At 32.8% G+C, this 516842-nt stretch overlaps 12 protein-coding genes across 17 annotated transcripts; 4 read left to right on the top strand and 8 right to left on the bottom strand.

Annotated features, from left to right (window-relative positions):
* Positions 1-1211: 1211 nt before the first annotated feature.
* On the top strand, positions 1212-74899 carry unc79 (UNC-79 domain-containing protein). The gene is made up of 45 exons (XM_085957004.1): positions 1212-1449; positions 5335-5454; positions 6071-6232; positions 6599-6769; positions 7194-7286; positions 7538-7723; positions 8239-8471; positions 9793-10007; positions 10725-10978; positions 11506-11695; positions 13441-13693; positions 13939-14098; positions 15178-15323; positions 15690-15926; positions 18606-18800; positions 25814-26104; positions 28087-28235; positions 29084-29266; positions 29379-29535; positions 31297-31498; positions 32930-33127; positions 37283-37360; positions 43210-43489; positions 43800-44034; positions 44637-44775; positions 46250-46551; positions 48657-48872; positions 51296-51520; positions 52236-52435; positions 53068-53174; positions 53826-54029; positions 55336-55623; positions 56496-56586; positions 56684-56817; positions 58019-58249; positions 59415-59553; positions 60214-60368; positions 62683-63023; positions 63832-64060; positions 64696-64859; positions 65718-65893; positions 66602-66782; positions 67276-67500; positions 67682-67804; positions 73991-74899. Exons 1-45 carry the CDS (start codon positions 1395-1397, stop codon positions 74210-74212), a joined length of 8535 nt encoding a protein of 2844 aa, XP_085813130.1. The 5' UTR covers positions 1212-1394; the 3' UTR covers positions 74213-74899.
* A 57-nt stretch (positions 74900-74956) lies between these two features.
* LOC147065553 (tyrosyl-DNA phosphodiesterase 1-like) lies at positions 74957-99707 on the bottom strand. The gene is made up of 11 exons (XM_085957183.1): positions 99639-99707; positions 93941-94031; positions 92151-92333; positions 89150-89252; positions 88636-88758; positions 86891-86986; positions 84952-85122; positions 83791-83959; positions 82153-82343; positions 81073-81283; positions 74957-75739 (listed from the first exon to the last, which is right to left on the bottom strand). Exons 2-11 carry the CDS (start codon positions 93951-93953, stop codon positions 75539-75541), a joined length of 1461 nt encoding a protein of 486 aa, XP_085813309.1. The 5' UTR covers positions 93954-94031; positions 99639-99707; the 3' UTR covers positions 74957-75538.
* A 10498-nt stretch (positions 99708-110205) lies between these two features.
* On the bottom strand, positions 110206-126843 carry LOC147065554 (tyrosyl-DNA phosphodiesterase 1-like). Its single transcript, XM_085957182.1, has 12 exons — positions 126672-126843; positions 126275-126376; positions 124905-125240; positions 123346-123531; positions 122648-122750; positions 122105-122227; positions 121137-121232; positions 120836-121006; positions 118235-118403; positions 116941-117143; positions 111756-111966; positions 110206-110846 (listed from the first exon to the last, which is right to left on the bottom strand). The coding sequence occupies exons 1-12, from the start codon at positions 126703-126705 to the stop codon at positions 110712-110714; spliced, it is 1869 nt and encodes a 622-aa protein (XP_085813308.1). The 5' UTR covers positions 126706-126843; the 3' UTR covers positions 110206-110711.
* Positions 126844-127078: 235 nt separating this feature from the next.
* Positions 127079-140791, top strand: SAK (polo like kinase SAK). Its single transcript, XM_085957314.1, has 12 exons — positions 127079-127226; positions 127306-127580; positions 127686-127830; positions 130520-130612; positions 131821-131964; positions 133279-133493; positions 135519-135955; positions 136348-136535; positions 137553-137802; positions 138009-138130; positions 138931-139143; positions 139611-140791. The coding sequence occupies exons 1-12, from the start codon at positions 127188-127190 to the stop codon at positions 139818-139820; spliced, it is 2331 nt and encodes a 776-aa protein (XP_085813440.1). The 5' UTR covers positions 127079-127187; the 3' UTR covers positions 139821-140791.
* A 2087-nt stretch (positions 140792-142878) lies between these two features.
* On the bottom strand, positions 142879-152896 carry M6 (neuronal membrane glycoprotein M6). 2 transcript variants are annotated; one of them, XM_085957316.1, is made up of 5 exons: positions 152571-152896; positions 149479-149798; positions 148711-148861; positions 146400-146548; positions 142879-144607 (listed from the first exon to the last, which is right to left on the bottom strand). In XM_085957316.1, the coding sequence occupies exons 1-5, from the start codon at positions 152572-152574 to the stop codon at positions 144476-144478; spliced, it is 756 nt and encodes a 251-aa protein (XP_085813442.1). In that variant the 5' UTR covers positions 152575-152896; the 3' UTR covers positions 142879-144475. The 2 variants fall into 2 exon arrangements, with proteins under 2 accessions (XP_085813442.1, XP_085813441.1); XM_085957315.1 differs by lacking the exon at positions 152571-152896 and adding an exon at positions 151988-152379.
* Positions 152897-153345: 449 nt separating this feature from the next.
* mRpL21 (mitochondrial ribosomal protein L21) lies at positions 153346-155805 on the top strand. The gene is made up of 2 exons (XM_085957317.1): positions 153346-153552; positions 155148-155805. Exons 1-2 carry the CDS (start codon positions 153498-153500, stop codon positions 155624-155626), a joined length of 534 nt encoding a protein of 177 aa, XP_085813443.1. The 5' UTR covers positions 153346-153497; the 3' UTR covers positions 155627-155805.
* A 4398-nt stretch (positions 155806-160203) lies between these two features.
* Positions 160204-233749, top strand: Tsp5D (Tetraspanin 5D). 3 transcript variants are annotated; one of them, XM_085957087.1, is made up of 8 exons: positions 160204-160642; positions 171984-172051; positions 196501-196564; positions 211707-211898; positions 223765-223941; positions 226623-226850; positions 230087-230239; positions 231117-233749. In XM_085957087.1, exons 3-7 carry the CDS (start codon positions 196502-196504, stop codon positions 230177-230179), a joined length of 753 nt encoding a protein of 250 aa, XP_085813213.1. In that variant the 5' UTR covers positions 160204-160642; positions 171984-172051; position 196501; the 3' UTR covers positions 230180-230239; positions 231117-233749. The 3 variants fall into 3 exon arrangements, with proteins under 3 accessions (XP_085813213.1, XP_085813212.1, XP_085813211.1); XM_085957086.1 differs by lacking the exon at positions 171984-172051 and having other exon boundaries at positions 160204-160269; positions 160508-160642; XM_085957085.1 differs by lacking the exon at positions 171984-172051.
* Positions 233750-238890: 5141 nt separating this feature from the next.
* LOC147065559 (uncharacterized) lies at positions 238891-246393 on the bottom strand. The gene is made up of 4 exons (XM_085957022.1): positions 245893-246393; positions 244487-244615; positions 242162-242293; positions 238891-238974 (listed from the first exon to the last, which is right to left on the bottom strand). The coding sequence occupies exons 1-4, from the start codon at positions 246391-246393 to the stop codon at positions 238891-238893; spliced, it is 846 nt and encodes a 281-aa protein (XP_085813148.1).
* A 20654-nt stretch (positions 246394-267047) lies between these two features.
* On the bottom strand, positions 267048-290546 carry LOC147065560 (uncharacterized). Its single transcript, XM_085957130.1, has 3 exons — positions 290179-290546; positions 270217-270453; positions 267048-267269 (listed from the first exon to the last, which is right to left on the bottom strand). The coding sequence occupies exons 1-3, from the start codon at positions 290257-290259 to the stop codon at positions 267192-267194; spliced, it is 396 nt and encodes a 131-aa protein (XP_085813256.1). The 5' UTR covers positions 290260-290546; the 3' UTR covers positions 267048-267191.
* An 11906-nt stretch (positions 290547-302452) lies between these two features.
* On the bottom strand, positions 302453-339271 carry LOC147065561 (uncharacterized). Its single transcript, XM_085956593.1, has 6 exons — positions 339229-339271; positions 335733-335814; positions 315419-315617; positions 313814-314151; positions 304542-304742; positions 302453-302787 (listed from the first exon to the last, which is right to left on the bottom strand). The coding sequence occupies exons 2-6, from the start codon at positions 335808-335810 to the stop codon at positions 302692-302694; spliced, it is 912 nt and encodes a 303-aa protein (XP_085812719.1). The 5' UTR covers positions 335811-335814; positions 339229-339271; the 3' UTR covers positions 302453-302691.
* A 19564-nt stretch (positions 339272-358835) lies between these two features.
* LOC147065562 (uncharacterized) lies at positions 358836-454068 on the bottom strand. Of its 3 annotated transcripts, none has more exons than XM_085956701.1 (5): positions 453852-454068; positions 407100-407161; positions 366074-366193; positions 361063-361119; positions 358836-359311 (listed from the first exon to the last, which is right to left on the bottom strand). In XM_085956701.1, the coding sequence occupies exons 3-5, from the start codon at positions 366191-366193 to the stop codon at positions 359048-359050; spliced, it is 441 nt and encodes a 146-aa protein (XP_085812827.1). In that variant the 5' UTR covers positions 407100-407161; positions 453852-454068; the 3' UTR covers positions 358836-359047. The 3 variants fall into 3 exon arrangements, with proteins under 3 accessions (XP_085812827.1, XP_085812828.1, XP_085812826.1); XM_085956702.1 differs by having other exon boundaries at positions 360953-361119; XM_085956700.1 differs by lacking the exons at positions 366074-366193; positions 407100-407161; positions 453852-454068 and adding an exon at positions 363288-363522 and having other exon boundaries at positions 360953-361119.
* A 33990-nt stretch (positions 454069-488058) lies between these two features.
* LOC147065563 (N-acetylglucosamine-6-sulfatase-like) lies at positions 488059-509064 on the bottom strand. The gene is made up of 10 exons (XM_085957059.1): positions 508906-509064; positions 508333-508684; positions 503034-503093; positions 501668-501874; positions 500492-500647; positions 499477-499656; positions 497331-497532; positions 495956-496314; positions 490207-490323; positions 488059-489606 (listed from the first exon to the last, which is right to left on the bottom strand). Exons 2-10 carry the CDS (start codon positions 508465-508467, stop codon positions 489451-489453), a joined length of 1572 nt encoding a protein of 523 aa, XP_085813185.1. The 5' UTR covers positions 508468-508684; positions 508906-509064; the 3' UTR covers positions 488059-489450.
* Between the last annotated feature and the right edge of the window lie 7778 nt (positions 509065-516842).

Consider the following 516842-nt stretch of genomic DNA (forward strand, 5'->3'; position numbering starts at 1 on the left):
AAGTATCCATCGATAGCAATTAATATAATACGCAAATCTCAGTTCTGCGATGGGAAGAAATTTTATTTCATTACTGGTCATCGGAAAAAAGGTTAAGGATCGCTATTCTATGCCCCTATCTCGCTTTGACTGTGTGTAGTGTTTTGGCCATTTTGGCTTATCAGCCATATCCGGTACGTCATAATAGTTTATCTTTTCGTCACCATTGGCGCTGCATTCTTACGCCATTGGCGCTTGGAAAAAAAGCGCGCAATTTGAATGAAAAATTTACGTGAATTAATTCAATTCATGATTTCTGTTAACTTTATGAACTGAGTTTATCAATAATGTGTAGGACAATATTGTTCAAACACATTTATAGTTATGTTTTTAATTTTACTTATTATTTTGTTGAACCGTACTAATTCTGCGAAATATACATAATAAAGAAGCCGTATATTTCAGTCTGCTCACCGACGAAGTATAAATTTAATGCAGCATGAAATTGTTTCAATTTCAACAGATTCAGCCTGGTAGTTTAAAAACCCAATTTATTTAAGGATGTAGGTACCATATATTTTTCATTTCCTAATGTGTTTGAGATTGGAAGCGCAGCCTAAGTATAATAATATTATGTAAGTTCCATGAAACTTGCTTGTTTCTACATAATATTATACTTACAATATATTCGTAATATTTACAGTGAATTCGTTGATGACAGCTGTTGTATATTGCAAATTTAATATTAAAGGTGCATATATTATGTACATAACACTATTATTCGATCTTGTCTATGGAGATTATTTTGAATTTTAAGAAGCGCATTGTGAATAAAATTTCAAACGAAAGGAAAAATAGATCGCAGTTGAAAATTAGTTGCAAGTAGATTGTAAAAAAAAACAAAAAATATTTACAGTTGTGAAAGATTTAAATATCGTCGCATGACTTCGACAAATAATCCTAAAATGTTGGATAGTCAAATTATCAAAATAAAACTATTTGTGGACTGCGAACTATGATTTTATCACAAAATTATTGATTTCCACATGCCAATAAAACTAAATTACCACAGGCAGAGAAAGAATAGCCACAACAGTTATATTTTAATATCGAAAGCAACAGGTTGCCAAAACACATGGAAGTTATTGATTTTTCAATCGGGGCAGTCTATTTCGCTGTCGGGTCCATCCCCGCGGATGCTGTTGACGAAAACAGTTGTGGGTAAACGCATAGCGGGTGAGATACTCCACCCAAATAGTTATCGACTTTTCGTGTTATATTATGAACGTACATGACATTTACGGCTAGTTTGAAAAACACCATCCAGAGCTGTGTTTGTCGTTGAGTGGGCGGGTGGCTGGAAAACACGGTTTATTTTTACTTTCAGTGCCCGTTGCCGGCAGGCTGTTATATAAATGCAGGGAAGTTTCAAGATTCAGCTCATTAACATGGGCACCAGGGCCGCCGCATGTAAGCCTCAATCGTTATTATCTTCTTCATAAATACCTTATACTATTTAAACATCGAAATAAATCTCAATTGGATAGTGACATTTTGTGTTTAGACATTTCCTGTATATTTTCTCAATTTCCGTGCTGCTGTGATAAACAATTACGAACGTTCATTATTTTGATACTTATCATGGTAGATTAAAAGTAAACCATCAATAAATTTTTATTTTGATGTTTTTATAATTCTAAATTTAATTCATGTGTTATAATCAAAATTACAATCGATCATTTTTAAAATACTTACATTAAAAATACGGCGATACATAATTAATACGCGTCATTTAAAAGTTATAATTTTACAGAATCGTTCTAAATGATAATAATTGATTGTAAAAGTGTAAAATAAAAAATAATATCGTATAAGGTAGTGACCTAGTAACACACGTATCATAAATGTAAGCAATTGAATGTGATATTATTATGGGATTCATGGTACATAAAAAAATAATAAATACAAGAAAACAGTGTTGACAAAAACAAAAAACAAAAGCAACAATAAATATCAAATTTTGATTTAATGAAAACCTGTTTCGTATAATAATATATTATAGTATGTAGCTATTTCGATTTTTATACCAGGGTTCGTCATTGATTTTTCTTCGGGTAGAAATTTTTCACAACTAAGTATACCTATACATGTTTAAATTTAGTGTGCAACAAGTATTACTAGTACAAATATTAGGTATAATTGAACAATTTGTGTAAATTATGGTGAGTCGAGATCAGTGATTACCTACGTTGTATTGTTCTGAATTTTTTCTCAAACAGGTATATCTAATACCTATATATGATCATTTATATCTTAGAACGCCATAGGTACATATTTAAATCGTTTTGTTTATCCACTTCAAATATAATAATATAATCGATGATGTATCTACAAATTATTCTATATCAAAGATGTTGCACATAGAAGATGAAGTTTTAATCTTTTGTGGCTCGTTATCAAAATCGCTAAAGCAAGTTCCAATTTGTAACAAGTGCCATTTTACTATACAGTACGATGAGTTCTGTTATTCTTCTCTTTCCAGAGTTTGTATGAAAATTAGGAGGTCATTTTTTTGCTTCATTTTCATATATTTAGGCTCTATTTCTATATAAAAAGGTTGTGTCTCTGATAAAATTTATAATAATATTATTCCGATATGTTAACACGGTTTGGTAATATATTAGAATAAAGGAAAGCAGTGACGCAGTCAATCGTTTCAAATGGCGTACATTTTCTTCTTAACTTAATAGGTAGGTAGGTCTCGCAATCTTTTCTTCTCGAAAAATATAATTAATAACTGTACCTACCTATCTAGCTGCTACAAATAATATCTATTATATTATCATCAAATTCGATGATTGTGTCTGGATAATATGCCTACGTATGAAGATAGTGTAATTGCGCCTTATTTTTATTGAGATTGGGTTGGACCTCAGTTGGACCCTCGTGATTGCCAAACCAAAAACCAAAGATATTGTTTTTTAATGTGTAGGTATTATTTCCACTCTATATATTATATAAGCTCATATACAACGTTTATGAATAGTCGAAGTACCCAATTAAACTTCTCTATTTATTTTATATTAGCGATACACAACCTTTAATCAATAGAGCTAATTTATCAATTTTATAATATTTCGTGGGCCGTACCGGGAGCAAGTATCGCGGTAGCTAATTATATTCATATGAAACGCTTATAGACATATTGTTATTTTAAATGTCAAATAATATGATCATACATAATATTATTTTGTATCTATCAGTAAATAGTGACATCGCTGACACTGGATGATAGACTGTCTTTTGTCGACAAGAAAGATTTTAAATTTCTTTAGAAGCAAGAAATCAGATCTGTTCGAAATAGATTTTGCTGGTGTATCCACCAGTAATATGCAATACGTTTAGTGCATAGATAAGATAACAGATTATTAGGATCACGGATATAGCGAGATTTCGGATGTAACGAGTAAAAATTAGTTCACATTTTAGCTTATAATTTTCTCCATACATTTATTCACTTTTATAACGAGCTCCTTATCGGATATACCAAGCCAAAATATCGTCAAAAAAAAATCTTAAAACTGTCGATTGTTTACACATTTCGACCCTAAGCAATAAAATCCGACTGGACAGGATGCCGCCGGGGTCGGATTACGTTTACGACACTAGTTAAGTGTCTAAGTACATACCTACCTAATTGGTTGTGTTGCCGACAATATTGAAAAAGTATCCACGCATATGGTTGAAATTCCATGTAAAAAATCCAAGGTTTGTAAAGTCGGTAGGTACCTACCAGCGTTCATTACAATAAACAACTTCTTTTGTAGTTTATGAATGCCATGCATGCTTGATTTCGGGAAAAATTCTAATTATTGTATATTTTTGTTTGAATTGCGACTTTTTGTCTAATGTGACCGCTCATTTAAAAATACCTATTCTCTGATATAACGAGCAAATTCAGTCGGTCCCACCTTCCTCGTAATATCCAAGTTCGACTGTATAATATATACCTATATGTTTAGTGTGATGTCATGGCTTACTCCATTTGACAATTTAGCGAGGAGTGACACAATTCCATTATATCGTCCAATCATTACAAATATCTACCTGTATCAATCGTAATATAATGTTATAGTACAACAAACTACAATTAAGTGCATATAGATAATAAAATTATTAACGAATCAAAGCGTTTTACCATCTTTCACTGAAAACATAATTTAAGCAGAATGGTGTCGCATAAGGGAACTCAGAAATAATGGGAACTGAAATACCTAACGGGTAAGGAATAGCAGGTTACCGATCTTGAGTAAGGAAGAATCCGGGATAAACTTAAACATGTGTCAAGAATACGTCATAAGTCGAATACTGACAACTGCTCTCGGTTTATGCATTGACGCTCATTTAATATTGGTGTATTACATACACTATTGCACGTGCATAATGCGTGTTTAATTTTCGTAGGACACTCACCGGTACTGTTCGGTTATACCGGAGGCAGCGGAAAACGCATTTTGAAAATAGCCGATAAACTGGATTATTTGTTAGGTTAACCTAAACAAACCTAACCTAACCTAACCTAACCTAACCTAACCTAACCCAACCTAACCGAACCTAAACTAACCCAAACTAACAAATAATCCAGTTTATCGGCTTTTTTCAAAATGCGTTTTCCGCTGCCTCCGGTATAACCGAACAGTACCCACTCACCCATTCAAAACCCTGCATCAAAATGTAGCGTAGTGAATATAGCCTATCGGAATTATATTTATTATCTGTTCTGTCTGTCGGATTCTTCTGGAAGTGAAGACGACTTATTTAGGTGTTGGTCGTCTTTATTTTCAAATGACACTAACACCGTGCCAAAATGATTTCGTCTCGGCAGCAATGCCACAAGAATCTGTCTTACCTCTACCTAAAGTAATTATTAGGGTTGGTACATATGTTTTTTCCGCATATTTAGTTTGTGTGTCACAATAAACGGCATGGAGGGCCACCAATTGTGTCATTATTGAAACTAAGTAGTACCTACGTAGGTAGCTAGATATTTGGACGTTTGTTATCTTTTTCTATGTTGACTATAGTAGAAAAGGGTGAAAATTATAGTATTTCGGAAAAAAACTATAGTACAGAACATTTTTTGTCTCGAATCTTCAAAATTATAATATTTTTGGCATATTTGCGTAAAATTATAGTACGGTTGGCAACACTGACTCGTATGAGCCTGATTTTTATAGTGGGGGATACTAACTTAGATTTAAGTACGTCACTGCTTTGGTGGTAGTAGGCAGGTACCATGAGAACAATATTTATTTTTGGTTGGTAGGTACCAATGAATATGTTTTTGTTTTTTAGTTACGGCAAAGATCCGGAGTCTCCATGACTGCCAACTTAGACTTCTACATGGCATCCAGCCATTACCATCAGGGATTGATATTGGCAACACTGTCAAATACTTTTCTCAAACACTCCTGAGTAAGTCCCCTACCAATTATTAATAAAATTGTTTAATAAAAATAGTAATTTTGGCCAAACTGTGCGGAATTCAAATAAATATGTATTAAAATTCATTAAAAATGGGAAAGTATCAATTTATTTTATTTTTCCTAGAAGCTATTTAGATAGAATGCCTATGCATCCTGAAACCATTAGCTAATAAAAAAGTTAATAAATAATTATGTTATTGCAATTAGGTATTGCTTGAGTGTATGTATATATATTCGGTGAGTTTATCTTAAAGGCGCAGGAAGCACCCACTTTTAAAAAATGTAGACGGGCCCAGAGCCTCTGAAAATTCAAATGACTACATTATTTGTTTCCTAGGCTCTCCAAGTGTCATTAATCTTATTCTGTAGGTACATATAAATAGAAAGTGTCAGTGCTGGATCATCCAGGATAGAAAAAGTTTGTAGAAGATGCCAAGACTCACTCAGAGTTGTAGTGCCATAAAAATGATGATGATGATTTCATTTATCCAAATAGTGATAAGTCCACGATTGAATAATTGTCATAAACAATGTTATTGTGTGTCGAGTGTAAATGGTTGGTTTTAACAGTACCTAGGTATAAAAATTATTTTGGCAATTTACAGCTGTTCTCAAAGATGTTCCAAGCTCTCCACTGGAAATGCTGAGGAATCCTGAGAATGATCAAGCCAGGATGAATCTGTATCCTAATCTGGACTACAAAGGCCTTTTCAATGCCATTTCGCAGTTAGTTGACGTTGCATCCTTAGTACAATATGGAGTGCACGGTGAGCTGCCCAAATAACAAATACCTATCAGATCTGGAAAGGTTGAAATGATATTTTGCCAGATTATACGATTTTTTTATAGTTAGGTACCTAACTGAAATTTCAGGAAATAAGTTTTCTGTGAAAGCAGCCAAGGACAAGATGTGAGAATTTGGCAAACAGCAGGAAAAATCGGCAGCCATGTTGGTTTTACCAAACAATCATTATATCTTTCAAACTTGGTGCGATGGACAGAAATATTGTCATTTTTATTAATTTTAATTGTATTCAAAATTGGTTTCCTAAAATATTTAAAAAAAAAAATCATAATGGATAAGGCTTGTAACAAACAAAAGGTAATATTATTATAATATGTATATTTTCCAGCATTTGGGCAATCAATACTTCAATGCCTGGGATGTTTACTACCATTCTTGGAATACGACATGATTGACAATCTACCATATTTAGCAGCATCATGCGTGGGAGTAATGCCAGTTTCTCTCCACCAAGAGATCATCAACCTCCTCTGCTTCTACATTCTACCATTCACAATAAGTGAGAACTTATGAGTTATTCTAATATTTTAATTTATTTTATTATGTTTATTTAACCTACAGAAATAAATATCATGTTATAATAGTTATTGGCCAATGTACCATAAGAACTATTATAAACAGTATAAGCAAACAAAATGCAATAAAATAAATGTATAAGTAAACAGGGATATAAGATGTCTTTAATTTAACCCATTGGATGAGCCAACAAAAATGAAATGATCTATATCTAATGGGTAGGTACTATCAAATAAGTCGACTACACGATACAGTGTTATGAATATTCTATCTTGAAGATTGCAGAATCATTAGTGATGTCGCTGGGAACATAAAAATAAACGGTAATTGTTGATATAGATGGATTGTAAATGAAACCTTGAAAACGTAGAGATTAATAATGATGATGTTGATTTTGTTTCTTGCAGCTCGCCATTATGACGGTGAAGAAGATGAAAGTCAGGCTTCCCAATCCGTAGCGGCAGTTATCATGATGGTATTCCAGTATTCGAATAATCCAGGTTAATTATTTTTATACTCTTCAATAAAAGCTATTGTTTACAACCCTCTTAAAGGTAAAATTACTCTTCTGTCATGAATAAATGAAGCATTCATGTTAAATATTAAAGATTGTTATAAACAAAATAAGTACTTACATACTAATATTAATTAACATCTTTCCATTAGAACATAAATATAGATATAGAAGTAATTTTGAATGAATTAATAGAAGACAATTTTATCACATAGCGGTTTATGTACCTAATTCCAGCTCACCATTGCCAGTTGCTGGAATGTTTGATGACAATGAAGCAAACGGTGGTGAAGGACGTGTTATGCGTAATTGCGTACGGGACGGCGGGTGCCAGAGCATCGGCTGCCAAGCTTCTCTTTTACCACTGGCCCGCATTTAACGCCAGTCTCTTTGACCGAAAAGTGCTCCTCTGTAAATTTTCAAGTGAGTAGGCTTCTCATTAATATTAGACATCTACCTGTCCGGGGATGTTTTCGTTGAGTGACTTTATTTTGAAGCTGATGTAAACTGTTAAAAAGTGCTATGTTTTAACAGCCGCTCCCTTGGCTGTGTTAATTTTTAAGAGATAGACAGTTTTGAAAGTTTAAGTAACAATAATTATAATACCTCAATACAAACATTATGATTAACTACTGTCGATAGCCACTGATAGCTGCCTTGTGTAAAGAGTAGACCCACTGATAGTGGTATTGTATTGGAAGAAAAATATCGATGCCAAAGTATTTAACCTCCTGTTTTTAACCATTTTTCCTGTCAAAAAGTATTTTTAACTTCTTCACCGCGGAGCATTTAATTACTATTTAATTACCACATTTAAATAATATGCTAATTATATCTAATGGCCATCTAATGACGACACAACAGCTGTGCCATCAGCGCTGTAAGGATTTTGAAAAATGAACATGTCACGTCATACAGTTTTAACATTGACATTTCAGATGATCTCATGCCGTTTGTATGCCAACGTGACATGTGTCCGAACGCCGGCAACGCAGAAGCAGCCAAAGTTTGCTACGATCACTGTATCAGTGTGACTTTTGCATCTGACTCTCCACCCCCTTTATACCTTTGCATTGAATGTGCGAATGAAATTCATAGAGAGCATCCTAACCAGAGATTCTTCGATATACTTCATCCGATGCAGCAAGTTTCAATGGTTTGCGAAAACAAGGTTTGCAATAATTGATTCACTTTTATTTTGTTATAAAGAGTATTTTCATTTATTAAAGTATTTATGGATAGTATTTTCACTTATGTGGTTATAAACGATGCTTAACAAACTCTTCTATTTTAATACAGTTTTTTTGGGCTTCCAGCATCATAAGCGTCAATTACATTGAGCTTTTTTACGAGCTGTTTATTGGCGAATTTAAAAGCGGGCGGTTCAGCTACTGCGATTTGATGATTACACACAAAACTTTCCATTCGCTGATAAGCCACAAGCCAGCGAGCGATTTTGACGGAACGTAGTTCGTTTTTTTACCGGGAGGTCGCTACGCTCCATAACAATGTTTCCATTAAACGTCAAAAAGGTAAATTTCAAAATGAGTAGTTCGTTTTTCCACCACCATCGCTCTACTGCGCAGACGCAGTAAGCCCACACGCCGGCGTGTAGTGTGAAAAGTTGACCGGCTTTCAACTTTTCTCGGTGGAGTGTTTACAACCTGCTTATTAGCTTATTCGATGATTACACTGGGCGAATTTACAGGCAGATTATAAATTTGCCAATAATCAGCTCGTAAAAAAGCTCAATGTAATTGACGCTTTAGCAATATAAAATCTCATTGGTTGATATCCACGCCATACTAATCAGTCGACACCTTATTGGCTGCATGCAGGCTAATAGCAATTAGCCTACCAACGAACGGCCTTTAATGCTTCACGAACTGTCAGAAATTGTGTATGCATCTATGTGAATTTAGCTAAAGCCTATCCTGTATGGTTTTTCCCCTAAAAATGTAGTGGGAAAACTGTGTTTTCATGCATTTTAATAAGTAGGTACCATTTTATTTTCTTAAAAATAATTACAATTAATAATCATAAATGTTTAGACAGTCAGGTCAAAGCCAAAATTTTTGTTATTTTATTTTTGATGTTGTAACAGGTATTTAACAGTATGTAACAGATTCTTATTTTAAAAATATGTAAATAAATTTAAGAATCACTGTAAGATGGAGCAGTGTTTCGATTTCTCCTTTTGGTTTTTTGTGTCTATTGCTGAATGATTGTTCCATAGACAAAAATTAAAATATTTAGGTTCAATATTTTTGACAGAAAACTAGATATAGTCAGAGGGGCACCGTATGAGAAAAAATGATGCAAATTGTTGATGTAAATACAGCCCGCGATAGCAACCGTAACAATAATCATATTTGCCCTGCCTCATTACTGCACACTAAAAATCGTATCTAAGCATGTTTAAGGTAAAATAATTGTTCCACTATAGACTTATAGTATGTTTCCCTTACACTTAATATGTATAATTTTAACAGAACTGCCGAGCAAGCGACAAGTCTGCATTTTCTATCTGCTTCTCAAACGAATGCGCCAGTTATAATGGCAATCATCCCATCCGGTACTGTCAGCAGTGCCATGCCAACCGCCACAACAGTCGAAGAGGCGGAGACCACGTCGTCCACAGAAGTCTGCCACCCGCTTGGCAAATGGACAGTGAGATGCAAACCTACTTGGTCGAGGCCGTCGTCAGGTGATTGATAACTCATACCTACTTCTTCTTCTTAGCATCACATTCCTTGAAGAAAGTTGGAGTTCATGATGACACAGCAACTCTGATCAAAGATGGTACGAAGATGATTCAATCAGGATGTCTTCCTTCCATACATCACTTTCAGAACGTATCTGGACTGTATTCCTGGATGAAGAGCTCTCTAGAACTTCCTCTAGCATTTTTCATCAACATTATTTACACTCTATAATTTAGAATCACATAACTAGAAAAAATTATGTCATTATTATTATTAACTTGGTAAAAATTGGGAAACTCGAGTCGAGACAAATATTAAATTTTTACCCTGAATACAGTGGGCGTAAAATGGCAAAAAAATAATTAGTCACTGCAGTTTCGATGCGATTATGGGGAAATTTATTACTTTTTAACATAGCGCTGTGAAATTCAAACTATTGCATCCCATCACTTCGAATTTTTCGTTTATTGATAATTGTCATTACTCTATGAAATTTTTGGAACCGAACATACAGCAATCACATTATATTCTTATTTAGCACTACACCACTGAATATTATCTAATACATGCTTACACACAGATAATCAGATAAACCTTTCACAAATCATTTCTTTGACCACAGACAAGAGGTTCATGATCAGGAATTTTGTTTTTTATATGAAAAAATATTTTGTGTCTTTGGGTTGTAATGTCATACCAATGTTATGGTATTGTTTCAGTCTTCTGAAAGAAGCCAAGCCATTAAACATGGAAGCAGGAGCCAAGGATGTGAGCGATTCTCCAAAACCAGTCATATCTATCAATCTGCCGACAGACAACATCTCTGTTGAAGAGAGACAGCTGCTGGGACGATATGGAGTATGGCTTCTGGTCGGGCTATGCACTCCCAACCAGGATACTCCCGTTGAAATATTGGGAAGACTTATTTCTATGCTGTTTCATTGGTTCCATGTTACAGCATACTCCTATGATGGTTAGTTATCGTTTCATAATAAAATTTATGACTGGGCATATGTCAAAAGAATTGTTTTAACAATTTTGGAGCAAATAGGCACAAATCACCCGATAATAAATTCTATTGTGATGTCACCACATGCTATTTTAATGACATATAGGAATGGTAAAATATACCTTATAACGCTGCGCATGGGCATCCAAATACGTTCGGACCTCTCACAGAGCATCACCAAGGTGGACCCCACCACATAGCGCAGCAATGTGTCTTGCTTGACCTCTGAAAGCAGCTACTGTGTTCAGTTTCCCTATCAGAGTAAAGCAAGTTGGTCATTGAGCTAGGTAGATGATTAGACTTGCCGTATGACTTATACTATACTTACCAGTCTTGTATAAATTATTATTGTCAACTTTGATAAACCATATAAACATTGATCACAATCCACGACTTCTCAATATAAATAAGGAACAGGCGAATAAATCTACTCCGCATCCGTTATAACATATGCTGATACTTATACATATTGTGCCAATATTATTTTTCAGGTCAAACAGAGAGCACAATTGAGAAACTGAAAACAGAACATGTTTGTGTTTGGCTGGAGGATATTTGCAAAACGCATTACAAAGTTTTGGTTTCCTGTCTTCTTCCGCACCCTCCCGAATACGCAAGAGTCGGCGGACATTGGGACACCTTAGCATCAAGAACATCACATCTCAAAGATGGCCTCAATAGGTATAGCTTAAAATATCTATTCAAATTGATTATGCATTGTTAGTACTACATTATTATCAAAGACACATAATTTGAAAACACTGAGAAATATATAACCACTAATACGACACCCAGCAGGATTCAAACCTGAACCACCCATGTGTTCTGACCACTAAGCTATATTATATTGTATCCTATCGAATTGCGATGAAGTTAAATAATGTTTTTACATTACTCTTTGATGCGCTTTCTAAATTGCGTTACCTATGGCAATCGGCTTTTGTATTTTAAATCAAAGTATTATATGTGTCAGGATCACTCAAAATATTTGTTATAATGTACTTGCACATGCTAATAAAATACCTCGTTTACACGTGCATGGATTTATTATTGACAGTACATATTATTACCATCGCTATAACATAAAAATGTACGTGTAAACATGTGTTATCATGCAAGTTGCAAGATTGCACGCATAAATCAAAAAAGTTTGAAAGCTTCTGAATTTTCACACGACAGTTGGATTTGTTCGATATCTGCCCCTGCGCAGTAGAACGATAGTGGTAAACCTGCCGTTAATAAAACAAACTACAATGCGCAGAGACTCATTTTGAGGGTAACCGATTTTCACTACCTGTCAAATAGTACTATAAAATGACAACATCGCGTGTCACTTACTCTTAAAGAATGAGATTGGCGAGACAATCAGCACTTTTACGTGTAAACAGTTATTATCGCGATCGTTTAAAATACACACTATTGCTGCAAGTAAATCCATGCACGTGTACAGGCGGTATAATGTTTATTGAATTATCAAAGATGTCGAATAAAATATTATTCTACAGAGACAGAGCATAATATGAAAGTGTAGCTGCAAGTAATTTTTCATTGCGAATCCGTTTGTAATATTTTTACAAACGTAAAACAAGATTTTTATACAATTTTCCATTGTTATTTAAAATATTTAGGCAAGCAATGGAGTGTTTGCCTTAATTGTATTATGAATAAAAAATACTTACGTAGTTGAGCAAGGAATCAGATTAGATGTTTTATGAAGCCGTTTCTAGAGGTCAGGGTTACGTTTCGACTTATAGCTACTAAATGATTATTTTACACCGGGAGAAGCCCGCCTGTAACAGGGGTGTATTAGTTGCCTACAGATATTTTTGCTCATTTATTTAAGTAAAGGCCTTCGTCCGGTATGTGAAAATCACATATTGGGCGGAGGTGTAATTAAGATAAATTTAATTTAATTTAAAAAGTGTAAATGATGATGGATGAAAGAGATAATTTTATTTTAAGACTAAATATAAGTATTCAAATATAATAAATTTTGCCGCGCATTGCGCAATGGTGAAATCCTCGCGCGCCGGCGCCAGGGTCAGGCTCGTGGTTCGCCGAATCAAAGATCATGCGATCAGATTTGGCCAATCACGAGTCCCTTTTACTAGTCGGCGTGGGTACGGGAAATTTAAAAAGAAAAAAAAGAAAGTTAGTCAGCGTCCCTTTGGACATGTACGGACCTACGAAACTCATTGTAAAAACAAAATATATAAACCTGCAAAGAAAATTTAAAATATAAGATAATACCAAGTTACGCACGAGACAGACGTGGTTTCATTTAATTTCTCCTCAATTTAAAATATCTTTTTTTTGTGTATCTGGGGTTCGATGGACACCTGAGCTAGCCGCTGGAACCCCGGACATCTCACAACTTTTTATTATTCGAATCGGCAGTTTTTTTTTTAAAAACTTGCCTTTTTTAGGTTGTTCTGTCTAGTTCCATACGAGATAATATCCACTGACATTTGGGACTACATCATGCCACATTGGATGGAAGCCATCACGAATGATGTACCAGAAAAGGAACTCCCTGAGTTGAAAATAATTCTGAGCAAGATATTGGATCCTGATATGAGCCCTTTAGGATTTGATGTCAAGAAGATGTACCATTTCGTGGCGATTAGATTCGAAAAAACCACTGCAAGGGTACAGTTGCAAGCCTTGCATTGGCTCCAAGTAAGACATTAAAACTTCCTATTTCTTTCACCTGAAGTGCCATCTCTAGGCTGTGTCCTCCTTTAACAGACGTATATGCCCTAACATTTTAGTTTCAAATTGTATGTAAATTCATTACCTGCTGTATTTTATTATTTATCTTCTCAGCAATTGGAGACATTTCCTGGATGCTGTCAAAATCAACGTTGTAGTGTCGATAATAACACCTAGTATTTAATATTGACACCTTTACTCTCAAATTACAGATTCTTTCCATGCTGGAAATATCTATTCCATTGTCGCAGTTGTTTGATATGTTCGGTGATGGAGTACGCATGATGAAAATGGGAAGCATGGACGAGAAGGCAAAACCCACAAAACATTCATCCAAAAACGGAACCGACATCAAAAGAGGGGGCTCTATTTGTAAGAAATAATGTTTTTAACTTATTTTAGTTAAGAATTTTTTTGTCAAGGCAGTGAATAAACTCAAGATTTAAGCACCCACGCATTGTGTAGAGCGAGCGGCTGGTTAAAAAATGCATGTTATTTCAATTCTTATTTGATCCAGTGTGAGGACCCATTGGTCATTCGCTCAACCATTCCTTGAATAACTATTTGTTAATACAATCTCCTCTCCGTTGTGGCTTCATATGCTCCGATTAGGATTCAATATGGTACCTATGTACTACCTTATGAATCCATCATTTATTATTAAAAAATTAAAAACGGTAATTGACGTATTAGTCACACTCTTCTCATCATGAAATGTCAAGCTTAATTTCAAATTAGTATTCAGAACCATAAATATATTTACAAACTGGAAATCAATCAAATTAAACGGTAATTATAGAAAATTGAATTTTTCTTGATTTGAAATTATTCTTGTCATGATGTGATATTTCATGATGCTGTGTACCATGCGATTAGCCTATTTGATAGCGTCATACATGTATAACTTTATAATGTTTGTGGACATTTTAAATAAGTTAAATTCATAATTGTCTTTATTATTTTAATTATAATATTTATATAAAAACATATTCTCTTCTTCTGTCATGTTTTATATTGCTTGTTACATTTATGATTTTATATTGTATTTTATTATGTATTATGGCATATTGACAAATAACTGTAATATTATCATAATACTCTTTAAAAATAACCCTTAGGATATGCCCTTTCGTCATTCCAAACTACATACTTTTATCAAAAGTGCACATAATACCTAGTAATGAGTAAAAAATAATAATAATTTACAAAAGAATATTTTGGAATCAAAATCTTATCTGAAATTAAGTGAAATTGATATTACGAAAGAGTAAATGAGTTTAAAACCAATTGCCTGAATAGTAAAGTTATTGTATGGGTGACCACCCGAGCTATATTTCGTGACTTATTTTGGAAAGAGTGTTTGGTGGGTTGTGCAGCAGTTCATACCACTCCAAATGTACAAGGGAAAATTCAATAAATTAACCGTGCATGAATGTAAATGAACATTGTAGCACCTGTGGTGGAAGACGAGTCGAATACATCGGGTTTGTCAGACAACGAAGCTCCCACGTCCAGACAGAACACCACCGAATTTGAAACGGACGGAGAACATAACCTCTCATGCTGCATTCTGATGCTGGACGTGCTCTTGAAGCAGGTGAATTCATCAATTCAAATTTTAGAGCATTTTTACATTCATAACAAAATGATGTTATTTCTTTTTTACAGGCTAATAGCCAATTACAAATTTCAATTGAAAGTTTTACCAAATTATTTAACAAAACAATGTGAAGCTAAAATTTAGTCTATAGGTAATCTATGATTCTCAAAGAAAAAAAGAGTAATTCGAAAAAATCACCACAAGGATTTTATACTATTTGATGGCATAAATGCCATAAATTATATTATAAATATTATGACCTTCGTCATTCTGTAAAAGGTTTTAACACTATTTCCTTTGGGTATATTTTGTATTTAAAATCATGTTTTGAGTAATCATGATATTAATGGCATTGTTTTCCAGATGGAGCTGCAGTGTGTAGACGGCGGCGGGGGTGGTGGCGGCGCAGGAGGGTGGGTATCTCGGGCGGCGACGCGCTTGCTGGGGCGCACTCTGGGGGCGCTGCGCGGTGGAGCGGGGGCGGGTTGCCGCTGCCCCGCGGCCGACTGCTCAGCGTGCGAGGCCGCCGTCATGTGGCACCAGCTGGCCGTCAAGGTGGTCCGCATGATGGCGCCGGATACTCCGGCCCGCCCGCCGGACGTGAGTACATCTTACCGCTTTCATTTTCATCACTCGCGTTGCTAGCTGTATTCGGAAAATCCAAAAACATTCCACTCTCAAGCCTGGTGCAGACCGACGTACGTCCTCACAACCAATTTATACAATTTATTGTAAACTTTCATCCCTACACAAAAGCCCGTGTACACTCATCTGTTTGAAACTGCAACCAAACCTGCCCCGCAAACATTGCTATCAAATTAAATGTAGTTTGAACACTTCGCTTTGATGAAAACGACACTTCATGATACAATGCGTTGCTACTTCCGGTGAAACAGTACGTTTTAGAATACATGGGCACTATAAAAATATTTTAAATGTTTGTAAACAGTTTTTATACATTTGTTTATTCATTTGTGGGCAGATATATGTAGGTCTCTACTAGGCTTTATATTCAAATTTAAGAATGTTATCCACATGCCGAGTCAGCTAATTTATCACATAGTTCTGAAATTGAGCTGACAAATTGAAACAGCTATGAAAACAATTTCAGGACATTTTAGTTAAGCTCTGTCCGGTATCGAAAATCTATCCTAGCTGAGACGTGTCGTGATAAAAAATGACAGCTAGTGAAGGGACTCCGCGTTGATGCTTATTAAAAATGACCGTAACATGTTTTGTTAGATTTTTTCAAATGAATCTGCATGTCTCGGAAGGATAAGCTGATGTTTTTTATTACTGAAGGTACATGTGGACTGATCTGTGATTCTCTATGTCTGCATGTTCATAATCGCATTATCAGGGTTTATGATGCTACCCCGTTGGCATGTATATGTGCAGTCGGAAATCTCTCGAATCCTCTTAAAGTCGATCTAATTTTACTAACATATTATTCGTATATTCTTCACGACACACAATATTATCAGTCATTCGGATATCGAATCCGATGAAATACCGACGCGGTTCGAATGGATTGAATAATATGTTTTTAATCTTCAGTAGGTACATGATAAATTGACTTGAAAATAGATACTTTTAGATATTTATCAAACCTATATTTTAGTTATTATTAACACAGTAGTCCAATATTGAATATTGCCAAAGTCAATAATTAATGTCTCCTTTTATAAGGACAATTCAATAAATGCTTAACAATTTTGATAACATTAAAAAACTGCCAATGAACAACTATTAACTTGACAGAATATGACTAATCTGGTCTGTTTGTTTATTATCTTTATAAATTAATATGTTTAATGGTTAACAAAGTCATATTAATCTGACAGTATAATCAATATAATATAAAATAATTAAGAATTTATATAACTGATTTTTACATTTAAAATTATATTGTTCCTCAATGCTATCTTTGTCTTGGAATATTTTGATATACTACATATTAACCTAAATTTTATTAAGCCTTAGGTAAAACATTATAATATACATTATGTAAAAGCATTGAGACTTTATTGTATGAGCTATATTAATATATATTTTACATATTTTGTAAAATTGATGTTAATCTTGGAAACTACATTAATAATATTATTACCTAACACTTATTCCAACTCATCTTGCACTGTTTACAACTTTTATTTAGAAATGTGCAACCTGTTCTTTTTCATTATTTTCTTCTTTAACAATAAAATACTGCATCAATAGCTTACAACAATCCGAAAAATAAATTAAAAGTTGTCAACAATCAAAGCGAGAATGACTCTCAGAACGGTAGCAAATACAAGATAAATGATATTATATGACTTCGATCTCAATCTAAAATTATGATAAACATTTATAGATAATCAATATTATCACAAACTACAATAATTGAGCCTCCCTCCAAAAAGTAGTGATATCCAAAAATCTTTATTTTGAAATAATAGCATTTAAACATGACATTTCAAGTTCTAAAATGTGGCACTTGCTGCGTATCAACACTCTTAGAGCCGTTTCACACGGGATATCTGTGTCCAGTCACTGGTGTGTCCAGCGGCTGCATTTACATATAAATGAATGGGCGCGTTCAGACGGAGACACACAAGTGTCGCGTTCATTTATATGTAAATGCGGCATCTCGACACACTGGTGGCTGGATACAGGTGTCCAGTGTGAAACGGCTCTTACACTTCCAGTGTCATCTGTTGTCAAGATTGATTAACGACTATTTGAATTGATTTACTGAAAACTATAAAAAACTATAACCTATAATACTCTTTTCCCGGAGAAAGGCTCAATTAATATTGATAATTGGTAGGTTTAAGAATTACAAATTATTTAATTAAATTTGCTTTTGTATGGAATTGTAATAGGGTGAGAATTTTTTTTGTACACCGATTTAAAAAAAAAATTGTTACGAATTCAAATCAATTAAAAAAAAATATCATTTCAATGATTAGTTTTGGATTTTTAAAGTTGAATAAAATCAGTAAGTTATCAAGCTCTTGCACAACCTGTCCACCACAGACACTGTGTTACATATACCTGTATATTAATTAGCTTTCAACTTAGTCAATGAGATTTTGACCAATTTTAGACCTTTTATTGGTCTATTTTGTATATTTTGTTACAGATGATTATTACAACTGTCGTTTGGTGGAAAAATTGTAATACATTATGCAGTGTGTAGTTGTTTGATATTATTTATCTTGTACGGGCGCCGAGGTGTGAGTCAACCGATGTGTGTTTGAATGTGCGTTGTGTGTTGCGTCGGCGGGCGTCCAGCCTCCGATGGAAGAGGCAGCGTCGGAAGGAAGTCACTCCCGCAAGAGTCCTCCGGAGGGGGGCGCGGGGGCGGGTGCGGGGGGCGGCTGGAGAGGGGGGGGCGGTCTGACGGGCGAGGGGCTGCTCAACATGCCGCTGCCTCTGCCCATTCCCGAGATCCACTCCGTTGGCGGTGTGCTCGTTCACATGCCACACGTACGTTCTGTACATACTCCCTTAAGTATTTAGACGGTAAAATTGTCATTCGGCATACCGCAGAGTTAGACGCTTGTTTAATTTGTTTTGTTTTTATTTCATCACCCCGTGCCAATAATTACTGTTATCTGCATTTGGATAAATGTTTCATTTTAAATATGCAATAATAAGATTTACACCAACTAACGAAGCCTCAATTATCCGTGACAACTCATAACTGGACAGCTGATCGCACGGACAATTACTCATGCCAACTTGTTACAAACTTAAATACAACATTCGTCAAATACCTTCAATCGACGGTATAATTAATCATTTTGAAAGAATAATTATTATTGTTTATTGACTGCTCTGTTTTATTACTTATAATAATATAGATTAGAGGGTTTCTTTTATTATTTTCAATAATTCGTACAGCTAATAAAATGAGTTGCACTGGTAAATTTTCCTTTTTATATATTCCTTAATAATGCAGCAACCACAAAGTGGACAAAAAATGTTAAGAAAATTTTGCATTCACTTAAAATTTAATACTCTTTTTCATCGGCCATCAATAATAATTGTCCGGGCGATCAATTATCTCTGAACTGTGTCAATTGGGACCCACAGGTGATAGGGTTTCTTTAACTTTTCTTTATGACGTTGTGACATCGAGCACCGGGTATTAAATTTAGCTTTACTTTGATATTGAGAATGGTACCTATGATATGTGATGTAGATATTGGGTGTTAAAAAATAAACCCTGAAAACAATACCTACAGAGTACCAACTACTGCATTTAAAACTCTAAAGTAACTAAAGTTATATTTGCATTCATAAAAGATTATAATATTTTAATAATTAGTAGCCAGATAGATATAATAACTATTTAATTCTGTTTTAGAATTGATTATGTATACCTGAAAGGCTAGTTTATTAAATTACACATCGACGAAAGGCAGGATTTATTTCGTCACCTCAATACTACAACTAGATAACTCTGATTTGGTCATTGTTGGGAAAATGAAATTGAAACTTTATCTGATTATCACAAATCTAGGCTATAATTATTATTTATAATAAAAATGGAAAGTTGTGCTTGTCTAATTGGGAACAATTAAATAATGTTCAATTACATGAAAAAATATTGTATATATATTATTTTATTTATTTAATGCATTTCGAGGGTATACTGACAGAACGCGTTATTTCAGTTTTTGCTGTTTTTCTGTTTTAAATGCCAAAATGTATACAATTTTACGCTCTACATCCTGGTAAAATGCACAAAGGCATAGGATATAATGGTGAGAAAATAGAAACATTATTAAATCATATTGTTATTTTTTTATTCTGATAGAAAGCACGATAATGACCTAATTCGTTCTGCGTATACAAAATACAGGACTTGTAACATGTCGTAGATTGTGTTTGCCATAAAGGTTAGTCTTTATAATGTAGAAAAAATGTTTTTAAATCATAAAAAAATCTACGTGGGAGAACGCTTTGAAAAAAAAATTAAAGTCCTTTTTGCGATTATCTCAGAACAGAACAGAGTTAATGCTTTCTGTCAGTATACCCTCGATTTATAGTTTTAAAGTTATCTAATATTTTCAAACACAAAATTAATACAGTTAATAATAACTTCTGTTAAAAGTACAAAGTTTTATCATTTTGTAGAGAAGGAAATGTAGAATCATATTCAACAGTTATCTCAAAAACAGTGAAAATCAAGTTATCTAGTTATAGTATTGAGGTGACGATTTATAATTATTAATAAAATGACAGGATAATGTTTTGAACCAGATATGAGGTAGATAAAAAAGAAATAATTTTTAGGGCAATAATATAATTTCAAACGTCTATGCATTACAGACTTAGATGGTAGGTATGAATACATGAACAATATTTGTGGATTCGATTTCGAGAACTCGGCATTGGTTTTCACTATTTTATAATATTAATATTGAATGCTTAGGCTTCAGCTGATTGTGGATTTTTTAAAATGACTGTTTTTTTCTACATTTTAAAGCATCTTTGAAGCTAGACAGTATTAATAAAAAAGTTATAATAAGTAATTTATACCCCCCCGTAGATATTAAATAATATTAAAGTTGAACATAATTAGATATGCACTTATCAGTATTATTACGCTAACAGCACAGTTTTAAAGAGTGTTATACAAACTAGAGATTTGAGTTTTACCTCCCAGACAGTCACATTGGTAGATCTACTAGTACACCAATTATTTTTAAGAATACATTCAACAATAAAGAAAACGAAGACATCTCGGCGTTTCACTAATTTTAATTACATTAGACGCCATCATTACTGAAATGGTAAATGAATAAAAGACAAAACAATCTTGTAATTTATACTGACATACAAGAAAAAAATCGGTGTGTGTACTTATGTACGCGCGTTAGAAGTTATACTTCTTTGGCGTAACAAAACAAAAACAAAACTTGTGATAAACTAGATTCTTTGTCTAGCTCTTAATTATCTTGTTAAATTACACACTCGAGAAAAAGGACCGTTTATTGGAACGCCGTTGGTTTATTTCTATACACTTTAACTTATATTAGGTACTAAAATATTATAATGGTTTCTCCTTGTTTTTATTTTTAAAGTACCAACTGTCACTCTGACAATAGTTTGTTTACGTAAGAAATTGCAAATGGCCGACAATAATAAATTCGCTGCCTAGGCAACGAAACAATTCTAAACTATAATATTATACTGTATAATCGTCACAATTGCAGTATCATACTGTGGTATAAAGGTAGTGCGTTCGGTTGATAACCGAACAATCGGTGGTTCGAACCCAATCGAGTGCGTTTTATTTCGTGTGAAAAAATAAGTTAAGTATGTGTTACATGTCACATGCCAAAAATATACTCTGATCTGATTTCCCAAACGTGTCAAAAGAAGTATAACTTCAAAAATGATTAGTACATATTGATAATAGAAACACGCTGCATTAAGAAGAATTTATTTATTGATTTGCTTGCTTTCACGTCATAATATCTGTGGATATTTACAAAATCTACCAACATTTTTATCCATAAACAATAATTATTAAAATATACATACATGCTCTGGTTGTCTGAATATTCTGTATTCAAAGGTAATTAATTCATTAATAACTATATTGGGTTATTTAGACACAAGCCAAATATCATACCTAACCTAACATTGGTAAAAATGGATATTTATTTCAATTGGTATTGGTACATCACCTCCAAGCTACGATTATGTTATACTGTTTGGTATATGAAATTAAAGTGTAGCCAGGTACATACATCATCTTTTGCATAAATTATAAAGCAGTTGCAAAGGGTGGAGGTAGGCTGTTAAGATTCGACATAAATAGTGCATGTCAAAATTTGTTAGTCATACTTATTTGATTTCATTAGGTAAATTAAGAATACAATTTGCACATTGAGCTGGTTAGTTTTTAAAATTCAATTAAACCCTACCTAAACTAAACCATAATAGCTTAGGTATGTTATGGGCGATTCGACAAAAATGGTGCACACTTTTTTTAGTCATATTTAAGTCATATTTATTTGTCTTGTCGAATTAAGAATATAATATAATAATATTACAGATGGTGTTGGTTAGATTTTTAAAATTCATTAAGCTCCGCCTAACCAAATCATAATCAATAAAAAATATTCTTATGTTTATAAAATATCTAAAATTATGTATGGTTTAATAGCATAATTTTAGATATTTTATAAATAAAACATTATTTTTTGACTATCATCTACTATGTCTTGGATTATACAGGTTTAATTGAATTTTAAAAACTAACAAACTCTATCTACACAGTATAGATCAATGAAAACAAATACGTTTGACTGACAAAGTTTAGTGTGAAGTATTTATGTTGGATCTTAACAGCCTATCTCCACCCTTCACCACTATTATATAGTATATCATTATAAAAACATGCAAATTTGTTTTATTTTGCTTGAGTCTTCTATAATATAAGTAGGGTATCTGATATAATATGATGGTTTTTAGTTTAGGGATAGAGGGGAGCAGTACAAAGAAAACAATATGACCTTTCAAAAATCAACAAAATATAAATTGATTTTTTTCAGAGATTATAAAAAGAATATTATACTTAGTGAAATCGAGAAGGGATTTAAAAATGTAACATAATTTAGACGGGGGAGAAAAGGTTTTGTGATGTTGATGGATATTGAAAAAAGCCAAAAATCATGTGACATCATTTATGTACTTTTTAAAAAACTCTGAAAGTGGAATACTTAGTGAGTTTTTTAAGGATCTTCATAATGTAGTGTTCTTACGATAGACACAAGCTGTTGGTCCCATTCTCTAGATCTAGAAAGATGATACATTTTACCAATTGAAACATCATCAAACACTTTCAAAATCAATAAGTGTGAATTTAACATCTTAATAGTGTGTAAGGAAAACAATATTGTTTATTGTGACACAATATGGGAAACACTCAAATCTAACGGGGAAAGTTATAGGTACATAGTAAAGGATAGACATTGCGAATAAATTTAAAGTATCCACATATTTCATTTATATATTAATTATTCTCAATTATAATCCATTTTTGTTTAATTTTATAATACATTGCTACATAGATAGGTATACATACATTGTCCAGTGCTCAGTCATGACAAAGCATTTCTTTTATGAATTCTATGTTTTTCTTTACTGAAATTTTAATTTCTTTAGTCCAGTTATTAATTACTATCACAATTTTAATATCATTACTATCATTTTGCACACATATTTTTACTTGATCTATTTTCAGAATGCTGAACTCACAAGAGCATACATACTATTTCCTAAATAAACAAGTTAAATTAAAAAAAAAATACATTGATAAATAAAAACTTTAAATAGTTGTAAATAAAAATCTTTTTAAAATTAATAAATGACATAAATTTCAATCTGAATTATTACAAAAGATGAGTCAAATATTAAAATAACATGATATTATTTCTCATTGAAAGATTGAGTCGATCGGGTGATCAAATAATATTATTGTACGTTCTCATGAAATTGAAATGAAATTATTGTAGTACTTTTATCTTGCACTTTGCATCAGCAAGAGGTTTTTGCATTTGCCACGATATCATTATTTGAATAATGTTATTATGGATTATTTTATCATTTGATAAATCTGAAGGTGAGCCGAGACTACTCACATAATATTAAGCATTTCAAATCTTTCCATTAAAAATAAACACCACCTATACAACAATCGATCGAATTCAAACTTTTAATGAGTGAAAAATATGTCATAATAAAAAAAAATTAAATAAAATTTCCATAAAAGCATGAATTTTTGAAAAGTTAGGTGTGCTTTTTAATTGATTGACTCTGTGTGTCACTATGACTAATATATTTATGCTGTACTATTTCTTATCCATTTTCTATGCAATTTGACTTAGTTACTTCCTTGGCAATGGATGGAGTCTATCCTGAATCGTTAATCGTAATGTTGTTTTGATATATTCTATTTCATGCTTCCACAGATACTTCACGTATGTCTGTAATATGTTATATGTATGAATAGATTAGAATGTTTCCATTTACCCTTTTTAAGTGTTGAGTGTTTTATTAGTTGTACTGAGTCTCTAAATCTGTGATGTTATTTGTAATGATTTTGAATGAATTTTTGAGGCATGCGGCTAACGTTTATTTTTAATATCCCTTAAAAAAGCTTGTTTCGTTCACAGATTTTGAGAATTTTAAAAAATCACTTGATTTATGATATAAATAGCTAAAATAATCAGTAGACATTAACAATTATCTAATTAGGTATCATTGCAGGTATTGAACACTCGACTACAAAAATCATAAACCATAAACACAAATGAATATATTATCAGATATATATATTATTTTATATATTTCGCAGCATTCAAACTATTTTCGTTGGGTAACTTTGACAATTCCTATTATTTTGCAATGATAACATATTATTATTATTATAATATACTTAAAGAGTTTGGCTTGTTAATAATTATTGTTATGTAACATTGTACAAATATATCTATCATATACTTACCTAGTTTTTGCTGATTAATACAATACAATTATTATTACCATGCCCGAGTATTTTTTGGCAAATATTGTTAATCAACTTTGCTGGAAGCACCACATAATTCACAACTACACTGTCCTCATGATAATCTCAAACATAGTCGCTATTAGTCGAGTATTAACTTTACTATTCCAACCCAGTGTCTTGACATATTTGGGTCCTGAATGCAGCATGCTCAAAGTAGGATACTAAATTATTATCTATCGGCTTGCAGATCGAAAAACGTCTAATACACTCTCTCAGATGATTTAGCTATAAAAATTTCTTCAATACTAAATCATCATCCTCTAAAGTCTAAAGCTATGTGTTCGACACCCGTGTCCAACAAATTCTTTTTTAAATAAGTTTGTTATGATAATCTTAAGGATGAGGAGTACCAAGCCAAAACGAAAATGGAAATTTATCTATGTAGTATACAGAGAATTCCACAACTCTGAGGGAGTGTTGGAATTTATTACTTGTGAATTGGGTGCTTTGATTTGCCTGTATCCACTTGAAACTTGGATCAGTGATTCTAAATTAATCAGTATTTTCAGAAATATGACCATAATTTATTATTCTTATGGCCTCTCTTTTGCTATTCTTTGTCATACATCTTGAATCAGCTTTGATAAGCTGTCATGCGATGGTAATACTTAAATGAACCATGTTGAATATTACAGTTTATCTTATAGTGATATTATGATGTACCGCTTCCAAATTTTTATAACTGCACTATGTACTGTGTAGGTAGTAAGTAGTAATCATTTTTCTATTATAATGGCCTTCCATTGAGCATTGGCAGTAAATAAATATAATTTTTATATTACCAATGCTACAACAGAATATCTCGAAACGTTATTTGGTCTGCAAACTGGTCTTTGAAAATGCACGTTCCCACATAAATATCACTCTATACGGAGGGTGCGAAAAATTTTCATTGACACGTTTTTAACAGATAATGACAGCTACTGTGGAAACGGTGTCCGAACAGCTGGACCTGGCTTCCATAATGCCGGCGGAGAAAGTGGTGTCGGCGGTGGCTCGGGCGGTCACTCTGACAGACACGGATGTGGCCACTGCCACGGTGCAGGTGGCAAAGCCCAACCTGGTAGGGGAGAACGACCAGCCCGTGGAGCCGGGCCCCGACGACGACCTCTCGCACTTCTGGCACACCTCCGTCGGCAAGTTCCGCTTCTCTATCGATGAACTGCCGCAGCAATTGCAGTACATCCATCAACTCCTACAAGTAAACTATCTTACTATCTTACTTACACTGGCGACGATCGCTGGATAAATATACTATAATGAGAGGTAGAAAATATTGGAAAGATACACATGGAGTCACTAGATCAGTGAGATACTGTCATGTTATTTTAACACGACACACTAAGCCAAGCGGAGTTTTTACGCTGGCAACACCGAGAAGGAGGAGCGAGCAAGATGGCGGCTGGCGACGGATGTTTGTTATTGTTTTGTGGGTGACAAGCGAATTTGTGCGGAAATGGACAATCAATAATCAATTAAGACGAAGAGAGGCTGGTGTGAAGGGGCTTACGTTAGTGACCACGGTGGAGGACGGACGTCATGGGGGACCGTTGGAATGACGGTCCGCCGCAAGAAGAAATGGCGTTCGCGTAGCTAAATAGGAGAGATTCCATCGACATTAGCCATCGGACAATAGTAAGCTGTATCGTTCCATGTTCTGTCCTACTATTTATTAGACCTATCGCAAGATTGCCAGGTTTTCTTTGTTTCTTGCCAGTCAGTTTGATCCGTTGCGTAAAGTTCTTGTCTAACCTGTAAAATCCAATGTCCAACTCTGGCGATAATATAACTTCTTTATTTGAATTTAACCATTACTTTTATTTCGCTCCTAGTATCCAAATTCCTTCCTTATTAGATCTAGGAGCTGGCGCCCAGTACATCATTTATTAAATTATGTTTCGACTTGTGGGAGGAGGTTTCGGAGGAGTGAGGCTTTAAGACGGCCGTATGACACTCAAAGCACCCACGGCCTGGGGGTTTGAGTCCTTCTAATACCTGCTAGCCGGCACCTATACTTAATTCTTAGCTTTTAACTGACTATTAAACCTCGTACACAAAGTTATGTGACAATACTTATAGTTTAGTCCTCTGGAAGCATGTGGCAATGCTAAGTTCAATCTATAAAAATGGAATAAGCTTGAAGTGGCTCTCATCCAGCGCTATACCTATGTCAATTAAAAGATATTTTAATAAGTTTACAGAATTAACTGTTTTAGTAAAGTGACATCTGTGCATAAGGATTGTAATTAATTAGTTTTACATAATGTCAACATTCAGGAAATGACAGTATCACCGGCCTTCTGCGCGCTCTTAAGCGGAGATAGCAGGCCGTGATAACGTCATAGTCAAAGAAGGGGGTGGGAGACAGAAACGCACGGTGTATGGTGTCGAGGCTGGTATATTTTATATTATCACAGATACAGGGTATTGTCGTTGGCGGTCGGTTGGTAGTTGGCGCTTTGGCGGGCTGCAAACGTGGTGTCGCGGGCTGGGCTGCTGATGCTTGGCATCCGAGGCGAGTCAGTCTTGCGGCGTGGCGATGCAGTCTTTTTGGCGAGAAATGCTAGCTGGCCTGTCCGGAATGCTTTTAGGTTAGGATGCTTGTTGCTCCGCGTCCGAGGCGATGCTTAATACTGTTCGGCATCCAATGTAAGAGGATCGGGACTTGCGACTTGGCTGGAGAATCTGGAGATGCTTGATGCTTCTCGTTCGGCGTCTGATGTAAGAGAGAGCTTTTCGCGCCCATCCAGATCCAACTGACAGATTCGCGGCTTCCCGTTTGTTGTGTTGGTCGCGAACCTCCCTGTTTTACCGATGGCGCTGTTTCGAGTGGCCGTTTTTGGTAGACCGCGTCTGTGTTTTGGCGGGAGCGTAGACGAAAAATAAGATGGTTCGGTCCGCCCTTTGAGGTGGTCTCCTGTGGGAGACCTTCATCTGGTATCAACAGGACCTAAGATATATTATTTCCAAAGTCAGCCAATATATATCATTGTTAATGATCTCAAGTTCCTTATTATCTTGATTACTTTCCTTTTAGAGTCGTTTCACTTGAGACACCCTTGATAACAATTTTCTGAGAAATTGCAAGGTATCACGCCCAACGCCCGATCAGGTGTACATGTAATCGTAATGTATTATGTTAATGAGTGATTTAATGTAAGTGATTCTGTTTTACTGAAATAGGAGTTGCCAGTAGCAGATAGACCCGACATGCAATACTACATGCTGCAATGTCTCTATATTTTGGTTCTGCACGGAGACGCCTTCACCAAGGCGGCTAAAGAGCATCGTGGATTCTTTATTTGGTGCCAAGAAAATCTTTTAATAAGAAAGTAAGTTTTAAAGTATTAATGACCCAATTTTATTTTATTTCATTTATAGAAGGAGTCTTTTACAATATTTCTATTATGACATTTGAATGCATTTACCCAACAATCATGGATAAGTTGGTAAACGGCACAGATATCAACGTCACCTAGTTATGCATTTCCGATTTCTTAACATGACGTCACTATACAGGCCAATAATTGGCGTAACTTGTTCAGGAAGTGAAAAAAACTGTGGGCATTGGATTTACTTATTATTTTATGTAATATTTATTTATTATTTTATATTATATTATTTTATTTTATTACAAGTTAAGAATTTTCTTTTATTGACACACTGGTGGCTTGCGTTGAGAGGGTTATAGCATTTGGCAGGAATATTTTTTGTCAAGTTCAACATTATTTAACCAGTTTGTTTTCAATTATTCAAAATGACAGTTTACGTACCTATGTAAATATTATGACAGTACTCAGGGGCGCAGTGCGCATGCGTGGTGTGTGCGCATGCGCGAAATCATCCGCAGTGATCAAAAAATGATCCAAAGTAGAACAAATTCAACTTCATTCACTTTTGATTCCGGATGATCACTTTCAATGATTCGTTGATGAATGTGCGTTTACACGGGTCATTGCGGATGATTCCTCCGCAATGATCGTCAAAAGTGAACCATGTAAACGGGACTTTACTCGAGACTTTTAGTTTTATCACATTATATGTTTTAACAGTTCAATGATGATATATTGATTAAATATTTTAACCTTGTCTGTAAATGTACCTACTAATAAAGATCAACATATTATTAAGAGCTATTTTTATCAATGAAAACAATATAACCCTATGCCTTATATTTTAGTTTATGGAATGTGTGTAACGCCCGTCACTCTCACATTTGCGAGTTTGCCGTCCCCCTCTTGCTACACTGCATCACTCTGACAGGTGGGGCCGACGTCTTCTGGCGTCTCATCCAAGAAGAGTTTCACCACACCGACTGGAGAATTCGTTTTACAGCCGTCGAGAGAGTCACTGTTCTAACAAGGTAAATATGACCCGAGGATAATTGTTATTTTAATTCCTAGTTCGTTCTATACAAACATAATTGAAGCCATGTTAATACTGATACGATGGTATATCATTTATTTGACTGTCAGGTTCATGGATTCAACACCATTGAAGAGTGTTCTACCGCTGCAGACAGCATTGGCCACTGCCTTTTGTTATTTGATATCTAGTATGGACGATACTAATGTATATGTTGCTCAAAGGGCTACACTCTATTTGGGAACTATTCACGATCATGCCATCAAGGTAAACAAAATTGTCATTTTTATTTTATTTCGATTATTATTTTCAACAAATTTGTGGAACGACTTTATTTTACTACGTTTTTATTAGCTCGTATTCTTGTTTGTCTGGTACAGATTTTTTCTTGTGTGTCCAGTACAATTTTTTTCTTGTTTGTCCAAGATTTGTATTGGATGATTGAAGATTTTTAACTAACTTCCCGACTAGCTAGACATTTGAAACTTTTAGAATATGTATATCGGAACACAACAACAATGCATTCTTTTAATACTTTTGGCCATCTTTAAGCAGAATTGAATTCATGTTCAGTTAATTCGGTTTTGTATGTTTCGGAAAAAAATCATTAAAAGTAAAACACTCTTATTGGTTGCTTAGGGGGTCCTAGCAATTAAATTATTAATATATATGTGCGTTACTATGGAAATCAATATGAAATGTCAAAATGACATTTCAGTATTCTATAATTTATTCAGTATTTCTATCAAGTACAAAAAAAAGTATTTATTAATACATAGAATTGTCAAGTTTATATGATTCAACAGAAAATTTAAAAATGTGGTATATAAAAAGTTCTTTTTATCTTGTAATTATTTCAATTCAGTTATTCCAAAATTCCGTATAACAAGCATCTGTACACAATATATAATATGTTTTCCTTGGTCCATACTCATTCATCATCAGATATCAGTCTATCAGTAGTGCCGATTTATATATATTTTTAAGATGTAGTAATGTTTAATGTATTGTAATTATATTCTCTCCGATGTCTTAAACCTACGTCAACTTCAAAACCTGAAATGAAGTGAAAAAGGGTGTTTATTTATTAAACTCACAATAATTTGACATGCATTTTATTGTGCATATGTATATGCTTTGGTACAGTGACGTCTCTTGGCAAAGTGCCGCCCTTAGATAAACTGAAATTTCCGCCCCATTTATTAAACCGAACTTAAATAATCTTACACAATCTCATCGGGATCTAGATTATTATTATTATTATTATTATTATTATTATTATTATTATTATTATTATTATTATTATATTAGATGTATTGTTTTATTATTCTGTCATTTACTGGAGTAGTATTTGCGCCTGAGCAAAAAATTAACTTGTTATTGATGTATTTCTAAATATTATTATGTGTTATCTAAGGATTTGGGAATGTCTGTCAACGTTTAGTTGGGCACAAATAGTTAACAGCAGTACTTAGCTGTATTAATCGAAAAAAATATTCGGCGGTTCATTGTTTGTCTTGAATTTGTCATAATTGTAATAATTGCCACCCCTATGCGGCGCATGGTCTGCCTGCCCCCATGGGACATCACTGCTTTGGTAGTAACAATACGCTACAGTGTATTATCGATGGTATTTCTCACAGCACACTAAACATAAAAAGTTATTGGTCTGTAATAAAGGTTTTCTTGTATAGAGATGTATGCTGAAGAGGTATGAAAGTGAAACAAAAAATGGACTTTTGTTTTCATACTAACTCTCAGGGTTCTCCAGCATGGTGTTTCTTTCTTCCATATAAACATGGCATTTTCATCAAACTGGAACTTGCGTTAGTTTTAGTATTTTTATATCTATTTATTTCTAAAAATATAGAAGCTTCCATCTGGAAAAACATCCAACATCTTTGGTTTATAACGTATAACCTAACATAAAGCAATAGCTTTTTAAGCTTCAACGTTTTTAGTCACATAGAATCTGTTTTCATTCAAAAATATGTATTTAACAATAATTGTTTTGTTTCTTGTTTTTAGTGCTTAATAATGTGTCTTGAAACACAATTTGATATGGTGATTGTGGATCGCCCGATGATTTTGCAATCCCTATACCAACTACACAACTCTCTGAGCGATAGGAAATTCCTCACTTGGGACTTTTTTGTGAATAGATTTGATGCCCTCTTTTTGGAAGCACAAATCACTCTTGAAAAGAACGGCGATATTACATATCTTCGAGGTATTTTATAATTTTACAACACCTTATGTTAATCATTTATCAGCAAACATATCGTCACTGTTCTGGCAGAAGACACTAATTATTCGAAAAAATTACATATTGAGTTAGTTATACCAAAATGTTCATTATTTCAAGCTTTACCATCTGGGAACCTTCTTAATAAATAAACAGTCTTTATTTTAAAGTCATCCTTTTTACGATTACTTAATAAACTCACACGATAGACCATTTCAAACATTTTAACAACTTCAAAGTCAAATTACTCAAAACTAGTATTCTCCAGTTAGTGTGTTCTGCCAGAACAGAGACGATATGAATGATAATATTATGCACTGGATGTGATTATTTCCAGCCAGAATGATCTGTCTCTAAAGCCATGGGGTCAAATTCTGCATTTGGGCTATAGAATACCAATGGCACTAGTAAAATCAATCAAATGTGCCAAAACAAAAATTACATAATATATGAGTTTATTGGTTTCAATTTCGTTTACTTTTGTTTTTCATATTCATCATTCTGGTTCTCTATGTACATTTACACATTATATTATATTATCACCATGTTCGATTCTAAAAGAACCATGTCGGCTTCTACACAGTGAATTTACATTGTGTGTAAGGATCCGTTCATATATGACGTCACGCTCTAGGTGGGGAGGGGGTCTGATATAATGTGACTTTACAAAGTAAACAAAAATATACAAGCATCTGAAAACACAATATTCTGTATATCGTCAATCGAGGATTTAAGGATAAATATTTAAAAAAAATTCTTCTATTTTTTAACATTTAGGGGGGGGGGGTGTATAAAAAATGTGACGTAATATAGACAGGGTGGTAAAAGGTTGAGAAAAAGTGAGGAAATGTAACGAAGGGGGGGGGGGGGTGTTAAAATAGCCAAAATCGTGTAACATCATATATGGATGACCCCTAAGGTTATGTACAATCAAGTTACCTCATTTTTCTGTAACCATCAACTTTCATAACCAAACAAACATGGTTTTCTAAGATTTTGAATGAGTTTTATATCAAAATAAATTAACATTGATGGAGTTAACCGACTTTGAAAGTAATAGCCTCATATGATTCAAACTTGGGTACAGTCCAAACACTTTTTGCAGTTTCATTTTATATTCATTTTTACCTCTCTAGTCTTCTACCAAGGGCATTCATAGTTCTAAAGTCTAGTAGACTTAGTCAAAATGTGCGTGGCAAGAACTGTTTCGAAGACAAAGACAGACATACACAACTGAAGATGCTTCACATCAAAATTTAGTGTGTTATAATACGACAACTGCTTTGACTGGGGTGGGAAAATTAGGTAGTCCATACTCTGGTGTACATGCTTAATATTTATTTAATAATAATATCCTTTTTTCATCGTCATAGATAAATTTATTTTTATTGAATCTGAATATTTGTACTTATGCAGATCTGCGAAACAACGAAACAAATGGTGAAATATTTATACATAAGTTGAAGCGAGCCCAAGAGGCGCTCTCTCTGTCGGACGGATTAGCAATCGGGTCGTCGATTAAAACTTTAAGTGCTTCCTTCGGAACCAAATGGCCTTACAAGAGGACAATGTCCGCCCCGGGATCGATGCTGCCACGACAAGACACCAAGCAAGGTATTAAATTACTACAGTGTCCCAAAATATTGTACAATAATAGGTTACCGATAGGTATAAATATTATTGATTTTGCTGTTGTAATTACATATCCCAGTATACTATAAAAGCTGTGGATTGGTCCTTTCAAGATGTTATACTTTCCGATTAATGTGGTCCTAATATCTTAGTATTACAATGAAGGTTCACTTAGCGGATTCTTGAGCAAATTGATTATATTAAACTGAGAATAAGATGGAAATCTATTGGCATAAAGTTACAAAATTTTGCATCATACTTTTTAATAAATTTGATCATGAACTGACAGATAAATTTACAAGCAGCGAAATACATTAACGAAATAATTTGACATTCAGAAGTATTTTACAACTTATAGCGCCTGTACACGTGCATGGATTTATTGTCGGCAATAGTGCTTATTTTAAACTATCGTGACAATAACTGTTTAAACGTAAAAGTGCTGACTGTCTCTTCAATCTCATTCTTCAAGAGTAGGCGAGGCGCGATGCTGTCATTTTATATTACTATTTGACAGGACATATTGAAAATCGGTTAACCTCAAAATGAGTAGTTCGTTTTTTTACTGGCAGGCTCGCCATTATCGTTCTACTACGCAGGTGCAGATCTTACTTGCATGTTAAAATTCAGAAGCTTCCAAACTTGTTTGATTCATGCACGTAATCTTGCCAACTGCAGGATAATACATGTTTACCCATACATTTTCTTACTGTGAACAATCCATGCACGTGTAAACAGGGTATTACCTCGGCTACCTGCTCACAAAATGTATTATAAGAGCATATCATACTGCGGACCTTATATCCTTGACCGGATAAAAGCAAAAAAAAATAATAAGGTAGATCTATGTCGTCAATTGATTTCATCACATATGAATATATTGAGGCCAATGAAATAGAAAATGATTTGACAAAAGGAGCTAGCCAATCAGGGACATAATGTCGGTGGAATGCCAGAATGCTTGAGGTGAATGGATTAAGTCTAATCTACCTTTCCCATGCCGTGATTTGTGAGTCATGTCTGAACAGAAATGAGCTTATTGCTGATGGGTAAAAGATTTGATGTTCTCACGGAAAGAAGCAATTTGCAGCTCTGCGATGAATTTGATGCTCAAAATTGTAAGATTCTTTAACAGAATTGGAGGAAATGCCTTAACAATTGAGCGTCATTCAGAGGAGAAGACGCGATATGACAGCAGGTCTCAGTAAAATAAAAAAACGTACGTAATTTGACGTTTATAATTTCTCACTTATCATATTCAGGACAAAAAGAAAAAAGAAAACCATCTCTACTTTCTATTGTTATCACAAAATACTAAAGATGTTGAATAAAACTTTCTATACAGATGGAGTGTAAATATATGAAAGTGAAGCTAAAACAAGGTCACTCAGACGATTAAAGCATCAGCTGTAAGTAATTTCGCATTGCACATTAGTATGTAGCAAGCTTCACACTGTTATCACTCACATCCATAAAAAACTGCAAGCATAACAATACAACTTTAGATTCATCCAAGCAGTCAATTCCATTATTAAATATACAAATACTGCCAGGATAAATCATGAAACTTAAATATGTTATGAATGGATGGTATGTATTATTTTATTAATTAGGAATATTCCCCATTACGAACACAAAACACGTTCGACATGTACCGAAACTAAAGCATTCACATTATAATACAAATGTCGCTATAAGTGCCTGTGTAAAGACGGACTATGTAAATTATTGTAAATACTCTGAATCATCATTATTTTTAGATGAACAATCATAAAAATCGCATATGATATACGTACAGAATAATGAAATGTTAAAACATCATGTCAATGCCAAAGATACATACAAACTGTTTGGTTAATTGTTAATATTGAATTATTATTATTTCATTATACCTACATATTGCAATAAATGTTTTGTTTGAGGATCTGGCAAGTGACGACAAGTCTTGTATGAGTATTTTTACCATATATACATAATATTTTATCACAAACTCCAAAAGAATAATAATGCAGGTAATTAATTTTATGAATACATAAGCCATTGACATAATAATTGTAAGTTTTCTTAACAGCAAAAAGCTTCCTGATTAATCGTCAACAATCAATAACTGTTCCGGAAGATTTTATGTTAAATGACTTTATGATTGTCACGTTGTGTAAAATTTTAAACACATCAAATCGAAACGAAAAATTTAATGCAGTATCATCAAAACTGATCCGATTAAAAAATCCTTATTTGGTCTAAAAATCAAGAAATCAGAGTGAAATAATAATTGCCTGCCACTGATCTTATTTTTATAATAAAAATAATATATAAGTATGTAATATACATTTATATTCTTTATTCTCGTGGCCTTTGTGGTCTAGTGCGTAAGGCACTGAACTCTCACCCCGGGTTCGATTCCCGTGAGGTCACAATATATTTATGTGGTTTTCTCAAAACCTGAGTGTTTGTGTGATCGCTTAGTTTCAATTATTGCACTTCTGTTTCACTACACTACTATCATTGGGCATCTTGACCTGTTGTAGTGTTATAAAAAAAAAATATATATACATATTATAAAACACTGCGGCATACTGGAACAATTAATTGCTGTAGGTAAACATAAAAAATAGTTATTTTTTGATTTGTATCATAATACAAAAAGCCTCCGAAACAGTTTTTAATTCTTGACGACATGATCATTCTTTGTAATACTGAAAAGGGTATGATATAATATTTCATAATTATTAGTGTACCTACATTCAATGGTACTATTCACTTTTAAATTAAATTATTAAGTCAATGTAGCAGGACCGACTTGTAATCTATGGTATTTGAAATTTGACAATACTATTGGGTAGATATTATTATATTGTACAATATAAGAATGTTAATAATTTATTGTAAGCATGCCAAAATGAAATATTAATTGTTTTATTGCCCAACAAATTTTATTCCCATACTTTTGTCCCATACAAAACTTTTATAATAAAAGTATAAATACCTTATTTAGTGATATTGGTTATATAATAATTAATTGATAATATGATTTTTAATCTTACTATTCATTTAACGCAGTGGAGTCTTAGATATTTGAAATAAGTGCCTACAAATATGTCAGTTACATAATATTGTATTTGATTTTCAGGCTGTCACTACGTATTCGTGTTATTCTGACCTTTTGGGCTCATCGTAGAGGCCATTCTCATGAGGATTATAACATACAATTATACTGAATGTTCGAATATACGAAAAAACGATCTACACCGCGTACAACATCGCGTCTCGCTTTCTCTTGAAGAATGAGATTGTAGAGATAGTCAGCACTTTTATGTGTAAACAATTATTGTTACAATAGTTTAAAATATTCACTATTGCTGCAAATAAATCCATGTGCATCTACAGGCGCTAAAACTGTACTCTTAACAGCCCCTCTCTTGGCTTTGTTAACTGTTAGAGCAAGATAGACAGTTTTGACGGTTAACTTATTTTAACTGCCTTAATACATAAATAAATGATAAAGTGATAATATTTATCACGTTCACTAGTATTCACTAAGATCTTAATAATGCATCAACCATATTTTTTTCACACTAAGTAACGTTTACTGTCAACTTAACCTAATAGTACGTATACACGTGCATGGATTTACTACCAGCAATTGCGTGTAAATTAAACCATCGCGGCAGTAACTATTTACACATAAAAATGCTAATTATTGTGCCAATCTCATTTTTCAGCAAGATGCGTGTTTTGTGCGTTGCACAGTCTAGTTTGTAATTTTTCCAGCAGGTTCGCAACAATTGTTCTACCGCATATGCGCAAATGTTGCGCAAGTTGCAACATCAACTGCCAGCAGTAAATCCATGCACGTGTAAATGGGCTATAACCAAACAGTATACCACATTATCTTATGAAAACGATTTTGTCGATGTGCCTGAAGCAATGAAGAGAAGGAGAAGGAAGAATACATAGTGACAGCCCATAAGCCAAATATATTATCAACCGACTGTGGAAGTCTCAAGCAATGTCAGTTATGCGATTGGAAAAAAATGTGATATACATAATTAAATATGGAAGAGTTTAGTTTAAACGTAGATATTTAGAGTAATGCTATTTGTGACGTTGTGCCAATGTTGTCCGATTTTTGCGGAGGCTCAGACAAAGAGAAGGTGTACAGCCGGCAGTACTCCGCCCCCATCCTCAAGAGGAAGAGCTCCCGCTTCGGGCTGGGTCAGTTGCTGAGCGGCGCGGGCGCGGCCGCCTCCCCCCACCCCCACACTCATTCACATTCGCTCCCTTCCACCGCCCCCCAAACGCCAAATAATAATGCCACGTTTAGTGTTTGCCATAGTACCAGTCAGACGCAAGGTAGAGTAGTTTTGGCTTATGCTGCAGTCTGTAGTGGTGTAGTTTTCATACTCATATTCAATAATAACATTTAACTATCACAGAAAATTAGACAACTACTGTTTTAAAAATGAATAAGATATAAATCAGAAAATTGACCGTTTAAGGCACAACCACACAAGTGACTTTTTGCGATTATTGGATTATAGTAGCACACTTCATCGATTTGTTTGTTATTTCGGTGTGTCAAAATAGCACATCAAAAAATGTTTACTACACTTTTTACGTCTCAAACATCACATGATTTCAATTGCATTGAGAATTTTTTTTTTGTTCTAATGCAAAATTCACAATAGTCACTTGTGTGGTTTTACCTTTCAACAGCCGGTGACAAAAGAAAGAATATGTTTTGTACTATTTTCATAGGGAATAGTGCAAAACTCAAATTGATTAGAGTTTTAATTCAATTTCTATCAAGTACGTTCAGTAGATAGTATTTATTTTGGCAAAGTGTGTATTTAATTAAGAACGATTACAATTTTCTTATTTTTAATGATATCCGTATTATGTTTTACCAATTATTACAATGTAGGATAGTAAAGCCACCAGATCATAATTACCAAAGTGAAATTTTGGGAGTGTACAGTGTTTTGAAGCACTTTTTGACAGTTTGAAAAGTTAACTTATGTGTCGTTAGTAAGAATGATTTTTATTACATAATATATTATGTATATCTTTTTACAATGAGGTACAAACACAAAAATTATGGATGTTGTTATAAACTTTATAGACATTAAATTATAATATTGCCTTAAGGCTTAAGCTATGTGCACTGACCTGTTAGTTTTGCACAATAGAATATAAACCAAATCTAAGGTCTCTACATAATATTCTCTTCTATTATAGAAAAAAAAACTACCTACATCTTCTTTCTGACCTTTTCTAGAATTGACTTGTTTAACTGTTTCTGTTATTATTTACGGATGCATTTCACATGTTTGTTCTTCCACACAGCGTCGTATCGGCAAACACGTAAATAAATGGAGTTTATATTCATACCATCTTAACTAACATTGTATACTAATCATTCAAAATTTTGAACATTATAATATTATAATGGATATCAATTGACCTGTTTAAACCTTCGATATGACAATTTTTTAAATATTTTCTGTTTGTTTATATTACACCACATAATTTAGTGAAACTCTTATGTACCTCCAAAATTAAAATATAATTAATAATGGAACCCTCCAATGTAATGTCTCAGTTTTATAAAACCGTAATACCTCCAATACACGTAGTCATTTCATCAGAGCTATAACAAACACACAATGATGACGTGCCCCCTATTCTCCAATACTTAAATATAAAATCAATTTATTCAGAGACTTCTAACTTGATCATGGTACCTGCTTATAAAAAAGTTTTTTTGTCTCTCATGTAAAATTAAATTTTGTCACATTGTCACATCTGAGGTTTTAACAGCTCAACAATGGTTTGCAAATTATTAACTTCAATAGGCTTAGGAAAGTAGGGTTATAGATTTATATTAGAATTTTTTTCTTTTGGCTTTTAAGTAGTTATAAATGAGCGTTTATCACGAGCTATACTAAAACTAATGTATGCATTTCATGTCCGTGAGTGATTTCTGTGTAATGTACAGAACCCTGATGCAATTGGGTGCATTGGGTAAACGCTCTAGCGAACTCACAGCTCTAGAGTAGTGCAGAGTCATTTTGGAGATATTCGATTTACGAGATTCTTCCATATTTAAAAAATATTTACTGCCCACACTGTAATTTATTAAAAAACACAAATATGAAACTACAATAATAAATGTTCTACCAAAAGACATTAAATGTACTAATAACGTACATAGCACCCCACATTGATGTAGTCTACAGAATGCCTGTCTTAATCCATGGGTTCGAATCATGGGGAAGAAATTAACATTTGTTAGGATCCAAAACATGGATTCAATCGGTTAAGTAAATAGCTAATAACCGTCACATGGAAAAAGATTGTAAAGATAACCTTGACTCTGTAGGGTTATATGAAACGTCTATTTCCAAAAATCATAACTGGTCAAAATGTCAAAAAAATTGTGTGCTTATTCTATGTAATTTAACACAATGCGACATAACGGATCTATAACTTGAGACTCATGAAAAAAACACAAAAAAATTTTAAACCCCTCTGTAAGCTGATACGTTAAAAAGGTATGAACAAATACCGATAGTTACATAATATGTATGTCTAATTTATTGCAAGATTGATCAGCTAATAAAATTGGGCATATTTTCATGATTTGAAAATACAATAGATTCAACGGAAAAAAGAATCTAATATTAAAACCAACCATTTAATCTTGAAATAAACAAAAAACACATTTACCACAAATATTGAATGAGTGGTCTTACATTTGGCATTGGATTACTTACGCACAATATGTCTACGATACGTCAACTGATACATTTACATCTTGAACATATGAATGTATGTATTGTGTCATTTATAATATAGTACATTCATGTGTCTAAGATGTCATATGAAGCCTCACACGGCGTGACATCATTTTGTACTACTCTAAAGTTCCAAGGCAAAGGAAGAAATAGATTTAATTTGGTACCTAGCTATTTATTTTTATTGTACATGTGATAATCTATCTATATAAAACATTTTAACAAAAACTGAAATTATTGAAGCTTCATGTTTTCAGGCAAGACAGTAGACAAAACAATAGTCAAGCTTTTATTTAATCACTATTAATTATCAGTACATAGGTATTTTGTTATGTATGCTATACCATTAATATTTTGAATACCTACTTTTAATCTGTACTTTTGTTTTAAAATGATAATCATTTGCATTTGTACTATTTTGATATTAATTTGAAATAATTTCATATTACAACACTATACCTACTCTAGTTAATATGCATGATTGTAAAAATGTCTGGAATTTATTGACTATGTCTAATTATTAGACATAACTTCAAATCTCATTGCATACAATTATATGCATGCCAGCTTTTAGATACATACTAGAGCATTTTGGTTATTTAAGCATGTTACAGGATTTTATTTAATTCCGAGAGTAGGTAATTTAAATCATAAATATACACATTGATTCACTGTTAATTTAGTAAATACTTTTTTAACCACAGTACATTTTATGTTAATATTGTAATATCGACAATCAATGCTGGATTATTCTTTCAGTGGGTCTATTCTATGCTTATCGACCGCTAAAGTGATAAAGTGAAAAATATTATCAAACTTAGGGTAGGTTTGTATCAAAATATTAGCACTTATTGTAACAATTACACGAAGCCGGTTTTTATTGTTGCAATAAGTGCTATATTTTAACAGCACCTATCTTGCTGCTGTTAAAATATCGCACTTATTGCAACAATAAAAACCGGCTTCGTGTAATTGTTACAATAAGTGCTAATATTTTGATACAAACCTACCCTAAGTTTGATACTATTTATCAATTTAGTGTTCGATAAGTATAGAATAGACCCACTGGTAGGTGAAGAGAATTAATTTGTAAAACAAAGCATACAAAATTAACTGATAAAAACTCGATTACACAATGGGGAAAAAATTATGTAACATAATGTCATTGCATAGGAAAACGCTTATTGTAGACACAAACCAATAAATTATCGATTTTTTAATACTATTTGTGTTAGTAATAACAGATGGCAATATTAAATTGTTACATGTTTGAAAATTTTATTGGTAGCAATTTTAATATTTTATTTCCAATAAAACTTCAAAACACTTGCAAATATATGCAATTTAGTATGGCTGGTACTAATAATCTACGTGTTTGTGAATGGAGAGTAAAACAAGAAGAGATTCACCTCTGACGCATGCGTTCACCACACACATCTTTTGTTGTAAAGAAAAATTTAGTTCTAAAAACAAGTTCATGTGTCTCCTAATTAAATATGAGATGAGCCGTCTGGTAATGTCAAATAGGTAGTAATTATCAGGATGATTAAACATCAGGACAGTCGGTTTCTACTAAATGAAAAATATTCTAATGGTCATATACACAGTCATACTTATATAAATATGTGGGCTTATGCGTCACTAGAAAAGGAAATATGTCTTAGACTGTCACAAAGACACATTCTCATTTGAAAAAAATTATAACACAATACCACTTATTCATAATTTCATCTCAATTAGATAGGACGCACATATATTTTTAAGTGGTTATATATTTCTCTGAGGTGTTTTCAAATTATGGATGTTCAATAAAGAATGTTACATTCTCAAATCTTGTGAAATATTCATTTACCATTTATTGACATAATAATGACTATGCATACGGCACTCAGACACTTTTAAATTAATCAGTACAGTGTAGAAGTTTTAATTTTACGAATTACTTGGCATGTCTCTTTTTCATATTTATTTCTTCCAAATGCAAAACTTTTTTCACACTAATAAGTGCTCTATCGAAATGTATAGATTATCTATTTATAATTTTATTACACGAATTTCATAAAACATAATTATTACTATTATATCGTCACTGTTCTGGCAGAAGACATTTCGAAAAAATTACATATTGAGTTAGTTATACCAAAATGTTCCTTATTTAAAACTTACCGTCTGGAAACCTTCTTAATAAATAAACAGTCTTTATTTTAAAGTCATCCTTTTTACGATTACTTAATAAACTCACATGATAGACCATTTCAAACATTTTAACAACTTCAAAGTCAAATTACTCAAAACTAGTATTCTCCAGTTAGTGTGTTCTGCCAGAACAGAGACGATATTATACAGTGGAAACTCCATCTATCATTATTCCTCAACCAATGGTTTTGATTACTTTTTTCAAGTCTCAGAAACATTATCATATGGAATAGGCAACAATTTCATGAGTCAATTTCTCGCACTGATCATTCAGATTTATTTTAAAGTTTCAAAGATTTTTTCCCCCTCTGTCCCGCGTTCATTGGTCAGTTTACAAGATCGTTACAAAAATGATAGATTGAAAATTCACTTGTACTAAACTTATTTGCAGTATTATAATATATTTTTAAATAGTGTAATGCTAAATTCATTAGATTTTTACAATAATCAACAATAAAAGTTACACACTATTAGATATATAGTATATTAATATCTTACTTATTAACATCAGAATATAATAAGACCTTCCGGCCATGGAGATACTCAAAGAAGACGCGACTGAAATTTAAATTACCAGACAGTAGCTTGCAAGGCATCGCTAACGTATTTCAATGGGGTTCCCACACAGCGCGACTAGTATCTAAACAGTTTGTAACGCATCTTGTCGCATCATTTGTTTCTAAAGATGTGGCGTACTACTATTTACAAACTAAAAAGTGTTACAAACCAAAAAGTTATCAATTTTTTAATTCAAAATTTTTGGCAGAAACAGAGAAAAGTCCCTGCCTGTATAATTACAGGCTGTCCAAATATTCCCATAGGATGTTTCAGTTTGACAGTTTAAATTACCTGTTTCTGATTACTAAAGAGTAGCACCATATTTGTAACATCAGTTACTAACCAGTCTGTGACTTCAATCACCGATAAGTCGCACCACTTTTAAGTATATCCGTGGGAAAATTATTACAAATTCATAACATACACTATTATAGTTGTTTATTTTAATTTAAACAAAATTTAGCAATTCTCATTTCGCATGACATATATTTTAATGTGAGTCGTTTGGAATAGATGGACAAATCCATTGCCTGTTGGGCGGAGGGGGGGTGACGGATGATGCCACGCTGGCCAGTCTGCTGCCACGCGTCATGGACACGGAAGATGCGGATCGTGAGACTGCGCACCTGCTGGTCTTCCTGCTGATGCAGTTTCTCTCTCGTTCCGACCAGGCCAGTCCCTCCGAGGAGAAGCATGTGGCCCGGACGCAAGCAATAGTCTTGAAGCACTTGTACCTGCTGCTCGGATACAGTCAAAATGACAAAGGCTTCCATATACCGCCCTACAGACTGAGGTGAATATGACTGTTTCCTTTTTTCAACAATGTCTCAATTGTCATTAGTATTAGTTAATTTATAGTAACTAGGGGAATTTTAAAGAATATTCAAATTCCATTAAGTAGGTACCCTATCAAATGATCATCTTTTGTAATTTTTAATCAAGGTGTTAACAATAAGTACTAGATGGCATCATAAACTTTCCAAATTTTATTTTTCACATATTTGTACTTACTAATGATTTTTAATTAAATTATTTTTATGCAATGAATGATAAATTGTTTAATTAAAAAATATAATTAATATAATTGTAAATTTATGTTGCAGGCAATCGGCAGTGTTCAACGTATTCTTGGCGAACTTGCCACAAGTGTTGGACCAGAATCACGTAATGGGCTGGTCTCTCATCTTGCCGGCCCTCTCTCTGCTTCTCTACAGTCCGTCTCCGTCCAACTCCATACCTGTCTCCATTACACAGATGCAGCCGTCCTTTTCACTCTGGCAGCTAGAGACACATTCCAGGAGGTGCTGGCTGATGGCCCTACTGGTTCTTCTCTATAAGGTGATTCCATAAATTGAAAATTACACAACGTACATAATATTATTATCTGAACAATATATTTAATTTCAGTGTTAGTCATATTTTTAACACAGAATAACCATATTATTTTACATGGTCTTGGAAGTGAGGGGGAGGGGGTGATAGCTTGGAGAAACTTGATTAGCACTGTAAAAAATAGGGAGGGGAAGAACGCACGCATGTTGAAAATCGTTGTTTCTGCATTGAGTTGATCTTTCATAGCCAGCCCACTTGCCTTGTGAAATCAGATTGCATTTTTATTTCGTTTTTTCACGACCAATAGTTAGCCATTTGTCCAACCAATCGAGTCCTTCACTGGATCAAGTACACATTGCATAAATTACATGCATTTTTTGCATCCGATTTCAAATTGTATTTCTTCCCTTTCTTTCCTTGATAAGTACAAGAATTGCATTTCAATAGTACCCGTGTCAATATTAGATGGAGAAAAATTTTAATGTCTCTCTCTTAGAGTAGTATTAGATTAGATTTGTAGTAAAAGGCTTAATTGCTTCATGAAATCTAGAAATCTTCACAAAAATAATTTCCTCAGCCATAAAAAAAATCGACATCTGTCATTTCAGTATCAATACATACAGCAGCCCATCTGCGGTCAACTCCAGTCTCTGGTGAAGATCGTGATCAATACGTTGGACGCTCAGCACCATGAGTGCAAGCGCATCCCGCCGATGGTTATCATGGCGCAGTCTAGCAGATCGAGAGGTAAAGTTTTTAACTATGGCTACCTATAAATTTACCATATTCAGTGGTGTGTAGTATGGATAGTGCTTTTTTTTTTAAATTAGAGAGCGACTCCAAACATTTTCAAACATTTCAAATATACTATCCCATATACTAATGCACAGAATTATGAGTATCATGAATCAATATTATGTTTTTACAAAAAATCATTATTTTAAATGTAGAAAAAATCAATAACAATTCGCATAATACATACATATTCTATGAACATTTTGCACCGTGAGTGTAAAACCAAGGCATCTGCAAATTTTTCAATTTAGAGATTAAATGCAAAACAACTGCAAAAGTCGTGAACTTGATAATCTAAAAGTGAAGTAACTGAAAGAACATGCAATATAATGTAGATATAAACCAAATATTATGATTTTTTTTTTAGAAACTCTATTTTCCCACCCATGGTGGCCGCGCGGCTTAAGCATTGGACTATAAAGCCGTGGGTCCCAGGTTCGAATCCTGGGTCTGGCAAGTACACATATTGTTTTTCAATTTGTGTGTGTCAGGGTATGGACCTAATAGGTTGAGCAAGTAGCTGACATCCATTTCTCGTAAAAAACAAAAATCAATCATATGGGCCTCCACTCTGTGGAGGCCCATATGTACTATCAGGATTGGACATGGTCGAAAAAAAAAAAATTGTTCTAACAAAACGAAGACTTCAAACCCTAATATTTCCAAAATATGTCTTTTGCACATGACTTGGTTTTACACTCATGGTGCGATTTGTTTACATATTATTATTATGTAATCTAAAAATTCAATGGGAACTAATAATAAGTCTGTTTCCATAATATGGCACATTTTTCAATATACAACTCAATCATGTACACCGCTCTTGCATCGATTCACTGTTCACATATCTAATTACTGACTCCGTTCTAAAATACTTTTGACATAAAATAAATATTACTACAAGTCTTTCAATAACCAAAATATTATTTAATTGGAAACTCTTGTTTAATTGAATATAAGGAAATTCTCAGTGGCTATTTATTCACGACATTTGGATTCTATGAGCCAAATGCGGAGATGTCATCGTTAAGCACTTTTAACTTCATTATCTAGCATTCTTATTATAAACACACTGCTTTTGGTTATCATTTGGCACTGAGTCCCCGATTATGGCAGCGAAAGGTTAAGCATTATTTAATGCCACATAAGTATGACTATGCATTTGGCCCAGAAAATATAAAAATAAATCAGGGCGCCGGATTTTTATATGGTACTACTCCGTTGGCCACATTGTATTTGAGGTTTAATAATATGGGCAGGAACCAAGATAGAATGGGAAGGGAAAGTGACTACAGACAATGAACACATTAGCCTAGTCTACTTCTGTGCATGGAAAGAAGTGCGCATCTGTGCACCTAAATTATTAAATGGTATCATTATGGTAATAAAATTTATTTGTTTACATGAAACGATTTGTGATTTTAAGACATCAGTCAACCTTCATTGGGTGGGGAACAAGAGCATCAACCGTCAGCAGGCGGAGAGAGATTTGAGACACCTCCCCTCTCGCCCATGTATTCCATGGACTCCCAAAAGGCCTCCGTAAAAGTGGGCATCCATCATCAGAAGTCACCCGGACCCGGCATGGAGACCCATTGGGAGGAGACGGTAAAACCGAGGAAATACCACCACTGGAGCCTCGACCAGGAGAGCACCGATTCGGAGCTGCTTGCCATCCCCGAGACCAGCGACAAGTCCGACAGCACGTTGCACGGCAGCACTGCACAAGTGAGCGCATTGAATTGTTTATTTTGTCCCATCATCATCATCAGAGGCGCGACAACCCGGTGTGGGTCCTGGCCTCCTCCAACAGCTCCCTCCACCTGTCCCTACCCAGTGTGGCCGCTTTCCAATTTGGTACCCCCAGAATACGGCAGTCACTGGCAGCTCCATCCAACCAGCAAATCTTTGGCCTCCCTCTTCTTCTACGTCCTATTGGATTGCTGGACATCACTCTCTTTGCCGGTTCATTGTCATTCATACGGTACACATGACCTAGCCATCGCAGTCTCCCAATCTTAATTGATTGAACTGCGCCACAATCTTTGTACAGCCCGTAGAGCTCAGCATTATATCTTCTCCTCCAATTGGTGCTATCCCTGATCGGTCCATATATACGGCGGAGAATTTTTCTTTCAAAGATGTTCAGGGCTTGTTCATTTCGCAGAGTTAATATCCAGGTTTCCGATGCGTAGGTGAGCACTGGCTTTACAAGTGTCTTGTAAAGAGTGCTTTTAGTTTGGCGAGATAGTGTGCGGGACTTAAAATGTCTTAACAGGTCAAAGTAGCATTTATTCGCAGACATGATTCTCTTGTTGATTTCTTCTGTAATATCCTTTTGTCGAGTTACAAGAGATCCAAGGTATATGAAACTGTCGACCGTATCAAACTTGTATGCACCAATATCTAACTTTGGTGCGACTTCTCGTGGTGTGACATAGACAGGCATGTATTTAGTTTTTGCCTCGTTTATTTGTAAACCCATTCATTTGGCAGAGGCTTCTAGTGCTGTGAATGCCTTTTTCAGTGCCAATTCTGATATGGCAATGATGTCGATATCATCGGCATATGCCAGCAGCTGCACAGGCTTAGTAAATATCGTGCCGCTGCCCGTATCACCTTTTCTAGCGCAATATTGAAAAGAAGGCATGCCAGAGCGTCACCATGCCTGAGGCCATTCAGTGAAATAAATGGCTCGGATATTTCCGCTTGCAGCTTCACCCGGCATTGTACTGTTGTCATTGTCATCTCTACAAGTTTAATTATTTTCGTCGGAATTTCAAATTCTCGCGTTGCTTCGTATAACCGGTATCGATTAATGCTATCATAAGCTGCCTTAAAACCGATGAACAGGTGATACATGTTAATATTGAATTCAGTGGTCTTTTCTAGAATCTGCCTTAGTGCCCATACGCACTTGCGGCAGGCCGCCGGCTAACCGCAGCGGCCTGCCGCATATCGCACTTTGCATACAAAAAACGATAGGCGGCCTGCCGCAAGTGCATATGGGCACTTAGAGTGAATATTTGATTATTTATTATTTTGTCCCACTAAAATCTTAAGCATTTTAACACAATTTTAATCAATATTCATAAATAATCAAATTCATCAATTATTATTAAATTCCAGTTTTACAGTTTATCTTGGTAATAATGTTAAACTTGAATTCACTATGAGACCATTATTGATGAATAAACATGAAAAAACTATAATAAAATGTCAACGATGGCAGCTATAAAAAAAAGAGTTTATTTTGCAGACTGTTGGTATTAAAAAGTGTAAAAAAAAGTTTTTTATACAATACACATTTAAATGAATTTCTTTCTTTCTTTTAACCATGTTCGATCCTAATAGGATCATAATTTGTACCTCCACAGGGTGGAGGTTTGTATTAAAAGATTTTGGATGGAGAAATCGATGTTAGCCACTTGCTCAGCCTATTAGGTCCATACTCTGACACAAAACACAAATTGAAAAAGAATATATTGTGTATTTGCCAGACCCAGGATTCGAACCTGAGACCCATGACATTGTAAGCCGACGTGTAAGCCGCTCGGCCGTCGTGGGCGATAGTCACATAAAAAACGAAAATAACTGAATGTCATATGGCGAATCATCAAAATAGGTCACCATCTTGTTTATGCTGCCATGTTTCAATGCCACTAAAGCATAGAATATTATTTTTTGTATGGCTTCCAATTCAACCATACTAAAAATCTTGTAAAATCACCATCACGAGTTGTAAAATGAGTTATATCTTCCTATAGTTGTAGTCGAAGCTCTTTGATAGAAACACAATTTTATTCATCGACCTGTAAATTGGAAACTTTCAGGGATCGTTTGATGACACGACACATTTTGATGATCAATTAGCGAAGCAAGAAATGGTGCAGGCCAAGAACACTGTTATCACGCAAGCCCCCATTCAGCTGGACCCACCCAAGATGCCGGTTAAACCGATTGAAGCCAAACCAGAGAAGAAATATTCAGAGAAGTTTATGGGGATGAAACCTTTGTGGTTTATGGCAAGTGAAGACGACAGCTCCGGGGTATTAGTATTTACATAATATATATTATATAACAAGAATTTTTTGCTGCCCCATTTTATCAAGGCTAAGTGCTGTGCTACCGTAGATCTACTAGGGGCATCTACCGATAGAATATACATGCAATTTAATAAAAGAAATTGATAATTTACTTTTTAAAATTTTATATACATACAGCCAATCTAAGAACATTTTCAAAGATTTCAAAGATAAACTTACAATAATTCATTATTGAAAAAAAAAGTTTTTAAATGAATTTAAGACTTTTATTTTATTACCTATCTAATTGTTATTTTTATTATTAAAATGTTGGTTGTTTAATAAGTTCCCTCGAACGTATTAGAGAAATTTGAATAATTTATAGATTTATTTAATTTAAAAAACTTAGTTTTTCTAGAAAATAATGTTTGTATGCAATGATTTTTATTTATATCGAGCCGAGCCTCAGTATTGTGACTTAAATACAAGAATAATTATTGTGGATTGATTAATTTGTTATATACGAGGGTGGGTCAATAAGTCCTTAGAAAAGCCGACAGGTGGCGCGACTAGTACAATAAGCTGTTTGTTTTCATGCAGCGGCACTACCGATTCAGTATGCTGCGAAGTTTCAATCAGATTGGTCGGGTTGTTGTGTGTTTCTCGTACATTTAAAAAAAAATTTTGCTTGTGGAAAATGGAAAAATGGAAAATGGAGAAAATTGAGTTTAGAGCTGTTATTAAACATTTTAATATAAAAGGGTTAACAGCAAAGGAAATAAAAAATGAGTTGGATTTAGTTCACGGCATATCTGCTCCTTCACTTGCAACTATTTATAACTGGTTAAATGAATTTAAACGTGGTCGTACATCAACAAAGGATGAACCACGCTCAGGACGTCCTGTAGAGGTGACTACACCAGAAATGATCAATAAAATCCACGATATGGTGTTAAGTGACCGAAGATTAAAGTTGAGTGAGATAATTGAGGTTACAGGGATCTCAAAAGGTAGCGTCATTTCTATTTTACATGACAAATTGGGCATGAAAAATATTTCTGCAAGATGGGTGCCGCGTTTGCTCACAGTCGACAATAAACGCAATAGGGTGGTGGCCTCTAAAGCCCTGTTGTCGCTCATGCAACGCAATCCGGATAAATTTTTTCGTCGCTTTGTGACTGTAGTTAAAACATGGATACACCACTATACTCCCGAGACGAAAGAACAGTCAAAGCAGTGGATTGCGAAGGCAATCCATGTCCAAAGAAGGCGAAAACCGTAAAATCAGCTGGTAAGGTTATGGCTACTGTATTTTGGGATGCACGTGAAATTATTTTCGTTGACTATTTGGAAAAAGGAAAAACAATAACAGGGGATTATTATGCATCTTTATTGGACCAGCTAAAAAACAAAATTGAAGAAAAACGGCCTCATTTAAACAGGAAAAAAATCCTCTTTCATCAGGACAATGCCCGTATTCACACATGTTTACGATCAATGGCTAAAATTGAAGAATTGAAGTTCGAATTGGTCGACCACCCATCGTATTCGCCAGATTTAGCCCCCAGTGACTTTTTCCTTTTCCCAAACTTAAAAAAATGGTTAAGTGGACAACGTTTTTTTTCAAATGAAGAAGTCATCGATCGGACAAATGCTTATTTTGAGGACCTTCCGAAAACTTATTTTTCTGACGGCTTAAAAAAAATTGAGAAACGTCTAACCAAGTGTATTGAGCTCCAAGGAGATTATGTTGAGAAATAAAAAAAAAATACAAAAATCAAAACTGTTTTAATGCTTTTTTCTAAGGAATTATTGACCCACCCTCGTATTATCCTGCAGTGGAGTACTGGCAGAGGTACATCTAAAGCTATAGGTAGCAGTTCTGAATGACACTCTGAGGACAATGAGTAAGGACTAGAGATGGGAAAACTGGTTGATTTTAATGACTAAGTATACTTACTACCAGTATAAAAAAATACTTAATATCGAAACTTGTTCCAAAATACTTACTAGTATTTGGGATATTTGTCACCATATCTGTCCTACACTATACCAACTTTACAACTGGGGAGAAAGAGAGAGCAATGACACCAATGACAGTTGAGTGTATCACGGCTCGACATATGTGTATTATGCTATCTCGCTCACGCACATTTAATGTCAATAGTATTGAAAGTCTACCAACACCAACTAGCGAGTCGCGATGGTCTCATCGTATGCGTTCGAACAAGTTTATGGGCCACACATACTATGTATGGGTAGTTTCATGCCGAGACTTGATTAGACAAACTGGTAACAGTATTTCCAACTCACCTCTAGTAAGGACCTAATCAGTTGAGCAAATGGCTAACAACCATTTTATCATAAAAATAAACCTGTTAAGATAACCTCCATTCGTTGAATGCCAATATGAAATGGTAATGTATTGTTTTGTATTTATTTTGAAGCATAATGAAAGCCACAAATGGGGCGTGAAAGAAGGGGTACGGATGATGGTGACTTCCAGTCTGATGTCGGCCACAGATCAACAGCAACTGAGAAAGATAGCAACGTCTCATGTCACGACCAAACCTCCGCCGGCACCCGTCTGCTCTTCTAATGCTGTCGCTCATCATGACAAGAATAATTTGCCAGCAACCACTGGAAAGATTATTGCCGGTATATCAAATCAAGTGAGTAATTAAGTAATATTATGTAAGTGATTAATTATACACCCTTATACTGCCGCTCAATTTATATGAATTTTACTGCACTACATAATATCCGATTCGGCTACTTTACATAGAAGCTGTCTGTTTGTTTCCAAATACCGATATGTCCGCAACTCAATATTTTTTGTAAACAGTATTTTTGTGTTACAATTTATTGTAAATTTTTTCTTTTTTTCGACCATGTCCGATCCTAATAGGTTCATATGGGCCTCCACAGAGTAGAGGTTTGTATTAACAGATTTTGTTTTTTAAGAGAAATGGATGTCAGCCACTTGCTCAACCTATTAGGTCCATAACCTGACTCACACACAAAAATAAAACCAGTAAACCTAAACAGAACATATTACGTGATTGTTAAACTTCCGTAAAAAAATAAATCATGCTACTTGTTTGCTAATACAATGGCACATAATATATTGATAGGTTAATGGTAATGTCCATGAATACTTATCTTTATAACATGATCAACAAATCCGTTAAATATAATATCAACTATTTTAACACCTCAGTGATACAAAGATATTTGTCAAAAAAATAGCAATGAGATTATTAGTTTTGTTTTGATTATTGAATTTCATGCTTTTTATAATGTATAATCCCTATTTTATCAATGTATAGTTTACTACAATTGGGTTGGAGAGACAAGAGTTTTTATTTTTGACATATTCATTAACAGGCAATTAGATCAGCGGCGATGAAGGCCTTACCTGATTCAGCGGATGAAGGAAAGTTATCAAACCAAGCGGTAAAGCAAGATTGGACAGTGAAGCCCACCCACTCCATACAAGTCATCGGCGGTACCTCCACCGGAAGTCATTGCAACCAAGTGACCATTCGTCAAACCGGCGTTTCAATCATTAAAGAAACTTCTGCCACGTAAGCTATGATAACACCTTGTTGGGCATTTGTGATCTGTATTCTTTCACAATTTGTGTAATTGTAGCAGTTGATCATCATAACTCACATATTAATGGTAAAACTCATTATGTACAATATTTAAAGGTTTATTACTGATCAATATGCTTTTATTAAGCTTTAGGGATTAAAATAATATTTTCATTATGGAGTACGTTAAATTTGTCAAACAGTGACAGAAACAATCGATTTATAAAACAAAGGAAGGTAAAATTTAAAAAAAAGAAACAAAAGAACAAACATAAAGTTTAGAGCAGTGTTGCCAACTCTGGAACACAGTCACAGTGTCACTGTATTTTTTACCAATACAATTCTGATTACAATATGTATTGAGTACATACATTATAAATGTACTATTTACTTAGTTCCATTTTGCAATGCTATAATATTATCCACAAATTTTATGTTTTTTAGTCGATAGCTCGAAAGTTGAAACACCGTTATCTAGTCTTGATAATAGTGTTACATCAGAAATAGTTATAGAGTAAAACCATAGTATTATATTATTGCACTAAGTTATATTATTTTATTATAATGAATATTGTCTTTCCACCAAGAATTCAAATAGCTTTTAATGTTAATTATCTTTTCAGTAAACCAACGACTAATGAAAAATCATCACAGGAAAAGAATGACAGTTCATCTCACGGATCTCCAAGACAATTAGGTCGTCAGAAACGGCTCAACAGTAATGTTCAATGTAATTAACCATCATATTGATATAAATTAAATTACTTGAAACAATTGAAACCAACGATCCCATAATTATTATATATTATGGTGGCGATTAACCCTGAAAATTGCATTAGTTATGAATGGATGTTCTAGATACACAACATATTTGACTATTTTGAGCGCGACTTGTACTGGACTTATTCGATTTGTACCAGAATTAAAGCATTTACATAAAAATGCAGTTATCTATTATACTGCAAGTGTAATCTGTGAAATTACAGACTGCATGAATTATTATAAACACATCGGACATAGAAATGCCAAAAAATTATTTAGAATATTTAGATGAATAACCATGAAAATTGCATATATCATATGTATATTATGGAAATATCAACCGCCAAAGGTGACGAGTATAAACAATGCTGCCATGTTTCAATGCGCTAAGTTACAAAATATGAAATTTTTTGTAGCTAATTCCAATTCAATCTCACTGAAAATGTTCTAGAAATGTCAGTGTCCTCTGATACTAAAAGTATGTAAGTCTCTCTTCCCTCTTGATGTACCTAATCGAAGCTTTTTAGTAAAAATAGATCTATTTTGAATACATCCATATGGAGGTATTAATACAGGTAGATTGTAAGTCATTTGTATCTGAAAGGGATGAATATTCTAGCATCGGTGGATCCAGTGCTGACGCAGACTTCCACTCCGGTGACAGCGGACAGCTCGTCTCCTGACACGGCTCCATCCTCCAATGGCGTAAACGGGGACAGCCACTTTGCTCCGTGGCATATGGACGCCAGGACTTCCGTCAAACCTCTACCTGCCCCAAATGTCGAGCGACTTCTGCCCATTGGTTCCTCAGCCAGAACAAATGGTGAAAATTTGTTTTATCTCTTTTGAAAGTCAATTAAAAAAACAATATAATATTCACATATTCGACAAGTTCACAGATTCATCAGAACATGTGCAGATATTGCCAATATATTTAGATGATTAATTACGAATATGTTTCAATTTCAATCCGCCAATTTATATAATATTATTAATGTTTTCTAATACTAAAATTCTACAACACTGGTTAACTGGCAACACAGACCAGCAAAAACTTTCTCTTTTCCTCTACTCTCCTAAAAACCCTCTTGTGTAGAAAATTAATTTTGGGCAATTATTGTTTTATTTTAGAGCCTTTGTTCCAATATATCTACCACAAGTGGAATGTATCGCACCAGGTGTATCGAATTGTTACACAATTACCATTTTACTCCTGCGAACCACTGAAGATAGGAAAAACGTTTTGCGGACCACTAATGCAGAAATAAAAAATATTATTTTTATGGCAACATACAATAACATCTGATAGTGGTTGATTTCGTCATGTAAAATTGTTAATCTATTTTAAGAATAAAAACACAATGCACAAACACTTGCTTGAAGATCTTATTAGAATTTTTAGCATATCAACTGCTTAATCTACAAACCGGCTAACTCCATTTAGACAAAATGTTCAGGAAGGAGGAAAAACTTAATAACTATCGAGCAGAATTTAACAATTTCAAAAATACACTTGGAATTTTTTTTTACAAATAAGCTGCACTATGAATAAAACTAATAAACTATTTTAGCTTCCTTTTAATATATAAAGAGTGGAGTTGTTCCATTTACGATATTGGAAATTTGGCACCTGCAGTCGGCTCTTTTGTGTGAAGACGCATTTATTTATAGGTTTAGGAGTTTGAAATTTGGTGTGAGCATAGAAAACATGCTTTATATTTTTGATAAAAAGTGCAGTTAGCTGGTTTGCAAATTAAGCAGTCGATATGCATTTGGATGCCAAAAATTCGCAAATCACCAGAAAAATTCTGCGGGCCACCGGTTGAGAAACACTGGGCCCTAGAGGAGTAACCAAGATAATAACTATTCGATAATCCTGTCATGATACATTTCACTCGCAGTGGGTATATTGGAATAAGGGCTCAGGGGAAAGTCAATTAATACATATATTATTATTTACATTGTTATAAGACTTATCTGCACATAGCAGCACTGACACGATAAGGAGGGTATAGTGGAGAACCAAGAGAAGTGGCACGACCTTGTTCTTGTCTTTTTCTCCGCAGTTGGAATGTGAGAGAGTAAAGTAATTAGTAAACAAGTTGTTATTTATATGTATGTTTTCACAGCATCCACCCATATTCGAGGAAACGCGCTCAAAAACGAGTACAACATTGTGGCGGCATACGCTTCTCCTGAGTCGCCTCTTTCAAAGATGGAGGTGCTGTCTTGCGGGTCAAGCGAGCCTCCGTCCAGCGACGGGGGAGAGGCTACCTCCCCCTCGCCACAGCCACATCCTTTACATATCCCTGCCCCCGAGAGACTCCTGCACATTGGAGCGCACAACAACAGGGATGTCACACCTGGTTTCAACGCCCTCGTCGACAGAGTCAGGGAGGCGCTCTGCATGCCTTCAGGTTAATCAAATTATTTTTATTAAATACAATCAACAATTATCAGACAATCTACGACATACATGTCATTTAACAATATTTTATTCACTTGTATAATTCTGTGGTGTTTTAATAAAATTATATAGTATTGTCATTGACCTGTCAATACCTATAATGTGACAAAATTAAAATTTTACAGGAGTGACGAAAAACTAATTTATAACCACAAAAATGAAAATAGACTTTTTGCAAGTCTCTGAATAACTTGATTTATCTAAATAACAGGCAGAGGGGGTTCGTCATCATTGAGTATTTGCTATAGCTCCAAATACATTGGAGGTATTTCAGTCTTATTACAATGATATTTGTTACATCTGAGGTTTCTATTATTAATTATATTTTAATTTTGGTGAAGTTATAGAACATTGAAAATTTAATAAAACTATGTGGTCTGATAAATTCTTGTTACTGGATTTATAAATCCTCATTTAATTTATATTGAGCACTCACCTGCGTATTAATCTTAATTATTAAAATAAAACAAAATATATAATACACAGTTAATCCACATACTTTAATGATTAGGACCAGTTTCGTCTACCTTGTCTGACGGTCTGAGTCTAACGGTGAGGAATGTGTAGCATTTTATTTTATTTTAATTAAGTCAGTAATATGATGTTTTCCTATAAATGATTGACAAGGGCAGGGCATGTGGATAAGTAATATAAAGAAATCTTCAGTGTTTCATTAATGCTTTGTGGAGATGGAATATCTTTAAAAGATTTTTTTCATTTCAAAAATTGAGTAATATTCTAATAAATTATAAATCTTTTAAAGACAAGTGGTGTCCTTCATTAATTAAAAATTTTTTACCAAATGTTTTACTTTTTTTACAGAGGTTCCCGGAAAAAGGGAAACATCCCGAATAGACATGCCTTTGAGACAGGATGAATTGGCTCGGCAGTCATCAGGAGAAGGATCTTCAAGGTGAAAAAGTCTTCTATACAGAATATTAGTGTAATTTTATCACCAGGTGGAGAAGTTGCCAGTTTCTTACTGGTATATTTCGGTTAACTGTTTTCAGATCTCGAGGTACGAGCCCGAGGCGGTTGATCAAGCAGGTGGCTCTGTTGGAATCGCCGCCCGCCGTCACTCAGCCGGACGTGGCCGAACCCGTCAAGACCCCCGTATCCGCTACACCTTTATCTGCAACCACTGGTCAATATTCATTTTTATTTTTTTTCCATTCAGGCACCAGATTACCCACTGGTGAAGACTTAGTACTAAGTGTCTATAGTTTTTACTTTGACTTCTTAAAATAATTTAAACATACCTAATATCTACAACCCATAAGGTGTGGATAACCTGAATTTGCTTGATGGTAAATTGGGGGTTTTGAAATTTCTTAAAAAATATATTTTTTAATAATAATTATAAATACTTATATTATATATATTTTAACTTTTACTTATATATATTTTAATAATAATAATCATACAAATTGGTTTGGTGCCTACATGTTTTTTGCTTGTTTCTTTCTATAAAACTCTTCCAATATTATAAATGTTCGAGGTTTCTTTTGTCTTGAATTTACAATGGTTTTCTTTTTTGAGATGCTGTTTGAACAGGTGTAAAAATATTAACAACAACACAAAATAACAAAAATGTAATATACAAAATGTAAAAATCATGTAAACAATAAGAACGGAAAATGTCAGCAACAAACGACCGTGACATTCGAGCTGAAACGCAGAATGACAATCAATACCGTGTGCCCACCCCTAAAAGATCGTTCAGCAATAGTGTTATGTAACCTTGGTCTTGGGTACTGCGGACGTGTATATAAATTGAAATGAACATGTGCGTCTGCACCTTAATATTCATTTCAATAATCGCCATTAATTTAATGAATGTGTTATTTTAACAACTGTACTTAATTGAATTTTGAGTATTTCACATGCAAATTGCAGAAAATAAAAACGTAAACCAAGGTATTAGATGTACTAAAATGAAATGGAACTATAGAAACTACACGCAAATAGCGGGAAAACGTGAATAATTCTGGGCACGTAAAATTGAGCTTCCACTGTTTTTTTTTTCAAGCATTACTATCATGCCAGCATATTTTTATTATGTCCTTGGATTTTTGTATAAATAAAACTACTGATTATATCATTGCACCAAATACTATTGAAAGTGAAATTTTGAGTAAACAATTGATTTTTTATGTTACAATATCTTATCGCACACTTCCTAACTGTTAGCGGCATACCAATTGGGAAGCTCTGATCTATTATATAACTCTGTTTAATTAATTGATGGTTAGTTTAATGTGCGAGCTCTTACCTAAACTGCACAAATGCAACTTAGTGGGTTTAATAGAAGTTGAAATTTTACAATCCTTTTGATTGTGTCTCAGGTCCATATCGTGAGGATACTGGATCTTGGCAGCGTCACAAATCTCGCGCTGCTGGGAAGGCGGGAAGTGGCGGCGTTTCTTCGGGTGTGGCGGGTGGAGCGTGGGAAGGGAGCGTCAATAGAGACAGCGGAGAGCATTTGATGGACAGCGTCACGCAGAAGGCGTGCCACACGCAACCCGACATTCGTCAAAGCTTTAAGAGGATCGGAGACGACTGCATGGTTGAAAGATGTAAGCATAATGTTATTTTTTATCTTCTCCATTTCTGTAAAAAATTCTGTATTCATACGCCCCTTCACTTCTTAAGGCGATACATCAGTGAAACTGCAAATAATCTTCAACTATAGGCGCGACGAAATTTCGGACTCACTGCCATTCAGAGAGAGAACGTCGAGCTGGGAACACGTAAATTTTTTCGTAATGCCGACGGGGGTATTAATTCTTAAATCGTGTACGTAATACTTAAAACGTTACCCATTTACTTTAAAAAGAAAACATGTCAATGAATATACTATTATTGTTACTGATAGAACATTAAATGGACGCATGTTGGATTTATATGACAAATTATATTACGTTTTTTTTTCATGTGTCATTTGCACCCGCAACCCGCAATCCGCGCATCGCCTAGCCACGATCTTTTTATACCGTGCCTAGGTATTTATACCGTGTATAGCCTTAAGGATTGTGGATGGCAACGTTTGTATATGAGAAAGTAGTAATGTGCAGAGTATATGCATATATTGTTGAAAAAGACATTACAATCAGTGGAAAGGGGTTACAGATATAAGTGTCGAGACAATGGTTCAGAGATGAGTGAGTCCAGATACTACACAATGTACATGTGTGTATTCTCTCAACGTGTGTGCGTTCATGATTATGTTTTATGGCCATCCATAATGTGATGAACCAACCCTTAGTGGGGCCTAGTATTGGGTACAAGCATAAAGCTCTGTTTTTTTGTTTTGCAAAGGTTGGATGCCATATTGCAGCCCACAAACAGTACAGGGAGACACTATACAATATAATCTTATATTCTAGCGACACAATTTGTATAAAAATAAATTTGGTTTTGAAATCAACCTTTGATAGGTATTTATGGCTATAATTGTATTACTATAATCAGTGTGTATGTTCCCATCACAATTATTAGGTTATTTGCTATGAATGCATCTATTGAATCTATAAATCTAAATATGCAATAATTGGTCAGTGCATCCGATACTTGTTGGTTATAACCACAGAAAATATGCAGACACTGTGAGATAAAACGACTTTTAGCTATTTTAATCATTAGTCTTAGAAACCATCTAGGTTCCATCTTCAGAGAAGGTTTTTCAAAGTCTTTGGTAATATTATTAAGTACTATTAAAATACATGGTATATTGATTTTCAGGCGCTGAGTGTGGTACAATAATAGAAGAGTACAGTGATGAGGAGTTGGGGCTTTGTATAATTGTGCTGGCCACTTTCGTGCACCGGGAACCTGCCGCCGCTGCACCACTCCTGCCTGAAATACTCACCGTCGTCTCCAAGTAAGCTCATTTTCATCAACAAAATACAACATAAAAATAATATGTTTAAAATATGTAGAATAATATATAAATTTGTTGAAAATGTAGTTTAATATTAGATAAAAAGAAAATCTTTCATGGCGTATATTTCATTCTAGGGCCCTATGCACAGTTATACTTATGTAAGTAATAGTAAATAGTAAAAGTAGTAACACCTCTTTGTAATGATCTAATACACATTCTCATTCCATGTGATACATGACGCATGAGCCCACTTATTTACATAATATTGCTAATGTCTTGTAGCCAACACTGATCATATTTTTATGAGTTGGCCCGATAATGGTCACAGACTCTTTAGGATTCTGGAGGAATTTGATTCTTAGGGGATGACACCTTTTGGAGGTGTCAATAAGTATGACCATGGGCCTCTCAGTCTATCAGATTCTATACTGTCGAGTTAGGTATGGTTACCTTATATTTGAATTATTTATTCAATAACATAATAAATTAACATATTTATTAAATACATACTCAATCAGAAATGAATGTAAAGCGAATTGTATATCAGTAAGATTTAGAAAAGACATTTTTAAACACATAGTGGATTTGTCATTGGAAATATTTTGAATTGTTGTTGCTATTACCGTACAAAAATGTTGTTTCTGGTCAAATTGAAAGGGTGGCACAACTGGCTATGTACCCGTGGCAAAGCGAAGCCAACGTCCATCTCCCTGGAGGCGCAGTGAGTGTCGCCCATCAATTCCTGCGCTGCGTGCTGCATCAGTTGGCTCCCAATGCTGTCTTCGTCCAGATATTCCAAACCAGAGCTCCAGGTAATTTAGTGTACATATAAATAATACTTACATATTTTACCTACTAATACTACCAATATTATAAACACAAAATATTCATTCAAATAATATAAATTATAACCAGTGGAGAGTAGGAGAGTGACTTATATATTATCATCTATATTACGAGGGTGGGTCAATAAGTCCTTAGAAAAGCCGACAGGTGGCGCGACTAGTACTGTAAGCGGTTTGTTTTCATGCAGCGGCACTACCGATTCAGTATGCTGCGAAGTTTTAATCAGATTGGTCGGGTTGTTGTTTTTTATTTTCGTACATTTAAAAAAAAAATTTGCTTGTTTACAAAAATGGAGAAAATTGAGTTTAGAGCTGTTATTAAACATTTTAATATAAATGGGTTAACAGCAAAGGAAATAAAAAATGAGTTGGATTTAGTTCACGGCATATCTGCTCCTTCACTTGCAACTATTTATAACTGGTTAAATGAATTTAAACGTGGTCGTACATCAACAAAGGATGAACCACGCTCAGGACGTCCTGTAGAGGTGACTACACCAGAAATGATCAATAAAATCCACGATATGGTGTTAAGTGACCGAAGATTAAAGTTGAGTGAGATAATTGAGGTTACAGGGATCTCAAAAGGTAGCGTCATTTCTATTTTACATGACAAATTGGGCATGAAAAAAGTTTCTGCAAGATGGGTGCCGCGTTTGCTCACAGTCGACAATAAACGCAATAGGGTGGTGGCCTCTAAAGCCCTGTTGTCGCTCATGCAACGCAATCCGGATGAATTTTTTCGTCGCTTTGTGACTGTAGATGAAACATGGATACACCACTATACTCCCGAGACGAAAGAACAGTCAAAGCAGTGGATTGCGAAAGGCGAACCATGTCCAAAGAAGGCGAAAACCGTAAAATCAGCTGGTAAGGTTATGGCTACTGTATTTTGGGATGCACGTGGAATTATTTTCGTTGACTATTTGGAAAAAGGAAAAACAATAACAGGGGATTATTATGCATCTTTATTGGACCAGCTAAAAAACGAAATTGAAGAAAAACGGCCTCATTTAAACAGGAAAAAAATCCTCTTTCATCAGGACAATGCCCGTGTTCACACATGTTTACGATCAATGGCTAAAATTGAAGAATTGAAGTTCGAATTGGTCAACCACCCACCGTATTCGCCAGATTTAGCCCCCAGTGACTTTTTCCTTTTCCCAAACTTAAAAAAATGGCTAAGTGGACAACGTTTTTTTTCAAATGAAGAAGTCATCGATCGGACAAATGCTTATTTTGAGGACCTTCCGAAAACTTATTTTTCTGACGGTTTAAAAAAAATTGAGAAACGTCTAACCAAGTGTATTGAGCTCCAAGGAGATTATGTTGAGAAATAAAAAAAAAATACAAAAATAAAAACTGTTTTAATGCTTTTTTCTAAGGAATTATTGACCCACCCTCGTATATTATTATCTATGAATATTTGGTCTTAAAACATTTTTTCTTGGAAAGATTGTTTATTTTAAAGGTGGATTCAACAGACATTTATGCTTATGTTACTGAAAAATTTGGGGGAATCAATCGATACCTATTAATAAATATAGAAGTCATAATGGGGTAATATCTAGCCTTTTCTTCTCTCATGCGCTTCTACTCAACTCAATCATTTTTATCCCTTATCTGTTGATTTACTGATCATATGGCTAATTTCTGTCTAACTTCCTTCAAAATTTTTTTGCATTTGATGTATATTTTACATTATCTTTTTATTGACAGGTCATCTATTACCCCCGTTTCAGACGGGAAACCAGTGTCGCGCTCGTATTATAATAAGGAGGCCTTTGTATTCGAATAAAGGGGTCTTTGTATTATGTTTATGAACGCCCAGAGCTAATGAGTCAACGCATTATTCCGCGATATAAATTAGAACATAAAACTGACTGCGGTCATAAAAACATGTGTATCGGCGGTTTGAGAATGTAGCGGCCGACGGAAAAGTGTACCGGACACGCTTTGACTCGTTAGCTCGGGGCGTTCATAAACATAATACAAAGGCCTCCTTTTTATATACGAGTGCGACACCGGTGTCCCGTCTGAAACGGGCCTTATTCTTTAAATTTGTATAGGATGTCAGCAAATTTTCAGTAACTTTTGAAAAGTTGAAATATGGATAAGGGGAGGGGTTTAGGATATTAAAATTAATTAGTGTTATGGGACTGTTTTCATTCAGCACTTCACCACTGGTTGGTTATAACTACATATTTCACATTGTAACCATTATAATATTATTTTATAGCTGGTTTAAAAATAATGTTAAATTTTGTATTACTTTGTTTAGAAAAACAGAAGATGCTTTTTTTCAAAAGCATAGCTCAAGCCTTAATCGATTTCAACGAGCTGAACCCCACTGGCCCCCTGCAACTGCTGACAGAGTTCCTCAACTCCCGAAAGACCCTCCCATCCGAGCAGATGCCCGTCATAATCGAGAACATGGCTTGCTACATGGACTGCTTGCCTCTAGAAGCTTTGGGTCCCGGCTCCTCCTCCGCTGCCCTAATGCAGCAACTGGACACACTATTCCGCAGAATAGTTTTGCTTTTGACAGTCTTCGATGATATTATTCCGCTGCTTCGGATAATGGTCTCCATATTGAAAGTTCCAGCCATCAATCAATTCAAAGTGAGTGTTTTGTTTATATGACTTTATCCAAATATACTTTTACTCAATTAACTTGATTTGAGGTAGTGATCGAGATTTCTTGTCTGGAGTATTCTCGAGAAATAATGAGACAATTTAGATATTTTGAGATTCTCCTTTCTCGAGAAATCATAAATGAGAATCTCGAGATTTCAAGAAATTTTTACGAAGAATATTATTCATAAAAATTTGATTTAATATCGATAAAAAAAAATCCTCAAATCTCGAGATATCAATATACATAAGTACCAAATTTTCTTGAATTCTCGAATTTCGAAAATCAATTTCACGAACTCTAAAAATTTATATATATATGGTGATTTCAAAAGATTTTTCGTGTAGTAAATTTATATTCAGCGTGTTAACGCATTGAAAAATGGAAAATGGGATGACGGTTTTGATTTTATTGTAATGTACTTGCTGCTTACGATTTTTTGTTATTGCACATATTAATGTTCCAATGGGTGGTGTTTTACAATAATAACTGATGTACATAGTACATTTAAAAAAAGTCCAGTTCTATGAATTCCTACAACCAGAATCACTCCATGATCTTTAATCAAAGTACATGTATAACTGTGTGCATAAAATCTGCAATAAGAAAAGAATAGTATGGCCATGTTGAAATATTATCCCTTTGAAGGACGCATCCACCAAATTGGTGGATTAATTGGCTGATTTAAGGTTGCCAGGGATTATTAAAATATTCCATACGCACTTTAAAAACCTCTGACATTACTAATTCATTTTTTGGTAATTTTGTATAACTTTTTCTTGTATAATATTCCAGGGCCTGCTAGATCCATTTTCGAAAATCATAAGTTTTGCCATTCAAAACTTTGTACTGCAGTACAATTATCTACTCGAATTAAGTTTCCTGTGCAACAGAAGTTTTATGAAAGAGCGAGACAAGCTGATGATGTGCCGGATGATTATATTCGAACTCGTTCAAGCCCTCAAATTTAAGACGACTATCCCTGATGAAAATTTCCTCATGCTGATCAGCTTTGTCCTGCAAGGTAAAGGATTTTTATAAAATTAATTCTTCTTATTTAAGTTGTCTCTTCTACGAAGATTGGCAATTATCAAAACGATATCCACCGTTGACCGGAACCATGAGGTTGTATGCAAGGCCATGGACTTAGATATTAATATACCCCCGAACCTCCATTTCCTTTATGACTTTTTCCGTTTTGTAGTTAATCGATTATAAATTATTGTCTCTTCTCCTTGAATAGGCATAGAATGAATACCTACTCAAAAACTATTCATTGTATAACAATAATGAAACCTCTAGAACGCACATGATGCAAATGATCTGAGCGCACCGGAGGGCCGTTCCGGTTTACACATACAAATACACATAAAATGTTATAACTACGTAAAAATCTTCAGAAAATTGTCAAGCGCTCCGGTTTGTAAACATTTCCATTTCGAGCGCTGAGAACGCAGCAGATTTTGGTTGTTTGCCATTCCGTGTATACTTCTATTGAGTAAAGTATCATAAAACCCTTCATGTAAATGTAAACAAACATGTATGTTTGAATAAATAACATCCAATATGTTACCGTTTACGGTGGGATAATACGGAATGCATGACCACAAATTCAATGAATAATGGTGAACGTACCTAATGGCTCTTTAATATTTATAGATGCTGGAGGCTCATTGCATTTGACATCCGCTTTAGAAGATTGTTTGAAATTGAATGGTCCCCACAACCGAGAATACAGCACAGGCGCTTCCGATTGCATGAGACAGTACATTGGCGATGTTTTAGAATTCCTTGCTGACTTCCATACCCTCACTAAAATAAAGGTAAGTAATTATGATAATATGATAAATCATAATCAAGAGTCATATAGAAATAGTATTAAGATACTTGATGGTATTTTTGGGACATTTTTAGTGTGCTTTATTTAATCACTTTCTTCTTCGTCGGGACCTCATGACTGAGGATCCTGACACAGATACCTGAATGTAAGTGCCTAATTATAAGTCATATCTTTTGCTATAATACCATTGTCATTGCTATGGCCCCCACAAGGGGGGGCTGACAGGGCTCTAGCCTGGGGGCCGGCGTGGTGAGTCGACCAAATAAGTGAGATAAACACACATCACAAATTTGCTCTAATAGTAAAAAAAGTCGCCTGCGGTGCGGTGCTATTTGCCTGTATTAATGTTTATATTTTAAAATACGTGGGTGGTTGTGCAATGTAATTTTTTATTGTGTCATTACTTGATAACTCCATATTTCAAGTGGATGTAAGTATAAAAATACACTACACACCCTTAATTTTACCGTGAACTTTGACAAACGCTACTGCAGAGCATCACACTGCCTTTAACCTTAGCGATAGGTAGGGGGGCCCGACAGAGATCCTAGCCTTGGGGCCCGCTTTAGGATGTGGGGGACATGGTCATTGCACAGAAAAATGGGAAGGCAATATTGACATTTAATATCAAAATTTTAATATTAATTAAAATTGTTGTTTTTATATAATAAAACGCAATTTTTTTGTAGTACTTATTCCAAAAATATACACAAAAGTGGAATAAGTACTACAAAAAAATTGCGTTTTATTATATAAAAACAACAATACAATGCAATTCCACCATGAATTGACAGTTAACAAAATAAAAGATATTAATTAAAAATATCATTGAATTTTCCAGAGCTATAGTAAAGGCTCATCAGTGGGTTTAAATGAGGACACATTGGGAGGCGTGCTTAAAAGTGGAATGGCTCAATTCGTCGCGTTGGAAATAACAAGAGGGAACAATCGAGACAACAGAGCGATTGCCAGATATATGCCGTGGCTTTACAATGCGCCATCTGCTTTACAACAAGGGTAAATCATATTCAAATTCTATATTATCTTTTGTAATGTAGTAAGGACCAGATGCTCGGTCATACTAATGTGGCCTTAAGTGACACTTAACATTAGACAGCCGATATTTAATGGCAGAATTGAAAAATGTAAGTGACAAAAATAATCGAGTATTTCAGTTTATTCGTTTGCGACAAGGCAAAATTATATCGAGTACCGAGAAAATAATGTATGACACCCAGTGTAAGTGAGTGTGGTGTGGTGGTGATGGTGTCACTAAAATATTATGCTCAAAATGCAAGGGGTACTGTGTCCGCGGTGTATGTATTTATCCTATTAAATTATTTCAAGTACATATTTAATATTCAAGTACATTGTTATTTGTGATTATTTATCTAAATTGATTGTTCATTGTATATATTATTTTTTTGCTTGTAACACGTAATTCAAGACGTTTGTACTTGAGTTCAGTTGGGTAAATAAATATTAAAAAACATAGGTGTGGGCTTGCTACAAATAACTTGGAACTAATTTAATCATTAGACTTAGTAACCATTTTCAGCTTCACTATCTTTATTATAATTGCAGGTTAAGTGTTTCTTTTGTCTTTATTAATTAAATATACCTACCAATGATTGGTTCTATTAATAAACAAGAAATTCAATTGTCTTTCATCATTTTTTTTACATATCGATACAATAATTCATTTATTGGACCGTTATGTTTCAGACCTAGAGAATTCACCGAATGCGTCTCTCACATAAGAATGCTGTCGTGGTTGCTGGTGGGGTCGCTGAACCACTTTGCCCTTCACCCCCATCCCTACACGGGCCAAGGGTCCTTCGGGAATCCCCCGCACGCGCAACCCGTGCCCCAAGAGGCCAGCTGCCATATAGCTGATCATATCCAGGTAAATTGCCATTGGGAAGATGTGTATAGGTATGTCAACTCCTTGTATGTAGGATAATGAAAGTGCAAACAACCCAAGTGGTATTTTTTATACCAGGCAAATAAAAAAACATGGTATCTTAATAATTATGTTAATTCGGAACTTAGAAAATACCAAATGGCACATAAGTATTCAGAGGTTATCTCATTTAGTACTAACACCGCAATTGGCGGCGCGTTTGGAGCAGTTGGCCATTAGTTATAATTAATGTGTTATTTAAATGTGGTAATTAAAAGGTCAGCAGCACCTAACCTAACCTTACTGAAGTGTACTTATTTTCAAAAAGAAATGAAGTTGAAAATCTATCGAGCACTCTTAGTTGACAACCGTTTAGTTGATTTGGCTGTACTGTGATAACTCATATCACAATATGTATTTACTGATTCAAATGACCATATAATTTATGTTATTATACCCCATATTCAAATTTTTATGAAATGTACTTGTTTTTTAGGTTATAATGGCCGGTTTTGCTGAGCAATCAAAGGCATCCGTGCTGCACATGAGCTCTCTCTTCCACGCTTTCATATTATGTCAGTTATGGACCGTCTACTTAGAGCAAGGTTCCAACAGCCATCCTCCAAGTTCCGAGGCATACCACGTCACCATGAGCATACTATTTGATTTCTGGGGAAAAGTCACTCCATGCATACTTCAGCTGGTATCACACTCAAAAGTGGTAAATACTGTGATTCAAATATTACTTTGACTTTGAATAGAAAAAATAAGACCGTATTTAATTTATCGATATGAACTGCGTGTGTATAATAACATTTGCGAGATTGAAATAATTGCTTATAATCATTAGTTTGAATATTAATTATTTCATTCCAGTTATAAATTGCGTGTTTTCTTTTCAGCTGGCAGAAACAGTAAATTTGCATTTCTTGAGTTTGTTAGAAGCTTTATTGGAATGCAATTCAATGGTTTTAAGTAAACTATTGCCACTATGGAGCCCTGTGCTATTTTCACATCATATTCAGGTAAGGCTTCTTCATCACAATGTAAGACTATGCATAGAGAAAGTATTAAGAAACATTAGATTTGTTTTCCATGAACTACAATATCCGCATTTAAGCAGAAGTCAACTAAAAAAGAAGACAATGCTAATTAAATATAATGCGGCATAGCTATCAAATTAATGAATACCATTCGCACATCCGGTGCAATAACGTCATAAGTGCAAAACACACTTTTGTTCAGAAGTATGTAAAGATTCTGAACTTGATAGTCACATGGTTTCATGATTTTACAATTTTTAGGTGATTTTATTACTATTGTTTATACCTTCTATTTCGAAATATTTAAAGGTTTTTGTCCAAATAAATATTGTATTCAATTTTTTACTTTTTTTTGGTGGAAGACACCCTCATAAAAATAATCGTTGGTGTAGTTAAAATAGTTTTATTCATTCACTTTTAATGTTTTACCTCGTTCAACTTATCAGTCTATTATATTATTATAAAATAACGTTATAATTATGTAAATAAAAAAGAAAATCAAATCTATAAAAAGAAATACCGCAAAATTAAGGCAGTTCAATCTTGATTAGTAAAAAATGCAGATGATTTCCTAACTGATGTAGTTACTATAGTTACTAACCTTTTTCAAAATAAAAATGAAGTAACAATGTCACAAATTACAATTATGTCATTGTTGATACAAACTCAGAAAATAAATTTGTCACAATTACCTTTAATGACTTTGCTGTCCCAGTCATTCACCAAAACTGCAATGATATATGGGACCTCTGACGGAAACTATAAGAACTACACTTATGACATTGTCGCACCAGGTGCGGAGACCTATTAGCCATGTTTTCTGACATTAACCAATTCACTGCGGAGCATTTAATTACTTTTTAATTACCACATTTAAATAACATGCTAATTATATCTAATGCCCCCCCTAGTCAGGACACGACAGCTATGGCCTTCGCGCTGTAAGGCTGCGCGCACACGGCAAAGCGAAGTTTCGGATTCATCCGCCAAATGACGTTTGCGTTTTGTTTGCGAGCCGATTGCGTTTTAAATGCGTGTCAAATGCGTCAATATTTCGACGATGCTGTCCAAGAGAAAACACGGTTTTCAAGGGGATTCATATACGCCTTTTTTTGAAACTGCACCCTGCTGCGAGAGTATTTATCTTTCATTACAGTGGCGTACAAGGGTAAATAAATCAATATAAAATCAGTACATAATATTGCATTATACCTACATTTATTTTCCCACTATTGCTTCTTTTGGAGCTGGACTGTTTTATATCGAAAGCGTTTTGAAAATTACCTATTGTTGAGCCTATTATATACCATCATCATCAATACTATCGACCGAAAGCCATAATATATAATAGTAAAAAAATACGAAATCTAACATAAATTTGGATATTTTATAGATAGGATAATACAATTTATCTATTACAGTTTGGTTTAGGCATAGCTTGATGAATTAAAAAAATGAACTTACAATATGTGTGATACGTATTTTTAATCTAAAGTTAAAAAAATAAGTAAGAATGAAAAAATGTGCACAATTTTGTCATATCGCCTAAAATATACCAATACTATTATGGTTTGGTAAGACAGGGCTTAATTGATTTTTAAAATCCAACCAATACCATCTGTAAATTGTAAATACTATCAACCGAGGGTACTTGATGGAGTTTGAATTTAAATTCTAATTGATTAAAGTTTTGTACTATTATTATTTATTAATACAAAAAAAAAGATTATAAGTTAATACACGAAGAAAGGGTAAAAACCTTATTACCTAGATACCTACTAAGTAAAGGATGAAGTACAAAAACATAATATTTTGAATAATTTGAATATTTGCAGTATTCTAAAAACCTGTTGTAAATACTATTAATACATTCGGTAGGTAAGCAGTTTTACAAAATATAATAAAAAGTTGTGACACAGCACAGCTATGAGAAGAAGTATTTCACGAGAAGAAAGGCTCGCCATATCTATACGGTAAACTAAACTATTATTATTTATTTTGTAGTATGTACTTATTTAATTAATTTTTTTATTAGTTGACACTGTCATCTTCTATAGATACACTAAAATGGAAACGGGTACTAATAATAATATATTGAAGTGAGAATAATGAATACCCACCTACTACTATTGATAGGTATGTGCTTGTGTACTTGTATCGGTACAAGTATATTTATATTAATTATTGTTTTTTTGTTATAATATGTTAGTTGCGATTAATTGACAATAAAATTTTGATAATTTATCTATTTAGCCGCTACAGTACCATATTATTCAATTACATATTCAAAAAAAGTTGGTAGTTATGAATTCAAAACACCTTTCATAAAAAATAGATTGAAATATTAGTAGGTACACTAACACGAAATTAACTGATATAGTCTCATTACAATAGCTATCTTTTTAATATGTAGCTATTGAATTCTAAGCAATAATATTCTATTGTAAATATGAACAGATTTTAAGGGGAGATATTTCAAATGTTTATGAATAATATGTTTTAAATGTTTATTTAATAAAAGATACAATAGGTATAATAATATAATTACATTGTTCTAACAAATTATATACAAAAAACCTATAAAATATTTTAATTAAATTATATCTGTTTTCCCCATTGCATTTAACGCCACTGTGAAATTCTTGATGACACTAATTAAGAAAGAAGGAAGATTTTTTTAATTTTTTCGGACTAAAGTAATAAATTATGTCATACAATATGTGCCTTATTGTGTTCGGCAAACTTATAGCTATTATGGATAATAGTACTTTTTGTTTTCACCGTTAGTGTTATTATGTAAGAATTTATTTATTGCACTATCCGAAGAATTAAAAAAAACCTTTTTTTTGTCGCCAGTGGCGAACTAAGATAAATAAAATATAAAAATATAATATGTAAACATTACCTACATAATTATTAAGTATTTCTTTTTTACCATTTTACCTATATTTATTTTTTCCACTATTGCTTGATTTGGAATAGAATTCTGTTATATTATATCGAAAGCGTTTTTTAATTTGATGATATTTTCATAGTGTAGAAATTATTTTTAATGACTTTCATGCGGATTTTTGTTAGCTATACGCAAATGCAGACATAGTCCAAATAAGCATTAATCATTCAAGTGAATCTTTCTGATTGCAAACAATTCATCATGACTTCGACAACAATAACAATACAGAACATGATAAAACAGAACAGCCAGGTTTTCTCCAGGTGTTCTGTTTTGTCATGTTCTGTTTTGTCACTGTCCTGTTTTGTCATGGAACCGACTGAGATTTAACATTCTTCATATTATTATATATGACAATGTGCTAGGTGCAGATTGCGTAGGCTTAAACCTTTACATTATTCCCAATTTTTTAATGAAAAATACCCACTCATCCGGTCATGAGTTTGTCATTGGTAAATAAAATTTATTAGGCCTTTCTGAACATAATTATGTGGTTAATCAGTAATATTTCTTAATACGCGCCCCCATAAATTTCAGCTTTCAAAAGTTCGGTCCTGGCCTAAATGGGAAGATTTAAAAGAACATGTGGTAGGTAGGATATTTATGGCACGTATTGTATGACATAATTAATTATTCCATTGCTTCAGTGGCGTTCATGCAATGTAGAGCAACAGATATAATTTAATTAAAATATTTTATAGATTTTACTGTAGCGGGTGAATAGATAAATTATCTAAATTTTGTTATCAATTAATCGCAAATAATATATTATAACACGAAAACAATAATTAATATAAATATACATGTACCTACACAAGTACACAGGAACATACCTATCGATAGTAGTAGGAAGGTATTCATTATTCTCACTTCAATATGTTATTATTGGCACCCGTTTCCATTTTAGTGTATCTATAGAAGATAAAAGTGTCAACTAATAAAAAAAATAATTAAAGAAGTACATACTTACTACAAAATAAATAATAATGGTTTAGTTTACCTTATAGTTATGGCGAGCCTTCACGCTTAAAAACAGATTAAATTTAATAAAAATATTTTATAGATTCGATACCTACATAAAGATTCTACAATCATAAAAAGGAGGCATGATTCTATTAAAGATACATACTTATTTAATATCGAATATAACCAAATGCACACCTACTTGTATTCTTCCCAAAAGAATGGTGTTATTTTAAATATGTATTTCATATAATATGAATAGGTAGGTGGGTAATTCAATACGTATCTATAGGTACTTATATAAATATTTTCGGTATAGGTATATAGGTATTCATCAAAAATTATTTAAATTTGCATATTACGAACTATACCTTATCATTGTTTATTCGTTTTTTTTTATTTAGTGAGTAGTTACAGTTGGTGACATCTCTCATTAGTTAATATTATTAAACTCCCAACATATTGCACAACGAGAAAACTATTGTTTACGAGAAATGACATTTTAATACGCTTACCTACCGAATGTATTAATCGTATTTACAACGGGTTTTTTTAGAAACACTGCAAATATTCAAATTATTCAAAATATTATGTTTTTATACTTCATCATTTACTTAGTAGGTATCTAGGTAATAAGGTTTTTACCCTTTCTTCGTGTATTAAGTTATAATCTTTTTTTATTGTAGCTAGAATTTGATGTCAATGTGTATTTGCCATTGGCGAGTGCGCAAAATGCTGAAAGGCAAAAGCCTGATCGCAAAAAAATACTCAAGTGGAATAGTACAAAACTTAAATTAATTAGAATTTAAATTCAAACTCCATCAAGTACCCTCGGTTGATAGTATTAATCAGACCAAGTTTATGATGATACATACAAGGCTCAATAATAGGTAATTTTAAAAACGTTTTCGATATAAAATAGTCCAGTTCCAAAAGAAGCAATAGTGGGAAAATAAATGTAGGTACAGTGGCGAAGGGTGCAGGTAAGCTGTTAAGGTCCGCCATAAATAGTGTGCATTAACCTTTTTCAGTCAATTGTATATGTTCTTATTGAAATACGACTACAATTTACAGATGGTATTGGTTGGATTTTAAAAATCAATTAAGCCCTGTCTTACCAAACCATAATAGTATTGGTATATTTTAGGCGATATGACAAAATTGTGCACATTTTTTCATTCTTACTTATTTTTTTAACTTTAGATTAAAAATACGTATCACACATATTGTAAGTTCATTTTTTTAATTCATCAAGCTATGCCTAAACCAAACTGTAATAGATAAATTGTATTATCCTATCTATAAAATATCCAAATTTATGTTAGATTTCGTATTTTTTTACTATTATATATTGTGGCTTTCGGTCGATAGTATTGATGATGATGGTATATAATAGGCTCAACAATAGGTAATTTTCAAAAGGCTTTCGATATAAAACAGTCCAGCTCCAAAAGAAGCAATAGTGGGAAAATAAATGTAGGTATAATGCAATATTACGTACTGATTTTATATTGATTTATTTACCCTTGTACGCCACTGTAATGAAAGATAAATACTCTCGCAGCAGGGTGCAGTTTCAAAAAAAGGCGTTTATGAATCCCCTTGAAAACCGTGTTTTCTCTTGGACATCATCGTCGAAATATTGACGCATTTGACACGCATTTAAAACGCAATCGGCTCGCAAACAAAACGCAAACGTCGTTTGGCGGATGAATCCGAAACTTCGCTTTGCCGTGTGCGCGCAGCCTAAGGATTAATCTCATTTTTGATTTTTTAGGACTAGTGACGTTGTTGCACCGGATGTGCGATATATTATCTATTTCATTCTTAAAGCAATAAGTAATTAAATAAGAGATATTTTGGTAAATTATATGATTTATACATCATGCTAGTTTTTATACATATACATACAATACATCATACATATTTTTTGTATTGTGCAGTAATAATGTAATTCTCTTTTCAAAAATATCAGTTACATGGGACATATATTTACCATGACAATAATAATAATGTACATAGTAATACATTATTTCAATGTAAATAATATTATTATGCATGAGTAAAATTTTACATGCCTTATTAGACCTGATACATGAGAATTTTTTAACACCTATTGAAATCTGTCTTAAGTGATAACGATACCTCTAGGTGGATTCACACCTGGTCGTTGACAAATTTTCTCAATACTATCTGTAATACAATATTAAGAATTATTGTTATTAAAATATAATGGATGTTGTTTTATTTAGCTTCCAGGCCATTTGCAAATGCGGCTACAGAACTGCCGTAACCTGCCGCCTGGGGAGTGCTCTCCCGTACCTCCGTCTTCGCCCCCACCCCTGCCAACCAAAACTGCTCCCCCCCCTGTGCCACCTCATTCTCTTCTTCTAAAATGGCTTCAGAGACTGCAATTCAAAATGGCACAAATTGAATTGCAGAGCTCCAACGTCACACAGTTTTATTTTGTATAGATAATTTTCGATTCGCGTGGAAAAATTATTAGTTCAAAAGTATTGCATTTCCAAACTGGATATAATTAGAGTGCAAATCTCATTTTCTGAGAATATTGGTATCGTTGCCTCGGTGTGAACTGATCCACTCCACATGTATTTAAAAAATGGTTTTAAAGCGACTTTTATTGATGTTGATTTTTATTTGTGTTAAAAAATGTGTTAAGTAAGAAAACATCAATTTTCAAATGCTCTAAAATTTACAAATGTGGAAAAGATCAGTTCACCACCGAGAAAATGATATGTCAAAATTGGTTGACCATCATCTGAACATGTTATGTTGACTTGCTTACATCCATATTTTTTTAAAAGTATGGAGCAAGAACCCAACTGAACTGAGGAAAGTTATTCCACTTTTTACTTACAATTAGACTCAGAGCTTCATTAGCAGATTCTACATTCCAGATGCATTAGAAAAAAAAAGATTTATGATTATTAATTATTTTAATAAATTTATAGCAGTTTATCAATGTTTTATTGTAGTGAAACTAATTTTTTATAAGAGAAATTAATTATTTAGTAATCAATTTATTTATAAGTTTCATGAAAAACAAATTAGATGAATATTTAAAGAGCGGAGTTAAGTTTGTCAAACCAGTCAAATTTTGTACCTAATGTTGTGTAGTATTCCTAAACATAATTATTAATTAATTAATATTACGTATTGTTTTAGAATTGTTTATTATAAAAATAAGAAAACATATTTAATAAAAAAATATATATTGTAATAAAATGACAGAGGAAGTAAATAAAGTTTGTTTCATCAGAATGTATTGCATATATACACACATATTATATTACAGTTATGGATTTTATATGAAGATCAAAGGCATGGGATGAAAAGTAAAATTTTCAAAGAATGGTTATTTTATCAAAACTTTTTAGAAAAAAGGTTTTAAAAAGGTAGTTAACTATATAATATGTAAATAATTAAAATATAAAAGTTATAACAGTACTTCATGTTGTACTTAATACATTTATGCATTCGTGTGTATCTCTAGTATTTTTTTATAATAAATTGATTTTTATTTACATTGAATTGCATTAATAATAATTGTTCCAATATAATATAATATTTGAAAAGTCCAACATTCGTAACGCCTTTTTACAAATGCTAACCAGGCCGCTAAATATTAGTTTACTGTCAAACGTAATGCCAAGATCCTTTACAGATATTTGTGAGAGAACTCTACCATGTATCGAATATTGGAGAAGCAATACCCGTGAGGCAGTAAACGACAAACGTACAATACAATATATTATATGGCGAAGTTTGTAGCAAGGATTTTATATTTTTTTAAAGGCAGAGTCCAGTGAGGCTACGTTGTCATCTTTTTTTTTAGAAGATGCTGAGCAGTCAGAATCATCTTCGTCCAAATCCCAAATCCAGGGGGTCATATCGGGTGTGTATGGAGTCGGTGGTAAATCATAGGGCACAGGTAATCTCTTTGGATCGTCCAGCTCAACAGAAAAGAAGGTCTCCGATATCTAAATTGATAGAAAATATTAATATTGATATCCTTTAGATAAGAGTTCCATAAACTTCAGAGCATATCGAGGGTATACTGCCGTACTAAGCACAGAGGCCGTAACTGACGTATTTAGGTATTTTCATGTTTTTAGATATTTGTATTCTGCAGAGTTTTTGTATAAGATCGGTGAATAAATCCAAGCCGTAACTGCTATAGTTACGGAGAAATCAAGGGTTTTAATAGCCGTATCTACGGAGTTTGAGAAATAAACTCGATAAATACTAAGCGATTTGGTTGTAACTATCATTTACTAAGGCATATTAGCCGTATCTGACATATATATGGCTAATATCAATACATAATAATAATGATAATAATAACATCAATCAAATTTTCAAGGTATGTAAACAAATCTTAAACCAAAATTAACTATTATAGGCAAATAAAATAAATAAAAAGTTCCCCAGTATTAGCAGGAAAAGTAAAATAATATGAAAGCTCAGATCTCCCACTTGCCTAAAATGCAGATACGGCCTCTGTGCTTAGTACGGCAGTATACTGGACATAACGCATTAAGTCAGTTTTTGATGGTTTTTTGTTTTAAATGCCAAAATGTATACAATTTTATGCCGTACGTCTTGGAAAAACGCATTAAGTCATAGGGTGTATAGTTTTGAAAATAAAAACATTATCAAGTCATATTGTTAATTTTTTATTCTGACAGAAAGCATTAAGTCATGCGTTCTGCGTGTATGACATACAGGACTTGTATGCAATATTTATCAAGTCACAAATAGATAACAAAGAAGACGGTGATTCCGCCACCAAATATTTTTAATTACATATTTTAAAAAAATAGAATTATTAGTGTAGGTAAATCATTCTACAGTGGCACCATAGGCGTTTTGCGTATGAATTGGAATTGCTTGCTGCAATGCCTGATTTAATGCTAACAAACAATACCAATACAACTGCAAGTCGCTTTTTCCGTACCCATGGTGCCACTGTAGAATGATTTACCTATAGGGTGAATCGTATAGCTATTGGCCGGTTAAGGATTTTTTTGACTTTGGCTGATTATAACTTTCTTGATATTTTACATTTTTGTAGTTTCAGAATGGAATTAAACTGATCAATGCTTTGCGTTTTCATTTTGTTTAACACATACTTCATTATTTTGACCATTTCTTGATTATTACGGTTTATCTAGATGGAGAGCTAAAATTCAGTAATTGGCCACTTTTTTATAGCTATTGGCCTCCCCTTTTTATAGTTATTGGCCTTGAAGTAGCCAGTATGGTCAGTAATTAATAAGAGAATCTAGTTTTTAGTAATCTCTATTACGAAACAAGTTAATCGTCTCTTCTGTATCCATCAAGTCAGAATCTTCCGATAGATTCTCTCTGGTCGATATGTCCAAATCGTCTGATATGCCATCAGATACATCACTTGGTACCACATAACACAAGTGTCTAATTCTGGGGCATGTTCTTTGTGATGTATTAAAATATTGCCACAATTGATACAAAACGTTTGAAATTTTGGAGCTTTTTTCACCGCCTATCTGGTGTGTACCATTCTCAAATTGTTGTATTCTCTCTTCACCAATAACCTCTTTGAAAAAATCAAAGGGTATAGTTTTGACTTCATTTATATATCAATGTTAGAATTTTGGTTAGTTAAAATTCGTTTTGCTAATCATTTTGTATAATCAACAGCGTTTGCATTGAAGGGAAAGAGACCACATGCCCTGAAACCATTAATTAGATATTTCGCCTTAATTTTATCAACAACTTGTTTGAAACAAAATTGTTTTTGGAGACCACTCATGGACAGCCTTCTTCCACATTTTCTTCACTGGTCCAAAAACTGATACATCTGCTAGTTGAAGTATTCTCGTTGCATTACGATATAATGCAATTACGTCGATTTGCAATGTGTTACATAATATTACACTTAATTCGTACGTCATACGCATTTTGTGTACATCGACGAATAAAATGACTGGAATCTGGAACTGGCAATCGAGTGTCGCCATATTTTGCTGATAATGTAAATAATGTAAATAATACAAAAATGCGTTCTTTTGTCTTTCCTTTACCAATTGCATACACGTGAACTTGCTTCACTCGTTCTTTCGACTATTTGGATGACATTTTAAAACAAGATTTCAACCAACCTATCCCTGGCTTATTTTTGTTATAAGGGTTTGGTCATGGGTTTTTCGTTAAAAAAGTTGCACGGTATTCACAATATCGTCTTTTTTCTGGGAAATCCTTTGCTTCCCGGGTTGCATATATTATTATCAATTCTATAAGATCACATTCTTCTTCTTCTTTGGTTAAGTATAGATGGGGTACATATTCAGGTCGACTTGTAGATTTTTCATTTTGAATCGCAAAGTAGCTCGAGGAATGCCATATTTTTTCGCAGTAGCTCTCACAGATATATTATCTTTAATTTCTTCATGAGCTTTATCTAACTGCTGGCTAAATCTAAATACAGTAGTTGGCATATAACGAACATAGTAATTGGCCACCCGGCTAATAACTGTTCATTGGTGTCACAATTACGTGAAAAAAATATTTACCAGCTAATTTTCATAGCTCTATCAGAATATGTAAAAAAATCGTATTTATTTTTACTTTTCTAAAACACAGTTATTGGCATAATTGGCCAACTACTGTAAAACACGCTTTTCCAGATACAGTTATTAGCCACCCTTGAAAAGTGACGTTAATTGCTGCAAATGTCAAAAACAATTAGATCCATGGTTTCCATGCAATGCAGGTCAATAGAATATCTTGTAAAAAACACACACATATTATCACCGGCCTTCTGCGCGCTCTGAAGCGGAGATGGCAGGCCGTGATAACGTCAAGGTCAAAGCGGGGGTGGGGGACAGAAACGCACGGGGTATTTGGTCAAGGCTGGTTTATTTCATCGTATTGCAGGGTAGTCGTTATAGATACGATACAGGTTATTGTCGTCGTTGGCGGTCGGTTGGTAATTGGCGGGCTGCAACGTGGTGTCGCGGCTGGGCTGCTGATTGATTGCTTGGCATCCGAGGCGAGTCAGTGCTTGCGGCGTGGCGATCTGCCGATGTCAGATGTGGTCTTTTTTGGCGGGCTGTCCGGAATGCTGGCTTGGCTTCGCGTCCGAGGCGAGCGAAGGCGAGAAGAGATTTTGCGGTCGATGCTGTTGGTTCGGCGGTTGATGTAAGAGAGAGCTTTTTGCGCGCGTTCAACTGACAGGCGGCGTCATGTTCATCCGTCGGTCGGGAACCTCTCTGTTTTACCGACGGATTGACTAGTGGCGGCGCGAGCGGCCGTTTTTGATAGACCGCGTCTGTTTTGGCGGGAGTTTGACGAATTTGAATTTCAAGGAGACGGGTTCCGCTCGGCCGAGGGTTGCGATCACCGCGAAGAGTGGACGTAGGCTGTGGTATTTTGGGAAATATGATGGTTCGGTCCGCCCTTTGAGGTAGTCTCCTGTGGGAGATTTCCATCTGGTATCAATATGCTGGGATATAGCTTACCTTAAGGATTTCTTAAGAAATGACACAAATTCACAGACTTTTAGGTTTGACAGCCAAGAAGACACTAGCACCTTCTGCGAGGCTATTCTAACATATCACTTAACATCGAAAAACAGCTAAAGTGATAAAATATGTAACATTTAGCACATTACGCATTCTGGTTGTTAATTATGTATACAAGTTAGCCGCGAGGAACGCGAGAAAGTGATAATAATTAACGGCACCTAAATTGGCCGTGCTAGTGCAAGAACGAGTGAGAATACATCTATTTTACATATTGAGAATTGTGATGCAAGACACGTAACTTCAAAAAATCATCACGTGTCGCAGTCTCTCGATTTGTGGGTTCGATTCTATGGCTTGCGCCGTTCGCGGCTGTCAAAATAAATATTGGGAGTACATACTTACTACTCAGTAAATTAATATTGTTTTATCACATACACACAAACAACATTGTAATATTTAAATTATATATTCTTACCGTCAAAATCTTTGTCCGGTTGACAATTGACTTTACGTATATTATCTATATTCTATGCAATTGACATGACTGGCAAAATTGTAGGTTAAGTTTGGTTACGTTTGACATTTAATATAAACAAAGCTACCAGAGACAAAGCGGCTCGAGTCAGAAAATCATAGATAATATACCAGCAAATAACGTACGTACTTCACGCCACATGTTTACCAACTCCATTCTTTATCATATTATTAGTTAGCCCGTTTAACCGGATATGAAAGTTAGCTGCGCTAAAGTGATACTTTCTGACAATGTCCGTGAATAACAAATGTGTTAACTTGGACCAATGGTAACATCGGAAATGTGCTAAAGTGATAACTGTTAAGAATAGGCCCGCTGGTGGTAACTTCTGAAATATGGCATACTAAGAAGAGGAGGGGGGAGCTATACATGGCGACAAATGTGAGAAAAGGATGGCTAACACCTTATTTTATCAACTAGAAGTTGAAATGGCCAATTACTATACCAGTCACCCTACCTAATATGTAATATTATATAACGTTTATTGCATCAATTGTATTATGTAAATATCATTATATTATCTATTGTTTTAATATGGTGAAAACACGTTTTTTTCAAACAGAATAATATTAAATGATTTAAGAGATTTTTAAATGGAAGTCTTGAAGTAGGTACTGATAATTTGTCTCATCTGATAAGTACGAGTATTTCGTCATATTTTGATAAAATACTCAATGATTCAACGCGGTTTTTCGAAATTTATGAAAATATAGACGATATCAATAATGGACCTGAAATATTATCAGTGTCATCCAATAAATGAGTAAAAAATTATGAATAAATTTTGCACCTGCAGAACGTAACACAACTTAAAAACACATAATATAATGGCATACTGGTAAAAACAAATTAATTGTGGATTTTTCCCCGTATACAAGCAGAAGGGTTGATTACTTAAACGCCACTCAGGGGAATGTTTGCTTTAGATTTTATACAACAATGTTTAGTATGTACTATTTATGTCGGATCTTAACAGCCTACCTCCACCCATCGCCACTGACGTAGAGGGTCTGGAATAATATTTAACTACATATGGATCATAGCTGTGCTCTATCATGGGTAATTCATGGGTTACCAGCTATTACAGTATAAAATGAAGAAAGACCCAACAAACGATATATCAGTAGATAAGATAAGAGTTAGTCTTCAGGAAACTAGAAAAAGTGTTGTTGATGCTAAAAAGACTGAACATTGAAACCAAATTTTACATAGCAACATAATAAAATGACCGAAAAACATTTATAACTAGAGAGATACAAATTAAACTCACAACATATTTTGGTATGAATAGTACACCAAGTTCATATGAATTGATGTAAAGTTTTTTATCCTTTTTACTGTATTTGCCCCAAGCAGATTTGGACATATTAGATGAGGTGAGCAGGAAATAGGCTGCCTTCTTGGAGTCGGGTGAGAGTCGAAGATAGCTTTTGATGTGCGGCATGGCACGATTGCGCCCTGAATGCCCTGCACGCCATTCGCTGCAAATTTTTATTTATTTATATTATATTATTCTATTTACCTACACTCCACAGTATCCTAGTTTGATAAATTTAAATTATAATATGAACACTGTGTAATTACATCTAAAAATAATAAAAAAAAACAATATAACTTCCTCATAATTCGTTAGTTTAATGCGGGGCATGAGAGTGGGTTACTTAATTGTTTGTAGCCTGCATCCCTTTGGAGAACCGGTTCTGTGCCAAAGTGAACTAGTTCGCGGATATGGCCGGGCGTACAGCGCCGGCCATACAAAAAAAGGCGACTTATTCGTCTGACTTTGAAGACAGAATGCCAGTCTCAGGTGTAGAATAATTTAAAATTCGGAAGAATACTGGTCCAATAATGAGACATTTAGCATATGATTGGTAAGTGTTTATGATAAACTTTCAATATATTTAAAAAAAATTAAATATTAAGGTTTATTTTTGCTAAAAAATTCGCGGCCTCTCACTTGCCGCCATACAAAACCTCCCGGCACTTAATGGAATGAAATATTAGAGAATAACTTAGGCTTTTTCCAACAGATTTTTCGATGCATTCTTATTGTATGTCATTTAAAGGTTGGAAAAGATCTTTATTTGGTTACACATTTTTTCAGACGTATGCGGTGCACCGTGTAAATGAAAAATTTGCCTTCCGTTTTTGGTAGTGTTTATCTGTATCCCTCAATTGCATCGATTGTTTGTTCTCGCAAGATGAATTAACCTTCCATCAGTATTTGCTAATCGGGAGGGCAATACCTATGCTCAACCAAATCCGTTTCGAATTACGATAATTTTGATACGGTCTGTTTAGTTCATTTGATTTGAATAAAAATGAAAAAAATGACAAATTAAAAACATACTGCAGATGTTTCTCAAGCCAAGTTTGATTGGTGTGGACATCGATTGAATATGGTCCGCAGCACTGATCGATAGAGTCGAGGACGGTCTGCCTGCATGGGTAAATCATTCGGAGAGGAGGCAGCTCATCCTTCACATCCGATTTAGTTTTAGACATACAAAAATTCACTTGGAAATCTCCAGTCAGCCAATCCTAAAACATTATAAATTTCAATACAATTATAAATTGATTATTAACAATGGCAAAATATAATGAGAAACGATTATTTCAGCTGCCATCCAGGAATTTTGAAGTCTAGACTGGAGTCTTATGCCCGTTCCGTATTAGACATTTTGAAGGCAATTCGATTGTCAAAAAAAATAATTGTATGCAGCGTTGCCAAGTTAGCGTTTTTCTTGCTAGATCTAGAATTTTTCGATAGGCATCTAGCTTATGATATTTTACTAGCGTTTTGATTGATGCCTCCAACAGCTTTAAATATGCTGTAAATACCGCAGATATTTATTATTTATTTTCTTGCACATCAAATTTCTGACCATCGTATACAGGTCAGTACCTACTTTAGTAGCGTAAGAAATAAATCAACACTGACACAATAGGAGCATTCATGGGCCATGGCTTTATAATGATATTGATAGAATAGTATCAGATATAATTTTATTTATAAGTGTTTAGGTATGCGGTTTCAGTTTGACAATTATCGGAGATTTCACTTTTCGTACGTTGTTAAATAGATTAATTTTATTTTTTCGATATTTTAAACAAAGGTCACCACTAAATTGCTATGACAAGGACTATCTTTATGGAATTACTATTCTCATAGATGGCTAATGCCGCGTTCTCATATTGTGCTAATTTTTTTATTTAGAAAGGATATTTTCTGGCTATAAGCGGCCTTTTCTGTGCATATTCATTCATATTATGCATTTTTACGATTAAATTACTATGAACATGATGCATAGTAGAACTACACTTATCCAGAATAATTGACATGAAAATACTTTAGATAATGATAGATTCAGACTAACGAAAAATAATAATAAACCTTTACTTCCGGAACAACATTTCGAGGGTATACTGACAGAAAGCATTAAGTCATTAAAACAAGTTCTGTGATAATCGCAAAAAGGACTTTAAGTTTTTTTCAAAGCGTTCTCCCACGTAGATTTTTTTATGATTTAAAAACATTTTTTCTACATTATAAAGACTAACCTTTATGGCAAACACAATGTACGACATGTTACAAGTCCTGTATTTTGTATATGCAGAACGCATTAGGTCATTATCATGCTTTCTATCAGAATAAAAAAAATAACAATATGATTTAATAATGTTTCTATTTTCTCACCATTATATCCTATGCCTTTATGCGTTTTACCAGGACGTAGAGCGTAAAATTGTATACATTTTGACATTTAAAACAGAAAAACAGCAAAAACTGAGTTAATGCGTTCTGTCAGTATACCCTCGATTTTTTCAATGCTATTTTTGAAAATTTTACAATTTTGTGATTTTGTTGAGAAAATTTAATGCTAACTCGAGTACTACAATTTCTTAAAAACATTTCTATATAGCCACAATAATAATTGGAGAAGAATAGTTAATTTGTAATTAAACGATTAAGAGAGGGCGGGCTTACCTTAGGTTTCTTTCCATAGTTTCCAACACTCGACGCCTGTAATACAAAATCCCATTTGTCATTGTCAATAGCTGGTATCTCACAGTGCTTTCTTGTCAGCCATCCCATTCGGCTCTGTCCCCAATCCGCACCAAAATGACCGCCTGGTACAGATGCCACGAGAAATACGCTGCAAAACCAATCAATATTAAAATTTACCCATCAACATACTGTTAAAAGTATTGATTTGTGTTAAGACAAACAGAGGGCAATATGAAATTATTATTTTTTTAAACATGGTTTGAAAGTGGGAGTAGGTATATATTCCAATTTTCATTAAATATTTTTTCAAATAAAAATACAAATTGCATTGAAATGCCAAAAAAAATATATGCAATTTATTATGGCTCGTGTCCTACGTGTGCGAGAATCGAGAGGAAAACAAAAAGTTTCTGTCGGTTGTCTTGTGTTCCATGCATATTCATTCATTTATTCAATTTCCATAATTCCATACAACATTGCCAAGTCATAATTCAAGTCCTTCTCTAACGCTAGAGTTAGGTAAATCATTTTTCAAATGACGCACCATATATATCACCCAAAAATCATTATTTAATCTCGATAATAGATGGCACTAGGATTAGACGTGTGTCAAGCAACCATGGCCTCCACAAGGGGTTCTGACAGGGCTCTAGCCTAGGGGCTCGGGCTGAGGGGGGGCTCGGAGGGCGGGTCAATCAGATATGTGAGATAAACACACATCACAAATTTGCTCTAATAGTAAAAAAAAAGTCGCCTGCGGTGCTATTTCACGAAGACGTTATTAACATTTAAAAAATGAGGTTGTAAGATACAATTTTTGATTGTTTTGTGTTGATACTCGACAACTCCATAATTCGTAGATGTATTAAAACTACATAAAAGCCCCTTGCACAATTTTGAAAACGCTTATGTTGTGTATCACACATGCAATTAAACTTAGCTATGGGTAGGGGGGCCCGCCAAAGATCCAGGCCGGGGGCCCCGCTTTAGGATGTGGGGGACATGCAAGCGACATATCATATTATTGAGTTTTGAACTGGGCGCCATGTTTAATCATTATCATCTCAAAATGAAGATTTCAGGACGAAGTCTCTTTTACAGAGATTTACTTAATTGTCTTAATTTGACTTAAGTACCTACTTGATTTGACTGAAGTCACTGCGTTGCACAATTTCGATGTATTGGGTAAGACAAGGCAACGAATATGTTTTCAGGTATTGTATCAGCGAGCGTTTGAATCCGGTCGGAGACTCTCCTTTGGTAATATCTGACGGGTCAGCAAGCTGCGGGCATCTAGGGCTTAACCATAATCTAAAAAAGATAATCAAATTGAGGATTATCAAAATTAAGAGTCAATGGAAACTCAAATGGAAAGTTTACCAAACATATTTTACAATATAATATTAGATAATAATTAAAAACTATTAAAATTTTATTGTTATTATTGTGTATGTTTAGTTCTATATGGAAACAACTCAAAATACCTTGTTCTAAGATAATGGCGTTTTGCACAAATTCTCATTTCAATGTTAAAACCTTGATTTTTTAAGTAAATGTGTTTATATGAATGAATGAAATTTTACAGTTTAACATAATAACCAATAAACATTCCGGTTTATACTTGAAAAAAAGATTAATCCCAGAAAGGGTTTTTCGATTTTATGACACGTATGAATTTTTTTTGTTGAATTATAAAGAAAATACCTTTTTAGATCGAACGGCATTGAAAACCTTGAATTTTAGAGTACTTGAAAAAAATAATATAATACTTGAAAAAAAGATTAATCCCAGAAAGGGTTTTTCGATTTTATGACACGTATGATTTTTTTTTGTTGAATTATAAAGAAAATACCTTTTTAGATCGAACGGCATTGAAAACCTTGAATTTTAGAGTTGTTACCATCTATCTGAGATGATTTTGCATGTCACGCGAATGTTTCATTTTGAAGATAAAATGGATACCTATTACTATTTTATTTAAGTATACTTAAAAAATGTTTTTTTTATGAAAAAGTTTTACAAATAAATACAAGTAAGTATACTTAAGTAGGTACATACTTATATTTTAAAAAAATGACGACATAGCCATGCGTATTTTCTTCGGTTTTTCATATTATGTTTAGGTACCAATCGATGCGGAAACGGACCGACGAAATTTATGCATAAATAATGACAAATCGCATTGTATAAAATATTGCAGGCAAATCATTTTAAAGAATAATCATTACGTTTAATGTAAATATATGGTTGCATAGGTCGGTCCTTAGGATCGGGGAAGCAAAAATAAAAATATAAAATCAACAAAACCTTATGAAATTAATTATCGGCAGTCATTTAAATATAATAACTGCTTGTTATTTTACCTCAAACACAATCTCTAAAAATGGAAAACCGCTCAGTGATGGAGAATATAATATGAAAGAAGAGTGGTTTAATTAAATGCTTCCACGATCTCTTTCAGTAATTTGAAAATAAGGAATAGGTACAATATTGAAAGAACAAAAGATATGCCTTCGGCTAGAAATATGGGGAAAGATAGAATATCAATAACTCAATTGTAATGTTTAAACCTTTTTAATACAATTCTTAAAACGATCTATTTTTTTAGAAAAATTTTCGCGATAAAAACTGCTTGGCACGTCAGTCGAAAAATATTTGGGAAATTTTGGCACGAGTACGCAAAAAGGTTCGCCATCCCTGAACTAGGGCATCGATTATGTTAGTTCTATATGTAATCATATCAATTCTATCTATGCTTGCAATATTTCAGCAAAATACATAGTAAAATGGATAAAATATAAAAACGAGTGCGATGATTTGCATATGACCATCGTATAAGTAAAATCACTGCTGACCTGTTAATTAATATTTAATTACCACATTTAAATATCATGTTAATTATATCTAATGGCCAGGTAATGCAAACGCGCCAGTCGCGTTGTCTGCACTAAATGAGTTAATTAATTTTGGGTGTGCCTAAATGCTCATTTCAACACTCAGCATAGACTTCTTGTGAAGAGTATGAGTTTTTCAATAATAAACAAAGTACATTTTAAATATTTATTAAAAATATACTCACCCCTGTGTCATATTTGCCCAATCACCAGAGTAAAGATTGGCTGTCGATATAACAATTCTCAGTGACATGTCTTCATAACATAAGATTGACAGTTTCCTATAACATAAATAATTCACATGAATGAGGCAGACAAAATGTCAAATTTCATGGTAGATATGGAAAGATCATCTTTATAACAAAAGAAAGTTATATTTTATAACATCAAATGCATATTTATATAGGTATTTATAATTTATTTAATGGTAAAGAATACCTTGTAATAATTACAATCTATGAAATTATCATATAACATGAATATTTATTTATCACAGAAAAGGGTGATTTTTTTAAAAATTAAAACTTAGGTATATTGAAGGGAAAAATATTTATTTGTGAATTAATAAATGTACATATTATGTCACATTGCAAATGCCTATAATTATTTGCACAGTTCTAAGGTTAACGTCCATTAAGAATTGTAATACCAGAGTAAATTTAGAATATTATTAATACCAATTATTGTTTTTATTTTTCAAAACTGAATAAGTAGGTAGTACATTTTTGTAATAATGTCCGATCCTTAGTAGATCATACAGGCATGTTTTTTACTAAAAATGGATGTTAGCCATTTGCTCAACCTATTAAGTCCATACTCTGGGTTAGGGAATCCATCCCAGAGCCAAAATTTTGATCCCGGGATTACAATTTGACGATCCCTGGATTGGCGTTTATTTCGATAGTTACTATTTTTTTTTTATACAAATAGCATTGATAAAATCGGTCAAAAATGTCTAGTATAATTTATATTATTTAAGACATTTAATGTTAATATTGTGTACGTTCAATCTTTGAAATACATGGGGGTTAATGGAGTAAATAATATTGTAATTTAAACAATCATGTAAAACTTAAACTTTTTTTTTATTTATTTAAGAAAAGATAACATTCATAAAATTCGGCGTATAAACAAGTGCCTCCCTGCACGTCCGTGGCACTGGCAGTTAGACGCCGTTCGTGTGCCAGAATGTCAGTGGCGTCTAGGTGGTTAAATCAACAAATTTATTATTTTTCTGATGTTCTTACGATTGCGTATGACAACAAAAAATCGTTATTTATTATCTGTGAGCCGGATCCCCCTGTGACATGTGCAGGTACATACACCACTAACATAATTTTTTACACATACTAATTGATTGTGATTGATAAAAAATTAATCCTGAAGGTTTCGGGATTAGGTTTACTAATCCCGGGATTTAAAAGTATCGAAAATAGTCCGGGATCCGGGATTGGATTCCCTATTCTGGGTCCAAACTGACATTGAAAAAAAAACATGTGAATTTGCCAGACCGAGATTCGAACCCGGAACTGACCATAGTATAGGCCTGACATTTTCATTTTAAGATGGAATCCTGAATATTACGAAAGAGGTAGAGGGCGATAGCATTCATTCACCATAAGGCTTGCATAAGATAGGGAAAACTCGATATGGCTGATTCATAATGTCACAGTACAAAATCTGGAGTGGTCACAATCTTCACCCATGAGGGTTACAATGAGGAAGATGTTAGGTTATATATATATATATAAATATATTATGTATAAAATATAAAAATACCCCAAGCAAGTGTATTTAAGAGTACAAAAAATAGTGATCATATCGGTCCTTTTTTGCCTGTTTAGACTTCATCTCATACTGAGAAGGTTTTCTTCAACATCTTTGATTTTATTTAAGAATAGATAGACAAAATAATAATAAAATTACTAACGTGTGTTGTAAACCGAGACCCTCTCCGGGTTTAACGTAATAGGCGTGGATATTTGGTTTCCTTGCATTTATTGTCAGTAGGTCTTCCACGTCATCCCCATAGATGATTGTTAAAGGCTTATCACTAAAATATTCAATAAAAATTGTACATGTTTTGAACATACTTACATTATTTGAAAACACCACAGATTACCTATTAGAAAAAAAATATGACACCCGGCAGGACTTGAACCTGTAACCACTGGATTCGTGCCAATGTGCTTTACCAATTAAGCTATGGGCATCCTATCTAATTACGACAAAATTAACTATTAGTTTTTACTTAAAATGCTTATCAAATTGCATCATATTACAATATGAATTATTCTTTGAATATAGTTTATGTAGGTACATATTTTATTGACCTACCAAGATTTTTCGAAAATTATTTTTATTTCCAGAGCCTTCAAATAATGCGATCATCGTATAGGTAAAATCAACACTTAACATTATTATTTTTCAATTTTTTTAATTACCTGTAACCAGCAAATGCGTATTGCGGTAGAAGCCATTCCAATTCAACCATGAAATGAATTTGAAGCGAGTGGCTCAATTCGCCCAAGCTGCGATCCAATAGTTCTTTAACATAATTTTGAAAAACCTCAAAAACATACATACTTACTAGAAAATAATTACAAGATAAAAATAACTTTTTTTATACGTTTTTAAATTTTCTGTTGAATCATATAAACTTGACTTGACTAGCTTAAACGATCAAAAAAAATTGTAATTGATAGAAATAATACTGAAATCTCATTTTGACATGTCATATTGATTTCCATAGTAACGCACGTATATATTAATAATTTAGTTGCTAGGCCCCAGACCCCTTAGCAACCGATAATGGTGTCGAAATAACTTTTCATACAAAACAGAATTAACTAAAAATGAATTCAATTCTACTTAACGGCCCACATGCTCGTCGTAGGTCAAAATTGAGTTTTTATTGAATTTTCAAACCATGATCCTGGACACTCCTTAAACGTTGTAGATAATCTATTTATATAATTTTGAAGCCTTATTATCCTTTATATTTATTTTAAGCATTTGATGACTGCATAAAGTATTTTTGTTACATAAAATAGTATTATTTTATTAAACCTCTCGCTCTAATGTTTTAGAATATAGTCATATTTCTGTACATAAGATATTTTACATTTATTAATTTTTAATCGCATTTATAAAACCATTAGTATAATTTATGACGAGATAATTTTAGTAAAATATTCACGATAAAAAATTATAATACTCCCTACTTTAATTATAGTTTGTCAATTTATGGCTACGGCCGTATGTTGTAGCTTAACCACTGGGGAATGCCAAAAGAAATGGCGTATTTCAAAAAAACACTACCTTATTCTTAGGTCAATAGTTATTATAAAGCAATCATTATTCGTAGGATGTTTATCACACTTGAATGGTCAAAGACATAGCTTATAATGAGTATCTTTAGAATTATCTTCAAATGTGTTAATTTTGCCAATTTTTTGAATAATAAAATGCCTATTTCTTGTCAAATTTGGGATTACAGAGATTATCAATATAATTTTTTATCGTGATTATTTTACTAAAATTATCTCGTCATAAATTATACTAATGGTTTTATAAATGCGTTTAAAAATTAATAAATGTAAAAAATCTTAACACCACTGCACATTCATGTACCGAAATATGACTATATTCTAAAACATTAGAGCGAGAGGTTTAAAAGAATACTATTTAATGTAACAAAAATACTTTATGCAGTCATCAAATGTTTAAAATAAATATAAAGGATAATAAGGCTTCAAAATTATATAAATAGATTATCTACAACGTTTAAAGAGTGTCCAGGATCATGGTTTGAAAATACAATAAAAACTCAATTTTGACCTACGACGAGCATGTCCCCCCTTAGCGTGTTCTGATATACTTATTCTAAAAGTTTCCAATGTCTAGCTAGTCGGTAAGTTAGTTAAAAATCGATTGCAAGATTTGTACTGGATAAAAATCCACCGGACAAATAAGAACACAACCTAAGAAAAACGTTGTAATAAAATAGTTGGACGGGTCGGAGTGGAGGAAAGAGTTTTATATAAACAGGTCAAAATATGCACCAAACCACATTTTTTACAAAATAGAACATTTTCCCATTATTTACATTATTTTTTGTCAGTCCCTTCAAAAAATGAAGATAATCCACAGAAAAAAGTGTTAACTATATATTCCAAAAAAACATGTTATCATCATTGGCAGCCTTAAGCGTCAATTACATTGAGCTTCTTTACGAGCTGTTTGTTGTCGAATTTATAATCTGCCTGTAAAGTCGCCCAGTGTAATCATCGAACAAGCTAACAAGCAGGTTGTAAACACTCTGCCGAGAAAAGTTGAAAGCCGGTCAACTTTACACGCTACACGCCGGCGTGTGGGCCTACTGCGTACCAGCAACCTCCCGGTAAAAAAAACGAACTACGTTCTGTCAAAATAGTCGCTGCCTTGTGGCTTCTCAGCGAATGAAAAGTTTTGTGTGTAATCATCAAATCGCAGTAGCTGAATCGCCCGCTTTTAAATTCGCCAAAAAGTAGAAAAAGTAGGTCAATTTTGAATATATTATTTTAATTTACCTTTTCGTTGTATACTTATAAGACATATTGCAAATTGGCTTTTTATACATTATAGAAGTGCTAGAAATTGTTATAGGTAGATACTAGATACTTACATACATTTACATTTTTCACATCGCCACCATCGTTAACCAAAATTGCACACAACACGTTATAATTTTTTGTAAATTAGGTCCACTTGCCACGTCGCCAATGCAACAAAACTTCATAAAAATGTTATAAATCACTTAAAACCAAACTTTGTGTCTATTTATTATAATAACTGTACCTAATACTATTTACATAAGATTAAAATAACTTTTTCAACTGTCAGAAGTACGAGTCGTCATCGCGTACTGTAGTACGTACTGTACGACCAGGAAACTCAGAAATAATTATTTTCTGTGTGTACAATGATATAATATATCTGTTTCATTTGATACATTGAAAATATCTCACTCTTTCATTTTCAGCAATGACCAAAGTGAAGCCTAATGGTGCGACAAAATAATATGAAGAAAAAAGGCTTTGAGCTTTCTCTCTGTCCCACATATGAAAAATGAGAGAGAAAGAAATATTTCATATTTCCGTCAAGTCACCCAAGACCTCAAAAGACCCAAGCGTGTTGAGACGAGAAGTTGGACGTTGAGTGTGAGACTTGTGTGTATTGTAACTACATACACGTACATAATAACATTAGCGTTTATCTAACGTTGACGCCTAGCCGATACGTAATAATAACTACTAGCTGATCTTCGCCAGTCTGTCTCGCTAGTAATAATTATAATTGACATTGTATAGATATTTTTGGAGGGTCAATGACCATTTGACCTAAAAGGCCAGCCGCCATTGGTTTTCATGGCCACTGTTATTGTTCTACCACCATAGCACCCACCTGGAAATGTTATGGAAAGCGGCTGAGAGTGAGTTTCAGGTTCTTCTGGTATAACATTAAAAAACATATAATATGGGTGGGCATTTTTATGTTTTTCTTCCATTTGACCTTTAGGAGCGATCACCTTGAAAAAATCCCTTGTTTTTCTTATGGAATCATTTCCGGAATTTCGTTCATCTTCGACTGAAACAAATAAGCACACAAACTAGAACATAATGGATGACATTTTTATCAAATTTTTTCACAAACTATAATAGGTATGTACATAATTGAAGGCCCCAAACAACAGTAAGCGGCAATGATAAGTAGATCCCTGTCATATACTAATATACTATCCCTGTGAACGTTTTAATGTATCAAAAAGGTTTATCCTTCACTCCTAGATGGTGCTGTAAGCTTTTGAAAACTGCTTTATCCAAGAACAACGATAAGCAGAACAAAGATGTTCTGTGAGCTTGTTATTTGGTGGCATAAATCAATTATTACATAAAGGCAGAAAATGGAAGATTAACATCGAAAATTGGTGTCAAAAGGAAAAAACTGAAAGATGCCAGGAAACCATATATTTCCAAAAGGGGGAGCCTCAGTTCCAGGGAAACAAGAGCCAAATGGAGTGAGTAGAACAATGATAAACGTATTATGACGAAATGTTTGATTTAACGTTTTTCTTCATTCTTCAATTTTATTGAAATGTGCCCCTTATCGTTGTTCGGGGATACCTTCAATTATATTCTTTTTCACCCACTTTGGATCATATCAGGGACATTGGGTAATTAATTCTCTATAGAATATTAATAGATTAAATAAATTACAATAAATACAAGTCATATTTTTCACATTACAACAGGCTACACGGTCTAATTATTATAGTTTTGTAGCAGTGAAACATTCACAGAAACACCTAGGCTTGAGAAAATCATATATGCATTGTGGCCTTACTGCGAATTGAACACGGAATGCCCGGTATGAGAAGCCAGTGCCTTACGCGGTGGACTACCGAGGGTTGCCATAATTTTCACACAACTATTTTTGACAGAGATTAAGATTTTGACATTGAAACAAAAAAAGGACCTCTAGTCTAATGATGAACTTAAATGACTTCGTATTGCAGGTTCATTTGCAGGGAACTTCATAGTACTGGTGAGACATTTATTTGTCAATGTTAATTAGCTTTAAAGTTTTATCATTACATCTCTGCATAATTTGGTAAAATTGACATATAGGTGTGCACCATATATAATTACAGGTAACCAACTGAAAATAATATATTTTTCAATGAAACATTTTGTGAAGTGAAAAAATCATATCGATTGTTGAAAAGCAAAAATGTTTTTTTCTGTGTTCAAAAATATTGTTGTGGTCTGACAAAATGGCACATCGAAAAAATGTCTCTACCAATGCTTTTTTTCACGCCATAATCAACACATTACGTCATGATTTCATTGGAAACAAAGATGATGAATAAACCCTATGAAAAAGCTTAAATATATGAAATTGAAACAAACTGCTCTGATAATGTTCATACAAACTATGAAGAGTTAACAGGGTTTGCATAGAAAAATGGCACCTATGTCACAATGTCACAACAAAAGTTGTCAATGGTCGCAATATTAATTAAAATATTAAATTATTAACAATTGAGACAAACATTCTTTGTAGGTAGTTGTGTTTTTGTTTCTTTTTCAAAATGGGTTTCATTAGAAGTGTAAACTAAAAATCAAGCCAATGAGTGATATTAAACAACCCAATTAAACAGTCATATGCGTAATAATTATGTGTGATATGTTTACCTTTGGTATCCATTATTGACGATTTCTCCAACGCCTTGTAAATAATTTATCAACGCTGTGATGACCAGCCACTATCGCAAATTGAATCCTTCTGTTTAATATATAAAAACATTGACATTAACATATTTGTGGAATTACATTAATAAAATACTTATCATCATTTTGTTTTTGTTTAGAAAAAAAAGATTCTTTTAGAATTCTAGTGTCTATCCGAATCAGTAATCGGCAATCCGGCGCCTATGTTATGCTCTCAATGTGCCCTCGTTCAGGTCATGGTGGACATCAAGTCTTTCATCAGAGTTGAGCTATATGTCTAATGCAGGCACACTCTATTGACAAGCCAAAAGTCCACTGACAATAAGTCAACCTCTTTGTCCATGCTCTGCTACTGACCAACGATTAACGAATGTGTAATTGAGTTTTGACAGATAGTAAAACATACTGTTATGTCTGAAATATTGTGTAATAGTGCCTGTACACGTGCATGGATTTGCTTGCACCAATAATGTGTATCAGGGGCAGGGACGGCTCTTGTATAGTAGCAAAGGGTGCACTGATCTCCAAAATTATTATATGTAATAATTAATATGTACGTGTTCAAATACCTACATATTATACTAATTTTTTATTTGTCGCCCGTCCTCTACGTGCATGCACAGAGTAATTTCTGGCGTATTTTTGACCGGTCGCTATGCCTGTGTGTATCCTACGACCTACAATATACATGTACGTCTTTCATAGTATTTGTAGAAGGTGCAAAATATGAACTGTCTCCCCCTGCCCGTAGACGTTTTTTTGCACTCTACCGATGTGAGCTCCGTGAACGTATAATAATATTACATCGGTTGGTACAGTGTTCCCTGAGAGTTTCCAATCTTAACCAAAAGATGACGCGTTGGACTGGCGCATATTATAATAAGTTCACGCGCTTATGCAGTAGGTAAAATTTTCCCGCGAAGTATTTCAAAATACTATTATATTATTCATACGTTATATGAGGTAAATGCTCCGTTGTATGATTCCATATAATATTGAATTGATCAAAATATTGATTAGAGTAATATTGTGATCATTAAGTTAGGTATAGCAATCTCAACATACGAATACCAATTTTATAATTATTTTACATTTCAAAATTGAAGACTAAATAATTTTAATATACGAGGGTGGGTCAATAAGTCCTTAGAAAAGCCGACAGGTGGCGCGACTAGTACTGTAAGCGGTTTGTTTTCATGCAGCGGCACTACCGATTCAGTATGCTGCGAAGTTTCAATCAGATTGGTCGGGTTGTTGTTTTTTATTTTCGTACATTTAAAAAAAAAATTTGCTTGTTTACAAAAATGGAGAAAATTGAGTTTAGAGCTGTTATTAAACATTTTAATATAAAAGGGTTAACAGCAAAGGAAATAAAAAATGAGTTGGATTTAGTTCACGGCATATCTGCTCCTTCACTTGCAACTATTTATAACTGGTTAAATGAATTTAAACGTGGTCGTACATCAACAAAGGATGAACCACGCTCAGGACGTCCTGTAGAGGTGACTACACCAGAAATGATCAATAAAATCCACGATATGGTGTTAAGTGAACGAAGATTAAAGTTGAGTGAGATAATTGAGGTTACAGGGATCTCAAAAGGTAGCGTCATTTCTATTTTACATGACAAATTGGGCATGAAAAAAGTTTCTGCAAGATGGGTGCCGCGTTTGCTCACAGTCGACAATAAACGCAATAGGGTGGTGGCCTCTAAAGCCCTGTTGTCGCTCATGCAACGCAATCCGGATGAATTTTTTCGTCGCTTTGTGACTGTAGATGAAACATGGATACACCACTATACTCCCGAGACGAAAGAACAGTCAAAGCAGTGGATTGCGAAAGGCGAACCATGTCCAAAGAAGGCGAAAACCGTAAAATCAGCTGGTAAGGTTATGGCTACTGTATTTTGGGATGCACGTGGAATTATTTTCGTTGACTATTTGGAAAAAGGAAAAACAATAACAGGGGATTATTATGCATTTTTATTGGACCAGCTAAAAAACGAAATTGAAGAAAAACGGCCTCATTTAAACAGGAAAAAAATCCTCTTTCATCAGGACAATGCCCGTGTTCACACATGTTTACGATCAATGGCTAAAATTGAAGAATTGAAGTTCGAATTGGTCGACCACCCACCGTATTCGCCAGATTTAGCCCCCAGTGACTTTTTCCTTTTCCCAAACTTAAAAAAATGGCTAAGTGGATAACGTTTTTTTTCAAATGAAGAAGTCATCGATCGGACAAATGCTTATTTTGAGGACCTTCCGAAAACTTATTTTTCTGACGGTTTAAAAATAATTGAGAAACGTCTAACCAAGTGTATTGAGCTCCAAGGAGATTATGTTGAGAAATAAAAAAAAAATACAAAAATAAAAACTGTTTTAATGCTTTTTTCTAAGGAATTATTGACCCACCCTCGTACCTACAGTAAAGTAACCGTTTGAATTTAAGTAACGTAATATATACTGTTAACCTTTGAAAAATAATATGTAGGTAGGTACTACAACTTTTTACGTATATTAAGTATACTATTAATTTTGATGCTGAATGTCTTTCAAATCAGTCCCATTTAGAGTGCAATTCTGAAGTTGAGGTGTACAAAAGTAGTAGCAAATTTTTAACAGATAGTAACAAGTGATCTCCCATTAGAATATAAATGATCCATAGTATTTATCAAATGATACAGCACGTATATGAGAAGTATGTGTGATGAAAAGAGCGAAAGGATAATGTAATGCCCATGACTCACGTACCTACTACGGTTTGCGGATTTTTCTCAAGGACACATGTCTAAAATACTTACATCAGTTACGATTTATAGAACTATGCCACAAACGTGGCAAATATGTCAGCACATATAAAATATAATTAGGTACAATAAAATCGAAAAGAGTGTGGACCTATGCCTTTTGCATCATACTTATCATACCAGAGGTTTGAACTTTGTAACTTTGGCAAAAAAATAATGCTGTCCGTGAATGTAAGCGTCGTTTCATTTCTCAACCCCCAAGATGTATTCTATATTTAAGAAAAAGCCTACCTCACCACGAAGGCTATTGCTGATTTTTTTTCAATACCACTTTTGCACTCCCTAATTTAATTATCCTGATCAGGGGTATTAGTTTAGAATGCATTAAAAAAGAAATATTGCATTACTACTCGTACTGTGCTTGCACGGGCCCCATATCTCGAAACGGGCCCCCGGGTCACCATGTTTGGCGGGTCTCCTACCTATCGCTAAGGTTAAGGGCAGTGTGATGTCCTACACTAGTGTTACCTAAATGGTATTCAGCGGAACCAAATTAAGGGCATACCGTGTATATTTAATGATTTTTTGTATTTTTAAATAAATCCACTGGAATTATTGAGTCGTTGGCACTTGACATCATATAATGAAGATCTGATAGCAATCCCATTTTGTGGCAGCCAAGTAACATGTGACCCTTCGCCATTTTTATTAGTCAGAAAACACACCAAAAATAATAAATTACTTATGTAATTATAAAATAAAATTCTACACGTGATTTATCATTTAATTACCTATATCAATCTCGATACCACATGAAAATTCATCACACAACCACATATTACAACTTTCAAAGACATCGCCGCAGTTGACTTTTTTTTAATATTAGAGCAAATTTGTGGAGTGTTTATCTCATTTAATTGTTCGACCCAACATGCTGCCCCCCCTAAGCCCCGGCCACCAGGCTGGAGAACTGTGAGCTTGTGGAAGTAAAATAAACAAAAATCAAGATTTGTTATGTCATTATGATGATAAACATTATTTCTTTCGTTTCATATAAAAGTTTTCATCTAAAATTTGAGTTTAAAAAATAAAATATTTTAACAAAATTTTTCATCCTATAGATGAGTAGTTCCGAAGATGAAAATACTCCGCGAAAGAAAATATAAATGCTTGTGACATTCATTATCAATTAGATGAAAAAATATTCCTGGTTAGGAGAAGGATGTGCTGTATGTTGATGTGCAATAATATGTCGTTTTCGACAGAGCGTTGGAGCAGGATAGCGGAGCAGTGGAGCAATGGGGTTTTACCCGTAGCACTGAAAATTTGTAGTACTCCACGTACCGGATGTTTTTTTTAATTATTCAATTTTCGTCCTAAAATCCAATTAGAATATTATATTTGACACTTTGTAACACTGGAATTATTTGAAATACGGCAACACTGCGAGTGATAAATAACCTCCACCTTTTTTGACAGAAGAGCAGCATTGCCAATAGCTTGCAAAAATCCTATCTGGCTTATGGCGTTTTTACTAGCATTTAATGATGCCTCGAAACCGCTTTAAATGTACTGAGAATATGCTAGATATTAGTTATTTATTTTCATGGAGAGGGTATCATATTATTATGTCTGACTATCAGACACCTACCGACTAAATGCAGGTAAGTAGGGACCTATTTTAGTAACATGAGATATAAAACAACATAATTTAATGCTTTGAAACAATATGAGCATTCATGGGCCTTATAGTGAAATGGTTATCAATTATCATGTTATCAATGTTGTTATCATATAATTTAATGAGTGCTTAGCTTGCTATGCTTAGGTACCTACCTATGTGATATCACTGATATTATCAGTCTGATGTGATGATTATCGGAATGACGCGAAACGAAACTTGAATGCCTTTGACACAATAGGCATTTGTTGTCAATTTTGAAATATATTTCTTTTAGAAAGTGTGGTTTTTACGCGTAGGTATACATTATATCAATTTTCTCAAGTTTTTTTTCGATAGACTTACACGAAAAGGAAAGGTATTGACTTCGTTCTTGGTAGAATAAGTAAATTTACTTGCAATTTTATTTTCACAAAATCTAGGGTATTTTCCTGCCAAATAGCTTGTTTTCGTACCCCGCCTGGCATGTTGGCAACACTGTAGAAGAGGCAGATTATTCGTATTGGTGTGCATTTTATATAGGTAGCGAAATTGCTGAATGTGATACACTCGTTTCAGTGTTGCCAACTGTAGATACTATAATTATAGTATTTGTACTATATTTTTGAATATTGGAAAAATACGCAAAAAGTACGAAAATTTCGTTATTTCCGAACGATAAATTGATGAAACGCACTATAATTTTGCAATATAAGAAACTGGAGATCCTGGAAAAAATGGTAGAAAAACGTAAAAAAAAGGCCCTTGACTTTGGTTTAAAATGAAATTTCTTGAATTCGTCGGTAAGCGTTTTTGGTTAAATAAAAAGGGGTCTTGGAATTTCGTGGAATATTCGCACAACCGGCGAATTCAATTCCATTTTTCAAAATTGTGGTATTTTTGACGTACTATACTTTTTTAATAGTACGCGGACGAAAATGTAACTTTTAGAATAGTACGCGAACCAAAATGTACTATAATTATAGTTCGGTTGGCAGCACTGCGCTCACTGACAGATGACAGCGGCCGGTGGCGGAGAACCAGTAAAAAGACCCAATGACATTTTTATATTAAGCAGAAAGTGTAAGTATATTAATCTACTGCTACAAAAAAACCAAATAAACGATAAGAATAATTAAGTAATTATTGTATACCATGATAATATTATGACTTATTATCTACATTGTACATAATATATTAATAATACCTAATTATTAACAGTGCTATCAACATAAATAGGTATTAAAACTTACAGGGTATGATAAAAATACAATTCACAATATTATACACACCCAACCGCTCGAACTCACAAAACAAATGTGAAAAATGAAAATAGACGTTGTCATAATTTAGAGAGGGGGGATAAAACTATCAATACTTTGTGTCAATACAATATTGATACATTTTAGATTTTAAAAAAAGTAGAATTTGTGCACTATCGTGCGGTTCATTTTAGAGTATTTCGCCAAAAAATAATTACACATGTTTATACCGCCTAAACCATGGCATCCTCAGAGGATCCAAGGTCATGAGGCCTGAACCATCATTGGGCGGATTCGAGCAGAACGACTACGAGACAGAAATTTCTAGCCCGTAAGCTTAGATGTGTGAAAATTTATAGTCACCCTTTTGCAACTTCAACAAAATTTAATAGAATCATTCTAGCCCTTAATATAAATAAAATCCTGCATTTTTTATACCTACATTAATTCTAGAAGCAAGCCAAGTAAAACCTAGCGTCATTATAAATTCTATACAATTTTAATAATACTTACAAGCAAGCTGTAATTTTAAAGCCAATAAACAGCAAACGATTTTGTAGTTACCTATATAGGCAGGGCTCGAAATGAACCGGAACGCACCGGAGCGCCGTTCCTGTTCGTGAAATCGGTAAAATTATCGCTCCGTCTCGTGGAATAAATAATTTGACCGTCTGAGCTGGTACCTATATGACGGTAATAGAAAATCTAACACACTTATTTTTATGAAGAAAAAAAACACATAAACTTTGATAACTTTACTATGTAAAAATCTTCAGAAAACTGTAGAGCGCTCCGGTTCGTAATTTTTTCCATTTCGAGTGCTGTATATAGGTAACTTAAAACAATCGCCAGCACAACACTTTAGATGCCTAAAATAATAATTATTAATAGGTATCATTTTTTAATATTATTACATTGGCCTTCATCTTGACCAATATCAAAATTCGTATACTAGGTATATAAATATTGGAACCAAAGTTCCCAGCCATACAATGTACCTAAAGAAAGCAGCGAGAGTTATTATTTTAAGTCTTTTGGCAACAAAAAGGAGGGAAAAATGGTCTAGATGGGTGCGGGAATGGATTCAGCGACGAGAAGAACTAGGTGCCTTCCGTTTAATGTCAGAGTTTAAAATCGAAGATCCAACTCAATTTGTGAACTTTAGTTTGCAAGATTGGACCTTTTGCCAAAAAACAAGACACACAATTCAGAAATGCGTAGAAGAACGATTAACAGTAACATTGCGATATCTAGCACTTGATCGTCATTGCATATTCAATATAATATTATCGTACCTAATACGAGTGCAGGTGTGGGCCAAAATGAATTAGGTAATACCATTTGAAGCGCATTTTTTCTTCACAGAGTGCATCAGAATTAATCGTATGTGCCGAGAACAAGCGATATTTTATTTTCGAACAAAATCCGTAGAACACGGCACATCCGATTTATTTCTCATTGTCTATGATTTTTGACAGATCGCTACAGTACATTTATTAACGTAAACGTTGGGCATACATTCATGGTGTACCTATGATTATTGATTGTCCGTTGTTTTAGAAATATACATATGCAATTCACTAGGTACCTGTCAAACTACGAATATTGTGTCAGGTACTTGACATAAAAGTAGACGGTGGTCCAACTTCGGTGATATATCGCTCCAAGTTCGAACTTGTCGAATACGCGGTGTTTACATTTGCGTATATAAGTAGATTGAATAAGTGGTAGGTGAGAGTCGACACACGCAAAATAAGTGGCAGATACAAATATACTTACTGTTTACACTTAAGTGAATATGGTGTCATACATAAATATGACGATATTAGTGTCAAATGTAAACGTACCATTACCTAGAATACCTAGTATATTTTTAGTCTTGTTTCACTCAAAACTGTTGTCATATTATTTTGTAAAAATATGTCTGATCGATTTTACCTAGCAAAGAAATGCTTCAGCCCAGTAATAATCCCAAGAAATACACAGCCCCTTTCAAAGCATGTACTAGAAAAGGTCTGGTTATCTGTTTCTGTGAGCAGAAATATGGGACCCAAAGTACATATGCCAGAGGGTGCGAAGGCTGTCTTTTTGTCATTTTTCAGTGATAGAATTGTGAATTATTTTGTTGTATTATTACCTACTTTGATTTTCAGAGACGACCCCAACCCCTAGAAACTTCGTTCGGTATTCGGACTCTCGAGCGAGACGCCGGCCGCGGCGCCGCGCTCGCCGGTGACTCCGCCAATTTAAATTTATTTATTTTATAAATATTTTGTTAAATGTTTTATACGCTGTAACCTGTTGTACTCGTAAATGTATTCCGAACAATAAAAAGCACTGTTTTCGCCATAATTCCGCGTTGTCAATCAAACACGCATGTCCCCGAAAGAAGAAGCCAGCAGACGATAACCTTGACCTTACTTCACCACGGGGGGTCCAGCGCAACCAACGCCCCCCCCGTCCTTTCGGAGATGACAATGTTATGTTCAACGTTTCCATTATTTTTATTATGTGTGCGGAACGTAAGCTCATCGAAAAGAAATATGTGCGCAGATATTCACAATTGATTGCATAGATAAATGAACTTGTCTAATTATGCCGCGAAAGAAAGTACTTAAATAACAAAGAAGTTGGCAATTACTTGTATGTACATTCTTTCGATATGAGTCTTGTAAACGGGTCTATGCATACAGTGCTGAATTTTCTGGATTTAATAGAGTTGGTAGTCATTGTATAGGTAAACCAAAAATCTGGTATCGGATTCTATTTTCAACAAAATTTTGCGGAGGCTGGCAATACATTCAGTAGTGTGTGAGTGCGCACGCGCACGTCTTAAACATGATGTTGGTTGCATGGTAATATGGACACTCACACATAATACGATTTTATACAATACATTACATTATATTATCTAATAACCTTAAATATACATGAAAAACGCGGGAAGTCACACATTCTCTTTCTCTCACCTATGCGTCAGGCTGTGAGTGATGCAATACGAATCGAGTAATACGACAAGGTATAAAGCAGTATTTTAAGAAAGCAAAAATTTTAAAACGACTTTCTTGCAAACTCGTTAAGGAAAAAAATAGGAATGGTCACTGCTTCCAATTCAAAATCTAAATTATATTACAACTAAATGTATGTACATGCTTTTTATACTCATTCCGCGATCGACGTGTTGGACATGCCTGTTATATTGTATATTACAAAATCGCCGCTTTTATTAAATACCTGTACCTACATAGCTGAGATCTTTTTTTTGTATTAGGTAGGTACTTGCCAGAAATATGTTTGAATATTTTCATATATTATATTTTATGTTTGTTAAGACATGTTAAGGAACTTGTTCAATTTTTGGTCATTAACACACTACCACATTGGCCTATTGCTAGTGCCTGCACCGTAGCTTCAAAAGGCTGAAACAAGTTACCTGATCTCCAAAAATCGTCGGCTTAACAAAACGTGCGACCCAGCTCCTTAATAACCCGTTAAGATTTTTATGCCAGATTAAGTCCTACGACTCGTATATTGACACTGGTATGCGGGCGGTAGAGGAAAAAGTAAGTAAATTTGGAATGAAAGTGTGTAAATAATTGTTTAGTAGATAAGATTTTAATGCTGTATTACCATATAAAATTTGTAAATTGTATTGAATTAATAATAATAATATGTAAACAGTATGAAAGATGCAGTGTATGTGTCCGGACGAATGGGATGTTGAATAATAGTTCAATAAATATTAAGATTATGTAAAATGTATATTAAATGTTTAGTTAGTAAAACGTAAATCGTACAGCGTAATGATAGAAAGTAATTTAAATTCAGTAGAGTCGTTTATAATATTAAAATGGTAACACCATTACATAATACATGGTAAATGCATTGTTTTGCCGCGATAAAAACATGATTATTCAGCTTCCGTCTGCACAGCAACGAGAAAAAGTGTCGACGGGTGCGAGAAAGCCCATGAAAAATATTAATCTGGATCAATCTTTAGGAGTGTAAAGTCTTCTCTCAGCGATGAAGCACATATTGTCGGGAAATTCACAGTATAAAAATAAATCTTGTGCGTGCAACGTACATTAAGAATTAGTTGTGAGTTGTAAACCTAACGAAAGCATATAAATAAGCCTAAAATAAGTTAATTAATCAGAAGTATAGTAATTTACGATTAAGCATTTAAACAACTACTGTCTCATTTGCAAGAATTAATCAACCTGTGGCAGAAAATATTACTACAATAATATCCGTTAAATAGTCTGTTACCATTACAAATTACCAGCAACTCATCTCCTCGAAATATCCAAAATAACTCATGTGAACTACAAGTGACTTCGCATGTTCATCTGCAGATAACACTACTGGTATGACATTTATTTTCCAATTTGTAGGTCGCAAAAAGACAATCCGCCACGATGAGTAGATAAACAGTCAATAATACATACTACAGTTCGTTATTATTATTTAGTAGTACAATCATTTATAACTACACTTGAGTAAGTAATCACAATGAACAAAAATACTTAGCAAACATTTTGCGTGAGTAAGAAAAACTGAATGGCAACTGACCATCATCTATCTGACCGTATAATGCCCATTCTCTTCATAGTCCAAATCCTTTGATCGTGTATGATGTGTTGATTTCATTACGCCAAAGTACCGAATCAAATAACTAGTTACTTCTGTTGCGTCTCTATTTTGTGTTGCCGAAAAAATAGCGAACGCGAAATGCTGTGGGGACGCCCGCTAAATTCGCACGAATCCAGAGATTAGTCAGTAGCAGTGCTGCCAACCATACTATAATTATAGTATTTGTACTATAATTTTCGTCTGCGTACTATGTATGATATAAAACAGGTATAGTACGCCCAAAATATTATAATTTTGAATATCGGAAAAAATACGCAAAAAGTAGATATTAAAAATTAATACAAAAAGTATAAATTGGTGCAAATTACTATAATTTCGCAATATAAGAAAATTTGGAGAACCTGGAAAAAAAGTTGCTCAAAAAACCTTGACTTCGGTAACAAAATTAAAAAGAAAATTTTTTTTATACCAAAGCCAAAGGCTTACTTTACCTCTTCTTCTTCAAGGTCGCCAAATTTGCTTCTATTGCAAAATTTAGTACTTTACACTAATTTAAAGTACGGAAATATCGAAATTTTAGTAGGTAGGTACGTTTTGCATAATTATTCTTTCCGATAATCAAAATAATTAAAGAAAATCGGGCGTACACCTTTTTAATATCATACATTGTTTGCGGACCAAAATTATAGCACACATAGGTACCTACTATAATTTAGTACGGTTGGCAGCACTGACATCTCTTTGTCACTGAATTATAGTACGCAGTCCAAGAAATTATAGTATTTCGGCAAAATTTATAGTACGCGTTGTCATAATATGTCGAAAATGTAGGGTAAGGGGATGTATTATCGTGATATAGGTAATATCGTGATACATTTTCAATTCGATATTTCGATATTACCTAGCCTGGTGACGAATATGAAACAACGCATACGATGAGTCAAAGGAGTGAAAAGGACAATGGTATTTTCAGATTGATCGCTAAGACGCTGTCGAGCGAGTACAAAAACTTTTAATTCGCGAACCTGCCCAGACGTGTTCAACTGATTTTTGCAACATATACGCTCAGTTTTTCGTAAAATTATCTAACTGGTAACCGGTAAGTTATTTTTTTTCTGCACAACATCGATAGTTAATAGATCAACCTTACTATATTTGTTGGTATTTGTTCAAAATTTAATAAAATATTGAACAAAATTCCTTAAGTTAGCCGATGAATTTGTTAGGTTGTTTTCAAAAAATTACATGTTATTTTGACGACCTATTTTTGAATGAACTGTTTTAATGTTTTAACACATTTTTACTGCTATATTAATATATGTACGTACAGATTATACGGTCGGCATTATTACTTGATAGTTATTTATCCGGTTTTCGTTGGTTTTTTTTTTATCACGATATTGCCTATATTAGTATAATTTCTTTGATTCAAATATGGCTGCGACAGCAAAAGAATCCAAAAAGGAGATAATACGCATCTTCAGATATAGATCGTGCTTTACGATTAGTGCAAGAAGGTGGAATGAAAATTTATGCAGCTTCAAAATCATCATTCACGCTATCCCTGTAGTTCTGCCTCTTGATTCCCACTCATCTCACATAACTCCAGACGTGATTAATCTGGCGAAGGATAATTCAGTTTATTTGTTCACTTTTCCGGCACACAACACTCACATCCTACAGCCATTGGACGTTGGTATCTATAAGTCCCTTAAGCACCATTGCAATGATAGCGTGAAGGATCATATGAAAAATCATCCGATAGAAAAACCAGACAGAACCAATTTTCACTCCATGTTAAATCCGGCTTATTTCAAATCATTCACATCCAGTAATATACAAAATGCTTTCAAAAAATGTGGGATTTTCCCTTTTTGTAAGGATGCTGTTAACTCAGACGCTATGGCACCTTCTCGTTTAACAGAAAAAAATTACAAGTGCTGATAAAAATGTAATGGCTGATCAAAAGATTGAAGATGTGTTGCCTATTGAAAAAACGAAAACCACAACAAAAAGAAAGTCTGACTCGTCAGCAAAATATTTGAATGATATAGAGATCATCAGTCATGCATCTACTTCAACAGAGGCTATTAAAAAAGAAAAGAACAGCCAAAACAAAGAAAAATCAAACAGAAACGCCAGAAAACTAAAAAATACTGATGAAGATTGGATCTGTGGTGCATGTGGATTAACATATTCTCATGATGCAAAAGAGAAGAATGGGAAAATTTGGTACAGTGTTCTTATTGCATTCGTCCATATCATAACGATTGCTTGAACATTGCACCAGATGATGATGAACTTTACATCATGTGTGACGAGTGTTCAAATATAATTTATTAAGTTAACCATTCAATTAATTTAAATATTCAATTAATTAATCAATCTGTAGATAAAAATACCAATGTCAGTATCTCTTTCATCTATAAATAAATATTTTCGCTGATTTCCTTTTTATTCTAGTTGTCACGATATTACCTTACCAGTATCACGGTATTAACTGTGCTTGTCACGATATTACCAAACTTTTTTGTTTCAAATAAAATTGTAAAAAAAAGAATAGTTATTATGTTTACAAAGTCCATTTAATGTTCATCATTAAGGTGAAGCATGGCCATTTCCATTACATATTTCACATTTTTAATATTATGCAAGCTTACAGTTATATATAGTACTTTGTAAAATCTATCACGATAATACATCCCCTTACCCTATATGTTTTTGTTTCTCACAAAACAAATAACAGAGGATAAGAGAAATTCCGAGGCCCTTTTTTATTTAGGTAGGTGTACCTCTTCCGACCAAAAATGCTTACCGGCAAATTAAAAAGAAATTCCATTTTAAATGAAGTCGTGGGCTTTGTTTTATTTTCTTCTATTACGAAATTACAGATCTTTGAACGAATTTGGCGTATTTTGTAGGCGTACTAAAGATTTTTAATATCGTACATAGTACGCGGACCAAAAATATACCTAGTACAAACAGTGGCGGCCGGTGGTCTTCAGAATAGCATTTTCTGGTAGTGCGCAATGGTTTACCTTCTATACCCAGCATTGCAGCATAGGGCAAGCACCAGTTCGCGCCACCTCCCTCGGTCCGACGCCAACTCTTGCGCCTCCCGCCATGTCAGACCTGCAGCACGTAGGTCGCTTTTGTAGCACCGCTGCAGGGTGAGGGACGGCCGGCCATGGCAACGGAACCCTTGAGACTGTGCCATAAGGGTGCGAAGTGTCACACTCTTTGGCGGCATCAGGAACACTTGTCCTAGCCACGTAAAGGTTGTAAAGCGTCTCTTCATGATTACCTTAATCACCGAAGTCTGCCGTGTCAATAAGCTAAGATAATATCTTAGTGTGTAATGACTGAAACATCGAACTTCTCAGAAGGTAAATTAAATGTCTGTTTATTTATTCTATTTCTTAAATTTTTTTTTAAACAGTTAGAATGATTTAATATCAATAAAGAAAAATAAATGTCACGGTTTATGGCTTTACGCTACGAACAATGAATGCGTCAGCCAAATATAAACCGTCGTAAAAACGGATGACGTACGCTGGGTCACTTTGTTAATAGTGCATAGCAGTATGTTTATTTCTTAAATTTTACATTATTATTAATTTACGTGAAATTATAAAATGAACTAACATTGCGTGGGTAATATTTATATTGTAAATCAGCGTTCCTTCGAACTCAGATTTATTTCTGTTGTATTTATATGTCATTAAAAGTATGTTTCTCTTATATTATCGTTCTTATTTATTATTCAGCTATGACCTACTACTCATGTAGTGCTGCTGTGTTTTTTTTTATTATATTGAATGTATTTCAGTGGTTTAGAAATATATGCGGCAGTTTGTATTTTCGTAAAAGTTTGGCGATTCATTAAATCTTAAATGTGAAATTGTTAAAAATTAACTTGCCAACATTGTTATAAAACAGAAACTGGCGTTTTTGTTTCAAGACTCCTAATTTCGTGCGCCGATCATAAAGTGTGTAAAAAATACTACACAAAACGCTACCACAGAAACATTGGACTACCGTTTAAGAAGTATACAGTGGCCTCATTGTAATCCTGTGCAAACTGAAAATCGATTTGGATCGCAATCGCTTCGCGCTCATGAACGGAATATTGTTCATAATACTGCTACATGTTCTACTTCGCGAAGTGAGTGATACACATATGAATAACAATGAAAAGTTGAGTGATGTCTTCAAAAATGCAGGCAGTGCGTAGCACTTGGATGGTATTAGAGGAGCCGCCGCTGAGTACAAATACTATAATTATAGTGCGGTTGGCAACACTGGTTTAGTGTTTGTGTGACTCATTGTGTATTTAGGTAGGTAGGTATGTGTTTTATATGTAGCCTCAATACTTAGAATACAATACAAATATTAAGTTATCAGTAGGTACGAGATTTGTTGTAATCTGACTTCGGAAAAGACATAAGAGTATGAAAAAAAAAAGATAGGTATTATTTTAATATTAAAAATGTATTATTTCTAATAAACAGGAATACAAACATAATTATTACATATTGAACAACAATTGTAAGAAACAAAAGTAAGTTTAGAATTTTATAAAAAATATATCACAATAGGGTTGGACCGGGTTGCGCACACTTGATTTTCATGGCAAACATGCTGATTAATAAATATATATTAGTCACAGTCAGCTTCTAATCTGGGGATCGCCAGTTCAAATTCCTCAGTTGTGTTAAACTCATATGTTCTTACACATTCTTTTTTCGCACTTATTTTTTATATGGTTTCGACATAAAAAAGTCCGAGAAAACAGATTTGGGTTTTAACATTTAAGAAGTTAGAAAAATATTTTTTTCATATTTCCAGATACAAAAAAACCCTCTGAAATTTCCAATACCTACACGAGACAAAGACAAGATTTTTAGATTGTTTTCAAAATCGGGGAAAGTTTATCATTTTTTGGTTTTAACGAAGTAAATTATGAATCTTAGAGAAATGTTACTCCTGGACAATCTGTAACTTCAGAAAAAAAAATTTGTATATTTTTTATATTAAGTACATATTTTTAAAATTCTAAATAAAAAAACAAAACGTTTTATTTTAGAAATTGCGAGTTAGGTAGTTAGTGTAGGTATTAGAACATTTTCACTGTAGGTATCTATTTTTTATACTATACACTTAGGTGTAGTTGGCTTTAGGACATAGACCCAATGAGGTAGGTAACCGAATTGCTAACAACTAACAATTCGAAAATCTAATAAACTATTTTTTTCATTCAAGACTAAAATTTGGAGAGTCGGCTAGTAATGAAAGTAAGTACTGAAATTTGATTCCTTAATTCAAATCATAACAGCCGATTGCAAATATTAACATAATTTAATAAGCACTTCAGTTGTATGACTGTTAGTTTATTTCATTGTAATTTAGAAGGACATAGGTGGCTCAAAAATTGGTAAAGCAGATTGGCCGCATTGGGTCCCATCCGGTGTCATATTTTTTCCAGTAAGTATGTTTCTGCGGCGTTTCCAAATTACATACAGTCGAACTTGGTTATTACGATCACAGAAATAGCAAAATCTCGGATGAAATGAGGAAACATTCGTTGACATTTTAGTTTATGATTTTCTCCATATATTTATTCACTTTTATAACGAGCTAATTCTCGGGCATACCGAGCAAAACTGTTAATGTGTCGATTGTTTAAAAACAAAATTTTCGACCCTAAGCAATAAAATCCGACCGGGCAATTAACTAGACCGATGCCGCCGGGATCGGATTATGTTTATGACACTAGTTAAGGGTCCAAGTACCTAATTGGTGTTTTCGCTGACAACATTGAAAAAGTATCCACGCATATGGTTGAAATTGCATGTAAAAAATCCAAGCTTCGTGAAGTCAGTAGGTACCTACCAGCGCCGGCGGCTCAGCACTTCATTACAATAAACAACTTCTTTTGTAGTTTATAAATTTTTACAATGGTTTTCAGATTTTTTATGTTCTATGCTTAAATAGAAAGTGGCGCGAAAAATGTTATATAACAATATAACAAGTAAATTCAGACGGTCCCATCTTCTTTGTAATAACCAAGTTCGACTGTATGTAAATTCAAAATCGGTTGAAATATCTTCATAATGTGGATATTCTATATATGGGAGCGAAATTGCTAATTGATTAACCGCATAGTCACTTCGATACGGGAATCCAACGGAATGCAAAAGAAGCAACAGACCATAGCAGGATGTAGCTGCCATATACTTGGGATGCTATATTAGAAATCGGTCACTATGGACAGGAACAGGTAGAGAGAGTTGTTAGAGGTAGCCCGGAACCCCCTCTCCAGAAATTGTCGCTTTCTTGATTATGATAGATGACCTTGGCACAGTGCCGTTGAAACTGTCTGGTGTATCTAGTCCTGATTAGTTGCATAATATTTCACTATTTTTCCATGACCCTTCTCTCGCCCACATGTCTTTTGTGTGATTCTCTTTATTAATATCGAGCTTCCGCCATATACTCTTGAACCCAGGCAACTTTCCCAGCTGCATATGGAGACGGTGGCAAGTCGTAGGGAATCGGCAATCTATTTGTGTCATTCACCTCCACAGAAAAGAGGCTTTCTGATATCTGAAATAACAAAATATATCACTAAATGTATTATATTAAAATAGTTTGCTGAAAACTTTAAATGGAAATGGGGTGAAAACATTTTTCGAAAGAGAGATAAAGTTTTGGTCATCCAACCTAAGAGGTTGAAAACATCCGAAAGGTAGACCTAAAGGCCACTGAATCGATGATATACCAAGTTAAATTCTGCGGAAACACACGGAGAGTAATGAAATCTGCTTGTAGAAGCATTCATTTATCAGTTGTTCGATTCAGGCTGATGTGTGTAAGCCGTCTCACACATCTAAATTTGTCTCGACTGTAACACGTCGAATACGTCGATGAGATTTTGTTAGTGTTCACAGAACACACGTAACATGATGGACCTCCGCACACTGATGATAATAATAATAGTCTAATTGAAAGATGAACTCAATACTTTCGTCTTCTTCTTAGATTTCTGCGGTACCAATACATAATAATCGCTGTTTCGGCGTTTGATGACATTTTTGTGCAATAACATTATTTTTGTTGATGTTTCTAGACGTTATGACTGTCGTTAGGCAGATATGTGCGAGGGTTAAAGAAGCAACATGGATGCGACAATCCTACAAGGTTTGATTTATGGCTGGCCATTTTTTAATAAATTAGGTACTTAGGGCCCGATGCGTTTGTCGACATTATGTAAAAATAACCTAATCCCTATGCATAGATGACATTTTACCACAACAATCAATAACATGGCAACATCACTTTCCATGGTCAAAATTGTTACCATTTTTTAAAACTACGATTTTCTGTAAATTATTGAAATATTTTTTAATTGACATAAAAGACTAAAAGACTAAAATCTTCCAAATTTCAAATTAATAGTTAATATAAATTAAGTTAGTGATGCATACATAAATAAATTCAGTCGAATGTACTTACAACGAACTGCGGCAGGAATAGCACTCCGACTTCATAGGAATTAATACGAAGAGCCCGGTTGCCTTTGTTGAAGGCCCCCCAAGCAGACTTTGACATGTTGGCCGAAGTTAATACGAAATAGGCAGCCTTCTTAGAGTCGGGCGAGAGTCGAAGATAGCTCTTGATGTGCGGCATGGCTCTGTTACGACCTGAATGCACGGCCTGCCATTCACTGCAAATGGAAATGTGTCATTATAGTCATCATGATTTTATATCTTAATATCTCGAGGACCGCACTTTACTAACGGAATGAATTAATCACGTTATCACCGGCCTTCTGCGCGCTCTGAAGCGGAGATGGCAGGCCGTGATAACGTCAAGGTCAAAGCGGGGGTGGGGGACAGAAACGCACGGGGTATTTGGTCAAGGCTGGTTTATTTCATCGTATTGCAGGGTAGTCGTTACAGATACAGGTTATTGTCGTCGTTGGCGGTCGGCTGGTAATTGGCGGGCTGCAACGTGGTGTCGCGGGCTTGGCTGCTGGGGCTTCGCATCCGAGGCGATGCTCGCTGTCCGATGGGAGGTAGGGTCGGGGCTTGCGGCTTGGCGTGCTGCCGATGTCAGATGTGGTCTTTTTGGCGGGCTGTCCGGAATGCTGGCTTGGCTTCGCGTCCGAGGCGAGCGAAGGCGAGAAGAGATTTTGCGGTTGATGCTGTTGGTTCGGCGGTTGATGTCAGAGAGATGCTGGCTGGTCGACGTATCAGGCAAGAGAGAGCTTTCGCGCCCATCCAGATCCAACTGCCAGATTCGCGGCGTCCTGTTTTATCCGTCGGTCGGGAAGCTCCCTGTTTTACCGACGGATTGACTAGTGGCGGCGCGAGCGGCCGTTTTTGATAGACCGCGTCTGTTTTGGCGGGAATTTGACGAATTTGAATTTCAAGGAGACGGGTTCCGCTCGGCCGAGGGTTGCGATCACCGCGAAGAGTGGACGTAGGCTGTGGTATTTTGGGAAATATGATGGTTCAGTCCGCCCTTTGAGGTAGTCTCCTGTGGGAGACTTTCATCTGGTATCAAACGACCTCTCCGGGAAACGACCGAACCGTCGTCTTTTCCATCAGCCTACCGTCGCTTGTCCTTGGGGCCGGTTCACCTCTGTGCAGCTTTGACGCGTCCGATGGTCTTGGCGTGCTTGAGGCTCTTTCGTGTCAAAACTGCTGAGGTTTCCACTTCCACATGGTGGTTCCCTCGAATCGACCAGCTCATCGCATCCTTGGGCCGTCGAAGAGTGAGGTGGGACCTGTTGCGCCTGCTAGTCGCCGCCATTGTGTGACTAGAGACCAGGGCACCAATCTCAGCTTCCTCGTGAGGTTTTCGCGGAGGTGTCAGACATGTCAGTCAGGGACACTCCGTGATAGCGCCGGTTCCAAGAATAGACGTCTGGTGATGGGGTCTGGTGTTGGAAGTGGGATCTTGAGTTCTTGAGCGTCGTCTTCTCGCACGTCCAAGGCGTCGAAGCGGTTTGGCCATAGGTGTCGTAGTTTTAAGGCGGGCGTGACATCCTCGCTGGCGTCGGATGTTTGTCGATTAATGCTGGGGGTCTTGCTGTGTCCCTGGAATCTTGGCTTCCGCTTCAGTCTTCTTGGTCCCTCAGGTTGCAGATCCGATGTAGCCTTGGGCCGTCGGCGATTGAGGCGGTGTCTGATGTATCTGCTGGTCACCGCCGGTTGGGCAACCAGAGACCAGGCGACCAACCTCGGTCTGCCGTAAGGTATATCACGAAGGTGCTGGGCGTCGCGCCGGGGCACTCCGTGATAATGCCGGTGCCAAATGGTAAGCGGCTGGTTATGGGGTTTGGTACTGAAGCTTGACCTTGGGTCTTTGCGAGGAGTGTCGTCTTCCAGTGCGTTAAGACTCGCTAGGCTTGATAAGGCTAGTGGTTATGCTAGGCGAGACATCCGCGCTGGTGGCAGATGTTTCGCCTGGGTTTGAGGTACGAGCGCCGTTGGCTGGCACCTCGCTGTGCTGGGTGACGTCGGTCACGAAGAGCGTCGGCGTCGGTAGCCGGGGCATCTCCGTGTAGCGTCGCGACGCCGTTGGCCATGACATCTTACGTATTCCTCCGTGGGCCAGGGTCGACGGATGATACCGCTGGTCGGAGGAACATAACGATGCTGCTGTCACGTCTTGCGATGGAGCCGATGTCGATGATGCTGTTGTCGGGCGCCACTGGGGTGCTGATGTCCAGTGTTCGGGACCACGCGGCTTTTGCGCGGCCCCCAGCATTGTCTGGCTATGCTTTCTACATCGAATGAATTCGCGAGAGTACGTTCCGCGCGATCTCGTGCGTCATTTCCGCTGCGAGAAACGCATCGCCGCGTGTCTCGATGTCGCGATTGCACGCGCGAAACAAGGTCAATTTGACATTGTAAATACCGGCCGTGTGTTTCTCCCCCGGTAGAGTGAGTACTCGCAAATGTCACTGCTTGAGGAAGTTCACAGTTGTACTCACTCTGCTGGCGTATCTCAGGGTCGATGCTGGCTCCGGTGGACACAATCCTGCCCACAAGCCCCACGTTGACGGCGATCAACTTATCACCGGCCTTCTGCGCGCTCTGAAGCGGAGATGGCAGGCCGTGATAACGTCAAGGTCAAAGCGGGGGTGGGGGACAGAAACGCACGGGGTATTTGGTCAAGGCTGGTTTATTTCATCGTATTGCAGGGTAGTCGTTACAGATACAGGTTATTGTCGTCGTTGGCGGTCGGCTGGTAATTGGCGGGCTGCAACGTGGTGTCGCGGGCTTGGCTGCTGGGGCTTCGCATCCGAGGCGATGCTCGCTGTCCGATGGGAGGTAGGGTCGGGGCTTGCGGCTTGGCGTGCTGCCGATGTCAGATGTGGTCTTTTTGGCGGGCTGTCCGGAATGCTGGCTTGGCTTCGCGTCCGAGGCGAGCGAAGGCGAGAAGAGATTTTGCGGTTGATGCTGTTGGTTCGGCGGTTGATGTCAGAGAGATGCTGGCTGGTCGACGTATCAGGCAAGAGAGAGCTTTCGCGCCCATCCAGATCCAACTGCCAGATTCGCGGCGTCCTGTTTTATCCGTCGGTCGGGAAGCTCCCTGTTTTACCGACGGATTGACTAGTGGCGGCGCGAGCGGCCGTTTTTGATAGACCGCGTCTGTTTTGGCGGGAATTTGACGAATTTGAATTTCAAGGAGACGGGTTCCGCTCGGCCGAGGGTTGCGATCACCGCGAAGAGTGGACGTAGGCTGTGGTATTTTGGGAAATATGATGGTTCAGTCCGCCCTTTGAGGTAGTCTCCTGTGGGAGACTTTCATCTGGTATCAACGTAAGTCGAGGACTTACTGTGTATTTTATTTATTCAATACTGAATATGCACAAGATTTAAGAACAATAAATTTGTTATATAATACCATTAATGCTCACATGAAATAATACTATTTCATAATATGACCATTAAAGGTTGATTATGGATGATTAGAAAAGAGAAGGCATCATAATGACAAAAATATTATTCCTACAATGTTTACTGATTTTTCAGGTTCGCTAACAAATCCCGAATGGAATTCTTCATTTTCAACCATCTCACAGCCTTCACTGCTGCTTACAACCGCCGCCCCATTTGTTAACCCATTGGAGACAAGCTTGATTTTGCAGGATCAATTATTGAAATTGATGTATCTCATTTATTATTCATTTAATTCGAATAAATCCTTTAAATATTTATAGGTATTGAGCAGGGAACACAAAATCAATGGGAACTGAAATACTTAATAGGTGTGGAGTAACTGGCAACCGATCGAGTGTGGAAGAATATGAGATAAATTTAAACACGTGTCAAGAATACATCATTCTAAGCTTGTCCTTAGTTCTGACAATTGCTATCGGTTTATGCACTGACACTCATTCAATATTGGTGTATTTGAAGGTTTCAACACACACTATTGCACAGGACACACATTCAAAACCCTGCTTTCAAATGTGGTGTTTTGGGGTATAGCATATCTGAATTCTATTTATTAATCTGTTTAGTGGTGTTGAATTATTCTACTATCGATTTATGTTTTAAGTTAACTTTTTATATCAATGGAATCAAGAAAACATGTAAAATGTTTTTTTTTTGTGTTTTTTTTACCCTTTTTTATACAAAACGACAAAGGTACAAAGTTCATAATAGTACTAAATGATAAAAGAGAAATATAATTAAATAGTAGGTAAATATAAATAATACTTTTCAAGAAATTTATAAGCTGGAGAACCATTATATGTTTTTTTAAGCGTCAATTACATTGAGCTTCTTTACGAGCTGTTTGTTGGCGAATTTATAATCTGCCTGTAAAGTCGCCCAGTGTAATCATCGAACAAGCTAACAAGTAGGTTGTAAACATTCTACCGAGAAAAGTTGAAAGCCGGTCAACTTTACACGCTACACGCCGGTGTGTGGGCCTACTGCGTCTGCGCAGTAGCAATCTCCCGGTAAAAAAACGAACTACGTTCTGTCAAAATAGTCGCTGGCTTGTGGCTTCTTAGCGAATGGAAAGTTTTGTGTGTAATCATCAAATAGCAGTAGCTGAATCGCCCGCTTTTAAATTCCCCAACAAACAGCTCGTAAAGAAGCTCAATGTAATTGACGCTTTAATCTCTCAAATATCTAGTCACTATTTTGATAAATCTAAATAAAAATACATTATGTAAATCAAATAATTTTTGAAAAATATATCAGCCTCTATATAAATAACATCATAAAATGTTGGCTAAATCTATTATTAACTAATCTCATCTAATTAACTCATTGACCGCTGACGGCACAGCTGTTGTGCCCTCATTAGGGGGCCAATAGATATAATTAGGATGTTATTTAAATGTGGTAATTAAATAGTAATTAAACGCTCCGCGGCGAAACGGTTAAAAGTGTTTTTTATCATTTCCTGCATCCTGTAACAGCGGTGCCAGATTGGCGCTGATTGTCTCCAATGGGTTTAATATAAATTTATGTAATACTGGAAGTGTTGATGGTTAGGGTCACAATCCAACATTTTTAATATGTAATACCTAGTTAGCGCTATAGCTTGCATAATTTAACAAACAATACAGATTGCAGTTGTGGACTTTTATTTCAATTACGTACGTAATTAACTAAAACAATAAACCCGGCTTAATATTCTGGTAAATGATATTTTAAATAAAACATACTGCATAAACTTGTCAAGCCAAGGTTGCTTTTCGTGTATTTTATTTGAATAGGGCAAACAGCCACCGCCCAGGAGGTTGTCGTGGGATTGCCTGACAGCTTGCAGCGACGGGTAAATCATCCGGAGCGATGGTATTCTGGTTTGCAGAGGTGATCTTGTGTTCGACATACAAAACTGCGCTTGGAAATCTCCAGTCAGCCACAACTGAAAAAATCTTATTTGATTAGCATTATAACGCCTGTACACGTGCACGGATTTACTGGCACTAATAGTGTGTAAATTCAACTATCGAGATAATAACTGTTTACACATAAAAATGCTGACTGTCTCGTCATTCTCATTCTTCAAGCATAAGCGTGACGCGTTGTTGTCATTGAATAGTGCTGTTAGATAGGTTGTGAAAATTTGTAAACATCAAAATGCGCTACGCAACGTAGTTTGTATTTTTTAAATTGTTCAACTGCGCAAGTTCCAACTATTGTGTGGAAATTCAGAAGCTTCTGAACTTTTTTGATCCATGCATGCAATCTTGCAACTTGCATGACAATACGTACATTTTCTTCTCATGGCTACAATAATAGGTATTGTCAGCAGTAAATATATGCATGTGTAAACGGGGTATTAAGGCGAAGTACAATGCTACGGTAGTTTTACGACAGAATACGAAGCGCACAATTTAATACAATTTTCTAATAATTTACATTTTAAAGAGGTTTCCATGTACATTATATTGTAATTGTAATTGAAAAAAATATTGATTTTCCTAAAAAACTAGAAATCTTTTTTTATATCAACAATAATAAATATATATAAAAAAATTACTTTAGAAAAGCTAATCATTTGTCCATAGAATTAGTTAATCATAACTGTGTATATGCACTGTTAACCCGGTCGCACATAGAAAATTGTCCCAATTAGGATATGGACATAAATCAAACCCGGGCGCAATGTTGCAACTTTATTCATAACGCAAATGATAGACCATATCTGGGACAGTGACATCACGCGTTTACCCGAAATGAATGAAAACATTTTGTTATTCTACCTGTGCCCCATGTCATGTGGAACTATATACACATGACAAGCAGATGTTTCGTTTTACCAAAAATGTTGTACCGATGCTATGTGCAATAATAGATTAACTTACATAATATGTTTTGTATCAATATCACATTAATATATTCAAAGTGTTGCAGTCGAGACGAGTTTCTATGTGCGACCCGGACTTACATGTAAATACTGCTGAACAATACACAAATACATGACGTCAAGTTTATAATTCTTGGATTGTTTACCTTAGGTTCCTTTCCGTAGCTTCCGATACTAGAAGCCTGTGCTATGAAATCCCATTTATCATTCTCAGTGGTCGGTATTTCACAGTGCTTTTTAAGAAGTGTTCCGATGCGGCTTAGTCCCCAATCATTACCAAAATGACCACCTGGCACAGACGCAACAAAGAATACACTGGAAAAAGAAAATGAGATTCTTTAATTAAAAAAATCATAATGCATATGAATTTTTTAATTATAGAGGGACTATTAAAATGTATATTGCAATTAAGATACTAGACTGCGATATGCTTAAACGTGGTGGTGTTAGTGTCATTACGTAAGTGTTGATTACTTTTGAGTACTCCATTTTAAACGTGCTCAAGGCCCACTATATTCAGGCTGCAGCATGAAACTGTGAATTTCGATCGTAGCGCTAGTTATTGCTTATATTTCGTTTGCAATATGGTAAAATGTTTGTAGAAAATGATGATTGTTTCATATTGAAAAAAAAAATGGTAATACATACTGTTATTGATATGAACAAAATAATATGCAATGAAAATCTTCAATTATTGCGAACAACACATACATAGACCCTTCCAAACTAACCCATCCCGCATCACACTTGGTCTTAATCGAGCGTATCATGTGGCCCTATGTTTGTATGAAGCATCAGCAGTTTTCTATGCCTGGGAATGTCTCAGGAGCAGATATTCAAGATTGAAGTCGCCACATACTCAAGAGTGCTTTCACATTTCATTCGAAGTTACACAATAACTAGCGCAACCAGGGAACTCAGAAATAATGGGAACTGAAATACCTAACGGGTAAGGAGAAGCAGGCAACCGATCTCGAGTAAGGAAGAATACGGGATAAATTTAAACACGTGTCAAGAATATGTCATACGTTGAATACTAACAATTGCTCTCGGTTTATGTATTGATGCTCATTTAATATTAGTGTATTACACACACTATTGCACGTTTATAATGCGTGGTTCATTTTTGTAGGCCACTCACATTCAAAAGCCTGCTTCAAAATTTACTGTATTGGTATATAGCCTATTGGAATTATATTTATTAATCTGTTCTGTGAGCACTATGATCACAACTCGCTATTTAGTGCAGTGTCTTGATTATAGACAGCCTTGAACATATTGAACGTAGTAAATCGATATAATATATAAAATATAATAAAATAATAAAAGTCTAACTCATCGGTAGAGTTTGGGATAAAGAACACGGACAGCTGGCAATAAAACACTTTCATTAAATTGTTTTTACCATCACTTTGCTTAGCATTTCTTGATGTATATTGTATAACTTGGAAAAATCAATTCATACAGTTATCAGTAAATCAATTCACAATAAAAAAAATCATCAAACACGAAACATAGACAAGACTTAGTACAAGTGTATAATATGAATACACCATTAACAATTCAGGGTGAAAAAATTGCTTATTAATTAATTAATGTTGTCTATCAGTAAAACCGGCACATAAATAAAAAAAATTTTAACTGGCAAAATGCACTTTCCCACTTTTATCAGAATTTTTAGTTTAGAGAATAGCTAAATATCACAGAAAGCCATGTTAGGAAAGTAGGTAGTCTGACGAACTACAAGAGTGCTGTTTGGTCAAGAAAGACTGAATCAGATCCGATGAATAAGTTCACCCATTCTACTCACGAGCTCAGACAATCTCTGCAAGGCCAAATCCTCACTCAAAATAGAATGTACCGAATCAGTGATTATCTCTACCTCGTCTGCAACTTCTCAGACGGTGAGATGACAATCTACCAAAGACTGTACATGGTTAACAGCCTCGTTATTTCAGTTAGTTGTGGCCCTACCGGAACGTGAGTTGCTCTTCACTAACGAGCGGTCATCTTTGAACCGGTTATACCACTTCTTAATTTTTTTGATGCCCATGGTATTGTCGCCAAAGGCCTACTCTTCGGAATTGTTTCCATTTAGGTATCGTTAAGCTTGATGGAAAGTTTTATGCAATATCGCTGCTGAAGTTGTTCTGTTATTTTGTGTGAAATGAAATGCTGGTAACTTTGGGTCTCTGCAGGCGGGAAAAAACCCATAAAATATGAAGGTACTCTTCACTTTTCCAACGTAAGGAAACCAACCGACCTTTATTTGTTTTGGCAGAAAAAACAAAGGTCGGATACATTTTGTACAGCCTTGTTTGCGTATTTAAGAAAAGTTATGGCTTTAAAGCTGACTATGTGATTTTGGAAAAGTGATTGATCTGAAAAAATGCATAGCCGAGTGACTAATACACCTTAAATTATAGTGATTTTTAATATTTTTTTTTTCCGACCATGTCCGATCCTAATAGGATCATATGAGCATCCACAGGGTAGAAGTTTGTATTGACAGATTTTGTTTTTTACGAGAAATGGATGTCAGCCGCTTGCTCAACCTATTAGGTCCACACCCTGACTCACACACAAATTGAAAAACAATATGTACTTGCCAGACCCAGGATTCGAACCTGGGACCCACAGCGTTATAGTCCAACGCTTAAGCGGCGCGGCCACCGTGGGCGTTCTAATATATATATTTAACAAAAAACAATGTAATAGTCAATATAATATTATTATGACAGTTTTACTTGATTTCGCTGAAGTCACAATGTTTCACAAGTTCGATATATTGGGACAGACACGGCATAGCATATGTACTGAGGTACTGTATAAGCGAGCGTTTAAATCCAGTCGGAGACTCTCCCTTGGTGATGTCTGAAGGATCTGAAAGCTGAGGGCATCTGGGACTCAGCCATAATCTTAAACAAAAACAATTACACAGACACCTTAATACAAAATATCGAATCAATAAAAGTGAAGACTAAAGTGTTTGGCGACATCAATAATTGAATATTATATGTCATTTTTAATACTTATAAATTGTATTACCCTTGTGTGCGGTTATCCCAATCATCGATGTACAGATTAGCCGTTGATATGACTATACGCATAGATTTATCATCATAGGATAAAATTGACATTTTCCTGAAACATAAAAGGAAAGTAAGTTATTAATATGAATCAATTTGAAAGAAAAACACTCCTTTGTATCTATGCCATATCAGAATAAGCGCGGAAGAAGGCATTTACACCATTCAAAGCCTCGGTCAAAAGAATGGGCTTACAAATAAATGTGGTGGATAAAAATGAAATAAATTCCCACAAGAAACAGCACCTAAATTGGATATTGGCATGCACAAGTTTGATACAGTCAACAGTTTTGTTATCGACATTGGTTCTCTCGTGATATCAGCAAATGAATGCTTTTTCATCTTTTATGAACTCCATAGCTACAAGTAAAGATTCGTATTATGAACCCATCATCAGAGCATTTAGTTCTGAACATTTAGTACCTATACCTATATAAACAATTCTCACTCGGAGCATTTGAAATATACAGTAAAACCTCGTTAATACGAATTCCACGGGACCGAAAATCGAAAAAAAATTCGAATTACGAATTATGAAATGTATGGGGAAAAATATTAAAATTAAAATTTTTTTTTTTTTTGATTTTCATTAATATCGTTTACGATCATAGATGTGTCTACCAAATTTCCGGTGCCGTGTGTGTTAATGGGTCATAAAATGTCAGGATTATTTTTATTACCTTCTTAAAATAAGTAATTTATGATCAATACATGTCACAATTTTCAATAACTAGCTCATGAAATAGTGTACTTTATTACGATTTATTGAATATTTTTATATGCCAGGACTCTGAAATAATTTCGAATTACGAAAATAATGTTCAAGGGACTTTTTTTTCGCGAAAATTTCGAATTACGGCGAATTTCGAATTATCCGTGTTCTTATTAACGAGGTTCTACTGTAGGTAACATTCTGGAATAACTTACGTATGATGTATTCCAAAGGCATTCCCCATGTTAATCTGATGAGCTTGGATATTAGGTCTTGTCTTATTTATTGCCTTTAGGTCCTCGGACTCCGCTCCGTAAAGAATTGTCAACGGTTTATCACTACAAAATACATAAATATTAATATGAATAGTTCTTGTATGATATGACATATATAAATTTATGTGAAACAAAATAGCCAAGATTTCTAAAGTTGCAGGTTACCAAATAAAAAACAAGATGGAACTAAGCCTGACTAGTAATCACTATGGTTAACCGCAAAAAGAAATTTGACCACGTTGCTCACTAGCTACTGCGATGTCAACCTGCAGTTGATGTAATTAAACAATGAAAATATCAAAATTCATCTCCAGCGATCACCTCCATAATACATGTATAGTGGTAATTATATAATTCTATGATGATACTATTACACACTATTTTGCTATTCATAACATCATTGTAAATTAGTCTAATGTGTAAAATTGTTAATTTCAAAATGAAGTGTTTGGAATTGCTGATAATATTGACATGTAAACATACCTGTAGCCGGCAAAATAATATTGTGCTAGAAGCCATCCTAAGTCAACCATGAAATTGATTTGAAGTGAACTCTGCAACATTCCCAGACTGCGATCCAATAATTCTATATTGTAAATAAATAACAATTTTATTATAGTGCCTCATATATGACTCGATCCGTATTAGGATGTCATATAGCTGGAATATACATGCTGTCTCGCTTTGACATTTCTTTCATGAAGTGACCAATAGAATTTATTGCAATACCGTGTGGTATCTAATATCAACATTTGTTAATACAATGTAACATTTTACAAATATCAGTGGAGTTTTAAATTCAACAATTTATATTTTTAATTGGTAATGATAGTAATGCAATGACATACTAATAAAACTGTAGTTACATAGCATGTTCAATTCTTGTTTGATGATTCAATAAAATATTTCGGGGTATTGGTGGAAAAGTTATAGGTAAGGCTGCACGAGCATACCTGAATTTGACCGAGAGGAAGGCGTACCAACTTATATTTTCACCATGTTACGAATTACCAATTATTATGGTAGATAACCACCTTCTGTATGGAATTGCTTCCGTGTTAATTTGGACCAATAAAAATAACGGAAAAGTGTTACCTTGTTAACAGTTAAGAATAGCTATGCTGAGTCCCTTAATTTCGAAGCAATGTGTTGCATTAAATTTGTTGACGGAATTATATTACCTTGGAATGTAATCGAAAGAGGCTGGGAATGCGTTTGCGGTGCTGATGATATTGTAGTAAAAAACATGTAATACGGAGAGGCATTCTTATGTTTCTTGTCCATTTGTCCTTTTGGAGCAACCACCGCAAAGAAGTCTTCAATTCGTCTTGGTACCGCACCACCAGTATTAGGTTGATTGGTTTTAACTGAAATTCAAACACAAGTAATATACTAAGAAATAAAGTTACAGAGAATCTGCTCCATTATCGGCAAACATAATATATTGAATACTTATTGGAGTTGGTGCTGTAAATTCAGTTGAAGGAAATGATGCCGAGAAGCTAATCGTGATAGAAAACAGTAGGATGATGAAATCCAGACATTTTAGACTTATGATTTTAGTGCGGTTGAATTGGTAACATAGCAATATTAACATTCTCTACCCTTGGCACAATATTATAAAATGTTGACTATAAAATATTCATTACCTACATCTTTGGTGACCTTTTGACGTTATATTTTGTATGTAACATTTGCGATTATTTGTGATTGATGCGATCTAATTAATTATTCTAAACAGTGATGGTTCAGCGTATTTGGCTGTTTATCTATATGTACAATGATTGACGCATTCTAACTCTTTTAACAGGTAGTTATAGTTATAGCTACATTATTATATTATTTGTATGATAATGTAAATGTTTTGGTTCCGATAAAAGTTCACCTCGTTTTGTGTTCAAAAAATGATCAATGTATGTAGAGATTACAAAAACGATTCCATCTATTCAAGTATCAGGCATTATCAATGATCTGTATATTAAATAACTTTAAAATTATCTTGAATTGCTTGTATTTTTTTGCCACAGATGCTGTCGATAACAGGGTGAAGTTTGCTACAAGTGAATCTACAATGCGAAATGAAACGCAGCTAATTTAATCATTTTGTCACTATACCTACTACTTCATATTATTATAATATTATATAAAACACTAAAATATTGCCAGCATCAATGATTATAGTAAAAACTTAATTTATTCAATATCTATGGAATGGATCAGTTACAGTGTTGCCAAATGCACTATAATTATAGTATTTATACTATAATTTTGGTCCGCGTACTATGTACGATATAAAACAGGTATAGTACGTCCAAAATACTATAATTTTGAATATCGGAAAAAATATGTAAAAAGTACTAAAATTTTAATATTTCCGTACGATAAATTGGTGCAAAATACTATAATTTTGCAATATAAGAAGATTTGGAGAACTAAGGAAAAAATTGCTCAAAAACCGTAAAAAAATCCCTTGACTTTGGTTTAAAAGTAAATTTCTTGAATTCTTCGGTAAGCATTTTTGGTCGGAAGTGGTACCTAAATAAAAAGGGGTCTCGGAGTTTCTCAAATTCTCCGTTATTTTTTTCTGAGAAACAAAAAACCTATACATTTTCAACAGATGACAATGTGTACTATATTTTTTCCCCAAATACTATAATTTTGGAGGCTCGGTACTATAATTCCACTTTGAAAGATGGCAACACTGATCAGTTAACACATTCTTACAGGAGTAGATTCTCACCTGTAGGCTGGCTTGGAGTGGTCACTGGTGTCTTGGTAGTATCAGGTTTTGAAGAATAAGATGTGTTTTTAGTACTATAAGAATTACTAGAACTTGCAACATTGGAGTTTTGGTAATCGTTATTTTTATTTTCAGTTACCATAGTCTTTTCCTCATTCTTTTTAACCTCCGCTGAGATAGTGGTATTATTTTTAGTCGGATTTTCTGTGTCTGTAGAGTAAATGTTGCAATCTATAAGAATTCTCAATTGCTGTACTATTATTTCTTTCTGGAACTGGAGACTACTGGGTATTTTAAAGTCACCGTGTCCCTGGTATTCGGATAGAATTTTCTCCACTAAAATGACAAAAAAAAATTCAATGAATAGATACTCTTGCACACCTATTTTCAACCCCAGTGCCGCAATAGTTTACTGGTAACAGATTACCGTAAAGGCTCGCACCAAAGAGTTCTGTGTTCTTGGGGATTCCCAGCCCAACTGAAAGATGTTGGTGCTACCAATCAGAATCATTGTAATAAACTGATGCAATTGATATAATATTAATAGCATAATAGTATGAAGTTTGCTACAATGGAATCCGCAATTCGAAATAAACTGTTACTTATTAAAAAATTAGTCCACAGGTTCTTTGTTCAACTTCACTTTCATATATTTAAGGTCGGTCTAGTGAGTAAAGAAGGATTTCTTTTAACATCTTTGGTGTTCTAGCATTCTCCAGAAATATAAACTAAAGTACACCTTAGTAACTTTCATTTAAAGTAAATTTGCATTCTTGAAGTTGTCCGTAAATCAAAATAGGTATATGTATGATTTGCCAACTTCCTAATTGTCGCATTAAAATAAATCTTTACATTGAATTCTTTTAAATAATCCTTAAATTCAGTTGGATTGAAATTCTATATAGTGAGTGTCTGTTAAATTTTAAGATTGACAGAAAATCAACCCAGGAGCCCAGGGTCACTATAGTAGAAAGATGAGGAACCCAGAGTTCAAAGGGTTAAGTCAAGGCTGATGCATTGGATTACGGGTTAAGATGGTAGTGCTAATTATTGAGAATTTTCGAATGCAATTAGGAACCTAACCTGATCGCAGTACATCAAGATTTTCGATTGTATATTTCGTACACATCAATTAATGTATTACCATCACTTTCTACAAACAGTTTACTATTGTACTTGTAGTATGAGCAATAACTAGCACTACGATCGAAGTCTACAGTTTCATGATACAGCCTGACTATTATAGTGGGCCTTGGTGTGTAATAGGTCGCTTGAACATATTCCTGGATATTATGTTGAAAATAGAATCATCATTAGGGGTAATGATAACAAAGAAGCCTTAAGAGTACCTATTAGGAAAAAAGTCTTACAGTGTAAATGACTACATTCTTTGAAATGATGAGGATTCTTCCGATAACAGTTCTCCGCGTACGTACACTCTTTTTTCATCTTTTTGGCTTGATTATTAATGTCTGAAAAGTAAAAAGATTTTTATTAAAACTTATATATTCATAACTACGGTGCAATCAGTTACCCGTCTTGTCTTAAGTTTCTGCGCATGGTAATCTAATGAATTACTTAGAAATATTCATAAATATTTATATATTCAGGCGTTCTTATCCCTCACGGACAGATAACTCGACGTAATATTGGTATAAATAAAAAAATTGAATTTATTCATACATAGATTGAACCAGATATTAACTCATCAAATTACGTCAGTAAACAAATCAAATCATGTTAATTCAATCGAACGTATTTATTAACCTGGGCCATTCCTTTTCAGAGCAAACTTATCCATGGCAGATTAAGTAAGTATTAATAAGAAAAGTAACAAAAGTCCATCAGTATTGCAGAAAATGTTTTGGGATTTTGACATATTTTTCAAACATCTACATGTAGAAACTTGCTGTCAAAATGCAGGGACACCAACAACATCAAATCATTTCAGTGTGGCATACTAAGAAAATTTACTGTACAAAATATTTAAAATAAGCGGCTTTCTATTTTAATCAAAATATATTTTCAAATATTAGATCATAAGTATATTTGAGAACATCTCAATATATAAAAAGTGCTACATGCTATTGATTGGAATATTTTTTATGAAAGATTAAAGATTTTTTGTTTAGTATTTATTATTATCTCAATTAAATATAATAGCAACATTTTGTATATTTCGAATGGCGCCTGCCACCCTTTGATGTTTGTTTGTTTAACTGTCATCGAGAAGGTTATTACTGCCAATTTATTAATTTCCTGAGTTAAAGGTTCATCTATAAAATGCCACCTGTATCGGGAGGTTTCGGCGAAAGGATCGAGGTATATACGTGTCTGTTTTTTTACATGTGTAGTGTCATTTGGATTAAAATAATTGATCCACAAGTTGTTTTGTTTACAGGAATATCAAGTGTTGGAATTGTTAGGAAAAGGCGGCTTCGCTCACGTTTACAAGGCGAGATGTCTTCGATCAGGAGTTTTTGTGGCAATCAAAATGATCGACAAAGGATTAATGGAGAGCGCTGGAATGGTAGGGCGTGTCAGGCAGGAAGTCACCATCCATTCGCGACTTAAACATCCTGCAATTTTGGAACTCTATACATTTTTTGAAGATGTTCATTACGTCTATTTAGTACTGGAACTTGCTCACAATGGGGAGTTAGCTCGACATTTCAGGTATGCTTGTGTCTTTTACGTCCATTGATAAAAAAACAATCAAATCAATTAATTGGAATAGTTATAAAAATAGACATGTAATTAATGTTAGGTGAGTGAATTTAGGTTGGCTGCTGGTGGAATGTCTGAAAAAGCAGCGTCAGATGTAATGAGGCAGGTGGTGGACGGAGTACTCTATCTTCATTCTCATCAGATTCTGCACAGAGACCTCTCTCTCAATAACCTGCTTATCACCAAGGATTTAAAAGTGGTCAGTACAAGGACATGAACGTCTATAATAGAGGGAATAATACTAACATAGTTTGGACTATATGTAGAGGGAATCATATGAAATTATTGTATTACCTATAACACTTAGTAGCGAATCACAACAATATTTGGTACTAGTCGGTTATCCTGGATACAGCGGCAAAATCATTTTGAAAATAGCCGATATACTGGATTATTTGTTAGGATAACCTAACCTAACTTAACCTAATAACACATACCTGCTATCAACAGGCGTTTCTTGGTGTTTATAAATATTAAATAAAACTGGGCCGAACCGTTACCCTGATCTCTATAAACAATTGAATAAAACACCTGATGTGATTCCCTGCTCAACTACGTAAATGTTTTATTCTTAGGTAAAGTCCTTCATCCGGTATATGGAAGTAACATGCCGGACGAAGATGAAAAGCAAACGTTAAGGTAATATTAAAGTATGAAAGATGATGTATGCAATCAATAGTTTAAGAATATAATAAATTTGTTTCATAAAAAAAAAATATGTACTAGCTATAAGAAATAAAATGTTTAGTTATAAGGTTTAAATGAAGAAATGAAGTATATTCAAATATTATAATTTTGCCGCGCATTGCGCAACGCTGAACTTGTCACGCGCCGGCGCTAAGGTCCACCTCGTGATTCGCCAAATCAAAAGATCAATAAAGACAAGAAAGACTTTTTTTATTCAATTTCTTTCATTTAATTTTTGTGAATTCGGGGTTCTATCAACACCCGAGCTAGTCACGGAACCCTGGATATCTCACTAACCTAAACTAACCCAAATTAACAAATAATCCAGTATATCGGCTATTTTCAAAATATGTTTGCCGCTGTATCCAGGATAAACGTATAAAACCCAATATTTTCAGTTGAATTTTTTTGAATTTAGTTTGAATTAGCCATAGAAAAAATAATATTCTGTACATTGATGCATTCAAAGATGGCAGACTGTTTTGCCTCGATATAATAGACTATTTCGGGTGAGGGGGTGTCCGTTAAAGTCGAAGGTCCATCATATAAAAACACAAACAAGATTGTGTTTATTTGTCTTCGGATATATCCTGACCTGTTGTGGAGTGATGCTAATGTTCGATGTCAACGCGCTCGCTTTGGTAATTCTCCTTTTAAATAAGAATCAAGTTTTGATTGCACTTATGTAATCTGATTTTTTATAATCAACTCTAAAATCACGAAAATGCGTGTAATATGGTTGAATTTCGTTATCTGACGAATAGTCAATAAAATATGTTATTAGATTATCATGCGCGGAACATTGTTTACAAGCGGTGACACTTGGTTTTAAACTTGTACAACATTAACAGGATGTTTTTAACAATTCTCACATTTGACCGGATATTCCGTCTGTTATATCCAAAGTCCGTAATATTCTGTGATTGTTCATTTAAATATTCTAAATAATAATCGTTCAGTGTATTTTTGTTCACATGGGTATAGTATGGAAAGGAAAGATGTGTGTACCAAAAGGGAAGAGTAATCGACCTGGTCAGCATAAAGGCCAATTTATGCATTTAACCACTTCCCAGTTAGATTTTGGTGAGAAAGAGTGTCTAAAAATTGTCAGATATTTTTTTAAACAATTTATTAAAAATTTTATTTTTACGTTTGTTTTACTTTTTTTCACATTACATTAACACTTTTTTACAATATTTAAACTTTTATGAAAAATGTCAAATTTTCTTTTAACGTTTTATTATAAATTGTTTACATGTTTTTTTACATTTTATCACAACAGATATGTAGGTTAATGTTTTAAATTTTAAGGAAATAATTTTAATAAGCCTTTTTGGTATGGTAAATTTTGAAAAATTCAATAGTATTCGTTTGTCGTTTTCATTCATATGTGAGCAGCATACTTTGCACGTTTAGTAGCCCTTTCTTTATTCGCCGTAGATGGTATTGGTTGGTAACTAAAATGAAGCTAATAAGTATGAATAATATATACTTATTTTTTACGAACTTACTTCTAAAATGTGCTCAAAAATAACAAAAGTAACTAAATTCAAATTACAATAGCATGCAACATACCTAACACAAAAATAACTATGAATGAACAATGAAGTCATTGACAAATCGTAATATACTTAGGCCCGCTCTGCCGGCAGTAAATAAAGCTTTTATTATGTCATATGGCTCATATATCACTCAAATACCAGTCAAAATAAATAATAAACTGTGTGACAAGTTTAAATACGATCTTCCCGAATTTAGCTTGTGATAAACATCCCTGTCAAGTGGAGAAAAAAAACGCCCGAGTGAGACTCGGGCTAGTCAGTGTGCGAAGTAAATCCGCGCCCGAGTCACACTCGGGATAAACAGTCAAGTGGTTAATTTGCAATCTCATATAGCAGGCGAGAGGATCTGTTTACTTAGTCATCTAACCCGCTTAATTTTTCCTATATATTTACAATGCGCTATTAAAGCATACTTAACCTCAGTCTTGGGTGAATACTCCTGGGACATTCTAAGACCTAAAAATCTAAAGGCACCTCGTGTCACCTGTTCGTGCCTCTTTTAGTTGACAATTTCTGTCCTGACAGTCGTCTTGATAATGGTATTACAACACAAATGAACTAAATTTCAGAAATTAATATGTAAATGATATTACACACCTGCATTAAGTTGGTACCTAATTGTTAATTTTTGTCCTATAGAAAATTGCTGATTTTGGTCTGGCAACGCAACTCTCACAGCCGGACGAGAAACATTTGACTATGTGTGGGACTCCTAATTACATCTCGCCAGAAGTAAGTATCTACTTTAATTGAATCATTCCACACATAGGTAGATTTATTTGCATTTTTAAGTTTTACGCTAAATTATAAAACATAAATATCCCCGTGAAACTAATTGTGTATCATAGGCGGCAATATAAGTAGGTATATTACACTGACTCGGTGGTAAATGCCTATTGATCATCATCATTTTTGGCACTACACCCTTGGCGGGTCTTGGCCTTCTTTAAACCTTCCTCTGTCATGAACGATCCAGCACCGACACTCTCAAGTTGCTTTGACCGATCATTCTTAAATCTTCTGTAGCGCAGTCCGGCCATTTCAGTTTTGGCCATACAGGTTTTCTCTTGCCCTCAGGGCATGCGTACATAGAGCGCCTTGCTGGTAACTCCTCCAACATTCTATGTACGTGGCCGATCTAGCACAGTCTCTGCATTTTCCACGTAATCTATTCTCCCCCATCAAGAATGTACAGGTCTTCACTGTACCTTGACTTTCAGATGCCATCTTTTTGAACAGCCCCAAAGATTTTTTTTCTCAAAGGTATCCATATATCTCTCATCCTGTTTGCTACACCCTGCATTCTCATCTGTACATTAATACTGCATGTAGGAGAGTTTTGTATACATTGAGACTGCACCAAAATAGCATCAAATTCTGTTGGTGACGTTGATCTTGATCCGGAGATTTTTTTGTATGTGGACCCGAGATAAACAAATGACTACAAATTTTAAAGTATCACTGCCAACAATAAGGCCGCTATTATCATTTGTTGATACACTGTGGACATTGATAATAGTGTCTAAAATGTCTAATCATAATTTTGTTTTATATCCACTTCTGGATTGCATATAATTTTCAATAATAATTTAATGGACACATATTGTTATTTTGCAATATAATTTTTATCGTCAATATTGAAAAGTACCAACTTTGCGGATTTATTTTTGGATTGAAATGTGATTTTGAAATAACTGAAATACATTTTCAACTAGAAACTTTGAGATTTTCTAATTGACAATAAAAAAATGGTTTGTTATATGCCCAACTTTCCATAAACGTATCTCGGTCGTAAAGCGAAGTATTAGTGCAGTTTTTATAAAAGTTGGGTGTTTAGACTTGCATCGAATTAAGTTAATATAGATATGCTACGTGCTATAGTATTATTGACTTATAAATATCGACTGACGTTTTCTCACGAGTGAATATTCTTTTACCAGGTTGCATCGCGGTCTCGCCATGGTCTCCCGGCAGACGTGTGGGGATTGGGATGCTTACTCTACACTCTACTGGTTGGGAAACCTCCTTTCGATACAAACCACGTGAAACAAACACTTAATCGAGTTATCCATTCTGATTTCCAAGTAAGTTACTATAGATATACCAATATAGATTGTACCGTGTTTGAATTTGGAAGTAAGCTCAACACAGAATAATAAACATCTAATGTTGTGCAATATTTTAGTATGTAGCGCTCTCACTCAGCGGACAATTTATACTGGTAGATCTATCTATACTGAAGAATGATTTGAACAGTTGTTCAACCACAATAGCAACAATGAAATGATTGTTTTGTTTCCAGTTCGTTAAATTTTGCCATTACCGTTCAAAGTATTTGATCATTTATTTATTTTATAGTCATTATTATACTCTTATATTAGGCATGCATTGATATAGATGCAGGGTACACTATTCCATACAATATCTGAACACAAAAGTGGTCACTTTTTCCAGCAAAGGAAAAGTAATATTAACAATGTACCTAAGTATATTATGAATTAACGCAATTTAAAATTTTACCTTTATTACACTGCAGATAGAGTTATCAGTTTTATTTGTATATCTGTTTATTACAAATAAATAACACATTTATTTGTACATATGAGAAAATTCTGGCTTACTAAAATATTTGCAGCTTAGTGTCATTTTCAATGTTTTACATCATCCTTCATTTTTTTTTCATTTTCAATCATTGATATACTACTGGATGAATCATATGCTTCTTAAAATGACGCCCGATTTTCAGCGACTCGGCCAGTGTTAAAACTTACTGTTTTAATATCAGCGGACTTAACTCGATATAAGCTCACTTAATATTTGTCTCGAAAACGACCTGGCAATAATTATGAGTAAGCCCGATCTAGCTTGCATCTTACTCTAACTAATAGTCAGCGCATGACGACTTGCTCTGTCCGCTCAGCATGAATTTTTGGTAGCTTGCAAGCTTTGGGTTGCAGCACCCTTAGGATCACTATTCCAAGAAGGCAAATTTAGTTTTACAGCCAGGGCAATACGGGTGAAATTCGGGAATCCATGTTAACGGTCTTAACGCATTATACCTACAAGGAAATATTATACAACGATATTCGTAATATCTTCTTTTGTGGTACATTTTTAAAATGACACTTGTATGGGAATTCCTCATCTAGTAGTATATCAATGTTTTCAATACAAAAATGTACAGATTATACAATAATATAAATGACATTTATTCAAAAATTGGTTTATTGTGCCTTCAACTTTCGTTATGTCATGTTTGTTTGTAGGAAAAATATTAGAATAATGATATAGATATTATCTTTTTTATTGAAATGATTTATTAAGAAGTATAGTAAATTTTTGTATATTATATTGAACCGTTGATAATCGGCTTATATATAAATGGTATGCCTATTCAGATGCCTCCAGGTTTATCGGCAGAGGGACGCGACTTGTTGGATCGACTGCTGCGCAAAAATCCTTCCGAGAGAATTTCCCTTGTACAATTGGTGAGGCATCCTTTTCTGACCAGTCAGACAACCTCCGAAAGTCATCAAGGAATGGAGAATAGCAGAGATTCCGGATTCCACACGACTTTGCATACCACTCAGTCTACTCAGCATAACCGAGGACGGTAAATGATTTGATTTGTAAAAAATATTACTGAAATAAAGTACAGTCGAACTTGGTTATTACGACCATGGAAATAGCGAGATCTCGGATGTAATGAGGAAATATTCGTTGACATTTTAGTTTATGATTTTCTCCAAACGTTTATTCACTTTTATAACCAGCTACTTCTCGGGTATACCGAGAAAAACTGTTAATGTGTCGATCGTTTAAAAACAACATTTTCGACCCTAAGCAATAAAATCCGACCGGGCAGTTAACTTGACCGATGCCGCCGGGATCGGATTACGTTTATGACACTAATTAAGTGTCTAAGTACCTAATTGGTGTTTTCACCGACAACATTGAAAAAGTATCCACGCATATGGTTGAAATTGCATGTAAAAAATCCAAGCTTTGTGAAGTCAGTAGGTACCTACCAGTGCCGGCGGCTCAGCACTTCATTACAATAAACAACTTCTTTTGTATATTATGATTGCCATGCTTGTTTCGGGGATTTTTACGATGGTTTTCAGATTTTTTTATATTCTATGCTTAAATAGAATGTGGCGCGAAAAATGTTATATAACGAGTAATGCGTATAACGAGCAAATTCAGTTGGTCCCATCTTCCTCGTATAACCAAGTTCGACTGTATAACAAATCGTGGAAATGACTAATAGAAAACCTTCTCGACATATTAGACTGAAACTGAAAAAATGGACTTATGGAATTAATGTTTAAATTAGCTGTAAGGTTTTTTACATTGCTTTTTACTATATATTCAAATTGTACCTTTTTCTTAGTGATTTAAAAGAAATCAGGATTATCAAAAATCCCAATAATCTAGGTAGGGACCTACTGAAGTTCTTCATTTACCTTTTTAATCAGACTCACAGTATGTTGGTAAACCTACAATATCTAAAATCTATCGATAAGTGGTATAGAAGAGTCGTTAGATGAGTGAAAATGTAAAACAGGGTATCCTGAAATGATCGGATAAGAGATGAATCCTTAAATCGCTTCTCAATATGGAATTGGCTTGTAATTATTGCCAAGATATCTAGAGAATACAGGTATTTCTCAAATTACAACCATCAACTTATGACATTACGCACTTACAATCGAAAAATACACTCGAACTTGGTTATTACGAGGAAGATGGGACTGACTGAATTAGCTTGTTATAAGTGTTACTCATTATATCAGAGAATAGGTATTTTTAAATAAGCGGTCAAATAACACAAAAAGTCGCAGTTCAAACAAAAATAGACAATTAGAATTTTTCCCTGGAACAAGCATGGCATTCATAAACTACAAAAGAAGTTGTTTATTGTAATGAACGCTGGTAGGTACCTACTTACTTCACAAACCTTGGATTTTTTTTCAACTATATGCGTGGATACTTTTTCAATCTTGTCGGCGAAAACACCAATTAGGTAGGTACTTAGATACCTACTTAACTAGTGTTATAAACGTAATCCGAACCCGGTGACATCCTGTCCGGTCGGGTTTTATTGAAATTTTTTTAAATGATCCACACATTAACAGTTTTAAGAAAAATTTTGACAATATTTTAGCTCAGTATATTCGATAAGGAGCTCGTTATAAAAGTGAATAAATGTATGGAGAAAATCATAAACTAAAATGTCAACGAATGTTTCCTCGTTACATCCAAGATCTCGCTATATCGTTGATCGTAATAAACGTTGATGTAATAATAATATGTTTGTGACTAAATAAATTGTTGATTAGTTTTTGCATATTATATTATGAGAGTGGTCATAAGTTTTTTCAATTAAATAATTTTAATATTAATTAAGAAACTCAACTTACTGCCCAAGTGCAGGAACGTAACTCAATCTAGATTTAGATGAACAGTCAAAGTGCCGACGTGTAAAATATTATTTTCTCTGGATTAACCACACAAAAAATGTTTTAATGGTAAAGTTTCATAAGGCTTCCTCTTTTTATTGACAAATTCTTTGGTTCTAATAAGATTGTATTATTCATTATCACTGAGAAAATATTCAATGTAATTTTTCTTGCAGATCTGAAGAAAGAATGGCCAATTCCGCAAATGCAGACATGTTGCCTTATCAGAGGTATAATACAGGAGAAAAAATGTGCAATGATATAAAGAAACGACCCATGTCGTTCAATGTACTGACAGGAATAAATAACGACACAAGCGTTCACAACAATCCGCACCTTACGGAACTGCCGAAAACATCACACCATGAATGCACACCAAATTATAGTGATGCTGACGATTTCCGTAACAGAGCCAGCAGTCATAATAGACAGATGGAATTTATGGAATCAGATGATATAATACGTGGAAGGCATGACGCACTTCCCAAATCTGATTCGGCTATAGAACTCACAGACCAGGAGATGTTGGATTGCTATTCGAAGAGAACCGATGGAATGCAGAAGAATGTGAGTGCCAGTTGCGCCTCGGACAATAAGGAAAATGTATTATCTGGTAAGATATCCACGAAAACAGCATTATACTGATTCTTCTTTCTGTAATATGCCTGATTAAGGCATCATGTTCTTGATTCTGAGAGAGGTCTACTGTTGTGGGCCACATAGAAAATCTCATTTGTTTTCTTTCACGATCTGGATAAAATAAATATTTCCTTTATTTGTGTGTCAGTTTATTTTGCAAATTTAGAATTTGTGTTTAGACTTAATCTAAAGTAGACTGTTTCAAAGAACTCTCCTGTAAAATATTTTAAATGTGGCTTAGAATAGTTCTGCATTCAGCTGACGATCTGTGTACAAACCCATGGACATTTATCGACATTCGGTATTCCATACATTCAGTATTGGCTGTTATTATCAAAATGAATAGTTTCATTATTTAAATTTTAGCTCCCCGATTCATTGGAGTGCCTCCGTTATGTTCTGCAAGGCTTTCAGAAGTCACTCACCGCACCAGGAATGCAGAATTATCTATTTCTCAAAGTAGTTCTGTCTCCATACATTTTATTAAAAAGCGAGGCCGATTAAGGGAGGACAGAATCACAGAAGTGTGCAATATATCGAAAGATGGAATGCAGGTAGGTACTACGATATATTCAGCAAAGACTTTTAAAAGTTTAGGTTTGACTATGAATCATTTACTTAGGTATTTTCAAATAAACATACACAGTATTTTTCACTGCGACTTCACACCATTCTTACAGCCAATGTCTGTTTCAATTAGTAGTCTGGAATAAAAGATTACAATTGATAGTCAACAACTTGCCCGCCATCTCTATATGTTAGTTTGGTATGTCATTGACGTCTATATTGAAAAGGTTCAAAAACATTTACATTTCACTGCTTTTAACCCTTTATGTATAAACCTTTTTGAAAATCCAGTCTGTAAAACTTAAATAATATCTCTTTTATTTTATTAACTGTCAATTCATGGTGGAACTGCATTGTATTGTTGTTTCAATTTAATAAAACGCAATTTTTTTGTAGTACTTATTCCACTTTTAATCAATAGATTAGGACCGGTTTCGTCCGCCTCAGACGAAAATGTCCCTCTGAGGCGGACGAAACCGGTCCTAATCTATTGATTAAAAGTGGAATAAGTACTACAAAAAAATTGTGTTTTATTAAATTAAAACAACAATTAAATAATATCAATGAAAGTTCCTTTTTGTGTTTGCCATCAAACTACAGATACAAATTTAGATTTTATTCAAATCAAATTTATTATTGAAATATTATTGGCCGTATGTACTCTCAAGATCTACTACAAGACTGGGCTCTATTTACTCAGAGCTAACTACAACAAGATCTCGTCGATAACCGGAAGTCTCTGTTGTCGACTAAATAGGAGGGGCTTGTTAGTTCACAGTTTTAACACGTGGACAAGAAATTCTTGTTAGACAGTAATGTTGGAATTGTCAATCATCTATGTACTGCAAAAATGCACTTTTGTGTCACCGGTTGCTGACTCCTGCTGAAGTATGTTCAATAATATTATGATAGTGAATGATTGAAAAGCTGTTGTGATTTATCGTATTAGATTAGGTATCTACATACTAATAATAAATTATAATGCACACCTGTGTTGTCCGCAGATAATAATTTACTCAGTGGAGGGAGGGAAAGGCCATCCACTGACGTCACCGCTGCCTCAACACAACCCGTCCTCTCAAGAAATCTTCACGTACCACAATCTGCCGCAGAAGCATTGGAAGAAATATTTGTATGCCTCACGTTTTGTTGATTTGGTGAAAGCAAAAACCCCTAAAATTACTCTGTATGGGTCGAAAGCCAAATGTCATTTAATGGAGAATGGAACGGATTTTGAAGGAAATTTCTATGAAGGTAATAATTTTTAATATTCTATAATATGGTAATATAATTATCTCTACTCTCTCTCTAATTTTGTCTCCACGGTGAAGTAGTGGTAAGTACCCGTCCGTGAAGCCTATCCCACGTCTGACAAGAATCACTTTTTTATTTTGACATGTGTGCATATTATGTAATGACTATATTAATTATGCTTATTTTAGTTGAAAATAAATTTTCAGGAGGAAAAATAGTATTGTCAGCTGCAGATGGTTTGAAAATTATCGACTCATCCGGAAATGTTCATAGCAATCCAAAAAATTTGCCATCTCCTGTACTTCAAATGTATGAACACTTTCAGGAGGTCTGTATAAAATTATATGTACTTGTATTGACATTTTAAAGAATATGTTATGAGGTACAGTAGGCGCTCGGTAATCCGGCACCCATATTTTTTCACCTATGCCGGATTATTGGATTTCTATAGGACAAACAAACAAACACATGTTTATCTGTCAAGGTCGGGCACCGAACTGCCGAGCGAAGTGCTCTCCGCTCTGTAATCCGGCAGTTTAATGTGAAAGAACAGGAGAGCTGAGTTGCAAAATGCCGGACTATTGGACGTGCCGGATTGGCGAACGCCGGATTACCGAGCGCCTACTGTATGTCCAAATAACAAATTTTTGCCGAATTTTGTTTCACATAAGTACAATATATGTGCGCACTGAAGACGTGGACAAAATAATTTATGTTAGATATGTATAATTATTAATTTAATATTGACAAAAAAAGAAATGGAATGCTTTAAATATCACCAAATTCTGTTATGCTCTAATTGTTTAGGGCCGTCCATATAATATGATGTCACACTTTGGGGGGGAGGGGGGGTCGGAGAAAATGTGACGTCACAAAGTAAACAAAAATATAAAAGGATCTGAAAACATAATATTGGGGATCGGGGATTTAAGGATAAAAAAATGTTTTTTATGTTGTAAACGTGATGTCATATGTGGAGGCCCCTTATTTAAAATTATTATAATAGATAATAAAAAATTAGCCCATCAGACTAATCCTGTTTTGATTGTTGGAGTAATTTCTAATATAAATCATTTAACATAACTTAGCATAATTGGTTAATAATTTATTTTTAATGTTCATTTTTAGTGTATGTCCAGGTGTCATGAAGTGGAATCAGCATTGCAAGGTTTGTCGGAAGGCTGCTTTCCGTTAATAATGGGTCGGAAGCCGCACCCTCACAATCAACCGCTTCTTGCTCACCATCCTGGGTCTCAGCAAACAACACCTGTCCTGCCTATCTCTTCATCTATTGACATCGGCTCTTTCTGTCACAACACTGCCAGTGTGTCATCTCGACATGTGCGTAAAAATAATAACTTAATTATAGTGGAGTCAATGTAGAGCGTCATTTCTGTTACAGATCGAACCCTATTTTCGGAAGTATACTAAAATAATAGGTACACTTAGGCTAACAGGTAAATTTTTTTTGTTGAAGATGTCATTTAATTCAGAGACTAAAGCAAACGCACTCTTGTGACTCACGGCGGCATCAAAATGAGTTGTTCCTAAACGCCGATGCATTCATTGTCAACTCGAATGAAAATTCACAATTGAATCAACTAAATGTAGAAAGGACATCAACATTCAATTATTATACTTACAAGTTGATCAACTTGGTTGAAATATGGTTCCCACTTATCTATTATTTAGTTTCAACAGACAGTTGAAAGACAAACATTGACATGTGAGAATGCGACATTAGAGATTTTGTTTTGTTACATGAATACCAGATTGTAATTTGCATCATATATCTTAAATTTTTTCAGAATGAAGATGACAAGAATTATGACTCTAGGCCGAACATGACTCAGCCGAGACAGTATAATAATGCTTACCTTGACTCTGGGGCTCTTGCAAAGCATCAAGGCGAAAACTCAGCCACTCTTCGTCATCCAATGATGGCACTGCACAATGTAAACAGTAATTTGGACAGCGTTCAACAGAATCACCAGGATTTTTATGATGGATATAGATAATTTTGATTTATGAATTCTCAATGCATTATATTTGCAGAGTACAAATATCTAATATTTTATATGCGCTTGAAGAATTCAAATCGTAAAAATTTGCAAATTTAAAATGTGTAGATTTGCAATGGTGCTCACATCTCTTTTTCTAGGAAGAATATGATGAGAATTTTAAATTACTTTTGAAAATATATGAATTTTTATTGAAAATTAATTATTCTTATATATAGGGAAGAAACTGATCAAGTTATCAAAAGAGATTCTATTAATATTTTGTGTATTTAATGCAACTGACATTAATATTAAAAAAAAAAAAATCTATGACGTTCTTGAATGTAGCTATATTATACTTGCCTTAATATATGGCTACTTATTTGCATTATCACTTACCGTTCATCAACTTCGTGAAGTTAAATATTATATTTTTTATGTGACTTGTATTGAAAAATATATACAGTGCGACTTTTATATTGTGGTTGTCACATCAGAGCACTGTAGTAGTATAAAAGAACGGAAGTGGGGAGGGTGCTAATTTGGGGTAGGGAGATTTGTGACAAGCAGGAGATGGACATTGACATGTACCTTAAAACCTGGTTAATAATATGAAGACTGTTAATTCGAAATATTCATGAAGAATCATATAATTTATTTATAGTGATCAAAAACAGAACCAATGTTACTAAATTGCAAACACAAACAACTTTTTTTTCAAGGTTTAATGTATTTTTGCCATACATTTTGTAATTCGTAATTTGATTTATGGTTCCATCGATTTCGAATTATTGGGGTTTTACTTTATGTGAAAGAGTGAGAGGGTTTTTAGTTGCTCCTAATGGGCCATGGTGTGTCAACCATAATGTGGAAGTTGAAAGTTTTGAACTTATTGAAATCAGCTCATTGACATGTTCAATTTTTTGTTTTAAGGATAATAAATATGTATATTATTTATTAATGCAATAAAGACTCATTTATTACACGTAATTTGACTTTTATTTTGAATAGTAAATAATGTCTAATACATATACAGGTATTCCTTGAGTTACGACCTCCTTGACTTTCGACTGAGGCCATATTTTTTTTACTGTTATAACGCATGCAGGAGTAAAAAAATACATTTTACGAGTAACACTTGCATACACTTGATGAGGTAATATAATTTTTGTAGCTTATACTGCTGTAGAAAAGCCCTCAAATGTTGAATTTCCAGATACTTCAATAAAAAGACAAAATCAAGTGCAATTATTTATAAAATTTATTATTTCATACGATATACACTAAAATCATAATAAAAAGTAACTTAACACCTAAGGACGTAAATAAATTTAGTTTTTAACAACACAATAAATCTCAGGTTACAATTTAAAAACATCACTTAATGAAAATTGAGGAAACTAATAATTTTGAATTCAAAATGTTACATTAATCATAGGCATCATTCCAATCAGCTATGTAATAATTAATTAATACATTGCGCATCTCTGTAGAATGAAAAAATACCTGCTCATGACTCGCACTAACTAATAATACAGATGTTATTTACAAACACACCAAATCAAATATTAGTTAACAAAATTTTTTTATTGCCAAAATTCACCTTTGCGTATAAATATTTTAATTTAAAAATAAGAAGTCGTCAAGTAGTGATTTCTGACACTAGATGGATACAAACTACAATACGCTTAGTGCCTAATTATATTGATAAAGAAATGCATTGATTGCCTGTCAACGATAAAAAGAAAATCAGCAGCCACACTGAAATTTGCGCAAATAAAATAATTGAATATAACGGATATCCAAATAAATAAAACAAATCACCGTGTTAAATTCGACTGCTTGGCACCTTTTGGCAGTAAACTTATAAGATAACATCAAAAATCCAACTAAACCAATGCTATGGATAAATACATATTAATGAAAAGCATATTCTTCAAAGTTTGATGAAAAAATAGATATCAGTCTCTAACATTGTTTTCTTTAGGCTAAAAACAGTGAGCCCAGCGCAGCTGGTTTAAGAAACAGTTCTCCGTGACAACCAATATTACAGGACAGACCACGGGTCAAGTGTTTTTGAACAATCATACATATAATAATCTTGCACGCTTGTCCTAATCCATCATTCATTGAGCTAAAATTATTACAAAATACATGTTTGGCGACCGGTTCAAGATACATTTGATAAAATTGCCAGATTTAATAATTGATATTTGTCATCTAGGCTAACGTTTTTCGCTCAGTCACATATATACATTTATGCATTTAAAACATAAATATTATATTTTACTATATATCTTTTGAATTTAAAGAAATTGTAGTACGTACAAAATTCACCAAATTGTGTTACCAGGGTTAGGAATTTACATTTCCCCCATAAAATATAGACTATATTATATAAGAGCATCATAAAATATTTGTAGTTTTGACGACTAGGAAACCAAAGTTGTATTATGCTAAATTTACATTAGGGTCAAAAATTACTATTACATAATATTATCAATCGCAATTGAACTCTTAAAAATGGATTCATAGATAAACAACTGTTTCTATCCTAAGCTTCTGTTGTAAATCATCATTTTAATACTATTCATATAATATGTAACACTAAAAAAATACTGTATAACCATAAATAATCACTAACTTAATCTATCACGAAAGTGTCGAATGGGATGGAGGTTTTAAAATGCATACATTGTGCAAATTATAATATGAATGAATGATAGGGTGAAATTAATTTATAAATGTAAAGAAAGTCCAGGGGAATCCACTTAAAATTAATCTTCCTTAGAAGTGAAATGATATATTAATAATTAAAATAAATACAAATTACATACAATAACATATCTATTCTTTGTGAACAGAAGTAGATGATAGATAAAGTATTTCTATATAACAAAATGCAAACATTGTAAATTTAATGTATTATAAAATTAATACATTGAATATTTTATGTCTTCGTCATGACACAACATGTTTTTTCAATAAAAAAATTTATTAAATTTTAAAGAACACTGCGCCTAAAACAACATTCTATAAGAGAGATAGTTTTTGATCAAAAATCCTTTTTTTTATTGACATATTTTATTACGGATATGTAATGGTAAATTTAATTTTGTGCTTTTATAATGTTTATTATATTATGCATTCCAGGTAAGTCTATCTGTCAATGCGTTATAAATATAAGTAAATATATTTAATGTGTTTTGATTCTATGACAAATTCAGTCTATTTGAGCGTTAATATGGTTATTTTATCATCTTCAGTTTATTGAATTTATGCATTTATTACACAGCAATCGCTAACAATATGTATTCAGTTATAATTTCAATACATATTATGTGTATAACTTATCGTTCACGATTCAATATGCCCCATCTGCAGAGGCGATTATGCTATTTTCTAACAGTCACGTCGGAAGAGCATTGAACAGTAATTGCAGTATGTTATTCACTAAAATATACTAGAATATGACAAATATACCTGAATCATACACTCATAATACAGCGGCAGGAATAGTAATAAAAATACAAATACTAAATCACATCTGTAAAACTCTATATGGTGTGTTTATATTTCTATTGATATTGCCGAAGTATTATAAGTATAAGTTGTCTGCTGAGTGAGGGAGCCACATGCTAATATTTGACATATACTGCGATGAGCTTAGTTCTAAATTCGTACACCGGACGATTTATGATGGTATATTTATAGTTTTTTTAAATTTTGAAAAACATGCCGCCATACATGTGACAATATGTTTGTATACTGGTATTTCGAGACTTAGAGAAAACCACGAAAAAATAGAGAGGCAGATGTATTTTACTTTTAAACGGTTTCTGTGTTCATTGAATTAATTGTAACATGTTGGTGCATTTGCGTAATATTGTTGGGCAGTATTTGTCATTAAATAATTCAATGTTGAACTTTTAACAATAATCATTGAGCATTTTAAAAATCAATACATAACAATATTAAAATATTATGCTACGTTGGAATGTATATTATACTATCAAGAATAATTTGAAATCTGCTAATTATTATTCAAGGCATGTACGATTGAGGTGTCTTGTATCAAAGATAATATAAAACTCTTAGGGTTTACAACTGAACGATGAATGAACTTCTGATATGTCCTCACTTTATAAACTAATATGTTCGGAAGCTGCCTTACGGACGGTACAAATTATTAAGTCAAAGAAATAAAAATAGGCCACAAAAATAAACTCTATAAAAGGTTTCAATTCTGTGGCAAGTAAGTTTTTATATACCTAAATTAATTTAAAAAATAATCCATTGCACTAAACAGTAAAAATAGCAGATTAGTGCAAGTGAAAACGGGTAAAATGTAATCTCTCTTTACGGTAATACAGACTGAGCTTGAATGAACAAATCATAACAATATAAATACTTGGTGCCCTATTTCAGCTTTCTATGGATGATATGTTAACAATTTTCAGAGTCACACCATCGATTACACTGAAAAACAACACGGTTCGCAATAGAGTCCGTAACCAACTCTATAGTCAACAAAACTACATAAAACATTGAGTGCAATTCATTTTTGAACCGAGGGCAAACGTTGCACATGACCAAGAAGTTTATTGGGTGGATAATCTCCTCGGGAGAAATGTTTAGAGGTTGGATTGATTGTAGATTCCCCTGGCTGCATCCTAGAAGCGGTCTTTTGAGGCGTGGACGTCAGGATCCAGCTCGGCCAGATACTGGATCTCTTGTAGTTCTTGGAACTTTTCGTGATCTCTAATGTGGGCGTAATTAGCCGATAGACACATGAGGTAGTGTATCTAAAATGGAGAAGACAAATAAATAAATTACATCTATCCACAATATACACTGGGTACTAACATTGGCGTAGCGCATAGAGTGACTGTCGTTGTATAAATACGAAGCTGTGGGGAGCGAGTTCAAACCTGTTGACAGGAAATGACCCATCGGTAAAAATAAAACACTTAAAAGTGGGTAACTTTCTGGATATGATACAAAATTTAATTAAAATGTTTTTTTTCCACCAAATACTGTGAATTTATTTGTTCGAACTCCACTATGATGATTTGGATTGAGCAGGGTTTAATTGAATTTTAAATACTAACCTGTATGACTGACAAAGTTTAGTGTGCACTATTTATGTCAGATCTTAACAACCTACCTCCAACCTTCGCCACTTACATACATACCTTACACTTACATAATTATTGTAAATATTTCCGGGATTTAAAAATCATTAAGAATTAAAAGTATTCAATGTCAGTAATAAGAAATATCACAGGACAAAAGACTCGTGATCATTGAAGGGATTCAGTGACGTCCCGTGGGGGTAGGCAGATTGAGCGTCGCTTGGGGGCGGCAGTTACTCGAAGGGCGGCAAATCGAGGAAAATCATTTGGAATATATATAAATAGCTACCTAAACTTCGTAATAACGAAAATATCTTTCCATTAAAAAATTCAGCTCAATGCTTTTGAAGGGTTCGCGATACCTAGTTTACTTCCGTTGCCCTTCGACGTCTTTATTTGTCCGATATTTTGTTAGTAATATATCCATACAACACATTTCTTAGATATTGGACTCATGAAAGGATGATAAAAATAATGTATTAAAAAATGTGGCGGCATTTTGGCGCTGCTTAGAAGCGGCATTTTATCTAGGGACGTCACTGAAGGGATTTGTCACACTATATATTATACCCCGTTTACACGTGCATGGATTTAATGCTCACAGTATGTATTATCGCAGCCATAACAAGAAAATGCATGTGTAAACATATTGTATTATCATGCAAGTTGCAAGGCATGCATGAATCAAAAAAGTTCGGAAACTTCTGAATTTTCACGCTACAGTTGCGATTTGTCCTATATCTGCGCCTGTGCAATAGAACGATAGTGGCGAATCTGCCAGAAAAAACGAAGTACACTGCTCAGACTCATTTTGAGGTTAACCGATTTTCACTATCTGATAAATAGTACTATAAAATGACAACATCGCGTCTCGCTTACTATTGAAGAATGAGATTGGAGAGACAGTCAGCACTTTTACGTGTAAACAGTTATTATCGCATTAGTTTAAAATACACACTACTGCTGCAAGTAAATCCATGCACGTTCCATGGTTTTAATTATGAGTCTTGGATGAGATAGATGGCTTTATAGATGTCGTATCTGATGTTTCTTGGTGGTAAGAATAGAACATCTATTATATTGTTTAGCAGAAGGTTGTTTCTTGCGCGTGTGGGTGACAAGGGATTATCAGTAACATTAAGAAAACACTCGATTTGTCGCTTCGTAGTACGTGTATTTAATCACACGGTCACATATTATTAATAACGAATAATGTCTTATATTATAATGTTTTATAATACTTTCGCACGTAACATTTTTGGCGGACAGGTGCGTCCAAGCGTAACTCCACTGACGGAAGACAGTGATTAGTGCCCTGTCATTCGGGCTGTCCGTTTCTACTGTTGTCTTTACGCCGGCATGGATATAGACAACAGTATGACAGTTATTGTTGCTGATAAGACCTCTACAGCTTACAATTTCATGCATAATTTGATAAAGACTTTAAATAATTTCCACTCACCAAACTGAGGATGACCAGCAGGCAGGCGACAGTTGCCAATATGAACATTATTTCCGCTTTCTCCACATAATCTTTGCAGAAAAGCTTCAATTCGTTTGCTTCACACACTTTCATGTCCTCAGGGCGGGTGTTCAACGGGAAAAGAAAATCTGGAATGTGAAAATTTTACGAATGATACAACATAAACTAGAATAGCAATGCATACATATCGACACCTCCTATGCATAAGGTCGGAACTGTGTTTTTGGCTATTTTTACTTAATTGCCTTTTGTTAAATAATTTTAAAGATAATAAAACGTTATCAAAAAAAAAATCATTCAATATTTTATACGCATAACTATGTACAAAAATTATGATTTCAGCATTTAAATTAACTTTGTCATCAACGTCATTAAAATTTATTGAAATCGTACTACTGAAAAGTTACCATTTTGCAATTCCGATCTTATACGTAGGAGGTGTCGATATAAAATACGAGGCACTTGTAACATTCGATTAACTGTTATTTAAAATGAAGTTTTTCCCAGTTTGTGTAACACTAATAGTATAGTATTATTTATTCAAAAAATAATCCAAAAGATTTACATACCTATGCAACATTCTTTAATGAAAATACATAGTTCGGAAACACCTCAGAGACATACCTAATAGATTTTTTTTAAATATGGTGTCAGGCGGGACTTGAACCTGAATCCGTCGGATTACGGCCAATGTGATAAGGTAGGTTTAGGGATTGCAATACCGAATGAAAACACCAATACTGGTTTTTTGGTATTTTCTATTGAATACCGGTATTACCGGTATTCGTGAAATATATGGAAAAATCCATGAGGATAAATTGGTCTGAATCCGATGGATGCGGGTTCCAGTCCTGCCCAGCAGCATATTTTTTTCAAGATTTTTTCTAGTAAATAAGTATATTTCTGTGGTGTTTCCATATCATGAAAATTCAAAATCTGTTAAAATATCTACATAATGTGGAAGTCTTTATTCTATATCTGGGAGTGTGAAATTGGTAATTGATTATCCCAGTGCTATGCTATGGGATGCAAAAGAATCAACAAGCCAAAGCATCGTTGGCTAGATACATAGTATGTTTCCGAGGTATTACCGAATTATGTATAATAATAGGTACTAGTAATTAGTAAAGGCCATTTAACAATAGAAAATATAAAAAGTATGAAACCATAAATATTTCATTACATTTAGACAGCCACTCAACATTTGATTCCAAATTTGTTAGATTTGTGGATAATTATTTTTCATGGAAGAGCTAAAAAAGGTTTTATTCTGAACAGAATTTGTCAAATTCATCAAAAGTCAATCTGGCATTTTCTCTCCCAATTAGCATATTTTTGTAGTTGACAGTTGGCAACACTGTACCAGATGGTCAATAATAATATTAATTCAAAACATGTACTTATTTCAAGGTAAAAAGATTATGCAGAGTAAATTTCTAAGTATTATGTGGTCAATAGATTGATAATAATATGTAACATGTTTTCCTGTGGGTTGTGGTTTTTCAATTTACTGAATCATCTTTTTGTCGTGAATGATATGATTATTATCCGGCTCATGAGTTGTCCCATTACATGGGTGTTATCATAAAATATATTATGACAAGAGAAATGTTGACATCGTTTCTTGAAACAATCATTATGACAGTTTTACTTTTTTTACAAAAACTTGTATAGTAATGGAAATTTTAATAAACAGTTGTCTTTCAAATTCAAGTTTATCTTTTCTTTTAACCATGTCCCATCTTAATAGGAGCATATGGTTCTCCACAGTGTGGAGGTTTGTATTAATAGATTTTTGTTTTTAAGAGAAATGGATTTTAGTCACTTACTCAACTATTCGGTCCGTACTCAAGACTCCAAACACAAATTGAAAAACAATATGTGTATTTGCCAAACTCAAGATTCAAACCTGGGACCCACGACATTATAAGCTGACGGGTAAGCCGCTCGACCATCGTGGGCATGCTCCACATATCCCGAAGCGGACCCCCAGGCCAAGATGTTTGGCGCCCCCCCTACCTATCACTAAGGTTAAGAGCAGTGTAATGTTCTACAATAGTGATCCCCAAATGGTATTCTGCGGAACTGCAGGGTTCTGTGTAAAATAAAGGGTTTAAATACATCAACTTGAATTGTCAGCACGGTATCATATTACGAAGCAATGATTGAGACCCCCTTTTGTGATAGCCAAGTAAAATAAAAATAATAAAATTCTAAAATGTAAGATTACTATAGCCAAAAAAACTGATTGGTCAGATCATTCTCAGCTGACTGTTAAGTGTATACTAACCGAATTGTTGGAAGTCAATGCATATTTTCTTTTCCTGGACAAGAGAATTGTCGCACATCATCCAGAACATGGTGAAGACGAACGTGACGAGTACGAGGAAGCACAACAGCACCAACCACACCAGCGATAGCACGTATGTGATGCCCATAAACTGAAACAAGATACATTTATCAGTTACATATTGCATCCAAATGGCATACTTCATGTAATACAAGTGAATATAATGAAGCTTGCGCCTGTTTTCTGGTCACCTATTATAATATGTAATGATACTTTTTGAGTAATATTTTTTTCCACCATATCCTTCCCATCCAGACTTAACATTCAGAAATAACAATGTGAAATTATTTAAACAGGTAGCTTTTAAAAGGAAGGATATTGTTGAGGAAGTCAGCATATGCATGATGCCTGAAAAGTGGCGCCACTTTTTCTTTAAGTATCTAAATGTATGTAAATAGTAAGCCGGCATGTATGGTTGGCATTTATGGCACTTCTAAAAAAGTAAATGTGTAGACCAGTGGCGATTGGTGGAGGTAGGCTGTTAAGATCCGACATAAATAGTGCATACTAAACTTTGTTCGTCAAACGTATTTGTTTTTATTGGACTAAAACTACAATGCGTAAATAATGCTTATTAGTTTATAAAATTCAATTAAACCCTACCTACTTATAAAATATCTAAAGTTATGCCATTAAACTTGTGATTAATTTTTAGGTAATAATTTATCAAGACGTAGTGTATATTATAAAATCAGTAAATAAACTTACAATAGCACATGAGATCCGGCCGCCCACGCGAGCTCGCCATGCTCGATAGACTTTGTGTCTCGTGGCTCCCGTGGCAAGGCAGCCGAGGCAGAGAAGCATCAGGCCCAAGGCGCCCATGCACGCTCCCCCCACCACGAAAACCATCTGGACGGCCTCCACCCAAATGAGTCGGAGGTGAAACACGTTGTCCAGCATGAGGATGGAGAGGGTGGCGCCACGGTACATTGTGGCGCAGAAGACGCCCACTCCCAAGCAACACATGATGGTTGCGATGAGAGTGGCGTACGGAATGCGTGTCATACATGATTGGCATGCATCACCTGCAACAAAAGACATGTCAGGTTAATTTATCATCTTTTTTGGCATTACAGCCTTTTGCGGGTCTTGGATTCCTCCAGAGGTACCCAGTTGAATACGTTGTGGTAATAATTTGTTTGTTGGCATTACTGTCAATTATCTCAGAAAGTAGATTGACTGCAGCCATAATATTTTATATTCTATCAAGAATCCGAGCATGACGAAGATTTTAGCCGATAGCAGTAGAGGTGAGTTGGAAATACTGTCACAAGTTTGTGTACTCAAGTATCGGATGAAACTACCCATACTCAGTATGTGTGGCCCAATAAACTTGTTCCAATAAACTTGTTCCAAAAAACTTATGATGAACATAATACTTATGATGATGTATATGAAACTTATGATATCCAGTTGAGTATGAGACTTATGTCACATACGCACGCCAAACGCTCTATATAGTATTCCAAATACTACGAAGTATTTTGGAACAAGTTTCTATACTAAGTATTTTTTAACCCGCAGGCAAATACTGGTATTAAATATACTTAGTCTTCAAAATCGACCAGTTTTCCCACCTCTAGATAGCAGTAAAGATGAAAAAGTAAGTTTTTTTTTGATAAAATTTTGTAGGTATGATGATTCCATGGTAAAATTGCGTTATAATGATTTTAGTACAGAGTAAAAATTATACAGAGCTGAAGAAAGGCTTCGAGGTCAACATGTTTCATTTTACTGATGTAAAATAGTTAACTGAAACTGAGAAATATAAATAAGAGACATAATAAAAAAAAGATTAATTGAATCTGATGACTAGATTGTTTTATGGTGATTGCAATGGGGATTAATTTTATTTCACAGAATGTTGCTTTTCTGCACTTTCGATATCTCACTACAAACAGCAGATGACTACTGTGTTAACATCAAACCGCTTTATTTAAAAAAAAATATGCATGCAGTGTGGTGACACAATATTATACCAATCGAATGTGTGACATGCTCAATTTCGACACGCTAATTATTTGTTTGTTGCAGTCCGGTTCACCGGAGGAGTGCACAGCACGGCCATATTCATTGATTGGGTAACTACCCGGACAAAAAATCGTTATTTAACTAGGTATATGAAATAAGTAGCAGTAACTCAAAGAATGAACGCAATATGTATATTTAAAAAAACATGAAATATTTAAATTAGAAGATTAAAATCTCCAATCTATCCTAGATTAAAACACTGAAAAGTACTGTCTCAAAATGTTAATAGAATGGGTCGGTTTAAGAATAATAAAAGGTTTCTGCAATGTAATTCTTCATAATATGGCAATGAGAGCCAGAAAATATTATAATAAAATTCGAAAGGGCAAGTAGTTAACTCCTTGTATAGTGGATGTGGGGGCGGCAATCACCCTTGGCGAGGCTCTGATGACAGTTTTAATATAAACGTCTATAACTTCGCGTTCAGTTATGATGTAGCGTAAGAGACTGATGATTTTTTGGTAACCGTTCATCAGTTGTGGTTCTTAGATATTTTTCATCACTAAAATGAATTTGGTAATGGTGCCGCAGATGACCGCATGACTTTATATAACATTTTTTTTATACCAAACCCAACCTAATCAATGTGTGATAATGATGTATCGACATTGTATGAAAATATCAAACTTTAAATTAACAATTATTGGATCGAAAAGCATCCCCGCCGACCGAAAAAGGTATTTAATATAATTGTCTACATGGGATAAACTGTTTCTGCCAAAAAATGATAAATGTTCACCTGCGGCACTATAACCACGAATTTTTTAGACATTTATACAACTTTTGCCATGATCATCGATTATTTTAAACACCTTTCCTTTCATTGCGAGTACTGGACCTGTACTACCTCTGCAAGTTTGCACAAAGGTAACTTATACGCGCGGTTTAAGCGTCGGCCTATAGCGTCGTGGGTCCCAGGTTTGAATCCTCCATCTGGGAAGTACATGTCATATTGTTTTTCGATTTGTGTATGAGTCAGAGTATGGACGTAATAGGTTAAGCAAGTGGTCGACATCCAATTCTCGTAAAAACAAAAATCTGTTAATACAAACCTCCACTCAGTGGAGACCCATATGATCCCTATTAGGATCGGACATGGTCGGAATGGAACTTATACACACAAGATCCAGATATTGAAATCATTCTAAATTGCTGAAATGTTTTGATACATAAGTAAACATACCACATGTTCTTTCACCACCAACTCTATCATGAAGGGTGTGAACCGAGAATCGAGAGCCCCATCGCCCCCTCAGAGGTTGGGTCACAGGATAGTCACTATCAAAATTAGTTTCCAAAGCTCTATTATTTGCGTATTTCATTCTGACTACTTTTGACAAAGTAGCACGAAATAAACAACTGATCAACTGAAGTTACACATTGAAATACTTCACCAAATTCAAAAACAATCTTCACAGCGAACGGGAGCACAATAAACACGATTTGAAGCACAAAGCCAAACAACTAGTTAACAGGTGTTTCTAAAAAGTATGTAACTGAGGAACAAGGTTGCTGTGAAAATTGATTCCTTATTGTAATTGAATGACTGTCAAGGAGCTGTTGATTCATGTCATTATATTGTTTAAAAACTATAAAAATGAATCATAAATTAAATACGTCATCGATTGTGATAAGATTGTTGTCCCGTTCGCACAAGTGACATTGCATGCATGGTGTAAAATAGTGGGAGTCGACTTTACTGTCAACCACTCCCTTTGTAATCTTATCAGAAAATTCGCTGATAAAGATAATATGAATACACTCACCCATTTTTATAAAGTTTGGTTACCCAGGCAACGCGATTAGTATGTTTTCGAGTTGCGATCTAATGGACAGTGCATGCGTTTCCAGATTGTTTATTTACATGAGATGCAACAGCCTGATTTCAGATCCGTCCGCTTCGCCGTTCACATTTACCAAGTTACTTAAATGAAAGCATTACAATATTGTACGGCATTTACGATGTATCCATGTGTCATATTATTATGTAAGAGGTCAATACAGAATTTGGACGAAATATCATTTATACCGTATAATAATTAGCAATTTGTTGACTTTCACCACATTCACAATAAGCTACATGCCCAAACCCATGAAAAATTAAAGTGCATACTGCTGCCAACTTACAGAAAAGTGCAACGAAATGGCGATGCATTGATTGAAAATGTTAAATTAAACACACATACTGCTATCTACGCAGGAATATTGCTGAAGTCATTATAATAAATTATAATATCAACATTATTAATTTTTTACTTAGAAAAGTAATATTCTAATTTATAAATTTCAAAAAAAAAATTAAAAACAACTTATTTCTAGCAACACTGAAAAATTAAAAAAATGTATTATACGAAAACTTATTTCATTCAGGGAAATTGAGAGACATACCTACGATGTATTTTAAATATAATAAGTTAAAATTTATTTACAGAATGAGAAGAAAATATCCTCAAATTCTTAATAGACAATGTTGATAGTCTATGATCGAAAGGCTGAAGCCATAGACTATAATAAACCATCGATTATAGCCGCCGAAACGTCAGTCAATATTATAATTGCATAACAATCTGAATCGAAGCAAGCAAAGCAATACTACCCAACCTATAATCTGGACAATTCCTTAGGAGAATGCTCGAATGAAGTTTGCATCTCATTCGTAATTTTTAAAAATCGTCATACATAATAAATAAACAATGGCGCTATTTAACATAGCATCCAAATTAAGCAATTATTTGTGTAGACCTTCAGGTTAGTATTGTGCGTTCGGTTTCGTTTGAAATTATTATTTTATTTACATACTTTTACTTTTTACTGAAATATATCACCGAAATATTTACTTCTACCTAATAAGTTGCTATTTGAAGAATACTTCATGCCAATTTTTATTTGAATCATTATTTTTCACATTTTATAAACTGTTGATTCATAAGGAACAACAAACTATCCAATCGCATTACTATGCAATCCAAAATATTTAAGAATTGTATAGTATTATCTTGATTGCCCATGGTATGGTAAATGGTTTTGTATGTCAGATGTTTTCATTATAAATGAAAATCTCTGTCATATTATGTATGTTGCCTACAAAGGGAAACTTCACATGAGTAGTTAAGTACCTACTTTTAAAATGTCGTATCCTGTGTAAATGAAATTCTGCATCTAGTTTCAATGCAAATAATAAGAGAGTTCCTGCCAGTTGATACAATATGCTCCACATTGAAGTTGTTAAAATCAATAAACTATGTAGGTATAGATATAAGCATCAGTTGTTTGTTCTCCCAAGGTGCAGAACTAACCTGCCATTGGTGATACCAATTGGGAGGGCAATAACTCTGTTAAACCAAATCGCTTCGGATGTTGATATATTCTATCTATATACGGATGAGTATAGGTGGGCGTTGTTTTATAAATTCTTAAAAGACGGTCCACTTAGCTTTTTCGACGTGCTTCCATGCTCTATAATTTTTGTACCCGTTTACTTTTCATACTGTTTTTTGTGATAAGTACTGTACTTATATAATTTTACACTGTTTTAATACTATTTCTTTGTTTTTAAATGTCATGTTGTGTGTCATTGAACATTACAAATGTCAATCATTTGTAATGTTCACCATACCTATACCCGTAAAAATAAATAAATTTGAAAATTTGAATTAGTTCGAATTTGGAACTAAACTGTTCACAGTATAATAAATGCTGAATAATATGCCAAATGTTAGCAAGTAGAGTCCTCACTCAGTGGACAACTTATACTGGTAGATCTACAATATAGTTCTCAAAGCCTCCAGCATATTTTATTCTATATCACAATAACATATTATAATATATTTTCCTAATGCTGTGAATCTCTAGATTCTTAGGTTTTCATTTCAGTTTCATTTGTGGCAAGATTCACATTTATACTCCGAGATAGGTTTATTTGCCATGGCGGTATTGAAATAAAAACGCATTGCATTAGTGTTTTATTGAATGAACCATTACTATTTAGAAATTATGACATCAATATATTATTCGGTTTCTGAATGTAAAGATTTTTTTAAATCTCAGCAACACAACTATTAATAATAATAATAGCAATTATTGCTATTATTATATTACGTTACACAGAATGGTGATTTTTTGCACAAGCAACATTTTACGTTTGGCCCCTGTATATCTAAAATTGCCATTGAATGCATTCAATGCTGTCAATATTACTTTTCTTTAGTTACCAATCCAACTAACTCAAAAACGTTCTCGAATAACATTCAAGGCAACAAAAAGTTCACATTATGTATTCCTTCATTATAGTATTTCGTTTATTTTTTTATTTACAAATGTGTATGTTATGTTTGTTGTTTTAGGAAGCCTATTTGCCAAATATTGCTCAGCAAATGTCGCCTTACAACCAGATGTAGAGAAAGAGACAAAAGACGTCATTAGCACGGTCAACAATCTTGCAGCGTCCAAAGTCTCTCGTAACTTTGCTGTTGTACATTTGTTGGGGAAGCAGTGGAAAGTCACCGATGGCGACTTACTTATGGTTGAAGGCAGCTGGCCACCCACAATTGGCGATGAGATCATCCTGGATAAAGTGTTACTTGCCGGAACTAAAGACTTCTCACTCATCGGCCGCCCCCTCGTTCAACCTGGCCTAGTTAAGGTCACAGCCACAATCGTCTCCCAAAATTTGTCTTACACCAAAACCAGATTCAGAAAAAAGAGAAGGAAACAGTTCATGAGGATCAACTTCATAAGGCAATTTCAAACGACTATGAGAATAAATTCCGTTGAAATTGGTTCCCATTTAAATAATCAGTCAAATAATCAAACAGAAGTTTGATGATCTTCATAATTTTCGTAGATGTGTATGCAAAACTGAGTTGGAAAAATTAAGACAAAAATATAACTTGAAAATATTGATCACTACAATATGATTATATTAATCTAACAAGTAATCACTCATGCATTTTTTTTTAAAAGACTCATTATATTATAATAAATAAACAGATGGTAAACTGATTTGTATCTTTCTTTTACTGCATTTATTATAAGGGCCGACACGTATCGACAAAAGAATAATTTAAAAGGTACTACAGTACTCTCTCAGTAATCCGCCACCCCAAAAACCAGACAAGTGTCCAATAAGTGAAAACGGCGGATTATAGTGCATACATACAAAATATGGTAAAAATTAAAACATGTATTTCGTAAAGATAGTTTTTTTTTTTGAAAAATTTGTACTAGCAAATTACGGTTTTATTTATAATGAAAATCAAGTATTTACTAAATTATACATATTTATAAACTTAAGTTTATTAACTAAATATTAAACAGTAAATCACTTGACACAACCAGTTGTTCAGTGAGACAGATATTCTTGAATGGCTTAGGATTCCTGGCTTTTCCCTATGACTTTTGGTCATAGTGTATAGGATTTCAAGTTACATATTATACACATTTATATTTTTTATAAAAATCGATATTTTTTAAAATAGATATAAAAAATATTAAAACTGAATTATCAAAAATCTAAACGGCAAAAATTTGAAAACTTAATAAACTAAATTTTAATAATAAATATAACCATGAAAATAATGTAATAATAACGTAACCTATGTACCAAATATGTGACAATTTCACATTTCTTTTTACAATAATTGTAAGTTTATCTTTGACTTAAAAAAAAAGTCTTTTTAATGTTTTCAGATACATATTTATTAAATTAATACAGTTGAAATTGTAAATTATCAAAAATAATTCTCAAATTGCAAGCTTTGTATTTCTCCGCTAGGTTCTCTGTTGGCATATATGATCCCCCTTGATGGAATTTTAAAATCTAACCATTACCATCTGCAATTTGTATTTTTGGTTCAATGAAATAAATAAGAATGATTGACAGAGTTTAGTGTACACTATTTTTGTTGAATCTTAAAATCACAGCCTACCTCCACCCTTCACCACTGCTACACATAGCATATTGGCCATATCACTTATGATAATTGATATTAATTATGTTGTAGCCCACCTGTTTCCTCTTTGTTTTCTCAATACAAATTTGCGTACTGTTCGGTTATGAGGAATATAGCGGAAAACACAATTTTAAAATAGCCGATATACTGGATTATTTTTTAGGTTAACCTAACCTAACCCAACCCAAACTAACAAATCATCCAGTATAATATCGGGTATTTTCAAAGTGTGTTTTCCGCTGTATTCCTCATAACCGAACAGTACCCAAATTTGTAACACAACTTTATTATATCTGATAAACAATTATAGTAATAACATACATTTTGCATCAATATACAATAATTATTACTACCATAATAATTATTCATCTGTTATTCGGAATTAGTTTTTTTTATTTAAAAACTACCACTTAATTTCACTTAATAGGTACTATTATTATATTTTAAAAAATGTTAGATAATGTATATCACAAATTACTAATTCAAGAAGCTCACAACATGACATAAGAAACAAAGTATACTGATATTAAATATACATAGAATCCAAGAATAAATACAGTAAGATTAAATGGATACATAGACAGCACATTAAGAATACGAATTGTAGATGATGTGGGTTAGTTTACCAAACCAGATAAAAAATATTGTTCTATTTATAAAATATCCGAAATTATGCATTAAATCATGTCTTTTTAGATATTTTATAAATAAAAAAATATTTTTTATTTATGGTTTGGTTCGGTTGGGTTTAATCGAATTTTGAAAACTAACACCGTTTGCAATTTGTTTTCTTAGTTCAATGAAAACAAATAAGCATTACTGACAAAGATTGTGTGCACTATTTTTGTTAGAACTCCATAGCCTATCTCCACCATTCGCCACTGGCTGTATGTATGACTAAACCATTTCTTTTTCCTTCATTTTGTTCTATGTAAGAGCATTATTTTGATAACTGCAGTTTTGCAGTGTTGTGTAGCAATTATAATATTATTATTATATAACCTCAAATGGAAATGGGGTGGACACATAGCTCGAAGAAAGGACAATCGTTGGACAGATTTAGTCATCCAGTGGTACCCAAGAGGTACAAAATGTCCGCAAGGTAGACCTAGAGGCCGCTGGATTGATGAAACGATAAAGTTTTGGGGAAGTACGTGGCAACGCAACGCACAGGACCGCGAGAAGTGGAATCAGTTTGGAGAGGCCTTCATCCAGCAGTGGATAAATTCAGGCTCATGATGTTATACTATTTAGCTCAGCGGTCGGAAAGTTTTCAAATAATAAATGTTTCTATAATATTGTAAGAATACAATAATATTCGTGATTTCAAACATTGCCAAGGATTTGGCTATTTCCCCTTTAGGTTTCTCTAGTAAGCTGAGCATTTGCCCTAGCGGAAAAATACGAAGCCTGCAGTTTGAGACATTTTTTGGATAATTTACAATTAATTTAATTACAATAAATATGTATCTCAAAACATTAAAAAGAAAAATATTTTTTAAGTATTTTAAGTCAAATATAAACTTACAATAATTGTAAAAAAATGTTATAAAATGTGAATCTGGATTCCATATTATTTTATAGTCATATTTCTTATTAAAATTTAGTTTATTAAGTTTTCTAGTTTACTAATTTATCTAAGAGATTAATTCATAGTTTTAATATTTTTTATATTTCTTTTAAAATACATAGATTTTTATAAAAATATAAATGTGTTTAACTTGAAATCCTTTTTATGTCTCAAATTGCAAGCTTCGTATTTTTCCGCTAGGTACCCCTGGTAGGTATAGACATCGTCTTAGGCTGAACTAATTATCTTGGTAAAAATTGATATCTAAGTATTTAAAAAAAAAATTTTTTTGCTAATATTATAAGCAGCTACTGTTTCATAAACTTGCTTTCCGAATAAGGCTTATTTTGTGGTATAGGTACAATTTCATTCCATGACTTGTGATCCTTTATTTCTTTTTGTTTGTAGCTCGCATTATCTATGGCTCTGGTTATTTATCAAAAAAAAAAAATTAGTAAGTATTCCATTTAGAATCTGGCACAAAATTTTAACAAATCCCTATTTAAAAAATAGATTAAAAAAACGCTTTATTAGACTATTATTTGTATCAGATCTTACTAGATTTCATTAGGTCTTATTAGAATCTTTCGAGCCAGACTGTCATCGTAGTACCTACCTAGTTCAGATCCTCTTTTTACAGGGTTCTCAAAAATTTTAACGTCATCAACATTATTTAATTAAGACAACAAAATAATGGAATAGATAAAAAACAAGATGAAATTAATGTAATATCAATTTTTTGACGTAGGAAGAAACTTCATTTACCGTACCTACCTGATCATCTCTTCTCTTTTCTCCACGTATCATAATCTGCTTTGAAAAATAATATCGTTACAACCGTTGTTGATAATAATAGTGGTACATATTTGATTTGTGTTTACATTCCGCCGCAAGGTTTGGGAAACTTCGAGTTCTACTTGCATCTCTTTCTAGCGCGCCGAAGTATTCCGGAATACAACGAACAAAATAGCGACAAGCGGTCGCAGCCAGTGTTGCCATATCGACTGAAATTACAGTACATTAACTGATATTTGTAGCCAAAATTATACTGAATAATTATTTATGATTTTTTATGAAATCTACTGATATTTCTGCTTTCACAAAATATGTAAGAAAACAGATGATCAAGAAGTCTTCGTGAATTATTTTTGAAGTGTCATAATTTCTCAAAAAAAACGAGACGTTTATTATTACTCCCCGCGGATTTTTTATGTAAAGAAACGAGCCGTCCGTTGTCCACCGCGGAAAATTTGCTTTAAAAACCACCCGTTTGTGGCCCACAGCGGAACTTTTGTCTAAACTACTAGGTACTACTATTCAGAATCTGTAATCTACTAATATTATTTTGTCGAATCTACTGAAATTTTAAATTTTGACTTGGCAACACTGGTCGCAGCATCAGCACCACACAGTGTTGCCATATCTACTGAAATTTCAGTAGATCTACTGATATTTTTTGCCAATATACTGAATTTTTGATTTTTTTTTTCGAAATTCAAGAAATCTACTGATATTTGTGTTTCTCCATAATTGTAAGTTTACTGATGATTATTTTAATAATAAAATTGAAATGATTTACGCACGATCTTTTTTGATGTGTTACACTTCTAAATTGACGAAGAAAGCATTGTAACTCTACCCAAGAGCGCCATTTTTCCCATTAATATCATCATTGTTGACAATAAATTAATATTATTAGTTATTTTTATCATTATTAGTCTTAAATTATATCTAATATACTACATTTTCCAAAATCTACTGATATTTTATGAAATCTACTGAATTTTTTGTCAAAATCTACTGAAATTTAAAATTTTGACTTGGCAACACTGGCACCACAAAATGAAATTAAAAAACAACTTCAGCATTAAAGTCGAACGTCGCCTTCGCAGTCGGTAATATTATTTAGTCGAGAGTAAAGTCTGCCGCAGAATAACGAAACAAGTTTGTGTTGTTTTGAGATTTTAAATCTTACAATATTTTTTTATGCCAACTTATCATTGATTGTAATTGTGACACATTTATTACCGTTTAAACTTAGTAGTAAGTTAGAACACCCACGGAATTTCTTTGTTACACCTACCTACTTCTACTTATTTTTATCTCGAGAAAATTATGATAATATTAAATTTTATGTTGAACATAAATAATTTATTGTAAAATAATATTTTTTTAAATATAGAATTCTAAGTGAACGTTGTGTTGTGTCAGTGATACATAAGTGATCAAACGGGTGTGACGATTTTATTTAAAAAATAAATTGTCGGGATATTCAGCATCTGTGAAGGAATATTGGATGACAGATTAGAAACGTCAGGTAAGAAGATAAATTAAAACCGTTTAAAAAAAAAACACCGTACTTTCAATGCAATTGTATACTTAAATACTAATTAGATATTATATTATTACATACTTGTCATGAAAAAGAAGCGTTTTCTAGTAATATTAAGATTATAGAAATTATAATAATTGAATGGCAATTAAGTAATATGTAATCCTTTTTTTACACCGGCTGTTTTTTGAAAAGGTGGGTTTTATAATAATATTATTGTCTGTTACCATATTAGTCTACGCTGTTACCTATTCGTAGGTACATAATTTTATTAGCATGTGCTAGGTCTGATTGTATCGGAATTAAAGTTGTTTAGTAGCTAATTGAGAGTTTTGTAATATTCCATAGGGATCGCTTTTATCGACTCATCAATACTCATATACAAAACTCTTATCAAATGGGATTTAACTTCGATTTCATCAAGTGCAGTCGGCAATATTAATTTTATTCTAAATCTGAAATACCGGCCGGTCGGCGATTGGCAAAGGACCGGAAGGTTACCTACATAGGTATTATTATTTTCCGGACATACTGAATTAATCACCGAAACGATTGATTTATCATACGAAAAAAAATCAAACGTTGACGGAAAACAAATTTCGCGTAGGTACACATTATTTAATAATCAGTAAAGTTGAACGTACTTTATTATAGGTTCAACATAATAAGTAAGTACTTACTTCTAAATAAATAGGTAACAAACTTAGGCGAAATAGTAATATGGTAAGATAAGATACGTTTTAATTACTGCACTATCACAGAAGTGTAAATTTATACAAAATATTCAGAATTTAGCGCGGTAACCAGCCGTTACAGTAAAGTCCAATGTTGTCTTGCAAGATTCTTACGGGAATCTAATAAGAATAGAATGTTAAATAATCTGATTATGTTTTAAATTGGATACACTTCCTATGTAAATATTCAAAAATAAATACATACACAATATACAAATTATTGTGTATATTGATAGCAAATTCACTTAAAAATAATTACAAGATAAAAAGAACTTTTATATACTTACCACGTTTTTAAATTTTCTGTTGAATCATATAAACTTGACGATTCTATGTATTAATAAATACTTTTTTTGTACTTGATAGAAATACTGAATAAATATAGAATACTGGAATGTCATTTTGACATTTCATATTGATCTCCATAGTAAAGCCGCGTTGACACGGTCCAAGTACGATCCAAGTACACTTGGACCGAGTGCCATCCAAGCGCACTCGTATGGGACAGCTTCATACAAATTACTCCTATCCAAGCTAACTTGGATGAGTAGGACGCGGTCCGAGTAGCTTGGATAGGAATAATTAGTATGAAGCTGTCGCTTGGATGGCACTCGGTCTAAGTGTACTTGGATCGTTTTTGGACCGTGTCAACGCGGCTTAACGCACGTACATATTATATTGATAATTTACTTGCTAGGACCCACTTAGCAACCAATAATAGTGAGTAGTAAATATTACTTTTAACGATTTTTTTTCCGAAACATACAAAACAGAATTAACTGAAAATGGATTCAAAATGGCCAAAAGTATTAAAAGAATGCATTGTCGCCGTGTTCTGATATATTCTAAAAGTTTCAAATGTCTAGCTAGTCGGGTTAGTTAAAAACCTATGACAAACAAGAACAATTTTGTACTGGACACAAAAGAAAAAAAACTGTACCGGACAAATAAGAATACGAGCTAATAAAAACGTGGTAACAAACACGAGGGAAATACGTCATATTATAATACCTAATTGTTTAACATGAAAACTTGTAGGTAATGAATATTATATTAATGCTTTGTCCCATATTAATTAAAATTTGCCTTTTCCTTGGTTTTGCACACTATGGTTTCGCATTGATGATGCGAATCATTATCTAGCAACCAATCATTGATATTTCCATTTTATTGTATTTAAAATATCGAATTCGTTTTATGATATTTGATAATGTCAGGTTGTTGGATATGATAAGAAACGAAGAAGCGTTGACCTATTGCGTCGTGGGTCCCAGGTTCGAATCCTGGGTCTGTCCATACTCTAGAGTCTAGAGTCAGAGTATGGACCTTATAGGTTGAGCAAAGTGGCTGACATCCATTTCTCGTCCATCTCAACATCCATATCGTCAATGTTCTGGCAGAAGACACTAATTCGAAAAAATTACATATTGAGTTAGTTAGGTATACCAAAATGTTCTTTTTTTCAAACTTTACCGTCTGGAAACCTTAATAAATAAACAGTCTTTATTTTAAGGTCATCCTTTTTTACGATTACTTAATAAACTCACATGATAGACCATTTCAAACATTTTAACAACTTCAAAGTCAAATTACTCAAAACTAGTATTCTCCAGTTAGTGTGTTCTGCCAGAACAGAGACGATATGATCCTATTAGGGTCGGACATGGTCGAAATAAAGAAGAAGAAGTAGGTGGGTATTCGATTTGAGAATGGCAATTGAATGGTATATTTTTGCTGTACTAATAAAGTGAATTCATAGTGAATTTCTCGAGTTTTTTTTGTCTCTTGTGTAGGATATAAAACATTACTGCAGTCAAAACGTGATAGTAGGCCCTGTAGTAAGTAGGTGGATATAAAGTATTTTGCGTAGGTTTAGCATAATAAATCTTTTGTGGAAAACATAATAATATTATCATTATTTTGGTAGGTATATAACTTACGCGGGCAGTGAGGACCGTAACCGTGATTGATTGTTATTAGTATTACTTATTAGAAAAGTTGATTATCAATGTTTACCAGTTATCGGCGTTGTTTATACCTTTGCCTACCTACCCAGTAGGCAAAGACTCGATATTGTAATCAAGACCACCGTGTAGGGAGTAGATTTGAATAAACATGATATTATGACGATAGAGATATATGTTTAGAAGACGAAGAATATTATCTATTCTTTATTTTATTCAACCTATAGACCAGGGGGGGGGGGGGCAAACTGCGGCCCGCTATCATTAATAATTGTACTTCTGATCACGAATAACTTTTTTATAATTTTTTAAAAAATATTGACAATAGATTAAAATTTGAAGAATTTGTTGTGTCGTAAATGTTTTATCTCAAAACGTCTTCCTTGCGTCTCGTCTCACACTATGTAACCACTATTTTCTACTTTGAAAATCGATTTCAATAGATATTGATAGTGTGCCGTCAGAGCTACAACTTGAGATTATTGATCTGGAGTGTGTGTGACACTGATTTAAGAGAAATGCATCGTCGTGAAGAAATCTACAAATTTTACAATGCCCTTAATTCAGACAAATTCGACCAACTTAAAGATTATGCAAGAAAAATGTTCGTTATTTTTGGATCAACCTATATATGTGAACAAACATTTTCGATCATGAACCTCAATAAAAATTCTTTACGATCAAATATCTCCGCTGCCCATTTACAAGCAGTTTTGAGAATATCAACTACAAAATTGAATTTAAAAACATGTTCAAAAATGTACAACAGTTTCATTCTTCTCATTATTTTTTTTGTAATGTTTATTTTTCGTGATAACTGATAATAAATAGTGTATATCTAAAAATGGTATTTTACTTGCGGCCCGCCGCTTATTTTGAATTCTTGAATTTGGCCCTCCATCCAAAAAGTTTGCCCCCCCTGCTATAGACGTTCACCGCTGAACATAATATACCTATGCATATTCCATTTATTTCCATAAAATTCAGTCCGGGAGCTATTCTGATCTGATGTCATTCGTGTCGTTCACGAACATACTTTAATATAGTAGGAATATTATTAAAGGGATCGTTTAAAAAAAAATCAGTTTCGATCGCTGATAACTACGAAGATTGTCTTTCAAGTTTTAATCGAGGCCATTTTGCTCTAACTCAGCGATAGTTGAAATGGTTGATTTAAATTGCACATTATTCTATAGTTTATGGACCAAACTGATACAATGACCGACCGTGATAATAACATTATAATGAGTTGCATTCCAATCTTACAACTTATCCTGACATGCTGAAGATCCTTGAGTCGTGTCGTTAATTTTGGAAATGTTGCCGAAGCCAATCGATGTGTATTTTGATTGTGTTACTTCCTATTTACATTCCAAATTTCTATTATGTATTACAATTTATAAAGTAATGTACATATCTATATTCGCTTACATAGGTACGTCATTAGTCATTACTCACTGATGCAAGGCTCTAACTAAAGTCTAAAGTACCTATAGGTATGTGAATTAATTATCATTTTTCTTCTCCGCTAACTTCAACAGACAATTGCATTATCTATATATTGTGTTTAGAACTAACCAATTTTGTTAGCGACGCAGGCGAAAAACTCACCTACGAACCTGCTCTCAACGGTTATAATAGGTACCTACGCATTCTACCTACGATGTAGCTACGATGGCCTTGAGCGTATCATCTGCCTACCCACACGGGACGTCGTTTGTCAGGTCGTCAGGTGTATTCCAGTACATAATATATACATACTACAAACAGGAATGATTAAGTATACAATAATCAACATAATAAACTTACTTACATTTTAAAATGAAACTAATTCCGTGGTTCAAATGGAAAGTAAATGAGAATCGACCTATATACATTTTCGTTTTATTTTTATACCTGAATACCTACACTGCAGGTACTAAGTGATTATTTACCATGGCTACTAAAAATAGTAATTAGTAAGCATCAGAATTTGCTAAACATAATACCTAAGTACAATGGCTACAAAACAGTTGCCACGAATATACATAGTGAATTTACTAATTTATTATTTCATCAGTAAATAATGAAATTACGTACAAACTGAGAAACTAGCGACACATATACTTACTTATACGGGTATAAAACAAGTTCTGAACTTTAGAGATACGTATATAAGAAATATTCAGAATATTCCATACAAAACTATATTAAGGGTAAAATAAACTGAAACTATTCAATTTAACCATGAACATGCGGAGCTGCGATTTATTCTACTGCGCAGGAATTAGACAGGGAAATGTGGTTATTGTTACTGTTACAATTCTCGACTGCACTTACAGCGAACTTGTTGTATCGGTTGCCTCGCTCGAGACTGCCCCGACTATGTCTTGTTTTCTGTCAAAAATATTAAACCTCACGCTAATGCGGTACCTATATGTGTAGAACAACTTGCTGCGCGTTACATGGCGTTACAAAAATTTGTACGATATTGACTGAACAGACTAAATTAAATTTGATAAGAACCATTTGTATGCCGGAATTAATTAATATTACATTACAATATGAATATACCTATATTATTATATTAAGTACTTGATTTATCTGTAACGCACGAGAGAAAATATAAGTAAACGTGTAGGACAGAACGAGACAGAGAGAAGACCTACTAAAAGGAGTAAGGTGAGAGAAAACATGGTCATAAACGCATATTCTAAATTTGAAATAATTACAAGATAAAAAGAACTTATATTATACTCGTACTATACTTACAACGTTTTTAAATTTTCTGTTGAATCATATAAACTTGACTTGACTAGCCTAAACGATCAAAAAAAATGTACTTGATAGAAATACTGAATAATGAAATGTCATTCCATATTGATTTCCATAGTAACGCACGTATATATTATTTAGTAATTCAGTTGCTAGGACCCCCTAACAACCAATAATGGTATCGAAATAACTTTTCATACAAAACAGAATTAACTAAAAATGAATTCAATTCTACTTAAAGATGGCTAAAAGTATTTAAAAAATGCATTAGCATCGTGTTCTGATATATTCTAAAAGTTTCAAATGTCTAGCTAGTCGGGAAGTTTGCTAAAAATCGATTGCAAGATTTGTACTAGACAAACAACCACCGGACAAATAAGAATAGGACCTAAGAAAAACGTTGTAAAATCAACTGACCTGACACTCAAAATTAAAGGATCGTTTGTTTTAATTGGGTCGTGAAAGAAAACAAATTTAATGACTTGGGATTTTTTCTAGTAGTAACATAATCTTGAAGAATCCAGTTCGCCCCAACCTTATTACTACCTACAGCTAATTAATGTGATTATTTATGGAGCAGGGAATCGTACATAAAATCACCGTCAGTTTAAAAACGATCAGCTCATGTCACCATCATAATCATCACTTATCAAGGCCCTCGTATTTTGTACGCTGGTAGGTAATGGGAGCGCGGCTTCCCCATGCTGGCTGACGAGTGACGACTGAGGAGTGACGAGGAGGACACCGAGGGTTCAGCATTTCCTGTGCAAGGCGGGTTAGTCCAACAGTGCCGTGCATAATAGGCGCACAGAGTCTAATGTGTTAACGGCAAAATATGTTTTGATAATAATTAAGGTGTTGGGTTCGCAACGTCAGTAGGTTTAATTTAATAATTAAAAAACATTTTTTGTGGATAATAATTATGATCTCGTTTACTTCGTCTCGATGAATAAATTTGAAGAAAAAACAACGTCCAATTAATTTTGTTTTAAATTCATTTAATTAGACTACATGTCTCTTTCTATACATTTTACAACTTCTTCCTCAAATGGATTAAGACGGAAGTACATTAAAAACAAAATTATGACATAGTTCCATCGATAAATAAACAACATAATATGCAGAAGGCGTTGACAGTAGAAAAGTCCATTTTATATCACATCAGATCGATATTGATTGTTTTTGATTACGTATAGGTACCTTGTTTACACGTGCACGAATTTACAGCTGATAGTACGTATTATCGCGGTCATGACAAGAAAATTCACGAGTAAATACGTATTATAGTGCAAGTGGCAAGATTGCATGTTGCAAAAAAGTTTAGCAGCTTCTGAATTTTTCACGCGACAGTTGGAAATTGTGCTATATTTGCGCTTGCGCAGTAGAGCGATAGCTTATAAAATCTGTTATATAAACTTTAAATTTGTCACATCGGAGGTTTTAATAGTTCGGTGATGGTATACTAATTTTTATCTGTGATGTGCATATATATGTGTACCTATGTAATATGTATTATCTCACTGTTTCCGTTATTTTACTTTTTTATTGTGTCGTCATCATGCTGTGAATGCTTTGAACTTGTAATTTGCAATGTTTTGACAGCAAATTTAATATGTGTAACAAAATGAATTTGAATAAGTAACTATTGTATATAATGTATTATTACCTATATAATAATAAGCGTTGGACTAAAACGCCGTGGGTCCCAGATTCGAATCCTAGGTCTGGCAAGTACACATATTGTTTTTCAATTTGTCTCTGTCAGGGTATGGACCTACTAGGTTGAGCAAGTGGCTGACATCCATTTCTCGTAAAAAACAAAATCTGTTAATACAAACCTCTACTCTGTGGATGCCCATATGATCCTATTAGGATCGGACATGGTCGAAAGAAGAAGAAAGAATAATATATTCTATCATGTCGTAGTTGTAGTACGACACTGTCGTTGTAAAAATGTAGGTGTAATATCCAATCCACCGGTCTACATCTATATTATTATTTAAATGCGGAGCGTATGAAACTATTCATCTGGAATGATTGAGATCAAACCTGCAAACAAAGCAAACCTGATTACAAACATTCAAGAACTTTGTCATAATGTCTGACAACACAGATTTTTTTTCAATAATTTGATAATGTTAGTGAGCCTGTCTATTCATTTCCAGACATGCATTTGTATACGGCGTTCAGTCGTTTTTTAATACATATTGAAATGTTTTGGTATTTTACGTAGGTGCCTAGACATTGTCAGCTGAATACAGAACGATTCTAACTCACATTTGAAATATTTTGCAGAAATTTTGAAACAGCCTACTTTAGTTATTTATTTATTTATATAGACAAGTCTATGCACCATTTTTTCATGAACAATCTTACTAAAGTTAGAATAGTTCTGCATTCAGCATTATGTATAAAATTTAAATAAAAAGTACTTTTGTCTCCGTAAATGGCTCTAATCAAAAGTTTTAAAAGAATCATCGGAAAATACTGAAACATCAGCACATACATTATTAGGGAATTGGACTATTCGGCGCCACCAATTGGAAGCCAGGACAACTGGACGATTTCCGTCGCCCAGTTGTCCTGGCATCCAGTCGGCGGCGTCGAATCCTGTTAGAGTTAGACCGTAACGTTATTGTCTAAACACTCTAAACTCAAATGCGACATGAGCTGGCCATTTTTTCGTATATAGTTAGTGTAGGTAGGTAACTACTTAATGCATTATAATTATAAACGATAATACTCTTAGTAATGAATGACTGTATCCGCTTTATAAGTCGAAGGTCTCGGGTTCAAATCCCGTGTCTGGCAAAATTCACATATCGTTTTTCAATGTGTGTTTGAATCTAAAGCATGGACCTAATAGGTTGAGCAAGTGTTTGACATCCATTTCTCGTAAAAAATAATGTTACGAAAGATCTTCGTGAGACGGCCAAGATCGACACCGGATTGTGTAGCCAATTAATAATAATAATACTATTTTTATCAAAAGTTTAAATGCATTAATTCAATCAAAATTATTTGCGCGAATGGTTCTGATTTATAGCTTTTTATTATCGAATCGAGATTTCCATCTGTCGAAAAACAGGTTAAACCGCCAGTCATAAAGTCATAATAAATAGGTACGTGACGAGTTTTCTCTCAATGTGGTATCGTATTGCGATTCAATTGGTAAACAGTTAGTAATGCAATTTCTATTCCTGCATTTGAATTTCAAATGTGAGAAAGAAAGCAATAATTGATATTATAATATATTGGTAAGTATAATAACTGTATTGTATTTTTTTTACTGATTCAATTATGTAATTTTATTCTCATTGTCTATGATTGACATAATACGAGTACCATATTGTTCTAATTTTGAAATTAAAAGCTTGACAATCTCTTGCTTTAATTGAAGCATGCACAATACAATTTTCTTTTGCTCTTCGATTTGATTGTTCCACATTTGAATTTTAAGAACTCTCAAAGGCCTCGTTTTTTCAAGGTTTATAGCTGTAAACGTTTAAAAAATCCTTACTCAAATTATAAAATAAAACTACCGTGTGCAAGCTGAAATAATGGGCTGCCGTAAGCTCGTTGCCCCAGTTAAAGTTTACGTTCAAACCGGATATTACGATGCGACGATCAAACGTTGTCTACAGCCCAATAATAAGAAAAATAACCAGTTCATGTTACATCAACCGTGTAAAGTCAAATACTCCCCCCCCTCCCGCTACAACTTCTCACCGACCTTTTGACAAAAGTTCATGTAGATAGCGCCGCGTCGCCGTGAGCTTTATAATTTTGTTTTACTCAATAATATTAATTTATACTGTATCCAGCGGGGGTGGAACTGTTACGGCCTACCGGATGTTTGTGATTTGTGTGTCAGTAAAACGCTGGCCAGTTGCATAATTTAACATAAATTTTCATCAATGATGAATGACATTTTTCAGAGACAGCCTGTATCTACAGTCTAAGGCTAAGGCCTGCAGTCACTTTTACACACGAGGTTTGAAAATCTTTCTTCTATCATTTCCCGTTTACTAAAGGATGAATCTGTAACGGTACAATAGAGGCAGGTTCTGTACTATAATATAAGATTGTGTGAATAGATTATAGCGGTAGGTACTTTGGATACAAAGGAGGGAGGTATAGCCATCCAGCAATTAAATATTTCAAAGTCTTTTTACTTAGACTCACGTTGATCATTATAGATTTAAATAATATTTTATTGAACCGCTACGAGAATTTGAAAAACGTGCACATTTCACACACAAACACCACTCTTGTTGACTGTCTCACATGCGCGAGATTTTTAGATTGATTAATAAGCACATAATATGTTCTTTAAATGAACACTTTCAAAGACATGTATGCCAAAAATCGACTTTTCTATCCAAGGCCGTACTTTTCGGCAGCTTTATTTCCATCTGCCAAAAACCTCATTTGAAAGTCGATTTTTTTAAAAAAAGTTCACATTTATACAGCATTGAACAGCATTAATTGGTGATAAAAAACACGTAGAAGACCACCCCCCCCACACTAATCACGACGCAATATTACAATTGTATTATTTAATCTAATAAATTATTTATTAATATATTATTATTGCATACAAATTGAATTTGCTTCTGCAACAACATTTTATATTTCGAATTCTTGATTTCATCACTACAATATGATTTAATTTTAAGTACTATTGACATTTTTATTTATACCCAATACACACAGAACAGAATATTATTTTTGTGTTCCCTGCTAACCATTGGTAATAATTAAGGTGACGTGAGATCAAATTGTATTAATGTTATCATTTTGAAATGATATTTTGTCTAATTTACTGTCAGTTAGGAAATAAAGCAAATCAAAATAAAAATAATAATTGTTATATTTTAGTCATTAGAGATTGCCGGAGGCTTATTATGAGGTGATAGATTCGCGGGAAAGTATCATTAACGGAAAAATAGGCGTACTTCTCAGACTATGAGAATTGTTGTAAAGCCAAAATGTAAAAACCTGGCAACATAGCTATATTGCTATAATATTATAGTCAGTGGTGGTTTGTCGCATAGCCCTAACCCAATTGCGGAAAACCTTTGGCACGCGTTTGAAGAGAAAAATACCTATAATAATAATAAATGACAGATCGCATTGTATAAAAATAGCAGGCAAATACTCGTCAAGAATAAGCATTACGTTCAATGTAAATATATATAATTACATTTCGGTCCTTGGGATGTATGCATCACAAACATATAATAGTATCGCACTAACCTCATCGGGCGGCGGGAGATGTCGCTCCGCGAACCTCTAATATTGACCGATTTACAATACTTGAGACCCCTGTCGCGAGAAAATGCCTCATCTGATCGGAGCAATTCTGGTGTCAATTTGTGCGTAAAGAACCAAACTAAGTACCTAATACAGTAACAAACAATGTCATGTCTACCCAAACAAAATGGCTGCACCAAATATGAAACAAAAACTTGGTGGATCTAGTAATAGTAATTCTGGCACACAGTTTCAAAATTGGTGGACCGAAATGTATGGCGTAATTGAGATAAGTGATTAAGCTATATGTGCGCTATGTTATGTGAGTGGTATCTAGAACATCATCATGGAAATAAAAAAAACTATTTTTTCCCAATGAAAAACTGCTCGGCATTTCAGACAGTCGAAAAATAATATTTGGGAAAATTTTAGCACGCGTACCTACGTAAAAAGGTTCGCCATCCCAGCCCTAACCTATTAACGCATTAGGCCTCCGTTTACATAAAATCGCTACTGGATGACGTGCAATAGAGCGATCAATCATTGAATGATGATGACACTATTATTGATTATTGTCCAAGTTGACATTATACATTATTTAATTATTTTTGTTTACAGCGTATCCGGTTGGTCGCGCTTTGCTACACCCGGTGCTTTCTTACTATTGATGACACCGTCAGTTAAAGGTTAAAAAATTGTCAACTCAGGCAAATTTAATTACTCTTTATACAAGTATAATAATATATTGTATCACCGTGATTTTATTAAACGGTACGGACAGCGGCAATTTTATTTGACGCAAACGACGCGATCGATTCGTCGGACGATTCAAAATGGGGCCTCAAATAGTTCAAACCAATGCAATTATTAAACTATATCAGGAAATTAAAAAAAAATGACGTGTATTTCTCACAAATTGAGTAACAATGAAATATTACCTAAAGCATAACAAAATTCTTGCAACTAACACCAAAGAGGCTTATAACATAACTTCTCAAGAATATATGTATATTTTGTACACATAAAATAAACAAATATTATATATTATCATCATTAGTATCTTAAATAATTATTATTTTTGATAAGAGGTACATTTTCCGGGGCTTCAAAATCAGTCAGTGCCTCAGGCTTCCATGTCTTTAAATCCGACATTCTGTAGGGATGTCATTGACTTATACCAGGACACTCACATAAAAAAAATATTAATGTGGAGACGTTGGTAGAATAGGCCAAAGGCATAACTTAAATTTGCTGTGATCACCCTCAATGCAGTGTAGATACAGTTAATTTTTTTTAACCACATGTAATATATTTTATTTTAATCGTCTTTCTACAATCCTATGTGGATCTGGTCCGCCTGACGAAGAGATTTCTTAACAGATTTTTGTTTTATAAAATTAATGTTAGTCACGTGCTCAACATATTAGGTCCATAAACTGGGTCCAAACGCGTTGAAAAACAACATGTACCTAAGTTTTAGTCAGACCCGGGATTCGATCCCGGGACCCACTACATTATAAGCCTAACGCGTAGTCGTAATTTGTCCAGGCCTGGTTTAAACAGTTAATTAAAAATATTCGGTGTAAGATAGTAGACTTATTTACATAGTCAAGTCTATGCAAAGCCTGACAGTTAGTAACTAATTCACAAGTTTAATGAGAGTGATGCGATTAAACAATGTTACATAATAAACTAAATTAGCACCCATAAAACGCTGTAGTCTAATATATAAAAATCAATATTTGTTTGTTTGTTTGTTCGTATTTTATGCAGTGCCATACCGTTCATCCGATTGCGATAAAACTTTGTCAACGTATTGCTTGCACTTGCGCGAAGAGTATAGGCTATATCTTATATATATGTTACACCGAATGTGCGAAATTGACTATTACATGAAATGGGCAAAATTTTGGCTAATTCAAGTAATAGTCAAGCCTGTTGCCTTATTCATGAATTAGGTAAATTTTCTGCTGAGTACATGAATTCGCCAGGGTATGGAATTCTTGAACTGTCAACATGACAGAAGAAAAAGTAAATTTAATACGGATGGTTTTATTAGTTATAAAATTGGACATAATATAATATTATTATTATTAGGTTAGGTTAGGTTTTGTAATTCTGAATTAAATTATTCAACTGAATGTCCATTTTGAGGTTAGCTATCAAGTTAGTGTCAACAAACTATCACAAACATTCAATCGACCATTGCACGTTTGATACCCAAGCACGAATCAAATCGCGAAAATACTTTTCAATAAAATTCTTCCGTTATCATATTATATTTCTAGATTTTTTTCGCATAGTAAATGGATATGAACGTCATTGTAGTTATTGATTGGTATATTTTTATATTATAATGAATGACATTTGACACATTTGTTTAGTTTGATTAGTTGCAAAAAACACCACCGGAGCGCGATCATCTATTTTGACCAATGGCATGAGCATTTGATACATTTAGTTTAGTTGCAAAAAATACCACCGTAGCGCTACTATCTAATTTGTCCAATACATGAACTAGGCAGAAAAATTACTGCCGAATTCACGCACTCTTCAGATATTTTGTTTAATTCATGAATAAGGCAACGGGCTTGCATTTTACATGATTTAGGCAAAATTTTGCCCATTTCATGTAATATTCAATTTCGCACATTCGGTGTAACATATATAAATGAATGTCTGTCTGTCCCATATGCGTTCCTATACCATTCATCCGATTACGATGAAATTTTGGTAAGTGGTTGTATGCACACCCGTGAAGGTTTCTGAATTAGAAAACAATCTTCTTCTATTCGTATGCGTTCCTATACCGTTAATCCGATTACGATGAAGCTTTCGTCAGTTGTTGTGCGCACACCTGCGAAGGTTTCTAAATTAGTATTATATAAAATACAAAGTTTGTTGTCTGTTTGTTCCATCCAATTTTGAATTTTTTACTACATATTAATACTATAAATAACGTCTGCATATTTTGGTTTCGATTTTATTTAGTGTTCTTTTGTTTGACCTTTACTCCTATTAGAATTGTTTTCATATTGCCTGATTGTATTACACAGATATTTCAATATTAAAAAGATAATTAATTATTATTATTTTTTAAATATCTAAGATAACTGTATACACGAAGCGACCCTGTGCGAAGCCGGGTACTTCAGCTTGTTAATCTATAAATATGCATCTTAGAATAGTTTTTTTTTGTAATTTATTATACGTATTATGTAAACGAAATTAGTACGTAGATAGTTTTAAATCACTAATTGAACACCCACGGTGGCCGCGCGGCTTAAGCGTTGGAATATAACGCCGTGGGTCCCAGGTTCGAATCCTGGGTCTGGCAAGTAAACATATTGTTTTTCAATTTGTGTCTGTCAGGGTATGGACCTAATAGGTTGAGCAAGTGGCTGACATCCATTTCTCGTAAAAAACAAAATCTGTTAATACAAAACCTCTACTCAGTGGAGGCCCATATGATCCTATTAGGATCGGACATGGTCGAAAGAAAGAAAAGAAAATTGAATTCACACAGCATATTATCATGTTAATTGATGTTATCACATAAGCTTACTTACTTATTGTCGACTTAAAGTACGTGGAGGTCCCGGGAATAACTGATTGTGAGCCCCTTACAATAATAAACCATGAACTTTAAATTTTGTATACAATTTATAAAATTTGTTTTATTGTCTAATTAACGTGCACAAACAGGTTTGCGTACGTTCGTATATGTCTCATATTGTATTCTTTGTTATTATTTTATGGCAGGTTTGTGAATCCTTGTGAAATTTAGCATTTGCGATACCTTGGGTATATGTTTAAAATACAGTAAGTAGTAGATTTTTTACATTCAACAGCCTCAAAAGGTGAAAAATAAATAATACATTTTGTACGGAGTCTACGGATCTAAAAACATCGATTTTTATAAAATATAAAAATGTGTATTACATATTATTATGTAGGTACATTTTATTTATTTAAGTTGTATCGAATCTTTTGTTCTGAATCAGGTTTGGTCTTCCACAAATTTTTGTATACATTTTGTAATAAAGGAGTATTTTTCGTCTTTTTTAAAGTATTTTTACGAAGCCTGATGGTGATAGATTTGGGGAAATTTACTTTTAGTATTGAAAAATTGTATTAGTGTTACAATTGAACTATTATTTATTTTTATTTTATCGACGAGTTTATCATGAATTTGTTAAGTAATACTTTCACATCCAAAGTTGGCTACAAACTTTTCCAACATGGTTTCTGCATACCTATAATGACATGCTATTGAAAGTAGTCTTTCAACTTATTATAAGTAAAGGTTATATTGAATGAAAAATTACAGGTTTCATAAAGATGCTGCTTTCATGTTAGAGAAACTAGTCATTTTTCAATATTTAATGATAACCATAATATAATTTTATTGAATTGACCGAACGCAAATTCAATATGTTATTAGGTAGTGTCACAGGCCTTGTTTGTGCTGAGAATATGCACGAGGCACATGTCAAGGTCATGAAGTTCGCAATGTTCTTTAGATTTTTGCAAAATGTTTTTTTGAATAAAATTGAATTTTTGTATAACTTGGAACAGCGTCCTTAAATCGGTACTGAAATTCGTTTCCTCTCGTCTGACTGAAAATTTATCCGGAGTAGGTATATTGTGAAAAATTCTTGGATTACCTCAATAATGTTTAATGTTTCTAAAATCAAGTTACTTTCGTTATAAAAATACTAAGCATTTCTGATGGACATGTTGTCTATTCAAAAAGGCAAGGCAACATAGGTATTGTGCAGACGTCATACTTACACTAGGATTTTCATGTACGGAATTTAATTTACATCGTGTACGTATGCCGTACCACAGTTCACCGTAAGATATTGTATGATTCTAGATGAAAACCACCGAGATATAAGGGAATGAAAAGAAAATAGGAAAGTAAATTAATAAAAAAACCATATCGTATAATATATTTATATAAAATTCTGAACGATTCAAAAGTAGGTTAGCAAGTATGTGTTCGTCAGTATCAATATGTACAATGTACACGTAACCGATTTATATCGCTTATCAATAAGGGATGGATTCTTGTTGTGTAATAATAAATTACGGGATTGTTTATTATTCGCTTCAAACTTTTCAGTAGCAATGTTTTAATTTAGTTTTGATTTGTCTTATTTTAATTACTCTTTCAATTATTTGTACCTACTAGTGGGTCTATTCTATACTTATCGAACACTAAATTGATAAATAGTATCAAACTTAGGGTAGGTTTGTATTAAAATATTAGCACTTATTGTAACAATAAAAACCAGCTTCGTGTAATTGTTACAATAAGTGCTAATATTTGGATACAAACCTACCCTAAGTTTGATAATATTTATCACTTTATCACTTTAGCGGTCGATAAGCATAGAATAGACCCATAGGTATAGTATTATTTTTGAATTGAATGAAGAAAGAAATTAATAATAATATCATGATATATTATGGTGCATTTTGAAGATTGTATCTAAATATTTGAACGTGACCCGGCAGTGACATCATAGTTTACGTTGAAAACTAAAATTTGTCATGATGATATTATGACAAACGTGACGCGATGTTATTATTTATTATAATAATAAATTATGAGATCAACATTCAATTTATTTCCTAGTAAGAGAGTGATAGTCAGTCCTCTATAAAATAATTATATTCAGATGATTTTATCTTATTGTGCAACAATAATTATGAATAAGAAAATAGTACAGTAGAAATAACAAGAATAAGAAAACTGAACATATCGATACCCAGCGCTCAAAATTGACAATTTTGCGCTTGATAATTTTCCGAAAATATAATATTTATCCAATTTTATAAAAAATAAGTGTGTTCGATTTTTTGTTATATTGTCTACCTAGCTCAGGCCATTACATATAAATTGAAATACGAAAGGTATTAAATATTTCAGTCAAAACTTTTTTTATCCAATGAGTAATTCACAATATTGAAGGATATCTATAAACTTCTTTATTCAATTGGACATAAATAATTCGGAACATATCAGAAACAGCGTTGCCAACTTAACATTTTTCCTGCCAGATCCAATATTTCTGAATGAGCATCTACGTATATTAGTACAATATTAGAATAATTATTAGACTATGGGCATAATATGCTGCATACAGCTTTGAAAGTGCGCGTCTGGCGTTAATCTTAGAGTTTTTGAACATCTTTCTTTTTTTTCTTTTGACTATGTCCGATCTTAATAGGATCATATGGGCCTCCACAGAGTGGAGGTTTGTATTAACAGATTTTATTTGTACGAGAAATGGATGTCAGCCACTTGCTCAACCTATTAGGTCCATACTCTGACTCATACACAAATTGAAAAACAATATGTGTACTTGCCAGACCCAGGATTCGAACCTGGGACCCTCGACATTATAGACCGGAGCTTAAGCCACGCGGCCATCGTGGATGTGATTTGAACATCACACACAGTAAATAAAATGTAGAAAACTAGAACACGAAATATACTTGAACATCAACATAACATGCCAGCCTTTTACATTATTATCGTAATACTAATAAAATAAATATCACATAGGTACAATACTCAAGTGATAACTTTTTAGTTACACTTCTGACTTCGATTGGTTGCGAAACGGTAAATTCTTTATCAATATTAATACTTTTATTGTTCTCGTGAAAACAATGTTCATAATATTGTATGGCCTATTTTTTGATCTCGTATTTTTTTTAGTTTTGAGAAAATCTAGCATTTTTTTCTGGCGCCTAGCTTATTTTCTTTGCCTATTTGGCAGATTTTATTTAACAACAGTTGGCAACATTGTTACTAGAAAAATATAGCCATTAGAAAAGTATCAAAAAATATTGGCAAGTATGAAAGTGGGTACGTAGTATGGTCGTCGATTGAAATTTGATTTCAGCTCTGACTGTGTTTTTTTTCATAAGAATAAGTGTGTTAGATTTTCTATTATATGGCCTATCCAGCTCAGACGGTCAAATTATTTATAACACGAGACGGAGCGATATTTTTACCGATTTCACGGACAGGAACGGCGCTCCGGTGCGTTCTGGTCCATTTCGAGCCCCGGTATTATACACATTGATAAATTGATGAGGTACATTAGCCGGAATTCGATGGATTTCTAATACATGTGTTTCTGAATCTTCCGAATTATGTAAAAAATGTTATTATGTCACTTGCACTATTGTTATGTTAAATCAGTCATTTATTGATTAAATTAAGATGGAACAAATATTATTTTATTTAAAATAAAGCGGATATGCCAGTATTGCCAGCCTGCTACTGTAGGAAGCTAGAAATTCTACTAACCTGTTATAAGTATTATAACTGTAGTTGTGTTTCCTACACATTTTATCAATGGGAATAATAAAAATCCCACGGTGGGCAAGGAATACAGAGTAGGTTAGCCAATTGAATTAATTATATTTTCTCGCCATGGTAAATTTGCCTCTTGTATAGCTTTTTTTGATCTCATATCCTGATTAGATTGTGACGCTGATGATTTCCGATCATAAGTGCCGACAATGACGTGTAATATACAGCTTCTTGACCAGTGGCGGCTCTAGCACTTTTCAGATGTTGGGGTTAGATATTATGAACTAGTATTCTATACCATCAATAAATTTATTATTTATTTATTATATAGAACTACCCACATTTCCGCAATAAGACGATGCTTTCAAATAAACTGAAATAGTACCTACCTAATATTAGAAGACATATATAACACATAAATGCACACATACATAAATGCATGATACGGTGAATCGACATCGATACAGAAATATAGTGACAGTACGTTCACGCTTTATTAATACTCATACTAGGTATGTCCTAGCGGTAATAAAAAGAAACTACCCATCGCGGCATTAACTCAAGGCACGCGAAGATTTCAAGCTGAATCCACGTATTATAATAATATTAGGTATACTATTCTAGACAATACATTAAAAAAATAATGCTGCGGATTGAGATGGCTGATGAAATCACTGGCGCTGGCCGTTGATTTATTGGTGGGTGCAAATCGTGTAAGCACCTACTGTCGGTGCCTAGGTGTCGATCTGTATAGAGATGGGATTGCATGCGAAAGCACGTGGTATCTTTGATTTTAGGGAGCTACAAATGACAGGCAATTAACACAACGTTTTTGTGGGATGTCAGTTTTTATTATTGAATGTTCTGGTGGTTGTAGTATGTGAGGTCACGTGACGTGATGGTAATGTGTTCCTAGCAGGTAAAGTGATTTAAATCGTATTGATCTCACCTACTAGAAACCGGATTATATGCAACATAAAAAGCCTGAAATATGCATAAAAATATGCATGAAAAGTGTCAAAATATGCAACATTAAATAATAATAAAATATGGTAATTTTTTTAAATTTCAAAATCAAATTAATTAATTATTTATTAACAATTATTTAACATTTTAATCAGGTACTGTTCCAAATATTCGGTAGTAAGATTGTGTCTTCGATCACTCAATATATTTTTATAAGTGGAAAAGGACCGTTCCACATCCACTGAGGTAACTGGGCAGTATTTGAATTTGGGTGGTATGTTAGCACTCGTGGTTTCTGGCAAAAGTTCACCCGTCCCATTAATAAAACTATCAATTTGACACAAAGGTTCAAAGCCTTGGTTATTGCTCAAATTTTTTCCAAACTTTTCTCTAGTTTACGCGGGAATACCTCTGGCAATGCGGAGTTCATTTGGCGGATTTTATTCATTAACTGAATAGATTCAGTTAACGCCAAACCTTGAGTTTCAAGCTTTTTAATACTCGCAAGTATGTGGGAAAAATGAGTGCTAGTGACAGCTATGTTTTTTTTATATACTAGAATCTTTAAATGCTTCCTTGGACTGATAAACTGCCATAGCCTCTGCACTATCGAAGTCATTTACTATACCTTTGATAGTCTGGAAATATAAAATATAGCGAAAATATGCATCATCACTAGATTTTAGGTAAAATAAGCAATAACCGGTGTGAATGGGCTAAATATGTAATTGCATATTCAAATACATATACTCCGGTCTCTAATTATTACGCTATTACCTATAAGTACTATATACGCTACCGTATTTTACAACGTTTTTATTAGCTCGTATTCTTATTTGTCCGATGGTTGTTTGTCCGGTACAAATCTTGCAATCGATTTTTAACTAACTTTCCGACTAGCTAGAGATTTGAAACTTTTAGAATATATCAGAACACGATGCCAATGCATTCTTTTGATATTTTTAGCCATCTTTAAGTAGAATTGAATTCATTTCATTTTTAGTTAATTCTGTTTTGTATGAAAAGTTATTTCGATACCATTATTGGTTATTAGGGGGTCCTAGCAACAAAATTATTAAATAATATATACGTGCGTTACTATGGAAATCAATATGAAATGTCAAAATGACATTTAAGTATTATTTCTATCAAGTAATTTTTTTTTAATCGTTTAAGCTAGTCAAGTCATGTTTATATGATTCAACAGAAAATTTTAAAACGTATATAAAATGTTCTTTTTATTTTGTAATTATTTCAAATGAATTGTCAGATACGTTTTTCATAGTGAACAGTGGACAGTGGTATACCTGGGTATGGCAGATTTAAAATCTCTTCTTTTATGAACATGGTCTTATGCGAGTACACGAATTTATATTATGAATAGCAGAAAAGCCGGACGCAGACATTTCTAATAGTATTTCCATAAACCGTATTAATGAAATTTTAAATTATTATTATTTTCATTGAAAGAAAAGATTTACTATAGGGTTGTTATATTTATTAATCATATATCATTGGATTTATTTAAACATTTTGGTGAGAGTGAATAATAATAATTTATACTGGATAAAAGATTATTATATGATGCGTCTCGGTTGTTGACCTCGTCAGTGAAGATATTATTGATGTAAAAGAGCAGGTGGGCTGTACTATTAGGCGGTAGTGCACGCAGCTGGAGATTATCTCTCGCCTTTTTACCTGCTACCTCTGTCACTCAGAAAACAGTTACAGTAGCTACACAGTCCTCACAAAATTAATAAGTACATATTATATAATTCATTCAAATTTAGTTGTCCGGTTGCAGTAGTTTACACGCAGCAAAAGTCTAGTATTTATCTCAGGCTCCAAGTCTGGAATTTCCATTTTAGGTATACATTTAAAAAAGTATATATTTAAGAATACTTGGACCGTTTAAAGTTAAAGGAAACCAAAGGTGGCGCATCTTCACGAATGTTGAGCTCTGCGAGCACAATACAGACAATGTCTTGACGGCACGAAGACTCAGATGGGTCTGCCACGTTGTTAGTTGCTCTCAGGAGATGTGCGGATAACGTCAAGAGGGACGCAGAGAGGCTAAGTGTGACCGAGAGCTCGGGGTAGAGAACCTGGAGGACGGTTGTGTACTCGGCCATCGACCTGAATGGTCTTTACAAAAAAAAAGTTTTTACAAAAATTTTGAAGGTGGTTTCGGTTGAACAATGTTACATTTACCCTTTACAATCATGTGCCGGATATTATGATTTTTCTAGTTGACTAGAAAAAAGTGCTATATATGCTAAGATAAACGCTATGTTGGTAACGTTGAATAGGTAATAGATAGCTAGTGTGTAAGAAGTTTTTTTTGTATATTTTTGCCAACGCCGTAATTCCGAAAATATTTTCACGCGAAAGGTAATCCACAAATCCCTTCATTGATAGCTGGAGTCCCGGCATTATGGAATCAAGAAATCCTTGTAGAATTGCAAACCATACGATGAACAAAATGAGTAATAATAATATTATGACGTGTCGTTTGAGACTGGTGATAATGAACATATTATTATTATCGAATTATTGCAAAACTACCCTCGTAACTTTTCAGTAGAGCAAAAGCAATGGATTTTAGATCATGTGGTTTTTAAGACTTATCTAAAAATAGCATACGTTAGATATTCTTTTATGTGAAAATTTGACAAACCACAAGAGTAAGCAAAATAATCGTTATAAGAAACAAAAAATCGCAAAAATCAACTATCTGTTATGCGCTTCAAGGGCTGGCGGCGCTGACAGGTTTGGAGGCACCCTTGTGAAATTTTTCCCGTACGATAAACCGCCGTTACAATGGGTAGAACAACACAACAATAGTTATGTGGTCAGGACTTTTATGCTTCGTTCTTAAATAAAAAGATGTGGATACTGTCCAATGAAGCGACCGCACCGCACCGTCTGCTTTATAGAAAACCGCCACTGCTCTCAGACGTTATATTTTCTAATCGTTCCTTTATTCGCCGTCCTTTATGATTAGCCGCTCCTAAACAATGTATGACCTGCCTATTCTTATGTGACGTCACTGCATACATGAGCGAACTATTCATTTTTTTAACGACTAATATTAAATATTATGGTAGGTAGCGAGTTCTGGACTGGGATGTAACGATATGTTGATTATACAACAGTGTCATGGTTTATTATCATAAAAATAAAATATTGTTTGATGCAGGGCTCCAAATTGTCCGGAGAGCACCGGAACGACGTTCCGGTTCGTGAAATCGATAAAATTATCTCTCCGTATTATTTTGACTGAGCTTAGCTAGGCCATATTATAATTGAAAATCTGACGCACTTATTTTTATAAAATACACTTATTAAAATTTGATAACTATATAAATATCTTCAGAAAAATGTCGAGCGATCAGGTTCGTAAACTTTTCGATTTAGAGCGCTGGTTGGATGAATAAAACCAGGCCAATATGTCTGCTATCTGACAATGTCCAGATGTGTATTTTCAGCGGGACTTATCTCATGCGTTATTCATAAGGACATTATAATGACAATCAAAATATTATGATTAAAACATGTAAGGACATATTATTTTCTCCACTTCATTACATACAATGTTGAATGTGTTGAGTAGTTACTAAATGAAAACGCAATATGTGTACATCCATATAAACGATTATGTTTATTTATTTGTGCAAACTTTCATCTATTCTTTCACACTATTCTTCTTCTTCGTTGCCTTCCTCGCGACTGAAAATCATGAACACTACGGAACAGTTCAGAATGAGTAGGTACCATCAGCCAAAAATTGATCTTGATGGCAGTCTCCAACTATTGATTAACTAATGATCAAATAAGACACACTACTAGGCATATTTAATCAATCTTATTTCATACATGAGAGAGTTTATTTATATGCTTATAAAAATATTTATTTCCTATAACCACAAGTCATTACACGACTTGCCAGAAGGCGTGTTATGTCACGTTTTCCTTTGTTCTCCATCCTCTGCACGATATCAAGATGATGGCTCACAACCAACCCATTTAGACCTTCACATATCGCGGCATATGGAAGTGAAAATCGTTAGGTAAGTACGTGATGATTTAGAGTTTTTAGAGCTAACAGTAATAATACCTACTTATATTATCATGGCCCACACATCCTGAAGCGGGCCCCCAGGCTAGGATCTTTGACGGCCCCCTACCTATCGCAAAAGATAAAGGCAGTGTGACGCTCTAAAGTAGCGTTTTCCAAATGGTGTACGCGGTAAAATTAATATGTACCTATATTTAGTGTTTTTTTGTATATTTGAATTCATCTATTTGAATAATGGAGTTGTCAAATATCGATACACAATTAAAATTTGTATCGTACGACCTCATAATTTTAAATAATAATAATATATGAGATAAACAGCGCTTTTTTTCTATTCGAGAGAATTTGTGATGTGTGTTTAAATCACTTATCTGGTCAATTCGCCACGCAGGGACCCTTCCTGAGCCCGGGCCCCCAGGCTAGAGTCCCGTCAGCCCCCCTTTGTGGGGGCCATGTATATTATATCTTCCGACAATGTCCGATCCTAATAAGATCATATGGGCTTCTCTAATCATCCTAATAAGATCATATGGGAGGTTTGTACATATTAAGAGATTTTGTTTTCATAAGAAATGGATGTCAGCCACTTGCTAAACCTATTAGGTCCATACTCTGACTCATACATAAATTGAAAAACAATATGACGTGTACTTACCAGATGCAGGATTCGAACCTGGGAACGTCGACGCTATATGTAACTAACGAATAATTTTATTTTACTCTTTTTTTTTGTGTATAATATGCTATTTATTTTATCAATTTGATCGTATTCCGATAAAATCTATTGCCATTAAATCCGTATCAATAACCCCAGTATGTAAGTATGTCACTTATCACCAGAAGTGTGCTGAAATTAACCGCTATTCTGGTACAAGTGTTACCAACATAACCACTTGCGGTTGGTACTGCATCTGTAATATGAAGGTACCTACTACGTTGACAACCTGACATACTGATATCGATTCTCACCACAATTTTCATTCCCAGAACGTTTTTTTAAAGTTGGCAATACTGAAGAATAAGGTCAAATCAACTGAATGAAGCTTAACGGTTATCGACAGAAATCGAAATCGATTATGGTTTTACGTCTGCCGTAGAAGAAAAACAAAATAAAGATAACATGCTTTTAGAATTAGCATTGGTATTTTGTTTTTATTGACTTTTATCGTTTTGGCAACATTAACATGCTATAAAAATACATGACAACCATCCTGTTGTAGGCAGTGATGTCCCTAGTCAAAGACGTGGTCAGCGTGGGTCAAAATGGAGCTTTTTTTCTATTTTCAAAGCATGATCCTGGACATACCTTAAACGTTGTAGATAATCTATTTATATAATTTTGAAGCCTTATTATCCTTTATATTTATTTTAAACATTTGATGACTGCATAAACTATTCTTATTACATAAAATAGTATTCTTTTAAACCTCTCGCTCTAATGTTTTAGAATATAGTCATATTTCAGTACATACATGTGCAGTGGTGTTAAGATTTTTTATGTTTATTGATTTTTAAACGCATTTAAAAAACCATTAGTAAAACTAATGTTAACATTAAATAGTGACTTATTTACCATAATAAAATATATTATTTTATTCTCTGTGATCCCAAATTTGACAAGAATTAGGCATTTTATTATTCAAAAAATGGGCAAGATTAACACATTTGAAGATAATTCTAAAGATACTAATTATAAGCTATGTCTTTGACCATTCAAGTGTGATAAACATCCTACGAATAATGATGGCTACGGCCGTATGTTGTAGCTTAACCACTGGGGAATGCCAAAAGAAATGGCGTATTTCAAAAAAACACTACCTTATTCTTAGGTCTTATTATTATAAAGCAATCATATCAATTTAATCTAAAGACAAAAATATACACGAAAAATCTTTAAATTGACATCTACTGAGAATTAAAGCATTTCCACGAAACCTACTCTGAAATAGTGGTGGTTTTAGGTACGTGGAAATCTATGGCGCTAACAGGTTTGGAGGCAGGCAATCTTGTGAAATTATTGCCTGTGCGATAAGCTGCCATTACAATAATTATGTATTATAACGAAAATGGGTATTACTAATCACAATACAAGTCATATTATATTGTCAGGATTTGTTTGCTTCGATTATTTTTTTAACTAGATTATTTCTAATGAAACAAAAATAGCCACTGCTCTCAAAAGTTGTAATATTTGTATTCGTTCCTTCATTCGCCGCCCCTATGTAACGCATGACCTGCCTACCCCCACGGGACGTCACTGGTTGTAATCTTACGGTTATTTTACAAATTATTTATTATTATTTTTTAGATATTGCTATACACAATGTTTTGGATATTTTGTTGTATTCTGACAATAATCATTCTATTCATCGTCAAAATTTTAACTCCATTTTTCTCCACTCCCTTTTTCATTTTAACTACCTTTAAAAGGTATTACGTTTTGTAAGTTTTTCGTGATTCGGTCTTCGTTCAAAAGGTTTCCTAAATAGGAGACATGACCAGGAAATTGTCTTATCTTCGTTTGGTTTGTACGAGTTTCCGCTTCCCTTTCCATAAATCATTTTGTGCATAATTAATACATTTTTTCACATACACCAGCAAATACATAATATGAAACTATTTATTACTTAGTATGAACGTGAAAGACATCGCGCACCAAGTAAAGTAAGCTTAAAAAAAATCTAAAAACTGTTAAGATTCAAATATATTATGATCACGTTATGTGGTGTCACAATGAGCTGCCGCTACGAGAAAAAGTATGTAATGTCATTTTTCTTGGTATTTAAAATGTTATCGCTACTGATGCTCCCATCCCGTAGCACATTTTAAATCTTGAAACCAGGGGTAGTCAACCTTTTTATACCTACCGCCCACTTTTGTATCTCTGTTAGTAATAAAATTTTCTAACCGTCCACCGGTTCCACAGTAATGGTGATTTACTTTACTTTATGTAAGATTTTCACTAAGTTTGGCAGAATAAATCATTATAAAACAACTTACTGTAGTTAAATATATCTTTTTATACTTTGCATACGTAGAAGCATGACGTCTGATGCAATTACATTTAATTAATTAAATTATTAATGAGATCCCTGAAGCTGATGTTGCGAAACTAAACGAAACTGCTCAACATTAATTGAAATTAGAATGAAAAATGAATAACAATTCAAAATACTAAAACATTAGAGTCGGCATTCTCCATAATTGAATTTATAAGTGATCATTCAAAATAGTCTGCGGAATGACGAAACCATAGACTAAATTAGTCGCCGTACCGGCATGTGACAGTACGAGACGTGACCATAATGTATTTGAAACATTACATTCTCAAATCTTATTGAATAAAAAAACAAATGTTTATCATATTATATTGTTCAACTCTGGGGTTTCTCTCGAATATTGTATTTCTCGTCTCAATTATTACTTTACGCAAAATTGAGAGAGAAGACGCCGTGTCCTTTTCTCCGTGAATAACAAAATTATAAGCAAACGAAGTCAAATTGGCGGGGTTACAGCGGATTGACCTGTTGATTCATAAAATACTTAATATGTTTTGCCCACGCTCGCTTTTGCATATTGTGCATACTGAATGCAGTGGCGTGCCTAGTTGCATTAACATTTTTACCACGTTTTTATAAGCTCGTATTCTTGTTTGTCCAGTACTAATTTTTTCTTGTGTGTCCAGTACATTTTTTTCTTGTTTGTCCAAGATTTGTATTGGACGATTGAAGATTTTTAACTAACTTCGCGACTAGCTAGACATTTGAAACTTTTAGAATATGTATATCAGAACACGGCGACAATGCATTATTTTAATACTTTTAGCCATTTTTAAGCAGAATTGAATTCATTTTCAGTTAATTCTGTTTTGTATGGAAAGTTATTATTGTTGGTTGCTAAGGGGGTCCTAGAAACTAAATTATTAATATATAGGACGTGCGTTACTATGGAAATCAATATGAAATGTCAAAATGACATTTCAGTAAGTATTCTATATTTATTCAGTATTTCTATCGAGTACATTAAAAAGTTTTTATTAATACATAGAATTGTTAAGTTTATATGATTCAACAGAAAATTTAAAAACGTGGTATATAAAAAGTTCTTTTTAAGTTGTAATTATTTTAGATTGATACTCGGAAGGTAGTTATTATCTCTCTGGAAGACTACTTAATTAAAACATACTTTCGTGTTACTTCAACGATTTAAAAAAAAAAACTTAAATACACCCATAGATATCCAGACCTGATGTGTAGATTTTTGTTGGGTAATTGTAGACTAAAATATTGTGATAACTCTTGAAACATTGAAGGTGAGTAAGAACATTGATGATCCTACATATTATAGTTACATGTAAATTGTACGTATTACATTTCGCCGTAGCACAGTTTACCGTGAACTGTCTTACCGGAAAGAGATTCTTCAACTGAGCAAACATATTATAATATTTGGCTGAGGGTACTGAGGCTTTACTTAAATGACAAACAATTTCATCGTTACAAATAAATACTCAATTTCCAATTCGATGGGTAGGTACTCATTGCACCCATCGCTAAGCTGTTCTCCCAATGTACAAAGAGCCTACTGCGTGACGGTAAGAGGAGACTACGCATCAGTTTAAAGCGTGAGAATTCACATTTTATCGTTTTCTCACTCCTGCGGCTAGCATCGAGTGATACGACTAGGCTACAATACACAAGTTAAAATCACAATCATATTATTATTACAACTGGATGTAGATGCGTTTTATTTATTTTTTGACAAAAAAATATTTCATCTTTGGTACAATATTTATTGTGCTAGACCGCCGTATTTTCCAGCAGTCTACTACAATTAATTAAATTGTAGTTAATTATTTAACATTCAAACTCAAACTACTCAAGAACATATTATTTGCAGTTATGACTCTATAGATCTCAGTGTGCGATTTGTTTTCATAAAATTCCCCATGACAATTTAAATTTCAGAAAATATACTATTTGTATCGCCCTCGCATAAGTTAAACTTCACGTTACGTAAGTGAAACTAAATGGCGCTATATATATATATATATATATATATATATGCATGCTTCTATGTATGCAAAGTCTGACATAAAGTATTTGGTAAGTAATTATTGTTGCTGTTTTTGAAATTTTATAAAATAAAGTTACTTCCCTACTATATAAATAACCATTACTGTGGAACCGATGGGCGGTTATAAAATTTTACTACTAACAGGGATACATAAGTGGGCGGTGGGTATAAAAAAGTTGACCACCCCTTTAGATTCTAACCGATTTCTCAGGAAATAAGATTCTTCAAATATCTAAAAAAAATAGTTCTCATGGATTCTCAAGAAACGAGAATCAACTTTTCTTATTATTTCTCGGAAATTCTCGACCACATCTCTACTTGCACCTTCTTGGAGCAATTTAATGTACGTATGCCACTGTTTCATTCAATACATCTCACGTTTCTAATAGAGTAGGTAGGCAACTAATTACGTACACACCTCTTCTTTTTGTGATGTACCTATTGATTTAATATTATACCTTTTGCATAACTTTCTTCGATTGAGGATAGCTTAATTATGTGGGTAGATAGGTGCTTATATTTTATTGAAGCTTACGGCTAGTTTCATTATATTGCTGAAAACTTTATACTCTCACTATGTATGCAGGTCAACATCAGCATTTATGCTGCCCTCCTAAGTAAAACGACAGTGTTTTTGATTTTAGTCAAATGGGAACCCATTTTAAACTTTAACCTTTTTTTAAACCTTTTCTATTATAGTAGGTATGTAAAATTATTGGATTGTTTTAATATAATATCGAAATAAACAATGTCCATTTAGAGATTATGTCGACAGAATCCAATGATTTTACATAATATAAGAGAAAAGGTTGTTTAAAACTTGGGTTCTCATTTCATTAAAACCAAAAAAACTGTCTTTTTACTTAGCAGGGCAGTATGGCACTACAACTCTTGGCGAGCCTTGGCTTTTTATTGAACCTGCAATTCAAAGTCACATGTAGCTAACTTAATCAATAGCCCAGATGTATTTTTTTGATTCAATTTCATACAATCAGGCATGAACCCTACGTCCGGAAACGGCCCCCCTACCCATCGCTAGGGTTAAAGGCAGTGTGACGCGTGACAAATGGTGTTCCAAGTAAAATAAGGGTATTCTTTGGCGATTTTTTGTATTTTTGAATAAATCTACTTGAATTATGAAGTTTTCGAATATTGGACATATTATATGGACATAATCAAATTTTGCATCACACAATCACTATTTTAATATGTTAATATTTTAAAAGTAAAATAGCGGCGCAGGCGACTTATTTACCATTAGAGAAAATTTGTGATGTGTGTTTATCTCACTTATTAGATCGACCCGAGACAGTCCCCCAAGACCCCGGATCCCCAGGCTAGAGCCCTGTCAGCCCCCCCCCCCCCCCTTGTGGGAGCCATGCATTTAGGCTCCATCTATATTATAACGATATTTTCAACGGCAGTGTTTAGTCGAATTATCGTAAATTGACGACGGTGATAGTATTTAAAAACTCTACTATCGGATAATATTTTAATTATTGAAAATGTATACTAAGCTAACTTTTGTTGGTCGATAGTAAAAATGAAAGGCAAACTGAAAATAGCTTATACAGGCTTCAAATAACAAATATGTAGCGCTTAGGAAATGGTGTCGACGTGCAGTGAATGCTAATTGAGCGATTTGTCGCTTTTAAAAGAATACATGTCACGAATACATAAATCTACCTATAATGTAAGTATATAGAATGTGTGACAAAATGTCTCGGACCTTATTTCAACAATTAAATGCCGTATACGCTTGATAAATAATAGTTAGCATGCGATAACTGTACACGAGCACATTGCAAATTCACACAACCGAATTATGTAAATTCTAAGGTAGATTGTTGATACGTGAAGTAGCAAATTATTGGTGATTTTATGGAATTTCAATTCCTAGCTGTATCCAAAATTAAGTTAACGATTTCGGCTCTATATGACGGTTGGAGGCTTCATCTGTGTGCCCTTAATATCGACGAAAACGGGGGGGGGGGGGGGGGGGGGGGTATCAGTTGTTTATTCTCCCTATTACTGTGTAGAATTATCATGTCATTTGGAGATGCCGAGAGGAATGCCATATGTAAGGTGAACTAAATTATTTTGGATATCAATCGAAATATTACAACTCATGCTAACGAATTGAGCCATAAATTTTTCGGAAAGCTTTCGTTACCCGTAAAATATTTTATTGGATTGAATTCGTTGGTACATGTAAACTGAGGATTATGGACCTAAATAACTTGGCCATCGAGCCGGGCCGCCTTGGTTTGCTCTGGAAAGTGCCCTTTGTCTTGAGATTGTCTTGAATATAGACTTCGCTGATGGTGTACTCGCCGTCCACGACGTTCTCAACATCCACATTTAAAATGTGTCTAATTTCTTACCGTTTCCGGCCAATCATCGAAGCCATTTTCAGCGCTCGAAATGGATTTTTTACGAACCGGAGCGCTCGATAACTTCACGAAAATATTATCATTGTTATCTAATTGTATACCTATGTATTTTTAAAAAAATAAGTGTTAGATTTTTTTATATTATATGTCATATCTCGCTCAAATTAATATTTCCACGGCGCTCCGGTGCGTTCCGGTCCATTTCGAGCTCTGCCTTTTATGTAAAATGGGAAAACTAAAGATCTTACTAGATTATTATGTTTTAGTCATTTTGGTAACGTGTTCTTTCATATTGATTGCAGTTTCGACATAGTGTTTTTTGCCATTGAAAGCTCAGGCTTTATGCAAGCATTTAAAGTAGGGTGTGATCTACTGTCCACTATCAAAACTGACAGTGGTCTACTAAACTCTCCCTATATCATGCTTCAACTTAAAAAAAAAATGGCTATGTACGCTAACGTGTTACAAATTAAACAATTATCTTTTAACATCACGTATTTTTTGGACACGCGCCGTCAAAATAGTATTCCTCTTTTGTGTAAAGAGCTTACTGCGCGACGGTAAGAGGATAACGCTTCAATTTAAAGCGCGTGGATTCACGTATTCTCTTTCTCTCACTCTGTCAGCAGGCTGTAAGTGTGCGAATACGAATCGAGTAATACGATGCGGTGAGCGGGAAAAAATGGTGAATGTTAAATTTTAATGAACTTATAATTTAATACAACTGAATGTACATGCTTTTTAGATTATAACGACTCAGTTCCTATGGGTTTAAAGTACGATCGACCAAAATGCATCCCGAGATCGACACGTTGGATACCATAGATAAGGATAAATTGGACACGCCAGATGTAGTGAACGGTTTTGCGTAATTTTCTGCAGCGCAAACGCAAACTGGCGTGTTGATAATTATTTCTGCGCTTGAATTTGATATCGAGGTGGGTACCTAAATTCTCACTTGTTTGGAATAATACCCGACCAAAATAATTTGCGGAAACATAAATTATGCTTAGCTCGGTGTTGCTAGCAGTTCGCAACCAACAGGGCCGCATCGTTAGATAAAGTATCGGCAACTAAAAGTAAATACGTATACTTTTCAACAAAAATGAATGTTATTCGAATGAACGTTTTCAACAATAATTAACTTCTGTGTAAAAAGTATCTTTTTTGTCCAAAATGTGTAGGTACTATTTTCAAGTAGTTTTTCTGTCAATTATACTAAATGATCTGAAATTTATATCAAATCGTACTTCAATATCGTTAACATACCAAAACTACAAAACTAGATTCGATATAAGTAAATATAAAGGATGTCAAGTTAGGTGTACTAATTTTTAGTTTTTTTTCTCAATAAAACCCATTTTTATAAAATAATATAAAATACTTACACTGAAACAATGAATTATTAAGGCGATACTTCAGTGAAACGGCAAATAATTTTCAACTATAGGCGCGACGAAATTTTGGACTCGCTGGCACTCGGAGACCGAACGTCGAGGTGTGAATACGTTAATTTGTTTCGTGATGGCGACGGGGGGATTAATTCTTAAATCGTGTAAAAATGACTAAAAACGTTACCCATTTACTTTAAAAAGAAAACATGTAAATGAATATATTATTATTGTTACTAATAGAACATAATATTACGTTAAAGTGCCCACCACCACCCGTCATATACGCACAGCCGTGGATATGCACGGCCGCTTAACAATAAACAGAACATAAAATGGACGCATGTTGGATTTATATGACAAATTATATTTCGTTCGGCATGCGTGATTTGCACCAGCGACTTGCAATCCACTCATTGCCTAGCCACGATCTTTTTAGACCATGCCTCAACTGAGGTATAGCCTTAACAAATATTGGTACAAGTCTGATTACTAGAAGCCAGGCGGGAACAGGGCGAATTTTTATAACCGATTTGGGCAAAATTCATGAATTCAAGAATGATAACCTAACCTAACCTAACCTTACATAACCTAAGAAATAATCCAGTATATCGGCTATTTTCAAAATTCCACTAAACAGACAACAACCCAAATATTTTCTATGGATGAAAGAACAACATTAAGCCGATTTTGAAAATGTTTAAGTGTTCTTACATTAGTTCAGTTAAATTCATCGATCCCACTCTGGCCAGTAAGCACTCGGGCATTGAATATTGAGTATGGTGAACTGTGTAAGTGAGCAAAGCGTCGAGAGTCGATTGGGGGACGAGGATCGCTTCCTATTTAGCTCAAAATCCACGTCGATGACGGCCATATTGGTTGTCATCCATGTTGGTTTTCCAACATTCGAAAATATTTCGCGCCATTAAAAAATTAGCATTCAAATAATGAACATGTTTTTTTAAATATTGGCGGACGATTATAAAATTTGCTGGCTTTGTCTTGTTACTATGGTAACTAGTTTCGTGTGCAAATGTTTCTATACATACCTATATTTAAATTTAAAAAAATGAGATGAACCATACTTATCATATGCGAACCTATATTGGACGGTTAAAAGTAATAAACAATAGATTTCAATAATTATTATATATGTTAATCCATTAGGGTGGGACTTAAAAAATTTCTTCGGTATGATATAATGGAGAAACTTATGAAAGGAAAGTTCTGATTCCTGGAGAATAAGATAAACATGTCAAGACTCAGGTGGGCAGGACATGCATGGCTTCCGAAAATAGTCCTCAGCGAAGAAGAAAACAAACAAATATATAGGTATAGTAGGTACTAATTTAATTTACATAGTTCATTAACAATCAAGATCAGTGTTCATCATTACTTTAGAGCGTAGGTGTCCAACCATTTCTACGTCTCACACTTCTGGGAAATGTTTAATCAATCCTCACACCTTTACAAAAACAAAATTCTTCCGAAATATAGGTAGAAACCTCTTCCATTCATTTTTCCCCTCAATGCAACCACACATAATTCAAATTCGTTGGGTAATAGTAAATTAATTACATTTTTTTTTTTATTCAACGAATGATTTACAAGATTTAAAACATTTGCATATGCAGTAGATTTCACAGCAGAAGTAACGTAATTTAGAAAGCACTACAGAGTATATCGGTATACGTATAGCTTAGTGGTCAGCGCAAGTGGGCGCGAATCTCTGGGGGCGCAGGTTCGAATTCTGCTGGGTGTCGTATTTTTTTCAAAAAGATTTTTTCTAGTGGTTATATAATAATTCTCAGAAGCGTTTTCAAATTACGTATGTTTAATAGTAAAATATTGAAATAATATTATCCATGTAGTGCAAATAGGTTAAAACTAACATTAGGAGAGATCTTAACGCCATTTTTGAATCGATTGAAAAGTGTAGAAAATGTCCGATGATATTAACGGAATTTGAAAAAACACCTCAGTTGCATACTGTGCGTTGAAAAATCGTGCAGTTTTAAATGTAGAATGGTCAATTTATTTGAAAAGTTTTTAATAATAATATGTTAGAAACGTAGATTATAGCGCATACAAAAATGCAATGTTGTAAAACTGCGAAAACGGCCTCGTAAAAATTGCTTTGCGATCAATTTATCGGCCATTCCCGATATACAGTAATCAAACATACACAGACTGCATATTGAAATAAACTGCAATCATAATAATATATAAATACTATTATTATATCTATTACTACACAGTAAATACAAATACACATATTAAGTGAATGTGTAACTCGTAGAATTTTGTAGAAAAAAATCTTGTTTTGCCGTAATCATTATAAACTACGAGAACAAAAAATGTTTAATGAGCGAAGGAACTGTAAACTTTTTATCTGGTCAAGCAAACACGATGTGAAAATATGGAGAAAGAAATAGCTCATTATATCATTTTGTAACGTTATATGGCTACTGTAACAATTCGTTGTTTTAACTCTGTGATTCATAATATTATTATGATAAACAATAAAATTATTTATAAGTAAATGATTTTCCGGGATGGAAAAGTGCTGTGGGAAAAATATTATAATGATCTCAAACGGCACACTTCTTTATTCCGCTAGACAAAAAATATATTATATCATGCGTCATTATACAATGATCTTATCTATTTTACTGTACACCTCTTATCTCGAATACGTTACGCAGCCTCCAATGTATGCTATAACGTGTTACATAATTAAGAGAGAATTATGAATAGATAATAATTATGTTAAATTATTTAATACTGATATATCTATTCTTTAAAGTAAGTTTTTTCTTACCTACTTCATATTCTGACAGCACAGTAATATTTTTTGCATTATCATTTCTACAGCCCTATTATAATATAAACAAGCTTTCTCCAGCCAATAAGCAAAAACGACTGTCCGCATTAATAATTGTTTTATAATCACGTTGATGTTGTGTATTTTATTTACTGACACAAACAAAAATACATGACATAATAGCTTCTTACTCCAAGACGTTACGTTAAACACATACAGTAATATACGTAGTTGGTACATATTTTTTTTTTACTAACTTAAAATGTCTAGTAGATTAATCACGTGATTTGTCAAGTTCATTGTCAACTGATGTCTCCCTTATTATTAGTAATCAACTTTCCTTATAATGTCGCGATTTCCAACATGGTAACACAGCTTCAGGTGTTGTGAGATGGCCGTTCAGGGTGTGAGAGAATGAGGGCAAGAATTCTTCAAAGAATAATTAATTGTGGAACATTATTAGAAGAAAACCGAGAAAAGCTCACGAATAATATATAGAATTAATTAAAATATTATCCTTAGTACATAATTCATTTGTATAGTATATTTATCTGTAGGTAGGTATATGCGAAGGTTTTTCTACGATAACTTTTCATCGGATCTCATCCACGGAAGGGTTATTGTGGTACAATTAATATAACGTTGTTTTGCGTGGTGAAACAACGGCATATAAGTTAAGATATTCGGGGTCTCAGCTACATGTGATTGTGGGAGGGAAAATCAAAAGAAAGGAGAGGAAAGACCTGTTCGATAGGAAAATGGCTCATGGTATGTATATATGCATGTGATATTTGTAGTGATTGTCCATGTCAATGGGACATGTAATATTATAAGACTAAGAATACTGTCGTTCTGTATATAGGTGTACGTGATAGAAAATATGCGCTAGGGGTATATCAAAATACCTTTACAAGAACTCCTCATTGGGTGCAGTTTTGGAAAAAGTGTGATAAATATACAGACTATTTAGTTTTTACAATGGCAATATTATAATGTTCATTTTCAGATTGTTTTTTTTTTGGTTTGATTGAACTTATCATGATTAATAATATCGTTTTCTCCTTGTTTCAGGATGGGGAAAAGTGGGTATACGTGCATTCGTCATGTATTCTGCTGGTTGAATCTTATTATTTGGGTAAGTTGACATAGTTTTTTCTTGAATTATTTTTATGTTTTCGTATTTTTTAAAAATCTCAGAGCAGTTAGAAATTATTTCGCCTTTGAATGTTGCTACTGCACATCCTGCTTCGTCACTTGTACTACTGTGAGGTAAAAGTTGTATAAGTATATATCTAAACTTAATTAATCTCATTAGTCTGTTTAATAGCGCCTGTACACGTGCATGGGTTTACTGGCGGCAATAGTGCGTATTTTAAACTATCGTGACAATAACTGTTTATAAGTAAAAGTGCTGACTGTCTCTCCAATCTCATTCTTCAAGAGTAAGCGAGACGCGATGTTGTCATTTTATGGTACGTACTATTTGACAGGTAGTGAAAATCAGAACCTCAAAACAAGTATAGTTCGTTTTTTTCCGGTAGGTTCGCCACTATCGTTCTACTGCGCAGGCGCAGATCGAAAAAATCCTACTGCCGCATGAAAATTCAGAAGCTTCCAAACTTTTTTGATTCATGCATGCAATCTTGCCGACTGTAAGATAATACAAGTTTACCCATACATTTTCTTACTGTCAACAATAAATCCATGCACGTGTAAACTTCAGCCGTGGACCCCCAGACTTTCCGGGTATATTCCCCATAACCAGACACTCCGCATTTTTAACGATTAAGGGTGCTCAACTATAAGTTATTACGACCGGCCGCATCTACGAGTGGCTATGAATGCTCGTGACTAACGGCCATAGTTATTAGAATCGTTATTTTTTTGTCTTTTACACATAGAATATTGCAGATAGTTGCACCAATTCGTGAGGTCACAAATATTGCGTGTCGTAGAAAGCCGAAAATAGAGTGACTAATTCGTTGAGAAGGCTGTTGAAGAAGACAGCCGAATCATCTGGGTCACGATCCTCAGTCACGAGGTCATGACGAAAATTCCATTCACGTAAATAATTTATATTTTTTAATTCCTTGGGGAGGGTCCGGACCCGAACCCTTTTTTACTCGCCTGATTTAAGTATTTTATAAACGTATATTTCATCGTCGATATTGCGGTTTTTGGATGATTTGGATGATTTCGCATTACAGTTTAAAAAAACACGGTCAGTTGAATGTAACTGTTTTTGTATTGATAACTTTTTGAGATTTCGTGACATTATAGGATACAAAGAAGACATGCTCAACGTTCAATCGTCTGTATTGACTGTTGAGTCACGGTCGTGATTCTTCATTTAGTTACCTATCCAATCATGTCTGACTTTAGTATAAAAATACTGATGTTCTGTGATCCGATTGAAATATTTGAACGGTTCTCACAATATTATTAATATGTTTTTGATAGGCTAGTGTTACCTACTATGATGATTCTCTGTTTAATTTAAACTTCTTCGTCTAAATATTTTAATGACTCTTGAAAAATTGGCACCATATCAAAAGGCTGAGTCAATCATCAATTGCATTAATTTTTTATGATTCATAAATTTTGTGAGTGTCGCAATCTTAATATCAATTTATTTTTTCCTATTCGTTTAACCATTTTTTCATACGAAAATATTAAAAAGAATAAGTAGGTATATTATGTTGGCACAGGTTCAATAATAAATTACAATAATTAAGAAAAAGTGACTCGTGTTTTTGGACAATCTGTATAAGAAAGTTTGTAAATATTGTGAAAATTTTATTTTCCATAAAAAGTGAGACAATAAAATGCAAAAAGATAGCCATTTTATTATATTTTTGCAACAGGTTTTGCGATTCCTTTTTGGAAATCAGTTTTAATTTATATTTTCATTTCAATTAGAAAGTAAAGCGCAGTCTGTGTAATTTTAATTTTACTCATGATTTATTTTTCAGTATAATAATAACATTATATATATTTGTGATGTAGAGGCCCGACACGCAATGACTGGTTTTGAGGAACCCTATGATAAAAAATAATATTTTTTTTTCAAGTCCACAAAATATACCTACTATAAAAGATGTAAGTATTATAATATTTGCAATTCCTGCCTTAATTTGCTTTCTCTTAGCAACGCATGATCTGTCTACTCTCACGCGACGTCACTGATTTTAACATAATAGTTGAGTGTTTGTTCTATGAAATCTAAATAGTTATTATTTAAAAATACTAGATAATTTTTCTACTTTTAAAACTGGTTTGAACTCGGAGGCCCCTTTCAAAAAAAAAAAAAAAAATGACGAATCAGTTGCGTCATTTGCTCCAAAGAACATTGCCTCTGAATAATATTCCAAAAGAAGAGAATCGGCTTGGAAAAACTTTCATCAAACTGTGAATAAATTGATCCAGGCTAAAGATATATGATATATCTATATATTTTAAGATGGATATAATACGCAGATGTGTTAGTAAATATCATGAGAACTGTCTGAATTTAGAGTAAATATTTATAAATATTGCTTGTCGTACACGGGTGGCAGAATATCCATTTCTGAAGACACGTGTCACGGGTTTGAATCCTGCGCTAGGGAACATTGCATACTATTATGTTGTTCAATGTGATGTGTTTCACCAAATAGGTTGAGCAAATGGGTAACCGGGAACCTCCGCAGGATACGGAAATTATTCACACCAGATTGAAAAGGCAATTATAACACTTAAATATTTAGGCCGGTAGATGTAGGTAGATGCCTAATTTATTTGAGAATATGTTAAATTGATATGGAGATGATGGGGACGTGTATGTTTTTAATTAAATAAAGAATAAGCCTAATGTAACCCAACTATAGTAGGTAATTACAGCAATGATAAACCGCTTTGGTAAACTATAAGTGATCCTCATCAATAGCACTGAAATCGAACGGGCTTGCAACTACGTCCGTCTCGTACAACTGATGTCAATTGACGGTGGTATCCATCACAAGATTGGTCACAGAACCAAACTGGCATATCGCATTTGGGCATATGAATAGTATCTTCAAAAGTGACCTCCCATTGTGTCTTATGCCGGGTCCACATTGGCAATATGTCGCCGGCAACCTCGTTAAATTTTACGATAATTATCATAATTGCTTAAGAAATTTTACGATAATTATCATACTTATCGTAAAATTTAACGAGGTTGTTTTAACGACATGTTGCCAGTGTGGACCCGGCATTAAGCATAAAGTGTTCAACCAATGTGCGCTGCTATTACTTACGTATGCGTGTGCACAGGGAAAATTGATGTAAAAAAAGCAACGTGGCACGGGGAGGCGCATGTTGGGCATGACGATGAAAGATAATGAAGCAGACAAAAGAAGAGTACGCGATGTGACAGAGGTCGTGAAGCAGATGAAGTAGAAATGGGCTGGATGCGTGGCCTCGCGAGTGGATAATCGCCGGACATATGCCGTAATCGAGTGTCATCGAAGGGGTATTAAACGACCAAATAGACGCCATAAAGATAGACGAATTCATAAAGTTCGGTGCATGTACGTTGCAACGAAGAACTCGAAATCGATAAGAGTGAAATGGGCTAAAAAAAGACCCTCATCCAGCAAGCAGTGGATCGACCAAATATTTTTCATTGCGAGATTTCGGTATCAAGAAATTGATTGCAAATGCGAAATCATTGTTTCATATTAAAATCTCAGTCGTTAACTGCATTTTAATTTAGTTTCCACAAAACAATTTTAAAAATAAATTCTTTGGCGTTTAATGCACTGCATAATATTGTTTTATCGAGTGTGCAAAATTTCATCTTATTTCCGCAATACATACTTTCAACGTCCACTTTTTACTATTATGTATTAAAAACGTGTTCTCGTTTATACATTTTAAAGATTTAAAATTCGCATCTGAAATCTTTGTCTACACCGCAGACATTGCATAATGTTAATATATCTTGCTTGAAAACAAAACGTTTAACATATTGTTTAATTCAATAAATTAGCATGTTATCATACTATGATGATGTAACCAGACTATTGGATCATCCCACAAGAAGAAATTCTATATAAATAAACAAAAAACGCTATGTAGGCGAGTGCGTTTCAGACAAAGATGGTGTTAGAGTTAGACTGTAATATACAGTGTCCCTAAAATAACTACCGTTTTGGCACATTACAGATATTTTAAGGGGGTACATGCTCGTCGAAGGTCAAAATTGAGTTTTTATTGTATTTTCAAACCATGATCCTGGACACTCCTTAAACGTTGTAGATAATCCATTTATATAATTTTGAAGCCTTATTATCCTTTATAGTTATTTTAAACATTTGATGACTGCATAAAGTATTTTTGTTACATAAAATAGTCTTCTTACCTCTCGCTCTAATGTTGTAGAATATAGTCATATTTCGGTACATAACTGTGCAGTGGTGTTAAGATTTTTTACATTTATTAATTTTTAACGCATTTATAAAACCATTAGTATAATTAATTACGAGATAATTTTTGCAAAATATTCACGATAAAAAATTATATTGATAATCTCTGTGATCCCAAATTTGACAAGAATTAGGCATTTTATTATTCAAAAAATCGGCAAGATTAACACATTTGAAGATGATTCTAAAGATACTTATTATAAGCTATGTCTTTGACCATTCAAGTGTGATAAACATCTTATGAATAATGATTGCTTTATAATAATTATTGACCTAAGAATAAGGTAGTGTTTTTTTGAAATACGCCATTTCTTTTGTCATTCCCCAGTGGTTAAGCTACAACATACGGCCGTAGCCATAAATTGACAAATTATAATTAAAGTAGGGAGTAAAATTATGTTAACGCGCGTGTTTGAACATGTACCTAACCGAATTTTTTTTAAATTTTTTTTTAAACGGTACATGTTCAAACACTCGCGTCAATGTCATTTTACTCCCTACTTTAATTATAGTTTGTCAATTTATGGCTACGGCCGTATGTTGTAGCTTAATCACTGGGGAATGACAAAAGAAATGGCGTATTTCAAAAAAAACACTACCTTATTCGTAGGTCAATAATTATTATAAAGCAATCATTATTCATAAGATGTTTATCACACTTGAATGGTCAAAGACATAGCTTATAATAAATATCTTTAGAATCATCTTAAAATGTGTTAATCTTGCCGATTTTTGAATAATAAAATGCCTAATTCTTGTCAAATTTGGGATCACAGAGATTATCGTGAATATTTTACAAAAATTATTTCGTAATAAATTATACTAATGGTTTTATAAATGCGTTTAAAAATTAATAAATGTAAAAAATCTTAACACCACTGCACAGTTATGTACCGAAATATGACTATATTCTAAAACATTAGAGCGAGAGGTTTAAAAGAATACTATTTTATGTAACAAAAATACTTTATGCAGTCATCAAATGTTTAAAATAACTATAAAGGATAATAAGGCTTCAAAATTATATAAATAGATTATCTACAACGTTTAAGGAGTGTCCAGGATCATGGTTTGAAAATACAATAAAAACTCAATTTTGACCTACGACGAGCACGTGGGCCGTTAAAGACATGATCATACGTAAAGATAATTAAGTATGCTGATAAAATTAATAGGAAACATTATATTGAAGAACATAATTATTACATGAGTCTAAAAATATATTAAAGCTCAAACAGGTTTACTAATACGGTAAATTATTAAATTAGCCACGTGTAATTTTGTATTGCAGATTCATTAGTAACACGATTACTGACTAGTACGTAAAAACACCTTACATAATTTTATTTGCACAGGAGTAAAAAAAGATTTTTCTAATAACGATTCTTCATTCATTTAATTAACAATCACGCAAAACCTCAAATAATAGCAAGTAATTATCTAAAGCATAATGTCAAAATAGTCGGGGTTAAAGTTTTTATCAATACACAATAGTCCCCATATATATTATATATTTTTACATACCTATATATTAATATGTTTAAATTAAAATATGTGTAAATAATCACAAGACAAAAAGAACTTTTTATATACCACGTTTTTAAATTTTCTGTTGAATCATATAAACTTGACAATTCTATGTATTAATAATTTAGGACAAATAAGGCAATTATTATCAACAAATCATTTTTTTGCTATTTTGCAAGAAACAAACAAATATAGAATACTGAAATGTCAGTTTGATTTCCATAGTAACGCACAAATATATTAATAATTTAGTTGCTATGACCACCCCCTTAGCAACCAATAATAATGGATTGGATTACGGATTTCTTCCGAAATAACTTTTCATACAAAACAGAATTAACTTAAAATGAATTCAATTCTCCCTAAAGATGGCTAAAGGTATTAAATTAAAAGAATGCAATGGCATCGTGTTCTGGTATATTCTAAAAGTTTCAAATGTGTAGCTAGCCTACTAGCTAGTCTACTACTACTAGCTAGTACTGGATAAACAACCACCGGACAAACAAGAATACGAGCTAAGAAAAACGTGATAATAATAAAATACAAAAAAAATATGTTCTGAAATCGCTACTTATCAAATGTTGCAATACAAAAATCTTCTTTAGTGTTTCAAGAAAATTGTCGTCTATTGGTATGGGTTCAAAAAGGAAAACTCATCCATGGTAGATTATCATTCTAATTGTTGCATTGAAAATGACGCTCACGCCAAGCTGGAACTTGTTTCTGTGACTTTGATAGGGAAACCATAGATGGGTTCTACTGTAAGAAGATTCGACATGTTTGTGCAATACAATGTAAATGCGTATATTTCGTACTAACACTTTAGGATGAAAGCAAGAATAAATTGACAATCAGACGACACTCTATTTTATCGGGCTAATCAAATTGGATCGTCTGAGCGACATATTAGACGGAGAATCAAGGAAAACACGTAAACAGCTACTAACTAATACCAACCTGCAGGGGCGGCTCTACCTTAAGGGTTCGTAGGGACCATCCCCAATTCGTTTTCATGTCAAAAATACACGTCCGATATTTTTATCATTGTCATAATATACCTATTTAATTATATGTTTAAATGAACTATTTAATTAATTTTATCCAACTAAACCCGTCCCAATTTTATAGAGATATTTATTATTATTATTATACAAATAAATAAAGCGATGATTGTAAATTATGTAATAACATAATGATGATTGCGAGGTATTAAAGTAATTAATTAAATTAAATACCTACGCCCTATTTCACGGTGACACATATGTACAAATTAAAAAATCTATGACGTCTATTTTACGCAGATCGGCGTCACTTAGCCGCGGCACCTGCAAATCTCGTTCTACAAAGTATGTTAATGCATTAGCGTTAGTATACGCATACTGGGGAGTGAATAAAATAACCCCTAGGTGAGTAAAAACGCTCGCTGTATGTCGTTGTTTAAAACTGGTAATGGTTAGTCTATAATAATTATTATTTCCTCATTAATAAAATCATATTATTATGAGTAGGTAGGTATAATGGCTAAGCCCCACCACATAGAAAGTGGAAGAGCCGCCACTGCCAACCTGCATAGTACCGCGGTGAATCTGCGGCGTTGTAGGCTATTAAGTGTGTTGTCGAAATTCTGCATTTATTACAAATTAGTGCACAGTAGTACGATTTTTACGCAACAGTATACGTGTTTATATGCATCCGCCCCATGGGTAGTATTTCATGCGGATTGTGGGTGATTTAGCAATTCGCTTTCCTGCGAACGTTAATATAATTTGGACATGTTTATTTTTTAACAAATTTATCTCGCAATGTGGATTATAATTTTAGGGACAGGCTGTATTATAATATGCACGAGAGTAAAGTTGTTGTGCTCTTGGTGACTGAATGACCTTTGTTGAATTAATAAATTAATGCCAAAGCAACTGGGGAGAGGTGCTGTTGATGGGATACTGTATACAGCAATCATTTCATAAAACATTAAAACCATACGTACCTCCTTGGTATGCGTGCATCCTTTGTTGTATACTTTTATAAGTCTTACCTAACTGATCGTGATGGTAATTTACATAGGTATGCTAGGTATATTTATTCATATTTTCAGTTAAAAATCAAGAATACCCTGACCAAGAATATTTCTGTAGGTACGTGAATAATGTTTTCCACCCCCGGAGAAGTACAAGAAAAATCGATATATGCATCAGCGGAGATGTACACAAGGGGGTTCATCGTATTTATGTATTTGGGAGGTTAATTGTCACAACAAGTTAACCGACTAAACCAGGGGCGGGCAAACTTTTTGGATGGAGGGCCAAATTCAAGAATTCAAAATGAGCGGCGGGCCGCAAGTAAAATACCATTTTTAGATATACACTATTTATTATCACGAAAAATAAACATTACAAAAAAACAATGAGAAGAATGAAACTGTTGTACATTTTTGAACATTTTTTTAAATTTAGGTGAATTTTGTAGTTGATATTCTCAAAACTGCTAGTAAATGGGCATCGGAGATATTTGATCGTAAAGATTTTTTATTGAGGTTCATGATCGAAAATGTTTGTTCACATATATAGGTTGATCCAAAAATAACGAACATTTTTCTTACATACCTACTCTTTAAGTTGGTCGAATTTGTCTGAATTAAGGGCATTGTAAAATTTGGAGATTTCTTCACGACGATGCAATTCTCTTAAATCAGTGTCACACTGCAGATTAATAATCTCAAGTTGTAGCTCTGTCGGAATTATGATCTATTATCAATATTTTTTTAAAAATTATAAAAAAGTTATTCGTAATCACAAGTACAATTATCGATGGCGGGCCGCGAAAAAATACCCGGCGGGCCACATGCGGCCCGAAAAAATACCCGGCGGGCCACATGCGGCCCGCGGGCCGCAGTTTGCCCTCCCCTGGACTAAACTGTCAAAAAGTGCTGTTTTAACAAACCCTCTCATGGCTGTGTTAACTCTTAGAGCGAGATAGACAGTTTTGACAGTTTAGTTTAGACGGCTAACTTATTGTAACAATTATAATAAGTACCTCAATAGATAAATATGATTAAGTGATAATACAGAACCAGAACCTCATATTAGGTTAAATAAATAGATGCTGTGTTTCTATACAGAAATACTACTACAAAATAAATGTTCATAAAATTTAAGCTAATTCCGAGAGTCTTAGATGCTGAACACGTCGAAATATCACGTTTCTTAACGGACAGTTCATCATGTTTAAATTAATGTTTGACAATCTTATTGTTGAACGAAATATTATCAAAGTCACTATTTGATTACGAATGACACTATTGCAAATTGATAATACCGGGGTATTGAGATGTCATATCCCGGGTCAAATTTCAAATAAACCTGACTTTTGGAACTTATGAAATTTCTTACATATTTTATGAAATTTAAGTTAACTGTCACATTTGAATTTGATCGCGAACAAATTATGCACGTGTTTATTGCGGTCATTTTATTCATGATCTAGGTCTCAGGGCCGGGAGAGATTCATTGATTTGTTAGTCATTCATCCAATCCGTATATACCTACCTACCAGCGTTGCCAGATAATTATTTTACTAAATCGAGATTTTTACCATATGAAATAAAAAAAAATCGATTTTTAGGAGCAAAAGCGGGGCAACCTAAAAAACGGATACCTAGTTCATTATTTCTAATGTTTATTTTTATAATGTCAATCATACATGACACAACACAAACTACAAAACTCTTTACTGTCATACTATTTTTTCCCGACACTCACCTATTTTTACTTAGGTGTTTTACTTCCTAAAGAGTTTCTTTCTGCTGATTGGTAAAGTTAGCACACGAGTACCTACCTATCTTGTTGAATTGAACAAGTAATTCTGATTTTATCAACTCGATAGAAAATCTGTTGCAGCTGACCTTGTTAAATTCATCTGAGAAAATACCCGTTCGGTATAGCAAATAGGCTTATAATGTCGCTGGTCCCAGGTTCGAATCCTGGGTCTGGCAAGTAGGTACACATATTATTTTTCAATTTGTGTTTGGAGTCACTTATGTACCTAATAGGTTGAGCAAGTGCAAAAACAAACATCTGTCAAAACAAACATCCAACCTGTGGAGGCCCATATTATGATCATATCAGGATCGGACATAGTCAAAAGAAGAAGAAGAAGAAAATAGCAATTAGATATTGATATGCTTAAAATAAATGAAATTAGCTATAAAATATTTTTCTTTTTCCGGGAATAACTTGAATAATTGATGTCATTTCTGTGCAGCTGAGTCTTTAGGATTTTTCAGTCACATCAAAAGAAGGTTTCAGTAAGTCAAATTCTCCATACATCTGGTCCATATCTACTTCTTTAGTCAAATTTAATATAGACACCGTATTCTCTATACTTACGAAACTTTTTCGTTCTTTATGGTTATGAAACATAGCTATGTAAAAATGTTTTCACGCGAAAAATCGTAGCGCTGATCTACATATTATTATTGTTTGCAGTTTAAGTACATATAATATTTTGAAATCATTAATAATTTTGTTTTTGTCAGTACCTACTATGTAATTTATTCAACTGATATTTTGTTTGAAATCTAAAGAAATTGTCATGTATCCTTGAATCTAGTTTCATTCGGAACTGGCATAATTCTTCGTGCATTACTGTTATTGGTAACTAATTCTATTTGACTGATTTTTTTTCATAACTGTACCAAAAGAACTCATTATGATATAAACAAAATGTATTTAAGCAAGAGTTTTTGTTTTCTCTTCTTCTGATTGGAAGATCTTTTCAATAATTTTCAGACAATTATTCCCTTTTTTAGCTCTGTGAATAATTTATTGAATAAACGTGAATTTAGCTGTCCCGCGCGAGAAATTTTATATACATAATTAAGTAATATGTCAAAGATGTTATATTAAATAATATTATATGATAAACGAATGTTTTCCACGGTCTGTTTAATTTCTCGATTTATTGCATTTCAACAGATCGTCATTGTCTGTCGGGATTGTGTGTTTTTCTTTCATTACAAAAGAATAATAACTATTGTTCGGCGGTTAAATTTTTATATAAAACGAAATTATTTCAAATACGTAAGTGGCTGAAATTAATGGTAAAATTAGTGTAACACAAAAGCGATTGAAAAACGAACCTCTCACGTATCTCGCGCCTGAGAAATGGCGACCATTTTGTTTATTGTTTTTCACAGAATGCAAAAGTTCTGGCGTTGGATGTATCGTGCATTTAGTTTTAAAACTGCAGTGAAAATCAATTATGTATTATTGTTCGAAATGATTTGAAACCGCATCACGTATAAGAAGTTTAAATTTATTTTCAAAGAGATAAAGAAAGTTTTTCTCAATAGATATTTTAATTTTGTTGAAATTCGTTTTGAAAAGAATACAAACATAATACGATAACCTTATTATTATGTATGTATTTGTCTTAATTTATTTATCTATCTGTCTATCTGTAATGCACGGGAGAAAATATAAGGGAGAATATACATTAAAATGGGTAAAGTGAGAGAAACCATACACGTGAACGCAAATTCTAAATTTGAAAAAATAATTGACACGCAAATAACGGGATCGTTGATTTTTATCGGGAATGAAAACAAATGACAGAATACTCTCATAATAGTTTGACAGTGATGCTTACAGTGCAGTACCTACTTGCATATCGAATATATTATAGAAAGTATTAAACGACATTGCAATTAATTTGTGATCGATAAACGGAAAGGTATGAAAAAGTGTGGTGTCGGATAGGAAACACGATTTTCAAAATGTTATAAATATATCTGAAATCTCTGAATGGGATTTTAATCAAAATAATTTATGTTGTACAACTAAGACACGTCCAAAAATGTATTTTTTCTAGTATCATAATTCATAATACCTACCTACTTCTACTTAAGAGATCATAAAACATTATAGATACCTATTCACATCTATAAAGCACAAACGCCAAGGAATAATTATTGCTTTGTGTGAAAATATGTGTTCCTTGCTTTGTTTTTCACCTGTTGCATGTTTGGTCGTCAGAGAATCCCCATTTCACCATATTCTCTCGGATGCGCCCTACCATGGTTATCAGTCTAATAAGGGCTTTCCTTACTCGGTAGGTACTCGAGACAGGTTCAGAGAGGGAGATGCTCTGCTGGCGTCGCCCATTTTTCGAGACCCTTAGAGGCTAGACTAGCTTCCCATGCGGAGAGTCGGTATTTCGGGTGACCTCTAAAAGTTCTCCTGGATTTATACTTTGTTTGTACATTTGATAGCTGTTAAGACCAAGGCTTGAACAAAAACGAACCATAAGTGTGAGTGAGAAGGCATTATATTCTCCGCAATATGCGTTAGAGTAAGATAGAATTTCTACGGTTGAATTAAATATTTTTTGTATACGTCGCCGGTAAATATTGGTTTGGATGACTCCAGTCATTCAAAAACTGCGAGCACGTATTCCTGAAATATATATTTTTTTGTGTTTAATAATATAAAGTTATTGGTAATTGTTTTTTTTTTTAATTTAGTAGAAAATATGGTTAACTATGTTGTTTAAATTTGGTAGCCGTACTGAGAAGCAACATGATGGCATACCTACTGTTTCATAGTTAATAGTAATACAATTGAAGTTCTACTCTGCGTTATAGGTACACACTCTTTTTATATTATTACTCTGAGGTTAAGGCTACCCACATAATGATACGTAAGTAAGATGTAAGTGTATGAATGTAAAAATGCAGGATATCATAATAAGGTTTCTTAAATCAAGATTATTCACATTACATCCAAACTAATTACAGTTTCTTATCGATATAACATAACGCATCCTTTTACTAATGCAAATATAGAGTGTTTATACATGTTATTGTAATTTTACTGTTGTACCTAAATTGCAATCTAAGTACCTACGAAAAAAATGAGACGCTGAGTTAACGTCCTCCCTTCGAGCTTGACGTAGCATGTCTAATGCATCCCACGAAATCCATACGGAGGAATACTATTCATGTAAATAGTCCGGGAAGATTGCAATAATTAATGTATCACGATGTAATTTCTAATTGAATCAAAAGACGAATTAGTTATAAACCTATTTAAATAGTTGAATATTATTATGATAATGGTTAGTATAAAAATCTAAATTTTATTTTACTTTAAATTTTACACCCACGGTGGCCGCGCGGCATAAGCGTTGGACTATCATGCCGTGGGTCCCAGGTTCGAATCCTGGGTCTGGCAAGTACACATATTGTTTTTCAATATGTGTGTGAGTCAGGGTATGGACCTAATAGGTTGAGCAAGTGGCTGACATCCATTTCTCGTAAAAAAAAATTGTTAATACAAACCTCTACTCTGTGGAGGCCCATATGATCATATTAGGATCGGACATGGTCGGAAAAAAAAATAAAAATCTTATGGTTGCCGCTGCTATTTTTTCAAAATTACCTTTAAAAAACCTCTTAACATTAAATTTGATAAATATATGTAAAATAGTATTTTTATCCATATATTTTTTTTGTGATTTCACCGAGGTTTTGACTGCGACTCGCTGTCATATCGCCTCTTCTCTTCTAGAAGGGGATCCGCCGATCAGGTCCTCACTCCTATTCTGTTAAAGAACTTTACAATTTTGCCTAGCTCTTCCGTCTTACCCTCCGCCAGGGCACCTTTAAATTCGTCGACATTCTCATAGATATCCGCAATTCGCAGCTGTACTCTGTGAAGTTCATATTTAGGGAATTGTAGTGCTATATGTACAATGTCCTCGTAAACATGACATTCATCGCAGAGCTGCGATTCGCTTCTTCCCATGAGGACATCAAATCTTTTGCCCATTGTGTGCCCTGTTCTTAGCCTCAGTATTAACTTAAGCTCATTCCTCGTCAAAGGAGACTCTACAAACCAGGGCACCAACCTTGGTGATGGTAGAATAGACTTACTCCATTTCCCCTTTTCTAATGATGCCCTATGGTGAAAATCTATCCACATACTTTGGCACATTTTCTTTATAGCCTCATTCCAGTCCAGGTTTTCTGGTATCCACTAATATCCCTGAATGGCCAGCTTCCTTTGCCGGGTCATCCGCCCTTTCATTGCCCTCAATACCCATTTATCCATATTATATTTCTATCTTTAGAAAGAATCCTAATTGTTTTATGTGTCTCGAAATTAGTAGAGTGATAATAGAATATTTTTAATTATCATTAAATTATCTCGAATCTGGATATCGAAGGACAAATTTATTGTTTATTTTTATGTAAACAGTAAATTAAAGGAACAAACACTTTGTTATCATTGTAAAATTTGAGAAATAATATTCATAGGTTCAACTTTTACTTGGGAGTGATTTGTCTTACAGTGAATGTGTACACTGTAATTAGTGGCGGATTATCCGATACTCGGGTATGGAAATACATTTTCCTTATGAATTCAAAGGTTAGCTGCCCACTTATGGTTTTAGTAATTTCTAATTTTTGTTAATACTAATTTCACTGTGAAAGTTAAAATCTGTATTTAGCTGATTTTCTTATTTCTCGGTTGAACTATTAAACTTTACAATATACTACAATGTGGTACCTACATTAATATCCAACAGTATTTTAAGGCTATACTTGATTATAATTATTAGGTACGAGTAGTAGTATAGAATATTACGGAAGTGTTTTAGTTTCTTTGTCTTTTCCTGGATTTAAATTCAAAACAATTACATTTTTCATAATTATTTTAAGTGCTTAGTAGATAGTATCAGGAAATACTAAATTCGTCGGAGTTAATTTAAAATATGGAGCAGTGTTAAAATGGACTTATTTGTTAGTCGTTGGATTGATTTCATTATGAGATTAACCGGAAATGAAAATTACTGCTCAGTCATTATTCGTTGCAACAGATCTGCTACGAGCTGCTCCTTTCAAATCTTATGTAATTTTTTTAATCATACAAAAAATAATAAAGCATCTTATGACAAAGAGATTCTTAATGTTCAATTATTGTTAATATTGTTGACATCAGAAACTAACTATATACACCGGCGAATTATGCCGTACGAAGCTCGGAATCAAGCGGTCACAAACTCCCGAAAAATCTTTCATAAATTAATAGCGCGATGCAGAACCATACATAGAACTATAAGTCACTATGATTTGCTCCTATCTTTAGGAGGCCAATATCGGTAACTTAGATTGCGTTACTTTCAGTATGTATACGTAATGATACGTGAGTAGTAAATCTACGGAAAAGGGTACTGACTAAGAACGAAATCATTTAAAATATCTATAGTAAGTTATCTAATTTGTTGTTATTTCTATTTTCTCAGCTGTCTGGCGGTGTTTTACTAGGTGGCGGAATATGGCTGCGAATCCAATACGAGGGAAAGACATCCATACTCCCTCATTTACCATGGGCGGGAGCTGATTCCCTGCTGATGACAGTCGGGGCAATCTGCTTCCTGGCGGCATTTCTGGGATGCTGTGGAGCATGGATGCAATCCAGATGCCTCCTAGTCACGGTAAGGACGTTCATCAATAGTTTTCATTTTTATAAGTTGTCTCAATTTACAAAGTTGATATTACGTAGATATATATTATAAATAATACATTTATTAAGTAGGTATATCGAAGAAATTTATTGTGTACCTGATCACATCATTTTTATAACGCATGTGATTTAAATTGGCCTTTCATGCTGTTATCGTGATATTCAACAAAATATAGTTTTTTAAAATCTCGAATGAAAAGTATGACGTGTTTTTCGAATTACAGTCTACATTAATTCAGGTCCAGATTTTATGACATGTGTGTATAATATTAATTATTTATGATAGCTGATCAACTGCAAGAGAGCAGTGAGTAATAAAACCTTGAAATAATAGTAAGTGCATAAGAGTATAATAGTAACAGGTGGGTTTTACGTATAAGAGATTCGATCGGATATGAACGTAAAATTAGGAATCGATAATTGCCAAATCGACCATGTTTCGCCTACCTGTATCTGTGTATAATATTTCAATAATGATGTGAAATCTCAAGGAATATATTATACAAACATTATGGGTTTGTTCAAATTTAATGTTATCTATCATAATTTTATTTGTTAAAGTCATGTGGTTTTCAAACTATAGAATTTGAAGAATCAAGTCAGAGGAAATTCATTTTTTTCAGCAAAATTACCTCTGCAATCTGGCATAAAAATGGTAGTTAAGAATTAGCTCACATTAATTTGTGCACGGGGGGGGGGGCGGTAAAACTATTAGTTTAAAATGTTCAAATATGAGATAAGGGACAAATTCTATCATAACAACATTTATACCTTTATTATATGCTGTACAGTGAATTACATATTTTTATGCACTGCTTGAGGATCGAAAGTTTTGTGGCTATTACAACCAGTTGACAGTACGTGTCATTGAGATACTATGAAGATTATAAGCCGGTGTCGCAAAAACGTACACTAGTTCTCAAAGTCGGTGGATGTGTTAGCCTAAATACTCAAACAAGAATTATTAAAACATCGTAGGTAATGAATTTCTACGAGTAAACGTACATACTAAATAAAGTGCAAACAATTAAAATTTAAATGATGGTGGGAGTACGTCAACCGCTTGATATGCATTATCGTGCAATGTATGGTTGTGTGGAATTACGAGTGACGTTAGTAGAAACATAAATAATTAATGTTAGTACTTACTAGCGGTCAGGGCTCGAAATGGACTGGGACGCACCGGAAAGAAGCCCTGGTTCATGAAATCCCCGAGATGATCACACTTATTTTCGTAAACTATACATAAAATTTGTTAAATATGTTAATATAATGTTTGAGAATTTCACGGTTGTTTATTATCCTAATAGATTTTTCGGTTGTCACCGCCCAAAAATATATTACGATAAATATATTAATACTTTTGGAAAATCCGACTCCGGAGAAGACACGAAGTTCGGGTTGCTAATTTTTTTCATTTAGAACGATGTTGTGTAGTAGGTACTTAGTGTGGTCGCTGTTTTTAAACATCCCGATTCCTCCCCACCCCTCGGAACCCTTAAAAAACAACAGTGATATAATTTTCTTCATTCACTTGACTTAAAACTACTGCGTGTGTGTAACATACACAACTGCCACTGCCCACAAAATAGCTTGTAGAATGTCGAAGCAAACACGAATATCATTGTCGCTTTCCCCCCACGGATTGTTCGATATAACATTAATAATTATTGACGTAAAAAATAGGATACCATACTACTTCAAAGCACCTATAGTATGTTATTATTTATAGATGCTCTTATCGTGAACAAGAGGCACACTATAAAAAATTGACTATAATTAATTAATTATAAATGTAAGACTTATAATATAATGATTCCAAATGAACCCACTAAAACTTACATACACATTTTGTTATTTTTATCTTTTTATTGACCTGTGATAACAAACAGTGGCGAATGGTGGAGCTAGGCTGTTAAGTAGTACACATTAAACTTCATAATTCATTTATATTTGTTTTTATTGAACTAATTTACTAATACTACAGTTTACAGATTGTGTTGGTTAGTTTTTAAAAATCAATTAAACCTTGCTTTTAAACCAAACCATAATAGTTTTTGTATGTTATGGGCGATTCGGCAAAATAGTGCACACCTTTTCATTCATACTTATTTGTTTTCGTTTAATTAGGAATACCTGTTACACATGTTGGTTAGTTTTTTTTTTAACTCATTAAGCCCTGCCTAAACCAAACCATAAAATATAATTCGAATATTCGATATTTTATAGATAAACTATCATTTTTAAAAACTAACCGACACCGTCTGTGAATTGTACACTGAGTACAAAGAAAACAAATACATAATAATATGACTGACAAAGTTTATTGTGGACTATTTATGTTGGATATTAACAGCCTACCTCCACCCTTTGCCACTGCTGCACACTATATATAATTCGTCACCTCAATATTACAACTAGATAACTTGATTTTCACTGTTTTTGAAATAGCTATTGAATATGATTCTACACTTCCTTCTCTAATTCTTCCAATTAGACAAGCACAATTTTCCATTTTTATTTTAATTAATAATAATTATAGCCTAGATTTATGTTAATCAAGTAAAGTTTAAATTTCATTTTCCCAACAACGACTAAATCAGAGTTATCTAGTTGTAGTATTGAGGTGATATATTATATAATATGATATATATTTTTTTTACTTAACTATGAATAAAACTCGTAAAGTTTGTTTTGTGAGTAATTAAGCCGAAGAATAATAAAGATGACAGTATTATTTAGGTTAGCGAAACTTGGCGTCGCCGGCCCTATGAATCTATTTTAGAGATTCCGAGTATTAATTTAGTAACATTTCAAATAGGTATTCAAAATGATTGTTGTTTTTGTTAGCACAGTCTGGCTTGAGTTTCAAAAAGTAAATAAGTATAAGCAAGTTTTTGTATAAATTGTTTGTTTGTAGAAGTAGTCATTTTAATAATGAACTATCCATAGCTGTGTTCTGGTGCGTGTAAATTTGAAATTTCCTTTGTTTTGTTCGATTTAAGATGAAAGTTTTTAAGTAGCCGAAAATACGTCGACAAAAAGTTTGTTGTAGATTTTATAGAATAGTGAATGTGACGTGTAAATTAAATACATATTTTTAAACACCCCCGGAAACATTATGTGTATTATAAAAATCATAGAAATCATCTTGAACCGAACGGAATTCGAACACACATCAATCGCTTTCCGGTTTAGTGTTTATGTTATAACCAATATATTACTAGATTCTATAATTTTCTTTATTGATTTCTTTTATTGTGTTGTCAATTCATGGAATTCGTTGTATTATTGATTAATTTTAACAAAGTATAATGCAATGTATTCGTAAATTATTTGTGTCGCCTTTTAATTTTTTTTTGTTAAATACCTGTTTTATAAATTATTATTCAGTTGAAAATGTCCCTCTGAGGCGGACGAAACCGGTCCAGATTAATTTATTAAAAGTGGAATAAGTAGGTACTTACTAAAAAAATCCGTTTTATTAAATTAATCAATAATTTAGTGTCGAATAAAAATATCTAAGTAGGTATATGAAATGAATATTCCTATAGTAAGTTATAACTATCTTAGGTAAAGTTAATATTATATAACTTAATATTAAGATAAATTTAGAATTTAATAAAGATTGCCACACCGTCATAATATGTAGTTATAATATAAATAATCTAATCACGATTTTGATAATGATCTGGGGCTTACAACCATTCAGGTCCTGGTCATGGTCGGCAGCACAACTATCCTCCAGGATCCCTATCCCGAGTTATTTCTCTCCAGTCCAGTTTTGACGTTATCCGTCCATCTCTGGGGTGGCCCAGGGGCTCCTTCATCAAATTTATGGAGAGCTCTAGATCCATCGAATCTAACAACGTGACCGGCCCATCTGAGTCTTTGCGCCCTCAAGACATTGACTATATTGGGCTTAATTGTTCGCGGAGATCAGTATTCAACTTTGGTTTACTTTAACCGGTCCAAGTATTCAAAGAGAATTTGGTTTTCGTATAATTGGAAAGCCTCCTCTTGTTTATTCGTTTGGCTCCAAGTTTCATACCCATATAGTTGTATACCCGGTATTTTATCTTTTTGGACAATAGCTTGGACCTGAATAGATCTTAAGTGGGAAGAACGCCGCATTTCCACTCTTCAGTCTGCTGACAAGTTCTAGGTTTATCACAACGCTGATACAATGTGTAAAAAAACACTCATCTATGACGATGGCGTATTAGGAATGTGATTATTATTGGTTTAGAATATTTATATTCATATTAGAATAATACTCTTAATCATTATTTTACTGTACTATTTTAACTGTATTTTAACAATATTATCTATTAGATTAGATCGATGTGATTACCAACACTTACATTCACAAAAATATGCCAGAAACAGTAAGAAAATAAACTAGATACCATTTTTTATAAATTTCATAAAATTAAAAAAAATGATTAGACGTTTTCACACGAATAGAGATTGAAGAAGAATCAATTTATTTTTTCACAACTAATAAGTGAGTGATCGAACTAAAAAGTAATGCAGGTACGAAATTTGGTAATCACTTATGTAACATTTATTGCATTGATTGATATTCGATAAGTAATGAGCAAAAGGCCAATGTGTTGATAATATTTCAGTTATTTGCGGTGTCAAAAAACGCCAGATGCAATTTTTCGTAAGTTAGATAGATAGATAGATAGATGGGTGTCTAAAAATGCTAGATCTGGCAAGAAAATTAATACTAGTAATAGAACGTGTAAAACGTAAAATATATTTTTTGCATTTACGAATAAATAGCGACAGATTTATTTTATGAAATAAAATAAAATCCATAGATCTACACTCTACAGAAACACAGCGATGCTTTATTCTTTATTATCTTCTATGTGTATAAAACATACGTTACAAAAACGTATGCAATGAAGTCGCCTACTTATTTACAATCTAATAACGTAATAACCTTGTACTATTCATTAAATCGAATAGAAATTCAATATTATCAATGAAATTAATGATAAAATAAATTATTCGCAAATCATAAACAAATAGAATATTGCAATACACCAACCAATGAACGTATCTAATTGTTTTTGTGATTGATTTTTTTACATTTATCGACTTTTTTTATTAGTGCATAATTGAGAGAACCTTGAAAAATATGTACCGCCAAATATATTGTAATTATTATGTATGTTTATATATTCAATTATATTATTTATTATATCTACTAGGAAAGAAAGCAAGGTTTCATATTTAGCAATATGTATCATAATAATATGTACTTTCAATATTTACGAATTATCATTAATAAACTCCACTTTTGGATGGCTGCATCTACTGAAAAGAATCTTATTCTCACTGTAGCATCCATATAATATGTACATATATATTACATATCCAGAAGTTAGATTTTCGGCTCCATACTTTCCATAAATCCACAGTTTTAAACTTTGATACTTTATGTATTTATGGATTATGTATTTTTTTTTAAATTTGTCAACCGCCATGTGCTCGAAATATGGGGTTGATTAGCTTTGTTTTGAAAATAAATAATGATGTAAAAACATGATCCAATCTATTTACTTTTCGAGATATTTGACATCGAAAAAGTTGTGTGTGTGTTGATAAGTATATTCAAAATTGAATATACATGCCATAATAATTTTATATCAACTTATCTATATAAATACTAGTGCAATGAGCAAATAAAGTCCTCCATTGCCGGTGCTGTTTAACTATAGATTTAAAATTATTCAGAGATCGTATTAATGAGTAAATATATCTTTAATTTAATACTCCCCATTTAATATATATTTTTTAAACAGTTTTATTTAGTATTCAAGACTTTTGTGTTAACTTTTTTACGAAACGAGAATAATAGCTACCTGTAGGGCTATTCTAAATTGTTAACACGTTTCCGTTATTTGTATCGCTCCAAAATAACACGGGTTTCACTCGGAGTAATTCCATAAACAAGGCCAAACAAACCAAATTTACAATAATTGTTAGTACAGTTAACACGTCTTATTTGATTATAAATGCATCCCATTAGAATCAAGTAAGACGTGTTAACTCTGTTACTCAACGAAAATTTTACAGCTCGCGATTAACGGGGTGTCGTGGATAAAAAATATCACGCCTGACAATAATTAACATCCCGGGATAATTAACTGCCTGAATATGACATAATATCATATTTATCACTCTTTTTATTGGTTTTGTAGTTAAATGTTATGTTAGAATAGACGTGGTGGTAGGTTACCTACATCTGTTATATATTTTTGTTTTGTCGGATACCAGTTAGTGCAGCAGGTGAAATAATTCAATAATTTGAGATTCCTCTCATACTATGTAGTAAATTTGAGTAATAACACTGGTAATGATTTTTGTTTTGTTATGTTTTGGGAAATGGCACAACCCAATAATAATTGTCGTGAATCTATGCCTACAGTAAGTACTTTCTTAAAAAATACTACACCAATTGGCATTAACTACGTACGTAATAATATATGTAAATAGTAAGTTAATGTATCATGATACATTTTGAACTTTAAAGCATTGTCTGTTATTGTAAGACGATGGAAAAGATTACTTCACTGTAACATTAAAGTCTATCATTATTTTGAACAATGATTGTAATTTAATGCACTGTCCCTCGAGGTGATTGTTTAACAATAATTCATACTATTTTTGTAGCTGTCCTATTGCATTTCTCTTTACAAACCTAAACTTTCACAGCGAGAAAGTAAATTTTGATATGAAACCAAAACGTTTGTAATAAAATAATAATTGCTTTACTCTAACGATGTGCTTTCCGTCTGTACTTTTTGCACAGAGCAAATTTTGATCTATTATTATAACTAACCATAATGAAAATAATTGTGCTTTGTGGTTTTTATGTCACATAATTACTATGAATCAAACTGAGAGGTGTTTTTTTTATATTATCGCATCACCGATTTCAATATCTGGGCTATCATAAACAATAATAATATGACAGTTACTTGCAAATGCCTGATATTTTTTTTTTTTTTTACTCTTGACCAAAATGTTTATTTTCAAAATATATAATAAAAACGAACTGATAAGTTTAATTTTAATTATTTTTTGAAACCCTTGTGAAAGTATTTTATTGTGAGTGAATATTTATCGTAGGTACGAAAGTCGTTACAGAAACCCTTGTTATATAATAGAAAGGGATCATAAACACGTGACACTGAAGCTGAAAAAAGCTAACTACTTTTTAAACATAAAATTGGCGATAGAATATTCTTTCTTTCGACCATGTCCGATCCTAATAGGATCATACAAACCTCCAATTGTTTTTACGATAAGTGGATGTCAGCCACTTGCTCAACCTATTAGGTTTAATATAATATTTTTAATTAATAGAGATTCTTAAATGGAGATAGGCTGGACACATAGCTCGAAGAAGAGACAATCGTTGGACAAATCTAGTCATCCAGTGGTATCCAAGAAGTACAAAACGTCCGCAAGTTAGACCTAGAGGCCGATCGATGAAATGATAAATTTCTGCGGAAGTACGTGGTAACGTAATGCACAGGGCCGAGAGAAGTGGAAGCAGCTCGAAGAGGCCTTCATCCAGCAGTGGATAGATTCAGACTGATGATGATGATATAAAATCTTTCAGTGAATTGCCCACACCGTAAATTATTGTTCTCACGGTGAATTTAGTGCGTTGAATCGTTAACAGCGTGGTTAAATTGGCAAAATTTGGGCGATCCCCACAAAAGGCCCCCAGCCTTTGTTCTAAACTAAACTCTAAAGTCTAAACAAACTAACTAATTTTCACCAAAATGCCTTACGTAGTATTTTGGTTTACCACATTCAATTCAATGAGAATATACCATTATATTCAATAATGTGTTAATATATTAGGTACCTACCGAAGGTCTTAAAGGAGACAGTTATGGGTATTTTAATTCACAACCTATATATTGTGGGGCACACTGACAAATACTGATTAATGAAATCCAAAACATAAAGCAAAATAATCGAAAAAATACAATGTTTATGTTTATTATATACACTTTTAAGTAAACATACATGTACTGAAACCCGTGCGTGATCCATGTCAGTTGCTTAAATTTGACCTGCACTGTAAATTAGATTTAATAATATAGGAGATAGAAGTCGGTAAGTAGGTCTTCCAAAACCACAATATAAACTGTTATGTTATGTGAACAAAAAATCTCATTATTTGGGTCATTTTTTATGAACCCAGATGTAGCGCTCTTAGTGGTATTGTACTCTTCAATAAGTTTACTGATATGTTACATCTTACATCTAAAAATTACACTATTATTATTAATTTATTTAAGTATTTATTAAAAAAAATCATAAAAAATGGCTTACTGGAAGATATACAAGTTACAGTGAAATGTGGCAGAACTTATCACTGCATATGGATAAAATGTCAGAGCATGGAATAAACATATATGAAGATTATTAGATTTATTTATAGTATATCAATAATAGTTGGATGTCAAATTCTGGCTCTCTCACAAAAAAACCTGCCCTCCTAATGTCATAAAAATCTTAATCAATTTCGTGAATAATTTTATTTATTGTAAAAAAAACTGAATAAAAATAAACGTAATATAATATATTATTATATTAATTGAGCTGGCGTTTACATGAACTCCGCTATTATTGGTCTTGAAACAAAGTTTTTCTTTTTCCTGATCATGGAACAGATCGATAAGAAAAGTGTACAAAATAATACTTTTTATCAGAATTTGAGGAAAATAAGATAAAACCAACATCATGTGTTGTGACATTTACCAATATTGTGTAAGAAACATTTTTTTAAGGTTAGGTACCACAAAAATTAAATGGATCATTCAGGTCATCCTCGTCGATAAGCATTATTATTGTTAACATAATATTCCTAAAATTATTGAGTAAACTTATTTTCTTAATCTATTATACTCGTGAAAATGGATTTTTTTAAAAGACCCCCATGTGCTTTGCCCTGCTCTTCGGTGGAACTACTGTAATTTCCTTTATTTTGTTAACTGTCAATTCATGGTGGAACTGCATTGTATTGTTGTTTTTATTTAATAAAACGCAATTTTTTTGTAGTACTTATTCCACCTTTAATCAATAGATTAGGACCGGTTTCGTCCGCCTCAGAGGGACATTTTCAACTGAATACATTTTTTTAAAACAATATTTATCAAACAAAATCCAAAGCGATAGAAATAATATAATACTAGGTATAACAATAGGAACTACTGTAGTTTATATTTTAGGCACGGCTCGAAATGCTCCGTTCCTATCTCGCTCCGGTTCCTAAACTTTTCCATTTCGAGCGCTGATTTTAGGTTTATAATATTTTAAAGTAGATTAAGTACCTATAAGCTTTTGAAATTAGTTATGTTTTATTCAAAGTCGTATCATGCTGTAATCACAATGCGAATGTTCTATATATCTAAATAATGAACAGAAATTATCTCACGGATCATTCCCATAGTGTTTTTAACAATCATTATCGCTTTTGTGTTGCCATTGTTTAGAAGTATTTCATGACTAAAATGATAATAGTAACTCGTTCGTCAGACTAAATAACTTTTACTGCAAGCATCAATGCTCAAAATAGGTAGACACATTTTTTATAAAATTTTGCTATTGTATTATTAACCAAATAATATAGTAATTTCAATAATAAAGACGTTTTTCACATAAAAACAGTTATCAGTGTTGTCGTTATTACTTATCACTGGGACTCAGGTCCGCTTCTGGGGACTCGGCCGCCTCAGCGTGGAATCCAAATTTCAAACAAAAAAAATCCCCAGATAAGTTAAGTTAAACTCAGAGCGGCATGCACAATCTAAGATTTCGATCCTAAGGATAAGTCGCCGAAAAGCATGACTTAACTATAGACAATCCTGAGTATAAAGCTAAGGAATCCTTAACCATAGACTACTTTTGTTATGAACACGCCCCCTTCTGTATTAACATTTACCACTGACAGCTGCTGTTAAAATAAATTCGCATGTCTATAAAACAGTCCATACACTCAAATTCATTTAACAATGTGTCTCAATATGGATATTGATAGTGTTAATTCGTTTGGCATGTACTTGCAGAATATTATTTTACTTTTATACGCCAGCCCGCAGAAGTACAAGATGCCAGATTATAAAATGACACTTGACGCTAGTGTTACCATGTTAAAAAAATATCTTGTGGTGCTTGTGGAATCACGTATAATGATTTATAACGGAAACATAAGAGTATTATAATTAAATATTAATATATTTATAGTTATTGCATTTATAAAATGCAGTTGTCATATTTTTGTCATCGTTTAACAATTATAAAATAATTTACCTAAACTATAGGAAAGAGAATTTTTAAATATGGTATTATTTTCAATAGAAATGATCTTAACTAAGGACAATGTTTCTGCATAGTGTTTTCTGTTTAGGAAATTTTAGTTATGACAAATGTTTCTGCATTCCGCTCTAAGTGTATTACTACATATGTACTTGCGCGTATTATGTACTTGTAAGTATTATGAATGGCATTGTGGTAGTGTAAGTAAAATCACCATGGTTTGATACACTGGCACTGGAATTACAATGGTAGTGCTAGTTATTTGATTATCTTAGAACGCAGTGCGGTAACATCCTGTTTGCAGTAAATGAAGATTTTCGATTGCATATTTTGTTCAAATTATTACCGTTTATTTCAATATGCAAGAATCATCATTATCTACAAACAGTTTCCATATTAAATTCAAAGTATGGGCAATAACTAACACTACTTTACACTACCTACCATTGAAGTTTAGTTTCGTGTCACTGCCTGACTATATTGTGAATTACGATGGTCACTAACACCTGATAATTGGCTGTCCTCGTGTAATACACATTTCGCACGTATGGACCGATCCGCGGTCGGGCCTACACCATGTACCTATATAAAATTATACTAAAATGTAAATCAACAAGAATATTTAAATATTCAAAATTACCTGAAATATAATATAATTGCTTTGGTATAGTAATGGACCTTTTTTACGTCCGCGCTTTTTATTCGCGTCTGAGTTTTACCCCTGAATTGTTTATATTATATACTAGGTTGGGTGATATATTTGTGAAAGGCCATGGTCACTTACTAACGTCTTATAATTGGCTGCCCTCGTGTAATGCATATTCCGCACGTATGGATCGATCCGCGGTCGGGCCTACATTTTGTACCGATATATAAAATTATAATAAAATGTAAAGAAACAAGAACATTTAAATATTCAAAATTACCTGAAATATATAATTACTTAGGTATTGTGATAGTGATGTACCCTCTTTACGTTCGTGCTTTTTATTCGCGTCTGGGTTTTACCCTTGAATTGTTTATAGATACTATATTATTGTAAAGTGTATAGAGTGTATAGACATCGTTGCAAGAGAGTATCCACTGCATTTATAATTCATTAAAACAGAGCTATGCTGTTTTACATTATTTACATATTTACAACATACACTTACGATCAATAGCTTTAATCGGTTAGTAAGTATAAAGCTCTACTGAACTAAACCATTTTTTTTGAGAAAATTAGTCCAGTTATCCAGTAATCCAAAAAATACACAAATTCTACATTTTTTCATATGTATTATAAAATCACCTTTTTGTCAATGTTTTATTAGATATTACGATTAAATTATAAAATGTGAGATAGCTCAGAACTTTACACGGCTTATTTGTAACTAAATATTATGACTAATTAACGGTAGGATGCAACGAGAGCAGATTTTCTTTAGCCTGTGTGTATTTTTTAAATGTTATACTTAAATTATTTTTTCTTCTTTTTTTAGTATTTCAGTTTGGTAGTGGTGTTGTTCTGCGGCGAATTCATCGGTGCATCGCTCGGGTTCGTGTTCCGGGACACAATTGGTGCGCAGGTGAAACAGGAACTTCAAAAGGGTATCGAGCATCACTACAATCACAGTGACAACAACATGACACCGATTTGGGACCATTTACAAACAGAGGTAAGAGAAATTGATCACATACGAATTTATTGAAACTACTAAACTTCGAAAAATATAATGTCAGTCAAATAGTAGTGTTAGTGAATATGGACTGCTACGTCATTGGTGTTGAGAGTCTTGTCCAGATAGCGCGTGTCCCACCGCGCATTACGCTCGAGTAGGTACCAAAATGTGCTCCGCCTATAAAGCGCGTTTCATTTGACAGTGAACACGCTAGGTGACACAATTCATTTTTGAATCGGCATAAAAAACAAGTATAAAGCCCGACAACTCAATTGTGATACTCGGTTTCTATGAGATTTTGTATTTCGTGATAACTTGCAATATGTATTCTCGGCAGTTTACAAGCTAGGTGACGTAATTTATTGACTAGCCATAAAACGCTATTTAAACGTCGCGTTCTCGAGAGTCTTGCGTTCGCTTGCGCTTGTCGAGCGACAGACAATGAGGTCACATGTACCTGGAGAACGCGCGAGTTATGGAGGGCCAAACGTCCTCTCTCCAAATTGGATTTCACTGGGTATGATTCGTTTCGAAGGTGATGTTTATTTTGATATCTTCTTTAAAGATTATGATAGATCATTAAACAAAGTTTATAGTCACTAATATGCCTAATGACTCAATTACAGATCGCGTCATATGTCCACTGACCGAACCGGAGATCCGGTCCGAATGGTAATCATGCATTCCGAGCTCTGATAATATGAATACATATCTAAATAAAGCACAAAAAATTCGCAGAATTACATTCGAATCAGTTCACTAGTTCTTAAAAAAGATACTTATGCGAACCTACTTATCTAAAAAGCAATTAGGTATTTATTATGTTATGGCTATGACTGCTACTGCTATGAGCTACATTGACAATAACTAATTATTTTCTTTATTATTTGCTTATTAAATGTAGATTGTAATGTGAACTCTTGACTTTACAATAGATAGTGAATAATAGCTATTCCGATTGATGACCATGCAAATGCCTTTCTTATTAAATTTACGATTCAGATTTTTCTTTGTATGGTGACTTTAATAATACCTAGGTACGTAATTAATATGCGTTATTTTTTGTGTCTTGTGATTCTGAGTCTGTGTATCACGAGTTTGAATCCCGCATCTGACGAAATCCAGATATTCTTTTTTCAATGTCTGTTTGACCATGAGCAAGGGTCCGATGTGTTGGACAAAAATGACTAACAACATATTCGTATCAAGTCTCTTGATATTTCCTTCAGACTTTCATAATGCTCCTCCGCTTAGGAACGAAATCGTGTACTGTGCGGTCCAAAAACCACGAAAAACACACACGAGTATTGAAATTTACTACCAATGAGTACAGTATGATGATCGTAATCTGTTCGAAAATAACTAGACTTTTTCTCTGATTTTGTTCTCATTCATTAACCGTTTGTGTATTTTTACTGTTCCATATTACTTTACGATACATAACATAATGAATGTGTTATTAGTTCTCTTATCCAGAGTCTCGTGACTTTATAGGTTCTGATTTATGCGGTTTGCTTGGTTAGATTGTATTCTTTTCCACAAAGATAATCTTTCAGTCTTCAACATAGACAATTTTGTTTGGATATTATTATTCGCATCTGTTAGCAGGTTTACGGATTATCCTCTCATTACATTGTGACATAAAATCGACCATGGAGAAGTATTCATCACATAAGTTATTTCTCGTCGCATTGAACGATTGACCTTATTATTCGTGTTATGGCGAAGGTACGGCAAGTCTAGAATCGAAGCCGTTTGAAGCTGTCGGAAAATTACTTGGGAACAAACACATTCTCGATAGATATCACCAGATAAGTCAATAAAATTTTAATAAAACCTATTATATGGGACACTTCAAATATTCATACCTATCACAAATTCATTTAAATTTCTTGCGTTGATCTGCGTTTTAGCTAAGGAATTTTTGGTAAAAATTTCAACGGTATAGGGCTCGCCATTGCCTTTAAATCTCGGGAAAACTTTGTGTTTTATGGTAATTGCGGATATTAGGATAATCGCTCCGCCTGTACCTAGATCATGGGCCCCACATCCCGAAGCGGGCTCCCAGGCTAGGATCTTTGGCGGCCCCCTACTTATCGCGAAGGTTAAAGGCAATGTGACGATCTACAGTTGCATATTCCAAATGGTGTTCGAGATAAAATTAAGGGTATTTATAGCGATTTTTTGTATTTTTAATACACCCACTTTTATGTTGATATGCACAATTATGGACTTGTCAAATATCGACAATAATCAAAAATTGTATGGCAAAACCACATAATATCATTAAATGTTAGTATGCTTGAAGTGAAACAGCGCCGCAGGATTTTTTGCGCATTTTTTTATTATTAGTGCATGTTTGTGATGTGTGTTAGAGGCTAGAGCCCTGTCAGCCCCCCCCCCCCTAGTAAGGGCCATGACCTAGATACTTGACGTCATAAACATCATTGGAAATTGATCATCACAAGCCTTTCAATATCAAGTAGATTCTTTACTTATTTTAGTTTTACTTATTTTACTTCTACTTAGTAGAAGATCTTTAAATGTGTTGCAGTGTATAAAACCTTTCCAAATTGTCGCGGAACACCTATTCAGGTTCGGCGGAACATAGTTTGGGAAACCCTATATTAGAGTATTCAATCGCATAATATATAACATAATTTGTTTATTGTTTTCAGCTGAAATGTTGCGGAGTCCAGGAATACAAAGACTGGTACCAGATAAACGCGTGGCCCCTTGAGAGACGCGTTCCAGACTCATGCTGCATCGAGGTCAGGCAGGGCTGCGGTGCTCGCAAGGGAACCTCCGACTGGCATCAGGAGGGTTGCGGTCCTAAACTGTCGCTCTGGATGACGGAGAGATTGCATTATACTGCCATTTTAGTGTTCTTAGTCGCCTTTATTCAGGTGATTGTTTGATGACCTTATTATAGGACTTAGGTACCTAATCCGGTGTCATTTATGACTTCCTGACAATAATACAAAATGTATTAATTATACAAGTGACTGTGTTGTGTTGTTTGTTATAGTGAAACAACTTAACATTGAAATTGTGCTGATTGCGATTTCTTCTACTGCGCACGAATTACATAGGATAAATTTAATTATTGTCACCGTTATTATTTCCGACTGCTCTTACGTGAAGCCTATTATATCGTTTTCTCTCGCTCGGCTTCGCTCTAATACGTCATATTTTCTGTCAAAACTATCAAACTTCGCACTTATGTGGTATGGTTATAATATGTAGTGGATAAACTTTCACCAGCAAACTTTTGATCATGCTCATAACCCTGGCTGATGTCAGGAGTGAGAGCGACCTCGCCCTCAGGGCTAGGGCATGCAATAGTGTGCACACTAAACTTTGTCAGTCATACGTATTTGTTTTCATTCAACTAAGGCTACAATTAATTTACAGATGGTGTTAGTTAGTTTTTAAAATTCAATTAAACTATGCGAAAACCAAGCCATAAGAGATAATAGTCAAAAAATACTCGTCTATATATAAAATATCTAAAATTATGTCATTAAATCATACATAATTTTAGATTTTTTACAGATTGAATAATATTTTTTGGTTTAGGCAGGGGTTAAGGTGACGTATCAGTGAAACGGCAAATAATTTTCAACAGTAGGCGCGACGAAATTTTGGACTCGCTCGCATTCAGTGAGAGAACGTCGAGCTAGAAACACGTCACTTTGCTTCGTGATGGCGACGGGCCAATTAGTTCTTAAATCGTGTAAAGATGACTAAAAACGTTACCCATTTACTTTAAAAAGAAAATATGTCAATGAATATATTATTATTGTTACTAATAGAGCAATAAACAGAACATAAAATGGACGTATGTTGGATTTATATGACAAATAATATTTCGTTTGACAGGCGTCATTTGCACCCGCGACCCGCAATCCACGCATCGCCTAGCAACGATCTTTTTAGACCGTGCCTCAACTGATGTGAATTTAAACAAATTAACCAACAACATGTTTAATAATATGTATTCCTAACTCAACGAAAACAAATAAGTATGAATGAAAAAGTGTGCACAATTTTGTCGGATCGCCCAAAGTACACCAAAACTAGGTTTAGGCAGCATTACATTGATTTTTAAAAACTAACCAAAAATCCTAGTTCAATGAAAACAAACATGTACGACTAACAAAGTTTCATGTGCTCTATTTATGTCAGATCTTGACATCCTACCTCCACCCTCCGCCACTGCCATTTAGGTACACTAACTTGTAAGATTAAATACTGACAGTATCGAATTACCAGTAATTTTGGAACTCTTTTTTCACATGTACCCATGACTGTATTTTACAGATATAATATTATGGTATCTACCTAAACAGTTGCATGAAGTCATATTTAATTAAAATTGTGTTTGGTCCAGTTGAATCAATTAGGTTTGATTAATTGGATACGTAATTCCTAACAGTGTTTCAACTACTGCCAGACTCACAAAATAACGAAATAATAATAGTTTTCCCACACGCCATTTATCATCAGCTGTTGTGTTGGGTACTTCATTATTCTGTTAGACAGCTGCTGGTATTTGCTCACATTCTGGATTGTTTCACCATCCAGACACTCTAATATCTAAGATCTCATAATAATATGATAATGGACAATGGGCACATATTAGGGGCCAAACCAAAAAAACAGATTATTAAAAAATATGAATTTTTAAACTGTTATTTTTTGTACCTACGTGAATAACTTATTATTTGATTGATATATTTTTTTATTATTGACATAAGAGTAAAATACTGATTTTTGTGAATGCTGCTGGGCGAACAAAATACATGTTGTTTTTAATCTTTGATCCAATGCAAAGACCTAATGGTTTGGGCGAATTCCATTCTTTGTAAAAACGTCTGTTAATATAACGTCCCTCTGTGGAGGCCCATATGCTCCGCCCCTTACGAGTGAAAATGGTATTACACTTTTTTTTACTTCAGCGAATCCAACATTTGGGAATATTCAATGTTACTAAGAATTAAAACTTCCTGGTTTTTAAGGGCGCTGAGCTATAGCCCCCTTAGCCCTATGGTAAATCTTGCCCTGATTGTGAATTAGTAGGGGCCCATCAGCCCGAATAGCAAATCGAAAAAACCCATAAAGAAATCTTGAGAATCATTTTTTTTAAATATGTATTGATCTGTTACATTCTTTTGGGGTCCCTGATACGTTTTAAGCCCAGGGCCTCTTCAAGTGTAAATACGAGTCTATTCACAATATGGTAGTTGTAACAATTTATTTTTACGAGAGTTCAGAAAGTGGGAAAATGGAGGAGAGAACATTAGAAATTCTCATGCTTTGGTTTCAAATTAGATTAATTATATTTTTAGTTAAGACGATACATTAGTGAAACGGCAAATAATTTTCAACTATAGGCGCGACGGAATTTTGGACTTGCTGGCATTCGGAGAGAGAACGTCGAGCTGGGAACACATCAATTTGTTTCGTGATGGCGACGGGGGTATTAATTCTTAAATCGTGTGAAGATGACTAAAAACGTTATCCGTTTACTTGAAAAAGAAAACATGTCAATGAATATATTATTATTGTTACTAATAGATCAATAAACAAAACAGTAAATGGACGCATGTTGGATTTATATGACAGATTATATTTCGTTCGGCAAGCGTCATTTGCACCCGCGACCCGCAATCCGCGCATTGCCTAGCCACGATCTTTTTAGACCGTGCCTCAACTGAGGTATAGCCTTAATACCTATGGAAATTTGAACAAAAATTGATTTTATGTTTTGTTTTGTGTGGAATTTAAAGTACTTTAGAAGAACATCAGTCAGAAGTTAGCCATGTGGATTATAAAATACCTTTTTATGATTTTTAAAACAGACACACTAACTGTTTCCCTCCAATTTTTCACAGACGGATTATAAAGTCCACAAAGATTATTCAACATTGGTAAATAGTATGTTGATATATTTATACCTATATCTAAAGTAATCATATGGTGATTTTTTACAAGTCTTTGACATGGAAAGAAAGACGTTGGTTTCAATTTTGATGATCATAATAAACTTGTAAGCAATTAATAGGAAGCATTGTAAAGTTTAAACACTTTAAACCATCAGTTATAAATGCCATCAATTTGTGTTTTGTTGATTTTTCAGCTATTTGGCCTGATATCATCAATGGTGCTATTCTGTACGGTGAGAAATCACAGAGGCTCCAGAACCTATCAATCGTACAAACCTGCGTCCTGACTGGAGCAAAAGCCACTATACGAGACATACACTTCCACACCCACAGACTAAAATAACAAGGTATTATAATACTTTTTCATCAACAGTAAACTACCTGTGTATATTCTTACAAAATAATTTTGATGAAGGTCTGTACCAATTTTATGCAATCACCTCAATGTATCAGTTTGTAAGGCAAGATAAAGTATGTGGTATCAGCTACTGTATATTTATACTTGAGACATCTTGTGGCAGAATATGAAGCATATAAGTCAATATGTTGATCAATTTAAAAACATGAAAAAGAAAAATAAATATTTTTGGAATCACTGATAAACTTAAAACATATACACTATTGTGACCATAGCTCAATTCGATAAAAATTAAAGAATAGTTTAAGTTAAACACATTTTTGTTTTCTGATACCGATAATTTTTGGCTTAGTATTTCATAATTTCATAATAACGGCTAACGCGTCAGCTTATAATGTCGTGGGTCCCAGGTTCGAATACTGGGTCTGGCAAATATACATATTGTTTTTTAATGTGTGTTTGCAGTCAGAATATGGACCTAATACGTTGAGCAAATGGCTAACACTCATTTGTCATAAAAACAACAATCTGTTAATATAAACCTCTACTATGTGGAGGCTCATGTCTAAGGATTGAACAAATCAAAAAAAAAAATCATAATTATTCAAATAGATGGCACTGTGTGCTTAATTTTTTAGATTATGCAAATCAATCGACAGTGGATAATAATTTGAATTTCAAGTTGGACGAGATAACTTGCGAAATTTGTATGTGCGGCCTGTCGATTACGGCCTCATAGAGCAAGAAAACTCACTGAAGGAATAGAACCGATTTAAGGCAAAACTTTGATGCTAATTGGATATAAATGCATAAATTAATATAGCTAAGTGGAGCAAATTATAATATTAATTTTTATTTGTTTTCAGTTAGTGACATCTGTGTGAAACTGTCTCCATGGGCAACTTCGGGCTGAATAATAAATTATTTTCTTTGTAATCGTATCATCAAAAATTAATCCTCATTATTCACCAAAGCAGCTCCCGGGTCAAACATTATTATAATACAATTCATATTAATATATAAATAAATCACCTTTGCATTTATTTCAAAAGGTGTCACCTACGACATGAATCTTTTATTTTTTAGGTACATTATATTATTATGTGTTCTTTATAAGTCAATAATTTTATTCATATTTGGTTATTAAAGTCATATCTCCTTTTAATGAAAACCGATTATCATTTTTCACATTACATGAGTTCTCATAATATCTATTTTTTTATATAATGACTTCATAAAATTATATAATGTGTATGTATATAATTAAAACTGATTGAACGCCATCAAAATATTATTCCATGATATTATGTGATAGAAATGTAATATTGTTTTTAATGCTATATTATTATGTTGTATTCATGTTAGATAAGAAAAACACCAATTAATTAATATAATTAATATTATTTTTTCTGAGACCAATAATAATATAACATTAGACCTATGTCATAATATATATCATTGTTATGCCTCCGTCGCACATACAATCTCGTCTCGAATGCGATACGTCGAATGTGATGATGTACTGCCGCACAGCATTTTTGGCATTTAACGAATTTCATTCGACATGAGCCTCAGGTAAAATAGCAAAATGTTGCATCGACCCATGTGCAGATGCTGCTTGGCATTTCGATTTATGACCGTGTCCCAGTCGAGATGATTTTGTATGTTCGACCAGACTTAAATATATACATAATCATTGGATGAAACTCTTTGATTTTTCAAAACTGATTTTATATTTTTTCTCATGAAATGAATCATATGGACACTATGATAATTCCGAAAATTAAAATTCACGCCAGTGTCATGCGGTAACACTCTATAGACAGAGGCGGAATAAGGTATGTGGGGGCCCAAACCAATGATTGACTTCAAGCTACAGTAAAAATTAAACCATTAAACTTTTAGTAAAAAAAATATATCTTTTTTTTGTATATAAATCAGTTTTATTGAGTTTAATAGTATGTTTGGTGGCCCCGTATGAAATTTTGTGTTTAAATATAGTAATAGAGCTATGCTGTAATGATTTTTATTCAAAAACCTAATATTGTTAACATACATATTGTTATATTTGTTATGATGAAACAAACGTTTGATACAATTCAAGAAACACTGTCTCTAGATAGTATTTAACAGCCCGTCAGGTTGATTTAAAGAATAAACTAGATACCTTAAGACTTTCTTTATGATCTATAGGACATTGCCTAGCCAGATTGAACGTTACTTCAGATTTGATGTGATGGGATATTCTACTACGATACGCTCACTCTTCTTATTATCTTTAATGAAATTGTGCCACCCAGTATCTGCCATAAGCGTTTGTCCTCATTACTCAGTATACGATTGCTCACAGTTTTCACAAGATGGCATCACTTACTATACCGTACACTTATAAAAAAGAATGTCCTGGTCAGCAGGAAATCAGCAATCATCAAAAATATTTTTTAAAATACTTTTAGATTTATATTTATGATAAAATTAAGTGTCATGTTCAGGGACGGATTTACTACAGGGCTAAAGGAGCTGCCCAGGGGCCCCAAATCTGACAAATAATTTGAAATAGGTTATAAAGCCTTGCGGCATAAGAATGCGCAAGTGTACTAAATTCTAGAAGATGGGAGTCTATTTCAAAACATTCAAATAAAATTACTTAGAAACGTTATCAGTAGTTATACCTGGAATAATTATATAGCCAATATGAACGATCATTCATTACTCATATTGTCACTAAATAAAATTTATTTGCGAAACACCAATGGTTGAAATCGAATAAATTCACCTGATATAGTGTTACAATATCCTGAAATGTTATAATGGGTGCTAATTAATATGTATTAACTCAGGGCCGCTTCAAGCATAAATCCGCCCTTGGTCATGTTTAAATCATTTAATATCATCCTACTTTTTATGAATAACAATATATTAATTTTACTTGAAGTCTCTCATATCAATAGAAAGCTTTAAAAATATATATATTATTCATTAAAACTAGTGTAAGTTGTTGAATTTAGCATATTGATATATTATGTTACATACACTTACTAATTTCATATAACATAACAATATTATTATGCATAAAAACCACTGATTATTTTTCCAATATAAAATAATAGTAGGTAAAATATACTTTTACTTTTTGTTTTCGTATGTTTGATAGTTTAAGAATTTCTACAAGGGTTAAATCGTAGCAGAAGAAAATTGACAATGAGGTAATAAAACTATGATAATAAATTTATATAAATATTTATTAACAAAACATGATAAATCTTTACATGCTATATTATTCATTTACAAATTATTATTGTACATACCATAAATAATGAGTTTCTATCTATGGTAGACAATACTATTTATAAACAAAGAAAATGTAAACACTATATTTTTGTAATAATATCTGTACGTAGGTATTTTAGGGAATACCTTCCTGCAAATTGTTGTGTTTATGATATGAAGGAAAACAATATTTACAGAGACATATTAAATATATTAAATAAACATACAATGATGTTTTTATTGAACCAATTCCATTGCATATGATATTACCAGGAAAAGATTATTTGAACCCGTTTGAATCCAACTAAAATTCAATAAACCATGTTCGTTCAAATCAGTCATAGGAATCCTATACAAATTTGGTTGATCTGACATTTCACCTACCACCAATTTGTGGTTAACACCTTATGGACAATTACGATATTTATTAAATTAATGAAAAGATAACATAGTCACATAACAGCAAAACAGATACATAGCTTAGAAGTGATTCTCATAGATGGCAACTAAGTTTTAACCAAAATATAAACCGTTGATACTGTTTTATCTCAAATTCTTCAATATTGTTGGAACATTTTTTCCAAATTCAAAAATACATTGTAGAGATGACGTAAGTACTGACACATTCAAATGTACCATATTTTGGACCTCAACAATGATTAAACTTGTGAAGGCTTGATATTGTTTACTAAGTTCATGATAATTTATAAAATATATCTACATACCCCATATTCACCACATATAAAAGTTGTTCAGGTGTTCATAAAGTTACTTTGGTAGTACTATACCTATAATACTAAATTTCAATTTAATTTTCAAAAAAATCTTTTCAATATCCAACTACAACTCATCTAAAAGTTTTAAAATATTTATTTCATAGATTATTTCCCATTTAGTTCCTTTGTGTGCTATCTGGCAAGTACTGTTGTCCGCCTTCTGTTATTCTGTAATAGATTTTATGCATTTTTTTATAAAAATAACTAAAAACTATAATAGGTGTTCTACCAAGAATTAACAACATTAAAATATATTTTTTTACATACCTAGGTACGTCTTATTATACAATGAAGATATTATAGATATTTTTTTCTCAAAATGGAAATCAATAGGGAACAAAATATGATTGGTATTTTATGTATATTGAAATACAGATGGTTACCGAAATAAAATATTATAATTATGTAAAAGAATAAAATATATTTATGGCAACATTTAGAATGAATTCCAGGGTTTTTGTAGCTGTCTGGTACACAAAATAGCCTTTATTAACACTAGGTTGATAAAACAATATATCTTGTGTACGGTCAGACGGTGAAATGCAAATTATTTTTAATTAATTTGTACCTGAGAGCTAGTAGGTATATCTCAAGTCCAAAAAGAATACCTTCAAAAAGGACTATTGATTTTAGGAAAATCAGGTTTCTGTTATGAATATACTCAAAACGTCAATCGGGTCTGAGAGATTTGAATCTTTAGAAAGAAAATTAAGACACAATGGCTGTGAGGTACAGATTATAATCTTCTATTGTTGAGAAGTAGATATTTAAATAATAATAATTATATATATTATGTCCAAATGATTCCAGTAAAATAATTTTAATGGTACAAGCTTGCGATACATTTTCTTAAATTAATGTTCTGAAACAGGATACCTAGCAAAATTATACATACTGAAAAGAACACAAGATGTTTACATGATTATTACAGGTAGGTGTACTGTTTAATGACTCAATGAAAAATATTATATTATGAAAGTAGCAATTTTTTTTTGTATGTTGGTACAACAATATGAATACTGTCAAAAATTACTATTGTAATAATCATAAGTCATATTAAATATTATCATTGAAAACTTTTGGAAGTAATAAAAAAATTCTAATTTGAAATAATATTATGTACTTACCATGTAGCCGGTGGTTTATGAGAGTTAATGCGTCATGTAATGTTTGATTTTTCAATATAATGAGTATACGAAAAAATACCCGAACTCTTATATTATATTGTAAGTGAGATTTATTAGTGTGGAATTGAATGAATTTTAAAAATATGTACATGTAAATAATGTATAAAATGTATCATGAGATGTTGTAGATAGAAAAAACGTAAACTGGTTGATAAAATTAATGGCAATGTATATTGAAGCGAGTCCAAATCTACAGACATTTGTGATAAACCGATTACAATTCAAAAATATATTTTCTCCTTGCAACAAATTAGAATCGCCGGGGAGACTGATTAATTAAAATTAAATTCTTTATTGAATATAATTAAAGGTTATAAATGATTTTAATATATAAACAAAATAAAAAAATATTTAAGAGGTAGCAAAATAATACAGGACTATTAATAATAGTTTCGTTTGAATAATATGTAGATAAAACAAACTATAAATTTAATATTGTTTGGATAATTAGCCTCTTTTAAATACTATTTCTACATACATAGCTTATGTGCATTAATATACTGTACTATATCATGCCTTCAATGGCTCAAAAGCATTGTGTAGGTCTCTTCCTTCAAATTTCAAACGGAGCTTATTACTAGCCATACACAGTGCCGTGCCGGCTCAAGCAAATGCGGTGCCCCCATTTTGAAAGTATGAAAACACTATTTAAAATAAAACCGTCACTATGAGAGGGGTGGGGGGGGGGGTTAATATATTTGGAAACTTAAAAAAATCCTCTTAGGGAAATCATCAGGACCTTTGTACGTCAGTCAACAAAAGTCAACCAAATCCATTGTTTAAGGATTGTCGACATACAAGGTACTCTAAAGTTTGTAAGTTTTTTTGGACTGTTTATCCCATAGGTGACCCAAGTTAAAAAAAAAATCAATAACAACCCTTTTCTTATCATTTCATTTGTTGGACCAAATCTCATAATTTGAGTAACCAACTTTAAATATATATAATTTAGATTACATACCTTATCTGTTCACCATGGTCACTAAATAAAGTCAATACTTAGTACATATAAATTTTTACAGTGAGTTTTAAGCAGTTTTATTTTTGAAAAGCTTCACCGTTAAGGCCAAATTACACTAGCAGATACTCACACCGATCGTCTGCCACAATTGTCCTCGGTCATAAAATGACACTTTGGATCGTTCACTCAGAATAGAATATATCATATATTTCACTCACGACTCCAATGATCAATGACAATAATTGAATCTGTCACTGATCATCGATTGAGTTATGCAAGAAAAATAGAAATTTTTCTATTTCATCCACGACTTCAGTGGACGATCCAAAGTGATATTTAATGATCTGGGACAATCGTAGCGGACAATCGACGTGAGAATCTACCAGTGTAGTTTGGTCTGTAGTAAAATGCATTTGAATCATATTATACAATGTATAAAGGTAGGTATATAATAATACCCACTATAGTTTTACAATATTTTATTAGTACAATGAATGTAGTGGTATGTATAAAAATATAAATAAAACATTTAAAGAAAGTTTTAACCACTCATGATAGATATATATACCTAGTAGGTTTGATATTGTGAATATCCTAACCTTTTTTGATAAAATAATATCCACAAGTGGTTAAAATATTCTCTTAAATGTTTTAATATAGGTACCTACCTAATAATTTATTGTATAAAAGGTTGTTGTAAATAAATTGATCCTAAAATATGATTTTTAACAATTAAAACACTTTTAAAAAAATTAAAAAATCGGATAAAACAGTAGTATGATTATTATTACTATTTATTATAATATATTGGTAAAAATAATTTTAATATGGGTACCTACTGTTTTATAACATATTAGATTCCTATAAAATTGTAGCCTCAGATATCCTAGAGCTAGAAGGTAGGCACGTTCATTATATTATCTACTTCAGAATAAAACAATTTATGTATTATTTCTAATATAATTCAACTCCTGCAACGATGCTTCATCAGATGCAACGATTATAAAACTTTTCAATAAGGTGTTCTAAAAATCAGGCCCACACCATCTCCCTGACTTCATTATCAAGCACTGTCTTGGATGATTTTTTTTTCATAGGAAATAGAAAATAGTCCGTGGCAGTCAGAACAACATCATAACATCATAATAGGATGAGTGGTTTTCGTGCTGAAATCTAACATCAACATCCTCGGATGACAGCTTGCGCCTTTATATGCAGGTACACCGACGAGTTGTTGTGAAGGAGCAGAATGCTCGAAGTGAACCCTCCCGAAAAATAGTCAGTGCAGTAGCATATCTATGGTTATCTTGTGTGACATGATCTTAAGCAGCAAAAGTGTTTCCTTATCCCAGAAGACTACAGTCCTAAACTTGCAATCAAAATTTTCTACCTCGAATATTTTAGGGGTGTGGGAAATCTTGTATTTCAATTGCATATACCTACAACATTTTGGACTCACGACGTCTATAAATAATATATTCATGACTCCTTTCTAGTTACCACATGATGAAAAAAAATACCGAACACTCATCCTGCAGCTCCATTTGCGCTTAGTGCCCTTCTGAAATGGTTTCAGCATTCACTGGACATATTTTGCACTAGCCTTGGACATGCCAAATATTTCACAAACTGTACCTGCTAAATACACAATTCTTCAGTTATTCGAGACACGTTTAGTCTTTTAGTTGTCTGTCTACTAAAATTAAACCTTTAAGCTTCTTGCACATTTTTTCGTATATTGCTTCTACATATCGTCATGTTTTTTTAAGAAGCAGACTTTCCATAAAATACCATCATGCATTCATGAATCGGTTACAGCTTCCTCTATCCTTGGGAAGGCGTTTTATCATTGCACAGTATTACAAATCGAGAAATTTTTAGTAGCCTTACACGAGGGTCTGCTTGCCACATTGTTGAATTTAATGTCAGAATCCTACTGAGCTGAAATTATGCGTGCAGGTAATAATACATCTCCCATTATGGTTGGGCTTGTATAAACTCATTTTACTCTTTCATACTGAGGTAAACAATATAATCAACGTCCTACGTATTTAACAAAGGGTGGGAATAGACTTTCTCCCACTGTTAGAGAGAAAAACATTTAAAAATTGCAATCCATAACCAAGAATCCTTTACACAACTAACATTATAAATAATATGTGTATTTGATGAAATGATTCTGGTTATGAGAAACCACTGAAATAAATGAAAAGAAAACAAGATTAGTTACCAATGGGTACCTACTAACTTAATAAAATATTTTTATATGATTTTCATCACAACCGCGAGGAGCACAACACATATGAAAATTATTTTGATACTTCTTAACATCACACTTAACAAAACAGAGATATTAGTCTATTTATTTGGCTTTCCAATTAATAATAATTAATTCCGTATGTGAAATCGGTACAAATAACAATCATTATTATTAAGTTTATGAAAATCAAAGACCAATGAGGCGACCCCCCAAATTGTTTAGTTTTGATGAAGCAGATCTGGTTATTTCTTTAAATGCATCAAATGGAATCTGAAAAATTATGAAACATGTAATGGTAAATGCATAAATGATATAATGTTGAACCGTTTTATAAAATGTGTATAAGTGAAACTTCTTCATACATCTGAATAATATTAGTGGAATTAATTAAAACACACGTCATTAATTAAATATAAATTATATAATATCACGAATTCACAAATGTCTCCTTTCAAAAATGATAAATTTGTGATGACTGAAATGAATATGCAGCGTATGTACCTGAATATTATGATTGTATATAATATTATATCGATAGTAGTTCAATACCTTAGGAAACAACTCAAAAGTCCGTGTTCCAAGATAGCGTTGGAAATTTTTGCACAAATTCGCATTTTTTAAATAAATATTGTGTCTATCTTTCATTTAATTCAAAATGAACTTATCAATGCATAATCAAATTGTACAGTTTAACAAATAATCAACCCAAACATTCCCGTTTATCGAATTAATGATTAATCCTGGAAAGGGCTAAGTATTCGATTTTATGATTCGTTGAAAAAAAAATGATTATTTTTTTTTTTGAATTTTAAAGAGAAGACCTTTCTAAATTGAATGACATTATTAACTCAAAACCTTGACATTTTTAGTTGTTTCCCTATATAACTAGGATGTCGATTTGATATTAGTGATATACTGGTAGGTATTATAATTGCGTTTAAAATTAAACGTATTCAGAATAAATTACAATAAAAGGCTTCGCTTCGCGTCTTCTAAAACAATCCCACTGTTACTAGAGTTGGGTTTCGGGAATTTCCCGATGGGAATTCTCGAGAATTCTTCGAGATTTTCCATCCTGAATCTCGAGAATTGAAATTTTTAACATTTCGGGAAAACCCGGATCTCGAGAATCTTTTCTCGGGATTCGGGATTTTTAAAAATGATTTTCTATATGAAAAAATTGGACAGAAAACACAACACGTTCAAAGACTGATCGGGGCATTTAACACAATTAAGCCAACGTCGACTCAAAATGAGCGCAATTTTTGCAACATCAAGGAATTTTGTGTCTTAAAAGCGTACGCGATTGTCAGACGCAGCGATTGACAGTCTGTGTTTTTTGAAATTCCATTTTAATAAGGAATGTTTTGAATTATTTTTGTTTTCCTACTTCTATTTTGTTTGTCTTATATAAATTAAAAAAAACAATTTTTTTTGGAATTTTTCTGTTTTACACTGATTTTAGGATTTTTACAGGGTTTTTTAAATTTACCGATATCTCGAGAATACAAAATTTCATCATTTCAGGAAATCCCGAATCTCGAGATTGAGATTTTCTCGGGAAATACCCAACTCTAACTGTTACGTCTGTTACTCAACCATAAAAGTATTGTACATACTCTCTATTGATACCCTATAATACAGTCATAAATAAATGCTACGTGATTTTACTCATGCGTCTACAGACTCACTATTAATAATTATTGCATATTGACGCAATTTTACGCGTACGCCTAGATGCATTTCCAATACGCTGTTTCAATCCAAACGCCCACGAAGAAGTTTCACTTAATTAAAAATGTGTATTCGGTAAAAATGAATTAATACAAAGCATAAATTTAGTTTATTATTTTTGACATCAGTAGTATGAGTGAAAAAAATGTAAACAATGAAACAAATCATAAAGCAAACCAAATTGTCAACGATCGGCATAAATAATTACATGTATTATGAATAATATTATTCCAGGGATGAAAATAGAAAAATTTAAAATGAAAAGCATCATTCCTTTATTATGATATTATAATGTGTATTCAATTCTTTTTCGTAATTTTCGCTATAGTGGACCTCTAAGAAAAGACTTTGGTTCGGGAATATTATTAAGATATATTATCATCCTAAATAATAATGTGTAATAGGTATAAGCCAGTCAATTTCAAGCGCTATCTTTAAATTGTTAATAAAATAAACTTATGCACTTTATTCTAATGGATTTAAGTTTTGTACCATTTGTATCATTTGAGTCGTTCGGTTATATTTGAATATTAATTGTTTAACTAATAACTTTTAAATACTGATATGCATGGCTCGAAATGGACCGGAGCGCACCGGAGCGCACCGGAGCGCCGTTCCGGTTCGTGGAATCTGTAAAGTTATCGCTCCGTCTCGTGGTTAAAATATTTTGACCGTCTGAGCTAGATATGCCATATAACAAAAATCCAGCACATTTGTGTCGCTAGATTTCAAAATCAGCCAAGTCCATAATAGATGAATAGGAGAAAAACAGCTTTTTGTTTTCTCAAGTACACAGTCAACAGGGTGAAGGTTTATATTATTTCGAGTACAGAATATTTAAAATTAATATGTTCCACATTCCTATAATGCAGAAATGTTAGAAAGTAGTAGTTCTTCAGCAATTCACAAAAAAAATAAAAAAATACCTACAGGTGGACTTGGCTGACTTTGAAGTCTAGCGACACATTTATGTTTATAAAATACCTATAAAATTTGATAACCACGTTAATATCCTCAGAAAATTTTCGAGCGCTCCGGTTCGTAAACTTTTCCATTTCGAGCGCTGCTGATATGATATCAATGATATCACAGATATATCTCATTAGTTAACTCCATTAATTCCAGAATGTAGTTACCATTGATCCCAGAATGGACGATTTTACACCTCTTGATTGTAATATTTTTATTGTTTATAATTACTAATGATCTATTATTAGGTTTTGATGATTTATTATGCGCTTATGGAGTATTGATTAGGTAGAGGGTTTTTTGCAAACACTTCAACTATTCATAATTTGTTTGATTATATTATCATTATGTTTGATTATATTATTTTATGGGATCCTTGATAGGTAGGTGATAATAATTTTACCTACTTTATTGTATTGATTTGTTATATACGTTAGAGTTAATAGTGTTCGTCGTCAATGTGTGTTTGCCTTTTGCTGAGTGTACGCAGTGCCTGAAGATGCCTAAAGGCGAAACCCGGGTCGCAAAAAACCACTCAAATGGAATAGTACAAAACTTAAATCCATTAGAATTTAAATTCCATCAAGTACCTTCGGTCGATAGTATTAATATTATGTACTTTATGTATTTCTGTAACTTGTACCTTAGTTATTTAAAAAAAATGGCGTGGGTACGAGAGTCTGGCTCTATTATAAGGACTATATTAATATAATATACGTATGTTTAAATTAATATAAATTAAATATTTTCTTACATTGATTGCGTTGGTAATAAAGCTGCTGAAGCTTTCGGTTCCACCGATAATAGCTTTCGATATAGGTGCGAATCGATCACCTGTATTTCCATATTTTTCCTCTTCTGTAATTGTATCTAAGATTGGTTTTGGCTGAAATGAGATGGTAATATCATTTAAATTGAGCAGTTAGAATAGGGTCGTTAGTGCTAAACAACGGTTTTGAGAAAAACACGTTTCAATATTTATATGCAGTATCTTTTTATAAATATTATATCATACGACATATCAGTACGTCATCTGAAGCTAATTATTCAACGAATCCTATATCCTATCCTATCCAAGTCTGGAGGAATGAAGATCGCATGATATAACAAGTTAAAGTGGTTTTGTGCTAAATTTCCCTGTTTCTTGCAACAGGATTTAGGGAAATTCGACATGAGCATATCAAATGCCGTGGGTTACCGTCTGCCGTTTGCCTTCAAACCTTTTAAACTACAAGTGACTGTCATAACGTGGCTAAACTAGGCGCAGAACACAACCACTATGACTGGTCACGCATTTTACAACCGGTGCAGCGAAACAACCGCTCGCTATCGCCTCCCGAGGCGTTCCAACCGCTGCCCGTTGACAAAACGACTCCTTCTGCGATCGGAAAAAACGTTCATTTAAACAGCCTTATTATAAACCAATGGTTCTGTTTGATGGCACGGTCGGTAACAGGTGAACCACGGTGCTTTACCTGCTCGTTTAGATTTTCCCTTAGGGTGGGTATCGCGAACATTCGTGACACGTGGATCAGAATGAGTATTAATCCTTCATAATACGAGGGTGGGTCAATAATTCCTGAGAAAAAAGCATTAAAACAGTTTTTATTTTTGTATTTTTTTTTTATTTCTCAACATAATCTCCTTGGAGCTCAATACACTTGGTTAGACGTTTCTCAATATTTTTTAAACCGTCAGAAAAATACGTTTTCGGAAGGTCCTCAAAATAAGCATTTGTCCGATCGATGACTTCTTCATTTGAAAAAAAACGTTGTCCACTTAGCCATTTTTTTAAGTTTGGGAAAAGGAAAAAGTCACTGGGGGCTAAATCTGGCGAATACGGTGGGTGGTCGACCAATTTGAACTTCAATTCTTCAATTTTAGCCATTGATCGTAAACATGTGTGAACACGGGCATTGTCCTGATGAAAGAGGATTTTTTTCCTGTTTAAATGAGGCCGTTTTTCTTCAATTTTGTTTTTTAGCTGGTCCAATAAAGATGCATAATAATCCCCTGTTATTTTTTTTCCTTTTTCCAAATAGTCAACGAAAATAATTTCACGTGCATCCCAAAATACAGTAGCCATAACCTTACCAGCTGATTTTACGGTTTTGGACATGGTTTGCCTTCGCAATCCACTGCTTTGACTGTTCTTTCGTCTCGGGAGTATAGTGGTGTATCCATGTTTCATCTACAGTCACAAAGCGACGAAAAAATTCATCCGGATTGCGTTGCATGAGTGACAACAGGGCTTTAGAGGCCACCACCATATTGCGTTTATTGTCGACTGTGAGCAAACGCGGCACCCATCTTGCAGAAATATTTTTCATGCCCAATTTGTCATGTAAAATAGAAATGACGCTACCTTTTGAGATCCCTGTAACCTCAATTATCTCACTCAACTTTAATCTTCGGTCACTTAACACCATATCGTGGATTTTATTGATCATTTCTGGTGTAGTCACCTCTACAGGACGTCCTGAGCGTGGTTCATCCTTTGTTGATGTACGACCACGTTTAAATTCATTTAACCAGTTATAAATAGTTGCAAGTGAAGGAGCAGATATGCCGTGAACTAAATCCAACTCATTTTTTATTTCCTTTGCTGTTAACCCTTTTATATTAAAATGTTTAATAACAGCTCTAAACTCAATTTTCTCCATTTTCCATTTTTCCATTTTCCACAAGCAATTTTTTTTTTAAATGTACGAGAAACACACAACAACCCGACCAATCTGATTGAAACTTCGCAGCATACTGAATCGGTAGTGCCGCTGCATGAAAACAAACCGCTTACAGTACTAGTCGCGCCACCTGTCGGCTTTTCTAAGGACTTATTGACCCACCCTCGTATAATGTAATATTACTAATTTTGTTATGTAATTTCATGCGTCATTATCCCGAAGTTAAGAGAATATGTCATATCACACGAAGAGCAGATAATTGGATCGTTCCAATAGATATAAAGGTAGTCCAAAGGTTGATGAGATTACCATAAGGATTAGGAAAAATGGAGACATCAACGGTGATGACGTAATAGTGTGAAACATATTTTATAAATATATCTAGGAGAAATTACCTGCAGTATTCCCGCAAAGAAAGCTCCGATGTTTTCTTTGAATGTCAATGATTTACTTCCAAGGCCTTCTTGTTCTAAGATTGCAGTCTCGAATTTTCTTGGTTGCTCAGCGAATAATCCATTAGAAGGCTAGAAATACATATTAAAACAGAAAACAGTTCTTCATATTAATATCAAAATGTATAATATTGCATTGTATGAATAGGTAGGTACTGATAATAATTGTTTTTTAGATTAGCAAGGTTGATATTATGTCAGTTGAAGATTGGTATGTACTCGATTTTCAAATCTGAAACTTCCACACAATTTTTTTTGCATTTTCAGGAAACATAAAATATCAATCCGATGATGGTCGGTTTCGTTTTGAATAGTATTGGTTACCTACGGGCTACGACCAAAAATGTGTGTAATATTGATAATTTAATTTTTGAATATTTCCTTAATTATTATACCTACCTAAATATATGGCATTTACTTATTGTCATATTATAAGGCTTATATACCTATTCTGTACCTGGACAATAGTACAAACGCATAGATTTGAAAGCTTATCGAAAAAGACTATTATTTACTCGTTATGATATTGAAGAATATGTACACAAAATAATACGCTTTGACTGTGTCTAAATACGTATTGACACTTTGATAAAAAATATACTAATTTGGACTTTTCTGCACGAGTGTGTAATGCGCGTGTGTTGCGCCCGGAGGTCTGTGATGGACATTGGACTGAGTCAAGGTTAGAGTTGGGTTTTTCCCAAGAGAGATTTCGGATTTACAGAAAAGAATTCTCGAGAAATCTCGAGATATCGGGAAATTAAAAAAAACCTGTAAAAATCTTAAAATCAGCGTAAAACTAGACAAATTCCAAAAAAATATGATTTTTTTATTTATGTTAGAAGACAAACAAAATAGAAGTAGGAAAACAAAAATAATTCAAAACATTACTCATTAAAATGGAATTTCAAAGAACACAGACTGTCAATCGCTGCGTCTGACAATCGCGTACGCTTTTGAGACACAAAATTCCCCGATGTTCCAAAAAAAGCGCTCATTTTGATTCGACGTTGGCTTAATTGTGTAAAATTCCCCGATCAGTCTTTGAACGTTTTGTGTTTTCTGTCCACTTTTTTTTATATAGAAAATCGTTTTTTCAATTAATATGATAATAAAGAAATCCCGAGAAAAGATTCTCGAGATCCGGGATTTCCCGAAACGTTTAAAATTTTAATTCTCGAGATTCGGGATGGATAATCTCGAAAAAATCTCGAGAATTCTCGTCGGGAAATTCCCGATACCCAACTCTAGTCAAGATTGAGTTGAACGGGATACTATAGTTAACTTTAAAATAAACTAGGTATCACATCTCATGTAAATTATGAAATATGAGACAAATATTTACTTACAAGGAGTATTTCTGTTTTAGTAGCGATTGTTTTAGCAACATTGGGTCCCGGTTTTACGGCCCCGCCGTCTGGAACGTCATATACGGCTCCTTGGACGATCGTCAGACCTTGCGTTGCCAATTTACCCACAGAATCGAGCTGGCGAGTCACCAAATTTCCTGCCACGGCCAGGTTCTCGTTGAAGATATCACCGGCTGCTGTAATACCTGAGTTGAGTGTCTGACTCACGGCTGAGTATTTACTGCTCAAACTGTCGCTGATGGTGTTATATCCCGTGTCTAAAGTGCTTCCCACATTAGCGAGATTCGTGCTGACAAGTTGGTTGACCGCCATGGCATTTTCGATAGCTGCAGATCGTAAATTCGCCAGTTTGTCAGTCGCTACGTTTACTACTTGGCTATGGGATGCCAGTGGAAGGTTTATTTTTATTGGAGCATCCAATGGAGCGGCGGTAATACATCCGAACGCAGCAAATAACAGGGACACCACTGATGGCAACATTTTGGGATGACTTTTATCTGTAAGATAAATACAATAATTAAATAGTTAAATGCATGAAAAGAAACAACATGGAACTGTAGTATCAGTGATGTCGTATTTTCAAAGTGGAATTATTATAATAGTACAGAACCTCCCAAGTTATACTATTTCGGCAAACATATGGTACCTACGCGTTCAATGACCAACACTTTTCTGCATTTTCAAAAAATTTCACGTAAAGTGGTTAACGAGACCTTTTTTAGACACAATTCAGATGTAATATAATTAACGTCTATTTTTTTAGACACAATTCAGATGTAAAGTAATTAATATCACCTTTTTTTAGACATTTTAAATGTAAAGAAATTACGAGAGCTTTTTGTTCGGTCTCGCTAATATCTTTCGTCCTATATTTTATCTATTGCCTACTTTTTTCCCATACATTTAAAATTATAGATCGTATTTTTGGACTTTTATATCGTACATAGTACGCGGGCTAAAATTATAGTACAAATACTATACTGCCCTTCTAAGGAATAAGGCAGTAACTCGCAAAATTTGTGAAATTGAGTTATGAATGTCATCCGTTAGGTAATTTTGAAAGCTATAATTATATTCTGTTCACTTTAAAATCAGTATTATCAATAAAATACCGTTAAAATCCTTAGTGAAAAATAGACATCTTCTAAAATAAAATACTTTTTTAGCAAAAAGGCAGTAATTGCACCCATTCATTGCAGTTACTGTATGTTTATTATTACTTTGTTTGTATTTTAACAACATACTAATAAAAATAACCACCGTATTTTATTAATGCACAGTACTAAAGTTTGAGAAAAAACACATTATGTAATTTATCTCGTAAGTGTATGAGAGTCAGTTACTGCCTTCTTCCTTAGAAGGGCAGTATAATTATAGTACGGTTGACATCACTGTGTGGTATGGAAGTTTTGAACATCGGTGAACAATGGTTGCGCGATAATATTCATTGGATATGAGACGGGGGTTTATAGCGAGCTAGCATGTTTCGTTTCATCATGGCATATCGCTAAACAGAGTTATAGGCCGAACGAATATTACTTAAGGGGAGGGGGGTTAATAAAATGAGACGATTTCTGACGGAGGGGTTAAGGAAAGGGGGTGTATAAAATGTGATGTCACTAAATCAAAAATATAATATAAACTTAACTTAAACGGTTTCACTCGATATTATAATATTTTTGACTTTTGAGCAGTGTTTTCACTATTTCCATTATAATTACCTACCTAAGTTTTTATTTAATTTTTGTCTGTCTGTTCCGTTCAACATCATTAGTTCCGTTATAATTAAAAAAAACTACTGGACCAATTTTGATGAACTGGTACAGCAAATAGACTACATTATAAGTGTCAATTTAATAATTAATAGAGTTTCATCAAGATAGGTACCTATCTTAAAAGGTTAAACATCTCGGAAATAACGCACTTGCAACAATTTTCGGTAAGTGGCAAGGTGAGGCGGAGGTATAGGGACGCGCGTCTACATCCTACTGTTGTCGATTTCACGAGGTTATTAGAGTGTGGTAGTTACGTATGTGTATACATGCGCTGACATTCATAAAAAATAAAACGTTTAGGTAAAGGGGTGCGTGACTAGATCCAACCGTTGTCCACCTCGTTGATTTGGAAAAAAAATCAAATCAGTCCATTTCTGCATTCTGTATATCTACTACTACGACTACTTTTTTATGTTTGATTTTGATTTCACGGGGACGAAGTCGCGGACTATCAACAGTGTATCATAATAATATTAAGTAAGGGATATTAAGAAGAATTCGACTTGTTTTTTTTTCGAATTTTACAAATAGAATCAAAGTTCAAAGTTATAATTGGCGCCATAAAGATATATCAGATACCTAGTCGTAACAAAGTCATTAGGGTTAAGTTGACTACTTATATAGGTATGTTAACCTGTGGGCAAATAAACCAAATGAACACAAAAAAGCTATAAACTCAAGGTCGGCGTATGTTTGACTTTGAAATTTTATTTGAAGATGCTTTTCGAATAATGTCATTGATATGTTAAAACCTTCCATGTGACAAAATTTAAATTTTAAACGAATGACATAAAACTGGTATAAGGACAAATATGACGGTTGACTTATATAGGTATACTTCTTTTTTTGAAAGTCTGCGAATGACATAATTTAGTTAAAATAAAAAAAAAATATTATAAAACTCATCATCATAAAGTATCGAATGTTTGTAATAGCTGTGAAGGTAAAACGGTCCTGATTAAAATGAGATAATATGTTACATCAGGGGTTTTTGTTTCTTTCATTATCTTTACAATACGATGTCGATATTGGCCGCCTCAGGAGGAGGTTTTTGACCATTTTTTTTTGCGAGAAATGGATGTTAGCCACTTGCTCAATCTATTAGGTTTATACTTTGGGTCCAAAAATTATTGAAAAACATGTTAAATATTCCAGATCCTGAATTCGAACCCTAGACCCACGACCCACGACATCACGAGCGGACACGTTACTACTAGGCTATCGCTGATTTTTATAAATAGTTAATTAGCTTAGATTTTTGTGGTTTATATAACATTAAAGACTTTAATAAACTATATTATGGGAATATAAAGGAATAGAAAATATATTTAAAAATGTCACATTGGAGGGAACATCCTGACGACGATATTATATTATTATTACTACATAGTAATATGTATAGTTTGGATTAATTTTTAAAACGAATATAAATATGGATGGCAAAAGAAAAAGTCTTTAACCAGCAGTGGATGACATAAGTAAATTGTGAAGAAGAAGAAAACAAGGTAAAACAATGCACAATATAATATAATTTTGATTAACAAATGCGTGATGTCAAAAGACAAGTAATGTTAACAATTTCCTTGCAATAATATTATCATATTCATAATATTAACATATTCGTAATATTATACGCAGCTGTAAACAATTTTACAGGAACCAAAAATATCCACGAAAGTGTTAAAAGTAACAATAAGCCCCCTAGCACTAGCAGAACAAAGTGATTTTTTAAAAATGGCGGTAAACAATTTCTGAAAAAAAACTCCACGCAATCATTGTAGGTAGCAGTATGGAAGATAGAAGGTGTTACAATTGATTGAGAAGTGGAAGTCATAGATCCATTCCATAAGAAGGGTGATATATAATCCGGTTATGAAGAATAACAATCAATTCGATATAAACGTATAGCACGTCGTATAAAGTGTTTTCATATATTATTCTCTAGTAGTTATTTTTATTTTGGAAGATCAATAATAACCCAAAATTTATTCACAGTCCTCCAAATATTAAAAAAAACCGTATGGAAATGCATGGTCTGTTCGTAAACTTCAAGACTATCTAGGAATATTATGTAAATTAGTCAAAGCTCTACAGTTTACGAGGTCAAGGAGAAATTTAGCATACTGGATAAACTTATACAAAATGGCAAGACTAGCCATGAAAAATACACTGTCCTGCACCAAAATTCTAAAATTACATTCATTCTATACATTTTGATGGTCTACCTACGCCAAGAAGATGCATTATCTTATCGTTTCCGAAATGTCGCCCTAGAATAATCTATCAGGGGCTCTAAAATTGATTCTAACGGTAATAATAATTTTTCATAATTCGAACGAAGAAGTTTCATTTGTTAAGATAAAATTCCTTTATTAACGTTGGTCTCACAATTAATTCCAGTAAAACTAGCTACAAGTCAATAAATCTGATGCAATCATGGAAATAACACTTTTGGGAAAAACGATAACTTTCCCTATGTGGGCTCCATTGTCACTTTTTCTTATTTCTGTGCAATATCTGTTATAAGACCGTGAGTGATGATTTTGGATATCTTTTATTTGTTTAATGCTGCTTTAAACAGTGATGGAGTGCACCGCGATTTCCTAACTATCGTCTCGTGTGGCACCAGACGACATGATAGTTAGGAAATCGAGCCCCTGAGCGAGAACCAATTTTTCAGATATGACGTCCTTCTTCTGCCGGGGCTTCGCGTTTCAGAAATCTTCTATTTAATGATGAGATGCAGAACTTATTACTATTTCTACGATTATTTCGTCTTCAGCATTCATAACTTTGATGTTTCAGCTGATACGGAGTATTAGTCTGTATACCCACATTTTGAAAGCTTTATTTTTTCTGAGCATTGTTTCTGTGCGTGTCCATGCCGCTACTCTGCATAATAGGACTGAAAACACATAGCATCTTACCATTCGCATTTTGAGTCCCAGATTTAGGTCGTGGCTAGGGAATCCAATCCCGGGATCCCGAATCCCGGGATCCCGGGATCCCGAGCTATTTTCGATACCTATGAATCCCGGGATTGATAAACATAATCCCGGGATTTCGGGATTGATTTTTTTTATCAATTTTTATGGAAAATATAACAGAAAAAATACTTTTAATACAAAATAACTACATTAGAAATAAACTGAGTTTGAATGAAGTTTGATGTGTAGGTTGCCGTTCATTTTATTTTTTCACATAGATTATTAAAAATGAGAAAGATTGGTAAAAAAACAATGCTTCGCACTTTTAACAAATTAATTCCACCATGATATCATACGTTTTACGGCAGTTTCATATTTGGCTGACTAATTAGATTTATGAAGCGGAAAGGCCATAAGTACGCTATGATTATTTGCTTTACTATTTTAAATCTCGCTGATCTATTCATTATGTCTTTACTATCAGAAATAGCAATCTCATATTAAATTCACATTATTATTTATATTATAATATTATTTACTCCATTAAACTTGTGTATTTCCAAGATTTAACGTATACAATATTAACAATAAATGTCTTAAATAGTATAAATTATACTAGATTTATTTTTAACCGATTTTATCAATGTTATTTGTAAATATAAAAATTTTATATTAACAATGTAACCAGTCCCGGGATCCCGGGATTGTCAAATTGTAATCCCGAAATCCCGGGATCAGAATTTTGGCTCGGGATTGGATTCCCTAGTCGTGGCTATATATTATACTAATAAGCTATATATCAATTCATGTATTATCAATTATGTAATTATTATAAAATAAATTACAATACATATTATACACACAGCTAATACGTGGTACCTATTACTTTGGAATTCATAAGCACCTGAATTTCAAAATAGTATATCGGAAAACGAAAATTCCGATAATATACAAACACTCAGTTCTCAAGGTTAATAAGTCTTTAAGCAGACAACGATGTCTTATTTAAAAGAAAGATTCTCAGAGCGATATTATTTGGTGTCAAACTTTAAGATAGCGTGTAACACATGGTGTGTACTATGCAGGGGCGGCTCTACCTTAAGGGTTCGTAGGGACCATCCCCAGATCGTTATAGTGTCAAAAATATACGTACGATATTTTTATAACTGTCATAATATACTAACAACATGATTAAATAAACTATTTAATTTATTTTATCCATCTAAACCCGTCGAAATTTTATAGAGATATTTATTATTATTATACAAATAAATGAAGGTATTATTGTAAATTATGTAATACATAACATAATGACGATTATGCGGTATTAAAATAAATAGTACTACACCCTATTTCACTTTGACACCTACTTATGTACAAATTAAGAAAGCTGACCGGGGTCACTCAGCCCCAACCCGTCGCCGCGATACAAATCTCGTTCTGTAAAGATGTGAATGCACTAATGTTAGTATACGCATACTGGGGAGCGAATGAAATAACCCCTAGGTGGTTAAAAACGCTCGCTGTATGTCGTTGTTCAAAACTGATAATGGTTAGTCTATACACTTTTTAGATGTGATTAAGTAAAGACTCAGATAATAATTACCTATTTATTCTGAAAAATAACTCATTCCCTCATAAATAAAATCATAGTATTATAAGTAGCTTGGTACATAATATATAATATGAGAAAGTAGATAGGTATGTTTATTTAATAACGAATAACCAAACCCCACCATCTAGAAAGTCGTCGAGCCGCCACTGGTACTATGTGTCACAGAACTAAGGCTTCGAAGAATTGCAAACATAATTAAGAATAATATGTCCCGACTAAGATTCGCAGATAATGTAGCTATATCGAATACATTGGATTAATCAACCCAGGAAGCTTTTTATGCAACACCATTTAATGGGTGGGCAAGACATTGCTATCTGTCATTGTAGGAAACGCATGGAATGACAAGGAATTACCAGAAGAAGCCAGAGCATCATATTCTTAGCCAATTTATTGCCGAAACAATTTAGCTATAACCAGCTTTATCAACAATGTTTCCTGTCCATTTGGATTTTATATGCGGTTTGGGATTTCCTAGTTTCCCAATATAAGTACATAATTTCGTTGTTTCAATTTACCCACATCCTGAGAAAGATGCGATTGAATCATTTGTGTACATATTTTTACTATGACATGTTTTCGATTGAGTATATGACGACAAAATAAATAAAATGTGTATGCACATAGTATTCTAGATATTTTTTTATATAGTAGTTATTTGTCGTGAAATCGCTGTGTAATATAAATCAACCTTGTTTAATTATTTTGAAATAAAGTGTACCCAATTAATAAATAAAATAAAATATAATGTGCTCTAAAAATGCCTGACTGTAGTTTCGTAAAACATAATTTAATATTCTGGGGGTATCTATTTATGTAGTGGCAGTTCTAAATAATTGAATATATTATTCAACTACAAGGTCGTTAATATTTCTGTACCTACCTCAGAGTGAGTGTATCGTAAGTAATACAATTTGCAGAAAATGGATTTAGCGTAATATCATTCCGTACCCTTTGAGTCTATCATCGACGTCCCTAGACAGAAGCCGCGTCATTATTTATACAGTATTTTGTATCATCCTTTCGTGACTTCAATATCTAAGAAATGTGTTGTATGGATACATTACTAACAAAATTGAAAATATAGACTGTAATTATTCGCAAATCTGCTCGTGTCGTTTATGGTCACCAAGGACGCCGAAGGGAAACGGAAGTAAGCTAGACATCGCGAACCCAACAAAAAAATTAGCTAGCTAGTTATTATTAGTAGCTATTTCTCCTCGATTTGCCGCCCTTCGAGTAACTGCTCACCCCCCCCCAAGCGACGCTCAATCTGCCTACCCCCACGGTACGTCACTGGAGTCTATTCATAACGAAAAATTAAAATTTCTATAACTAAACAGCCAAAGTAAATTTATATCAAGCAGCAGAATTTAAAAAAAGTGTTTTCTTTGGATATGAACCACGCTGTTTCTCAGAAACAGATTTTAAATTGAAATATGGATGAAATTCTGTAGGTATGACTCAATTAAAAGCGTAAATATAACATTGATTTAAGTAAGAATTGCATATTGTTATACCTACCCCAACACTAAAGCAAAAAGTTTATTTATTCATTTTATTTTTTGTTTGAATGACTAGTGTATAATTTCTATGGACATTGAGAGACTATATTATAATAATTTGAAGAAATAATACAATTTTATAATATAAAGATACAATTCTCGATTTAAACGTTTTGTACCGTAAGTAAATAAATTAAACCCACAACATCTACAGATGTTTACCCCTTCGAGTCGAAAGTGAGATTTTTAATAACTAAAACTATTATAGTCAAGAATTTTTTTTAAAACAAAATATAAATCTCTCTCTGCTATGCTGTCAAAAAATGGTAGATGGTAAAGAAAATTAATAAAGCATCCAACTAATTAAATATTTTGAATTGTTTTGGAGAAATAATGTTGTATCATTTTTTTTTGATACAGCAATATAAAAATTGAGGGGGGTTTTTTTATATAAGAGCAATTATTGAGAGTGAAAAAAAATTGTTAGAAGAATAAAAATAGGTTGTTTGAAACGGTAACAGCATATTTATCGCTTTCTCGTGTGCAATTACGAAACCTTTTGCAGGCCTTGACATCGAAAAAAACAAACAGATTTGTTCTGAAATATAATTCAACTCAAATTCAATTAGAATAATTTTATAGTATACTCAAGACATGATCCCCATAATTAGATTCGCTTCGCTTGTTAAGTAATAAGGTTTTGTGGAATAATTTTATTTAAATATATGTAATAATATGTTTATCGAGCTTTCGTTACCCCATAGATATTTATTGTGATAGTTTACATATGTTCTAAATGAATATACGGTTTATACTTAGGTACTGTCATAGTACAATATTAATAATGATCCTATGTAATAATTATTATGTATACTTATGTAAATATATCAAATTTTAATTATTCCACGAGTTGATAATGTAATATTAAATAATATTGTCATCATGTCTTGATAATTATAAGCCGTAAGATTTGACTTGCAATACTTTAAGCAACTGCTTTAATGTATTAGAAAAGCATGCTTTGATTTCACTATTTTCTACATATAAGACGAGAGTAATACATTACTTACATACCACCAATTAATTTACAATGTTATTATGAAAGGTATCATAATTATTATTTAGATATTGAAGTATTATTGTCTATGCCAATTTCGCAATTAGAATTTCATAACACACCATACACTTCGATTTACCTATTTTAAAACCACACATAAACCAAAATCCAATAGTTATTGCATATTCAAATTGGATCTTATGCAAGACACTGAACCTGTCCGTATTCCATTATAATGACACAAGATAATTTATCTATCAACACTACAACGTTCACTTATTATTAATAACAAAAAAAAAGAAAAACTCAAGTCACTAGTACTTACTTCAATACGATCAGCTGTTAGTCAATAGGTAACAGGCATCGGCCCACAAATCTTTTCTGAACTGTCCGATGGATGAATACTCAGCGTTTCACTTTCACTGTATACCCCCCACCCTGTACCGAAGAGCACCGTGGTTCGAAAAGCATTACTTTAATATACGTGTTGACCATTGGACAGCGTTTTTTCTTAGCTGCCTAATTGGGGATTTGTTTTTTCTGTTGTTTATTGACACATGTACCTACAACACGAGCCATTGTTTTCTCAGACACAGTTCAAGTTCATTTACAAAAATATTATAAAATAACTTAACCATGTGAAAACTTATCTAATGAATTATAACAATTTTCAAAGTCTTATAAAAATTTAGTTACAAACAGGGTCGGCTTAGGAGTTTTTGACGCTCAGAGAAAACAATATTTTGGAGATATCACCGGGTGAAGGCCTTCTAGTGTGTTCACCATTTGATTAATATTTCAGGGTTTTGCGCTTATATCTTTATACTAAAATGTATTGAGAATGACTCGGAATTCGTATAAATGTTCACATTCAGACAACTGAAATACTTTGTTGTAATCTTAGATCAATAAGCCGGACCATACAATCTCTCTTCGCGACTTTTGACGGATGTCTTAAAAGAGTTTCCACCTGCCTGGGTTGCATTTTATAAAAAAAAAACTTGATTTCAACGACTTAAAATGGCTGGAGCTAACGGAATCTAGCAGACCCTGGGAAAACGAGTGACGGTGATTCTTGGAGGTACGGCATGGTGTCCTAATTCTAAGTTAACTAATTCTAGTTGATACAAATAAATCATCTTATTATACTTTTATAAATAACTAGTGTGGCTCTGGCCCCTGGGTGATTTCAGCCCTCCTCCCCAGGTCCCTATCTAGTCATGACTAGACTCGGAAAATGCAATGTAATGTTTATATTATATTATCTTGAAAAGTAGATCGACGACATCAATGTTTTTTGAAGTTATACTTCTTTTGGCGTGTTTGGGAAAACAGATCAGAGTGTATTTTTGGCGTATTACGAAATTACGCTCGTCGATGTAACACGTTTGGCGTGTGACGGAAGTTGCAACAAATAATTTATCATTATGATTATATTCATTTCGGTCTCAAGGATACATGCGTATGCATTATATTGGAGTGTATATTTATTTTTCATTGTAAAGATTGTGTATCAAGATTTGAGGCTATATTTATGTAAGTATTATTTATGAGTAAAACTATATATCAATAAATAAATAAATTTTGTGAATGTTGAGTTAGTGAATAATTCAAAAAATATATTAAAATTTGATTTTTTATTAATTCATCATGGGCACTTCTGAATCGATAATCGATTATAACCGCTGTGTGGCAAAGATGAGTTTTGGTCCAATACAATAATTAAATTACAATTATCATGTGCTATATGAGTCACAGATGAATCGCGTACGTTTTCATCAACCAAATTCACTGTAATATTAATAGACTCAGGTAACGGCTTATTTTGTTTTGTTACGCCAAATAAGTATAACTTCTAACGCGCGTACATAAGTAGACACACCGATTTTTTTTTTACATTTACAATATATTAATGAAAGTTTCAAATCGATGAAATCATTAACATAAATTTTGTTTTTTTTAACGTATGGCAACCCCATGTTTTGAGTACTAGACCACCCCAAATTTTATGAAATTTTATTGTCATCGCATTAAGGTGTGTACTGAATCTCTATATAAAGTCTATAAAGTATGCGGGAAATAGGCGAAAAGGTTTTTTTGAGCAAAAAAAAAGAACGTGACAGGGAGACAACGAAAAAACGTTCCAAATTTTAGCTTATATTTTCATATTTTAAAGTAGACGCTTATTCACATTTTGCTATATATTGTTTGTTTATTTTTAAAACATTATCCCAAAAATGTTTGATCGTTACAATGTTGGAAGTTGTCGCTATTGATACAACAACGAACCTATTGAGCGGTATGTTTTAATTGTTAGGTCAATCATTAATATTTAACTGTGAAAGATTGTAGTGGAAAGTGTGTTCTTCCCAAATCTAGTGTAATTCAAATAAATACATATATTATTATTTTTTCTAAAAAAATTATTTCCTATAATGTTCGGTGCCCCCTAAATATTTGAGTTCTGTGTGATTTACTGTGTCGTCCTACCTACATGCCAGCTCTGGTTATAAAAGCAGTTATTCTCAAGGTATTTTTATTAATATTTCTATAGAAAGAAATAAACTAAGTGTTTCAAGGTGTTTGCATGATACGTTAGAGCTAGATTTTAATAGTGTATTATTTAGATGCCATATCTTTATATTTTTATATTTGTCAATAATTATGCAATTAATGTTCAAATACTCATAATAAACGGTTGCTCAATACAATATAGTAATCATAATAAATAGTACTTAACGGCCCACATGCCTAACGTAGGTCAAAATGGAGATTTATGGTATTTTCAAAGCATTAGTCTGAACATTCCTTAAACGTTGTAGATAATCTATTTATATAATTTTGAAGCCTTATTATCCTTTATATTTATTTTAAACATTTGATGACTGCATAAAGTATTTATATTACATAAAATAGTATTCTTTTAAACCTCTCGATCTAACGTTTAAGAATATAGTCATATTTCAGTACACCCATGTGCAGATTAAGTTAAGATTTTTTAGATTTATTAATTTTTAAACGCGTTTATAAAACCATTAGTAAAATTTATATTGACATTATAATAGTGAAGTATTTACGATACAAATTATATTTGTAATCTCTGTGATCCCAAATTTGACAAGAATTAGGCATTTTATTATTCAAAAAATGGGCACTATTAACACATTTAAAGATAATTCTAAAGATACTGATTGTAAGCTATGTTTTTGAACATTCAAATGTGATAAACATCCTACCTAATGATTGTTTTATAATAATTATTGAACTAAGAATAAGGTAGTATTTTTTTAAATACACCATTTCTATTGGCATTTCCCAGTGGTGAGGCTACCACATACGGCCGTAGCCATAAATTGACAAACTATAACTTTCTGAAGTAGGGAGTAAGATCATGTTAACGCGCGTGTTTGAACATGAACCGAAAAACAGAAAAAAAATCGTTGAATGCTTTGAAAATACCACAAAGCTCCATTTTGACCTACGTTGGGAATGTGGGCCCATTTAAAGTGTGAATTATATAAATAATATTTAGAAAAAACCATAATATTGGAGACCATTTCGATTATCGACCATTAATTTATCCAAAAGTATTAAAATGAATTACCATGTTCGATTCTAAACTTCACATAGTGGAGTTTTTTGTTCTCCCAAGGTGCAGAACTAACCTGGCATTGGTGATGTCAATTGGGAGGGCAATTACTATGTTGAACGCGTGGGATAATGATATATTCCATGTAGGTATATAAAGTATATTATATAAAGTATAGGTGGACATTATTTTATTTTTAATTTGTAATTTGTAAGTGCAATATTTAAATAAATAAATTTTAATTTTTAAAGATTTTTTACGAGAAATGGATCTTAGCCGCTTGGTCAACCTAAATGTCCATACACACTTTAAAAAAAAGTGAATTTTGATAGATTCAGGATTCGAGCCCGAGACCCTTGACGTACCAAGCGGATACACTCGACCATCGGGTGTACAAAAATATAAAGATAAATATTTTTATTTTATTCATGGTTAAACAATTCTAAAAAATCGGTGTTTGTTTATTATTTAAATTCTAATCTACTACTTAGACATTTTTTTTATCAATGAAATGTAGTTTTCTATGTTCGGCCGTAGTTGTACCTGATAAAAATGAATACTTAATTAATTATTCATAGTTTAATGTTATATTTTTACAAATTTATACAAAGATCGATTTTCTTACGAAACAAAAATGTGTTTTATTCTGAATTGGTATAAACGGCATTCGAGATATGCTCCTTCGGCGCATAGTTATTAGAATCAAATCGTATTGGCCGGAATTCAATGGATGTAGGTTACAAATTTGATTGGACCAAATTTTCTTCATTTTTTTTAAATATGCACCTAATTTCACACTAAATACGTAAATATTCATTTATATGTTCGTTTTTTTTCGAAAACCACTTACATACACTTTTTATTTTGTCTTTGGGTATGTAATATAGTATTTTAATAATTATTAGATTTTTGTAAATGATCATAAGGCTGTAAAATATATTCATACATACCTATAACATATAGTGAATAATACCAAGCAATGGTGAAATATAAACATAATATTATGTGTTTATAGTATTATAACATTCGTTCAAGAGGGTGACCATGGCCTCCTGCCCCCTCTAAGAATATTAAAGTTTTTCCTCTGATTCTATCTCATTTACACACCTCAATATTATGCTGTTTGTACCAAAAAGTTTGATTTACATTTAGATAACTTTTTAAAATATCACAATAATTATTCTTAGTATCTTGCAAAATCACAATAGTATATATGTACTTACTTGACTGTTGTTTTTATAATTAAATAATACCTAAGTGCATAATTGTGAAAACAGATGGTATTAAATTTTAAACATGTTTTGAAAAAGTCATTTTATCGGTCATATTGTTATCTCAATAGATCCGATGGAGTTTATTGTTGATTGGAGATAATATTTCAAATAAAATAATCATAATATATACGTCATATAAAGTGGTTGTTTTCCTCAAATCGCAGGAAGCACATGCTTCGTCAGAAAATTCCAAAATCTTAAACATATGCGTATTTATTACAAAATCTGACATTTTATTTTGAATACCTCAATAATGAATGCATTTTTACTGCCCGCATGTAAAGCGCGTTCAGAGATTTAATTCAAGTTATGTAGATGTCATTGCCTAATTTTAATATGCACACAAAATATAGTATTAGTTTACATATTGTGGTGTTTAATAAAATTTATTTACGAGTTTAGGTCAGTGTTAAGTTTTAAATAATTATTTGATATCTTCGTTAGTCGTATTTTTAATGTACATAAGCACTAGATAATAGCTTAGTAAGGAGTCTGACATTGACTAAATCAGTCAAACAGACCATCTAAACATGTGAAAATTCTATAGACAATTTGAATAATGCACACACGGGCAGTGGTATTCAAACTGTGCACCTATTCTCCCTGAGGCGTAGACCATAGACAATATAGACGATAACAATTCAACGCGTTGATGTCTGTTAACAATAATAGATTTGTATGCTTCAACGGCTGTCTTCTTCAGTCGTTACTGTACCCTGTTACGTTCTAACATCAAAGCATAAAACTAGCACAAGGTCACAGGTTTTCTCAGTTCATCGCCACGTTTCGCACCTCCCAATAGATCGCTTTTGTAGCATTGCTAGAGGATGAGGAATGCGACAGAATTGTTGATGCAGTACCACAATAGTACAAAGTGTCGACTTTATGGTGGCATCCGAACACACATGTCTTAAGCCTCAATTACATTGAGCTTCTTTACGAGCTGTTTATTGGCGAATTTAAAAGCGGGCGATTCAGCTACAGCGATTTGATGATTACACACAAAACTTTCCATTCGCTGAGAAGCCACAAGCCAGTGACTATTTTGACAGAACGTAGTTCGTTTTTTTACCGGGAGGTTGGTACTGCGCTCTACTGTCCAGACGCAGTAAGCCCACACGCCGGCGTGTAGCGTGTAAAGTTGACCGGCTTTCAACTTTTCTAGGTAGAGTGTTTACAACCTGCTTGTTAGCTTATTCGATGATTACACTGGGCGACTTTACAGGCAGATTGTAAATTCGCCAATAAACAGCTCGTAAAGAAGCTCAATGTAATTGAGGCTTTAACCACGTGAAATGGCTTTTGTGATTTCGTTATTTGTCAGTTCACATACTTGAATTTTTGTAATGCAGTCGTACTGGTGTACTTATAAGATTTGACAGAGACATCCATTCGAAAGTCAAGATTTTTGGGCTACGATAATAATGTCATACAGTAATAAAGGAACGCCTAATTATTTAAAGGCTGTAACATAAAGTAAGCGGCTTTTATTTCCCTTATCACTACAGTGATCAGTCGTATATAAAATTTAGTTTCGTTTTTTTCCAAAATCCTTCGTTTCGATGTAAGAACTATACTTATTTTCGTTGGCATTTAAAAAAAGGAAAAGTTATGTATGCCCAAATAAATACTGCAAATAAAGTCTTAAAACGTACAATTCTGATAAAATTTTAGAATCTAATTGTAAATTGAAAATTTTCAATTCATATCTCAGAAAAAATTTAAAAAAAATTGTTTCGATCAATAATGTTGGATGCAACCTAAAATGAGAAATAAGCTTAGTAATATTTTTTTGTTGCAAAAAAAATGGCACCTTCTTCAAACTAAAACTGAAAATGAAAAACACAGAAGCCTGGACCTGGACGTAAATTCAATATCTTTGGCTTGGAATCTGATTTTGAATTAAACATTTTCAATTGTGATCAGAACAGTCAGAAAATTCGTTTTTATTGCGTCGTGAAAGAATATTTATTTTATTTATACATTAAGGGCGGGTTAAAATGAAAAAGTTTGAAAACCACTACGCTAGTGAAATAATCTATAACCGAAGCAATTTTCTATGTTGAATTTTATAACAATATCCAGATACTGTTAATTACACACACAATTACAATAATTTTACCGATACGTCTCAATGATTATTACGATTGCCTATTTAGGTAGGTACCCAGTTAATTTATCGTGCACTCTGTGATTCAGTACGTGAAGCTCTTTACGTTTGCAGGTCGCGTCCTCGATTCAAATTTTATTGATTTGTTATATAACAATATTATTTTATTGGCATACTTGTTCGTCTTAAGGGGATCTGTAGTGATACTAGGAATATCTAGAAACATAATACAGAACGTGTGACTTAATACAATTTACCTACAATTTTATTATTAAATTTATAGTGTTTTAATTCATCAATACGTTGGTATATAAAAGCAATAAAATTAAATACTTAAGCACTTTTAATTAAAAAATAAACTTTTAATTTAAAAAAAACTATATGATTTGCACACATTAAATGCTGTCATATTACACATCATGGTTAAGGCGAGTACTTCACCTGCCAGTGTGTCTATTCTATACATAATATTTTGGCTATCGGAGGCTATCGACGGTAGTTTATCATAGGTATGTATTATAATTTTTATTAACACCCACGATAGCCGCTTGGATTAGGCGCTGGTCTATAGTGTCGAGGGTCCCAGGTTCGAATCCTGGGTCTGGCAAGTACACATATTGTTTTTAAATTTGTGTATGAGTCAGAGTATGGACCTAATAGGTTGAGCAAGTGGCTGACATCCATTTATCGTAAAAATAAAATCTGTTAATACAAACCTCCACTCTGTGGGGGCCCTTATGATCATATTAGGATCGGACATGGTCGAAAGAAGAAAGAAGAATTTTTACAATATGTTAGTCATCTAAATTGTCAAAACTGTCTATCTCGCTCTAAAAGTTAACACGAGAGATGGGCTGTTATAACATAGGAGTTTTTGACAGTTTAGGCTTAGACGGTAAACGTCTATTGTAACAATTAACCGCATCAATACATAAATATGATAGCCGCCTTGTATGTAGAATAGTTTTGCAGAGGCACCGAAGCTAGCAATTTGAGACATTTTTATATTTTAAAGTGTGTTAATTAACAAATACGTACATATCTAAAACATTATAAGTTAAAAAATAAACGATACAAAATGTGAACTCCTTAAAGAATCCCATCTGATTAGCACTTATTATTTTATAGTGATGTTTATTAATACAATTTAATTTATTAAGTGTTCTCTGACGTACAGAAAAGATTTTTAATATATTCTTGGTTTTAAGGTCTTTCATATTTATTTTAAAAGACCATCGATGTTTATAAAAAAATGTGTATAACATGACATTATTTTAACCACGTTTTTATTAGCTCGTAGGTATTCTTGTTTGTCAGTACAAATTTTTTCTTGTTTGTTCAAGATTTGTATTGGACGATTGAAGATTTTTAACTAACTTCCCGACTAGCTAGACATTTGAAACTTTTAGAATATATCAGAACACGACGACAATGCATTATTTTAATAATTTTAGCCATCTTTACGCAGAATTGAATTCATTTTCAGTTAATTCTGTTTTGTATGGAGAGTTATTTCGGAAAAAAAATCATAAAAATTATTAGTTGCTAAAGGGTCCTAGCAACTAAATTATTAATATATACGTGCATTGCTATGCAAATCAATATGAAATGTCAAAATTACATTTCAGTATTCTATATTTATTCAGTATTTCTATCAAGTACAAAAAAAAGTCTTTAATTAATACACAGAATTGTCAAGTTTATATGATTCAACAGAAAATTAAAAAACGTGGTATATAAAAAGTTCTTTTATCTTGTAATTATTATTTATATCAAATCGAGCTTTAATATTGTGCTTATAACGAAATTAGATAATGACTATGGCTTTCAATTCAAATCGTTTCGGAATCGTTACCAAGTATTATACAAAAAAAAAACCAGAAGACTTCACTACGAAATCTGTCCATAAAGAGGTAATTTTATTGTAGATTCTCTAGATAGGTGTATTAATTGGAAACCACATTGAGTTATCGACGATGGTGATATCATTTCCAGCTTGTGGTGAGGTGTCACGCCAAATGCCAACCATTACAATGAGGATGCCGCGTTAAAGACACGAAAACGTATTATAAAATGATGCAATATTTAATATCGTAAGGTGAAATTTCTTCGGTACTTTCACAAACCACAAGCAGTGTACTGCTTCACGTGCATATCAAATATTTTTTTTTGCATAGTTTGGAATATTAATCGGACTGTTTCATAACGACGTCGTGTGCCTTAGAATAAATTTATTAATAGAATCATGATGCAGTATGTTTAATAGGTCTAGAATAAACCCCTGTCAGAGCAAGAGAGATTATATTTTAGTCTGTATTCTTGTCAGAAAACCTGTTGATTCAAGTAGCATACTGGTGTATTTTTTTTATTTTATTAGAATTAAGTAGTTAAAACGGTTGTTTATCGGTAAAACTTCAAAAAGTTTGTTGCAAACTTCTTTCAGTTTGATAATACATTGGACGCTAAAGACGCCCCCAGCGCGTATCGATTAGGTGGCCATTCGATATTATTAGCATGCTATTTAAATGTCGTAATTAAAAAGCAATTATCTAGTCAGCAGTCAATGTATAATAATAATAAATGAAGCGAACCTAGGTACAGGGGAATAAGGATAGATGGCAGTTTTGTTAAAATGTTGAGGAGACGATATTTAAGATTGCAGCAATCATATTCATCTCTTATATGCCACATTTTTATCTTTTTATGTATTGGTGTAGGCTCATTTAAATAATATAAGCTTCAAATAAAGTGAAAACCATTGAAGATATAAAAAAAAAAACAGAATAACTCCCATAATTACAGTGCAAAAAGGAGGTCGGAGGAGGATGTCGATGACATCTACCATTTTTACACTGTTATCACAACAGGATGAGGTAAAAAAGTTTTATGTGAATTATTTATTTATTTAAGTACTAATTTATAATATATTAATTGAGTTATCTTTGATTTAGTAGAATTACGATTTGCAATAAAAAGTGAATTAAACTTGACATATTTTATTTTCCAAATTGATGATTATCAATATATTATTATTAAGTGAAATGATGTAATTAAATATTGGTTGATAATTTAATTATTAAATGCACATTGAAAATGAAATTTTAAACAGTCAGATGAATCATTTCAACGTTACAATATCATGTTTTTATAAACAACCGGAAGACGTTAAAATTTCTTCCAGGTGGATCCTTTTGGAAGTTTCAGTTTGACATAAGTGTCATTTTTGTATGCAAACAATAATCTTATATTATTTATAGATTTTTTTGCCTCATTTTCATGTTTAGGTAGAATAAGGAATTATTGATTACATTTGTCAGGAAATTATATTTCAATAAATATATTACAATTGATTATTCGAAAATATTATTATTAATGAATTTTACTACTGAAATTTTTGTTTGATTAGGCTAGATCAGTGAAAGTCCTTGTCAATGTGATAATTATAATCCATTTGAACGTGCAAAGTAGTATTTTCAATGTTGGCAGGTGACTTTATCTTAAACGGATAGGCGTATATTTTTTAAAATTTAAAAATACAAAATAATCATATTACAGCCCCTTCAAATATTGTTTCTTTAAAAAATATATATTATTTAAGTAGCTGTGCCCATAGTCAGGTATATTTTATGTAGGTAAATAAATACCAAAGTTTATTTGTAGCCAAGGAAATTACAGTGTTCAAAATTCTCATTAAAACGGGTAGGTATCTAAAACCAAATAAACATATCTAATTTATTAATTCAGGTTTTTTACTTCTGTGATATTAAAATACAACGTGTACCTTCTGAGTTAAGTATATCGTACGTTATTTTGCATTTCGAAATGAATAAAAATCCCTTCAAAAGCAACTGATTTGATTATTAATTAATATTTCTTTGTATTTTACCACGTCACCATGTTTTTCTTAGCTCGTATTCTTGTTTGTCCGGTGGTTGTTTATCCAGTATGAATCTTGCAATCGATTTTTAACTAACTTCCCGACTAGCAAGACATTTGAAACTTTTAGAATATATCAGAATACGATGCCAATGCATTCTTTTAATAATTTTGGCCATCTTTAAGTAGAATTGAATTCATTTTCAGTTAATTCTGTTTTGTGTGAAAAGTTATTTCGGAAGAAATCCGTAATTCAATCCACTATTATTGGTTGATAATGGTAGTATATAGTACAAATAAATTATTAATATATACGTGCGTTACTATGGAAATCAAAAGGACATTTCAGTATTCTATATATGTTTGTTTGTTGCAAAATAGCAAAAAAATGATTTGTTGACAATTACCTTATTTGTCCTAAATTATTAATGCATATACTTGTCAAGTTTGTATGATTCAACAGAAAATTAAAAAATTTGGTATATAAAAAGTTCTTTTTATCTTGTTATTATTTAACTCGTGCTCATACACTTGTACACGCTGTAATTTTGTTCCATTATCAAAAACCGTACTACATAGGTTCCAAAACTCAAAAGCACTACTTTTCGGGTGAGACAAAAAAAGATTCAGCTTGGGGCAACGTTGAAAGGAAACTTATATTTAGAGAATTAATCCAATCGAATGAGGGTCACTCGATCAATTTATATTTATATTATAATTGATTTAAGTTTTGTACTATCCCATTTTCAGTTTTGAATATATATTTTTTGAATGGTTCTGTATGAATATTTTTAATTCAACTTAGGTATTCCCTTTCTCGTTTATGCGTAGGTATATATTACTTATAATGAATTTGGCAAACTTAATTAAAAATATTATTTTAAAATTTTAGAATACTTAAATCGTTAAAGAAAACCAAAGGAGCGCATCCGTTGGTTTTGAGAATGCTGAGCATCCCGAATAATTTAAACCTAATAAAGACTATATATGGAGGGCGCTAAGAGTCTGATGGGCCGGTCGACGTGAAGGATCTACAGTTCTGCATAAAGCCTAATTTTCTCCCTGTAGGAGTTGGGCGAATGATGTCAAGAGCTACGCAGAGAGATGAGTGTGATCAACTGAAGAAAGAGAGAGAGAGCACGGGATAAAGATCCTGAAGGACCGTTGCGTAGTCGGTCATGGACTTGAATTTATATAATTAAAAAAAAAAGTACTATACATTATTATGTATGTTGGTGTGGATATAAGAAAACGTCATTAGTATTATTTCAGTTCATTTTTTAATTACAAAAGCTTCCAGCATAATATGATACTTAATGAATAATTATTTATTTATATAAAAAAATATATTTCATTTCTCACATCTACATAAGGTATTTTCCAAATGTTACTATGAAATAATTCTGATCAAATTCGAAGCTAAAAAGCTAATTGCCGAACTTTATCACGACGAGTGAACAAAAGCACATTCTTGGAGTAACATTATACTTAAACATTTTTATAAATGCTACTTGAGAGATCTATTATAACAATCTATTCGATTTATTTTCTTATGATGGTGGAGGAAGTTTGGGGTGAGCTGTGGTCTGCAAAAGATTTCTGACGGCTGTCAACACTGCGATGGGAATCTGAAAATAATAATAAAAAAATATATCAGATTGTGAATATTACTTATAACAGATAAAATAGGTACGTGAAACAACTAGTCTTCGAAATTGACATAATTATTGAAAGCCTACCATGATCAGGCCTTTGCACAGAAGTACAAATTGAGCCCATATCCGGAAAACGAGCGTTATCGCGATAACGCTGTTTTTTGGTAAATCGGTTTAAATTACGCGGCATACACCTATGCATGCACTCACCAAATATTACTTTGATATTCTAACAAGAGGTGGCAGCAGGCAGTTCAAACTGACCACGCGTTGCATGCTGTTTATCCGTAACTAAAATGTTTGGCTGCCAATATCTCTGAACGCCGTTTTCATGATAACGCTTGTTAATTTTTCATACTTCAAGTGCAATGTGGTACCTAAACTGTTTACAGAAAATGGTGATTCTTTCATATTTAAATAAATGGTATTAATTTGAACGAAATATACAATCAAAAATCTTCATCTATTACGAACACGTTACCGCATTGTATTCGAAGATAATCAATAATTAGCACAACCATCATAATTCGCAATTCAGGTCCATGGCTTGAATACAGTCAGCCGTGCTCCCATCTGAACAAGAATATTGATTATTCTTATTATAGGTACTATTCACTCCAAGGTCCACTAAAATCCGGACGTGACACAAAACTTTAAATTTTAATTGTAGTGCAGGTAGTTATTGGTCATACTTTGAGTGAAATAATAGTAAACTGTTTGTAGAAAATGATGATTGTTTCATATCGAAATAAGTGGTTATATTTTAATTGGTTTGAATGAAATATACCTACAATCGAAAATCTTCATTTACTGAGAACAGGTTACTTACTGTGTTGCATAAAAAAAATATTAACTAACACTATTTTGTCTATATTCGGCCTTGGATAATGATATATAAAATGTCATTAAATTAATTTTGGATAATAAATAAAACAAAGCAATATTGTAATATTATATAGTTTCTGTTGTGGTCTTTCCGCGTTATCGCCAAAAACCACTTTGCCGTTCATATTCCATTGTTTATTCGTAGTTCCTTGATTGTTCTTACAGTTAGGCCTAGCGCAGACTATTTGGTCAAGACTGTAGTTAGACACTCTACTGGTTCGATCCAGACCATACGAACAAATGAAAATGCGCACACTGACAAAGAGATGTTTCATTTACTAAAAAAATGGTCTAGCGGCCATGCGAACTGTCCGTTGACAAGTCTGGCTAATTTACTGCTTTCTGCTTTCCTTTGAAATGTATGCGTGCAGACGACAAAATAGTCTAGCACCCCTCAGATGAAGAAGATGATAAATATATTCCAACGCGTGTTCTCCCTCCTTTTTTCAACGGTGAAAGTCTCAAATATTATATAACGAACGTTTATGGGGAGGAGGTTTACTTTTCAACACGTAGATTGGACACTCTTCGACAACGCAGGAAGAACCTTCTATGTACATCATACTATATGATAATTCATCCATATTAAACACACATTTTTCACCAAAGCCGAACTACTTAGATAAAAGATGCAATATACTATTTACGTTTTTTTTTTAAATGAAACTCCATAAATCATGTTGAAAAATCAGTTTGTAATCTTAAATACTAAGCGAACGTGGCTTTTAATTTTTGCAATCTGACTATAGCTACATATGTAGGTATTTGTTATGTAAATTTTCTTCCATCATTATATGCATAAAAAAAATATTACAAATCGACTGTGGAAAGGCAAAAGGAGTTAATCCACACTAATCAAATTTTATAGGAGGCACAAAAAACGTTTTGATAAAGATTTTGGGCCAAAGTCTAAATATAAAATAGACACAAACTTGAAGTGCATGATGATTAATAATTTGGTGTTATTTTTTCCCAATCTATAAATAATAATTCAACATACAGGGCACACGTTATGCTAATGTGGTCAACCATTTATGGGTCGCAAAATCGCCAGTTGCCGACAACTAGTTTAGATAATGATGTTATTGGTAATAGGCAAACGTTCACCTGATCCAAATGTATACCTAATAAACTACGGAATTAATAATCAGTGGGTTTTTATCGAACATATGCGGAAGCGATTGCTTTAAATTTCATGCTAGCAGACTCCAAAAGGAGCCTCTAAATCAGCCACAAAAATAATTATTATTATGTTTTTTCTATGATATTCCAAATGGACTAATCTGTTTATAGCCAGTCATAGCTTAGGTCCCTCACGTATTGGCACTGTTAACGGGTCATCGTGTCATTTATTGTGATTATGGATTGCAATACTGAATGAAAATATCAATACCGGTATTTTGGTATTTCCAATTGGATACCGCTATTGATACCGATATTCGTGAATTATAATATGAAAAAAACAGTAAATATTTATATAAAAATCTCATTAAAATATTAATATTTTATAGCAAACATATCTAAATATGAACATATTATGTAAACCTTAAAATATGTAAAAGTAATATGCTGATGTTTACAAATACACAGTAGTTGAACTATTGGCACTTTCTTCTTTCTTTCAATAAATTTATATTATTAAGTTTAGTTATAGTAGATGTGTATGTGAACTGCAAATTAATTGGTAATATAACCTAATGTTGTATTTTGCACTTTTTACACTTTTGGAAATAAACATGAACAAAATTAGGCACGGGCAAGTCCATTATTGTGTATAGGTAATTATTATTATTATTTGATCATAAAATATTCGCCAGTAAGACTGAGATTACTATTAATTATATAAACGAATAGTATTTAACCACGATTTTAGATATGTCTAAAAATACTGTTAAAACTTTTATGTTAATTAATACATTTTGTTTCATCTTTCGATACTGAATATATCGGTATTATCTGATTTTTAAAACCGGTATTTTGGTATCGAAAAACTCTGGAATACCGGTGTTGCAATCCCTAATTGTGACGAAATTACCTCAAAAATGCTGGTGATAACTCTCGAGAAGTAAGTAGGGTGATTGGCTCCAGGGGTGTAAACAGGCCCATCAAAGGCTGGTCCCTTCGTAGTGACTTCCTCTTCGTTCTCCAGTTCCAGTCGTGATGGAGCATCAGCTGATGGAAGGCTCTCTGAATCATCGACGATGTTAGTGGTTTTTGATGTCGTGTCTGACTCTGGAAGGACAGTGTTTAGGTGGACATCGTGGACTGTAGCCTGGAAACATTAATTAGGTTTTTTTTATATGACAAGAAATACTATTTTTACAACTGTTTTTCTGTATTGAGGGGTCTTCCATATATTTATGACGTCACGCCGTAAGGGAAGAAGGTAGTCTGATTTAATCTGATGCGTTGTGGCGAAGGGGTTAAGATAGGTTGTAGAAAATGTGACGAACTAATTATAAACTCACTGTTTTTCTACGAATTTTGTTATTATATTGTGTGGTTATATGTTATGGTTATAAATAAATTCGGTCACAAAAATAGGTGTAACCTACATAAATATAGTCGTTTGGACTATGATGCTATAAATAAATGATTGATGTATTTTATACGAAAAACCTACTTTTAATAATTAAGTTGTAGGTAAATAAAAATCATGTAATTTTTTTTTAAATATGTAAATATATATTTTGGAGAAATTAGGTTGATATATTATTATTTGACACGCTTAATTCTTTAAAAAAACTGTATAATTATTAGTGAATAAATTTTCATTGCGATTTAATTGATGTTCACAAGTAAGACTCACATATTATATTTAAAACGTCAAAAATTATCATTTGAGAAAGATTTATGTCGTTTTATATCGACTGTGGAAAGGCAAAAGGAGTTAATCCACACTAATCAAATTTTACAGGAGGCACAAAAAACGTTTTGGTAATGATTTTGGGCTAAAGTCTAAATATAAAATAGACACAAACTTGAAGTGCATGATGATTAATAATTTGGTGTTTTTTTTCCCCAATCTTAATCAAATAATGAAGTTATTGAAGAAAAACTAATAAAAATGAGGGTTAAATCATTTTACCTGACAAAAATTAGGTGGGTATTAACATATTTGGAGTTAAATATGTACATGTTACATGCAATTTATGTTATTACTATAATATATTAACATAAAACACTACATAATGGAAATAATGGATAATAAACTATACCCTATAATAATTAGTATAATACGGCGAATTCTTGATAAATGAATGATGCACAGGTATATTATCTCCCAAGATCTCTTGGATTACACACTAATTTATTATTTAAATGCTGTTTTCTTCAAAAAATTCACACCGACGTGACAAATCAGCAAAAAACCATTCAAACTGACATTAGAGCGAAAGCCTACCCTAAAACAAAAACAGTTCTGCACTCTATTAGACTTATTTCAATATCATATTAAAATCATGCACTATGTGATAAGGATGCTAACACGAATGTAATGTCTAGCGAAGCCAACTGGCTCTTTTGTACGATTATTATTATGTATTGTATATATTATATAATAATTAATACAAATATGTTCGTTTGTTTCTTCCATTTTTTGAATTTTTACCACAGAACAGAAGTTTGTATATTTTGGATTCGATTTTAATTTGTTGTTCTTTTTTTGAATTTATTAATCAACGAAGCGACCTTTTGGATTCAATATTGATTAAAAAAAATAATAAACGGGGTTTTTATTAATTTTAAACAGACTGTCCTTAAAGGTTTTTGGATAAAACAAGAGATGCACCCTTCCGCTCACTATTTTAGGGATAATTACACCGAAAACAATATATACGCAAAGAACAATCAAGTAAGTAGTCGTAATCCATAGACGTAGGTGTTTAGAGAGTTTTAACGAAAGGATTTGATAGTACAACGATGTCGCTGTCAGTTGTACTAAGCGCGACCACTCTCTCTTTCGTTGGTCATTCAGTTTGCGCGTCGCAATGTGGAATGTCGTCTTACTCAATACCAATAATTACACAATTTATTTTCTTAAACCTTTTATAACCTACTATCTTTTATTTGGTAACACCGATAGAATAATATAACCTTTCAACACCTGTTACCTCTTGTACCTACCTGTCTTGATTTAGGGCGATGCTTTGCTACCAGGTGTTTAGCGCTCGCATTTACCCATTCAAGCATGAAGCGATGCGGTCGAATTATTGTAAAACTAAACAACGTAAATACAATCGTGTCCGGAAATTTGTATGTATACGGTTGGCCGTATTACAGTTCACCATGAAATGTTGTAGGTATCGTAAATAGATGGCCGTATAGTATTGAAATCAAATTCATTACTAAATAAAATTCGTAATAAAAACCACCGGAATACAAGGGAAATACAGAAGAAAATAGGTAGGTTAAGTAAATTAGAAATACGATCAAATCATTTAATTTTAATAAAATTCTGGTAGGTGCTCGTATCAAGTCGAAAGATAATTGAAATCAATTTAATGTAATTTAATGTTATTATTGAATCTAATAATATTGTAACGTTACTGTTCGCAATGTTCGACGAACAATCCGATTTTTTTGATCACAATGCTATACGGCCATCTCTTACAAGTAAGAGAGCTCCGAGTAAGTGTAAGAGTAAGTGGGCCTCCACAGGGTGGAGGTTTGTATTAACAGATTTTATTTTTACGAGAAATTGATGTCAGCCACTTGCTCAACCTATTAGGTCGATACTATTTATACAGAAATTGAAAAATAATATGCGGAGGTACTTGCCAGACCCAGGAATCGAGCCAGGGACCCACGACGCGGCCATCGACACTGTTTAAATTAAACGTACAATTTACATGTAATCAAATACAATATTCAGTGATGTATACTTTTTTCAATATGGAGCGTAACCCTAGAAATCATTTATACACTTTTTCTTTCGACGATTTTACCCAATTTAATTATTTACAGTTTAAACCCTTCTTGCATTAATATTATAACCACGTGGATAAGTTTTAAAATTATTTCAATTTGATACAAAATAAATATTGCTAGATAACCATACTATGTTTTTTTAGTTACTGGGAACATAATATCATTAAACTTAATCACTGAGTCTAGAAAGACGGTTACTTTTACACGACTGAAGAAAATACTATGTAACCGCGAGTTGAAACTGGGATTTCACCATGAGAATGAAAGATGCTATGTTTTTTAAGTCCTATTATATTGAGTAAAGGCGTGTACATTCACAGGAATAACGCTCAGAAGACTTATGGACTGAAACCGTGTGCTATACTCAGCTTACCTTTTCTGGTCATGGAAATATATTTCCACAAAGTATATTATAAGCATCAGATCGTTTCCGTTTATACCATACACTTAAAAATTTAGTGAAGATATAGGTATTTTCATGAACAAAAATCATAAGTTTAGTATGGCACATGGATCTGAACCGCATACGGTTTCAGTCCATGGATGGCAACTTAACATATAAGTGTACAAACGAATACCCGAATACTAAAAAGACAGAATTACGAAAATGTCGAGGATGAAAATGACCAAAGAAATAATTATTTTGTTCTTGATTTCTTTTTATAGAGGATAATACCTAAATTAAAAAGCATCACGATAATAATTTATGATTTTATAATATTGAGCAACATTAAGTCTTTCAGAAGCTCTTGGATGGACTGGACAATATGTAAACTTACTTTGCAATACTTATTAAATGCTGTTGATTTATAAGTGAAATGTCACACGTTTCCAATGTTTGTGATTGTCAATAGGACTTTTAATCGGTTACATGTAAGTTGTACGTATGCAGTTCATCATGGGACACTTATTCGTGCGCTGCAGTACGTGAAACATGAGTTCGTATAACATTTTATCAAATGACGAGTTTTTCGTTGAACATTTCACCGTGGAATACATGTGTACGTATCTTACAAAATGCGGCGATAGTTTGCAAATAGTACTGTTCTAATTAGATTAACCCTAACCTAACCTAGTAAAGACATCTCATTAAATTCGCCACGTCATGTTGTAGCATATGTACAAATATACTCCACGGTGAAATGTTCAACGAAGAACTCGTCATTTGATTAAATGTTACACGAACTCATGTTTCACGTACTGCGGCGCACGAATAATTAGTGTCCTGCGGTGAACTATTTACGTACAAATTTCCGGATACGCTTTTAATCAATCGCACTGGCCTAAGTAATATATCAAAACTGATTTAAAGCATCATGATTAAAAGACTAATCATCAAAATCATGTACCTATTATAAGTTCGATCAACTGCTAAAATTTAGATCTACATTGTTTCTTGTTTATAACAAGCGGTTACCTGTATATTATACGTATTACATTTCACCGTAGCACAGTTCGCCGTGACCTTTCTTATTGGAAAGAGATGACTGCATACTATACGGGCATCTCTATAGTACCGAGGTGTGCGGAATTACACGTTGTTCTGTATTTCTAATTTAATAACAGACCTATTTTCTACCGTCTTTCCCTTGTATTTCGGTAGTTTTTATTACGCATTTTGTAAGTGTTTTTCAGTCGTTTTACAGGAAGTCAGGAGGGAAACGCGTAAATTTTCATGGCCGATTTTGGCAAAATTCATGAATTCAAGAATGAAAACCTAACCTAAGCTAACAAATAATCCAGTATATCGGCCATTTTCAAAATTTGTTTGCCTTTGGCTTCCTGTAAACCGACAAGAACCGTGTTTTATTTAGACATGATTTTTATGTCAGTACTATATGACCCAAAGAGGTTGGACGCTCTTTAATATACGGCCATGTATTTCCGATATAATATTTCATTGTAACGGCAAACTGCATACATACAAATTTCCGGATACGACAAAAAGCGATACATATTATTTGAATTACAAATGTAATAGTATTTTTTAGGCAAATTTCAGAAAATATTTTGTAGGTTATTGATATGTAATGCAAGTAATAATGAAGGAACTGATCTGTCAAAGCAGAAATTAAAATACAATTATTTTACGGCGTTTACTTTTAACACGTTAAAAATATAAGTAATAGAGCTTCTAAATAATAATAAAAATTGTCACATACGAAAAAGCTTAATTTTTTTTATTGTAAAAAAGCTCTTATTAAATTTATAGGAATGTCGTTGAGGCTGTATCCAAGTCGACTGACCGCAGTTATTTTGAAAAATTTACATATTGGATGCCGTCTATATTGCCAATCGCTTGGTTGTGACTCTGATTGTGAATTATATGGGTTTAACGAAGTATTCAGTTTTATACACACTATAAATAATTTAAGGCTGGATTATAAAAACAACATAAGTACCTACTTATTTCAGTTTTTTCATATTTGAGATTTATATGTCATTTTGTTTTAAAAAATGTGGTCTTTATACTATCATTTACCGTTTTTCAAAAACACACCACGACATGAGTTAAAATATGTTAAAGTTTCTTTGATTCCAGCAAAAAAAAAACATCGGACAAAAAAGTTTCTACAAATACATAATACTATTAATTATGACAAATGACATCTATCTCTTACATGTTTTTCTGATAGATACTTCAAAAGTTCTAATAATTATCATTTCTCATTGAAAAATGAGCACACATTGTGTAGTTATCACATATAAAAATCTAATTCTTAATTCACAAGGAAGAGATTCTAATACGTTTTGTTGCTGTCCTGTAAAATTATTCAGTTCTTACATATGTTATTTTTGTAATCCACCTTTGCATTTGAAGCGTAAACAATGAATTATCCTAAGGAAAAATATCACTATAATAGCATATTACATTATTGAATGTTGGAATGATTCCATTAATTGTAATAAAAAATAATGCATAACTCATAAAAACAATGAATAGCTCAACGCAGAATGCAAAAGTGCATCTTGTGCATAACGTGGAAATACTACAAAGGAAGCCAATTATTGTTAAGTAGAAAGACAAGACGTTTAGTATCATAATCATCAGCCGGGGGTCAATCCACTGCTGGATGAAGGCCTCCCCAAGCTTCTTCCAACTCTCTCGGTCCTGTGTCGCTCGCTGCAACGTATTTCCGCCGAACTTTACCAGTTCGTCAATACAGCGGCTTTTAGGGTGACCCTGTGGCCGTTTCGTGCTCCTTGGGTACCACTGGATGACGGCATTTGTCCAGCGGCCGTCCTTTCGGCGAGCAATGTACCTCGCCCATCTCCATTTCAGCTGTTTGGCAACGTCTATTACATCGCGTACTGCTTCTGCTTCCTAACCCATTCGTTTCTCTTACGGTCCTTTCGCGTGATACCCAACATACACCTCTCCATGCCTCGCTGTGCGACTCTTAGCCTTTGGACATCTCTCGTGTTGATGGTTCACGTCTCGCAGCCATACGTGAGCACGGGTAGCACACATTGGTCGAACACCCTACGCTTAAGACACAATGGTAGGTCACTCTTGAAGATACTATTCAAACGTCCGAAAGCACTCCATCCCAGCTTTGTTCTTCGAGCAATTTCATCGTGCATGCTTCCGTCTATGGACACCTGCTGTCCGAGATAGACGTAGCTGCTGACTTGCTGAGTTGGGTGCCATTAGTACAAATAATCCCAGGGTCCGAAAAACAGTTCCTCATCACTTTTGTCTTTGAGACGTTTATCTTTAGGCCGACCGTTTGACTGACGTTCTTGCATTCTACCTTGGAGGTCTTTCGGGTCTTGTGAAAGTATAACAATATCATCTGCAAAGCGCAGGTGACTGAGGTGCTCCCCACGTTTAGTATATGCTTTATTAAAGAGTTCTTACACTTCTAATCTATATTAAATTATGTGGAAAAAATATAAATATATATTATATTGTCCTTAATTTGAATTAACACAATAAGTAAATTCAAATCACCATAATAATATATCCTCTGGCCCTGGGTTTTGGATACAGAGATCAATCATCAGTTGTCTTACAGAACGGGTGTGTGCCGCTAAGCCGAGTATCTGAGACAACGAATAAGTATATAAATCCAAATCCTACTTTTTTAAAAATTATTAGTACGTGCATATACTAATTCTCTATATTATTTTTACTATCTACAATCTACATAATATTACATAAACTTGATTAATTGTAAAACATATGGCATAATTAAACTATGCGTTGTTTACAATTATTACTATGATAGCATTATTTTTTTTACTAGCATCAATCATTGTGTATCTTTTTACTGACAAGCACCTACATAGGCTAGATACAAAGTTCAATCGTGCAAATAGCATTAATAAAACCCCAGGGCATTTCATATTTTGAGCCCAGGGCGAAAAATATAACCGACACACATAATATAATATACGTATTATTTAAAAGGAATGTAATTCATAAAAATATATTATGTATGTACATCATTTTTGTTATGTTACTTTGAATTACTCAATTTGATTTTGAATGCAAACCAATCAATAAAAAGATTTCTCATTTCTTAGAGTTTATAAAAAATATTATTTTGGTACTCATAATGCAGACACAACCAAAATAAGAATGTAATTTTTAAATTATCAAATTACTCGTGTATTTTAAACGTCTTTCTTTTCGTATTGAATTATTTTTTTAATCCATGGCATAAAGGTTCTCGAATATTATTCGACTGAATGCGTTGAATAAAAAAATACCTGAAGTTCACCTGAACACGTCTTAATTTATTGCTTTATTTTTCGTTTACCTGAAATATCAAATATCCATCGTATCCTTATATCAATGGATTTGTCTCGATGAAAGGACAATTCAAAATTCATTCAAGATTCTAAAAGCTTCAATAAATTTACCAATGCTACGACTTTAAAAATAACTGAATTATTGTAAAGACAGAGGTGACTGGTAATAAGTGATTTATTAATCATACATATTTTAGTTAAAAAATACGGAGAAATAAATACTTTTCCCCGCCGATAGAAAACGTCTTATCGTTATTTTTGACTTGGATATGTATCATGCCCCCCCCCCCATCCTGAAGCAGGCCCCCAGGCTAGAATCTTCGGCGGGCCCCCCTACCTATCGCTTAGGATAAAGGCAGTGTGATGCTCTACAGTAGCGTTTTCCAAACGGTGTATGCGGTAAAATTAATGTGTATATTTAGTGTTTTTTTGTACATCCATTTGAATTATGAAGTTATCGAGTATCGATACACAATTAAAAATTGTATTTTTAATAATAATATTATTGAAATGAAAATAGCACCGCAGGAGACTTTTTTTTACTATTAAAGCAAATTGGTGATATGTGTTTATCTCAGTTATCTGGTCGACTCGCGTTCGCCGGGCCCCTCCTGAGCCCGGGCCACCAGGCTAGAGCCCTGTCAGTTCCACCCCTTGTGGAGACCATGATGTATACCTCCATAAAGTACTAAAGATTATAAATATTGGTGCAATGTTTTTTATTACAAAGATTAATTACCAATTTTGATTTTAATCAAAAATACAAACCTCCACAGAGTGAAGGATATTATAGTACAGTTAAATGCTACAAATAAAAAGGATTTTAAGTTAAACAGCTTCGTATTTTTATAATAATCGATGTTTTTTAAAATAAATATATAAAACATTTAAACTATGAATTAGTCAAAAATCTCCACGACAAAAACATAGATAGCTTAATAAACTAAATTTTAATAATAAATATGACCATAAAATATATGTAATAATAAGATGGGGTCCTTTGACAAATTCACATTTTATAATTTTTTTACAATTGTAAGTTGATCTTTGACTTAAATTTTTTTATGTTTTCAGATACATATTTATTAATTAATATAGTTGAAATTGTAAATTATCAAAACAATGTCTCAAATTGCAAGCTTCATATTTTTCCTCCAGTTGCCTCTGGTAGGTAAAGACTTCGCCTTAATAAATCATCCAAATTATCTAAGTTTTGATATTTTATAGAGATGAGTAAGTTTTGGGATCGATATGAATTTTGATGAGGCTAGCGAAATCTTGTACCTTTGCACGAAGCCGAAATTTTTAAAAATTATATCCATATCGAGAACAGATCACTTGGTCAATATGTTTAAAAATGCCTATAGGCTACACATTGATGTCAGTGAAATATTTTTTCTTTCACTTACGTCACTTGTTTGATCATTAGCCCGTTTTCATTTATAAGTAAGTGCGTTTTTTTTTGTCACGACGGGTCTTATTAAAGCATTAAATTATTATTGAATACAGTTAACAGGAAAAATTTATCTCACTGTCGTGTCTGGTCAAAATACTGTTTGAATTGAATGGTCTATGTGGGGCATATATTACTCATTATTCTAGTATGTAGTAATAACGGAAGTATAATAACAAACATTAATTTAATACCACGAATATAATAATCAAGTGTTTAAATCAGGAGTGGCCAACATTGTTTGTCCATCGGCCAAATTAGGTACTGTCAAAATACCTCGAGCTAGATTAATAATATCAATGTGAAAGAAAAACGTCTAATATGTTTATGTACTTATTTACTAGATACCTAATTATGTAGGTTCATAAATTACACCGTACGTGAGGTTACATAAATTGCATTTCGTCCATATACTACTTGGTGGCGATCACTAGTTTAGATTGTGAGAGTTTTATTAAGCCGTGTACACACAGAGAAAAAGTTGACAGCCTCATAAAAATGGTTACATGTAAGTTGTACGTATGCAGTTCATCGTGGTACACTTATTCGTACGCCGCAGTACGTGAAACATGAGTTCGTATAACATTTTATCAAATGACGAGTTCTTCGTTGAACATTTCACCGTGAAATACATTTGTACGTATCTTACAAAATGCGGCGATAGTTTGAAAATAGTACTGTTCCAATTAGATTAACCCTAACCTAACCTAGTAAAGACATTTGCACATGTTGTAGCATACGTACAAATATACTCTACGGTGAAATGTTCAACGAAGAACTCGTCATTTGATTAAATGTTACACGAACTCATATTTCACGTACTGCGGCGCACGAATAAGTGTCCTGCGGTGAACTGTTTACGTACAAATTTCCGGATACGCAGAAAAATGTGTCATAATCATTATAATTTAGTATACTGTAAATAGATTGGTTAATTAAGTTTTCGATACAGAAAAGATTAATTTGATATACATGCGGAAGCCCGACGCCATATACCAAAACTTTGACAGAAGTTTTGGTTATGAATAAATCAACAACCGTCAACACGATCGAATTGGTGCCTGAAGTGTTTCGTGTGGTTGCTATTTAATGTCAACGATTGTTCACCATGATCGACGTGGATTGTTGAATACTGTTGGGTTAACGAATTTGGTGGTGTAATTAGACATTAAGAAAACTAATTAAATTATTTAAGTCATACTTATTTATCATTTTATCAAAATACCTGCTAAGCACATTACTCTCAACCGGAAATGCTGTTAATAAAACAGCTACAGAAATAATATGGTATTAAAATACGGTTATGGCAATGATTGCATGCTTATAGTAATAATTTATCGTGATTGTGAATTATTATTGAAAATATTCACGCGAAAGTGTATTATTTATTAATGTGCGCAAGGAAGTTCATCACAAATCGAGGAAGTGCATGACCGCCATTCATGTTATTAAATTATGGCTGTTCGATATAAAATTAATAAACCATGTGGTCGATAAACCACATTCTTTATTTTAATATAAAACAATAGATTCGAATAATGTTTACATTACTTCGTTAAATACATTATCACGACGTTATGTGCTGTCACAATAAGCTAACATTTTTAAATAAGTACCAAAAAAACATTACACTTTTTTTCCGTAGTTTTCCGTTTTGTGAGAGCACATAACGTGATGGTAATGTATTTGAACCTTTACTTGTATGTTTCAATATTATCGTAGTAAGATGACGTATTATTTTGGTCCTGGCTACAACCCAATGTAGACATTCGGCTACTACACGAACCGTCTCCATCTTTAGCCGTTTCCCTCTAGTTAAAATAAAAACAAATGCTACGTTTTTATGCAATTCTACACTCTTCTATACGTTGTACAAAATATCCGTGATTTTCTGTTACCAATAAAGAAGCTATTATTTTTGCAATTCTTTGGAGTTTAATGAAATGATTTGCAAATGTGGAGCTTTACTCCTGCGCTTTTCGTTTTGGCGCTTTTAGCTTTAAGCATTTAACTATTAGTTGTAGATAGGGATTGCAATACCGGTATTCCAGTATTTATCAATACCGAAATACCGGTTTTAAAAATCGAAAATACCGGAATTTTCGGTATTAAGAAAGCACACCCGTTTTCGTTTTTGAAAATGAATTATAAGTTATGTGCTGCTAAAATGTAAATATATTGAGTGAATCTAACAGAGGTGAAAAAATAATAAAACAAATTTCATCAAATATATAATTAATTGTCGCGACAAAATCCGTGACAAAAATGTTCAATTGTTCTATAATTATTGATGACTGTGCAACTGTGCAAGGGTTGAATTTTAAGCTTTTCCTGCAGCCGGGACTTATTTGCACTTGATGAACTTTTGAGGGCTTTAGTTAAAATTATCAATATATTCAAATTATTTGTAAAAAATCACTAGTTCTACAATTATGATGAATACATATTTTTAAATGTCAACATAATAAATGTAGGTATGTAGGTTTTTGCTATAAAATGATACTTTAAAAAGATTTTTATAAGTATATTTATTGATAAGCACCTACTTCTGTTTTTTTAATGTTTAATAAAATACCGGTATTCAATAAGAAATACCGAAAAACCGGTATTGGCATTTTTATTCGGTATTGCAATCACTAGTTGTAGATGTGGCTCTTAGAATAAGCGTGATGGGTATCTTATTATTCTTAGAGATAATTGTATATGTATGTTTCAGGTATTTTACGAACTCTACCCTAGGGTTGAATTTTTTATGTATTATGTTATGTAAGCTAAATATGCTGTTTGGTATTGAAATATTGAAAGTCAAAAAATGTTCTTGTTTTGATTTATTCTACTCGTCTGTAATAAAGTTAACGGGGCAGTATATCTGTACTTCAAAACTGTGGTAAAGAAATGAATATTATAGGTATACTTCATATATACAAAAATAGTCTGATAATATTTTTGATGGACATAATACAACTCGAAGAATAGAGAATCGTTGGATAAATAATACTGCCAATGGTAACTTTAGAAAGGTAAACATAGAGCTCGCTGAATCGAAAGGATAGCTAAATTACACGGAGGTATATGGCAACACAGTGCACGGAATTAGGAAGAATGGAATTATCTTGAAGCATACTTTTTCCAGCGGTGGATTCAGATTAATCGTGATGATGATATCGTAGGAAGAGTGATCATAAGTTGTGTAGTTACTCTTTTTTTATTTACGCAACATAGATTAGCTTAATATTAATATTATTAAAAAATAAATATTGAAATACACTAATAATTAAATAAGACTTAATACAATGCTTAGATATCCATAGAAAAGCAGTGATACTTATTTATATCACTGTTAGTTCTATGTGGTGTAAATATTTTTTCCGAATTTGTTATTTAGCAAGACGTATAATTTAAAATTATCGTTTTTTTAGAATCATTTAGATTCTAGAAGAGTTACAGTTAGTTTTAGATGTCAAAGACCTGTACGATAAATAATAAACAACCGTTGATACAAATTTGTTACACTTCACGCCATGATGCTAATAACATAAATACGAGTCACTTGCTTGGTTTGGTTTATTTGTAAAACGATTATTACATTCTCAAAATGTGTCAAAGGTTCACGAAAGAAGATGCAAATCATTCGTAAATTGTAGATATAACTTGGATCTGTCGAAGTGACTAACGGTTGGTTGTAATATTATTATCTTAGCAACGCTCACTCGTACGTGCAGTAAACGTCATACATAAATTATTACTGTTTGAAATATAATATTTTGAGCTTTCGCGGTTTCCGCGGTGAACAACTTGCAGAAATCGACGTACTTTGTCTCGTTCTCAATGTTAACACGGCCAAGAGAAGGGCTGTTAAAAGATATCACATTTTGACAGTTCAGATGCTTAAATTTTTTGACATAATTAACCGCCAGAATACGTAAAGTGATAAATATGATATATTTACAACAATTAGCTCTTTTTTGATGTTAAGTGATAATGTTAGAATAAGTCTGTTGAATACAGTCCCACACTCGATTACTCAGGAGCGGTTTCAGGTAGGTACGATAAATTACCATTTAGTGTGCAAATACAGAAATACGTAGTTATAATAATTTTAAGATTCTTTTACACTTTGATTGTTTGGATACAGTCAGTACAAAATAAACGTACTTATTGTTTTAAGCACAGCTTTTTAAAGCTACCGCCTTATTTTCTTCACGGAAACCACCACTTCAATCACTTCAGATGTGTTTCCATCCAGACCTATACCCATATCAAAAATAAGATAGCTAACAACAATTGATTATTATAATAAAATAAATCTTTCCGGGAGAGGGCCTAGGGCGTAGGCGCTGGAGTTTCACACCGGATTGTAGAACCAATGATTACTTCCATGATTCCAAACGGTGCGTGATGATTGTGTACCTGTATGGATGTAAGACCTTACACGTCCGTTTTTTCGACAATATTATAATTAATATGTCTCCTCCGAAATTAGAGGTACACGGAGAGGGCCACGTCACGGAAGCTTGAACTCATGAGCAGATGCGCTATTCCTTGATGACGGATGTGACCATAAAGAGACGCTATATTATTAGACGTGAAAATGTTGAAATATAGTCAATAGAAAGGATCCTTGATGACTCATAAATTATCGTTTAAACCCTAATGGTAATTTTAAGTAGGTATCCTGATATAGCAGGATACCTACTATGAGATATTTTTAATTTCATTCTACCATATAAAATGCATATTCAATTAATTAGTTATCTAATACATTTTGATGTAGCTACACTAGATGCCTACCAACATATTAGGCATTATTTTATAATTATGTCAGCCACTGAAAACGTTATAATGATTATTCTTTCATACAGCGATAATGACATACAAAATTAAGGGTATTACCAAATGGAATAATTCCGGTACGTTGTCATACATTTCGTACATTATATTCCAGGTGCTGTGATTGAACCTGTACACATAATTATAGAGACGCACTTTATTTTTATGATTCGTCTATTTGAGATGATAGTATACACGAAATGTCATGGTGCTAAGCCGGAAAGTAGTGGTGGCTCCCGTTCTTCATCTCCGTATCTTGGTATTTGATGGGCAAATATGACAGACACAGTTTCTTTTGTGATTCGCTTAACTGAGACGATTGTATATATGGAAAATCATGGTGACTGCACCGGAAGTAGTCGTGGATGAAACTCTTCATCACTTAACTTAGAATTACAATGGCACTGTGCGAGCATCTTAGTTTCGTATGTACATGATAAACATAGTTTGTCTTTGAATACTATTTAAGACTGACCATTGGCTTAAAGAATATATATTCAATAACAAGCAGTTTATTGATTTCGTTGTAGGTATAAATAGTATTTTAATGAAAATAAGGGTATATAAGTATTAAAAACTAGTTTCTTTAGTGTGTTAGCACCATTCTTATTTTTCTTTAGCATGACTGAGGGTCGTGGTGCCTTTGTGTACCGAATTTCATGTTCGAATTCAATATGTGCTTCTACTAACAAAACGTGATGCTTCTAACACAAAAGGTTTAGTTTAATTTGTGATTAATTTATCTACCCGAGACTAAAGGAAATAAGAAAAGTCATCTTTCCATTCTTCAAAAGTGGTTATTCTTCCCACAAATCACTGCAGATGTTTTAATAAGCCACTTAGACTTGGTGCTGAGACACTTTTTCGAAAACCTACAAAACACGACAGACGCAATTGATTTTGTGTCTATATGAGACGATAGCATATACGAAAATTCATGGTACCAGGCTCAGAAGAAGTCATGGCTTCCACTTCTCACCGTCGTAATGCTTCCAATGCCGCTTCGCTCAACCCCTCGGCTCTACCCCTTTTCACTGGATGCCAAAAGGGTTAAAGCCGAGTCGTCATGGCAGTGGCGAAGGCTCCATACCATTAATTGTGTTTTGTTTTTTGAATGGCAAAATGACAACAACGGCTTTTTTCAAAGCCACCAATGATATATTTTTGGGCGTATGTTACGTGTATGAATGTTTATGAAAATACATAATTTAAACTCATCGCTCAACTTTATACCGTCGGTGAGTTATTGAAATTTCAACGATTCAGTGTGTCGTTGTCATTAGTGTGCACATATTATTATTCATCAGTACTAATATCGTAAGTATTATCTTCTTATTTCCTGTAAGTATACCTTACAAGTGTGCTATTTTTCTCTGATCTCTACAGCCTACCTCTTCCCAAAAGTCACCCTTCGCCACTGAGTCATGGAGCAGGCTTCAGCCTGACGGATACATCATTCGAGTCACGATCCCCAGTATCACGAGGTCCTAACAAAGAAGAATGATTCTAACAAATAATAAGTCTACACTTTATATTATGTATACAGCATTGAAGTGAGCACTTGGTGTTCTTAAAATACCAAGTGTGGAGGCGAGGGATGGGATCCACAACCACTATCGTGGCTGGTTGGCATCATAAGTTTTCGTGTAGTATAGTATCGTCTCAAGTAGATGAATCACAAACTAAAGTGCTTCTTCAAATTATTTATACGGATTCGATAACAGCACCCGGTTTACTGTGTGTATTACAATAATTTATAATCGAACCACTTTATGCACCTGTCTAGTAATTATCATTAGCGTGAATGTAACGATAATAACGACAATTTACCTGTAGAAAATATATAATTTTCAATTTAATGTATGGAGTTATAACAGTCAGCCAATTATCGTCCAACGAAATATTATTTGATAATTTATTCTGAACTTTAATGTAAACTTGACAAGGTCAGAACTAAACGGCGCGCTGTATGTTACAATGTTTTTATTAGCTCGTATTCTTATTTGTCCGGTGGTTGTTTATCCAGTACAAATCTTGCAATCGATTTTTAACTAACTTCCCGACTAGCTAGATATTTGAAACTTTTAGAATATATCAGAACACGATACCAATGCATTCTTTAGCCATATTTAAGTAGAATTGAATTCATTTTCAGTTATTTCTGTTTTGTATGAAAAGTTATTTCGGAAGAAATCCGTAAAAAGTAAAACTATTATTGGTTGCTAAGTGGGTCCTAGCAGGGCTTAAAATTTCAACCGGTTTTTGAAATAAGAACACAATGAAAATAAACCATTCAAATAATGTTAAAATACACGTACGTACTTATATATTAATTGGGAATATATTATATTCGTACAATAAAATAGATTATTTTTACTAAGTTAGTGCCGACAATATTGAGAAGTATGAAAGTAACATCGGAAATTGATGGTTATCATAAATGAACGACATCAACTTACCGTCAAATGCAAGATTTTCACCAAGGAAAGAAATAGTTCGTAGCTATCAATAGATTATCGTAACATTCAAATATGAATAGATGTATCAATGGAAAAAACAGTTTATTCATCTTAGAGGTTAAATTAACTTAAAGAGTAAGTATGATGTACTAATAACATGAGTATAATCTATCAAATATAATGTCTTTCTACCAAGAATTGACAATGACAGCCCATTTACACAATTAATGTGATTTAAATTTACTTCGCAGAATTCAATTTTACAAATAGTAGGGATATTTTATTTCAATGGGATTATATTAGATACCTACCACAAATTTAGGTTTTTACTTGACAACCAATAAAAAAGAGCCAAGATCATCTTTTAATTACTCTAGTAATTATTTCACCAATGATACCGTAATATTAAGTATTAAAGTGATTAACGTTTAAAAAGAGCTTATTATAGTAAGTATAAGTGTAAAAAATGTTAATTTGACGAGTTTCCATGGCCCATTTGACAATACGTCATGGAAAATTCAATGATATTGAGAAATTCTTTATGAATTTCGATATGTTCTTTTCTATAGAAATAAATCAAACAACATTTAGATTTTGGCCGCCATCTTATTTAATCGTAATCTAGTTTTAATTTAAAATTGGAACTGCGCAGTAAACACATGCGTATTTCTTGCTTCCATTTTTGGCTAATGTAAAATTAAATATAACATAATAAGAATTGGTCAAATGACTGGTGTACTTTTAGCCAGTGGTAATTTTTTTAGGGAAATAATATGAAATATAACAAATTTAATGATGTACAAATGCGATCTAAAAATGGGTAGGCTAGCAGGAAACTATACTTTAAAAGATTTTATGGTGTTGTATTTTACTCTAATGTTATATTTTGTACATAGTGGTTTTAGTAATATTTAAGAACAGAGAGTAGATAGATAGATACCCATTCGATATAAACAAATGTTATCGCAACGATACATATACAGCTAATAATTATGTAGATCAAAACATACGCCCATCAATGTTTGGTTATTTACAACCAAGTAAAGGGGTGTATTTATATTACCTATATATAATATAGATACTCGAAGACTTAATATTGTGTAGGGTATGTACATATAATAGAAACAGTTTTTTTTTTCTAATAGAAAAGTTACTCGACGATTTACTCACTAATCTGATATATTTACAGTGTTTAACGCAGTCTAAAATCGTGAATTCTTTTTATTATTGTTATGTATTAGTGTCATAAGAATATAATTAATGGGCACACTTACTTCAATGAAACATGCACCCTTGACAAGATGTTTTTCTCAATTCATTTTATTTAATCTGCAGAGAAAAATCGACTTAGCAAAAAATTACCATGACCGTAATGAAAGAACGTACATACTACATAGTTGGCCTAAACATAGTTTATCGTGAGTGGTTGTATCGGAAATAGATGACCGTATGATATTAAGAGAAATTTCGTGTCCAAATAAAACAGTTAAAACATACAATAAAAAAACGAAAATTATAGTATGGGTAAGTAAGTAAATTAGAAATACAATCACATCATATAAAATTTTGATAGTTGCTCATAAGTATCAAGTCGTACCTATCAAATATCTGATAATAATAACAACGTTATCAGATATTTGATACGCGTCAATATCAAAGCAATGTTTTTATTGAGTTTTAAACTCTAAGAACAAAGCGTATTTAAAAAAAAATCTCAATGCTTGTCAGTAAAACAGCTCACGGCAAACTGTGCTACGGCGACATGTAATATGTACAATTTTCCCACTAGACTTTTATTCCAAGGGAAATGCATTTAAATAATTTAAATGTTGTTATTTTAATAAATATTTTGTGTAATTCAATCCAGTTCATTGACCCAATAGGTTGAACATACTGTTTAAGTTAATATGGTTTATTTTGTAGCAGATATTTTCGTTGAGATTTATTTTAATGCATTGAATAGTTTTAGTTTAAATGGAAATACGAAATCATTTTCTTCAGTGTAGTACGCATCTGGTAAATGTAGATAGGTATGTATTGCACCTATACACACTCTCAAATGTTTGAACTTAGAATTTTATATACAACTACACCCTAAAGTTATTTAAAAACTGGTTTATAATTACAAAACTTGAACTAGATGGCGTCTAATATGTAGTTTATTTAGTGAGTATTTTTAAAAAAAACTTTTGATAACAAGATTTATATGCTAATAAAATAATAGGTGTACCCAAAATTGGGTACAACGTCCTCACAGTTTGTTCATGCAATATTTTAATAATGTGGGTTACATAAAGAAAATGTTGTGTTCAGATACTTTGAAACTGTCGTGTGTATTTAAAAAAGTTGTTTTGAATACATAATTGATTAATCCGGTGACGAGTTAAGTTGTTATAATAAAAACAATGATTACATCTTTGATCTTCAAATATAATATATTAATAATAATTAATTCCAACTACTATTATATTAAAAAAAACCTTAATCTTAAATCTGTACATAAGAGCTATTTTTCAGCCGTTTGACGTCAATGGACTTTTGACTTTTTGGTCTTAAGAATTTTCACGTTTTTGCTATAACGTGATTTGTCTCAAATCTGTGTTAAAGTATCATTTGAGATAAGTGTTATAGGGTAGTATTTTTGTATTCATATCATAATGAATACTTCTGAAGAGTAAGGCGCTCTTGAAGAAAGCCAAAACAACTCTTAATAAAAGTTTTCTACGCCTAGTAGTATTAACGAATGTATTTGAAAGCTGGACATTTTACAAAGAAGATGACAGAAAGATTGATATGTTTGTGAGATATTTCTAACTGTCAAAGAAAATGGTATTCGGAAATCGAAATACAATATTTTCTTTATGTAAGTCAAATGTGACATTGATGATATCTGAAGAGAAGAAGGAGATTCATTTATTAGATACATTCGTCTCCAACATATAATTAGATAAGAATTGCTAGATCGTAGTACGAACGACTTACGTCAATGTTAATAAACCCATATATAGGTATATAGCCGTTCGCATAATATTATGCGAATGACATTGATATTATATGCTAAAATTAAAACGCTGTGAGAGAAGTGTTTTGTTGATCTCTTTTTTTAAATATAATTTTATTGATAGAAGAATCTATAAAATTTTTTCCTTATAATTGTGTTAATTGAATTTGCAGTGTTTTAACACTTGTGTAAACCAATTTTTATTTCCTACTTTAAAACTTTCAAACACAGTATAAAAGCAGCTTTTATTAAAAGTCTTTTATTCGTTTTTTCAAATTATTAATATTATTTTAATAACATATATAATATTATTAGACATAGAATCTTTAAAACACTACCTCATTTTATAATAAAAAATATATATATTATATTATTGCCTTGAGCTGAAATGAAATATAATATCGCAGTTGTAAGGTACTTACGAAAGAAATGATTTTTTTTAAATGTATAATAAATGAGTCTGATCTTGAATCATAAAAGCTTTTCAATTGCAAGGCTGAACCAGTAAATATCATCAATCATTGATGTTTAAAAAATATATTAATAAATTAAACAATATTTACTCACTTTATCCTCTGAAGCTGGCTTCGCTGCAATGGACACAACCAAAGACACCAGCAAAAAGAAAAACAACCTCGTGTTAGCCATGTTATTCGTTCACTAAGTTAAAACTGCGGAGAAAAATTACAATATTACTTTACGCTCTATTATTTCGACGCCAAGAGTGTTTTATTATTTCCCAACTGAAGTAATAACAATTTTGTTAAAGAAATTGTGTAATAACAATTTTTGTAAATTTTTGGAGAATAATTCAGATTTTTTTATTTTAATTTTAATATAATGATAAAATTAATTATTGTATTGATTGTTATAATAAAAATTTGTGAAAATATTCTCTTGTCAGTTGTTAACGCGGTACAGCTCTAATATTGACTGAGTAAAGGTATTGAAAGCAAGTTGCAAGCACGGTGGAATGATCTTACAGCAGCTATCTCAATAGCAGGTGTTACAAACATTTAGCGAAAGGTATTAAATAAACACTTTACTTTGTAGATTAACAAAACTCCGAGCAGTAAATAGTTATGTTTGAATAACTAAAGTGTTAATGAATTTTTTTTATAGATGAACTGTTCTTTTATTTACAAATTGTTTTCCCGTTAGTATTTCACTCACGTCTTAAGTTTTAAAAAAGGTGGTTTTTGAACAATGACGTTATTTTTTTATCGTTAATAACACTGTTGACTCATCAACGAGTCACTTATTTATTATAAACGAATGATGCTCAAAATTAACGAGTTTAAAGTAAAAAAAAATGTTTATTTTAATGAGTTTTAACGATTATCGCAGGTCAAAAACTTTTCCGAGCTACAACAATAAATCATACAGTGGAGTTTTAAATAAGCTTGCATTGAGTGACCCAGTTAACGAGCGTAACGAAATATTAAATGACAGTGTTTGTATGCACTAAATTGACCGAATTGTGGATTCATGATTTGCCTAGATACAATAAAATATAAATGAGGGAAACAATAGGACGTCCGAACGCTCATCCATCCCTTTATAGTCGATTAGATTTAACTCAAAATATATTATTAACAACAAAGACATTAAAAAGATGGTTTAATCTATAAATAATGAGCCCTAATATAAGAATATGACTGAAGTCACTTAAGTATGTATTTATTATTATTGGTAATGATTAATTTAGCAGCAATTATTTTTTTATTGCAAATCAATTTTTACTAAACAGTACACTACTGTGCTCTAAAATATATTGTTCATGACTGCAATGAGATAAAAAAAAAAAAACGCCTTGTGTGAATCTCTCCTGATATAGTTTAACTAACAAAATATTTTTTAATTGATTATACGGCTGCTTTAAAAATAGAATATTAAAATGTAATGAAAATGGTAGGTAATATAATGGACTAATTTAAACAAAATTGTAATTCTTAACGTCGGTAATAAAACGTCGGGTGTCATATTTTTGAAATTATTAAGCAAGCATGTTGATAAATAATGCAACTACTTTGGCACAAATGTAATGGTAAAATTATTATTTTATATGACAGAATATAATAATTATATATATATATGTATTATGTAAGTACCTATCTTTACTATATAACTTGAACTTCTAAAAGAACTTTGAATATTCGACTTTACGTCAGAGTCTTAATTTCATCATTTTTCGAAGAAGAGCTTGGATAGAGAGCTTGGAATAATGGATGCTTAAGAGCATCCATTATTTTACCAATGTGTAGGCAAACAATGTTAAAAGTGACTAGGTACACTCATAACATCCGAATTTTTACCTTTGATGTAGGTAATTAAGTACTAAAATATAATACTTATGTCATATGAGTTAATAATGATCAAGACCGGTTTCGTCCGCTTCAACACGACATTCTAAATTGATAAAATATTATATTCTTAAAACCTCTTATATTTACAGATAACAAATATTATTTATTTAAAATACTAAATTAAATACGATATTATGGCATATCGTTGAGAATGTCCAATTGAAGCGTATGAAACCAGTCCTTAAATTATTTGGAAAGTAAAAAGTTAAAAAAAAGACGATTTTTTTTACCCTCTTAAGTCAAACCGTGACGAAAACTGACAGTCATTTAGGGGAGAAACACTGATGAGTGTCGTTCAGGTGAGTATCCGAAGAAGCAGATTAATACAGAAATTCTCAGTGGAAATGCACCTGCTATATTGGGTACCTACGTGGTGACTAGATGCTGCATGGCGGTTGGGGGAGATATTCTACCTGTTGGGGAACACCTGTGCGTGTATAATATTCGATGATTAAAATGTGTAAGAAAATATATTATCTTAATTTATTAAAATTTAATTATGTACTCGTATTATTACAACATTTTTCTTAACTCGTATTGTTATTTGTCCGGTACAAATCTTGCAATTGATTTTTAACTAACTTCCCGACTAGCTAGACATTTGAAACTTTTAGAATATATCAGAACACGATTTCAATGCATTTTTTTAAAATACTTTTAGCCATCTTTAAGTAGAATTGAATTCATTTTCAGTTAATTCTGTTTTGTATGAAAAGTTATTTCGACACCATTTTTGGTTGCTAGGGATCTGGGGTCCTAGCAACTAAATTATTAATATATTCATGCGTTACTATGGAAATCAATATGACATGTCAAGTACAATTTTTTTTGATCGATTAAGCTAATCAAGTCAAGTTTATATGGTTCAACAGAATTTAAAAACGTTGTAAGTATATAAAAAGTTCTTCTTTCTTGTAATTATTATGAATATTATATTGTTTTATTTATTTTAATATTCAATAATATATTTGTTAGTATATGTGTACGCGTTTTTTTCGGTTAATAAAGATTAACTTAGCTTAACTTTCTTTCTTATATAAAAACAAATAACAAAATATCTATTATGTTTCCACAAACAACTGACAGATAACACAATTAAAGTGAAAATTATATAAAACAAATTGTCGCCCGATTAAGAGTTCTTGGCCCATTGTTGTTCACTCATTGTGCCTACATGGGTCATAAAATAATATTATCTGTACATCTTCCACACATATTGTGAAATGTATTGTTTGATGAATGAATATGTAGGCAATCACAGAGATAGACGCGGTTGTGTGGTAATGTTACAGGTCTTCTATTATATGAAGTTACTTGAACCGCGATACGTAAAAGATCAACAATGTTATGTTTCCAAAAAAATGCGGTAAAACCTTCAAAATATGTGTCATATTTATGGATTTATTTTTCTTTGTGATTTTTTTAAAATATATATTATTACTATTGCATCGATTCCTGCAGGTGGGTCTATTCTATACACAAGCCTGCTTTTGGTCCGCTACGGCAGCTAAATAGGGTCGGAAAGTATCGAATTATTAACACTTATTGTAACAATTACAATAAGTTAGCTGTCTGAACTGTCAAAACTGTCAATCTCGGTCTAAAATTTATCACAGCCAAGACAGGTGCTTTTAAAACATAGCACTTTCTGTAACAATTATAACTAAATTATTGTAATTGTTGCAATAAGTGTTAATAATTCGATACTTTCCTACTCTATTTAGCTGCCGTAGTAGACCTAAAGCAGCCTTGTTTATAGAATAGACTCGCTGCAGGGCAATTCTAAATACCTAGTTAACACTGTAATACGTTACCGTTATTTTTATCGCTCTAAAATAACACGAATATTACTACGCAATTCCATAAACAAAGCAGTTATCTCCAATAATTGTTAACACGTGGCACTGTGTCCTAACCCAACCTAACAAATAATCCAGTATATCGGCTATTTTCAAAATGTGTTTGCCGCTGGCTTCCCCATAACCGACTTGTACCAAAAAGGTATTTAACACAACTGTCTACATACTCTGGAATAAACTGATTTCGTAAAAAAAAATTACAAGCTCATGCAGGCACAATTACCCCTTACTTGATTAGAATCAAGATTAAAATGATGTGTTAAAAATAATAACATTTGACCGCTCGCTGTTTTTTTTTTCAGTATACTTTTTATCAGTCAGGCTCTAGGTTTCATACCGATACAGAACTAACACAAAATTATTGGTGCTTATAGACGCATCCTCAAAATTCCTTGGACTGACCGGGTGACAAATGTTGAAGTTCTCAATCGAATGGGGAAGGACCGAGAAGTTCTACGTAGTATCAAAACCAGGAAACTACAATACCTCGGCCACATTATGAGAGGACAAAAATACATCATTCCCCAACTCGGCATTCAAGGTAAGATCAATGGGAAGCGTAGCAGACGACGGCGCCGCATTTCGTGGCCTCCGTGATTGGTACGAGTGCAGCTCCACCGAACTCTTCCGAGTAACAGACGACAAAGATAAGATCGCCTTTATGGTGGCCAACCTCCGCTAGAAGAAGTTAAATTTATTTACGCTCAGTTTCTCAGTAGAGTGAATCCCGAGGATATATGATGAAAATGAGTCATGTTTGATTTATTATTTAAGTATCAAGGCAGCATTATATGCGAAGAGTATTCGATTCGATTCGAATGCAGGAAGTCTGACGGGGTTAATGTCAAATGCATTTTGTTTTGAATGCCAATGTTTGAATGTTGTATAGTTAAAAGAAGTCTTAATTTTCTAGGTTCAATTACTTCCTTGACATTTCTGTGCGTCGAACAAATTTATGTTAACGAAACGAATTGATGGAAAATGTAGAATAAAAATTTAAACAACGGTTGTCATCTTTAGTCGTCTAACTCTCACCATGTATTAAAATTAAATCCTATTGAATTCCGTCCTCAATTGTGATAGTACCCTTTTTAACGAATTATAACTTCTACCGTGCATGCTTGATCATACATATTTTTTTGTATAAAACATTCATCTAATGCAGGGGTTCCCAACCTTTCTGCACTCTAGAGCACATTCTAAAATATCGGTAGGGTGGCGGGCACCACCTATTTTTAATCGACAAACTCCTTCCATAACTTCTCATTTTCCCATAATTTATGTTCTTATATTCATAATTTATTAATAAATAATAAACAAAAATGTTTCAAAATAATAAAACTGTTATTCAAATTGCATACACACAGAGAAATGTATTTACAAAACGTAAACAAAGTAAACAAAAAACACAAATACAAAGAAAACATTTTATAAAAAAATAGAATATCAATATGTCAATGTGAGCTCTGGAATTGCATATCATTGGCCAGTGCCTCATAATTAGGAGAGTATGACGATAATCCTGTTAGCAAACAATCATAAAGATGCTCATCGGTGAGGCACTGCAATACTACTACCACACAACAAACAGACGCATTTATTTTTCACATTAAAGAAACAATATGATTCCTCCCAGTCAGTGTTAAAATTAAAGGTTCGTTGTCTTTTACTCGGTCCACTCATTTTAGAACTATATAGAACAGCGGTTTCCAACCTGGGAGGCGCGCCTCCCAGGGGAGGCGCGATCTATTGCCAGGGGAGGCGCCAAAATTTTTGAATAAATTATTTTTTATACCATAATATCTACAAATAAATAAAAGTTCATATCTTAACGTAACAGTGAAAATTCAGTGCATGAATGTTTATTTAAATATATAATACATATATTTAAATCCTATTAAAAAAATATTTGGAGCGGAGAAATTTAAAAATGGCGCTTTTGCAAACGCTCTGTTTCGGTAATGCACAAAACGACCGCTGGTTGCATGAAAACAATAACCTAAAATTTAAATGTAACTCGTAGCTAAAGTGTCAACTGAAGCGTGTAGGCAGGGTGTGATATTTTTTTTTTAAACTGTTTTTAACGTGATTTCTTTAATATAATATAACAATAATACATGTCTCCACTTTTAAATGATTTCTACGCCAGATATATTGAAGCAAACAAAAATCTATTTCCTGAGCTCTTGGTTAGTTTGCTAATGCATTTTTCATATAATTTTATTAATAGTAAAAAAAGTCGCCTGCGGCGCTGCTTTGTTTCAAAGATATTAAATATTTTTAATATATGGGTGAAAGATCCTGGCCTGTGGGCCCTATTCACTATGTGGAACTCATGATAGAATCCATTAATTTTTGTCAATGAACGATGATGAATTTGGTTGACTTCTTTTAAAATTGATTGTGGTAATAAACAAGCTCATTCGTCTCATGAAAAAAAAATTAATTAAAAAATGAATTTGATATAAGTAAGTAGTAAAAACTTGTGTGTTAAAAAAGTGTCTGTATTATTTAATGAAATAAAGGGGGGGAGGCGCCAAGATTAGATTTTTTTTAAAGGGAGGCGTAGTAACATAAAGGTTGGAGACCACTGATATAGAAGGAATATCAAAACTCCTAATTCGTGTTTCGTCAGACGAAGATGTCTCCTAACTAACTGTCGCGACCCGAACGGCGCAGCAATCGCAATCACAATGACAACAACGCGGTTCCAGGCGGGGAATGCTATTTGCACATCACTCCTTGTACACGCCGAAAACCCGAACTGAGCCGATGATCGCCAAAGCAATCGGGACGGTACGAGCACGTGACTACTGTCATCGGCGTTCATCGGCTCAGTTCGTGGCGTTCGTTCACTTCGGGTTTTCTGCGTGTGTCAGGCTAGCGTGAAAATTCTGTCTCTGTCGAATAGTAGCGGGCACATATGAATCGTTCCGCGGGCGCCATGGTGCCCGCGGGCACGGGGTTGGGAACCCCTGATCTAATGAAAAGCTACTCATCATCATCCTTTTTTAAATATATATAATATCATTGTTTTTCTTTATGGAATAATATTTTTATGAATTGGATAAATTAACAGTTATTTAAATTAATATCATAAATATATTTTTAATTCAACAAATATTTCACATGATTTAAGAATGTAACATACAAGTACGAGTGTAGAGCATAATATGGGCGCGGGTTCGACACGGTGAGTATTGTATTTTTCTAGTGATTATAATATATTTTCTCTAAGGTGTTTTCAAATTATATATTATCATCATAAAGCTTACAGTATACTTACGTATGTAGAGGTTTATTGTATTATTGGAAACCAGAGAACATAGAATTAATGGGAACTGAAATAGGTTCGTAACGGGCGTGGAGTAAGTAACAAACAGGCAACCGATATATGTAAGAATGTGGGATACATTTAAACACGTCTCATGAATACGTCATTCTAAGCTTGTCCTTCGTTCAGTCAACTGCTCTCGGTTTATGCACTGACGCTTATTCAATATTGGTGTATTTGAAGGTTGCAACACACTCTAGTGCACGTCTATAATGTTTGTTTTATTTTCGTAGGGCACTCACACATTCAAAACCCTGCTTCAAAACGTATTGTATTGGGGGTTATAGTATAGCTATTAGCCTATCTGAATTATATTTATTAATCTGTTCTGTGTTTGAAACCAATTTGGGTACCTACATAGTTATTTAAATTGAAAAAAAATGCAATATGAAATTGACAAATTAATTTAATTTAATTAACAATCTTAATAAGTGTTTTTAATTGTAGATAGGTAAGTAGTTACTTTAAATGCAATTTACCTGCAATAAACTGCAAAAAATAATGATGTATTGAAAGTATTTTGTGTATGTCATTGAATACTATGTTTAGAAACCGGATACTGTAATAATTAAAAAAAATAATAAACATCCTTGATAAAATAATGTTGACATTCACTGCAATGAAATGAATTTTTGCAGGTGATTGGAAATTTCTTCGAAACCAGTCATACTCAAAGCAGATAGGTACTTACCTCTACCGCTAACCATAAGCTATTGGATCATTTAACATGAATTTGTTAGTACCTACCTACTGGTTATAAAACTAAAACATTACAAAATATATTATTTGAAATAAAATTAATACTTATATATATATATATTGTTTATTAGAATAGTATTGTAGAATTTATTTTTCTTTCATTATGATGATATTCTTTATAAATGCCAACAGATAAATAGCCCATATATATAAAATCTGTTGCTTTGAGAACAATGACTTCCTTGGTAGACTTAGTAGTAAATGGGATAACTGGGCGCCAGGACAAATGGGCGCCGGACTGTCTGATAACATAAATATACGTTCGTTACGATTTTATTCAGAAAGTCGACGAGGATTTATAATCAGTTTTCTATCTACTACTTAGTAAGTTTTAATTCATTTTGTTCTTAACATAATGTTTTTATTATAGATTGAGAAATCATGTTTAATATAAAAATAAAAAAAATCTTTTTATTTATTTTCAAATTTCATTCGATTGCGTGGCGTCCAGTTGTCCCGACGCCGAATCGTCCTAGACACGATTTGCCGGCAGCCCCTTTTTCATTTTCAATTTCAAATGGTTTGAAAAATCGTTAGGTACTTACTTAACTTTTCATTATTTATTTCCGGCTATCTTAAATAGACAAATAGGTACACAAAAAACTTTAAATTAACGTACATAACATACACTCAGCATTAAAGCGTTACACGTAACATATTCGTAAATAGCGGTGGTTTTAGGTACCTACGTGGTTTTCGATGGCGCTGACAGGTCTGGATGCACCCTTGTGAGAATGTTCCCTATGCGATAAACTGCCATTACAATATGTATTACAATACAATACTATAATTTAGGTTGTCAGTATTTTTTATACTTAAATTATTACCATGTTTTTCTTAGCTCGTATTCTTGTTTGTCCGGTGGTTGTGTATCCAGTACAAATCTTACAATCGATTTTTAACTAACTTCCCGACTAGCTAGACATTTGAAACTTTTAGAATATATTAGAACACGATGCCAATGCATTCTTTTAATACTTTTAGCCGTCTTTAAGTAGAATTGAATTCATTTTCAGTTAATTCTGTTTTGTATGAAAAGTTATTTCGGAAGAAATCCGTAATCCAATCCATTATTATTGGTTGCTAAGGGGGTGGTCCTAGCAACTAAATTATCAATATATACGTGCGTTACCATGGAAATCAAAATGACATTTCGGTATTATATATTTGTTTGTTTGTTGCAAAATAGCAAAAAAATGATTTGTTGACAATTGCCTTATTTGTCCTAAATTATTAATACATAGAATTGTCAAGTTTATATGATTCAACAGAAAATTTAAAAACGTGGTATATAAAAAGTTCTTTTGATCTTTTAATTATTTTTAAACTAAGATGTTGATTCTTTTTAATAAAGCGATCGCATCGTCTGCTTTACTGAAAACAGCCTCTGCTCTCAAAAGTTATAATAATATTTGTAATCGATGCTTCATTTGCCACCCTTTATAATATGACGCCCCTATGCGACGCTTGATTTACTTACTAAATATAACGGAACGTCACTGGTTGAGAAAGCTATGGCCCATTAGGTTTGGATAATAATATTGCTGTTAAATATTTATATCATTATCAGGGGCGCGACAACCCGGTGTGGGTCCTGGCCTCCTCCAACAGCTCTCTCCACCTATTCCTATCTACTGTGGCCGCTTTCCAGAATACGGCAGTCACAGTCACTGGCAGCTCCATCCAACCAGCTAATCTTTGGCCTGCCTCTTCTTTTACGCCCTATTGGATTGCTGAACATCACTCTCTTTGCAGGTTCATTGTCATTCATACGGTGCACATGACCTAGCCATTGCAGTCTCCCAATTTTAATTGATTGAACTGCGCTGCAATCTTCGTACAGCCCCTAGAGCTCAGCATTATATCTTCTCCAATTGGTGCCGTCCCTGATCGGTACATATATACGGCGGAGAATTTTTCTTTCAAAGATGTTTAGGGCTCGTTCATTTCGCAGAGTTAATGTTCAGGTTTCCGATGCGTATGTGAGCACTGGCTTTACAAGTGTCTGGTAAAGAGTGCTTTTAGTTCGCCGAGATAGTATGCGGGTCTTAAAATGTCTTAACAAGCCAAAGTAGCATTTATTCGCAGACATGATTGTCTTGTTGATTTCTTCTGTAATATCATTATGTCGAGTTACAAGAGATCCAAGGTATATGAAACTGTCGACCGTATCAAACTTGTATGCACCAATATCTAACTTTGGTGCGCCTTCTCGTGGTGTGACATAGACAGGCAGGCATGTATTTAGTTTTTGCCTCGTTTGTTAAATAACTATATACTTAATATTTATTTATATTGAATACAAAAACAAAGATAAAGCGGACATTATATGTATTTTTATCCTTGAGTTTAATAATGCTGACCCATTGCGTGTCTTTTTATTTTAATTGTTGTTAGTAATTAAAAAGTGCGTTTGTATAAAAATAAATGATACTTGACGTGAGTAGGTATTAACACAAAGGATTTTTGCAATTAATTGATTTGTTTGAAAGGTGAGCAAGATTCATTTGAAAGTTTTAGCATTCATTATAAGTCATACAGTACCCTACTGATTATAACGAAACATCTATTGATTTCTGTCACAATATATACACATTAAATTAATTGGTTCAATAAGGTGAGTTTAGGTGAGATTATGATGTGTGTTATAAAATTTTAAGCTTCGGACTATACGAACTGATATTATTAAAAATAATGCTTTTTCACAATGTGTAATTTTTAGGAATTTTATATGTGCATTTAGAACTGGTAAAACGAATTATCTTGAGAAACACGTTCTCCAAATTAAATACGATAAGATAAATACATACTTATTAGTAAATAATTACAAGATAAAAATAACTTTTTATATACAACGTTTTTAAATTTTCTGTTGAATCATATAAACTTGACTTGACTAGCTTAAACGATCAAAAAAAAATGTATTTGATAGAAATAATACTAAAATGTCATTTCGACACTCATATTGATTTCCATAGTAACGCACGTATATATTAATAATTTAGTTGTTAGGACCCTAGCAACCAATAATAGTGGATTGGATTACGGATTTCTTCCGAAATAACTTTTCATACAAAACAGAATTAACTGAAAATGAATTTAATTCTACTTAAAAATGGCTAAAAGTATTAAAAAAATGCATTGGCATCGTGTTCTGATATATTCTAAAAGTTTAAAATGTCTAGCTAGTCGGGAAGTTAGTTAAAAATCGATTGCAAGATTTGTACCGGACAAACCACCACCGGACAAATAAGAATACGACCTAATAAAAACGTTGTAAAATACAGCTCGCCGTTTAGTTCTGACCTTGTCAAGTTTACATTAAAGTTCAGAATAAATCGTCACTGTTCTGGCAGAAAACACTAATTCGAAAAAAATACATATTGAGTTAGTACCAAAATGTTCCTTATTTCAAACTTTACCGTCTAGAAACCTTCTTAATAAATAAACAGTCTTTATTTTAAAGTCACCCTTTTTACGATTACTTAATAAACTCACATGTTAGACGATTATTTCAAACATTTTAACAACTTCAAAGTCAAATTACTCAAAACTAGTATTCTCCAGTTAGTGTGTTCTGCCAGAACAGAGACGAAATTATCAAATAATATTTCGTTGGACGATAATTGGCTGACTGTATAACTCCACACATTAAATTGAAAATTATATATTTTCTACAGGTAAATTGTAGTCATTATCGTTACATTCACGATAATGATAATTACGAGACAGGTGCATAAAGTGGTTCGATTATAAATTAGTAAAAGTATTTAAAAAAAATGCATTGGCATCGTGTTCTGATATATTCTAAAAGTTTAAAATGTCTAGCTAGTCGGGAAGTTAGTTAAAAATCGATTGCAAGATTAGTACCGGACAAAAAACCACCGGACAAATAAGAATACGACCCAATAAAAACGTTGTAAAATAGCTCTGAACAGTTTTTATTTTTAATATTAATATTTTTATCAAATCTCTAAACGTGTATTGTAACATTATACCTACTTTTATATAGCTTTATGAAATGACGAATTTATTTTAAATAAGCCAGTTATAATCGCTGTTAATTTATTAATAGCGTTGAGTACCTATGTATTCAGTGATGTCCCTATGCAAAGTGGCGCCCTTAGGCAAACTTAGAATAGGTACCGTCTCATTTTTAGTCCCAAATTGTGTGCAAAATTATTAGTTGAAACTACCTAATTTACTATCTTAAACTGGCAAATGCAACAAAAACCTTGAAAAAAATGACTGACGATTGGAGCATTTCTACGAAACCTACTCTCAAATAGTGATAGTTTTAAGTACGTGGAGGTATGTCGCACTGACAAGTTTGGAGGCCCTTTGTGATTTCTTTAAACTAAGATGTCGGTACTTTCGTCGGCACAATACAAAACCGCCACTGTTTTCAAAAGTTGTAATCATATTATTCATTCCTTCATTTGTCACCCCTAAGCAACGCATGGTCTGTCAGCCCCACGGAACGCTACTGTATGTATTGGATACGATAACAAAATAAAACATACTTATCAGTACAAAAAGTTTATTATGTCAAACATGTAAAAAAACACCTATGATTACTACAATTAAAATTATATTTAACTGTTTCAACCCCCGTTGAGTATATAATAGAATTCACCTCACAATTACTGGCCTCGTGTAATTGTTTTGATTCATTGAATATTGTAACGATCTATGTCGCCATTTCCCAACTTATGATAGCTTAAAATTACATAGTGTGTGATTAATTTAGATTGCACAATCTTTAATGGCTGGTGTAAGATTTTTGAACGTTCAGATTGCTTCCAGATGCAGAATTGCTGAGGAATTTGCTAACGGCGCCTAATGTGGAGATGGGGATCTAGAAAAAAAGAAAGTTAGAATTAGTCAAATTATTTTCTGAAAATATTTACTTCATAAATGTGTATAATTTTATAATATTCTCAAAAATACCTATCTATGGCATTGAGATGTGAGATATAATATTATTTAGAATAATTAATGTCAAATCTAATTATTTCGATAATGCTATTTCCGGCATTATAGGCGATACATTATGTTACATAATTGTATAATTTTGTAATTCTGCATGCATGATACTATGATATTTATAGAGATATTGCAATTTGAAAGTAGAAAAACTGGTACGTAGATATTATTAAATTATATATTTTCGACTAAATTAAACACTCGTTAATAATGAACTATGGACACTGCCAAATAAAGGTTGTCATCGAGAATTCTCGAGAAGTAATCAGAAAAGGCCTATCTTGAATCTCGAGAAATAAATTCTTCGAAACTTATAGAATTCGCACTTATCGAGAAATCATCAATGAGATTGTCACTAGACTAAGCTGCTGACTGCAACCGGAATTAAAAAATATAATGGAATATCTCAAGAAAATTGGTTAAAAAAAACGCCTCGACTTTGATTCTGAACGGAATTTAAATTTTCCGGTAATTTTTCTTTTTTTTGGCCAAAACAGCTAAAAAAAGTTTTGATATATCAAAAAAACAATCACGAATCTAGAAAAATAAATAAAGTCGAGAAATCACCTGAAGAAGAGAATAAGTATTTATTGGTCAGATTGTAAACATTAATATAAGATTTAACTGCAGATGCAATTTGAATTTGAAAGTACACCATCAACATAAGGAAGCGTCAAAAAATCATGTCCAAATAACACAACTATAAATTATCGAATGCACATACCATAACTGCATACTATATGAGTTTATAGTGGTTAGAGATGAAGTAACCTTAATATTATTTACCTAGTGGTTTTGAAACTTTTTTATTTGACGGTGCTCTTAGTATCTACAAGTGTTCTTTACTAAATGGGTAAGCATGCCATATCTTACTATTTTTTTTTCGACCATATCCGATCCGAATATATGTGCCTCCACAGAGTAGAGGTTTGTATTAACAGATTTTGATTTTTACGAGAAATGGATGTCAGCCACTTGCTCAACCTATTAGGTTTATAACCTGACTCACACACAAATTGAAAAACAGTATGTGTACTTGCCAGACCCAAGATTCGAACCTCGGACCCACGGCGTGATAGTCCAACGCTTAAACCGCGCGGCCACCGTCGGCGTTTTAGTCATAAATTTAATTTAAATGTATTATTTTTTTCTACTAAGTTTTATTATATCGCTATTTTAAATGAACTGATGCAAAAACCTGGTGTACATATTTACAGACATACATAGTCCGTTTATTTATACCAACACTAAACATTTGACGACTCCACAAGTATATATTAAACTCAATATTAAAGTCAATATTAAACGGAATCCGTAACACGTGCGACCTCCAAGCAACTGCATAAACCCATATTGCTCTCAGATATTGAATCTGTATATATATATATATATATGGAAACATCATAATATCAACTGGTGCAATTGAATTAACATTTTAATTTTGTGTAGATTTTTGTCAAAGATTCTATGGTGGCGCGGCACAGACTTCGAATACCACTGTTTTAATCCATATAATTCAAGTTGAGTGAAAAGATAACAATTATAATGATTCTTGTAAAAATAAGATGTCTATACACCGAGTGTTGCAACAATTTTGGGAGTAACTCAATAGCTAAAAACCCTTACGTTGAAAATGTCCTCAAAGAACGACGGGTTTTTCTGTCCGCCATGGTTGATTGATTTTTCTACGGTGGTTGAGTGTGCATAGGAGGGAACTTGCTGGCTGGGGGCGCTCAAGAACGCGTTGAGGAATCCAGTGCCGAAACCTGAATAACCAGCTGATGGGGATGATTCATAGGAAACGTGTTTGGTGGCCACAGCAGGTGTCTGAAAACAACCAATTTTAATAACATGAAACAGGTGCATAAATAATTATAAAATCGAATATAAAATTATGTTGTGTTTATTCGAAAAATAAATGTTATTTAATAAATTAATGATGTTGGTGAACCGGTGCTCGATATGGATTAATGGTAGAATGTTAGGTCACATCTTCGAACCGCGTGTCTGGAAAATTCACACCTGTCCATTTTCAATGTGGTTATTGGATCCAGAATATAGGTCTAGTTCTAGTAGGTTAACCAAATCATATTGACAAACATTTCTTTGATAGGCAGCCAAGATTCACATCGAATTAGGGGTCAAAGAAGATGGTGATAAAACAGTAGGAGACAGACATTATCCGAAAAATTATACAGTTACCTGTGTAATATTATTTTGTAATTAAAAAAATTGAATTTTGGAAACTGCCAGAACTGTAAAGAAATAAAAACAACCCCACCAAAAAATGTTGTAAATGGACGCTGAAAATATAATATTATGTAGTATCAACAATTTACTTTTTTATAAGAACTTTAATTTAAAAAATGCTATTTTTTGATTATTATTAACAATGTTATACTTACCTAATTATGTAATGGAGATTAAGCGTTGAAACAAATTAATCATTTCTAACCATGCAATTAGCCAACCGACATAATGGATTGTTAATATGTATATATTATAATATCATAGAAAATAAAGTCTGACAAATGAAAAATGTCATAAAATCTAAATATAGTAACTAAATCAAGAAATATTTCAATGTTTTTTGTTGTTGTCAAAATACAGATCTATGCTAATCGTACACGAATAAGGATAAAATGTAATTAACTGTTCACGTATGTAAATATGTGAGTTGTATGACGTTTATATACGAGGGAAGAATCATTATTTTTGTATGCCAATTGCATTGTCTTGCAGTGGGAATCAGGTGTAAATAATATATATAAAATCGTTAACGTATAATCGGTGATTAATATTATACTCCATGGTTATAATACAATGATAATAATTATTGTCATTACACGTACATGTGATATTATTATATGTGTCACTATTTCGATTAACATGCAATGTGTACGATTGCTTTGTGGTCAAACGATGACATTTTATACTAATTTATTTATTGGTTCAGAATCATATATAAGTCGTTACTGTATAATTATCATCATTTGTATTCGATAAACTATTGTATAAAAGAATTTACAGTAAATCTTAATTAATTCTAAATGCACATTGTATGTGCTAAATGGTCAATTAAAATATTTATACTTACACAAAAATAATTTTAAATATAGTGCCCTAAAATTACTAGCCACTCAGTGACGCATTTACTGGTGTAGAAGCCCTACGCACTGACTGATTTTGAGGCTTTAGGCTCCAGCGAGTGAACATAAAAAAGAAAAACTTAAAAAAAAAAAAATAACAATATTATAAAACTAAAAATGCAGGTATTCTGTTATGCTTTGGGAAATATTATACACACAATTTCTGACAAATACGCATCTTTTTTAGATTTTGGTATACTTAATGTAATAACTTTATTAATGGTTTGTTCCTTTTTAAATTTTATCACGAATCCGTTGCATCATTTGCTGCAAAGAAAATCCCCCTGCAGCATAATATTATCATCATGAAAGTGACAAGTCGGATCTCAGAGACTTTTTCTACTTGAACCTATTTATTTATTTATTTATTTATTTATTTATTTATTTATAAAAAAAGAGTATTACGGCATTACAGCTTTTGGCCAATGCGCCATAATACATAATATATACAAATATATAAAAATATCTTAATTACAAATAACAACTAATATGACAAGAAAGTGGAAAAGACAGCATGTGTGAATATTAAAGAAATTTGATAATATATACAATTATAAATTTATCCTATTTAAAACGTCTACAAACATTATATAATTAATAAAAAACAAATCAACCTTTATGGTGCCATCAAATAAGCTAATTGCACGATACATAGCATCATGAAACATAACATCTGTCCTGCGACGAGGTATCTTGAAGACCGTGGAGCTGCGAGTGATATTGGTGGGAACATGAAAATTAATATTCGCCAGTATATGCGGGTTGTAAATGAACCCACGAAGAAGTAAAAAGAAATGCTTTAAAAGAACAATCACTCTTCGGGTAGACAGGGATTGCATTGATAGCATACCCAGAAGAAAACGAGTCGGGAAATTCATTTTATTGTCATTATCATAAGGAAAGAACCCGTATGTTCTTAAGTAGAGAAATCTAAGAAATCTATTGTGGACTCGGTCCAGCTTAATTGTGTGCATGAACCTATTAGGACTCCAAATAATGCTGGAATATTCAAGAATACTCAACACAAATGATACGTATAATGTACGTAGCACTCGGACGTTTTCGAATGATTTTGAAACCCTCATAACAAAACCAAGCATTTTGCTAGATCTAGTACTGATGTTAAGAATATGCTGATTGAAAGTGAACTTTGTATCATACAATACTCCCAAATCTTTTATCTCCGTTACCCTACTCAATATTATACCAGACAATGTGTATGGGAACAATAAGGTGTGCCTTGAACGATTGAATGAAATAATATTACATTTGGAGGTAGCGAATCCAAGTTTATTTAAGATAGACCATTGCGAGATAGCATCTAGGTCAGACTGCAACATCGCACAGCATAATGGGGTTTCAATAGTTCGAAAAAGTTTAAGATCATCTGCGAATAGCAAACAAGAAGAATTGGTTATAACTTTGACAATATCATCAAAAAATATTAAAAACAAAATTGGGCCAAGATTTGAACCTTGAGGAACACCAGAGTTTGTTCTAAAAATCCGCGATTCATTCCCATGGTAATCAACAAATTGACGGCGATTTTTCAAATAAGAAGCAAAAAAACATATTATACTATATGACGCGCCAAATGTACAAAGCTTTTGTAATAAAATATCGTGATCAACACGATCAAATGCCTTGGAAATATCTGTGTACACAGAATCAACTTGAATTGACTTATCCATAGAATTTGAAATAAAATTATTATACACTATAAGATTTGTTACTGTGGACCGCCTAAGTCGAAAACCATGCTGCGAATCGGAGAGGCGAGAGTCTATTTGACGGTTGATGTTTATATGTAATATCGATTCAAATAATTTACATGGAGCCGAAAGAACTGCTATTGGCCTATAGTTAGAGATCTCTGATCTAGATCCCTTTTTATGAAGCGGCCTTAGGCGGGTTATTTTCCATGCATCAGGAAAAGTGCTGGATGCTATGATTAAATTAAATATATGTTTAAGCGGAAAGGATATATGTTCGTAACAGCCCTTAACCACATAAGGTGGCAAGCCATCTGGACCAAATGAACTTTTGGGAGACAAATTTGAAAACCCATATTCCATATCTTTCTCGTCAAAAGCTGAGATTTGAATATCTTGCGTTGCAGACGAAGGACCAGCAGAATCGGGGTCAAGTAGCGGTTCTATTGAGCTATAAAGTGATTCAAAATGCTTAGCAAATGCATCAGATATAACATGGTTCTCTATAGGATCATTATTCAACGTCATCATGGCATTGTCTTTTGTAGTACTACTGGAACTAAGCGAATGAATATATTTCCAAAAACAATTAGGATCTGAGACAATATTTCGACCAATCGACGTTAGATATGATTTGTGAACCGAAGAGATGTCACACTTCAATGAGTTTCTAAGACAGGAAAATTTACTATAATCTGCAGTCCGTCTATGTTTTTTCCACAGTGCATGATAATATGCCTTTGACCTTAGATTATAAATAATTTCTGGCGTAAACCACTTAGGATATGAGTACTTCGGTAGATGAATGAGCCGGCGAGGGAAACAGGAGTCCAGACTATTATAAAATTTATTATAAAAAATAGCTAATGCCGTGTTTACATCAATTTGTTCATATAAAGAGGTCCAATCTGTAGTACTCAAAGAATTATACAGCGCTAAAAAATTTCCATTTGAAAAATTCCATTGCGGATTATGCCTATTCAGTGGAGGAATCGACGAATCATTTCTGTGCGATACATGATTAAAAGATAAAATTGTGCAAGTAGAGGGATGATAGACATCTTCAGGAACGAGAGGCTCATCACACGCGCTGACCACCGTGCAACCAACGTTAGATAGCACCAAATCAAGCGTCCGACCGAGACTATTTTTCACAGAAGAAAATTGTTTTAAATTAAATAAATTATTAAAGCTGGTATAATCAGATTCAATTATACCAGCGGAATACAAATTAAAATCTCCCAAAATAATTAGTTTTTTGTTGGGCAGTACCAAATTTTCTATTATGTGAAAAAAGTCACTGTATGTAGTCGCTGAGCTGCCGGGAGGGAAGTATACAGCGGCCAAGTACAGTGAACAAAAGTTAAAATTAACTTTACACAAATTAAAATCAAAATCATATTCAGTTAAATTTGATCTGGTTGGATATAAAGTTTGTGTGGATAATGCTACCCCATTTCTAATTGCCAGCAAAACGCCCCCACCTCGTCTACCATGTCGACGGTCTGTTCTATGCACAGAATATTCACTTCCGAACAGCTCATTGGCCGATATGGTGTCGTCGAGCCATGTTTCGCTTAGAGCAATTATCGATGGTCTGGCACACAATATACCCTCTTTAAATGTATTTACTTTAGTTTTTAGGCCTCTTACATTTTGATAATAAATCTCGCATGACCGAGGTGCGGAAGTTGTTGAATGATGCTTATTATAAGCGAGTCATGCTGAGGATGGGTGAGGGATTTCAATTGAGTAGTCCGTCATTGATCGCTCCCTCTGCTCCGCATACAGGCGAGCCGGACATGTTGCACTATGGGTCGGGTGGTCATATGGCCGCTTGTGACGGCGGCAGGCAACGCATTTTGGTGAAGCTTCCTTCACGGGGCAGTCCGCACGGTCGTGGCCTGGTTCGGCACAGTAAGAACAGGTGACGTCTTTTGCCGAGCATGATTTGGCCATGTGCCCATATAAGTGGCATTTATTGCACTTGGTTACCCCTAGATAGTTCTGGAGTGGGAAAGAGTCCCACCCCATGTACAGTCTGTCATCTGCAATGAGAGCAGACCACACCGCGGCAGGTACATACGTGATATAATGGCATCTGCCAGTCCTGGGACCCGCCTTGTGGCTGAGGCGTACGGCCTGGTAGGCCTCCTCAGATAGACCCGTTTGCTCTCTTGTAGAGTTGTAAATTGCCTCCCGAAGCTGGGGTTCTGTAGTGGAAGCCGGCATATTAAAAATAATAATGCGAGGCTGCTTTTTTCCTGCAAGTTTAACACTCAGAGCAGTCTCTGAGGTCTCCAGAGCGCTGACGAGACGCTTGGCCTCGTCCTCAGAGCGGGGGTGTACGATAACACCTCCGTTTCTGACGTTTCTAATTTCCGTTATTTGTACCCCAATATCCCTGGGGTTAAGGGACTTCTTGATGAGCTCTCTTGTCGTTTCCGATCGTTTTTCTCCTTCTCCCGTAGGGAAAAAGAGGACTCCAGGCCTTGGTGCTAGCGGCAATAGCGAAGGAAATGCTGACCCGGTGACAGCAGGTGCCGTGAATGGCGCCGCTGCCGGACGCTGCCGCCTTCCTAACGCAGTAGCCCAGGTGGTATCAATAGGGGGGGCAGTGATGGTAGGCTCCTTGTTGATTTGTAATGTGGCAGTTTTGAGAGTTTTCGTCTGCTCTCTTAAATCAGCAATGGCCAGGTTTTGATTTTCAATGCTTAATTGCCTATCACGAAGTTGAATCTGCAGGCCCTTAATCTTGCATTCCTGCGCTACGACTTTTATCTCCAGCTTGGCCATGCACAAATTCTGCCTTCCAACAGCCTCGGAAAGGCTTAGTAGGGCATTATGTAGCTTATCTTTAGAGTCAGCCCTAAGGGAGGAGTGCACTTCATGTAAGCACGTTTGTATGTCATCATAGATGACATTATTTTCAGGCTCGGTTGTGGTGTCCGATACTGCTGAATCTATAACGACGTTGCAGTCGCTTTCGACATCCGACGTACTCGGGGGTGCAGGCTGGTGGCTTCTTTGTTTGGTTTTCTTTTGCTTTGGCTCTCTTTCTCCATCTTCAGCAGTAGAGGCCTTATCTTGTTGTGATTTGGGGCTCTTCGGCGAGCGTTCCTTTTTTGACCGCTCGCGTACGCGTGTTCCGATTCCTGAAGCAGTTTTTGCAGGGCCTGGAATGTCCGGTAGCGATTCCCCACGAGGAGGGGTCCGTTTGAGCGGCATATTACTATGCCTTTGCTGCCAATATGATTTAAATGTCTGAACGGTTGCCACCTTAGGATTTTGCAAGATCACTTAGTTTTACCGGAGTGTAGGTCATTATAACTAAACACAAAGTACGATATTAAATTGTTGCCTTAATCCATAATAATAATAAGAAATTACAAAATTACAATATTAAACTATCCCGTTTATTTATTAACTACAAAATCGTTATTATTAATAATTATTATAAATATAAGATGAACTAAATCGAAACAATTTGTACAACGTTAACGTAACGTTTATAGTAACTGCATTCTTGTTCGGTACCTTGAGTATAAATGAAAGTCATTCATCACTCTCAATCTCAACGTCAATTTTCTTTTATTTCATGACCTTTCATATAAAATGCTAAACAATTTAAAAAGAACAATTAGTAGGCGATTTTTATAACGACCGATTAACCATACACTAGGCATGTCCAATTTGAAGTAGGCTGTGATCAACCATCCACTATTCAGTATCAAAATGCAGTGATCACCACACCCTACCTTTATCATTCTTCAACTTATATAAATTTATTGCATGTGTTTGGCTGAGGATAGTGAGGCGTTACAAATTAAACAACACGTCTTGTATTTTATCATCCCATAGAAACCTTAATTTCCCATTAGTCGTGAAATGGTGGAATTGGTCTTATTTTGGGCAAACTATTCTCTAAACTAGTATTAGAGTTCCGCTCGTTTATAAGTTTTAGACACCAAATGCTATCAAAAACCAATGTCAAAAATAATACTCACTTCGAATCATTCAAAACTTTATTATGTATTATAACAATATTATGCATATTATGCAGGTATATCTACAACAATTAACACGGAGCATGGACGTGGACGTAGTGGGTTCAACAATTACATAACATACTATGTTATATCTCATTAATTGGGAGGTGGCTAAAATCCACGTCTAATTGTAGAGTAGAAGAGAAAAAAAAATGTGCAAAAATAATATCAAAAATACTTGAAAACTCATTTCTCAAATACGACGGTTAAAACTAACCGCTAACCGGATAGTAATTTTCCTCCGGTTAATTGAAAGCCCTACATGGGCCCCATCATTTTTATTTGGTAATTTCATTTTTCGACCAACACCATTAATAAAATGTGTATTTGATGGATGACAGTTAGTTAGGTTAGGTTAAGATAAGACAAACATGTATATTTTCTGTTAATATATTATTATAAATGCGATTAATGTTATATCTAGAATTACCTGTTGTATGTAAACATTACTCTATCTTCTCGTTATTTATAAATGTTATTAATAAATTATTTTATATTTATTTAGAAATTAATATCTCTTTTTATTTGATGAGAATTCAGTTTATTTTATATTCTGTGTGTCTCCACCACCAACCGACCATTCTTCCAACGCTACTCGAAAGTTGTTATTGATTGTCATAAATAGAAATACTCAAGCTTTGGATGCCAAATCTTCGCAGTCAGGTAGTCGACATAACTAATCTCCGTCAGCATTTTTACACAGACTTGTTTTATCATTGAAAATACCTTGTTTTACAACACCTACAAAATCCAATTATATCCCTTTCTCAATATCTAGCTATTCCTAACTGTTGTTGTAATTATTGTGTGTAAAAGTGTAATTTAAATACGTATGCTAATTTTAAAAACGCTTTAAAACACTAATATTAGCAATATTTATATGTTACGTATGAAATCTTTCTAATGAAAAGTAGACATCAATAATGCGGCTCTCTATATATGTTGCCACAGTCTATTTTTTGTGTGCTAAAATCCGGCATCAAATTTAATGGGGATGATAATTCTATTTTTTATCTGTTCTGTGGTTGGACACAGAGTATAGATTAGGTTGAGCAAGTGTTGGGCTCGAAATGGACCGGAGCGCCGTTCCGGTTCGTTAAATAGGTAAAATTATCGCTCCGTCTCGTGGAAAAATATTTTGATCGTCTAAGCTAGATAGCCCATATAATAGAAAATCTAACACACTTATTTTTATAAAATACACATAAAATTGGATCTTCAGAAAATTGCCGAGCGTTCCGGTTCGTAAACTTTTCCATTTCGAGCGCTGAGCAAGGGGCTACCATTCATTTATCGTAAATACAAAGATCTGTTCCTTAATACAACCTCCTTTCTGTGGAGGCCCATATTATGAACTTTTTAGGATCAGACATGGTATAAAAAGGAGTGTTATTGGTTAACGTGTTTCAAGCAAGGATATCGAAGGTAAAGGATATCGACGTGTTTTCTATTTTTACAATAACAATATAATATCCTTGTCTCTCTATCGGCCCGATGTATGTTTACTATTTATAAACATTGGATAGGTTTTCTCTTCTCATTAATTGGGAAAATTTCTTAACGTGATTGTCTAAGCACGTTAATAATGTTAATAAGTAAATTATCATGGCTGAACAAAGGGGTGTTTCGTAACTGTACTCCTTAATTTTAGTTGAGAATACTTTGTATTTCCCTAATAACTAACATAGTATACCTGTCATCCCGGCAAAGAGGTGCCGCCACTCGGTCCTCCTCTAACCCATTTAATAAGTGCCTGCGAAGAGAGGTAACACTATCACTACTTATATTTAATATTACTTACCTAAGTAGTGAGTTTCTTTTATTCACGATACCTATTGGATTTTTCGTTAGTAGTTGTGTTAATTGAAAAACATTTTCAACGTGTTATTAAAGTTTCGATTAATATGTTAGTTAAATTTTAACGGAGCTAATTCTATGTCAATTTAGACATGCATTGTTAGAGCGAAAAAAAATACTAAAATTTATACTTCTTCCTGAGAAATAGCGTATTTGTCGAATTTGACTGGACGAACGCGAGTTTTCTTCTGTGTGTATACGACAGGTACATCTTCTTCCTGTGTATCATTTTCATCGGATACGTATGTGTTGACTCGCTTCTTGGGGGCTCCAATTTTGGAGATTCGCTTATAAGTCCTTCCGTTTGAAGTTTCTCCGGCGATCGACGATCCTGACGCCGCACTGCCGGCTGATGCTGCTGAATAAAGGCCACCGTTTGCAATGGGGTTATTACCTCCATCGATTCCGCCTCCGAGGCCGGCTGCAGCTTTCACGTTTCCACCAGCTGTTGCACCGGCGTATAGCTCACCTGGAAAAAATAATTGGATTTTCTTAAATAAAAAAATAATTGATTTGTTGACAACTTTTCGGGTATAATAATTATTCATTAAGTATATTTTTTTGTTACTGGAAAACTTCATAGTAAACCACAAATTGTCGTACTGCACCTGTTAAATTTGAGAGTATTTTATTATATTCAGTGATCGGTATACTATAATATAATTATTAAATGAAACAGGATTTCTATAAATTTATGTAGGTATTACTTTAGGAAAGATAAACACTGAAGTAGGTACATACTATAATAATAATAATATAATATTATATTATAATTTATTTAGTATGCTAACATTATAACGCCATCTATGAATACTGCGGTGCAATATTAATTCATTTTTATAACAAAGAGTTTTTTTACAAGATGTCTCTATGATCGTTTTCCTGCAGATGGTTGTATTAAAAATTCAAAGCATAATAATTATTGCGTCAAGGTTCTTGAATAATTCTTGAATTTATTGAGAAAAATAGTAAAATTTTTGTATAAATTACGAACTTTTCGTCCTTTAAAACATACACAATAAGAACTATGATACCAAAGACATTGAAGAAAGCCTTGTACTGACTCTTCGGTAATTGCTATGCAACTATGTAGGTACCTACATATAATAATTAATCATCAGCTAATTTGTAACGGACAGATAATTACATCGATTACATATAATGACTTTGAAGCCAGATTCGGTTCATTACTTTATGATGGCCAGGTCATAAAACACAAGGACAAAGTGTCCTCAAATTACCAATATTTAATGCAAGTTTCATTTACATGAAAAAATTGAATGCATATTTTATTATACTAACGAAATTATTGCAAATAGCATGTTCTTTAAACACGTGTTTAAATTTATTCTATATTTTTCTCTACACTCAAGAATTAAACCTTGTTATGAACGACCTCATCCAGAATCTTTCGGTGTTAAAAACGCGCTAGGCGCGTAACCATTAGTTGGACATTAGATATAATTAGCATGATATTTAAATGTGGTAATTAATTAGTAATTATCTGATCAGCAGTGAATGTGTGTACTACTTCTCTTTATGCAACGCCCAATAAGATTATTTTAACGGTACATTATTGAAATTAACGATAAAGCTACTGGTAATGGCAGTTTGGAAGATGGAAGAAAAAAGAGATTTTTAGAGACAGGTTATTTGGAGACGATGAGCAGTGGCCATATCCTCAACGTAAGAAGCAAGAGTGATGAAAGACGAAGAATAAACCATTTTCATCTCACCATTTGCGCGCCCATTTTGTCCGACTGATCCTCCAAGTCCCGCCGCAGCTCGCTGTCCAAACGGAGTACCTGCCTCCGCATGGAGAAGACCTCCAGCGCCTCCATTTCCGCCCAAAAGTCCTCCCAGGCCGGCTGATGCATGGTATCCCAGGAAGTTTACTCCGATTGTTCCATCCTTGAATGATATCAGCGGAGGAATCTGGAAATTAAAATAAAATAAAATGGAATTCAAAAAAATCAGAGTAACTACAGGGTAGAAGAAAATAATATAAATTACGTTGGGTTAAAAAAATATAGAACAATGTTTATTCTTTCTATGTATGTATGCGGTGTCTTCTACAACAGTGGTCTCCAAAATTTTTGATCGAGTACCCGTGAGACAGACAAAAGAAATAACGCGTACCCAATCATAAAATATATTATGAATATAATATGATATGCAAAACCCAGTAAAGTTGTCATCGATCAAGACTTTGACGGTAGTTTTGGTTTATGACTTAATGGGGAACGCGCCATTAAACGCAAGAAATACAAAGCCTCCTGAATATGTATTATCAATATTGAATGTGTGTTGGGTTTACGTGACAAACTTTTAATGCATGATATGTATGATACATGCGTAACTATTAAAAATAATATATTTTTAACACTTGTTTAAGTTTATCCCATATTTCTCCAAACTCCAGAATCGTACATTCTTACAACCACACTCAGAAGGTAATGCACATACACAGAACAGATAATGAATAGAATTCCGATAGGCTATATTCAATAAGCTACATATTGATGCAGGGTTTTGAATGTGTGAGTGTCCTACGAAAATGAAACACCCATAAGGCACGTGCGTGTAATACACCAATATTAAATGAGCGTCAATGCATAAACTGAGACGTATGACGTATTCTTGACACGTGTTTAAGTTTATCCCGGTTCTACTTTACTCGAGATCGGTTTCCTTTTAGTTACCTCCTTACCCGTTAGGTATTTCATTTCCCATTATTTCTGAGTTCCCTGTACACATACTATTATTTTTGTGCTCCGTGATTATTATCATTTTGCCCAATCTGTATTCAATACCGTAAATTTATAAATTTATTATTTTTAAAACAATTAAAATGTCAACTATCTTTGCTGTTATTATTGTATAAAATTTATAAATATACCTAGTTATTTCAATATATTTTCCAAACGTACAATAACTTGACGTTCTTAAGGGGGGACATGCTCGTCGAAGGTAAAAATTGAGTTTTTATTGTATTTTCAAACCATGATCCTGGACACTCCTTAAACGTTGTAGATAATCTATTTATATAATTTTGAAGCCTTATTATCCTTTATAGTTATTTTAAACATTTGATGACTGCATAAAGTATTTTTGTTACATAAAATAGTATTCTTTTAAACCTCTCGCTCTAATGTTTTAGAATAAAGTCATATTTCGGTACATAACTGTGCAGTGGTGTTAAGATTTTTTACATTTATTAATTTTTAAACGCATTTATAAAACCATTAGCATAATTTATTACGAGATAATTTTTGTAAAATATTCACGATAAAAAATTATATTGATAATCTCTGTGATCCCGAATTTGACAAGAATTAGGCATTTTATTATTCAAAAAATCGGCAAGATTAACACATTTCAAGATAATTCTTAAGATATTTATTATAAGCTATGTCTTTGACCATTCAAGTGTGATAAACATCTTATGAATAATGATTGCTTTATAATAATTATTGACCTAATAATAAGGTAGTGTTTTTTTGAAATACGCCATTTCTTTTGTCATTCCCCAGTGGTTAAGCTACAACATACGGCCGTAGCCATAAATTGACAAACTATAATGGAAGTAGGGAGTAAAATGATATTGACGCGCGTGTTTGAACATGTACCGTTTAAAAAAAAAATAAAAAAAAATTCAGTTAGGTACATGTTCAAACACGCGCGTTAACATCATTTTACTCCCTACTTTAATTATAGTTTGTCATTTTATGGCTACGGCCGTATGTTGTAGCTTAACCACTAGGGAATGACAAAAGAAATGGCGTATTTCAAAAAAACACTACCTTATTCTTAGGTCAATAATTATTATAAAGCAATCATTATTCATAAGATTTTTATCACACTTGAATGGTCAAAAACATAGCTTATAATAAATATCTTTAGAATTATCTTCAAATGTGTTAATCTTGCCGATTTTTTGAATAATAAAATGCCTAATTCTTGTCAAATTTGGGATCACAGAGATTATCAAAATAATTTTTTATCGTGAATATTTTACAAAAATTATCTCGTAATAAATTATACTAATGGTTTTATAAATGCGTTTAAAAATTAATAAATGTAAAAAATTTTAACACCACTGCACAGTTCTGTACCGAAATATGACTATATTCTAAAACATTAGAGCGAGAGGTTTAAAAGAATACTATTTTATGTAACAAAAATACTTCATGCAGTCATCAAATGTTTAAAATAACTATAAAGGATAATAAGGCTTTAAAAATATATAAATAGATTATCTACAACGTTTAAGCAGTGTCCAGGATCATGGTTTGAAAATACAATAAAAACTCAATTTTGACCTTCGACGAGCATGTCCCCCCTTAATAAGTGTCTAATCATGATAGTAATTGTATTATGCAGTCACCTTGATATATTTTGACTGATATTATATTATTAATATTATTGACAGTATTAATGAGGGTCTGAGTATGTAAGCGATAGTGAACCCGTGACCTACGATTTCAAAATATCCGCATGAATATTTAAAAAAAATAATGAGAATACAGCAAAAGAAGAAAGAATTGAAAATATCACATTACAAGAATATTATAATTCATGGCCATATTTACTTCAATGAAACAGAAGAATATGCACTGATTGTCAATTGTTTTTTTTTCAATTAATTTGAAATCCGCAACGAGAAACCTACGTATCAAAAAAATACTGTGAATACGTCTAAGATTAATAGACACCATCTTATTATGTGCCAATTTCAGGTATTTATTTATTTAAAACTGAAACATTGTGTACATGACTAATCAAAATTAATACAGACATACACAAAATTAGATATAAATTGAAAAATAATTGGTTATAATAAAATGAGTGATATTAAAATACATACCATAGACAATGTTAAACGATAAAATCAAAATACACCGCAAATCACTGAAAATGTATATTATATATCTTTAGGGAGCGCATTGATTAGTTTCGCACCCCTCGCCTGATAAGCCTGACACGAGGAAACAGTTTTGATCTATTCGATAGATTTATCGATAAATTTTATCATTAAGAGCGTACATAAGTGAAACAGCAAATAATTTCCAACTGTATGTGGAACGAAATTACGGCCGCGTTGCCATTCGGAGAGCGATAGTCAAGGTGTCTGCACGTCGATTCGTTTTGTCATGACGTCGGATGAAAATATTCTTAAATCGTGTAAAGATGACTAAAAAACGTTCCGCATGTACTTGAAAAAGAAAACATGTCAATGAATATACTATTATTATTACGAATTTAATAATAAACATAACATAAAAAGGACGCATGTTGAACTTTTATGACAAATTATATTTCGTTCGGCTTGCGTCATTTGCACCCGCGGCCCGCAATCCGCGTATCGCCTAGTCACGATCTTTTTAGACCATGCCTCAGCTGAGGTATAGCCTTAATGCTATTTCCACAGAGACTCTGACTCTACGGCGTCTTGTTGAACTACCGTCGATTTTTTTGGATTATTTCAATTCCCATACAAAGCAAATGGCAGCATACAGTATGAAAACATCGTAATACCACGTTTTTGTAGGCCATTTGTGGTCCTAGCAAAAAATGTGAGTCCCGATTGAAGCATGTGCGTGCTCAAGTCCGTAAGTAGCGGAATAGGCACATAGTATTATAATATAAAAATCTTTAAAAGTGTGCGAGAAGTTTACATGAGAAAACGTTTCCCTAGATTTTTTTTCATTCTTGTGACGCATGGAGTTACCCTTATATTTCCCGTGATGCCAGTGACCCCATTTTGTGTGTGTTCTCCGAGAATTCGTTCTAACTTTCCGCGGCCTCCACGTTTTACAATCAAATATTATATTAAAATTAATTAACCGAAGTTTCTCTTGTATTATTCGTTTGTTTTTCTTGCGACGCCAGGAGTCACCTAAGAAGAAAGCCCCCTATAACATGAGCCCCGATGGGGTCCAATCGGTCATATCGACGGCCAAGCACGGGACTGTATTTGAGTAATCTTTGAATCTATGCACAGGATTCAAGCACACGTTAAAAATTACCAGTGAAAAGACCTAGCTGATAGGATTCGTACCCGCGATCCACAGAGAGGGGCGACCGTTTTAACGTCGTCTGCACGGTGGATACGTTACCACGAATCGGTGTTAACACGTTCAAATCCCAATTATCTTGGATTTATCGCTAGCATCTCAAGTAATGTCCGACGTGTAATATTGTGTATGAATTAAGTTTAACTTTCCCTTTACGATGCTTATAAATTACATCTGTTCCGGTGATGTCACCTTGTATTACCGTACGAGGTTGAAAATATTTCAGTAAGTAAGAGTATTTATATGTCCATTCTTACAGCCTACAACTATTTTCTTCAATATCTTCTTTCTTACAGTTGACTATATCTGTCTTTGTCGCATAATAATACACTTTGATGTTCTTAATGGAATGCGACGCTCTGTTTGCAATGTGCATTTATTCGTCAATTAAATGAATTCAATGGCTAATGCTATCGACTTTTAAAATATAACATTTTATTTAGACCATTTTCTAAGAATACCTACTTGAAATATGAAGATAGCGAAACGCATAATATGAACTGAAATATTTGTAGTTTGATAGGCTCAGTAACCTTATGTACCATTACAGTAACGGGGGTGTTAAAGCTTATTTCAATATATCATTTAAATTGAAAATCACTAAGTAAACTACTAAAAATTAGAATAATAGCGGCAATAATTCGAAAATCAATCGAGTCGATCTAAGGATAAATTTCTAAAATAACAATTGAATGCCACGTATCTATCAAACTCTCCGCGAACACATTAAAAAGTAAAATATTGTTTATAAGAAAAATTTTAACTAATTATTTGACCAACGGAGTCGAATTATTCGCTGAAATCGGTTCGCCATCGCTGGCCTAGACCGTAATCAAGTAAAAATAAAATTATAGGTACCTATTTTGTCTGCTTGTTTTATACCTGCTGAAATATATTGTATGGAAATAGCACTACCGTGTCATTATTTATTATTTTTTTGTTTGTACCAATCAAGATAATGTTTATTTTTGTACAATCTAGATTATTCAAATCGTTATTGTCAAAGTAGGTTCCTAGAACTTCCTTGTATGTATAGGTATTAATGGAAAACCCGTTATATTATAAATTCCTATATGCTAAATTTAAACCTGTTATGTTTGTGGAAAATAATTAAATTCATGTATTTATTTACAATCTCACTTGTGTTTAATAATATACAAATTAGGTAACAATCACAGAACAGATAATAAATAGAATACCGATAGGCTATATTCAATACGCCGCATCTTGATGCAGGGTTTTGAATGTGTGAGTGTCCTACGCAAATGAAGCACGCATTTTGCACGTGCAATAGTGTGTGTAATACACCAACATTAAATGAGCGTAAATGCATAAACCGAGAGCAGTTTTTAGTATTCGACATAAAACGTATTCTTAACACGTGTGTAAGTTTAACTTGGATTCTTCCTTACTCGAGTCAGTTACCTGCTTCGCCTTACTCGTTACGTATTTCAGTTCCCATTATTTCTGAGTTCCCTGGTAACAATTGACAATATGTGAAAAAATTAAGAATTTTCTATTAAATCAATGTTGTTTCTTTACAGGTATTTAGAGGATTAAAATACTAACGTTCACAGTGGTCTAAAGGTAACGTATCGACTTATAATGTCCGTGGTTTGAATCCCGGTTCTGGAAAATTCACTTGTTGTTTTTCAACGTGTATTTGGAGTTTGGGTATAATAGGTTCAATTTATTCAATTTTAAATTTATTTATTTTTTAACATATTGTGGACATTACAAATTATAAGTCTAAGACGTTCACAACATGACATTTAGAAACAAAGATATATAAATATAACAGTATTACATAAAAAAGAGATATATCAGTAGATAAATTAGATAGGTACAAGGAAGTACACCTGATGAGTTAAGCAGACCCTATTTTAAGAATTTATAAAACAACATCCACCTAAGCTCATTCTCACGTAGGTGGAATATATCAACACCTGAACATAGTTATCGCTCTCCCAATTGGCATTACCAGTGGCAGGTTGGTTCTGCACCTTAGGAGAATAAACAACTGATGGTCTCTATTTCTAAGATAGTTATCAGGGACACACAGCGTCGCTATAGGATTTGTTTCCCGAATAGACCAAATGTCAATTTTACAGGAGACGAAAAACAAATTTCATTGTCGTATATTTTAATATCACTAGATGTATCAATCATTCTTTCTATACTGTATGATTGCAACATTATCTAAGAATAGATTCCAAGAATAATATACTGGTATAAATCATTAAATGCACAGAAAATGCGTTTTATTTACAAGTACTCACTGTGGATATTCGGGAAATTTTTAGCGCTCTCTCAGAATAATGGATATTCGGGACAAAACATGGACGTTCGGGATTTAAGCCCGTAGCGTATTGCTGCACGGCCCACAGATTACTGAGTGGTCAAAAAGTACGCGCCTCAAATGTTATATTTATTTACACGATAATTGTTAATAATTACCTCTACTATTTAAATCCTTAATGACCGTAATTACCCAAGTTCGTATGTAATAATAACATGCGGCAATCACTTTTTCGGTTTTTTTTCGGATTAAGTAATAAAATAGTTTTTAAGTAATTAACTATTTTTTTATTGAACGAATAATTCACAAGATTTAAGAATGTACCATTCTAATAATTGAACATACTTAAATATTTTTTTTTAATCACTTCTGAGAAAATATATTATAAGGTATCTACTACTTCAATTACTAACCGACGTTACGGTCATTTCTCCAATGATGGTACTTACTCGTACTTGCTAACAATTTTATATTAATACTTTTTCCAAAAAAAAAAAAATCTATTTATATATATCTGTATATTGTTATATCTATATATTTCTATAATTGACAATTAAACTTATTACAAACCACCAAATAAATATTATATATTTACTATTGTAAGGAATAACAACACAAAATAATAGCACGTATAAATTAATTACCATTGGCTGCTAATATTAGGTAGATACCAATATCCTAAGTATATAATATCCACCAAATAAATAGTTACTAACATACATATTAAATTAAATTAACTATCAGCGCATTCAAAAATAAATAATAGCATCGCCTTTATTTTCATGGAGATACCTAGATTAAAAGTAAAATAAAGAGAAACAATGTTTGATTAATAATAATTTGAAATAATAATTATTTTTTACGTCATAGTAGTTGCCGGGTCATACTGTAGAATTCATATAACCGTTGGGATTTTGTGTCATTTATCAAAACAAAATGCAGTTATTTAGGTTAAAATACTCACTTCCACAACTCTACTGTAAGTTCAGGGCGAACTGGTGATGTATCAGCTATGAATGATCTCTTCAAATTTGATGAATTCACTATTAAAACAATAGTAACGTTAAAAACAATATCAATAAGACGAAATTTGAAAGAAGTCTCCGGACGGCCGAAAAATATGAAAATGGGCGTGATTGTTATAGAGCTACAGCGTGAATGTGGGAGCGAGATGCACGGCGTGAGCGCGGTTTGATTGGCTAAAGTCATATTCGGGAAATAAACACTCAGCCAGAGATATATTTCGACCGAAATTAACTTAGATATTCAGGTACGAATAGTTGGACATTCGGGAGAACACCACGGAGTAATTGTAACTTAACATGGCGTATTCGGGTTTTTTAAAAAAATATCTCTGTTCCTAGATAAAAATATATTGTTTTTATAAATGATTTCGGTAGAGTTCGATAAAAGAAATTGAACTGCATTAATGTCGATTTCGACAAAAATGGATATTCGGGAAACAAATCCTATAGCGACGACAGGTCAACACTGCCCAGAATGCAAGTGGCTATCTATTTCCAGTTATATAATAGTTATATAAGTTAGAGTTAATAGTATTCATTGTAAGTGTTTATTTGCCTTTTGGTGAGTGTATACAGTGCTTGAAGATGCCGAAAGGCGAAACCCGGGTCGCAAAAAAAGACTCAAATGGAATTGTACAAAACTGAAATCCATTAGAATTAATATTCAAATTCCATCAAATACCTTCGGTCGATAGTATTCATATAATAATATTATCAATACACCTGCGAGGCACAGAATGATTCCAGTATAGTACGAGTATCAAATCCGTAATACATATTAATACTCTCATTGTTTTATTCAGAACTACGTCTATTATGTCAATAATTATTGCTTTATTATACTTAACCTCTAACATCCTTTTTACTGTACTGAGAGAGAAGGTCTCGCGCACGTGTTTTTATTATGGTTTGTGTTGATGAATTATTGTAATTTTATTGTTTTGGAACGATGTTTTATTGAACGGTTGATAACCACAGCACTAATTATAAATATCTAAGTATTTATCGTATACAAATGCGTCTGATTAAATTATTAGTTCTGTCAATGCCAAGTCACCGAGAGTATAATATGAATACCTATAGTTTGTACGCAGGGGTGAATTGGTCATTTGAGACTGACCCGAGAAGTGTTCTGTAGTGGAACTGCTGAAGCATTAAGATGAATGCTCTGTCCACCGGAGGTATCTAACAGAAAGAAACGAAGCTTGCAATTTGAGATAGTTTTTACTTAAATTAATTATTCAATATTAACCTATTTAAAAATATTTCAAAAAGTATAAGTATATTTTATTTAACTCAAAAAAAATTTGCAATGTAAATAAAAAACGTTGTAAGTTCATTCACATCTTACTATTATATATTATTTTATGGTTACCTACAGTAATTATCAGTTAAATTGTAGTTAATGAAGTTTTTTCTAATGTAGCAAAAATACTTTTAGATAATAATTCATGGTTTTAACGCATTTTATATTTATTTTAGATATTCAATATTTATAAAAATAAATAAAAATCTGTAAAACTTAAAATCCTTTTTATTTACACCACTAATGTATTTTTTCATATTTGTGAGATTTTTAAATATCGTGCCCGTTGTATAATCTCGTCTCACCTTTGCGTCCCTCTTATAGTCCTTTATTTTCTGCCTAAATTTTCGAACCGTACCGGTTATACTTTAAAAAAGTAAATTAAGCATGGCCCCCACAAGGGGGGGGCTGACAGGGCTCTAGCCTGGGGGCCCTGCGTGGCGAGTCGACCAGATAAGTGAGATAAACACACATCACAAATTTGCTCGAATAGTAAAAAAAGTCGCCTGCGGCGCTATCTTCCTTTGATAATGTTATTTTTATTATTATGTGGGTGTATGGTGCAATTTTTAATTGTGTATCGATACTTGATAACTTCATAATTCAAATGGATGTATTAAAATATACAAAAAACACTAAATATCTATATGTACACATAAATTTTACCGCGTACACCATTTGGAAAACGCTACAATAGAGCGTCACACAGCCTTTATCCCTCACGATAGGTAGGGGGCCTGCCAAATATCCTAGCCTGGAGGCCCGCTTCAGGATGTGGGGGGCATGAAATTAAATATACATGTTTATAAACTAAATAAATGAAAAAAATATGTAGGTATTGGCATGAAACTGAATGAATTATATTATCAAATATTAAACGCTTCAGTAGGTGATAAAATGTGATAAGTAACACAATACTAAAAGGCGTCAATCAATAATTATTAATAGGTGTGATATAATTCAAAAGTTTGAAATACAATATTTGTTTATTTGGATGATATATATATATATATATATATATATATATATATGTATATACATATAAAAGATGGCTAGTTATGACTCGTTGCGGAAATCCTCTCGGTATCCCGCCAATAAAATTCATCTCTGTATGTATATAGTATATAGAGATTTAATCCAATATAAATGCAATTTAAAATTGTATATGTGGTTTATATCGGTCTAATGAATAATTAGACTTTAACCTTTCTGTTCTGTGATGTCAAATATTGTTAATAATATGCACTTCAACTACTTCATAATAAAAGCTATTTCTAAAAACATCGATAATGGTGCTAATAATTAATATGCTACCATGATCGACATTTTCATTTTAATGTATATATAATGTCATATTATGAAACTGGTACAATGGAAGCGTTAACAATAATTGATGACAAACATAGAGTGTTTTATTTTGATATTTTATTCATATATAAATTTATTCTTACATATTATTGTAAGTGAACGCTTTAAGTATATTGTAATCGAAAAACATTTTCGTAAGAATTAACTATTCGTCTATACAAAAACGGGTCATGGATACCGGTAGTTGCTTCATAGTTATTTTTTTTCAAAAGTACAATATATTATAAGTATATGATATATGTGTATCCTTACTTTAATTATACAGTATGCTACGATTTATTTTAGACCACGTGTTATTAAATTAAATAAAGTTATTTTTAAACAGTTTACGTCGATGCCATTGCATGCACAGTAGTATAATTATTGTATATTTTTTCAATCATGGCTTATCACTAACATACTGACAGCTGAAGTTAAAAATTTATACTCAAATAAACAAAATTTAAAGTATTGATGAAAAGAGTTACTGGCATGATTTTTCATATTAATACAAAAAAACGTTTGTTTTTCCGATCCTTATAATTAGCATTCTAGGATTAATATGCCTACATGCACTTGAGGATGTTTAAGAATAATATTTGATCTTTATACTAGCATATATATTATATGCCATGTTTTAGTAAAAAATAATTAGTAAATATAATTAATTTAAAATAATTATTTATAGATGTAATTGTACCTAGGCATTTAATGTTTTGCAGTATGACTTACTTTTCATTTCACCAATAGCTACATATTTACACCCGTTGTGCGTAACAAACGTTATACACCCTTCAAAGTTGTGTTCACAAAGCAATTTCCCAAGAGCATAATTATTGGTGTGCACAAGAGTGTGTGCGTAATTCTTATTCTGATATCAGTGGCGAAGGATGACTTTTTGAAAGAGGTAGGCTGTGGGAGTAACCATGCTTGTCAGATATATTTGCGGGAAATAAGAAGATAACCCAATATTACTACTAATGAATAGGTACGCTAAAACGAAGAAATTTCAAAAGCTTAATTGGTTTTGTTATAATTAGTTCATAAAAATAAGCAATTAGTTTGAATTACTTATGTATTTTCCTAAACATTTATAAACGTAACATACGCTCAAAATATATTACCTATCATCTATGAAAATATCCGTTGTTGTATATATATTATGTTCCATAACAATTTAAAATTTAACCCATAAAACTAGACATTTTAAAATACTTCTATATTTAAAAGACATACTTAGGTATGTACAATATCAGATATCTAAAGTGTCTAACGAGTGAACTAATAAATAAATAAAAATCCCGAGATAAATTATTTTATATTTTTAACAACAATCAATACATATTTATGTGATTGAATCCCATAGAAATTATTTTTTAAATTATCTTCTTATTAATTATTTTGAATAAATGTGCTCTCGCGACGTAAGCGCTAACGAAACAGCTTGTACATTAAATTTGTATGCGGGACGCCAGACATTTTGAAATAATGAGAAAAAACTTCATATTGAAAAACCCGTCGATTCACGCGAAAATAATCCTATACAATATGTGAGGCGAAACGCGGTGTGTTCTATTTTTAAAAATTTTCGAGAGATGCCATAGATAGTGGTTATTGAAATATGGGAAGAAGGGAGAAGGAAGGGTTGGACAGACTTGAGAATATCGATATATGAAGACGCACTGTAGCCAATAATATGAAATGGAGGATTGTTCATGACGAATCTTGCAAGTACAGTAAAATATAAATCATGGAATAATACAATATATGTGTTTATGCAAAATATGAACATAAAATGTTGCCTTTGCCAAAGTCTGAATCACGATCACGCAGCCATTGATGACCCGAAACGACGAAGAAAATAATAAAATAATGAAATTATATTTCGATCATTCAAATACATTATAATTTTAAAAGATATTACTCAAGAGTTGCGATGTGATATGGTTTCATTTCAGCCTTGAATGTCATAATTTTGATTTTAGATACGCTTGAAAAAATGCAGTTGCTTATATTATGCAAACTTTTCATTTTTAATTTGTACGCATGGCTAATTCGACTATTACGAACGTCATAGGACGAAGATTATTGTAACGTAAGTAGGTACTTCATACTCTTAATAGTACTGAGTCTATTATGTTAAAAGGTAATACAGTGTATGCTATTACCGTTATTACTTATTGTTATTACATTATAATATTTGTCTAGATGTATCTGTCTATAAATAGCGCAGCGCAGTAGGCACACACACACATACACACACACACATATTATAATACCTCCCTCTCACTATGTGTGTAACAGAACAGTCGTATTGCACTGCTTAAGCCTCAATTACATTGAGCTTCTTTACGAGCTGTTTATTGGCGAATTTACAATCTGCCTGTAAAGTCGCCCAGTGTAATCATCGAATAAGCTAATAAGCAGGTTGTAAACACTCTACCGAGAAAAGTTGAAAGCCGGTCAACTTTACACGCTACACGCCAGCGTGTGGGCCTACTGAGTCTGCGCAGTAGAGCGCAGTACCATCCTCCTGGTAAAAAAACGAACTACGTTCCGTCAAAATAGTCGCTGGCTTGTGGCTTCTCAGCGAATGGAAAGTTTTGTGTGTAATCATCAACTCGCAGTAGCTGAATCGCCCGCTTTTAAATTCTCCAATAAACAGCTCGTAAAGAAGCTCAATGTAATTGATGCTTTAGTAATTATTGATGGGAAAATCGGGTCCGCGTGGTAACTCTCTCATGCGACTGTCATTCTGGATGAAACTCACGTAAAATACACCGGATTTATCGAAATAGATACCGATCTATATTGGAATTCAAATCGACGAGTTCTTCAGTTATTAATATTGTTACACTATATTGCTTTGATTATGATATTAATGATAAATAAATAGTACCTACAATAATGTTGTTGATAAGTGGTACTGTACCTGGTATTTTTTTATTTTTAATAATCACGTAGTCACTATAATATATACAAAATACAAAGAGTACACAGAGACGTTTCAATAAAGGTAGATACATTTTCTACAGGTAGGGCAGAAAAATCATTGATATTGTAACGAGGCGGAAGATCACAACACCGCCACGATGGCAACACCGATCGCGCACCTGTGCATAGACTTACATTTTTACAACACAATACACAAATAAACCTGATAGGTACTAAAATAATAATCTTACCGTTTCTTATATACATACTAATAATATATCACCAGGCATAAAAATGGCCAAAGAATGACAGAAGATTCTGATCAAATAATCAAGCTTTGCACAACTTATTGAAAAATACGATTTTGGCTATATTTTTATATTATTCATTGTTATTTTTATGATATTATGTTCTTCATTGACCTCAAACGTAAATCGAATATTGGTTTCGCATAACTGGTTATAGTCTTACGGAAGAGTTGTATTTTTTCATGGAACATCTATCTGATGTCAAGTTTGCGGAAGGAATTTAATACAATGTCATATTTTGTGTTTTATGTATTCATATGACTGAAGAGTTGTGGAAGTGAGTATTTTAACCTAAATAACTGCATTTTGTTTTAATAAATGACACAAAATCCCAACGGTTATATGAATTCTACAGTATGACCCGGCAACTACTATGACGTAAAAAATAATTATTATTTCAAATTATTATTAAGCAAACATTGTTTGTCTTTATTTTACTTTTAATCTAGGTATTTCTATGAAAATAAAGGCGATGCTATTATTTATTTTTGAATGCGCTGATAGTTAATTTAATTTAATATGTATGTTAGTAACTATTTATTTGGTGGATATTATATACTTATAATGATATTGGTACCTACCTAATATTAGCAGCCAATGGTAATTAATTTATACATGCTATTATTTTGTGTTGTTATTCCTTACAATAGTAAATATATAATATTTATTTGGTGGTTAGTAATAAGTTTAATTGTCAATTATAGAAATATATAGATATAATAATATACAGATATATATAAATAGATTTTTTTTTTTTGTGGAAAAAGTATTAATATAAAATTGTTAGCAAGTACGAGTAAGTACCATCATAAAATATTGGAGAAATGACCGACGTCGGTTAGTAATTGAAGTAGTAGATACCTTATAATATATTTTCTCAGAAGTGATTTTAAAAAAATATGTAAGTATGTTCAATTATTAGAATGGTACATTCTTAAATCTTGTGATTTATTCGTTCAATAAAAAAATAGTTAATTACTTAAAAACTATTTTATTACTTAATCCGAAAAAGCGATTGCCGCATGTTATTATTACATACGAACTTGGGTAATTACGATCATTAAGAATTTAAATAGTAGAGGTAATTATTAACAATTATCGTGTAAATAAATATAACATTTGAGGCGCGTACTTTTTGACCACTCAGTAATTTGTGGGCCGTGCAGCAATACGCTACGGTCTTAAATCCCGAACGTCCAAGTTTTGTCCCGAATATCCATTATTCTGAGAAGGCGCTAAAAATTTCCCGAATATCCACAGTGAGTACTTGTAAATAAAACGCATTTTCTGTGCATTTAATGATTTATACCAGTATATTATTCTTGGAATCTATTCTTAGATAATGTTGCAATCATACAGTATAGAAAAAATGATTGATACATCTACTGATATTAAAATATACGACAGTGAAATTTGTTTTTCGTCTCCTGTAAAATTGACATTTGGTCTATTCGGGAAACAAATCCTATAGCGACGTACTATCAAGCTCAGAAAAGCTTTAAAATTTGGCCATATTTTCCGAAATGAGAAGTATAAGTTACTCCAGCATAATGCAAGGAAAGGTATAGGAAAACAGAAGCGTGGGTATACCTAAGTAAGTAATTTACAAGGTGTTGAAGATCTGATATGACTGGCCCAGAATAGAGAGGTATACAGGTATACTGCAAGTTGGTCGTCAACCTTCGATAGAAGACGGCACCAAAACAACAAGTTTACTGTTTTTGAAAATAGCTAAGTATTTAAGTTTTCCATTTTTTTTTTTACATATTTTAAATGAAAACTGATTGGAAAAGTACCGGGGTGTGCTCCGTTCTGTAAAAGAAGTCCCGGGTCACTGACCCAGGGTGCTCCGGTCACATTACAATACTATATTAGAACCATCATCCATTGGCTATGATTTTATAGCGCTGTATGCAGTATTACGGATTATAGCGGAGGTTGGGGGCGTAGATTTAAACCGGAAAGTGCGGGGGATCCGTGGTTATTTAGATTACCATTATGACGACCATAACCAAGATATGATGGTAAGGCTATTATAGTCGGCTGATACGTGGTTAAGCTGCTGCTTTTTGGAGATGTACATACCGTATTGTTGTATCTATGATGATAACGAATATCCATGTATTATAGTCAAAACAGCAGGCACATGCAGTGATTATGGACAAAATATATATCATTTTAAATTCTATTATACATTATAATTTAGTTACAGGTTATAAATATCACGCACTGCTGATAAGCCTATTTGGAGCGACGCATCCTAATCATTATGTGTTATTAATTTTAATTATTATAAATTATGTCTACACTTTTTATTATGACAACCTTCACTATTAATGAGATTAGTTGTAGATGGGTACTTTGAAATTTTCAATGTTTATCTGTCGATATTACAATAATTTCCAGGACACCGAGCCAAATCTGTACATTTCATATTTCATCCATTCGATGTTAGTTATTAAGTACCTATATATAATAAATTGTTATACAATCAAATAATATATACGTAATCATAAAACCTATTGACCTCTATTCACTATTAATAATGTAATGTACTCATTGTGTGTGCTTCATGATTTACAATTATTATTATTATTATAAAACCTTTTGTACAGGTGACAAATAAGAAAACCGAGACTTTTTATTAATATCACTATGAATTTACCTATGTGGACTAATTATTTTCCATACTATACAAACGTCAGAGATAAATTGCATACGTACATCCTAGGAAATGTTTTATGCAAAACGTTTAGTTGCAGAGTGTTTAAAATGTTTTTTTCTGTTACAAGAGTTTAGTATATTGATTTAGTAGATAACTTTTTGTATTGTTGTTTTTATTTAATAAAACGATTTTTTTTTGTAGTACTTATTCCATTTTTAATCAATAGATTAGGACCGGTTTCGTCCGCCTCAGAGGGACATTTTCAACTGGATACATTTTTTTAAAACAATATTTATCAAACAAAATCCAAAGCGACATAAATAATATAACAATAGGTACATAAATTATCCGTCCAATAATACCTTCCCAATAACAGATTAATTTAAAATTAATGAGTTTATAATATTTTTTGATAATAATGATGATACAGGTAGCCAAAATAATTGTAGCCAAAAAAAATCTCCAGATTATTCTAAAATAAAATTCTACAAAGTAAGTTTTGCCTCAGTTTTATTTATTTTATGTGTTGACTAAGTGAATCTAAATTTAAGTTATATATATTATTGTATTGATTAATATTAAATATGAATTGGTATCTATAAAATATATAATGTGCATTAAATTTGTTTAAATGTATGTACCTAATTTTATTATGAAAATAAATTAGTACATAATTCAAAATAGTCTTTACATCATGTATACAGATGATCATGAGAATTAAAAAAATGCATTGTTATAAAGACGATAATGATATGTTATATATATATATATAATAGTTAATGAAAATTCAGTTTCATTTAAAGTTTTTAATTTGATAGTGACATAAATACTGATATATATTAAGAATAATATATTGTCACCTGTAGGTAATGTATTAGAGGGCCGGGAAGAAGGCTTCTCGAATTGAGGCAATATAATCGTTTTCCATTGAAATTTCTGCATGGTCTCACGAAGGATGGTTTCTAAGTCTGACGTTCTGAATAATTTTAATTTAAAAATGCCCGTCAATTACCTTCGTGACACCTCTTCTGAATCTAAACTGTTTCCTCGTGTCAGGCTTATCAGGTATCACTAGCGAAGGGTTTAAGATTAGTCAATGCGATCCCTAAAGATATAAAAATTTTCTATAATGTGTTGTCTATTTTGTTAAAATTATGTATGTTTATTTTTCTTCTCAATTTTGAGGGTGTTGTTTACTAACTATTCTTATTAAACATGCTTGATTATGACCAGTTCTTTTTAAATTTAAACATCATGTTGTGAACGTACATAATTCTGATGTCATATGTTTACAAAGTTTTGTTTTAAAATACATAATTCTCCAACCTTTGATATGTCAATGATACTACACTAATTGTAACTAGCAAAAACTCATGCATTGAATTGGACCTTAGCATTAATGAATCCAAGATCAAGTTAATGATTGACAATCAAACTGATAAGCTAATCTTTTTTTTTTGTACCATGTGCGATCATACTACGATCATACGGACCTCCACAGAGTGGAGGTTTTGTATTAACAGATTTTGTTTTTACGAAAAATGGATTTTAGCCACTTGCTCAACCTATTAGGTCCACTCATACATAAATTGAAAAACAATATGCGTACTTCCCAGACCCAGGATTCGAACCTGGGATCCACGGCGTTATAGGCCGACGCTTGAGCCGCGCTTATAAATAAATGCTTTGCACCAAAGAACGTTATTTCATTTTTAGAAGACATCTGAGAAATCTATAAATGAGAGTTATCATTGATGGCGTCGCAAGGAGGACGTCGCGACGGCGTGTGATTTAAAGAGCAATGTAGTCAAGAAAGCGAGTTACATTACATTATTTTACAAAAAAGTTAATACGATCAGTGCAAGATTGCTCTGGATGGAAAGAAATATAATATATAATGAAAATTCAATTATTCGTAATGAAGCAAATGTTATAAAGAGATTAATACAGATGAGTCTGATTGTAAGCAACAAACACTGTGATTGATATACACTGACTCACTCTCAAGTGCGTATATAAATAAGATACGACGTGGATTCAAACACATATATACGAGTATTACTACCTAAATAATTAAGATGGGTTTTCCTGCTCCAGTAGATATAAAAAAATCATATTAAATATTATAGTACCAGTAAGCTAGACGTAAAAAACCTGTCTTTCAAAAAAAGTAGTTTTGTTGAACCTTGCTCGTAATATGGAATAGACTATTTTTTAATTTTATTTTCATGTACTGGGTACCTACTTACTTATAAAAAAACTCGTTTAATCAATTGTATGGAATATTTACTGCAATTAAATTTAGATAATATATAAAGAATATTTAGAGTGAGATTTTGTTGGTTAATAAAAAACATTTCAACCAATATTATGTATTATTGATTTCATGAAAAAAAATCATGATTAAAATGCCGCTGCGCAGTGCTAAAGTTCATTAAATGCAAAAATAAACTATTGCAGTTAATGAGTTTTACCTATTACTATCTATACTAGACAATCGAAACGCTGTCTCGGCAAACAATGCCCAAAGTAGAGTATATGCTTCATAACTTTGCACTCCAGTTCTAGGATGAAAATGATGTGACATATTTCAAAAATATATTTTTTACATATATTATCTACTTATTTATTTATTACAACATTATATTAATACAAGTAAATATCATTTGTTTTTATTTAATACGAGGTGATCAGGCAAAGAGGCGTATCAGTGTAGTAAAAAGTGCAAAAAAGTGCAAAGTTATAAAACGTATACCTACTCTAGAAGTACGAATTATTATGACATAATATATCAGTGGTAAAGATACAATACTAAGAAATTGTTTGACGAATAACTTAAATCGTTTGAATCCTAGAATTTTTAAACATAATTATATATACTTACTGTAAGGGATTTTCGTTGAATAACGTGAATTAACTTATTATTTCATTCATCAGTAATGTCATTATAGCCAGAACACTGGCGATACATTAAAATAATACGATATTATTGGGTCTGTAATCATCTTAAGGCCTAATTACACCGGCAAATTCTCACGCCGATCGTCATCCACGATCTTTCTACCGTTCGTGAAAATGTCACTTTGAATTGAGGGTCCGATCTAAATATACATTGTAGATCAGCATAGGTTTAGTTTGACTGTTGGCTCCATGAGCTTGGACTTGTAACCCGACTAACATGTCCATGTGGCGGATAACAAGAGGATGCAAGCCATATCTTCTGGTAATATCTGAGAATGTGCTCTGAGAGGGAAGTGATACACAGTCGGTCCAACCTGCTGTTGGGTCCATTGGGCCGTCCAACCTAGTCGCGACAAAGGCCAATTTTATTGCATTTTTAAAAATGCGGTGCCTTATTACGGACGTGAAGATCTCTTCACATAGTTTACGTATGGCCGAATTATTTTAGCTTTATTTTTTGTATTTTATATGTACCATGAAATTCATTTATTTTATGTTAATTCTCCATGCCTTTCTCTCCCATGACACTTTTTATTAAATTTTGTTAATCAGTAGATAAGCTCACTTGAGAGCGTGGTGACATCAGTCTTGGGTATCTGCTTCTGTGATATTCGACCATTTCCGATCCTAATATGATCATATGGGCCTCCATAGAGTAGAGGTTTGTATTAAGAGATTTTTTTTTACGAGAAATGGATGTCAGCCATTTGCTCAACCTATTAGGTCCATACCCTGACTCACCCACAGTCCAACGCTTAAGCCGCTTAAGTTTAGGCTTAAAAACTTCTTTACATTCAAACGTAGGGGGTTGTGATATGCTCGATTAAGACCGAGTGTGGTGCAGGGCGGGTTGATTTGGAGGATATTTGATTTTGTTGTCGCTTAATAATTGAAAAAAAAATGTCAGTGCCGCTCAGCTAAGTACCCTTGATAGCAAATAAGCATATACACCCAAAGATGTAAAGAAGTAACTGTTTTGGGTACGCCTGTATTCAAGGGGTAGGGACTAAGGTAAATCTACATACTAGGGGACACCAAGGATATTTAGATTTTTAAAGTGTATTTTTCTATATTAAAAAAAATAGCATATATTATTATTAAATTATTTAAGAATTAATGAATCATTACCTCATTATTAGCCGGTACGGGATTGGCTCCAGCCATAGAACAGACGACCGCTACCACGATTGCTCCAAAAAATTTCATAGTGCTGAAAAATAATTGATTTTATTATTTTATGATTCACTTAATTATTGTCTTACTTGATAATATATTAATGAATAATTTATCGGTTCCTACGACGTATATTATGTAGTTTTCTTGTTATCTTAAAGAGACTTTAACGCACTGGTATATGCAAAACCTGATTAAAAAAATAATAATTATTATTATTTTGTTACAAACTAAAAATGTGTTTGAGAAAGTTTCCTAATAACTACAAGCAATTAATTGGATTACAAAAAACTTAAATTCTGAGCGAACAACGATAAATATGTCTAACAAACAAAACGTTTTATATAAAATTATAGGTATTACCTTTTTAATCTGATTGATAAATTAATAATTATAAGGTATTGGAAAATTGGGTTTTAAAAAAATGATCATAATTATTATATACGTCAAACCTTTAAATGACATTGTACCAATGACCAAAGTTTTATATGAAAACAACGTGTTTGTATACATTATACATAATATTAGATATTATATTTCACTCGTCATTTTATTGCTGTAGATAAAAACTTTTAATTGGCACCTACCATATAGCCATAAAATTTATAAATCAAGAAAATTGGTATGTATGTGTATATTATATGTATTATGATTTATTTAAAATAAATATCTCATACTTAATGTAAATTATTTCGTTGTTTTGGTCGCATCCTAACCTTCTGTCTTATTTTTGTACATTTTGTTATATATTGTAATTTAGTAAATTTTTTTTTTGTATTTTGTATTCAATTAGTTTTGTCAATAAAAAATGATGTATTTATATGATCCCTTTATCATAAGCCCACTTACTTTCAATACTAAAATTTGTATCAAAATACTGGGAACTTAAGAAAATAGGATGACAGAAAAATGGATATCATTGCGAGGAGGAGAGTCCTACGGCATTTGAAAGTCGAGGTACAATAACTCACCGTACACGCTTTGAAGGCGCGAAAAGATCTTGAGACATATGAAAATGCAGAGACTCCACTGGATCGACCACGTGGATAAAATAAGTTGGTTAAAAATCACTTACACATATTCGCGTAAAATAATAGTATAGTTATGATAGGTTTTTATGGGTAGGTACATTATATTATATTAATAAAGTATACTGAGGTACTTTGATAATCAATTAAATTAAAAATAACTTTGTTATTTAGTCTAATTTGAATATTTCAGAGAGTGACTGATGTGAATTTCAAAAATGGAGAGAAGCAAAAATTATAGCCATTTCTGGTCGGAATTGAAAATTATTCCAATTCAAAATTCAATTTAAAAAAAAAATTACATACCTATAGTGAACATTACAAATTATTAATTTAAGACGTTCACAACATGACATTTAGAAACAAAGAAATATTATTAAAACAGTATTATATAAAAGTTATTAAACAGTAAAAAAGTGTAAATACAAAAAAATAGATATAAGGAAGTTAACAGAGTGAGCTAAGTAGACCTTATTTTAAAAATTTATAAAAAAATTGCTACCTATATATTCATCCCAACGCAGGAGGAATATGTCAATATCCGAAGTGATTTGGTTGAACAGCGTTATTGCCCTCTCAATTGGTATTACCAATGGCAGATTACCCAATTATTCGCAAAAATTGCAGATGGACTAGCAGCAAAATGAATATAAACATTGACCACTATAAACAACAATTTAATACAGGTACAATTTTTTTATAATAGGTACAATTTTTTATCTAAGGTTTTCTTCCAAATGTATGTTTCTGAAGTTTTTTTTAAATGTATTTAGGAAATTTAGTATTTGAGTAGGTATTGAATAAAAAATAATTAAATTTAGGACTGTTTTTGGCAATAAAAATATCAACGCATTCGTGCGTTTAATTGAGCTTGCTATTGTGTTAAAAAAAATTATTTAAGTCGCATTAAAGTTATGAAGTACCTAAGTGATTTTTATGACTTATGTAATAAGTGCATATTATTGGCCATCTTTCTGAATCGCGAATGGACAATTCACTCCAGTTTATGTCTGTAAGTTATATATTGCGATGAACATTTTAAAATAAGTCTACCTTGAACAAATCATATCAAGGTTGAAAAATATCTTGATGTACTTTTACCAACTAAAAACAAATTTAATGGCTTCACTTGTAAAAAAAACAACAACCAGATAGAATTGTATTCGATTCTTATCACGTAAAAATAAATGCATAAACTGAATTTGTTACAAAGTTTTGTTGAAGACAACGTACCACAGTAACAAAAGACACATTAAAATACCTGCACGTTAAACGAAGTATTATGTACCTACGCCAAAATACTCAAGTTTAAAGATTAAAATAATAAATTAAAACAGGTAGTTATACAAAAACCTAAATTTATTCTTTTTTATTATAGTTATAAAATTAATTAATTATTCATGATATTTTAATTTTTTTCCTGAGGCCAATTACGATATTTTAAATATTCTATGAGCAATTGTAATTTAACATCGCCAGTATGTTGAGTATTCTAGAATTACTTTTTATAATTATGCTAAATTAATCAGTATTTAAAATTATGATGTAACTATTTCTACGATAACGTATTATATTCTGGTCATATTGCTATATGATAAAAATTGAAATATGAAAATATCGTCAATTAACATCGATTTCTGTGGAAATATTATTAATATAATATGTTAATATAAGATGCTTCAAAATACTACAATTAAATTTATCTATATATATATATATATATAAAATGTATTAAGTTGTTCACTAATAAGCTTGGTTCATATATTATTTACTGTGATATTAGGATGGATCCTGACTATTTTCCGAAAAGATTTTATGACAAGAAATGGTGGTTAAATTTATAAGGTCAAAAAATGTTTATAATGAACATAACATTACACCATTTTAATTTTGCGTGACAGATGTATTGTTTACTCATTAAAATATAATCTGAAATAGTTCTTAAAGTAACTAAAGTTGTTCCAAATTCAGTATATTATTAATCAATGGTAGTAAATATTTATATGTTTTAAAGTTATTGAAAAAAATGTTTTAGCCTGAAGCTATTGAGTAGTAGGTAGGTACATAATCTATGGGTTAATGGACCACAAGCGTTGATTTTTGTAATAGTACCTAGTACCTAACAATATTCAGTGTTTTACATTTATTGAAAAAGCACTATGAAAAATGATATGATACAAACTGAACTAATAACAAACCCCCAATATTTTATAAAACATGTATCATTATTCACTTATTAATTTGTATTTATAATTTTTGTTCAAACCAAATCACTTGTGAAGAATACTAGTATCATTCTAAATTAAACTTATAAACCACTGAGTTTACATTTACAGCTGTAATTAATTTACATGACAAACCAAGGCTACAATTAAATAGTACGTATGTATAATAATTAAAGGTAAGTAACAGCTGACGTCTACCTGGAATTCTGTGTTAATCTGTCGAAACCACTCACTAGACTGCGCTGTATATTTATCATTCATTCCTTAAATGTGAGATGAAAAAATACTTGAATTTTTTCCACAGTTTTTCGCGAACAGTACGAGCATCACAGACAAGACACTTGACGCAAGGACTAACAAAAATTTCCACTGTATTATTTTAAACAAGTAAAAAATTCCTATTTATTTTCTATGTATAAGTATATTAAATACGTCATCATTTTAGATGTAGACAGTTATGGAATTTTAGGTAAACTGAATTATTTCACGAATTCAACTCATAACAAACGAGTTTCAAAATTACTGTGTATGTTGTATGCACATTAGTATTGTGCAGTCCGTGATTGCATGTACTAACAACAAACATAATATAATAATACAATTAGTAGATTAATATCAGTGTAGGTACCTAATTATAATGATATTGTACTTGTTCGTATGTACTATTAAAGGGGTGGGTGTAATACTAATATGTGCAACTACTGATTGAATATGAAACATGATGACATTCAAACAAAAGCTGTTATAAAATATGCGTTTGTTAAACAGAAATAGAAGGGCCTGAAAAAAGCAGGGGGGGAAAGTAATTTTATATATTTAAATGAATTAAAATCACAAGGGTACTCGACCAAAATATTCTCATCGTTTTTGAGATTTAAATGCCAATTTGTTCAACAGAGGAAGTGCTCAAGAATGGTATCATTAAAACTACGATAATCGATATCATTGCTTCATAAATGAAGGGAGAGAAAGTGTAGTCAAGGCAAAAATCTGCCCATTGTGTATAAAACTGTACAAAAACGTAGGATATGTTTTTGTTTTCACTATAATTATAAAATGAGAAATCATTATATAAATTCTTTAACTTAATATTAACCCATTTTCCAACCAATAACGATTTCATTCTCCTTTTTGCTCTCCTGCACAATTATCATTTTGTCGAGAGCCTGATTTTGCCGTGTATCCTTCAAATATCATTTCGTAACATATGTATTACAGATCCATATATTTCTTTAATGCTACAACAGTTCATAAAACCCAAAGAAAGTAGTGTATTAGTAGAATTGAAACATTCACGTAAACGCAAAGGTTTTAAGAAAATCAGATAAATCTAATGTGACCTCGCCGAAAATCAAATCCGAGGTACTAAGATGAGAAGCTGGCGCTTTAAACGTTATGCCGGGTCCACATTGGCAACATGTCGCACGACAACCTCGTTAAATTTTACGATAATTATCATACTTATCGTAAAATTTAACGAGGTTGTCGCGCGACATGTTGCCAATGTGGATCCGGCATTAGGCTACGACTGCTACGAGGGTCGCCTATTAGTCAACATCGATCATGTTAATTTCTTCTTAATTTTTAACCATGTATGCTTCTTAGTTGGAGCATATATATACCACATGACGCCTCCAAGAATATATGTTGCTCGCCAGTCTTCTTGCTTCGTTCCAGGTCAAACCAGCATCCCGTAGCTCCGCCTTATACACTATATAGATAGTTTTTAGCGGCCATTGATTGATGATTGACTTGAAGAATTCTCTTCAGCAGTCCACAGTATGTGTCCGAGCCAGATGTAACGTCGCCGCTTCACTCTCAGCATGACACGACAATTTGTATTCACACGACAAATTTCAGAACCGAAACATTTGATTCCGCACTGATGCTTAAAAAAATAGATAGACCACAATTGTTGTTTGTAGGTACTGGGAAAAATAAATTTATCGATAAAGTCTTGACCAAAAGAAAAAATTCAATAAGGATAAATTTTTGGTTTTTAAACTTGTTTTTGGTACCAATACTACGTTACAAAAATTTAATTTCGAAGAGATTAAAAAAGACTTTTCAAGGTAAGTGTATAATTTATTTTAAGACTAAGTTGTGTGTATAATACCTACATTATATTTATATTATAGTCATATTGAATTAAATCGTATTAATATAATAGTTTGTATTTTAGTACCTAGATACTTTTCGAGGCTAATTTAGGTAGGTACTCCATGCCAAAATTGCATGCAGCCATTATATATGTATAAGAATGTTCATTACTTTTCACAGTGGGCCCTCGCCTGCTTTAATATATCTCAGTAACGTGTATAAACATGCATTATATATATATATATATATATATATATATATATAAATATCTGGTTAGGCCAATTATGGTCGCCCCAATCCATATAAGTCCCTCCTACTTCAAATTCTCAGTTATTGTCGCAAGTCCAGACGACTAGCAGTTGCGGCTCATCAGTCGACCGTGGTTGAAAAACATTTAGTTATCTCAAGACAACGGGCGCGTCTAGGTTTGGTACAGCTAGACCGTCGTGAGTAATTCAAAGCGCATACAGACTGATTCAAAAGTTATTCGTAGACCATGGCTCGGTCAACTTGATATAGTGTGACCATCATCCAAGTGATAATTATGAACACCTGGCAAACCGTGATACCGGTTCTTGTCATTCATAAACTGTACACTTAGGTATAACCTAAACCATTTCTGACCGTCAATGCCGCGCACCGGGTGACCCAACAAACAATACTGCGCGAGTGATAATGCAACCAGACCCCGGAGCCAGCCTCAACAGCATAAAAAGACAGTGCCTGGCATCCTAACATAACCCCTCCCCCCTATATCCCCCCCATACAAAACAGAATTAACTGAAAATGAATTTAATCTACTTAAAGATGGCTAAAAGTATTAAAAGAATGCATTGACATCGTGTTCTGATATATTCTAAGAGTTTCAAATGTCTAGCTAGTCGGGAAGTTAGTTAAAAACCGAAAATACGACATAATAAAAACGTTGTAATAATAAAATAGGTATAATGTTTTGTAATATTTTTATTAGTTTTTTTTTTTAGAATAGATCTTTAGTAGTGTACACACTCTTTTAAAAAAATGACAATAATAGGTAGCATGCATATTATGTCAAATAAAATATAATTCTAGTAGTTAGGTACAAAGTTATTTTAAAATGCTGCAATTTTTATGCTTTACCAGAGCTCAGTCTACTTGCTTACTCTTACATATCTCGGTTTAGTAGGAACCTATCTATAAATACAAAGAGATAATATATAAAAAATATTGACTTCTGACTGTTCCAAATCTATCATTACAATCATTCCATCAAAATAAAGTCCACTATAAAAATCGAAAACAAATGTTAATTAACTAGCATTAATAATAAATAAGTAGGTATATTAACAACTTTTTTACAAGAACAAAGATTGGTGTAGTGTAGAATTTAATTTATATAATATAAAGCGATACAGTATAACAGCTGATCATAAAAAATATACAACCCTTGTATGGCCACGCCAACTTGATATTAACCAAAGCCAACTTTGAAGCATTTGAAAAGTTTGCAGCGTCATATGGAGGGCGGAATAATTTCAATCCCTCGTAGGATTCATAATTTTACACCTGACTCCACTATTTCAGCAGAGTTTCAGTACACGGGGACAAAGGATGCTTCATGCCACTAAAGATAAATGACAGCAGAGCAAGTCAACACTTTCTTTAAGCACTAAGGTGCATGGTTGCTACATCAGGCCTGTGCAGGTTCGTTGCTACATCAGGCCCGTGCAGGTTCGTTTCTGGATAAGGAAGTGTAGCAATAAAATCTTTTCATTCTGAAACGTTTATAGCGTCATGGAAGGCAACTGTGCGCAATTCGTGGCTACATACACGTGGCGGGAGGAGATGGGGTAACTTAAATCAACCCTCGTATGACAAAAGAAATACAATGCAAGAAACTTACATACATAGGTATCTAATAATATTAATAACAATCGTGAAAATCAAATGCTACTCTAAGGCGTAAAAGGAAAACACTTCCTACAATACCCCTATGTCAGCGAGTGTACCCAGAATAACAGCTTATGTTTTATTACGAGATGGTATAGCATTTAAATGATTGTAAAAATAATTAGGTAATCAAATTATCTTATATAATATTTAATATATTATTTCACGATGGAACTATCGCATCGCATATGTGCAAATAGGTTATATGTAAATTGTACGTAAATATGAGCTTTCTATCGGAAAGAGATGACCGTATGCTATACGGTCTCCAATTTTATGAGATGCACTATGAACATTAATTCAATTTTCTTACGTGATTTTGGCAAAATTCATGAATTCAAGAATGAAAACCTAACCTAACAAATAATCCAGTATATCGGATATTTTCAAAATTTGTTTGAAGCTGGCTTCCTGTAAAGTGTACACCGACAACAACCGTGTTTTATTTAGACATGAATTTTATGTCAGTATTTACTATTATACAACTCAATGAAGTTGGACGGTCTTAATATACGGCCATATATTATTTCTGATACAACATTTCACGGTAAAGTGTGATACGGCACCTGCATACGTACAAGTTTCCGGACACGGTACGAATATTATGTCTTACTTGAAGTGGATTAGGAAAAAGATTTCGGATATTTAACTTACGCAGGTTCACATAATTTTTTTGAGAGTTTGCTATTCAGAAAAGATAGCAAAATAACATTTAGATACTGTAGAATTTGTGTGAAACATCTACCTACCTATTTTCGTTAAAATTTTCCTTAAAATAAAGCTAATATAAAAATAAACCAATTTTATTTTCTACGTAGCTTCACAGCTGCGAGAGTGACGCACAAACGAGATCAACTAAGTTTTTATAAAGATCGAAATTATTATTAAAACAAAATGTGTTATTATTTTAATGATGCATCAATTTGTTGTTGACCAGTGGCGGAATTACGTAGCGTAATGTGAGTTTGAGTTACAGATGCCATTTTGTAAAAATTAAAATACATATTTGTGATCATTATGCTGTTTAAAATGAAAATTATAAAAATTATAGTAATGGAGGAGTATTTACATAATATATTGCAGTTTGTTGAAACATGCACTGAGGGTGTCTAGAATGAACCTTGAATGAATGCTTTGAGGTAGGGATTACAAGTATTTTTTTCACAATTTTTAAATGTCACTGCGCGTAATATAACCCTTTTAGGGTTATATTTTATAATTTCTGCTAAAAAGTTATGATTTATTATACCCTTCTTATAAATTTTATTTATGCACACCAAAAAAGTCGCCCGTGGTGCAAGTGTGTTTTAAAACCTTTTTTTAAACATTTAAATATACCTATTTACTTTATGATAATAATACACAATACGTACCAAGTTGTATAAATATTATGATTTTTACGAATGCAATAGAGTGTAATTATGAGACTGTATGGAGATAAACACTATTTATATTATAGTTATTTAAAATACCTAGTTCACATATCGTAGAAACAACAAAAATTTTGTTTTTAATCCATTGGAGCTCTACCACATCAACAACTCAAACGATTTATTTATTCCACAGGTGATGTCTTTTTTTTTAATTGATTAGTATAAATGTTTGTTTGCTGTACCTATATTCTTTACAACTTGACAATGTCCTTCTGAGGCGGATGAAACCGCTCCAGTAACTTTACTGTGGAATAATTAGTATCTACTATAAAATTGCGTGTAATTTAAATTAATAATATAAATTATTTATGATATATAATTAATATAATTTCAAATTCCACTAGTGTTGATGACTGAAATTATTTAAAACAAGTAACTTCTTAGATTACCTACATACATACTCACACTTACATAACCAATCATCTACATATTATTATTGTGTAGCTTTGCAGTAAATACAACAAGTATGTTGCAGAAAATATAATATAAAAATGAAGCAAAAAAGATCTTTGGAACTTCTAATTTTTAGAAGAGATTATTTAGAATATTTTTGAGTCAAAATATACAAATGATTATCGTCTCCATTTGAACAACCGCGAAGTTCACACAATAATTATGTGCAACCAAGGAAACAGACATGTTTAATTTTTCATATTATCAAGGTTTTAAGTATATCCATTTTAATTTTTATTGTTATTTTTGTAGTTTACGTCATTAATATTATTGGTATTTAAAAAAAGCTATTTTTTACTTAAACAGCTGTATTTTATTGTTGGTATATAAAGGGAGTATATATAGGGATATCAGTAAAGGCCTGTTCAGACTGTTCCAGTGATTTAGTAGAGTGGCAAGTGATTTAGTGAGTTAGTAACAGAAAAGTGTCCGAACACAGTGCATTAGTGAGTGACGTGTCAAAATGAACAAAGCGACGGATATTTCAAAACGGACACCATTCGCGCAACGCGAGAGTGCTGCCGTCTGTCAGATAAACTTGTAACTTAAACGAAAATAATTCAATTGACACGATACAAAAACGGCGTTGACGTAATTGAATCGATTTATGCTCCAAATTTGTATTGATGAATACTAATTTATATAGGATAACTATCTATTATATTTTTGTGGTTTCATAAATTTTTGTATGCTTACCTATGTATTTTTGTAGTTTTTTTAGGTAATAAATAGGTACTTTATGCACATTAGGATAATGTGTACCTACCTCTTTACCTACTCTCAATAACAACACGTTTTCTGTGAAATATTGCCATTATTTATCAACGTGTTAATAAACAAATTATCCACACTGTCTACCGACATGACATACTATCCTTCATACTGAGTATACAGAACAATAAATGAATATAACTTTTAAGATAATGTGTACCTCTTTACCTATCCTCAATAACAACAAGCTTTCTGTGAAATATTGCCATTTATCTACGGATCTATCAACATACGCTCGCGACGGTTTGTCGCATTGAAGTATAATAACTATGTTATATTATTTCGAGTAGTATCTTCGCTCCAACGCTGTGCCATCTCTGCGGCAGTCGGCGACTAATGAACTCGCCTGTTCAGACTTGTTTCGTGGCTTGTTTAGTATTTAGTGAGAGGTGGTGGGGGTCACTACTCGGCCGAAATAATAGAACAAAATGGATCGACTGGACTGGTGATTTTACTAAGCTACTCGACTAAATTTGTCTGTTCAGACACGGTTTTTTTTACCAAATCACTCGCTACTCTACTAAATCACTGGAATAGTCCGAACAGGCCTTTGTGATTATTAGGTACAGTGTCAGAATAATCTATTGTGTTTCTGCTTGGATTATTAATTGTACGGGTGAGTCTTAGTATTTAAATCGTCTCTTTGTAAGATACGTCATGTAGTTTGTATCAGCTATTCATATTTAAATAAAAGTATTGTCTATCAGCTAATTCGAATACAATTATATTAGCTATAAGACATTGACGTTAATGTTCCCACCAATCAACAACGTCCCCGCATCACACCCTTAACCCTATGTTTGATGTGAAGCATTTTTTATGACTAGGAATGACTCAGGAGCAGTTACCTAGAACTGAGATCGCCGTGTACTAAAATGTGTTTTAATATCCATGGGAGAAAGGAAAACGTAGAGGCAAAATAAAAATTGTTAAGTATAAGTTAAAAAAGCTAATACAAAACTGCTGAAAAATTTAAGTGAAGTGATCTTCACGTTGGCAGTCGCCGCAAATTTTCTAAATGCAACAAAATTAGCCTTTGTGGTGACCGGGTCGCATGGTCCGATAGGCCCGGCCCAACAACTAGTTGAACCGACTTGAGCATGTCTTTCTTTTCCGTACACAATTTAAGATATATCCAGAGAATGTGGTTTACCGGTTTACATCCTGTATTTCTCCGCCACAATATATTGAACGGGTAACAAGACCAAACTCATACAGACTGCCAGCGAAGCCACCATGTCCGGATAAGAATTTAGTGATTTGAATTAATATATTATTATGTGTGGCTGGGACCAGTCTCAGGAATTAATGGGACCAGCGCTCGAAATGGAAAAGTTTACGAACCGGAGCGCTCGACAAATTTTCTGAAGATATTTACATAGTCACCAAATCGTATGTGTATTTTATAAAAATAAGTGTGTCAGATTTTCTATTCTATGGCCTATCTAGCTCAGACGGTCAACATATTTTTTCCACGAGACAGAGCGATAATTTTACAAATTTCACGAGCCAGAACGGCGCTCCGGTGCGTTCCGTTCCATTTCGAGCCCTGAATGGGACCAGTCTCAAGAAATAAAAACTAGAATTGAGATCGCAAGGAGCGCCTTTCTCAAAATGAGACGCCTTCTTAGCAATCGATATCTTAACCTAGGTCTGAGACTGCATATGGTACGTTGTTATGTGCTCTCAATTCTTTCTATGGTATGGACGCTAAACCAAGAGATGTCACGGAGACTTGAAGCTTTCGAGATGTGGCTGTATAGACGTATCCTCAAAATTGGACTGACCGGGTGACAAATGTTGAAGTTCTCAATCGAATGGGGAAGGAAAGGACCGAGAAGTTCTACGTAGTATCAAAACCAGGAAACTACAATACCTCGGTCACATTATGAGAGGACAAAAATACAGCATTCCCCAACTTGTCATTCAAGGAAAGATCAATGGGAAGCGTAGCAGAGGACGGAGCCGCATTTCGTGGCTTAAGAACCTTCGTGACTGGTACGAGAGCAGCTCCACCGAACTGTTCCGGGTAGCAGTCGACAAAGATAAGATCGCCTTGATGGTGGCCGACCTCCGCAAGGGGATGGCACAATAAGAAGAAGAAGATGTGTGGCTACCTTTGGCCTACCATAGCTATACAGGACAGCGTTTGACAACCGATGGCCTTATGAGCTGCATGGGGCTCAAACGTATATTTTTGCATCCCAACGCATTTATTTTATACACAAGACTGTTACCGGCCACTATAGACGGCTATCGAGGGTAGTTTTTCGTATTTTAGATTGAGGTATTATAATTTTTACAATAAGTTAGTTGTAATTGTTACAATGAGTGCTAATGTTTTAACAGCATCTCTCTTGGCTGTCCTAACCTTTAGTGCGAGATAGACAGTTTTGACTATTTAGAGGGCTAACTTATTGTAAAAATTATAATATTTCACTACAAAAATATGATAAACTACCCTCGATAGCCGCCGATAACGGCCGATAGCAGTCTTTTGTATAGAATAGATGCGCATATACGGTTCATATAAAATGCGGCTCACATGTTGAATTAGTATAATTTGGTTACACCATTATACTTTGCAAATCTGTATCTACGGTTGAATTGAGGACACTTTGAGAATCTATGGATTTTCACAAAAAAAACAGCGAATCGCAAATAATGATAAACATAACCATACTCTTATGTAACAATAAGATGGGAACCTTTAAGGTGAATGCGCCACCTACTTGAGTTACCTAGTGGAAATTGATTGATAATTTACATTTTGAAGTGTTTTAATTGATCAATATGTAATATCTAAAAAAATGAGAATTCGTTAAAGGTGTCCATTTTTTTATTACATGTTATTTTATTGTGATGATTATCATTAAAGTGTAGTCTAGGTATCAAGTACTAATACCTAGACTAAACATGACCTGCAGCCATGGCCCCCATAAGGGGGGGGGGGGGGGAGTGACAGGGCTCTAGCCTGGGGGCCCGGCGGTGGTTGTTTATGCAGTACAAATCTTGCAATCGATTTTTAACTAACTTCCCGACTAGCTAGACATTTGAAACTTTTAGAATATATCAGAAAACGATGCCAATGCATTCTTTTAATACTTTTAGCCATCTTTAAGTAGAATTGAATTCATTTTCAGTTAATTCTGTTTTGTATGAAAAGTTATTTCGGAAGAAATCCGTAATCCAATCCACTATTATTGGTTGCTAGATCTGTGGGTCTATTCTATGCTTATTGACCGCTAAAGTGATAAAGTGATAAATATTATCAAACTTAGGGTAGGTTTGTATCAAAATATTAGCACTTATTGTAACAATTACACGAAGCTGGTTTTTATTGTTGCAATAAGTGCGATATTTTAACAGCACCTATCTTGCTGCTGTTAAAATATCGCACTTATTGCAACAATAAAAACCAGCTTCGTGTAATTGTTACAATAAGTGCTAATATTTTGATACAAACCTACCCTAAGTTTGATACTATTTATCAATTTATTGTTCGATAAGTATAGAATAGACCCACTGGGGTCCTAGCAACTAAATTATTAATATATACGTGCGTTACTATGGAAATCAATATGAAATGTCAAAATGACATTTCAGCATTATTTCTATCAAGTACAATTTTTTTTGATCGTTTAAGCTAGTCAAGTCCAGTTCATCCAACAGAAAATTTAAAAACGTTGTATAAGTATAAAAAGTTATTTTTATCTTGTAATTATTATATTTTCATTTTTATCCCTTTTGTTACTTTTATTTTTCTTTCATCTTTATAATAATGTTTCATGTCATGTTGTGAACGTCTTGAATTTATAATTTATAATGTTCATAATATAAAAAGAAAAAAAAATGAAATAAATTGAAATTGAATCCAATTTATTCATAATTTCAGTAGTCATTTATTGGTAAATTCTACGACTCTAGCATATTTGCCTGTACATTCATTAAAAATCTCATTTTAAGATTAATTAACGATATTAGTATTGCACCCATGTTATGGATTAGCGACGCCTTGCGGTCGAAGGTCTGATAATTAATAAATTTCAGTACGTCACATAAAATTTGCATACTAAATCGGAAAAACCAGAAGTAGGTGTATATAATATAGTAATTTGTTTTTTTATAGTCGAATTATTTTATCGCGTAGCATAAATAATATGAAAATCAGTAAAACAAAAGTCCCATTTTTATATGGAAGAAAGAATTAATATGTCATGGTGGATTGCATTGAGAGTTTGTTTGAATCAGAGGTCTCAGAGGTCCTTTCTTTTCTTCACTTTCATACTTTTATGGTCCATCTATTTCTATATATTATAAGTTCTTCAACATTTTTATGAGATAGTTATAGCTACTAGTGACATCTAATTATTATTTACTGACGAATTGTCTTTTATATAGCATAATCTGAGGAGCTAATATAAAACAAAGATATTAATTATTGCATCAGTCGTCGGCAGATGGGGTTAATAATAATGTTATTAGTAGGGAGCGGATTTATATGCAACAAAAATATAATTATATGCATTTACATAATATGCACTTAAAATCATTAAAATATGCACTAAAACCAAAGAAATATGCAGTTAAAATTTACATTTTTATGGGAAAAAAATTGTGAATACCCATTTCATCAAATATTACAGATAAAAAATCGAATAACAAAATAACAATCTCAATCAACATACAATAACAAAAAAAAAATACAAATAATCAATATAAAGTTAATCAATTACAGTATAATAAATAATAATCAAAATAGTTTCTTTACAAGTACAAATAATTGAATAAGAAATACAATGTAAACTATGCATAACTTTAAGAAACAAAAACGATACACTTAACTATTCCGAAATACTATTCTAACTGTTTTTTTGTCCGAAAAAAATATATATATACTAGCTGACCCGGCAAACTTCGTACCGCCTCAGAATCAATAATCTTGTGTTAACTTATTTGCTGAATTAAAATCAGTTTTTTATTAAGTTAAAATGAATACTCAAAATGAATAAGTTCAATAAATGTGCAAAAATCAAATCAAAATGAAAAGTATTTTAATTATATTGAACTGTACACACTGTACACACACGATGACCGCGTGGATTAAGCGCCGGTCTATAGTGTCGAGGGTCCCAAGTTCACATATTGTAATTCAATTTCAATTCAATGATGACTACCGAGCCAACCTTCAGTCGTAAATTGTGGGGTGGCAAGCCAAGCAGATCCAATGAGTTTAAAAATTCAGTTGGATAGTTGGTTGCTACGTCTTCGTTTGTTACACAGTCGATAGATTTGAAGGAATGCAGTGGACCAACGATTTGATTTTGAATTGTGAAGTTTAAGTGATCCACATCTTTGTTCTTTACCGCAAGAATGCTCGTTCACTCAACCAATTGTCATGTTTGTGATTAGCAATGATGTTCGGTAACACTTTGTTGATGGGTTCGTCCTTAGTTGAGAAGAAATTGGAAAAATTCAGCGGAAACGAAATCAATCCGCTCGATTCATCGACAGGAACACGGCCGTTACCGATAGTTAGCAATTGCTTGGAGAAATCTTCGGCAGATGGATCGTTTAGCAATGCAACTCGCATGTTTGTCGTCAGCTGAAGTGTCTTCACATAGTACCACAGAGTCGATGATTTGAGGCAAGCATTTATTTCATCAGCAGCGGTCGATCTTGGAAGTGGAGTGTTTGGCGAAAATCGCTAGATAGTAGAATCATTGCGCCTCCAAAACTTCTTTGAGCGCAGATCTTTCATAGTTCGATTGAGTGCTTTCAATGCGCGTTTGTGCGCCATTGTGCATCCATCCCAGGTGATGATTTTACTTGCTAACAAAACTTTGGCCATTGTTGAGTATTTCGCAATGTTGCATGTCGGTTTTTCAGTCGGCAATTTCAACGTTGAATGAGGCGCTCGGCATCCTTCTAACAACGTGGCCGCTATCCCAGAAGAAGCAACTGCTACAGCATTTTTGGATCTCGCACGAACCGTAGCCAAAATCAATGACATGAGGAATGTCTTCCCCGTTCCATCGGGCGCGTCGAGGAAAAATAAGCCACCATTTCCATCACCAATTGCCTTCATTAACGTATCGTACACTTCCTTCTGTTGATGGTTCAACAGTGGTACATTCGTTCGAACTGATTGGTTCAATGCATCTCGATCATATTCATGATCACGTTCCAATTCTCGATTGAAAGCGTCGTTCATTCCACGATGTGGCGTTGGCATTCCTAACTTGACTAAAAAACTGCCGCATATGAGGTAACACATGTATTCGATCAAAAGCAAAGCCTGGTTATGTATCTCCTCATTCACCTCGAGATCGGGATTCCCTGAACTGACACAAATTCGATGTAAAATGTCTTCTGACATGTCATCCTTTCACTTGTTCCACAGTTCAGGTGGATTCGATGGGAAGCATGTCGAAATAATGATATCAAATAATGTGCGTATCTGACTTGGAGATGCAGAAACAATTGCTTCAGCGATTATCATATCCCAATGAGTATTGTTTCAAGCAAATTGAGCTGTTGACATGAAGCACGAAATGTTGGGCACACTACACCATTGACAGTTAGACATTTCGACTATCATTCATTCTTTTGTTTGTTTGTTTCTTCTTTATTGTTTCTGTCATGTATCAGAGATGGCGTTGTATACGGATTTAATTTTTTTGCGATTTTCTTTTATTTTCGAATGCGCAAGGTTTTCATCATTCAAATTCATCGATGTCAGTCAAAAGCCTTTCCATACAAAATATATGAGAAAATTATTTTTCTTCATAATTTATTTTTTACGTGATTTATCCAATGTTTTAATAGTTATTCTGCTATTCGGAGCGAAGACAAATCCAACAAATCAAAGATTATAAAAATCGGTCCAGCCGTTCTTGAGTTATAAATGGTGTAACTAACCCGACTTTGTTTCATATATATAGATATATATATATATATATATATATTTATGTACAATATTTTTCCAATATTGTGTTCTAGCATTAAAATTTTCCGTATCTCTATCAGTATTTTGTTTATATGCGGAAAACGACCTCTCAACGTCCACAGAGGTGATTGTGCAAAATTTAAATAAAGGTGGCCGAGTTGACTTCACTTTTTCTGGTAAGTGTAAGTCCACAGCTCAGGGATGCCATTTAAAAAATGCAAGTGCTTCTGAACTATCTACCTACCTAATTTAGTTATATTTCGATAAAATAATTTAAAAAAACTAAAATAATAAATGCAAAAGTTCTAAAATATGCATTAATTTATGAAATATGCACTAATGTCTCAAACATGCTCTAAGTCTAACGTCTTAAATATGCATTTATATGCATTTATATGCATAATAAAATTTTATTTTTGGATTCTGCGTCTTTCAAAACGGATTTCTGTGCAACTCTCATAGATGTGCATACACCCTAACAAAACATGCACTAGCACTAGGATTCAGTACGCTGCCCAGTATCCAACGCTAGGTAGATTCGGGATAATCATGACCTTTATTATTTTGTACGCCTATTTTTGTGGATGATACTGTTACATAACAGTGTTATTATGACAGATCAATAGGAAGATTTTTTTCAACTCGGTTCAGCCCTCAACTGGAAGTCAGCCATTACGACTAATTTTCTACGAGGGAAAATTTATTAGGCTTCATAGATCCCTTCTTTTCAAGGTTTAGTCATAGTACATTTCATCAGAATAGGAATCGTGGGTACTCAAACCTAAACATGATCTCGGCAGGTTACTTAATTGGTTGGTATTCCAAGTACACATTTTGAGAGACACATGCGGGTTGATGGAAGTAAAGGCATTGTTTGTCTATATTATAATAGTTTTGAGGGATGAGAATTTATTTTTGTAGTACATTTTGAGTTCTTAGTTTGATTGAGTATCTTTTTGAATCTTGTTAAGTGTATCTTTTCAAAATAATATACAGTTTTTAATGGCCTACGTGCCGTATAACGGTCGAAAATATATATTGTATGTGTATTTGCGGGCTAACAAGGAACACAGAAATAATGATGAGTACATTATCTTCTAGATATGGTAGTCATGCCCCCCACAAGCCTGGGGGGCTTGGGCTCAGGAAGGGCCCGGCGTAGTGGGTCAACCAGATAAGTAAACACACATTACAAATTGACCCTAATCAAGGCCTGAACAAAAACGATGCATGAGTGCGAGTGAGAAAGTATTCGGCACCCTTATAATCTCTGCGACACGCGCTAGAGTAAGATAAAAGGTCCACATATTTTTGAGTCAGTTTCCAAAAGTATTGCTGGAAAATCGTGGTGAATCGCTTCACGTAGCATCGATAATCTGCGAGTTCGTGTTGCTAAATTTGATATTTTTTGTGTTAAACATAAAGTCAGTGGTATATATTTTTAGTTAATTAAGTAGGAAAGGTGGTTCTGCGTGTTGTATTACAATATGGTAGCCGTACTGATAAGCAAGAAAATGGTATTACGTTTCATAGGTAAGTTGATACATGTTCGTGACAATTTATTTGTATATTATTATTTATTTTAATATCAGTGACCTAGAGTTTCTTTAAAATAACTTAAATTTTGGATATCTTTACCTAATGGTTGCACTTTGACCGCTTAAAAATACTATATAACGTAACAAAATAGAAAATTATATTTTAATTCTGAGCGTCTAGCGAAATGGTCTATGGTCTCGAACATTTGTAGGCGAATGCGTTCGCTCGCCCACAAACCAAACGCACGGCACGTAGCTTCATTTAGCAATGCAACGGGTGGCGTCTAGATGTATCTATAGTCTATGACCCTAATACTCGACAATTCAATAAGTTAAGTGGATGTATTAAAAATACTAAAAATATACTAAAGACTCTTGACTTTACGTCAACCACCATTTGGAAAACGTTACTGTAGAGCGCCATACTGCCTTTAATCTTAGTGATAGTTAGAGGGGCCTACCAAAAATCCTGTCTTGGGAGCCTACTTCAGGGTGCGGGGGGCCATGATGGGAGTAATAAGATTTAATTCTTGAGTATGGAGAAATATGGAATAAAATAAATGAAACAAACTAAGACATAATAATGATATGCATATTTCCTACAATGTCTGGAGATTGTTCATACTCTGTTCCCAAAGATACATTTAACATCACGTAGGGTCTTAATAAATAGAAAAGATAAGAAAGGGTAGGTCATCAGTTATCATGGTGGTTTATGTTTTTCTTCCACATTCTACATACAACGATGATAAATCTAACGGACATATTTATTTTGATTCCTACACTAGTAATTGTTTATAAGTAAGTACCTATTAATTCTTTGAGAATATTGTATAATGTTAGCTACCTGTAGGTAGTAGGTACACATAATATTATAACCCAATATCAATACACAGATTGAGCTATTTCCAAAGTTTTTATTTGATATTAAAAAAATAATGAAACAATTTTTTGTTTGTATAAAGTATTTATTTTCATGAGTTAAATTCATATAAGCTTATTTCTATTTCTATTCTAAACATTGAATTATTTGTCAATGATTCTAATAAGGCAAGTCATATTATTATTATAGAAAAAACATTTCAAAACTACAATACAATAGTTTTCATTACATAGGGTAGGTGCTCCTTTGGTCAGCCAGCTCCAGTAGTCAGCCATGCCAAACAAAACATTGTATACGAAGTAAAGTAAACATTAAATTATTTAATTTATTTGACCCAATGCTCGGTCACCTAATAACGATTATTGACAATAGTGTACTGCCATCTGGGGTTCGAATGAGAAATAAATTTTAATATTTATTTAGTTGGAGTTGGAAGTTCGGAGAGTGAGTACGTGTTTTTGACGTTTTGGACGAGTTGACACAGTGCTCGAAAATACGATATACTTCAATATTCTGTGATAATTTGTTCAAGGTAAGTTTTCCTTCTACTTAATCATGATATATTTATTATGTTTTAGTGTAAAAAGAATGCATTTAAATAATATTAGTTACTTTTTTAAAGCGGCTGCCTTAAGGGTCAACTTTTTCCGAGTTTTCCAAAAGTCAGCCACCCGGCCGACAACTGGATTATTTGATAAAAAATATATAATATCGCTTGGTATTGAAATGACAAGCTAATGATGTTCTCTAATCAATACAATTAAAAAATATTTATTTTTCTCATAGGATCATATAGTCAGCCGCTTGTAAAAGTACTATTATGCTGGCGGCCGAGAACTGGAGTTCTCAAATCCTTAGGTCAGCCACCTTTTAAGTTCTTCATTTAATCATTGTAGATTTCTTTTATAATAAAAACAGCTACTTGTATTTATAACGAGATCTAGTTGATAAATTGATTATTTGTTTTCAGTTTACATATATGGAGTCAAAGAAGCGTTTGTTGCGGCAATATGACGAATCTGAAACGACTGAATCAAAAAAAAATACTGTGCTAGAAGACATATTCTTACCAACCAAATTTCTCTCAGTTCCTTCACCTTTTTCTAGCCATCTCTTTTACCCTTCCCCACTTCCAAGCCCATCTAATTCCAAACAGAAACTTTCCATGCCCAGTGCGATTTCTTAGAGTGCATGGAGGTTGCTTGAAACGAACAAGGAAGCTTTAAAAATTAAAAAGGCTGAAGAAATAAGAACGAGGAAAGAGGCTCGTCAGAAAGCGGGAAATATAGCCAAAAAAACTAAAAAAGAGCACTTTCTGTAAATGATCTAAAAGAAAATAAAAGTGTTGCAACTACGGAGATGATACCCAAGAAAAAGCTGAAAGCACGTAAAGAAAACAGTGAAAACTCTGTTCTATCTTCTGACGATGCTGAGTGCGAATATTGCAAACGAAAATTTTCACAAGGTACATTAGGGGAATAATGGATTAAATGCGTGGTCTGCGATGTGTGGTGTCATGTGGCATGTGCTGATGCAGACACGAACAGTTTTGTCTGCGATTTTTGTACCTAAGTAGTCGTAGTTTTCTATGTTTGTAGTATGTTTTGCAAGTTTTTTTATCGTCTAACAATAGTATTATACGTACAATTTTATATAATAAGTAAATATTTTTTACCTTTTTTAATAAAATTTGAGTACCCAAATTAAATAGCCCTGTTTTACTAGCATTATCGTAAGAGTATAATAATTCAAATCCTATTTAGAATCAGGCGGCTGACTTCTGGTGCTGGGGTGGCCATAATTAGGAACATGGTGGCTGGCCACTGGGAAATTGGGTTTACTTTACAAAAACAATATTTATATGCTAAACTCCATGAGATATAGACATAATAAAAAATGTCAACAACACTTCGTTAAATTTCGCTTTTTACAAAAAAAACACAAACACCCAATGTTATTTATAAACATATTACATCAGTATGCACTTCAGATATGTGCTAAGTGGCTGACTACTGGTACAACTACCCTATTAGGAAATGTATGTAGGTTTTTGGACGATATTAAAAATGTATAACGATATTATTGTCGTATAAAAATAAACATTGATAAATCAATCAATATTTACTATGATATTACACAAATATTCTAGTAAATTTGTTTACTTATACAGATTATTGTATATAATATCGACTGAAGAAACGGAAAAGGATATTACTATCAGTTTTTTCAAAATAGGTTTATTTGGATAATAACATACACAACTAAATACACGTTGTGTCCAATGGCTGTAAGCTACAAATGCCAATTTATTATGTAAATTTAGCTGACAATTTAAAAAAAAAAAGGAAGTGAAATGGGAAAAACGACTTCACCATCATTTTTGTTGGTTTCGTTTCGTTTCGTTGGTTTAATATCAGTTTAGGAATATAAAAACTAAATTATTAATTATTATGCACTTCAAAAGGTTATGTCAATTTTTTGTATTTTAACTTTGACCGAAAGTCATAACAATGTGTGGGTTACGTTTTTTTTCCTTTCTACGGTCGATAATAATATGATAGACTGCGAAATCTTTAACGTGAGAGTTGGCTGCGGCGCTCGTGTCGTATCTTGTCTATGGTTTTCAATTTCAAATTATTGTAAGTATTGAAACGCGAGAGGAGGTGATCTAGTTCTCCAAGCCGCCGCATATCACCGTAAGTGCTCAGCCGTAGTGATTTGGCGGGCGCGGCGGCGTCTTGCGATACTCAAACGTATAACCGTGTGTGTGTATTATGCCCCAAAAAAGACACTGTCTACGAACATTTTACACACGATTATACGTTTGAGTTTCAGAAGACACCACCGCGCAACGCCCGCCAAATCATTACGGCCGAGCACTAAAGATTTCGCACGATAGCACCCGTTCCAATGTATCATAGACAATATGTAAGTATTTTATCTGTTTATTCTAAGAGATGTATGTATATTGAGGTATTTGTATATCTGCCAAAATGTAATACGATATGTATTAAAATGCTTGAATTCATATAAAATTCTTGAAGTAGACATTATGACTATTACGATTAATAATATTAATTATGTATAAGGTACAAATAGTGCGATACATTTTTTTTATCAAATGCAGCTGCCATGAATACTTATCCGAGAATACTAGTATCACATTAGATTGGACCCAATTTAATCTTTAAAATCACATATGTATAATATATTTATAAGTATAAAAAAGTTTATAAAAAATATTATATTTTATAATGTCTGGTAGGACTGTCATCTTAATTATTTTCATTAGAGAATAGTGGTCAACTATAAAGTTTTTTTACGTAAAAAAAGTGATATAATAATGTTATTTTATTATTGAAGTTTCAATGATATGAAGAAAAGATAGAAAATAAGATTTTGTAAGAAAAATTACAAATATTGAGAAAGGTACATAATATTTAGGAAGTTAATAGATAGAAAAATTGAAAAGATTTAGGACTTAATATGGAAAATATCATATAATAATTATTATGTAGAGAAAGTATTATATAAGACAAAAAATAACTGCTTGTTTAAAACTACAATTTATCAAATACGCCTGTAGGAAATATAGCAAAAGATTTTTAAATAAGAAATGGATTCAAGAGAATATAAAATTATTAATTTGAAGGTTAGAAAAATAAATATAAAGACAGGTTGGTGTGAAAATGATTCAATCTTCTGGCGATTTGATTTTTATGGCAACATTCGTAAAAGTTTACATTTTGTTACTCACTTATTGATGGGATAATATGTTCAGACAAGTTGTACAATTTTTTTTGTTATAAAATTAGTATTTCAATGTGGACATAACATTGACATTTTTAGTATTGTAAGAAAAAATCTATTCAATACAATACAATACAAAAATATATAATTATAGATGACAATTCTTATAGACACTATCAAAATAGTTATTATAAGCAATCAGTTGAATGGATCATTCCTCTTCTTCTTCCGTGACCAGGATCTTCTTCTGAACCTTGGAAGGCTTGCTCTTGACGCGGGTGACTGAGATAGACCTGGCCTGTTCAGCGCGGCGGGCGGACCTGGCATCGTTTCTTGCATCTCTGTCAGCGGCCCGGGCCCTAAGGACCTCGGCCCTGGCTTTCCTGGCCTCCACGCGTTGCTCGGCCGCCATCTTGAAGAGTGGTCCAGTTGTTTGGACTAGGGAACTCACTGCGTTCAGTGTGGCGATTGGGATCTGAACGGCAAAGAATATTTTAATTAGCTAATTAATGACATCGAGAAAATGTGCGTAGGTAAATATAAATATTAGGAATATTTTGATGACTACGTTAATGCTAGTTTAAACAAAAGGAAAGAGTTTTAACAATAAATTACATTCTATTTTATTACCATGAAATGATGAATAAATAAGAAACAAAATAATGTGATTTTTTTATGGCTTCCAAAAATAATGCCCAAGAGTAAAATTTCAGTGGTTAATACACATCTTCCTTAGTAGCTATATTATTATCAAACTAATATTGATTAATTTTTATTAATATTTTATTATAATACATAAAAACAATGGTTATTATTTGTTGTTGAATAATTTAGAAAATATCAGATAGTAATTTTTTTAAAGTCGATGTCTTGTTTGATGATGTATGTGAAAATATAAATAAATGTAAGGGTAATTAAATAATTAGTGGAAATGAAAAAAAAACTAATGATACATGCAAACTTACCGAGATGCCGAGATCAAATGAATATGGAAAAGAAGAAAAGCAAAAAATGAAATGGTATCAATTTTCTTTAGAAAAATAGCTGATAATATTGATGGATAAAATCGTTTTTTAAATATTATGTAGAATTTTAGAATTGAGATAGGAATACTTAGTCATTATATTTAAATACCATTTCATTAAAAGAATAAGAAATGAATACATACCAATGTTGCCAGTGAAAGAGAGCCAGTTACCAAGGACAGAAAGGAACAAAGAAAATATTATTTTTGTTTGAAAATGAATACTTAATACTGAAAATGAATAATTAATATTGTAATTATTGCAGATAGTTATTAAAATAATGAGAGCCATCTTTTGGTAAATCATTAAAGTTGTGTGAAAACAAGAAGACATAAAAATATATTATGAGGTAAAATGAAAATTAGCAATAGGGGAAAACTGGAAAGTTAAGTTTTCCTAGAAGAAAATAAACGAGAGGAATGATAATTATATATAATAAATCACAACTTTGAACATCCTATGCAGATACCAATATGTTGTGTTTTTAAAATTATTGGGAATAGTAAAAATGGAAGTATTTTTTTGGTTTTTAATATAAATAAAAATAAAATATAGAGTTTTCGAAAATTCGTTCAAATAACAGTTTTCGAATTGAGTACCTATACAAATATATACATATGTACATACATTTTTAACATTTGCATAATTCGCAACAACCTCGAAAACATACATAATATTATTGTTATCAATATTCATTATATCAAGGGTTGTTTAAAATTATATATTATGTTCTATAAAGAATGCGTGTATTATTTATAGGATAAATAAATAGATTAATTTAATATTTAAGTAAAGAAATGTATTATAATTACAAAAACAACAGTATGTAAAATCAAAGTTGCCGGGGCATTAGAATGGAAATTACGTTAATTTAAATATTATAATCAATAATTAAAACCACCCTAATTTGTGCTAAATATAATATGACTAATGAATAGAATCGTAATGAGATGATGACCCAAAATGGAATGGAAATATAGAATGAGATTGATGTCAAAGATGTTTTCATGGAATGAGTGAAACATAATGGGAGCAGTGTACATTTGTGAAAACGTGTACAGAAGACGGGGGGGGGGCTGTGGGGATGTTACCTGGCGAGGCAGAGGTATCGGCGGGCGGCCTGGTAGTTCCACATGACTGTGAGGGCGGTAAATACTCCGCCCCTCAGCGCTCTTTGTAGCCCTACTCGGTACCAACTCACGTTGAAAATTCCGTCGATTACGTCGCTGGCGTAGTCGGGCTGGCCCGTTGCCTTCACCTGGAATTTAGAACAAAAGCAAATATTAATTCATAATAATCGAAAATAGTGGTATCAAGAAACGGAGTAACCTACCTATGGGCTATCTATCGACTTTATTTGGAACTAAATTCTCTTTTGAACCTATGCCAGTGATTCATCGGCCCGCAGGCCACACGTGGAGATTTTAAATGTCCAAATGCAGTATGAACGAATTGAATCGTGTATTTGTCATAGTTAAATAATGCTTGTTTGTTAGTTTCAGGGTGTATTTTGAAAAATCACACTAGTGTGTTGCCAATTGTAGATACTATAATATTGCATTACAAAAAAGGTCTTACCCACGTTTCTGGATAGATGTTTTGTATTATTTGTGTTCGCATACGGTGACAAAAAGTTTTTGTTATTTAATTTGACACTCGTCAAAAGAAATGCTGATCACTGACCAACGTAAAGGAAAAAGTCATACGTCATGTATTATTAAATATTATATATACTTAAGTTTAAAAATTTTACATGACAGGAATCGCGATTAGACTAATAATTTGCGCCTTGTACTGTGTCTCGCCACATGAAAGAGGGTTTAATACTGGTGTAAATAGGTACGTAAGCAGGGGTAACCACAATCACCAAGAATATTATATTCCTCGTACCATCTTTCGTGAACCTGAACTTCAATCTAAATTCCGGCTCATCATATTATTATTATCTTGCGTATGGGTCCTGTACCTACTGTCACGACCTCGGACTTCGGGTCTTATACCTAGAGTACCTTTTAGGGGTGTAGAGTGGCCTGAACACGCCCTTGGCCTCGTAGTCAAATAAACTGCACCGAGCCGCACCCTTGACCACCCAGAGGGACGTTTCTTTCCAGAAATAAGTCCCACGGCCCGTGTCTTTGAGGCTGAGGACACGGTTCGTGGAAGACCAGGTGTGAATAAATAAGAAAGTATGCGAGACGACGAATGAAATTGGGCTTCACCCCTTAAACAGTATAAAAAGTGACCAACTGTCGATAACAATAATGTATGAAACATGTCAGTAGAATGTGTAGACAAAACACCAATAAATTGCAATACCATGTATAAAGAATGAATGGGAAAAATAACTTGTATTGTAATTGAGAGAGAGGAATGTTAGATAGTGCAAGGAGAAGAAAAAGAGTTGTTAGAAAATAATGTTAAAAGTCGGCCGGCAACATTGTCTTTGACCGTTGGAGATATGCAACGTCGCCCAAGAAAAAATACCGTTGGGAATGATTTTTCAAGATGGCGGGAGTATGACGAAAACAGTAATACACGGGACACGCATTTTCGTCCTCGGTAACATAAACTATTAAAAAAAATCGCGTGTCGATAGTATTTCGCGGCTATTGTATATTATAAGTAACCAGCTCGGGGATATAAATATTTTGGAATCAATTGCGCTTATAAATTGTGTGTTATGAATAACCTATAATAATTCTTTAAAAAAAACATATTGTGTCCGTAAAACAAACTATAAAACTATGTAATAATTATATGACATAAACGTAAATAAACTCGCCGTTTTCCATCACAATTCCGGTGTGTCAATTATCTACCTCCAAATCCTAAAACGCAGACGATAAACCAGAAACTAAAAATAAAAGTGACAGTTGAGAAATTCTCTTACCGAAATGGAGGGAAGTGATAAGTGGCGCCCCACGTTGGGCGCCACTTATCACTCCCCTCCATTTTGGTAAGAGAATTTCTCAACTGTCACTTTGTGTTTTGGTTTCTTTTTTATCGTCTGTATTTGGGATGAAGGTGGATAATTAAGGCACCGGAATTGTGATGGAAAACGGCGAGTTTATTTAAGTTTATTATACTATATGGTTACATTTTTTAATAATTTTATTCTACGGAGGGCGAAATGTACGCGTTCCCGATTTTGCTGCTTGTCGCGATCTGAGCGCCATCTTGTGATTTTTTCCAACGAGAGCCGTTGGCGAAAAAAAGCGACGTTGCAAATCGTCAACGGTTATATTATGGCATTGTTGCCATTCAACATATTATAATCTACTCTAAGGCATTGCCGGCTCGGCTGTGTTATTATTATTTATTTTCGTAATCAGCGCTTTATTATTTGTTGGCTTTGATACCGATTCGGGCGTCTCCAGATACACAAAGACATCCCCAAATGGGGACCATACGGGGGTGTCACACTACCTATGTTCCTGACGACGTATCTCCTTGGTAATGAAGGTTTAGCATTTTGCGCGAATTCTATCATGCTTATATTGTTCGCAATGACTGCAAACTGCGTATGCATATTCATCATATGCATGGTATACGAATTTAAATAATTGTTAATATCCATATTAAGATAATTTGTAGAAATGAATCTGTGTGTATGTACGGCTATATCATAGACACGCGACTTTACAAGTCTATGCGACTTTATTTTGACATCTGTCAGTGGCAGTGTTGCCATCTTTTCAAAATGGAATTATAGTACTTAGGCCCTCCTCCCACGGCGCAACTGAAATCTGACAGAACTGGTTTGTAAAGGAACTCATAAACTGGCCAATGTGATGCTTCGCACACGGCGCTACTGAAACCACTTGAAATAATAATCACATAACCTCAAACTGAACCATCAGCTGTTTTGTACAAAAACCGACAACACGCACGCTGCTGCGTTTATTCGATTAGAATTAAGCTATTTCAATTTTTCTTATCTTGTACTTTTTACGTTTTGGGTTGTTAATGATTTTTATAGCATGACACATGTTCGCAGTGTGACCAATATTGGTAAAAAATATGATTTTTCACCGAATCTAATGATGTTGGTACCACTGTTTTACGGTGACTGGAAACTTCAAAGACCGCGCGACTAAAGATCTACCATCGTAAGTTGGCAGCCGGTCGAATTTGAAACTAAAATTGTCTATCGAGGATAAATTTGTTACAAATGCCATTTAATTTTACGACATGTTTCTCGAATTATGGATTGCATAATATTTGTACAGAAATCTACTACCAATAAAAAAATATAAATTACCATTTTTTTGTTAGTTATGGTAATATTCTCAATGTCATACTAGCGCCCTCGCTGAAATGCCAATTTATGATGGTAGATCTATAGCATGTCGCGTCTCTTCGCGACCGTTTTGAAGCTGAGAGATTCCAGTCTCGCCGTCAGCGAGCCGCCATTAAAATACATTAGCTAGATACTGGCTGGAATTTTAGTTTCAGTTCCGACGGACATAAGTTGCGCCGTGGGAGGATGGCCTTACAGTCTCTTACAGAGCCTCCAAAATTATAGTATTTGGGGGAAAATATAGTACGCGTTGTCATCACTGTTGAAAATGTACAGGTTTTTTGTTTCTCAGAAAAAAAAAATAACGGAGAATTTGAGAAACTCCGGGACCCCTTTTATTTAGCTAGGTACCTCTTCCGGCCATAAATAATGCTTACCGAAGAATTCAAGAAATTTAATTTTTAACCAGTCAAGCGATTTTTTTTACGTTTATCGAGAATTTTTTCCAAGTTCTCCAAATCTTATTGAGAAATTATGGTACTTTCAGTAGACAATTTTCTTTTTTATAGCTCCTGCTTAACGGCCCACGTGCGCCACATAGGTCAAAATGGACTTTTATGGTATTTTCAGAGCATAATCCTGGACATTCATTAAACGTTGCAGGTAATCTATTTATATAATTTTGAAGCCTTATTGCCCTTTATATTTATTTTAAACATTTGATGACTGTATTAATAATATTTTTTATAATCTCTGTGATCCCAAATTTAACAAGAATTAAGCATTTTATTATTCAAAAAATGGGCACAATTAACACATTTGAATATAATTCTAAATGATTATAAGCTATGGCGTCTTTGACCTTTAAAATGTGATAAACATCCTACGAATAAGGTAGTATTTTTTTTGAAAATTTCATTGATTGAAATTTCGCCATTTCTATTGGCATTTCCCAATGGTTAAGCTACAACATACGGCCGTAGCCATTAATTGACAAACGATAAATGAAGTAGGGAGATCATGTTAACGCGCGTGTTTGAACATGTACCGAACCGAAAAAAAATCGTTTTTTTCGGTTTGGTACCTAGATGTTATGTAAATGTCATTATGACGAAAAGCTTTCTGCAAGACCTAGCGAGACAGACTGGGGAGAGGCATGCAAGCAGAGAACCTAGCGGAAAAATACGAAGCTTGCAAATTGAGATTTTTTTTTGATAATTTACAATTTCAACTGTATTAATTAATAAATATGTAGGTACCTATCTGAAAACATTAAAAAGATTTTTATTTTTTTTAAATTTAAAGATAAGCTTACAATTGTAAAAAAATATAATAAAATGTGAATTCGTTGCAGGGTCACATCTTATTATTACATTAGATTTTTATAAAAATATAAATGTGTACAACTTGAAACCCTTTTTATTTATATCAAATTTTATTTTAGGTATGGTCCCAATATTGAAGCTCGATTTGATATAAATAAAAAGGATTTCATGTTATACTTACACATTTTTTTTTATAAAATCGATGTTTTTTAAAATAAATATAAAAAATATTAAAACGATGAATTAGTCAAAAATCTAAACGACGAAAATTGAAAACCTAAACTAAATTTAAATAATAAATATGACCATAAAATATAATCTAATAATAAGATGTGACCCTGCAACGAATTAAAATTTTTTTACAATTGTATGTTTATCTTTGAATTTAAAAACAAAATAAAAATCTTAATGTTTTCAGATACATATTAATTAATTAATACAGTGTTGAAATTGTAAATTATCAAAAAAAAATCTCAAATTGCGAGCTTCGAATTTTCCGCTAGGTTCTGTACTGGCGTGCCTCTCCCCTTGTATGGTTTTCGGTAACTGTGGTTAACTTTCGGTGTCTCGAAATGAACGTAAATAATAAATTAAATTTAAATAAATGTAATTACATAATATCTAAATGAATATAAAATCATTCTCACTTCATAGTCCGCACTGTCCTTAGCATGTGAAGCAACCCCACTGAACTGCAGCGCCGCGGTGAGAGCGACGCTAATTAATATTACGGACACGAACCGATTTATCAGCTGCAGGAACCTCATCTGTCAACAAAAAAAAAATATTTTTATTTTACATAAGTTACTCTTGTAACACATAGATGTCGTCTTGGAAAATTTTAAATAATTTTATTATTAGAACATTTCAATACAAATATTTCAAAAGTGTGTTGAATTGTTTGTAGAGCTAGAAAGGAGCAATATTGTAGCTCGCAGAATACATTTGCTTTAAATTTTGGTAGGATTCTTCGAAATCGTTTAATTAACACGGTAGTAGATAGGTGTATGACATCCAGGGGCGCCGTATCCTTATGTGCAATGTGTGCGGTGCACACGGGCGGCAGAGGTAAGGGGTGGTCGCAAGTTTAATTTATCTGCACCAGTAGCCTATTGATTCGGCAGGCTTCACAACAAATGTCATTGTTATTCAGCGTAACTATTTGATTTTGTGAAATGATTAAGTAGGTGACAAGCATAAGAGCTTTTCTCCATCGCTTACAAGTTGAGTACACCCACATATAAATAATGACACACTTTCGAGGGGCTTTTTATTAGTAAGTACATTACAAGTTTTAAGCGTACAAGTCGGTTATGGGGAAACCAGCGGCAAACACATTTTGAAAATAGCCGATATACTAGGTTATTTGTGAGGCTGGGTTAGTTTAGGTTAGGTTAGGTTTTCATTTTTGAATTCATGAATTTTGTAGAAATTGTCATTTTCATTATTAATTCTATTAAGGGCGGACGTGCTCAGCGTGGGTCAAAATGAAGCTTTTTTTCTATTTTCAAAGCATGATCCTGGACACACCTTAAACGTTGTAGATAATCTATTTATATAATTTTGAAGCCTTATTTTATTATCCGTTATATTTATTTTAAACATTTGATGACTTCATAAAGTATTTTTATTACATAAAATAGTATTCTTTTAAACCTCTCGCTTTAATGTTTTAAAATATAGTCATAATTCAGTACATAAATATGCAGTGGTGTTAAGATTTTTTACATTTATTAATTTTTAAACGCATTTATAAAACCATCAGTATAATTTATATCGACATTATTATAGTGAAATATTTACGATAAAAAATTATATTGATAATCTCTGTGATCCCAAATTTGACAAGAATTAGGCATTTTATTATTCAAAAATGGGCAAGATTAACACATTTGAAGATAATTCCAAAGATACTAATTATAAGCTATGTCTTTGACCATTCAAGTGTGATAAACATCCTACGAATAATGATTGCTTTATAATAATTATTGACCTAAGAATAAGGTAGTGTTTTTTTGAAATACGCCATTTCTTTTGGCATTCCCCAGTGGTTAAGCTACAACATACGGCCGTAGCCATAAATTGACAAACTATAATAATTGAAGTAGGGAGTAAAATGATGTTAACGCGCGTGTTTGAACATGTACCTAACCGATTTTTTTTTAAACGGTACATGTTCAAACAAATGAATCGGCAACTTGCAAATGGGTATAAATCAAATTTAATTCAAAGTCAGTTTATTAATAATGTACTTACTTAGTTATTTTTTATTAAAAGTATATTTTCTGTTATATTTTCGTTTTTATTTTATTTTCCATAAAAATTGATAAAAAAATCAATCCCGAAAGTTTCGGGATCATGTTTATCAATCCCGGGATTCACAGGCATCGAAAATAGCTCGGGATTGGAATCCCTAATTCCAAGTAACGAATAATGAACTTCATTTGCCGGCGTTACTCGTTCAGCGATTTTACCGACGTGAAGGTTACACGGACGGGCTGCACATCGAGTATGGGTTAAAAATGGCTCTAATTAGCTACCTACAACTTTATTTTACGTCGATGTACTGGACCAAGCGTGATAAGCCGGATTTACAGTCGCATGTGTCGCCGATAAAAATGAGTGTGTTTTTTTCTAACATCGAGCGTAATTTTTTTCACTTCCAGACGGTTGCACTCCTTGCGGCGGCCCTGCTATAATATTCCACTTTCTTTATGTATATTATTGTATAAAGTCATTTATGAATGAATATTTGTCAATAAGATTTGTAAACATACGTCCACGTTACGGAGTCTAAAAATATGATCTGTCTGGTAGGTATCGTAAAAAATAGCGCCACACGAAAGTAATCAAATGACTTTATTGACGGCATTTTGACAGCTGAAAATATTCATAATCACTCAATTTTAAATATAATTGATTAAAACACTTTATGTATTTCAGTTAATAATTAAAATAATCTTAAACACATTCAAAATATAAAATTTGCGGGTCATGCATGAAGCGTATTGGCCACGGTCGTTTTTGCATTTTGTGTTCGACCCACATACGATAAGACTGTGTTTACATTCCAATGGTAATTTTATAATAAAACTAAAAATAAAATGCAGATGTGAGAACGTCAAAACAAACAGTAGAAATTGGTCGGATAGTATGTAGCCATCCACAATTAGAATTAGAGCGTTATAAACTAGAATATCATTACATATTATATTATAAACTAAGGCTTAGATAAAGTTGGCCATATTATAATCTAGCTAGACAATCATTAGTCTTTATTGAAATTAAGTTTATTAGTCAATCCATAGATATAAATAAATTCGTTTGTAGTCAGTAGCGAAGGGTGGAGGTAGGCTGTTAAGATTCGCCATAAACACTACACATTAAACTTTGTTAGTCATACATATTTGTTTTTATTGGCTAGTTATTTATGTTATTGGTATTGGCTAGTTTTTAAAAATCAATTAAACCCTGCCTAAAACAAATCATAATAGTTTTGGTATATTTTGGGCGATACTACAAAATTGTGCACACTTTTTCATTCATACTTATTAGTTTTCGTTATTATATCATATTATTACACATCCTATTGTTGGTTCATTTCTTTAAAATTTATTAAGCCTTGCCTAAACTATAGATAAAAAAATATTATTATATCCATAAAATATTCAAAGTTATGTATGATTTAATTGAGATATACGAGTATTTTTTGACTATTATCTATTAGGGCTTGGCTTTCGCAGTAATTGAATTTTAAAAAGGCGTGTATTTTTGAAGTAAGTATTTATATACAATTTTGAAAAGTTTTTAAATTTCAAGTGTCAAAATTTTTAATCATTGGTAAGTATTTATTTCGAAGTGTCAGAATAAAGACGCCAGTTTTAATGTGGAGGGTAAAATAATGTTAGAGCAAGTAATAATATTAAAAAATCGGTTATAGAACTATATAATCATTATTTAAAATACGCGTGTCAGTAGATAAAACATATATCCTTATTATTATGATAATTTGACAAGTAAACAATTGTATACTTTCTCATAAATTATTTGAATACTTACCATTGAGCATTTTTTTACTTGCTGCTGATTTTAAATTATTCCCAAAGTTTAATAAAATACTTTTATTAAGATACTTCCTGTTTTTGAATATTTATACTTACCGAATTAGAAGCCTTTTAAAAATTAACCGACGACACCATCTGTAAATTATTGTAGTCTTGTTTCAATGAAAACAAATACGTATGACTGCAAAGTTTAGTGTGCACTATTTATGGCGGATCTTAACAGTCTACCTCCAACATTCGCCACTGGTACCTATCACACAATTAATAATTATTATACACTAATCTAGTGAGTAATTATATATTCTTTATAAGTGTCTATTAACCAAATTAGTTTACATGTCGTCTACAGTGGTGGGTTTAGGAGCTTAGAGGCCCGATGCACTGCCGAATTTTGAGGACCCTCATGATAAAAAAATCCAACTACCAACAAAAATGTCAATGTATACCTATCCTATTATCACATCCTGTAAAAAAAAATATTATTGAAGATAATATCTGCTCGTGAGTGGTTTTGTCGCTATTTGTAGAGATTTTGTTTGGCGTTAGGTAATATTTTATCAGTACTTAATAATTATTGTGTGACTGGTTTGAATCTTTTCGATTTCCATTATAAATCTTCTGACGAATCGATTGCGTCAAAGCATATCGCCAATATATCGTCGAACTTAAATAATTAAAGCACGCTTTAATAGGCACTCGTAAAGTCTGTATTCACCTACGCCTCGGAAACCTGGAAATTACGAGGCCATCCTAACGTCAAGCGTTTGACAGTATAAATTTAAATAAGTATAATACAATTTAAGTACTGATGATGTACCTATACGCTTATTTTTCCATGAACAGCAATTATAAATTTAGTGTGGCACACGGTACAAAACTACATTCGATTTCCGTCGGTGGGTGGATCTGCCAAATGGGTAAGTTTTGAACATATTTGGAAAAAAAATCATCATTTATGTGCCAATCTAGGACGGCAACATTCATAGGAGAATATATACATTGCTGATCTCCATGGTATATAAAAGGTTGCAGCTTAGTTCAATCAGTTAAGATTGGGACACTGGGAACGGGAAAATATAGCAATGCCAAGCAATGCAATTGGATGCAGAAGAAGTACATAGATGGTCAGGATCTGGTGGAGAGGTTTATTGGCAGAAGTCAGGACCTATTCCAGGTTTTCACGCTCCTAATGATAAATACCTTGTTGCTAAAAATATAGTAATTTATAAGTTATGTATTCATTTTTGAATGTCTGAATTAGCTATGCAACGTCTTATATGAATTGTTATTGATACAAAAATATAACAAAATGCAATTATTTAGCAGTAGGTATGCATAAAAAATAAATTGAATAAGTACGTATATATATTTCAAAACCAATTGGGAACATTTTTTTGCATACGATTGTAGTCCAATTTGTATAATATATTATGTTACCACGTTTTTATTAGCTCGTATTCTTGTTTGTCCAGTACAGATTTTTTCTTATGTGTCCAGTACAATTTTTTTCTTGTTTGTCCAAGATTTCTATTGGATGATTGAAGATTTTTAACTAACTTCCCGACTAGCTAGACATTTGAAACTTTAAAAATATATCAGAACACGACGACAATGCATTCTTTTAATACTTTTAGCCATTTTTAAGCAGAATTGAATTCATTTTCAGTTAATTCTGTCTTGTATGGAAAGTTATTATTGTTGGTTGCTAAGAGGGTCCTAGCAACTAAAGTATTAATATATACGTGCGTTACTATGGAAATCAATATGAAACGTCAAAATGACATTTCAATATTCTATAATATTTATGCAGTATTTCTATCAAGTGCAATAAAAAGTTTTTATAACACATAGAATTGTCAAGTTTTTATGATTCAATCTTGTAATATTCTTATTTATATATAATTCGAGCTTCCCTGAAAATGGCGCCAAACTCAGCTGATTTTCAATATTTATTATTGTCCGTGGTTTATCAAAATATTCCAATATAAAGAAAACTGGTTTGGCCAAAAACACGTGCGTGTAAAGTTGTTTGAGAATCAATAGAATTTTAATATTGTTCATTAATAAATAGAACTTTCTCAGAAGCTGAGACCAGAATGTATTGTTCACAATACGAATATTATTACCATACAAGTCTTTATTTGAATGTTTTTATTATTAATTATAATAAATTAACTTTACAATGATATATGCGGATCTGGACCGCCTCCCGGAAAGCTTCGTAACAGATGTTTTACGAGAAATCGATGCTAGTCTCTTAATTGATCTTTTAGACCCGTGCTTTGGGTTCAAACCCACGTTGGAAAAAAGTGAATTTGTGATACATTCGTAATTCGGATCCGAGACCCATGACTTCATAAACCGACACATTACCACTCGGCTACAGCGGATGTTAATTTAAATGCATATTTTTAGATCATTTATGTCAACTCAATAGTAACTTACTATCATCTAATCACAGCCAAATTATGAACACATCATGAATAAACAATATTATATTATTTACAATACATAGGTACTATTTATATGCGAACTACCAACAAAAAGTATTAAAAACGGTTTTTTCTTCAAATCTATAAAAAAAATATTTGTAGTAAAATTACAAATGAATATGTTTTGACTATTTTTTTTATTTATATCTAATATGGCTTGAATTAGGCATGGGTTAATTAAATTGTAAAAACTAACAAAATATACTATCGACACATTGCAGTCTTAGTTCAATGAAAATAAATACTTTTTAATTAACTATTTTTTATCTAATTATAATACATAATAGCATAGTGGTATATGTGTATGGATGCGAAACCCGAGAGATGCAGGTTCGATTCCTGCTGGACCTTTTCAAAAACGATTGTTTCTATTGATTATAATATATTTTCTCAGAAGTGTTTTCAATATTAAGTAGGTATGTTCGATAATAATTACGTTTGATTGATCTTAACAGCCTACCTCCACCCTTCGCCACTGATACGGAAGGTTCAATAATGTACTGAAGTTATTGTTGTATGTATTATAATCGGTGGTGTCATGAGGATAATTTAACTATATTATAATTAATATACTTGTATGTAAGTGATATCTGATTCGAAATTGTTTGTTTTACGATCATAAATAGTTTATCACGTTCATTAAACTAATCATTGGTACAACCCAAAGACACTGCACGGGCATATAATCTCTTTGGTACAAACCAGATGAATAATGCGTTGGGAAAGTCCACCAACCGTAAATTAATATAAAATACCAAACCACAGGTTGAATATTTTTCGAGCGTTGCGTAATTTTCTCTACAACTTTCTTTTCGGTTGTGTAAGTAGGTATAATAAATTCGAATAACCGGAAATATGCGTTTGAATATTGCCAGATAATAAAATAATAAAGACGAGTTAGTTATATGGCCAATTAATTTCTGGATATATCAATACGTATAATAGCAATTGTTATAGAATACTGGTTATCTAATCGTGGTTATCATTTTTATTTTATTTCTGATGTATTTTGTACATTCTATGATTTACTGCAAAAACTATCAATAACTCTAATCTTGCCAATCAAAACTCCGTAACATGCAGTTTTATATGTAGGTACATATTGTATGTTTAGTACAGGGGTCGGCAGTTTGTCAAGTGACAAGAGCCAAATTGTCAAGGAAACGGGATAACAAAGGTACCAGAGAGCCGCATATATATAATATACATATGTATATGGATTTTTAGGGGGGGGAGTACAAGATTTTTTATAAAAAAATTAATTAGACCGGCGTCCATGCATCGCTTTTGATAGCTTTACTATATCTGGCAAATAGCTATTTATTTTTAATTTAATGATTGTAAATTTTCATTCGTTATTCTGCTTCTAAGTTTATTTTTCATTGAATACGTGTATTAATTAAGGCGCTAAGTATCAAAATAATAAAAACTGACATTTTTATAGAAAATGTTCGACATACCAACGCCAATCACTTCAACTATAGTCTAAGTGCCTCAAGCAAGTCAAAAAAATACAGCAAAATAATTAAACCTGTCGACGTTGTAAGTCCGTTGGCGTGTTTTATTTATAATGGTGTAAGTAGCACTGCAGTGGTCAACGGCATTCAATATAAAATAGCTGACGATGGTGTGTTGACACTTGCGAGTTCTTAATACCTAAAATTATAGAAGCTGCCGTGATTGCTTCACACTGTAAAACTACATTTTTCAAAAGGTCTGCTTCATGAAATTTTACTGCAATGACTCGGTATTTTGTAACTACAGGCAATACTACTTTTTGGTACTTAGAACCTTATTTAATACACGTATTCAATTTGATTCATAGATGAGAATATTTGTTCACATATTATATATTATGTAGAGCCAGAGATTGTAAGAATACCAAAAGCTAGTTTTTTTTAACGCGTCATATGTTTCAGGCAAACGATTCCATGTAGGTATCAAATATTATTATTGTTACTATTTTAGGCAGTTGTTTTATAGCTGTCCACTTGTGCTGATAAATCAAATTGGATTTCTCTCTTTCGAGTTCTTTCAAACGGCTGGTCAGATCTGTGAATTTGTTGCTCCGCAGTTCCTTGCTTTTTAAATCTATTAACTGCATCTGGAGTGAACCAGCATCACTGTGTCGAACGGTGTTAAGTTAAGCTCATTGACATTTATTTTGAGAGAACGTACGATAAAAACTAGTGTAGTCTTATTGTATCAGATATTCATATTGAGATGAAGTGAAATTGTAGTTGATGTTTGAAGAGCCGCAAACGTCTATGCAAAAAGCCGCTTCTGCCGACCCCTGGTCTAGGATGATTAGGCGCCGGGACAACTGAGCCATCGATTGACATTCGGAAATAAATAGACGTTCGTGAATATTAATATTTATATTTAAGGCGAAGTCTTCACTGAGCCTTTTTTAAAGAGGCACCTAGCGGAAAAATACGAAGCTTGCAATTTGAAACATTTTTTTGATAATTTACAATTTCAACTATATTAATGAATAAATATGTATCTGAAAACATTAAAAATAAAAATATTTTTTATTTTAAGTCAAAGACAAACTTACAATTGTAAAAAATGTAATAAAATGTAAATTTGTTCTATCGGACCGCACCCTATTATTACATATATTTTATGGTCATATTTATTATTAAAATTTAGTTTGTTAAGTTTTCTAAGCATCACCTAAGCGATTTTTGACTAATTCATAGTTTTAATATTTTTTATATCTATTTTAAAAAACATCGATTTTTATAAAAAATATAAATGTGTATAACTTGAAATCCCTTTTTATTTATATCAAATCAATTATTTTTATAAATATAAATAAAATATTTATATTAAAAGAAAACTTAATAAACTAAATTTTAATAATAAATATGACCATGAACTATATGTAATAATAGGGTGCGGTCCGATAGAACAAATTCACATTTTATTACATTTTTTACAATTGTAAGTTTGTCTTTGACTTAAAATAAAAAATATTTTTATTTTTAATGTTTTCAGATACATATTAATATGTATTCATTAATACAGTTGAAATTGTAAATTATCAAAAAAATGTCTCAAATTGCAAGCTTCGTGTTTTTCCGCTAGGTGCCTCTTTAAAAAAGGCTCAGTGAAGACTTCGCCTTAAGTTATTATTTAATACTTGGTGAGAATTTAAATATGCACACGTAAATAATGATTTAATTGTGCATGTGCTTAAGTTCCAACGAGAAGAGAGATCTAATGTTTTTATAAAGCCTCAGACATGATAATTATTCTCAATCCGCAATCAAAATATCATGTTAAGAACAGCAAAATGAATTAAAACTACTAAACTGATTAAAATTCCTTGTCTACTTTCTGTATAAATGTAATAAAACGAATGTGTATTTATTTCATTCGACAGTGCGGCGCCCAATTGTCCTGGCGCCCAGTTGTCCTTTTCCCAATATTGTAATAAAAATATTAATGTTTTATATTATAAAGATTTTTTTATTTTTTTTTTAATTTGATTTTCTGATTCAGTTAATTGAATGCCTTGTCCAGACATGTCCAACTTCAGGTTGACTGTTATGTAAGTACAATAAGAACTGTTAGTGCCACCACTTTGTCCCATCGTTATGCTTTGACCTAAAAAATGTATTATATTCGAATGCGGACATACTTTCAATAGGTCTTTCAACGTGCAAATTCCTATTCGTCTTGAAAATGACGCCTCTTTTTAAGCAGTGATTGCACTCATCGTCAAATTATTATCTGAGTGCCAATTAATAGAGCTCACTCGGTGAGGGTAAGGGGAAACTACGCCACAATTTAAAACGCGATGATTCAGATCTTCTCTTTCTCTTAGCCGGCTCTCACAGCAATACTCGTCCGCCTGCAACGTGTCGAATACGCCGATATGACGTCATCATTATTAACAAAACACACGTTGAGAATGGAGCTCCGCAGATTGGTCGAATGCGACTTTTTAGTTTGAAAAGAAAATATACTGTTGCAAACGACAAGCTGCACTCTTCTCGGGCTGCGATTCGAAGACGCCAGGACGCATACAAACACCTACGAATTGGTCATTCCTATACCGGCTCGCCCATTGCCGCATCCAAACATTTATACGTCTCGAAGGTTACGTGCGACTGTCGCTAGGTAGCGTGCGACACCGGATCGACGTTCTTGGATGGTTTGATTTATGGCTGTGCGGCAGACGAGGCGAGTTTAGATGTGAAAGCCGGCTTACTCCGGTGGTAAGCCGTGAGTGATGTTATATGAATCAAATTATACGACGAGGTTACTCGGGCTTCCTCACGGTTAATTTGAAAATGACTTTCACGTAAGCTTCTTAGGAAATAATAATTACAAGATAAAAAGAACTTTTTATAAACAACGTTTTTAAATTTTCTGTTGAATCATATAAACTTGACTTGACTAGCTTAAACGATCAAAAAAATTTATACTTGATAGAAATACTGAATAATGAAATGTCATTTCATATTGATTTCCATAGTAAGGCACGTATATATATTATTTAATAATTTAGTTCCTAGGATCCCCTAGCAACCAATAATGGTATCGAAATAACTTTTCATACAAAACAGAATTAACTGAAAATGAATTCAATTCTACTTAAAGATTGCTAAAAGTATTAAAAAATGCATTGGCATCGTGTTCTGATATATTCTAAAAGTTTCAAATGTCTAGTTATTCGGATAGTTAGTTAAAAATCGATTGCAAAATTTGTACCAGACAAATAAGAATACGACCTAAGAAAAACGTTGTAAAAATAGGAATAGTTAATACGACCCCTGCAAAAACACAATAAAATCATAATTATAAAATATTATAACTATGGCGTGATTGACAAAAACAGTTATCGACGCGTTTGACATGCCTGTCCTAGTCGGTAGGTATAGATAGGATAACATAATATTATACAGTATTTTCCTTACTAATCAACGTTCTATCTAATTGCATATATTATTAAATAGGTAGGTACGAGAGCGAAGGTAGTCACTGGTATTTCTCTATATAAATTTATTCATGGAAATAACCTAGTTAATTTATTATAATATACTATTCATAATATTCTTTCTGTACCACATACTATAATATGATGATTAATAATGATTGATGTTCCGTTAGAAATTATTATTCTGAATTAGATACTGAATACAATGTATTGGTAATTATAATGGTTGGGCTTAAATTTCTATACCTGCCAACATAATGAGTAGTCGTTAGTACTAAAGTGACATATCCCATAGCTTTGCAAGATTGCGAATGTCAAATTAATAAAGATATCTTGAAGTATTTAATTATAGGCTTGACTGGGTTAATTAGGGTTATATACGTTTATCATTGTCAGTATTGTCACATCTTTATAGATGAGAACCTTTCTTTGCTCATGATACTATAGTTAAATTTTTATAGCAGATCACTTCCCGAAATGAATGTTCTATCTCTCATGTACGATGAGAGCATCTATAAATAATAAAATACTATAGGTGCTTTCAAATAATATAGTATCCCATTTTTTACGCCCATAAAATGTTATGTCGAACAATCTGTGAAGAAAAGTGGTGTGTACTATAAAGTTATTTGATGCAAAAGGCCCAATCGATTCGTGAGAAGATTAAAAAGTGGCCTTAAAATAGTTCAAACCGATCATACAATTAATTAATTATAGGTAGATACTAATATTTTTAAAAGATGCGTATTTCTCACATAAAATAATACTCAAAGTAAAACAAAGTTTCAGCAAATATTATTAAAGAGATTCATTAATCAATCAAACAAATACATACTTATATAAAAAAAAACCATTTATATTATAACTCTCATCCTCAACAATAATTATTTTTCGTTGAGGGTGTGATTTATTGTGTCATTAGGGTCACTGGTCACTGGTACTATAGTTGCCTAGTACTGGTATAGGGTGGTACTTTCTATGTGCTGAATTAATCATTAGCAAGAGGAACATGTTGTATATTATGCAGAAATATACGAGTATATTTTTTATAATGGATACATTTCTTTCTTTCTTTCGACCATGTCCGATCCTAATAGGATCATATGGGCCTCCACAGAGTAGAGGTTTTGTATTAACAGATTTTGTTTTTTACGAGAAATGGATGTCAGCCACTTGCTCCACCTATTAGGTCCATACCCTGACTCACACACAAATTGAAAAACAATAAGTGTACTTGCCAGGCCCAGGATTCGAACCTGAGACCCACGGCGTGATAGTCTAACGCTTAAGCCGCGCGGCCACCGTGGGTGTTTTCTAAAATTTATTTTTCTTTTAAAATACTAAAGGTGCTTTCAAATAATATAGTATCCCATTTTTTAGGTCCATAAATTGACGTTATATCGAACAATCCGTGGAGAAAAGTTGTGTCTACTATAAAGTGGTGATTTTATTTGACACAAAAGACGCAATTGATTCGTCAGAAGATTTAAAAGTGGCCTTAAAACAGTTCAAACCGGTCATAAAATAAATTAATTATAGGTACTAACACTTAAAAAGATGCGTATTTCATAAAGTAAAACAAAGTTTCAGCAAATAATATTAAAGACGTTCATTAAACAATCAAACAAATACATACTTACTTATATAAAAAAAAAACATTTATGTTATTACTGTCATCCTCAATAATAATTATTTTTCGTTGGGGGTGTGATTTATTGTGTCCTTAGGGTCACTGGTACTAAAGTTGCCTAGTACTGGTATGGGGTGGGACTTTCTATGCGCTGAATTAATCATTAGCAAGAGGAACGTATTGTATAATGCAGAAAAATATACATTTTTTATAATGATTTTACATAGCCAGACTGACTGATAAATTGTCACCATTTTTCATATATCGCAAACAGTTTTCCAATTTTCCATTATTTTAAGGAACTATCATCAACTATATACAAGTATAATTTAATAAAGAACTATTGACAATATGTACCTACATGCTATATTCTACTAAGTATTCTCTTGGCAATAATTGAGTATTGAGGTAAAAGATAGAGAATTATAGTTAATTTAATATTACATAACATAATTAACGATATAACGTCGCGAGTGTATGTTGCCGGAACAATTGAATTAATTTGAATATGAGTATTATTAATTATATATATTTTTATTACCAATTAAAAAAAAATTTAATTACCTATCTAATGCAAATGTATACTTGTGAATAAATACGCATGTACTTAAATAGTTAAACCTCCTTCAAAATAGCACTACTCTCACTAATACTCAAGGTATCCGTTTGCTGTATAATCACAAAACATAGTAGATCAAATTAATTAAAAAAGTGTTTCACCAAAACAATAAATCTGATGGAAAGACCGATGAATGAAGTCTTTTTTTACTTTAACGCACAGGCAAGATAAAAACCCAATAGGAATAAAACGAAATAACTGTTTACCAATAAATAAACACGACTCTAGAAAAAAAAATTGGTCCGGTTGGAGAATGTTGTCCTCTTTTCTTTTTTATTAAATAATCGTATTTTATTTTTAGACTGTATTTGACTGAGTAAGTAGATATCCCATTAGACACAAACTGTCTAGTCTAATCGCGTTCACATGTTTTGTCTTCATAATGATGATACTATGATTGACGTATCGATACCGAGAAATAGGTAGGTAGATCATTCTGTTTGAGAGATTCAACTTTTTTGTAAAAAAAAAGTCCACTGTTTTCATCGCTGTTAAAATACAGTTGATTTTTTGTAGTAATGTTTGTTCCAATTATATTTTGATGAAAGCGTTTTCGAGTGCATTTTTTATTACTACCTTAATAAAGCTTGGCCCACATGCATGTTACTTATACCAAATATTTATCAACGTCAAAACTTGCAAATATGAACAAATGACAGATGGACAGTTTTAAGTTCACGAGGTATGCGTAATGTAAGATATTAATGAATTTGTACAAACAACAGACGATGCACCGCATGGAGGCATTGAGAAATGAACAGAATGGAGGCCATTTTTTGTTAATATGACATTCATCATTTTTGACATGTACATATATTTATCTAGGTATATCACAGCGGTTACTTGAGACATTTGGATGCCCCGGGGGTCAAACGTGAACTAATTTTAGACACCATAATAGAAAATGTTAATATTATGTAGGCAGGAAATAGCACTCCGGAAACTTCTGTCAATATACATCCTCAGGAATACTATCTGTATAGTCTTAATCGAGATATACAATTCAATCAAGAAAATTTGTTAAACATATACTAATAATATGAGACGTTTATTTGTTCAATAGGTATTCATGCCAAACATTTTTTTGTGTTTTAAGCGTGAACGATTGGTTTAATTTCAGATTCTTTTTTTTATCGTATTGTATTTTAAATTATAAATATATACCCATTTTAAAAAGTAGATAAACTCTTTATTAAAATAAATAACATAATCATTTTTATCATATAATGTTGTAGAGGTTTTACCCAACTCTACAACTGACACGATATTGTCTATGCTCATATTAAGAGTATAGAAAATAGGAGTCGGAAACGAAAGTTGTCTAAAGACCTTAATTATGTAGAGGTTACAAGGGCACACAGCCCTTTTACCAATTATCAAGTTAAAAGGATCATAATAAACTTATACACGTAAAACATAGTTTAATATAACTTTATGCCATCTGCCGTGTAATACCACTAGTGTATTTGTGCCATATAAGTAAAGGACAAAACTATATAAGTAAATAAGTACCAACGCGCGTTTTCCTTGAACACTGCCCACACAATATCACATGTCACATACAAAAGCAACCGTCTGAATATAAAATAATAACGGGGATAGTTGACTAACAACTACTCCCCTTATAATTTAGAGGGTGTAAAAAGTTATTGTGAAATTACAAATAATATTTACGTATTTTTGTTAGATTTTGACCATAATATTATGTAGCTTCAATGGAAATAGACGACGCACATAATTTAATTGTTATAAACAATGCAAAATTATTTATTTGTTAATGTTGTAATATGAAATTATTGGTCGGATAATCTTAAACATTGGCACTGCGCAGTGGAAAAGTAATACGTAAATATTTCGAAATGTTTGTAAGTACACAAATAATGTTTAAAATAAACTGAATATAAATATTCTGTTTTTTTCTCTAAACACTTTGGGTCAGGCGGAGTTAACCAGTTAATAGCTCTACTAGCGCCACTAATTAGACTCTCCACAGAAAAAAAGCATTTTTATTGATATTTTAAGCAAAGTTTACTACTAAAATATGGTGAAAGATTGCAAAAGCACATTTAGTAATTATTATTGAATATTCACATCTAGTTATATAATATATTATAACGTAATCACAATTATTTATTATTTTATATATTTTTGAAATCTAGTACGTTATACAAGTTTAGCAATCACACCACCACTCAGCATTACAAGGGTGACACACATCGATATTTATCTTTTGTTGTCAAAACATATCAAAGTGGCGGAAGCGATTGTCAGAATTTCCTCGATCATAACCTAGTTCAATATTGTATAATACGATTTATTTAATTGCGAAAATGACTCTTGTAATGCGTTGATTTCATTTGTATACATGGCAAGGACGATCCATAACTTATCACTACTCCACTCTCGAGCCCAGTTACTTGCCATTTGACATTCGACTCTCTAGCATAGACTCCAGAGCTCGTTACCCGATCATCATCACCACCGGATCGTTGCTCGGTCTGAGCACCTAAGCTCATCGTGATACTCTGTACCGTTATCTTACCATTGTAACTCTCTGTACTTTATCATCTTCTCATGAACTTCTCCCTCATCCAGCGCTCGAAATGGAAAAGTTTACGAACCGGAGCGCTCGATAAATTTTCTGAAGATATTTACATAGTCATCAAATCGTATGTGTATTTTATGAAAATAAGTGTGTCAAATGTTCTATTCTATGGTCTATCTAGCTCAGACGGTCAACATATTTTTTCCACGAGACGGAGCGATAATTTTACAAATTTCACGAGCCGGAACGGCGCTCCGGTGCGTTCCGTTCCATTTCAAGCCCTGCCCTCATCCAATCCCCTTCATACGTATGTATTTTAATAGACGTACTGTGTCAAACGAAGACATGTCATTTTTAATAATATTACTTATTTACATAATACCAGTGCTCGAAATGGAAAATTTCACGAACAGGAACGCTCTATAATTTTCCGAAAAAACGGTATGCTTAATTTTTTTCTTTACATACGTACGTACGTTGGATGTATAAATGCAACAATAAACTTTGAACTTCTTACGCGGATGTATATTGAGCAAGTGGGCAAGGATTGTCAGCGCCGCAGGCGAAAGAACCTCGTCTCAACAAAGTATACCGTCAAGAATTGTATTATTCTTTACTCTTACTTTATCTACCACCCATAATCAGCAGGCATGTTACTTCTACCACCACTCGTCACTGCTTATAACTTATATTACTGTCTCATTTGGGATAGTTCAGTTTGTTAATTAATTAAACTTAAAAAACAACATATCCACATACCTACCATAAAGATTCAAATTAAAAATTAATTTACATATAACAAATTTTACAGATTATAGATTCAAGACGAGCACAGAATATTTAAAAAAAAATTAAAGAAATAGTATTAAAATAGTGTTTAAAAATAAAGAAATAGATGCAGCAACTATTAGAAAAAATAGTAAGTACCTATACAGAGACGAGTAAATACAAAATTTATACAGTACATATCTGTATACCGATAGAGCTAACTACGCCATTTAATTATTTAAGAAGTTATCAAACTAAGAATTTATAAATCGTTCACATAAACTCGTTCTCACGCAGGAGGAATATACCAATATCCGAAGCGATTTGGTTGAACACAGTGTGTAAGCGTTCTTAAGATAAATCAATCGGATAAAGCCATGGATGGCATCCACACAGCTTCAAACAAAGGATCCTCAAAGATTTCTTTTGGACCTTCTCCACCATAAGGGCCATTAGGCCATACCTACTTCTAAGAAAAGCTTCAAGCCATCATCACCAAACTACGTAATTATAGCATTTTAAATTACCAATGGTGTATCATTAATTATCGGCTTTTGAGCTTTGAGAATCGATGTCTCCGCCGAATCTTAGGGGTACATTGGTACGACCGCGTTACAAATACCCGAGTTCGTGAGCACAGCAGCCTTCGGTGATTGAAATTATCACGAAGAGACGATTTACGTGGCTGGGACACGTATTCCGGATGCCGCCAAAGAGTGCGGCACTTCGTACCCTTGTGGCACAGCCTCAAGGGTTCCATCGCCGTGGCCGCCTCTCCCTCACCCTGCAGCGTTGCTACAAAAGCGACCTATTTGCTGCAGGTCTGACGTGGCGGGAGGCTCATGGCGATGGACCGAGGGAAGTGGCGCCAATGCTTGCCCTATGCCCCAATATTAAGACATGACAGGGTAGAAGAAGAAGTATCATTAATTATATAAGATAAAACATGACGGAAGGTGCAACTCGAGTTGCTAAACACGATTCCTATAGAATAATATAAAATTGTCATTAATCAGTAGGTACCTACCTATATTCAACATTATAAGGACTAATATTGTAGTGTATGTATATACCTATACCATAGGCCCCACATCGTGAAGCTGGCCCCCAGGCTAGGATCTTTGGTGGGGCCCCCTTCTTATCGCTAAGAATAAAGGCAGTATGTACGGGGTAACAATAATCTGTATATTTAGTGTTTTATTGTATATTTTAAAACATCCATACGAATTATGGAGATGTCGAGTATTGATAAACAATTAAGAATTGTTTCGTATAACCACAGAACTATAAATAATAGTATTGTAAGAAAATTCTTTTTTTTTACTATTAAAGCAAATTTGTGATGTGTGTTTATCTCACTTATCTGGTCGATTCGCCTCGCCGGGCTCCTCCTGAGCACGGGCTCCCAGGCTAGAGCCCTTTCAGCCCCTCGTTGTGGAGACCATGACATATATGTTACAATGATGATGCTTTGGTTACCATTATTGTAATATACGTACACTTACCACCTCAGATTAAAGAACTTACCACCGTATTTATTTAATCTATGACTACCATCTAAAATTATTTGTTGTCCGCACTGAACACGTACCTACCTAATTTGTGAGTGTATTTTAAACTAAACGATTCAATTTGTGATGTTTGTCCTTACCTAGTCTCATTATAGTCATTATTATTGCCACGGTGATGAATAATGATAATACAGAACAATAATTTATTATTATGATAGTAATAAAATTTTATTGGAGGATCTTTTTTTTTAAAACAAATTTACAAACAAAAATTAACTAAAAGTTCTCTACATAGTAGGTATCTATTATTTCTATTTTTTTTAAAGTAGCAAGTTACAACGTATGTAATAACACAATAGAAACGTCCCTTAAAAATAAACTAATTACGGTAGGCTATTCAATAGTTTCATACCAAAAACATTTTTGTAGGAAAATGGCATAATGGTGCATTTATTTATTACTCATTGTAAAAATAAGGGTTTACGACACGTCATAAATATTTTTAACACGTCGAGTCAATTGTCGAAATGACATTGAATCAGAAAACCCTGTTTCAACTGTATTGTCGATCTTAAATGCTTATCGGAGTGAATTCTTAATTTTTTAGCAGATTTACACAAAGTACCTACTACTTAATTAAACCTTCATAAAATTTATAAATATCCACTCATATTTATCATTTTCAAAACGAAAAAATTCTGCTTGTGGCCACTGGTCAACAGCATTATATGTTAAATCAGTTTGGATACCAACGACAAAAAATATACTTATATGTAATATATAGAAAGGTATCGCCTGCTGAGATGTTTTCAAGAGAACAAATTTAAATAATACAAAATATTTTAAAAAACAAGCGATTATCACTAATAAGTAGATTTTAGCGGAATTGTACGATTTAAATTACCAAACTTTATCATATTAATTTTACCACCGAAAATTTTGCCCGCAAAAATAGACGTGGGTATAAAATTAACACGGCGATTAGATGGCGATGAAAATAAATAAGTTTTATCACTCACAATAAAATATAAGTAATAAATTAGTAGGTAAGTAAATTCGCAATGCATACCAGTCAAAGGTAAAAGCGAGACTGTACTGAGATATTTCATACTTTAGAAATTATTATACAAATATGTAGGTGCCATCTTTATTTTTTATTGAATTTAAGTTATTTAAGTACAAAAGGTTTTCAAACAATGTCAGCAAAGGCACAATTCTTTTGTAGCTTGCAGCTGTAGTTACTTTTTTTTATGTAAGTATGCAATTATTTGGAGTGTTTAGACAATGCATTTAGACACGGATGTATCGACACAAAAAAGAAAATTGAAAGAAATTTAGGGATGTCATAAATTTTATTTTTAACCCTTGCACGCCCGGCATGACATAACTTCGTTAATTTTTAATTTTGAGAAAAACTTTAAAAGATACATTCACACATAAATACCTCAATCTAACGAACCGCAACGCAATTTTAAATGAATCCACGAGCCGGAACGGTATATTTTGGAATTCCACGAACCACAACGGCGCTCCGGTGCGTTCCTGTCCATTTCGAGCGCTGCATAATACCCTACTGTACGCACAAGTCAGTACAAGTTAATCTACCCCTGCTTCGGGTTAAATTAAATAAGTCAGTAGTGAAGGGTGGAGGTAGGCTGTTAAGATCCGTCATAAATAGTGTACATTAAATTTTGTTAGTCATACGTATTTGTTTTTATTGAACTAAGACTACAATTTACATATGGTGTTGGGTAGTTTTTTTAATTCAATTAAACCCTGCCTAACCAAATTATATTAGTTTTGGTATACTTTGGGCGTTACCATAAAATTGTGCACACCTTTTCATTCAATTTTATTTGTTTTCGTTGGATTAAGAATATATGTTACACATATTATTGTTGGTTCATTTTTTTAAATTCTGTCTTTTTTAAGTCCTGCCTAAACCAAACTATAATTGATAAAAAATATTATTTTATCTATAAAATATCCAAAGTTATGTATGACTTTATTGTATACTTTTAGATATTTTATTGATAAACGTGTATTTTTTTGACTAATATCGATTACGGCTTGGTTTTTGCAGGGTTTAATTACATTTTAAAAGCATCTTATTTCAATGAAGATAACATTCGTATGATTGACTAATTTTAGTGTGCACTATTTACACCACAGCCTACCACCAGTCACCACCCTTTGCCACTGAAATAAGTCACATCTATACCATATCTTTATCTTTACTGGAAACTATGTATGTCAAAAATACGTAGGTACTGTAAATAATATGTATTTATTTTTATGATTTCCTCTTGTCACTTTACTTCGTACAACAGGCAGTATTAATAATGTCATTTGTAAACAGTTACGGCTTGTAATATAATATAACAAATGTAAAATTGTTATAGGTAGGTATATCCCTTGTCGCGTGATTTTAGATTTGTGTCTAGATAACGGTGCTCTATAATGATTAATTAAAGTACTTATATTATATTATTTACAGTTTTACAAGACCGCTCCTACGAGTTTTTTTTTTGTTAAAATAATATTTTTTTGTCTCTACGTCTTTGCTGTATTCGCGTCTCGTGTGACAGGTCATTTCACTATAGTGAGATGGGTATCATGGCCCAGTTTTAACGGTAAGATGACATATTACAAAAAATACTATTTTAAAACGACTATTGAAGAAAGTAATACGACCCATCAATTAATCTCAACGAAAGATAATATCTGTCCATGAACAGAGTGCTTCGAGTCATATTTTTCCGATGATGAGTTAAGTTCAGATTTTGTAAGTACTCACATTGTCATATCTTTCTAAACCAATTTTTTATTATGATTGTTTTCATTACAGAGCCCCGAAATTTTGAAAACTATAAAACTATAATTTCATAAGTATACTTACAATAATGGCATTAAAAATCGTAAATTGCGTTATTCTGAGTGTTCTTTTTGACTTTTTTTTTTTTTTAATAATAACCATGCCCTTGCTTTTTCGTACAAGGTGGTTGGGTGGGTTAGTTGCATTGATGTAGGGCTAATTAGGTGCCTCCATTTATATCTTTAATTTTCTTTATGGCCAGGATTAAATATTTTGTGTAGTGTTCTTGTGTTGTTCTATTGCTTAGTGCTTCGTGAGGCTTTTGGAGGTCAATTTCGTGATTATGTTGTCTACATCGAGTCCTGAGAGTCCATCGCTCCCTTTCTAGTATAGGGCAGTCGTTGATGACATGCCACACAGTTTGAGATGTGTTGCCGTCACATGGACAACAGTCGTCATCCCTCAATTTAAATCTTTTTAGATAAGCTCGCACCGCTCCGTGGCCTGTTAGTATCTGTGTGAGTTCGTGTGATATTTTTAAGTTCCTGGCAAGAGTGATGGCACAGTTTATGTTTGGAATAAATTTCTGCGTTATTAATCCTGTGGCGGATGTTGTGTATCTGTGGTTCCATAGGTCTATGGTATCTTCGTTTAGTTTTTGTTTTTCGTAACAAGTCAAACAATTCTAGTTCTTTAGTTATTTAAGATCAAACCAAGTCAAATATTCAGTATAAGGAGGACATGGTGACGGATTGATATTTACCATACATTAGAATTCAACAACAGTAATTACACCATTTACCATACTTCTATATTTTAGTGGTACATATTATTGTAAATTTATACGAATGCATTGGCCCACATTTTAATCAAGAGATATTGTATCGGAAAAAATATATGGCTGTAAAGTTTTGAGATAAATATTATGTCCTTAGATTATAGAAAAATATGGATAGAGCTATTGCAAGTGTTTGTCCCTCAAAACACGACGAACCTTTTCACGCACTTGCCTCGACCCCTTCACGCTTCCTCCGCGACCCTTTCCTGGGTTATTCGAAAATATGTGTGACAGTATGCGTGTCGTAGTGTTGCCAGATATCGAATATTTATTCCAATGTTATAATTTTACAAGCGATGTTTTTATAAATTATATTATGGCAACACTGGCGTGTTGGCTATGCACTTGGTAAAACATTACTCACTAAAATCGGCTCATGCGGAGGGCTTGATTATGTCTAAATAAAAAACTTAAAAATACGTAATAAAAACCAGTGAAATACAAAGAAAAGACAGAAGAAAATAGGTATCCACCTAGATAAGTAAATTAGAAATACAATAATTGTGTCGTATATATTATTTATGTAAAATTCTGGTAGATCCCCGTAAGTATCAAGTTATAAATATACCTAAATATCAAAATTTTATTTATTCCTTAACTTTCTATCTCTTAGCAACGCATGATCTGCATAATCTTACTAAAGATCATTCATTTTAACATTATTTTATAATAGTAAAGTGTTTGTTCTGTGAAATCTAAATCGGTATTGTTAAGAAAAAACCAAAATTTATCTAGGAATACGCAAATATTTTAGATTTTGGTATAATTGAATAGAGTTCGATGACTGTTTGAAGTCCTCTTTTTTAATTTTATGGCGAATCGGTTGCGTCATTTGCGTCGAAGAAAAATGCTGTTTTTTCGATGTACTTGTCCTAAGATACAGAAAAGTAGGTTGAAGGAAACATTTATTATCAATAATAACACTTTATTTATTTAAACCTATACAAGTCTGACAATACAATTATTATTGGTAATAATATACTAACTTGTAACCTTTATAAATATAACTGAATCATACATAACGCCACCATTATTCATTATACAACAGGTATTGATTTAATTGAAAAGAGTAACTAAAGCATTATTTACCATTTGAAATTGCTTTATAATTGGCCCATTATTATTTTCCTGTTAAAGTCTGAGCAGTAACCGCGCTGTAGTAGATTTCAAACTATTAAAGTATACGAAAGCTTTTTTTCCTTCATTCTGTAGCGTAGTAACCTTTCGACTTGAGTAATGATATTCAATCCATAATAATTGCAATTGCATTTTAAACTTCGCCCGTAATTATAATTGCTTCCGCAGAGAATTTGCGCTAATGAGATAGTGACGTGCCTGTCAGAGTTGCATCTTATTCAATGATAATCAAAATAATCTAAAAACATATTTAAATACATAGGAAATTGCAAATCAAGGCAGGTAATAATTTTTCTTTCAATGTGTATTGAAAACCACTTCCTGATTTTGGTGTTGTATTTTTGTCATTATGACATATGAAAATTTATCCACAATATAGAGATTAAAAACAAAATCGGCTGTCGTCATGACTTGTAAACTCATAGGTCTTGGGTTCCAATTTCCAATATTGAGTCTGGAAAATTTACTTGTTATTGAGCAAATAACGTTCACGTAAAAAATCAATCTGTTACAAGTACTTATTTCTAATGTGATGGATAAATGATCAAAATGTTGAAACGATTAAAAAATAATCAGAAACATAACTATTAGAAAAAAAAACCTAAAAACTCTGTGTGGAGCGATCCGTCTATGAGCCATGTTACTAACTACGTTATCTGACGTGAATTCCACTAATGGGAAGTAAATGCAACCAACTTAATTATATTACCAACATATTGATGGCGTCAGGTGTAAGCCAACAAACAGGGAGAAGGCGTATCAATTAATTAATAGGTGATTTGAGTTTCCCCATTGAGTTTGTGCACGGCCGCCTTCCATGATGCTATAAATCTGTCAGAATGAAAAGATTTTAGTGCCATACTTCCTTGTCCCGAAGCGATGCTGCACGGGACTGATGTAGCAACCATGCACCCTAGTTCTTAAAGAAAGAGTTTTAGATAATGAGAAAATTCTAAATTTGAAAAATAATGAAAATGAAATAAATAAAGGAATCGTTTATTTGGGTCGTAAAAGAAAAAAATGATAGCATACTCTCATGATAGTTTGACAGATGATTGAAATGTTGACAGGTGTCATTGTCATCTTGTATTTTTTTCTAGTTAAATATAATAATGTATATTCAGTATTATATGAAAAAATCCACACGATGTTAATATCTGTACTTTTGCCGAATCAAGAAAATCTATGCATCCAAGATGTGGTATTGTCCGGACTCCGGAGGAAGCTTCGCATTTTATAGACTGCCATGTGTACAACTGTATCCGTATTTGTACAATTAGCATCAAATTACACACGTTATATTATATATACCACAGCCTTGGGTATCTGCCCTGAAACATTCCTAGGTGTAAGAAATTGCGGATGCTTCAATTAAAATGTAGGGCCCTGTGATACGCCTGATTAAGACAGAGTGTGCAGGGTGAAATGTTTTGGAGGGATCTACGTTTGTGTTGGACTTATTTAGGTGTTTCCTGGCTTAAATGAATGACATAATTCTCACGATGAGTGTAAAACAATATCTAATTTTAAAAATATCTAAAGTAAGTGCAAAGGTCAAAATAGTACACTCGATTAAGGTAGAGCTATTATGGCAACAAGTGACTGGTATTTAATTGGCAGAAAAATTATAGGTAATGCTAGATTTTTTTTAAATTATGCTTATATCAGTTAAACCAACTTTATGGTAAAAAATGACTCAAATGGAATATAATCAATCTAAAATCGTTTATGGAAACTATCGAGAACGATTAATATGAAATAATGTAATTATTGATTTGAATCTAGGTACAGTGAATTAATAAAAAAATTCGAGACCCCTGTGGTCCATGATGCTTTGTTTGTAATCAAGATTCTTATAGCAAATAAAAATAGTTAATAATTCAACCGTAGTTATTTACAAGAAGGAAGTAGTACACATGATTGAAGTCGTGATTGTTCATTTGTTACTGAACTAAAACTAAGATACTTGCAATTGACTGGGTTATTTAACTTGAATGGAGCATTAATTTACTGTGATATATAACGAAATAAATGAATTGATTTTCATAATTTTCTGCCAGATTAAAATATAATAGACAAATGTATATTCTTTCTCTTAATTATTATTTGTTTAGTATTGCGGACTGATTTCCAAGTATATATCATATATGTATTTTTAAAATAAATTACTTTATTTCCTAATGAATAATAGCTTTATAAGATTTATTAATGCATCATTTTTTCTTGTACATGCGTAATTTGAAACAACCTTCGAAGCATAATAGCGCCCGCACACGTACATGGATTTACTGGCACCAATAGTGTGTATTCTAAACTATCGTGATAATAACTTTACTATTTACACGTAAAAGTGCTGACTGTCTAGCCTGTCTCATTCTTCAAGCGGAAGTGAGATGCGATGTTGTCATTATATGGATTTATTTGACCGGTTGTGAAAATTGGTAAACGTCAAAAATATTTTGTGCGGTGTACGGTTCGTTTTTTTCCCGGAAGGCTCGTCACTATTGTTCTGCGCAGGCGCAGGTATCTCACAAATTCCAACTGTTACGTGTTTTCATGTGTATCTTCTTGTTATGGCCGAGATAATACGTATGTACTGTCAGCAGTAAATCCATGCACGTGTAAATGGGGTATTACGTATATTTATATATATGAAATTAGCTTGAAGAGGCATTCATCCAGTATTGAATTTATCCAGGCTAATGATAACGGTAATTTTATCTAGTATAAAAAATATAGGTCGCATTAATTAATGTATTATAAATTCCCCTCGGTCCCAGGTTTGAATCGTGGGTCTGGCAAATACACGTATTGTTTTTAAATTTGTGTTTGTAGTCAGAGTATGGACCTAACATGTTGAGCAAGTGGCTAAAATCTATTTCTCGTAAAAACTAAATCTGTCAATACAACCTCCACTCAGTAGAGGCCCATAATATGATCGTCTTAGAATCGAATATGATGAAGTAGTAGTGATAGTAAATTGAAAATAGTATTTCATTAAATAAACAACTGCAGGTTGAAACTGTGGCATGAATTAAAATTAAGAGATTCTTGCAGTTTTATTTATTTTTAAAATCTGTAACTTGTAATTGTAACACTTGTAATCTAAATTGTGTTGTAATTATATCATATGATTGAGTGACGTTACAAATTATATTTACTTAATAACAAGTGCACGAATAATTAATAAATAATCGAGTGATCGTTATAAATTGTAAAAGATCGTGAAGATCGATCGACTAGTAGACTATTAAAAGAATACGAAAATCAATCAATATTAATTCTTTTATATAAAAAGTTAAAAGACTTAGCTAGACGTCTAGGTTAAGTTTGATTTATTTAAAATTATGTCGGTCGACTATCATTATGGACTACTTAAGAATATATTTATTTAATAAAAAATAAATAAAACCAAAAGTGCATGATCACCGAAAAAAATATTTCAACCTAAACTCAATACGCGGAGAAAAAAATGAAATACCACGATAAACTTGTCAGGTCGATAATGAAGAAAATTTTTTTTCTGTACCTACATATTACTCAAAAAAAATAGTAAACAGAATGGTTAATTTTTTTATTACAGAAAGCACTACCTACATTTCGTCGGCATTTAAATTGGACCACAAGCGATTACACATTTAACTTTTTATGTAGATTCTACTGTGTAAGTATATTAATAATGTGTCACTAGAAAAAAACTGATTGTAATAGACTGAGTCGTGTTACTTTTCACAATCTTCCATAGAAGAGACTTCTTATCTTTGACGGTATTTTTTACACATTATTAACGTCTATAAAAAACAGCAATTGGTAGTATTGGTACACATTTTATTATGCCAATATATAATTTAGTAATCAACACGAGGCGGCGGCTGAGACGCTATCTTCTTAATCGATCGTTTGTAGGTTCCAATTCCGAGACTAGGACAAATTCATAGATATTTTGTTTTGTTTTTATGTTACTAGCCACCCTTGGCGCGGTCCTGTGTGTAACAATAAACGGAAGAAACTTTTACACCGTTTACACGTGCATGGATTTACTGCTGACACTACGTATTACCGCGGCCATAACAAGAAAATGCACGTGTAAACACGTATTGTCATGCAAGTTGCAAGATTGCATGCATGAATCATGAAGTTCGGAAGTTTCTGAATTTATTTCCATGCGACAGTTGGGGTTATTTCAATCTGCGCCTGCCTACGAATAAAAAAAAGGAATGAGCATAATATCATGTACATTATGTGTTATGTATATTATGTACAAATCACGGCAATCAGAAAAGCCGGCAAATATGGCCGACATTGCGTTATACACAAACATAAAATACACAAAATTACAAACATATACGAAGTTTATACGCACACGTACAGACCACGTGATATTCGTTTACGCAAAATCGTCGCTTTCCAAAACGGCGTATTTTGTTGCCAGTTTGTAAGTATACTACAATGAATCAGTATGTCCCTTCTTTATTATTCATTGGCGCCTGCGCAGTAAAACGATAGTGGCGAACCTGTCGGCAAAAAAACGTACTACACCGCGTAGTATTAAGATTTATCTCTTGATTGTATGATAATGCTAATTTAAAGTTTACAAACACGTTTTTATGTTGAGAAAATATTAACTTAATGAATGCATAATGGCGTAATAAATTATATGTAATTTCATTCAGCTTAGATAAAGTGATGCTAATTTAAAAATTATGTTTGTCAATAATACGGAAAAAGATATGCTTTATTGTAAACATTGATAATGTTTAATGATACACTTTGAGCAGGAATAAATTAGACACGGAAATGGATGACTATAATATCACAAAATTTTTTCATAAGTATAGTTATATACGACGATCGATTGAATATAATCTATATATATATAAAAATCTCGTGTCACGATGTTTGTGGTCGAACTCCTCCGAAATGGCTCAACCGATTTTTATGAATTTTCTTACGTATATTTGTTAGGTATGAGAATAGGTCAACAAGTATATTTCATACCGCTAGGTGATTAGGGTATCTCTATCCAGAAAAATTTTCTTTTATTTTTTTGACAATTTTTTTTTGTATTTTTTTTATTATTTGGCATAAAAAATACCTATAACCCCAAATTTTCACCCTCCTACCCCTACCCTGCCATTTTTTAATCGCGATTTTATTATTTTTGTATGAACAAATTTAACCGTCGTTCGTATTTCAAACAGAACGAAATTGTTTATGTTGTTGAATGACAGATGGCGCTACGTTCGAGAAGAATTCAAGAGAAGCGTCGCGTCATTTTGACATTTCATTCGGCATATCACAACGCAGTGCGTGCAAAATTTTGTACGATTTATTTTCGCCGCAATTTTAAGACCGCACATCGACGCGAGAAATCGTGATTCGAAGAAGAAACAATAATCTGGAGTTCATCGCTAACACACACCGTTCATACGACGCTCTCCAATATCCGCTAATTTTCTGGAAGGGACAAGACGGATATTGCATAAATATTAAACAACCAGAACCTGTCACAGGTAATTCATTCATTATGAACATCATTACTCATTTTGAATTGAGAAAGTGAATGAATGGTTGATGTTTTTTGTTTTTATCGGCGGTCATCGTCTACAGCGCTCTATTCCTCTTTCTGTCATAGATCCCATCCCCACACACTTACGATACATTCGTTATCTTTTATTTAACAACCAAAATATTCACTAGAAATAATTTATATGGCAGAACAACGTTTGCCGGGTCAGCTAGTATTATAATATAGTTTTAAATATCGTCCAATTATAAGGGCACTGCATATGTTAATTTAATAGCTCTCTTTGCAGCTTGTATAAATTTGCATATTCGGACATAGTAGTAATAAAATTGAATTTGGAACCCAGAAATAATATAAATTCAAGATAAAATAATTACAAGATAAAAAGAACTTTTTACACACAACGTTTTTAAATTTTCTGTTGAATCATATAAACTTGACTTCTTAAACGATGAAAAAAATTGTATTTGATAGAAATAATACTGAAATGTCATTTTGACACTCATATTGACTTCCATAGTAACGCACGTATATATTAATAATTTAGTTGTTAGGACCCTAGCAACCAATAATAGTGGATTGGATTACGGATTTCTTCCGAAATAACTTGTCATGCAAAACAGAATTAACTTAAAATGAATTTAATTCTACTTAAAAATGGCTAAAAGTATTAAAAAATGCATTGGCATCGTGTTCTGGTATATTTTAAAAGTTTCAAATGTCTAGCTAATCGGGAAGTTAGTTAAACATCGATTTCAAGATTTGTACTGGATAAACAACCACCGGACAAATAAGTATACGAGCCAATAAAAAAGTTAAACGAGTTTAGCTTTTGTCCCAGGATATATACAAATTCTAATAATATAATACATACATCTCTCTTTTTATTGTGTCTATAATATATATATACTTAATTATATATATACTTTTTTTAAATAAGTATAATAAAAACTGGAAAAATACAAATTATTCATTTAGAAATTTAGAAATCTCTTGTTTATAAATTGATGTTAATATTATGGTTTCGAGGAGAGATCACGAAATATTGTATTGGCGATTCGATTATATTATACGAGGTCGCAGCTTCATAAGACGTGAAAATAGAATCGCATATGTGACCGTTATATTATAGGGATTAATTACCAAATTCAAAAACGGAGCATATATACCTACCTACTTAGTAGTTGGCACAGAACAAATTAATACGATATAAATATGAAAGCCAGTTACCATGGCAAGATACCCGCAAGACCAGAAAGCGCGCCGACTGTCCTCAAATATTGAATGCCGTTTCATTTAGGCATAAAGCCCACCAAAAAAGCGCTCGACGCGCTCACTACTGAGTAGGCCCCCTCCCACCCGCGCATTACCCTTCACCTATGTAATAAAGGGCTCAAGCAGCACAAAATAATTATTATTATCAGCGTCTCTCATAACAGTCATAACAAAGCAATAAAAATATTATTAAATTTCTCGGGGCTTGTAATTAAAATCGGACACGCAATAAAATTAAACAATGAGTTCTCTGTTATTAAATAATGTATTCTCGCCCATCGATCGACGACGCTTCCTGAGCGTGATTTTGCTCGCCGCGTTCAATGAATGGACTGCATTGTATTTTCGTTCATACGTATCGCCGAGAAGCCAAAAAACGATGACTCATGGGGCGGGCGCGCATAATGCGTCGTCAAATCCAGTGGGCGCTGGCGTATTTGATTACGTTGTATTTTCATTGATTTACGCGCCACTTGTGAAATTTTGCGCGAGAGCCACACTTGCTGCGTTAAGTGGGTTTTACGCCTTACGTGCCAAACTTTAATGCATCTTATGGATACAGATGCAACCATTGGAAATTATATATAATTTGATAGGTGTTTAAGTTTACCCCATAATTACCCACACTCGAGATCCGTACTCTGTTATATCACACCCGGTAAGGTAATCCAATTCCTATTAATGTTGTGTTACCTGGCAGTTGCAATTGCAATATCGAATGCAAACATCACTACCTTTATATTGAATACCGATAATAATACATATAAAGTTAACTAGTAGTTTTTACAATATTCTCTGTGCATCTATTCTATACACAAGGCTGCTATCGGCGGCTATTGAGGGTAGTTTATCATATTTACGTATTGAAGCAGTTAATTATTGTTACAAAAAAATAGCCGTCTGAACTTTTAAAAGGTGCTATGTTTTAACAGCACCTCTATTGGCTATGTTAACTTTTAGAATGAGATAGAGAGTTTTGACAGTTTAGACGGTTAACTTGTTGTAAAGATTATTATAATAGGTACCTCAATACGTAAATATGATAAATTTCTCTCGATAGCCGCCGATAGCAGCCTTGTGTATATAATAAATTCGTTAAAGCGCTTTTTAAACTTCAGTATTATTGGCAGTTGGCTTTTGTATTGTATTATTTATTTATTTTTTATTATTATTTTTATTTGTATAACTTTTATTATGCACCTTTATTGCTAACCGTTGTTATGGTCAAAAAATTGTTATAACGTACGTGTACTTGCTAATATTTTAATATTCGTAGAATAAAAGAAATAGTTATTGTATGAAAAGATGAAAAGGCAGTCAGGTGCTTAAAGGAATGTCATATAAAGCCAAAGTTAAGTTGATATAAGACTAATAAAAAAATAAAGTGGTTGTACATAACGAAATATTTGTGAAGAAGCCGCGAAGGAAAAATTCCAAATTTAAATTACAAAATAATACTTAGGTATGTAAGTAAAATATGTTTACTTTATTTGCATCATACAGACATTCGGCTAAAAACACCTTCAATGCCTTTACTTTGCAACTTGTAACCTCAGTAATGTGTGAAGTTTATTTTCAGGCTATACAATTATTTATTCATTATTATTTCGTCAAGCAAATAAGAGGACTTGCGAAATCTTTAATGTTAAAATAAATTGAATAAATAAACATTGGAAAAAACCAATATTTCAGTTACCTACCATAATTTAGTATGGGTAAGTATTTGCGTAATTGTTTGTGTATTATTTCTTAACACTTCCGTTATGAGGAATTTTATAAAATCATGTGCGTGTCCAAAAATAGTTTCTAAAAATATTTATTGTGGCAATGGAGAATTTGATACATAATCAAAATACTTGATTAATAAGTATGTAGAGTTTACTAATAACTATAGCAGAACAAAACTGACACAGGCATAGGTAAATTATTAAACAGAAGCACCCATGGTCGACTATATTATTCAGGCCGTGGTACTGAATTGCGAGTTACAATCAATGATGGTGCTAGTTATTCATTGTCTTCGATGCACTGTTCGCAATAAATGAAGATTATCGATTTCATATTTCGATCAAATTATATTTCAAAACGCAACAATCACCATTTTCTAAAAACAGTTTACCAAATTGCATTCGAAGTATGAAGAACTACCACTGTGATTGATGTTTACAGTTTCATGTCACGGTCTGACTGTAGTGGGCCTTAAGTAGCACCATTGGCGATTACGGGTGTATTGGAACCAGGGAACTCAGAAATAATGGGAACTGAAATACCTAACGGATGTGGAGAGGCAGGCATCCGATCTCGAGTGTGGAAGAATACGGGATAGACGTGTCAAGAATATGTCATACGTCGAATACTGACAACTGCTCTCAGTTTATGCACTGACGCTCATTTATTATTGGTATATTGAAGGTTGCAACACACACTATTGCACGTCTATAATGAGTGGTTATTTTTTTTAGAATACTCACACATTTAAAACCCTGCATCAAATGTACTGTATTGGGATATAGCCTATCGGAATTCTATTTATTGATCTGTTCTGTGATTGGAACTGTTTGCTGCAATGCCTTTTTGCAAATCGCTTTTGCAGTACCCATATTGCCACTGTACAATAATTTACCTATATGTAGGACTCAGCGATTCCCAACGTGGGGCGTACGCTACACCGGGGGGGGGGGGGCAAAAAGTTCATCTTGAAAATCATTTAAAGACGAAAGCACAAGGATCGCAAGAATTTTCTTCTTTCGCTATACAAATATATACATACATATTTACTTACGAAAGTTAAATTACACAATCACTGCTAACCTTTTAATTACCACATTTAAATAACACGTTAATTAGTCAATTATATCTAATGGCCAACGACTCCAAGCGCGCCAGTCGCGGTGCTAGCACTAAATGAGTTAAAAATAGTATTGCCTATGTGCATTTTTTATTTGAAGCAAATTCATTTTATTTCAGAATTAATAAAATTTTGATAGGGGATGGAGATTTTTGAAACGTTGAAACTTGGCAGAAATAAGGTTGGGATACAATGTTTTCTCAACGGTATATTTTCAATAAATCATAATTTTGGTGTATTTATTATTTAATTAAAAAAAAACATCGATTTTACATGTAACCACTCTAAATTGTATAATTTACTTAATCAAAGTCAAGCCTCCACATTATTAAGGCTATACTTCAGTTGAGGCATGGTCTAAAAAGATCGTGGCTAGGCGATGCGTGGATTGTGCAAATGACGTGTGCCGAACGAAATATAATTTGTCATAAAAATCCAACATGTGTCTATTTAATGTTATGTTTATTGTTATATTACTAATAATAATAGTATATTCATTGACATGTTTTCTTTTTTAAGTACATACGTAAAGTTTTTTTTAGTCATCTTTACACGATTTAAGAATATTTTTATACGACGTCATGACAAAACAAATCGACTTGCGGACACCTCGACTGTCTGTCTCCGATTGGCGACTAGTGAGAAATTTCGTCGCACCTACTGTTGAAAATTATTTTCCGTTTCACTGAAGTACGCTCTTGTAATTTTAACACAGTTTAGTTTCAAAATAATAGTTTGATTCTTATTAAAATCGGTGGGTGCTCTAGTGCTAGTCGACAGAAGAAGTTTTTAGTATTTCCTTGAATTATGTTGTGTTAAATGTAATTTTTTTACGGAATTATTTACACATATTTAATAACATGGCTCGTAGAAAAAACCACTGTTCCATTCTTACTTAAAAATCTAAAAATAAAATTACACAAAGTTACATAATGTAATAACATTGTTCGTTTTTGTAGATACGTCATTAGAGTTATTAAACAAATGAGCGTATAAAGGTGACTTGCGTGTACGTATTATACTAATAAGGTTTTTTTAATAATGGTAAAAAATAATAAAATATTGCATCCATAAATAAATAGCATATAGCATGTTATAATATAATAGGTGTTCCATATACCTAATCTATTTATGCATTATTAATTGAGTGTGCGATGGTTCAGATAATTACTAATGAATGTTTTAAATGGGTGTTTTTTTTTATCGGCCGGTATATAGGAAACCAAAATATATGCTTCTAGCAAGTAATAATTAATCATTGGAAGTTTTTAATTCACTGTCGAAATGGATATCTATTAATAATCTACTCTCACAAAAAAAAACCGACACACAAAGCGATCTGGAGAGATTGATGTATCTAGGTAGGTACTTGTACGATTTAAGGTTTGTGTTCATATAACGTTGGCTTCTTCAAACGAATGGGAAAGTACCGTGGATTTGTGCGTGTTATAAAAAGCTAAAAAAACTGTAGTATATTGATCATATTATTAGATGAGAAAATATCAATGGTATAGATAGATAGATGCAGAGAAAAAGGCTTTAGGATGTAGGTACACCATGGCCCCTACAAGAGGGGCTGATACAGTTCTAGCCTTGGGGCCCTAGCTTAGGGAGGCCGGGCTCAGCAGGTTAGCCAGCTAAGTCTTATGAACAGAAGACAAAAGCGAATTTATAAATTATTGACTTTTATTTTATCCATATGACTATTTTTTATTAGGCACATTTCTTTATTAACATCACTTAAAAGAATTTATTTTATCTTAAATCTTGTAGAGCAGCGTTTTTCAATAAAATTATATCGCGGAATTAAAATTATAAGCTAGGGGGTCGTCAGTTACTCTTAAATTCTGATAAAAGTAACATTTTCATGCACTAACAATTTATTTCATGAAAAGTAAAATATTCGCCTGCGGAGTTATTTTATTTCATGTTTATTAATATTTAGATGTATGTAGCTGCGCGACGTGTACTATATTATATTCTTTGATTTTTGATTATATTATAATTCATAAAGTTTTGCTGAATACCCGTTGGAAAAAGCTGCTATAGAACATCACACTGTCCTTAGTAATTAGTAAGGGGCCCGTGCCAGGATGTGGGGACCATGGGGTATACTGTATACTCACAAAACGACATTTAAACTCTCGGTGACTCTAAAGCTGCAAAAATGCACGATATTATAATACATAAGCCTTGATTTTCCATCCATTAAATGCAACTTACTATTATTTCCTATAGTTATTTTCATTGTGGAATAAATATTAATTAAAATATTTTATTTTTAGAGGAGTTTTTAGGTCATGTTTTAGTATTATTATTATTATACTTAATTTCAGTAAGACGCGTGAATATGGCATGTCATGCAGGGTTAATGTCACGCCGCTATCTAGATGTAGCCCGTATAAAAAAATCTGACAGACTTATCACGAAGTATTTTTTTAATAATCATACATAAGTGCACCTACTAGCGATCTAATTTTTAATAAATCAAATAATAGGTATAGAAATTGTAAGTATAATATATTACAATGACATAATAGGTATAAAAAACATGCGGACAACTATAACTTTAGGTGCGGCAGTTTGTAGAACTAATTGCAATACACCTGAAATACAGATCGCGACACTAGCGCCAAAGTCGTGGGTCAAATTAAAGTTTTCCGTCTCTTCCGATTATATTTCTTCAATATCTATGCTGATGCAAAATTTTAATATTTTGTTTGTCATAGCGTTTAAATAACATTACATCTGATATTAACTATACGAGAATTCAAAATAGGATAGTTAAGTATATTTGTTTTATTTATTATTTGTGTTTGGTATGCGAAAAAGTAATCGGAAACCCGGAGATTTTGTTGCATTTAAATGACGTTTCAACACAGAACAGATAATAAATAGAATCCCGATTAGCTATATATACCAATACAGCAAATGTTGACGCAGAGTTTTGTATGTGTGAGGTCCTACGAAAATTAACCACGCATTATAGACGTGCAATAATGTGTGTAATGCACCAATATTAAATGAGCTTCAATGCATAAACCAAGAGCAGTTGTCAGTATTCGACGTATGACGTATTCTTGACACGTGTTTAAATTTATCCCGTATTCTTCCTTACTCCCTGCGAGTTCCCTGCGTTTCAACTTACAAATCTCTATGATCGGTATGAGTGCAGCTAAATTGAACTGGATGGCACGCGTAGAAATGTTACTGTATAAACTAAACTATAGAAAGTAAAACCAAAGAAAATAAATACATCGTCAGTGCGTAATATATTAATTTGTACTTAAGTACTAAGTTTAATATTTTGTGAAAATCTAACTACTTTTTTAGGATATTTTATTTATCTTAAAAATGTTGGACTAAGGAAAAAACAATATTAAATATATTTATCGTTTAGGTCCGTTTCAGACGGGATACCGGTGTCGCGCTTGATATAATATAGGAGGCCTTTGTATTCGAATAAAGGGACCTTTGTATTATGTTTATGAACGCCCAGAGCTAATGAGTCAATGCATAATTTCGCGTTATAAATTAGAACATAAAACTGGCTGCGGTAATAAAAACAAGTGTATCGGCGGCTTGAGAATGTAGCGGCCAACGGAAAAGTATACCGACACGCGTTGACTCATTACATCTGGGGCGTTCATAAAGATAATACAAAGCCCATTTATTCGAATACAAAGGCCTCCTATAGTATATCGAGCGCGACACCGGTGTTCCGTCTGAAACGGGCCTTACTTTTAGTAAATAATTTATGAAATATTAAAATCACTTGTTATTCACCACTAATAAAGCTCACTGTGTGACCTAATTATTTTCTTCTAATTCCGTAAATGTAACTGTCCAAGGGTGTACTATTTTTTCGATAACCCATCGTTTACCTTGCTCTAAAATTAACTCTTTAACACCTATGTGAAATGTGTTATATATTATAATATGTGTGACACCATTTAAATTTCAATAATACATATTAAAAATTTACGACGAGGACATCGAACAAGTTCATATTTTAGAAGTAACATAATATTGTATTATATTGGAAATTTAATAATAAAAAACAGAGTAGGTGAACTCATAAGCGGTTATTGAATTATTAATTGATAATTATTCTAGATTGATATGTGTGTTCATGCAGTAAGTGGATGAATGGTATTGGTTGCTTATACGTTGTGTTAACTTGCACGTAGGCAAATTCAAAGTTTTTTTTTATTATTATGGTTTAGTTACAAAAAGATATATAAAAACTTTTTTTTGACGATGTATCTAATAAAATCACATGGGTCTCCACAGAGAAGAGATTCATATTAACAGTTTTAATTTTTTTTTTGGTTATTTAAGGTTTATTTAAGGTTAAGGTGATGTCTCTAGGTAAAGTTGTTATCGAAAAATAGCTATAAAAGTTTATTAATCGGTAAATATATATTAAAAAGTAATGTGAAAAATAAAATAAAAAATTATAAAGTATCGTGGAGTTCTATATACCAAAAATACGTGTCAAATTCGGTACATTTATATCGGGTGGCAAGAATGAATGACGTAAGTTTTATTATAAAAATTACGATAAAAATGTACGTAAATCTATTACCTAGGGAAACGCTAAACGGAAATTGGAATTTATTATATCCTTATATTTTATAGGTAGGCACCTACTCAACTATATAATATATTATACTATATACTATACTATATTATATCGATGTAAAACGATTCGCGAATAGATTTAATACAGATGGTATCACAAGACGATAGGTATCAGAAAGCATTTCATGTACATAGCTAGGTACATAAATGTAATTTTATGATAATTTTGAAAAAAAAAAACCTCCATAAAGGCTTGTTTACACGAGCTAATTCATTAGTAATTATTGCTACTTGCACTAATACCGCCACGTATAAACGGACCGACTTGCTAATAAGAATTGGTATTCGTCTTGTCATCACGTATCAATTAGTGCGAGTACTAATGATTCCTAAGAATGACTACTAAGCACGTGTAAACAAGCTTTAAGGTGTAGTTAAAATATACTTATTCACATTCATATGTTATTATTTTTGTACTTAATGTGATTTAAAATTTAAAAAAAATATGAATACATTCTATGGTTTATTTATTACTGATAATAAATACATTCCAAGAAAATGTTGTAAAGACGAAACTAGCCCTGGAGTAAAAAAACAACATTGTAGAAATATTATTAAAAAAAAAACTAACAAAATTATTTTGATATTTCTTAAGGTGAATGCACCAGAGTCGGCACATAGCAAAAAAATACGAATCTAGCTTTATAAAAAAACATTTTTCTTTTTAACGTTTTTAGATATAAATTAATTAAAATATGATAAAATTCGATGATGTATTTCTACTGATAATAAATACATTCCTTGAAGATGTCGTAAAGAAGAAATCAGTCCAGTGGGTCTATTCTATACTTATCGACCGCTAAAGTGAGAAATATTATCAAACTTATCGTAGATTTATATCAAAGTATTAGCACTTATTGTAAAAATTACAATAAGTTGGTAGTAATTGTTGCAATGAGTGCTATATTTTAACAGCACCTCTCTTGGCTGTGATAAAATTTAGAGCGAGATAGACAGTTTTGAATATTTTTTTAGACGGCTAACTAACATAAATTAACTAACTAACTAACTAAGGTAACAATTATAATAGACACCTCAATACAAATATGTACTAAATACTATCACTTTATCACTTTAGCGGTCGATAGTCACCTTGTCTATAGAATAGACCCACTTGAGTAAAAAACAACATTATAGAAATATTAATAAAAAAAATTAACACAATTATTTTGATACTTCTTAAGGTGAATGCGTCGCGTATCAGAGACACCTAGCAAAAATACGAAGCTAGCTTTATTAAAAACATTTTGCTTTTAATTGTTTTTAGATATTGATTAATAAAACTATTTTAAACTGTAAATTATCAACAAATTGTCTTAAATTGCAAGTTTAGTATTTTTCTCCTGGTGGTAGGTGGCACATTCACCTTTACACCATGTATTTCCAACAAGAAATCACAATGAAGATATAGTACTTAATTAATAATATATTTAACTATTATACTAGATACTACTATACACAACAAACATTCAAGTATTTCCCAAACTTTTAACTTGATTTTTTTATAAATAAAACAAGATTTCTTGAATATTTTACGCATATCGAGCATATTCTAAAAGATTCTTCAATTTACTAACCAAAGTACTTCAATGTTATCTCTAATTCCCTGATACTCTGATTTATAAAAGTGTATTGTTATATTGTTACGATGCCACGTGACCGCAATTAAAAGAGGTATTTTAGAATAATTAGCACTAACATTTATCTTTGACTACGTGACTTCGAGTAAGCAATAAATATGTGAGATATTTTTTTAATGTAGCAGATATTCTGGCATACAAGTGGAAGTGAAGTTAGTACTTTAACGTCACCCAATTGTTATTTAATTATGATGACCGTGAGTTGAGTGAACTAATTTAAGTTATACAGAAAAATATATAAGTATTGCATTATTTGAATTTAATTTGTGGTTCGCTTCAATATAAAGAAGCTGCGGGCTGTGTTCTCATTTTTGTCACAATTTTCAGTCTTGTAATAATTGCAATTAACAAACATTATATACTGCGGCAAAAAATACGCATACCTCAATTATTGTAGGTGTGTATGTACCGAAATTATTTTGTTTGAAAGTAAGCGATGGATTATTAATAGTTTTATTTTAAAAGTAGTTACATTTAGAATGGTTGAACAAAAAAGGTTTATGTGGTACAGCTCACAGACGTTTCGTAGTACCGCTAGTGTACCATTATTCATTATTAATTTTCTTTTATAACAAACGCAGATCAGTCAGTATGGACCATGTGGAGCAGCGTTTCTTAAATAAGACAAAATTAAAGGTTCCGCCATTTTTAAAAAGATTTTTATCAAATTATGAAACGATAATACTATGATGGCAGAGATTTGTTATAATAATTATTGAAGTAAGTATGTCGAAAAAACATGGGCTTAATACAAGAGTGATGGTGAATTCTTGAAGATAAACAAAATCATGACACACTAAATTTAGAATGGAAATTGAGTCTAATGTTAAATAATATTTGTATTTAATCGACCTGGTTGCCATAAAGGCCAATTATATTGCATTTTAAAAATTTGCAGCGTCTTATTGCGGTCGTGAAGATCTCTTCGCATAGTTTTGTTTGTCCGTATTGTTTTAACTTTGTTTTTTTTTATATTTTATATATCATTAAATTCATTTATTTCTTTTAAGTCTCTGTGCCTCTCTGCACTTTTTATTAAATTACGCCTTTCAGTAAACTCTGTCAAAGCTCACTTGAGAGCGTGGCGGCAGTCTTGGGTATCTCTCCCTAAGAGATTCCCAGGTGTTAACAACTGCTGATGCTTCACACCAAACGTAGGGCCTCGTGATACATTAGATTAAGACTGAGTGTAGTGCGGGGTGGGTCCATTTTTGTGTTGTATTTAATATAATATGCTGGCAGGCTCTATGATCCTCTGGGAATGTCCTAAAATGTGTATGTATGTATGTAATATATATATAATATGTATGTAAATAAAGAGCTGCTCAAGTCGGTTCAACGAGCTGTTCGGACCACTGGACCGTCCGACCTGTTCGCCTCAAAGACCAATTTTGTTGCATCTAGAAAATGTGCGGCGTCATATTGTCAAAGTGAAGATCTCTTCACTTTGATTGTTTGGCAGTTTTGTATTAGCTTTTTGTTACTTACTACAATTTTCTCTCCTCTTTTTCATGGGTAATTTTAATTAAAGTCATGTCACATTTGGGTGCATGGCGACCTTAGTCTTGGGTAACTGCTCATGAGACATTCCCAGTCAAAAAAAAATAATTCTTCGCACTAAAACGTAAGGTTCCGTGATACGCCCGATTAAGACAGGGTGTCATGCTGGGCGGATGTGGTTTGGTGGGGGTTTAACTTCAATGTATATATATATATATATATTATATTTACGATCTTTGGCCAACTTATGATAAACTATGCAAGAGTTTTAATCATTGAAATCGCTATGCAAATCGAGAAATGAACTTGCAATAGTCAATTTCATTATAGTTGCTATCATTATTGCAAACAGCGTAAATTGGCCATACGAAAGATTTCACAAAACTAAACAAAACTGTATACATATATCAAAATTATTACTTCCCACGTCTCGTAAATTGACCAAAGACTATAATATTATATTAATGTAAGTATTCATAATCCATTCATTGAAAATGCTATTATTCACATTGGAATAGACTTTTCTAACATATTATCAACAACTTTTATTAAAGTAGTTTTCACATTGAAAATAATTATTCGAACATAATATTATGAATGAGTTTTTCTTCAACTTAATTATTATCTATTTGTAAGTTTAGGTTAGCTCAATAAGAGGGTAATAGTAAAAGTCATTGATAAATAATATGTTAAAATCAGCCATATCTTTTTAAAAACTTTCCAAATAAAATTAGTCAATAATACGAAATGATCAATGTAAATGTTAATAGTAGCCTTGTGCATGACTAAGTAATTGTCAATATAAATAAGCGTTGGCACCTACAAGGTTGCAGCATCAAGAAAGTATAATTAAGTATGTATTTACGAACCTTTAATAAGTATTTTTGTAACTTTCTTCAGAATGCGTAGTGTTGAGTTTTTCCCACAGAATCTGTAACAAATGAATTTAAAAAATATTATTACATGCTAAATTAATTTGTATACAATTTATAAAATAGTTAACTGTAATAGAATCGGTAATAGAGAGACAACGTAGGTAATACAATTTAGACAATTAGTACGTGCTTGAGTATTAATAAGTATTGATGTTCATATTTTTTGAGAGTTAGCACTCTCTATTAATTAGCATCAATAGATAATGCATTCGGTTTTAACTATTGGTAACTATCAAATATTGTATTAATACAATTAAAACCCAACAATATGTAAAATTTATTCTAAATAATTTAATAATAACCAGAACCGGTTTTGTTCGTGATGTATTCTGCTTTTACGCTATTAAATTAATGCAGTATTTGAAGCTAAAAAATGATTGAATTACTTTTAAACAGAGAATTTCTTGGAATATTGAATTTGATTAGTGTTTAAAAATCTTATAATTATATAGTTTTGAATTAGGGATATAGACAACGATTTTTGTCTACGTGCTTGCTCATGAGTATGCCATATTTCCTGGAATCTATGAACTAGGATTAGGAATTATGATGGGGTACGGTACGATAGCTTTCGCACGTAACATAGTCGGAAGAGCACCGAGTGAGATTAAGCGATGCTTGATGTAAATTTAATTTCGACATTAGCAACAGTAATCACATTACTCCTTCTAATTCCTGCGCACAACAAAAAGCCGGATCTGCACATATTCATGGTTAAGTTGTGATTATATTATGCTGCACGTCGAGTACTATCACGTGACGTGAAGTGTGTGGGTAATGTCATTTTTCTTGGTGTTTAAAATGTTATCAGACTGATGCTTCCTTCCCGTAACATAATTTGAACCTTTAAACGAACATTGTCAGTTAACAAAATCTGCCGATATTACCAGAACAACAATGATGTCACCTCAGGTTGTACCGCACTGCATCGACACCTGCATGACTCAATGAACGTTTTTTTATCATTTTCTAGATGCCTACACATTTTAGACTTATGTTAAAATCGCGTGTTTTGGTTTTCAGCGGTTGGAACTATGTATTTTCTATAAGAATGTTGTATATTATTATCTATGGTATGCAGGTTGGGTTCTGTTCAAAATATGATCTATGGATGTAATCTCGCAAGAAGTTTTAACGTACGTACATGGAGAAACTGTTAAAATTGTTTGAAATTAGCATGAACATACACACATCATAAATGATACATTAGAGTTGGCACTCTACATCACAGAATTTACAGAGATGGCGAACGTTCAAAATATTCTGTAAAATGACGAAACCATAGACTAAATTTTGGTCGCCATGACAGCGTGACAGTACGTGACGTGCATCTCAATATAATCACAACTTTAAAGGTTTCCGCTATAATCTTGTGTACTATTATTTTAAGGAAAAAAAACAAGTACCCATCGTTCAAAATATTATAATACCCTTATTTAAAATTTATTTAGTAATTAAGTTTATTTGCTCCATTTGAAAATGAATGATAATAATAAATCATCTTTGTCTATTGATTATATTGTAATTTATTTCTATCCGAATCAATTGTAATAAATAATAATGCATGTAAACGAATGTGCCTTGATCGAAATCAATATTCGTTTGAAATTAGTTCAATGAAATATTTTCAATTACTCTCGAACCACTTATTCTGCCATTATTTGTAAATGTAAAATACACTGGGAGGTTGCAAAGTTATGTTTACATAAATTAGCGGTTATCAAACTTTTTATTTTCATGCGTTATATACATATTTTGCTACGATAGCCTAAAAATAAAAATATTTTTTAGTGATGTGGGTGAGCTTCCTGTTCAACACACTGTTTATCGAATTGCAGATTTGAACTACAATAACAATAGATTGTATTATATAGTATGGACGAAGAAGAGGACGAGAAAATTACGTCTACGTAACACATGATAAATAATGGTAGTTGTATGTAGGTATACCATTGTTTTCTTACCAATCAAAATGGCGAAATGATTCGGTCTATGATTGACCGTTCATGGAAAATAAGGTCAGGCTTATTGTCCTTGTGAAAAATATTTGCGATAAGGGAAGAGCGGTATGCTGCGTTAAAATTTTGAAATTATTTCCGGTTTATAAACTGATGTATGCAATCTATCATTTTGATTTTTGACTGTGGATTCAATTAATATAGTAAAAAAAAAATGAATTAACATCGTGTATTTTTTCTCAAGGCGTGAGATCGAAACCGCGACTTACGGCTTCATAGACACCCGTTTTATCAACTCGACTACCGTGGGTGCGCAATAATTATTGATATACCTTGAAATTATTAAAATTATCTAATATTCTGCGGCGCCATGGAAACTAAACGTGGTATCCCAAGCCGCCGAATTGCACACTTCTCAATATCAGAATAAACCAATCTTTTTTTACAGACTTATTTTTCATCGGATTTATGTAAAATTCATAAATCCCATTTTGGTTAAAGTTGAGATTTTTATTGAATAAGTATCCTTATTGTCTAATCATTTCAAACATCAATCCACCCTGCCTTCTAAATTATTTCCATACAACTGAAAAAGGCAATTTTTTGTTCCTTTTTTTTAAATCTATAACTTCTATTTGAAGAAACAAAAAATATTTTTTAGTAATAAATATTATAAGATTGTTTTTGCTGTATTATGAAAAAAGTAGGTTTTGAAGCTCATTCCCATAATTTTCACTATAAATATAATGTCCGAACATTATACAAAGTGTTATCCATCCAACCAGATTTTTTTTATTAATCAATTAAAAATGGATTTCTGTAAGAATTGACGATTTAAAGTTTTTATTGTCACAACAAAGTCATAAGAAAACAATATATCACGTTTGAAGATGATAGTTTTTTTTGTGTAGACGTCAGTCAACAAATAATAACGCTAAATGTCAAACAGTCAAAATAATCAATATATCAAATAGTCAATATTTATTCCTATTCAATTTGACACATTGATTTCATTAGTAATAAGTCACCGTTTAGCATATTTTGAAACATCTTTTTTATGAATATTATTTTATTTTTAATCCAGTAAGTGATATAGATGTATAAGTATATATATATGTATATAGATGTATAATAGATGAATATACTTACTCAAATTGCTATTATATTATTTTTTAGTAAATCAAATGAAGAATAGCTGTGGTTGAGCAAAATAGTTGTTTTAATTATTATCGCATATTATTATTGGTTAAATATATAAAGAAGAAATACTGAAAATTAAATGAGTAGGTGGTACAAGTGACATTTATTATTATAAGTAATCAAGAATGCGACAGGCTATTTTTATATCACTACATACTTATTTATGCATATAACAGGATGCAGACATGTTACTAATTTATATATTAAAAAATATAAGCACTTTGGATTATATTCCATGAACATCGTATGATATTGTTATTTTCTACAATGACTTTTCTACAAGTACTTACAATGATATTGTTATTTTCAAAAAAACATATAATTTCAATGTTTTTGCCAGACTTGTCCTTCTTCAAACATTAATTATTAATAAACATAAATATACATCATTTAAGAAAAGGCTTCACTTACAAAATTTACACAATGTTGAATACAATAATTATGTTGGATTTACAATGATTGCTTATTTAACTGTGAATTTGATTTGCTTAACTTGATCAGTGATTCACTGGTACTCACAAATTCTTCAGCAGTTTATTTGTATATTAATAAAGTTTAACAATTTTTAATCAATTATTGGGGCGGTCCGGATCCTTCTACATCGTCATTATATTAATATTATTGTATATCTATATAATGCATGGTATTGCTTTAACATAATTTTTCCAGGTAACCATTATTTTTATTGTATGATAAATGTAGGATAGTCTTAAATTAGAATAATTTATAATGCAAACCGTAACTAACCGTTTGAATGAACAATGAATGCATTTTTTATTTATAATAGATCATTAAAATTGTTGCTTTGATGCTATAATATAAAAAATAACGATTTCAAAAGCTGGGTAACTGACTGAAAGAATGGAAGTGGCACAATGCCCAATGACATGGTTTGAATAAAATAATGCAAGTATTAAAATGTCTTTTAATGATAATAACCACTACCTACATTCCGAAATGGCTTCTATTGGAAATTATTGACTCATCCGGAAATTGATTATTTTGTTTTCCACGCGTCGCTTGACAATCAATTTCGATTCGATTTCATATAATGGCTCTGTGATACCACTGCGGATCTGACTAGTGCCGTTTTGTTTTTTACGCATAGCGAAATGTCTAGATTGAAGATTTCTATGGGAATAGACTCAATAAAAAATTGAGTAGACGCGTAACGGCGCAAATTCAACTTAAGTTGTCTATGAATGATTTTTATCTTATCTCTTCGATAGACTAAATAGTTGTATTTGAATAGGATGTGATAGTTTAAAAAAAGAACTTACTAAGTCCCTTTCACTAAACGTAGACTTGTTTCAACTGTGTGGGTTGTGTATTTTACATTACTTTTACCAATATGCACGTAGTGGCTTTTAGAAAATATTTATTATAAATGTTTATTCTTATTAATATTTTTATACGTTATGTTACGATAAATTTACAGTCTACACTATAATATAAAAATAAAGTTATGTAATTAAAAAGAAAATCTACAACGTATCACGTACGCAAGTCATGCACATTTTTTCCTACTCTATATTCCCATAAGCTTGGTACAGGTAAGTACAGTGGTTTGGTATTCCAAATATAGGGGAGTGAAGACATTTAATAGATGGTTTTATTGCCTATGGTCTCCATGATGGCAGAATCTCGTTAATATATTTAAAAAATGGAGAATAGCAAAAGTAATATAATCCGTAGTTTACAGTGTAGTTTTTCATCACTTTCCGTCGGGATCACGTCTAACTACTAAGCTTAGTTTTATATGGATACATAATTATTGATTAATAAACATAGAATTGTTTTTATGATTGTTTATTGTTTCACATCTATTCTAATATTACACGATAGTACGGTTTTAATATTTTGATAATTTAATATCGTCTATGTTCTGGCAGAGCACACTAACTGGAGAATACTAGTTTTGAGTAATTTGACTTTGAAGTTGTTAAAATGTTTGAAATGGTCTATCATGTGAGTTTATTAAGTACCTAAACGTAAAAAGGATGACTTTAAAATAAAGACTGTTTATTTAATAAGAAGGTTTCCAGACGGTAAAGTTTGAAATAAGGAACATTTTGGTATAACTAACTCAATATGTCATTTTTTCGAATTAGTGTCTTCTGCCAGAACAGTGACGATATATATTGGGGAAAAACACGGTATACGTGGAACGATTATATAATTGAGAGATTATTTGTGAACTGTTTGATTGAAAGGTTTGATATCGACTACCCATTATATCTAATACACAGATAAGTTCGAGTGACGAGTATTTCATTATGTAATGAAATCGTTTGTTCTATTTTATATCGATAGATGTTACTATACCACAGATGGTAAATAGTATTATTATATCTTATATGAGTCTTGTTAGAAAATGGAAAATTTATTTAAAACTTTCCTTTTATGTTTTAAACAATAATAATGTAGGTACATGAAGGATGCATAAATAGTTGTATTTCAACGTTGAATTCATATAAATTTAAGCTATATGTACAATCAAATTGTATCTACGAAATTTTAATTGAATTTATGTGCGTTAAAAGCTCAATAATATAGTTAAATTGTATCTGTGAATAATAGTGTTTTGTTGAGACAATAATTATACAAAATGTCAATATTCGGTCAAATTTATTAAAGAGATTTTAAGTTCAATTTAAAGAATATGCACATCTTTATAGGGCGATTAATTTTCATCAACCTACATTAAAAAAACAATATGTTTCTATTCTGAACTAGTGCCGTCTAAAAAAATAATACATACCATGTGTACGTATACAGTGCGCCATCATTAATATGATTAATTTTTAACGATATATCATGTCGGAAATAGATATCCCATGCTTCGACACTTTCATGTGCATGGCACGGAAAACCATTAATCAATAAATGAATAATTAACAAAATGGGATAGAATAATAATATAATGCTATTAGGTCATTATGTTACTGGTGAACTTTGATAGACTTTCAGCCGTGTAATTTCACTGACATCCATACACTAATGTAACATGATGGTAGGCACGCAGAAGAAGATTCCAGAAGTTTTTTTCTATTTCAAATATTTATTTGTTTCTGTAGATCAGTGTTTCGAAGTTTCAAAGTAGGCGATAACGCCCCCTAGAGGACGCATAAGTTGCAATTGCAGGGCGTTCAATGTGAATAAGGGGGGGAGGGGGTAAAATATAGTTAAATTTTTAATGGTTACTATATTTTCTAATATGCGCTCATGTCAGCCGACGTGACTTTATAAGAAATTATTAGGAGGTCAGCGTGTCGGCAGGAATGTGTGCTGCTAACTAAAATACAGCTGAACATAATAATATGGTAGCAGCGCATCGAGTTCATCCTTCTCATTAGGATTATTTTTAATTTGATTTGTAATTTTTATTCTAATTATTTTTAGTTATCTTAATTTTTTGTGATCAGTGCGGATGTTCATTTTAATGAATAGTTTCATAATTTACGCATAATATAGTTTCTTAAAGGAATGTAAAATTGTCACTGCATATATCACTCAAAGTAGGATGATTTCCAAGAGAGTGTTAGCTATTTATTTCTGAAAAGAGAGCAGTAGGCCAAATAAGTTTGGGAATATCTTATGTAGACTCACAGAAAAATAATTTATAGATTGCATTCATTGCATGATATACGCATTTCTTTCATAGTTTTTATCAAAACTTTCTTACTCTTATTATATTTCTAATTCTTACTCTAATTTAACGTTTGAGCTTACGTTATATTATACGTATTGTCAATGTAATAATATTATACCTACCCTATAAGGTGGTAGTATATAAAGCTGTGGTGTGAAAAAGAAAATTCAAACCCAATTTACTCCCCACATTTCCCCCTAACCTGGAAACATTATTAACTGTTCATACTTTCTAATTGATGTAAGTTATGTACTCTATTTGTATCGTTTTTTTTTTGCGACCCGTATTTTATCTTTCGACATGTGCAGAATCAATGGATACTAATTACCAATATCGACTGCTTAATCTACAAACCGGCTAAATCCATTAGGGCAAATTGTTCAGGAAGGAGAAAAAACTTAATAGTTTAATTATCAAGCGGAATTAATTAACACTCTATTTAGCTTCCCATTTATATATTATTGTTCAAAGAGCGGAGTTGTTTCATTTACTATATTAGGAATTTGGAAGCTGCAGTTGGCTGTTTTGTGTGAAGAACGATAACGCATTTATTTATAAATTTAGGAGTTTGAAATTTCGTGTAAGCATATTATACAACATGCTTTATAACAAAATTCCATCAAAATCTCATGTTTAAAGTTAAAAAGTGAAATTAGCTGGTTTGTAGATTAAGCAGTCGATATGTACTACTGACATAGAATATAGTAAGTAATTTTATTCAGATTTTAATTAGTATAAGACGTGAATTAATTTAAATTTCATTAAATTATACTCTCAGTTTTCATATTCCCATTTCTACATTACATTGGTATTTTCTATCACATAAATACCATACCATATAAATTATAAATCTCTCTAAAATGTATGTAGGTAAGCTTTGAAAAACATAAATAAAATTGTTCCAAATTAGGTCATTATTTGCTTATTTTAGATACATAAATGTAATGTTAGAAATCTCGAATAGCTGATTCCAATTAGTTGCCCTTCATAAATAATTTATTTTTAAGAATTTTCACTTTAAATTAATCTACATTTAAATGTATTACTAATTCTTGGGTAATATAATTATAGTAATGACTTAAAGTGACTACTATTCATCAGTGTCAACATTTTCACTAAGTATGCATAATGTATATAATAAATATACACACTTAGCTTCAGTTAATATTGACTCAGATAAAACTACACTATTAATCATTGTATCGGTCATCGTTGGGCGCCCAGTTGTGACGACTATAAGTACTAGGGCACCAGAAAACAGTATTTCTAAAATCAATGTTTCTAGCTTTTAATAAAAAATATTGATAGAATATTTTTTTCCGATTTGTTTTTGCATCAAGTAGCTATCAACCTTTAATTTATAATACAATTATAATCATTCCGGTAAAATTTAGTTTTATTTAAATTAATAATACTGTTGATATATAGCCGTCTAATATCATAGTATAATAGAATAAAGAAGTACGTGTTTACATGCGCGACTCTGCTAGATACCGACTATTGTTTGCAAGAGGGAGACAGATTATTCTTCCCCCTCTTACGCCGCACCTGTGTGTGTGGCGTGATAGTATTTAGTTCTCATCGATAATTTGTAACACGCGCATATAAAATGTGATCTTTCTGTATAATAATATTCATGCAGTTTAATATAAATAAAGTTAATCGTATATTAAAACTACGTTGCTTATTTACAATCCTCAAAACAATCCACAATTCCCAACAAATACATTGCATTTTCACCAAAAATTAACAGTTAACTCCATAAAAGTAATTTATGTATATGCCTATATGTATTTTTTGAAATTGTAAAAATAAATATAATAAGATGCCTAATGACAGTGGTGTAGTAAAAAGTAGTGCAGAGCAGTAGCGAAACGATCACATAAACATCCAGACTTAGGGAAAACCACATAAATACATAGTGACCTAACCGAGAGAACCTAGTGCCTTAACGTACTGAATCATTAGCGATCATCCACGATTTCGCCTGCGTGATATACGAAAATAATTACAAGATAAAAAGAACTTTTTATACACAACGTTTTTAAATTTTCTGTTCAATTATTATGCTCAATAAGCTCAAACTTGTACTTGATATGAAGTAAATAAAAAACAAACAAACAAATATAGAATACTGAAATGTCATTTTGATTTCCATAGTAACGCACGTATATATTAATAATTTAGTTGCTAGGACCACCCACTTAGCAACCAATAATAGTGGATTGGATTACGGATTTCTTCCGAAATAACTTTTCATACAAAACAGAATTAACTGAAAATGAATTCAATTCTACTTAAAGACGGCTAAAAGTATTAAAAAAATGCATTGACATTGTGTGTCATCATGCATATTCTAAAAGTCTCAAATGTCTAGCTAGTCGGGAAGTTAGTTAAAAATCGATTGCAAGATTTGTACTGGATAAACAACCACTGGACAAATAAGAATACGAGTAATTACGTTGTAATAAAAATTAGACAAGTAGGTATACATAATGAAGAAAATCACCGAATCAATTAAAATTTTTCCTCACTTTTTTACTATTTTTGAATACCCACCTACCCTAACTATATGTAGGTAAGATTACTTTGCGGTTCTCGTATCCCAGGTTCATTTTTCGGCGAGGTCACATTATATTTATGAGATGTAAGAGCCTAGTTGTTTGTGATTGTTTCACTTCTATTGCTAATAATGTAATAACACTATTGTCATTTGGCCTTATGGCCTGTTGTAGTGTTAAAAAAGCGGTGTTAAGTTACTTATATACCCTTTTAATTAAAATACAAGACAATTCGGGTAATGTCATTGAGACGATTGCATCATTAATAATATTGGTCTACAACTACTTACAAACTACTATATAATTTAACAAATAAGGTACTGAGATGTCCCGGGTCCTGTGGCTAGCTCGGGATGTTTGGTAGGACCCGGAATTCACAAAAATTAAATAATAAATAGAAATAGGTAGCAGTAAAATGAAAAAGTCGTTGATGAAAAATTGTTTCGTTCAGAGAACGTGGTTTTTATATTTTGGTTAAATCGACAAACCATCAATTCACAATATTATTCTTACACATTTCCGTCACTTAATATTACTGCTAAATCTCTCATTCGCTTTAACTTTAAACTTAATTCTCTATATCCGTTTCTTTAACTAATTTTTCACGTCCATGCGTGGTTATGTCGTTTCTTTTTACTCCCCGAGTCATGAGGCCGATGTTGCCTCTTTCAATGGCGACCCTCTACTCTCTTTTTTCTCTCGAAAGTGTTGCCATCCTTCCCTTACATACTCCTTATTAATTAATTCCTTTGGCTTTCGTCTCTTTGATTCGGCAAATCACATTCTTCTCTGACATACTCTTATTATAGTTAGATACAATTCTTAAGTGCTAAGTACATGTTGAATATTTTGACATGATTTTGACAGTTAATCAAGGAATTTTGGACGTACGTACGCCCATTGTTGACTAAGAGGTCAGGTGACATGGTTTTACCTAATAATTAATTTAATCTATCGGGAGAGGCCCAATAATCATGGGTGTGACAGTACCTACAGAAACAAGATACCGAATTGAATATGTATATTGAAATGTATTTTCCAAGTTGAATAATATAAAATTATGCAACCGTAATTTAAATCTGAATGTAATTAAGAGTATGACACAGTTTGCTAAATACTGCCTTATCTTTCCTCCTGCATGACGCTGCGCGGTCATGGACTCACACTCAAGCAATGAGTGTTTTCGTGGGTTTATCGGAGAATCCTTAATGTATCATAAAAACAAAGGATGCGTGACGATGTAGCAGTGGCGGTTCGTTGTCATAAAAAAGTTTTCGACAATTAATTCCATTAATAATAAAAATCCTGCAACATTAAAATATTCTCCCAATATAATATGTTTCACACAAGACAATATCTAAACAACTAACTGTTTGGTTATTATTTTTATTTCGTTTATAATAACATACTTACCTAGTAATTATGAATGATTATTTTAGATGCGCTAATAATAATTGTAAATATTGAATGAAGATAGTGCATAATAATATAAAGGTGTACAATTATTACTTAATGCAACAGCACAAGAAAATTATGTACTATGCGAAAAATAAATCACTAATTATTTGGCTACAACACGCGAAATGACTAGTATGTACTGCTGTATCATATATTATACAGAAGAAGAAATTATATTCTGAAGAATCTCCGTCAGCAGTATGACAAAATATAACCACTAGAAAAAACCACATTTGAAAAAAAAATATGCTCGACGGGATTTTAACCCTCATATCCACTGGTATCACGCCAAAATGCTTTAACCAATTAAGCTACGAGCCTCCTACCTAATTGCGATAATTTAAACTAGTAGGTCCTACATGAAATGCTTATCTAATTGCGTTATTATTGACTATCGGTTTTTGTGTTTTTAAATCAAGGAATATTAATTACCTTAATTACTAACCGACGTCTGGCTCTCGCCAATAATCTCAAATTTTGTGAATTATTTGTTGAATAAAAGCAGGGCTCGAAATGGACCGGAGCGCACCGGAGCACCGTTCCTGTTCGTGAAATCGGTAAAATTATCGCTCCGTCTCGTGGAAAAAATAATTTGACCATCTGAGCTAGATAGGCCATATAATAGAAAAACGAACACACTTGTTTTTATGAAATACACATAAAATTTGATAAATAAACTAAATATCTTCAGAAAACTGTCGAGCGCTCCGGTTCGTAAACTTTTCCATTTCGAGCACTGAATAAAAGAAATGGTTTATTAAAAATACGACAGATATTAGAGGATTGATTATTAAAATTAGAAAGAGTTTATTATTATATTAAACGTATGATCATAGAAATAAAAATAAGCTTTTAGATTTCTAGATTGGGGTATTTAACTATGCCAAGAAAATTTAACCATGTCAATGCTATCAATATTTATGCACCTGCTAACTAACTACACGGAGTTTTCTTTACCGAGGCGTGACGGTTAACGAACTGGGTGCTTTCAAATTGAGCGTTTCTAATAAATTACCTTGTGAATTTTTTGTTTGCAGTAGAAATTTTATAAAGAATGCATGATTTTGTAAAGCAAAGGCAGACTAGTGATAAAATCTCCGTTTATGAATCCGTGGATCACGGTTCTAATACGGGGTCTGGAAAATTCATGCGCTGTTTATCAGTGAGTGTTTAAGTATGACCCCCACATCCTAAAGCGGGCCCCCAGGCCACGATGTTTGGCAGGCCCCCAACCTATCGCTAAGGTTAAGGGCAGTGTAATGTTCTACAGTAGGTAATATTCCCCAAATGGCATTCCGCGGAACTCAAGGGTTCCGCGAGGTAAACTTAACGGTATTCTGTGTATTTTTAGCGATTTTTTTTGTATTCCTAATTAAATCCACTTTAATTATTGAGCTGGTTAGCATTCGCATCACATTATGAACCACTGATTGCGACTGTGTGGTTTGTGTGGTAGTCAACTAACATACAACCCTTCGCCATATTAGATAAATAGTTATTTTGTTAGTCTGAAAATAGGTAAGTATACTAAAAATACAAAAATAAAATCATGATACCACACCAAGTTGCATCGCACCGCCACATATTTTAAAATGTTAATATTCTGTAAGTGAAACGCAGGCGACTTTTTTTACTACTAGAGCAAATTCAGAATGTGTGTTTTCTTAATTAACTGGTAAACCCGCCACACCGGGCCCCCAGGCTAGAGTCCTGTCAGCCCCCCTTGTGGGGGCCATGGTTTAGAGCCAAAGCAAGTATGGATCTAATTCATTGAGAAAATGGCCAAGATCTACATCGGATTAAAGACTTAATTTAAAAAATAAATCTATCAGGAATTTGATTTATGTGTTAACACTCATGCTGTCCATTGAATTATCCAATATTATTGAAAACTCGACATAGTTTTAAATCATTACATATGTTGTCCAGATTTTAAACATAAAATACCTGATTGAATTACCAACATCCAATTACAGTTTTTATTTAGGCATGCTATAATTATATTAGCTTCATCATGATAAGTGATAGAACTATTCAAGTCTGCTAAATTGATTGACACTGGGTGTATGGTGTATATTTTAATGATGTTGATGGATTGCTAAGCCGATGATGTATAAATCATATTAAACGTGTTAACATAATTCGATGAAATTGGTCGTTTTGACTGATGTCTAAATTAATTTGATAAAAAATAAATGAGCGAAGTAGAAAGGTACGATAATATCAAAAATTTCCTTAAATTAACATTGACATTCAAAATAAAACGCGCGTTCATCGAGCTCTTGAATCTAGAGCATCGCATTTTTCAATATAGGTACCTATATATTTTTTTTTTACGAACGCATTAATATTCAAGTTCACTGGTTTTCTTAAGAAAAGAAAAAAAATACTTTAAATAAACTGTTCTCTTCTGTTCACTTTGAGAAAGTAAACCGAATCAGTCGAATGTTGAGTACAATTTTTTTGACATGTGATATTGACTTGACAGCCAGCATGTGGATCACTCAAGTTAATTTATTTGACTTTACTATTAGCTGCCAAATTAATTCAAACTGGATGCTTTAAATTAATATTAATAACTTTCACTCATTCAATACATTGAAGCAGGGTTGATAGGTCTTAATTGGCTGTTTTTTTTTTTTGATATTGAGATATTTTTCGATCGATTTATGTCCAACAAAATAATTTAAGAACAATAACTTTTATTACGTCATATCGACCTATATAATTGTAATTGTATGATTTCTTTCCTAATAATCCCACTGTAGAACTTGACTATTAATAAATCAATCAAAAAATATTAGAAATATACGTATAATAAAGAATCATTACTAATCTTTGTGAACCTGAATATTATTCCTTTACTAGATGAATATATTTTTATCTGCGATACGATTATTGTAGTCGTCAATAGGTACTTAAGATGTATCTCTACTGCTAGTTGTAGACGTGTCCAAGCTAACTCAATCTATTTCGTTACTTGTCATTACATTTTCAGGATGTATCCCCGTAGAACTTCACTATCTAATCGACCCAACTTCCTCTAAGTCAACATTTTGGACATTTTCTTACGTACCACGGTTACAAAAATTGTACATAATATATAGGTATATAAAATGCTCGTTATTTTAGTAGCATTTCACAGATAAGTAATTTTGTACATATTTAATGATTAAAAAGTACATAAGTAAATAGGTAGTCGTAAGTAGCTACATGCTTATTAATATTATTATCAGATATTTTATATATTGAATCAATGTCAAATAGTCTATTTAAATCAAATTGGAACATTATTGTTAACAAATAAACGTCAGATTTCAAATAGGTAAATGGCGCGTTTTTTTAAATACGTAAAAAATTACCACTTGCTGAAACTGCTACTCAAAGAACGTGTAACATGTTTCAGAGCTTTTCTGTCATCTTAAATGCGTAGAAATGTTTTTTAGCCAAATTATATTAGCAGACATGTTGATGTACAATTTACCGGACAAGATGTACAACTGAGTGATTAGATTTTTCCAGCGATTGTTTCTTCTAAGAGCCATTTCAGCCAATTTTTATGATAGATTTTTTAAAAAAAGTCTATTATCTAGCATACCTATCCATATTTTGTCTGCAATCAAATTATTGCGTTTTTTATTTGTGCACGCTATGATAGACGTCACCATGCTGATTAAAAAATAGAAGAAAGCGTGTGGACAATCGCTGTAAAAATATAGTCACAGGGGTGGACTAATCGACCATAGCGTTACACTAAAATTGACCGGGTCGACAAACAAAAAATTAGAGACTGAAAAGAGTGAGAGCCCATTATTTGGTAGTGGGTTGATCTAAGCTGATGATGACACCTATAGCAGTGACATTCATCTGATTGGGACTGATTTCTGCGAACTGATTGGTAAAACATACCGATATTGAAACAGTTTCACATAATATAATAATTGCATGCCTTTTAAATCGACGTGCAGTCAAAATCAGTAAGAAGCAACTGCAATAGCAATCAACTTAAATAACAGATTATTTATTACCTGCGGTGCTATTTTCCTCTTATCAGCCCAACTCAACTAGTCAATGTCTACTGGTTTCAAAGAATGTCTTCAAAACTCAGTTGTTTATACACCCGATCCTCTTTTTGCACGGGGGATACGTTCCAAAGACTACCGTGTAGTACAAAACAAAACCGTGTAAAAAAAGATAAGATGCCCATACAAAAATGGTAGATACTAAATAGGTTCCATTACTTAAAATCAACTCAAAATACGAAATTATTGAACTCGAAAATAAATCGAATTTATTTATTATTTAGAAATAAAAATATTTATACTTACATAAAAATACATAGTTTTCGATTTAAAATAAAATTTAGCATCGAGAAATATATTCATTCAGTGTTGCTACTTGACAATAAAGGCCCGTTTACTGCTGTTTTTGACGCTCTCGTGTCGAGCCCGAAGTGACTGACTAGTGGCGCCATGTATATTCGTATATAAATCTGGGCGACATCCGGTGATAACATGTGTATGCACCAGTGGCGTACGGTCCATTGCAACGCAATTTTTTGATAAATATGTAATTTTGTACATATGTGTACTTTTTAGTTATTTTAAGCCGTGTTAAAGCAAAAAAATCAGTGTAAATAAAAAATAATCGCTACCTTTTTTAAACCGTGTTATTTCGAAACCGTGCAAAAAGAGGATCGGGTGTATTCTAAAGTAGATTAGAAGTTCAACGACTCTGGGGCCCGATTTCCTAACTATCGTCTCGTGTGGCACCAGACGACATGACGTAATTGTGACGTCAGCCAATACACGCTCGAGCGGGCGGCATGGCGGCTGACGTCACAATTACGTCATGTCGTCTGGTGCCACACGAGACGATAGTTAGGAAATCGGGCTGCTGGTCGGTGATGAAATGTTTATACGATGCGCCTTTGTATTCAATATTGATAAATTATTATAAATCAATTTAATTCAGGGTTACCACTGAATACTATATAATATTGTAAACTACTACCTAGGTATAGACAAAATAATATTATGGTATATATTTAATTATTCAGGGACAGTGATTAAATGACTAAAAGCGATACGTACATATAATTTTAAAATGAGTATTTGAAACATGAAGCTGCCGTATATAAAATTAAAAAAAAAAAGGTGGAATTATATTCCATGGACTCATATAATAAATAAAATGCTGTTATTATGCATATCAACGTAGGATGTACTCTTATTGTATTAGTTCGACTTCTACTCCTTAAATTACATTGATAAGTATACTTACAGAAATATCAATACGTTTACTTGGAACAATAACAATGGATCATTTATGATAACAATGCCTTATTTAGGTATATAGTATTATTTGCAGTTGTATATTTATCTTTGAAGTCAATTTACTTAACACGGTCGCCAGCGCGCTTGAAGGGTACACAGGCAAAACTAGAAAAGTCACACAAAATCTAAAAATGATTTAAGTATCGTAACACCTACATTTCCACGTAAATTTTTCTCTGCATTAATTAAAAAATGTAAAACAAATTGTAGTCCTCCAAAAATAACGATTTCTCAATACCCCGTACAGGTCCAAAAGTGGGAAGGTCCCATATTATCGTGTTATTAAAATGTAACAAAGAATGTCAAACGTCAATTTTTGTGTTGTAATTTTACTGGTTGGCAGTTGGTATTTTGTATTGTGTTGAGTTTTTAATTTCTGTGCATTAAAATGCCCATATTGATGAAGACTGCAATACAAGTATTGCGGAAGATACAAAAAAAAGTACTTAGTTCTTTTTCCACCAATACAGAAACTAAGAATGTCCAATGTGTTCAAAAATATTTTTTTTATTTACGACAACTTTTGCTGTTGTGACATTTCTTGTTTTGCCCGTCTATCTTTCAATTGTATTCGTTCAATTCTCAGTTCCTCGATACTCAAAGATCTTTACATTTTATTGAAACGTCAATAAACGCTGACTGATATCTGATTTTATAAAATATTCATACTACTTACAAAGTAGAACATTTAATTGAATATACTGTAGACGAGTGGGAAGGTTTTGAGAATCATGCCTTGTATTAAATTTAATTAATTAACTAATTAAAACTAACATCTTGATATTTTTATAAATATTTAGAACAATTTTACATAAAAAATTAGATTTAAATGTACATATTATATCCCCACTGGTCTCATAAACAATAACTAATATTTCCAAGGTTTCGTCCATCAATATGACTTGCTAAAATAAAATCACGGATCAATGATATAACATTATGGTAAGTATATGGTTTATAACTCTATAAGGATATTCTGTAGATAGAGTTCCTCATTTTGTATAATTGTCTAGTGTTGATATGTACCTAATATATCTAACAATCTACAATACATGCCAGATTGATTAAAAAGATTGCCATTTCAACAATAGCGATTAAACCACTCGAATAAAGGGTACGATGATATTGCCTAGCGATTTACTATTATAGATACTTATTAACCTGTCAATTATAATATCATTAAAAAAAACTGCTGACATTCTCAAATTATTTATAGTAACACATAACTTATAATATTAGCTCTTCGTATTATTAATCTATCTGTTTTAGCTTTAGCAATGCTTTGATTTTTTATGATCATAATCCTTTAATTTGTTTTACATTTGCTGCGGTATATTTTAAAAGATATTTGTATTTTACAGTAAAAGTAATAATTTGATAAAATTTAACAGAAGTTTTACTTTAACAACGTAAAGATAAATCACTGTAATCTTATTTATATTATCTGTAAATCTACATTTAGCTGACCGTGGACCATTTAATTTATTACCATGTAAATGCATTCATATATTACACTGAAATGAACATACGAGTACATAAACAATTATTAATAATGATATTCATCTTAAAGTACATAATAACCTTAATAATTATTATTATTGCCCGGTGTAGTTATTATTAGATGCTATAATAATAATTATTTGTACATATTGTTCGTATGTTTAGAAAATATATTAACTTAATGTAATTGAATAGTTACGTCCTTATTTATTGAAAAAAAAGATTTATTAAATAATTAAATAAGTATTTAATGTTATAGCGCTCAGTTTTGAGCCTATTTTTATATTTTTTTATCAAGTATTAATAAAAATGCATAATGAATGGCTGGTGTATTTGATAAAGATTTTCTTTATCGTACCATTTTTCTTATCAATCTTAAAAAAGTCAATGCATCTTTATCGCTTATTGTTTCCAACTTATTTCTAATGGATATTATTTTATATGTATTCAATTTTCTTGTCAAACTAAATAATGTCTGAGAATGCCATGCGTAATATTAATAATGTATGTTTATATAGAATCAAAATAACTTTTCAATTCAGTTTTAATTCAACTTTAAAGAAGGACGCATCGACTGCATTCAATCATTGTTTCAATTCAGACTATTAACAAGTTATTGTCTAAAACTAAAACATAATCTATTTTATATAATATATATATTAACTAATAAAAGCAGTTTAAATATAAAAAGTGTTTATATGAAGTTGATCCCGCCGTTCCATAACATTAAACATAATCATTAATTACTATTTTACTATTATTCTTTTTTACGTTTTGTAACCAAGAATTTTGATAAATTCTTAATTAAATTATTACCACAGCGTTTTATGCCACTAATGAAATGAGTAAAGGAATACGCATTATGTATGACTGTCTTATAAATATCATTGTTTTATATCTACAATTGATTTAATCTTCATATAACTTGTAACAGTGTGATATAATCGTAATGATTATAATAATAAAGATTTTCTTATATAGCTTAGAAACTATACATCTTAGTTTTCAACTAAAGTAAGTTAAAAAAAAATGTTGGAAACCTGTTCCTGTCGATCATTATAATGATTTATTATAAAAACACACGAATATTTTATAAAATCAGTTTATGATAATTTTACATAGTAAAAAAGGAAACCATTTTGGGAGATAGTTCCTGTATGGCTTAGAACTATCATATTTGCATAACTTCGAGAACCTTGAAAGACATTACGTGTACCTACCTAATTTAGCGACGCTTATTAAATCTATCTCTATAGTATGTAATAATAGTCAAATCATATTTTTTGTATGGTTTTATTTTCCTATTTCATCCCAACTAACATCTACATAAGAAAAATACAAAGTTTATTTGTTCAAATAAACTCTCCTACGTACAAATTTCAATTTAAAATTTTCATGACAGATCAAGATACATTTTGTATATTTTGGGTTCGAATTTAATTTAATGCTCTTTTGTTTGACTTGGCTGTCAGAATTATTTTTATTGTTGTATGCCCATTTACAGATAGTTTGATATTGAAAAATGAAATCATTATTGTTTTGTTAAGTACGATAAATGTACCTATATCGATCAACGAAGCCACCTCGTGCGAAGCCGCGTACTTTTCCTAGTATACTATAAAATACAGAGAATATGTATATTTGTTACTTCAAATTTTAATTTTACCACCGTTTAAAAAAAATGCATATTTTGCATTCGATTTAAACGTAGTGTTCTTTTGTTTGACTTTTTCTGCTGTCAGAATTGTTTTCATTTTGACATATTTAATACCTATTTATAGTATATTGAAAAATGTAATTATAATTGTTTTAAAAATGTTTATTGATGAATGAAGCGACCTCGTGACGACAAAGCCGATTACTAGTAATTAAATAATCTACAATCTAGTTAAAATATCAAGTAAAATGTAATTAAACATATCCATTATTACCGGCTGAAAATATCACAGTGTACTGACCATCAAATGGAATTGAATGCCATGACCTTATTTACATGTTACTTGGATTGATTAATATAACAGTCACATACAAATTACATTCATGTAAATTTTCTTCTAACTAGGCTTCATAGGATTCAATGTACTAGTATATTTATACAGTTCTGTGGCTCTGTTTACAATTAAAATTGTCTATTTTAATGATAAATAATTAATTTATTTATTCGTAGTATCATTTACATATTATGACAGTGAATATTTTATAATATTGTACTCGTATAGTAATTTGTAGTAAATAATACTTTAAAACCTTCGTGATTGCACATGAATAATTAATTATAATGTATGTAGGTGAATGATAATGAATAATGATAAACAAATGACTAATCATCATCATCAGCCGGGGTCAATCCACTGCTGGATGAAGGCCTCCCCAAGCTTTCTCCAACTCTCTCGGTCCTGTGTCGTTCGCTGCCACGTATTTCCGCCCGAACTTTACCAGTTCGTCAATCCAGCGGCTTTTAGGGCGACCCTGTGGCCGTTTCGTACCCCTTGGGTACCATTGGATAACGGCATTTGTCCAGCGGCCGTCCTTTCGGCGAGCAATGTGCCCCGCCCATCTCCATTTCAGCTGTTTGGCAACGTCTATTACATCGCGTACTCTTGTCTGCTTCCTAACCCATTCGTTTCTCTTACGGTCCTTTCGCGTGATGCCCAACATGCATCTCTCCATGCCTCGCTGTGTGACTCTTAGCTTTTGGACATCTCTCGTGTTGAGGGTCCACGTCTCGCAGCCATACGTGAGCACGGGTAGCACACACTGGTTGAACACCCTACGCTTAAGACATAATGGTAGGTCACTCTTGAAGATACTATTCAGACGTCCGAATGCACTCCATCCCAGCTTTGTTCTTCGAGCAATTTCATCGTGCACGCTTCCGTCTATGGACACCTGCTGTCCGAGATAGATGTAGCTGCTGACTTGCTCGAGTTGGGTGCCAGAAATACAGATAATCGCAGGGTCCGAAAAACAGTTCCTCATCACTTTTGTCTTTGAGACATTTATCTTTAGACCGACCGTTTGACTGACATCCGCGAGTTCTTGCATTCTACCTTGGAGGTCTTTCGGGTCTTGTGAGAGTATAACAATATCATCTGCAAAGCGCAGGTGACTGAGGTGCTCTCCGTTAATTGGAACACATTTTTCCTCCCAATCAAGTTTCCTAAATAAGTCCTCAAGAGTAGCGGTGAATAGTTTAGGTGAAATGGTATCACCTTGCCGGACACCTTTGTTAATGGGGAAATGACTAATAATAATAAAATGACTAATAGCCACTTGTATAATACGATACTAATCGCAAGGTATGTGACAAACGGGCGGCCGACTTAAGGGACGACCGCAAGCTATCTATTGAATTTGATATCGTTCGGTAGTTTAAGATGTGTTGTATTCGATGATAAATGAGTAAGATTTTTTTATTGTTTGACAATATCTAATTTATGGGGGGCGTTTTCGATCAGAAGCGACTGTAGCCCTGCTTGCTGTACTAATGTATAAACAATCAGTAGCTATATCACCCAGTGGTGGCCGGGAAGGGGTCCCTACATAACTTGGTACTTTATGGGGTTCCAATGTTCATATCTCGTGAATTAAACTACACAATAACCTGAAAATATGTACATTGATCCCAATTTCGGTCAAGGAATCTTTCGTAAAAAAATTAGTGCTACAGTTGTATTCTAGGCAAACTGGTGTTTTATAATATACTTTTATAAATACTTTTTAGGTTCAAACAAAAGACATATTTATTATTGTTAGGTTAGGTTACTAACTGAATGTTAATAAATATAAAATATGATTAAGTTGTTATTTATATTTATCGTATCAAAAAAGCATTTTTTACATACTATTATTATACAGCTTCTCTAAACAATGATCAACATTTTTTTCAAAAAGCAGTCACAGCATTTATAATACTGCAAGCTGCCGTCACGAAAATCTTAAATCAGATGAAAAATATCAGATGTGTCACTTGTTGTAACATCAAAATAATTCACAATAGTTAAAAACATATGTTTATAATACTTCTGTAGTATGCATCGTTTAGGTTTAGAATATACAAAAGCAAATGAAAAATTATTGGTAGATTGGGAGATAATCTCATTAGTGGTCACTTATGACAATGATTGATTATGGTCGCAATGGCGATAATCATTATTATAATAACGTAGCACTGATTTTTAGAGGAGAAAAAATCGTTTAAGATTCACTTGTACTAATTTGAGTGTATTTAAAAACTAGATGATACTGCAAATATGGTGTAAACACCGTGAACCACCCGTATTTACTTGTGGCTTGAACAAAAACTAACCGTACGTGTGAGTGAGAAGGCATTTCGCACTCGTATAAGCTCTGCAATATGTGTTAGAGTAAAATAGAATACACATAAATATATTGAAGTCGATAAAATATTGGTTTGTCTTATGTGCTTACGACAAAACCATGAGTACGTGTTGCTGAAATATATGTTTTTATACTGAATATAAAGTTACTGGTCATTATTTTTAGTTAGGAAAGATTATTAGCTGTGTTGTGTTGTGTTTAAATTTGGTAGCCGTACTGAGAGACAAGAGGATCGTATAACGTTTCACGTTAATGTGAGTTAACAATAATACAAATGAGGTTTTACTGTGCGTTGTACGCGAAGAAAACAGATATAGCTGGAAAATATCATCTCTCTTTAGAATTATTGCTCTGAGTATTTATTAGTCAGATTTATATATAATCACCACGTATCTAATGGGTTTATATGTAATTTTAAAGTAACCTGATCGATGGATTATTGGATGTCAATGATAAGGGAATTAAATTCATCCAAAATGGGTGTTACCTAAGAAAATAATAAATAATTAAAACACGATATCACGTAGTTACGTATATATAGGACAAACAACATTTTAAGAAATTATTTTAATTTAAAAAATATCATTTTGTCGAAATAGTCCTAACTCAATCGGTGACTAGCAAAAAATATTACTAGGCGCCAGTACCACCTTTCAACATTCTTATATGCATTTCCCCCTTCTCTTATACATTTACATATTGTATGTTCTAACTATCTAACTTACTGTCTTTGTTCTATTGTTTTAGGCTCGATTATTTGTTTGTGAGCTGCTTCATTTCTATTCAAATAATATCCTATTACCGCACTAGTATGAGAATGTCATTTGTTTTCTTTCGCGACTCGATTACAGTAAACGATACCTAGGATTTTTCAAATTTAGAATTTTGGTTTATACGTGTATGTTTAATATGTCTTTTGCACATTTTCATAATATGCTTAATGCGTCACAGATAATTTAATACTAATATGTGAAATAAGGAAATTAAGATACTATTATAATAGATTTAAAGTATTAAACAAAAATACTGATACTTTTTGCAACTAACATTTAAATTACTGGAATAAGACATAATATATAAAGTACCTAGATAATAATTGTAATGCGGTAGTTAATTCATTAATATATTTTATTTACGACCAGGATCGGTTTTTTTGCATAGAAAGTCAATAATAATAATATATAACCAGCATATATACATACCCACAACCACTTTTAATTGTGAGATTGTGGTAGCTAGACGTATATTATCTATGGCTATACATAGGGACATAATGTTTGCAGATACAGCAGAAACATTTGTACAATTTGTTCGTGTTCTTGGTCTGGACTAGGCTTTCGATTGACAAAACACATTATTACCGAATTAAAAATTATGTTTTCTCTAGTTATATTTTTTTATCGCTTTAATCAACCGTGAGACAATTTTTTGTTGATTAACACCGATATATTTCGCCAACATGATAATTCATTGTCACCATGTTATTAATATAATCGTAATATAAAACAGTATAATATTACTAATGCTGAGAGATTATTACTGCCCTGCTATGTAAAAAGACAGTTTTAGTGAAATTAGAACTCAAGTTTTAAACTACCCTTTCTCTTACATTATGTCATATTATTTGAATGTTTTTGTCAAAACAATCTAATAACTTTACAAAATATATGAGAAACGGTAGGTAGTTTAAAACTTGCGTTCTCACATCACTAAAACCAAGAACATTGGCTTTTTACTTAGCAATGCAGATTAGCGATACGCAATGCTATTTGATACTATATAGCTATCAGTTTTCAGATCGCTATTTTATGATATTAAAATCGTAATTTAAAAAAATATACATTTAAAAATGTATATGTTTAATCAGTTTTACATAAAACTGTAAAGAAAACGTTAACTTTATGGAGAGAATGTAGACTAAGCATTATTATTAGTACCGTTTTAATAGTTAATTTCGGAAAAAAGTCTTAATTTATTTTAATTTATTGTTAACGCTTCATGCACTATAAAATTAAGCAATTGTCATTATTTTAATGAATGCTCGCATTACTTATAAATAACTACAATACTGCTTATTATTTTGTATTAATTCATCAAAAAATAATAATTTTATGAAGACTAAATACCGCATAAGTGTAACGATGTAAGTTTTAAAAAATGGAGTCCAATTTACAAAATTATAATATAAATTAGATATATTATTATTAGGTACTTATTAATTATTAAACTAATACCCTGTTTACACGTGCTGACAGTATGTATGTACTATCGAGGCCATAACAAAAAATGCACGTGTGAACACGTATTATCGTGCAGATCGCAAGATTGCACGCACGAATCAAAAAAGTTCAGAAACTTTTGAATTTTCACGCGACGAGAACGATAGTAGTAAACCTGCCGGTAAAAAAAACGAACTACACCGCGCAGACTCATTTTGAAGTGTTGAGGAAGGTGGAGATGTGTAGACAGATACACTATAATAGTAATAACTTAGGATCATGAAAATCTCTCCTGGACTATTTTATGATTTGTAAATAATTATCAATAATTTTATCATTTTAAATAACACTGGCGTCATATTGAATGTAAATTTTGAAAAGGTTTATTTTATATGGGAAATATTATTGATTCCAATTATATTTTTGTCTATGGAGAATAAAATATATTATGTAGATATGATTTTAAGTTACTTGTAATTTTCACAAAAAAATGTGAGGCTTACTTCGATAGATCTAGATACTTCTTTATAGGTACATGCAAAAATGATAACCATAGATCAGAAATGTAAAATCACACTATGCCAAAATATAAATATAACGTGGCAATAAGAATATAATCCTTTTTAACAAAAAGTGTGCGAAATAGATAATTTGGTACATAATTGGCTAAACAATAAATTTATTGGAACAAAAATTAATAATAAAAAAAATATACGATAAAAAACAATTACGTTTGTTGACATTCGTAGTATAATATAAGTAGTATATTAATATAATGATAAATAGCATATTAATTTAATTATTAATATTTACACGAAACAAGCAAACGGAAGATAATTACATTTAAATAAATTAATATTTTGATGTTGCAGTTATAAACAATCGTACCAAGTAGCTAACGAAATTACGATATAGGCAAGGGTGGTTTGATGGATTTAAGAGGTTATCCGTATATGACGTCCCACCCTAAGACGGAATATAATCTGATATCATATTGTAATGATTTATGAGAAAGTGATTGAGTTTTAAAAAAAGTACGTCAGAAATCCAGGAAAATGTTTCGTGAGAGTCTAATACTGAAATCGACAAATTTCAATGAATGTCGGGAGTTAAAAACGTAATTTATGCAGGATGTAAAAGATGTGAGTCCAGATGAAGTCTAGTGAGAGATGAAACCATCAATTTGAGGTTGTCAACTGGTTCACATACCTGGGTTCCAATATTACAAAAGAGAACGAGGAACTGGAAGAAATAAAAGCCCGAATAACCGCTGCAAATAAATCTAACTTCTCATTGCTGCCCATATTCAAATACAGAAATGTCCACAGAAAAACTAAGACCTGGCTCAATAAAACCGTCATACGCACAGTCGTTGCATACGGGTGCGAGTCATGTACGCTAAATATGAAAGCAGCTGAAATGGTGGACTGCTTTGAGAGAAAGATCCTGAGGCGGATATACGGACCCATGATCGATGGTGGGCAGTGGAGAATTAGGTACAACACGGAACTATACCGCTTATACCAAGATTCAAAACTCTCCACCTTCATAAAACTCCAGAGGCTAAACTGGGCAGGCCATGTCCAGCGCATGTCTGAGTCACGGATACCGAAGAAGATCCTAGAAGGAAACCCAGGGGGGAAAGGCCAGTGGGAAAGTCACGCACACGATGGGGTGATAACATTACAAAGAATGCCAACCAGCTGCTAAAAATCAAGAACTGGAAAAGACGTGCGCAGGACCGTTCTGGCTGGAGGACGGCGGTGGAGGAGGCCAGGGCTTGACTTGAGCTGTAGCGACATCGAAGAAGAAGAAGAAAAGATGTGAGGAAGTGTAAGAATGTGGGGTTGGAATACTTAAAATTTTGTGATATCCTTTGACACAAACCAGATTATTTTTCTTATCAATCAGCCCAAAATTTTAATCTACGTATATTTAGGTACTTACTTGAAAAAACATGCAAATTATTAAGCAATGAAAACAATTTTTTAAATATTGTTTTATCTCGAAATTAGATTGATTATATTGTCGTATGTTAAACGGCTTTGATAAATGTATAATAAGCACAATGCGAGAAGCCAGCAAAAAATATTTCGTTTTATGATTTATAATGGTTTAAATTTTCTGATGTCAAATTTGTACTATGTAATCGTTACGTTGTTCACAATAATTTGCAATGTAAATAAATATTATATTAATGTTTCAACCGTTGATTTGATATAAAATTGTAATATATATTTTATCATGTATGTATAATATATATATTATGTATTATCTTTATTTTACCATGTCCTAAAATACGATTTGCATATTATTGACTTGTCAATCATTAATAATAATGGAGCAGCCATCGTGATTTCAATAAAAAAAAGTGCAGAAAAAAATGACCGCTAATATGAAATGTAAACTGCAGTCAAACGGTACTGCTAATTCTAATTCAACCAATACAAGTTCCTGCATTATTAGAAGCACTGAAAAAATTACTATCTATTGAGTTGTCTATCAAAAATAATATGGACGTGTGAGATATTTCACTGCAATATAAAGCAAAGGCGTTCCTCGATTTGACAGCTTGTTCCAGTTGATTTAGATTTTGGGACATCGAATACAAAATACAATGCTTGTAGAATTAAAAAATGTAACTATTTACGAAGTTTCGTGTTGCACTGAATAGATCTTATCGCCATTTCTGCATCGCATGCAAGATGTTCAAGTATGACCTCTTTTAAAATGACATTTCGACCACTATCTACGAACTGTCGAACTCGAAATATTAAAGATAAAACCAACGATTTTATCTTTGTCTGCAAAATGAAAAGATAAAATACATCTCTCTGTTCACAGTTATTTTCTAATAATTCTAATGATAGGAACAAGTTACCATCATGTCACGTGAGCATACGTGAGCTCGCGCCACTGGCTAAATAAAAATATGCAGTACTTATTGCTTTAATTAGTATTTAAATAAATCAGAACCACACTAAAGTCGGCCACCACACGAATATACCAATCTCACATGTGATAGATTTTTTTTCGCACTTTTTGAGTCACGTGATCTCACGTATTTTTTATTTTTAGGATTTACATTAGGATTTTTTAGGATCTACAAAATATGGCAGGTAATTTGCACAATGTTTTTAGCTTAAGTGGCCAAATTAAACAATGAAATAAAAATAAATAATACTATCGACTGAGGGTAGAGACTTGATAAAATTTGAGTTAAAATTCTAATTGATTTAAGTTTTATAATTGCGACCTGGATTTCACCATCATCACTCATTCACCAATGGCAAATGCACACTGTCATTAAAATATAAAGTTCTTGCGTATATACCTACTATATTAATGCATGCATTCAACAAATAAGTAAAAAAGTGGTTGATTTCAAACCCAAACAACAAAAACTGTATTTTTAAGTAGTTTTTTTTAGTAAAGTGTTTCTAACGGCAAGTTTTGTAATTCGATCACTAGGTGTCCGTAGTAGCATAACATTGCGTCGTAGAGTATATATAATATGCTTCATAACTTTGCGCTCCGGCTCTAGGATGAAAATGATGTAATATATTCTAAAAATACTTTTTTTACGTATACATATTATCTGTCTATAAATTTATTACTACATTAGGTATATTGATACCGGTAAATATTATTTGATCTAATTTTATTCGAGGTAATCAGGCAAAGAGGCGTATCAGTATAGCAAAGAGTGCAACAAAGTGCAAAGTTATAAAACGTATACTCTAATTATTCACGACACACCGAAAAGGCCAATCGAATCGGTTTCGTGCTATCCCCAATAATTGCATAATAAGCTTGCAAACCTTCGGTACTCCTGTGTGCTGTATTACGCTAAATCGGTTAATAACTACTGGTATAACTCAAAGGAATACCATGACACAGGAGGTAGTAGGAAATACTTGCAGCAAGTTTATTTTCTCAGGTAAGGCCGCTGTAATTGAACTCGTTCAGGCTGCACTGTGCAGAGGTACTGGTATGCCTTCAAGCAGGTGGCTGATGACCTCTAGTCTGCTAACAGTAAGTAGTTGCAGATGAAGAGTATTCGATGTATTATATTTGATATTAATTGATTATTGGAAAGGTGAGACAAGAAAGAGTACTAATTTTATTGTAAGAAGGTAATTTTTGTTTAATTTCTTCACAAAATGGAAAATATTCATAATTATGAATATGTTAAGGGGGGACATGCTCGTCGAAGGTCAAAATTGAGTTTTTATTGTATTTTCAAACCATGATCCTGGACACTCCTTAAACGTTGTAGATAATCTATTTTTATAATTTTGAAGCCTTATTATCCTTTATAGTTATTTTAAACATTTGATGACTGCATAAAGTATTTTTGTTACTTACATAAAATAGTATTCTTTTAAACCTCTCGCTCTAATGTTTTAGAATATAGTCATATTTCGGTACATAACTGTGCAGTGGTGTTAAGATTTTTTACATTTATTAATTTTTAAACGCATTTATAAAACCATTACTATAATTTATTACGAGAAAATTTTTGTAAAATATTCACGATAAAAAATTATATTGATAATCTCTATGATCCCAAATTTGACAAGAATTAGGCATTTTATTATTCAAAAAATCGGCAAGATTAACACATTTGAAGATGATTCTAAAGATACTTATTATAAGTTATGTCTTTGACTATTGAAGTGTGATAAACATCTTATGAATAATGATTTTCTCGTAATAAATTATAGTAATGGTTTTATAAATGCGTTTAAAAATTAATAAATGTAAAAAATCTTAACACCACTGCACAGTTATGTACCGAAATATGACTATATTCTAAAACATTAGAGCGAGAGGTTTAAAAGAATACTATTTTATGTAACAAAAATACTTTATGCAGTCATCAAATGTTTAAAATAACTATAAAGGATAATAAGGCTTCAAAATTATATCAATAGATTATCTACAACGTTTAAGGAGTGTCCATGATCATGGTTTGAAAATACAATAAAAACTCAATTTTGACCTACGACGAGCACGTGGGCCGTTAATTAATCATTCCATATTCAGAATTCGAAAAAAGTGGAAATAGAAACAAAAAAATGTTAGTATTCAAAAGAAATTATGTAGAGCGACTGTTAAAATAAATAAACATTAATTATTTTATATAATTAACAACATTGGTAATAAAAATTTCAACAACATATTAGTTATTCAATTATATAAGTTATGTAATACACTAGTAGACTTGTATATAAAGTGATAAAAACAAAAATGCTATAAGCCATTAAACGATTTATGGTAAAATACAAGATAAGACTTTTATCTGTGTATACACGGCTTTATTCCACATTTGGACTTTGGAATAATTTTTAATTTAACGCAACCATTATTCATGATATTATATTATAATAAGCATAGGTAATTTTAATGAAATAGGGTACTTAACTTTAAAATAACAATTTCTATCGATTGTTAACATAATTTGGTTTAAATTCGTTTTTAAAGCATTGTTGTGATAGAATCTAATAATGCGTAAATTAATAAACAATTTATTGTTTGATTTTGTTACCAATGTAATACCTATAATATCGTAAGATGAAAACAGTATTGGTATTAAAATAAGTATAATTAGCGTGTGTTATTTCTTTTAACTATGTATTGTGTTATTTTCCCAAGAAAATGACAGTAGGTACATTATGTAAAAGTAATAATGCAAAAAGTTTTGTGTTTTTTTTTTATAGATAGAACTTGTATCCAATAACTTTCGCATGATTGATTGCTCGCTACAAAGTCTAACCTAAATAAACCTAACCCAGCATAACGTAGAACGCTTAAGGTGACGCATCAGTGAAACGCCAAATAATGTTCAACTGTACGCGCGACGAAAATTTGTACTTGCTTCGCATTCATTGAGAAAACGTGGAGTCGGACGCACGTCACTTTGCTGCGTGATGGCGACGGGCCAATTAATTCTAAAATCGTGTAAAGATGACTAAAAACTTTACCCATTTACTTTAAAAAGCAAACATGTCAATGAATATATTATTATTGATACTAATAGAATAATAAACAGAACATAAAATGGACGTATGTTGGATTTATATGAGAAATAATATTTCGTTTGACAGGCGTCATTTTCACCCGCGACCCGCAATCCGCACATCGCCTAACAACGATCTTTTTAGACCGTGCCTCAACTAATGCATGGCCTTAAACAAAACAACATCGATGTTTTCCGTCTTTTAAATTTTATAAAATCCGCAGTTTTACGGTTAAAATATTATGTGAAACGAACCATAAAATCTGTCAATATACCATCAACAGATTCAATCAAGCGGTCACTATAGCCTGGTAATAGATGACACAGAATAACAAAAATGAGTCAGTACAAACAAAACAAAATTTACCACGACTCAAAATACATGAATGCACATTAAATAATAATTTTATGTTGGCATTTGGGTTAAATAATATGTAAAAAGGAAAGGAAAGTTCACACAGCAGGTGGTAATTGGATGTACAATCTTTCAGTAGAAGACTGACCGTATTTTGTACATTAACGGCTTACTGTTTCATGTCACATCTTACCGCTTACTGTTCCACATAGTTTCCGTTTACTACTCGATGTTAAGTGTATGAAAATATAATTAAAAATGTTAGGAACTAGCAACATTAGTATTGAATTATTAGGTACTATTATTATTTTATACTTAAATCAAAATGGTATTCAGTTCAAATTGAACGTTGAAAATTTGTGTCAGCAGATGATTGATGATGGGCTTCATAAATTATGAATATTTTACATAGTAAATTTAAGAATGATTAAAATACAATTTAGCCACAGTGAGAAGTAAACTAAATAAGTTCAATTTCCGTTAAAGTGGGTGTAATTTGTTTTAAACCTCATGTATTTTTTACCGGATACTGTAGAAGTGAAAGAATTTGAACACTAGATAGAAGGAGTTTTGTACACATTCCGTATCAGGAAGTTTGAAGGGAGTTCGATTTTCGAATCGAACGTTTGTACGCCTGCTTGTTTTGGTAATAATTTCATTATTTTTCTTATTCTATTGGCAACCCCAAAACAAAATGGTGGCCTACATATTTATGGCTAAATTTTATGTTTAAATGTTCGTTTTTATACGGCAATGCAATGACATTAATATGGACGAAGCATCTGGAAAAAAAAATGACACCAACTTTTTTGTCAGGTCTGCCGAATGTCATAATCTGTTCTAACGCCATTACAATAAAGGTGATATTGCTATAAATTCTCGAAGCTTCTTGTCGGGTCTGCCGAATGGTTCGGTTCGAACGGGTTCGCTCAAACGAACATTGATACTAGAAACAATGTTCTAACGCCATTACAATAAAGGTGATATTGCTATAAATTCCCGATGCGTGATATCGCATAATGGATATTGCGTGACGTCTACCTATGTACGTGCGAATGCTACGTTTGAATTTACTTGCTAGCTACTGTACTGAGTGAGTCGTCCATTAATAATGTCATTGCGGCAATGCCATGCATATGCAAAATATAAAATGTGAAATGTTATTCAAGACTTATTTTGGAAATATCTGCATATCTAATCGTGTAAACGTAATTAATTAATTGGGTAAATCTGAAAATATAGTGGAGTCTCATAGTAGATAGTGTGAAGTTATCTAAAATGAACCTGCAATGTGAAGTCACTTGTAGACAACCTAATCAGTAGATCAGAGTTAATTTTTGCTTAAATTTCAAACATCTAGAAGGTTTTTTAATATCTTTGGTAAAAACAATCTAGTTGTTGTTTTAAATAGAAGTTCGAAATTTAAAATATTAAAACAAAATCTCTATACGACGCGACAATGATTTCTGTGCCATCATTCCATTGCATCCACCGCGAGTGGAATGTATCGCGCGCGGATTATCGAATTGTTATTTATTACCTTGGATAATCTTGAGTTAGAATCTCATGCCTAGAGTAACCACTAACCACCCGCTATGGGTGTAATAAAATAAAGGCGCTAATATTTAGTTGCATTTTTCTATTGTATTGATACGATTTAATAGATTTTATTAGATCGATTAAGAATCGTACACCAATATAATGAAAATCTATTTTTTGCCAGAATGGGGTTTATGAGTCTTACAGAGTAGAACGGCAATATTGAAGATAATATTTTGTGAAACAGACACCTTTGGTACACTTTTGCTAATCTTAGCATTCTAATTTATTATGGATTCACATCCGGAAACAGACGTCAAAAATATTTTTTTCCCTCATAATTATAATACATGTCTACAACGTATAGTAGTCTGACTGCTATACAAAATGATTCAAATTGTATTTTAATTCTGTTATAATAATTTCAATAATATTTGCTGATTGATAAAATGTAGTAGGTATCTAAATAGTTTGCTCTCAAGTTATCAATACAATTCGCGCCAAAACAACCAATTTGACAGCAATATCCGTTTAGAAATTTATAACCGCGAAAATGTCCCAATCAAGAAAAAGTTTGTTAAATTATAATGCAGCAAACATAATACTTATAGATGGAAAGATTATTTTTCGACAAGAAGGAGAAAGTTTGAAAGACGAATTTCGGTGAATATTTCCGATTATATTTTCACACAGCGAGTTCTTTGAACCGCTTGAATTTCAATAATAAAATGCACGGAAATGACACACAACATTTCGTTATCTTGCGATGTTGTACCTATTGTGTTTTCTAAAATTAGTAGCTGTTATCTAACCAAGTGCTTCTCAACATTTTTTTCCGTCGCGGCACACTCTACAAAATATTATAAATATGTCGACAGTCATATTTCATAGCAACTAAAACTAAAGAAAAAGTAAAGAAACCGTTTTAGATTTTGCAGAATTCTATTTGGCCACCGTTACGAATACTTACATAGTTAATTGATAAAATGTTTGCACTTGTTAAACAGAAAACATTTTTTTTATATCCGAGCCGATGCTTGAAAGAGCCACTCGTTAATGTTATCCACAAAATGTCAAAATGTGATACCTATTTTTAAATTAAACTTCATTTAAATTATCACATGGAGTTTATTATCGAAAGCCCTGTAACTTCTAAATACCAGACATTGAGTTAACGTTTACTATTGAGTGGTTCACAAGCCACCCCACCCTTACAGAATTAGAAATACTTACTCAAAAATTATGTTTGAACCTAGTTTACACAAAATTAACCAGAATGCACTTGGTTCATTTGGCTTGTAAACCGTTCAATCTAAATTTTATACACTTAATAAATTAAAAATAAGTTTTGGAGTATATATTTATGGTGTTGTATTTTTTATATATTAAAAAAAACACGGGCAAAACCAATCTTTAAAAAACACGCCCAATATTAATATGTTAGGTTTGACTGTTGATTACGGCCCATAAGATCACTGAATGGACCATGTCAGTTAAATGAATAGTTAGAGATCGGAAAGAATAATAATTGCGATGACAGAAACATGCGGTAAGCAGAATGACCTCCGAAAATATTGAACAAGTGAATCTCAAATGAAGAAAAGAATGTTAGAGAATAGTCTTTAAAATAAAGAAGAATAATTACAAGATAAAAAGAACTTTTATATATAACGTTTTTAAATTTTCAATATGCTCAAACTTGTACTCGATATGAATTAAATAAAAAACAAACAAATATAGAATACTTAAACGTCATTTTGACATTTCATTTTGATTTCCACAGTGACGCACGTATATATTAATAATTTAGTTGCTAGGACCACGGATTTTTCTGAAATAACTTTCCATACAAAACAGAATTAACTGAAAATGAATTCAATTCTGCTTAAAGATGGCTAAACGTATCAAAAGAATGCATAGGCACCGTGTTCTGATATATTCTAAAAGTTTCAAATGTTTAGCTAGTCAGAAAGTTAGTTAAAAATCGATTGCAAGATTTGTACTGGACAAACAACCACCGGACAAACAAGAATACGAGCTAAGAAAAACGTTGTAACGTTGTAAAATACAATTATCTCCGATTAAAAAATAATAAGAAAATGTATTTATTGCGGAGAGCGGTTGGTTAATATTGTTGGTATTTCGAATGTTACCAGTAACGTCTGTTTATTCCACAAAACACATTTACTGTCTAAATATAAATACGTCTGCAATAAAACTTGAAAGATCAAAATAACTCTTATTATTGGAATTGCGCAGTAAATATTCGAACAAACAAAACGAATAACATACAATCCGATTTAGAGACTATTCGATTTCATATTATTTATAATTTACACGTCTTATTAGCGAAACGATGTTAATTTTTTTATCTACTATACGCCTGAGAAAGTTGATTCAGTTCTACTTAGTATTTACATATCGTTATTGAGATGTTGAAACCTCCTAAGTTACGATTGAAGTAGTTTTTTTATTCGTTGATAGTTTAGTAAAATCATCGTTGTTATAATATATTTAGGGCTTGAAATAGATGGAGTGCACCGTAGCGCAGTTCCGGTTGGTGAATCCTCCGAGATTATCGCTTCATCTCATGTAAAAAATAAATATTGGATACCGGTTCGTGAATTATTCTATAACAATTAAATTCACTTTCTTTTATGTATTATTCATTTATTCTTGTATATAAGTAGATACGTAAAATAAGATAAATATATGTAAATATTTCCGAAAAATTATCGATCGCTCCGGTTCATAAAATTTACTATTTAGAGAACTGCTTAATAATAAAATATAGTTATCTAAAGAAACCTCTAATATTTCATATGCCATTTTAATAAGACCGTAAAATATTCAATGTATGCAGTCGGAGTTACGTGTTATTTAGATAGATCAAGTTATTTATACACAATATAAATCTACCCTAATTTTTGAGTGTGTAAAGCAGTTTTTTTTTATATTTCATATAACATTTAATTTTGTTCATTGTAGAATTATGGAAAGAAAAGCATTAAATAAATTAAATTATTGTTAAAATTAATGAAAACCGCCGACAACTGGGGCAACGCCGTTGACTGATTTAAATTAAATTTGACTTTTATATAAGCCAGTGTTTATTAGAAATAGACAACTGAACCATTTTACCTATAAATACACTAAAATTCGAATAATAATTACTGCTACAATATTCACTGCGATTCATTCATGAACTGTTACTGTACATATTACGTTTTAAATTTGAGTTTCAATGAACTTTCCATTAAAATGCGTCAATGTTTATTTTACATTATTAATTGCCATAAAAAAATATTAATTCATAACACAGATATTGGTCATTATTAGAAATAATGTAAATGCTTTGTATTTTAATTATTATATAATTGATTCGCGGTTTCACAGTTAATTCACAATAGTACACGGCAAAATTGGACATGATATATTAAAACCTAGAAAAATATCAGGTGGCAGTGCCACCTGTCAACATTATTTGATCTGGCTTATTTCTGCAACGACGCTTAGTTGATGATTCTTTTGATTGATTGTGTATTGGAAAACACACTGATTTTTTTGAAATTATACTTCTTTTGGAGTGTTTGGGAAATCATATCAAATGTATTTTTGGCGTGTGAGATGTAACACATAATTTATTTTTTCACCCAAAAATAAACGCACTCGATTGCATTCGAACCACCGATTGTTCGGTTATCAGCCGAACGCACTACCATTACGCCACAGTATGATACTCCAATCGTGACGATTACACAGTATAATATTATTGTTTAGAATTGTTCCGTTGCCTAGGCAGCGAATTTATTATTGTCGGCCATTTGAAATTCCTTACGTAAACAAACTATTAAACGCCAGAGTGACAGTTGGTACTTTAAAAATAAAAACAACGAGAAACCATTATTTAATTTAGTAATATAAGTGAAAGTATATAGAAGTTTTTTTTTTAAAACCTTTTTCTTGAGTGTGTAATTTCACAAGATAATTAAGAGCTAGGCAAAGAACCTAGTTTATCTCGAGTTTTGTTTTTGTTTTGTTACGCCAAAGAAGTATAATTTCTAACGCGCGTACACACGCCGATTTTTTTTTATCTAAACGCCACTTTGTTGATTTTTTAACACTTTCACTTTGATGTATCCACTTCCAAAATCTCTTCAATTAGAATCGAGCAAAGAAATTAACGTTATCAAAATCGTGCTTCCTATCTGACACCATACCTACTTCTTAAAACCTTTCCGTCAATCTGTCACAAAAAATGAATTGTAACGTCATTTAATACTTTCTACATAGCGTCGCTGTAGGATTGGTTTCCCGAATAGACCAAATGCTCAGGAGACGAAAAACAAATTTCATAATTCTATATTTAAATACATGGAGATATTTAAATTGTTATTTTTACAGCATATGAATGATGTATTCATTACCATTACAAAGTAATTTAAAGAAAGGGATGGTTCTCGTCCGATTAGATACAAAAAAACATTCTGCATTAAGAGGTCGATTTCGACAAAAATGGATATTTGGTAAACCAATCCTATAGCGACGATAGGTAGAACGTAAGCATCTGTCAAATAATTATGAGAGTATCCTGTCATTTGTTCGTCTTTCACGACCTGATTTAAAATAGACGATTCCTTTCCTTACGGGTCAGTTTATTTTTAAATTCGCGTTTACGTGTATGTTTTTTCTCTCCTTTTCCCTTTTAATACGCGTTCACCCTATCTAGCTCTCCTAAACATCTACATTATGTTTTTTCTAATGCGTTACAGATATACTTATAATAGTAAGAGATTGAAGTAAAATTGAATACATACTGAATACTTCCTTAGGTGGTTATAATAAAATCACTTATTTAATTTGCGTATAGTTCACTGTTAATGATGAAGATAATTATTATCGTGAGAAAATATTGTACAATTGTTTTAAATTTGAGAGAGAAACAATGATAAAAACGTATTGTCTACAATATTTTCCTGTATTGACTACGCACGTAAACAATGTGTTAGCTATTATTATAGGTGTATACTTAGCTGTCTGTTTATAAATAACTATCGGATCAATGTCATTCTGTAAAAATCATGAGTCATTGTATACAATTGAAGTAAGTATAATAATTTGACGACAGTAATTGTAAGTACAGTGATGGTACTTATTTAGCAGAAGACTGCGAGATTGCTCGCAGTCTATGTTCGATGTGAAAGTCGGAGAGAGAACAAAAGGAATATGAACGTTGTAGGAAAGAAAAGTGTGTGATTGCATCGACCCAGAAGATGTGTATTGCGATTATCCATAATCAGGACATTACGAGGTCATGAGTGTGGCGTACGCGTTCAAGCTCATTGTATTTAAATTTTCTTTACGTCCCACTATTCTGAATACACACAACACAGTAAATGAACTGTGTTGATATTGATGGTTACTTATATGAATTTATGCTAAGCAGGATAATTTTATTGTTCCTGATATAAGGCTCAGTGACGTCCCGTGGGGGTAGGCAGATTGAGCGTCGCTTGGGGGAGGCAGTTATTCGAAGGTTGGTAAATCGAGGAGAATCATTAGGTAGATATATATAGAAATAGGCAGATACACAAACTTAGTAATAACGGAAATATCTTTACATTAAAAAATTCAGGTCACTGCTTGGAAATAAAATGTACCTATTAATTAACATATAAGGTTTAACAGGGCTGTATTTTTTTGTCGGGTTCGCGATGTCTAGTTTACTTCCGTTGTCCTTGGACGTCACTTTCTTGATGACCAGCAGTGACACGTGCAGATTTGCGAATTATATTTTAATTATAGGTAAGTACGTAGGTACATATTTACCTAATTAATTTATCCAAACATTTTTGGCGTTCACTCGCGAGTCTTGAAATTTGTCAGGTGCATTTTTAAATGAATCAAAAACCGTGGACTCGCAATACTGTACATTGAAGTAGAGATGGCATTTAAATTAGATTTAGTGGTATACCTATACAGTGTTGCCATCTTTTTCTAAGCTAATTATAGTACAAAGGCGTAAAAATTATAGTATTTCTGATAAATGTATAGTAACATTTTTCGTCTTGAATCCGTTAAAATTATAGTATTTTGGTATATTTGGCGTAAAATTATAGTATTTTACATTTTTCGCGGAATTAAAATTATAGTATTGTACTATAATTATAGTACGGTTGGCATCACTGTACCTATACCTATTTTGTTAGTAATGTATCCATACAATACATTTCTTGGATATTGGAGTCATGAAATAATGATAAAAAATACTGTATAAAAAAATGGGGCGGCATTTTATCTACGGACGTCACTGTATAATCTCATGCTGGCCTAGCGGCTTACGTCCCAGGTTCGAATCCTGGGTCTGGCAAATATAAATATTGTTTTTCAATTTGTGCTTGGAGTCCAGAACAGATAATAAATAGAATTTCGATAGTCTTTATACCAATACAGTAAATTTTGACGCAGGATTTTGAATATGTGATCCTACGAAAATGAACCACGCATTACGTGGTGTGTAATATAACGATATTAAATGAGCGTCAATGCATAAACCGAGGGCAGTTGTCAGTATTCGAAGTATAACGTATGCTTGACACGTGTTTAAATTTATCCCGTATTCTTCCTTACTCGAGATCGGTTGCCTGCTTTTCCTTGCCCGTTAGATATTTCAGTTCCTATTATTTCCCTGGTTTGGAGTCAGAGTATGAATAGACCTAATAGGTTGAGCAAGTGGCTAACATCCATTTCTCATAAAAAACAAAAATCTGTTAAATCAAACCTCCACTCTGTAGAGGCCTATATATGATCTAATTAGGATCGGACATGATCAAAAGAGGCGATCAGGATCGCCCACAGAAAAATTGAATATAATAGTATATTATATTGATAATTCAATATTGAATTTTAACACTGCGGGAGGGGACAGGATTAACAAAACCAGCATAGCTATTCTAACATATCGCTTGACTCTAAAATCAAAAATAATATGCAGTTAATTATCCCGGGAAGTTAACCGTCGGATGTGATATTTTGTAATACGGCCGCCCATGACCGTGTTAATCACGAGCTGTTAATTGTCGTTGAGTATCAAATTCTTCTATTCTTGTCTTGCATCCATTAGAATCAAGTAAGACGTGTTAATTATGCTAACAAGTATTGTAAATAACCCGTCTTGTTTATGGAATTGTTTCGAGTGATATCCGTGTTATTTTGGAGCAAAAAATATAATGGAAACGTGAAACCGTGTTAATTATTTAGAATAGCCATCTCTTCTACTTATAACTTCTCGTCGCTTCATCCGTGTATTCGATCCAGGTCGTGGAGCATTACGAAGAGTATATCCAATTTTATGAGATTCAATAGGAAAATTAATTTCATACTGATTGGTATGTATAACATATTTGATAATAATGCTGCCTTTTTTGTCAGATTCGACTTGATTTTTACGAGTACCTACTTGCTAACCTAATTTTGAATCATTCGGACTTTTATGTACACATTTCTGGTTTATTTACATACTATTTTCTTCTATCTTTCCCTTGTATTCCGTGAATTTTAAGTGTTTTATTTAGATATACGACCATATATTTCCGATACAATATGCCGCAGTGAACTGTGATACTGTCAGTTGCATACGTGGAAATTTCCGGACACGCGTAAGAGCGGGAAATTTGCTGATCACTGGTCGTGCTAATTTAAATCCACGAGTTTTTCACCTGCTAAAAATAATCATTTAATTATTCCTAGCTCGTTGCATACCTGTCGATTGTTTTTATGGGTGTGGATGGTTAGATGGTTTGATAGCATTGAACGGAAAGACAATCGGTTCAAAAACACTGCTACTTATAAATTATAAACAATATCTTCGTTACTGTAGTACATTATAAAGACGTCTTACTTCCATTCCATTACTTTATCTTTCACTGTGATTAGCAGCAACATGTTTAGGGCGAGGTACAATTATTGTAATTCGACATATATAAAAATGAAATCAAAACAAGTTTTCTAAACGATCACCTTATAAAGGGACTAAAATGTCAGATCATTCAAATATGTAGAGCAAAAAATAATCATCGCTTATTCAATCAATAATATGTCTATAACGATGTCAGATAAGATTAAATAAATGTTACGATACAGTTTAAACAACTGCCAATGATTAACTATTAGCCTATATAAAAATACATTATCGTAAAGACGGGCGGTTTTTCTTTGTTAATAATCATGCATCAGAGACAATCGATTTTATTAAAAAGATATTATAACCTATTCTTATAACGAGCTCAGACTGCTACAATAAATGGTAAATACACAACAAAGTAAGTACTCCACGGATGGTGTATTTGCGATAGATTAATGCTAATATAATATTTAATTTGATCTGAATTTACTATTGGGTATTTTAACGACGTTTTAAGGATAAAAATATCTCTAAAATACGATAACCCTCGTTTCAGACGGGACACCGGTGTCGCGCTCGTATATAATAAGGAGGACTTTGTATTCGAATAAAGGGACCTTTGTATTATTTCTATTATTTTGTGAATTGTCAATAATTCATGGTGGAACTGCATTGTATTGTTGTTTTAATTAATAAAACGCAATTTTTTTGTAGTACTTATTCCACTTTTAATCAATAAATTAGGACTGGTTTCGTCCGCCTCAGAGGGACAGTTTTAACTGAATACATTTTTTTTTATTTATTATTCTATTATTTATTAAATATTAATGTCCAACCTCATTAATTTTAAATTAATTTGTTATGGGCAAGGTATTATTGTACGGATAATTTATGTACCTATTGTTATATTATTTCTGTCACTTTGGATTTTGTTTGATAAATATTGTTTTTAAATTTAAAAAAATGTATTCAGTTGAAAATGTCCCTCTGAGGTGGACGAAACCGGTCCTAATTTATTGATTAAAAGTGGAATAAGTACTACAAAAAAATCATTTGTATTATGTTGTACGCTACATTCTCAAGCCGCCGATACATTTGTTGTTATTACCGTAGCCAGTTTTATGTTCTAATTTATAACGCGAAATTTTGCGTTGACTCATTAACTCTGGGCGTTCATAAACATAATAAAAAGACCCCTTTATTCGAATACGATGGCCTCCTATATTAATACGAGAGCGACACCGGTGTCCCGTCTGAAACGGGGGTAAGAGTCGACTGTTCGTGTTCTGAAGTGTGTTTTACAACGTTTATCTTTGAATTTAAATGATATATAATTTTAATTATTTTTTTAAATGATTAATAAGATCGTTAATAGAACTACCATAAGACTAGGAATTGCAATACCGAATGGAAATAACAATACCGGTTAATAAGTATGTGATATTGAATAGCGGGTATGACATAAAAATATATTAGATAACTCTTATACGGTGCCCTAATGCTATATCATCTTTTCCGCAAAAATTAAAGATAATTCTGTCCAAAACCCTACGTCAAGAGAGAGCCTTTATTAGCTCCACCAAAGTCGAGAGCAGGGAACTCAGAATTTTTTTTTTCTTTTCTTTGGTCGAGAGTTTTGTCGTCAAAATGTCAATTTTTGTCGGTCATTTTGTATTTTTTTTTCAATTTATCTGCTTTATAAATACCGGTATTTTGGATTTTTATGACCGTATTTCGGTGTTTATGAATACTAAATTTGCAAACCCTACACAAGACTGCACTTGCCTTAAAATATTTTTTTGTATATTCTGGGGTTTTAGTCCCTTTTTTGTATTGTAGTGTTTTGAAAACGTAGGTAGGTACCAATTTGTTATTTTTATCATAAAACGTGGTATTTTATTGTTATTTTCATGATTCAGTGTATTATAACCGTAATAATATTTATCTATTTAAAATATTTTTCATTGTTTAAAAGTATCTATACTATACGGCTTCAACATAATATACAAACTTATTATTTTGTAAACATTGGGCACGTAATGATATTTATAATGCACACTATTAACTGAGTAGTGCATAATACCGTCTAAACCAGGGGCGGGCAAACTTTTTGGATGGAGGGCCAAATTCAAGAATTCAAAATGAGCGGCGGGCCGCAAGTAAAATACCATTTTTAGATATACACTATTTATTATCACGAAAAATAAACATTACAAAAAAATTAATGAGAAGAATGAAAGTGTTGTACATTTTTTCAAATTCAGGTGTTAATTTTGTGGTTGATATTTTCAAAACTGCTTGTAAATGGGCATCGGAGATATTTGATCGTAAAGAATTTTTATTGAGGTTCATGATCGAAAATGTTTGTTCACATATATAGGTTGTTTCAAAAACAACGAACATTTCCCTTGCATAATCTTTAAGTTGTTCGAATTTGTCTGAATTAAGGGCATTGTAAAATTTGGATATATCTTCAGGACGATGCAATTCGAGACGCAAGGAGGACATACAGAGATAATACATTAACGAAACAACAAATTCTTCAAATTTTAATCTATTGTCAATATTTTTTATAAAATATATAAAAAAGTTATTCGTAATCAGAAGTAGAATTAATGATGGCGGGCCGCAAAAAATACCCGGCGGGCCACATGCGGCCCGCGGGCCGCAGTTTGCCCTCCCCTGCTCTAAACTATAATTATTAATATGTTGTCACTTTATTAAGGCGAAGTGCAGTGCTTCTAAGGTGACATCTAGTAGCAAACTACGAAAGATACAATTTAATGAATTTCAAGTATTATTGATAATCAATTCGTAGGTATATAAAGTCATTAAAAATATTTGTTAAATATGAGATAAATTAACAATTAAAAAAATGTATATCTAATAATGTAATATAATGTGAGTTGGTTAAATAATTTCATACTATTATTCATTTTATCATTAAAATGTGGTTTTATAAGGAGATACATCTCAGATATACCAGTGATTTTTGAATAATTTATAGTTTTAATGGATTTTTTATTATTAAAACAAAGTGTATAACTTAAAATAATTTATTATATATCATATACAATTGAATTGCAGTATTGTAACCAAACATTTTAAAAGTAAATAATTATCAGTAAAATATGTTAAATTGCATATTTTGTATTCCACCGCTAGATGCCCATAGTGTTTCCCATATCCTCTTATTATAACCCATTTCCTCTTAAAAATAATCCGTGATAATATTTAATGTAAATGAATTGAAAAAATATAACGAATAAAATTGTATTGTTATTATACTTTAACGGAAGTCTCGCTTCCTATCACAATCCGTAAAATTGAATACATAAGACTCTTGATACATGCATAGTTAAATATTTAAATATTTCCATTGATTTGCAATATAGGAAATAAATTATGTAGGGAATAGATTTTCTATATATTATAATATATATAATATTACGTATTTTATGTAAAATTATTATAGCTTGTTTCAATAAATACAGTAACGTACTTTTAATGTTGATATGAGGATTAACATGAGTTTAAGTTACCTACTTTAAAAAGGGAAACCTTCATGAGACTATGTGTATCGATCGTGAGCTGCCAACCCAAGTTTGTAATGCCAACTGGTAGCTGTTAGTGGCATATTACGTCACATGTCAAAAGAACCAACTTAAATCTATCAATGTTCTAAGCTTTAAAAAAACTTATGGAGAAATCAGAAGGTTTTTTATTCAACTGTGAAATCTACTTTTATGGCGTTATAACATAATTATTGGCAGTACACAGTCGATATACGATTTATTGTTTCTTACACGTTCTGAGAATTATTAAAATTACGCAATTTTCTGTATGAAAAATGAAAATTTGTTTACCATTCGATTTAAAAATTGTTAAACTACTCAGGAAATTTTCATTTTAAACGAAAGTTGAATACCACATTCATAAAAGGTTGTTAAAATTTTAAAAGTATAAATAATTTAATTTTAATTATTGTGTCTTGCATGAAAACGCACGTAATTACATAACAATTTGTTTCATAATAATTATCAAATTACATCCGTATATTTAAAAGATTATTATTAGGTATTTGAAAAATATTTTTTTCTCATAACCTTGCATCATAATTTAAAAAAGCAATTTTTACTATATATATCTCGCAACCTTGTAACAATAACGAAGAACCAGAGGTAAATATAAAAAAAACACATCATAATTTATGAGAAATCACTAAATAAAAAAAGTCCTTGTGGCTAGAAACTATTACACTTTTAAATATGGTTAAAACTTAAAATAATCGATTATGGTGCATTTTATAGAGAAAAAACTGTTTATTAAATAATCTTTATAAACTAAACTATATCATTAATTGAGTTTGGAGTTTATTTATATTTTATATCATCATTTGACAATTAAGATCAGTTGAAAATATCTTAATCTAGGAAACCTCAAAATGTTCAAATAAACCAAAATTAAAAACGGTTTTTTAATAATATTACTTATGTATTTACTATAAATAAAAATATTGTTTTTTTATTTTTTTTACTTATAGTTTAGTTTTTAGGGTGATTATACGTATTAACCACTGGACAACTAGAACAAAAAACATGTATTTAACACATATAAAATAGTAACTAATGGTATATAATTTGACATATTATTATTATAAACTGAAAGGAATTTTAATGAATTATATATATACTTTATAACATTATGACTACATAATATAAATTATAAACAATTATTAGAAAGACTCGCCAGACAATATTTTGATGTTTTAAATATAGTGTAATTTTGCTTGAAATCTCTTCATGTGACAGCACTTAAAATATCTAACTTCTGTACAATCATTTAGGTATAAATCTGTTGTAACCGTTTTTATATCGTGAACTTTATTTTTAATGCATAGATGATTGTATAGTTTATCATTATAAAAATGTGGCTATTCAAAACTAGATGACAATGGAAGCACAAAAATAATAGCGGGTGGTTTCTCAGTGAAACTACTGGGCAGCAAAAATAACAATAAAAGCTATGGAAGAAGTACAAGAAAGAGGTAAGTATATTGATTTTGATGTCCTTTCACCAATCGTTAGCGGTAAACTGTAAACGGGTTTCATTATAGAGATAAGGTCAATAAGGCTAATTTTGGCGGATGTTTAAAAAACGATTTTTGTCACTATAGTACCCATAACATAGCTCGTCACTTCGCGAATACGAATATCATTGTCGTTTTTCTCCACAGATTTTTAGACATAAAATTTTATGGACGTAAAAATGTGATACCTACTATATTATTAATTAAAACCACCTTCTTCTTTTTTATGGATGGCCTCATCGTGAACATGAGATAGAACGTTTCGGTATGTGACATACTATAAATATTTCAAATATTTGATTATACTAATCACTAGGTAGTCTGTTTATTGAAATAATATTAATTGTAAACAATGCTTGATATTTCTCTGAGAGCAGATGTGTGTGGTGCGGGACAAGTTATTTGGAAATGAATATAATAATACACATTTTCTTTCTTTCTTTTTTGACCATGTTTAATCCTATAGGCCTCTACAGAATGGAATGATATAAGATTTTTGTTTTTACGAGAAATAGATGTTAGCCACTTGCTCAATCTATTACGTCCATACTCTGACCTCAAATACAAATTGAAAAACATTTGCCAGACCTAGGATTCGAACCTGGTATTCACGACACTAGATAAACTGCTCGGCCAACACATGAAGCGCTTTCTAAATTCAGTGAGTATTTACAAGCCATTAGTTAAAATTTGTCGTAATTAAATATGACTCCTTTAGAATTGTGGTCAATGTGTGTGGGCACGATACCCGAGAGACGCAGGTTCGATTCCTGCGGGGTGTCTTATTTTTTTCAAAAAGATTTTTTCTATTGGTAATAAATAATTATATTTTCTCAGAAGCGTTTTCTACAGTGACGTCCCTAGACAAAATGCCGCCCCTAGGCAGCGCCAAAATTCCGCCCCATTTTTATGCAGTATTTTTTACCACACTTTCATGACTCCAATATCTAACAATTGTGTTGTATGTATACATTATTAACAAAATAATACCACTAAAACATACAAAATTAAATTTAGATATAAAAGCGCATAAATATAATATAACTAAGTACGACACTTACACAAATCACCACAGTTTGAGGTCCTTAAAAGATACACCTGATAACTGTTAAACCTTTTACATTTTGTTGCCAACCATCGAGCTGATGTTTTTAGTGGAAAGATATTTTCGTTATTGCTAAGTTTAGGTGCCCTATTTCTATGTATTACTTTTAGCAAATGATTCTCCACGATTTGCCGCCCTTCGAGTGACTGCCGCCCCTAAGCGACGCTCAATCTGCCTACCCCCACGAGACGTCACTGTGTTTTCAAAATTATGTATGTTCAATAATTAGAATGTTACATTCTTAAAAATTGTGAATTATTCGTTGAATAAAAGAAATAGTTAAGTAATTAAAAATATTCCAGTCAATTCCTGTTGATAATTAGGTTAAACAAATATCGATTAAAAATGTAGAATTTAATATTATTCTTCTTAATTTTGTTGAATTCTTAAATAAGGGATGGTAGATTAATTGTAATTTTTATTATTAAATAAATTATTAATTTCTTACCTTTAAAAAAATGCAATCCTTTATTTATTTCAACCACTTATCACTCGTATTCATTTGCTCTAAATAAAGCAAGGCACTGAATAAATTACAATAATTGTTTTTATTTTAAAATAAATACTTCGATGCTATAATAAATATCGTATTTGTTACTTGTATAAAAAAATATAAAATGTTTCGTTCATATACCTCCTTACAGTTAGCGAGTCAGTCTCGCTATGAGTCGAATGGGTGAAGACTTGTACTTTTTACTGCTCCATTCTTTCTTTGATGCGATCAGCTGTTCCGTCGGCCGGTCGGTGAGAGAGAAATAACCGGTTCCGGTCGGCCTACGTGTCTTACATTTTGTTGTTTATTATTTTTATGTAATTTCTCGTATCGGAGTGTCGATCATAAAAAAATCTGTATCACTGACGGTTGGATGCAATGTCGATGATTGATGTCTGTAACTGGAAGGCTTTCTAACTAACATATTATTATATTACCTACCATATTAATAATTATTATTTAGTCGCATACTTGCAATGCAGAATTGACGTATTAATAATAATATGTACGCTATAAGTAAAAGGTTGGGTGTCACATATTAGAAATGAATCATATAAGGTGAGGGATCTTGGCAATACATTAGATTAGACAGTAAACTGACAGTTAGTAGACGTGTTACGGTATTAAAAATCGAAATGAACTTAAGAGTAAGCTTTTTGTTTGGGCACCGCATCACTTCAAGTCATGGCCCCCACATTCTAAAACGGGCCCCCCTATCTATCGCTATGTTTGATGGCATGTGTAACGCACAACAGAAGCATTTTCAAAATTGTGTTAGAGGTGTAAGGAAAGGCCTTCAGTTTATTTTTAGCAATTTTTTGTAGTTTTAATACCTGCATCTACTTGAATTATGGAGTTGTCGAGTATCAATATAAGACAATCGAAAATTGCATCTTACAACCTCATATTTTAATTGTTGATAACACCCTCGTGAAGTAGCGCCGCAGGCGACTTTTTTTCCTATTAGAACAAATCTGTGATGTGTGTTTATCTCACATATCTGATAGACCCGCCACGCCAGGCCCCCCCTGAGCCCGGGCCCCTAGGCTAGAGACCTGTCAGCCCCCCCTCCTTGTGGGGGCCATGCTTGAAGTACAGTCTTATGATAGAGAGAGTTTAAAAAATATTCTTGAGACTTCTTTATTTAAGACTGTATGGATACTCTTCATGGCTGTATCCAACTGATATTCTATTAGATATGCTGACATACTATAGTCTAAAAGTCGTCATTAACAAACATCAGTAACTTGTTGTAGGTATTAAATTATGGTGTAGAAGTTACCTGCATTTTGTAACGCCAATTGGGCGGCAATAACACTGTGTATAACCAAATCGTTTCGGATATTGATATATTCCACCTACGTGAGATTAGTTAATTCCTCCCTTCCTTAGATCCTTAGCTTATTCGACGTACTTTCATGTAGTCTTTTTTATAGTAGTAATTTTATTTATATGTTTTTTTCCATGTCATGTTGCGAACGTATTGAATTTATAATTTCTAAAATTCACTATGTTATGTCAGTAAATAAATTTTAATTTTAATATATTTTAAGATACAATAAAATGTAAAATAATGCAACTGTTTTGGCATATACATACTTATCGGTTATAATTCTTAATAAGTTAGCGGATAATATTATTAATTGTTTTGATACAAATACAAATTTTATATTTTTTAAGTATCTGAACTACCCACGTAACTTTGACTTCTAAAAAAAATTATATACACGAGTTTATACAATGACTATTTTACTTTACTTAATTATGTTTCATTGTACGACATCCATTTTTTTTACTAACATGTACATCGATAGAAGATTAATGACGTCGCTAGGCAGATATGATGTTTCATGATGTTGTCTATCGTGCGGCTGATCTGTTTGATAGTACCGTTTAGTTTAGGCATTATATTGTGTAAACGTAATATACGACAACTTTGTGAAGCTGCCGATTTATTTTCTCGCTTTAAGTCGATTCATCTTCTGAAAATACTGTCTGTATTCTAAATAATGATAATCTGGACTGGATGCATAAAGACAAATTGATGTAAGGCTCATTATTGTATCTTATTATCAATTTATACATTTCCTGCTTGGGCTCTAGGGCGATTCGGCGCTGGGACAACTGGGCGCTACGCAATCGAATGAAATTCGAAAATAAATAGACGTTCGTGAATTATACCTACTATAAAAAAGTATATTTAATACTTGGTGAGAATTTAAATATGCACACGTAAATAAAGATTTAATTGTGCATATGTTTAAGTTCCATCAAGAAGAGAGTTCTTTAATTATTATATAAAGCATCAGGCATATCTAATAATTCTCAATCCGCAATAAAAACATTATATTAAGAGCAAAATGAATTGAAACTACTAAGTAGTGGATAGAAACTTATTACACTTCCTCGTCAACTTTCTGTATCAAATCGTAACGAACGTCGATTTATTTTATTAATGCACGTCATTTCATTCGACAGTGCGGCGCCCACTTGTCCTGGCATCCAGTTGTCCCCGTGCCGATTCATATGTACCTATTTCATTTGGCTAAGTAAACTTGATATACTTAAAATCCACTGTAATAATAATGAGAACGTACCTATCTAATCTTAAAAAAATATATTCTCTTCTTCTTTCACTTCCGTATCCTAAACGAAAGTTGTCAGTCATCAAAGTGATCTCCATAATATTTGACACTGCTGACCGGAACAACAAAGTCGTGGTTCTATTACAATTACACATTGTCTTTAGATTCTTCAGTCATGATATTCGTCTTTTGACCGGATCTTTTTTTCCTAAAGTTCTCATCAAGTTTTCTGTGCTTTGTTAGTATATAATAATTGAGGGGTGTATTTTCAAAGTGAACTCATTCCAATTCCAGTACTTGACGAAAATGAGTTTGAATGCCATAATTCAAAGGATAAAATTTAAGTATTTTTTGTATAGAAGAACCTAATAGCATTCAATCCAGTAGAAAAATCGCCTTCAAAATCAGTTTTAGTTACAAAAGTAACTTATTCCAATACATAAAACATAATAATTATGTAACATCAATACCGTAAAGAGTTTTTTGGTTTTTGCCAAAAATTTGTTGAAATGGAATAAGTAGAATAAGTTACCGAAGGCTGCTGTGTTCGCTCACTCGAGTGTTTGTAACGCGGTTGTACCAATGCACCCCTAAGATTCAGCGGAGATCGATTCTCAAAGCTCAAAAGCCGAGGCCTTTGAACCTTAGTAAGATACATAAGTACCTTTATTTTTACTGTTTATCATACCCTGTTGCTTCATATTATCATACATAGGTACATTTCGTGCCGTACACAACAAAACTTCGAAAAGACTGGCTCCTTTTAAAATATGATACATCGTTTAACAGCATGCATATAGTAGGATTAAGAAAATGTACCATCATAAGAAAACGTTCCGTGATGTACCTACATAATATCGGAATTTAGTAAATATCCGTTCTCGTAAATTCAATTTTTCTCAGTCGATAATAGTTCTTTTTTTAAATAATAATAACATGATTCATGACTATCAATAATAAAATTATTTGAATATTATAATAATATTCTCGGATGAAAATCATAGACAAAACACCGTCTTGTCTATTGCGCAATATATTTGCACTAAAATTAAATCAACTTTCGCCCGGGCTGATATTAATTGCCTAACTTTCATTTTCGCTGCAATAATAGATAAACGTTGTATTTTGAGTACGTATTTGACGACGTAATTTCGAGGAAATATCATGGTATTAATAATTGTAGGTTATATTACTATTTTGGCTTATACAACGTTACAAAATACGTAATTATACCACGATGAGTGCGTGCAGAGAAATCGTACCCGGACAATTCGGGCCTAAGGATCTTCGCATACTTATTGGATTTAGTCAAAACTATACTTTATTATTTTTTTGCAAAACAATGTTGGTTGATATACGTAAATACCCAGACTCTACAGAAACAAAAAGGTGTGATAATGTACGTGTAGAATAACGATTCTAATGGATTTAAGTTTTGTAATATTCCATTTAAGTCGTTTATTGCGACCCAGCTTTCGCCTTTAGATATCTTCACGCACTATGTGCACTCACCAATTGTATATGCACACCAGTAGCGAAGGGTGGAGGTAGGCTGTTAATATCAGCCATAAATAGTGCACACTAAAGATTGTCAGTAATACGTATTTGTTTTCATTCAAATAAAACTACAATTTACAGACTGTGCTGGTTAGTTTTTTAATTGATTAATTTAACCCTGCGAAACGAAGCCATAATAAATAATAATAGTCAAAAAATACTCGTCTATCTATAATATATCTAAAATTATGCAATTAAATCATACATAACTTAATATATTTCATATATACTTATATAATAACGTTTTTTATCAATTATAGTTTGGTAAGGCAGGGTTTAATGAATTTAAAAAAATGAACGAACAATAATATGTCTAATATGTATTCTTAATCCAACGAAAACAAAAAATAAGTATGAATGAAAAAGTGTGAAAAAAATAATTTTGTCGTATCGCCCAAAGTATACCAAAACTATTGTTTGATTTAGGCAGCGTTTAATTGATTTTTAAAAACTAACAAACACCATCTGTAAATTATTTTAGCTTAGTCCAATAAAAACTAATACGTACGACCAGTGGCGGCTCGTCCATATGCACTGCGGTACTGCAGCACCCCCAAGAAAATTGAGACAAATGTAATATTATAATATACATAAATTTATGTGTAGGTATTATATGAAAATATCAATATTATTCAGCGTGTAATCAGCTCGCCCGCGCATCGATACATCCAATGTCCAATAATAATATTATCATACAACGCGGTAGGTATGTACTTGATTTTGCACAGTACCGATTTCAATAGAATAATCTCGAGTGGGCAACGGAGGGGCGCGGGAAGCGTCATACTGCCGGGCAGACAGTCCGATTTCAGTATTTCTCCGTTTCTGCGTCACGCGTGAGCAAGCGCGCCACAGCGAGTAGAGAAATATAGGTATAATGATTTATTCACATTTTTAAAATTCATTTATGCAAGCAATTTATGCAAAGTTCTCTATTTTAATTATTAATATAAGTAAGTAATTAATTATTTATATTTAATTTTGATGTAATAGTAAAAAATAATCCAAAAAAACATTTATTTTTATTTTTAATCAACCGCAGCACCCCCAAATATCTTATCCACGAGTCGCCACTGCGTACGACTAACAAAGTTTAATGTGCACTGTTTACGGCGGATCTTAACAGCCTACCTCCACCCTTTGCTACTGATACACACAGTACAATAATAGTACACAACTTAGTCGATTAGAATTTAAATTCAAACTCCAACAAATACACTCGGTCGATATTATTAATATTAGCTTTATTTAGTTTCACTCTTTTTTTTAAGAATCCGTTTTGATTGATATATTTATGAGATTTTGATTATATTTTATTGATTATGTAGGCTATCCAGGGCTGCTTGTTGGACACGCTAACTATTGTCGAATCATTTATTATATTATTGCATATGACTATTAATTGTAAGTAAGTGTGCCATTAAAGGCAATGTTTTTTATGAATATCGTCAATAGCCACGTCATAAATGCACCATCATAGCAAGTTGTTAAGTTAAACAAACTCATGCCGATGAGTAATTTTGGTTTTTTTTGTTTCAATGACGATGTTTATAATTATTGTTAGTCAACTGCATTATGATGATTACAGCGTTCCATTATGTTAGAAGCTTTTTTTTCAATCATGTCAATCAAGACGGATGCTGCAATGCAAGTATAAAAGAAATTCTTCTTTCAATAATTTGAAGGACTATCTTTGTTTTGAAATCTCAGTACACAAAAGATGTTTAATTGGGAAAACCTTTTCATTTGGAAAAATCAAAAGAAAATATACATTTTTCAATCAGAACAGATAAATATTCATTTATGATTGATTATCAGAGCCAAGTCCTAGCAAGCTCGTACTTGCTATGACTTGGCCCCGAGATATTATGAGGTACTGTCCAACAAGAAGATTTAGTCACAAGCCGGAAGGCGCTGTCATCGACTAAATGGGAGGAGCTTGTTACTCGTAGTTTATAATGGAAGTGCAGTTAAAAATGGGAGGAGATTGTTAGTTTACAGTTTTAACACGTAGCCAAGAAGATCATGTCGTACAGTAGGTATGAATACTATTATTTTCCCGTCCATTAATAACAGTTGCTGGGGGAAGGGTTGCTTATCATCCTTTAAAAAAATCTTAATTATAATATAACAAAATTATTTACCGCCCACCTGATATCAAGATGATACGAGTATTTTCTTTCCCTTTTAATTAATTATTAGGAAAAAATGTAGGTCAGAAAATTACTGGCAGCTATTATTTGGTTAAACGATTGTGATGGCCGAGTGTCAACGTATCCGCTTTGTAAGTCGAGGGTCATGGGTTCGAATATCCGGGTCTGGAAAAATTCACATGTAGTTTTTTCAATGTTTGTTTGAATCCAGAGCATATGCCTAATATGTTGAGTAAGTGGCTAATATCCATTTAACGTAATATATAATATATATTACGAAACCTCTTTGTGAGGCAGCCAAGATCTATATCGGATCGTGGAGCCAATGAAAAAAATGTTTAACATGATTTTTTGTACAGCATCTCCCACGATGCCACGATATTAAGTTTTTATAGTGGAAAAATTTTAACCATGAATACGCGGAGATGAGATTTCTTCAAGTGCGCAGTAATTAGGTAGGGCGAATGAGATTATAGTTACAGTTGATATCGTGGACTGTATTTACATGGATAATATTGCATCAATTTCTCTCACTCAGCCATCCTCCGACTATGTCGTATAGTTTGCTGTCAAAACGATCGAACTTTATATTTTATAAGACGAAGGCCTCACGTTAAAATGTGTTATGCATACTTAAATATTTGATGATAATTAAAAACCAACTTTAGTTTATTCTTTCATTTTTATTAATATTATGGGTCTTAAGGGCCATGGCAGGTACATATGAATACATTACTATGTTTCGAAGATTTAAAAACCTATTCATTTTGTGGTGAAAACATCCTTTTAAAGAAACGACACGAGCAAATAATTTCATAGGTATCTATCTACTAAGCGCCAAAAGATCAAGACAATCAATATACTATATTATATACTGTATCATCTTTGACACAATATCTATATATTATATAAACGTCAAAATAATATGTTTATTTGATTTCCTTTTACTACTATGTCTCAACTATACATATATGCACACGTATGTTATCTATGGTCCCAACTGACATCTCCATTTATTATAAAAACTATAAAGTTTGTCAGTTAAAATTACCTTTCCTGCTAATTCTAATTTTAAATTTTCATGATAGATCAAGATAAACTTTGTTTTTTTTGTTTAACTTAGCTGTCAGAATTATTTGCATTCTGATATTATATTGTATGCGTAGATACAGATATTTTAATATTGAAGAATTTAACTATTAATTGTTGTTTTGTGAATTCAGATAAAATATATAATATATCGGTCAATGAATCGACCTTGTACGAAGCCGGGTAGGTACTTCAGCTAGTTTAAAATAAAAAATCCATTACAATCAGTGAAACATTTAGTGCTAAATAAAATAGTGACATTTATATCATTTTTTTACAACGTTTTTATTAGGTCGTATTTGTCCGGTGGTTGTTTGTCCGGTACAAATCTTGCAATCGATTTTTAACTAACTTTCCGACTAGCTAGACATTTTTTAACTTTTAGAATATATCAGAACACGATGCCAATGCATTTTTTAAATACTTTTAGCCATTTTTAAGTAGAATTAAATTCATTTTCAGTTAATTCTGTTTTGTATGAAAAGTTATTTAGGAAGAAATCCGTAATCCAATCCACTATTATTGGTTGCTAGGGTCCTAACAACTAAATTATTAATATATACGTGCGTTACTATGGAAATCAATATGAGTGTCAAAATGACATCTCAGTGTCATTTCTATCAAATACATTTTTTTTATCGTTTAAGCTAGTCAAGTCAAGTTTATATGATTCAACAGAAAATTTAAAAACGTTGTACATAAAAAGTTCTTTTTATCTTGTAATTATTTTACATAATAATCGACTACTGTTCTTTCCTAATGCTTCAAATACACTCTATGACGATCGGTCATATATATGTCGAAAAACCAGTTTCTTATGTTGGCGTCCTGTGTCACAGGGTGTCACAGAATGTAAATACGAAGTCATAGCTGTCATACAATATGTATGTATAAATGTCAGAATGGCATAGATTTGATCATAGACACTAAAACGCCCGATCGTCATATAGTCTATTTGAACCATAAAGCACATTTTTCAATATGTTCATACTTGGGTAAGTACCGAAAAATTTGCATCAGACTGACAACGATTAAAGATAGACAAAATAATATTTTCAATGATTAGAAATATTAAGCAGTCAGTTCATAAAATCTTACTAACTTATTTCCGGAATACATCCTCTTCAACTTTCGAATCTCGACATACGCGCATTTATGGATTAATTTTTCCCCTTTGATCACCGGATTTGGACTGTCTAATAGTTTTTGTCACATTTTATGCAGAGCTTAAATCGAATATACTTATTTTTTCTTTAGATTCTTTCCCACGTTATAAATAAGAACAATAGGATTATTTATATTCTCCCATTTAAAATTACTGTGTAGAAACTGATTATCATCGTTGCTTTGAATTCACTGATGGATAAAGCCTCATTATTATACTACATTTCTTGAATAAATGATATTAAAAAAAATATAAATACCACCTACCAGCGAAACTGTCAATTGGTTTAATATTAAATTAGTCGCTATTGCAGTGATTGCATGCATATTTTAGACAAGCTAAAATTTAACTCAAATTGTCTCCGGTTGGTATAAACGTAAATTATTCTGTAAATGCACAAAATCGTACAATGAATTCAACTGTTGATAAAAACATTATTCATGACAATTTTGTCGTTAAAATTAACATTCATTTATCAAGTTTTTTTTTATTGTTTTTCCGATTAATGACCTGCCAATTTGAATATCAGTGCCGTGGGTTTGGTTTGTGGCTACAAAATAAATGAATTTCCATATTTAAAAAAATATATAATGCTTTGTTTACTTATGCATTTATGTATGACACTATTAAAATGTTAGGAAACGGTCAGTATATTACCTTCATTGTTTATCGAATGCCGTGTTTACGAACTTTGCGTACCAGTTGACCTATCTAAAATTCGAGTTCTGGTTCTGTCAAACATGCGGCTTTATTGGCGGTCTTTTGAATGAATCCAAATTATCGTAGGTATTTAAATTAGTGTCACGAATCACGATTTTAGTGTATCTACGCGCCACGGTTACATGTAAACTGTACGTAAAACATTTCACCGTAGCACAGTTCGCCGTGAGCTTTCTATCGGAAAGAAATGACCATATACCATACGGTCTCCAAATTTTATTAGATTCAATATGAACATTAATATTATTTTCATAGCGGATTGTGGCAAAATTCATGAATTCAAGAATGAAAACCTCACCTAACGTAACGGCCCACATGCTCGTCGTAGGTCAAAATTGAGTTTTTATTGTATTTTCAAACCATGATCCTGGACACTCCTTAAACGTTGTAGATAATCTATTTATATAATTTTGAAGTCTTATTATCCTTTATAGTTATTTTAAACATTTGATGACTGCATAAAGTATTTTTGTTACATAAAATAGTATTCTTTTAAACCTCTCGCTCTATCATATTTCGGTACATAACTGTGCAGTGGTGTTAAGATTTTTTACATTTATTAATTTTTAAACGCATTTATAAAACTATTAGTATAATTTATGACGAGATAATTTTTGACAAGAATTAGGCATTTTATTATTCAAAAAATCGGCAAGATTAACACATTTGAAGATGGATCTAAAGATACTAATTATAAGCTATGTCTTTGACCATTCAAGTTTGATAAACATCCTACGAATAATGATTGCTTTATAATAATTATTGACCTAAGAATAAGGTAGTGTTTTTTTGAAATACGCCATATCTTTTGTCATTCCCCAGTGGTTAAGCTACAACATACGGCCGTAGCCATAAATTGACAAATTATAATTGAAGGAGGGAGTAAAATGATATTGATGCGCGTGTTCGAACGTGTACCGTTTAAAAAAAATTCGGTTAGGTACATGTTCAAACACGCGCGTTAACATCATTTTACTCCCTACTTCAATTATAGTTTGTCAATTTATGGCTACGGCCGTATGTTGTAGCTTAACCACTGGGGAATGCCAAAAGAAATGGCGTATTTCAAAAAACCACTACCTTATTCTTAGGTCAATAATTATTATAAAGCAATCATTATTCGTAGGATGTTTATCAAACTTGAATGGTCAAAGACATAGATTATAATTAGTATCTTTAGAATTATCTTCAAATGTGTTAATCTTGCCCATTTTTTGAATAATAAAATGCCTAATTCTTGTCAAATTTGGGATCACAGAGATTATCAATATAATTTTTTATCGTGAATATTTTACAAAAATTATCTCATCATAAATTATACTAATGGTTTTATAAATGCGTTTAAAAATTAATAAATGTAAAAAATCTTAACACCACTGCACAGTTATGTACCGAAATATGACTATATTCTAAAACATTAGAGCGAGAGGTTTAAAAGAATACTATTTAATGTAACAAAAATACTTTATGCAGTCATCAAATGTTTAAAATAAATATGAGGGATAATAAGGCTTCAAAATTATATAAATAGATTATCTACAACGTTTAAGGAGTGTCCAGAATCATGGTTTGAAAGTACAATAAAAACTCAATTTTGACCTACGACGAGCATGTCCCCCCTTAATACAGTATATCAGCTATTTTCAAAATTTGTTTGTCGCTGGCTTCCTGTAAACCGACAAGAACCGAGTTTTATTTAGACATGAATTTTATCGGAGTAGATACTATACGACCGAAAGAGGATGGACGGTCTTTAATATATGACCATATATTATTTCCGATACAACATTTCACGATGAAGTGTGATACGGAGAACTGCATACGTACAAATTTCCGGACATGCTACGCCACTGGTGTAGTTGGTTATCAAGAATATTATGATCCATTGTTAACAATGATTGTTATTTAATCAATACTATCAAGAAGCTGCCCAAGGAAAGTGAGATTTTATTGTTGAAGGCATGAATTACTATGACGCAACATTTTCTCCAATCATTTCTCCTCCATAGACCGAATTATAGTCAGTTTCATTTTATAAGTAGCATTGTAACAAAAGCCAAACCTTTCACTTAATCTCGATATCAAGTTTTACTGTGACAAAAAAAAATCAATTATATTTTTAGATTATAATATTATTTCATGTTTGCAAAACGAAACGTCATTAATGAGAGCACACTTAATAATCAATTTTACATCATTAATTATTTAAAAATTATATACACTTTTTAATTAAAATTACGTAATATCTATTAAAAAGTGACATTAAAAACTCACAATCGGCCAGAATGCATCTAGGTCATTTTTAAATAAAAACTTTCATACATGCAATTAATCAAATTTCACGTATAAACGGTTCTAGCACACTAATTACCCCACAGACAAAATCACCATCCATGTATAAAAATAAAAATAAACTAAATTCATTTTTTGAACGAATTTGACAAAATACAAAAAACATGATTGACAGAAAAATATGGATGCAAATTTAAAACTATATCAATATGAAACTAGCAAATCTCATTTTAGTAATAAATGTGGTTTTATTAAATACACTAAACTTGTATTGTCAACTACAAGACTAATGAAATAACATAATTTTGATAAACGTACATATTAGAAATAATTATAGACAAAAAGTTGGATTGAGTGGGACTCAAACTCACTTTTTTCAATTTCTGGGTGAGTGCTTTGCCTTTATAAGCTATCGATCCGTCTATGATTCATTCGAATCATTTATTATATTTACGTTTAAACTGAGGTACCTAATTCATCGTCAGAGGTATCTAAAGTATTTCAACATTAAGTTATTTCTATAATAAAGAATCAACATTATTAAAACCTTGTGTATATTCAATATTGAGTAAAAACATAAATATCTACTAATTACATGACTAATAATTTTAAAAAATGATTTACAGAAACCTCATAAATCGTGTATATACAACGGAATAAATTGATGTTTACGAGATAGAATGACGATTTATGATTCCTTCGTATTAGAACTGATAGAAATAATATATTAACCCACAATGTAGGTTATCTATTAAATCATAGGACTCCATAGGTGGATCTACTTTAATTAATATAAAAAAGGGTCGCCTATCTATGATTTACATAAAGTAGTGTTATTATTTCAGCCTTACTATTATTTTTTCATTGGTGAGTAGAATTACCTGATATTATTATGATAGTATCTTTGAAAGTTGAATATTATTTTTGGCAATAACCAATAATAATTCAAGTACCGCTAACCTTAGAAATTATTAATTACACTAATACATTATTTACGTATAATATTTAATTATATTTGAGATCTAAAAAATGCAATGACTATGCATATGGAATTATAACTGCTGAACTTATGAGATGTGGTCAAGGATTTTAATTCGGAATAGATCCTTATAATGACGTAGTTAAAAACAATAATCATTTTCGAATCTATTGCACGCAGGGGCGGCTCTACCTTAAGGGACCAAGGGGACGGTCCCCCCCCCCATGATTATATAATCAATATTCAATTAAATATTCATATTACACGTGCCTGCCATAATACATTGATTTTGTTAATTAATTATATATTTTATTTGTACCGTTTGTTTGCCCATCCTTGATACTTGTTTCTTGGCGCAACCCTGTTAATGCTATCACACTCAGTCTACCTACATAGCAGGTACGTTCCACGATGCTGGCGGGGCACAGAACTTCTAAGAACAGATTTATGAGTTCCTTGAGGCAGGGTTTTGGGAGATGGACCCTTTCAAATGAAAGCAATGTTTATTTTATTATGAGATGCTATATGCGATTGTCAGTTATGATTCTCAAAAATCTGAATCGCGTAACTGTGTGGAACATTAACCACGTCATAATTATGCACGTTCGATGCACGTTTAGCCCTACATGTATTGGTGCTAGTTCAGGGATGCGATTCAAAATACCCAGTCCTGCATAAATGTCAGTACCTAAGTAAGAGTTGACGTATTATTATTATATTTGTCGGTCGGGGCATATCCTGTCACACGCCGTTTTAGTTTGTCAGTCAGACGTCGTGATCAACGGACATCTATCTAATATAAGTTTTAACTTATATTTGTTAATACATACTCTTTATTAATAATCTAAAGTACTATTTGTAGATAATTTTCATCTCACGTTAGTAAAAAAATTTTGATAAAAAATATTAAGTAGGTGCCTACTATGATGAATGTGTGGATTATTTATTGAAATATAAGTTCAGTACATTGACATTTGAAGATAAACTACAAGTGAAACGATTAGGACCTCACCGGTACAGTTCGGTTATGAGGAATACAGCGGCAAACACATTTTGAAAATAGCCGATATATTGGATTATTTGTTGACTTATTAATGATTATTAAATGACATACACGTAATGTTATAATTCAAAATTTAATAAAATTATAATAGGTATACGTTTTGATTGATATTGATTAGGTATATATTTATTAGATATTCCACGCCATCTGACCCCACTTACTAAAATATGCTAGAGCCGCCACTGATTGCACGTATATGTTCAGTTTTATCTCTTATACAATTATTTAAAAGTAAATGCATGTATTTCAAGTATTATAATTATTATATACTATAATGACATTGACGTTTGTAATGGATACTTTCGCGTCTAATTTTTAATTATCAAATTTTAAATCTGAACATCGATTTTTCACAACAAACTTTTGCAAAAACCACAAAAAAATATAATATATACATATTATAATACATGTATTTAAAAATACAAAACAAACGCTTATACGATATATAAATTATATTTTGATGGGCACTATATTATTCTGTTATCAGGGATTTACAACGGCGTGTCCACTGCAAAAGATAAGATAGGTAAACCGACAAAAAGTCAAAATCGTAATTTATAAATAAAATTATTAAATATTTAATATTTTTAATAAACTATTTTTTTATTCAACGAATTAGACCCAAGATTCAGAATGTAACATTCTATATACTGAATATACATAATTTGAAAACATCTCATGCATATACAATTATACACACTAGAAAAAATCGTTTATGTAGAAACAAATACGACGCCCGACAGGACTTGAAACTGTATCTGCTGGATTAGCGCCAGTATGTTTTACCATTAAACTATGGACGCCTTAGATAATTACGACGATTTTAACAAGTAGTTGTTACATGAAATGCTTATCGAATTGCGTTATAAGGTTGGCTATCGGTATAGGTATATTAAATTAAGGTAGGTATCAATTATTAATTCCTTAATTACTAACCGACGTCGCGGATTATATAAATTATATATATTCAATGTTCAATAGAAAATATCAAGTAAATTTATATTCGGCAGGTGTTCTAATTTGTAAAATTATATTTCGATAGGTATGATACGGTACGGTTACAAAATATTATGACTGAACTAGTCGAGATTAATAATTGTCTTAAAATATTACGAATACGTGACACACTAATGCATAATATTATGAAACAGACGTAAGTATTAAAAATAACATAAGATTATTCGATTCTTCTCGGTTTACGGGAAGCCAGCGGCAAATGAATTTTGAAAATAGCCGATATATTGGATTATTTGTTAGGTTAGGTGCAGGTTAATGCAAGGAAATGAGAAAGGGGTGCATAGTCTTAGGCGGGAAAAGATTCTCGTGGCCACGCAACCGCCGATACGACTGGCCCGCGACTGCACAATTTGGTCACCAACCTTCGATAGATAGTAAGCACAAAAAAGAGTATAAGGTTATTAAAATCCATCAGAATATATTATTATAATATTATTATCATAGGTATTTATTAACCGATTTGTATATTAGGAAGAAGCAATGCAAAAACTTTTTTTAAGTTTATAAACAGCAAACATAATAAATATCCTTTTATCAGAATATACAAGATTTAGATTGAAAATTTAGGAAGGTTCATTTTTTCATAATTTGGTTATTTGGGGATAAATTTTTGCATTTCCCTTATTTCACTTTTTACTCACGATCTCGCATTACTGACAACTGAGACTAACATAAATTAATTGTCGCGCTTTGTGTTTGCTCTTTTGCCTCGACCGTCATAAAATAATACAACTAATCTAGCTTCAAAGCCTCGTGGCGACTGGTTTTCACATTTCTATCTTATAAATCTTTTCAGAAGCCAGAACTATGCAGCCTTTTTACGCTCGATTGTAGCTATACGTTTTCTTGGCTTGTTTCCTCGTTTTTTTGGTAATGTGATCGGCCTAAGAAAACATCATCGCATATTAATACAGGCACATATCAAAAGCCTGATAAATTGATAATATTTATAGATATTAATAAAATAAATTCATTTTATACTTATGCAATTCCCAAACAATAATATGAATATGTTTAATCAAAATGTTATTATTTTATATTCATTTTATTCAAATGAATTAAATTTTGACGTAATTGTAAAAGAATATTGTGTAATTCAGTGTTTCTCAATCTTTTTACTAAACCGGCAAGTACACTTGATTCTCTGTTAAATTCCCCGGCACACCAAGCATCGACATGATAATAATTTGTTACCTATGATTATTAAGTTATTAATGATCTGTATTATTTTAAGGCTTTTTTTTAGCTTTTTGAGGCTTTTAATGAAATTGATAATTATTACGAATTCGTCCAAAACATGCTTCAAATCACAACTTTTCAATAATTCTCACACGTACCTATAAATTATTAACTACCAACCAAACAATAATCATTTATTTGTTTGATGTTATGTTATTATACTTTTAAGGTGATTTTTAACGATCAGTGCAGTTGTCCGTTCAGTCTCAGTATCAGTTGAGCTGTCAGTTAAACTGATGTGTAAACGAAAAAACTGAAGCGGCCAACTGAAACTGAAATGGAGACGTGGCTCAATGGGTGTGCCATCAGTAACCGTATCACTAATTAGACAGAAGCATCCGCTCAAGTTTCAGTTGTCGCAAAGCGCAAATTCTTCGCCATGCCGAGACTACGATTTTATTATAGAGTTTATTGAGATTATTGCAACTGTTATGGTTGTGGAAATAAGAGTGATCACCATATTGCCAATTAAAGAGGAGCTTTGTACAATGTTTAATTAGGTTTTATTTAATAGTTTTTTTAAACGAAGAAAGCACCTAATACCCTGTACCTTAATCTGAGAATTTAGGTATGACCATACCAGTACGGCAAAGTGTTGTAGTGTCGTATTTTTCACACCACTCTTCTAATTCTGATTGAAATAATATTATGTTTTCTAATATAGGTACAACACAAATATAGACCCCTCCAAACCAACCCGCCCCGCACCACACTCAGTCGTTATCGAGCGTATCATCGTATCGAGGCCCTGTGTTTGGATGTGAAGCATCAGCAGTTTTTTAAGCAGATGCCCATGACGCTCTCAAGTGAGCTATGACTAAGGCATCTGAAAGACGTTATTTAATGAAAAGTGCCATGGGAAAGAAAGGCACGGAGACTTAACATAAATAAAAATGAATTGAATGATATAAGATACAAAAAACAATAATATAGAATTATATCAATTAACATGTCTGGAAAGTTATTATGAAAATAACATTCGTTTTTTGTGGATACAAAATACGTAAAAATACATCGACGTTTCCGAACTAAACTGACAACTGCGACTGAACCTTGACTGAACGGACAACTGAATCGACGTCTGAAAGAACCTTTATAGATAAATAAAACTTAATAGGTACAATTTGCAGGTGTAGAAAGACGCCGTTTGAAAAACACTGGAGTCATGTATTTGCATTTATTTTTAATTTACCCATAATGTCATTGAAGTACCAACGGCCTTGTATGTACGAAAAGAGAAAATAATGATGCTGTGACATCGTCAAGTACTTATATTATTTACTTTATCTTATAAGGTGACTGAGAATCATTGCTCAATATCATTTACAGTCTTGACATTTTGTGTCATCAAACGGAACCGGGACATGGACTTGGTACACCTCACTTTGTACGTAGGTGTATTCAGTATTTATTTTTCTGAATCTAGATCATAGTTCAGTGGTGAAGGGTGAAGGTAAACTGTTAAATTCCGACATAAATAGCCGACACTAAGCTTTGACAGTCAAACGTATTTGTTTTCATTGAACTAATACTAAAATGTGTAGACTAAGTCTGACAGAGTTACAACAAATATCTAAAATTACTACCCATTAAACTATAGATAATTTTAGATATTTTATAGACAGAAGAATATTTTTATCAATTATTATGTTTTGATTTATTAAAAAAACTAACCAACACCCTCTGTCAGTGGCGCACCCAGGGGGGGGGGGCAAGGGGCCCTGGCACCCCCCAAAATTATCAGAATGATTTTAGACACCCAATCCCTAATGGAACTGTCAAAAAATTCTCGGTGTCCACCCGAATTCCGGAGTGGTGTAGGTAATGGCTGACAGTGCTCTAGCCTGGGGGCCCGGTCTGTGGGGGGCCCGGCGTGTCGGGTTGACCGGATAAGTGAGATAAACACACATCATGCATTAGCTTTAATAATAAAAAAGTCGCCTGCGGCGCTATTATACTTCATAACCATGAACATGTTCAATTATGTAATTGTGCAATATATTTTTTGATTATTATGTGTCGATACTCGATAGCTCCATTATTAAAGTAGATGTATTAAAAATCGCCAATATTTCACTGTATGAGTACCCTTAATTTGAACTAAAACACAATTTGAAAAACGTTAATGTAGTGTTTAACACTGCCTTTAATGTTCGCGGTAGGTAGGGGGCCCGCCAAATATTCTATCATGAGGGCCCGTTTCAGGATGTGGGGACCATGGTATAGGTACACCGAGTGCAATAGACAAAGGGGCGATAAACGAGAAATTAGGGTGTGAAGAAGAAAAAGATCCTATGGGACTAATTTACATTATCCTCCTTGGGCCCCCCCCCCCCAATATTAAATCCTGGGTGCGCCACTGCCCTCTGTAATATGTATTCTTAATTCAATGAAAACAAATAGGTATGACTGAAGAAGTGTGCACTATTTTTGTCCGATCGTCCATAGCATATCTAAACTAGTATGGTTTACTTTATGGAAGAGATTGAAAAAAAAAATAAGCAGCAGTTCTGTGTTTACATAAAATATTTTTTTATGAGGAAGAGTCATTTACCATTCACCCAATCTACTGTTTCTTTATTCTGGATCAAGCTCACAAAAAAACAAATACCACGGAATCACATTTCAATAGTTAAAACCGTAAACCCCAACACTAAGATATCTCATTTTAATTGTATGTAATGTAAATTCTTGATGGAAAGATATTGTTTATTTTAAAATAAAATACAATACTAATAACTTGTTACACATAATCTATAACAGGGTTCGTGAACCTTTTTACGTACGCGTGCCAAAATTTCCCAAATATTATTTTTCAACTGTCTGACGTGCCGAACTGTTATGTGGAAAAATAGTTTTTAAAAATTATATTAAAAAAAAATGATGATGTTCTAGATACCAACCATTCACAGACCATAATACACACATAGCTTTTTCTTTTTTTTTCAATTACGCCATACTTACATTTCGGTCCACCAATTTTGAAACTGTCTGCCAGAATTATTACTAGCTTCGCCAAGTTTTTTTTTCTTATTTGGTGCAGCCATTTTTATATGTAGAAATGATACTATATGTGATGTATTAATTATTATAGTTCGATTATTTACGCACAAATTGACACTAAAATTGCTCCTATCAGATGAGGCACTCTCTCGCTACAGTGGTCTCAAGCATTGTAAACCGATCAACATTTGAGGTTGAACACCACATTTAAATAACATTATATTTATATATAATGGCCATCTAATGCCGACAATGCTGCCATTTATTCTTGAAGAGTATTTTGCCTGCTGTTTGTACAATGCGATCTGTCATTTATTACTATCATTATGGGTATTTTTGTCTCTTCAAACGTGTACCATAGGTTCGCCACCACTGATCTATAATATCTGTTACCTATTACATTATTAAAATTAGCCGTACCAAACAACAATAGACCCCCCCCCCCCTTGTGTACACACCTGATCTATTAGGTAAAATATTTAAACGTTTAAGTTGCTCTAGTTGGGTATAATGAAATTCAATATTGTATCATGCCTTAGTCTACTTTTCCACAACAGGAAAAGATTTAAACATAGATTAACCCGTATGTATGTAGGTGTATTACTTAATATTTAAAAATGTCATAAACAACAATATGAAATACGTATTAAGATATCCCTGTGTTTACTTGTTTTATTATGCAACATTGTGATATGTGCGTGTATGTCGATATTTTTGGAGTTTGCCTGCAAGCAAGTAATACATTTAATACAGACTAAATCTTAATATAATACCTATATATGTATGTAAAAAAATGTTGGTACTGATCTATGAATGCTTACGTAATCGGTTCACCAGTTTGTTTTCACCGCAAAAATATTTTTGGCTCGATGAACAACTTTCTCCCAAATTTGAATACTACGGTCTATGACCTATGCGTGTGTAACTTTGTCTATGGTCAAATAATTTTATAATTTTCAATAACAAAATATTTGATACCTATACGTAATAAAAAGTGCTCAGCGTTTGAGCTTGATAATGCCTAAATCCACCCATAATAAGATGAAGCCTTTAGTGAAGGTTTGTATATATACCTACTTAAGTACATTATTTTTATAAAAATACATATACCTTCGTCGGTGTTGAAGATAGGCTGTGGAGATCCGACATAAATAAGAATGCGTGAATGAATGATCTACCAGTGGCGAAAAGTGGAGGTAGGCTGTTAAGATCTGAAATAAATAATATTGTATTCTAAACGCGCGCGTGTTTGAACATGTACCGTTTAAAATAAATCGGTTAGGTACATGTTCAAATACGTGCGTTAACATGATCTTACTCCCTACTTCATTTATCCTTTGTCAATTTATGGCTACGGCCGTATGTTGTAGCTTAGCCACTGGGAAATGGCGTATTTCAAAAAAAATACTACCTTATTTTTAGGTCAATAATTATTATGAAGCAAACATTATTCGTAGAATGTTTATCACATTTGAATGTCAAAGACATAACTTATAATCAGTATCTTTAAAAGTATCTCTAAATGTGTAAATCTTGCCCATTTTTTGAATAATAAAATGCCTAATTCTTGTCAAATTTGGGATCACAGAGATTATCAATATAATTGTTTATTGTAAATATTTCACTATAAAAATGTTGACATAAATTTTACTAATAGTTTTATAAATGCTTTTAAAAATTAATAAATATAAAATATCTTAACACCACTTCACATGGACGTACTGAAATATGACTTTATTCTAAAACATTAGAGCGAGAGGTTTAAAAGAATACTATTTTATGTAATAAAAATACTTTATGCAGTCATCAAATGTTTAAAATAAATATAAAGGATAATAAGGCTTCAAAATTATGTAAATATATTATCTACAACGTTTAAGGAATGTCCAGGATCATGGCTTGAAAATAGCATAAAAGCTCCATTTTGACGTATGCTCAGCATGTCCCCCCTTAATATTTATTGGTTAGTTTATAAACTCAAATTAAACCCAGCCTAAAGCAAACCAAAATAAATATTATTTAAAAAAAATATTCTTCTATATGGTATAATAGTTTGGTTACGGAGGGTTTAATCGAATTTTAAAAACCAACTACCTACTCATTTTTAGTTCAATGAAAATAGATGAGTAGATAGGTATAACTGATAATGCGTACATTATTTTTGTCGGATCTCTACAGCCTACTATTATGATTTGATCTAAGCAAGGTTTAATTGACTTTTAAAATCTTACTATTGCCATCTGCAATTTGTATTCGTAGTTCAATTAAAACAAATAAGTATGTCTGACATATTTTAACGTATTTACCTACACTATTTATGTTGAATATCCACAGTTTAAGGTAGCCGAGCGGCTAACGCGTCGGCTTATAATGTGGGTCCCAGGTTAGAAGCATGAGTCTGGCAAATACACAATATATTGTTTTTTCATGTGCATTTGGGGTCAGAGTATGGACCTAATAGATTGAGCAAGTGGTTGACATCCATGTCTCTCAAAAAACAAATATCTTCACTCTTTGGAGGCCCATATTATGATCTTCTTAGGATCGAGCATGGTCAAAAATAAACCACAGCCCTTCGCCACTATTATCCGTAGGTATATCCATAATTAGTAAAACTTAGGTAACTAAGAATGGACAATTAGTGTACAATATATTTCAATTAATCCATATATACATAATATTATATAGAAGGTTACTACAATATTTTAAGTTACATCTCTTGGGGGTAGGCAAACCATGCATTGTTTAGGGGCAGAAAGTTATAAATTGCGGCAAAATGAAGGAACGAATACGATCATTATAATATTATGTACCTACCTAATAAATTTGAATACAATGTGATATTAAAAATGAAAAGTGATGGCATTCTAAGTCTGCCTAAGGGTAGCACACTGCGCAGGGACGTCACTGATGTTTTTTCATAACGAATTTACAGTGCACATCATTGAAGTGAAGTAGCCGAGTGTTGGGGTGAAATTATGAAGGCGATTTTTATGCTATTAAAAGTGAAAATTTAGTTTTTTAAACCGACATTTTATGCATTTTGACATTATTTAATAATGTACAATGCTCCGAGGCGGAGTAGTGGCAAAAGCACCTGCGCCGGTTCGAATAATATGTATTTCGTTAACGTGTGTTTGATACAGACCACGGATTCATCGGGTCGATTAAAGGGTGGAAATAATCGCATATCGCGCTAGCCAAAATTCACACAAACAGAAAATATTCAAAAATTTAGGAAATAGTTTTAACACAAACTAAATAATACCAAACAAAAGATCCTTTTTCAAAAAATATTTTATAAATATAAGTAAACTTAGCTTTGATAAGGAGCTAGTAAAAACGAGGAAATCCACGAAGCGACACAATATTTTACCGAGCAAAATAATCCTTACTCGCGTGGCTAATAATGCTATGGTAGGCTATGGTTACGACTAGAGTTGGGTATTTCCCGAGAAAATCACAATCTCGAGATTCGGGATTTCCAGAAAAGAATTCTCTCGAATCCTCGAGATATCGGGAAATTTAAAAAACCTGTAAAATTTCTAAAATCAGTGTAAAAACAGATAAATTCCAAAAAAAATATGTTTTTTTTAATTTATGTAAAAAAATAGAAGTCGGAAAACAAAAATAATTAAAAACGTTACTTATTAAAATGGAATTTCAAAAAACACACACTGTCAATCGCTGCGTCTGACAATCGCGTACGCTTTTGAGACACAAAATTCCCTGGTTTTGCAAAAATTGCGCTCATTTTGAGTCGACGTTGGCTTAATTGTGTTAAATGCCCCGATCAGTCTTTGAACGTATAATAAAATATGACATAACTATAGAAATCATCGTCCAAATATAAGAAAATATGAATTGATAACAATTATCGTTTTGTATTTTAACATTTGACACTATTTATATGTATAAAAGTTGATGTGAAATAGTAAACAGTGCGATTCGATGTGTTATTTATTGCTGAATTTTTTTCAACAATACAGGTATCCGACTAGTACCTATAATATATACTTAAATTGTAATGATTGTGATATTAGAGAAAATATTGATTTTTGCTTAGTTAACCCTAAAGATGACAATATAACATTTTTGAAGACGTACAAAATACCATTTACATCTGCTATAGTTATATAATAATTATATCCTTTGATCAAATTGATAATCTCTTTTCGAAATGCTATATCCTATTTGTTGGTATATAGCCGTCTAATATAACAATATAATTAAATAATATAAGAATAAAGAAGTACGTGTTTACATCTAGCGCTCGCTGTGCGACGCTGCTAGATACCGATTATTGTTTGTAAGAGGGAGACAGATTCTTCTTCCGCTTCACGTCGCACCTGTGTGTGCGGCGTGATACTAGTTAGTTCTCTTCGGTTATTTGATAACGCGCGCATATAAAATGTAATCTTTCTATAAATAATGATATTCATGCAGTTTAATCTAAATAAAGTTAATCGTATATTAAAACTACGTTGCTTATTTACGATCCTCAAAACAATCCACTATTCCCAACACTATTATACATAGGTATCTGAATATAATATGTACAATGCTAACAAGTATAATCATGTTAAAATATTCTTGAATTAATTTAACCACGAAGAACAAAATGTATATATTTGCCACGATACACTTATTCATTTTTTAGTGTTACAATAATTGACAAGTGAGAACTATTTCTTTCCAATATGAAAATCTACAATTTGATAGTTGTTGATCATTTGTGAAAACCATTCATTTCCGGTGTAAATTTGTTTTTTTAATGTTGTCGGGACTTGGTGAAAACAGACTATTTTAGGTGCGAATATATTATTCCCCTTGATTAAATGACTAATGACGTTTCCTGATAAAAGTCTTCTAATATTACTGTCACTTTGCGGAGGTTTATTTATAACTATTATGATTAGCATTGATAATGATAATTAATTTTACATTTTACTTCGACGATTGTTGCTAATTGATTCGTCATCGTCCATATCGTCCAAATCGTCCATAATGGCCGAGGGGTAGCGTGTGTGTTTTTGGACCTAGAGTGTGGCCCCCTAATAGGTTGAGCAATTGGCATACATATTACTTCTGATAAAAACAAAAATCAATTAAAAACCCAAATCGCGAGGCGATCATCCATACAGGATGGAGTGAATTAAAAAAAAACGACATGCATTAAAAGTTATTGGACGCTAAAAACGCACCTAGCGCGTAACGATCAGGTGGCTATTCGATGTAATTAGCATGCTATTTAAATGTGATAATTAAAAGGTAATTATCTAGTCAGCAGTCAATGTGTTAACATAATTTATTATGTCACGCAGAAAATTAATAATTAATAAACAACTTAGGGAAAATATTAACTCGGACCTATAGGTACATACATATTTTGATAAGCTACATTTATGAAATAAAATAGTGTCTTACTTTATAATTCATGCTTATATAAATGCTTTGCCAATTTATTATTGTCTCTTGGCATATTGCATCACTGACCTCTTTATCTACCTATTAATTTATAGAAGCTTGTAATCGAGAGAGCTTATATTATCCAATGGCGTCTTTAGTGACGTAGAGGCCCGACGTTTTTATTGACCGATCATATTATTAAGATAACATTTAAGATTTTGGTCCCCAAAAGGGGGGGGGGTGATGGAGCTCTAGCCTGGGAGACCAGACTTAGGAGGGGCCCGGCGTGATCGGTCAACATGTTAAGTGAGATAAACACAGACCTCAAATTTACTCTTATAGTAAAAAAGTCGCCTGTGGCACTCTTTAAAAATATGTAGCTGTGTGAAGCAATTTGATGTGATAGGTATGATTATTGATATAATTGAATGAGAATTCACGCGTAGAATTTTATTTTATTGTTGTTATGTCTTATAAAAGTGGCTATTTATGCAATATGGCGAATGGTCGTATGTTACTTGGTTACTACAAAATTGTCGCTATCAGTGCTCCATAATATAATGCTTAGTGGCTCAATACAACTCAATAATAATTCAAGGAAATTTATTTAAAATACACGGAATGTCCTTAATTTAACCGCGGAATTCTATTCTTGTAACACTACTGTAGAACATCACGTTGCCCTTAACCTTAGCGGTATGTAGGGGGGTCCGCTTCAGGATTTGGGTGGCATGGTTGTGATACAATGACTGGTATGACTGGTTTGAATTGTTTCGAGGCCTTCTTACACCTTTTGACGTATCAACTGCGCCATCTCCGTCAAAGAAAATCACCGCTGCTGCTTATATCTAATGTGTGGTTTGGTGGATTGGAGCTGTTTGTATTTTAATTTTTGTTATTTAACTGGTTTTGGTTAATAACTTCAAAGTCACCTACTATATCTATAGACTCAAGAAAACCACGGCGAGAAACTGGAAGGACAAAGCTGAGTGCAATGCACTTTGTCGAGTGCACCATTGTGCAGCTTGCACTTCGAAGGAGAACAAAACACATTCACGAAGGTTATAGTACCCAGTAACAACAAAATTGCACTGTACAAAAAATTATAATATAACATAGTTTGTTGGCATGTTTTTGTTTGATTAAATTTATAAAAAACAGATTTAAGAACACCCAGGCAATTGAATATTGATGTATGACTGTATAGCTGCCCGGCACACGACCGACCTTTAGTAGGTGACAGTTGACCGACACTTTTGAATGATGGAATGGACTATGGGTTGTACATAATATGGCATAACATACCTATGTAATCTTCCTATGCATTATTTCGCCGGCCGAGTGCGGATGTCATAGGAAGATTTATATTTGAAGTAGCCCTGCTCAAAGTAGTAGTAAAACTTTTTATGCTCCTTTGTTCGAAAACATACATAGTACCTATCCAATCTAAATCTAATACTGTTTGACTATTGACATTGTAGGATATGAACATAATCGATGTTGATAACTGGTGTGATTTTACTTATGCGATGATCGCAGAAAAGTTTAGTTTTTTACTATGATCGCACTGCATTTGAGGTTACTGGAAACAAAAACGACAGTTTCCATTCTTGTACGATGTTGGCAAGTCAATAAAAATGTCTTATTTTTACCATATTCTGATAAAACGATTATACAATATTATTATTTATTAGTATACCTACATAAAACATTTTAGAATACTATCTTTAGAAGGTACATACATAATATAAGAAAGAAATCATGTTGACTTGTCAAAATTTTACGAAAATAGAAACTGACACTTTATATTTGAAAATACTCATTGTTCAAGGAGACTGCTTGAATTAACACAATCACTGCGTACCTTTTAATTACCACATTTAAATAACATGCTAATTGCATCTAATGGCCGTTTAACGGGGACATGCCAGCCGTATCGTCCGCGTCGGACGAGTTAAAATAAATGTACATGATAATAATAAAAAAAAAATTTTTACATAATCAAACTGATTCGATGAGCAATTGCATAACAATGCATGTATATGCCTGATATGAGTAAACGAAATCGACCAGTAGGTAGTTATACAATGATCGCATTGCTATATTTCAACCAAAATGTATAGTAAAATGGACACAATGTAAAAATAGGTACAGGAAGAATCACTGCCATATCTAAAACCTAACATTAATTCAATTTTGATCATCGCACAAGTAAAATCACTATTTCAATTCGGTTGAACAGTCTCCGGTTCGGCCAGGTATATGGCCAAAACTTCTTCGGGGAATGCATACAAGATACATTACTCCACAATTTGTGTTCCGTGGTCTAAATCTAAATATTAACACACTTGCAAAGATGGGACAAGCACATCTAGAATGTCCCACACAGGATTCGGATAATCTACATAATTTATTTGCCGGAGCTCAACTATTGGATCCGCAAGTAGAAGAAGGTTTCTCACGCCCGATGTCACGTCACGTCATCAGGGATAGTGGTCGAATAGGTGGTATAATAACTAGGTACTATAATTTCTGAACGATTGCGATCGGTTTCGTCTCTTTCTATTTAGATAGGTACATCAATTTAATAAAGTTATAATGATATGTCGATCGATTCTATTAGATATCTGGTCAAGGCAAATGTAAGCAGCAAATAAATACTATGAAAAGAATTATAATAAAAATACTGTACGTACCTTTAATGGATTTCTTGTCTTAAATTCACTTTTCCAAATAAACGAAGCCGCCGGTGAATAGTTAAGAGTTAAGCCCTTCACTTCGTGTTTTTTTTTTGCTTCAAGTTTCTCGGAACAAGATTGAAACAAAATGACTGTCCAGAATGGTAGCGACGACATTATCTTAATTTATATCATTATTATCTCAAATCCTATATAATTATCTAGACTAATTCCTTTATCATGATTATTATGTTTTCATTTAGTTTACTTTAGTACACAAGCACTTACAGCATGATTCAAGTACGGTTTTGATAATGAAAAAACGAAGTACTTAGATACCTACTTTAAATGATAACAGATGAATTTAATTCTGTACTTGAGAGCTAGTTTATATTAAGTCCAAAAACATCACTTTTAGGAAAACGCAATTTAAGAATTTTCATGCTCTTAATGTTTATGTACTTATTTAAAAGATTCGACTTTCTGTTGTGAATGTACTAAAAAAGTTGGCCTGTCTGGAGAGATAATATGATAATTTGTGTAAAAACCTGTGCTTAACTAATTTTGGGCAAAATTGGACTTGAGACAGACTGGGTCTGAAGTACAGATTACACATATGTAATTAGCACTTCTGAATGGTTAGTTATGTCTTTTCATTGTACCTAGCATCAAGCTGTTTCAATCCACTGATGGATGAAGGAAGTCCTTCTCAAGCTAACTTCCACTATTCCCGGTTACTTGCTATTCGCTACCACGTAATTACACAGAACTTTAAAATTTTCTCAATCAAACGTTGAGGCGGCCTTTTGATCAACTTATCGCGTTCATCCAATGGCCATCCTGTCTGCGAGCTATGTATTTGGCCCATCTCCTTTTAAGCATTAAGGGAATGGCACATTCTCGTTTGCTGCCTTACCCATTCAATCGTTTTTCTATTTTTACACGTGATGCCCACAATGCTAAATTGTGCAAGTCTTAATTAATATTATATTTGATATAATGTACAAGTAACATAGCTTGTAAGAGTTGTAAGTACCTACTAAGTTATTTTGTTTGAACTTAATTCATACGGAAACCCCTATTTCACAAGTACGACGATGTGAGAGGTAGCATGCCATTAATTATAATTTAATTCATGAAGCATACATTTTTCTGATACCTAATATTTTATATTTTAAAGTGTTTTAATTAATCATATTTTTGAATTTAAAGATAAACAATCTGTTATAATAATAACAATCAAAAAACAATGTGTTATAATAATCGTACATAATAGTTTAATGGTGATAGAAGATGAATTATTTCAAAAAAATACTATTTCAATTTTAATACTTAATTCTTTATTTAGAAAATCTACTTTTTACTGTGGTTATATTCGAAGATAAATCAGTCGTAAATGTGTCGTAGATATGATTTTTGTTCAATGGAGGCGAGTACCTACATATCCATTTAAATGTCAATCAAAGTGAAATATTTACCGATACCTGCCCATGCAATCATAATTAAATACCTACACAATAATATCAGGTAGGTATATCCGCCGTGAGATGCAAGCGTGCTTCATCGACTCAACTTTCGCTTGGCGGAAGTTCATTCACATTTCGGTGAGTGATTTTTAAGTCACAGAAAGAAAGCATTCGATTCTCGTTTTTAATGGAACCTATCATAATAAATTTCAGGTTTGTGAATCAAACTGATTGAGTGATAGGTACATTTACTTATTTATTTATAGTACTATGTTACTTCGGATTAAGTATGCATTAGCTGGTATCAAAATATTTTTACATACATAATATTATTTATAGATGTGTATTTTTATGTGACGTTACTAGTAATTTCGGAAACAGACGTTCGACGATCTTCAGCATGTTACAGCTTATAATAATAGTACGTACGCAGTCTTCACAAGCAACGTTAAGACCATGAACACTAGAATTCTATTGACAATTATTAATTGAGTCTAGACAAGTAATAAACCAGACTTAATCATACACATCAATAAGAAAAATAATATTTTTTATGTGTGAGGAAATACCCACGTTGGTCGCGCGGCTGAAGCATCAGCCTGTAGCAGTGGTGGCGAACCTATGGCACGCGAGATGGTTTTGCATGGCATGCGAATGTTTTATTTTGAAGAAAAAAACCTATAATAATAATAAATGACATCGCATCGTATAATAGCAGGGAAAATAGCAAAAAAACAGCAAAAATAGCAAATACTCTGCCAGAATAAGCATTATGTGTAATGTAAATAAATAATTACATAGGTTGGTCCTTAGGGTTTATGCGGTCCACACACCAAAGCCACTCAAAATCAAATTTCGGATGTATTTAGTCTATGGCTCCAACAAATGCTACCACACACTACACGCGAATTGGGTAAAGGTTGTAGCAATTCTGAAAGCGCTATAGTGTACGTATATTTTTCATATTGAATTCATAAAAATTATAGAATATTTGGCGTAAAATATTAATATTATTTACAATTTTAAATCTGGCGCGGAAATAAAATTATTTAGTCTATGTCTGCGTCGCTGTCGCATTGGTGTGATGTCAAACGCGAAATTCGCATCAAATGCAAGCGGTAGCGACAGCGATAGCGGCTGCGTTGCGAATTCGCTGCGAATATTCGCGTTGGTTTGTGCGAGCCTTTATGTGCCACAGATAATATTATCGCACTAACGTCATCAGGCGGCGGGGGAAGCCGCGCCGCGAAACTCTGATTTTGATCGATTTACAATGCTTGAGACCACTGTAGCGAGAGAATGCTTCATCTGATCGGAGCAATTCTGGTATCAATTTGTACGTAAAGAACCAAACTAAGTTATACAAACAATTTCATTTCTGCTAACAAAAGTTGCTGTACTAAATAAGAAACAAAAACTTGGTGGAGCTAGTAATAGTAATTCCGGCAGTCAGGCGGCTCTCGTGGTGCAGTGCATAAGGCGCTGGCCTTCTACCCGAGAGTTTTGGGTTCGATCCCGGTGAGGATACAATATTTATCTGTTTTTCTCAAAGCCTGGGGGTTTGTGATTGTTCAAAATTACTAACAACCACCTTGTGCGAAAAAGCAAGGACTTGGTTATTAATAATACTAAAAAAAATCCGGCAGACAGTTTCAAAATTGGTCGACCGAAACGTATGGCGTAAATGATAAAAGTGACAAAGCTAAATGTCATAGCACAGTCGTATCTAGAACATCATATTTTTTTTAATAGAATTGTTAAAAACTATTTTTTCCCTATGAAAAACTGCTCGCACGTCAGACGGTCGAAAAATATTATTTGGGAAACTTTGGCACGCGTACGTAAAAAGGTTCGCCTACCCTGGCCTATAGCGTTGTGGGTCCCAGGTTCGAATCCTAGGTCTGGCAAGTACGCATATTGTCAGTGACGTCCCGTGGGGGTAGGCAGATTGAGCGTCGCTTGGGGGCGACAGTCACTCGAAGGGCGGCAAATCGAGGAGAATCATTTGGTACCTATATATAGAAATAGCGACCTACACTTAATCTTTCCATTGAAAATTTCAGCTCACTGGTTGGAAACAAAATGTATTACTTGGCATAAAAGGTTAGGGAGGAGTGTAAATTTTTTTATCCGGTTCGCGATATCTAGTTTACTTCCGTCGCTTTTCGGGGTCCTTGGTGTCCGTAACCGACACGTGCATATTTGCGAATAATAATTATAGTCTGACTTATTAACCAGTGCGCACGGAAGTTGCGTTATCGAAGAGTCGCTCCGTCATTATGTCGATTATCGATTTAATATTGCCTAAACCTTTTAGATCTCAGGCTAAAAATATCCTTACAAATATTGCCGAGTATGAAGAAGACAACCACTGTATTACCAACAACGTCTAAAAAATCCCTACATTTGGGGAAAAAAATATTTATAAATTATATATTTTGTTAGTAATGTATCCATACAACACATTTTATGAAAGGATGATAAAAATACTGTATAAAAAATGGAGCGGCATTTTGTCTAGGGACGTCACTGCATATTGTTTTTCAATTTGTGTATGAGTCATACGTATAGTGAGTCATCGTAGGTTAGGTTAAGTTGGGTTAGGTTAGGTTAACCTAACAAATAATCCAGTTTATCAGCTATTTTCAAAATGCGTTTTCCGCTGTATTCCGTATAACCGAACAGTACCGTATATTGTTATACTTATGCATGAGATTGGTGTAAAGACCGCGTTTAAATACAATTTAGTATCAAAAATGATTATATTTGTCAAGTTTTGATAAAATAGTCAATTTATATTAGGTATTATCTAGAATCTAATCCCAAGGGGAGCAGGGTTTCAGGTCTGTATTTACTAAGTATTTAGGTGAATGGAATATTATTTCTTATTCTTCGTCAGGACCTCATGACTGAGGATCGTGACCCGGATAATTTAGTTGTCGAATAGCCCTCTCAACGGTTTGGCCCCTCTCTACTCGTCATTCTACAACACGCAAGGGCTTTGTCAGTGACAGATCTGTAGCACTAGAAAATTGGTGTAACCATCTGAGGCATTCAATGTAATATTCTGACGTGGTATGTTTAAAATACAAGACAGCTGAGACGACATAAACGGACACTAACGATCCTAAAAATTATTAAAAACATGTCACAATACCTTGTAGGTGAGCACCTTTCAGTATAACTGTAGGTTAGCTCTTCATCGCTATACATAACGTGCGGAGTGTCTGGGTATGGGGAATGTGTCCGAAAAATACAGAGGTCTGGGTTAAAGCGTTAAAGGTTAGGCGGGGTCAATTTTGAAGTCAGTGGGACAAAAGTAACAGAAGGACAAAATTAATCCATTCTAAAACTCGTGGCAGAAAATGCTTGCGTATATGTGAAATGTATGTACTTCCAAATACGACTTTCTTATTCGTGAAATTGATTAATTCTTAATTTTAATCTCATTAGAATTGTTTGACTGTCCTCCAATGAAAATGCGTTTTTAAATTCCATCAGATTGTAATTTCAAAGTTTTTATCCCTACATAGTTGGTTTGATACATCATAGATCTATCTTTACATTAAGGGGGGACATGCTCGTCGAAGGTCAAAATTGAGTTTTTATTGTATTTTCAAACCATGATCCTGCACACTCCTTAAACGTTGTAGATAATCTATGTATATAATTTTGAAGCCTTATTATCCTTTATAGTTATTTTAAACATTTAATGACTGCATAAAGTATTTTTGTTACATAAAATAGTATTCTTTTAAACCTCTCGCTCTAATGTTTTAGAATATAGTCATATTTCGGTACATAACTGTGCAGTGGTGTTAAGATTTTTTACATTTATTAATTTTTAAACGCATTTATAAAACCATTAGTATAATTTATTACGAGATAATTTTTGTAAAATATTCACGATAAAAAATTATATTGATAATCTCTGTGATCCCAAATTTGACAAGAATTAGGCATTTTATTATTCAAAAAATCGGCAAGATTAACACATTTGAAGATGATTCTAAAGATATTTATTATAAGCTATGTCTTTGACCATTCAAGTGTGATAAATATTTTATGAATAATGATTGCTTTATATTAATTATTGACCTAAGAATAAGGTAGTGTTTTTTTGAAATACGCCATTTCTTTTGTCATTCCCTAGTGGTTAAGCTACAACATACGGCCGTAGCCATAAATTGACAAACTATAATTGAAGTAGGGAGTAAAATGATATTGACGCGCGTGTTTGAACATGTACCGTTAAAAAAAAAATAAAAAAAAATTCGGATAGGTACATGTTCAAACACGCGCGTTAACATAATTTTACTCCCTACTTTAATTATAGTTTGTCAATTTATGGTTACGGCCGTATGTTGTAGCTTAACCACTAGGGAATGACAAAAGAAATGGCGTATTTCAAAAAAACACTACCTTATTCTTAGGTCAATAATTATTATAAAGCAATCATTATTCATAAAATGTTTATCACACCTGAATGGTCAAAGACAAAGCTTATGATTAGTATTTTTAGAATCATCTTCAAATGTGTTAATCTTGCCGATTTTTTGAATAATAAAATGCCTAATTCTTGTCAAATTTGGGATCACAGAGATTATCAATATAATTTTTTATCGTGAATATTTTACAAAAATTATCTCGTAATAAATTATACTAATGGTTTTATAAATGCGTTTAAAAATTAATAAATGTAAAAAATCTTAACACCACTGCACAGTTATGTACCGAAATATGACTATATTCTAAAACATTAGAGCGAGAGGTTTAAAAGAATACTATTTTATGTAACAAAAATACTTTATGCAGTCATCAAATGTTTAAAATAAATATGAGGGATAATAAGGCTTCAAAATTATATAAATAGATTATCTACAACGTTTAAGGAGTGTCCAGGATCATGGTTTGAAAATACAATAAAAACTCAATTTTGACCTTCGACGAGCATGTCCCCCCTTAAAGGGATTCAAAAACATTTGAATTTGGAATGTTTTTTAAGAAAATCCATAAAGCCGCGTTGCCACAATCCAAATACGATCCGAGTGCACTCGTACGAGACAGCTTCTTTTTTTTAACTATTAAAGCTAATTTATGATGTATTATTTTTATTTTTTTATTATTTATCTCACTTATCTGGTCAACCCGACACGCCGGGCCCTCCACAGCCCGGGCCCCTAGGCTAGAGCCCTGTCAGCCCTCCCCAGCCATGAGCCACACCACTCCGGAATTCGGGTGGACACCGAGAATTTTTTGACAATTCCATTAGGGATTGGGTTTCTAAAAAAACCCGACATTAGTGTTTCGAAATTTTTGTGTTAGAATTTAAAATCTAAGAAATTTTTAAATTAGTCAATTTCAACCTCGACTGTCAGATTTAGTTGAAAGTATATTTCATTGGAAAATGTCTTTGGGTTAAAAGTTTGTCCGATGGTAATGAAATTAGGTAGTAGGTATGCGATCTTCTTCGGTCATATCTACCCCTTAGTTGGAGCATATTGACACCACGAGGCGCCTCCAAGCATCCCTGTTGTTCTCTGTCATATGTCAACTACATGTTTAAATATTATGAATAATATTGACTAAGTAGTATTTGTTCCGAAAATAAAAGCAAATCAGCTTCTAACAGACGTCCTATCGGTAATAAAGAAAATTCATTTGAAATCGAAATGAATATCAACTTCAAATTAATCAAAAATATTGATGGGGCTAAATAAAATGAAGGTTAAAAGTAAAACGACAAATTTAATTAGCAAAAAAGCATGTTTATTTTTAAAGATAAGTAGGTAAGTATATTACATAATATTATTATAGACAGGTAGGACAAGATAGAGCAAATATTTAACGCTAATTTGCGTACATACTGTATTTCTTTAATATAATGTGAATATTAAATGTAAATAGGTTAGGTCCTATGTATTTTGTTAAATGGTATGTTTTGTTAATTACAGTAAAACCTTGTCAATTCAAAACCGACGGGACCGAAAAAGAAATCGAATTATGAAATGTATAGGAGAAAAACGAAAGCTTTTCTTTATTTTCATTGATTTCGTTTCCGATAACAGTTGTATTTACTAAATTTCTGATACAATTTTTTCAAATATATTTTACTTTGTTAAACCAGAGTAGGCACATTGAATTTTATGCTACAACAGTCATTATTGCATTATTGTAAATTGCAAAATATAAGTTTAATTATTTTAAAAAGTAATTATTAAATTTGACTTGTATAAATTTAATGTAGTTATCTCGTAACACTACTTAGTAGATCGACTGCCTATTTCTTTTAACATTTCTATTTGTAAATTTCAGATCGATGGGACAAATAACAAAAAAAATACGCTATTGGTGGAATGAACGGTGGTGAGTAACCACACCTCTATAAGCTGAACGATCTGCACATCACTCCCTCTGTTCATAATTAAGCAAGTCTGCAGATTTTGAGCATGTTGTATTTTGATTGAGTGACGCACTGCTCGAAAGATTTGCACCTCTATGAAATGTGCGCCTAAAACGTCTTACGCAAAAGACAGATTTATCCAAAGATGATAAATTTTCTTCCAGATGGAGCACTGTGTGGTTTTCATTTTAAAATCGGTTGAAGAAAGTTCCAACAAGCAAAAAAATCTTGAGAATCCGTATGAAAAATCAGTGCAGTATTCACAGATCCTTTTTTTGCCTCAATTTCAACAGAGTAATTTACATTACAATATCAATACACACACTTACCATGATACAACACATATTATACACACTTTGGTCTCATTTCATGTATTTTTAGATAAATACTACAAATAAATCATTTCACAGACACATACCCACACTTTGAGCCAAAAATAACATAATAATATATCCATCGCTATGACTTGAATACACTTCATTCCAGCTACATTATTTGATAAAAATGTTAGATTATAGATTAAAAGTAAGATATATTTGTTTTGTAAAGATATGTATACATTATAAGCTTTATACGAGTAAGGAAAATTATGAACAGTATGATGTAAGAATGAGAGTACAATCCTAATTTTACAGAATACTTCACTGAAGTTTAACAAATATTTGATTTCTTACTCATGTCTCTCAGCATATTCTGATAATACACAATGGTTATATACATTTTACACTAACTTTATCTAATCATAATATTCGTCATTACAACTGACACCTTTGCATTCCAACAAATAGCTTAACATTGACTGATATTTATATTTCACAGATGGCATCATTGTACTGATTGAATTTGTCATCTGATATGGATCCTCTTTAATATCGTAGGCTTCTTCAAAATCCTGAAAAATTAACAAGTTAACATCATTGAATCATCACATCATTACAGTAGAACTCTGTTATCCCGACATTCATTATTCGGATTTCATTTAGGGAAAAGAGGAGTTTTTTGTTTGATTAGCTATTAAAGGTCTTCATTCCCCTATCAATCTGGATAATTGAGGTTTTACTGTACTTATATTTGAATTATCACTAATCAAATATTATTTATGGAATTGACTGATTCGTGTGAAAATAAATCATTGTTTTTCTTTTCAGCTTAAATTACATAATAATCTAAATATGTCATTGGGTCTTCAAAAATGGCTGTGTTTTTTTGAATAACTATAAAATAAATTTAATGAGAAGCAAAAAATATTGAGAATTTTAATGACTGCATCCAAGGTGATGAAAATATTTTTTAAAAATAATTCCAGAGTATAGTCTTTTAAGAGAAAAATATCAGATTTGAAGGAACAATGACGATATTTAGGCTCCATCTCCTAGAGGTGTTCTTCAACATCATTTGTTTTTTGTAATACCGTTACTAGAAACTACAAAAAACTTCTAATGGGTTTTGATAATTCATTTTTAGTATTGATGCGTAAGCAAGAAATTCTTACCTGATGATCTTTGAAAGCGCAGTATACAAAATCGATCTTGGGATGCAGATGACGGATGCAGGCATATGTGTTATTCTTAGCGTCTTCACATTTGCACGAGTACTCCGGCTGGCATAACTGCAAGATAACAATGTACAGTAAAAAGATGAACTGTGGGGATCTTTTCCGAAACTGACTACTTCAAAAGTGTTTAATCATATTATTATATGTACGTTTAATCATTATCGTGCCAAGAGTCGATTTATATATTAATTTTTACCGAAAAAGCTTTAACTATGGAGCTATTTTGCAATAACTAGTGATTTATTTCATAATGCACTGATTTAAAAATATGAAATTAACCTTATAGCGGCCCGTGACGTACGACGAGCGTCATAGTAGATCGCGCGATACACGCCCGTGACGTACGAAATACGCATTCATATTTTCGCGCCTTTTTAAATGTCAAATCGACTTTTTCTCAATTTTGGTGTTGCTAGTGACATCTATTGAAATAATTCGAAACAAAAATTGATTCAAATCTTGGGTAAAACCGTGACTACAGACATATTTCAATTCTACGAAATTAGGGCTGCCAAAATTGGGAAATCCCAAACTATCGGCCGCCATTCTGCCCATATTTTTAGTGTTGAACGCGCGCGCTCGGAATATTTCATTGATGTGTATTATTTCACATGCGATTGATCATTTTTCGGTTATTTTAATTTTGTTTCCAATATATAAGTTCTATAACCACGTTTTATCAAAAAATCTGACATTTATTGTGTACTTTAGTGTTATTTTAATTTGTAACGAAGTTTTTTACGTGATATTTTAGTAGAACTTTGTGAGATTGCTTCGATGTATTTAGTTTTGTTATAAATATACAACATTTCATTGAATATTAGTGTATTCTTAGTGTTTTTGTGATTTTAAGTTATTTTACACGTGTTTTTTGACGATTTGTGATCAAAATGGATGAGCATTTGATGCAGCATTCGGATGATGATTTGATTGAAGTGCTCGTGGAAACAATCGAATCTGAAGACGAACCGAGTGACGACGAAAACGATATTGAAGATTGTGATGACGATATTCCTGCAGACATTTTAAATGGTATCGAAAGACCATCGTTTTCATGGCAATCGGACCCATTTGATCCTCGTATCTTTTCATTCGATTCAAATATTTCGGGAGGCAAATCAGATTTGCCTTCTAATGCTCGTGAATCGGATTATTTCAAATTATTTGTTAGTGTATCATTTGTGGAGATGATAGTTCGTGAAACGAATAGACAATTTGTGTTTGCCACCAAAAACATGCGTGTACTGAGTGACCGTTTGAAGCGATGGGTAGACTGTACCACCGATGATTTTTATACCTTTTTGGGAATTTGTTTATTGATGTCGCGGAATTCTCGAAATAAAATAACAGAACACTGGTCAACAAAACGATGCTTATTTTCACCGTATTTTTCGGAGTCTATGTCAAGAAATCGTTTTGAAATGTTGCTTCGTATGCTCCACTTTTGCGATAACGAAGCACAGGTTTCAGGAGATCGTTTATTTAAAATTCGACAGGTTTTAACTTCATTGAAAGACACTTTTCAAAATCTATTGTACCCTCATCAAAATATATGTATTGACGAAAGTCTTCTTTTATTCAAAGGTAGACTTTCGTTTCGACAATTTATCCGAACAAAGGCTAGTCGATTTGGGATAAAAATATTTGTAATGGCCGATTGCCATACTGGTTTTGTTTTAGATATAATTATATATACGGGCAAACAAACGGAGATCGACAAGCTAAACTATATTGGCATATCAGGAAATGTTGTGGCCACTTTACTGAAGCCATATTTGAACATGGGCCACACGTTATATATCGATAACTGGTATAGTAGTCCAACACTGTTCAAATTTTTGCATGAAAATGGCACAAATGCTTGCGGAACAGTAAGACGGAATAGACTCGGGATGCCAAATTTCACCACCAAATTAAAAAAAGGTGAAACCGAATCGTTTCACACGGACGATATGATGGCTCTTTCTTGGAAAGATAAGAAAGATGTGACAATGTTGACCACTCTGCATACCAATGTTACTAAGCCGACAGGAAAAGTCGATTACAAATCGAAAGAACCGATTGTGAAACCCGAGTGCATAGTAGAGTATAACAAAAACATGGGTGCAGTGGATCATGGTGACATGGTCATTTCTTCCGTCACATGTGCCAGAAAAACGATCAAGTGGTACAAAAAGGTATTTTTTCACCTTATTGATCTGTGTCTACTGAATGCCCACGTCATCCACCAAGAAAAAACTGGCAAGAAGCAACCCTTGGGAGATTTTCAAATACATGTCCTGACACAGTTGATCGAAGATCATAAGACTGAACCAAAGCAGAATTTGAAACGGAAGGCTCCATTGCCAGCTAGGCTTACCGAACGCCATTTTTTGGGCAAAATTCCGTCGACAATAAAAAAAACCAATGCTACTCGACGATGTTATGTGTGTTTCAATTCCAAAACTGATAAAAAACGTAAAGAAACTAGATATTTATGTAAACAATGTGACATTGCTCTATGTTTCGAGCCTTGTTTTGAAATTTTCCATACGGAAGAAAATTTTTAGTGTTTTTTTTTTGTTTATATGTGTAAATATAGTATAAATATAGTGTAGTAAATATATTTATAAACTTTCTTTACTGTACATATTTATCGTTGTCTGTTTGGTGAAGTTATTTTATTCGTGAAACTATTTTTTTTTAAAGTGAAGTGGTTTGTGGCAACCCTAATTCTAGTGCAAATGTGATGACAGATTTACGAGATTTCGTATGAATAATTTGTTTTTGGAGCTTTTCATGACATCATATCAATGTGAGTGCTATATTTTTATATTTTTATGTAGAATTTTTTATTTTATTGAAATATATAATTCTTGGGCCCTGTTAGTATAAACTCTGTATATCGGCCGGGCAGCTGAAAGGTTAATACAAATGATTCTTTTTAAGTTGACTAATTCTGACGCGACCCCTATGGACAAAAGTGACAAGCTTCGAAACAAGCCGCTAGAAGCAACATATAATTTATAAAGAAATAGTCTGTGGTTCAATTTCTGTCAGGAGTGTGCCCTTCATTGTAAACTAATTTAGTATTTCATCTAGGTATCTGTGGGTCTATTCTATACACAAGGCGGCTATCGGTGGCTATCAACGGTAGTTTATCATATTTATGTATTGAGGTGGTTAATTGCTACAATAAGTTAACGGTCCGAACTGTCAAAAAGTGCTATGTTTTAACAGCCCCTCTCTTGACTGTGTTAACTTTCAGAGCGAGAGAGACAGTTTTGACAGTTTAGACGGCAAACTTATTGTAATATTTATAATACCTCAATACATAAATATGATAAACTACCCCCGATAGCCCTGATAGCAGCTTTGTGTATAGAATAGATGCGCTGATCCCCGTTTGCCTTTGGATTTATTCATACTGAATAAATTGTGAGTAAATGAATTATTAAGAAAATAATGTATTATTGTAAATCCTACAGTTCCAACTGGCTCACAACCTTCGACCAAATAACATCATGTCCGGTGGATCAATGCGTAACATAAAGGAATCAGTTTATTAAATATCGGATTCATAATAAAATGTATAATTTTTGTGTCTTTGATTTCGTGAAATTGTAAATCAAGACATTAAACAATGATAAAAATATCATGTCTTATTATTTTTATACAAACCTACAATTAAAAAAAAACATAAAATGTGCGTTTGTTGAACAACTTCTTCTTATCAGTACAAACAGGTATTAGATACATATTTTTATCATTAAAATGTAGTTAAAATGAACCTACTTTCGAAGATCATAAAGACATTTTTGAATAATTCATAGGTAATTTTAATGTACTTTATATTTAATTTAAAAACATAAACTTATATCGAATCGAGATTCAGTATTGTGACCATGACGAAGCTACTATCTATATCAGGAGTGGCCAAAGCGTTGACAGCGTAACTATTCCTAGTCGCCTGCCTGTCTAATGTGTATGTACACATCTCTGATGCCCATCCCACGCAGCGTGCGAGACAAGCCGTGCGACAGAGACAATGCGCTAAAATCTCGAAGATAGCCGATTATCGACGACAGTCTCTCTCTAAAACCCGACGGGTAAAACAAGAGTTGACTTCAGTGTTGCCAACCGTATTATAATTATAATATATTTTGTACTCTAATTTTCGTCTGCATACTATGTACGACAATGGCGAAGACTCCATACTAGGCGATTATTTAAAGCCTACCTTCTTAAGAAAAATAATTTTTATTTTCATGTTGACGTATTTATATAATCACAAATAATAATATATTCAATATGCCCAAAGACATCTATCGTATAATTGTCATAATTTTAAGATCTTTTCCCATATTTCAATAAGTACCCTCTATGGCATCTCTCGAAAGTTAAAAAAAATAGAACACACCGCGTTTCGCTTCACATATTGTATAGGATTATTTTCGCGTGAAACGACGGGTTTTTCAATATGAAGTTTTTCTCATTATTTCAAAATGTCTGGCGACCCGCATACAAATGTACAAGCTGTTTTGTTACCGCTTACGTCGCGAGAGCACATTTATTCAAAATAATTAATAAGATGATTTAAAAAATAATTTCTATGGGATTCAATCACATAAATATGTATTGATTGTTGTTAAAAATACAAATAATTTATCTCGTGATTTTTATTTATTTATTAGTTCACTCAATAGACAATTTAGATATCTGATATTGTACCTACCTAAGTCCGTGTTTTAAATATATTAGTATTTTAAAATGTCTAGTTTTACAGGTTAAATTATAAATTCTTATGGAACATATTGTATAGACAACAACGGATATTTTCAAAGACGATAGGTAATATATTTTGAGCGTATGTTACGTTTATAAATGTTTAGGAAAATACATAAGTAATTCAAACTAATTGCTTATTTTTATGAACTAATAATTATAATAAACTAATTAAGATTTTGAAATTTCTTCGTTTTAGCGTACCTATTCATCAGTAGTAATATTGGGTTATCTTCTTATGTCCCGCAAATATATCTGACAAGCATAGTTACTCCCACAGTCTACCTCTTTCAAAAAGTCACCCTTCGCCACTGATGTACGATATAAAACAGGGGTACGCCCAAAATACTATAATTTTGAAAATGCAGAAAAGTATTGGTCATTCAACGCGTACTATATTTTTTGCCGAAATACTATAATTCCACTTTGGAAATATGGCAACACTGGTTGATTTGTAGGTAACTCACATGGTGACTGTAGCGCATAGCGGACGTGTGTGCAACCATTTCGGGTTTTAGAATAAATATTCCGCTATAATCAGCTACCTTCGGTTCTCGTTTGATTTTTGTACTGTAGTTAATATTTACGATTTGTAAAGCTAATAATAAGCATATTGCTTACGATAATAAAAGTAAAATAAAAGAACATTTTGTTTTATTTACATACTATTTTTATGTTTGTCTGAAGTCATCATTAATTGCTATTATTAAAATAACTTGATATTGAATTGGTATTGACATTATATGTGTTCAATTTAGACTTATTTTTGGCTTTAAATTACTACTTTTAATGTTAGTAGACCACCGCCAATAATTTCAAAAGCAGGTCGCACGTAGGGGTTAAAAGTTTGGCCACCCCTGATCTATATTATACAATATCTCAAGATATACCAAATATTATTACGAATAAGGATAATACTTACAGAAAGATTTCTGTCATAATCCCAAGGGCATTCAGATTTTTCTGACTTTCCAGCTTTCTCACCGTTATACTCCACAAGCAAGTATCTATCGTATTCATCGACATGCACACTATTAGTCAAGAGAGACGATTCCAATACATTCCCGAATTCAGTGTTTGGGAATATCGGTAAAGGAACTCCATCCATTTTATCAAGGGGCTCTAACCCAGCCATTACTAAAATAGTAGGCGCAAGGTCAACGTTTGTCGTTGGGTAATGAGGCAGTAACATCTCTTCAATGCCTGGTCCTCGAATTATCAACGGAACTCTGATATCTGTTTCATACGGCTGTCTCTTGTCAATGGGCTGCGAGAATTGGCCTATAAGATAGGGAATATTAAAAAAACAAGGGAACAAAATTAATATAAATTGAGAACCATCTCGATTAATGTAGGGAAATCTCTTTCATGTCATGGCACCATTATTCAAATCATAAAATTTTCACGACTTACTTCTTTTTCAAACTCTTAATTAACACATTTTGTGTATATGATCTGCAAAAATTCTACTGATAGTTCTTCGTCAAAAAGAAGTCTTGGGTCTGAAGTTTGGATCCTGAGTCTGGCAATTTTAATGTGTGTTTGGGACACCATTGATATACTACTAGATGAGGAGTTCCCATACAAGTGTCATTTTAAAAATGTACCACAAAAGAAGATATTACGAATATCGTCTTATAATATTTCCTTGTAGGTATAATGCGTTAAGACCGTTAACATGGATTCCCGAATTTCACCCGTATTGCCCTGGCTGTAAAACTAAATTTGCATTCTTGGAATAGTGACCCTAAGGGTGCTGCAACCCAAAGCTTGCAAGCTACCAAAAATTCATGTCTGAGCGGACAGAGCAAGTCGTCATGCGCTGACTATTAGTTAGAGTAAGATGCAAGCTAGATCGGGCTTACTCATAATTATTGCCAGGTCGTTTTCAAGACAAATATTAAGTGAGCTTATATCGAGTTAAGTCCGCTGATATTAAAACAGTAAGTTTTAACACAGGCCGAGTCGCTGAAAATCGGGCGTCATTTTAAGAAGCATATGATTCATCCAGTAGTATATCAATGTTGGACACAGACCATGGACCTAATCGATTGACCAAGTGGCTAACATCCATTTATCGTTAATTTTATTTTTAAAAAATCACTTCGTGAAGTGGCCAAGACCCGTAAAGCCAATTAAAAAAAAAGGTATGATGTGTATAATAACTCAATTTCAGTAAAAAATGGACAGTGTCACTAACTATTGAAAACTAAATAAAATTTTAGTAAGTTAGTCAAAAATTACTGCACTCGTCTGACTTTGTAGTTAATGTAGTGAATACTGAAAGTTTTACTTACCAATATGGTATCCATTATCTGACGTCAAGATAATATAAGTGTTATTTAAAATATTATTATCCTCCAAACATTTTATGACAGCATCAACCATTTCATCAACTGACAAAAGGGTCTCCCATCGAGATCTGTAGACATCGTCCATCTTTAATAAAGTGGCGTTTGGCAGAGGTGACGGCGACATTCGCATTAGCCAATGTTTATCCTGTGAACGAGTGTAAAGAGATTATTCGACAATTTTAAATAACCTAAAAGTACTCTCAATAACTTACAGATATCAATAACTTCATCCCATGTAGGTACGATAATAATTATTTTTTACAATGACTAAGTGAAGGTTTTCTTTCAAAGGATGATCGATCCTCGAGCTTATAATAAATACATGTTTGATATAAAACCATTATAAATTTTATTATTATTATTATTATTTGTATCGTGCAATTAGCTTATTTGATGGCACCATAAAGGTTGATTTGTTTTTTATTAACTATATAATGTTTGTGGACGTATTAAATAGGTTAAATTTATAATTGTATATATTATCATATTTTTTTAATATTTACACATGCTGTCTTTTCCACTTTCTTGTTATATTAGTTGTTATTTGTAATTAAGATATTTTTATATATTTTTATATATTTGTATTTATTATGTATTATGGCGCATTGGCATAAATAAATAAACAAATAAATAAATAAATTAAAGCCTTATTTTAGGGGGTTCATATATGCCAACAGAGAACCTAGCGGAAAAATACGAAGCTTGCAATTTGAGAATTTTTTTTGATAATTTACAATTATTTCAACTGTATTAATTAATAAATATGTCTCTGAAAACATTAAAAAGATTTTTTTTTTTTAAGTCAAAGATAAGCTTACAATTGTAAAAAAAATGTGAATTTGTCACATATTTGGTACATAGGTTATGTTATTATTACATTATTTTTATAGTTATATTTATTATTAAAATAACGCGAAAGGACAAAAAGAGGAATGAGTGGATAAGGAAGCAGACAAGGGTTTGCGATGTAATAGAGTTTATTAAAAGCCTTAAATGGAGATGGGCTGGACACATAGCTCGAAGAAGAGACAATCGTTGGACAAATCTAGTCATCCAGTGGTATCCAAGAAGTACAAAACGTCCACAAGGTAGACCTAGAGGCCGCTGGATCGATGAAATGATAAAGTTCTGCGGAAGTACGTGGCAACGCAATGCACAGGACCGAGAGAAGTGGAAGCAACTTGAAGAGGCCTTCATCCAGCAGTGGATAGATTCAGGCTGATGATGATGATGATGATGATATCTATTTTAAAAAACATCGATTTTTTAAAAAAATATAAATGTGTATAACTTGAAATCCTTTTTATTTATATCTATATAATAATATCTCGATCTATATAATAATAATAACTCTATATAATAAGTGTTAATAATTCGATACCTTCCTACCCTATTTAGCTGCGGTAGCAGACCGAAAGCAGGCTTGTGTAAGAAAGTATAGACCCGCAGGAGGTGGTATTTTAAACAATCTAATCTTATATAACGGTGCTTATATAAATGGCCGAGCAGTCACATGTCAGGCTTATAATATCGTGGGTCCCGGGTCTGTGAAAATTCACATTTTGTTTTTCAATGTGAGTATGGACCTAATAGCTTGAGCAAGTGGCTAACATCCATTTCTCATAAAAACAAAAATCTGTTAATACAACCCCACTCTGTGGAGACACAAAATATCCCATATGCCTTTTTGGCTTATAAACATGGAGAGAAATCAGACAATGGACAATATAGAATATATGTACAAGACAACATCTTACGAAAGGGTAGAAATGGTATCTGTGCGCCTTAACAGAATATTAGTACTGCCATAATTTTACGGTTATGCTTGATGAGTGAATCAAAAAATAGTGAAACAATTAACTGAACAATCTAGTCGAACAGCAAACCATTAGTAGTTTCTACAAGACTGCGATGAAAAAAATTCCAGATGACAGGTTCTCAAGGATTCTAAAGATCTATGCGAAATTTGTAAAAAACCGAAAAAATGTTCCACAGGCGGCATAACTATTACTTCACGTGGGAATAGTATATTTACTCGCACTCTGTATTTATGACTTCTGAGTTTAAAGGTATTTAACTGGACTGTTACCTTCCCTGCTGGAATGTTAAAATTAGGGGTGGTAGGTGCACGGACATCCTTGAAAGTATCTTTGTGTCTCTTGGCGGGCTCAAACGGAGCGTGTGGGGCAGGTGGAGCTAACACAAGTAAAATAGGGTTATTAAAACCGCTTATTGATTCCTGTTTGATGAAATCCACTGCCATATCCGTCTGAAAAAATAAAGATGAATCAAACATAATGAAACCTCACAACTTAGGGGTTACTTCTAACAGAAGACAGAGCTATGGGTTGGGATTTCCTTACAAGGGGTGAGTGTAATATCATGTAATTTATTCACGCACACTCAGGATCCCACCAAACATTTATTTTTCCCAACAACATAACGTTACAGTCGAGATGAAGCGAAAATGATATTTCACTGATTAAATGTAATTACAGAATGGAGCTAATATGTAGCATGGTGGCAGATTCCTCCCAGCCAACAAACAATAAAACGGTGGTTTTTAATATTTTCGTTTCACTACCCTTAATTATTTGTTACGGGCACCAGCCGACTTATATTGTGTGCTCGGATACCTTCTTTCAGGGTCAGTCAATCGGTATAAAATGCACGAAATATGAAATTTATAAAAATTAGCTGAACATGTTTAGGTCAGATTATACGGATCGTTAACACTGATTAACAAGCCTTCGTGTACGTCCTGAGTGGCAGCGTTCGGCGCAGCGTTGAGCGTTTTGCGCAAGTCAAATGTATAACCGTGTGTGAAAATGTTCGTAGACAATGTCTTTTTTTGGTTATACATTTATACGGTTATACATTTGAGTTGCGCAGAACGCTCAACGCTGCGCCGAACGCTGGCACTGAGGCCTCACACTTACCGTTGCATTATCATGCTGGTCAATCCACCAACACATGCTACCTATGCAATATAATATTGAAGATATAGCAAGAATTTCAAGTAACTGGTATTTGGAGTCTGTATAAATAAATCTCAGTGTATGTAACAGTGAAAACCTCATAAAATGTAATCGGTTCATACTTACTATGACATCTGTCAAATATTCCCCTTCATCATAGTGTTTAGGGACACCATTGTGTGAAAGCGTAAAGTTGTAATATTTTGAGTTACCGACGAGTCCCCTCCATTCATTCCAGCCAATGGGAACATGCTCCGGGCCTCCTGCCCCACTCTTTCCGTACTAAAAAAAATACAGCATTATGTAAGTATCTTAATGGGAATGAATGGTAATAAATAAAACATCACTTACTATAAAAAATCATTTAATTTGAACGTTTGTACGTAGATGGGAAAATCGATTTGGATAATCGATTACCTGGATAATTCAAAACGTCAATGAAAATATTATTACAGGGGGTCCTCATTATCCTAGTATCGTTCTACAAGTCTCTGCAGTTGCAGACAAATGCAAAAAATACTATAAAAACACAAACACAGTCGTCAACTGTCACTTTCAATCCCACACTCCTACGCCATTTCTGTCTTGCTCACGTGTCTTTTTCTTTTCCAAACGTGTCCCAATTAAACCCATTTACTAACTAAATTTGTCCCCATTTTAAGCGGATTCACTTTAAAAGGTATTTTTTCAGAACAAATTACTCTCGGATAACGAGGACACCCTGTATTACTTAATTTCATTGCACATTTAGATATTCACCTGTCCTCCGTAAAAATAAAATAATAATAGTGGAACACTTAGCTTTTCTCTTATCCTTTGTAGGTCCATCACAGACACAAAATTTTATTTAAATGGATAAAAAATACTTTTCCCACTATGTACTTCGAATTTAATTATTTGAATATTGCGAAAAATGACAATTACGATACACAATTTTGATGCTTAGCGATAACATGTTGGCTTAGAAGGTCATGGGTCTCAAGTACCTACCAGTTCTGGCAAATTTACATGTTGTTTTTTCAATGTGTGTTTGGATCTAATAGGTTGAGCAAGTGGATAGCACATGGTAATTTATTGGTAGTTAATTAAGGGATTAGATTATTTACAATGCTTTCTTCAGCATCTCGAAAAATTGATCAGTAAAAGTTCAGTGACCAATTTAGAACTATTTTTCATAAGGTACTTTGTTAAAAATACATGAAGAAACCAATAAAATTATGATTTCAGAAAGATTGCAAATGCTCACTTACATGCATTTAAGTTAGCTATCTCAATGTACAGAATATTCCCAAATGTATTTACCTCATTCAAATATTTCCCTGCATAGAAAGTTGCATAGTTAGCTTCTTGGCGTAGCAGAGCTGCAAATGTGTTGGGTTCATGTTTCTCCTGCCAATTAGTACTGCTGCACCCGCCCTCCAATGTGTTGTTAGTTGTCTGATGATTGTGCGGGTATTTTCCAGTCAATATGGAAGAGCGGCTGGGGCAGCAAATGGGGGCCGCCACAAACTTTGGGAATACATCATAGATTAGCCACAAGTCTTATATATAAATTAAAGATGTCATTCAATACACCCAAAATTAAAAAGAATTCATTCCTGCACATCTATTCTATACACAAGGCTGTTATCAGCGGCTATCGAGGGTAGTTTATCATATTTATATATTGAGGAGGTTAATTATTACAATAAGTTAACTGTCAAAGAGTACTATGTTTTAATAGCACCTCTCTTGTTTGTGTTAACTTTTAGAGTGAGACAGACAGTTTTGACGGCTAACTTATTGTAACAATTATAATACCTCAATACATAAATATGAAAAACTACCCTTGATAGCTGCCGATACATTTTAACACTACAACAGGTCTAAAGGCCCGGTGACAGTAGTGTATTTAGTAATAGAAGTGAAACAATCACAAACACCCAGTCTTAGTCTCCAAATCTCATAAATATAGTGTCCTTATCGGGGATCGAACCCGGAGCTCCCAGATGAAAGGCCAGCGCACTACAACACAAGAGTCGATAAAATAAATGAGACTATGTAATGTATTTATTTACCGGCTTGGTTAAACATCTAGTAAAAAAAAACTTGCATGTCCACGTTTGTTTGCTTGTCGATATTTTTACTGGGTACGTATAAAAATATCGCTTATTTTTAATCAAGTGGGCCTCAAAATCAGTCAGTGCCTCGGGCATCCACGTCCCTAAGCCTGCCACTGTGTACTGATGTATGGTAGGTAGGTCTCTACTAGACTTGACACTGACGTATTAGTAATTAAGAATTTAAGTAAGCAATGATTTGTTTGTCTATTTTTGTTTTATTTACATAATTAGTCTCATGTATATATAAATATCCATGACTACTGAACTGCTTGACTAATGCACATTTGTTTTTTTTATTTTAATCTAATAATAAATTTGATACTATCTAATAAAATTCATTTGTGTTTTATGACCAAATGCATTTGGTTTTTATTTGCCTTATTCTGTCTGAGTCAGTATGAATATTAAGTAAAATCATTAAAACTGTCATTTGACAACCATTCAGAATTCAATACTTTTGATAACATTATAATGTTATTAAAAATATTGAATTCCGGAAGGTTAATGATAAAAGTTTGTTCAACTGAAAATGTAAATTTGGGATTAATATATATTATTAGACTTACAGAGTTTACAAACGTAGCTCCATTTTTTGCAATCAGCTGTTGTGTCTTCTTCATCGGAGTCTGTGTAAAAAAAATATTCTTTACAATAATATTTTGAAAAGATGTAAAAGTACCTATTCTTGCAATTTCATAGATGTATATATTAGTGTAATCCGCGAACAAATCATAGGTATAAGAAAATTTTCAGGATAGACAAAATACACAGATTTGCTTTTGCATAATTCTAATATGATTCACATGTGGTTTGTTGTAGTATTGATTTAAGAATAACTGGAATAGTTGATTCTAAAACTTTAGCACATCAACCAATCGCGAGCCTATACTACAATGTTCTAAGTGTTCGTCCTTTACAAAACAAAGTCAACAATGAAGTAGTATTATAAGCTGCCTAACTGTCACTTTTGTTTTGCCAAAAACACTTAGAACCTTGTAGTTCTCAAATCGTGTAATGATAATGTTTAATAAAATGTTTTTTTTTTAATTGACCCATCCGTGGTATTGCAATTACACTGACGATTTGTTGTTTAGCTGCAGACTTCTCTTGATTAGAGTGATGGTGACTGACAATTAATATTGAATAATGGAAATAAGTAGTGACTATTTAAACAATACTCGGCATACGGCCGACAAATAAGTCAGTGTTACCGAGCGCCCGAATAATATCTTTAAAGTGATCACACATTGTGCCTAAAATGTAGTCTTCAACCGATTCTTGCTATGCATGCATGTGAATCATTAACCCTTAATATAAGAGATCAGAAAAATGGATTCGGTCATAGGAAAGAACATAGAAGAAACCAATGGATAAGGAGACAAACGAGAGTAGGTAGGTATGCAAACTGATAGAGGTCACCAAACTGATAAAATAGTGATGAACTGGACATATTGTTAGTCAACGACCACTGGACAAATGCAGTTATACAGTGATAACAAAGGGTATAACATAGCCAGAAGCCGCTCCAAAATCCATTGGATCGTCAATCTGACCAAGTTACCCGGAAGTAAGTGGCAGTGAAAAATACGGTCCAGATAAGTGGAAGGAGCTAGGGAAGGCCTTCATCCAGCAGAAAATAGATGACGAAATGCATATATTTCATTCAAATCACATCAAAAGTGTCACATCACCATCACCTAAAAAATCTGAGTAATGTATTATCACCGATGGATTAGGCCTCAGCCAGCACCACCTTGACGGTGCAATTTTTGAAGTTAAGCATGTGGATGACAGGGATACTCCCATTCTTCTTTCTAGGTACGTAGGTCCATTTATGAACCATTTTCTTGACCGTCAAGATAACGAAAGAAAAATGATTTCACAAATATTTTGGTGAAATTTAAAAGTAATTTTCAGTGTTAGTGTAAAAATTCCAATTAGCGTAGGAATAATTTGGATGTAGTAATGCAATTATTCTACGTCAAGCGACAAATTGAAAAAAAGAGAGTATAAATGCAATTGACAACTGCTAGAAAAATAATAAAACAACATTATTGGCCTGCGTTCCTATGAGAGGCTTTTGCATTGAGCAACATTATGTTCAACACAAGTATTCAAGAAAAGAAGACACATCAAGGTCAATTATATCAGCTTCGCAGCTTGATTTAAAATAGCATACCTACTTCAAATTAACAATTTAATAAAAATAGAATAAACAAAAATGATCAGAATAATATTAGGTATGTTGATATTATCGTCGTTTCCATTGCAAAATTGAATATCTGCAAAATCTCAAGTTTTCAGGGGAGCATAAAAACAGTTTACAAAATGTATGGCACTTGAATCAATTCAAAAAAGGTTTTCATAATTTAATCGATAATGCAATTTTTGTAAATTGTGTTATTTTGCATGTGTGTAAAGGTGATTTTTGCGGTTTTAATTATACAAAAATGTCAAAAACGCATATTTTGCAGATATACAATTTTGCAATGGAAACGACGTTATATTTTCTTGTTATTTATGTCATGGTTGATCCGATTAAAATAAATAAGCTATAATTTCTACAATAAATTTTCCTGCTTTGACTGCTGAGACAAAGCAATGAAGGAATGATATTTTAGCGCTGTTTGTTCTCTTCGATGATTAAATATTGATCATATAAAAGACAGAACAGAAAAATACTGAAAAAATTTACAAGCAGCAAGTAAATCGGATTACTGTTTATGCCTCCGATTTCTTTTTGTATCGGGTAAGGATTCAAGCAACGCATACAAACTGTGGTCATCTGTAAATTTGCTGTAACTGTTATTTCTCTGCGACACCTGTATCAATTAGTAACCGAACATTGTACATTTGAACAAGTGGCAAAAAAATGTCTTTCATCGCCCACCTGCACTACACTTCATTAGTATGAGTTATCTCACTTGGAGTGTTTGAAGTGTGCACACACCATTGTAAAATCCTCAAGGATAAAATAAAATCAATTGGGTTTTTCGATTAATAATTCAATTAAGGGGGGACATGCACAGCGTACGTCAAAATGGAGGTTTTATGCTATTTTCAAAGCATGATCCTGGACATTCCTTAAACGTTGTAGATAATATATTTACATAATTTCACGGCTCGAAATGGACCGGAACGCACCGGAGCGCCGTTCCTGTTCGTGAAATAGGTAAAATTATCGCTCCATCTTGTGGAATAAATAATTTGACCATCTGAGCTGGATAGGCCATATAATAGAAAATCTAACACACTTATTTTTATGAAAAAAAAAAACATAAACTTTGATAACTTTACTATGTAAAAATCTTCAGAAAACTGTCGAGCGCTCCGGTTCGTAAATTTTTCCATTTCGAGCGCTGCATAATTTTGAAGCCTTATTATCATTTATATTTATTTTAAACATTTGCTGACTGCATAAAGTATTTTTATTACATAAAACAGTATTCTTTTAAACGCTCTCGCGTGTTAAGATTTTTTATATTTATTAATTTTTAAAAGCATTTATAAAACCATTAGTAAAATTTATGTCGACATTATTATAGTGAAATATTTACAATAAAAAATTATATTGATTAATCTCTGTGATCCCAAATTTGACAAGAATTAGGCATTTTATTATTCAAAAAATGGGTAAGATTTACACATTTAAAGATAATTTTAAAGATACTGATTATAAGCTACGTCTTGAACCATTCAAATGTGATAAACATTCTACAAATAATGTTTGCTTTATAATAATTATTGACCTAAGAATAAGGTAGTATTTTTTTGAAATACGCCATTTCTATTGGCATTTCACAGTGGCTAATCTACAACATACGGAGGTAGCCATAAATTGACAAACGATAAATGAAGTAGAGATTAAGATCATGTTAACGCGCGTGTTTTGAATGTGAAATTATGTAAATAGATTATCTACGTTTAAGGAATGTCCAGGATCATGCTTTGAAAATAGCATAAAAGTTCCATTTTGACGTACACTGAGCATGTGGGCCGTTAAATAAACAGAAAAAGTTCTCACATTGTTACAATAGATAAGTAGTAAGGATAGTGATAAATAGGGCAACGATCAATAGGGTCATGGTCAATAGGGCAAAAGTCGATAGGGTAATGGTGATATAGAGATTCCCAACCAGGGTTTCATGAGAATTTTCAAAAGCTAGGTATAACTTGAGAAAACGTGAACACCCACGGTGGTCGCGCGGCTTAAGCGTTGGACTATCACGCCGTGGGTCTCAGGTTCGAATCCTGGGTCTGGCAAGTACACATATTGTTTTTCAATTTGTGTGTGAGTCAGGGTATGGACCTAATAGGTTGAGCAAGTGGCTGACATCCATTTCTCGTAAAAAACAAAAATCTGTCAATACAAACCTCTACTCTGTGGAGGCCCATATGATCATATTAGGATCGGACATGGTCGAAAGAAAGAAGAAAGTATAACTTGAAAAAAAATTAAAATGACTTGATTTTAGGTTTAAAGTAAAAATTGAGGATTTAAGTTGTCAGTAATGAAGGTCGCCGCCTGCTATGCACTGTTCGTTTTATTTCTGTTAAATCATTTAAAATTTTCATGATAATATTCAGCTCAGAAACGATTTATTACAATGATATTGCCTATTTAAATTTAAAACGCTGTTGCTTCAGTATATCATTGTTTACTGTTTTACGTGTAAGTATATTTTATAATTCTACTATCTGAACTTTAATATTAAATTTGTAGTTTCTAGAAAACGTCCCAAGGGTTCCGCCAAGCAAAAATTGTTGGGAATCACTGGTCTATAGGATAACGGTGTTTTACCATGGTCCAATCAGAGTTCCGATGACAGACATTTCTTATCTTTACACTAATTCGTTGGTTTGTCCCACAAACATGAATTGCTTTCTAAAAGTTCTATGAATGAAAATGTATTGTAATTAAATACGCTGTAATGTCATATGACGTGTATTCAAGGTGTTGATCCAATATAACAAAATTCTCAGACACCTGAATGACTTAGTGTTTGTGTTTGATACTCAGTGACAGTGGAGTAGAAAAAAGGTTGTAATGTTATGTACACTCAATTATGTACACTCTCTAAGCATTAACTCGATCAATAATAAATATCGTCACCCAAATGTGCGAAACTTGTAACTCCACTTTTGGCCTAAAATGAGTTAAGTATGCAGTGTTATAGTAAATTTAATTGTCTATCGATCTGTTCATCTAAAAAAATATTTGCTGAAGCAAAAAAAAGCACATTGTTCATTCCTTGTATCTCAGACGCTGTTATTTGTCAGTTTTCATACCCTGTAACTCCAGTAAAGTCATACAAAAAGTCTTTGTTTTTTCAAAACCTGTCCGTTTAATTTTAAAACAGTTTTTCTTCCTCCTGTAAAGTTGGTCAATATGGAGTTACAAGTTCCGTGCATTTAGGTGACGATATGCCCCAACACTTGTAATCATTATGACTAATGAATTAATTCTCAAAGCACTGATTTGTTGTAACATCAATTAATAGTAGGTATAATAAACACCCTAAGGTTATAGTGTCGCAGATGACCGGATGACCATTTATCTTCTTTTTTTTGGCGGAAACAGTTTATCCCACGTAGACAATTATATTAAATAACTTTTTCAGTCAGTGGAGATGGTTTTCGATCCAATAATTGTTAATTTAAAGTTTGATATTTTCATACATTTCGATGCAACATTATCACACACTAGGTTAGGTTTGGTCTAAAAAGAAAGTTATAAAAGGTAATGCGGTCATCTGCAGCACCATTATACAGAATCTCAATTTTACATACATAGGAAACTCGACCAACATTTTATTAGGTGTTGCTGTATCAAAATAAATAAATTAAGCGAGTTAAGTATCTTACGATTCCTCCGAGTACAGAATCTTGGTCATCTGTGATTATCAAGACAATGTTCGGTTTTCTTGTGGAAGATTCTTGGCAGCAACATATTTGGAAAAGAGTGATGAACAAAAACGCATAATCGTACTTGTAAATCATATTGGTATCTATTTTTCTTAAACTAGTAAAACATAACACTTGTTTTTAATTAGAAACACAAATTAAATGTCCATATTATAATTTTTCTCTTGATGTATGTTACAACTATGGCGGTATTTCTTTCTATTGTGGTACATTCGGCATTAATTCGAGACCGGTACATTCGCTCGCTATCGCTACACCGACGGCGAATAATCCCACACTCTTGACAAGTGACCTGAAAAACAAATTTGCGTAAGTTGTGTACGAAAAATATCAGTAAAAATAGTATCTGCGCAATAAAAACAGATAGTGCTTCTCGGTGAAGCTCACAACGAACACACTCGGTGATTAATTTATTATCAATAGGTATTCAATTCTTTGACATGGCCGAAGTCATGCGCGAAGTGTTAGGTTAACATTAGGTGTATTACATAGGTTTTTAGAAATATGCCTTACCATTTGAATGGATCGTTGTAAAAGTCCATTATAAACGGAATTATGCCACCCTGCGATGCCATTTTAATTTAAATTTAGTGAAGAGGAGTGATTATAGTATATTTAAATTTAATGAAAATTTATTGATACGATGACACCGCGAATGTCATAGACAAAGATACGACGAAACATAGACTAATCAACAAATCAACAGCGACTACTCTATTATTTTTGAATAAACCTACCTACAAATAAGAAGAATGTTTAGGTATGTATCTCATAAAACAAAATAATGGTACATACCTAATAAAATTACATTACAATGTAATTATCGGTCATTTTCAAGCAATAAATAAATTAAATTGTTTGTAAGTTGTTAAATATTTTTTTTAAATTTATTTATTTTTGGCGAATTCCTTTTTACTGTTCATGCCAACACCGATCAGAAGCAAGCCCAGTGCTGCCAACCGTACTATAGTTATAGTATTTGTACTATTATTTTGGTCCGCGTACTATGTACGAGATAAAACAGGTATAGTACGCCCAGAATACTATAATTTTGAATATCGGAAAAATTTGTAAAAAGTACTAAAATTTCGATATTTTCGTTCGATAAATACTATAATTTCGCAATATAATAAGATTTGGAGAACTTGGAAAAAAATTTCTCGAAAGACGTAAAAAAAATCGCTTGACTGGTTAAAAATGAAATTTCTAGAATTCTTCGTTAAGCATTTTTGGTCGGAAGAGGTACCTTTAAAAGGGGTCTCGGAGTTTCTCAAATACTGAGATTTTTTTTTCTGAGAAACAAAAAAACTATACATTTTCAACAGAAATGACAACGCGTACTATAATTTTTGTCTAAATACTATAATTTTGAAGGCTCTGTACTATAATTCCAATTTGAAAAGATGGCAGCACTGATCCAACAACAGTTAGAACCATATATAATAGACGTATGTATATAATATATAGATTCGTAAGTTCCATACAAGAAGATGCCCCCTATAATTGGTACCATCTATTGGCGTGATTATAAGCTTGGACTATGACAGAACCATAGATCCGAACCCAAAAAAGTACCGTCAAATCATCCAAAATTGCCCACTTTTTTAATGTACTCGTAGATTTTTACCAAAAAAAAATGGTAGGCTGGCGTTTTTATTTAAAAATGATCACTAATATCATTATAAGTTTGAAAAACTGTTTAAAATACAAAACAAGCAATTATTTTAGGAAATATTTGAATTTATTGAAGCGGGCAAAATTATCAGTCATTTCTGTCAACATTGCCCATTGATCTTGTACATTGAATAATAGTCATTACTCTTACGTCCTTATGAACTATTATGTAGAACTGGCTAAACTTACCGATCCCATAAAGTTTGAGGCAAAATAAACAATACTTTGTAGAATAAATCTTTGGGCAATGTTACCAACCCCTTTATGGATTTTTTCATACAAATATTAGGGTTATCACAAAACATCTAGGTAAGGAATAAAAATATATAGTTAGGTATGTTTAAAAAATCCTTTTTAGTGTTTTTTTTTTATTTATTAAGGTCAATCAATCAGAGTTAAGGTGAATATAAAATACATGAATAAGTGATGGTCCCAAATCCCAACAATAAATGGACACATAAAGCATTATTTAAACCAACCATTAATAGGTACTGTTATTTAAAATCGCATAAATACGGTAGAGGGAGAAGTTAAAAATGAGACAAGAGAAAAAAAAACAGGTACCTAGTATAAGAGAATGGAAAGAAAGTTTATAAAAAAGAACATGCATAATAAGTAATAACTTAAAAATAAATTGGGACGTCAGTATATAGACTAGCAGTAGGGTAATTAAGTATCTTAAAATTGATTTAGATAGAGAATTTGTCACTGTGTACAGTATTGATAGAAAAACACATTAATACAGAAATAAGAATTAAAACCTCTTTAAAAAACAGGCAATTATAAAGGAAAATGCTGCAGCTTTCCCTACTCACAATAATTTTTGTTCAAATGATGGTGTCATTGGTTTCATTTGGCTAAGGTACATACATATTGTGAGTGATTTTGATTTTATGTCTTGAAAAATAGAGATATTTATTGTTTCCATACTTAAATTGAGAATAGGCGAAGGTGTGTAGCATTTGACTGAAATTCTCATAAATTCTCATATTTCAATGCAGTAGATAAAGTAGTATTTATAATGCTGCTTTTATAAAGTAACAAAATAACCATAAAAATAATGCTTCAGAATAAAAATTATATAAATTACAGGTAGGTACATACCCATAAAATGCAAATACTAATCTAATGAATTGAATAATTCATAAAATTAAAACCAAATTCCAGTACACCCACGACGGTTAATTTTAGGCTGCGTCAATACTTTCTCTATGTCAGCGGAATAAATATCAGCCACATCATCCACTGCCGGCCAGTAAAAATGACCTTTTATTTTGTTTCTTAAAAATTTTGTTGCAAAACAGTTATTGTCATGTGCACGTAAAATTTTACCTACGTAATATCTTTAATTTTTATCAGTATTAAATTTTACTAAGACATATTTGCCAACTGCAGGTTCTTCAGACATGTCTAAGCAGGTAGTTTCTTCGGATTTGTTTTCAAAAATAACCTCTAGATCATCATCTGAAGAAAATTGTAATTCACCATAAGACGAATCCATTACAGAATAGTCACTTAAATTATTTTCAGTTGATTCATCCGAACTACCGGCAGTCAATTTATTTAGTTTAGATTTGCTTTTCACGTGGTCTTGAACACGCTTAACAATAGTTTGTGTTTGTATTTTAGAGCAGCTGCTGACGCCTGTATGACTTTCTTCAACACAACTACGATTTATTGTGGTAATATGCATTTCGCGAAGGATGGTTATGGGAACCGCTGCACTTATTACTTCGTTTGAGATGATCGTAAATTTGCTTTTAATTTGATTTATCTCAGTAAGTAATTCAGATTGTTCATCGAAAAACTGTTCCATTTCGAAACCAGTAGAATTTTGATTTGGTTCGTAGGTGGAATGTTGAATAATATCAGATAGACTAATTGATTTTCCTGGTTCAGTAACGATTTTTTTTTGTTACGTTTAAACTCCATAGGTTTCGGAGATTTTGTTTCCTTCAGGTATTCCAATAAGGTTTTATCAATCCCATATGTATTTGCTTCTTCGTGGTACTCAGGAATCTTCTTCAAAACAGGCTGCGGATTGAATGGATAGATTCCAGTTGATTTAAAGCCGCTTTTAATATTATTGCTTTCATTCAACTGAATATTTTCAATAAACTCTTTAGAATTAAATCTTGGAAAGTGTTTTTTTTTTAGAGACGTCTGTTGCGGATTCTCTATTTTATATTTGAACAAAATTTTCCTCCACTCTTTTTTTACAGGTCCAAAGAAGGCTACATCCAACGGCTGCGTCAGGTGCGTGGAGTTCGGTGGCAGAAATACGAATTTAATATTTTTTCTTTCACATATTTCTATCACATCGACATTCAGGTGGCTGGATAGATTGTCACAAATTACGACCTTCGGACCTGACAGATTTTCAGCCCAATTAAGTATAATTGTTTTGAAATAGTCTTCAAATACAAGTGAGTCAAATCATCCGGATTTAGTAGAATTATATCTGGCATCAGATGGGCCACCATTTAGCCATTCTGTGTACAAATTTTGAGCTTTGTACACAACATAAGTTGGCTGTTGCTGAGAACATTATGGATATGGAGCAAAGAGATTGGACTCATATGGAGCCTTTTGTTGAATTAACGATCCTTTCTGGGTATTTAACACCTCTTCGAAATATACATTTCGTTGCCCCTGGGTCGTCTGATAGGTTTTTTTCGTCGAAATTCATTATATTCATTGAAGGTATGTTTTTTAAAAATTCATTTAAATTATTAAAATACTCCATTAAATCGTCTAATCCTTTTTCAGCCCGAACCTTTTTAATGTTCTGCGTAGATATGACAGTTAGTTCTGCAGCATGTCTTGTCAAAAAATTTGCAACCCAAGCTTTTCCGGGTGGTTTCCCGTTAAAAATATCTTCACGTGAATTTTTCTTTAAATAATCAAAAACCAATAACCTAAGGTCCAGTTTTTTTAATGGACTTCCAAAGTCTGCAACAGCTATGAGAACTGTAACAAGCTTTCGCTCCTCTTCTAATGAGAGTTTTTTCGGACATCCAACATCTTTTGCGTGGCAAATGTTGACTCTGTTTAAAATTGTTCTTCTGGGTATGCTGAACTGTTGTTCTGCATCTCTTGATGTAATCGTTTTCTTTCTAACCAGCTCAACTGCCATTTCCAATATTTCTTTTAAATAATTTTTGTACATTCGGGCACCTATTTGGCGTCTGCTATTTCGTTTCTTGATAAGAGGTTTCACTCTTCCAGTATTGTTCATCCTAGAAACAACAAAAATGTCAAAGCACGCAACAAAAAGTAACTAAAATAAATTACCTTATAAATATATATAAGTATATTATATATACTGCAAAAGTGATAACCCTAAAGGTGAGCAATGTTGACAGACGATACTCTGAGAATGTGTCGGTAATATTGCCCAGATGATTTGTTCGAGTTTCTGACGAGATAATTGAATGACACCCTAAGATAAATGTTTGTTAAATAGCAATCAATAATATGTAACAAGAATAACTTACGTGAATTATGTGTAAACCCAGTAGCAATAATTAGAACTTTATTATTTTTGGCACCACTCAAATACCCGCCAACTCCGATGGGATACAAATACAACTTGCAACTGAGTGAAGCTACTAACAGGCCAAACTGAGTATTGTCAGAAAAATCATAATGTTTTTCCCCAAATTTTTTATATTTTTCATACTTGTGGCATTTTTTGCTTATAAGCGATTACAGATAATTTTGTTCTTTGGGCAAAGTTATCGCCCATTGGCAATGTTGGAGGGTTTGACGGTATTTTTATTATAAAAACAAAATTGTGACAAAAATGAATAAAAGTCGATATTTCAATTCATATAGGTACACTTTATTGGAATGATAATCACATTGACTAATTATGAATAACAACATAAATTCATGAGGACATAATTATCTAATAATAATAACAGTAACGCACTCCCAACATGGAAATTATTTGTCAGCACAGTCAGATAGATTGATGACTTCATTAATTATTTCATATATTGTTTAGCTTGAAGATTTCTTTATAAATTTGCTTGCTGTTATTCTGCGCAGTCAAATCCTCAACGATCAACAACATATTGATGTAGATTCTGAAAAGGTGAAGCCTTTACTGAGCCGTTTTTATAGAGGCATCTAGCGGAAAAATACGAAGCTTGCAATTTGAGATTTTTTTTTTGATAATTTACAATTTCAACTGTATTAATTAATAAATATGTATCTGAAAACATTAAAAAGAAAAATATTTTTTATTTTAAGTCAAAGATAAACTTACAATTGTAAAAAATGTGAATTTGTTGAATCGGACCGCATCTTATTATTACATATTATATTTTATGGCCATATTTATTATTAAAATTTAGTTTATTAAGTTTTCTAAGCATCGTTAAGAGATTTTTGACTAATTCATAGTTTTAATATTTTTTATATCTATTTTAAAAAACATCGTTTTTTCATAAAAAATATAAATGAATACTCAAAACGAATAAGTTCAATAAATGTGCAAAAATCAAATCAAAGTGAAAGTATTTTAATTACATTGAACTGTACACACTGTACACCCACGATGACCGCATGGATTAAGCGCCGGTCTATAGTGTCGAGGGTCCCAGGTTGGAATCCTGGGTCTGGCAAGTTCACATATTGTTTTTCAATTTGTGAATGAGTCAGAGTATGGTCCTAATAGGTTGAGCAAGTGGCTGACATCCATTTTTCGTAATCCCAGGTGATGATTTTACTTGCTACCAAAACTTTGGCTATTGCTGAGTGTTTCGCAATGTTGCATGTCGGTTTTTCAGTCGTTTGAAGGTTTAAGGGCAATTTCAACGTTGAATGAGACGTTCGGCATCCTTCTAGCAACGTGGCCGTTATCCCAGAAGAAGCAACTGCTACAGCATTTTCGGATCTCGCACGAACAGTAGCCAAAATCAATGACATGAGAAATGTCTTCCCAGTTCCACCGGGCGCGTCGAGGAAAAATAAGCCACCATTTCCATCATCAATTGCCTTCATTAACGTATCGAACACTTCTTTCTGTTGGGGGTTCAACAGTGGTACATTCGTTCAAACTGATTGGTTCAATGCATCTCGATCATATTCACGTTCCAATTCTCGATTGAAAGCGTCGTTCATTCCACGATGTGGCGTTGGTATTCCTAACTTGACTAAAAAACTGCCGCACATGAGGTAACACAATATGTATTCGATCAAAAGCAAAGCCTGGTTATGTATCTCCTCATTCACCTCGAGATCGGGATTCCCTGAACTGACACGAATTCAATGTAAAATGTCTTCTGACATGTCATCCTTGTACTTGTTCCACAGTTCAGGTGGGTTCGATGGGAAGCATGTCGAAATAATGATAGCAAATAATGTGCGTATCTGACTTGGAGATGCAGAAACAATTGCTTCAGCGATTGTCATATCCCAATGAGTATCGTTTTCAAGCAAATTGAGCTGTTGACATGAAGCACGAAATGTTGGGCACACTACCATTGACAGTTAGACATTTCGACTATCATTCTTTCGTTTGTTTCTGTCATATATCAGAGATGGCGTTGTATACGGATTTAATTTTTTTGTGATTTTCTTATTTTTCGAACGCGCGAGGTTCATCGTTCAAATTCATCGATATGAGTCAAAAGCCTTTCCATACAAAATGTATGAGGAAATGAATTTTCTTCATAATTTATTTTTTCCGTGATTTATCCGATGTTTTAATAGTTATTCTGCTATTCGGGGCTGAGACAAATCCAACAAATCAAAGATCGTAAAAATCGGTCCAGCCGTTCTCGAGTTATAAATGGTGTAACTAACCCGACTTTCTTTTATATAATATATATAGATATAGATGTTGTCGATCGTTGGGGTTTTGACTGTAAGATTAACAGCAAGCGATAAAAATTTATAATGAAACACAATATGAAATAATTCATGAAGTCATCAATCTGACAGGAAGTGCTGACAAATAATTTCCATGGTGGGAGTGCGTTACTATTATTATTATTACATAAATATGTCCTCATAAATTTATGTTGTTATTCATAATTTGTCAATATGATTATCATTGCAATAAAGTGTACCTATCTGAATTGAAATATCGACTTTTATTCATTTTTGTCACAATTTCGTTTTTATAATTGAACTGGTCATTTCGAAAACCCCATAACTGACACAAAATGGCAAAATGCTTTTATTGCGGATTATTGTTTATTGAGGGTAAACCTATCATTCTCTTAAAAAACAACTCAATTGTGAAAATGCAACACGATTTTATTTCAAGTCAGTTCGAAAACAACATAAATACAGTAGTTGTGTTGTTTTCGCACAGATTTCCTTTAGCTACCTTACATCGACTGTTTGCAAAATCTTTCACTTCCGAATATTCCTGTGCATGATGTTTTTGTTTATCGCCAGCTATGGGTAAACTCTTTTTTTATACACAACCTTAAAGCCGCGTTGACACGGTCTAAGTACACTTGGACCGAGTGCCATCCAAGCGCACTCGTATTTGACAGCTTCATACAAATTACTCCTATCCAAGCTAACTTGGATAAGTAGAACGCTGTCCGAGTAGCTTGGATAGGCATAATTAGTATGAAGCTGTCGCTTGGATGGCACTCGGTCCAAGTGTACTTGGATCGTATTTGGACCGTGTCAACGTGGCTTAAGTCAAATAAGGCAGGATTTTATTCCTACTTCGAAGGACTAGCAAAAAGGGCCCAATGAAGTGTGCATATTTTTGAAGGACTACATAGATCGATTTTTATCCTTGCAAA

This window comes from Rhyacophila brunnea, unplaced genomic scaffold (assembly GCF_057557595.1).
Source record: "Rhyacophila brunnea isolate RB1 unplaced genomic scaffold, BYU_Rbru_1.0 scaffold_6, whole genome shotgun sequence".
Taxonomy (NCBI): domain Eukaryota; kingdom Metazoa; phylum Arthropoda; class Insecta; order Trichoptera; family Rhyacophilidae; genus Rhyacophila; species Rhyacophila brunnea.

Bases quoted from the DNA above. Each gene is read 5' to 3' on its own strand.
- unc79 (XM_085957004.1), top strand. From the start codon at position 1,395: ATGCAGGGAAGTTTCAAGATTCAGCTCATTAACATGGGCACCAGGGCC. The intron at 33,128-37,282 runs GTATTAAATTAC...ATTTTTGCGGAG, and splicing joins ACGACAAGACACCAAGCAAG to GCTCAGACAAAGAGAAGGTG. The intron at 53,175-53,825 runs GTAATTAACCAT...TGAATATTCTAG, and splicing joins GCTCAACAGTAATGTTCAAT to CATCGGTGGATCCAGTGCTG.
- LOC147065553 (XM_085957183.1), bottom strand. The intron at 86,987-88,635 runs GTTAGTAATTTT...TTTATGTTATAG, and splicing joins GGTCTCGGTTTACAACACAC to GAAACTGTCAATCTTATGTT. The intron at 85,123-86,890 runs GTGAGTATATTT...TATCTTTTTTAG, and splicing joins TGGGCAAATATGACACAGGG to ATTATGGTTAAGCCCTAGAT.
- LOC147065554 (XM_085957182.1), bottom strand. From the start codon at position 126,705: ATGGATAAGTTTGCTCTGAAAAGGAATGGCCCAG. The intron at 125,241-126,274 runs GTAAGACTTTTT...TTGTCATTTTAG, and splicing joins AGAATGTAGTCATTTACACT to TGGAGAAAATTCTATCCGAA. The intron at 117,144-118,234 runs GTAAACAATCCA...AGATTTTTTCAG, and splicing joins GCTACGGAAAGGAACCTAAG to TTGTGGCTGACTGGAGATTT.
- SAK (XM_085957314.1), top strand. From the start codon at position 127,188: ATGCCACCTGTATCGGGAGGTTTCGGCGAAAGGATCGAG. The intron at 127,227-127,305 runs GTATATACGTGT...TTTTGTTTACAG, and splicing joins GTTTCGGCGAAAGGATCGAG to GAATATCAAGTGTTGGAATT. The intron at 138,131-138,930 runs GTCTGTATAAAA...GTTCATTTTTAG, and splicing joins TGTATGAACACTTTCAGGAG to TGTATGTCCAGGTGTCATGA.
- M6 (XM_085957315.1), bottom strand. From the start codon at position 152,126: ATGAAATACGCAAATAATAGAGCTTTGGAAACTAATTTTGATAGTGAC. The intron at 148,862-149,478 runs GTAAGTTTATTT...ATCTTGTTTCAG, and splicing joins GCCGGATCTCATGTGCTATT to TTTATGGGCATCACATACGT. The intron at 146,549-148,710 runs GTTAGTATACAC...TTCACATTCCAG, and splicing joins CATTGACTTCCAACAATTCG to ATTTTCTTTTCCCGTTGAAC.
- mRpL21 (XM_085957317.1), top strand. From the start codon at position 153,498: ATGGCGCTATTTAACATAGCATCCAAATTAAGCAATTATTTGTGTAGA. The intron at 153,553-155,147 runs GTTAGTATTGTG...TTGTTGTTTTAG, and splicing joins TTATTTGTGTAGACCTTCAG to GAAGCCTATTTGCCAAATAT.
- Tsp5D (XM_085957087.1), top strand. From the start codon at position 196,502: ATGGGGAAAAGTGGGTATACGTGCATTCGTCATGTATTCTGCTGGTTG. The intron at 196,565-211,706 runs GTAAGTTGACAT...CTATTTTCTCAG, and splicing joins GGTTGAATCTTATTATTTGG to CTGTCTGGCGGTGTTTTACT. The intron at 211,899-223,764 runs GTAAGGACGTTC...TTCTTTTTTTAG, and splicing joins CCAGATGCCTCCTAGTCACG to TATTTCAGTTTGGTAGTGGT.
- LOC147065559 (XM_085957022.1), bottom strand. From the start codon at position 246,393: ATGTTGCCATCAGTGGTGTCCCTGTTATTTGCTGCGTTCGGATGTATT. The intron at 244,616-245,892 runs GTAAGTAAATAT...ATGTATTTCTAG, and splicing joins CTAAAACAGAAATACTCCTT to CCTTCTAATGGATTATTCGC. The intron at 242,294-244,486 runs GTAATTTCTCCT...ATCTCATTTCAG, and splicing joins TCTTTGCGGGAATACTGCAG to CCAAAACCAATCTTAGATAC.
- LOC147065560 (XM_085957130.1), bottom strand. From the start codon at position 290,259: ATGGCTAACACGAGGTTGTTTTTCTTTTTGCTGGTGTCTTTGGTTGTG. The intron at 270,454-290,178 runs GTGAGTAAATAT...TAATGTTTCCAG, and splicing joins AGCCAGCTTCAGAGGATAAA to GCTACAGTCCACGATGTCCA. The intron at 267,270-270,216 runs GTAATTTCGTCA...TATTATTTTCAG, and splicing joins TTATCACCAGCATTTTTGAG to ATTCCCATCGCAGTGTTGAC.
- LOC147065561 (XM_085956593.1), bottom strand. From the start codon at position 335,810: ATGAAATTTTTTGGAGCAATCGTGGTAGCGGTCGTCTGTTCTATGGCT. The intron at 314,152-315,418 runs GTGAGATGAAAA...TATTTTTTCCAG, and splicing joins ACAAAATGGGCGCGCAAATG to GTGAGCTATACGCCGGTGCA. The intron at 304,743-313,813 runs GTATAAATTTTA...GGTTGTTTTCAG, and splicing joins ACGCTATTTCTCAGGAAGAA to ACACCTGCTGTGGCCACCAA.
- LOC147065562 (XM_085956700.1), bottom strand. From the start codon at position 363,438: ATGGATATTAACAATTATTTAAATTCGTATACCATGCATATGATGAAT. The intron at 361,120-363,287 runs GTAGTGTGACAC...TCTAAATTCCAG, and splicing joins ATACGTCGTCAGGAACATAG to GTGAAGGCAACGGGCCAGCC. The intron at 359,312-360,952 runs GTAACATCCCCA...TTTGCCGTTCAG, and splicing joins CGATACCTCTGCCTCGCCAG to ATCCCAATCGCCACACTGAA.
- LOC147065563 (XM_085957059.1), bottom strand. From the start codon at position 508,467: ATGATTTACAAGTACGATTATGCGTTTTTGTTCATCACTCTTTTCCAA. The intron at 503,094-508,332 runs GTAAGATACTTA...TTTTTTACACAG, and splicing joins ATTCTGTACTCGGAGGAATC to ACTCCGATGAAGAAGACACA. The intron at 496,315-497,330 runs GTAAGTAAAACT...CCTATCTTATAG, and splicing joins AGATAATGGATACCATATTG to GCCAATTCTCGCAGCCCATT.